The sequence below is a fragment of the Syngnathoides biaculeatus genome, chromosome 10 (assembly GCF_019802595.1).
Source record: "Syngnathoides biaculeatus isolate LvHL_M chromosome 10, ASM1980259v1, whole genome shotgun sequence".
NCBI classification, from domain to species: Eukaryota; Metazoa; Chordata; class Actinopteri; order Syngnathiformes; family Syngnathidae; genus Syngnathoides; species Syngnathoides biaculeatus.
This window is the reverse complement of record NC_084649.1, coordinates 18166972-18649086: the sequence shown is the minus strand read 5'-3', so window position 1 is coordinate 18649086 and position 482115 is coordinate 18166972. Positions and strand designations below refer to the sequence as shown.

General features: G+C 42.0%; 8 protein-coding genes and 2 long non-coding RNA genes across 37 annotated transcripts; 6 read left to right on the top strand and 4 right to left on the bottom strand.

Moving 5' to 3' along the window:
* Positions 1-758: 758 nt before the first annotated feature.
* Positions 759-68107, bottom strand: LOC133507907 (sodium- and chloride-dependent GABA transporter 2-like). Of its 5 annotated transcripts, none has more exons than XM_061833479.1 (16): positions 67967-68107; positions 21888-22201; positions 14653-14843; positions 11985-12119; positions 11531-11671; positions 9432-9516; positions 9208-9340; positions 8761-8895; positions 7043-7146; positions 5921-6045; positions 5737-5849; positions 4108-4245; positions 3925-4027; positions 3745-3845; positions 1200-1370; positions 759-1080 (listed from the first exon to the last, which is right to left on the bottom strand). In XM_061833479.1, the coding sequence occupies exons 2-16, from the start codon at positions 22088-22090 to the stop codon at positions 976-978; spliced, it is 1983 nt and encodes a 660-aa protein (XP_061689463.1). In that variant the 5' UTR covers positions 22091-22201; positions 67967-68107; the 3' UTR covers positions 759-975. The 5 variants fall into 5 exon arrangements, with proteins under 5 accessions (XP_061689463.1, XP_061689462.1, XP_061689464.1 ...); XM_061833478.1 differs by lacking the exon at positions 67967-68107 and adding an exon at positions 42619-42698; XM_061833480.1 differs by lacking the exon at positions 67967-68107 and adding an exon at positions 19499-19746 and having other exon boundaries at positions 21888-22007.
* Positions 22217-35054, top strand: LOC133507906 (sodium- and chloride-dependent GABA transporter 2-like). 5 transcript variants are annotated; one of them, XM_061833472.1, is made up of 16 exons: positions 22217-23726; positions 24506-24612; positions 25324-25386; positions 25728-25862; positions 28515-28655; positions 28736-28814; positions 28889-29021; positions 30564-30698; positions 30763-30866; positions 32097-32221; positions 32307-32419; positions 32498-32635; positions 32723-32825; positions 32931-33031; positions 33622-33792; positions 34738-35054. In XM_061833472.1, the coding sequence occupies exons 1-16, from the start codon at positions 23146-23148 to the stop codon at positions 34837-34839; spliced, it is 2331 nt and encodes a 776-aa protein (XP_061689456.1). In that variant the 5' UTR covers positions 22217-23145; the 3' UTR covers positions 34840-35054. The 5 variants fall into 5 exon arrangements, with proteins under 5 accessions (XP_061689456.1, XP_061689460.1, XP_061689457.1 ...); XM_061833477.1 differs by lacking the exon at positions 22217-23726 and adding an exon at positions 23913-23929; XM_061833476.1 differs by having other exon boundaries at positions 22217-23615; positions 24506-25386.
* On the top strand, positions 51743-53390 carry LOC133507910 (green-sensitive opsin-like). The gene is made up of 5 exons (XM_061833492.1): positions 51743-52127; positions 52196-52364; positions 52702-52867; positions 52959-53198; positions 53292-53390. Exons 1-5 carry the CDS (start codon positions 51743-51745, stop codon positions 53388-53390), a joined length of 1059 nt encoding a protein of 352 aa, XP_061689476.1.
* synprb (synaptoporin b) lies at positions 60341-68108 on the bottom strand. 8 transcript variants are annotated; one of them, XM_061833487.1, is made up of 8 exons: positions 67967-68108; positions 65084-65168; positions 64750-64854; positions 64424-64548; positions 62471-62538; positions 62340-62395; positions 62055-62246; positions 60341-61007 (listed from the first exon to the last, which is right to left on the bottom strand). In XM_061833487.1, exons 2-8 carry the CDS (start codon positions 65105-65107, stop codon positions 60669-60671), a joined length of 909 nt encoding a protein of 302 aa, XP_061689471.1. In that variant the 5' UTR covers positions 65108-65168; positions 67967-68108; the 3' UTR covers positions 60341-60668. The 8 variants fall into 8 exon arrangements, with proteins under 8 accessions (XP_061689471.1, XP_061689467.1, XP_061689469.1 ...); XM_061833483.1 differs by having other exon boundaries at positions 62340-62538; XM_061833485.1 differs by having other exon boundaries at positions 62340-62538; positions 65084-65267; positions 67967-68103.
* Positions 68109-68184: 76 nt separating this feature from the next.
* On the top strand, positions 68185-167118 carry cadpsb (Ca2+-dependent activator protein for secretion b). Of its 6 annotated transcripts, XM_061833466.1 has the most exons (31): positions 68185-68276; positions 79218-80077; positions 100362-100475; positions 103622-103954; positions 117982-118062; positions 119455-119688; positions 122395-122516; positions 124648-124759; positions 126104-126243; positions 126558-126624; positions 127073-127181; positions 127250-127462; positions 136837-136973; positions 137041-137228; positions 138351-138506; positions 138711-138812; positions 138904-138967; positions 139830-139953; positions 146118-146224; positions 147945-147974; positions 151207-151363; positions 151642-151783; positions 152323-152484; positions 153782-153937; positions 155088-155256; positions 156043-156117; positions 156196-156279; positions 157382-157414; positions 157529-157636; positions 164683-164787; positions 166350-167118. In XM_061833466.1, the coding sequence occupies exons 2-31, from the start codon at positions 79745-79747 to the stop codon at positions 166524-166526; spliced, it is 4134 nt and encodes a 1377-aa protein (XP_061689450.1). In that variant the 5' UTR covers positions 68185-68276; positions 79218-79744; the 3' UTR covers positions 166527-167118. The 6 variants fall into 6 exon arrangements, with proteins under 6 accessions (XP_061689450.1, XP_061689452.1, XP_061689451.1 ...); XM_061833468.1 differs by lacking the exon at positions 138351-138506; XM_061833467.1 differs by lacking the exon at positions 147945-147974.
* A 1979-nt stretch (positions 167119-169097) lies between these two features.
* On the bottom strand, positions 169098-300606 carry ca16b (carbonic anhydrase XVI b). Its single transcript, XM_061831416.1, has 29 exons — positions 299866-300606; positions 260809-260913; positions 231777-231956; positions 226039-226187; positions 217893-217988; positions 213279-213345; positions 209560-209717; positions 207133-207325; positions 199228-199412; positions 195053-195161; positions 194667-194716; positions 193860-194580; positions 191752-191890; positions 188089-188180; positions 186810-186901; positions 181472-181568; positions 181260-181342; positions 181043-181177; positions 179466-179600; positions 179225-179397; positions 178984-179119; positions 177300-177446; positions 175429-175522; positions 175026-175102; positions 174793-174921; positions 173779-173925; positions 173527-173669; positions 172033-172168; positions 169098-170633 (listed from the first exon to the last, which is right to left on the bottom strand). Exons 1-29 carry the CDS (start codon positions 299951-299953, stop codon positions 170493-170495), a joined length of 4197 nt encoding a protein of 1398 aa, XP_061687400.1. The 5' UTR covers positions 299954-300606; the 3' UTR covers positions 169098-170492.
* Positions 300607-352114: 51508 nt separating this feature from the next.
* On the top strand, positions 352115-405747 carry LOC133507197 (uncharacterized). Of its 3 annotated transcripts, none has more exons than XR_009796763.1 (5): positions 352115-352444; positions 352860-352967; positions 382671-382701; positions 403468-403651; positions 405637-405747. It is a non-coding gene; the product is annotated as an uncharacterized LOC133507197 (long non-coding RNA). The 3 variants fall into 3 exon arrangements; XR_009796764.1 differs by having other exon boundaries at positions 352125-352166; XR_009796765.1 differs by lacking the exon at positions 382671-382701.
* LOC133507196 (uncharacterized) lies at positions 405454-424687 on the bottom strand. Its single transcript, XR_009796762.1, has 2 exons — positions 424607-424687; positions 405454-405920 (listed from the first exon to the last, which is right to left on the bottom strand). It is a non-coding gene; the product is annotated as an uncharacterized LOC133507196 (long non-coding RNA).
* A 99-nt stretch (positions 424688-424786) lies between these two features.
* cfap20dc (CFAP20 domain containing) lies at positions 424787-467293 on the top strand. Of its 6 annotated transcripts, none has more exons than XM_061831996.1 (20): positions 424787-424926; positions 425035-425124; positions 425360-425453; positions 426920-426992; positions 427902-428016; positions 428109-428262; positions 430426-430572; positions 432818-432990; positions 433087-433174; positions 434637-434756; positions 434840-434965; positions 436780-437084; positions 443838-444200; positions 445280-445516; positions 449853-449914; positions 455237-455331; positions 459551-459643; positions 461848-461954; positions 462021-462176; positions 465698-467293. In XM_061831996.1, exons 1-20 carry the CDS (start codon positions 424906-424908, stop codon positions 465710-465712), a joined length of 2634 nt encoding a protein of 877 aa, XP_061687980.1. In that variant the 5' UTR covers positions 424787-424905; the 3' UTR covers positions 465713-467293. The 6 variants fall into 6 exon arrangements, with proteins under 6 accessions (XP_061687980.1, XP_061687981.1, XP_061687977.1 ...); XM_061831997.1 differs by having other exon boundaries at positions 434837-434965; positions 462035-462176; XM_061831993.1 differs by having other exon boundaries at positions 434837-434965.
* Positions 467294-470516: 3223 nt separating this feature from the next.
* Positions 470517-478002, top strand: LOC133507194 (protein FAM3C-like). The gene is made up of 9 exons (XM_061831992.1): positions 470517-471618; positions 471703-471777; positions 472149-472190; positions 473718-473841; positions 473941-473999; positions 474631-474681; positions 474763-474847; positions 474964-475090; positions 475184-478002. Exons 1-9 carry the CDS (start codon positions 471606-471608, stop codon positions 475268-475270), a joined length of 663 nt encoding a protein of 220 aa, XP_061687976.1. The 5' UTR covers positions 470517-471605; the 3' UTR covers positions 475271-478002.
* The last annotated feature ends 4113 nt before the right edge of the window (positions 478003-482115 follow it).

Sequence of the window (482115 nt, the reverse complement as noted above, 5' to 3'; positions counted from 1 at the left end):
GCCAGCCAATCGCAGGGCACATCGAGACAGACAACAGTCGCACTCACAATCACACCTAGGGGCAATTTGGAGTGTCCAATTAATGTTGCATGTTTTTGGGATGTGTGAGGAAACCGCAGTGCCCATGCAGGCACGGGGGGAGAACATGCAAACTCCACACAGGCGGGGGTGGGATTTAAACCCCTGTGCTCACAACTGTCAGGATGCATGTGCAGGAAGAGGGTGTCTTGGTTTTAAATCTCTTTTTGGATCTGGGATACATTTTATCTACATTATCAGTGAATATTGTGAAACATTTCTGGAGACATTTTGGTGCAGATCCTTTTTTCCCCTGGAAGATTTTTTTTTTTTTTGGGTGGGCGGGTGTGGGTAATAATTTAAAGGTTTAAGGCACTTTTATAGAATCAGAAAAAGGGTGTTGTTGGCTCGCTTGGCTGAAGTACAAACAAAGTCCATTTTCCAGGACTCAATATTTCTGCTTTATTCCACTTTCAATGATCTCAAATAGATTATCTGTATGGCTTAATTGCCACCTCCTGTTCCATCAATTCACACACACACACAAACACAAAGATTCCTAAACTCGATTATAAATAATGTTTTCGAGAGAAGGTGACAACAAGGGATTTTTGGACCTCTGGCCAGGTTATGCATTCTTGTGTTTGTGAGCAGAAAACTGTTTTATCCTGTCAAAGTCAAAAAATTTGAAAATGACCACGTGGCATTTTTGTCATTGCGATAGCTTTTAGGGAACACTCAACAATTTACCCTTTTTTTTATTCCCTTCATGTAAACCATCAAATATTGGACGATAGGAATGGACAAACAATGAGACATTGTCTCAGTGATTTGTTATTTCCTAATGTAGTATTGCTTGGTTGGAAAGGAGAAAACCGGTTTTTGAATATTCTCTTTGGTGTTCGAAAGATATTTCAAGTTGCGCCTCACACCGTTCAACTGAAGCGATCCCCGTTCTCACAACACGTCCGATGTGTGCGTCAAGTTGTGCAGTTCGAGTGCTTTCTTGTTCGAGTTGGGCGACAGAAGTTCCTCGGATGGTGTGCGTAGTGTGGCGAACCGCTAACAATAGAGAATATTGAATGTTTAATATGACTCCAAAATCAAGTTGTGGTTATGGAATAGAATCAAATGACTAAAAAAAAAAAAAAAAAAAAAAAAAAATACAACCCGAATTTTACCTGACGAAGTGTCCCGGGAGTGGTAATCAGGTTGTAGACCATCCACAATGGAACGTTGAGTGTGGAAGACAGAGTGAACCACCAGCCTAGAGCGTAACCCCACCAAGGATACTCAATGGTGTTGTTGAACTTCAAAGGTTTGTACTTGACCAAGGAGAAGATAAAAGTTCCCTGAAAAGAGCCACGAAAGAGGGATGAGCATAACAGTTAACACAAGCCGGAAAAAAAAAAGAAGAAGTAGATGTTGCGTTTTGGCTATGGAGGCTCAACTGCGGCTCTTGCGTCAACATTGAATCATTGAGCAAATACTGGACCCTATTAAAAAAAACATCTATCATAAAAACTTTCAAACATTTCCCGATTTTTGATCTTCCTCTTGTCCTACAAATACGGCTAATCGCATGGCTAAACACTGACACTGCAACTAGTAGCTAGCAGGCAAAGGCCAACAAGGGATACATTCAAATTTGAAAATACATTTTCCATGTCTATTGTCTTTTCCCCCAATTATCAGTTACATTCTCTTCCTTATATAGGCTGTTTTCGACTAACGTCACGCACCTTTAGAGCGCGATTGCCATTACGGTTGGAATTCGAGTCAACAAACCGCAACCGAGCAGGAATCATTTCAGAAAGCCGTATGAATGGGGGCGCAATGCTACGTTATCGGTTGCTCAAACAAAAGTGGGCGTATCCTTTAGGGCCAAGGACCTACATAATACTCGTGTGTGAATGCAATGCATGTCTCCAAAATCTGTAGTTTCTATTTCATTAAAATGAGTTTGCAAAAACGAGTTACTGCACCGCTAGCTGTTTCGTGAGTGGAGTTAAAAATGTAGCCGTGAAAGCGGAGAAAGAGGAGTGGGCTCCACTTGGGACTTGTCCCGGTCGAACATTTCTCTTTCGGAAACAAAAACGAAAATAATAATCTACACCTCTTTCGTGGGTATAATCAACATAATTTAACACAACGCTGACTGTAATCACGCGAATGAATACTTTTGACAGCATTCACTCAGAAATTAAGTAGCCTCATTGTGCACTACACTAACCTTAGCAGTGTGGAGACACGGGTTGCTTACAATGGATCACGAATCCAGCCATTGATGAATTGGTTGTAGGCCTTTGGACTTTTGTAATTCTTTAGTTGGTCCACGGTGTCGAGTGTCGAGAAGAGGAGATAGTTGACGATGTCTGGATAGGTTACCGACGCCCACAGTTAGAAATTCTTGCTCCATTTGGGTTTCTCCAAGGCATATGGGTCGATATTGTCGATCAAAGCGCACTTCTTGTCGTAACGGTTTCTTGAAACAACACCTAATGAGCCCCGATAACTTTCCAAAGTCTTTTTAGCCATCATGCGTCACTTTTAACAGTCGTACTAACATTTCTACAACTCCGGTCTGTGTGCAAAAGTGATAGCGTGAACTGCGCGTCAGTAGAGTGAACTCATCCGACACGGCCGCCTGCCCCTGATGTAGTCACGTGGTCGAAAACAGTCTATAGGATAATTTTCAACTTAACGTCAATGTTTTGCACCAGCCTAAAGATTCCAACATAAGTGCGAGTTTGGAACATGTTAACTAACTACATATTAAACACGGGAGATATGTGCATTGAGAAAACTGTGGACAGATAACTTTTTCTTAATTGGTGTTGTTTACACGTCTTTATGTTCAACAAAAAGATACCAATTCAGCAAATAGAAATCAGTGAGAATTTCCAACCACGGAGCATCCAACATGAACCAGGGAGATAATGTCGAAATCTCAGGGCTACTGATTTAAACCGTCTCCTAATTGGTTGTGGGGGTAAGTCAAATTTTTAACTGTTAAAAATACAAAACACAGTTAGATGAATTTGTACACAGATACGACACAAGCTACCATCCTCTAGGTGACGCCACAGTCTAATCCATATTTTCATAGGTATTCATTCATTCAAGAAATGGTCCACTGTCGCTGTACAATGCAAAAGCACGTTTTCCTCTGAAAATGAACACGCAAGGAAAAAAAAACCAACATTCTGGTAGGAACTGTACATGCTTTTCATAAACTAAAATAAATCCAAACTACCAGTAATCCATCAATACATTTTATATGGCGCAGGTGATTTGGATCCTTTTTGCCCAATTTAATGTAGAGTAGTAATCGAATCGAATCTAACATAATGCTTTTCCAGTCCCTGAACAACGTTTATCAAAATCTCGAAGCAAAGTGTATTTTATGGGGATAACAACCTTGTGTTTTTCTTTTTTATCCGGCACGGAGGAAGATCCCTACGGCTGCTGACTGTTTTGAAGACGACAGATAAAAATGTGAGTTATGAAAACAGTGTCTGGAAACAGAACCCACAGGGCAAGAGTTGCACAAACTTGCAGAACCTTACACAAGGTGTTTACCGTGTTCTGTTAGAAGTGGCCCAGCTATTTTCATCCACTATCTTAAAATCAAGGTCAGTGGAATGAGAGTAAAGTTATTCTTCAACAGTCTCCGCTTTTATTTCTCGTCTGTGAAGTGGCAAGTCAGACTGAATGTTTACTCACCAGGCAGATGACTGGAGTGACATATTTCAAGCAGTGTTTAATCAGAGGCAAAGGCCTGTATCGTATCATGTCCTCGATGTTGTCATAGAAACGATCTGCTCCTGCGGTCACGAGGCCGAGCAACGGTGAGGAAGTTGGATTGAACAGTACAGGAATCGTTCAAATGTGAAACCCACTGACCGTAAACCCATCCAACACACACGGACTGAAGTAAGGCAAGGAGAAGCAGAGTCATGCCGCTGCAGGCGTAGTAATCAAACAACTGGAAGATGTACAGTCCTCCCTGTGTGTGACAGGAAACACCTTGAGAATGAACAAATCTGAGGAAGTCAACCCCAAAAAGCAAGCAGAATTCTTCCTTACTTCAGTGACCATTGAGAGGCCGATGAAGAAACAGAAAACGCTGATGAGGAGTAGAAGTACTTTACGTCGGTGCCCGACGTGGAAGAAGGAAGGTTTCAGGTCACAAATACTGGTTGCAAGAGCTTCCAGGCCCACAAACTGAGGCAAAGGCATTAATGGTACATCCTGAACTTTTACAGATTTGCATGCTGATTGGAATGAACAATTATTACTTTATTGTTAGTGAAAAAGAGAAAAAACAGCGCGGTACAGTACTCAATTGTGGAGTTATAGCATTAAACGTCTAATCCAGAGGACCTACAGTATATTTTATTTATATACCACACAAACGTAGCAAATTTTTTATCAAAAAATATTAAAAAAAATTCTCAACGCAACAAAAATGAAAAAAAATTACCGCCGAAGTGCACATTTTTTTTTTGTAATCCGAATGGCTCCGATGTCTGTTTCAAACCGAGGCTCTGTTGAAGCTGCTGCCGTGTGACGTCACACCAAGACAACCCCAGTAAAGAAAACGGCTTCCTATATATACAATCTAGGGGCGCTGGACAGCAGTGATGAAGAAGTGCTCTGTGGAAGAGAGAGGAACTGAAGAGGAGGAATTTTCTTATTCTTCCCGCGTTCGAAAAACATCCCACGCAGGTGTAATTCAACCATATATGTTCGAACCTGAGTTGACGAATGCAACACAAGGACAGGATTCGACGAGTCCTGACGAAGTTGGCGTGGAGCTTCACACCCAAAAACAGACTGGTAGGTGCCTCAAGAAATCGACGTACACCTTGTTGACGAAATCATCGAATTCAAACAAGTTTAAAAGTCTGATGCTGCTTGCACAAACAGTGAGTCGTTCGTTGTTGTTGTACTAGCGACTGAGTCTGGCGTAAAACAAAAATCAAAACCTTCGGTATCGTTCTGCATTTAAAGATCACATGTTTATAGCCCATTCTTCGCGTCATTTACATGCATTTAGCCCGTATTTTGAGAGCACACACCGCCGTAGTCGAATTTCAGGAAGAACTGAGCGTCAACGGTGCACTAACTTTATACAGTGTCCAAATTTCGTCACCTCCTTAACATCACATGGATATGGATATTAGCTGATATATCAATCAGAATTTTATTTTATTTTTTTTTTAATGAAATTTTAGCAACATTTGTATGATAGACAAATAAAATACATTTCCTCTGGATCAAACCTTTAAACTGTTCATGATCATTTAAGTTTTCCGGCTTTTGGGGGGACTACGACCAACCTAGACTTTGCAGTCAGGCATGCATCGCTCAGAACCTGATTGCCATTTCACAGCAGCAGTTATATTCGCGTAATTGCAATGTTAGCTAGCTATGCCTACGTGAAGTGCACAACTGTTGTAGGCCTTAAATATCCGCATGTCACGTACAAAAAGACAAAATAGAATTTAAAAAAAAAGTGACGTGGCAACCAGCATGTGGACAGGTGTTTGGCACTGGTGTGGCTGCCTGAGAGCGCCTTGGAAAATTTAGGAAAATACAGTTACATTATTGCAACATATATTACAGGAATCATAATATTATAAATGCTCGGTGGAGCGAGCCGTACTGTTTGTTTGATAGCTTATCTGACAAAAAAACAGAAAAGTGCACAACCTCACTGTCTAGTCCGAGCAGGATGATCATGATGAAAAAGAAAATGGCCCAAATCTGTGGAAACGGCATCATGGCCACAGCTCGAGGGTAAGCGATGAACGCCAAGCCGGGACCTGCGGCGAGAAAAGGTGGCGGGTCACGTATGTAAGGTATTCCCTAGCATTTAATTTGTGTGACATCTTACCTGATTCCGCTACTTTGGATATATCTGTGTTCTGCTCATAAGCCATGAATCCAAGAACGGAGAAGATGGCAAAACCGGCCACAAAACTGGTTCCACTGTTCAGGAGGCACAAGTAGACGCAATCTCTAAGAAGAATAACAAAAACGCATGTTAAACTGCGGCGGAAAGGCATTGTCACATTATTGCGCTTGCTAACTGCCATTGCAATTACCATCTACTGATTATTGCATTCTAGATTATCCTTAGGTCCTGTGTACGTTTGTTGCCTGTTCACGTACTGTAAGTACTGCATTTTTGTTCATCTGCTGCTGCTCCCGCTGCCATGGTGTTCTTAGTTTATTAATTTTAAAAACCACCTTCCAAGTACACTGTATTTCTTTCTGGTTTCGCTTCTCTATTTTGTATCCTCATGAATTTTGTGCCTTTCATTATTGAAATGACTTATGTTCAACTGCGGGATCCTCGATATATACATTATGCGACCACTTGGATGTTTTAGTTAAAAAAGGTTCATGCATGCAATAACACGAACAAGGGAATATCAACATGAGGCAAAATTTCTGAATTTTGACCTATTTCCAACCATCAATATTCTACGTTTCTTTCTTGCTAGTTTGGGTTATGTTTACATTTCTGTTGCCTTATCACAAGTTTCCCCTCTCAAGTTGTGCCTGCCTCTGTATACGCGCCAGTTCCTTCGTTTCCATACTATTTGTTCAGAGCTGCTTAGCACTGTTTATGTCAGTTTTTTTCTCTTCTTTTTCAACTAAAATTTGCCTGCAACAGTAATCCCCCCTCCTCCACCCCCCAGAGGGGGTCATGTTCTGTATACAGTGCTCTACTCTTTTTCTAAGGCTAAATCTGTTCCTGAAACAGGACGGTGAAGTGGTTTTGTACCTTTATTTAAACAGGAGCATGTTTATGTATCAAGGTTTAAAAAGTCTTTGCAGCAGTAGTCTGAGATATTGACCCTAAAGTAAAGTTCATTATTATTTTTTTCAAAATATGTAGTTTTCAAAACAGCCCTTTGAAAGAATTTTTTTTTTATTGTTATCACTCAAATGTCAGAATGCCGGAATGAACCTTTTGTATTGGATGGATCTCATTAGATTGCCAACTTACTTGTAACAGTTATTGTTGTACTTGTTATAACTGCCGAGTGCCATCAAACAGCCAATACAAATAGCATAGGAATAAAATATTTGCGTGCCAGCGTCCATCCAGACCTGCAGCACAAAGACAGACATCATGTGAGACGTGAGGGACAAATATTAAACACCGGTGTCAGTGGAAAATGCGTCATGTTTTTCAGAAATGTTTGACTGCAATGCAATGTAATCATCTACTGTACAGTAAAACGTAACACAAAAGACTCACCAATCCACCCAGTTAGTTTGTCTCATCAGTATACTTAAACTCGTATGGCGAGTTCTTTTACTTTGGCGTGATGCAGCCTTTTGATAATTTTTATTGCCTTATCAGCGGTGGGAAAGCAAACACTGTTTGTGATTGTTCCACAGGAACTCAGTGAGGGAAAAGTGAAGAGAATTTAAGTATGTCATGTTACAAAAACGCTGTCATTTCTTAATCGTAAAAAAATTTATACGGGTGATGACCCGCCCATCTATCCATTTTATGAGCTGCTTATCCTCACGCGAGTCGCGTGAGTGCCGGAGTCAGTCCCACCTGTCATCGGGCACGAGGCAGGGTAAACCCTGAACTGATTGGCAGCCAATTATATATATATTTATAATGGCATCGCTGGGTGGCTGAGGCAATCCCAGCATGCTTTGCGGCACTATGGATGTGACACAGTGACAGAGAATGACATGAACTAACCACTTGCCTGCACCTGTCTAAGCTAAGCTTGTTGTTCTGCTTGTAAAATAAATGTTCCTCACTGCCTCGTGAGCACCACAATATCTATCTATCTATCTATCTATCTATCTATCTATCTATCTATCTATCTATCTATCTATCTATCTATCTATCTATCTATCTATCTATCTATCTATCTATCTATCTATCTATCTATCTATCTATCTATCTATCTATCTATCTATCTATCTATCTATCTATCTATTTTCTTCGACACTTATCCTCACGTGGGTCGCGGGGAGTGCTGGAGAAAACCCACACAAGGGAGAACATGCAAACTCCACACAGGCGGGGGCCGGGATCGAACTCAAACGGACCTCAGAACTGTGAGCCCAACCTTATCTTCAATATAGATATATAGATATTGAAGGGAGCGAAAGAGAGAGAGAGAGAGAGAGAGAGAGAGAGGAGAGAGAGAGAGAGAGAGAGAGAGACAGACAGACAAACAGAACGCAGCAAAAAAAAAAACAAAAAAAAAAACTTGCATTTCTTTCACCCGACATAAAATTGTTTTGATACAAGTCCCGGCTCAAATTACGCCTGCGTCTCAAGGGACCAGTCACCTGTCATGGTCTACGTATAGTGTGTAGTTATCTCCCTGGTTTCTTTCAGTTCTTTTCGGTCCACTGTTTGTGCATGTCACTGTCTACCCGTGTCAGTTATGTCAACAGTGATGTTTTGTATCCAGTTGTTGCCTTCTTTCAGTGTTTTGTTTTTACTTAATTTGGTCCAGGACCACCGTTTTAGAAGAAAGTGAAAAAGCACCCCTCTGAACCCGCGTGCCTCGAAAACGATCGCTGTGTAAAACCAACACAGAAGGAGTGGAACATTTTAAGTGTACTTGTGCCCATGTGATAATTCATAACTTACCAAGTACAGTAAATTTTTTCCCGACAGGGTGAATAAATTGAAAATTCACATGTAGCTTTGACACCGTGGGTTACTGAGTGACAGGCTCATACCTGCGGATCAGCAAGGCGTGATGGTTCTGGGTAGAGGTAAAAAGTTATGCCATCTATCGCTCCGGGCAGTGTGAGTCCACGGACAAGCAGGACGGCGAGCATCACATACGGGAATGTGGCCGTGAAGTACACAACCTGTCAAATTCATAATTCCCATTATTTACAATGCAATTTTTTTGTGCTGCATGTTGTCACAGTTAATAATACTTATAACGACAAACTTTCACATATTATCCCTTCAATCTAACAATATTTGCCAGTAAGGAAAGAAAATCAGATGATAACATGATGAAAATCACAAGGTGAGCATGAAAGCAATCACAGGACAGAATTTTGACATAATACTTGTCTCTAGTAGTGAGCCACCCAACCAGACAGACATTTTTGTTCGTCTGGCTGTCTGGTTCGTAGACGGACAGACAATGCAAACATGTTAACGTCATCTACCTTTCCTGTGGACTTCACTCCTTTCCACACACAAAAGTAACAGATGATCCAAGACAAAAGTAGACACATAGCCAATTCCCATCGAAAACCGCCCAACTCTTCGACATTTCCCGTCACGTTCAGGACTCTTCTCCTGGAGATCGAATTTCCATTACTATCAGGCATTTCCCAGCTTCTTTTTTTTTTGCCATTAAAAAAATCAACAACACATTTACAGTACTTACTCCCAAAACTCCCTCACAGGGGATGTCGCATTTTCTGCCACAGTCCAGTTGAGAGCTCGTCTTTGACTGAACTCCACACAAGACTCTGTTTACAAAGAATCCGATCAGAATCATCAGAAGACAGTCAGAAATGGGAAGGAACTATAAACAGGCTGCTTAAAGGTCAAGTGTAATCCCTAAAAGCATTCTAAAATAGATATTGTAATGAAAAATACACATAACATTATTCACTTCAATGTCTATACGAAAAAATAAATATGAGCGGAGAGCGCGTCATTAATGCGCAAAGTTGCGGAAGTCTCATTCGACGACATCCAAGTGGTCGCCATATTGGCTGCTTCCCCTGTCCGTGACGTTACCCCGGACGTTCGCCAATGAAAACACGCGGTGGACCCTACTATGGGAGATGAACACGACCCTTCTGACACGGAAGCTCTTTTCGAAGAAGAGAACATCACACAACCGAGTGAAGTTACCGGGCCAATATTACCCTATTGTTTCGAGCCATATTCAGATGATATGGGATCACGGCCAAACCGACTCCCCGTCCGATCCACTTCCGCGGCGGGGATGAGCCATCGCGATCTGAACAACGCTGCTGAGAATGGCGCACTCAGCTGCGTGCGACGAAAACGCCTTAAAGCGCTCCGGCTCGGCGGCGTTGTTCATCGCGGACGGTGGCGGCTATGAACAACGCGTAAAGCGGCCCGGCTCTATGCCGTTGTCGTCACACGCAGCTGATTGCGGCTTTGTCGGCAGTGATGTTCAGAGCCGCCGCCGTCCGCAAGCCCGACGCGCAGCCTTCGCTGAAGCCGTGACCGGCGGACGCGGCGCCTCGGCCCGGGTGGCTCATTTTCAGCGCTGAGATGGCTTGTCACGGAGCCGAGCCGGGCTGCTTTACAGCGTTGTCATCGCACACGGCTGAGTGCGCCATTGTCAGGAGGGTTCATTGCCGCTGCCGTCCGCGAGGCAACGCGGCAGCCTTCCGACGCGCACATCGACACATTTAGCATGCCTGTCATACGTACGCGGATCTTTTGTTACGTTATGAGAGACCGATTACGTGGTCCGCCCCAAACTATTATTTTTTTTAGTAGCTGTATACACACCTACCCTGTCATTTGCTCTCGTCACTTGCACCCGTGCAATCCATTTTTCACAATGAACCGGGTCTCTTGCAAACTTATGAAGGGTAAATCCATCCTCCCGAGTGTTCATGCAATGTCCAGCAATGCAACGAGTCGGCATTTTGGCTAACACGAAGGATAAATGAGCTAAGGAGGTAAAACTAACGAGTCCGCTTGAGGGCGGTCCCGCCATGTACGTCACTTACGGGAGTTACAAAAAGCTGAATATGTCAAAACCATGTTTTGTGGTGAAAAAACGCACGGGTCCATGTCGGCTGCCATTTTTTCATGAATAATATACTAAAAATCATGCATTTCATGACAGTGGCCTTTTAATTACACTTGGGTGGAATTAATGTGATGCCAAAAATGAATACTAAAGAGTGACTATTGAGGTAGCTGGAATAGTACTACAAATCATCATATTATAACTAATAATGGATAGCGTATTCATTTTCAAGTCTCATGCTGGCAGCTCTTTTCTGAGCTCAGAAGCTAAATGGGGTCAGCCCAAGTTAGTACTGGCACTCCTATGGGAGACTGACTGCCTCGGAACATCAGGTGCTGGAGTTGGGCAGTATCCCAATCACCTACTCCAGATAAAATTACAGAAACTGCAGTTGTGGCCTAATGTGCCTCGTGACATTGAGTGCTCTATCTAACGCTTCATTTCCAAAATCCAAGAGGTAGATTGTCAGAACCTGCACTTTCCTCCAATGAAGCAAACCTTTCCATGCTTTGGTAGGTGCCGTTGTTTTGGTAACAAAGTTCTGGGCTCCAAAGTTAACTCTTTCATGTCTCTGTGTGTAGATACAAGCACATACAAACTGAGGTAGCCTAAAGTACGACTTAGCATTGAATTGAAGAGAAGCAGTTTTCTTCAAACGGACAACACACACCTAAAAATTACTTGAGACACGATTGCAACTTGACATTAACACAAACACATTATATGAATATATTTTCACATACCTGTATTCCAGCTGTTTCTGCAGCTTGCCCATGGAAGCTCAGAGCTGAAGGAAGAGAAGAGGTACAAGAATGCCCAGGCCAATATGATGATGTAATAAATGCTGGAGTATAAAACTACCACCAGACTTCCATATCCCATCCCTAAGAGATTAAAAAACACAGGAAATAAGTTTAACACATGTACATACACACAAACTTATACCTGCATTGCCTATGCTCAAATAAAACATTATGCAGCCCTAAAGTGTAGGGAACTGCTATCTGAATGGATGCTTCAAAGAAAAATGGGTGGCTTTACAATATAGAAAGGTAATAACAATCACAATAGCAAATATTAAAAGAATATCTATAAATGTATTTATCAATCTATTTTTTCTTTTTGCTCACAGCTCTTGTATTGGGCATTATTAGTTTATATCGGCGTATAAAATCCGGCTAAGAAGTGAAGATGTACCTCCAAAGAGGGGACAAATTTTCTTCCAGCAGGTAATGGATCCCTGTTTCGTGTACTGGCCGAGAGCCGTCTCCATCAGAAACAGGGGGATGCCACATGTAAAGAGGAAGATTACATAAGGGATAAAGAACACCCCTTGTGGGGGAAAAGGAGAGGCATACATTATTATACAGTACATTCGATACAAAAACACCATAAACGGTAAATATAAAACAAACACAAGCCCCCTTGAGTCTTCTTCGTTTCCTTTTGGCTTGTCCCGTTTGGGGTCGCCACAGCCTGTCATCTTTTTCCATCTAAGCTCATCTCCTGCATCTTCCTCTCTAACCCCAACTGCCCTCATGTCTTCCCTCACAACATCCATCAACCTTCTCTTTGGTCTTCCTCTCGCTCTTTTGCCTGGCACCTCCATCCTCAGCACCCTTCTACCAATGTACTCACTCTCTCGTCTCTGGACATGTCCAAACCATCGAAGTCTGCACTCTCGAACCTTGTCTCCAAAACATCCAACTTTGGCTGGCCCTCAAATGAGCTCATTTCTAGTCCTATCCACACTGCACACTCCTAGAGAGAACCTCAACATCTTGATTTCCGCTACCTCCAGTTCTACTTCCTGCAGTCTCTTCAGTGCCACCGTCTCTAATCCGTACATCATGGCTGGCCTCACCACTGTCTTATAAACTTTGCCCTTTATCTTAGCAGAGACTCTTCTGTCACATAAAACACCAGACACCTTCCGCCAGCTGTTCCAACGTGCTTGGACCTGTTTCTTCACTTCCTTCCTTGCTCTGGAGTGTTGACCCCAAGTATTTGAAGTCGTCCACCCTGGCTATCTCTTCTCCCTGGAGCTTCACTCTTCCTCATCCACCCCTCTCAATCACGCACATATATTCTGTTTTACTTTGGCTAATCTTCATTCCTCTCCTTTCCAGTCCATGCCTCCATCTTTCTAATTGTTCCTCCACCTGCTCCCTGCTTTCAATGCTCCAAGGAGATTCCAGTCTAACCTAATTTTGTAGGTCACTCTATGTTCCTGACTCTTCTGGTGGTAATAAGTGTTCATTACTTCCATTTCCATCCTTTTGGCAAAGTCCACCACCATCTGTCCCTCAAAGTTCCTTTCCTGGATGCCGTACTTACCCATCACTTCTTCATTGGCCCTGTTTCCTTCACCAACATGTCCATTACTATCTGCACCAATCAAAGCGCTCTCTCTTTCTGGGATGCTCAGAACTACTTCATCTAGTTCCTTCCAGAATTTCTCTTTCACCTCGAGGTCACATCCTACCTGTGGGGCACATTATACATAACACCCTCAATTCCAAATTACAGCCACATCACTCGATCTGATACTCTTTTGACCTCCAAGACATTCTTAGCCAGCTCTTCCTTTAAAATAACCCCTACTCCATTTCTCTTCCCATCCACTCCATGGTAAAATAATTGAAACACTCCTCCTAAACTGTTAGCCTTACTACCTTTCCATCTGCTCTCTTGGATGCACAATATAGCAACCTTTCTCCTAATCATCACGTCAACCAGCTTTTCCTGTCATGGTCCCAACATTTAAAGTCCCGAAACTCAGTTGTAGGCTCTGTGGATTCTTCTTCTCTTTCTGCCAACATCTGGTTTCCTCCTCTTTGTCTTCGACCCACAGTAGCTGAATTTCCACCGACGCCCTGCAGGTTAGCGGTGCCGGGGGCGGGCGTTGTTAACCCGGGCCAGGACCGATCCGGTATGGGATTCTTTAGATGAACGCTCATATTTTTTTTTATGCCGGATGCCCTTCCTGACGCAACCCTCTGCATTCATCTGGGCTTGGGACCGGCAAACAGATCGCACTGGCTCGTGCCCGCATCACAAGCCCTCGAGAGTGAAATGTGAAAATAAAAGTCTTCCAAAAAGAATCAATTTCAAACCACTTCAAATGCTGTGGGTGTGTTCGCTGCATGTGCTGAAACACCTGTCAATCAAATACGACCTGAAAAAAAAATAAACCGACTTCGTTTAGCCACAGTGAAAACAGCGAAGTTAGCAGATGATCTAACGGGAAAATGCATTTTCGGGGAGAGGACATACACAGCTAGCTAACTCCACAGGACAATTACAATGGATAACCGCTGATGCAAACGAATGCACTCAAGTTGTTGTATTAGTCGGGGGAGGGGCGGCATGTAACGGACCCAAAGTACACGTCAGTGGGGCCCGTTTCATGTTTGAATGGTTTGAATCCCGGCTCGAGCCTTCCCATGTGGAGTTTGCATATTTTTCCCATGCTCGTGTGATTTTTCCAGTGTGCTCCCACACGTTAGGCCAATCAAATACTCTCAATTTTCCATCGATGTTAGTGTGAGTGAGCAAGGTTGTTTGTTTTGCCTGGTTATTGATGGACCAAACTAATCCATGGGGTCAGGTGGGATAGGCTCGCGATCATGAGAAACAGCATTACAGAAAATCCACGGATGGAATGGAATGCAAATTCCCACACAAACCTACTCTAAGTGCAGCACTCAGATCAGCAACTATTGATGAAGATCCATAGCTGTGCATAGTGAATTATCAGGCAATCTCACAGTATTTACGGAAATTGCTGTTACCCTCCATACTCAACAGTTGTTTTGGCCTTTATTTTATTTCATTTTGATGATCAATTTGTTTTGCAACTCACCGCCTCCATTTTTGTAGCACAAATAAGGGAACCGCCACACGTTCCCAAGTCCGATGATTTGTCCAGCAACTGCGAGGAGGAACTCCATTTTGTTGGACCACTGTCCCCTGGCCACAGCGACGGGGCGGGGCGAGGCGATGTCCATGCTCGCCTTGAACTTGACCTCTGGGTCAAAGGGCTTTTCCATAGCACTGCAACAACATGAGCCACGGTTACGATTGACAGAAACATTGAACTGTTTGAGTTGCATCGATGTATCATTGGGAAATAGAAAACCTTCCCCCCAAAAAATCACAGTGGTATTCAGGGAACTATTTTTAAAAATCAGGTAGTCAAATTTGATCTTTTCAGGAATGTTGTGGATGTGTGGTAACAGGAAGAGTTCATCAGTGGGATGGACTCAAAAGTCTTGTCTATGATGCAAAACCAACAAACAGCCAAAGCGGCTGCTAATGCAGGTAAGCATGCAAGCAGGAGCTAGTTTAAAAAAAAAAAAACACACACAAAAACAAAACAAAACACCAATAACCAGTGACAGGACTGGACCTGGATGCAAGGCAGCAGAGCGTTATAAATATATTGAAGTAGAGTGAGAGAAGTGGAGGCAGCTGAGCATGAGGAGAGGAAACTTGAGGGACTGGGCATGATGGCAAACACCAGCTGACACGTGGAAGCAAAAAGAGCCCAGGAGCTTCCAAGAAACTGGCACAGAGAGGCTAAAATGAAACAACAATTACACAGTTATAATCATACAAAGTAATACACTGTGTTTATACAATTCAAAAGAGGTTCATGAGGCAAACATTATAAAAAGATGAATATGCTAAAAATTGGCTCTTTTTGCATGCACGCTAAATGACGGAAAATATTTGTTGTTCGTCTTTAAATACTTGGGTGGTTGTTGGGTCCAGCGTTTGGCGTGTGAGGAAGTTCTCCAGCTTGCATTTTAACAAACTCCGCTCCAGAATGAAAATATCAGGAAAAAAAAAATTTGAGCTCAGACAAAAAAGACTTTTATTTTTCTTTGTGGTGGTTTTGATACTTCCTTACAGAAAGTGGTGATTTCTGCTGGAAATTGGAAATGAAACATTTCACACTGTGAACACAATGAGCGCAGTCTTGCCACAGTGGGTCACCATTGGGTCAAAGCCGCTTGGCAACAGAGGGACTTTCTCCTCAATGTTGCTTTTGTGTGCGGCTGCTTTGCCTTTAGTGTGGGAGTGTGGTGAATTATGTTGCAAATAACGTGCACGACTACAGTGCACAAAAAAATGTATACAATACAGTGACCTCGTAAGCCACAATAAGGAGGTTAGCAGCATCCTAATAAAGAATACGTGACATCGGAACGGATTTGCTCTGACTACACCTGCTGAAAGCTGGGTCACACTTGGTTTACCCTCTAACGGGGTACACCCAAGATTGCAGAAAACATCTACAGCAGCTCTTGACAGAGAAAAATGCTTTTATTTGTCATGAAAAACCAGAAGATTAATGAGGCCACTTGTCGGCTACACCCCGAGTGAGCAGTTTGGAAGAAATGCTTTTTCTACATCTAAAAAAAGATAACCCATTTGGTTCAGAAAAAGCATCATGGCGTTGGAGGGAGATTTGCAATTGTTTTTTTTCATAAATTACTATTCAGTGGACTAGTGATTGGTACATCCGCCTCACAAATCTGAAGGTGGTCGTTTTAATGACTTTTAAATTCTCCCTATAATTGCATTTCGGCATGATGCATTTCAGACTTAATTGTCCATAGGAATGACTGTGAGTGTCAGTGGTTATTTGTCTACAGGAGGCCTGTCATTTGCTGGCGACCATTCCAGGGTTCGCCCCACCTCTTGCCGAACTCAAGTCACGATAAGGAGTGTCGCAAATGGATGGCTGTTTGAACTCCACTACTGATGCTGCTGGCATTGTTGCAGTTAAGCTTATAATATGTCAGCAGTTTTTTGTTAACATTCTATTAAACTGTCACTATTTTAAAGTAAGGTTTCTCGTAAACATTAATTATGATTAATCAAACATTTACAATACTGGCATGTACAACACATCAGCATCGCTTAAACTGGGGTCTTTACTTCTGAGTGTGGTAAAAAAATGTTCTTTGCTGCCTGACTTTTAGTTAATTAGTGATAGTACTACTTTTGTTGATGCATAATCTATTTTATTATATATTACTTGGTAGATTGTAGAGTTATTTTTAAAATTAGAAAGAAATAAAAGTTATATTTTGTATATGATACTGTGACTTTCTTATGGCCAAATAAAAAATAATTAAAACTGCATCTGTCTGAGTGTTGGCCACTGTTTGAGAAAATTCATTGAGGCTTTTCATTTACTTGTGCAAAACTACATCTATTGCACACTGGTCCATGAAAACAAGTGTCATTCACTTGCCACTGTTCCCTTTAAAAGAAGAAAAAGAGCCTTCTCATTTTTGAAAAAAAAAAAAAAAAAAAAAAAAAAAAATTCACAAATCAGTCACATCAGGTCACTGCAGATGTTGCAATTTTGAAGTGTACAACACACAGCACGACACTGGCGCGCAAAGGCCACAGTTTGCTGCAGCTGTTCTCCAAAAGGGCAGCTTGAAAACAACTTTGTCAGAGCATGTTTTTTTAATCAGCCGCTTATGCTGTTGACGCTTGGCCAGAAGAAGGCAGCTTCCCGCTGAGCAGACCCTAAAAAGGACACTGCAGGACACTTTGAGATGGGAGATGAGTTTCTCTCTTTTTAGCCATCATATCCTTCACTTCACATTCAAAAGGTTTGCTTACAAAATCCATTTTTGGTATTGTGTTATCTTGGCATAACACGAACTACTGCAAGTCTATTACTTCGGCGAAGTGACTCCAAAGTCTACAATAAATGGACACTAACCTGATGGCTTTTAATGGAACAGTTGTTCAATCTTAACTATCAACTACAATTCATATGAGTTCCGCCAAAGAATATCCATCCATACAGCCATTTTTTTTGCCGCTTATCCTCACAGTGGTCACAGGGAGTGCTGGAGCCTATCCCAGCTGTCAACGGGCAGAAGGCGGGGTACACTCTGAACTGGTTGCAAGCCAATCGCAGGGCACAGAGATCAATCACACCTAGGGGCAATTTAGAGTGTCTAATCAACGCATGTTTTTGGGATGTGGGAGGAAACCGGAGTGCCCGGAGAAAACCCACGCAGGCACGGGGAGAACATGCAAACTCCAAACAAGCGGGTCCGGGATTGAACCCGGCCGGGACCTCAGAACGCTTTCCAGCTGAGCCGTGCAGCCGCCAAAGAATATGCAACTGAGAAATTGTAAAAAAAAAAAAAAAAAAAACAACTACAACAAAATCTCTCAACAATGCAGATGTAGGCACCATGGAATTTAGCTGGTTTCCCTCTGACATTGGTGAATCTAATTTTGTTTTTTAAAAAAATCTTTCTCCATAAATAATTGAGATAACGCTATTTCACACACACAATCAACTTTTTAACATTATAATGAAGTCAACCATGCATTAAATTAGCATTGCCTAGTTTTTTTCGCGTAACATTGGCCAACTTTTATCTAGCCTCCCATTTTCTGTACCGCTTATCCTCACTGGGGTCGTGGGAGTGCTGGAGCCTATCACCGCTATCTTCGGGGCAAGGAAGGGGTGGGGTGGAGGTTTACACCATTGGCTGGCCGCCAGCTAATCGCAAGACACATAGAAACAACCAACCAGTCATTGTTATTATGATTTAATCCCATCTACCAATGGAGTATTTGTCTGATTTAACACATTCACGTGATGCTCGAGCACAAACGTTTTTCCGCACCTGACTCTTGTCTCACACAGTCAAACAGGATGACCTTCATTTGTTGCTAACTAAGTCAATGGATGAACTTTAATGTAAGTTTTGTATTCATTTATTTATGACATTGGAAATTTGGTATTTTCAGTAGCAGCTCGAGAAGAACAAAACTGTGTCAAGATGCTGATGCTGCCTGTTATTTTCCCTTATGTCTGTGTTTCAACAGTTCATTTACAACTGTTTCTGACTCTAAAAATAAAATCCCAAATCATTGTTAAATGTTTCTAATCCCCGCCCGTGAAGACAGTCTTTCCTAATTGTCTACAAATCAGTAATCACTTGTATGAAATTGAGTTGAGAGATTACACATTTTTTTCACGAGGATGGGAAACAAGCCAAACAAGACTCAACACGGTTTTAAGATTGTCAGTGTGACGCTCCACAAAGATTACGATTCTGCAATCATCCAGTATCTATTTTGACTGACTCACAAACCAAACCTAATAAACTTGGCAGAGTGAGGAAAATCGGCACAACTGGGAGCCAAAATGATGCATGTTTTCTATGAAGATTAAATCACGCTCAGTATGTACAGTTGAACAGCTGCTTATCAGCATTGAATAGCAGCACTTTACATCGGAATTTGGCCTGTAAAAAACATTTTTCCCCACCAATTATTGGCAAAGCAATTTTAATTGACGCAACTATTTTTATAGCATAACTTTGTTTTTTTTTTTTTTAACTTACTCTTTGACCTTACTGCTTGAGTAGGTACAACTGTGCATTTCAATTCATTTGTTTCTAAAAGCGTGCACCGGCTGAGATGTTATTCTAAACAAGTGAAATAACCGCTCCCACTGCTGAGTAACCAGTGACCTTTGGCCTACTTAATGTGGCAACAACCACTAAGAATAAGTGCACAAAAGCCCAGCTGCTCTCCGAAACGCTTGCATTCCTATCCATAAAACATGAAAGCTTAAAGGTTCACAGCCACAGTATATACACTCAAGACATAGAAGGAAGAAGCATGTGGCCTGCGTGAAAAGGCGTCGATAGTACCTGAGAGAGGCAGCCACAACGTCAGCAGTCTGTGGTTGTGTGTGCCACTTCATTCATCCTGAGTCGGCCCTCATCTGAGTGGAAGGAGGTGTAGCTAAGATAAGGGCAAGCCCATGGGGCGAGCGTTGCGTGAGTGATAAAGAGACAACGCGCGATGGACTGGCGATGGAAGGCAACGGCGAGGGTGGGAGGAAGTTGCTCGGGGCTGGTAGAAGTGGGGCGTTTGGGGGGGGCTTGTGGTTTTCGGCCTGGAAATGAGGCGGGACTTAGTCAACAAGGGCACATGTTTTACTCAGATTTAACTTTCTAACCAATTAGGTCTTCCCACCAAATTGCTGCCATTCCATCTGCATTTAGAATAAAAAAAAAAAACATTCTGAGAAAGCTAAAACAAGCAAATGGCACCAATTCCGTGGAATGGTCCAAAATTATAAAAAAAAAAAAAATAGCCATGAGCAAAAATAATTTTCAGTGGCCAGGGACCCTGTATTCTAAAGTATTTTGTTTCTGTTTTCATTTGACACAACAACCCAGTTTCATTGGAATTTAGTTGCGTGTATACAGGTATATCTTGATAATAACCTCAATGACATCATATAGCCACAGGACTCTTTGATTCCCTCACCCAGTGGGAATCAAAAATAGAATCAATGAGCAATATCGATAATTTATTTGCCATTGCTAACTAGGGGTTATAGGTAACCAACTTCCACATTCGACATTCAGTAAAGGTCAAAACACTTCCTTAAGGTTCACGTGTCTGGTGGAGCTCTCACTAGTCTCTCTGAGAGCAGAGAGAGAGAGAGAGAGAGAGAGAGAGAGAGAGAGAGAGCGAGAGAGAGAGAGAGAGAGAGAGAGAGGAGAGAGAGAGGAAGAGGCTCTCTCTCCTCTCTCTCTCTCTCTCTCTCTCTCGCTCTCTCTCTCTCTCTCTCTCTCTCTATCTCTCTCTCTCTCTCGCTCTCTCTCTCTCTCTCTCTCTCTCTCTCTCTCTCTCTCTCTCTCTCTCTCTCTCTCTCTCTCTCTCTCTCTCTCTCTCTCTCTCTCTCTCTCTCTCTCTCTATATATATATATATATATATATATATAGCACAAGACCAGGACACGGAAGGAATATTAAAGGGCCACTGACAGGAAAAGCATGATTTTTAGTATGTTTTTAATTTAAAAAAAAAAAAAAAAAGGCAGCCGGAAGGGACCCATCCGTTTTTTCACCACACATGATTTGAACGTATATGGCTTTTTGTAACTCCCGCCATGAAAGTCCTCTCAAGGGATTTGTTTCAGAAAAGAAGCTGGAAGTGACGTTATTAGCAGACGCCCACTCAGGCGGACTCGTGTGTTTATACCGGTTTCACCTGCGGGAAGGTAGCTCTTTGTTCCTTTGCGTTAGCCAAAATGCTGGCTCGTTGTATTGCTGGATATTGTTCGAACACTCGGAACGATGGATTTACTTTACATACTTTTCTAAAAGACCCGGTTCGGCGTGAAAAATGGTTTGCACGAGTGCAAAGGACGAGAGCTTCGTGGGTTCCAATTGACAGGTAAGTGTGTATACAGCTACTAAAAAAAAAAAAAAAAAAACAGTTTGGGGAGGCGTAATCCTCTCAGAACGTAAGAAAAGAGCCGCGTACTCAAGTCATGGATGCTAAATGCTCGATATCCGCTGATCATGACTTCGGCCGGGGTAGCTCATTGCTGCGCTGAGTCGGGCTGCTTTACGGCGTTGTTGTCGCTCGCGGCTGAGTACGCTACACACTGTCGTACATACTGTTGGGGAGTCTGTTGTTAGTTCGAAGCGATCCGGATATCATCTAAATATGGCTCGAAATTATAGGGTAATATTGCCCCGGCCACTTCCCTCGATTGTGAGATGTTCTTTTCTTTGAAAAGAGCTTCCGTGTCAGAAGGGGGTCGGAAAAATCCGAAAATCTCTGCTGTTCCTCTCCCAGAGCACTACATGTTTTGAATGGCGAATGTCCCAGTGTGACGTCTGCTGATGACGTTGCAGGCAATATGGCTACCACTTGGATGTCGAGTGAGACTTCCGCAACTTTGCGCATGGATGACACGTTCTCCACTCGTATTTATTTTTTTGTATGGACGTTGAAGTGAATAATGTGTATTTTTCATACAATATCTATTTTACAATGTTTATAAGCATGAGAGTGGCCCTTTAAATGACAACACTGTCTTTTGTTTTACACTTCCTGTCTTCAAGGACTACCAAAGATGACCGCATCAGATGTTCGGCTTCATTTGACATACATGTACAGTATATCACATAATATCCTCTCATGTATAGATAAATTCACTAGAACCTTTGTCAAAAAAAAAACAGCCATAGAGAAAACAAGATTATAGTGAAAACTATCATTACTAACAGTTTTACCTTATCGTGGTGGAGTTTTTTGGTGAGTTTTCATGATGTTGGGAGCTCAGTTGCTGGGGGGGCTTTATGCTCCTGGAGTGATCATCCAGTGAAAAGTGGTCCCTGATGAGGTCAGTATGAGCAGCACACTCATCCAGGTGGGAGTCGGAGAGGAGCTGTTGTTCCTCCACGTCAAGAAGAGCCAGATGAGCTGGCTCGGGCATCTGATTAGGAAGCCTCCAGGACGCCTCCCTGGAAAATGCTTTCGGTCCCCGGGGAAGACCCGGGACATGGGAACGCTTTGGAATCCTTCCTGGAAGAGCTGGACAAAGTGGCTGGAAAGAGGGAAGTTCACTATGTATGGTTGTGCAATTTGTTGCTGTTGTTTCAGAAATGGTTTTAAAAAAATACTGCGCCAAAGGCTCTGTAAGAACAAGCGCTAGATATTATTTCAAATACTCTGGTAAACAGCTCCCTCTACAGTTGTGAATTGCAAATACAGCAGTGATTATAGTAAATACGACTTGGGGAGCGGTGAACTTAAATCTGTTAACCCCAAAATACACGGTCAGAAATACTCGGAGTCAATTCATTATTTGCCACTGTGTTTTCTGTGTTTAAATGTAATGAAATCTGAAAATGCACATTGTATCTTATCTTACCAAGCAAAGATGAAAGACGCTCACGACATGACAAAAACCACGTTAACAGGTGTGCTGGCTGGTGCACTAATATTATATAGTATGAAAGAATGTTGCCATGACAATAACAGAGTTAATTCTACTCACTTTAACACAAACCAGCATACCACAAATTTGACAGTTTTACTCCTAATACTGTAGTAACCATATTTATCGTATTGTACTTTTTAATTACTAACCATTTTAATAATAATAAATATGAACAATAAGTGCTACTTTACCATAGCATAACCGACATGGAATTCAGGATGTTGCCCTCAAGTGGTAAATTAGTTATCTCAATAATAGAGAGCAGTTTGCTTATGCCAATCATAATTCATCCAAGAAATCTTGTATTATTTCTGTGGTGATCAATCTTTGGCTATTTATTATTTTTTAACCTGCATAATTGACTTGCAACAATCTTCTACCCTCATTACTTGGTGATGAAACGAGTCTCCTCAATATTAGTGATGATTTAAATCTCTTCTATAATGTGCAGACCGCAAATTATTAACTGTCTTTAATTGATATCAGATTAAAAACTCAGATCTTTATTAGAAAAATGTAACAGGTGCATATGATATATTGTGGCACCAATGTCACAACTAAAAGATGCCAAAGTATTAACTATTAGAGCTAAAATTGCTAAAGTATCTCCTACTAAATTTTGGGGGGTTATTTTAAATGAAAATCTGAATTTGAATAATTATGTTAATATGTCCCCTGCACGGTGTGGCAGCTGGTTGCAGCATAAGCCACAGAGTTATGAGGACCGGGGGTTCAAATCCGAGCCCCACCTGTGTGTAGTTGGCATGTTCTCCCGTGCTTGTGTGGGTTTACCGGTTTCCTCCCAGATCCTAAAAACAAGCATTGATTGGACTCAATGGCCAATTGTCCATAGGTGTGATTGTGAGTGTGGATGGTTTTTTTTTTGTCTTTCTCCATGTGCCCTGCAATTGGCTGGAAACCAGTTAAGGGTCTACCCTGCCTCGTGCCCAAAGACAGCTGAGAGGGACTCCAGCACTCCTGTGACCCTTATGTGGATGAGCGGCTCAGAAAATGGATGGTTGGTCTACCCACACCTGCTCAGCACCTCTCACCTAGGGAAACTCTGGAGTGGTAGAAAGTCCAACTCCTCTCAAGAGGACTGGTACCAGAACCCAAGCTGTTTGTGGAAGTGAGCTTGACGACAGAATTTGTGGGACTTATCGACCTCACAAACCAGCTTCAAAAAGAACGATTCAATCATAAGAGAGGGTACTCGACCTTTTTCTGACTGAGAACCAGGGTCTCAGATTTAGACTTCTCGACCTCACACACAAGCTCGGGACGTTCCGCATTCCTGAGACAAGCTACCTCGCTGGGGATCGGATCACCAAGGTTGGCCGTCCTCCAGGTCGCATTGCAATAGGTCACACGAAAAACAAGGTCACAATCAAAATAAAAGAATGCAATACACACATTTTATGTATTTTAAGTGTATCCATATAAGGCAAAAAGTATTTCATTGAGCTACCCCATTTTTGCAGGTAAATGCTCTTTTTAATGCTTTAAACCGTACGCTATTTCAAAGACCTCAAAAGAAATTTTACAACACATACTTTTCTCCTCCTCTCACCGTCAGCTCATTTCCTGACCAAACACGTCACATGTTCATGCACGACCTTTGCCATAATCACACCATGTGACCTCACGTAAGCAGCATCTGACCTCACGTGATCGTATGAAGTGCTCGACCTCGTTTTAGAACCTTTTAAAGTACCAATTTTATAGCTCAGGATACTTTTGTTTTGGAACCACTCAATGCACCAGTTCCATTGTTTAAGAACCCTTTCAAGTGTCATGTGGCTGCGCATGACCATTTGAAGGTCAAAGGTCAAAGGCATAAACCTGTCAAAACAAGGCCTGAGACAGAAGGTCATGAATCATACACGATGACGTCTCTTTTGGTTTCAGACTAGACTTCTGGCAACAACAACGCTTCTGGCATTTGGTTGACGTCACACCCGCTGAATCGGGCTTTCTGATCAGACTTCTGGCAACAACCGGTGACGGCACAAACGGTAACGTCATCAGCGACTTAAACACTTCCCTGAACGACAGATGATGTCACATTCGGTGACTTCTGGTTTCCAATAAACTTCCAGCAACAATACTTCCGATCTCCAGGGACGTCACGGCTGGTGATGTCACTTTCGCCCATCCATCATTTTGATCATTATTCCCCTTTTTTGGCATTCCTCTTTGGGACTCGATTCACTTGATGAAAAAGTAAAAAACTTTTGTGCTTAGTAAAAGCAAAACAATTTAAAAAACATTTTCTGTTTACTACATTTTTTTTTTAATGTGGTTGAGGTCAAGTCAAGGCACAAAATATTTTATTAGAATATACAAAGACCACAGAACAAACACTCGCCTCAATAAATACGTAACGGCAAAATCCATAAATATTGACATTTTGTATTATGTGTTTTGGGTATTTACCGGTAATTTGAATTTAGCACATTTCCAACGACTATCTTTTCTGGTATCGTCATCATCATTTTTTTACTTTGTTGATTAGCTATGAGAGATCTCATATTTCTACCGCCCTCCAATAACACTTCTATTTAAGTTCCTCGCCTTGTTACTATTGACGCCTGTGAATGATAGCGGTACTGTACAAATGGAGCTTATACAATTGAAGACTGATGGGGCCGAAGCAGAACCTGCATCTGAATGCCAACAGAGAGAGCAGTGGTCCAGTAAAATTGAATACATCTTTGCTATGGCAGGAAATATTATTGGCCTGGGAAATGTCTGGAGATTCCCCTACCTTTGCTACAAAAATGGAGGAGGTAAAACATACCTAGAGTTGGTTTGAACATGAAGGAATGTAACTATATAATCTGTTCATTTCTATTGCAATGGAGTACTTGAGTTTGTAAAGGCACCCTGCCTGTTGATTACCGTAACTGTTTTGGTTTTAGACCCACTCTCATGATTTTTAATTAAAATTATATGACCAGCTATTATGATTGATGTGGTTGTTGCTATCCTGTCATGTACTTTGGATGGAGGGTTCTATAATTTGTGATAATCGATTTTTTTCCAACACCGTGCTAAATATTGAAAGTCACTGTTCCACTCACCCAAAGACTCCCAAATTCATAAATGTTTTTTTTTTTTTTACCCAAAGGAGTCTTCCTCATACCATATTTATTATTCTTCTGTACCTGCGGTGTGCCTCTCTTCTTCCTGGAGACATCACTGGGCCAGTACACCAGGCAAGGTGGAATAACATGTTGGAGAAAAGTCTGTCCTCTTTTTATGGGTAGGTTGATCTGTCCGTTTGTCAGACATCTATCTCCTCCTGTCATGGTCTGTGTTTCAATTTCAACCACATTTAGTTTTGTTGCGGTTTCACGTGTCCCGTGTTGTTCATGTCTTCTTTGCTCATTCAGTTATTGTGTCGTCCTGTTTTTGTCAGCTCTCATTTGTTTTGTGTCATGAGTTCACGCCTAGTGTTTCTTTGAAAAAAAAAAAAAAAAAAAACTATCACTGTAATTTCTTGAAAATAATGTGCAAATTTTTCCCAAAATATTTTCAAAAAGTTAAAACAGCGCATTATATTTAGGTATGGATTAAAAATAAAAAACACAATCACTTTGTATAGTCGTATACAGGTACATAGAGTGGTAAAAAAAATATATATATACACATTTCGATATTATATTCGATGTCTTATGTTAAACATTTATATTTATTACGACAATATGCGCCCCCAACCTGAGCTCTCTGAGCTCCTCGGGGAGCTTGCATTTTACATTAGCGTAGAATGTTCGTTGCTACCGCACCAAAGATCAAAAACGACTCCCCGTGAGTTTGTTTTAACTTAAACTTAAACAAAAAATGTCGACTACAACGGTTGGTTGTGCAGCTGCTTTTAAAAGAAATGTGTCTTCACTCATACCGATGATGGAGCCAACCCGGAAGTAGCGCGGCAGTCCGAAACAACGATAGCTCAATGGCTTCAGGTGATTATCAAAACAACGTGAGCTCAAACTATGTAGAAAAGAGCTTAATGGGCACAGTAAAAAAACGGGAGGGCACACACAGTTAAAATGGCTGCTTTTTAAAACTGTGGAACAAAAACTCTGGGATTCAAATATGTTTCCTCAACAACGCCATAGCTGGTTGACATGCTGTGGGATCACTGTTCATGATTCAATGGAGGAAGCACCAGAACTGTACCAAGTCATTGACGAGTTTGACAGTGATGCACCAAAGGTAGCTACAATGGATATTTTTCCGACTGGAGATGAGTCAGAAGCTTCTTTTGAAGTCTTGGCCAAGAATGTGTAACGTAGAGGACAAACTGCACTAAACACAAACATTTTATGCACAAATATTTAATGCCAATACATGTTTAAGTTAAACAGTGTTAAATAGTTTATTTATTGAAAACTTTAATATGTGTTATCAATAGTATTAATAGAATGTTATTTCATCATTGAGCGTTTGTTTTTGTTGGTTGAAAAATTCTCTTCTGACAATTACAGGGACCAGGACAAGCGTGTCCTGTGGTCTGTTCCGATATTATATTACTGCCACATCGGCACATGCACAATGATTATTATTAATGATTGTTGTATGGACAGTTTTTTAAAAAACAATATAAGTACAAACCTAACACAATATAAATACAGATAATTCCCAATATTTTGAGCGTATGGATTGCAGAGAATAGTAGACGGTAGATGGGTTTTCCTAATTTTTAGGTCAACTTTGGGGGTGCGCATTATACTTCAGGACGCATTATACTTGAGAAATTGTGGTCATTTAGAATTTAATTTCCTTTTGTGTTTTTGAAAATAAACATACTTTTGGGATTCCTGCCTTGCCTTGTGCAGAAACACCATGTGCAGAAATATTGGGCCAGCATTTTGAACAGATCATAATTGTCTTGTTTCCTTGCTCACAGCCAGATAAATCTAAATGAACGGTTAACGAATTTAAGCATAGCAGAAAATGTATTTGTGTAAAAAGTGTAGGTGTGGCCTGAGGAGATCAGCATCCGATGTGTGAAAATTATTAGGCAGCTTCGCTTATTTAGGGAAATGGGTCAAACAAGAGATTTAATTGACTCTGAAAAGTAAAAATAACTCCAAAAATCTCTCGGAGGGATGCAGCACTATTAAATTATCTAAGATTTTGGGGTATGATCACAGCATCATCCATTTTGTGGCAAATAATCAACAGAGTCGCAAGAAACGTTGAGAGAATAAGATGAAAATAAAGTGCCAAGGATTTGACAAGAATCAAGCATGGAGCTCCCAGGAACTTATTATATTCAAGTTCTGTCATTTCTGAACTGGAACCTACCTGGAATACCTCAAAGTACAAGGTGTTCAATGTTCAGAGATATGACCACAGTATAAAAAAAGCTGAAAAAAGACAACCAGCGAACGAAACCCACAAACTGAATCCTCTAGACTTGGGCAAAAAATCTGTGAAGACAGATTGGGCCTTTTCAGGTTGAAGTTAAGCTCCAAGGAATCTCCAATACATGCTGTCAGTTTTTGCAGTGGTACAGGAAGATGTTGGCATCTTTGAAAAGACTGACTTTTAAGCACGACAATGCTCCATCACACGCATCCAAGTACTTCTCAGTGTGGTTTACTTTTTGTCTTAAAGGCAAAAAAACCAAAACCATTACACGGCACCCTTTCTCTCCTCGACCAAACCCAATTGAGAACTTGTATGCAGTTCTTGCCAAATAATTCAGCACACGGTGTATCTGTTGTTCTATCTATTGTGGCTGGTCAATGGCAGTGGTCCTCACTTGATTTTTCTTGAAAACAAAAATTAAAGGACAAGAAATGTCTGTCTGTCTGTGCTGATCTGATTCCTGACAACTGTCGAGGTGGTGTTCCTCTCCCAATCCAGTGACATACACTAAGTAGTCTTCTCTCAATCTACACAGGCTTAGGATATGGCAGCCAGGTGGTTGTTTTATACACGGTGATACATTACATCGTCATCCAGGCTTGGGCCTTTCTCAACTTGTTCTTATCATTCTCATCTGAGCTCCCCTGGACCAACTGCCTCAACAGCTGGAACACAGGTACCAAGACCTGGTTTTCTAAAGCGCTGATCTCTATTTTCCCAGTGTGACTTTCTTCATTTGTCACTTTGCATATTAAGACAAGTGTTTCGACGACAACCCCAACCAAACAATAGAAGAGATAAGAAATGGCACATCTTCAGTTGAAGAGTATTGGGAGTAAGTATGGTATCATACTGTATGTTGTCATCATGTATTTTTTGGTGGATGATTCTGATTCATCTGTGGCCCAGGAGGAGGATTTTAGGACTAACAAGTGGACTTGAAGACGTAGGAAACATTCGTCGGGACTTGGCCCTTTGTCTTCTTCTTGCCTGGATATTGTGTGTCTTCTGTATTTGGAATGGTGTAAAGTCAACAGGGAAGGTAAGAAATACTGTATGCATATACCGTATATATACATACATATGTGTGTGTATACAGTACTTTGTGAAAGTAATCGGCCCCCTTGAAATTTTCAACGTTTCGCCACATTTCAGGCTTCAAACATAAAGATATACATTCAATTTTTTTCAGTCAAGAATGAACAACAAGTGGGACAAGTGAAGTGGAACAAAATTTATTGGATATTTTGAACTTTTTTTAACAAATGAAAAACTGAAAAGTGGGGCGCGCAATATTATTCGGCTCCTTTACTTTCAGTGCACCAAACTCACTCCAGTAGTTCAGTGAGGATCTCTGAATGATCCGATGTTGACTGATTATGATAAATAAGAATCCACCTGTGTGTAATCAAGTCTCCGTATGAATGCAGCTGCCTGTGATAGTCTCTGGGTTCTGTTTAAAGTGAGGAAAGCATCATGAAGACCAAGGAACATACCAGGCAGTTTCCGAGATACTGTTGTGGACAGGTTTAAAGCCGGATTTGGATACAAAAAGAGTTCCCAAGCTTTAAACATCTCAAGGAGCACTGTGCAAGCAATCATGTTGAAATGGAAGGAGTATCAGACCACTACAAATCTAAGATTTGGCCCGGCCGTCCCTATAAACTTTCACCTCGGACAGGAGAAGACAGAGACGCAGCCAAGAGGCCCATGACCACTCTGGATGAACTGCAGAGATCTACAGCTGTGGTGGGAGAGTCTGCCCATAGGACAACAATGAGTCGTACACTGCACAAATCTGGCCTTTATGGAAGAGTGGCATGAAGAAAGCCATTTCTCAAAGAGATCCATAAAAAGTCTTTTCTGAGTTGTGACTGTTGTCTGTTGTCTATGTGCCCTCCGAATGTCTGGTGACCAGTTCAGGGTGTACCCTGCCTCCTGCCCGACAACAGTTAGGAAAGCACTCCTGCGACCCATGTGAGAACAAGCGGCTCAGAAAATGAATGGATGGATGGACATATGACAGCTGGGATAATCTCCAGGACTCTTTTTCCGGAGTTGTGCATTTTGGGCCCAACCCCATGTTAAGTTCATGTCCTAACCCTAGTAGTTGCCGACCACAACACTAGTAAACAAAGACATGAACACAACCAACATATAACTTCACTTTCCTTTTCTTTTAAAAATGACTCTTATTTCTAAAACTGTTGTTTAAAAGTGTAGAAAACACAAATAATTGCTTAAAAAAACAAATATTTATCTTATAGTGAAACACTGTAAACAACTGAAATTTTTAAATTTGTGAATTAGCACAAATGCAAAATGATTATTCTTTATTAATAGTAACAGCTATGTTTTAAAATAGAAACATGTGAAAACTGTATATAAGGTAATATATAGTGGTGTCTAAAAATGTGGAGGCTAAATGAAAAGTCATTTGCTCGTGTGTAAAGTGTGGCACCTTTCTGTTTCTATCTGAGGAAAACACAAACACACGCACACGCATGCATAACACACACACACACACACACACACACACAAAAAATAAAAAAAATAACCTTAAATCCTTGTTGATTTCATCTAGGTTGCCTTCTTCACCGCCTCATTTCCATATGTCATGTTGCTGGTACTGCTTGTTCGTGGTCTGACGTTACCGGGAGCGAAAGAAGGAATAAAGTTCTACCTCTACCCAGACGCATCCCGGCTCACAGATCCAATGGTATCATTCCGCTCCACTTAATACAATCTGCCATCAGTCTACTTATCAACAACAATCTTGTCAGGTTTGGCTGGAGGCTAGTGGCCAGATCCTCTACTCTTTTGTAGTCTCCGTAGGGATTCTGACATCTTTAAGCAGCTACAACAAGTACACTAACAACTGCTACAGGTATGCAATCCATATTGCCATTAAAAAAAATCCTTGTCTCTCATCAGGGGTAGCATTTCAAGGAGGAAAATGTTCAGCAAAGCTTCCCATAAAATGTAGAGAATCCTTCTATGGGATGTTAAAGGAGAAATCCAGTGCTTTGCATGAACAGTGTATCCAATAGGTCATGTAGTATGTACCCTATTTTGACAATGTGGTGCTAAATCCTTTCTCATTTAAAAGTGTTTTGAGAAGATTTTCGTCAACAATTATAAATTTTCAGGGGCGCTGCTATTTTCGCTAGTCACCTGATGTACGTGGGCATATCTGACGTGTACTGTGCCGTTCCAAACGCTGGATTACATGTACATTACATTACATAAAGCTCGCTCGTCAGACTCCGCGTCATTCTTGTCCGAAGAACCATCCGCGGCGGTTGACCCAGAGCTCCCTGGGGCCTTTGTTTACGCACTTATGTCGCGGATAGGCCTCCGAGTAGTCGGACTCAGCGTCATTCCATCCGAAGAACCATCTGAATATTCAACATTAATTACAGCCACAGGTTCAAATCTGTATGGAAGTATTCCTCCGTCTTCCCGATCAAGTGATACTGCTATTTCTTCATCAGATGAGGATAAATCTGAGAAATTAGCGCTGGGCATAATGGTGTCCCATGTAATCCAGCGTTTGGAACAGTCGGTACTCATACGCCCACGTAGATAATGTGACTCGTGAAAATGGCAGCGCCCCTGAAGATTTGTAATTGTCGATCAAAATATTCTCAAAACACTATTAAATGAGAAAGGATGTAACATCGCATTGTCAAAATAAGGTCCATGACCAATTGGATACACTGTTAATGGAAGCACTGGATTTCCTCTTTAAGTTATGAAATTTTGAAATAGTTCAAAGTTTAAAAAAAAATGACAAAGCATGAAATAATGCCAATATGATGGATGAAATATGTTAAAGCACTAGAAAGTGAAAATAAAAATGTGATAAATTTGACACAGAGAAGTGTTGTTACTAAGCCTAACAAATTTGAATGGCCTTAAATAGGTAAAAATGTGACCTAGCCATGTAACCTCTGCCATGTATTAGTCTTTACTGTCACAGTTTAATATAACATCAATGAATAAATGTGTTCGTACAAATACCGGCCTTGGCGCACCTCCAGCTAAGTTTTGCACTTTAAAAATATAGGTAGTTTTAGCACAGCAGTTGAGTAATTTTGTTGTATTCCACCAACAGGGATAGTATTGCACTATGCCTGCTGAATGTTTCGACCAGCTTTGTGGCCGGCTTTGCCATCTTTTCAGTGCTTGGGTTTATGGCCAAGGAGCAAAGCGTGGACATTTCCACGGTGGCTAAATCAGGTGTGGATGCTTGACAATGCATTTAGAGTCAAAATTTAATAACATTCAAGTGACAATGACTGATTCGTGGTTGTGGTCTTGTCAGGTCCGAGTCTGGCTTTCATCGCTTACCCTCGTGCTGTGGCTCTGATGCCCCTGCCTCAACTTTGGGCCATTTGCTTCTTCACCATGATCATCTTTTTAGGATTTGATAGCCAGGCAAGATCAATTTGGATTCAAATGAAATGAAATACTTATATCATTGCGGAAACAAAACACAATGTGTTGTCTCCACAGTTTGTTTATCTAGAGGGGCTGGTCATCAACATTGTTGACGCGTTCCCTTCCATTTTTGGAAATAAATGTCGACGTAAGCTCCTTGTTCTTGCTGTTAGTGTTGTGAGCTTCTGTGCAGGCCTTCTAATGGTTACAGAGGTGAGTGATCAATTCTCTTGTTGTATTTTGGGGGCAAAGAGACTAAAGTTACGCAATGGCAACATTGTTGTTCTTTTTCATTTTCAGGGAGGCTTCTATGTTTTCCAACTGTTTGACCATTACTCCTGCTCTGGGATGACTGTTCTTTTTTTTGCCATTCTCGAATCTGTCTGCATTGGCTGGGTTTATGGTAAGCACCCTTTTGGTTGTACGGACCGGGAGCTTAACTGAATTCACAAACAACTCTGCTGTTCATTTCCGAGCATACAATGTGATTGAATGACATTTTTTGAAGGGGCAGATCAACTGTATGAAAACATAAAGGACATGATTGGCTATCAGCCGTGGCCTTTTATCAAATACTGTTGGAAGTACCTGACACCAGCTTCCTGCACTGTAAGTATTAGAAAACAAGCTAAGCCTCGATTGACATTTTTTCCACTAACTTGTGACAAAGCAGGATTGTTGTGCTCCAAGGTTCATCTGACTGGTGTGAAATGTTATTTATGTCAAGAAAAAACGTGTTGGTTAAAACAATGCAAACTGATTTTGACCCTATTTTGTGCCAAGTGGAATTCACCCCCTTTTTTTAAAAAAAAAAAAAAAAAAAAAACTTTTGGTAACATTACAATACTGGGCATTCATTTACCTACAATTTACTACTTACCCAAATTGAACTCAGGAATGTTTTGTACCATCTCCTAGATGTAGCTTACTTTAATTGTTTGAATGTTTAATAAACATGTTTTTGAGAAATTGACAAATTAGATGGAATATACAAAAAAGTAATCTAAAATCCACATTCGTAGACTGGTAGAATAGCAGTCATGAAAACACGATAAAATTAAGATATGATGGATTATTAGGATGAAATTTATACAATTGTATCAAACAACTCAAATAGTGTAATCCCCACAATATGGTGAATATAAAAATCTTCCTATTCTTACTTGATCTCATATTTCTCATCTACTGGTTTCTTTTAGTGCATTTTGGTATTTACCTTTGTCAAATACACACCACTCAAACTCAACAACACATATGAATACCCGTGGTGGGGATACACAATTGGAGGAGTGCTCGGTCTGTCGTCACCGCTCATTGTGCTGTTGAGGATGCTCTATGATGTCAGTGTCACTCCTGGGACTCTAAAAGAGGTAAGAAGTATCGAAAGCCTTTTGCTGTGAAACAGCTCAATACTGTGAATACTGTGCTTAGGGGGGCGGAAAACACTGCTAAATTGTGACAATATGCGAGGAATAGAATTACCGAAAAATAATGATTTACAGGTCGTGGCACGGTGGAGAAAATGGTTAGAGCGTTGGCCTCACAGTTCTGAGGGCCGAGGTTGAAATCCGGGCCCCACATGTGTGGAGTTTGCATGTTCTCCACACGTAGGAGAAGACACGCAGTCTTCAATAAAGGTACAAATCATGTTTTTGGGATGTGCCCGGAGAAAACCCATGCAGGCACGTGGAGAACATGAAAACTCCACACAGGGCGAGCCAGGATTTGAAACCTGGACCTCAGAACTGTAAAGCAGACGCTCTAGCCAGTGGTATCTAACTGTAAACCTGATAATGGCATCAGTTGACAGATGTGGAGGAAGGGAAAGAAAGTGTTATGCCTTAGAAAGGGAGTAACTCTCCATGATTTGACTAGGTAATTCTCCAGTAACTTCTCCATTTCTTCTACAATCTGTGGCCTTTACTTTGTAATCCTAATCCTTTTGCACTCAGAGGCATTTTTTTACTCAGATATTTTTGGTCCAAGTCTGATTTATACGAGTCACAAGTCATTCGAATTCCAGGGTTCCGATGTAATTGTTTTTCTTTTCTTTGGCTTTTCATGTCACTGACAAAACAAAAACAAAAAAGTAGTACTGTACACTGTAAAATAAAATTTAAAAAAAAAACACAAAAATGTCAAGTTGCTGAAAAAACAAAACAACAGTATAAGAACAGCGACAACACGCTGTTTTTTTACTTGTCCTGTGTGCTGTCTCCATTTGAAAATCATTATGTATATAGAGCAGACCATATTCTTTTCACAGAGAGTGTTTGAGCCAATTAGTACAAATAATTTTTCTTTTATCCCTGCAGAGGCTGAAATTTCTCTGCACACCAGCAAAAGACCTTCCTTGTGCCAAAGCAAGGAAATCCTTGAATGAAGTGGAGTTTCAGAGATTTACACACACAGAATGACTGAGATCATCTTATTGGAGACAGAGCCTAGAGATGATACCAAACATTAAAAAAAAAAATCAACATGGCTCTCCAGTTCTGACTACTTTTTGAACAGGAAGTGTCCAGTAAACCAAAGCAGAAGAAAAAAAAAAGAACCAATGAACCTTTAATTAAATTTATCCATTTTACAGATAATTATCAATTATCTTGTTAAGGGTTGACGTGATGCACAATAAAATACACCTTTGGAAAATAGTTATTTTGGTTTTGTCCATAACATATTCCCTGTAATTCTTTTAACTCTAGTCGTGTAGTTGTTTTAATGTTTATCTTTTGGTCTTTTTATACACATCTGTTTTTTTCACCACACAACATGAATTTGACGTATATGGCTTTTTATAAGTCTCACCATGAAAATCCTCTCGAGGGATTTGTTTTGGAGAAGAAGCACGAAGTGACGTTATTCGCAGAAGCCCACTCAGGTGGGCTTGTGTGTTTATCCCAGTTTTAACTGCGGGAAGGTAGGTCTTTGTTCCTTCGTGTTCGCCAAAATGCAAGCATGTATTGCTGGATAGTGCTCGAACACTCGGGAAGATGGATTCACTCTTCACACTTTAATCCAAAAACACAGTTCGTCATGAAAAATGGATTGCATGGGTGCAAAGGACGAGAGCTTCGTGGGTTCCAAATGACAGATAGGTGTGTATAGAACTATTAAAAAAAATAGTTTGGGGGCGCGACGTAATCCTTCTTTCAGCGACGACAACGCTCGCGGCTGGGCCGCGGTGGCTCATCGCGGCGCCGGGCTGCAGCGTTGTCGCCGCTTGCGGCTGAGTACGCTATATACTGTCATACATACTGTAAGGGAGTCTGTTGTGTGTTAGAAGTGATCCGCATATCATCTAAGTATGGCTCAAAACGATAGAGTGATATTGCTCCGGTCACTTCACTCGATTGTGAGATGTTCTCTTCTTCGAAAAGACCTTCCGTGTCAGAAGGGGCGTTGGAAAAATCTGCAAATCTCAGTTGTTCTTTTCCCATAGCAGGTGGCACAGCGTCTTCTCAATGGCGACTGTACCATTGTGACGGCTGGAATTGATGTCTCAGGCAATATGGCTACCACCTGGATGTCAAGTGAGACATCCGCAACTTTGCGGATGGATGACACGCTCTCCGCTCATATTTATTTTTTCATATTGACATTGAAGTGAATGTTACGTGTAAATTTCATAATAATTTCTATTTTTACAACGTATTTAGGGTGGTACTTTAAGGATGTGGGTATTTGTAACCATTTCTGTGAATTTTTTTGAACTCCAGATTGTTCCAAAAGTGTATTACAAAAAGGTACATAAATGGTTGTACTGCCACTAAGTTTATGGAGACTGTAGCTGTGCCAAAAACTGTGAATGCTAAAACAATTGATGAACGTTTCAATTTCACCTCAAAAATCTCAAATGCCACGAATGCTGTTGCTCCTGTTAAAATTAAGACCATCTTGAGGCGAACTACAACATCATGGAGGACCACAATGAAGGTCAAGAGCTCTAAATAAAAATACAGGAAAGCAGAATGCATGTGGAGAAAAACTATTCTCCAAATTGACTATGACCTCTACAGACAGTGTCTTGTAAATTTAACCAGGAGTTAGTCAGGACAAAACCTGCCTACAGGACAAAAGACATTTACATGCACATTTACACAGATACGAAACAAGTTATCATCCCCTAGGTGGCGCCACAGTCTCATCCATGTTTTCATAGGTCTCAATTCAAGAACTGGTCGGCTGTCTATTTACAACATAAAAAAATCGTTATTTAAACGGATAAATTTCTTTCTGCTAGAACCTGCCTGCGGATAGAATTCAAATAGAGATTGGCACAAATAATTTACTGACTGTAATATTTGATTTTATGGGACTGACTGTTGATGAATTACATCCTGAAGTAATTTAGGGAAAAGGGAGTGCGTTACACTAGTGAAACAAGATTTCAGATATGAAAAATTACTTGATTGTCCATTTTTGATGTTTAAATCTAAACTACCAGTAATCCATCCATCAATTTTAGATGCCATCTTTCCTCATTCACACACACACACACACCACACACACACACACCACACACACACACACACACACACACACAAACATGCATATACATATCTATATATAGGTGGCACGGTGGCACAGCTGTAAAGCGATGGCTTCACAGTCTCTCCAGCATGTCGTGGGTTGTCCCTGGGACTCTCCTACCGGTGGGACGTGCCCAGAACGCCTTACGAGGGAGGCATCCAGGAGGCCTCCCAATCACATTCCCAAGCCACCTCATCCTGCTCCTCTCAATGTGGAGGAGCAGGGTCTCTACTCCGAGCCCTTCTGGGATGAATGAGTTTTTCCTCCTGTGCCTCAAGGAGATGCCAGACACCCTGTAGAGGAAACTCATTTCGGCCGCTTGTATCTGGGATCTTGTTCTTTCGGTCATGACCCATAGTTTGTGACCATAGGTGAGGGTAGAAACGTAGCCTAACTGGTAAATGGAGACCTTCACCTTTTGGCCTAGATCCTTCTTCACCACCAAGCAAGTCTGCATCACTGTTGATGCTGCACTGCCTGTTAAACTCCTGTTCCATTTGTCCCTCACTCGTGAAAAACAGCCCAAGATGCTTGAACTCTTCCACTTGGGGAAGGATCTCATACTACTGAAACCTTTTAATGTTGATAAGATGCAATGTAAAATGTTTCTTTGGTAGAGCTAATATGTAAAACGCTATTTCAAAGACTTCAGAAGAGGTTTTACAAAATAAACTTTCTCCTCCCATCACTGCTCCAATGTCAGCCCGTTCATGCATGACCTTGCATGACCTTTGCCATCGTCTCATCATGTGACCTCTTGTAAGCCCTGTCTGACCTCATGTGGTCCTATGAAGAGCCAGATTTTGCTTTATAACCCTTTTAAACACCAATTTTGTAGCGCAGTATATTTTTGTTGTTTTTACCAACCCTTTAATGTACCAGGTCCATTGTTTAATAACCTTTTGAAGTGTCAGGTGGCTGCTCCTGACCCTTAGAAGTACAGGTTTCATTGTCTTGTAATGTAACGTTCAAAACAACCCCCCTACAGGTCAAAGGTTAAAGCCAGAAACCTGTCAAACCAAGGCCTGAGCCTGAAGGTCATAAATCATCACCGGTGACATCTCTTTCAATTTCCGACCAGACTTCCAGCAACAACAACACTTCCGGCATCTGATGATGTCACACCCGTTGAGAGAGAGAACAGAAACACTTCCCTGAACAACAGATGATGTCACAGCCGATGACAGCACTTCTTGTTTCCAATAAAACTTCCGGCAACAACACTTCCAAGGCCGTCATGGCTAGTGTCCCTTCCGCCCATTCTTCATTTTGACATTTTGCTGTCAATTATTCTTATTTTTATGTGCTTGAGGACATGTCAACTCAAAGTGTCAAAGTACACAGAAAAGATATTAGAATATGCAAACACCACAGAACTAAACACAACTCAATAAATATGTAATTGCAAAATCCACAAATATTGATATTTCACGTGTTTTGGGTATTTACCAGTACTTTGAACTGAAACTGTATTGGTGTAAATAGTGTAGGTATGGCCTGAGGAGATCAGCATCCCATGTGTGAAAATTATTAGCCAGCGTTGTTTATTTAGGCAAATGGGTCAAGCAAGAGATTTAACTGACTCTGAAAGGTAAAATAAATATAAAAAGCCTCTCAGAGGGATGCAGCACTATTAAATTATCTAAGATTTTGGGGCGTGATCACGTCACCGTCCAACATTTTGTTGCAAATAATCAACAGGGTCGCAAGAAACGAAAGAATAAGATGCATATAAAGTGCCAAGGGTTTTAGAAGAACAAAGCGTGAAGCTCCCAGGAACCCATTATGTTTTATCATTTCTGAACTGGAACCTACCCAGAATACCTCAAAGTACAAGAGGTTCAGAGGCATGACTAAGGTTAAAAAAAAATGTGAAAAAAGACAACTAGTGAACAAAATCAATAAGCTGAAGCATCTAGACTTGGGCAAAAAATATGTGAAGACAGATTGGGCCTTTTCAGGTTGAAGTTAAAGAATTTCGCATTTACACTGTGAGATTGTGCAGTGGTACAGGAAGATGTTGGCATGTTTGAAAAGACTGACTGTTAAGCACGACAATGCTCCATCACATGCATCCAAGTACTCCTGAGTGTGGCTTATTTTTCGTCTTTAAGGGGAAAAAAAACACAACATGGCCTCCTTCCTCACCTGCCCCAAACCCAATTGAGAACTTGTAGGCAGTTCTATTTAATTGAATAATTCTCCACATGGTGTATTTGTTGTTCTATCTATTGTGGCTGGCCAATGGCAGTTGTGACCCCATCATTTTTCTTGAAGACAAAAATTAAAGGACAAGAAATGTCTGTTTGTCTGTCTGTGCTCATCTGCTTCCTGACAATTATCGAGGTGGTGCCCCTCTTCCAATCCAGTGACATACAGTAAGTAGTCTTCTCTCAATATACACAGGCTTAGGATATGGCAGCCAGGTGGTTGTTTTATACACGGTGATACATTACATCGTCATCCAGGCTTGGGCCTTTCTCAACTTGTTCTTATCATTCTCATCTGAGCTCCCCTGGACCAACTGCCTCAACAGCTGGAACACAGGTACCAAGACCTGGTTTTCTAAAAGAACCGTTGATCTCTATTTTCCCAGTTTGACTTTCTTCATTTGTCACTTTGCATATTAAGACAAGTGTTTCGACGACAACCCCAATCAAACAATAGAAACGTTAAGAAGTCTTCCTGTGTCCTGCGATTGGCTGGCAACAAATTCAGGGTGTAGCCTGCCTCCAGCCTGATGATAGCTGGGATTGGCTCCAGCACACCACAACCCTTGTGAGAATAAGCGGCTCAGAAAATTGAACCCAATATGAATTGGAGCCTTTTACAGTATGTAGCATATTGGGTGATTTGAGAGGTTTTGTGGGTGGGTCGCGTTTGTATTAGAATCAGGTTTCAAAGTTTCATTTTTGTACAGTGGAACCTCAAGAGTTCTAACAATTTGTTTTTGTACAGTGTTCAAAGTCCGATTTGTTCGACCTTAAAAACATTTTTCCCCCGTACGGTACTACTGTACATCTCGCAAATGTGATGAGTTTTCACGCTATGACTGCCTGATTCGAAACGGGCAGTGGCTCATCTCGGCTACCTCTTCATATACATTTGCCATTGCTCGACTTGACTCAGCTACCCGTTCAATGTGCGTTCGGCTTTGCTTGGGTGTTTGGGCTCACAGAATTGGGTCGAACTCAGAGGCATTTTTTAGTCTAATTTTTTTGGCCAACGTCTTATTTATACAAGTCCAGTAACTTCTCCATTTCTTCTACAATCTGTGGCCTTTACCTTGTAATCCTAATCCTTTCGAACTCAGAGGCATTTTTTACTCAGATATTTTTGGCCCAAGTCCGATTTATAGGAGTCACAAGTCATTTGAATTCCAGGGTTCGGATGTAATTGTTTTTCTTTTCTTGGGTTTTTCATGTTGCTGACAAAACAAAAACAAAAAAGTAGTACTGCACACTGTAAAAAAACACATAAAATAGCAAATAACTAAAAAAAAACAATATAAGAACAGAAAGAACATGCTGTTTTTTTACTTGTCATGTGTGGTGTCAGCATTTGAAAATAATTGTGTATATGGAGCAGAAGTATTCTATCCACAGAGTGAGCCAATTAGTACAAATAACGTTTCTTTTATCCCTGCAGAGGCTGAGATTTCTCTGGACACCAGCAAAAGACCTTTCTTGTGCCAAAGCAAGGAAATCATTGAATCAAGTGGAGTTTCAGACATTTACACACACGGAATGTCTGAGATCATCTGATTGGAGACAGAGCCCAGAGAAGATGCCAAACATAAAAAGAATTTTTAAAAATGCAGCTTAATCACTACGGTGATCAGGATGGCTCACCAGTTCTGACTACTTTTTGAACAGGAGATTTCCAGTAGACGAAAGCGGAAGCAAAACAAGAAAAAAAAAAGAAAAAACAACCTATCAAGCTTTAACTACATGCATCCACTTGAACTACATGCATCCAGCGTTTTGTAGACAATTATCGATTATCTTGTTGAGGGTTTACATGGTGCGCAATAAAATACTCCTTTGGAAAATGATTATTTTGTATTTTTCCATAACATATTCCCTGTAATTGTTTTAACTGTAGTAGTGCAGTTGTATGTTTTTCCTTTTGTTTTTTTTTAAATGCAATGGGGGAAAAATATGTAAATGTTTTTGGGGCTGACTTCTGTTCGGTTACGTGCACAATGATATTACATACAAAAATAAGTCCAACGTAGGTTACGTACAGAAAAGTGATTGGGTGGTCCACTACATTTGTCACATAGATCTGGCTGGTACTGATTTATAGCGGAGATTAGACAACTTCCAAGAGCGAAATAGTAGGCAAATTAGTAGGTCTTGAGAAAGTAATAGTGAAATGTACAAAAATGCTAGCAAGCCACATAAACACAGGCATCAGTAACTAAATATGAATTAATACATTACTTTGCTTACAACTTTAGACCTTTATGGAGATCAGGCAGACAGAAGGGACAGAAAGTTCATTAAAGACATATGGATTAAAAAATTTAGAACTTCAAACTTAGTGATGATAAAATGTGAATCTATCAAACCACTGTCTCCAGTTATCTCTGCGAGACTACTTTTTTCTGTTAATTTCAGGTCACTGGGTGATAAATCAATGTTGATTAATGACATTATTACAACCTATGATCTGGACCTTTTGTTATTAAATTAATTGTGGTTTGCAGAAAGTTAGAAAGGTAGCACTTTTAATTACGCAACACCAGCACATTCTAATTCTATGTGCAGGGAACAAGGTGGTGGTATTGCTGTTATTTTTAAAATCATTATTTCACAGTAAAGAAATTATACTCTGTGATTTTAGCTCTTTTGAATATCATTTTTTTTTAGTTAAAAGTGACCCAAAGGTTATTGTTATAAGAATTTATAGACCACCGAGATACAATAGAAAATTTATGAAAGATTTTTCAGAACTGCTATCAATTATTAGTACTGACTACAACTGTTTTGTTATTACAGGAGACTTTAGTAATCATGTCGACAACAACATGGAAATAAAATAAAAAATAAATCTTTGCCATACTACACTTCTGCAAACTCAGACTCAAGATTACATCTTCCATCAATCCATCCATTTTCTTTATCTTTACCTACCTTTACCTTGACTTATCCTCACAAGGGCTGTGGGGAGTGCTGCAGCTTATCCCAGCTGTCAACGGGCAGGAGGCGGGGCACACCCTGAACTGGTTGCCAGCCAATCACAGGGCACACTGAGACAAACAGCTGCATTCACAATCACACCTAGGGGCAATTTAGAGTGTCCAATTAATGTTGCATGTTTTTAGAATGTGGGAGGAAACCGGAGTGCCCGGAGGAAACCCAGGCAGGCACGGGGGGAGAACACGCAAACGCCACACAGGCGGGTCCGGGATCGAACCCGGGTCTTCAGAACTGTGAGGCCAACGCTTTACCAGCTGAACCACCACTATCAATTGACATTAAGGATAGGGGTATTTCTCACAATTTTTGTGTATTTTTTTAAAACTACAGATTGTTCCATAAGTTCAGACAACGTCAATGTCAATTACTAAAAGGTACATAAATGAGAGTACTACCACTAAGTTTATGGCGACTGTAGCTGTGCCACAAGACAGTTGGTGAACATTTTGACAATTTCACCTCGAAAATCTCAAATGCCATGAATGCTGTCGCTCCAGTTAAAAGGCCATCTTGTAAACTGCAATCCAATGTGTGAGCTTGAGTATCAATGGGCTGCATGAGAGGAGAAGGAGAGGAAGCATTAGAGGTGAATTTGTCTGGGCCAGTCGAGATTAAGAGTACAGATCCTGTCAGGATTTAAAGAGGCTATGTCAAGACAAGCCAGAGAGAAAGTGTTCACTTATTTAATGTTTGTGTCAGCGTGACACAGTAACCTACAAAAGTGTTTTTGTGTCACCATAGCCCTCTTAATAAAATATTGCCTCTTGTGCTCTGTTAGCTGTCATAGTTGATCACCTCTAACACGTTAGAGAAATTGGGAGCACCTCATATAAATGTCGGTGAAGAAGGACATGAGGTGGTTGCAAAAATAATTTTAACTCTGCTTCATGGTATCTTGATTAATAATGGATAGATCAAAATGTTGCAACCCCGCACCTTCAACTTCAGGCAAACACGAAAAAAAACTTCATTCAATCATTTTCCAAGCCGATTATCCTCACAAGAGTTGCAGGAGTCCTGGTGCCTATTCCACCAGCTATCATCGAGGAGGAGATGAAGGAAATTAATGTAGCAGCTATTGAGTATTTTCTTTAGAATTAATCAGTCATTCGATTATTCCATCGATTAGCTCAATAATAATATACAAACTTATATTACATTTAACTTTATTACAAAATGTATTTTTTCCAATTACTGTCTTCTTCTTTTCCTTTCGGCTTGTCCCGTTAGGGGTCGCCACAGCGTGTCATCTTTTTCCATCTTAGCCTATCTCCTGCATCTTCCTCTTTAACCCCAACTGCCCTAATGTCTTCCCTCACCACATCCATCAACCGGTTTTTCGAATCTCGTCTCCAAAACATCCAACTTTGACTGTCCTTCTCATGAGCTCATTTCTAATCCTATCCAACCTGCTCAATACGAGCGAGAACCTCAACATCTTCAATTCTGCTACCTCCAGTTCTGCTTCCTGTTGTTTCTTCAGTGCCACCATCTCTAATCCAGACATCATGTTCCAATTACTGTCTATTGACTGATTATTGTCATTTATTTGGAACCATTTAATGATTAAACCCCCCCCCTAAAAAAAAAAAAAAACAATGAAGCAATATTACATGAGGGAGTGATGTTATATCGAGCTTTTTGAAACTTGGGTACTTATTAATGAGAAAGGGTACAAGTTGTTATACACTTCTGAAAGTGTATTCAGGTTCAACTGCACAATCGCAAGTAATGATTATTTTCTTCATAGGATGAACTGAGTATTATTTCTTTTCCAAAAATTGATGAGGATTAAGTTCCTGGTACGGTCCATGACATGTCCGAAAATGTTGGCCTCTTGAGGCCAAAAATGTTGATCACTGTTTTCCAAAGTAAAATTGAATGTTTATTATTGTGTTATTTGGACTGAAGACAAATATAATCATTCTGCTTTCATAGAGGACGAGCAAATCAAAGAAAATCCACTGTTGAGAGACTGAAATCAGAAGATTTGGACCATTTTAAGGTAAACCATGGCTGAATGATTATCAAAGTAGTTGTTGATTTATTTTGTAATCGTTTAGTTTTCGGTTCCTATCATTCTTTCAGCTCTGATGGAAATATGGTAAATTGTGTCATAATCAGCATTGTTCATTTTCCAGGTCAGTTATATGATGCCTCTTCCTGACCTACTGAAAGCTTATGTTCATTTCCCGTTTGCTGTAGGTACATTACATCCTGCCACACTTTATATCCGCCCAAGTGTGCTCACAACTCGCGTCGTTGTTAAGTGCGCAGGTAATCCCATTTAAGTGTTGTGATTTAACGTGTGACTTCTCACCTGCTGCAAGCTTATGAGCAGCTCCAAGCTTGTCTATCAATCTCATTTACAGCTCAACTACTATAAGCCGATGGCCCACAAACCCAAATCATTAGTATAGCGTTCTTATATACATTATGAAGAGCGGCTGAAGTATTTAACACGTCCCCATTTTGCACATTAAATATATTTCCAAGGGTGTTATTATTATATTAACCTGTACATTTCACCATATGTTGGGACCAACCCAAGTAATGCATACATATGAAGAAAATAAAACAAATACATTCAGGAATTAAATTGTGTGTAATAATCTGAAATGAAGTATTGAACATGCTAACTGTTGGTTGTAGTTGGAACCATTTAAAAAATGTTAATGAAGGAATTAACTTAAATTCATAGGCCCCATTGAAACCTGCATTGCAGTATTAAGTGTATTGTGGTCTTATTGTATACAAATTGTGGATTGACTGACTATTGTGGTCGTACAGTTCATAAAATGAGTTAATTAATATCTATTCACAAAATCTAATGTCAAATATTAATATTTCTTACTTATATGTGAAGGCATTCTTGCATGCATGCGTTATTTTTTTTTCACGTATCTTGAGTTGAACGATACAGCCCATGAGGCAAGCCAAATTGTAGCGCCATTGTAAGCCCATACAGGAGGAAAAGTTTTGCTTTTAAAAATACAACAGACATTGAAAGGCAACTCCTGCAGTCATTTGTGCAAGCCTCATGGGCAAGGGTTAAGTTACATAATCTTATTTTAATTTATAATGGCAAAAAATGGGTGTGAACAGTTCCACATATCTTTGTTTCGTTTGGAAAGATACAAATTGCACTGCGGTGAAACGGGCAAATAAACCTTCAAAAACAAGTGCTGTCACTGCGATCACGTAGGCAACATGGGATTCTGGGAGGGATACGGTACATGTGTCCTTGGATACAAGTAAAGGTGCAGGTGCACAAGCAAAATGGATGAAAGACAGATGGGACCAACTGATTCTACGCTCAGTGTGTGCATTACACTAAAAGTGAATACAATTCAACTTACCAAAGGTGATAGTGCGAGTGGCTCTGCTATTAGCTACGATGGTATTTCATTAATATTTTGTACAAGACCCTTTGTTTGCAATGCCAGCTTCAAGACACCTCCTGTATGGAGACACTAGTCACATGAATAGCTCTGGTGTGATTTTAGTCTATTCTTCCAAAAAAGCAGTCTTGAAGACTTCCTTTATGGACCTTGAGTTTCAGTTACTTCCATAGATTTAGAATTCATTGATTGACTGGGCCATTCTAGCGTCTTGATTTTTTTTCTTCTTTGAAACCAATTGAAAGTTTCCTTTGTTGTATGTTTTGGATCATTATCCTGCTGAAAAGCCCACCCTTCTTATATTTTTATCATCCTCATAAATGGTAGCAGATTTTTGTCAAGAAAGTCTCAGTACATTTATCCTTTCAGCCTTCCTTCAATAATCTGAAGTTTATCAGTAATCGGTCATCAAATTAGTAGCTGGCGGTGCAGAGAAACGCAGTGGATTATGGCTCTCTCATCCATCCATCCATCCATCCATCCATCCATCCATCCATCCATCCAATTTCTTAGCTGCTTATCCTCACAAGGGTCGTGGGGAGTGCTGGAGCCTATCCCAGTTCTCAATGGCCAGGACGCGGGATACACCCTGAACTAGTTGCCAGCCAATTGCAGGGCACATTGAGACAAACAGCTGCCCTAGGGGCAATTTAGTGTCCAATTAATGTTGCATGATTTTGGGATGTGGGAGGAAACCAGAGTGCCCAGAGAAAACCCACACAGGCAGGGGGAGAACATGTAAACTCCACACAGGCGGGGCCGAGATCGAACCCGGGTCCTCAGAACTGTGAGGCCAACGCTTTACCAGCTGATCCACCGTGTCGCCTGGCTTTCTCTATCAGAGCTTTTACTTGTATTTTGTCTTTGTTTTTTTGGGCCATTTTGCTCACATTCGCCTCGGCTCTATACTGCTACAGACAGCCAGGAATTTTTGGAACTTTGGATGATTGCTGCGTCGCCCTAACGGAGACCTGGTGCAGCAACAGCATGGTTATTGAGAAACACTGTTTACCTGAGATTGTGTACATGTTGATTAAATGTCCCTTTTACGTCCGGAGGGAGCTAACTGTAGTGACTATTACGGCTGTTTACATCCCACCAGATGCTAACGTATTGCTCTCTCTCCTGCTGAATGTCATGAATGAACTACAGCGGCCTCAGCCTGAAGGTGTTCAAATTACAACTTGGGACTTGAAAAATACCAATCTGAAGACTGTGCTCCCGAGGTTCCACCAGCACGTTAAATGTCCAACAAGAGGTGGAAACATTTTAGACCACGTGTACTTTAAGATTAAGCGCGGCTACAGAACCACACCCCTCCTCCTCATTGGTGATTCAGACCATATCTCCGTGGTGCTCATCCCTTCAAACAACCCTCTCAGACATAGATCCAGACCCACCACAAAGACTGTAACAACCGTTACAATTGTTGCGTGTGTTTAATACAATTCAAGTTAGCCATATTTTTACATCCTACTCGTAATACTTTCTACATTAACAGACTACGGATTTTGTACTGTTTAGGAATATGACTAAGTTAATAAAACAATGACAACTTGATTATGACGGATTCAAAAAAGCAAGATGGCGTAGGCACTTTATATTAGCATTTAATATATTATATCACTACTTGTTGGAATTAACTATTTTTCCACAAACATTGAAAAATAGTCTTTAACGTTCTTTAACAGCAACCTAGGAAGATATGAGACAAAGATTAACTTGAACGAGAGTGGGATGAAAGGAATATTAAGAAGGGAAGGAAGCGGTCATAATCCAAAACATACCCCCTCATCAGTGAAGCTTGATTTTGGTATAGTATCATGGGTGTGGGCATTTATGGCTGCCGGTAGAACCGGTTCCCTTGTAATTACTGATGATGGTCCTTTTAACCTTTTCCCCTCCAAAGGTCTCTGCACGCCCTGTGAGTGGCTCTGCTCTTTGTCGTCACAGGCAAGCTGATATCTTTGACCTGTGACCTGCTATGCAGCTACTGTAATCACCTTTGAAGACTATAGCAATTGAGGTGGACAGGAGTCACCTTTAATGTGTGCACAGACCCCGAGCAACGCACAGACAGCCAACTAAACGCCTCGCAATTACGTCTGAGGTGTGAATCCAATTTGTGAGGATTGAAGATTAGGAAGGCTTGCTCGTGACAATTTCTGGACGCTAAGCAGATGAACGCAAGCTCCTTCCTCTGGAATTCTCACTTGTACGTAGGTATTGCCATATTATAGAATCTTGCTGACGGATGGGTTTGTGTTTGTATAAGCAATTTCTATATGAATTTAATACTATGAAATGACTTCAGGAGGCTGTGATTTGAGCATAATAGTTAAATAACTTGATGCGATGCACATTTGCTTCAAAAGTCACAGCAAAGTAATAGTGTGTTCCATCCCAGAGCCCAAGCAATTGGTCCGACCCCCGTTTATATAACATAATATTATTAATAATTTATATTTATATAGCAGGACACCCAAGGACACTTTATAGGTCAGACATAAAAAAAAAAAAAAGCACATAGGTGGCGAACTTAAATGTACTCTCGCTAACCATGGGGCAAGGTTCTGGGCAAATCGTGGGTGTTAAGGGCCAATATGAATGACTCCAGAATCAGCGCCAATATGAATTGAGCCCAGTGTCAGGGTATCATGTATCTCAGAGGGGAGGGAGTTCCAGAGGGACGTGTCTTCCTAAAAGTGTAAGTATGCACAAAAGATACAACAAACAAAAATCAGACCAATCAAACTGTGTGTACCCATGCCTGTAGAAAACCTCACCCTGATAAATCAAAGTCAACTGATCAGTGCACACGTGTCGGCTAAACACCAGAATTCAACAAAATATGGTCAATGCAGAGCACCACACCCATGTAAATGAGCCACGTTCGTCAACGTGTTCTGATGGGTGAATAATGCCTATGACCAAAACAAAAAGAACGAAAAAAAAAATCGTAGACCTAAATAAAGGTGCTTATCATGAAAATTGCCCCACCCCAAAGACACCCACCCCACCCTCAGTGATTTAGCACTTGTAATATTAAATTGATAACCTGCTTATCAGGAATTAGCCTCAACTAGGTCTGCTAAACAGCAAATGCATCCATTCAAACATTAGCATCAGCCACTTATCCTCACAAGGGCCATGAGAGTCCTGGGGCCTATCCCAGCTATCTTTGGGCAGGAGGTGAGATACACCCTGAACAAGGTGACAGCCAATTGCAGGGTACATATAAACAACCATTCGCACCCACAATCACGCTTAAGGACAATTTAAATTCTCCAATTAATGCATGTTTTTGGGATTTGGGAGGTAACCAGAGTGCCCAGAGAAAACCCATGCAAGCATGGGGAGAACATGCAAACTCCATACAGGCGGCGCCGGGATTTGAACCCCGGTCCTTAGAAGCGTGAGGCAGACTCTCTAACCAGTTGCCCAACGTGCCAGGTCAGCCAATCATATTTCTGTAGATTCATGGCACAGAGTTACTTTGGCTATTATACATTATTTGCCTGTCAGGGGGTCCAGTCTGCCCCCTGCGGGATGAGAACACATTCACTGTTCTTTTTCAATAAAAGTAACCTTGTGGTTTTTTTTTTTTGCTAATTTTCTCCACTGGGAGGGTGGAATGACTTAAATGAGAATTATGCACATGTGAGGCCAACAATGCCAAGTTTCAGAAGCACACTCATATAAAAATATTTTTAAAATGGAAATACTGTATAGTGCTCCGGCCCGCTTGAGATCCAACTGGGTTGAGTCTGGCCTGCAAACTAAAACACTCCGAGATCTACACCATCACAGCGCCCAAAGGATTTTATGATCCACAGCTGTGAAGGATTTGATCAGAAGTGATTCAGTGGCTGGAATACATCACATAATCATAAAGTGCAAAAATCCAGTGCATTATTCCATAGTATTGATACAATGGCTTAATTATCTTTTAAAATTATTTCAACTGCGACATTTGCCTCCGCAAACTAACTTCAATACAGATCGATCCAATTGGATCGTAGGAATATAAATTGACACGCCCATAAAATGAATGAGTCGTCACACCACTGTATGTTTTTATGCATGTATAAACATTATGGGACATTATGTTGAAATGTAAAAAAAAAGAACAAAATGTTTTGCAAATTCTTTTGTACATATATTCAATTGAACGCACGATTCTTAATGTTCAAAGTGATAGTGTTTGTTTGCAGATAGTCACTTTTTGAAATTGACGGCTGCAGCACATTCCAAAAAAGTTGGGACATGGACTTGTTTACCACTGCGTTACAACAGACAAAGATTTAGACTTATGTGAATTGATATGAGGCCATCAGTATTTCAGCACATAGATAACGTTATCCACTGTAAAATATTGCATGTGCCTTGGCTCATTAAAGGTTGGGCAACACAGGCGTAGACCAATAAGTGGATTAACCTGATCACACTTCCTCTTCAAGTCACTGTGAAATGACCACAGAGTCTGATGAATTCAAGGGGTGGAAGAGATAAACTGCAATCATCACAGGAAGCGCGCGCTTCTTATGATCAGTCTATCATCTACGATGTGTTGATAAAAAACAATTTCACAAGAATTACAATGCCATAATACAAAAATTTCTTTGCAAGTCGTGTACTTCGGTCATTTTAAAAAATACAATACTATTTGAATAACTTGCTGAATATTTCATGACATCTATTTTGCCTTCACTTACTGTTCAGATTTTTTTCAAATATTATTCATGAGATTAAAGATAAAAAGAAAAAACATGCCCTAATTTGTAGAGAGGTATTCCTTTAACAATATGTTTACCTGTGATTATTCTTTTTCACTCAGGTCATTTCAGACTGTTCTGGTTGTCTTAGAAGACATTTCACCTCTTATCCATGCAGGCTTCAACAATTCTTGTAGTAAACCTCAGTTAGAACAGAACCAGCTTGAGTTGGTCTGGGGAAAAACTCATGTATTTACCCTCCAAGTTAGAGGCATGCTCCAAACCAGAAATCGTACCATTCCTTTGGAATGCAAAACAACAGCCCTAAGGATCCCGGGTCATATTCATTTGGTGGACTTTTGGCTCCATACAAATCAACATTCAAGCTTTAAAGGTCATGAATTTGACACTGAATTTTACAATTCTGGTGTTGTATTCTTTGGGATGATTATAGGCTGAAGTAGTACACAACGTCCCTTCGTCAAGATAACTGTTGAAATGAGAAACAGTTCCGTTGAAACATTTTTAGGCAATTCCCAGCTAGTCAATCATGACCACTGTGCTGAGTCTCAAGTTTATACAGGATCCTCTATGGCAATAAACGTCCGTGAAACCTAGGACTTAAAATGAACATCGGTAACTGTGGAAAAAAAAAAGCTCCTTAATTTGGACAATCATTGATGAGTATTTGCTTCTAAAATAGTGGTCGTTGAAATTGTATTACAGAGTAGGACTCATGTCTGAAATACCAATAATAAAAAAATATAAAAATGTTGTTTCAGTGTACCTACACATCTCATGTGATCCACAAGAACTTTTCTCAAAAATGTTCTGAGTGATAACATTATTGTTCAGGTTGTTTTTGTTTGCAGTGTTGCACAAGCGTCATACTGACAGCCATTTCAAATACAGTATTACGTGATTGAGCACGGGGGCTGCAGGCGTACATGATAATTATATATTGTTTAATTCCACTAAAACGGTACATAGTAATTACATATGGAATCAATTAAAAGGATGATCAGAGGAAAGTGATTTCTATGTGAGAGGTGCGACAGGATATGCTGTTGATTTATTTGCAGGAAATGCATGTAAAAACTGATGAAACTTGAAAGGTGTTAATGGTGCAAAACAAACTTACAGTTGACATGTGACTCACAATAAGTGAAATGTGTCCTTAGTCATTTATTATAAAAGGGTGCGATGGGTGGGAAAGGGTTAAATATATGACCTGCAGTGCCTTCATGCTTTGGCAAAGTCAATAATCGGTCAGACTTGAGCTGTATGCTGCGTCTCAATCCTCCCTTAATCTAATTTGGCCAATTTGAGGATCACCACAAGGAGGTATAAAACAACACTCAGGGTGACAATAAACCACTGGAGTGGGTTTTGCCTCCAACACCAACTGAGACAACACTCTATCCGAGTTTGGACGGATTGAAGCTTTCACGAACCAACTTGATCACTATGGGTTGGGAAGGACAATTCGAGCCTAACGGCACAGAAGGCAAAAACTTCTACATCCCCATGTCCAACAGGACTGGGATTGTTAGAAGTCCCTTTGAATACCAGCAGTATTACATGGTGGACCCGATTTGGTACAGACTTTTGGCTTGTTACATGTTCTTCCTGATCTGCACCGGAACTCCCATCAACGGCCTGACATTGTTGGTCACAGCTCAGAACAAGAAGCTCCGACAACCTCTCAATTATATCCTGGTCAACTTGGCCGTGGCTGGTCTCATCATGTGCGCTTTCGGATTCACCATCACAATCACGTCTGCCGTCAATGGCTACTTCATTCTGGGACCCACCGCCTGTGCGGTCGAGGGATTCATGGCTACGCTGGGAGGTAAGTTCATCTGAGTAAATAGATTGAAGTAGAAAAGACAAACAAATTCTCAACAAACTGTCCTACAGGTGAAGTTGCTCTCTGGTCCCTGGTGGTCCTGGCTGTGGAGAGATACATTGTCGTCTGCAAACCTATGGGAAGTTTCAAGTTCACTGGGACCCACGCTGCGGCTGGAGTTGTCTTCACCTGGATCATGGCTTTTGCATGTGCTGCACCTCCATTGGCCGGCTGGTCGAGGTAGACCTTTCAAATGGATCCAACTTTCTTCTTCAACACTTTTTCTGTTTAAGGATTCAGGGAAGCTCAGGCCTCGCCTGGCTGACTAAGGTTGAGAGTCAGGGTAGACCCGTGACTGATAACTGTTCAATTACAAGACTGACTCAAAGATCGCCGCTTATTCTAGAGATTTTAATGAAACTTGCATGCAGATATTTGGATAGTGGGAGCAAAATGGGAGTAATAAACTCCACACAGAATGGCTCCAAAATAGAACCTTCCCCTAACTGCTAACCAATTGGGATGAAAGATTATTAGGTGATAAATATCTTAAAACAATATGTGCAATCTTACACAGATACCTCCCTGAGGGCATGCAGTGCTCCTGCGGACCTGACTACTACACCCTGGCTCCAGGCTTTAACAACGAATCCTACGTCATCTACATGTTTGTCGTCCACTTCTTTATTCCCGTCTTCCTCATTTTCTTCACTTATGGCAGTCTTGTACTGACAGTCAAAGCTGTAAGTAATGCAATACATTTAATAACCATTTGTTACTCTACAAAACACTGTTGAAATGGGGTCTCTAATAGCATCTGTGGTTTGCTTCAAGGCTGCAGCCCAGCAACAGGATTCAGCTTCCACCCAAAAAGCTGAGAAGGAAGTGACACGTATGTGCGTGCTGATGGTCTTTGGCTTCTTAGTGGCTTGGGTCCCATATGCTACCTTCGCTGGGTGGATCTTCATGAACAAAGGGGCTTACTTCGCTCCTTTGACTGCTGCTCTCCCTGCCTTCTTTGCAAAGAGCTCTGCCCTGTACAACCCAGTAATCTATGTGCTGATGAATAAACAGGTTGGTGCAGCAAATTGTCTTGACATCGTTATCTGTTGTTGTAATTGATGCCACTTGGTTCCTGAAACGGTTCTCTTTTCCTCTTTTCCCCAGTTCCGTAACTGCATGCTGAGCACTATTGGAATGGGCGGCATGGTGGAGGATGAGACTTCAGTTTCCACGAGCAAGACAGAAGTGTCTTCTGTGTCTTAAAAATGACGACAGCACAAAATTCATGGACAATTTCCTTATTGATTGCGTCCAGATTTTTAAACAATCCCACGAAGAAAAAAAAATATGTTGGACCTTTGCCAAATGGAACTATGGAAATGAACTGGACTTCATCAATTATCATTATCAATCCATCTGTCCATATGTATATAAAAAAGTGTACCAGAGAAATGCCAGAATGCTACAGATGTTGTGCATCATGTTGTCCAATGTATGTGTGCATCAGTGTATGACTGTGGCGGAGTTGTGACTCACTTTACTTTTTGATGGCAGTCAAAAAAGTTCAAACCTGCTGCAGCGCGACAACACTTGGCCCGTGTGTATTCACAAGTGGGGCTATTTTCATGTAATTATGTGATGTTTGACTGAGCTCCCTGTGTGATTGTTTTTATGTATTTCACAAAAAAATGAAGAAAAAAACCATAGGTTGGAGTAAATAAACGCATGCATGAAAAGATGTGAACGCTTCGACTCTGATTTGTACTTTGTTTCTTTTTATTCTTACAATTAGCAGAAATATGGGATTCCTTTAAGGATTTCAATCAAGTTTTAATCCGAGTTGACACAAAGCTTGAAGGACAGTATGAAGCACACAATGAGATTACAAACTTTGCAATTTACTGAATATGGCAAAGACAATGTCTTTGTTAGCAGGATGTCAATTTTTTCTCCTAACAGGTACTGCATACAATCTCAGTCGCTTACCTAATTTGGCATTATGTTTTTTTTATAAATGGTAGTCAAATTTTCAGGACAACGGACATCAAATTAAAGATCATGTTAATAATATTATTAAAACAGCTACTATGGCTTGTGTCGCAATCATGTTTTATCTGCATAAACACACTCACACCTATGACTTCTGACATGCTCTCTCAGTTCCACAAGGGGTTCTCACGAAAGTGATCCCTGACAGCTGCTCGAGTGATCATACAGTATAATCTCAGATGCACTACTAAACACCCTTTGCTTGGCAAGTTTTGTGATAATCTTCCTGCAAGTGTGTCATCGGCTGAAAGTCCCGTCATCCAATTTGTATACACACACACACACACACACACATATATATATATACCGTATGTAATACACATACATATATAGATTTATGTTTAGAGCAAGACATTGTTATTGTTTAAACACTGTAATAGTTAGCTGCTTGTTTCTTGCTGACATATGGGGAAGCTGATTTCTTTATATTTTACAAGTGATGGAATTGCTGGTTGTCCAGTTTCTTCACCCATTGTCAATTTATTGCGGATTTCAGCAGGGATGAGACCCTAGAATGTTGGATTCCTAGAAATACAGTATGACTTGCTGTCATGTCAAGAACAGACAGCAATGCTGACACCTAGCGGATGTAGGGAGGGACTTCCTGTACATGTAAAACTGTCGTTTGTCTAAAAAAATAAATGCACGTGGAACAATCAGCGGGCAAGTTCTACAATTCACAAGCAAAACGCAATATATATTAATGATAATTCGTTATAAATGCACAAACACTGAAAAAAAACCACCTCTAAATCCCGTATATATTTGTGGATTGGAAAAATACACGTGTGAATCCTGGCTATATTTGTGGATTTTAAAAACATGCAAAATATTTGTTGATCTAAAAATCACAGCTATATTTGTTGATTTGAAAAAACACACATGCAAATAATTTATAATAATTTATATATTAATTTATAAATAATTTATAATTCTCCAGGATACAAGTATTCCAAGTAAACAAAAGCCTAGTTTGCAGTGGTGTACAAGTGTATCGTAGCATGTTGTTTAATCTTGTACTGCTCTCTGGAGGCAATACTTAGTAGCAACTGTACATCAAAAATACAGTATCTAGTGGTTTTCCACAAGCTGAAAGCATTTTTAACCAAGATTAAGTGTTCCAGTCAAATATATGAGCATAAAAATAACTTCTATGTCTTAATCTAAAACAATTAGTTGACCACTAATTAAGTAACCAATTCAACTATTTTCATTATCAATTCATCATTTAAAGCCCCTTGATTGACTTAAAATCGGCCAAATCCTCAGAATTTCAGCCGCTCAATAGTAAATATTCTCAGATTTCTGTAGTCATCCATAAAACCACTGATCATCTTTCCTCAAAATAAGAAGTTAAATTTTTAGTCCCACGTGGAGATAAAGTACTCATAACACAAAAACATCACGTTGATTCAAACTGTAACTCAGAGACCAAAATTATGGCGCAAGACTAATAATCCAATGTCTCAGGAATAGAGTAATGCAAAAACACAAGGCGAGTAATCAGAATTGAAAACACTCAAAATGATGCAATAGTTGTACACCACTGCAAACATCATGAAAATGAACATTATGATTCCCAACCACTGTGCTCATCAGAGATGTGACGGATCATCGGGTGTTCTACAACAATGTATTCAATTTCACCTAATTGGCCCAAAATTATCTTTTATTTGTAACATATAATGAATCCTTGCTCATTTGTCTATGCCATTCATACAAAAGAATGATAGCAACTGTATGTTCAACTAAAAAGTCCCACTGAGTAAGTCAAGACAAGCTCAGAATTATAAATGTTCAGGCGAGATTTTTAAAATGTAAAGGTTGGGAAACACTTGGGGAGAATTTGAGTTCCGGCTCCTGCCTCGTTGTTGGTGTACCTAATATGGCCACAGAGCGTGCTGTCTAATCTGCATGTTCGCCGTTAATCCAGGGTTGTTTTATAAATGAAATCCAATGCTGCTTGAAATGCACCCATAACTAATATGACACACAAGCGGGTACCACGTTAGCTCGACTAGGATTCACTGTACTCCACAAAAACACAGTGTGACATCTATTCTGTGATGCAACCATTTATTCCTTTCACACACACTGATGCTAATTGTCAAGATGGGAGCACATGCACTGTAATTTACTAGTGCAGAGAGGCAGCTCTGGACACCTGCATGCAATTAGCATTTGTGTGAGGGGCAGCACCCGCAGAGAGAAATCTTACTTCCTCCCCACCCCCAAACCCATCTAATTGCTTGGATCAGATCGACGACCACTGCATACTGAGACCTTAATAACAAAGTGCATGGAATTCAAGGCTGATGTTTGCCATGAACAACAGCCTTGGATAGACTTCCCTGATGAGTTGTGCTAATGGGATGCTTTTATATGTAAACTGCATTGACGGTGAAGTCCTCATACTCTATGGAATAGGAATGCCTGATACAAATTTCAAGAGTTAATTTTCATTTCACATCATTTTGTGAAAAACAAACCACATGAGGCTAGATATCATTCTTCCACAGTGAGGAAGTATTTTGTTTGCTTGTCTGTCAGTATATTATTTAGTATGGTCGGCACTTTCAAGGTCATGGCGACGAATGCTTTACCATGGATTGGACTAATTGTTTCATGTCTGGAGTGGGAGTGGAAGTGGGTTCCAATAGCAGTGCTGGATAAGGACAAGAAATCATCCCTAGCATTTTTTGCTTAAACCAATCCTTCAGAATTAGTGGCAAACAACTGAATAGTAATTTCTGTACAGTATGTATTTCTTTAAACTTTAAATGATTGTGGTGAAGTGTGTATACAGCATTTTATGTAGTATGACTTCAAAATATCCATCCATTTTCTTAGCCGCTTATCCTCACGAGGGTCGTGCTGGAGCCTATCCCAGCTGTTAACGGGGCAGGAGGCAGGGTACACCCTGAACTGGTTGCCGGCCAATTGCAGGGCACATAGAGACAAACTATGTTTGATTGAACCCAGGTCTTCAGAACTGTGAGGCTTTACCAACTGATCCACCGTGCCGAACCTTGTCCAATTCATGTGTTTGTAAAGTAAAAAAAACGTGTCCAGACACTTCTAAAAGGTTTGGCGGGTCCAAACACACAATACCTCCTTGACCCCCTCATGTACCTCCTCTCATGGTATGACAAATCAGCCATGCTTCATCTGTTACATTGTCAGTGACACTCATCATAGACCGACAGAATGACCTCAAGTATTTTTATGTCATGGGCTGAAATTCAACAGGCGATGTAATTACTTTTGTGTCGGCATCCTGATTGTATATGATGGAAACCTCACCATACCAAGCACCATTTTATATACACAGTAGTACATGGATCTATATGATTAATAATTTCTCATCCTGACATAATAGCAAAATCCACATTTTGGGAATATGCCACCACACCTGTTATATTTATACTTCACTTCCGACAAACCTATTCCTGTTTAATGACACAATCACATGAGCAGTGTTGGTTTTATTTATGCAAAGCACACACAGATGTGTCGTCCAAACAACAAGAGATTATTACTTAACAGGTGTTCACTAAGAGCCTTGGGCACACATTTTAATTGAAATAGAATCGCTTCTTTGCTTTTGCTTTGTCCAAGCAAAGATAATGGAGAAGTCATTTGTGGGAGTTTGGAGTATGACTGAATATTGTGTTAATTGTCTAGAATGGGATGAAACAGCCACCAGGAGAGATTATCCCGCTGGCTTTTGCTGTGGAGATAATCCTGGTACACTGCATGGCGTACACTTTAATGTTCTCTGCGGGAAGCTTTGCTCATTTCGCATTCTCTCTATTGCTTTCTACCTGATGCCTGTTGAATTTGAATCACTGTTGCAATTTTTGTTCCTTTCTTCATAGACGCAAAGAAACAGATCCCTCAAAATTTAGAAGACAAACATCAGGTGTTGGCATACAATATCATATAAATACAAAATACATATTTCAGAACAGAAGATTTAGCCGGATTTAGCCTCGCAAAAAAAAAAAAAAAAAAAAAAAAAGGTTAACACAATATTATCAACAGCTATCTGTTGCTACTAACAGTATAGGCTGGTTTGCACAATATTATACTGGAAAAATATAAACACTTGTTTTTGCTCCCATCTTTCATTATCCATCCATCCATTTTCTTTGCCGCTTATCCTCACGAGGGTCACGGGGAGTGCTGGAGCCTATCCCAGCTGTCAACGGGCAGGAGGTAGGGTACACCCTGGACTCACAATCACACCTAGGGGCAATTTAGAGTGTCCAATTAATGTTGCATGTTTTGAGGATGTGGGAGGAAACCGGAACGCCGGGAGAAACCCACGCAGGCATGGGGAGAACATGCAAACTCCACACAGGCAGGTCCAAGATTGGACCCGGGACCTCAAAACTGTGAGACCAACGCCTTACCAGCTGAGCCACCGTGCCCCCCATCTTTCATTATTTGAACTCAAACGTATAAGCTTAACATAATGTGGGGTGTTGAAACTCTTAACTGCTCTAAACAAAGAAAACAGAATCATCTCGAAGGAATAGTTCTGATTGACTGAATGTCTCTTGCTCTTTGTTCCGAAGGTCGTACCAGGGCGGCACCGACTGCCGGAGACAAATTCCTTGTGTGTTGTTACACTGTTGGCTGTTAAAGCTGATTCTGATTCCGATATATTTAAAAAAATCCATCTCCTGGATAAAAAAAAAAGCCTATTCCATCCCAAATGTTTTAAAATCTGTCTTGAGTTACTGAGCACATAAGATCCTGAATACATTATTATTTCAGCTAAGCCTTAGGCTGTCCACAATAAAAGGCACATTTAAATGCACAGTTTTTATCACACAGCAGATGTTGCAAGTTTTGAGGGATCTTGAAACAGACATGGTGGCTGCTTCTTGCAAAACCAAAGAATTTTCACATAAACTGCCAAACTCTCTTCAGGGAAGCTCATCTGCATGCTGGTCATCCTTATCAGGTCTTGACCTGACTGCAGTTCAGACAAATGCTCCCATTCAATATCATCGGGCGCTCTGGAGAAATGGTTCCCGTTGGCTCCATTATCCAGCAACTTGGCAGAGCTATTGAGGAGAGGTGGATCAACACTCCACAGGGCACAATCAACAACCTGATCAACTATATAACAACTATAGAGTGTTGCACTGTTTTAAATAAATAGTGGACACAACAAATACCAACTGGATTTCTGCACAACCCCAATTAAAGTAAAACTGCACATTTTACAGTGGCCTTTTGTTGTGGGCAGCCTACATCTACTGTATATACTAATCATGCTTTCTAAAAATTTTAAATGCCAAACCTGTGAGGTGTCTCGGCAAAGGAGAAGTGGTCACATACAACACATATTTAGACTGATTTGTTAAACATATGTAAGAGCAATAGGCCTTTTGTATATATTGAAAGTCCAGATCATTTTGAGTTCAGCACGTAAAAAAATGGAATCAATTAAAAAAGATTAACATTTTTTAAAACATTTTGAATCATAAATATGGTTAAAGAGTAATTTCAACAGCAAAATATATTAAAAATTAGTGAAATTGATTTACATCAGGATTAAACATTTGGAGTTTTGGATTCATTTCTGCTTGAAATGCAAATTTAATTGAGCCATTGTTACTAAATTACACCAAATCAATCTTTATTTGAAATCAAGTTTTTGCAAGTGGACAAAAGCACACTGATTACAATAGGGAATCCAGCAATGAACACTAAAAAACAACTAATATTAAACAACTGCACATTTCTCATCCATCCATCCATTTTCTTAACCACTTATCCTCACAAGGGTCACAGGAGTGCTGGAGCCAACCTAGGTAACTTCAGCCAGGAGGTGGGTCCACCCTGAACTTGTTGGCATGGGTTTTCTCCGGGTACTCTGATTTTCTCCCACATCCCAAAAACATGCATTAATTGGAGACTCTAAATTGTCCCTAGGTATAATTGTGAGTACAACTGTTGTCGGTCCCCATGTGGCCAGTGATTGGCTGGCCACCACTTCAGGGTCTACCCTGCCTCCTGCACGATGACAGCTGGGATAGGCTCCACAGCGCTCCAGCGACCCTTGTGAAGATAAGCAACGCATAAAATGGATGGATGGATGTTTTTATGTAGGTTTTGCAAGTTAACCAAAAATGTGCTTGAAGACAGTACCAGTTGTTCTATTATTTATTCTTAAATCTTTGTTATACATCCATTCGTAGCAATAGATACCACATTTTAATCCCAAACATATAACTTCAGAGAAGTAGTGAACAAACACTCAACTATACGGCCAACCCTAGTACCACGACATACAGGTACATTTTCTACTTTTTCAAACCTCTCTTTGTTTGGAGGGTTGTTGAGATTTAATTGATGTGGTCAGCAAAGATGACACCAAAGGTTTTAGAGGTATGGAACACACTTTTACTGTAGTACAATTGTCACATGTATTCAATAAAATAAACATGAGGCAAAATTACTTCTCTTTGACAATGATCACAGGGTCCCTTCTTTAGTGTCATAAATGACTGGCTTGCCAAGATTGGTTTGTGGAATGCCATAGCTGACTTTTGATTGGTTGAAGCTACCTTGGCACGGCACCTGCATCCCCAAATCCCCTTTTGTCTGGTTGAAACTCTTCGATCGGGACAGCTGAGGACCCATATTTTCCCCTGGAAGGTCGAAGCTGCTCTCGCTGTAGAGCCGCTGACGCATTTCTCGTTTCCCAGAAGAGCTCCTGGTGGGATACCTCTGACCCATCTTGTACCAGCCTGTCTCTTTGAAGACAAACCAAATGTTTCCAGCCCAAAGGATGACGTTGACAAAACCAAAAACCTAAAGGGAGAAAATAAAAAGGATGTATAAGAGTTGGGTGAATGCTGGGAATCCAATATATATATATACATCAACAGTATACTTTATTCAATGAATAGCAATGACTCAATTTTAAATAGAAAGTAAAACAAAGTTATTGTAATAAGTGTTAACAGTTGTGTTTTTGAAGTAATTTCCCTTGTATTTGTCCATCCTTACTTGCCGTCTTATTTCCATACAGAACCATAGCTTCACCAGCTCGTAGTTTGTTATTCAAACATCAAAACTAACCTTTTCACTGTATTGAACACTATCAACTCTGCCAAGCAAGTTTAAGCCATATTATGTAACATTTGGCGCCCCCCTACGACCAAATTGTACGTGACTACAAAAGAACAGACCTTTCACTTCAATAAGATGTAGGCTATGCATGTTATGCCTCTTATTTTGATTCCAAACCATTTTTATGATGCTTTGAAAGACATCGTGATTTCCGTGCTGTCAGTAGCAGTGCGCCAAAAACCTGGCCAGCGCGGTAAATGAAAAGGCCATTTACTGCAGTAACTATAGAAATAAGATATTGACACACAGAAAGATATTAGAGGAGCTGAATGACTTAATCAGCATTGTGTCATCTTTCATCATCATGAAAATGATTTTTTTTTCTTCAAAAAATATAGTTGATTATAGCTTTAAGGTATGACAACACACCTGTTATGTTTAAGCATCCACTGGATAGCCAAAACAGTAATTTGGTTTTCAGTATTGTTAGTTCTTTTCCAAAGAACTGGAACAAGCATGATTTCCTGGTATTTAGCACAACCTTTTCATGCAATATGTGAATTTATACAAAAGAAGCAGATGCACACCAACAGAAGCATTTACAGACTGTATGTATATAAACAGTTGAAGCCTGTATACTGTGTGTGTGTGTGTGTGTGTGTGTGTATATATATATATATATATATATAGTATTCTATTCGATATAAACGGGGGAGATAGAGAGAAATAGAGTGAGTGAGAGAGAGAAAGAGTGACAGAAGGTGTCTGTATTAAATTTGTGCCCACCACCGACATGTTGAGACGAGACCAGTGAGGACCCTGGGCAGCTGTGCATTTGTTCTCCTGAAGCGAGCAGGCAGGGATGAGCAGCAGCACTTTGGTAGGCCTTGTAGCCGTCTTGATATCAGAAAGAGCTTTAGCCCAACAACAACTGCTGATGAGCCACATGACGGAGAAGATCACTGTCACCACAAAGTCCTGCGCACCAGACGGAAGAGGGCAAAACGTGCTCAAGTTAATACAACAACTTCCTATCCGCTACTGTACACGTGAGTCCGAATAGTCACTGACCACAAGCGGGCCTCGGTTGTTCTTCAAGTATTTGTTCTGGTAGAAGATGTAGACCACTGTTGCCAGGAGAGAATAGAGGAACGTGATCACGCCCACGGTGACAAAAAACTGAGCAGCTGAGGAAAAGTCACCATCGAGGAAGAGAATCTCCTCCCTCTTTGTCTCACATAGTGGAGCCTTGAAATGCACTTGTTGTAATCTGTAGATGAAAAGAGATTCTACACTCAGTTTTTATTTAGGGAAAGCAAAACTTGTATTGTTATAGGATGGTTAGTTAGTTTTATAGATAATACATACTGGTGCAATTTGTACAATACAGTTCTGTCCAATGAAGGGCTAGCAACCAACCAGTCCACGTTGTACCGTGCCACTCACCCAAAGTCAGCTGGGATAGGCTCAAGCTCAACCATGATGCAAATAAGGACAGATACTATTGAAAATGGATGGATGGATGGATGGATGAATTGATTCAACTGGCCATACCATTCAAGTATTTTACCTTTAATTGAACTTTAATCAAAGCGAGGGAAAGCTAGAAAGTCAAAGAAAATGATAAAGTAATGCTGTTGCTTTTTCCTAAGCTCAAATGTTAGACACTTAGCTACAATGGACAGTGATTGACAGTGAGATGTTCACTGTCACTGAACTCCAAAAAAAAGAAAAAAAAAGAACCACCAGACTCCAGTCATAATACACTTCCTCACAAGAATAAAGCTGCAATGATCACTAGACCAGTGTTGGAAACATTGTTTAACTCACTCAGTGTGTAGTTTTTTTTTTTTATTTTAGCTTTGTTTGGTACTGATGAGTTCACTGGGAAAAAAAATTCAGTCATCACAGGAAATCTTTTTTTTTCCAGATTTGTCCATCGGAGTCTAAATATATTTGTGTGCTCATCTAGACAATGCATTCCGCTTTTGTTGTAATGAGTTTACCTCATTTGTGATGTGCAGGCAGGAAGCCAGTCCAATTTAAAGGCCCCTTTCTCTGAAATGTTTCACTGCATCATTAAACCAAAATGCACTCGGAGCCGGATCAGTCAAGTTTCTAACCTTAAGTGGACCCTTTTGACGCGCCAGAATGTTTCCACTATTGATCTTGTCTAGCGGCGTGCACCCACAATGCCTTGGGGCTGCTTGCTCAGACACTACTTCATTTAGTGACAGGATAGAGAGATCATCTCTTTCTCTGGCCACTTATGTGAGGTGTGTCTTCCTCGAGAAAAAGTATCTAATTGAATCTACTCTCTGAGGAATTTTTAACCATATCAGATTAATAGACTGTGTCATTCATAAAGCATACAGATTCAAAGAAGATGTAGAGACAAAGGACCTGCTAATGTTTTACACTGTTGTACTTCTTGAACATGTGAATATTAATGTAAGAGAACAAAATGTTCTGAAAACATAAATAGCTCAGCAACCTATTGATGGGGATAATCCAGAGGAAGACGTCGCAAAAATATTGGCATAGTTTTCAATTCTTGACTTTATTTAAAAAAAAAAAAAAAAAAAAAAAAGATACCACGGTTTTTAAAAATGTTTGTTGGCACAATAATGGGCAGCATGGTGGATCACCTGGTAAAGCGTTGGCCACACAGTTCTGAGGACTCTGGTTCGATCCCGGCCCCACCTGTGTGGAATTTGCATGTTCTCTCCGTGACTGCGTATTTTCTCTCCGGGCACTCCGGTTTCCTCCCTCATCCCAAAAACATGCAACACTCATTGGACACTCAAAATTGCCCCAAGTGTGATTGTGAGTGTGGCTGTTTGTCTCTATGTGCCCTGCGATTGGCTGGCAACCAGTTCAGGGTGTACCCCCCCTCCTGCCTATTGACAGCTGGGATAGGCTCCAGCACTCCCCACGACCCTCGTGAGGATAAGTGGCAAAGGAAATGGATGGATGGCACAATAATGCTACTTAATGTTTCAAAAACCCTAATTGATAATAGCCAAATGTTGATAAAAGTAAAGCATTTTTTGTCTTTTTTTTTGGACACGGAACACCTGCCAAAATGTAAATGTATGGAAGTGAATATTATCCACTGAGTCAACAGTTTGTCACTCCTAGTAGTCATGGCGTACCTGAATGGATAGCCAAAATCAATGTTGATGCTCCTGTTACTCAGTCTGCTGTCTGCGCAGTCCACTTTAACCCGGAGGTGCCCATAGTAGCCTCCGCATGTTGCAAACGCACAAATGGCAAAAATCTGCGGAGAAGATGATAGCAGTCATTTGAGGGCAAAAGCATTCACCGGTGTGAGTGAAAGGACTATCAAGGGACATGTCTAAGTGAGTGTGGTTTATTGCATAATGTATTCCCATGAATAAATCACAGGACTGATTATTACAATTTCTAATTGGTCTGAAAACAAAAGCTGAATAATTTAAAGGTGGGAAGGGCTGCTCACTGTGCACTGGAGGGTGGCCGCAGCAGTGCAGGCTAATTCATTTTTTGCATCAAACGTTTCTACAGCTGTGCCGTCACAGAGCTCGCTTCTAACATCTTCAAAACACTGAATGTAGCATTGAAATATTAAAAACACTGAACATAACATTCACAATAAACAGTGTACTTTTAGGTTACTTGTACACTGGAAACAGTTATTCACATAATCGTTCATACTCTTGCTATTGATGTCATTTTAAGTACATGCAACCTAAATAGTCTACAGAAGAAGTACAATTAATATATAAATTCAATTGAATATTAAAAAAAAAAGTATATAAGAGGAAAACACTTACCGGGGCAAATATAACCATACACATTTAAAAATCCAAGTGATGTGTGGCCAAAGTCCACTTGGTGTCTGCAGCGTTTGTCATAAGGCTGAGATGTGGACAATAAGAGAAGAGTTTCCAGCAGAGGGGAGGGCTCACATGAGGCGCACTAACTTCCAAAAGGAGGAGTCACACATACATTTCCCATCTATATTCATTTAAATTGTGTACAGAATGCGGCAGAAGTTTTTTACAAAGCAATGCTACCATTGTCAAATCAAAACATTGATGATGATTATGATTATATCAGATGGCAGGCAAAGATGTGTTTCTTCTAAAACACAGGTGTCAAACTCAATGCCCGGGGGCCAGGTGGGGCCCGCCACATGATTTTATGTGGCCCGTGAAGGCAAACCATGTATATCAACTTCCATGATTTTTGTTGAAATCTGGACCAAAAATTCAAATTGTCATATCATAAATGATGACATTGAGATACTGCAAGCATTTTTGTGTTACCAAATATCAACAATAGTTGAAAAACCCAATTACCCTTGATTTCTGATTCCGAAACTAGTTGATAAATTTATGTAAATATAATGGGTCAATTAAAGGTTTTCATGGTTTCAGTCATAATGGCCCTCTGAGAGAAACCGAGGCAACAATGTGGCTCGCGATAAAAACGAGTTTGACACCCCTGTTCTAAGAACATATTCATTCTGATATGAAACAGATTTTTTTCCCACTGAAAAGTTCTTCATAAACAGACTTTATAAATTGTCATAAGCAGTTGCTCAAATAAAAGTTGCAGTTCTTTTTAAGCAGTAACCCTTATGCGTTTTTTTTCCCCCCAAATTATTGAGTATCAATGCTCATTTGTGATTTTCAGGGCTTACAACGGGAAATTGCTCATTTTGGGGGCTCAGACCAGCAGGCAAAACATGTTACTTAGTGGTCTGGGCCCCCAAAAAAGCATTTATTGATAGTACTTCATATGATCCCACTTGTTATAGGAAATGAACGAGTGTTAAGTGGATGGAGCACCCTGCCTCCAGCCCAAAAATAGCTGGGATTCGCTCCAGCACTCCCGCATCCTTTCTGAGAATAAGTGGCTCAGAAAATGGATGGATGGTTGGAGCAGATCAAAGAATACGATGAACTGTGGTACTAAAAAAAAAAAAAACAACAACAACAACAGTTGACTGACCTCTTCTGGTACTAAATGTGAATTACACGTTTGACCTCTTTTTTTTTTTTTTTTTTTTTTTTAAATGAAGTTTCCCTTCTTGTTGCTGGCACCTTGAGTAACTTCATCTGAATTAAAAATAGATAATTGATATTTATATTTTTCTAAAGCTGCAATTAATGATGAAGTATACTTAACAATACTAGTTATTGATGCCGTGAAATAAAGGTTTTAGAGAAAAGGTAGCGAATGACTAATAATAATGACATTGAAAAAATTACCTTCACAAAATAAGTAAAAGATATGAAAAATTTAAAAAACATTTTGTTCCTGAAATAAATGATAAAAGCATACCATTTGAAGTAGCATGAATTGACCTCGTATGATTGTTAAATTAAGCTCTTGCATTTTAAAATAACACTTGACTTGCTGAAAACGCAGAAAAAAAAGTCAAAGTGTCTTAAAATGAGTACCGTGAGAAGTTTTCACGAGAAATAATATAAATTCATTGGGTATCAGGTTTTGCCTAACTCACTCTCAGCATCACTGCTATGTCACAATTTGAAACTAGGAAGGTTCTACACACCCCCCCCCCCACACTAACACCAGTCTGAGTATTCATTTTTGCGAAGTCACAACTAGTGAGTTCCGATACCAAAAGTACACATACAATTTCTATTGATATAATTACAGATAAAAGTGAACAAAGGCATTTCTTTCTTTCCAATGCACATAATTATTTGCCGTTGAGTCAAACAAAGGAGTGTAGCACTAAATACTAGCGAGGACGTTATGCTTGACGTCATTTTCTTTATTTTTCTTTTTTTTTTTTTACCCAGATATTGCTATTGCAAGTGGATCAATATTGGGTACAGTACTTGTAATAAAAACCATCAAAACTATAGCGATACGCAACATAGGAGCACACAACTGTGCCATGTACATCATCTAGACTAGTTCATATTTACCTGATAAAATGTCAAATAAACATCCAAAATTTAAAGAAATAAAATATACCTCCCAGATAAAGTTTATGAAATTTATTAATGTGTGCAGATAGCTATAGATGAGTGTCGGTCCCTTACCAGCCAATTAAAAAACAGAATAATTAATTTTATAAGTGGGCAAGTCTTCTGGTCCTGTGATGCAAATTTGAAATCTAATCAGTTAAAGAAAGAAATTATATCAGGCAAAAGTACTCATTTTGGCCTCTGGACAGATTCGCTATGAGATAACATTACTTCCTTGTGTCAGAAAGAAAGATTTTCCAAAACATATGGCAACCTAGTGGCTGAATTCTATTTAGACAAAATATCTTCTAATACATCCACATACACATGTAATTTAAAGTAGTTCAGCAAAGAGAAATGCTAAGAGATTAAAAAAATAAACTATTGGGAATAAATTAATGCAATTGGCATTAGCGCTAATATGATTCAATCTTTTTATAATTTACTATCCTTTTTTTTTACTACAAAGATGGCTTGTATTCTCATTTATGAAGGCAGGACTACTATCCTTATACTGCATATTTTTGTTCTGAGGGTATGATATAAACTACAACAAAATCAGCCTTTGCTAAACCTTTAGGATTAGTGATTAGCATTAGCGCGCTACCCATTACGATAAGTGTGAATAAAGGCTAACGATCACTTAGTTGACACATACACCATGTTATATGTACATTTCACATCTGATAGTGTTTTTAAAAAATCACTTACAAATGCTGCGCTGTCGTTTTTGGGAAACGGTACGTCGGTAAACTCAATTTGTCGGTTTCACTTCGCTCTGTGAGTACAATGGCCAGAAATGCGGAGCGGCGCTCCATTTTCCATGAACGTGTCGGCCATTAGGAGGGATACGTCAGTCCGTCCGCCACATTGAATGTGTCAGTTCTTCATGTGTAAACATCTCGTCCTGTCAGACACTTTGGCAGCTATGACTGCAGTGGGGGGCGCTCCAAAAATTCCAAAATGTGGCGCACTGATTCGTCAAACGGCAAACTCCAACGTCCGAACGTTTTGGAACGTGGTGAGTGCACTTGGAGTGAATTTCCGAACGCATCCAAAGTTTATTTATGATCAAACGCTCAGTCCGGCTTCACTATAAGTCCTCGTTAAACACGTTTCCGGGATTGTATTTATTTATTTGTTTGTTTGTTTAATGGTCCTAGCAGGAGCTTAAAGGTAAAAATTATTCATTGGACTATTTTTGAAGTCGATTTAGCCGAGTTATTTGATCCCCCCCCAACCCCAATTCGGATTTCGGTTAGTCAACGCTTCTTACAGTGTGTGTATATATATATATATCAATTGAAGTCTCATGAATTCACTTGATATGATTGTTAAAATAAGTTCTTGCATCTTAAACACACACACACACACACACACACACACACACACACATACATACATACATACATACATACATACATAAATATATATATATATATATATATATATATATACACACACACACACACACACACACACAGTGAAGAAAACAAGTATGTGAAGTCGGAAGTCATTCGAATTCCAGGGTTCGGATGGAATTGTTTTTCTTTTCTTTGGTTTTTCATGTTGCTGACAAAACAAAAACAAAAAAGTAGTACTGTACACTGTTAAAAAACAAACAAACATAAAATATAGCAAATTGTGAAATAAGAACAGCAAGAACACGCTGTTTTTTTTTTTCTCGTCATGTGTGGTGTCAGCATTTGAAAATCATTATGTACAGTGAAGAAAATAAGAAAATAAGTATTTGAACACCCATATTGCAAGTTCTCCCGCTTAGAAATCATGGAGAGGTCTGAAATTTTCATCGTAGGTGCAAGTCCACTGTGAGAGAGATGATCTAAAAAGAAAAATCCAGAAATCACAATGTATGATTTTTTTAATGATTTATTTGTGGGATACAACTGCAAATAAGTATTTGAACACCTGTCCACCCCATACAATCAGTAAGACTCAAACTTGTAACGTGGCCAAGACCAAAGAGCTGTCCAAAGCCACCAGAGACAAAATTGTACAACTCCAAACGGCTGCAAAGGGCTACGGGGAAATTTCCAAGCAGCTTGATGAAAAAGGTCCACTGTTGGAGCAATCATTAGAAAATAGAAGAAGCTAAACATGACAGTCAATCTCAATTGGAGTGGAGCCCCATGCGAGATATCACCTCGTGGGGTCTCGATGATCCTTACAAAGGTGAGGAATCAGCCCAGGACTACACGACAAGACTTGGTCAATGACCTGAAAAGAGCTGGGACCGCTGTTTCCAAGGTGACTGTTGTTAATACACTAAGACGTCATGGTTTGAAATTATGCATGGCACAGAAAGTTCCCCTGCCTAAACCAGCCCATGTCAAGGCCCGTCTTAAGTTTGCCAATGACCATTTGGACGATACAGAAGAGTCATGGAAGAAAGTTTTGTGGTTAGATGAGACCAAAAATTTAACTTTTTGGTCATAATTCCACTAACTGTGTTTGGAGGAACACGAATGATGAGTTCCACCCCAAGAACACCATCGCTACTGTGAAGCATGGGGGTGGTAGCATCATGCTTTGGTGTGTTTTTCTGCACAGGACGACTGCACTGTATTAAGGAGAGGATGGGCGCTGTCATGTATTGTGAGATTTTGGGGAACAACCTCTTTCCCTCAGTCATAGGATTGAAGATAGGTCGTGGCTTGGTCATGACATGACAATGACCCGAAGCACACTGCCAGGAAAACCAAGGAGTGGCTCCGTAAGAATCATATCAAGGTTTTGGCATGGCGTAGCCAGTCTCCAGACCTAAACCCAATAGAAAATCTTCGGAGGGAGCTGAAACTCTGTGTTTCTCAGCGACAGCCCAGAAACCCTGTCTGATCTAGAGAAGATCTGTGTGGAGGAGTGGGCCAAAATCCCTCATGCAGTGTGTGCAAACCTGGTGAACAACTACAGGAAACGTTGGACCTCTGTAATTGCAAACAAAGGCTAGTGTTGCAAATATTAACATTGTTTTTTTTCAGGTGTTCAAATAGTTATTTGCAGCTGTATCACACAAATAAATCGTTAAAAAAAATCATACATTGTGATTTCTGGATTTTTCTTTTTAGATGATCTCTCTCACAGTGGACATGCACCTACGATGAAAATTTCAGACACCTCCATGATTTCTAAGTGGGAGAACTTGTAATATAGCAGGGTGTTCAAATACTTATTTTCTTTAATGTGTACATATATATATTCTTCCATCAGCTTCCGTGATGAGGGTCCAGCCAAAAGAGGGCAGCACCAAATCATATACAGTATACGGGCCGTTCCACTGATCCAGTTTGCAAATCTCTACTCCCATTTAGAATTCAGATTACATTTGTGCATCTTTAGCCTGTACATTATCCTACATTTAAATTCACTCACTGATGGTTGCACTCAACACTGAGTGTCCAGATGTTGCGTTGCTGTACTGAGAAGGAGGCAAAGCTTCCGCCATGGTAAAGTAGCACATCTTTATCCTCTCTTTGCATTATTAATGAATGTTTTTCTGGCGTCATCCTTCTGTTCCAGCCTGAAAACTGTGGGAGGAAAGAGAGTAGTATGAATCAGATTTGTATTTTTTTATTTTATGGGCGGTTGGGTGGGAGTGAGGGGGTAGCCTCCCTCGCCATATCTAAGCTACATTCCCTGCAGGCCATTCTTGTAATTTAAAGCTTTGTCTCTGAACTTAATATAAAAAGCTATATGCTTCAGTATTAATTCATAAAAGGGAAACTGATAGAGTTCATCTCACGTTTATCGCTGTTAACTGCAGAAAGCGAGGTCAAAAAATAGTACCATGAAAAGGAAGCCAGCGCACTAGATTTGCTCCTTTTGAATTTGGATCATTGGAAAATGTTAGAATTACCTTTTCTATTTTGGGAGCAAAATGTGGAAGACTGTGTTATGTAAAAGGATTTATCAGGGAAACGGGCTCCTCCTTGCACCAACAAGCCAATTACTGCTGTTGAAGGCGCTGCAGCCTCAGCCCTGGTAAACCATACTTACAGACACACACACGCACATGCACCCACACACACGTGTTAGTTTTGCAAGTGTCTGGCGTCATGTTGCTGTCTGATAAGTGCAAGGAGCTGCAACACTGACACTGACCTTATTCCATCAATCTCACATTAAAAAAACTCACAGCATTTAAATATTTCAAAGAGCTCCTCCTGAGATGCGCTGAGCTCTGTTTGTCTAAATGTGTATGCTCATGTGTAAATGCCTACGCCATATTGTACAGCCTACAATATGAGTTCTAGTGATATTTATTTTCTTCATTTCGTAGCATATCCCTCGGATCCGCTGTTTGCGGATGTCCGATTTGAATCCCCATTGCCTCTATTTTCGTGGGTAGTGCAAATCCAGCGAGGCTTTTGATGTAACTTGTGGCTTTTGGATGGTTTAGACCTAGTTTGGCGGAGTCTCGCAGACCTCCACACACGGGGTATTTAACACAAGGGGCTGTCTACACCCTTGGGCGTAACTACAGACTACTTATTCCCATTAAAGTCCAAGTGTCATCCCTATAAACATTCACACATTGAAATGAAAAATACATATAATATTATTCACTTCAATGTCTATACGAAAAAATAAATATGAGCGGCGAGCACGTCATCCATGCGCAATGTTGCGGAAGTGTCATTCGAGATCCAAGTGGTCGCCATTTTGGCTGCATCGACTGCCCGTGACGTCACCCCGGAGATTCGCTATTGAAAACACGCTGTGAGGCCTACTACGGGACACATCCCTTCAGACACGGAAGCTCTTTTTGAAGAAGAGAACATCTCACAACCGAGTGAAATGGCCGGGGTAATATTACCCCATTGTTTTGAGCCATATTTAGATGATATGTGGATCACTTCTTACTAGCAACAGACTCCCACACAGTATGTATGAGCCAGCCCGGCTCGTCCGCCCGCCTACTATGGGACACGGAAGCTCTCTTCAAAGAAGAGAACATCTCACAATCGAGTGAAGTGTCCTTAGTAATATTATCCTATTGTTTCGAGCCATATTTAGATGATATGCGGATCACGGCCAAACTGCATGCGGCCAAACTACCTCCCCATCTGATCCACCTGTGCGCGGCGTAGATGAGCCACCCCGGCTGAAGCCGTGATCGGTGGACACGGCGCCAACGGGCACATCGACACATTTAGCACCTCCGATTTACGGACGCGGATCTTTTGTTACGTGATGAGAGGTTTACGCCCCCCTGCCCCAGCTATTGTTTTTTTTTTTTTTTTAGTATCTCTATACATACCTACCTGTCATTTGGAGCCCACGAAGCTCTCGTCCTTTGCACCCGTGCAATCCATTTTTCACGACGAACAGGGTCTCTTGGAATCTTGCGAAGGGTAAATCCATCCTCCCAAGTGTTCGAGCAATATCCAGCAATGCAACGAGCCGGCATTTTGGCTAACACGAAAGAACAAAGAGCTACCTTCCCGCAGGTAAAACTAATAGAAACAAACGAGTCCACTTTAGTGCGCTACTGCCCTGTACGTTACTTCCTGCTTCTTCTTGAAAACAAATCCCTCGAGAGGATTTTCATGGCATGAGTTACAAAAAGCCATACACGTCAAAATCATGTTTTGTGGTGGAAAAAAATGCATGGGTCCAAATCATGCATTCCATGACAGTGGACAGTGGTGCTTCATATGCATCAGTACACGGATTTAAAATGTAAATATTGCCGATGATCAGGCCAATTTAATCGTGGCAGCCTAAATTGTGATCAAGATTAAAATTTGATTTATTGTGCATCCAGAGTGTGTTGGTTTCAGTGTGGCCTGGATGTTAGCGTATTATTTTTATATGTATGTTGTTTACAATTATATGTGATCATGTGAAGACGTGCTATATGCTTGTATGTTTTTTGTTGTACAAACGAAACTTCTTATTCTTACGCTAGATTTGATAAACGGGATTTTTGTTTTGTTATGCATAAGGCAATTTTATTGAGAACAATAACATCGCACCCGACCCCTATAGCCCCTATCACAGGTGGTGAGCCCATGGGAAAGGGGACCCATGTTACCCTTTCGGGCTCTCACAGCCGAGTGTGAAGCGGCTGGGCTGAGAATCAGCACCTCCAAATCTGTGACCATGGTCCTCAGTTGGAAAAAGTGTTGCGTGCCCTCTCTGGGTCGAGGATGAGATCCTGCCACAAGTGGAGGAGTTCAAGTATCTTGGGGTCTTGTTCACAAGTGAGGGAAGAATGGAGCGGGAGATCGACAGACGGATCGGTGCGGCGTCTGCAGTGATGCGGACTTTGTATCGGTCCGTTGTGGTAAAGGGGGAGCTAAGTCAAAAGGCGAAGCTCTCAATTTACCAGTTGATCTATGTTCCTACCCTCACCTACGGTCATGAGCTGTGGGTCGTGACCAAAAGAACAAGATCCCAGATACAAGCGGCCGAAATGAGTTTCCTCCGCAGGATGTCCGGGCTCTCCCATAGAGATAGGGTGAGAACCTCAGTCATCCGGGAGGGGCTCAGTGTTGAGAGGAGCCAAATGAGGTGGCTGGGGCATCTGATCCGGATGCCTCTCGGACACCTCCCTGGTGTCCCACCGGAAAGAGACCCCAGGGACGACCCAGGACACGCTGGAGAGACTATATTTCTCGGCTGGTTTGGGAACGTTGGTAGAGCTGGAAGAAGTTTGCTGGGGAAAGGGAAGTCCGGCTATCCCTGCTGAAGCTACTTCCCCCGCAATCCCACCTGGAAAAGCGGTAGAAAATGGATGAATGGATAGATGGATGGATTGATGGATGGACAATAAATATAATTTCTACACCTTTATGAGCTGATCACTGTGTTTCCTTTTCTTTTCTGATCTACTGTATATAATGACTATTTCGTGCTTTTCATTTTGATTGACTCAAAATCTGTTTTGCGTTGATAGTTTGGTTTTGTCAGAAGGGTCGTGAGTTTTCTGAATGATTTAAGAAATCTTCTTTTTGTTTTTAAGGGATTGAGAAAATGGGTGGAAGTTTCAACAGTGAAAAACTGTCGTATCTTTTCCTTGTCTATTGTTTAGTTTTGTATTTTGTGTTATCTTATGTAAAGGCTCTGGTGTGTAAACATGTTATGGTTGTCATGCTCCTGGATTCCAGCCCGGGCTGGGCGTGGCCGGCTAATCAGAAGGTGCACACCTGCGCCTCATGAACACTGATTAGACCCAGTACATATAGGACCCGGGGGACGACTAATATGCTAGATCGTTGCTCTTGATGACTCGTTCCCGCACTCCTGCTTTCCTGACTTCTGATCTCCGTGCACCGACCCACGCCTGTCCACTGACCACCCTCGTAAGCCCATCCGTACTGGTACTGCGGATTGTTTGGACTGTCTACCCGATCTCAGACCTCGGACCGAATAAAGGTTTCCTCTGTACTGTCTGCTCTCTCTGGAGTCGTGCATTTGGGTCCACCCTTGAGCCCCGCATCGTGACAATGGTACCGTATAAAGAAAGTGAGAACATATAAAATTAGGTAATTTTTTTTTTTTTTAATCTTGATATTTATGGTTAATGTGTGTGTAGCTTTATGTTAAATAGTTGAGTGTATTGTGCGTGTACATGTGCGTTCAGTTTAGAGTGAATTTGTGTTTGTGTGAATTATTTATGTGTAAATTAGCATTAGTTTTTTGTACTATTTTTATGGTGGGGTGTGTACATGTATTATGTGATAGCACATAAATGAAAAAGTACATTTCTGTTAGTGAGAGTGTGTGTGTGTGTGTGTGTACATGAGACAGAGAGAGAGAGAGAGAGTGAAAGATGGAGGCAGGTTATAAAGTTTTAATGCAAGTGTGTCTGTGTTAGTGTCATAATTTGTCTGTAAATGATGTTTATGGTCATTGGGATTCGGCCTTACGCTAGTATTTTGGTTAAGTGTGTAAGTGTATTTCTGAATGTTTGATAGTTTGTGTGAGTTACTGTGTAGCAAAGGGAGGGGCTGAGTCTCACTTTCTCACACACACCTCAAACTGCATTAAAGGGATTGTGAATCAACTACAATGCACACACTCTCTTGAGTCTAATGACAACGCATTTCATGGCTCTTCCTCCTAAGCTCTCAATCAATCAGAAACATAAAAATGTCAGAAAAGACCCCCAAAATTTGACGATTTGGTGAGGCAAGTCATGAATATATTATTATCTCATTACTGTGTGATATTTCAATCCTGTTGCTTGTTCTTTTGATGAATCTCCTAAAGTTGTTCATTTATCTCTTTCAGGATAAAATCACTCAGATAGACAGTCATGGAAAAATTCCAGTGAATTTTAAAACCAGGCAGGGCTCTGCGATGGTTATTAATAATTGATTTGTGGCATAGGGGTGAAGGAAAGTGCAAATGTTTGATATTGTCACAGCCCATTAATATTAGTGCAAATCTCAAGAAACAGCTAATTTGCTATCCTGCTTAATCTTTGCTGCCATAGTGATTTATTTTTTCTTCCATATAGAACATTTATTTGAGAGATGTGCTGCATATAGAACTCTGAACCAGTGCCTATCTGGTCCAGAACTAACTAATTAATTAGTTAATTATCATATTTGTAAAGTTGAAGTGCTTTCTTAAACTCAAAGCCAACGTTTGTGACTTTGATAAAACTATAGTCAATTTACAAAAATTCTTGAAGAGAAGATGTGCAATCACAATGTATAATTCTAAAACCGGTTTTAAATACGTGGCCTGGGGGCCAGATCCCACCCACTACATGATTTTTTGTGGCCTGTGAATTCAAATGATCTGCATCAACATCATGTCCTTTCCAAAAACCCAAAATTGCAGATTGTCTTCACATTTGATAAGATTGACATATTTATTGGAAACATTTCTTTCTTATCAGTCCCTCAGTTAAACATAATTTTACTGGTTTTGGATTGAAAAACTATTCATCCATCAGTTTATTGTGCTCATGTGACAATTTTAGGCAATCACACAAATAATTTAACACAATGAGAGATCAGTTTGAACGGGCCCGTTTTTCTTTCCAATGCACATGATGATTTGCTGTTGTATCACACTTCAACTGTGTAGCGCCAACTCTTGGTGAAGAGGACAAACTCAGAGTCACTTTTTTTTTTTCTTTTGGCTTAAGTAACGGTGGCTGGCAACAGCAACCTGTATGAGTTCCCTATACTTTGAAATAAAGATGATATTAGCTATATAGCGATAGCTGCTCTTGGTATTTGCTCATCCCAAGGTCGGTCATAACGACCCTCTGGAGGAAACCATAATTACAATGTGGCCTGAGTGATAAAAATGAACTTGACCCCCCTGCACAAAGATAACGATGCAGGTATTACCTACTGCCTGGATACACCCAAAATTATTTAAAAATGGATCAAGGTATAATTGCTAAGTGGAACTTTAATGGTGATGGACACTAAATGTTCATCTCGGGCAGAAATGTGTTGTCCTGCCGTAAAGCACGTTCACATTTTTAGGTGTATACACACTCTCGTTGACATATAGGTGCCGGACTGAGAACATCAGTCAATTATTCATGTTTAAAAGGTTTGGAGAATGCCAAATCTCCCTGTGGGACCTCTATAGCGTGCAGTCGCACAAGTCCAAAGGGAATTCGTCTCACCCTGCAGGAAAAGACAACTTATGGAGCTGAAAGCCATGGATGCAAAGATAAAATAGACAACAATCCACTTTGGGAACCCGTGTAAAAGCACAGACAGGCGACTAAATTAAGAGCAGTGGAAGTGTCTCTTGAAAGTGCAGTTACCTCCAGGGGATCCACTGGTCAGATGTGGAAAGAACACGTGGAGGAGCAGTCAGCCAGTCCAGCTGTCACCTTCACTTGAGTCTCAAAGGAGAAAGAAATGCACTGGTCTTCAGTGCATGCTGACTTTGCACTTCACAATCATGTGAATGTGTATATGTATGTGTGTATGTGCTTGCCTGGACCTACTGGTGGGGTGGGTAAACACACAGTCCTGGTCTGAGATCATCATAATCATCAACACTCACGTTATCATGAATTTGCAAAAGAATGTAATGTGTTGTATTGCGAGTTATTGTATGCTAAGAGATTCTCAAGTGGGACCTTGACTAAGACCTAACCACATTGTATGAATGGTTGAATGGATTGCAACAATGATTGACCGTCACTTTGGTATGTTGTTTTAATATTAATAGATTTTTTTTTCATTCGATTTGATGAAATTAATTTTCTCCAAGTTTAAACTATCACCATCAAAAAATCTATACTTTTATAGTTTTTAAACGATATTAAATACTGTATAAATAATAAAAAAATATAGATAAAACAAAAATACAGAAACTATTTTTCTTTGGAAGGCATCTGACATAATCGAATGTTTGCAGAGTGAGACTGAAGTGAAAGGACCAAAAAAAAAAAAAAAAAAAGAAACCACGCCTGGTATAATTTTTTTTTGTTAGATCCTCACCGAGCCGAACTCTCGTGATGTTTGCAAATGTCTTGGGTACCATCGCATGTGAGTATGATTTCAACTCCAATTAATGTTTGTTAGACTAAAGTGGTGTATTTCTGAAAATTAGTTTGAACTCCAAATACGATTAAGGAGGGTTCCAAGAAGAAGTAAAAAAAAAAAAAATATATATATATATATATATATATATATGTATATATATATATATATCGTATCGGGTTAATGTGTATACTGCATGTTCCCTGGTCATGTGGTCCACACCATAGGGAGACTGGTTGTGCACTTCTGTCATCCTAACTCACACAAGCTGACACATTGTCACTTTAATCATATCATCCGGGCCACAGGTCGTGTCAAAAAGCGAGACAGGGAAGGTGCGATGAGTACGCTGCACTTCTGCCTTGGCCTGTCTCTCCCTGTGCTGAAATAAAATCATCCCATGTTGGCTCATTTTCAGCTGATTCACAGTACTGCATTCTGGGACTTGCAATGTGATATTAACACACAAACCCTTAAATTTGTGTACGTTACAACAAAATATGTTGTACTTTCCAATTTTTGTGAATGTTGGGACACTTTTAATGAGGTCGATGTCCATCCATCTGTTTTCAGACAGAGGTTGAGATGGAGTCTATCATTTTGGTAAAAGTTAAGAGTACACCCTGGTCTGATCATGAATCATTCACAAGGCACATATACATAATGTACCATTCGCATGAATGTTCATACCCGCTTCAGCTTCAAGCTCCTCACAACCCTGTGCAGGATACAAATCATACCATTTGGATGGACAGATGGAAATACAATGTTCCCTAACAATATTACTGGTCACATATTGTGATTATCGCGTGTAATTTACCATGTTGCAGAATTTTGAGTGTATGTTGTAATGTTTTTGTGCTAATATAAATGCTTCCTTGCCTAAAACATAAAACGGAACAACTGGGATAGGCTCCAGCACTCCTGCGACCCTAAGCGGCTGAGAAAATGGATGGAAGAATGGATGGATGTAAAACAAAAAAAAATCTTTAAAACACTTATTATAAGGAATTACATGTATATAGTAACATACAAGGAATGAATTGTACATACTGTGAAGTACAGTACTACGGAAAATTAATTATGTTTAAGAGTTTAAAACGTATAAGGGTATCAAAAGTCTTTATAAGACTAAGATGGAAATTTATAGGTGTGTGTGTGGAGGATTAATAAGAGTCTGTGGAGGGTCATACAGCTTGAAAACATATAAACAAGACACAAAAGATGCAGTTTCTACTTTGCAGATTTCACCTACTGCAGGGGTGGTCCAGAATAAATGAGGCATGACAGTACTCTATACTGTGTTCCCAATAAAAAAAAAAAAACTCTAGGAATTCTCAGTTTGTTATGAGCATCTTGTGCAGCTGCACTAGTACTGTATTCTATTTTGTGCCTGGGGCAGTCCGCCCTTGAGCTCAAACAGTTTCTCCCATCTGATTTAAAAAAAAAATGATTTTCTTTAAATTTTATAGGCACTCCAGCCTCTGAATAGGTGTCAGCATTTCCTGCTACCTACATTCAGCGCACTGCTCACGCCGACTATCGCAAAGGATTTCCTGCACGGCAGCCATTTTAGGTGTACGGCTGCTGCCTCCAGGAAGCCGAGACGAGCATCCCTCTGCACTCTCCTTTCAGGACCAGGGACAAAATCTGCTCTGCGCATGCGCCGAGTGGAAAGCGTGGAGAGCCATCGCCTGCCTTCTTTTTTTTTTCCTTGGGTCCCTGCCCTCCCTCCCCCTCGCATCCGCAGCAGGGACTGGCCAATAAAAGCACGTCAGCATCGACGCGGGCTCGGCGCAGGCGGAGGACGCGCAGTGTGGAGGGGCAATCGTCTCTCAGCTGCTCTCGCACTGCTCACCGAGGGCAACCTGGGCCTCTGCACCGACCCGACCCCGGCTTCCATTCACACTCCGGCCGCACTCGAGGTGAGGAGGGAGGGGGGGGACCTAATTCGGAAGGTCAGGCTCCTAAGTAGGAAGGTCAGCGCCACAAGAGCAAAATGTTAGATCCGTCGTCCAGCGAGGAGGAGTCTGACGGGATAGTGGAGGAGGAGAGCAAGGAAGTGATGGCCCCCCAGGCCGGATCCCGCATCTCCCCGAGCAGGACCAGCGAGAGCTCCGGCGGCTTGGCGCCCAGCAGCGGCCGCAGCAGCGCCCGCCCGACCAGCCCGAGCCCGTCGGCTGCCAGCGAGGAGAAGGACGACCTGGAGAAGCTGCAGCGGGAGGAAGAGGAGCGCAAGAAGAAGCTGCAGCTCTATGTGTTTGTCATGCGATGCGTCGCCTATCCGTTCAATGCCAAGCAGCCCACAGACATGGCGAGGCGACAACAGAAGGTAAGCACCCCCCCCCCTTCCTCTCCTTATCGCTTTCCTCTCCCTCCTCCTAATTCTTCCTCGGCGCCAGTGTTTCGTTCATAAGCACATGCTGCTGGACGCCTCCTTGCACTTCGCAGATGTTGTCACTGATGACCTATATAGGAGCTACAGTACGGATGTGTGAGGGAGGGGGGAGCCTGGGGGGAGGGGGTGTAGCCGGTATGTAGCAGCAGGAAATATGAACCATACCTCCAGTTTGCTTTAATAAATAAATACGTGTATGTATACAGTAAATACATCCACAGAGCGTGATGAAGCAGCGCTCCAGATAGTGGAAAGGTGGCGCAAAGCTGCAGACAGGAGTGGAGCGCTTCACAGTTTAAACTCCCGAGTGAGATCAATTGTGCAGCCCAGAAAGCACTTCAGCGTGCAAGCTAGGGCGTCCAAGGAGCAGCGGAGCGTTTTGCCTCCAGCAAATGTAGGTGAGCAACGCGATGAATGAATGAAACCCTCCTCTTCATCACTTTGGCCTCCCAAGGTGACTTTTACTCTCAGACCTCCTGCGTTAGCCTTAATGTGCTTACTTACCCGGAGATGCCAAGTTACTGTGCATACATTTCATTGTGAAATGTTCACACACACTCTTGAATGCACCTTTGATAATTCCATCTATCAATCCATCCATTTTCCAAGCCGCTTATTCTCATGAGGGCGGCGTGTGTGCTGGAGCCTATCCCAGTTATATTCAAGGGAAAGGCTGGGTACACTCTGAAATGGTCACCAGCCAATCGCAGGGCAGAGATTAACAAATAAAACATTCACGCTCGTATTCATACCTACGGGCAAATTAGTCTTCAATCAACCTAGCACGAATGTTTTGGGGATTTGGTAGGAAACCGGAGTAACTGCAGAAACCCACTCATCCACGGAGAGAACATGCAAGCTCCACACTGGCGCCTGTGCCTGTGATGCTCTACTGAAGTCAGTTTTGTATTACCGTGTACTCTCAAAGTCACCAAATATAAACCTAGTGAATATACTTATTTTCCTTGTGCTGATATTTACACTAATCCACCGAATGCACTTTATATCAGTGTCACAATGTATGCAACGGGTATGCTGAATATCCATTCAACATCCCCTCTGGTCCTATCCACTCTGTGATCAACATTGCAGAAATTGTATTTGCAGCCCGTGTTTGTATTTAACCCGGCGTCTTCCTTTCGAAACAGTATGGTTGGTGTTTTCTGCTGAGTCATGAACGAGTGCATGTGGGAGGCTAAACCACGGTGTTTCCATTTATTTGTTTCTTTGTAGTCCCATTTGGCAGAGGTTACCGACAGTCTAATGCAAGCTTAGTAATGCACTTTTTTTTTTTTTATATCTGGCATCTCAGCCAGCCACAATCCTTTGGGCAGCGGGTGAGTGAGTACCCGGATAAACAATCATGTGCAATGCAACCAGAACATAAAGTCTATCAAGGGTCAGGCTCCAGAATCACCTTCGGTCCACACATCAACGAATATATTATTTTGAGGAAAATAATAGCCCTTGTGCAAAAAGAAATGGCATAAGGTGTGCTGAGTTTCTGTAAATGTCAAGAATATGAAAGGAGAATAATTGCATGGAGACCCTTTACCATGCAGGGTGTCAAAATGGAAATCCATTATGTGTCTTAAACAGTTATTTCAATGCTATTCAATATTTTTTTTTCTAAAAGTAGCATAGCTCTGCTACATCCTATATTCTTAAATGCATATTCCTCACATCGCAGTCTATGCAGCCCATTACATTAAGGCTATTATGGATTAGTCACAGAAATATGATGAAGCAATTTGTTTGTAATAAAAGGACTCAAAGCCAAAGGAAGCCATATGGAGCGGCTCCATGGTAATCTGTTATTAGAGGTTCTGGCACACAGGGAGCAGCCAGTGATGGACTATCACAGAGAAGCAGGCCGGGCTTCAAAGTACGTCAGCTCCACTGCCGCGTCTTCAGCATGCCGCCGTAACCTTGTGAAAGGGCGACACAAAAGGGGGGAAACGGGGTTTTCAAGGGCGAAATACAGCACGTTTCCTCTTGGTGACAGAGCGGCGTCTTCGTGTAAGATGCAGTGCGGGACTGCTGCTGCTCAAATGTTCATATTTTATCTGGTAACGTACACTTGCAGTACATGTCGGCCCAATTGTCTTAAATTAATTGCATAATTGACACTAAAGGGTATGGTGAGAGTAAATTATTGAAGTGATTGATATAACGTACTGTAGATTTTATTTGTACCCCAATTATTTTATTCCTGGTGAATAAAGTCCTCCATCTTTTATTAATATTTGGAAGCTCAGTGCTATTTGATAATGTCTAATACATTAATAAAAAAAGATTGTTCATGACTGGAAACAAGATGTATCTTAATAACTATATTATTACATTAGCGTGCCTTGCAAAGCTTATCGTTTGTATTTATCATGATGAGTACCGGGTCGGCTTTGGCTGCATAATAGAGCATTCTTGTGATATTACTGCAAATGAGATTTGTGAACATCTCTCAGGTTACTGAAGTCAGAATCAAATCAATCAACGCTATATTAAAAAGACAAGAAATCCTATTTTTGGACTGTTGAAAAATGCATACAGTAGTTGACAAATGAACATTTCTGAGTGTTGTAAATGATGGTCAAGCGATGAGTCAGCCAATTATATTAATCTGGATCAGAAATATCTCAATATTGTAAGCACCAATTGCCATTACAGATTTTTGTTGTTGTTGTTGCAGATATTAATTCTAAAGTCTTAAATTCCCAATTTCAGGAATGGCAATTTTGTGGTTTCAACAGTATTTTATCAACCAATATTTCTAATATTGAGATAGCAAGTTAGTATATAGACTTCATTGTGGTATAGAAATGCACTGCATCATACTGACCTGTTTTCATTATTTTGTCTTTCTTTTGCAACTCTTTGTAACTCAGATCATGTAAATGCTGTATTGTTGAAGTAATACTTGTCCGACAGTGCTGATCAAAACCTCATTATGTCAACTTTAGCTTTACGATTTTATTACATCGGAAAGCACCTTATGGTACATCTGAAGCCTCAACTACGAACATTTTTTTTTTTTTTTTGCCGTTCATCCAGACCCCCAGTGGGCTCTGACACACGGCGGGCCTCAGGCATTTAACGCTTGTATGGGTGTCTACACTTCCCAGGTGGCTGAGGTCACACGTTTAGTAGGCGCTCTTGATGTGACAGCGTGCTTGACAGTGCGCTCTTCGGCTCCTTTTGAATTTTTTCTTCTTCGTTGTCTTCTCTTACATTTAGCCTCTTTCTTCTTTTGCTGTGAACATTTCTTCTTCTAGAAGGTTTCATCCCGAAGCAGGGAGAGATTTGCTCTGTCCAAATGAGAATGGTGGCCTCAAACTCATGCACTTATGATTGTCGTTGATCACGGCGTATGGTCTCCATAGATCACGAATAAGTTTCAAATTTTTGTTTTTGTTGTTTTTCTCTCCCCCGGTATGATTTGTTATTCCCGTAAGTTAGCCTGACCCAATCATCTCCTAATCGAGCGCTTCTTGGCTCAGCACTTTCTAAAAGCATCCAGGCTTTCGCTGAGCGATGGAGCCTGTGTGATGTGAATGTGAAGTGGAGTGAATTCAAATCAGTGCTACTTGGATGAAGGTTGCCTCCGTGGTGCTGAGCCTGGAAAAAAAAAAACAAAGGACTTGAAAGGAACTGCATTTACGTCAACATTTGTCACCGACTTGTAGTCGTAAAGGTATGAGGGATCAGTTCTTATTTTCCATCCATCCATTTTCTGAGCCGTTTATCCTCACGAGGCTGAACCCAGAAAAAACCCAGAGCCTTATGTTGTATCCTTTGTCACGTCAGATAAAGACAGGAGACACTTTCACCACGGATCTTACTGCCTTAAATAAATGCAAAAGAAAAAAAAAGTCACCCACCAACATAATGGATCCATCTCTGCTGATACATTTGGCCAGTTTATGTGACGTGATATATTAATCAAACTAAGCATGGCATTTTGGCTAATGGATGAAGGAGAGCTGATATAATGAAAGAGTGGAACTAAGTGAGACAGGACTTAAAATGGCATAACAGAAAGAGGCAAATGTAAAATTCAATCTAGTTATCATAGATTGTGCGAGTGAAACTGCTGCAGAAACAAAGATAATTGCACAAAAGTGTTATTTTCCTCGTCGACCTCTCAGTGAAGAGGTCCTGGGTTTGAATCTCGGTTCTTGCTTTTGTAGATTTTCCAAAGCACGCATGGTGGGAGAAATAAACAAGTTGTCCACAGGTGTGAGTAATTGCCTGACTTTATATGCCCTGTAATTGGCTAGTGATAATTCCAGGGGTGTATTTGGCCTTTTACCCAAAAGTCAAGTGGGATAGGCTTCCTCAGGACACTAATTAGGATAAGTGGTATAAGCACCGCGGTGCGAACACAATGCAAAACCCTCCATTATGATGATGTTGCGAAAAAAAAATGTCAGTTATGCAAGGCTGTACTAACACGGCACTGAAGACACAGAATTTTTTTCTGCAACAATATTACCCTTTGTCAGAATTTCAAATTTAGCCCCCCCCCCCATACACACACACACACACATACTTCATAAAAACCCTAAAAAAGTGACACCCCCACACCCCAGGTCATAAAACACAAATTTAAGGTTGACCCGTCAGTTGGCACGTTATCATGGCGCCTCGGTGGGGCCGGAGAACCGCCCCGGGTCCCTCGGTGGGTAGAGGTCTGGTCCCGATCCCGCCTCTCACTTGATTGGGTGCTGTCCTCAGGCATAGCAAAGACAAGGGACACTTCTGTCCGTCATTGTGCACACGAAACGGTATCACTTCACTTGCGTATGTCCACAGGCAACATGCGCCCGGGACATTTTTGCTCACTCACTACGACAAATACTCCTGAATTTGTGAATTGCTTGGGTGACCCCCTCACTCACACTCTGCTCCTATAGACATTTATAATTTACATAGCCACTCAAACCACACTTCACTTGTACAGCTGGGTTCACGACCCTTGTCATACATGCATTCTCTCCTGTCTTTGTACAGTCCAATCTTGTCCTGTCCTTCACTCGCAGTGTGTAGCGCTAATGCCCCATACAACACTTCTGTCTAATGTACCTTGTATACAGTTAATGCTCTTATTTTGTATTCTTTTCTCACACCACTGTAGAAAATTATGTTCGGCTGATTGACTCTGACTCTCAATAAATATGCATTATAATACTAAGAAACCACAGAGGCAACTTAAAAACTCCACTGTGACACATCAAAACTGTTGTGGCATTAAAGGGATACAAATCCTCCATTCTGCTTGACCAAACATCTGAATAGGACCAAAAAAAACAAAAAAACATTGACCCGTCATTTTGCGCAATTTCAACTCAAATGTTAGCGTATAACGCAAGACCTCTGCAGATCTTGCAAGCCTGCAATGTAGCTCACAAGAGCTCAATTCAAAAAGTATCAAAGGATCACCACCGCACCAATGCTTTTTATTGCGTAAAGGAGACTTGTGTTTGAACCATAGCTGCTGTCCAAGAATTTTAATGTTGGGGTAACTGCATTTCGATACCAATGCTGATGTTAAATGCTCGCAATTGTCGCAGATTCACTGGCTAGTTCGTATACAACAGAGGGGTCACCAGAATAGCATGCACAGAGACCAGGCAGCCCCACCAAGGACCACGTGACCTGTTTTAAACATTTCTTACTCGTGATGGAATGTTGTAATTTCCTAGCAACGTTGGAAATGTGAAATGGACTCAATTGCAGGGATTTATAGAGAGAAAATTTTGCATATTGAGATTTGTTTCCTGGCGGCACGGCGGATCAGCTGGAAAGCGTTGGCCTTACAGCTCTGAGGTCGCGAGTTCAATCCCGGACCCGCCTGTGTGGGTTTTCTCCGGGGACTCCGGTTTCTTCCCACATCCCAAAAACATGCAACATTAATTGGACACTCTAATTTGCCCCTAGATGTGATTGTGAATGCGGCTGTTTGTCTCTATGTACCCTGCGATTGGCTGGTAACCAGTTCAGGGTGTACCCCGCCTCCTGCCCGTTGACAGCTGGGGTATGCTCCAGCACTCCCTGTGACCCTCATGAGGATAAGCGGCTAAGAAAATGGATGGATGGAGATTTCTTTCCGACCTTGATAAATCCTTTTAATAATGGTTATGAAAAATGATTACCTACTCATGACGGAATCAGAAGCGTGTATCAAATTTGTACCCCATCACATTGTTCTGTCCCGAAGAAGTAGCACTCAGTTTCAAAAAGATGATGACGCCCAATTTAGAGTAATTTAATGCCAGGCCACCGAAAGATGATGCTACATTGAGCCAAGAATGAAAGTTCAAAAGTTCGAAAATAAACGAGGCATCATAGAATTTCCGCATTTTAACATGTTAATATGACACAGAGGTAAAGAGTGGTTGGAATAATATCATCCATCCATCCATTTTCTTTGCCGCTTATCCTGACGAGGGTCGTGGGGAGTGCTAGAGCCCATCTCAGCTGTCAATGAGCAGGAGGCAGGGTACACCCTGAACTGGTTGCCAGCCAATCGCAGGGCACATGGAGACAGACAACAGTCGCACTCACAATCACACCTACGAGCAATTTATAGTGTCCAATTAATGTTCCATGTTTTTGTGATGTGGGAGGAAACCGGAGTGCCGGGAGAAAACACACGCAGGCACGGGGAGAACATGCAAACTCCACACAGGCGGGGTCGGGATTGAACCTGGGTCCTCAGAACTGTGAGTCAAATGCTTTACCAGCTGAATCACCGTGCCGCCAGAATAATATCAGTCTAAAATAAGAAAAGGGTTTCCTGATGCTGGCAATATGGTCCTCATCTGACTAAGGAAGGTGCAATTGTAATAATTTAAATTTTTTTGTCAATTAATTAATTTAATTTTAATTTTGAATTTTTTTTTCCGCATAAAAGTCTACTAAGTTCTTGCAAGGTGTTTTAAACGTAGCACACAAGTTAATTCTCTCTTTGGTCAGGCATGTTAATTTCTTTTCCTTAATAAAATAAACTTAGTACGATTTCTTTAGAACATGTACATTGAGCTCATTGAGGTAAAAGTGACTCATCGTGTGCCTGAAAAAGTCACGGGACACCTGAAAAAGGAAGACTGTGAGCCTAAAAGATGGAGGAATGTATCCTTCACTTCCAGTCTGAGTCGTAGCTCATCACACGGAAAATAACTTTTTACGTTTATTTACTTAATACTGTATTTTATTTCATACTCTGCCAGGGTTAGACATTTTTTTTTACTTAATTATTCAGATGATAAAGCAGCAGCGGCTGATGAATTGATCTCACACCGGGACGCTGTTGTTTGGAGAAAAACAGCAATCGAAATGAAAATGTTGCCCCGAGGAGCTTTTGCAGGACAATTTAGGATTTTGTGTTTTTTTTTTTTTCTTCCATCCCTCACACAACGCGCAAGTGCATCTGTGCTCCGGCTTGAAAGCTTCATTTCACATTCTGACGTTCGCCCCGCACCAGTTGATTTCTATTTCCGTTGTGCACGTGTTAATTAAACCTTAATGTCCCAGCAGAGCCCACGTGATCCTGAGTGTTAGACGTCGACTGCAATGTTTTTTTGTCCTACCCAACCTTGACATGCTGACGATAATAAAAAACTCTTTTGCGATGGACGAAATCCATAAAGCTTAAAAGAAGCTTAAGGTTAGTTAGTGTGTCCATCCTGACTGATTAATCTGCACTCTCTCTGTCAATCTTGTTACTGTATACGAAATATTAAATCCAATGTCATATAGAGAAAATAGAGCAACAATGTGGTACACTGTTCTGTGGTGAAGAGATGATGTCATAGCAACATGTTAGTTGATATGTTGACCATATATTATGCGTTGTACAAATCCAAAAGGATTTCACATACTCAAAATCAAATTAAAGTCAAAAATCAAAAGCCTTTAATGTCATTATATGACTGCGCATAGAACGAAATGATGAGTGCTTCTAAAAAATGAAGAACATCTTGGGTAAAAATGACAGACATAATACAGACTTCAGGGCACAGTTATTGCTAAAATAAATAATTGCATAGAGTGTATTTTTCAGTCTTATACTCCCTGTCCAGGCTTTGGTAATATTATTCAAACCAAGAAGAGCAGACAAAAGTGCAGTTGCATAATATTACACTGCAGTACTGTTATGTTCAACGGTTTTGAGGTCAAGGAGTTGATGGCTCTGGGGAAAAAGCTGTACTAGCTTAGCTAGATAGCTAGAAAAATCAAATCAAAATTAAAAAAAAACAAAAGCCTTTCATGTCATTATAGGACTGTGCATACAACGGAATGACGAGCGCTTCTCCACAAGGTGGATGCGCGAATAAAATAGAAGAACATCTTGGGTAAAAATTACATAAAATACGTATATCAGGGCACAGTTATTGCCAAAATAAATAAATAAATAAATAACTGCATAGAGTGTGTTTTTCAGTCTTTTACTTCCTGTCCAAGATTTGGTAAGCTTATTAAAACCAAGAAGAGCAGACAAAAGTGCAGTTGCATAATATTACACTAGAGTACTGTTATGTTCACTGGTTTTGAGTTCAAGGAGTTGATTCAAGCTTAGCTAGCTAGCTAGCTACTAGCTTACTGTTTGTGGAGAAGTACACACTGTACATACAACAACTACATTGCTTTATGGATTTAGACACAGACAGGTCCATAATAAGGCTTGTGGCTGCTGAATTCTTATTACTGCTGAGAACCACTTACATGATCTAGTACATATACAGTAAGTACTCCATTGATATAATACTTGCAAATATGGTACTCAAGTATTTTATCTGGCTATATTCACTGTGACAGCATGTTTCCTTGAACTGCTTGGGCAGAGGGTTTTCATTAGAGTTCATCCATTAATTTATTTCTCTTAATGAATCTGGTTATTTTCTGGATTTCAAACTTAACTTTTATTTCATTGACGAATCTTTAAATCCTAAGTCATGTACAGAAGTTGGGAATCGCATTGGGGGGTGATCCTAATTAGGATTGGTCTTGGTTGAAATCTTGACTTGGAGGCATTCTAGCAACTATATGAGGTGCAAATTATAAAATATGAAAGTCATCATTAATCTGCAACATGCCAAAGTAAATTTTTTCTGAATTCCATCGTTTCTGTTTTGATTCTGTGTAGATGTTGAAAGTGCCAAGACTGCAGTTGACGTACACCTATAGAGGAAATGGAATTCCTCAACGAGATGTTTATCAGTTTTACTTGACATAACTGTGTAAAATCAATGTGTGATTATGAACAGCGGCAGAGAAATGGCCAGTCTTCCTGCTTGAAATGATCTTATGTCTGACTGCAGTAATTGCATGGATAAAATTAACTGCTTATTAACGTGCCTGCACAATAGCGAGCACGTCCGTCCTTCTTTTTTGCATTTCGTCTCAAATTGGACCCATCTTCTCAACTGCTGCCTTATTTTGCCCCTGTCAATAGATCCATCATTATTTGAGCCGCTTATCCTCACAAGGGTTGCAGGAGTGCTGGAGGGTATCGGAGTTATCTTCGGACAGGAGGCGGGGTACACCCAGAACTGATTGTGAAGAGATAGAAACAAAACAACCCATCGCACTCACAATCACACCTAAGGGCAATTTAGAATCTAGAATTTAGAATTAAATGCATGTTTTTGGCAATGTGGGAGGAAACCGGAGTTGCCGGAGAAAACACGCATGGAGAAGGAAAAGATGGAAATTCTAAACGAATCCCAGAACTGTGAGGCAGACGCTCAACCGGTTGCTCCACCGTGCTGCCTTGATAAGGTTAGTTATGTCATCTCAATGTGAGAGGTTTTTCTACTTCTTGATGAGAGAAACGGCCATTATCACGGAAGCGAGATATTCCCCCAAGCCATTTCCGAGCTGTTGTGTTACATGAAGCGTTGATTTTGTGGGAAAAAGGCAAGCCATGACAGGAACTGTGGAGATTTTTTTTAATCCCACATTAAAAGGCAGAAAATAGAGATATCCAAGGTGTACAGGGATCATAACTGCAGTCTTCTGCTTGCTGCCTCAGACCTCAAGAAGGCAAAAAAAAACCCCAAAAAAACCTGGGGGGCAGAGTCAGCCTGCATGTCAGGTATAAACTCTGGCTCACTTTCCCCCCCTCCCGCATTGTCAAAAAGTGATGACACATTCCTGTGCAGGCTACTTGAACTCTGAATGATCACCATCAGCCAACAGTAACTGCGGAATTTTGTTCTATTTTGTTGATTTTTGTTCCAAAAGCCAACAATACTATACTATTGATAGATGATATCATACATCTATTCATCTTCTATAGCACTTGTCGCCAGCCAATCACAGGGCACATGTTGAATAGACAACAACTAACAGCATTAGAATGTGTGAAGTTTAAAAGCCATTCAGGCGCAGAGAGTAAATTGAAACTCAGCGGATGTTTGACAAAGAACCTCTGAGCCGTAAGGCAGACTTGCTAAACACTAGTGAACCGTGCTGCCCAAGAAAATGTAATATGAAAACTTAATATTGTAGGCACACTCAGTATTATGTAGTACAAATAAAGTTGGAGGATAATACTAAATTGCTAAAGCTTGCAAATCTTCTCTCGTCAAACACAGCATATTGTAGAAAATGGCTCATGTTGACCCAATACAAGTTTAACATGGTATTGTATGAATAATATTTTCATTTCAAATGACACCTTTGAGCAAGAAATTCTTCCTCATTTTGTAACGTGGATCTGGAAAATGTGTACGTTTATTTTAAAAATTGCCTGCTCATTTCATTTTCATTTCAATCGCATTAATTTTCCAAATTTGTACATGGAAAACATTTTGTTAAAGCAATGCCTCTCAGTTTCAACTCAGATTAAGGATTATTGTTTTTGTAAATAAAAAAATGTTTGATCCGTGAGTGCGAGTGTACACAAATATAATAATAATACAATTATAAATGCACAGAAATTAGCATGTTAAAACTTAGCAGGCAATGTATATGTACTATGCTGTATATGCAATCCATACATTTGCATATACACTAATTATTGAGTATTAACTGTGCATTTTTACCAAAATGTATGTTCTAAGAATAAGGAAAGAAGTTTTTAAATTACAGGCTTTTTTGAGTAATTTAAAAAGCAAAAATAGATCATACTGCTGTTGTGACCTTCAGTATCATTTGTACAATTAAATTGATTTTTTTTTTCTTTTTGAGGGGCGCAGTAAAAAAACTACTCAGATAATGTGTTTGCACAAGTGTGCACACCCTAATAAGAGAGATTATGCACACTTTACAACATGATCACTATGCAGATCATTTATACATTACCTTTCAAAAATATATATTTTTCCCAGTTATACCAGTTATCAAGAATGTAAATGGTGGAAAACGTTTTTAAATATTTTCTTTTCATCTTATTTCTGTTCATTACAAAAACCTAGCATTTGAATGGGAGTGTGTAGATTTTTTAAAGCCACCCAATACTCAAATTTAAGTTTTTTTAAATTTCTAAAATGTGCTTTTATACGACCTTCAATAGGTATCATCAGCTGATCAATGTCATATGGGAATAAAGACCAAATATAGATCACAAGTTACTCTAAATAATTTAAAGTCCTTTATGGCTGGCTATTTGTGTAAAGTGCATTCACATGATGTAATTATACACCTGCGGATCTACTTCCTGCAGACAGTTTTGATAGCATTTTTTTTTTTTCCCTGCTGTGACCTTTTCAAATCCCATCTGATTTTAGCCTGTAAACGATGGGAAGTTCACAAGTCCATGCCATTTATGTCATAGTTGTGTAAGGGCTCATTTTCTGCTCGGTAACTGCACGACTGAAGACCCGGGGGCCGAGCAGGATGGCTGCTGTGAGGGAGTGGGTGGCGTGATAATGGATGTCTGTTACGAGAAGCGGCTGAGCTGGTGGTGAACACGGTGTACTCCTGTGTGCGCGGCCAGTGCCGCAACTTGTAGTATGGCGGCGCGGTGGCGGCTGCGGACACACGACCTGTTTGCTGTTTGTCTGCGGAGCACACACCCCTCTGTTTGATGACCTCGCCGCGTGCCGTTTACTCACACGGTGCCGCATTTGTGTGCCATTTGCCGCAGATGAATGTGAACGTTTCTGCCCGGGGGAGAATAGCCTGACCACCTGTCTTTCGTGTTTCTGTAGTTTCTGTGATCAACAGAGGCTTCGTGGCACTGGGCTCGCTGTGTTTGACTTTATGCAGCTGTCACGCACTCGCGGTGTTTGCTCAGATGCGACGTGCCTTTGTCAGTGAATTGTGCTTTGAAAACAGAGAAAGGACTCCATTTGGGAAGCACAATTTCGTTGTACTTTAACAAATGATCCCACTTATGATCCCAAGTAATTATCCCGTGTGGGCTGTATTCAAAGTGATTTCTCTCTCTCATCTGCTCCGAAAACAGTTGGGGCCGACGATACCAATTTTAAAAGTGTTCAAAATTTCGAGGGCCGACTCCTGATGTGTGGGGTCAACACGGCCAAACCAGGAACTCCGCGATTGTGACGTGACACGAAACAATATCCAAACAGGAAGCCGCCCGAAGATAACGCTATTGCTGGAAAAAAACAGATGAGCAAGTGATTCTTTTGCATGTTTGTACTATCTGTTTCTCGGGTAATTCAATGCAATAAAAATGACAAAGACTTTTGCAAACGTAATGCAGTTAGCAGATAAGGAGTTAGTGTAGCTTCTTCTATTTTTTCTTCTTTTACTACTACTGCTACTACTACTACTACTACTACTTCTACTATGACTACACTTTCTTCTTCATTGTATTTTCCGCCAATCTGGATGCCATATTGCAACGTGGTGCCTCTCACAGGTCAGTCTTGGTACTACAGAATATATCAGGGGTGCTAAATGGGTCGATCGTGAGGCAGTTTTGGTCCATCACGGGATGGCGTGCCCAAAAAAAAAAAAAAAAAAAGACATCACCCAATGTTCCCTCTAAACTGCCCGTGTGCGCAATTGTGCACCGCTGATGCAGTCTTGCAAATTGAAAGTATAACATACAGCTGATTAGTTTGTGACATTTTGCAATGTGATCCAATGAATGAGGGATGACTGGTTGTTACATCCAATGGCACAATTCACATAGGTACTGTAAAAAATGAAAAGAAGAAGCCACTGGTTTCTTTTAGGCAGCACACGGAAATTTCTCTAACAACGAACGCTGCTCCGCCACACTATCTTTTTCCTGGTTTACCTTACACCCGCCCCCCCCATCCCCGCTTTTAAAGACGTATACTCATAATTAAAAATGTTACAGTACTTACGCAGCCCGTCAATGTGTTTTATAATGACAGCGTCCTTCACTGCTGCTTTAGGTAGCAACACAGTCTGGGCAACGTAGGGCAAAGATGAGGTAGACATGCCGCTTATGTTTACTTTCGATATTAATGGAGAAGGTTAAAAAAAGAAATGCTTTTGTTTTAAGATACAAGACTGTTGGAATATGTGTATAATCCAAGAAAAAGTGGTTAAACTGGACGAGATTTTCTCTTTTCCGAGTGGGAAAGGTCTGGTCAGAAGCCAAAGTAGAAAGTGCAGAATGATATGGTGTGTAGTTTTAAAATTCCACTTTGCTACAGCCTGATCCAGGATGAAAGCACAGACAATACAGTGCACAAAAAGCAAATTCTGAAATTTAAATATAGGAGGCAACATAACATTAACCTTAAAACGGTTTTGGGAGCATCATCATCCCCCCCATCCCGTCGTCGTCGGTAGCTCGCGAGAGGCTGGCTACTGGAAAAGTAGATCTTGGGGTAAAAAAGCCTGGGCACCTCTGTAATATATTGTCGTGTGTGTGTGTGTGTGGTGCTCTGTCGGTCATCTTGTGTAACCAACACATTATAAGAGCAATAAGCACATAGATGAATATTTTTCCTCATCATGTGTGGCGTCTCATTTAAGAAAAATCCAAGATGTTCAAAATGAGTCTTTACACGCACTCACTGCCAACTCCACCAACATCATCGAATGAGCTTTAATAAAAACTGCATCAAAAGATCTGCTTGCCTGACATACATGATTTTAATTAATACTGTCAGAGAGATAATAATTGAATCATATGCCTGCCTTTTTTGATATATTTTGCAATCTGCCATTTTATTGGAAGGCATTTTCATAAAATATTGTGTTCTCCGTTTATATATTATGCCAGGTAATCTTTTGACCTTTCTGCATTATTGTTGTTTTAATATTGTTTGTTAGGATAGAAAATCACTAAGTATTATGCATTGTAGCCCAACACCACTGGAAACAAAATGAAAGGAAAGAATATGCTTTGGCCAAATGGAGCTTAATAACTTCACTTTCTTATTTTGTATTTGAAATCTCATTCAGCTATACTGAATGTTGTGGTGAATGATTAATGCTGCTGTGGTTATTCAGCTTTATCTTCGGTACATTTTATGGCGCCGTGGTATTAGATGAAGTTGCTTGTGTCTATTTTGTCAGATTTATGGTTCTATTTCTTTCCTGCTATCTTTTAGTCATTTGATTCATTTTAATGTTTAATTACATTGCATCTGTGCCTACTTCCCTGGAACACCTCACTAATAAATAATACCTACTTTATGTACAGCCTTGTACTACACATCTGAACTGCAGCCCCTTAATTTAGAAAAAAAAACCATCAACTTTCAACGTGATGTAACTTCAAGAGGAAGCTTAGTACAAGTGAGATTCAGGACCCTAAACCACGCAGGCTGCATTATACACTTTTCTCTTTTAGATAATTAATCTGCCCGTCACAGGGCTGCAAGGACAGTTATGTCATGCAGCTTATAAAATATGGGGAATAAAATTCTAGAGATAAATTGATAAGTACACAAGGCTGGATTAAGGCGCACGGGTGAGTCCAGCATTCAAGTCTCTCTTTCATTTACTTTTGCACATTTTAATGAATCAAATGCTGCTCCCTCTTTACTTAAGTAATGGGCTGAAATGATATGACCGTCCATTACTTGTGTAGTAGCACTGTACTGCTCCAAAACATGATAATTCAATTAAAATGTGACTCAATGTCCAAAATGGGGCACAGTGATCCACCTAATCACCGAAGCATCCGAGTTAAGACGTACAGTCAAGTCATTTTGAACAGTAAGTATAAGTGAAAGTTTTCGTCGCATAATGCTTTTGCCCTGGCTCCTCTATTGATACGCAGGGTTGATTAATGTTTACTTCACAGCTGCAAATGAATCACTGGGCTCTGCTGCAGTCTTGATAACAGCCATAGAGAGAATCAATATGCGCCAAGTAGGAAAAATATGTCTTGGGAATGTGGAATCAGATGAAAATGTAGGCACTTTCAGTATGGCCGCTAATCAGTACAGTTCCCCAATCAGCGCAGCGGTCTTCGGCTTTTGTGCACGCAACGCTGATAATGTTGATGAAAAGATTAATCGTCTGCCACTGGCCGAGCCACGGCTGGCCCAAACCTAATGAGTACATTAAGAAATTCCATATTTTAAGGATTTATTTTTAATGCCACACAATGAAGTTATGGGAAAGAGTAGTGGAGGCTAGACTCAGGACAGAAGTAAGTATCTGCGAGCAACAGTATGGTTTCATGCCTAGAAAGAGTACCACAGATGCATTATTTGCCTTGAGGATGCTCGTGGAAAAGTACAGAGAAGGTCAGAAGGAGCTACATTGCGTCTTTGTGGATCTAGAGAAAGCCTATGACAGAGTACAAGAGAGGAACTGTGGTACTACTGCATGCGTAAGTCTGGTGTGGCAGAGAAGTATTTAAAAATAGTACAGGACATGTATGATGGCAGCAGAACAATGGTGAGGTGTGCCTTAGGTGTGACAGAGGAATTTAAGGTGGAGGTGGGACTGCAATCAGGGATCAGCTCTTAGCCCCTCCTGTTTGCAGTGGTAATGGATAGGCTGACAGATGAGGTTAGACTGAATCCCCTTGGACCATGATGTTCGCAGATGATATTGTCATGTGCAGTGAAAGCAGGGAGCATGCAGAGGAACAATTGGAAAGATGGAGACATGCACTGGAAAGGAGAGGATGAAGATTAGCCGAAGAAGTAAAACAGAATTATGTGCGTGAATGAGAAAAGTGGAGGGGGAAGAGTGAGGCTACAGGGAGAAGAGAGATAGCGAGGGTCGACGACTTCAAATACTTGGGGTAACAATACAGAGCAATGGAGAGTGTGGTCAGGAAGTGGAAAGAAGAAACGGGTCCAAGCAGGTTGGAACAGCTGGCGAAAGGTGTTCTGGTGTGTTATGTGACAGAAGAGTGTCTGCTAGGATGAAGGGCAAAGTTTACAAAACAGTGGTGAGGCCGGCCATGATGTACGGATTAGAGACAGTGGCACTGAAGAAACAACAGGAAGCAGAACTGGATAGGGGTGGCAGAAATGAAGATGTTGAGGTTCTCGCTCGGAGAGTGACCAGGTTGGATAGGATTAGAAATGAGCTCATTAGAGGGACAGCCAAAGCTGGATGTTTTGGATGACAAGTTCGAGGAGAGCAGACTTCGATGGTTTGGACATGTTCAGCGCGAGAGAGTGAAGTATATTGGTAGAAGGATGCTGAGGATGGAGCTCCAGGCAAAAGAGCGAGAGGAAGACCAAAGAAGAAGGTTTATGGATTGTGGTGAGGGAAGACATGAGGGCAGTTGGGGTTAGAGAGGAAGATGCAGGAGATAGGCTAAGATGGCAAAAGATGACACGCTGTGGCGACCCCTAACGGGACAAGCCGAAAGGAAAAGAAGAAGAAGAAGAATTTTTAATGTCATATGAGCACCCGGGGGAGAAACTGCAAGCAACCGAGCACTTCAGCTGTCTGCTGAATGACACCATCGACTCACATTTATTAGTCCACATTTATAATTGTTCTGGAGGAAAATTTTTAATTGAATTTGGAAGGGAACGATAAATCACCAGCCTTCCTCCCCCTCGCAAAAATGCATCCTCATGCCAAGAGCCAATGTTTCTTACATGTTGAGGCCTTTAAAACATAGAAGACAAAAGTATTTATTCTCCCTGTTGCTGATCTGAAATCTTGAGGTACAAGCAACACAAAGCTATATTTAAGGAGAAACCAAGATAAGTAAAATTTTGAACCCTAACCCTCATCTAATATGGTTTGTTTCCACTGGGATAGCGTTACTGCCGTCATACTTTATTAGGAGTGTAGCTGTGGAACACAACGTGAACAACAGTACATAAGAACGGGAAAAAAAGAGGCTCCAAATCAGATTACAATGGAGGGGTACCAATTACGACTGAAATATAGTGACTTATTGTATTTTGAACACGAGACTGTTTGAAAACTTCGTTAAATATATTTCAGTTTTTTTGAATGCAAAAAAATATTGGGATGGTTGTCCGAGTTTAAATTATATATGTATTTATAAACCCCCAAAATCCAGTCTTATTATTTGTTTTCTTTGTATGCCTGGAATGTTTCAAAGCTGCAATTGTGACAATTCACAAGATTCTTTGCGGTCATTACTGCAACATTTTTGTTTATTTCTCAGAGCTACTTTTGACTATGAAAACTTGCCCAAAAATACGTTATAACAAGTGTACTTGTTGGGAGAACAAGTACGTTTAATAATCTCTACTGTCGTTGTAAATTTGGTTAGTTCATGAGGACCTACATTATGAGCGATCACAATAAACATGGATTGCATGCTAAACCAGAGGTAACAAACTCAAGGCCTGAGGGCCAGATCCAGCCTGTCACATCATTTTATACGACCCACGGAAAATTTCAGTTTTTTTAATAAAATAGATTTATTGTGTTTATTCTGGCAAGAACTGAGTAGAGAAATTGCATTTTTCCCTTTAGTCAAACTGGTGTTACAAGCATTTATTTGCAACTAATCCCTATCTGGTTGTATATTGAAACGTTGACGTTCCATTATCTTCCATAAATTCTGATTTCAATTCCAGTAAACTTAAATAAATAAATAAATCGGATGGGAGTTCAACTGTGACTCGAATGAGGGAAAAGCTGGATGGAAAATCAATGGGTGGAACTATTTTTTACGATGGCGGTGTCTATAAAATCATTCCAATCATTTGCTTTTGGTGCTGACAGAATATAGTTAATTCACATTTATTCTAACCAGACTGAAGGGGTTTGGACGGAACTGCGACAGGCTCGCAGATGTTATCGAGATTGCCTCTCAGGCAGGCACATGATATGTAATGCGTTTACATCTTCCACCCACACCAAAGTTGCGAGTACACGCATGCGCATACACACGCGTTACCAGCTGGTCTTTGTGCATGTATGATATACACAACAGCTTGAAGTGTAGACAACATTTGTCACAGGGAGATGGCCGCTCTATTGACTTTCAGGTCACTGACTCTGTTAGCATGTGTTAAATCAATTCAAGGACATTTCAACCAAAGTGAGGTGAAACAAAGGGGATAAGGTGGTAGAGGTGCACGTTACTTTAATTAGGTTCTTTACGTACGTATAAAATATCTCAACATTGAAGCGAATGAGTTAAAGGTTACGTGTCTGTATTAATTTGAGCACTCTTTAAATTATATGGTTGGGTTTTTGCAATTGAATTATGCACCAGTCTGTTGGAACATAAACATTCTTTTGGTGTATTGTTTTCCCAATGTCCAATATGTAAGCCCAATTTTGACTCCATCCACTCCTGACATTTATTAAATCATGGCACATATTTAACATGAGCAAAACCTCACGGTGGATCAGCTGGTAAAGCTTTGGCCTCACAGTTTTGAGATCCAGGCTTCGATCCCGGCCCTGCCTGTGTGGAGTTTCCATGTTTTTCGTGTGCCTGCGTGGGTTTTCTCCAGGTGCTCCAGTTTCCTCCCACATCCCAAAAACATGCAACATTAATTTGACAACTCTAAATTGCCCCTACGTGTGATTGTGAGTGCGGCTGTTTGTCTCGATGTGCCCTGCGATTGACTGGCGACCAGTTTTGGTCCTGCCCGATGACAGCTGGGATTGGCTCCAGCACTCCCGCGACCCTTGTGAGGAAAAGCGGCAAAAAAAAAATGGATGATGGATAGTACAAATGATGATAACTGATAAAACTATCAGTTTTGTTCAATGAATGGCAACAGGTCCGTATGATTGTAGCCTACCTTCTGTCATTTAATTGAAGAGTTTTCTATCCGCTCTGCAATTGGCTGAACACCAGTTGAGGGTGTACCGTGCCTCTTGGCCGGAGAGTGCTGGGATTAGCTCCAGCACACCCATGACCCTTGTGAGGGAAAGCAGTCCAGAAAAAACATGGATGGATGGAATGAAGCATTGTGCTTGTCACGATACATCGCTGGGATAGATAATGAAGAAAAAGACACTATTCAGACCGGTCTAGTGAAGTTAGGTCAAACTTAAAAAGAATTTCATTTCCAGATCCTATAAGGACAACCTGTTTGTGCAACAGGCTTCAGAATAGGTGAATAAATGCCGCCGAGGTTCCAATTCGGTGTTATCTGTGTGCTGTGTTCGTTCTTTTGGACCGTCACCTACAATCATCGTTGGAGCAACTCTCAGCTCAAGGTGATAGGTTGGAAATCTTAAGGTGGGGGGCACTAGTGGGATCACAGTAGAAAAAGTCGACAACGTTGGAGTTTTATTCATGAGGGATGATTGAAAAAAAAAAAGATTTTAAGATTGACTACTGCCAGTGAGCGTATCTCCCCTGCTGCAGGCTTTACATCACAGCAGTGGCGGCAAAGACGGAGGACAGCCGTAAAATCTAAACTCTCGAGTTCTCCCTCGATCGAATCGTCACTCTTTGCTCTCGCTTGCACCTGAGGTCATGACCCCAGTGTGGTGCCTGCGAGAAGGAGATTGCACATCCAATCAGCCAAGACAGGCTGGTTTGCTTTTTCTCCGGGTGATGCCTTTGGACGCCAAGAGATTTGGGAGTGCGTCATTGAGCTTCTTCAACTTTATGCCGGGAGCTGCCTCTTAGTGTATTTTGTGGGCCCAGAATAGCTGCCGTCTTCAAAGCTGCAGACTGGGAGAGCTTGTGAAGCCACATGAGGATGCCGTGGTGGACTACATCTCCAATCTGGCCTGGGAGGGCTCAGCCTCCTTGAGACAAACTTTTGAAAAGCTGAGCTGTTTAAAAAAATGGACGCATAGCATTGTTTAAGATAATCTACACCCATTTGGACAGTGTTGCCTAAACTTGCTTTAATGCCGCTTTGTCTTTTGTTTGTCCTTGCCTCAACAGATAACCAAACAGCAGCTTCAGCAGACCAAGGATCGCTTTCAGGCCTTCCTGAACGGAGACACGCAAATTGTAGCTGATGAAGCCTTCATCAACGCCGTGCAGAGCTACTATGAGGTACCAGTACACGATAATCACAGCGGCACCCGCTCAATCACAACATGTTTTTCCCGCAAAACAGAGGCTGGATGACTTTGTAAATTCATCACTGACTAAATGCAAGTCCATGTACATTTCTGCTGATTGTAGAAGTGCAAAAAATGTGGCTGGCTGGCTGGCTGCAGCAATTTCGCCTCTCTCTTTGCGAAGTCGAGCCGGGCGTTTTTTTCGGCCCATAAATCCAAGCCCCCATGCAGGACTGCTCCAGTTTCCGAGTCAAAATGCCTGAAATCCATGCGGCTGAATGATAAAATGGTGGCTGAGGTTTCTCACTGTGCAGATTATGAGTCAGACCATGTGGCTGACACAGCCGTCTTTCCAAGCTCACGCTCTTCAATTCACATAATGAAGCAAGTTGTTATTACCATGCGTGCTAGAGACATGACAGATAGAGGATATTAAAGGTCAATTCTTTAATGGAAAAAAAAAACAAGCAAAGGGGTACTGGAAAAACTGCAGATAAATGCGTATACATTCTTTAGATCGCTATAGAGTTTAACAAGAGCTTCACCTCCATGTCATGATTGATGTAATATGCTATACCGTGCTATATGTAAACGAGGGCGAGGGATACATACCGGTCGATATCAGCATTGATACGTTAAATGGTGAAATAGTGAGTGAAGAAATTATAGTCCTTCAAGTCTTTTATGTCAACCATCCAATCCTGGTGCAATACAGTATCAATACAAAAAGGGAATATTGCTGCTTTGGATGAAGTGAACAATGCACTATGCTGCGCATTGATAAGAATCTAAAACTGTGCTACGTCCTCATAATATATGCCCATTCCAAGGAATGAACTCTTCAAGTAAAGTCACCTGCATCATTCAGCAGCTCTCTGTTTCAAATGTACTCAAACAACGTCTACGATACATCATTATGTGCTTGTGGTATTTTTACGCAAGCTGAGAAATCTCATGTAGCGTTTTAAAAATGTTAAAATACTCCCGGTATCATAGAAACTACCCAGACAAGCCCAAAAATGTAGAGCACCGTCTAGTGGCATCAGTGAGGAGGATTCGAACCCTGCCGTCTAGTCCCAAAGGTTTTAAATGGATAAATAGCAGTAGTTTGCTATGGAGTAGAATTTTACTGCAGTTGTGCGATCTTTTAAAATGTTGTTAATCTTATTCTGGTACTTGAGAGGGAAAAAACATCACAAACGGGCTCTCAGTATGAATCAGCACCGTTCGGCACTTTTTCAAAATATTACCATTATAAAAGACCGAGTTTTATTTATTTTTTTATGAAGTTTTGCACTGGTGCAAGTGCGCTGACTGTCTGTGCTGCGCGTAGGCTACTGCTGTGTACAAAAAGGATGTGGAGTACACCCAATTATTATGATGGACTAGACCTTTTTTAATAGCAAATTAAATTGCTCTGGTAATTGACAAAATAATTTAAATGGTTGTTGCTATTCTATTTTGAGTGGGAGAGACAATAATAAATTAAATCATTGATTTTCCTAAAGACTTCTGCGCCTTTAAAAGCCTCTCCAGGCAGGAATCAATGGGACCAAAGCTTTGTTGTTTGGACATGTACACTGTTTACAAAATGACGAGCACAGTTGCTTTTCAGCCACCTTGGTTGCCGGGAACAAAATGTGACTGTCTCGATGACAAAGCAGTGGGCTGCATTGTTTCGTTGATGCTGTCATTTTGCCTGTGATTGTCAGGCTGTCATTTGCAGGCGGCCATGTTGCTGAACATCCCTGCATGCAGGCCATAGAACTGTGTTCTTGTTAACAGCGAGAATATCTGTATGAGCAATGTTGCAGGGTCCAGGAGTGTTAAATTTGTTATTGTCACAAGACACATTGTGGATATGTTGTACCTTGTTGGACAGGGATAATTATGATAACCATATACTGTACTGTACTATAATATAAATGTATAGTCACACCATGATGTTATTAGATAGCGTACAGCTATGCAATTGCCCTTGCAATTGATTGTTATATTCTGCAATGACAATAAGCATTCTACCTCAAATTCTCATATTGTGAACATTTGATCACATTTTGATTCAGAAGCAATAATTGTGACATGCCGATATTTACAGTTTGTGTAAAACTATTGCGGCGGCACGGTGGATCAGCGAGTAAAGTGTTGGCCTCACAGTTCTGAGGACGCAGGTTCAATCCCCGCCCCGCCTGTGTGGAGTTTGCATGTTCTCCCCGTGCCTGCGTAGGTTTCCTCCGGGTGGGCACTCCGGCTTCCTCCCACATCCCAAAAACAACAACATTAATTGGACACTCTAAATTGCCCCTAGGTGTGATTGCGTGATTGTGATTGCGGCTGTGTGTCTCCATGTGCCCTGCGATTGGCCGGCAACCAGTTCAGTGTGTACGCCGCCTCCTACCTGTTGACAACTGGGCTAGGCTCCAGCACTCCCCGCGACTCTCGTGAGGATAAGCGACAAAGAAAATAGATGGATAAAACTATTGCTCAATTTGCTTCAAGAAAAGATTTAGTGAAAAAACAAATGCTTGCAATATCAGTTAAAGTGTCTCTGCCGAAATGAATAAAACAAAGCAAGTGAGAAACATGAAATAAACACACGTTTTGTTTTTTTTTTGTGTGTGTGTGGATCTGGCCCCAGGGCCTTGAGTGTTATGCAGCATGAGTATTGTAGATGATCAAACTGCATCCCTGCTCAAGACATCCTTCAGCTTTTCCCTCATATTACCATGTGTAAATGAGGGAAAGCACCAGTACAGTATTGTATATTATTCCCTGGAACGGCAAAGCTGCTGATTTTCAATTTACCATGAAACGCTTTGATGATTCCATCCATCCATCCATTGTCTACACCACTTTGCCTCACTAGCGTCACGTGTATGCTGGAGCCTATCCCAGCTAACTCCAGGCAGGAGGCGGGATACACCCTGAACTTGTTACCACCCAATCGCTGGCTTCGACAATGGTTGAATGCCATTTGTGTGATGAAGAAGTCAGACCCTCAGGGACAAAATGCTACATGAACAGAAATGATTATATTTTCCTACAGAGGAGTAATGTAACGTTTCTTTCACTCCAGTATTTAGCACACTGCAGTAACCATTAATCCCGCATCCTTATCTCCTCCGTCTCACAACACAGGTGTTCTTAAAGAGCGACCGTGTGGCTAAAATGGTCCAGAGCGGCGGCTTCTCGGCGAGCGACTTCAGGGACGTGTTCAAGAGGCACATCGAGAAACGCGTGCGTAGCCTCCCGGAGATCGACGGCCTGAGCAAAGAGACGGTTCTGAGCTCCTGGATGGCCAAATTCGACACGATCTACCGCGGGGACGAGGATCCGCGCAAGGCGCAGCAACGCATGACTGCCAGCGCTGCCTCCGAGCTCATCTTGAGCAAGGACCAGCTGTACGAGATGTTCCAGAATATCCTGGGTATCAAAAAGTTTGAGCACCAACTGCTTTACCAAGCTTGTCAGGTACGTTTCAGCTCCAATTGTGCAGGTAAACATTCAAATTGCGTCATATCCCCGCAAGGTCATTCTAAAGCTGTTTGATGTGGAGTAACTTGAGAACCTTGACCCTATCAAACATTTTTGTGAAGAATCAAACAGTGACGGTGTGCTAGCAGAGATCCTCTCAAGTTCGACATCGGGAACGTCTGCTATAAAATCCCCATGTAAACACTTTAACTGTAGAAGCACTCCCAGAAGAGCGAAAACTATGGGTTGTTTTCATGTGACGTCACCCTCGAACAGCGGCCATTTACGATCCCTGAGCTCCGTTACTCATACATAGGCAAGGTGGAAGACATTATGTTTCTAACTGCATTCATTGAAGACGCGACTGACAGCACATCAAGCCCAGACTGACTATTGGGCTACCTGGCATACACACATCATGGGACTCAGGACTGCGTAACAAAGGCGGACTATTGTGCCCATGATTTTTTTTACTCTATGTGACAGAAAGGAGGAGCACTTACCTCTATGCTAACACCAAAACCTAAGGTTGTGGAATATTATTGTTTTAATATCGAGGCAAACTCCATTTATTCAATTTTTTTTGAAATGGTGAACTGTATATTAGTGCACCACAAGCAAAGCGAAATCTTTATTATTTGTTTAAAATTTGATGACAATAGCAGAAAGACAAAAGAATAAACAAATCCATTATTTCACAAAATTCTCGAATCTTTCAAGTGAACAAAAAACGATCTCAACTGTAATGTTGGGCTTCTGCGTATCGATTGCACTTGTTAGCTCGGTGACACTTCACCACGATGGAGGTTGAGACCGGGCAGCGGGATAGCAGCGTCGGACAATCGTCCACAAAACCAAGTCTCGGTGAAGCACAGAGCCTCAGAACGTCCAGAAAGTTTTTTGTCTGAACCGTTAGATGATATCCCCGCTTACGCAGCCGGACTTGTGTACCGGTTCACGAGGCTTTGAAGAGTGCACCAACTAGTAACTCTGGAAAAAGCTTCAACCAATTGGTGAAAGTTGTCGAAAAAAAGTCAGAAGAAAAGTCAGAAGAAAGCTCTGTGATGGTTAGCAAGTCCTCTCTTGTGTACTTGAGTCCCAATACACCCGTGAAACACAAAAACACACACAATAACTGAGAGTATTTCTTCCACACTGGGTACGCGTTAGGTGGAGGGGTTAAATGACGGCGGGCAGTGGCGCGTGGGTAATTCAGCAAAAAATGTGATGTCAGTGAAAACAACCCACTGCAGCTGCAAAGGTTGGACCAACTTCATATGTTACTTCATATTAGTCAACTTCCACATTTTTAAAAAAAATACTTTCTTATACACAATAGGCTTATCTCTTAGTTGCTGAAGTGGAAAGTCTGTAACTCGTCATTGGGGGGCCCAAGGCAAAGCCAGTCATGGGACCCCCGTCTTTTGGAATCTCTTATAATTATCTGACAGCTTAACTCACTAGTTACGTAATCCTTTTACAGTATATTTTCCTCTTCCTGCTGTCACATGAATAGTATTTATTACCAAAGGTTTCGAATATGCATGTCTATCATCAACAAAAAAAGTGTGAACTTGATCAATTTCTCTCCTTTCCTAAGGTCTATAGAACATTATTCAAGGTTTAATCTCATTACAAATTCGATGGCTTTAATGCTCTCACCTTCGTGCCACGCTCCTCTTCTTCTCCACTGCTGATCCTGACAGCAGTGTCATGCAAAATAGTATCCGGCTTTTGCTGTTGTCACTGCCGGTTAAACACATCCGTCACCGTGAAGAAGGTTGGAACCTTATTTATTTAGATTTTGAAAAAAAAAAAAAAAAAAACGTTTGATTTCTCTTGGGCTTCTCCTGTTTTCTGTTCCACGTGAGTAACTGTCATGCTCGCAACTTTATTTTCTTTGCATTTTCCTGAATCAAGTATGGACACGCGCAGTAAAATGGGATTCACAGTATGAAAAGGGAAGGGGGTGCATCGACTTGATTACGATAGATGAAGCAATTTAATGTGTTTTTATGCATGTGAACTAAAACTGCACCCATGATAATTACTTTAAATTGAAGAAAACAAATCAGTCAGTTTTAATTAGATATTTGGGTGCTCCTAAGAATCTTAGGCCCCCAGGCACTACTAGCCTGTGTCTGCTCATGGTAAATCCTGATTGGTGCACACGGTGCCGTGCAGTGTCCTCCGTTTGTTTTCGGCACTGTTGGCCAAAAACCTCATGTATCCCAAAATGGTCATCTTTATTTTTTCTAAAAAAAAAAATTTAAACAAGCTATTTAGCTACTCTAAGTGTTCAAAATAGCTTTGGAGGACATCTTTAAAGTCTCCTGATCCGTTAAACTGTCTGAGAAGTGTTGCAAAACTCTGCCTCCTCCCAGTCCGCATTATGGCTTCTCAAGATTGAAAGTCTGGATCTTTTGTAGAAAATCAAAGGTGGAAATAGGCAGGTTGGACACATTTGAATGAAACTGGTATATTGATAGCTGTAATCCTTCGGTGCTTGAAGTAAGATCCTACCTACGAAGGTAGGAAAGTTGCATACAGGTTTCCGCTTATTACACTTCCTATGCAGCTCATCATTTGTTTTATTGCATCACTCATTGGAGGCTTTTTGTCATTCGGTGGGTCGGTATGAGCACAGACCGGAAGGCTTGTGGTGGCGATGAATTCTACCGTTTAAATTTCAGCGTGAATTAGCAAATTTTTTCTTTTTTTTTTTTTAGCATACTAAGTTGGTGATAGAACATGTTTTTGGTGTGGTGCTGTGTTAATGTTTGCGCACCATGGTTTATTATAGTAATGAAAGGTGCAATTGTAATTGCTATTTTAACGATGCAGTGTTTGGTAAATGAAGAGTAAGATTGCTTTTTTTTTATTCCATGAAAAGTAATGATTTTGGAGATGTAATAGTACAGTATGCTATTGTTTTTTGACCCATGCGTTGCTTTTATAGCACACAGTCGATATAAATTTGACCTAAAAATGATTCAAATAGCATCTGTCATTGGCACTGCAACCCTAAATCGTTACGTGAAAGCGCTACTAACTACTTTCATGGCCGATAATATTTCTGGACCAGCCTTGGACAGCTCTCATGTTGTGTCAGCCTGAGTGGGAACCCAAAAGGTTTTAAACCTTGCCACAAAATAAAACGATCACATTGTTAATTTCAAGACGTGATGTTACAACATAGAAGCTTCTCTTAGCGTTTAGCACCAACATTTATTAGCTTGGCCTCTTTAGCATCTGACCATGTCCATGCACACGCATGCTCGTTTATGATTTGCTCTTTCCTGGGCACATTCAACGTAGATTACAAATCACTTCAGAGGAGGCTTTGGAGCATATAAACAGAAAAGCCCTTACTGTTGCTTTAACTTGTCAGCTGTCTGTATCTGGTAATGTCCAATGCTTCACTCTGGAGGTAGATATGTTGAGATTACAGACTGGGGGCTTGTGTCACATATAACTCTCTTAGCCTGCTGCCGTTCCAGCTTTACTGCTCTCTGTGGGAATGTTAAAAGCAACACTAATGTATTACCTCTCCGGCAACCCGGTTAAAAGTCTTATCACGGCCTTATTTGGAGGAAACCTCTGGCGCGCCTGCACGTGTTTATTTAATGCATAAAAACCTACCTTTTGATAATGGCACGTGGCCAATGGAGCTTAAAAGTAAGTGGATCAATCCATGGATCCATCTGTGCATTTTGGTGACGCCGAAGAAAGCAAACAAATCGCTCAGTATTGTCGTAAAGCCTTGTTTGGATGAGATCAATACTGGCTCCGTTCCTCAGTGGGGTTCATTAACTTGATGTTTCTCATGCTGCGCTGTGAGACATTTCCATAGCCTCCTTTCTAATGCCTTTGATGATGCTTAACCTAGTTTGCATGAGCTACAAGCAAAATTGATGGTATGAGGTCACAAATCTGCATCCAGAACATCCGCAGAAGCTCCACAGAGTAACACCATGGGGGCCAGCGAACTGCGGAAAGTTGAAGTAGTAAGTACAGCTAATCCACGCTTGGAAGTATTGCACGTCGCCAATTGTGAATATCGATAAATAGAACAGAATTTGCATAAAAACAATTTAAAATGCCCCTTTCCAGATGCTTACCCCAGCTGTTTTAGGCGTCTATTCTCATTCCATTTGCAGCCGTAATGAATATATTATACCCGTCTAATGATGACTTTCAGCATCTCCTCAGTAAGCAACCAGTCGCTATCAATTGTGCGCGCCTGCTAAATGATAAAATCCTCACTAGGAGGCAATTCCGTGAGCGGGGCTCACGGATGCTGGGATTTAATGGAACGTTTTGGTAGATTGTATGGGATTCATCGGCCATCCGAGGTTTATTACCGTTGGGGATTTACATTTTTTTTTTTTTTTTGCACTCAGGCAGCAGAGAGGAAGGAGCTGTCAGTATTTCTGAAAATGCCGCTTCAACTGACTGGACTGGTGTGACCACCGGTTGTGACACATTATGTGACCCCCTTTTTCTTTTCCCTTGCTGCAATGCAACCAAAAACTTATTTAAAACTTGCCATAGACTGAAATAGACATTGCAACAGTGGACACCCAGTAAAATGATTGGTTTCACAATGTTATAATATTATTGTGGTGTACGTTACAGTGGTTTAAAATATCGCATCTATCGGCGATGTTTCTAATATCAGCCCTCTTCAAAACAAAAGTAAAATATCCATTCGAAGAAAACATTTGACAATGTCAATTAAATCTGAGCTGATTAGAATTGCTATTATGGGAAAAAACTAATACAGCCTTTCAGCTGGATGACTCATGTTGTCTTTCGATTAGATTTTTTCAAATTTAACAATAATAATCAGTGTTGTTCAACTTTGGCAAAATTACCCCGAGATTGGTATCGCAATACAATAAACAAACTTGAAATGGGAAACCAAAATGACATGTTTGCAAAGTATGCTCAAGATTGTTAAAGCACTTTTGACCTTCCATGTTCCACCTTTGATAAGTCGCGTCTGATAAAACTTCGCCTCTTTTACTACCAGATGTGCCGAACTAAATCAAGGATAGCCTCTTATTTTGCCTCTAATGTTTAGCTTTTATTTTTTTTTACCTGCAGACTTTTTAATCAGTATCTTAAAGTGTTTTTTACAATCAATATTTGTGCTCGCTCTTCCTTAGCAGAATGTTTCTCCATTCTTAAGACGACGATTAAATGACTCAGTCCTGGGAGTCGTTGTGACGACCCCCAGCTCGTTAAAATGAGCCATTTACCCCCACATTATTGTACGCCACTTCCCTCTGTAGACTGGCAGAGAAAGAAATTAGTTGGTTTGAATCCCTCTTTTGGGGCGAGGTGGCGGGTGGTGGTAAATGCATGGGGGGTGCGGGGCTTGTCAAAGCACAAGTCACATAGTTGGTATAATCAAACAAAATAAAACCAACTCAAATGACGAGAATAGAGAGGGTCAAAATGGCCTCTGATTGTGAAGTGACATTTTTTGGCACCAATTTTCCCGTCTTGTTTGTCACTTCACAAGAGAAGCTCATTTTTTTTCCACCACCAGCGAGCCACACACGCAGACACACACAAATTGCATAGCTCGGGTCTAAATATAGAGCAGATGCTTCAACTCCTCCTGGTGCCATTCAGCTCTCAATCTGCCCGCTCCGTCCTTTGTTGTGCACATGAAAACGCCTGTGGCTGTCCTGTCTGTCTGCTGCTAATGTCCATGTATTCATCTGGGATGGGGCAGGGGGGGCTAGCATCAGTCGAGCTCCTGATCTCATGCCTCTGCTTCCTCACCTTTAACCTGCCGTTCGCCTGGCCTGCCCACCGCTATTCTGCGTTCAGCGTCCACGCCGCCGTCAGCTTGGGTACGGCCGAAGGACGTACCTTTTAGTAGCTTTGATTGTCATGAGATTGCCTGTCGGACTACGTCACGCCTGTGCGCGTGCCGACATCGATGAGCTTTTAATAGCTGGCGGTCTGCAAAGATTGGGGTGCGCAGGGATCGGCAACCGGATGCATGTTACTTCACGCAGGGGCTGACCTCCATCTTGACCTGCTCCTTCACTTTCGCCATCTGCCAGGACTGTTTTTCTGCCTTTTTAACATGCTAAAATAATTCCTCTTTTCTTTATTAATCCCACCAAATCAGGAAGCAAGACCTATTGTTTTGATTGTTGTAGGTTAGTTTGTTTATTAAGCAGTGTTGGCACATGCCAAAATGTGCTACTCTCAAGTCCCGTCACACATTATTGTATTTTCCAATAATACCCAACTATATTTACCATTTGATATGTACGTGGGACGTACAAAGGACGACTATCTCGAGTCCTCTCTCTAGCTTCTTCCTTGACAGTAATGACATCTTTTTTTATGGTTCCTAAAATAATACAGTACAATATGCTATATGTGAAGTCTCAAAACACGTTTTAGAGTTGCAGTTTTTTCACTAGGGCATGCCAGTAGACATGAGGTCCTCATTTGGTGTGCGGTAAAGCGTTGCCAACTGTCATTTTATTCCACGTTTGTTAGCAGGATTGTGTAAAAATGATGCACTGTCAACTAAAGTTTGTTGAGACTTGTCACATGTGCCAAGGAAGAACAGGTTAGATATCATCCATCCATCCATTTTCTTATCCGCTTATCCTCACAAGGGTCGCGGGGCGTGCTGGAGCCTATCCCAGCTGTCAACGGGCAGGAGGCGGGGTACACCCTGAACTTGTTGCCAGCCAATTGCAGGGCAAGGCGAGGCAAACAGCCGCACTCACAATGACACCTCGGGGCAATTTGGAGTGCCCAATTAATGTTGCATGGTTTTGGGATGTGGGAGGAAACCAGACCTAACCACGCAGGCACGGAAAGAACATGCAAACTCCACACAGGAGGGACCGGGATCAAACCTGGGTCCTCAGAACTGTGAGGCCAACGCTTTACCAGCTGGTCCACCGTGCCGCCTTAGATATTGTTAACGAAAAAGGTATAGAATTGCAGAGAGGTATACATTTCTCATTCTCTTTAGTCCTTCTACATGAACAAGAAAGTAGCTAACTCATCAGAAATATTTTTTTAACGTTTGTCCCAGGAATTAATTTTTTTTTGTATTTGCAGTTTGAGTTACAATTGTCACAATTTGCATCCCCTGGAGGCAAATGGTAGATTCACATCCGTCCCTTCCTAGCACGTACGTCATGCTTCATAAAGCAAAAAGGAGCCTGCTGACAACATGTGAACAGAAAAAAACAAACATAAACCCCTGTGTGAATATTTTTTCATTCTTTTCAATTTCATTTTCCTTGACATTGGAAATCAAGATGAGCCATTTTCCATGCACTGAAGGTGGCATAGTCTTTCACCATTCTCCATAAACAGAATGCTAAAATATTAAAGCATAGACAAATATTTGCTTGCTCAGCGTCACTATTTTTCACACTTTTTTCAAAAGCAATGATTGTTTCTATTTTTGCCATTTGAATCATTCTTCATTGCTCCACGATACAAATGTTGCGTTGTTTCATTTCTAGCACATATGTTATTGTCTATAAAGACCAAAGTAGATTGTTCGCTAACAAATAGAAAAAACAAATGGGGCGTACTGTTTTCCACTTTTCTTTTTTTGGTCTTTGACTCACAGCAGACCTGTCGTTACCCCTAGAATTACAAAAAAAAAAAGGATGTCCCGACCTTGTCATCTCACGTCACTCCCTTTAAACGACCAAGTTATTATGCTCCATTTTTTATTTTTATTGCTCTTGTTGACAGTTTAGCCATTCCAGAGTTGTCACTCCTTTTCACATTTGACTTAGTGTGTCATACTTTCCATATTTCTCCTAAATTCCCTGAGCTATTCCCATTTTCTGCAGATGTGGCGTCGTGTTCATGTACAAATTGAATATTTCAAACATTAAATATGCTGTTTTCCAAATTATTGTGCAAATTATGTTTTTCCTCAAATATTCCTAAATAATCAACACAGATGACTTTCAACAGAATTTTCAAGTCATTGACAGAATATAGTTTGAATGTTTTTAAACAGGCGGCACGATGAGTTAGCTGGTAAAGCGTTGGCCTCACAGTTCTGAGGACCCAGGTTCGATCCCGACCCTGCCTGTTTGGAATTTTCATGTTCTCCCTGTGCCTGCGTGGCTTTTCTCTGGGCACTCTGGTTTCCTCCCACATCCCAAAAACGTGCAACATTAATTGGACACTCTAAATTGCCCCAAGGTGTGATTGTGAGTGCGGCTGTTTGTCTCGATGAGCCCTGCGATTGGCTGGCAACCAGTTCAGGGTGTGACCCGCCTCCTGCTCGTTGACAGCTGGGACAGAATCCAGCACACCCCACGACCCTTGTGGGGATAAGCGGCTAAGAAAATGGATGGATGTTTTTGAACAACCCTTCCATATATATGTATATATTTTTTAGATAAATAACTTAAAAGGCACTGTTCCAGATGATTACCTCCAACAGAGTTACATTGGCAGCATGAGGATGTTCTGTTGTCTGAAATCAAAAGCTAAATTTAAAAAAGCATCTTGTCAAGTTATTTATTTATTTTTTTTTACATCGGACCATTTATTTGATAGCAGCTTCATAATTGTTGCATTCATTGGACTTGCAAGGTTTTGGAGAGTTTCTGTTAGAATTTCTTTGCAGAATAATCTCCCACACTTGCTGTTTGGATGTGAACTCCCTCCCACTCAATACTCGAGTAAAATATCGATACTTGGAAAACCTATTTAAATATAGTCCCAAAGTACTGGTATTTGTACTGTGTGGCTTCCCACAAGTGGCCCTCAACAGTATCAGAGTCGTATCTACGAGTCGACTTTTGAAACACCTCGACACACATTTTCAAATTAAGTAAAATGTCATCAGAAAACCGCATACTCGAGCAAAGTAGAAATACCTGAATGTACTTTACAATACCTATAAACAGTCCCCATCTTGCTGAAGTATAGGGAATGCACTTGAATCCTTTAAGTTTAAAAGATGACTAAAACAAGCTGGCCCAACATTATCCTCTTCTGCACTATCCATCCATCCATCCATCCATCCTGAGGGCTGAGTTGAAGAGAAAGAGCATGCACACAGTCGAGTGTCACGGCATCGCACCCGTTAGTATTTTCTTTTCTTCACGCGTGGCACGAGCAGTTCACTGAGGAGCGCCAGTGTCGGATTGTGTGCCGCGCCCCACTCGTGAGAGGGTTTTGACAGGCGACGCAGGATGGCCTGCAGAGAGGAAAGGAAGACACTCACTCAGACATAAAAGCGGCAGGTCGGGTCAAGGGCGCTTTTCTGATACCGGGCATGACGGAGAAGTCTCTCCACAGTAGGCTGCATGGCCTCTTGTCCAACAGCACTGCCGAGCTGCAAGTGCGGACATTTTCCTGCAGCTGGTGGCGGCGTCTGATTACGTGCTCTACTAAACAACAACTCTGGGTTTTGCAGCAAATGCGCTCGTGCACTGGCCTGCAGTGTCAACACACTCGACAGTTGGCGCTCACTCTCGTTTGTTGGACAAGCCACCTGACAGACATGATGTCAGCCACTGTATACACATGTGGTCTCTTTTTCACCTGTGTAGTGGAGCAGACTAAACAAAACAAAACAACAGCAGCTAAGATGGCGCTCAATGGCCAAACATTCCAAATTCTACATCACCGCCGACAGTTTTGAAAAGCTTCTTCTTTATGCTGGATTTTTTTCATGAGATTGAATGCTCACGCTCAACGCTTTTTCCAATAAGCGGCGGCACGTTGTGAACAATCCTTGAAAAAGCGAGCTTCAAACATTTTATTAGATGCTAGTCGTGTACATAAAACAAACACATAGCTTTCCCTGACTCAGAAGTCTGTGTAGCTTAATGCTAACAAAAAAAAATAGCATTGACAGGCTAATGAATCACATTAGAATTGCAGTGTCATAATCCATGAAGTAATGGATTTTTGAACATAAATGGGAAAGCAGTACATGGAGGGAGACAATATATCCATATTCACAAGAATGTAGTCTTTATTCTTTCCCAAAACAACTGAAATACAGTGAAGAAAATAAATATTTGAACTCCCTGCTATATTGCAAGTTCTCCCACTTAGAAATCATGGAGGGGTCTGAAATTTTCATTGTAGGTGCATGTGCACTGTGAGAGAGGTAATCTAAAAACAAAAATTCCGAAATCACAATGTATAATTTTTTACTGATTTATTTGTGTGATACAGCTGCAAATAAGTATTTGAACACCTGTCTATCAGATAGAATTCTGACCCTCAAAGGCCTGCTAGTCCGCCTTTAAAATTCCACCCCCACTCCATGTATTTTCCTGAATCAGATGCGCCTGTGTGAGGTCGTTAGCTGCATAAAGACACCTGCCCACTCCATACAATCAGTAAGACTCAAACTTGGAACATGGCCAAGACCAAAGAGTTGTCCAAAGACACCAGAGACAAAAATGTACAACTCCACACGGCTGGAAAGGCCTATGGAGAAATTGCCAAGCAGCTTGGTGAAAAAAGGTTCACTGTTGGAGCAATCATTACAAAATGGAAGAAGCTAAACATGATGGTCAATCTCAGTCAGAGTGGAGCCCCATGCAAGATATCACCTCGTGGGGTCTCAATGATCCTTACAAAGGTGAGGAATCAGCCCAGGACTACACGACAAGACTTGGTCAATGACCAGAAAAGAGCTGGGACCACCGTGTCCAAGGTGAGTGTTGGTAATACACCGAGACGTCATCGTTTGAAATCATGCACGGCACGGAAGGTTCCCCTGCTTAAACCAGCACATGCCAAGGCCCGTCTTAAGTTTGCCAATGACCATTCGGATGATACGGAGGACTCATGGGGGAAAGTTTTGGAAGGAAGACAAATGATGAGTTCCATCTCAAGAACAGCATCCCTACTGTGAATCATGGGGGTGGTAGCATCATGCTTTGGGGGTGTTTTTCTGCACATGGGACAGGACGACCGCGGCCATGTATTGTGAGATTTTGGGGAACAACCTCTTTCCCTCCGTCAGAGCATTAATGATGGGTCGTGACTGGGTCTTTTTCAACATGACCCGAAGCACACAGTCAGGAAAACCAAGGAGTGACTCCGTAATCTTTGGAGGGAGCTGAAACTCCGTGTTTCTCAGTGACAGGCCAGAAACCCGTCTGATCTCAAGAAGATTTGTGTCATCTGGGCCACAATCCCTCCTGCAGTGTGTGAAAACCTGGTGAACAACTACAGGAAACGTTTGACCTTTGTCATTGCAAACAAAGGCTACTGTACCAAATATTAACATTGGCTTTCTCAGGTATTCAAATACTTTTTTGCAGCTGTATCACACAAATAAATTGTTAAAAAAAATCATACATTGTGATTTCTGGATTGTTCTTTTTAGATTATGTCTCTCACAGTGGACGTACACCTACGATGAAAATTTCTGATCCCTCCATGATTTCTAAGTGGAAGAACTTGCAATATAGCAGGGTGTTCAAATACTTATTTTCTTCAATGTAAATGTTTTATCTGTGTTGGGTTTTCTCCAGTTCCTCCGACTTCCTCCCACATTTCAAACGTTCAATGACACTCAAATTATCAATAGGTGTGATTTAGAGTATGAATTGTTGGTTGTCTGTATGTGCCCTGAAGTTGACCTCTCGCCCGAGCTCAGCACCCTGAGTGGCAATAAGCAGTAATGAATGACGTAAATCTAATATGATCCTAGATAATCTGACAAGTTAACAAAACACTACTTAATGAAGGAACTCTCTTTGGAGCGATAATGCTCGACGATGACAGAGTTCTCTCTCCTATCGTGGCAATATTGTTACACTGTACTACAGCAGGGCGGCCCGGTGGATCAGCTGGTAAAGCGTTGGCCTCACAGTTCTGAGGTCTCGGGTTCTATTCTGGACCCGCCTGTGTGGCGTTTGCATGTTCTCCCCGTGCCTGCGTGGGTTTCCTCCGGTCACTCCGGTTTCCTCCCACATCCCAAAAAACATGCAACATTAATGGGACTGTGATTGTGAGTGCGGCTGTTAGTCTCGATGTGCGCTACGATTGGCTGGCAACCAGTTCAGGGTGTACCCCGCCTCCTGCCCGTTGACAGCTGGGGTAGGCTCCAACACTACCCGTGACCCTTGTGAGGATAAGCGCTGAAGAAAATGGATGGATAGATGTACTAAAGTGTCAGGAACAACACCCATCCTTTAGGGGGCAGTAATGAGGATTACATAGCAGTGGAGAACTGAAAACAGTAGGAGGACATCTTCACTGTCTTCCATGGACCTCCACTATTGAGCCTGGAAAAGTTGAAAAAACAAAAACAATGCACAACTCAGGTCTAGTGCCCGTTTTGCAGAGGATTGGAGAACGAATTAAAACCAGAAAGACAAGTCCCAGGTAACGGAAGGTGATTTTATGATTACTATTAGTATTATTATTTAATTTTAATGCTTAAACGCATGTTACAATTCTTGTTAGAAACGTCTTTGGAGCTGTGTTGATGCTGCAAGATTTGTTTCTGTGATCCTAGTGCCCCCCTCCAAGCAACGGTGTATGCTCACAATCACATTTGGCAAGAGCAGAAACGAGTGAAGCATAAAAACGTCCCGATTTAGGCGGCAAGAAAGAGACATCAGTCCTCTTCCTCTCTTTCCCCGTGTCAGCTAATTTCAGATTCCCATTCATTATTGATGAGCGGGAGGCATGAATTTATCTGCTTTTCATTCCTCCGGGGCCAAAACTTGCAGCCACTCTTAACCCTGTTTAGTCGCTGAGCGCCACAGCTGTTTATCATTTGATTCAAACCATCTTCTTGTCGTCTGAGCTTCACCGTCATGATCGTATTTTCTGCCAACTGCCTCTCAGATCACAAAGAAATATAACAATTCACAAAGTGGCGCCTTTCATTGGTCTCTATGGCGATGGCAGCACGGTCAGTGCCTGCGAGACAGTGATGGAGTTTGCTTTCATTCTCATCTGTTCAGTTTAGGCCGGCTATCACAACATGCTGCTATGGCGACAGCCTCTTGCAACAAACCGGCCGGATCTAATATGTAATCAGTCATCATTGTTTCCATGGCTGCGTTCGTTTCAATCACTCGCTCGTGTGGTCAATTTGGTAACCGTGGCCCTCAAATAGGTTGTAATGGGATACTTGACCTTGTTATGGGAGTCATTTTAGGGATAAAATGACTTTAACAACATTTGCATACACTTGTGTCACGTCCCATTATGTTGATTAATATCGTCTTTTTGGAGAGCTGTATGATCGCCGTGGCAACCGAGGTCTTTTCAGCATTAGTTTGGTGTTGTGTGTCATGATAGTTTGTATAAATTTGTACAAAGCAGGGACCATAGATGATGATGTCTTATGGAACTTTCCATTTGGCACTGGAATTTAATTAAGACCTTTTACGTTCATTTGGTTCTTCAATTTAATCCAATTAATCCATCATGCCTGAGCATTACGTAGCAGACTCCGAGCGAAAGTTACGTGGTTGTTTTCATTTGGCCGTATCTCAGCAAACATGAGCTGTTGTTTGGGCAAAATTTGTTTTGATTTTAGATCGTTGAACACAAGCAGTGGAGCAACCGAAGTAGACAGATAATATCACAATACTCACGGACATATATTCTTTATCCTCTATGGAAAATTAATACCATTAGAGCATCTTATTGAGTGACTTACAGAAGTTTGCAGAAGTTTTATTCTTTGTTTGTGTTTCCATGACATTACTCTTAGTGGCCAAGGCCAATGGCAGCAATAAATTATGATGCATAAGCTGTTTAATTCTGCACATTCTATTCAAATATTTTCACATCTTGAAAAACGATCAAATTTTTTTGTGATAAAAGATGATTTAAAACACAGTGTGTGTGTTTGTCTGAAAGCACCACTGTAGAATCATCTGTGTCTACCCTTGGATTTCAACATTTGCTTGAACTTAAACATGGTATTACGACGGTACTGGTGACCTTTTGACCACGTGGCATATTTCTCCCATGTGATCTCATGGAGTTTCCCCATATGTTCTTAGCTGGACAACTTGGACGAGCAGGCTGCGCAGATCAGAAGAGAGCTGGATGGTCGTCTTCAGATGGCCGACCAGATTGCACGGGTGAGTTCAACGCTGTGGGGGGGCTTTTCCTTTGTTACACAGATACTAAGTTGTTGAAAAGGTGTGAGCCTACCACCCACGGAAACCAAGTCGGTACTATTTAGATTTTATCAATGTGTATAAATGGTCAGGTATGTTTGTCCAATTTAAGAAGATTCAAAGACCTGTATCCAAAAATTCTGCCTTTATAATTCGGGTTAGACTTGCACCTCTAATAACATGGCCGATTTAAAGCCCCACTGACGCGAAAAGCATGATTATGACTAAGTTTTTAATTAAAAAAAAAAAAAAAAAAAACGGCAGCCGTGATGGACCCATCCGTTTTTTCACCACACAACATGATTTTGACATATACGGCTTTTTGTAACTCCCGCCATTAAAATTCTCTCGAGGGTTTTGTTTCAGAGAAGAAGCAGGAAGTGACATTTTTAGCAGACACCCACTCGGGCGGTCTCGTGTGTTTATACTAGTTTTACCTCCTGGAAGGAAAGTAGCTCTTTGTTCCTTCATGTTAGCCAAAATGCTGGCTCGTTGTATTGCCAGATATTGTTCGAACACTCGGGAGGATGGATTTACCCTTCATACTTTTAAAAAAGACCCGGTTCGTCGTAAAAAATGGATTGCACAGGTGCAAAGAACGAGAGCTTTGCGGGTTCCCATTGACAGGTAGGTGTGTATAGAGCTACTAAATAAACAATAGTTAGGGGGGTGACGTAATCCTCTCAGAACGTAACAAAAGATCCGCGTACATAAGTCAGGGGTGCTAAATGTGTCGATGTGCCCGTCGGCACCGTGTCCGCCGAGCACGGCTTTGGCGACACCTCGTCTGCCGAGTACGGCTTCGGCCGAGGTGGCTCATACATACTGTCGGGGGAGTCTGTTGTTAGTTAGAAGTGATCCACATATCATCTAAATATGGCTCGAAACGATAGGGTAATATTGCCCAAGTCACTTCACTCGATTGTGAGATGTTCTCTTCTTCGAAAAGAGCTTCTGTGTCCCATAGCAGGGGCCACTACCTGTTTTCAATGGCGCATGTCCCGGTGTAACATCTGCTGATCACGTAGCAGGCAAAATATGGCTACAACTTCAATGTCGAGTAAGACTTCCGCAAATTTGCGTATGGATGACATGCTCTCCGCTCATATTTATTTTTTCATTTGACATTGAAATGAATAATGTTATATGTATTTTTCATTACAATATCTATTCTACAATGTACATAGGGACGTCAGTGGGGCTTTGATAGCAACTGCAGATCCAAATCGGGAACTACTGCAAATACAAAATAAACATACAGAGTTGGTAATTAAAGTGTGAGCTGAGAAAACGACGACTCACATTTACTCCACTGCTACAAGTAATAAAAACACATTTTCTGACTCTGTACAGGGAGGGAGGTTCCCCAAGTTTGTATCAAAAGACATGGAAGCCATGTTCATTGAGGAACTCAAGTCTTCAGTGAACCAGCTGATGGCCAATCTGGAGAGCATGCCTGTGTCCAAAGGTGGCGAGTTCAAGCTCCAGAAGCTGAAGCGAGGACACAACACCTCCATCATCGACATGGGCCAGGAGGATGAAAACACGCTGTCCAAGTCTGATGTGGTCCTGTCCTTCACTTTGGAGGTAAAGTCTTTTGAGTGACCCACCTAACGAGGTGAAGCATTTAATGGCACCTCCAAAAGCTACATTAACCACTGCTGCATGGAATACGGTCTCGCGTGTCCAATTGAGTCATATCTTCCCGCCCTGAGCTTTGCATTTTAATGCTTTACGGCTACACGTTAGTTTTATTAACGTGTCACATGCAGGACAGGAATTTACTGTTTGGAAGAAGAAAAAAAAATCCCTGTATGACCTGACAGTAGTATATTAGTAAATCTACCGTATTTTCCGCACTATAAGGCGCACCGACCTTCCATGATTGGCCTATTTTAAAACTTTTTTTCATATATAAGGCACACCGCGTTATAAGGCACATAGAATAGACGGTAGAGTAGAGGCTGGGGTTACATGATGCATCCATTACATGGAGCTGCACTAAAGGCTCGATGTTGAGCCATATAGGGGGCACCCGATTATAAGGTGCACCGTCGGCTTTTGAGAAAATTAAAGGCTTTTACGTGCGCCTTATAGTGCGAAAAATACGGTATCTATGAAAAAAAAGCAGTCCTCTCTGCCCCACATCTTGCAACACAGATTAGACTTTTAAGAAACCACCACACCAGAATCACAGAAGAGGTGAATGATGACGTGTCAGTCACAGCACAGTGGAAAGTGAAATTCAGTCGTTCTGTATTTGGACACCCACGTTCATTGGTATGCAGCGAATCTTGGGATGGGGGGCCCCCAAGTGATACACAAAAAAGTGCAACATTTCTGGGCACTGGAAGCATTTTACAACTGGGATAGCCTTCAACGAAGCTATTATTATGTGATAACCTCCCATAGCTGCAGCCCCTGAATTTGGACGTGGCTGATTCCGTGCATCCACATATCAGCTTGTCCAAACTGACTTTAGGACAGACCACCAATCAATAATATCTAAAACCCGTGTGTAAGAACATATTAGCATTCGGCGGACATGTAGTTGTCCGAACCAGACACCACGAAGACTCCTTATCTGCACCTGACTAAGTTTAGAAACAGACAGCAGACTTCTTCAGACGGTTGAACAGAAGCCGCGTGAATAACAGCCCGACACTTGACATAAATCCTCCTTTACCTGCTCTTTAACGCCAGGTATGAGTCATCTTGTCTCAGACCGAGCTAGCGACTCGGAACGGGGAGCCGTCACAGCTCGGTCCCCATAATGCAGAGCTATTTCCGCTCCGAGTGCGCCATGTGCGAGATGCAACACTTTTTTTTTTTTTTTTGTCCCTGCAGCTCACTGCTGAAATAGGCGCATCATTCTGATAAATGTTGCAAGCAATGAATGCAAAGCGAGATTTTGACGGTTACATATGTGCATGTGTTGATTGTGTGTGTGTGCACATGTAGGTGTGTGTGTGTGTGGAAGGGAGGGTGGGGGGGGTTATCATTTCCACAGAGCCCAATTATGCTGCATGTTTGCTGTCTAACTGACGCTGCAACCTACAAAATTCCCTCTGAAATCTGACAAAAATATCTTCACCATGTCCGGTTAAAGTATGGTTTGTCTTTGTCTAATATTCCTTTTGATACATACATGGCAGCCTTCTGAATGCGTATATTTTTGTTTTGCTTTCCACAGTCCCACAAGAGAAAACAACAAAGTATGTGCTTTGGCAAAATGAGAGTCCGCAGTTAAACTGGAAGCATTTGACTTGGATGTTAGCCCTGAGGGCACAGAGACATTCAGCACGATCAAATAATGACCATTTCAGTGCCAAATTTATCAACTTCAAAATTAACCACCTGCTGCATACTTGATGGATTACTGTATTATTATCATTAAGGTTCATTGTCAAGTTACTCAAAAGTTTCCGTATAAAGGCTTCATTTACTTAATTGTTTCACAGAATTCAGTCCCTTGCTAAATGTCAAGCAAAATTTGTTGATAGGCGTGAATGCTGTTGTTTGGAGAGAAATACAAATAAGAACAGACAGAAGACTTTATGACTCCAGCAGGAGAGGCAAGTGTCTTTATTTACTCTTTACTTGGTGTATCTTTGTCCCAGATGACCTGTCGCGCTCACTTTCTGTCTCTCGCTGCAATAACTCTCTCTTTTGTTCCGCTTGTGCTTTGGCTGCGTACTCGTGCATAATGCTGCTTATGAACAAACAAAAGCAATGACAAAAACCTCCCCTGAGAGGTAATGAATTCATAATTTTCGTAATAACCGCATGTCCTGTCACCAGGCCTGCTCCGAATGTGCACTGTACACTAAGAGTGTTTAAACATAGAATACATCGGTGGCAAGAAGTGGTGTGGTTAAAATCTGGAAAGCCATTTTTTGCCTCTGACTCCCCCTTCTACGTTTCCTCTTGCCATTTTTAGCCGCCTAATCTCAGAGCTATTAAAAGCCACTCATATATTTAATCTGATAAATTACTCCCAAAAGATGCTCGTACAGATGCAAAAGGTAAGTGTGTTCACTTTCATAGAAATTTCCTGGGGCAGTGTTTTAAGTACGAGAGATTGTCCCTGCTCAGATCCTGTCCTGTGCCTTTCGTGCTCCAAGCGACCCATCCTCACAAGGGTCGTGGGAGTGCTGGAGCCTATCCCAGCGAAAGGCAGACCACACCCTAAACTGGTGGCCAGTCAGTCGCAGGGCACACATCTCCACCTGTCCTGTCCCGTTCATCTTAATTTTGCCGATGGAAAGACTCCTGTGGCGTGTGTCCTTACAGGTGGTGATCATGGAGGTGCAGGGCCTGAAGTCTCTGGCCCCCAACAGGATTGTGTACTGCACCATGGAAGTGGAGGGAGGGGAAAAGCTTCAGACTGACCAAGCGGAAGCATCCAAGCCAACGTAAGACACACACACAAACACGTACACGTTTGCAAGGTGCAAGAGCAAGTGTAAGTTTGTTATTTGTCAAAGTCCATCGTGACAGCCGATGTGCGGGCAGGCCGGGCTTTACGCTGGTGTGGCCAATTACAGCGCCAAGTTGTCAGCCCGAAGTACATTCACATCACCAATAAAGGCAGAAGAGGAAGGTTTTATTTTTGTTTTGTTTTTAAAGTCTGTTGTAACAGCCAGTGTGTGGACAAGGGCATCTGGCTGGAATGGCCACTTTAGAGTGCCTCATTGTAGCAGCTACCCAATGGGATAAATTTCAGCCTCACGGGTTTATTTTTGCAGCTCAAACATTTTGGTTTCAGTGGCGTAATTTTTTAAGTTTATTGTGAAGCCTCATTTTATGTATTCGGCAATTTTTTTTTTTAATCATTCAAATCTGACAAAATTGTTAATGACAAGCTTCTCTGCGTCAGGGAAATAAACTCCAATTTGAGCACAAATTCTTTTGCATTTTATTGTAAAATTAGGGAGCACAGTGGGCAAATGGTTAGCATATTTGCCTAACAATCCAAATTTCGGCCTCCCCGTGTTCTCCCCGTGGTTGCCTGGGTTTTCCATTTGTGCCCTCTTGTGTATGTCTCAAACTCAGCTGAGATGAGGCCAAGTGATATATCACATTGAAGGATGTTTAATTCTAAGCACGATTTCCAATTATTAGTTGTTGTCAGTTGCATAGCTGGTGAATTTTTCTGTTCAGTAAAACTATGAGGTGGACTATTCTCTTCAGATTGTCAGTTGAACGTGTCCCATATTCACACTTCTAAGATGTTTTTATGAGAAAGTAAAGAAAAAAAAAGGTTTTCCGATTTCCTGGTAATAAAAGTCCTTTCTTCTCTTGACTTAGTCTTGAGGGTTCCACAGTTTTACGTGTCTGGAGAAGGAGAGACAATGTGGGAGCCGAGCCCTGTCTCGTCTATTAACGCACCTCAGATTGCGCAACAAGGTCACCTTCATGCCGCACAAATGCCGCCATGCAGGATCATCGCTGGCCCCTCAGCAGCGTCTGCGCTCTGCTGCACGAGTTCTCAATTGCGTATTTTTTCTTGAAACTTGGATATTACCATTAAGAAAATATAAAATATTCCGAAGGTGGACTTTATCATTTGTATTATAGAAAGTCTCACATTAAATGCTTTTCTACACGACTAAAAACTACAATCACGGTCGCATTTTGTTGGCTACATACCTCTTTAATATTCCATTCAAAACTCAAATAATTTATCTTTGTCAATAAATATTATTTTAATACAGGTGTTGTATTGGCTCTCATTAAATGGTTGGTGTGATACACAGTTAAGTTATGCTGTGTGAAGTCGTCAAGTGTTCGAATCCACATTTTGTCAAGACTGTTTTAAAAATAAGACTGGAAGACAAAACTGGTCACACCTGCGGAAATCAATGTTAATATAAATGTTGCAGGACAGCGTCATGTTTGCAACAACAACAAGATAAACATATCTTAGAAAAGGAGGTTGCAGCATTCAAAGCAATGAGCTGTCGTCAACAGTTAGTGTTGCCGCTTAAGTGCACAATAAAAACGGCCACGAATTCTCTCAGAACCGCACTGTTGTTGTCCCTTTAAACTGAAATGGAGATTACCCGGGTCTCGCAGGTCTTTGGCGTCTTCCTGCTGTACAGCCAGCCACTCAGTCACTCTGGGTGGTAAGATGCGCGTGGATTGTGATTGTCATAACCTGCCGAGTTCAGATTTTAAGATATGTGGCGTATAAACAGAATATATTCAGCCCAAACATCAGGAAGATGCAGTATTATTGTTAGTGTGTGTCTAGAAACAATGGGCTGTCTGATCGTTTTTTTTTTTGTTTGTTTGTTTTATTATGCAGTTATGTTGCAGAGTGATGGCCACAATATCCAAAATAGAGCCTACATTTTTATTAATTTATGCCCATATAACGTATTTATTTCCCATTTGATTTACGCGAGAAAAGGTGGAGGTGGGAAAATCAAACCCTTCTGCCAGACAGCACTATAAAAGTACTCCAAGGCAATAAAGTCTCTAGTGTTGTGGGTTGTCATGGAAACTGACCTCTGGGGGGGTCATCTGTGCCGTGTCTTTCAGCTGGGGCACCCAGGGCGACTTCACCACCACACACCCTCTGCCTGCTGTCAAGGTGAAACTGTTCACCGAGAGCACCGGAGTTCTGGCACTGGAGGACAAAGAGCTGGGCAGGGTAACGCGTTGTTTTCCCTTTCGAAACAAACATTTATTGAAATCATGTTGTAAAATCCATCCATCCATTTGCTTAATCACTTATCCTCACGAGGTTCGCGGGAGTGCTGGAGCTTATCCCAGCTGTCAACAGGCAGGAGGCAGGGTATATCCTGAATTGGTTGCCGGCCAATCGCAGGGCAGAGAAGAAAATCTTATTTAAATAATATTTTTGGAACAAGAAGCAGGCATCTCGTGTAATCCTGTGGAGTGACCTGATCTAGGAAGTGTCAAAACTGAGATTTCTTATCCATGTACCTCTCTTTCTCTCGTTACATTATGCGGGGGAACATAATGAAGTACCTGCAAACTGAGCAAGATGTTTACATGCACGTAATTGTTGAGCTCATTAGCGTCCGTGATATACTTCCATCTATTAAAACGCCCAAAGGACCCTTGTACACTTTTGAACCCACGAAGTCACAGAAGTAAAAAAAAAAAAAAGCCATAAATTGTCAATATAAAAATATTATATGCTGAAATGGGATCCGGGCGGTGGTTCAGCTGGCCTCACAGTTCTGAGGTCCCGGCTTCAATCCCGGACCTGCCCGTGTGGAGTTTGCATGTTCTCCCCGTGCCTGCGTGGGTTTCCTCCAGGCAGTCCGGTTTCCTCCCACATTCCAAAAACGCGCAACATTAATTTGGACACTCTAAATTGCCCCTAGCTGTGATTGTGAGTCCAGCTATTTGTCTCAATGTTCCCTGCGATTGGCTGGCAACCAGTTCAGGGTGTGCCCCGCCTCCTGCCCGGTGACAGCTGGGAAAGGCTCCAGCACTCCCTCGTGAGGATAAGCGGCAAAGAAAATGGATGGTTGGATGGAAATGTGATCTGTTAAATGTGCGGCGTAGTTTGTACATGCCACAAATACTAAGACCAGTGAAGTAGGTTATCCAAGGTCGCCCTCGCGCTACCACTGATGCCTTTTTTTTTTAAGCCATTCTACTTTATCTGGTTAAATGAGTATGTAGCGGTCCTCCGGGTAAGGTAGCAATGCGGTGATATATTGCCGATCACTCTCCGGTCCCAGAAGTAGAGGTGACCTTGGCTGTGGCGAGGCCTTCTGCTCTCCCGTTGCAAGCAACACTGGCAGGAAGTCTGACTTCTTCAAAGCTCTTTAATGCACCAAAGAGGGATTAGAGACGGAGGCAGCGGGGAGCGCTGGCATGTTTCTCTGCCTCCGTTCCTTTCGTTTGTTTGTTCACTTGCAGAACAAGTCAGACACATCGCCGGCTCAGTCAGAAACCACACACACACACACACACAAAAACCATTCACCTCGTGGTTTTTAATTTGCTCCAAATGCAGGTTGTTCTACACCCGACTCCCAACAGCCCCAAGCAGTCTGAGCTCCACAAAATGACCTTGACCAAAGCTTGCCCCGACCAAGACCTCAGGATCAAACTCGCCATTCGCATGGACAAACCGCAAAATATGAAGCACTGCGGGTGAGTAAGAAACTGGGCGGCCGTAGGCGCCGTCGGTTCTCCGAGCCTTTTTAGTTAACTCTCAGCTCCTTGGCCTCCTTTCTGTCGTGTACCGCGGAAGAACGTTGGCAAGTACACGACACCCTCTGGTGGACGCCGGGATCAGCGTTTCAGTTTTGATTTTGAAGATTGTTCTTGATATCATTCAACAAAGATTGAGGGCTACAAATGTGCCATCTTGTGCAAAAGCAGCACCGGACATTGTTCTTAATATGTCTTTTAATGAGGCGCTTCTTTTGCTTTTGTGTCTCAGTGTTTGCCGAATGTTTTGGCAGGTATATGTGGGCTTTTGGGAAGAATGTCTGGAAGCGCTGGAAGAAGCGTTTCTTTGTTCTTGTGCAGGTGGGTTTTATTTAAAAAAAAATATATATATATATATATATATTCCTAGAACATTTGAACTTTTCCCCTATCCAACTTGCAAAATTTTCAGGTTATACCAAAACAATTTTCCCATAATTTTTTTTCCTCATAAAATTTGAACTTTTAACACACAACACTGAACGTCTGTCATCTAGTTTAAGGTCTAAAACGTGTCGAAACATTCAAACTTTTTTCTTGGAACATCACAAGTTTTCGCTTGTAAAATTAGGAAATCTTGTATAAGTACAGTACATATTTTTTATTAAACATGCCTTTTAAGTAGTATTGTACAACATTTTGGGGGGAAATTGTTATTTTTTCACACGTAAAATTACAATGTTCTTTTATGATCCATTTATCACATCCAATGACTGGTCCGCATCTGATTTGATATATTTGAAGAGCGGTCTCATATTTTCTTCCATAGGTGAGTCAGTACACGTTCGCCATGTGCAGCTACAGAGAGAAAAAGTCAGAACCACAAGAGCTCCTCCAACTGGACGGCTACACTGTGGACTACAGTGACCCGCAGCCAGGTGAGCTGGTTTCAGTCTCCAAATTGTGTTTTTTAAAGGAATATCTAAGCTCGTTACTCTCCTGTCAGGCTTGGACGGCGGAAGGGCTTTCTTCAACGCTGTGAAGGAGGGCGACACTGTGATTTTCGCCAGCGACGACGAGCAAGACCGCATCCTGTGGGTCCAGGCCATGTATCGCGCCACCGGCCAGTCCCACAAGCCTGTCCCACCCACTCAGGTCCAGAAACTTAACTCTAAAGGGGGTGCCGCGGCCCAAATGGATGCTCCCATCTCTCAGTTCTGTAAGTAGGCCGAAGCACGTAAACGCCCATGTAGACCGTCGGTAGTTTCGTCCACGACGCAGTGACGGCTCATGAATGTCTCACGCTCATGCGCTCCACTCTTGCGGTCACAAACGTGCTGGTAGAACTAACACACAAGTACATACACACAAACAGACACAGACACACATGCACGCACGCACTCAGACACATGCCTTGACTTGACCTCTCATGGTTTGGACCACCACTCATTCACTCCAACCACTCCCAAAGGCGCCAACCTTACAGGCAATCCCATCAGCTTACTAGCAATGACCAACTCAAGAAAGGTGCGATCATCGTGGTGCGAAACCACAACAACCACCTCACATGAGATCTGAACATTCAAGCCCGCTGGGGTGGAATTCAAGCTGACGTCAGCGTGTCCTACTGTCGTTTGCAAACCTTAGGCCTGTTTTATGCACTGAATGGTGGCCAGAAGTGTTTTATACAGTATACCGCTACCTTCTAATCACTCAACATGTCAGGTAGAAAAGTGAAGGTAAGACTGTCCCTAGTCGTGTTTTATCTTTCCCCAATTCTGTTCATCAATGTCTGTTAAACGCTCTTGAAATCAATTCACGTTTACTGCAAATTGTTTTAGTTCAAACATCATTCTCAGTCGGCTACGTAATACCAATAACAAACTTTCCGACCCACTCACTGATTTGATTCACAATACCGCGTTTCACTCCTTCGTAATAGATCCTGCTATACGGAATATAATAAGGATTTACAATTCGCATCTTTTCAATCTGTTGTGTAAGGAAAATCGTCAAGCGACAAACCTTTTGGCGTTCTTCAAAAACAAAATCACCAAAATAAATCCCCCGAAATGTGTATATTGTTTTCCTTCCACCACATAATTGCATTGAAACTGCATTTAGATAATTGGCTCAGCTCCTCTGAACCCTATCACATAAATTCTTTGTTGTTTCTCCATTGGTTTCTTTGTCCAGTATGTGATCGTTCTTGTGATTAGTCGACTCCTCTGACGCCAGCTGTCGCCATTCAAAGTGTTGCCACGGCGACACGACCTCACCGATTTCTCCCGACCCCGCCGATCTCCCACCCCCCCCCCCCCCGACTTCCTCCCCTGAAACATTGTGGAACACTGCGCAAACATGTTTCACCCCCCTGGTGGTCTTGAATGGCACTGGGATCATAACGTACATCTCCCTCCTGACTCCGCTGCAGTGCTAAACGACAGTCCCGGGAAGAATTCTGATTGGACTTTTTAAAAGGAAATTCTTTATTTTAAGAGGTAACCTTTTACCCTCGAAGTATGCTAGCCTACGTAATATATAAAAAGAATCGCAAATAAACACGAAAGTAAACGATCCAAGAAATAAAAACCACGGAACAAGCAGTACTTGTTGGCATATAGTACATTTTGGACTGATGCATTATAGGATTGCGCAGTTTTGTCAAAAATGATTGCCTTCCTGTTCAATTTCATGGGCTCTTGAGACTTTTTAAGCGAGTCCTGCCGTGATAGACATGTCACCTTTTTTCGGGGTGATCAGTTGAGCTGGTGCCACGGGGTATTATTTCCAAACTTTCCAAGGAGCGCAACTGAGTTTTGAGGGGTTGTGTTCGGGGCACCAACTGTACAGCGTGTTGAATTTCACCAGGATTCATGCGTTGGCAAAAATTGGTGAATTATCATCGGGCATGAAGAAGCCCTCCGAAAAGCCGAGCCATTCGTCGGACGGAGTAATAATAAAAAGCAATTCCGAGAGGAAGACTGACACATTACAGCAAATGTTCTCGTCAGCTGGAACATGATTTATTTTCAAAGGAGGAAATAAGAGGAATTGAAGCAAAAGAGGACAAAGCGAACTCTTTATTTTTAGAGCTTTTGCAATGACTTCCTGTACACATTTCAGACATACTAATAAGCACATTTGTATTTCTTTCTCTTTTTTTTTTTTACCGGTCAATTTAAAAAAAAAAAGTGTTTTTAACCACTGAAACTTTGGTGTTCTAATAGATTCCGACCTGACTTTCAACAGTGGCATGAAATCAATCACAAAAAGTGCCTTTTTCCATCTGAAGAACGTATCGAGAGTGAACGCTTGCATGTGTCAAGATGCTCATTCATGCTTTTATCTCAAGTAGCCTTGACTATTGTAATGGTCTTCTGACTGGACTCCCCCATAAACAGCTGCACCTCATTCAGAATCTGCAGCTCAGCTTCTGACCAAACAGGACAGAACATATCACTCCAATTCTAAAGTCTCTACACTGGCTTTCAGTCGGTTTTAAAATAGCATTTTAAAGTTCTGCTACTAGTCTATAAATCACTAAATGGCTTAGGTCCTGAATACATGAAAGAAATACGAATGGAATACAAACCCAGTCGAGCTCTGAGATCGACTGACTCAGGCCAAATAGTGCAGAGTCCAAAGCAAACATGGCGAAGCAGAATTCAGCTATTATGTTGTACACACATGGAATAAGTTGCCAACAAAAATGATATCAGCCCCAACTGTGAAAGTTGTTAAAGGCAGGTAAAAAAAAAACTGTTTTCTCATGCGTTTATTTCAATCTTTAAATATTTCTTTCACTGCACAATATTTCAATTGTCTTTTTTTCTGTTTTAAATGTTTTATTTCTTTGTTTTTAGATGCTTTTAAACACGTAACACACATTGAGTTACGTTGTGTATGAAATGCGCTATGCAAATAAATTTGCTCTGCTTTGCTTTAGCACAACATTTTTGACAACAGGCCGCAAAGGGAATTTAACCCATGGCTCTGAAAATGGTCATCTGTGAAAGCAGAGGGTGTGCGTGTTAAGTGTAACCATGTGTGAGTGTGTCTCAACCAAAACAAAAATAGCAGACCACAGTGGTGTTGTTGCATTTGTACTTATTAAACACGTCAAATATTTCTGTGGCCACTGGAGACACCAAATTAAATTGCAATCACGCGCGAATGTTTATTTTTTTTCAATGAAGGTAATATTAAATTTAAATAAAAAAACAACTGCGCTGAATAAGGACATTTATAATTGACACTCAAACCTTTGTAAAGAAGTGTATACAGCAAGTACAACAGTGTTTTTAAAAAAACACGAGATTGTCTGGGTGACCCAAACTTTTTATGTCAATGAATCATATTCAGAAATATGCTTTTGGATGAGACAAGAAGTTTCCTACTATCACCATACAGTAAATTCTTTTTTACAAAACTGCTATATATCACCATACTGTTTACGCACAACCATTAACGTTGACGCTAGCTTGCTAGGCTATATAACGTTTCGTGCTTGCGAGCCGTATCGTACTAAAAGTATGTGAACATACCTCAAGCAAGTCTTAAATGAACGTCATCGTCATCGTTTCCCCCATTTTGTTCTTTCAGTGCACGTGGCGCGATCCGTTGTTGTTGTTGCTGTCACCACGCTAACAAGTAGAACTTGTCGCGTTTGAGTTGACAAGATAAGCCTAGCGATCATTCAAAGTGGTGTGATCGGAATACAAAATTTCATTGCTGTATTCTGACATCGTGCAATCGTGCAAGACCAAATTGGTCTTGTAGACTGACCCAGGCGTGTTGTCTTTCCCACACTGCCGACTTGTTTTTTTTTTTTTTTTTTTAATAACTTCATTGGTGATCAAGTATTTAGAGTACTACATGAAATGACGACAAGGCTAAAAAAAAACTGACTTTTTGATTCAAATATACTGTCCATGATAGAAATGCGGAATAAATATCTTTTACGGAGACAATCATTCGACGAAGTACAACATTATAGCCCACATCTGTCAAACTCGAGGCCCGGGGGCCAGATCTGGCCCGCCACATGATTTTATGTTGACCGTGAAACCAAATTTAGAATGTCAATTTCCATGATTCTTGTAAAAATTTGTACTAACATTTCTAATTGTCATATATCATAAATGCTAAAGTTGAGATATTACAAGCATTTTTGTGTTACCAAATGTGAATAGTTGAAAAACACATTGCCCTTGATTTCCGATTCTTAAACTAGTTCATAAATTGGTGATGTAAATACGATGAGATGATTAAATATTTGTTTTGATTCGCAATCAGAACAGCTCTCTGAGGGAAACCGGAACAACAATGTGGCTCGCGAGAAAAACCCTGTCGTAAAATGCTAATTATCGTCCGGTGCCGGTCAAGCCGGTCAGAATTTTATAAAGTTTAGTGCTTAGGCCAACAGAGAGTCCCTAATGTCAACATAGTGGCACCTCTTAAACTCCTTTGACCTTTAACTTCCCTCTCGACAGGTACTGTATGTGTTGTCACACACCCAAAAAATGGGTGGTACCTCATAAGTAGTCCTGACCCAAAATGGACAAGAAAACACTACAGCGGAGTGACGGGGATGCTTGACGCTCTCTTCCTCTCTATCTCTGTCTGCCTCGTTCTCTCTTCAGTCCGCCTCAGCGTCTGTTGTCACACGTCGTCTTCACATGTACTCACATTCAGCCACGAGGTCTCATGTCGGTATCGGTCGTCGTCGTTGTTGTTGTTGTTGTTATTGTTGTTGTTGTTTTATTTTCTTCTGAGTTGTCTTTTCTTCTTCGTGCTTTGCCTGTCTACCCTTCTTCAGTAATGCCGCAAGCTGCTCGGTTGAGTCAGGGTCTCTCGTGATTGCTCTCCTCCAGCCTTGTTGCTAGTCTTTATGTTATTCTGGTTTGTCCCTTCTTACCCTGCTGTCTTCTAGCTGGACTCAAGGGTAAGTGCTTCCCTGTAGCCGGCACAGCTCAGATAATCCCCGCCGATTATCTGACCAATGCAACGCTCTTTCTTTCTGCCTCTCTCTTCCTCCTCTTTCTCCTCCTCTGCTCCTTCTTCATGTCTCGCTTCATGTCTTTAGATATTAGTTGGGAACATTTTTTTTTCTTTTTCTTTTTTCCTTTTTGACAACCTTCACTTGAGGATCAAATTATAGAAGCATCCATTCGTGCCAGTATAGGATGCATGTCTTTATTCTAAGAACGTTTTTATTTTATTCTATTATTTATTTTTTTGGCTAAATATTTGGTTAAAGTGGGGTATGATAGTTGTTCCTGCATAATTGCCTTCTCTCTTTGCTCACATTGGTAACCCGATCCCTCAAGAGTAAAGCAATTTTTGAGGACCAGAATGAAGACGGATTGGCCTGATGTATGAAATATTCACATGAATTATTAATACGATGTTAAAGAGCTGGAAACAAATCTTTAATATTCGATCGATGGAAGGTGTAGAATTCATTTTATGCGAGGCAGTGAGTGGCATCAATGTGTGGATAACTGTGCCGACGTGCTTTACTGCAGAGGGCTCAATTTTCAATTTGCTCGCAGACGTTTTATGTTTTGCTTCTTCTTGCTTTGACGAGAGTTGGCAAATATGTATGCGGAGTATTCTGAATGCCAAAGACAAGGAGTAGCTCACGCCGCCCCTTCTAACGACGAAATACTCCGAAACTTGCCCTCTTCCCCCTTCTCTCCATTCCTCCTGCAGTAGCCCGGGCCTGTAAATATGGAGGCAAGTGGGGTGGTGCGCCTCCTTATAGCGGAAAATCTCATGTCGCATATGATTTGCCTGAATAGGAGTACACGTCTGCCATGTTTCCGTTAGTTTCTTTCAATACAGGAGGTTTCATTCTTGAATCCCCTTCCCTATCCCCCCCCCCCCATCTCCCAGAGAATGATACAGTTCTGCCTATGTTGGCTTCATGCAATTTACCCATACTTGCACCGATCTGCTACCCTGTTCGAGTTCTTTGGTAGTGACATGCCTGTTTAGTCTGCTCGGTAGATGACCATGAACACACCGCAACACGTTCAAGTATTGTCAACTTGCAAATGCGTAGAGAGAGAAAGAGAATTCAAAGCAATCCAATCCAAGGGAACGCGATTTCAAAATCTGAACGCAGGCTTGCAGATGTACCTGACGTTTAAAATTCATTTCTTTCTCCAAGCATTTTATTGCAAAACACACCCACTTATATTGTCGCTGTCAGTATTTCTCAGCTGGAATGAGAGCGCCCAGTGTGCTCACTCATTATGTCCTCGCTTAATCTAATCAAAGGACAAACAGGTCAGACACCTACTGCCCAACACCCTGCAATATCACCTCTCGGTGACTGGACCATGATTAACGCTTTCCTCGTGGTCCGCCTTTTCCCCTCTATTGTCCTCTTCCTAATTTCCGTCAGTGTCCTCCATTTCCACTATGTGTTGTCACACTTGGTTTCTTCTCTCCTTTCACAGTCTCACTTGTCCTAACACTCTATCTTCCCTGTGCACATTTTGGCTTGTCGCCTCGCAGCTTTTTCTTCCTCCGATTTAAGGGTTAACTGTAACCTTGTGTAGTTTCCCTCATTAGAGAGGATCTCAGATGGCCAGGCGCCCGCATAGCACCCCCCCCTCCCATCAGCCTTTTTCTACCCGGAGGTTGACGGATGTCGCTTGTGGTCCCTCCAGGCCCCGCCCGGCGCATTCCACTCCACGCCCCCTCCCTTAGCCTTCACCACCTTGTCTGTGTGTCACGGACCTGAAAACTGTTCCTCACGCGGAGGACACGACAGCGTCACCTGTATGCATTCACGGCCACTTCATTAAGTACGCCTGCGCAATCTAATGCGGTCCGATGCAACAGCTGAATCCAAAATTGGGGATTGAAAGATTCACAGTATATCTGGCAAGAAAGGATAATGTAAAAAAATTAACAAAAGAGCAATAGTTTTGAGTTCGTTAGCAAGTCATTAATTGGGCATTTTAAATTGCCCCTAGGTGCGGCTGTTTGTCTCCATGTGCCCTGTGATTGGCTGGCAACCAGTTCAGGGTGTACCCTGCCTCCTGCCCGTTGGCAGCTGGGATAGGCTCCAGCACTCCCTGCAGCCCTTGTGAGGATAAGCCGCAAAAGAAAATGGATGGATAGTTCGCAAGTTAACCTCATAGCAAGTTTGAGGGACTGGTTATAGATAAATTCACAACTTCTCTCCATGTACTCGATCTTCCTCAACATTCTAAAAACATGCACATTATTTCAAATAAGAATTGTTATGAATTGTTATCTGTATGTGCCCTGTGGTTGGCTGGTGACCAGAACACACAGTGTGCCCCGCCTCCCACCCAAAGTCTGCTGGGACAGGCTCCAGCTCACCCCACGGCCCCCTAAAGGCAAGATGGAGATTAATGTATCCTGAGAAGTGAAAGATAATAAAAAAATGCTCCCTTACAATGCTAACAAAGGAGAAAAGACAACAATATGTAAGAAAATTTAATGGGTTATTTCTTGGCCTATGCCCATAAAGTTCCGTAGAAATTGCTCAGCCATTGTTTTCTTTGCTTTTCCATCCATTTTTTCATTTGGCAAGCGAGTTCCTGATTCATCAGGCAAACTTTTTAATTATTTTTTTGCCTCCTTGTGTGGGCTACTCCTTTAACGACGTAGTTACTTAAATTGAGAAAGTTGAACATAAATTTCCTGTATCACCTGTAGCTCATACTTTTTCACCGGTAATACAGCTCATTTTGCATCATTGTGAGAGATATTTCCAATATGTTGCCCATCCCTGGCAGAAAAAAATACCCAAAAATGTTGAGAAACCACGCAATTATGTAAAATACCTCTCTGATAGTCAAATCTGAGAATTATCCGTTTTTCCATTTTTTTTATATCCAGTATTCAAACTTACTAGATTGTGCAAGCGCACCCAATGTTGTGGTGTAATCGCTCACAGACGTTAGAGCGCAAGGAATATACAGTTGCAGGATTTCAGTGATTTAGTACTCTGTCATTAACCACGTTCGTAGCAAATTTTCTCAACCAAACAATCTCCTCATAGACTTTGACACTGAGGAGATTAAAAGCTAAATTAACACCAGGCTGCTTGTTCTGCTGCATCCGGATACACACACACATATATATATATATATATATATATATATATATATATATATATATATATATATATATACACACACGTTTCTAACGTGCACATCAGGATGGTGAACAATGGACCTTTCCGACTGGCATCTTCAGCTCGGACCCCCTTGCGACAGTTGCCATCTCCCACAATCTTCCAAAATGGCGATTGAAGAGAAGAGGTTTGAAGTTGATTCTCTGTCGCATATTCCAGATAATATTGCGGTATGTTTTTTTGCCAAATGCGTCGGACTTGTCCAAGAGAGTTCTACAGAGAGGTTTCAACTATTTCACACAAGTACACAGAATTAAGATTTTGGATGGAGCATGACACAATGTCAGAGTTACAGCGGAACGTTGGCGATCGATGACGCCTCACATACTTCATATTGAAATCCACAGGATCAAATACTGGAATCATACTGCGCATGTAAAGCAGGGTGAATACTTTTTACGAGGAAAAATCACGAGTAATATCATTGTAGTCTTTATAAGTGAGTGGGTGTATTCATTTGACTTGGCTCGTAATTGAACCCAGTGCTCTGTCTTAGAAGTCTGATGTGATGCAAATAGACAACTAGACATTTCTCTTGCATGACATGGCGCATTTCCGTATCACTAACCCCGACACTTCGGCATAGAACATGACACACTTCATTCGGCAGCCCAGTGATACGCTAAAAAAGTAAAAGTTGTTCTCCTGCAAAAAAAACACTGATAATAATTCAATCAAACTCAGAGAAGATACTTCTCCCTCCCTCACTTACCTTCGAACATACAGCTATTTGTTGATATTGTTCACGTTGTACGTTCAGTCTTCCGCTAGCCTTAATCCATCGTAGACACTTCGTCAACTGTGTTTTAGGCCTTGGAAAATGAATCAACCGGGCCCCTTGTAACCTAGCAGGATATCTTTCATCAGAATTGCACATTTCCCAAGTGCATTTGAGGATGATTTTGTTCATAACATAGCACGCGACCGATAACCAGCATTGCTTGTGGGACATGACGACAAGAGGGGCGTGTCCAGCCAGGGGTTAAGACAATGCCGCTATCTGATTGGCTATTATTGTACGAGTGATTGACAGGTCGGAAAGGTCCATTATTAGGAATGGCAGAATTTATCGACGACATTGATAGGAAGAAAACCTGCAGAGCATCGGGGACTGTGACACTGCATACACGTACAATGGACGTGCCGAGCGTAGTTTCAGGTCTCCCACCGATACGTCAGATCTCTTTACGCTGTCTGACACAATGCAAGTTGACAATGTAAGCTGTTAATTTTTATAATTTGCCCTGAGAAGAGCCCCCTCCCCTTTCACCACCAACAACAGCAAAAAAAAAAAAAAAAAAAAAACGTACTCCCTGATGTTTCTGTGTTACAAGCAAGACTTAGCGTGCACCTCACTGACAGGCTCTCTTCTGAACCGTGTGCTTCCTTCTATGCCGTTGGCTGGATAGACGCTGACAGAGCTCAGAAACACGGCATGGATGAGTTTATCTCGGCTAACCCGTGTAGCTTTGACCACGCCTCGCTTTTCGAGATGGTGCAACGGCTCACCTTGGACCACAGGCTCAACGACACCTTCTGCTGTTTGGTGAGCTCCTCGCCTTCCGCTTGGGGGTCGCGACGGGGGTCGCTGACTGCCGTTTTGTTCCGCGCAGGGATGGTTCAGCCCGGGCCAGGTCTTCGTCCTGGACGAATACTGCGCCAGGAACGGCGTCCGAGGTTGCCACAGGCATCTGTGTTACCTGCGCGACCTGCTGGAGAGGGCGGAGAGCGGCGCCATTATCGACCCCACTCTTCTGCACTACAGCTTTGCGTTTTGTGCCTCCCACGTGCACGGGAACAGGTGTGCACGAGCCTCTGCTTTTCCCTCTTCCATTGTTTTTCAGGCATACAGCTTGCTAAATGAAATTAGTGGCTACTAGAATAAGAGGGAACAAAGAAAAAAATCATTACATCACTTATTTAATTTCTTTGCCCATCTGTTATTGTTTGATTCTTTTTTATGTGTTTTATTCTCCTTGTTTTATTTTAATGTTGCCCTTCAATTTTGATTTATGCATTGGCTCTATTGACAGTACTGTAATGTGTTTTGTTTGTGGGCTATTTTGAGACATTTGCAGTGTGAAAACATCCTTTTTGTAGTCCAAATCCTAAAGCAAGCTTCTTTCACTAAAAGCCCCCTCCCCCCCCAATTTCTCCACCCCTGTCGACCACCTTACATTAACTGAAATAATGAAAAAAATTTCCAATAAATATAATGACACTTTCCTCAATAATAAATATATTAAAACCCATTCGTGGGCAGCGTCCCATTTTTGGGACATCATGATTTTCACGCATTATATCCTTCAGTATGTCAAAATATTTAAATGTTTTAATCTAAAGCCATAATTTGGTATCAGGAGAGGATAACTCATCAGTCAAAGTTAGCACGGGAGTTATTTCCCTTTCCTTCCTGGCCCAACATGGCTGCCTCAAGTACAGTAAGAGAAGAAATAGAGAAAGTGTCAGTATGCAACCAAGTTTGTCTTCAAAATGCTAAGCCGTCGGTAATATTAATGCGTAAGTGTCGTTCTAGGATAAGAATTAATGAATAAACATATCTCTAGTATGTACCACTTCACAGAACTGATAACATACCCATCCCAGTTTTGGGACGCTGCCCGCGAGAGGGTACATCTTTTTTGCCCTTAACCATAAACAAAAAAGAAGTGTTATTTCCTTAATTTGTTTAATTTTCCTTTAACTAACCACAGAATTACCATTTAAACTGCCCACAAAAAAAAAAACACATTACAGTTCCATAAATATAGTCGCTGTATTTGCTTGAACTTTGTGTCGTTAACCATTTGCATATCTCCACGTGTTTCCTTGTTTTTCTTTGTGTTCTTTTCTTTCTGTCCTCTGTTGACGTAGTTTCTTACTGTCCATATTATTCATCCTCCCATGCGTCCATTAAAGTCAGAGAGGGCCGCAGTTACTGGGGGCCGATGGGCTACGAGGCCCTAACGAGCCCACAGAGCTCCCAAATGGCAAACCCCGACACTGGCTCGAAACGAGCGCACCTCATATTCAAGTTTAGAAAGAGAAAGGATTCCAAAGTCTCTCAAGAGCACTACAGGTGAGAGACATTGTCGTCAGAGGGGGATGGAGTAGCCAAAAGTCATACTCGAGTAGAGGAGTACTGTCATTCACTTCCTGTCACTCTAACCTGAAGTGAACTCTCAGTTTGGCGGGTGAACAACTTAGAGCTGCGACGTGATTTATACACCTTTGTTTGCTGCTTTTTTGCCCTTCCTCATATGTGTTTGTGTGATCGTCGCAGGCCAGACGGGCTGAGCACCGTTAAAGTGGACGAGAAGGAGCGATTTGAGGACATCAAAGAGCGGTTGCGCGTCATCCTGGAAAGCCAGATTGTAAATTTCAGGTGATCGGCGCATTAATCCGCACACGTTGCACTTGACTGCACTTTTAAAATCAATATGGTGAAACTGTCTCTCCTCATTCCCTCCATGTAGATATTGTTTCCCCTTTGGCCGTCCAGAAGGTGCACTGAAGGCCACTTTATCTTTGCTGGAGAGGGTTTGTACATATTTGAACTACATAATTATGTGTTCTACTTACCGGCTACAGCATTAGATACAGACGACCAGCAAAATAATGCTTTACTAAGCCCATTCGTCAGTGATTCTGTTAGTACTCGTGCCACGCAGGCTCCCTCCAGTGGTTTGTGAAAGAATCACCATTGATGTGCATTCAGTTGTATTTAACTTTTAAGATTAAAACATTTGCATTTAATCTGTAAGCGTTAACTGTTTTTCAACAAATGTCAGGGTCAAATGTATTTACAATTTATGTATAATTCATTTTCAATTATTAATTGTATAAGGCTTGTTTAATTAGCACAGTATTACTTTTCAAACTGTGCATAATTTGAAAATGGCTTACAAAAATACCTTTTTTAGTCTTGTAGGAATAAAAATTGTCTCGCTTTTTGATGAGACCCCATATCTATTAGTCTATTTTATTTTAATGTTGAGTTGATTTAAATTTGCACATTTGATTAATGAAATAACTCGTCCTCATTATTTATAATTAATATAATATGAATTGACAAACCACAGAAAAAATGCAAATGTAAAATTGTTTTCATATTTCCAATGACCTATTGACCAAAAATATGTAGAGATAAAGTTAATTAAAAAAAATAATAAGTGCATTCTTTTAAATTAACCAATTTTAGGGAAAAAAAATACACATTGATGCAGTTTTTAAATGTTCAGTGGCGCAAGCCGTACGTGGCCCCTGGGCCACGCTTTGCCAAGCCCCGCATTAAATAATGTAAGTGCACGTCATAACATGCTCTGTGAGCGTGTTTGTGGTCATTACACCGTCTGAATAGACAACACCAGGTCACGTGCGTTTCTTGAACTTTGCCCCTCAGGTCCTGATGAAGGACATTGTGACACCTGTCCCTCCAGAAGAAGTGAAAGGCGTCATCCGCAGATGTTTGGAGCAGGCTGCGAACCTCAACTACCAACGGATTAAAGACTACGCGAAAATTGAAGGTAATCAAAAGGGACTGAGGGAATAGGAGGGGAAATGTACCAAGAATGGGACCTTAACTGAAGTCCTTGCTTTTGTTGACACGTCGAATTCAAATGGCCGGAGAGTCCTGGTCTGTGTTTCATAGTGACCTAATTCCTATCTTGTATATGGCATAATGTTATCACTAAGCTTGATGCATATTGCTCACTGAAAAATTGGAATACATAAAAATTGACTTGCTATTTTTTTTAACGTTAGAGGTTCCACACTTGAACTAAGCTGATCCAACATCTCTAATCGGTTTTATGTCTAACTGAGGCCACACAATTATATTTTGCAAATTAATTGTATATTTTAAGTAAACAAAAATAAGAAAGTTATGATCAACATTGATGTATTATTTTTTTTCTGTATTTTTTTTAAACTAAGGACGTGGACATGAAATCTTAACCCCGCATTAAAATATAATTGTTGGATCAACTTAATATTTTCTTGGAAATCTTTTGAAAATGTTTTTAAAAATGATAGTGTTGTTTCTGTCTTTCGTGACTGTTGAATCAACTAAAATTGCATGTGTGGAAACAGATTTGGGGCTACAGAATATATGAACGTTTATCCACTACTTTTGCACCAAAACGTAAACATTTTTGTTGCTTTGTGGTCTTTCTGGACTAAACAAAGTGCAATGAGCACAAAGCCTGCTCGGCACCGGTTAATGTGAACGAGACAAGACAGCCTCGAGACTCCGCTTGTCTCCACGTCCTCTTTCCTCGGTATATCCTTTCATCCCAGATGTTGTCTCTCACTCTCTGTCTCTCAGTGCAATAACTCCCTCCTTTGTTCCAGGGCTGCTTTAGCTCTGTGCTGTTCCGTAGCTCAAGTTGCCCTTTGTGTAGAGGTGTGTGTGAGTAAAAATGCATTCAACTCCCCCACCCCCGAAACGCCCCGCAATCGGTCTATATACTGATCTGTCCTTGTCGTGACTCCCTGACAATGTGGACTCGGCGGTCCCCTCTGAGTCACGGGTCCCAGAGGGATCGCGCAGTCGTAGCCTCGACACCCCCACCCCCCACCGCCTTGAGATACCAGCAGCTCTCCTGTCACCTCTGTCTCTCGCTATCCTCCCTGTCGCCTGCGCTTACGTCTCCTCTCCCACGCAGTTGCTTTTACACTCGATCGGGTGACGTGCGGCCAAGTGGCTTTCGGAGCAAAGGGATGCTGGGATTGATCGGCGACAAGCCAGCATCCGCCACCTGGCATGTGCTTTGAGACGTCATCTCGATTCACTTGCGGGTGCTTTGCTTGGCATAAGGCCACACTGACGGTGACGTGGCGGCGGGGCGAGTTGGGCGCGAAGAGGCATCAGAACCAATCATGTCGCAATCAATTCGTGGGTATAGTGATTGACATGGAGCTCGCTTAATGACTGCATGAAGAGCGATTGGCAAGCCTACAGTTGATCCGTACCGTAGAAGTGGAAGAATAAATACTGACTAAAAACTGATCTAAATTGGCAATGGAATCTTTTGTCCGATGGGCAGCTGGGGGATCACGTGGTTAACACGTCCACCTCACCAAGTCTCGTCTCCCATAGCTTGCGTTGATTTTCTTTGGGTGCTCCGGCATCCTCCTGGATGCCATAAACATGCATGTTAGCTTTACTGAAGATTCTAAATTGGCCTCGAGCGAGAATATAAATGTTTTTCTATATGTGCCCCTCGCTTGTCTGGCGACCAGTCCAAAGTGTATGACAACTTACGTCCGAATACAGCTGTGATAGGCTCAAGCTTTTCAGTAGTGGACTAATGGAAGAGACTCAGGTCATGTTAGCACTACAAGACAGGTGTCAAAGTCAAGGCCCGGGGGCCAGATCCGGCCCGCTGCATGATTTTATGTGGTCCGTGGAGGCAAATCATGTGTATCAACTTCCATGATTTTATTTTTTTTTTTGTTCAAATCTGTACCCAAATTTCAAATTGTCCTGTCACAAATGATGACGTTGAGATATTACAAGCATTTTTGTGTAACCGAACAACAATAGATGGAAAAACCCATTACATTTTAATATTCTGATTCCAAAACTAGTTCATAAATTTCATGTGTAAATATGATGGTTTCACAGGTATAACAGCCCTCTGATTGAAACCGCAAGTACAATGTGGCCCGTGACAAAAAATGAGTCTGACACCCCAGCACTAGAAGAACAATAGAAGTATAACTGTGTGACTGTCCCTAAATAGTTTTCACTCACTCACTGTGCTTCAATTTAAAAAATTAATTTGTACTTTTTCAATAAGTAATCCTGATTTTACCAGTCTTCCTTTTAAAGCGTCTGTACTTCTTCTCGAGTAGAAAGTGTGAGTTCTTTTGCCGCAGCGTTGGTAACAAGCAGCCTGCAGAATAGGAGCCCACAGTGCTCGGCTTGCCCTGCCCGCCGGCAGCCCCTCGCTACGCCACTGCACACTGATGCTGTTTTATGCCTCGGAAAGAACTGCTCAGCGTGCTGAAAAGATATTAAGGAGACAGCCTTACTATCTTGTTTCAGCTGACCTCCCGCTGTCCTCGTGAGGCTTCTCCTTTTTTTTTTCTTAACAATTACCCCGAGAACATTTGACTCGCGGTCTCACCCGGACAGCCGTCCTTCCATCAGCTTCCCACCTCCGGCATTCCCTCCTCTGACCCCAGCCTCTTGCATGCACCGATCCTTTTTTTTTTGTAGGAAAAAAGAGGGAAATGTTTGAGCACCCTGTCTTCTGCTTGGCGTCTCAAGTGATGGATTTAACCATCCGTGAGTACCTTCATCCAAAACCCTCCTCTCACCTCATCAACTGCACAGCCTCCCTTCTCTCTGCCATGCTTGTTGTTGTATTTTAATTCTGTGTGCCTTTATGTGTGAGACTGAATGTCCAAAGAAGCAGTCGGAACGTCCGAGCCGCACCACAGAATCAGCCGGGGTCCATTTTATTCTTTAATTCGAACCATCTGCTTGGGGTGGACATGAATGAGCAGCCTGGCGTGTGAGCTTCTTTCTTTTGGTTTCAATGCACATTCCTTTTGACTTGAATGCATTTTTACATTGCTCACATTGATATCTCCTCCAGTCATGTGGTCTGGTCATGTGTCAGTGATGTGCCGTGCCTAACAGGTAGGCTTGGGACAGCCGGGGTAGTCTCAATGGTGTCCGGTTGAAGCGCTTTAAACGTCCGTTTGTCCTAACTTGACCTTTCGCCAGTCGCTCAGTGTGTCCTGTCTGATCCTGCCAGATGTCTGTACGTCTTACAAAGCTTTTGTCCGTTTGTTAACAAGCATCTTCATTCACAGGTTACGTTACGTTACAGGGTCTTTCTTTCGGTTACGTCTTTGTGACATGTTGTTGCCTAGACCTTCACTTGCTGGAGCCGAACCTCTCGCATCATCAGACGGTGATGAAGAGCATCTTTAAACACCCCCCCCCCCTCCCAACTTCTGTTAGTGTGTAACGAAGCTTCAAATTCGCTCTAATGCTAAACATGTCTTTATCTTCTCTCTCCCTGTTTTCGGGCTCAAGTTGAGAAAGGTCAAAAGGATCAGAAGGATCCAGGTGAACTCATGTTTAGCTTCTGGTGTAGACACACACACACACACACACACACACACAATACAAGCATACACATGCAGGTATATTTACAAATAATACACACAACGGTCTACATGACATAGAGCTCGTGCACGTGACATCATCATTTTCCCGGCGCCATATTGCCGGTCAAAAAGAGCTGCTCGACAGTGTGGGGGACGGTGAACCGGAGGAGAATATACACAATGCCCGAGACTTGTTGTGCTGTTGGTTGTTACAACAGACGAGACAGATATTGAAAGAGGTCATTCTATAGAATACCAGCTGAATAGACCACAAAAGATCGATGGATTTCGGCAATTAAACGTGAGGGATTGGGGCCTAACCAAATACACACGACTGTGTAGCGATACCGATACCGATTCTCAATCTCAAATTCCCAAGAAGTATTTATAATGCCAAGTTGGTTAATTTGAGAACAATGCGTAAAAAAAAAAAAAAAAAAAGACAGGGAGTCGTCTCCGACATACACGGAAGCGTGTTGCGGCCACATGTTAAACTTTGGTAATCCTCTCCCCGGGAGATGTTTTTTTTTTTTTTAAATGCATTCTTCTCAAATGAGTCCAATGTGTATTTAAAAAAAGAAAATACACCGTCGGCCACACTGAGGTTTACGTAGGTTAACGTGAGACTACAAGGCATCCACACGGGGGCTGAAACCCATCCCAGCGGTTTATTTTCTTTTTTTAAATACATATTGGACTCATTTGAGAACAATGCATATTTGAAATGAACGTCTGTCACGGAGAGGTTTACCAAAGTTTAAGGTGTGGCCACAACATGCTTCGTGGACAGAAGAGCCAACTCACTGTCTTATTTTTTTTTCCAATCATAGTTAATGAATGCGGGTTTGTGTAAAACCAGGGTTCATTTATTTAAATATTGGTATTTGAAAAAATCTGAGTGGCTCCATCACGATGTGAGATTTATTCTTGATTGAGAACAGATCCAGCAACAAAATATTTGTACGCGTCCAGATTTTTCAAACTCTTACGTGTAAATCTCAATGACTTACTCGCCAGATCCATGTGTAGATCCAGTTGTCCAAGACAAGCGGAAGCGGGCTAACGGTCCACTTTCTTATTGGCGAAAACATCGACTTTGGCATTAAATATGGGTCCTCTATGCCAAGTGTCTCTCATTTTTCCACGTACCTTATTTTATTATCACCTTCTAAATGTTTAACTGTATCGGACAAAACTCGCGTCGTGCTATAAGAGGTATTTTCGCGTCGTCTCCAACCGGCGTAGCATTGAGGAATGCTCCGTTACACCGTCAATATGGCCAGTCACGTGATGTAGGTGCACGAGCTCTATACGCACCTAAATACAGGACCAATCAAAGTGTAAACACACACATAAACTATCTATAATAAATGCCATACATCTATTAACTTGTACATATATACATTACATGTTCTCAAGCCTTCAAATACATACTTTATACAGTATACTCTATAATACACACAAACTATCTGAATGCATGCCCAGAGTGATTAATTTATATGTAGCACATCTTCCATAAAGTATATTAGACAAACTGTTAATATACTATATGCATGATGATAAAAGCATCTTTTTTTATGGAATGAACACTCAAACTTCTCCTTGCCTAACCAATTCAGATTTAAATTATATCTAATTTTACTGGAACGAGTGCAGTACATACAACAAATAACAACGAAAGCGGAGTACTGCAGCGACATCATCAGTGTTGAAGCTGGGAAGTATTATCAAAAATCACCAAATTGTTTTCCTTGACTTAGGCAGGATTATTTCCGGTGTAACCACAGCAACAAATAAAAAGACAATTTGAAGCGGCAAACGTCTTAGGGATAGGTTTTACGTGTTAAATTCCAATCAAGGAATGCATTAATTAAACGATTGATGATAAAACTGTATCTTGGCCCTTAATTAGACATTCTTCCGCTCTCTGTATGTCATTTAAATTCCATTTAAGATGTTGCCATTCAAAATGACGTGCATCATTCCGCTGTTTGACTGTCATGACATTTTCCTGTACAGCAATGAATAAGGACATACCTAATTTGGATCTGTAGGGAAAATATAGACTAACTGGAAAAAAATGAGAAAATACTTTCACCGGAGTACTGGTGTAAAAAAAAAAAAAAAAAAAAATATATATATATAATATATATATATATATATATATTACACAGAAATTTAAATGGCGAAAGTCAAGTCATACCAATGTTTAATTTTTCTCTTTTCTCGACTAATTAGACGATGCAGCTTCAAACGCAGATGCTTATTCAATGCAACTGTGTACATTTTTTTTTATGTCACATTTGCACTTCCATCTTTGTGTCAACTTCACATGTGCCTGACACCTCGTCAATGTCACGTGTTGCTCTCTGTCCTGCGGCGTTACATACATTTGAAAGCTATTTGGAATAAATATCACAGTACAAGCGCTTAGTTTATTATCCTAAAAAAAAAATCACTTTTGTCACAGAACCTCCATACTCCCTCCCCCTTATGCCTTGGCATCCTGTTTTGTGCTTGGCTAACCCACCCCCTTCCGGTGCCTTCGTCTTTTTTGTCTCAGAGAATGTAGGCCGCTTAGTCACACCTGCCAAAAGGCTGGAGGAAACCATTCGCCTGGCGGAGTTAGTCATTGAGGTCCTCCAGCAGAACCAAGAGCACCACGCTGAGGTGGGTGATCAACCGTTCTTCCTCCGAGCACACATGCTGCTTATCTTCCTGAGCGGGGGTCTTGGGTGTACCAGCAGTCTGCTATAAATACAACTGCTTCCATCTACGGGATGTACTGCTAAAAATAATAATTAAAAAAAAAAACAACAACAACAACACATGCATGAAATAAAAATAAACTAAGAGAGTGCAGACTGACTCCAGCAGAAGCTGAGCCAGGGGTGTCCAAAGTCTGTCCCGAGGGCCGTTTGCGTACCACCGCACGTTTTTATTGGCCTCTCGCATATTCTGAAACTTGAATATAACCTGACATGGATCAAAAGGTTGCGAGAAAAAGTTAACATACTGAAAGACAGGAGACTTTTGTTTTCTTGAGTTAAAAAGTAAGACTAACAAATGTCAAATTTAAATGTTGTCTTTGTTTTTATTTACTTGATAGATTTCGGTGTAGCAAGATCAGAGGGTTTTTCATTGGAAAAAGTTGTTACAAGCTTTTGCAATGTTTTCTCGTAGAAATATTGTGACTGTGCTTTGGGACCTTTTTGACAGACAGACAGATGAGAAGTAAGAAATACAAGAGTAACATCTGGGGGGGAACCCAAGGGAAATTCTCAATCTAATCCAAGCAGAAAGAAAAAGTGAGAGATTTAAAGTGTTCATGGCAAGCAGTAGATAAAAGCAAAAGGTATAACTATAAAATAAAATGAGAAATGATGCTGCAGCAAGTAGCCATACAACTAGTGGAAAAAGGAAGTGTTACTGTATACCGGGAGTCCTCGTGTTAAGACGGTCTCGACCTAAGACGTTTCGCCTTTAGAACGCCCGTCTCCCGTCTGCCATTTTGTCTGACTAATGCTTGTCCGCGTTTGTATCTTTGCATTTTTTGCCCTCCTTTTTTGACATTATCGCTCCAAAGAAGAAAACTGTGTCTTTTAGCATTGCTTCTGTAGCCAAAAGAAAATCCATTACCATGGAAACGAAGCTCAAGATCATTAAAAGATTGGAGACCGCCAAGAATTCAGTCGGTCGACCGTGGTGACAATTATTAAAGACAAAGCCCGTATTTTGTGAAGGGTTCCGTTCCTGTCGAACACGATGATCACAAAACAAGGTTCTTTGATACTTGTCGAGATGGAGAGGACTGAGGACCAGGTTCCTAAGCACAGCCTCCCCTTCTTCTTCTCCGTCCACCTCTCAGCAGTAATGCTAAGTACATCATCTCGTTTATTTCAATGTATCTGTTTTTTTTGATCTAAAGTATGTTGATGTAAATTCTGACTTTAATGGTGGAATCCGACTTAAGCCGAAATTCGAGTTAAGTCGCTACTGTAGGAGCGGATCTCAGTCGTAGACCGAGGACTCCCTGCATTTAAAAAAAATGCTTTTTTTTTTTAGCTTATTGCATGAACACAGTGTGAACTGGCCCGCCTTGTTTTTCCATTTTTCTGTCTGTGGCCCTCAGTGGGAAAACTTTGGACATTCCTGATCCAGCTAAAGAATCTATTATGCATCTATTTCTGTGTGTTACAGGGGTCAGAAAGAGTTTTTTCAAAAAAAAATTCCCATTTTTTGACACTTCTGCAAGCTCTTAGTATTCACAAAAAGAAGGTTGCTTCACTGCCAACAGATGCAATAAGAAAAAGATTTGATGATCCAGTGTGGTCCATACCAATATGCAGATCTAGCAGATTTATTGTATCTCTCTGAATATGCTTGACAGGCGGCAGTCACAAGTTCTGCAGATCAATCGGTACAGTATTTTGATTTTTTTTTTTTACCCCCCCTCCACCCCTCGTCTCTTTTCTTCCGTCCCTGTCACGCACAAACCCAACCCACCAACCCTTCCCCACCGCCCCTTATGTATGGCATGTGTGCCAATATGGCAAGAAGCACCTTCTCTGTAGCTGAAGCTGTCGCTCGCGACGGGCGGGCTCGGTAATTTAAGCGAATAAGAGGAGCTTGCACAAACATGACTGTGATCATCACGCATGTTCATCGTTCGGGCCGTGAAGAGGTTTTCTTGCTCACCCAACAGCATGCTGAGCCGGTATGAACGAGTATGCTCCATGTAAACCTCCGACTTTGATCCACCGTAAATGTGTTCCTCCTCCTCCATCCGACAATTAATGTCCACTCTTGTCCAAGCATTAATCCCCTCTAAGCTCCTCCTTCTCCATCATCCCCCCCCCCCCACGCTGTCAAGTTCACACACACACACACACACACACACAAAGCCTCAAAAGTACAATCTTTTTCTATCTTACTCTGTTTTCACTGTGATTGATGCCTGACCATGCAGGGAAAAGAGGTATGTAATAACACCGAATGAGTCATGTGCATGTCCGCTCTGGACTGATTGCATTGACTGAGCTCACTGTAGAACGGCTGGTACCGTTATAGACTCCTGAACCATAGTACCGAAGGTCCGGTGGGGCTGAACTGCCCGCCCGCCTTTTAGTTTTTGCCACTTTTTTGGAAACGCCAGTCCCCCTGCACTTTTTTTCTCCTTGAATGTGGTGGAGAAGAGCTCTGTTTTAGTCCTCGGCGGTGGGTAAGTGGACAGGTAAGTAGGCCCGCCAAATGTAGCGGGCGAGCCACAGCGGAACGCGACAAAGCGATACAGGACACGTTGGAAAGATTTCGAGGCATCTGAGAAGCCCGAACGGGAGACGCCGTACGCCCGAGTCAAAGAGCCGAGGACGACGACATGCATGTAATGAGCGGCATTCACACGGAGCGGGGCTGCGGGGATTTGTTTGTGGCTGATGTGAATGGCGGCACAGCTCATCCCTTCCCAGCTTGGCAGCAAGGCATGCAGGGAAGCGGCACGTCTGCATGAGAAAAACCTCCGAACCCGCAAGAGACCGTCACCAGTGGAGGGACGCAGCAACATGCATCCTGCTTACCAAAATGCAACAAACACACGTACGGTTAATAAGCATGTTGATTTTACAAGCATGGAGCATCTCACTCGCACCCTATCCTACTGAGAGCTGTTCCTATTGTTTTGCCCCGTTATGACTAACGCCTCTCAGTAAGATTCGGTCCTGCAGTGCAATTCTACACCACTGCAGAGTACAGCCACAATAACGCAGTTTCTCACCTATTCATAATTTTTTGGGGATCTTATTCTCAGGTATTTATTGAAAAACTCACCTGTTTACTTGTTGCTGTGCTCAGGCTAAAGCCCCGTCTAATTTAAACGTATTGCATTGGCGCCATCTTGTGGCGTATTGGTGCCAAGGAACTACACAGCAAAGAAAGCTCCTCATTGAAGGCCTTCCTTATTGATACCTAGTGAATGGACAACACAATTTATTTTTTTCCACTACAGCACCATCTGCTGCATCTGGTTGGGCATTGACTAAATATAATAGTTTAACTGTAGTATGAAATAAACTTGTCTTTTAACATACGCTAAAAAACATATAGAAGAATGGATTTGGGGGGTAAAATAGACTATGTAACTTGGACTAATGACCCCCAGCTAAACTTTGCTACCTGGCTTGTGTCTCAACCGTGATGCATCGCTTCAACATATTGTAGTTATTACAGGTATTACATTCAGGGCTTTGATACCATCTTGCAGAATGTTAGCATATTATATTAAGAACAAAAAAAGTTAATTTACTGAATTCCTGAGGATGTATTCAAAGGTGAAAATACAAACATGTGAATTAGCGAATAGCAATCTGTGATTTGCCAGGGATTCGCTGTGCACCCATTTCAAAATTGCCTCTGTACTCATCCTGTGGTACAGTGAAGAAAATAAGTATTTTAACACCCTGTTATATTGCAAGTTCTCTCACTTAGAAATCATGGAGGGGTCTGAAATTTTTTTAATCGAAAGAGAAAAATCCAGAAATCACAATAAATGATTTTTTTTAACGATTTATTTGTGTGATACGGCTGCAAATAAGTATTTGAACACCTGAAAAAAAACAATGTTAATATTTGCAACACTAGCCTTTGTTTGCAATTACAGAGGTCCAACGTTTCCTGTAGTTGTTCACCAGGTTTGGACACACTGCAGGAGGGATTTTGGCCCCTTTCCTCCACACAGATCTTCTCTAGATCAGACAGGGTTTCTGGGCTGTCGCTGAGAAACACAGGAGTTTCAGCAACCTCCAATGATTTTCTATTGGGTTTAGATCTGGAAACTGGCTACGCCACGCCAGAACCTTGATATGCTTCATACGGAGCCACTCCTTGGTTTTCCCGGCTGTGTGCTTCAGGTCATTGTCTTGTTGAGAGACCCAGCCACGACTCATCTTCAATGCTCTGACTGAGGGAAAAAGGTTGTTCCCCAAAATCTCACAATACATGGGTGCAGTCATCCTCTCCTTAATATAGTGCAGTTGTCCTGTCCCGTCCTGTGAAAACACCCCCTAAAACTTGATGGCAAACTTAAGACGGGCCTTGACACGTGCTGGTTTAAGCAGGGGAACCTTCCGTGCCATGCGTCATTTCAAACCATGACGTCTTAGTGTATTACCACCACTCACCTTGGACACGGTGGTCCCAGCTCTTTTCATGTCATTGACCAAGTCCTGTCGTGTAGTCCTGGGCTGATTCCTCACCTTTCTAGGGATCATTGAGACCCCACGAGGTGATATCTTGCATGGGGCTCCACTCCGATTGGGATTGACCGTCATGTTTAGCTTCCTCTGAAAATTTCAGATTCCTTTATGATTTCTAAGTGGGAGAACTTGCAGTATAGCTGGGTGTTCAAATACTTATTTTCTTCAGTGTATTTTTTTTTAGTTCATTTCAACATGCCTGTGTCAATAAACGGGCACTCATCGATCATCCAAGATGTGTTCATTTGATATTAAATCTAAAGAATGTTCTCTGAACACGTTGGACAGGATCCAGAAGGTTTGCTTCATCACGAGCAGTGTGCCCCGATTCCCTCGCTCCTTTGCCCTCCCTCCTCGAGTCCTGTTTCACCCGCTTCCCTTTTTCGCTCTGGCTCTCCACAGGCATTCGCGTGGTGGACTGACCTGATGGTGGAGCATGCCGAAAACTTCTTGGCCCTGTACGCCGTCGACATGGACGCCGCTCTGGAGATCCAGTCGCCCGAGAGCTGGGACAGTTTCCCCCTCTTCCAGCTTCTCAACGATTTCCTCCGGACAGACTGTAAGACATTTTTTGCGTTGTTTCGTTTACGTTTTTCTTTTGTTTCGATTCAAACTCTATTGTCCAGGAAAGGTCAATAGGTAGGTTTCTCATCATCTCCTCAGACTAGAGCTGTCCTCTTTGGGCGCTTCTCAGGCCGGCTAAGACAACCTGCACAGCCAAGTTGCGATCGCTGTCCTGTCTTGTCTTGGAGGAACGAGAATATCCACAGGCACCCTTCGGAAATGCACGCTCAGTTTTCCGACTGAATGTCTTCCTCCTTGTCCTTCTCTGCGTAGATCATCTGTGCAATGGAAAATTCCACAAGCACCTTCAGGATCTGTACGCTCCCCTGGTGGTTAGATATGTGGACCTGATGGAGTCCTCCATCGCGCAGTCAATTCACAAGGGCTTTGAGCGGGAGTCCTGGGAACCTGTAAAGTAAGGAGCCTCTGTCTTTGTAGCTCATCCTTAGGATGTTTTTTTTTTTTTTTTTTTTAATGCCAATCTTTAAAATTTACCCAGGCATCCTTCGAAGTTCATGAACAAGCCCTCGTGGGCTAAGTAATCTTGCTTTAAAAAAAAAATCATAGAGGAAAAAGTTCTTTACGATACAGTGAAAAGAGTGTCTTACTCATTTCTCCTCTGCGCATTACAGCTAGGCTGAAACATATTTCTTTTTTTGTTTGTCTTAGGTACAATAACCTTCATAATTTATGATTTTGATTTTGTGTGTTCCAATTATACGACTGAAGTCTTAAAGTGCAGCAAAAAAGTGATTGTTGTTTTCAATATTGCACATTTGCTTCTTTTCATGTGAGTCCAGCTATAGGTCTTCTCATACGGCACGCATTTGTTTTCATGTGTTGTTTTCAAATCTTTCCGTTGACGAATGAGTGTCACATGGCTTTCTACTGCTCCCACGCCACTGTTACGTTCTTTTTGTTCTTGTTGTTTCTTTTTGTCTGTCTCTTCTGCAGGAGTTTAACAAGTAATCTGCCCAATGTGAATCTACCAAATGTCAACCTCCAAATTCCCAAAGTACCAAATCTGCCAGTTCCAGTAGCGGGACTGTCAGTTAACCTTCCGCAAATGCCTAGCTTTTCAACCCCGTCCTGGATGGCTGCTATATATGACTCTGAGTGTGTATTCAATTAGTTTACTCGAGCTTTACTGAGCAAAAACGGAGAACGCCTTGGTACGAAGATGCTCACGTTGAGGAATATATTGGAAAAAAAATTCGGATTTAGTTTTTTAAGCAGCAGAAAGTAAATTTCTATATGGTCCGGGGCATAAAATGATTTGAATCTACTGTTAATATGAATATACTGCATTGATTAAGCACTTAAACATGATTAAAAACATTCATATTGCATATATATGTAAAACACTTGTACATGGTAATCAATCAATAACGTTAGCTCCCGTGACGAGTATAACAACAACATGAGCAATGTCCTGGTTGGTCCAACAATATTTCATCTGGATTGACCACAACAGAATAAATATTATTCCCATAGCACAGATTGGGAAAATATTGACACTCCACATATTACCGTCTGACTCGCGCCAAAACAGTTCATGTTCATACCAAGGGCGCTCTGAGAATAGATGAGGTCATTTGGCACAACATGCATGCCGTTGAGCTTCAGATGTGATGATGCGGGTCCTTAACCACCCCCACAAAGAAGTCATGTATATACTGTTCATTTCTGCATGCGGTATATACAGGCTGTATGTCACCCCAAGGAAAATCCAATGATTCATGATGCAGAAAACAAACTCGCACTTGAAGACCAGACACCTCCACGTGGCGTTCACAGACATTTGCTTTGGTGGTTTTACGACCTTGACCGCCTCACCGGGAGTCTGATTGGGTGCCGAGATAGCGGCCCGGGGCAAGGGTGGAGGGCGGAAGGTGGCTGTTTTTTTTTTTATCACCACCCGCCCCGGCAGCACTCGCCTGATAGACTCCGCTGCGGCTGAGTCAAGAAGGTCCGCATGGTGCGTCTGATCGTTCTTCCGGGGGGGGGGGGGGGGGGGCATCCAACAGCTTGGGGACATGGACGCTGAGAGAGGATGTGACCATTTGGGAGAAGTAGACCACAAAACACCATGGGAGGTGTCCTCTCTCGCGCCGCCATTCCCCTCGTGACTCAATGCTGTAGCTGCAGTAATTTGACCCCGCATGTGACCACCTCACTCCCCCGATCAATAATCATGCCAGCGAGCGCGATTATTGATTGATCTTTTCCTGTAAAGTTCCCGCTCCTCTCCGCCTCGTACACTGACTGTTCAGTCATGCGTCAATTTGGACGGATCAGTCAGCGTATGTCCAAATAGTAGAGCAGCATCCCTCCGACACTTCCCACCCCTTTTCTCTAACCTTTCACCCCTCTGGGATGAACTTTGACACGTACGCTTTTGTTTCAATGGCAGCAACGGCTCCGGGACGTCCGAAGACCTGTTCTGGAAGCTGGACGCCCTCCAGACCTTCATCCGGGACCTCCACTGGCCCGAGGAGGAGTTCGCCAAACACCTCGAGAGCCGCATCAAGCTCATGTCGAGCAACATGATCGAGAACTGCGTCAAGCGGTATGTGGTGTTGCGCGGAAGCCCGAGGGACCACACCAAGAGTACCGTAATTCCCGTCTTACAGAGCGCACCTGGTTACAAGCCACACCCAGTACATTTGTAAAGGAAATACCATTTGGTACATACATACACCGCAGCTGTGTAAAAGCCGCAAGTGCCGACATTGAAACACGAGATATTTACAAAGAAAGACGGTACACAGAGTTTAATGCTAACACTAGCGCCACGCTGACAGGGTATGTTAAAAAAAAAACATACTGGTAAAAATGACTGAGACATGGCAGTAACACGCTAGCGCAGCGCGAACAAGGCCGGACTGGTAAAAGTCACTTCCTCGCCACACATATTCCACCGGTCTCACTCTTAACTTTTCGACTCGAGTGTCCCCTTGCGGCCGTTAGATAAAATGCACAAATTAGCTGCATCACCCGCAGGGTTGAAAGCGTGTGAAAAAAGTCGCGGCTTATAGGTCGGAAATTACGGTAGCTGGATAGATGCACTACGTAGATGGATACTGGACATAGTTGTGCTATGATACTATTAACAGTGGTTAATATATAACGATGCGATAATTCAATTTAATATGGTGAGCCACACAATGAGTCCAAATTGTGAGGAAAAAATATCGATAGTGAGATAAACAATTTGTACTGTTGTATGTAGTAGGGCTGGGTTCCTCTCACCCTAAAACTGCAAAATCCATTTGTTTTGACACTAGAAAAATGAGTAGAAAATCACAATCAGATCTTTACTCCTTGTACCATTCCAAAATAGACATGTCATTGTCCAACAAATGAAAAATCCAATTTGCTTGCTTGAAAGCTATCTATAGCCCCCTAGATCCAGCCTTATTGTGTTTTTTTTTTTTTTTGGGCGATTGCAGATTGTCTTACAGCACCAGAAAGATGGAATGCTGATCCATTTTTGCAACAACTTTTTTTTTTTTTTGGGAGAGAATAGATGTTGCTAAAATTCTTATTTCTGTGATAAACGGCTTACTTTACCTCGGATCCCTTGTCAGGATCCCTGACAACATTAACTGCTGACAATCATATACTGGCATGTGTTCAATGAATCTTGCCACGGTCGCAGTCTTCATTCACAGCGCTCACACGGCGTGTCCTCAAGGTTTCTCTCTCCTTCCAAACAGCACCAGGATGGCGTTCGAGTCCAAAGTGGCAAAGAGCAGCAAGTCAACAGATTTCCGCATTTCTCCGACATTATGCACCATGTTCAATGTCATGGTGGACGCAAAGGACCAGTCGGCCAAACTGTGCGCGATGGAGATGGGCCAGGAGGTGAACAAGGAAAAAAACAAAGTAAATAAATGTTTTCTACTGAAGTGGGGTACAGATGTACTGATTTTTAATACACCAAATGTTTTTTTTAACATGTGAGAAGCTCCGCACATGACAAGGAACAAAAAGTGTGTTCCTACTGCTCTTTAGAACGTGTGGTAGACTCTACAGAGCACATCAGCCCACGCACATAACGGCATCTCAGCCAACAATTGCGAGACTCCTGCACCCAAGCAGATGTTTCTCATGGTGACCTGTGAGAAGCAGCTTGGTGCCACAAGGAAAATGCAAAAAAAAAAAGACAAAAAATAGAAGGAGCAAAGTTAACTTATTTTTGCAAACTATTCTTGTCATTTCCTTTTTTTTTTTTTTTTTTTTTACTTCCGAGACACAACATTATTATTATTATTTTTTTTTTTGTGTGTATTCCGACTGCATCTGCTTTCAGTTGTCTTCCTAATTGGCTTTCGTGCTTTCCCGTCACAAACGTAGCGTTGTCGACCTTGGTGTTGCCCACACGCGAAGATTTGAAATCGTAATTATTCAACATTTACGATTGTAGGCCTTGACTGTTTCCCGAGCAGTTGAAGGAGGAACATTCACTTTTAACACACCGCAGGTTCACTCAGGGTAATCGTTGAGTGACTTTTGACAGTCACGAACTCGCTGACCTCTGGTCAGAAGGGGGGAAAGCTGCTCAAATTATGCGATTATTGGTCTGTGTCTATCCCACTTTTTTTTCCTAAATAATATTTGACAATACAAACGATGATAACTTTGGTAACGTGATGATTTCTCACTGGACAGAAACAGTTTGCCTCCCAAATCGACGAACTGATTGAGGAAAGCGTGCGGGACATGATTCAGCTCCTGGTTGCAAAGGTGTGAGCTCGCATGTTCCGTCGAATTGATGACTTCAGGCACATTGATTACGTTTTGTATTTACCTTCTTTTGCTTAGTTTGTTGCCATTCTGGAAGGAGTTTTGGCCAAGATATCCAGATACGATGAAGGCACGCTGTTCTCCTCTTTCCTCTCGTTCACGGTGAGATTCAGCTTTGTTTGTTTGACTGGAAGTGATCATTTGTATTCAAAACAAGTAATTTCTTACACGTGACTTGCATTTTAAGTTTAAATGTTTCCTTACAATATGATATACGGTGGAAGACTTCCAGGTCACTGTTTGACCTCCGATTTGTTTGTATTTCAGCTTCCCAAAAATAATACAGAGTGAAGGACTTTGTTACCGTGTCATACTGCTATTACAAAATTGTACACGTAACTGTGTGGTTGATTTTTCAATTAATATTGTTGAAGTCATACAGGTGTGAAAAAAAATAAGTCAATTGGTGTTCATCTGACAATGTAAAGGCAACACAGTGGCTCAGCTGGAAAGCGTTGGCCTCACAGTTCTGAGGTCCCGGGTTCAATCCCAGACCCGCCTGTGTGGAGTTTGCATGTTCTCCCCGTGCCTGCGTAGGTTTCCTCCGGGCAGTCCGGTTTCCTCCCACATCCCAAAAAACATGAAACATTAATTGGAAACGGTGTGATTGTGAGTGCGGCTGTTTGTCTCCATGTGCCCTGCAATTGGCTGGGAGCCGGTTCAGGGTGGACCTCGCCTCCTGCCTGTTGACAGCTGGGATAGGCTCCAGCACTCTCATGACCCTTGTGAGGATAAGCAGCTAAGAAAATGGATGGCTGGATGGATGACAATGTAAAAAAACTATGAAACACTGAAAGGGGATTACAACTGGCTGTTTTAATGACTATAATACAGGCATTTGTGTTTGGAGTGCCTCCTCACGCATTAAGTGTGAATCTCAACAGCAAAATGTTTTGTGAAAATGTATCTTTAAAGTGAGTTGTTCCAACGTTCAGTATTATGTTGCAAAATAGGTCCGCTGAGTTAAATCAATTACTGAAAGTTTCTCCAACTCCAGGAGTCAACCTCTGTTTTTGTTTTTTTTTTTCGCAAACAAAACGGACTACCGAGTTGCAACTGGAACCGAGATTGAAACCCTTGACCTCAGAACTGTTTAGCCATTGGGTCACTAATTAAAAAAATATCCAATTCCCATTCGTCCCCTGTTCAATGGAATATCAACCTCCTAAAAATGGCGTCTTTGATTTTGCTTGCCGGTTTTCAGGTGAAAGCTGCCTCCAAGTACGTGGACGTCCCTGTAAGTGCCAGCCTCACTTGTCTTCCTGCACAAAGTCCCATTTTTTTTTTTTTGGGTGGACCTGCTTCCACGCTTCACGACAGTGTGTCAGCCAGCTGTGCGTTTGTTTTGCAGAAACCCGGCATGGACGTGGCCGACGGCTACGTGACCTTTGTCCGCCACTCTCAAGACATGCTGCGTGATAAGGTCAATGAGGAGGTGTATATAGAAAGGTTATTTGATGTAAGTACGATGCCGTCTCCTCCGCTCAAGCAGGGAGGGGGCCCTACAGAATGTGGCAAAACAACAGGGCAGGGGGGGATAAGTCCTATTTGTTTTCCCTGAGAGCAGGAAAAGTGTTTCTTCCTGTCCTTTCTGTCCTCTCCTCTCTTTCTCTGCAAGCTCAGCTGCTGCCCTCTGCATTACAACAGTGCTTTTGGGCCTTTGTCTATTTAAAAAAAAAAAAAAAAAATCACAAACTTTTATTTACAACAAAGAGTCCATAAAAGCACCCCCCCCAAAAAAAAAAAAAACAACAACAATAAAAAAAAAAAAAAAACAAGGATTATATGAAGCAGTGCTCTCTGGAAATCTCAAGCGCTCCTCAGGAAGAGACATGAGGAGCCTTCAGTGGAAATGCCAAATTGGAAAGGTGGTGGGCTCACAGGCAGGTTGTCATGTGTTGGGTGGGGTGGGGGGGAGGAACGAGAGCACTGTCTTACCCAAACATAATCCTGACGGGATACATTGACAACGATGTGTCCTCCATGTGTGGTTTCAGCAACACATAATGCCGTGTCGTGTGTGTGCTTTCACGTCATTCCGAACCTGTCGAGACGTGCGTCTCCGTCTCCGTCGGCGGCGGCGGCGTGGCGGCTTTTGTGAGGAAGGGAGTCGGGTTGTCACGCACACGCTCGGTGCAGGAGCCGCGTGCCAGAAGAATCTATTTTTGTTTGTCTTTGATTTATTTCTATATTGATTTCTTTCCTGACGTGGCTCTGCTTTTGTGTGTGAGGAGACCCTCGCCTGTGTCCTCACTTCCTCCCGGTGTCCTCTGTGTGGCCCCCGAAAGAGTCGTGTTCAACTTTCTCTGGTGAATTCTTCTCGAGTCGAAAGCCGTGTTTTTAAAGCGACTTAAGAATGTCGGTGGTGGTTGTTTTTTTTTTTTTTCTTTTCTTTTTGCTTCTCATCCGAAAGCATTTCCATCCATCAACTTTTTGCATGCACGTCAAAGCCATCCTTCGATGTTGCTGGCTCTACTCGATCTCTCTTATTTCAACCCTTTTGGTCTCTTCTTATTAACACCATTCCTGCTGACTCCTTCTAGTGAAAAAAAAAAACCTGCAGTGGCTTTATTTACTGGATTTAAATCTGTTTTCTTTGCAGTATTTTTACAGCAGTTCCAACTCTGCATTAAATTGCGCGTCTTGCTGCTTTATGTGACTATACATATATAGATATATAAATATATGACTTGATGTTTTATGTGGACAAATTTGCATCCGTTACAGGGTCAAAATAGATCTTCCATCCACATCGCTGCTGTTTGAAAAGATAAAATAAAATAAAATTCACACGCTGCTAAGTGCATATCAGCGCAACAGGGAGCGTTTTAAGCACTGGGTCTGTTTTACCCACTCAGAAGCCAGAAGAATGTTATTGGTTAAAAGAAAAAGTCCCAATAACAACAATGTTGAATGTAGGAAAATGGGAAGCATTTGTTGAATGATCGTGAAAGTAAGTATATAAAATCCGATAATGATAACCATACAATTGTAGAGCTTGTATAATATCTAATCATATGTGTAAAATAAATAAAATTGCATCTGGTTTTGAAGAAAAGAAATACTTGGAATTTGAACATTATTTATTATTAGATACTTCGTAAAATGCATTTTGCATGGTAATTTTTAAAATCACATTATTATGTCCCCTACTATTGACTTGCGACCAGTTGGGACATTTATAGCAACTTTTTCCTCTTTTTTTATGCTACCTACACAAAAAACAACAACAACAACAAAAAAAACAACATCAGCTTTACAGATGCCACTCAGCAGCACCTGTGTTGCTTAATGGCAATGTCATGGTACCTAATTTTTTCATTCAAGGTGGGTGGGGAATATTGGTACAAGTTAATTGATGGCCACTGATGAAATTTTATCAATATTTGGATATTTCTCATGTTTATGTGGTTATGGCATAAATGAAGGAGCTACCGAAAATCAGCTACATTCTGCATATGAGGTTTTTTTTCTGCCTGTCACTGTACGTCGCTGGCACAGCTAGAACGACAAATAAATGATTATTAGCAGCAAATCAATTCATGGGAAATTGCAGACATTTCCGCAGCACACCCAATGAACCTTAAAGGCAACATGATAGAAAAGAAACGTCTTCATGATGTATAATTATGAGGGGAAAGTGTCCGGCAATTCAGATTCCGCGCGGTTGCGCGAGCCGGCGGAACTGCTGCAAAAATGGCATCCAGTCAATACTGCCACTGCTGAGCCAACGAAAGTACACAGACCAAAAAAAAGTGGCACTTATCTCTAGTGTTGAGTTGTTTTCTCACATTATGTTGGTTGGCATGTTGTTTTTGGAGTCAAATAATCTTCCTGTGTACATCTTCTAGCATGAGCCTTCTTCCTCCGACATTTTGCACACATACTTGTAGGGCAGCCTCCTCCTCAGCACGCACACACCCGCCAGGCCTGCATGCACTGCACGCTCGGCTCGACTGTCAAGTGGACCATCATCCGCATAAGCCCGGAACCCGCCTCCCTTACGCCTGCCCCTCCTTGAGTCCCCAAAAAAAAAAAAAAAAAAAAACCCTCCAAACCGTTCACCTCAGCTGGAGCAAAATTCACGTGGAAGCCGGCGAGCGGACACGATGAAACTTTTCGATCTGGGCCCGATTCTTCTGGTGGTGTTGGTTGGAGGTCTGAATTCTCCTTGATGTTAGTGCTGTTCTCTTGTAGCCTGAAACGCAAACAAACTGGGGCAAAGCAAAGAGAAGGTACACGGCAATAGCACTGCTTCAACCCCGCCTGCTCACCATTTACTCACTCTCATTCCTACTTTTTCTGGGGTTTTTTTTTTGCCAGTAAAAGCTCACCTAACACTTGTTTTAACCCCAAACTCCAAGGCCGCATTTTCGACTATGATTGATGGCCAGTGCAGCCTTTATGTGGCGCTATCAGCACATTTCCCTTATTGCGTCCCACCCCTGCCTGGCAGCTTAATTTGCAGGATTTTTTATTTTATTTTTTTTTTTTTTTTGCACACATGTCCAACTTCAGCATCTGGGAAGTGAAACCACTTTGCACGATTAATTCTTCAAGATCTCCCTAAATCAGGAATGCCAAGCAAGCTTTCTTTATTTTAATACATCTAAAGGCCCGAGTTGTTATATCAGGACAAAGACTTTGCGTTACTTAACTGGCCGACGTGGCAGTACGTGACAATCACACAAATGCCCTCCCCAAAATATATATACAGTGATGGCTCGATTCTCGACCACAATCCGGTCCAGAAAACGATTCGAAAAGTGAATAGTTCGAAAACCGAATCGATGTTTCCCATAACAATGAATGGAAAAAGAAATAATTCGTTCCAAGCCTAAAAAATTGGGCTTTTAAAAGCATTTTGTGTAGCTTTTCCTGATAATAAACTGAATGGTAAAAATACACGTATAGTTTAAATACTTTATACAATAAAATAATTTAAGAAATACATTTATTTTTTGCTTAAAATGTATGCTTTAGTAGGAGAGTAGGCTACCCTGGGACTGTATTGCTGTATCTGTAGCGACTCGGCCCCAAGCATTGTAAACCTTTTTTTTGTAACAAAAGTGTAGAATCACTTTAAACAAGCAACTTGTCTTCTTTGGAGCCATGATTGGGGGTTAATGCGGTAGTCCTCGATAAGAAAAAAAAAAAACTACAGACGTCACTACCGGGACACGTCTGTGTTCACAGGCTGCGTTATGCAGAATAACAAAAGTGCACTGGTTGTGCCGCACGCGTTATGTCATTTCCGTTATTTTTTTCAGGAGGCGTTCGAATTGACAATAACAAAACGCGTCATGGGTGGGTCAACTGCTTGCGCCGCGCCCATGATTATTTCCGGGTTTTTCGGCAGCGTGGGAATTCACAACAAAGCGCGTCGTGGGTCAGCTGGTCTGGCCGCACGCAGAATATTATTTCCGGGTTTTGTTGGGGGCATTCGAGTACCGATTTTCGTTCGATTAACAGAAGCAAAAACGGGGATGTTCGAGAACCGAGGGTTTACTGTACATATATCTATATCTATAGCTATATCTAGATATAAAGAGATATAGATATAGATCTATATCGGCGGCAGACGTAGAGTGTTGGCCTCATCGTTCTGAGGGCTAGGGTTTGAATCCCGGCTCCACCTGTGTGGACTTTGCATTCTCCCCGTGCCTGCGTGGGTTTTCTCTGGGCACTCCGGTTTCCTCAAACATCCCAAAAACATGCATCATTAATTGTACACTCTAAATTGCCCCAAGGTTTGAGTGTGACTGTTGTCTGTCTCCATGTGACCTGCGATTGACTGGAAACCAGTTCAGGGTGTACCCGGCCTCCTGCCCGGTGACAGCTGGGATAGGCTCCAGCGCTCCCGCGACCCTTTTGAGGATAAGCGACTAAGAAAATGGATGGATGGATATCATTGTTTTGAGTAACTACTGAAAGTCACACAAATGAGTTTGTATAATTTAGTAAGCTAATTGTGAAATATAGCCGTTTGGTATTTAGTGCGCTAGTAGCATGTTGCCACTAAGAAGATCCCAGTGAATCAATCATAATTATAGTTATAATAATAACTAAAATGTCGCTAAGAGGACCATATTTTAGCGCCCCAGTCGTAGTTGAAATATCAAACATACAGAAAAATGTAATTGCTCGATCTCACTTTTGGCTTTTCCATGAGGAACGATGCAACTCCCTGAGGATCACGTGACCCAAATTTTCAACTGCATTCAGTGTGGTTAGGTAACAGGACAGGACTCAAGTGTGTTTTTTTTTTTTTCTTGATTTACTTCAAATATTAATTTGATAAGGTTAAAAACAAATACGTAAATATGTAACATTTCAAAAAGGACACAAATGGCACTGATTGGGTGGGGTTGTAAGTACTTCATTGGCATGACTTAGCAGCAGCTGGCTAGATTTCGCTTTAACCTGGAAACATTTTAATTTTTTTTCAATTGCTCAGCCACCCATGAAAAGTAGTTGCCAAAGCTTACATGCCGCGTTACCGTTCAGCGGCGCTCGGTGTGCGGCGGGCGGGCCGTAAGCGGCGAGGAAAAAGCTTATCCGTGCTGTTGACTGCGCCGCTTATCGCTAGCGACGGCATTAAGATCGTTAGTCCATTTCTAAAAAGAAAAAATGCTCCCTGCCTGCGTCTCTCGAAACGACTCGTCGAGATGCAAAATGCGCTCTTACATAAAAACATGATGCGAGTTTGAGCGTTTATAGGCCATAAAAACACGACGTGCAGTCGTAAAACTAACGGGAAAGTGCTCCTCGTTGCAGCTGTTGGAGCCATCTAGGAAAAGAATTTGCTGCGTAGATTATAATAAAATAATCATCCTTTTATGTTAGCGAACAGAAGTTGAGGTGCAAGCTAAATTGCGAAATGTGCCTCAAATCAATTTTCTTGTGACGTTGGTAATCACATTTCAAGTGAAGACGTTAGCTGATGCCGCTAAACTGGAAGTGTACGATGCTTTGAAAGCTCCTCCACTGACATTTTTCTATTGAGGTGAGAAGACAATATTACAACTTTACTTGAAAGAGTACTATGTTTTTTTCCCCCCCATACAATATCAAATTAGGAAACCCTGGAATATTTCCATTTATTCTAATTATAGGTGGCACGGTGATTCAGCTGGAAAGCGTTGGCCTCACAGTTCTGAGTTCCCGGGTTCAATCCCAGACCCGCCTGCGTGGAGTTTTCATGTTCCCCCCGTGCCTGCGTGGGTTTTCTCCGGGCATTCCGGTTTCCTCCCACATCCCAAAAAGATGCAACATTAATTGGACACATTAAAAATTGCCATTAGGTGTGATTGTGAGTGCGGCTGTTTGCCTCTATGTGCCCTGCGATTGGCTGGCGACCAGTTCAGGGTGTACCTGCCTCCTGCCCGTTGACAGCTGGGATAGGCTCCAGCACTCCCCGCGACCCTAGTGAGGATAAGCAGGGAATTTCATCACTTGATTTAAAAAAAAAAAGGAAACTTTTGTGTTATTATGATCTTAATCTTATAATACAAAAACATTCTCAAGCATTTATATAATATTCTCATGAAATTAAGATCCATTGGACTTATTTTTTTCAATCACAACTATTTTTTTCATGATAATGTCTTTATTCTTTTAATATTTTAACTTGTTCTCATGGAATTACGATTTCTTTGGAATTACATTTTTTTCTTCTTTATTCTGAATTCAACATTTCCTTTGAAGTGTGACATTTTGCTCGTGAAATAACTTTTTTCTCTTAAAATGTTACCTTTTTCCTTATATTTCATCTTTTTTTTCCTTGAGAATTCTGATGTTATTTGCATAATAATTTGACTTTTTCTGGCTCCAACTTTGTTGTAATATCCCGATTTCATTCCCACGTTACTGTGGAAAAAAACATTATTTTATGACTACTAAATTTATATATATATATTATTTATAAATGTGTGACTACTACTAAATACTGGATGCATTTTCACGTTTCTTCATAATGTTATGACTCCACGTTTTTATTTATTTTTGAAATATAAACAAACGCATTTTTCAAAAAAAATTTTCAGGGTGGAATGCCGACTTTATTTTCCCAATATTTTCACTTTATTCGTCTCATGCCGGCCGATCTCACGGCACTGGACGACATCGACCGTTTCCGTGTGATACATTGTTTTTGTCGTTTCCGCGATATCGGACTGGCTAACGCGTTACCCGACGACTCACCGGTGGTCTTCCTGATATTTCCGCGCATAATTCTCCGTCTTCTTCTTGCTCTAAATTTGCAGTCGATTACGAGCAGTACTTTACTGCATTTTGCCATCATTGTAAAATAGTTTCTCGTCGCACTTCTGGATAACAATAGATACTTTCCACGTGTGAATGTGCTTCCATTCCGGTAAGCTGCTTCTCCGCGCGGTTCGCGGCACAAAGCGGTAGTCGCGGCTTTTCACGGCGTCTCTGTGCATGCGTGCGTGCATGCGATGTGTGTGTGTCTTTGCTGGAGAGTGTTGCCTTTATGTGTTTCAGCAATGGTACACCGCCACCATGAACCTGCTGGGCACTTGGCTCACCGAGCGCATGGACCAGCAGCTGCACGTCTACCAGCTCAAGATCCTCATCAGGATCACCAAGGTGAAGAGGCGGCGGCCCGCCGGGCTCAGTATACACCACACACAAACGTTTGGGGGTTAAAAATGCACTCTTATCTCTCAAGAACTTGAAATGCTCATCACGCTCTCACTTTTTGAGCAACTTGCTGTACATTCCCTGGTTCCTTTTCATCAGGCTGCAAAGACATGACACCGGGCGCTTTAGAGCGCCTCGTTGTTAACCATAAGTGCTCATGTAAAGAAAGATGTCCAATGTGGGAGCCGGCATGGTGGTTTTGCATCTTTAGAGTGCCTCGTTGTTGCGGCATGGAAAAGCCCTCCAACTCGTGGAGGCTTTAAGCGCACATTTTTACAGCTCCACATGAAGGGAATTGTCGGCATGCGAAAGATGCCAGCATCCACTTTTCAGCGCGCTCGGCGGAGACGCCCACAGCGTTTGACAGCTGAGCACAATTTTGAAGGCTCATTTTGTGGATTCTTTGGCCTTTATGAATAATTCAAACTTGGCGTGGTTGTTAACAAACATCTGTGGCAAGAAGGTGAATGGGAAAATTCACAGCAGGTGTTTGATGGAAGACGTAAAACGTTTGGAAAGGTGCATCGAAGATTTGAGATGAGAGTCACTGATGGTGTAGTGGTAGACTCGCCTGACTTTGGTCCGGGCAGCGTGGGATCGATTCCCGCACAGCGATGGTGTCGATATCTGCCCTGCGACTGACTGGCGACCAGTTCAGTGTAGTCCGAAGCTGGCCGGGTCTGAGCGCTCCCCCGTGCTGAAAAGTCCCCTTGTGATGAATGCGCATGCGTTACTAACAGGGGAACTCTGGGTACGTAGCAGACGCAGACTGGGAAATCCCCCGGTCTCATAGTTCCCCTTCTTCAACAAAGAGGGAGCTAACATACGTTATAGCCTAACCCTCACCCAGCCTTAAAGCAAAAGTTGATTAAAAGAAATGTACATTTGCTGTGTTTATCTTTCTGAGCTCTATAGCGAACATGAAGTCTCGGCGACAAGTTGTCGAAGGGCACGTTGAAGCATGAATGGGGATGTTTCAAACTGGCCGGAAGTTTACAAAATATACGTGCGTGCCCGTTAATCACAAGGAGACTTTTCAGCACCGCGAGCGCTCAGACCGTCACACCGGACCGGTAAAAGTCACTTCCTCGGCACATATATTCCACTAGTCTCACTCTTACCTTTTCCACTTGAGTGCCCCCTCGTGGCCGTCAGAAAAAAATGCACAAATTAGCCTTATCGCCGCATAAACCGCAGGGTTGAAAGCGTGTGAAAAAAGCTGTGGCATAAAGGCCTTAAATTATGGTATATGGATTTTTATTTGCGCATTAATCACAAGGAGACTTTTCAGCACTGGGAGCGCTCAGACCGTCACACCGGCTGTCCCGTGATCCTTGTGAGGATAAGCGGCTTTGATAATGGACGGATGGTTTTGAGAGGGTCATTTTTAAAGGATATCGTGCATTTTGGATTCCTCCTGAAATGTTCACCTTTAGTCATTTGTGTTTGCTGTGTACTGACCTGTACCCGCCATTACCCACCCCCCCACCGCTTCCTCGGCGCTGCAGAAAAAGTACCGCGACTTCCGCCTGCAGGGCGTCCTGGACTCGACCCTGAACAGCAAGATGTACGACACGGTGCGCAACCGGCTGACGTTGGAGGAGGCCACGGCCTCGGTGCGGGAAGGGGGCATGCAGGGCATCTCCATGAAAGACAGCGACGAAGAGGACGAGGACGACGACTAGAGCCCACCCGCCCCCACCTCACCCGAAACGCCCGCCCGCCCCACTCCCCGCCCTCTTAAATCACACTTTTGACTTTAGCCTGGTTAACCGATGCATGTACCAACTCAAGATAGCCACTCTAGGACCTCTTTGTCAGCTCGAAATGCCTACGAAGGAACTATAAACTAATAATAGTAATAACAATGAAAAAAAAAATAGTGCTTATACTGAGGAAACAAGATAAAATTAAAAAAGAAAAAAAAAGAAAAAAAAAAAACGAAACAACTGATTGGCAGTTTAGCTGTGTCATACTAAAGATAGCACCGACTCATTCATTTCGAAATTCATTTCTGTGTTACTAAGCAATATGGAGAAGCATTTGTTGGAGTGAGATAAATAAATAGTGTGTCGCCCGTCCAACGCAAACTACGTGCATATATGGCGCTTCTTTGTCGTACTCTCCATTCATCCATCCATCCATCCATCCATCCATTCATTCATTCATTCACGGTACGTTGTCGTGACGATGAGCGATGTGCGCGGAGACTTTTTCTTTGTCCGTTTTCAAGCGAACGCCAACCGCTTTTTTTTTTTTTTTTTTTTTGGGCGAAGTCTCGCCCGAGACGCGCTTTGACCTTTGAACCGGCCTCGGCGTGGGGGTGGGAGGGGGGGGGGAATTCCAGAGACGCAATACTCTCCATTTTTCGCTCCATTTTGATATCGCGGGAGATTCTATTTTTATTTCCACATTCAAATAGGGGGTTAAAAAAAAAGATGTCTTGAAAACAGGTTCTATTTTAATTGATTACATTCTAAGATTTGTTGTTTTTTTTTTTAAATGAACAATGACAACAAAAAAAAGTTGGTCTGTCTTTGTTGTGTATCTGTGGAATGAGATGTGTGGCATCTGTTTGGGTCTCACTGTTGTTCTGTATATATGATATAAATATATATATAAATATAAAATGCTGTACATTGCATTCTGAGCCATCGCTGCATGCCCGTGGGTTCGAACCCTTCCCGAACACTTTTTATTTTCCTCCTCTCTAGTTTTTCTGTGTCAATTAGCTGGTTCATTCTTGCTTTTTCTTTTTTCCTTTTGAACGCCAACAGTTGTAATATGCAAGAGCTGTGGCCGACAAATAAAAATTATTGTACATGTGTCACCTACTCCTGCTTATTGGATGCACTAATTATGGAAACATGGATATATGAGTGGGCGGCCTCACAGTTCTGAGGTCGAGGGTTGGATCCTGGCCCCGCCTGTGTGGAGTTTGCATGTTCTCCTCGTGCCTGTTTGGGTTTTCTCCAGGCACTCCGGTTTCCTCCCACATCCCAAAAACATGCAACATTAATTGGACACCCTAAATTGCCCGTAGGTGTGATTGTGAGTGCGGCTATTTGTCTCGATGTGCCCTGTGATTGGCTGGCAACCGGTTCAGGGTGTGCCCATTGACAGCTGAGATGGGCTCCAGCAGTCCCGCGACCCTCGTGAGGACAAGCAGCTCAGAAAATGGGTGGATGAAAACTTGATTGAACTATGCTACATTAATGAATGATGGGTGAATAGAATAGGTTAAGGAACTACAGTGGATATAAAGTCCACACAACCCTTTTTCAAATGCCAGATTGTTATAAAACTGTAATGAAAAAAATCAGCCCGAAAGGAATTATCCATCCATCCATTTTCTTAGCCGCTTATCCTCACAAGGGTAGCAGAAAAAAACAGCCCAAAAGGAATTATCCATCCATCCATTTCTTCGCCACTTATCCTCACAAGGGTTCGCAGGCTGTGCTGGAGCCTATCCCAGCTGTCAACAGGCAGGAGGCGGGGTACACCCTGAACTGGTTGCCAGCCAATCGCAGGGCAGATGGAGACAAATAGCCGCATTCATAATAACACCTCGGGGCAATTTAGAGTGTCCAATTCATGTTGCACGTTTTTGGGATGTGGGAGGAAACCGGAGTGCGGACCCGGAGAAAACCCACACAGCCACGTGGAGAACATGCAAACTCCACACAGGCGGGGCCGGGATCGAACCCTGGTCCTCAGAACTGTGAGGCCAGCTGAGCCACGGTGCCACCAAAAGGAATTATTTCAAAATATTTTTTCCATCATAAACATGGCTAATAAACTTATTTTCAACATCATTGAAACTATAATAAAGGCTAAACTACATGGGGGAAAAAATAGTGCGCACTCATAATGGGATGTGGCAAAATGGTGTTTTAATAATGCTCAGATGTTCTAGTTGGCTTTTCCTATTTTAGACAATTGTTCTTGTTCTTAATTTATGCCATTTTGACTAAAATAATAATAAAACACATCTCTTTGTCACTGACTTCCAAGTTACTGAAACAAAAACAAAAAAGCAAGTGATTTATAAGTGGAGGAACTTTTGTATTATCAAAATGTACAGAATTTTTTTTTTTTTTTTTTTTACCCAAGAATTTGAACCCAATAACTTCACTCAGCAACATTAAAAAAAAGAAAAAATAATATGTATAAACTAAAAGCACATCTCTGGCAAAGAAGCGGTAACGCATTGTTAATAATGCGCTCTTCCGGTGAATAAAAAGCCAAAAAGCGGCTAAAGCGTGGACCATTTAATGTTTCATATATTTAAGAAGGCTGAGTCACAGTAGACAAGGCGAATCAACAATAGTGATCGACAGAACAAAGAAAGTGCCAAAGTGAAAAAAGTCATTATCCATCAACAAAAAATAATAATAATAAAAAAAAAAAACAATCCATTTGATGACATTCAATGATAAACTTAAGACAAACGAACAAATACAAGCTGAGAGAGGTGATGGAGAAGAGTGCCGAATGTCTGTCTAAAACAGAGTGAGGACAAAAAAGAGGGGGTCCTTTAAGAAAGAAGAATATAGCCACTGTTGAGGTTACCTGTTGACCAAAGTGGCAAACAAACGTTTTATTTCCACTGGAGACAAAACACAATTCACAGGAAAGTAGTTTAAAAAAAGAAAAAAAAAGAAAAAAAAAACAACAACAAAAACAATCTCTTAAACGGCCAATTTGAGCGCCGACCTCAAACCAGTAAAAAGTACAACAGCTTCACAATCCTCATGCATTTCTTAACCTTTTTATTTTGTATATTCATCTGCATATAGTTGAGGAAATGTATCTGCACGCTGACAATTGAAACATTTTTTTTTTGTCGCTTTTTTTGTTTGTTTTTGTTTTGTTAGTTTTTGGCTGATCAGCGTTCCTTTGTTGAAATGTTTTCACGATAATAACATTTGGCAAAGCTGTGCGAACATGATCCAAACCCACAGCACTAAAACAGCCAGTCCACAAATAGGCAAAGAGTGATTGGCTATTAAGGATATAATATATAGAGATATATATTACAAAAACAGTATAACAATATAAATCCCTGTAAAAAGCAATAAATGTCCACATCGGATGTCGTGACGAGCAAAAGAAGCCATTTTGTTGCGTTTACGTGAGATCTCGACGCGGGTGATGGAGTGTTGAGCCACACGGGAGGTGGGGGGGTGGGGTGGGGTGTGGGGGGTGTGGGGGGGGGGTCAGTCGTGTTTGCAGGACGCAAAAAAAACAAAAAAGGATTCTGAGCCCACCCGCCGGCCCGCGGTTCCGGTCTTCATGCGGGTGCGCGTGACGTCCTCGGGTGGCGGGAGGCGGTAACACTGACGGCTGAGTGCAAAGTGGACAAGAGCTGCTTGTTTATTTTCTTCTTTTTTTGTCCTTCTTAATCACGTTAACGGGGTGCAAACGTCCGGGAGGAGTTGAAGACGAGAAATGGGCGGGCAAAAACATAAATATCCAAAAATGTTTGTCAGTATAAAAAAGTAATAGTAAGGTCTTGTTTTTTTTTTTCTTCCTTTGTTATTTAATCAATAGTCTGGCAAAAAAGGCCTCGCAGGGGAGAAGAAGAAGAAGAAGAAGAAGAAGAAGAAGAAGTTCTTTTCCAAATGAACCGCTTGGACGCCCGCCGCTCCTCAAACCAGCGACTCCATGCTTTCGGCGGGTTCGCACTGGTCCGCCATGGCCGTCACCCCGTTAGTGTCCGTGTGCAAGGGGCCGCACTCTCCGCTGGCCTCCAGGCTCAGCATGGCTTTGTAAAGGTACTGGTACTGGTCCTGCGACGCACAAAAAAAAAAAAAAAACGTACGGAAGACACGACTTGAAGTGCGAGTATAAAAACGGCGACGACATAAACAGATGATACAAAAAAATGCATAAAATATGTGGGCGATAAGAAAATAGCCACCCATCCATTTTGTTTGCCGCTTATCCTCACAAGGGAGTGCTGGAGCCTATCCCAGCTGTCACCGGGCAGGAGGCGGGGTACACCCTGAACTGGTTGCCAGCCAATCGCAGGGCACATAGAGACAAAAGGCCGCACTCACAATCACACCTTGGCGCAATTTAAAGTGTCTGATTAATGTTGCATGTTTTGGGGATGTGGGAGGAAACAGGACAGTCGAGTTGAATACAGATGCACAGAAAAATACATTATAGGGCAATCTAGTACAGTACAAACTATAAAAATGTAGTATATTATAGTACAGTCAAGTAAACTATATTTTTTGTTATATAGTATAATTTATTATTGTACAGAACACTTCAGTCTACAGGCTACAGTACAATAAAGTACATTCCTGTATTGTATTGCTTATTACAGTACAGTCTAGTATAAAATGGTACTGCACACATATATAATTTAATTGCCCTCTGGTGGACATAGCGTGTACTTGCAATTAATGAGCAGCAATAAATCATCCATCCATCCATCCATCCATCCATCCATTTTCTGAGCCACTTATCCTCACGAGGGTTGCGCGGAGTGCTGGAGCCTGTCCCAGCTGTCAACGGGCAGGAGGCGGGGTACACCCTGGACTGGTCGCCAGCCAATCCCAGGGCACAATGAGACAGACAACAGTTGCACTCACAATCACACCTTGGGGCAATTTAGAGGGTCCAATTAATGTTGCTTGTTTTTTTTTTTTTTGTGGGGGATGTGGGAGGAAACCGGAGTGCCCACCCGGAGAAAACCCACGCAGGCATGGGGAGAACATGCAAACTCCACACAGGCGGAGCCGGGATTGAACCCGGGACCACAGAACTGTGAGGCCAGCTGGGATCTACCGTGCCGCCTAGCAATAAACTAGATGATTAAAAGTAAACATCCATATCCGTCAATGTTGGTACAGTACTTGTCGGGCGCAAACGTTTATGTAAATTCACGTCCAGCTTCAGGTTGTGTGTTTAGGAGGCAACTCGTCTTACTCTTCGGTACAACGTCTATAAAAAGAACTTTGAGTGTTTTGATCTACACAAGAACACATTTTCTTTTTAAATTGTTTACATTTAATTAAGCGAGTTTCAAGTGTTTTTAATATTAAAATAAATATTAATAATCAGCAAACCGTTAATAGGCAGGTAATTACACACGGCACTGCAAACGTCCCGCTCAACTGTTAGCGTAACCCATTAGGATCATTAAAAGTGACGACTGGGATTCGCCGCTCCACTTACGATATCGGTGAAGACTCCCGGCCTCATGAGGTTGATCATCTTGGCCACCTGATAGATGTCGACCACGCCTTCGTTCTCCAGCTGCTGCGACAGCGTGGTGAGCGCGCACATCATCCCCGCCGACACGGCGCCGTACCTGCAACGATCACGTCGCCAAAATGCAGCTGCACCAGACATGTTCGCATGGGACGCACGCCATCGAAAACTCCCGGAATTTCCGGCCTATAAACTGCGACTTTTTTCACACGCTTTCAACCCTGCGTTTTACGTGGTGATGCGGCTAATTTTTGTATTTTTTCTAACGGCTTAAAGGGGCCACTCCAGCGGAAAAGGTAAGAGTGAGAATGGTGGAATATATGTGCCGTGGAAGTGACTCTGACGCATACTGGGAAATCCCCCGGTCCCATAGTTCCCCTTCTTCAACAAAGAGGGAGCTAACATACGTATACTTATATCCTAACCCTAACCTAACCTTAAAACAAAAGCTGATACAAAGATATACACATATCTGTACATTTGCTGTGTTTGTCTTTCCGAGACGTCCATCGCGAACATGAACACTTGGCGACAAGTTGTCGAGTGGCACATGTTGAAGCATGGATGGGGATGTTTCAGAATGGCCGGAAGTTTACAAACTATACGCGCAAGCGCATTAATATACGCGTAGTAATCACAAGGAGACTTTTCAGCACCGGGAGCGCTCAGATCGCTACGCCGGCCCTGTTAGTACCACGCTAGCATTAGCGCCGCGCTACTGTGTGACTGCCGCGTCTTAGTGATTTATGTGGGGGGTTTTTTTTTTTTTCTAACCCTCTTAGTACTGTGCTACCGTGTTGCTACTGTGTAGTTGCTGCGGCTGTTTTTTTCTTACTGGTATATATATATATATATATATATATATATATATATATATATATATATGTATTTTTTTTTAACAGGCCCTGTTGGTGCTATTGTGTTGTTGCTATTTTAAGCTAAGCTAAGATATTAAAACTTTGAAAACTCTTTCTGCGTACCGTCTTTCTTAGGGTTAGGATATAATTTATTTTAGCCACCTCTATGTAGAAGAAGGGGAACTATGAGACCGGGGGGATTTCCCAGTAAGCATCTGCTATGTACCCAGAGTTCCCCTGTTAGTAACGCATGCGCATTCATCACAAAGAGACGTTTCATCACCGGGGAGCGCTCAGACCGTCACACCGGCCCTGTTAGCGCTGCGCTAGCGTGTTACTGCCGTGTCTCAGTGATTTTTACTGGTACGTTTTGTTTTTTTTAATCAGCCCTGTTAGCGCGGCACTAGCACTAGCATCTCTGTGTACCGTCTTTGTAAACATCGTATTTACCAGGTGCCTCTGTAGGCCGGAAATTCCGGTATGCATTCTATTTAGCAACTGAAGTGGAACTAACAAAGTCGAGATAAGAGACATTTCAACTTCAGCACGGCATTTGTCGCATCACAGGTGAGAAGTGAAAAGTGTGTTGTAGGGAACGTACTCGTCATGCACGATGGTGGGGCCGTCTCGCGTCATGGCCTCCTCCTTGATGACCCTGATGAGCTCGAAGGCGCTGCTGAGAGGAGCGTCGGGGTTGGGCCACTTGGGGCACTGGAAGTGTCTCACCTCCAGAACGTAGTCGTCCTGACGCGCACGTGACGGCGGGAAGAGTTACGCATATGCGGGAGTGGGGTGGGGGGGTTACGCAAGAGGATATTTGAGCTCAGATGAAGACCGGGTGGAGGGGTGGTACCTGCGTGGCTTCCAGGATGAAATCATGGATGATGATCTGCTCCTCGTTGGAGAGGCACAGTCTGTCTTTACTGATAAGCGTGACGGTGAAGGCGATGCAGTTCATGGCCTCCTCGCGACTCGGCCAGTAAACAAACTCATCTTCAGCCTGCACAGAACCAAGCACAGAAAAAAGTGTACGGCAAGAACTCGGCTTGGAAGGGGGAACTAAATGCAAAAATGTGCCAGAACTTGTCAAAACGTGGTACTTCGATTGAGTTCCTGCTTGTCTAATGAGAGTAAAATCAACTTCAGGAGGGCAGCACATTGATTAAAATCGCTGGCCGGATGTGACGTCGCAGCTGCTGTAGCGTGTTGGATTGTTTACAGCACATTTGAGTAGGCTTGGTTTGTTCAAAATGGATCGGGAGGAACTGTGCAGATTCCTTTTCATCTTTTACACAGCCTCTGAAAAGCAGTCCGCTGGCTTTCGCGGACTTGCCCCGCGAGGCTGCCCGGAGAGCACCAGCTAACACCGGCGACTGGCATCGTATTGTACAATATTAAATCAGTTAGTGTAATTAATTGTTTTTTAATTTGATCAAATTAGTGAGTGAACTTGAGTTTGGGATGGTGTTGTGTTGACGTTGAAGGAAAGAAGGCAACAGTATATTCCTCTTTGTCTTAGCGTCGCAAGAAAACATCACCCTGGGATGATGTGAGCCGTTTTATTTTGGTTAGGCGCATTTAGCAATATTTCCAATGAAATCACACGTCAGATTCTGACATTATCCAAACTTAAACACATGCATAAATACATAATCCAGAATGTCCCAAGTGTCACGTAAATGCTGCATTGTATTCTTACACTGCTGTGCAAACGACTTCACATTGCATGTGGGATAAGAAGTCAACAGCAAGTGACATTTTTTTGTGTGTTTAATTTTGTTCCTAAAATCCGGCTTTGACTCGACAACAACGTGGCCTTCGAAACAAGCGAGGATGACGTATCAGACATGTTAACAAGGCTGCTTACCAGACCCTGGTTGTCAGGCAACATGACAATAATTTGCGCATTATGGTCCCAAATCATCCTCCAAAAGTCAGTGGTGGTGTGGGGCAAAGGATGCTGGGTAATGATAAACTCATTACTCCTGTAGTAACCCTGAGGAGAGAAAAGAGCAGGCTTGTTCAAGCTCATCCGAGCGCATTTGGGTAGCAAACGCCCAAATGGAACGGGCGAGGCCCGAAGAGGCGGCGAGACCGTACCATTATGTAAGAGGCATTAATGTAATCGGTTCCCTTCATGCCAGGCAGAGTGGTGAGTCCCACCCTCGCTCGCTCGGCTGTAGAGGCAGAAAAACGCACTTGAGTCGGGACCCGGGCGAAGTGGCTGATTGCAAACGCGTTCATTACCGCTCCTCGCGGTCGCTATAGCAACAGCAACCTCCATTTCCCCCTGGCCGGCCGCCACGAATGCATAGACTGATTAACTTATGGGATTATGGAAATAGCTTCTAATTTTGGACGAGCGATTGTCTTCAATAATGTACGGCCTGGATACCAGACCGGCGGTGTGAGGAAACGCTGCAGTGCTGTTTATTCATGCGTGCCGGTCGTTATTTTCGCTTTATGAACAAACAAGCGGTGGAAGAACGGACGAGACACTCACATGGAACCACGGAGGAGTTGCGGTTCTTCTCCTTGTTGCAGTCTTTGTGGGCGCTGAAACACTCCACGAAGCGAGTGTTGCATTGAGTCAGCAGCTGGCGACGAGAAGAGGGAAAAGTCAGGGGGGGGGGGGGGAATCAAACACGCGCACAGATTGGGAAGCGCACAGTGGCGCTTCTTAATTAGCAAAATGGAAAAAAATGCTCCTTTGGGAATGAATGCAGCAATAGATAAGAGAGAAGCACTTTTATACGCAGTCTAAACAATCCCATGCTGGTTCACCTCTAAATTTGATCTGATTTGGAAACAAACAAACAAACAAAAATCCCACAGGAAATATTGTAAACATTTGTTTGTCATTTGTTCTCCAGACTGTCGCTATCATAAAAATAGGAACGTGTTGAGTGACACGTGAACATGCGGTGGCAGCCAGAGATGAGTTTAATCCGTTCCGAGGCCAGCTAGCAACTCAAAACGTGCATCTCAAATCGTGCCTCCTCATTAAAATTATGAAAATGGAAAGAGTTAAACAGTTATACTTATTCATTTCAACTCCATGAATACACATATGAAAAAGAGGATGCAGAGGATAAAGAATATATGCCTGTGAGTACTGTCACAGTGTCTATCCACATTGTTTGCATTCAAATTTTATACATTGCATAAATGCGGACTATTGATGCTATTCATTAGCATGTCTATGGCGTTTTGCATTGTGTATTAACATTAAGCTACCAGAAGGGAAATTTGGTTGTTGTTGTTTTTTTTTTTTTTGTTTTGAATGTCCGAGTGCTGGAGAAAAATTCCCATGTGTTTTTACACACTTGGCCAACAAAGCTGATTCTGATTTGTGTTTTGAATACACAAGTCAAAGCGAAATATGTCTCAAAGAACGGGTATACAAACAAAAGACTCGGGTCTTAACTTACCCTGATTTCTGGCCGATATTCTGTCTGATAAACCGCAACTTTTTTCCACACGCTTTCAGCCATGCGGTTTATGCGGTGATGCGGCTAATTTGTGCATTTTTTTCTAACGGCCGCAAGGGCGCACTCGAGCGGAAAAGAGTGAGACTGGTGCTGAGGAAGGTATGTTTTATTTATTTTTTTTAAACTAGCGCTGTGCTAGCGTGTTTCTGCTGTGCTACTGCCGTGTCTCAGTAATTTTTACCGGTATGTTTTTTTTTTAACCGGCCCTGTTAACGCCACGCTAGAGTTAGCACCGCGCTAGCGTTCGTGCCGTGGTAGAGTTAGCTACTGTGTTACTGCCGCGTCTCAGTGATTTAGGTATGTTTTGTTTTTTTAACCGGCCCTGTTAATGCTGTGCTACCGTGTTGCTACTGCGGCTGTTTATTTTTTAATCGGTATGTTTTTTTTTTTAACCAGCCCTGTTTGTGCTACTGTGTTGTTGCTATGTTAAGGTAAGCTAAGGTATTAAAACTTTGAAAACTCTTTCTGTGTACTGTCTTTCTTTATAAATATCTCGTGTTTCAATGTGGGTTTCAATGTAGGCAGTTGCGGCTTTTAAAGTGGTGCGGCGTATGTATGTACCAAATGATATTTCCTTTACAAATGTACTGGGTGAGGTTTATAATCCGGTGCCCTCTATAGTCTGGAAATTACGGTATGTGGTAACAATGGCATAACATGATGATAATGGTGATTCACGGCACATACTACTTCTAAGGGGCCAAGAATTCCTCATCCCCCCGCATCGCTTTATCCGGCAGGGCTTGGTCCCCGTCCGCCCGCAAATAAAATCGGATTACTGCACTTCCCGTACGTGGCTTTAACAAGCTTCCGACGAAGAGACCGCCTCCTTTCCCCGAGGATGAAAGGATCGAGTGACACAACCACGAGGTTGCGAACTCACTCTAAACTGCTTCTCCAGACGGGTGCGGCCCGCCGAGTTGGGCGTGAGGATGCTGTTGACGTAGCTGTGCAGCTGCCAGGCGGGCACCTCCGTCTCTCTGCTGAAAATGGCCTCCATCAGGGCATCGTGGATGAACACATACTGCTCCTAACGGGGCGGAGAGAGAATCCAGGTGGTAAAGTGGGATTTCCATCCACAGCGGAGAATAGTACACAAAAAGAGCAGTGCAGTATTTTCTCAATACGCTTCAATGACGGCAGAGGTCAGACTGGTTGGATCTGGTACTAAAAGCGTCACTTTCATCTCAAATAACAACTTAATGTTGACACTGAGGTTACAGTACGCAATAGTTTTCCAAATTGCACAGTAGAAGATTAGAAATACACGCCTACTCCGATGAGTCGGCTTTTGGCTGACATTTAGTTGGTGGTGTCACTATTGAGTAAGTACAACATGAAAGTGTGGCTTCATCCAGCCTCGCATCATCATTTAAGTATGTGAAATGTGTGGGGGATAATTTATCATAAAACTTTTTAGGCCACTTAGTAGCAAATGAGGCCGCCATACGAAAAAGCTCCAATAATTATTTTCAACTCACTCCTTCAACCGACTTGATAGAGTTGCATACTTGTTTAAATAATATTTGCATTATTTAAAAAATAATAATCCATATGCTGTAATTTCCGGCCTATAAGGCACGACTTTTTTCACACGCTTTCAACCCTGCTGTTTATGCGGTGTTGCAGCTAATTTGTGCATTTTTCTCTAACGGCCGCAAGGTGGCACTCGAGCGGAAGAGGTAAGAGTGAGACCGGTGGAATGTATGTGCCGAGGAAGTGACTTTTACTGGTCCGGTGTGACAGTCTGAGCGCTCCCGGTGCTGAAAAGTCTCCTTGTGATTAAGGCGCATGCACACTATAGACATCTCAGAAAGACAACCACAGCGAACGTACATATAAGTGTATATCTTTTTCTCAACTTTTGTTTTAAGGTTAGGTTAGGATATAACGTATTTTAGCAAGAAGAAGAGGAACCATGAGACCGGGGGATTTCCCAGTCGGCATCTGCTACGTACCCAGAGATCCCCTGCGCATTCATCACAAGGAGACTTTTCAGCGCTCAGACCGTCACACCGGCCCTGTTAGCGTTGCGCTAGTGTATTACTGCCGTGTCTCAGTGATTTTTACCGGTATGTTGTTTTTTTTAATTGGCCCTGTTAGCGTGGCGCTAGCTTTAGCATTAGTGCGGCACTAGCGTTAATGTGGTGCTAGCATTAGCGCAGTGCTAGCGCTGGCGTCTCTGTCTACCGTCTTTGTAAATATCTCATGTTTCAAAGTGGGTTTCAATGTGGGCACTAGCGGCTTTTACACAGCTGCGGCGTATGTATGTACCAAATGGTATTTCCTTTATAAATGTACTGGGCGAGGCTTATAACCAGGTGCGCTCTGTAGGCCGGGAACTACGGTATACCAAGCAAAACAAACCAAAGTACGAAATAAGAAAGTCATCCCTCCACTCCTCAAAAAAAGATTTGACTCAGCTCAAAGTGTAAGAATGCGTTAAGTGCGAAAGCTTTCTCTCCGTAAGCATTTTAAACCACGGTTGAGGATGACCTTTGTCATAGAGAGTTGTGGGGTTTTTTTTTTTTTTGGATGAGGGGGGGGCAAGCCAGTGGGGGTCTTACCTCAGTCTGGACCAGGTAGTTGCGCTGTGTGCGGATATGTTTGAGAAAATCCAGGATGCTGACTGTGCTTTTGTCCTTGATTTGTTGCAGCATGCTGTCAATGACAATGTACGTTCCAGTGCGTCCAACCCCTGCACTGAGGCCAGCACGAAGCAATATGAGCACGCCGGCAGAGGACCCGTCAGCACATTTCCGACGTCTAACGCTCATAATTAATGTTCATTTAAGTAATGGATTGTACCTGCAGTGCACCAGGACCGGGCCCATGTCTGCAGTGCGGGCCGCCGACGAGCGGTTGATGAAGGTGAGGACGGGGAGGGTGTACTCGGGCACGCCCATGTCGGGCCACTGAGTGTAGTGGTACTGGATCACGATGCGCTCATTCAGCTTCCCCTTTGGGTTCCCCTTCTGACCCTGAAAAGCAGCGCACGCCTTAGAACGTGTGTCGCTCGATCCGGTCATGAAAGTTACTTTTTAGTGACCTTCTTGACTTTTGTGTTCCGGATGAGGAAACGCCGCAGGGTGTAGCAGGCGTGCACTTTGGTGCTTTTCAGCATCACAACGATGTTCCCGTACTGCTCGCTGTTCTCTGTGGGCCAGTACTGGTCACATTTCCTCTGTAAAACATGCCAATGGACATTTGACCATACCTGATAAGAGTTCCTACACTGCAAATATCAAATCCTAAATATAGGACTTAATTTGAGAAAAATTATGTGTCAATGGCGGCAACGGTGGAACAGCTGGTAAAGCGTTGGCCTCACAGTTTTGAGGTCTTGGGTACAATCCCGGACCCGCTTGTGTGGAGTTCGCATGTTCTCTCTGTGTCTGCGTGGTTTTTTTCCGGGTACTCCAGTTTCCTCCCACATCCCAAAACCATGCAACATTAATTGGACCCTCTAAACTGTCCCTAGGTGTCATTGTGAGTGCAACTGTTTGTCTCTATGAGGCCTGTAATTGGCTTCAACCAGTTCTGGGTGTACCCTGCCCATTGACAACTGGGATAGGCTCCAGCACTTCCCGCGACCCTCGTGAGGATAAGCGACGAAGAAAATGCATGGATTGATATGTATCCATAGAGAAGGACAATGTTACTTGGCAAGATTTGTTAACATAGCTAGCTTCTAAAGCCCCCACCCATGTCTTAAAACTAGTGTTCCGGTACAACCTGCACCTTTAGAACTATAAATTGCTCAAGGCAGTAATTAAATCTTGATAAGTTATTATGTTACTTAGATTTATTCATAGTGCACTTTAAACGACAACCACAGCTGTTACAAAGTGCTGTACACAAAGACGAAACTTAAAACACCAGAATTAAAACTTGAATCCAAATGACGCTCCTCAACTAACTGCAACATAGTTTCACGGCCCCAGCGTGCCAACAGATGGCGGCAAAGCACTACTTTACTCTCAAAGCTTTGTAACTCAATTCAACAAACTTCCTTAACGCCAAACCTATCCGTACTGTTCTTGCTTTGGCCTGAGCACAAAAGCAACAAGAGGAAAGGTTTACAAAATAAAAAGTAAACATCTTTGAACATTCATGAGTGCCGAACAGTGATTATTGGGGAGGGCTGGGGGGTTATGCTTTGGGATTCCTTTTTTCCTCCATATGGGATGTGCATTACCTCTGTAATATTTAATTTGCAATTTTCCAAGTTGTCTAACCCATCCATCCATTTTCTTTGCCGCTTATCCTCACGAGGGTCGCGGGAGTGCTGGAGCCTATCCCAGCTGTCAACGGGCAGAAGGCGGCGTACACCCTGAACTGGTTGCCAGTCAATCGCAGAACACATAGAGACAGACAACAGTCCCGCTTACAATCACACCTACGGGCAATTTAAAGTGTCCAATTAATGTTGCATGTTTTTGGGATGTGGGAGGAAACCGGGGTGCCCGGGGAAAACCCATACAGGCAGGTCCGGGATTGAACCCGGGACCTCAGAACTGTGAGGCCAACGCTTTGCCTAACCCAACAATGTTAAATCAGTATGCGATTAATTAACGGTAATTAATGACTATATAATAATGAATGTGCGAGCGTGCGGTGGCCCACCCGCCCTTTCTCCACGAGGTTCGTAATCATGACGATGATTCCGGTGTTCTGCTCCCACACCATCCTCCAGAAGTCTTCAAAGGTGGACTTGAGCGGCCCCTGGGCAGCGATGTACGCTCTGGGCCGGTTGTATCCCTGGCACACACACCAAATGATTCATAACCGAGGCGAGGTTCACGAGACCCAGACGGATACGCGACGAGGGCATGGAACTCACGTCCACGTAGTTGGCATTGATGTAATCCGAATGTTTGGCGTCTTTCCCAGCCAGCGGTCGCAATTTCACCCGGCTGTGGTCATCTGCGCGGGGGGGAAACCGTTGATATATTTAAGCAAATCATTGTTCAAGGAAGGAAAGTGGGTTAGGATAACATAAGAGGATTCCTCCACATTAGACATCCTCTCTAATCGCGTTTCACAGCGACTCACAAGCCACGATGTTGATGTATCTGTTTTTGTGCTTGTTGTCAGGATGATTGGAGTGTTCCGCTGTGATTTTCAGGTCGGCTGTGGAGCGCTGGACCTCCTGGGGAGAGCGAGTGTGGAAAAACAAAGACAAAAACAAAAACAAAAAACATATGGGATTTAATCATTCTCTATTTAACGAAAACCGCGTGATTTGATTTATTGCGTAACGCGCCTTTGTGCCACCACTGGTCATTAATCGGCACATTTCCTTTTCCTATTGATTGAAACGCCGAGCTAATTATTTTGTAAAAGCAACGAGACAACAGCAGAGAGACAAAAATAAGCATGCCGACGTGTGAAAGGATCCAGACAGTCTAGCAGCTAAAAAAAAAAAAAAATCTGTGTGTATAGATTGATATGCTAGATTAGTTCTCAAACTCGCTCGGTTCGGTGAGTCATTCTCATCTGAGGTCGAGATATTGTGCCCGCCCGTCCGCTACGTTCGCCCCACTCGTATGATTCGTGACAACCCCTCAGAACAACGGCGCTTTCAGCCTTTTGACGTCACCAAATTACAGAAAGCTTTGTCTCGACCTATCTTTGCAATCTTCGCCGTTTCGAGGGTGTCGGACGAAACAAAGAGAATGAACAGGCTTGCTTGTGAAAATGATAACAGCTCATATCGTCAAGGTAAAGCCACACATTCTTGAAGTTGTTCAAAAAACAACAAAAGTCACATTGACTTCCAGGGGAGAAAAAAAAACAAAACGTGTTTTTGTGGAATACATGTTCTTTTTGGAAAATTTGTACGCAAATGAGGCATGGCTCATTTCGTCCCCAATGTTGTCATCCATCCATCAGTTTTCTTTTGCCGCTTATCCTCACGAGGGTCATTGGGAGTGCTGGAGCCTATCCCAGCTGTCAATAGGCTGGAGGCGGGGTACACCCTGAACTGGTCGCCAGCCAATCGCAAGGCACATGGAGACAAAAGTCACGCTCACCATCACACCTATGGGCGATTTAGAGTCTCCAATTAATGTTATTTGGGTTTTTTGGGGAGTTCCCGGTGAAAATCCACGCAGGCAAACTTCACACGGGTGGGGCCGGGATCGAACCCGGTGTGATGGTCTGAGTGCTCTTGGTGCTGAAAAGTCTTCTTGTGATTAACGCGCATGTGCGTATATTTTGTAAACTTCCGGCCAGTCTGAAACGTCCCCATCCGAGTTTCAACGTGTGCCATTCGACAACTTGTTGCCGAGTGTTCATGTTCGCTATTGTTATGTGTGTGAAATGTTTTGAGAAGTGCCTATATAAGGACGAGAAAGACAGACAAGGAGGCTTCTTCTCGCCACTGCTCTGGGAAACTACCCTGCTTGGAACAGGAACTACACGGACGTCGGCTGCCTTTCGTTTTTGGACCGGTGTGACGATCTGAGCGCTCCCAGTGCTAAAAGATCTTCTTCAGGTTAATGTGAGTGGGCGTAGAATTTTGGGAATTTTCCCACTTTTTCTACTTCCGTGCCAGTCTGAAACCTCCTCATCCATACACACCGAATGAAAGAATACAGAAACAAATGCGAACGTATAGTTTGTTATTTATCAACTAGAACGCACGTTCCGGCATTGAACAAGAATCAACAGAGGATTGTTCGGGCTTAGTCATTAAGGCCCATTTGGGTAAGTGAAAGGAAGTGTCATGTCACCCGAACCCATACCCGAACAATCCTCTGTTGATTCTTGTTCAATGCTGGAACATGCTTTCCAGTCGATAAATAAACAATAAGTCCGCATTTGTTTCTGTATTCTTTCGTTCGCTGTGTTCGGCTTTGTGAGACGTCAATGGGGAAATGCACGTGGACCGAAAGTGAAAAATGCGGAAGTAGAAAAACTCGAAAATTTCTAAATGCATCCGCATTAACCCATTCGTGGACAGGGTCCCATTTTTGGGACATCATTATTTTCACGCATCGTATCCTTCAGTATGTCAAAATATTTCAGTGTTTTAATCTGATTCTGATTCTGGTTTTTGGGACGATCTACTAAGAAAACCCAAGTACCCTCTCGGTCAGCATCCCATTTTTGGGACGAGATTATAAATTAGTAAAGTTATCATATAACTTAACCATAAACGAAAAAGAAGTGTTATTTCCTTGATTGTGGCCTGTTCGGAGACTTTTATCTCAATAAGGCAAAAAATTGCCACCCTGCCCATGAATGGGTTAATCCTAAGGGGACTTTTCAGCATGAGGGGAACGCTCAAGACTATCACACTGACTGGAACTTAACTTGGAATACCCGCTGGGACGAATATTTCCTTGTTTGGGAACGCTCGTTCAACATTGGTGACTATTCGCTGTTGTGGCTCAACTACTCTGTTCTTGAACGGCCATTTTGTGTTTAGCTATTTTCTTTCGTTTGTGTTGTGTTGATGTGTGCGAGATTAAACTGTCAGAATCGCAATACAACTGCCTTGCCGCATTTTGCTGGCTTGAACAGAGGGGACGTTACACATAACACTATGGACGTAACCCTAACCTCAGAAAGACAAACACAGCGAATGCACGTATATGTGTATATCTTTTGAGCAACTTTTGTTTTCAGCTTTGGTTACGATATAACGTATGTTAGCTCCCTCTATGTGGAGGAACGAGAGCGGGGGATTTCCCAGTAAGCGCCGGCTACGTACTCAGATTTCCCCCTTGTTACTAGCGCATGCGCATTAATCACAAGGAGAGTTTTCAACACGGGGGAGCGCTCAGACCGTCACACCGGCAAGGTCAAGAATACTCGTCGGTGCTGAAAGGGGCGGTATTTGCGACAAACATCACTTCCAAACAGTCCTGCAGCTGATTTGACTCATTTCCCATTAACTTTCTGTTTCAATTTCTAACTAGTTGGGCCTTAATTAATTGTGCTCTCTTGCTGGCTGCAGCAAAGTCCTAAAATCCATTACGCCTTCCGCTGGTTCACGACGTACACAACAAACCCACTGATGAGAAAAAAAGAAGGAAAAAAAAAAAACAGAAAATCTCTGAAAAGACTCCTGCAAAGTTAAACTCAAGCAGTGCTTGGGTTTATGTTTGAGCACAGCCAATGCTATTAGTGCTTGAACTCAAACAACCTTCTTTTCCTCCTCCTCCTTCCCGGCGTTGTATTTACATGACAAATGAGCGTATGAGGCTGACGCCAAACGACCCAATTAAAGAGCAGCCTTCAGGAGTGAAGCTTTCGCCTTCTTTCTTAACCTGCTTTCACCCTAATTAACTCCGCGTCTGCCTGTGCGTCTGTCTTTCGCCCAAATATCCATCCAAAAAGAGCAAAGTTGAAGGGGAACATGGCGCCACGCTGAGTAGTCCGCTTCATCCCAAAAAAAAGGAGAAGGGCGGGCGGCGAGGCGTGATGTTCGAGTCAGGCCGCGCGCCCCGGTGCTTAAAAGTTTGTTTCAGTCTGTAGGCGCTGCGGAGAAAACTTCAACGCGGACACACCCACACTTTTTTTTGCTACATTTGGGGAAAAGAAAATGAATTCGGCAAACTGTGAGATCTGATGTTGGATTTTTGTAAAGAGAACTATCACCAAATTCATGGGTTCATGTACCGTAATTTCCGGCCTATAAACCTCGACTTTTTTCACAAGCTCTCAACCCTGCGGCTTATGCGGTGATGTGGCTAATTTGTGCATTTTTTCCAACGTCTTGTGTGTTAGCGTTAAGCTACCAGAAGGGATATTTTGTTTGTTGTTGTTTGTTCTTTGTTTTGAATGTCCGACTGCTGGAGAAAAGTTCCTTGTGTGTTTTTACACACTTGGCCAATAAATCTGATTGTGATCCTGATTTGTGTTTTATATACAAAGCGAAAATTAGTCTCAAAGAACAGGTATACAAACAAAAGACACAGGTCTTAATTTAGTAACTGTAATTTCTGGCCTATAAAAAGCGACTTTTTTCACATGCTTTCAACCCTGCAGGTTATGCGGTGATGCGGCTAATTTGTGCAATTTTTTTCTAACCGCCGCTAGGGGACACTCGAGCGGAAAAGGTAAGAGTGAGATTGCTAGAATATATGTGCCGAGGTTGTGCTTTTGCCAGTATGTTTTTTTTTAACCAGCCTTGTTAGCGCTGCGCTCATGTTAGCGCTGTGCTAGCGTGTTGCTGTTTTGTTTCTGCCACGTCTCAGTGATTTTTACCGGTATGTTTTTTTAAACAGACCTGTTAGCGTTAGCACTGCGCTAGCATTAACACCACGCTGGCGTGTCTCTGCTGTGTTACTGCCGCATCTCTGTGATTTAGGTACGTTTTTTTTTTAAACCGACTCTGTTAGTGCTATGCTACCGTATTGCTTCTCTGTAGCTGTCATGGCTGTTTTTTTTTTTAACCGGTATTTTTAATTTTTTTTTAACCAGCCCTGTTCGTGCTACCGTGTTGTCACTATGTTAAGCTAAGCTAAAGTATTAAAACTTTGAAAATTCATTCTGAGTACTGACTTTGTAAATATCTCGCGTTTCAATGTGGGTTTCAATGTGGGAACTTGCGGCTTTTACACAGCTGCTGCATAATGGATGTTTCAAAAGAGAACCACCCTCATCCTGACATGGCACACAAACAGGTAATGTAAAAAAAAAAACAAAAAAAAAACATCCTTGAAGTGGAATGAATATGAACTTGAATTTTCTTATTTGGAAAAAAAAAACAAAACAAAACAAGCCATCATGTTAGTTGAGTGTCTTGTTGTTTTGACAGAGGTGAACTTCATTTACACGTTTCATTTGTTTCCTATGAGAAAAAAACGTTTTGAGTTACAAACAAATTGCACGTCAATGGGCATTCTGTAATGAATCGTGTTCAACGTGCCCATTTTACAAACGGCAGATTGTCAAATGAATTTTCGCAGGCAGGGCTGCCTCGCATGCCTAGCAGCATTTTCCGAATAGTTGTAGCTAATTAAGCGTTTCATAGTTAATGATTGTATTTTTTTTTCCATTTTCTCATAGTGCAATGGAAGCGTTCTACTTGCTTCTTGCGGCACCCGCCCTAAATTCAAGTGTGACAAGCTCATTAGTGGCTGTAACGTGCTTGATGAGAGATCTGCTACCTTTCCTTGAACAACTCATCAATGCCAAAGTTGTGATTCTTAATTGGGGCGCGCCAAGTTCAACTTGAGATTGTCACAAAGCATTTACGTTGTGTGAACAAAATTTTTCCACCAAGTGCATGTTCTGACAATCTGATTTGTGACAAAACAAAGAACAAAGTCAACAATATTGAAATGAGGTTCCTTTAATTTCTTTTTTGTTGTTTGTTTGTTTGTTTTTTGTAAATACACCGCCACTGAGTACTGCAAAGTACAGCATGTGAGTTTACCTCGAACTCCTCGGAAAAGCCTTGCAGGTTGTTCTTGTAGAGCTCCATGATGTGTTTGACAAACTGCTTGACAGGAATGGCCTCCATGTCATCTACAACAAGGACAAAACACAGCAGGCAAAATTTTGTTTTATGAACCCTCCCCCCCACCGCCCGAGAAAAAGTAAGTTTGGGGTTTGTTTCTCGCTACAACGATGATTGAAAGCAGTCAACGTGGGGACAGAAGAACTGCAGTGGCTGGTGCCACAACTTATTTTGTGCATTTATGGTGGTAGCATCTGCCTCGGCAGAGTCCTATCATCTTGAGGTCACACACGAGGGACTTTGATAAGGCTGGTGGAGCAGCCACACGGGGACAATCGAGCCGGGGGCCCCAGCTGTCACGGCTACTGACGCCGGCCAACGTTTAAACGAACACACCGTCCCACACGGGGCCCAAAGGGGCCGACCCGGTTGCGTCGTAAAGGGGGAATTCTTCTTTGCTAATCTGTCCATTTATCAAAATGTCCTTCAGCCCGTAAGGCGGTTATGCTCAAAGCGTGTTAAAGCACTCAGACCTTGAATGATCTAAGGTTGATTAGATCTTGTACACATATAAGGCCTTCATCATCTTTCTCTTAACATTTAAATATATTCCCATTACTAATAACCTTCGGAGCGCATTCAGGTCACAGCTCCCCGTGAATGTCCCTTCCCTTGAACTCGATTGAAGCGCCCGTTGAGTTATTCTGACAATATAGCAAATGGAAGCATTACAATGCAAATAAAAGGAAGAGAGGAGGCGACGGGCAACGAAAGCGGAATTTCAATGCGGAGTCGATGGCGACATCAGCTGCGCTTTGTGGCTACGATAGCGCCGTCTTCAAATGTCACGCAGCTTTGTGACAGGGAAACTTAAGCCCGATATCAACTAGACGCCAGCCAGCGCTCGGCTGCCGGGGACATTAAAAGCGGGAAGAAGAAGACGGAAAAAAAGAAAAAGGAAAAGCAGCCAGCCGGGCCCAGTGCTCAGCTGCAAAGGGGCAGCCAGAGTCATTTCACATGTAAATGAACTTTAATTGTGCAAATATGCACATCAAGGTAACAGAGGAAAAAAAGCCTTTTGGGAATTGTTGATGGTGATTTGAGGATAGCTCCTGAATTAGCGGCGCCATCTCAAATGTTTCCTGCCTGAAGAGCGCAATTTAAACATTGTCAACTCGCGAGCGAGTCGGAAAAACGAGAAAAGGTCAGCAGTGTGAAAAAAGTACATTTGGCTGCTGGGAACCACTCTGTTCACCTGGTATCGGGATGAAGGGGATGCTCTCATTGGCAACCACCCGAGGAGAGCTGCTCTCCTCGACGTAGAAGTGAGCTGTCTGGAAAAACCTCCTGCAGGGACAAAAGAGGAGACGGGACGTTAGATGCAGTCAACAAACTGAGCATCTGAATAGAGTCGCAAATGGAGCACAAAACGCCACCTTGGACAGGATCTGACAATTTTGCCTCACACACTACAGGTAACATGTAACCAGCTAAGGACTAACATTTCAATGACCCTCTCGTCAGGGACAACACGTGCAAAGCTTAGAAACCACGTCATATCTTGGAGGAAAAAAAATGTGCAAGTGTTAAAATCAGCCATGCTTTGAAAAAAAAAAAAAAAAAAGTTCATTAGAGCCTGCAAGCTCATCTGTTTAGGTAACATCAATTCCCCCCCAACCCCCACCCCAAACATATTGTTAAAAAGATGATAAATGTGTTAATTATATTTGGAGACTCACCAAATTAATCTCTTACAATGAATTGTGCATGGATTCAAAATGTCCCGCACAATGGATTGAAATGAATGAACGGTGAGGGTGAAAAAAATGGAAGCCTTTAAAAGATGGAAAAATGAGTCTTAGAAGCCCTTCTCAGTCAGGATGGCGTCTTTCTCTCTCTCTCTCATTAACTCACAATATTTACTGATGACCAAACAACTAAAGAGCCAACCTCAGTGCCATTGTCATAAAAAAAATGATTATATCCAAAAAAAAAAGGCCCAGGTGAGATCCTACCTGTACTTGCAGAGAAGGGTGCAGATGCTAGTCATTCTTTAGGATGGACAGACAACCAAAACAAGAAGGCTGGAGTGAATGACAAAGGTATAGAAGGGGAGGGATGGAGCGATGGAATGGTGAAGGGAAGGCAGGGTGGGCTAACTAAGAGAGAGGGTGAGGAGGTCGCCTTCCTGGAGTGCGTCACAGCCTCCAAATTGCAATCAATCTCCCACAGCAGGCGCAGATGCGTCGCGGCTTAACTAACCGGCGAGGTTCCCGCATCCTCCGCCGCCGCTTGCCTCCCAACAAGCTCGCTTCGAGGGAACACGCGCGGCAAGACGAACGTGGAAAGGGTGACAGTTGGAAGAAAAAGAAAAGGGAGCAAGGGCTTTCGACGCAGACGCGCCGAGGTGCCGGGACCGTACGGGGATTCGTTTCCGGCCTCGAACATCTGTGAGCTTTCGACAAAACAGCTCGAGCCTCAGAGGCGTCCAGATGTGTGCCGCAATTAAAGCCAGCGGAGTTCCGCTCGTGACCTTAACGCAAACTTCAAACGCAACCGCAGACGTTCCACCATTGACATCTTTTTCACCAATGCGATCATGTATGTACGAATTACAAGAATGACGGCATCACGTCGTTAATGAGCACGGAAATCTAACGAGCGGGGTTCGGCTCCAATAGCCCACCCGAGTCGGCACAGAAAGTGCGTGCGGATGGTTTGATTTCATCTTTCATCCATCATAACCGCTTCCCCCCCTCAGGGGAGCTGACATTGTCTGAAGTGGGAGAGTTGTCATAACAACCGCTGGGGATGGTCAGCTTTGTAAGCCGGCCCTGCCGAAACATCAAAGTCGCCCTCCGCCGCCGCCGAAATCACGTGAGCCGTTACGGACACGAGACTTTCTGGAGCAAAGTCCATTTACTGACATCAGGTAAAGTAGACGTGCATGGTCAACGACAACACAAATTAAATTAAGAAAATATAAAACACATAAAAGGTTTCCACGCAAAATGCCTGACTTCTGAACATATTTTTTTCACATTTTCAATCTAATTTTTTAGATGCACAAACCGTTCAATAGCGCCACAGTGGATGGTAGGCATGCCTTTTCCTGGGTAATTTTATTTTTTGCACTTGCAACTTTTGTGATCTATGTTACTTTTCGTCTCAGTTGTCTACTGCACACTCGTTTACTTGCATTTAACCCATTCGTGGGCGGAGTCTCATTTTGGGGACATCATGATTTTCACGCATTATATCCTTCAGTATATCAAAACATTGAAGTGTTTTAATCTGAAGCCATAATTTAATATCAGGAGAGGATAACTCATCGGTCAAAGTTAGCACAAAGTTATTTCCCTTTCCTTCCTGACCCAACATGGCTGCCTCGAGTACACGTGTTTTCCAAGAGAAGAAAGGGAGAAAGGTCAGCATGCAACCAAGTTTGTCTTCAAAATGCTAATCCATCAGTATTATTAATGCGTAAGTGTTGTTCTAGAATAAGAATTAATTCATAAACATATGAATGTCCTCTGTCCTATGTTTTTAATTCCCTTTGATATCTCGAACAGCATTAAACGCAGCTCGCGTTCTGACCAAAACAAAGCGGTCAGAGCATAGAACTCCTAAATCCTAAAGTCCTTGCACTGGCTTCCAGTCAGCTTTAGAATAGATTTTAAAGTTCTGCTCCTGGTCTATAAATCACTAAATGATTTAGGTCCTGAATAGATGAAAGAAATGTTCAGGGAATGCAAACCCAGTAGAGCTCTGAGATCAACTGACTCGGGTCAAACAGTGGAGCGCAGATTCCAAAGCAAACATGGTGAAGCAGCATTTGGCTATTACGCTGTACACAAATGGAAGAAGTTGCCAACAGAGGTGAGGTCAGCCCCACGTGGGAATGTTTTTAAATCCAGGTTGAAAACTCTTCTTTTTTTTCCTCATGCTTTTTAGAATATATCCACTCTATTTTTTAGCATATTACTTGCACTATATGCGGTTTTAATTGTCTTTTTTTTTTTAATATTTTGTTTGTCATTTTTATTGTTTTTATGCCATTTTAAATTGTTTTATCTCTGTTTTCAAATGCCTTTAATCATGCAAGCACATTGAGTTACGTTGCGTATGAAATGCGCTATACAAATAAATTTGCTTTGCTTTGCTTTGCTTTGCCTTGCTTAAAAATACTCAAAGACGTACACAAAATATACAAATATATACAAGTGTGACCTCTGCACCGCATAAAAAAAAAAAAGCCATACTATATGAATCTATTCAAAACTTTTCCCTCTGCATATTCGTTATAACTCTTTAATTGGGCAAAAGTCATTTTGATCACCAGATTAATCAATAGAATAATTATGGCTACTTAATTAAAATGCTACAGATAAAATAATAATGCAGAATCTTTAGGGGAAAAAAAATAAATATGCATGAGAGCAGCTGAGGAACTAGCCAGTAGTGCTATTTGTAACTCATTAACTATCCCACATGTGCCAGTGGCTTGGCGTGGGTAATTACTGGAACTTGAATTGCGCGGCTGGAAATTAGCCGAGCAGATGAAAACACAGCTGGGCCCCACTGTCGGCACCGCGGGGGCTTCGGGTCTCCTGCCCCGAGCCTTGTACGGTAAAGCAAGGAGCCACATAAAGCCAATCCTAATAGAAACATAAGCAAAAACATGATGGGTGGTGTTAAACCACAACCAAACCAGGATACCAACAGAATGTCTGACAAAAAAAAAAAAAAAAAAAAAAAAATCAAATCTTGGATGTGTGCTACTTGGGCCGGGAGGTGGGATCGCTTCTCCCATCCTTCAATCGGTGATGCTGCGCGTACTCGCGGGCTCGCACCATCTTTGTTCCATCTTGCCATTGCCGTCTATACAATTTGTCCCCTCATCGTGTACGAGTCTCACCTCCAGTAGACCATCACGATGAGCAGCATGATGAGGCAGAGCAGGGTCAGCGCAGATACCACCACCAGCGGGACAATCCACACCATCCTGCCCATGCCGGGGTGAGGCGTTCGGGTCACGTTGGATACGGTGGTCCTCTCTGGAACAAGAGACAAATACAAACACGATTCTGTTCAGGTGTCCGGCAGTAGTATTTCACACGTTTCTGTAACGTAAATGTACTTTTTCTCACAAAATTACAATTCGGTTTTCATGACAATTTTCCAACTATACATTTTTTGATATTGGGATGAATCAATTGAGATACATTTTATTTTTCTGTTGCAGCGTTCCAGTTGTTTGAGCCAGAAAATTGAAAAAAATCCTCGACCAAAAGTCGTGTGAACTTTGGGAACGGAGAGGTTAATAAAACTGCAGCAACGGAGAGTGTGGGTGGTGGTATGCATGGTGAGCAGAGAGCAAAGATAGCGTGGATTCTTAATAATTAAAAAGACCTTAATATGAATATGAAAAATCCAGCCATCCATTTTCTTAGCTGCTTATCCTCACAAGGGTCACGGGGAGCACTGGAGCCTATCCCAGCTGTCAACGGGCAGGAGGCGGTGTACACCCTGAATTGGTTGCCAGCCAATCGCAGGGAACATCGAGAAAAACAGCCCACTCGCAATTACGCCAACGGCGCAATTTAGAGGATTCACTTTGCACAAAGTAGTCGTCCTTCAGAAGAACAGCAACTACGGACGGCAAAGACACCAACAAATTGAAAGATTAAGATTTGATCGTGGAAGCAAAAATGTGCTGTTGTTGAAAACTGCTTTTGTTCAAATATACATTCATGAAAATATTGAAAGATTATAGAATTGTGAAACTGTGATGTAAAAAAAATGAATTTTTGGATTTTATCAGTTTTTTTGTAATTAACTGGGGACTCTTAATTGCCCGTAGGTATGATTGTGAATGCAAATGGTTAGTTGTTTCTTTGTGCCCTGCAATTGGCTGGCAACCAGTTCAGGGTATAACTTGCCCCCTGCCCAAAGAGAGCTGGGGTTGAAACCCTATCCCTGCGACCCTTGTGAGGATAAGCGACTCAGATGATGGAGAGTTTATTTGTTGCCAATTGCCAATTTCACTCGATATGTCGATATGCCTACTTATTTTGGATTGCGATGCTTGTTTGTGTGTTGTTGTTGTTGCTTGTTGTCCAGAACCAGGACACTTGTCATTTTAAATCTTAGTGATGCTTTCCTGGTTAAACCATCCATCCATCCATCCATTTTCTTTGCCGCTTATCCTCAGGAGGGTCGCGGGGAGTGCTGGAGCCTATCCCAGCTGTCAACGGCCAGTAGGCGGGGTACACCCTGAACTGTTTGCTGGCTAATCCCAGGGCACATAGAGACAAACAGTCACACACACAATTACACCTATGGGCAATTTAGAGTGTCCAACTAATGTTGCTTGTTTTTTTTTTTTTTTTTTTTTTGGGGATGTGGGAGGAAACCCGAGTGACCTCAGAACTGTGAGGCCAACGTTTTCCATCTGATCCACCGTCCCGCCTGAATATGAAAAAAAATATCTTTCATAATAGTGTTGAGCTTCCAATCTATTTCATGTGTTGTGACACACTGCCCCCCCCCACACCCTCATGTATTAGGACCTTATTCTCAAGATATGACTTGATTTTCTCAACTACACCCATTTTGCTGTTAATGTGACATTTTCATAGTGTAGCAACATAACAGAGACGGCGCACTAATTCATTATTAAAGCTACACATGCCGCATCCGACGCTGTAAGATAAAAATGCAATAAAAAGACCCAAATCAGCTTCCTCTCAAAGCAAACTCTTTAGAAGGAGCCCCAGAGGAAAACCTTGAGGCACAACACCTCGAGCAGGCATCTGCCCTCAGGCTTCTGTGTTGTTGGAATACAACGAGACCTACAATAGAGCTCAGTTTTTTGACTGAGAAGGGACTTGAAACAGGATATTTGTTATGCCAAAGCAGTCTGTGGGAGCGACCGAGCATGTTCACACTTTTACGATCTGACGATGGGATCTCGCTTGATAAGGGAGGAGTGTGTGCGTGCCTGTGTGAGGAAGGTGACCTCACCAGTATGGACCGAGAACGGCCAAAGACTCTTGCCGTCACTGCTGATCTTTGGTGATAGCGTGGCGCTCCGGGGAATCTGCATCTCTGCGCTGTCGTTACGAGGGTCCTGAGTGGTGACGACGTCCGCGTCTGTGAGGTTTTCCCACGGGGGGGTCAGGTGGCCGTCCGCCGTGCCCGCAGGCGCCGTGGCTTTCTCTTTGGCTGTGGACGCAGGGGTGGGCAGGACGGACTCTTTGGCGAAGGTGCTGTTGGCCTGCGTTTCCTCATGGGTGGGGGGCGTTTTGGCCTTTTTCTTCTTCTCCGCACCCCTGTCCTCCTGCTCTCCCTCCCCGTCCCCCTCGTTGTCTTCCTCCTCTTCGCCCTTGGGCGCGGGCCGGTTCTCCTCAGCGGGGGCGTCGGTCTCCGTGGCCTGCGGCGCCACTTCCTCCGTGCTGGGCTTGGCGGGTGGGGTGGACGAGCGGGGGGCGCTCTGCGTGACCCGGGGAACCTTTGTGGGCCAAACGGAACTGGGCAACGACGAGATGACACCCCCGCTGACGCCCAAGCCTGCCAGGAACGTGCTCGTAACCACCGACGCCACCGTGGCCTGGCTTCCGCTGGAGGATGGTCCCAGTCCGGTTGCCATGGAGACAATGGAGAAGTGGATGCCGGAGGACGTCCATGTGGAGGAACCGGAGCTTATGGGAGCCATGTCGGCTGATGACACTGGTGACACTGTCGGCTGAGAGAGGCAGAGTATGCAAGGTTACTACCCAAATGGTTTCCATTGGGCGATACACTTGCACTGCCATCTACTGGTTAACTTACGATCCCGGTCTTCACTATACGAGAACCTTCAAATATTCTCGTGGTGTTGGCTGAAAGGAAGAGAATGTACAAACGGGAAATTAAATGCCAAGGCCGCTGTGGGTCATGTTAATTAAAATAGTGGCGCGCAAATGGCAAATCCATGGCACATTAAAAAAAAAAAAAAAAAAGTGTAAATCTAAAACTTAATGCTGCAAATAGATCAAATGAAAGCAAGTGATTGAGCCTACCCTTAAAAATGTTTAATTGCTCATTAATAGTTTAAAGTACACACACGCCATAAACTATAATCGCAAAAGCATTCAATAACATTTAATGGCTACATTATTCTTCAAAATAAATGGCTTAGAGATTATTTGAGCAGGGGAAAAAAAACAAATAGGCACCTCTGAAGAGGAGAGTTAGGCTGAAGTCGCTGCGCAGGTCATGCTGACATACCGCCTGCACCCTGAACAGGTACAGCACATCCGGTGACACATTAGTGATGACTGCTTTCTGCAAGAAAACAAAACAAAAAATACACAAATTCAAAGGGCCACTGTCACCAAATGCATGATTTTTAGTATGTTATTAATGGAAAAACGGCAGCCGACATGGACCCATCCGTTTTTTCACCACAAAACGGGATTTTGACGTATACAGCTTTTTGTAACTCCCACCATGAAAATCATCTCGAGGGATTTGTTTTCAAGAAGAAGGAGGAAGTGACGAACATGGCCTTCATAGGTTTGTAAGAGACCCGGTTCGTCGTGAAAAATTGATTGCACGCGGGTGCAGAGGACGAGAGCTTTGTGGGTTCCAAATGACAGATAAGTGTGTATACAGCTACAAAAAAAAAAAAATAATAGTTTGAGTCGGACTGCGCAATCCGTCTCTCATAATGTAACAACGGAACTGCGTACGTATAACAGCGCGTCGCACGGCTTCCGTGTCGGCTCGCCCGCGAAGGCTGCCGTGACGGACGAGCACGGCTTCGGCCAGGGTGGCAGCCGGCTCGGCCTTGTCGACCGGGGTGGCTTTTCAAGGCGCCGGGCCGCGATGGCTCATCAGGACAGGGAGGCGGTTTGGCCTTGATCGCATATCATCTGAATATGGCTCGAAACAATAGTGTAATATTGCCCTGATAACGTCACTCGGTTGTGTGATGTTCTCGTCTTCAAAAAGAGCTTCCGTGTCAGAAGGGGCATGTTCGTCTCCCATAGTAGGGTCCACCGCGTTTTTAATGGCAAATGTCCAGGGTGATGTCACGGACTGGGGATGCAGTCAATATGGCGACCACTTGGATGTCTTCGAATGACACTTCCGCAACTTTGCGCACGGATGCCGCGCTCTGCGCTCATATTTATTTTTTCGTTTTGACATTGGAGTGAATAATGTTATATGTATTTTTCATTACAATATCTATTTTAGAATGTTTATAGGGATGACACTTGACCTTTAAGGTTATTAATCATAGTGGCTATCTGGTTGAGTTAGGCCACATCAAAATATTTATCGCTCCACATAGTGTAGCTGCTCAGTTAGCTTGAGCTCCACATCTACAACTCGGCAGCAGGACTCGCTTCGAAAAGGCAGCCGCTTGTATTTCGCAAAGACAATTCGGATAAAAGGTGTACAGATATAGAAACTGAGACTTGAAATGAATATTAAGCGAGAATAATAAGGACTGACAGCCGAGCGGGAACTTGAGAGACTGCTCTCAATAAAAGTGACAGCATTAATGCATCGGTGGCGTGCGACAACGTTGACAGCCGAATTAAGCGTCTGCGCTATAAATGTACAATCACATGAAATTAATTAAAGCCAGTGAAAGCAAGGAGACAATCCACTGAAATCCTTAAAAAAAAAAAAAAAAAAAACAGTCAACAGACAACTCTGAGGTTGCGCAGCAGGCAAAGCTACATAGAAAGTTCAATACAAGTTTGAAAAAATAATAAAGTCTTCTTCATATCAAGTATCAGTGCTCCTCAAAATGAGGACAGCTCCGATTCATCTTAGTATTCATCACAATCTGTTCTGCATTTAGTCTTTTCCAAGTTCTGGGAAAGTGGTGTCCCATGTGTTTTCTCGACATTAGACCAAATTTAATTATATAGATTTTCATGCAAGTCATGATATAAGCCAAGATGAATTGCCGTCACTAGAATCCTACTTGCTCATTGAAAACAAGCCCAACTTAAAATACAATCCATTCATCACAAGCTAATGGTAACAGAATGCTTCCCAGTCCCTGAGAAAGTTCACATTCAGTCTGGGGGTGTAGTGGTGCACTTGAAGTTTTTGGTTTTCACTCCATCGCCACTTTTCAATGACTAACAGCGTTGGGCCGACAGGCACCCGAGAGCAGATCGCAGGCTTCTAAACCAATGGGCAACTAAAAAAAAAAAAAATTGTGCTGTTTGGGTTTAAAAAAAAAATAAAAGCAGTGGTACATTGTGCTAGCTTGCTGGGGGGGTCAGCGGGCTTTATAGGGAGGCGCAGCTGGGTGTTGGATTCCCACAAACAGAAGACGGCAGTAGCCGAGAGCGGAGTTATCTCGTGTGTGGAAGAACATGCCTGTAGGTGTAAGCCCTGCAGGATAGATTTTCTGTAGAGTCGCTGAATGTCGGAAAAGACAAAAGGAGCCATCTGAAGTTAAGAGTGAACATGACGACTGGAGCCAAAAGCTGTGCTGAGGGCTTGGAAATTAGACTCCGGAAAGGAGACGGGCTCTATTCCACTGACTGGATAGGCTTTTTGGATAAGACATTAGAAATATCACTCTCGACAAGATTTTTTTTTCCTCCCCCCCTTCGCTGTCAATATTTTATAATCATGGTAGGTTTATGTACTGTATATGATAAAGTCATTACATTTACTGGTAGTGATTAAACACGTGATTCTTCAGCCATTTTAATTTGTCAATATTGTTCCTTTCCCTGTTAAATTGCCAGGAAAGAAAGGACACAAGGAGAAATCATTTTCAACCATAAATGTGACCTATGACCTTCCATCCGTCCATCCCACCATCCATTTTCTTTGCCGCTTATCCTCACAAGGGTCGCAGGGAGTGCCGGAGCCTAGCCCAGCAGTCAACGGGCAGGAGGCGGGGTGCACCCTGAACTGGTTGCCAGCCAATCGCAGGGCACATGGAGAGAAACAGCTGCATTCACAATCACACCTAGGGGCAATTTAAAGCGTCCAATTTATGTTGCATGTTTTTGGGATGTGGGAGAAAACCGGAGTAGCTGGAGAAAACCCACGCGGGCACAGGGAGAGCCTGCAAACTCCACACAGGCGAGGCCGGGATCCACAAGCTGATCCACCGTGCCGCAGCGACCTATGACCTGTACAAGTCAACTGAAAAGATGTCAACCCTTTCCAGCGTGCTCGCCCTTTTATAACTCGGGATGCGGCTCAACACAAGTTAAATGGGGGTCAGTCCACCTCTCCTGAACCCCAAATCAAGTTCAGATGTTTTAGTCGACTTTTCATGAAATTTCTGTCGTCACATCCTACAGCATAAGCTTTGGTTTATTTTATTAAATTACAGAAACCTGCCGGTTGAACGGGGGTGTGTAGATTTATGATATCCATTGTATATCGTGTGTGATATTTTGGACACATCTGTGCTTTCAAAAATTGGAAAAGGTTAGAGGAAGTCCCTTTGTGTCCCGTTGTACAATTTGGGTTCGAAAAATAGAACAGAAATTGTGAACCAGGCCCTTGTCCTGGTCCGACATCTTGGATGCATGGACCAAAACAATCTCACACTCTCCGGCATTCCAAAAGAGTACAAGTTGACAAGAGCTGGCTGCTTAAAAAGTAAATCTTGGGGTAAAAAAGTCTGGGCACCCCTGTCTTAAATGATGTGGTTACTGACAAGGGTGACCTGTAAATCCATCCATCCAGACATCTATTTTCTTTGCCGCTTATCCTCACAAGGGTTGGAGGGAGTGCTGGAGCCTATCTCAGCTGTCAATAGGCAGGAAGCGGGGCACACCCTGAACTGGTCGTCACCCAATCACAGGGCACATAGAGACAAACAGCCGCACTCACAATCACACCTAGGGGAAATTTAGAGTGTCCAATTACTGCCTGGGATTGAACCGGGGACCTCAGAACTTTGAGACCAACGCTTTACCAGCTGAGCCACTGTGCCGCCCACAAGTTGACATATAGGAAAAATCCATGTTCGCTTCCATTTTTTTTCCTTTATTTATAAGTTTCATATTAGTCCTCCATGTACCAGTCTAAATGTTAAACCCTACTAATGGAAATGCAACAGATCGTCCTAAAAGGGGGACCCCCAGGTGGGCCCGGACATGCATTATGGATCAATCTGTCAGTAAATGTGACAGGCCTGTGCGCCTCCTCACCTAAACGTGAGCGACAGGGTGGGAGGTGGTCCCGGCTTTGATAACAACCACCAGGTACATGCAGAGTTCCTCATAACCTGTCACCTCTTCCATTCACAGCGACTGATCCTGTTACTAGGATCCACGTTGCGAAAATCGTTCGAGACGACTTATTCTCTTTCCTGGTTACATTATCCAGTTGCATCTTTTCGAAGGGCGCTCACCATGCTTTGATCGCCCATCTTGGTGAAGGTTTCCTCATCGGGGACGTCGCGCTTCACCCAGCTGTAGGACACCATGTAGCTGATGATGGGCGGGTGGTACACGGTCAGGGGGCGTTCCCAGGTCACCGTCAGGGCCGTCCGGTTCAGCGGTTGGATCTTCATGCTCACTGGGGCGCTGCTGCACACTGCGTGAGAAAGAAACGCTTTCAGCATCTCGACACGGAGGGAAGATGAAAGGCTTGACCATAATTATGCACGGGGGTCCAAATAACAACTGTGTCTCTCTATCGTGTGCGCCAAGAAAACAAGAGTTCCATTGTTGCCGTGAAAAATCTCTTCCAGGAGGCAGGTGGGGGGAGGGGGGGGGGGACGATAGCACGCACAGCGACCTCAAGGTGGCAGTATAGGCTGCGGCGTGGCTACCGAGCGAGCCTGCCGCCACTCTGACAATCTGGACGTCCTCCCCCGAGCACAACGGGGCAACGGCAATCAGGAAACAATGTCAACTAATCAAGTCCACACGGCTTTTTACCGACAAATTGAAATTGTCACAATCATTTACGGCGTGAGGGAACAGCGCAAACGATGGTGCCGTGACAAGACATACATATGGAGAAAAGACTCCCCCCCCCCCACCGCTCCCCCATATGTTATATGTATTATACACACAGACGCACACAACACCTAACGCGTATATTCTCAGTCGGTGGGTGGCTTGGGAGTGAACGCGAGGAAATCCTTGGCGGGGGTGTTGATGAAGTGTGACAATGCGCGAATTGTATTTGAACCTTTCACATGTCGGGTGTCAGAAGCTTAATGTTTAATGAAAGAAGAAGACGCCGTCATGTTTTGAAGTCCTCGGCTTTCTTGTGTGACATTCATTATTTAGCGTATCTGCCTCGGGGGGTCGGGGGGGGGGGGGAATTATGTTTCAAATCGACTGCAGTTTGATTCTTATTTGTTTGGGACGTATGGGCTACCCGTATGAAATCGCTGTAGAGTAGTCAGATAGTCCTTGGTCACATTGTGCCGCATATCGCAATTTGACAAAAAAAAAAAAAAAACTCACAATGAAAGCGAACTTCATAAAAAGCAACTTTAACAGCTTTCTTGGCTTTAAAAGTTGAAGCAATTCAGCCAAGGTGCAGCCCCGTCACAAAAACATTGTCTACCTCACACTTATTGAGCACAGATAAATACACCCCCACATACACGCACACAAAACCTTGACAAGCTGTCACCACTGACGATAAAACATCCACATTGTTGTTCCCTCAATAAGCATTCTTTTTTTTTTTTTTTTCCGGAGCCAAAAGAAAAAGGAAATGTGACCACGCTACCCAGAAAAGGAGCCAGACAGAGCTGCTGGAAAGGCTTTTTGTGCGGGGTTGAGGTATTTGCTTTTGGGAGAAAAATAAGACGACGCCGGGCCACATTCATTTCGCACGCTGACCTAACGCCACCGAAGTAATTTCGCAACTTCATTTGTGTGCCTCTATTATAGCCGCGCCACATATTAACGATGATGGCCGATCGGCCTCGTTAGAGAGCTCCAACTTCATCACGAGCATTCCCAATCAATTTTCCCTTCGACAACACCGTGTTACGGTCTTCCTCATTAATCTCCGTCGGTCCCGGACTCGAGGCGGCTTCTTATTTTCTGTAATCGTGCAGAACGACTGGTTTTTTAAATGCCAGATGTACATCGGGGGTTCCGGAAAGGGGAGGTGATTGTATTGAAAATACATATTGTGCGCCAAACAAAACCGCCTCAGGGAGTGGATGCGGACAAAATGAAAGCCTTGGCTTTCAGGCGATGGCCAATCACAGGAAAAGTGAGCTTTGGGGGTGGACAGGAAAGCAAATGTTACAAGCATGACAAAATGTGGACCCCCTCCCCCAACGTAAATCCAGTACAGTACAGGAGTTCTCTTTCTCGGAAAGTATTGTTTTGTATATATTTACCGACAAAACTTCTGAGAGAAATGTATATGTATAGCTCACATAAAACGTCTGCCCAAGGAGAAATAAGAAGATTCTTTTTGGAGCCATCAGGGTGTATATGAACTTTTTCCTTTTTTATTAAATCCTACCTCTCATAAACATGATTCCCTTGATGATATGAATGTGTGTGTGAATGTGAGGTTTTGTAAAAGCGCTTTCGCCGTTGGGATAGTGTATCTAAAGAGCTATAGAAGTGCAGTCTATTTACTATTCATAAAATTAAAACAAAAATATTTGACGCCCTGCTATTAGTTGGGGAAGATTCCTGGGTCTATCGCAACTCTCACCCAATGAACCTTTCCGACTGGCGAACCTAAGCTCCGCCCACTTAGCTACAGTTGCCATGTCCCACAAGCTACACTGCTCACATGCAAAATGCCGACTGAACAGAACAGGCTTGAAGTCGATTCTCTAACGCGTATTCCAGATAATATTGAGGTATGTTTTTTGCCAAATGCGGCAGACTTGTCCAAGAGAGTTTTACAGAGAGGTCTCAACTATTTCATGCAAGGATATGTACACAGAATAAAGATTTTTGGACGGAGCAGGACGCGATGTCAGTTACGGCGAAACGTTGGCGATCGATGCAAAAGAGTTTGATGCCTCACAAACTTCATATTAAAACCCAACAGGATTAAATAGTGCAATCGTACTGCGCATGTAAAGCAGGGTGAGTACTTTTTACTTGGAAAGATCACGAGTAATATCACTGTAGTCTTTAGAAGTGAGTGGGTGTATTCATTTGACTTGGCTCGTAATCAAACCCAGTGCTCTGTCTTAGAAGTCCGATGTGATGCAAATAGACATTTCTCTTGCATGACATGGCACATTTACGTATCCCTCACCTGACTATTCGGCAAAAAACACGACACATTTCATTCAGCAGGTCAGTGATACACTAACAAAATAAAAGTTGTTCTCCTGCCATGTGTAAAGCACTGATAATAATTCAATCAAACTCAGAGAAGTTACTTCTCCCTCCCTTACCTTCATACAGCCTTGTGTTTGTTGATATTGTTCACATTTCGTTGTACGTGCAGTCTTCCGCAAGCCTTAATCCATCGAAAACACTTCATCAACTGTTTTAGGCTTTGGAAAATGAATCAACCGGTCCCCTTGTAACCTAGCAGGTTATCTTTCATCAGAATTGCACGTTCCCCAAGTGCATCTGAGGACCATTTTCTCCGTAACATTAACTTTTCCAAGTGCACGCTACTGACAACCAGGATTGCTTGTGGGACAACAATGTGGCAGGGGCGTGACAAGCCAGGGTTAAAGACAATGCAGCTATCTGATTGGCTATTATTGTACGAGTGATTGGCAGGTCAGAAAGGTCCATCTCACCAATGACTCGACAGAAAATGGATGGATGGATTTCTTTCTCCCGGTCTGTCTGACCGTCCGTTTCGTCCTAAATGCGTAGTTGAGTCGAACGGTCACGATCACGCTAGAATGCACCCGGATCTGTTAGTAAAGTTAGCAAAGATTGCCCTTTGTCAAAATAAATAAACAAACGGGCGAAAATTGCTGTGAAGATTTTTCATCATTTCGGGCTTAACTGTCGTACGCTATAATTGCCACAGCACCCGACGCGGCTGATGCTGTACATAAAGGATATATGAAGGACAACTGGAAACAAGCACGCGCTGGAAAATCAACAAACCTCCGACTACATTTCATATATTTCGACTCATTCATTCGACATGCACAGAGGCACGCGGAAGTCATTATGACACATTAATGCAGTGTACACACACGTGTAATTAATGACATTAAACGTGGCCTTGTTGTTCCATTTAGGTGGGCCAGGGTTGTAATTGCGCACGAGGGTGTGCGCCGAAATGACAGTGACACATTGAATAGATGAGAACCCTTGTGAATATGATCAATTACGCCTCTGTTTACCCTGCGATTATACCGCATGTCAAAATGGGTGCAGAAAAATTGCCTATCGGGATAACCTTGAAGTGTAAATTTGCAACAATTTAAGGTAATTACTATCGTCACAAACAGCAGCCGTTTTATGATTTTGCTCAGCTTCTGGATCTTTTTTTGAATTGCATATCTTTGGGGGGCGCATTCCATTTTTTTCTTTTGCCAACTGAGCTCAAGAAGCATTTAGGACGGCATTGGCTGCATGTGGTGATGTGTACAGGCAGCAGTCAGGGTTATAATAATCCATTCAATGAAGAATTTGGTTGATTGCGTGGAACTGACTGTACATTAATGCCTTCATTCAATGCGCAGTGATACTGTATGTACTACTTGAGATGCAACCAGCAGAGGCACTGTCAAGTCTCTTTCCTTTCCAGTAGATTAAACTGCTGGAGTGCCGTCTCGCTACATCACGGCTCGGCATTCGTGCCCCCGCTGTAGTGCAGATTTTTAACAGTTTTATGTTTATAGAATAGTTATTGTAATGCTCGACGATGCGGGGAGAGGGAGCCGCAGTTTGTGCGGCACCTTTCAGTCATTTAGTGGGGGCCGGAAGAGCAGCTAAACACAGGCGAGCACATACACGCAGGCGCTGCTGTGGAGCGCCGCGTTTGGCAACGTCGCGTCACCCCCGCCGAGTCTTACTTTTTAAAGACACGCGCAATAATTATGTCTTGATGAGTTGAAGTGTGTTTTAATACATTTAAATGTATCTGAAGCTTGTGGGATATACTATATATATATTTATACGCTGTATATATACACTGTATATAGATCGATCCATCCATTTTCTTAGCTGCTTATCCTCACGAGGGTCACGGGTAGTGCTGGAGTCTATCCCAGCTGTCAACGGGCAGGAGGCGGGGTACACCCTGAACTGGTTGCCAGCCAATGGCAGGGCACATGTAGACAAACAGCCACACTCACAATCACACCTAGGGGCAATTTTGAGTGTCCAATTAATGTTGCGTGTTTTTGGGATGTGGGAGGAAACCGGAGTGTCCGGAGGAAACCCACACAGGCATGGGGAGAACATGCAAACTCAAGACACACGGGTCCAGGATCGAACCCGGGACCTCAGAACTGTGAGGCCAACGCTTTACTATATATATATATATAATATATATATATATATATATAATTTTAAATGTTTTTTACAAGGTGTCTACAACATATTTTATATATTGCATATGGATCTGGGAGATTCACCGATCCAGTCAAACCCTAAATATCCATCCATCCATTTTCTTAGCTGCTTATCCTCACAAGCGCGGGACCCTATCTCAACTGTCAATTAAATTAAAAAGAAGTGTTGATATAAAAAAAGAAAAGAATAAAGAAGTAAAAAAATGTAATTCAATAGAAATGGTAATTCCGTGAGGATAAATTGAAATATTAAAAGAATAAAGACATTATCATGAAAAAAAAAAGGTTGGGATTAAAAAAAAAATAAGTCTGATGGATCTTAATCCTATGAGAATATTATATAAATGCTTGAGAATAATGTTTTAGTATTATAAGAATAAGACCACAATAACACAAAAGTTGCCTTTTTGTTTTTTTTTGTTTTAAATCAAGTGATAAAATTACCCGCTCATACGCTCATAATTAGAATCCATCCATCCATATTTGTCTTTGCTGTTTATCCTCACAAGGGTCAACGGGAGTTCTGGAGCCGATCCCAGCTGTCAACGGGCAGGAGGCAGGGTACACCCTGAACTGGTTGCCAGCCAATCGCAGGGCACATGGAGACAAACAGCCGCGCTCACAATCACACCTTGGGGCAATTTAGAGTGTCCAATTAATATTGCATGTTTTGGGGATGTGGGAGGACGTCGGAGTGCACGGGGAAAACCCACGCAGGTGTGGAGAGAACATGCAAACTCCACAGAGGCGGGGCCGGGATTGAACCTGGGACCTCAGAACTGTGAGGCTCATGCTTTCCAGCAGAGCCACCGTGCTGCCAAACACAAAATATTACAAAAAAAAGCAAAAAACAAAAAAATAATTGTTATCAAGTTTCCGCACAGTGGCACAAATGTAGTCACCTGGATAAAGTCTAAAGGTGTATAGATAACATAACTGATGGGTCTGAACGATTATGCCCGAAATTATTAATTTTATCGACATTGTAATCAATACATATTTTTGTTATATATTAATCAGGACTGGTCCTTGTTTAGGGGAAAAAACACATTTTTATTGCACTACTTCTTAACCAACAATATGGAAGAATTTTCTGATCAAAATTATCTTATCTAATCTAATCTAACCTAATCTTAATAATGAGAATTTTAAAAATATATAACCCCAAAAAAGACTACTTCAGCAAGCGCTAATTGACTAATGTGCTATGGCTATTATTAATTATTTCTTGCAATGTACATATTTTTGATTATGCTTTTATTTTCAAATGTTTTTTTGTTCTTTGTATTTGAATGGTTTCAATCATGCAAAGCACACTGAGTCACGTTTTGTATGAAATGCGCCATATAAATAAATTTGCTTTACTTTGGATTGCAAAGTGCAATCCCGAATTGCGACTTCATCGTTGCAAATACAGTTTATGCAAAGAAGGCAATAACCCCCTTTTCATTTGAATATCCCCTTCATCAATTGAGTGAATTGCCAAGGATGGTACATTGCCGTTGTTCTGTTTGACAATTGGTCAATGCTGTATGGTTCTACTCCACGGTTGTGATTTCTCTGTTTTTGCTTTTGCCATTTTTACATTGTGGTTAGACGAGACGAAAAGTTGAAGTCAAAGCAGCCGCACAGGAGCGCACTGCAGGCCCTTTAAAGGTCCACTGTCATGAAATGCATGATTTCTATTAATGAAAAAAAGGCAGCCAGAATGGACCCATCTTTTTTTTCCCCCCCACCACACGACATGATTTTGATGTATATGACTTTTTGTCACTCCCGCCATGAAAATCCTCTCGAGGAATTTATTTTCGAGAAGAAGCAGGAAGTGGCGTTAGCAACAGACGCCCATTCAGGTGGTCTTGAATGTTTTGACGAGTTTTGCCTGCTGGAAGATAGCTCTTTGTTCGTGTTTCTTTGTGTTAGCCAAAATGGCGGCTCGTTGGATTGTTGGATATTGTTCGAACACTCAGGAGGATGGATTCTTCATACTGTTCGTGAAAAATGGATTGCACGAGTGCAAAAGACGAGAGCTTCGTGGGTTCCAAATGATAGGTAGGTATGTATACAACTACTAAAAAAAAAAATAGCTTGGGAGGGGGGCGTAATCCTCTCAGAATGGAAACAAAAGATCCGCGTATGTAAGTCAGGGGTGCTAAATGTGTCGATGTGCCCGTCAGCACTGAGCGCGACTTCGGCGGCGCCTCGTGCGCCACGGACAAGGCACGGCTTCAGCCAGGCTGGCTCATACATACTGTCTGGCAGTCTGTTGTGAGTTAGAAGTGATCCGCATATCATCTTAATATGGCTCGAAACGATAGGTGTAATATTGCCCCAGTCACTTAACTTGATTGGGAGATGTTCTCGTCTTTGAAAAGAGCTTACGTGTCCCACAGTAGGTGGCACACGTGTGACGTAATGGACAGACGTTGCAGGCAATTTGGCTACCACTTGGATGTCGAAGGAGATTTCCGCAACTTTGCGCATGGATGACGCGCTCTCCGCTCATATTTATTTTATCGTATGGACATTGAAGTGAATAGTGTTATATGTATTTTTCCTTACAATATCTATTTTAGAATGTTTATAGGCATGACACATGACTTTTAATGAAATCTTAACCATACATTCGCGCCCCGAGTGGCAGGCTGATCAAGTTGCAGGTACTACTGCCAAGGAAGCATTTTTTTCTATGCAGCAGTGCCCATATTTGAAGTGCTAAAAAAGGAATTATTTCAAAATTGAATTAAGTGTGCAACCCTAATAGCTAACGACGCAAGTATACAGTAGATACGGGCGGTGCTGGTGCAGACAGGAGCTCACCTCGAGACGCCTCAGTGCTATGGCTGCTCCCGTGAATGTCAGTCAAGTCCTTCTGCCAGGCATCCGTCAGTGCAGACTTGAACACTTTCCTATGATCAAGGTCCTGCAGGGGACGGAAGTTGTTCCTCAGATACTCCACAGACTTGACGTGGTCCTGTTGCTCAGTTGTAAATATGGAGTAGAAGGCCTCCAGCTGCATGGGAGGGAAGGAGGGAATAAGATTTTTTTTTTTTTTTTCCCTGTGTGCCTGAGGAACATCTATACCATGCAATTACAGTGGGAGGAAAATGTGTGTGAACCCTTTGGAGCTTAATAAATCTCTCCATAAATTGGTCATTGAGTGTGCTCCGATATTCATCGCAATCAATAAATCAGTCTGCTTAAACTAATAGCACACAAACAAAGGGACACAGGACAGAGCGGAAAAAGTAAGCAAAACCCCTGGGGGGGGGGTTTAGTGACTGGTTGAGCTTTCCTTGGCAGCAAAAACCTCACCCAAATGTTTCCTTTAATTGCACAACAATCAGGATGATTTTTGGACATTTCCAATTGACAAAACAGTTGCAGTTCAGCAATATTCCTGGCATGTCTGGTGCGAATAGTTCTCTCGCGGTCGTGCCACAGCATCGCAACGCTAATCTGTTGTCGATTTCCTTCTGTGTTTTCGGACCATTATGCTGTTGCAAAACTCATCTTCAACTCGCTATTCTCCTGAGCGATAACGAAAATGGGGTACGGCTCCCACAGCTTGTGTGAGCGCGGCGCAGAGGAGCAAACGGCTGACCCCATCATCAAATCCTGCGCCTTTTACTGTCTTCTAAATGGGGCACATGTTCTGGCAGCAGGTGATGATAATACCGTGGCCGGCGGCACATCCGCGAGCATCTGAAGGATGCGCACATACCTCAAATTAGTGGACTGACTCCATCTTTGGTCTTGTAACTTCTCAATAGGGTAAATGTACAGCCGCTGATTACCATGACTGATCTGTGACCACATGCAATAATGACTACGCCACGCGGATAGTGTGGAATCAATGAGCCTGATGCGTGCTTAGAGAGGTGAATTACAGGTTCATAAAAGATCGCGTTGGTGAAACAAACATTTTTGCCGTGGTCAATACTCTGACTGCCGGACAACAAAATTCCACTGAGCTCTGCACATTTCTACGGTACAAAGGACCCTAGAGGATATTTGGCTGCCCAACAGGAATTATAGCAAAATGCCCCCCGCCCGCACGGGGCATCAGTAAAAATTGCACAGGTATGATTTGGAACGTGTTACCTAACAAAATAAACAAAAGCAGCCTAAAGTAGGTTAAGGAAAAATAACAACTAAACAGTTAACCACAGGATGGTTGTGTGAGCCACTGGTTTTCCGATTATTTTTGTCTTGAGTTGCAAGTGAAAACTTGATTTGAGTAAAAGATGTCTGCAGCGAACCTCACAAGGAGCAGCAGTTTGGCAGATAGTGAACAATTTAAAAAAAAAAAAAAAGCCGAGTGATTCCTTCAAACTGTTTATTGCCACTCCCTATTGATGTTTACTGTTCAACTAATCATAAAATAAAAATTACACATTTTGTATTACCACGTAATTTTGCCTTTTGACATTTCTCCTAGATTAATAGTAAGACACAAAGCATAAGGCCATGGGCTGATGAACCAAGCATATAAGCCTTTAGCCAAAGTATATGTGAACACAAACACAGTAGGAGCACATGTAGATGGGCAATAAGACAACAGTCACAGGCACGTATTCTTTATCCTCTGAATAATATGACTAATATTAGCTCCCACAGTGTTCTTTACAAGAATTGTTCTATTTGCTCTGAATTGAATGAATTATATATATATATATATATAATATATATATATATATATAATTGTTATATAAAATATAGTATCAATAATATATATTACACTAATTATTTATTATCTTAAACTCCATATTTCTCTAAATATATAAATAAATACTTGTACAATAATAATTACAAATAAATAAATAAAAAATAGTGTCGAAATCTGTATTATACCACCCACGTGTGGCTATGGTGCACACACCAGAAAGGGAACCACTGCATTAAAGGCACAAGATGACGCTTTTAAAGTTAAATTCTGTGTGTTTGAGTATGTTATTCTAAAGTACAATACTTTAGAGTCCTATTTTTCCATTGAAAAACATATTACAATTTTTTTTTGCGGGGTGGGGGGGTGTTAGAATGGTTGTCCCCCACGGATGGCAGCAGTAGAAGTGTTGGTTTCCAATGCAAAAAACTTGCAAGAGGGACAAACAACGAGACGGAAAGATGAGAGGAAGCGTTTGCTGCACGAGTGTTGGACGGAATCCACGGGAGGTGCGCAAATGGGATCTGACCGTGCATGTAGAATAATCATCAGGAGCGTGCAAGTTTGAGCTGGAAACCAACCTGTGAGTGGGAAAGATACACCGGCCTGGAGAAGATGATCCACTCCACCACCTTGCTGCAGGGGGGCATGGTCAGAGAGCCAGTGTATCGGTAATAGCTATCCACAGATGACGGCAGCAGGTCCCTCAGGATGAATGACCTGAGGTTGGTCTCCTTTTCTGGGCACAACACAAGAAGAGCGCAAGGTTGTTTACCAGCCAAAACACCTTATCTTTCATACCATGCGTGTCTGGAGTTAAATGTATGCCTATTTTCAGCTGATTCCATCTCACTCGGCCTCATTTGAAAACAGCTCCATCACCGGAGAGCTGTGTGCTCAGATGGCTGAGGGAGATGAGCAGAGGGGAGCTCAGTCAGGTAAAATTGTACGCTCTGGCACTGATCTGAGGCTGGGTGCTAGCCTGTTTTGCACCATGGAACAACTGTGGACACGGGGATTAGGAGAGATACGAATGATTTCTCGATGGGCTCTATCTGATCACAACCAGGCTAGGCAAACCAAACAAACAAGAATCGGTTTGCGACACACGGGGAGATCCCTTTATCTCGCGCAAATACGACGTGTGGGGGGGCCTCTGCCGCTGGGTCTGTCCTAACCTCTGAAACCATATAAGGAGTGTGTTTATGTCACATCTATTTGATTGTGACCTTATCATAACAGTAGTTTGGGGCGCGGTGGCTTGCATCCGATAGGAAGCCGGAAGCTCGCAGTCAAATTCGGTTTTCACTGATGTTTTTTTTTTTTTTTTTTTTCCCACCCATGTTGAGGCGGTGTACGTGCCATATCGCTCATGGGTCGGTCTGATGGTGATAGATGGATGGCTGTAGGATAATGAGGGAGTGGAAAGTCGCTCTCGCGGGGGGAGGAGGCGAGGATAGCTTAGTCGGCAGCAGGAAGAGAGCCGAGAAACGCCACAACCACACTTTGCGGGCGAGAGGGCAAACACTGTGGCGTAAAACGAAACTGTACGACATATTGCCATAGGATTTGCTCACCTAAGATATGAATTTAAAGGTCCCGCATTTTGGCTATGGAGATTCCAATAGAGTGACTCTCTAACATGGACTTATTATAAATCATCAATTTCATTTAAAAAAATAAAGAAAAAAACACTTTGGTTTTGTCAAGAGTGTCCAGAAACGGCCTTTCTGGGAGGAACAGTACTTCTGTTTGACCCAGTCTTGTTTCCACTTTGTCCATCTTTGGCTAAGACCCCCCAACCCCAATGGGTTGCTTCCGTGTAGAAGACTGAACCCTCACTACTTGTGAGCACGCACACACGTTTGTTACATTGACAGGGCTGGCTCTGGGGCGGTGATCTGTACTAGTGATGTAGATGAGCTTGAGAAATTCAAATGACCTCATTTCAGGCCTCCCAGCGGAAAAACATCAAGCAAATATAACAACCCAAATACTAGAAAGAGTTGGCTTAGCAAAATGTGGGACGTTTAAGTGACAAGCCCATTGGAACTCCGCAGGGTTTTGATCCAACATCGCTCCATGCGGTTATATTATCTTGAACGTCACAAGCTTTAGGCCTGTCTTCGTGGGAATTTCCGACCATTTTTACAGAAGCACATTTATGAAGTAAAACACTGATGTTGGATGTGGACTGGTTATCAGTCTCTCCTCTAATTCATTAAATTAATTCACAGCGAGGAAAACCAAGGAGCTACCAAGGTTCTGGCGTGGCATAGCCAGTCTCCAGACCCCAAACCCAATAGAAAATCTTTGGAAGGAGCTGAAACTCTGTGTTTCTCAGCAACAGCCCAGAAACCCTGTCTGATCTAGAGAAGATCTGTGTGGAGGAGTGCGCCAAAATCCCTCCTGCAGTGTGTGCAAAACTGGTGAACAACTACAGGAAACGTTTGACCACTGTAATTGCAAACAAAGGCTACTGTACCAAATATTAACATTGGTTTTCTCAGGTGTTCAAATACTTATTAGCAACTGTATCACATAAATAAGTCGTCAAAAAAATCATACATTGCGATTTCTGGACTTTTCTTTTTAGATTATCTTTCTCACAATGGACATGCACCTACGATGAAAATTTCACGCCCCTCCATGGTTTCTGAGTGGGCGAACTTGGAATATAGCAGTGTGTTCAAATACTTATTTTCTTCACTGTAACTCTTTAATCCGGGTCTTTATGAACCTTGATTTATGCACTGACGGAAAGTCATGTTGAAAGGGGAAGAGGGCCATCAAATATTAGCTCCAGTAACTCTGCATACTCTAAGACTAACAAATAGAAGAGCAAAGAGATTTTACGATGAAAGGATAAGCAATGCAAAATTTGCACCATTTCTGCTCGACAGTGCAGTTTATCACCCTATTTTTGATTTTCAGTTGATGGTACATTTAAAACTCTCCATTTGGAAAACGTGTTACAACCAACGCAACAGCCGTGGCTAACGTCTGCTCGTCTGCACTGCAGGTGATGTGCCGCGTACGTCTCGTCGATGTCGATAAAAGACAAATCAAAGTCGAAGGTATATGAAAAGATTTTGTGATTCTCACCATGAATACTTTTTTTTTTGCCAAGACCATTACTGGTAGCGAACTATTATAAAACTGAAGATAAAAATATCACATTGTGATGTTGCACTCCTCCCATCAGTTGTTTTTGTACTGTCCCAATCATCTTACCGAGAAATGGCGGCGCAAGTTCACAGGAGTGGGTCGCTGTATTTTTACAATGAGCTTTAAAAGAACAATTGCTATGAAAAAAAAAAAAACACAAACACAAAGGAAAAAAAATCACAGGCGCGCATCACTTTTTATTCCTTGTGATTACTCACATGGAGTTTTAAGTGTTGAAATTTCATTGGAACAAATGGAACCCATTTCTGATTCCGAAGACAACTCAGTCGAGCTTTTATAAAAGTTTATTTTATCCTTTGTGTCTCCGCGTGTTCGTCTGCAGTGCGCTCGTTTATTTTTAACAAGAAAACCAAAAGGTCTACTTCGGCGCAAATAATTGCGCTCCACGTCCATTGTGGGGTGCGAGATTACATTGAGCAGAGACAAAATAACCCCAGCAACAATTACTCGGCACGTGCTCACCCGAGTACGTGATTCCTCACCGGCGTTCCGATTGTACCCGCACAAAGACCGTCGGCGGCAAGTTGTGAAACAAGTCACGTGTGTCAACGCGTACAAATCAGCGGGTGCGTCCCACAGCTGTCTGCTGGGAAGAACGTCGTTCGGACACATCTGCTTGTGGCCTTTGTAACTCATGCATACAGCAAAACTGACAGTGAAGCAATCATTTATGAGTACTTTATAGTACCGTCCAAGGCAACTCAAGCCATGAATCGTTAACTGTGAATAGGAGCCTTTGCAGGAGGCACCGTTTGCGGGGGGGGGGAAGAAATATGTACAAGGGAGCTGAGTGCTCATTAATTGAAGCCCCTATGTAATAAATAGTCCCGCCTCAGCATGCGAAGCTCCGTGGAGGACACGATCGGTAGAAAGGCAGCGCCGCAAAGGCAGAGGCGGTATTGTGCAGATTTTTGCCTCCTTTTGATGTTAATCGTTGCTCGAATCTTGTTTTCACAGTCTCATTTGGAATTCTAAATATGAGGGCAAATGTCTGAGCAGCTGAAAATAAGAGCAGCATTCTTTTTCTCCCCCCGCCCCACTCTGGAGGTGGACGACGGGGGTTGCAAATGAAGTATAATGGTGTTGTTTTTGTAAACTCTTGATTACTTACCATGATGGACTACTCCTTTCAAGCCTTGGATGATGGGCTCTACGGCTGGGTTATCTTTTTGCCCGAGCTGCAAGAAACGTTCAGACGCAGGAGATTATAAATGATAACGACGCCGGGGCAAAAACAGAGGCAGCATGGCAACATTTATCTAAAAAAAAAACCAACAAAAAAATAAATTCAAACAATGTTTCCCTTGGACAATATTGAACAAAACAAAACGTTCATTGTGTGACCCAAAAGAATGACAGAAAACCTATCAATGAGGATAATCAAGACAATGACGACCAGCAATTTCCTACCCAAAAATATCAATAAAGAGTTAATGAGCTTCGGGTCTAGTTGATTACTTGGAACTAATCCATCAATTATTCAATCAGTCCATTTATGCATCCATCCAGCCATCCACATTTGCTCTTATTTTCCTCTCTTTTACTCTGCTGTCTGCATTCATCACCGTAAATGATAAATCTGTTCTCAAAAAGAAAGTTAACTAAAGTAAATAAAGTCAATCTGTCTATATACAGCATAAAGACTACCAGTCAATAGTTTTAAAACATCCTGATCCTGATTTTTCAATTGGCGGATATTAACAGAAAACTGGTAATGTTTCCCAAAAATGAAAAATAATGTTAGATTTTACAATTGGCGGCACAGTGGACCAGATGGTAAAGCGTTGGCCTCACAGTTCTGAGGTACTAGGTTCAATACCGGACCCGACTGTGTGGAGTTTGCATGTTCTCCCCGTCCCTGCGTGGGTTTCCTCCGGGCACTCCGGTTTCCTCCCACAATCCAAAAACATGCAACATTAATTGGATACTCTAAATCGTCCCTAGGTGTGATTGTGAGTGCGGCTGTTTGTTCTCTATGTTCCCTGCGATTGGCTGGCAACCAGTTCAGGGTGTACCCTGCATGCCTCCTGCCCGTTGACAGCTGGGTTGGGCTCCAGCACTCCCCACGACGCTTGTGAAGATAAGCGGCGAAGAAATGGATAGAAGGATTTTACAATTATACAAAATGGGAAAATCTCCAAGGGTCCAGCACTCCCCATGACCCTCATGAGGATAAGCAGCAAAGAAAATGGATGGATGGATGGAAAATCTCCAGACTAAATCCCGATTATGTTGTCTTGGGATGAATTACAAAAGTAAATGGGGGGGGGGGATTTCTGCAACAGAGTTGGGAAAAATGTAGAGAAAAATATTTGATTTGATTGAAAATGTCTGACATCCACGATTACAGCAAAGTGGACATTTTTACTTATTTTTTTTTTTATCTTTATCTCATTTCCCAGTCGCGACCCACTTCTATTGAAGTTAGGAACAGTAATTAAAATGTTTTGTTCAAAATAGCCTTTGAAAATATCTCAATTGCACATTTCACTTGTATCTCGGCACTGATCGTTTATTTTTTGGGAAAATCCTTTACCTGATATGTTCCAGTTTGTTTTATTATTTAGCTGATAAATGCCGATGAAATTGTCTTATTTTCCAAATAAAAGAAAAGTCCAACCCGTAAATAATTCAGTCCACATGATCCCGAGTTTACAATGGAGTTCTCCTCCAGAAAATTTGCACATTGGTTGTAAAGCCTGAAAGTTGGTTACTAAGCTACAGTTGCAGGGCAGTAAAGTCAAAATTACAATAAATGCAGGATTTGTATAAAAAATGAATATAAAACAATAAAATGAAAAAAAATTGTAAGTCATAAGTCAGACTGTCATGAACCAAGGACCCCCTGCAAAAGTTAGCCACGATGTACTTGTTGGTTCTGACTACCAGTTCAGAATCAGCTTTAAAGGATACCTAGTACTGTACTTTGCTGATTCTTGGGGTAGTTTTCTTGTGTCCTCGATCAAAATTTACTTAAACTGAAGGGTATGAATATTTTTTGGGGCTTAACAATGTATCCTTGGAGACAGACATTTGATGATTTTATGGGTTTTATGGGGCTTTTTTTTGGGTTGTTGATGTCCAATGTGACTTTGGTAATTCCACTAGGGTGTTAGAACAGGAAATCTCGTGAGGGAAAAACAGCGTCCCATTTCATGATGGGCCCCTTTTTATGGTCACAAAACCCGGCCATAAGTGCTCGGATGCACTTTGTGCCACATTATCTACGTCCTACATAGGGCGATGAGAATAGAACAAAAAAAAAAAAAAAAAGAAAAAATGTCGAGAAGAAGGGAAGCGATCTTCCCGTGCTTAACATTAATTCAGGTCAGTCTGAAGAGAATAATTACGTGAACGTGAATGCTGAATGCGGATACTACACACACCTTAGAGGCCATTAATGGGCCTTTGGGGAGCTCAAGAAGACTCCCCTTATTGATTGGAAATGGTAAACCTGAGGCAACGTGCATTTATGTGCATGTGTACGTACACTAAAACCCTTTATTGTGTAAAATACTGTTTAGCGGATTGTGTATGGGGGTGCTAATTGCAGTAAGCAATAAGCCTGTCAGGACACAACAGAGGCATTTAGGTCCTGCTCCACGCACGGTCCATCACTGCCTGATAGTAGACCCACATTCAAAACACCTGTGTCCCCATTCCAGCTCCCACACCCACACCACCCGCCTCCCTCTCCATCTCCGACACCCCCACCAACCTCCTCCATAAGATCACTGACCCTTGTCTGTGTGCCATTAGGCGGAACGTTAGTGCACATTGATTACCTACCATCAATTGCACAAATACCGCTAATAGAAATTAGTGTGTAACACCGCCGCGGACCCTGAAGCTGTCAGTCCCGGTGAATGCTTTTCCAAGGTACATAAATCTCTGGGGTGTTTTTACAGTAAGTAGAAATTAGGTATAAGGTATAAGAGCCGGTGTGCTGAGACCTTCAGGAAACAATTTATAGCATCTCAGTAAGCAAGCGACAATTTGGCCGGGGCGACAATTTTCTTCAGGGACGCAGGGCAGCATTTCGATTTTCATTTACCTCATTTTCGTCTGTCGATTAGTTGACTCCATGAATTTGGTTCCTCGCGAGTCCAAAAAATTAGGACAATTAGCGCTTGAGTTAAGCTTGCCGCGGTGCAGTTCGGGGATGGGAAACCCAGAACAGTCTTAAAGGGGAAATCTATTGGTTTGCATCAACAATGTATCCAATAGGTTATGTAAGAAGATTTTTAACGATAATTGGGAATTTTCAGGGGCGCTGCCATTTTTGCGAGTCACATGAACTACGTGTGCGGATGTGAACGTGTACAACAAAGGCTTGATTACATGGATCACCATTTACGCCCAGCGCCGATTTCTCAGATTTATCCTCATCTGATGAAGAAATAGCAGAATCGGTTGATCGGGAAGACGGAGGAATACTTCCATACACAGCCGTGAGCGGCACAGCTCCGGGGCTCGGGGGAGCCGTGAGTTCGCTCCCCGGCGAGTGAGCTCCAAGGCTCGGGGAGGTAGCTCGCGGTTCGGCCGCTCGGTTGATAGGGAAGACAGAGGAATACGTCCATACGCTAAGCCGTACAGCCATGTATGGAAGTATTCTTCCGTCTTCCTGATCAACCAAGCGGCCGAGCCACTTACGGCTGTGCTACTTACGGCTGGGTACGGAAGTATTCCTTCATCTTCACCATCAGCTGATACTGCTATTTCTTCATCAGATGAGGATAAATCTGAGAAATCAGCATTGGGCGTAAATGGTATCCCTTGTAATCAAGCCTTTGTTGCGGCACGGTATATGTTCCATCTGCACACGTAGGTCATGTGACTCGCGAAAATGGCGGCGCCCCTGAAAATTTGTAATTGTCGATAAAAATGTTCTCAAAACACTATTAAATGAGAGAGGATTTCACATTACATTGTCAAAATAGAGTACATATTACATGACCTATTGGATACATTGTTAATGCAAACCAGTGGAGTTCCCCTTTAAGTGTCCAGTGAAATATATATATATTATATATTTTTTTTCATCTATTGCGGTGACAAGTGGAAAAAATGAAACGTTCCATCACAGCAAAACAGTGAATCCACCTTTTGGCTTTCATAGAACAACCTTAAGTCAGAGCACCCTGCAAGTACATCAGCTTTGTGTTGAATTGAACAGGCTCTGATTCATTACGGACTACGTGAACGTGTGAGTAAATTGAGATGCGGCCGCCATAATTTCTGCAGTCATACTTGTGATGATTATATCCGGGGGTGTGCCGTGAGACTTTCTAATGTAAAACTGGCGGCGTGTCACAGTAAAGCAGACATGCAAATGGGAAGGCAAGGGCTTCGTCGACTGTAAAATGTTGTCGCCAATATATTTAACAAAGGTGAAGGTGATAGCGTAAACAGACGTGAGGACGGCCAGCGATTTTACGGCGCCCAAATTCCGTGGGCTGCAGCATTCTGAGGACCCGACCGATGCGATTTACGGCGGTAGCTCTTAAAGCTGTGCCCGCCCGTATATTGGCACACTTAGCCTTATGACACTGCGTTACAGAAAAGAAGGCGCCACTCAAATACAACCTCCCAAGGATGCAGTTTCAAAATTGGGACACAGCTTTTGCGTTTTTTTCCCCATCTTCTCGCCATATGGCTGTTTATTACAAGAAGAAGAAGAAGAAGAAGAGCTTTTTTTTGTGCTGTGCTTTTGTCGATACTTTACCTCAAAGAAGACCGACATGGCGGCAATGATGCGTCTCTCCTTGATAGCTGCGGCGAGGCTGTCAAAGTCATCGGAATTGTAAAGGTAGATCTGCATCTGAGATGGGAGACAGAAGATACATCGCTTGAGGAGTGGACAAGGAGAAGTAACTGTCCTCTCATAAATCGCTTCTCGCACACACTACACACTGCTGGGAAGCTGATGAAAGGCTCTTTTTTTTTTTTAGGGGTATAAAAGAGGGTGTATTTATCACTCTCATAAATCTCCTATAATGTGTGCCATTCCTTTTTGTGTTCTGCCACTGGTGGAGGATGCTTAAGAAATACCACGTCCCGTTCCTCAGGGCTACTGTGCTCACAGAGACAGGCAAGACCGTAGGAATGTGGTCTTTTCCTGCGAGGAGATCTAAGAGAATAAAACGCTTCTCATCAGTGCTCCCAATTACCTTAAATCACCCGCAACACTGTTTCTGGTCCCACAACAAAGCTTAAAAAAAGTGCGGCTGTAGTGTGAAAAGCATCATAGAAACTGTACGGAACACCTGTCTAGCCTCCATTTGCTATCAAAAAGAATTTGAGTGCTTTCATTTCCAAGCCGACACATAATGACGTGATGATGAAAATCAGCAAAGGGATTCTAAAGGTAGTAATTGGACCTATCCATCATCATCGTCTACAGACTCTTTAATTTGAAAAAAAAAAAAAAAAAAAAAAGCCTTTCATGTCACTGAACCAAGTTAATTGCCAATAAAAAAAGGTCCTAGATGTTGATTTAATTTAAGAGCGGGCCTATCAAAGGCAAACTTTGGAGAGTTCCCGCGCAGCAAGTGGCTGTGCTGTCAACATGCAAAAGGATTTGAGACACGAGTGCAAAAATTTTAATCCATTTTTGTGGAAATCACGTATAGGACAGTAAGGGAATTACCAACTCCAGATGATTTCCACCAGTTGCTTTAACTACAGCCTTAAGTGCAACTAATTTGTTGTCTGGGAATGCTGCAATAAAGAGAGCTAGCTATTCTTTAACCGCCACATCTTATTAACGACATCACACAATTAAATGGGGTCCCTCGGGTTTTTCATTTGACCAGAGTGACGGACTTCTGTGACCCACACTTGTTAACAGCGGCCTTTGGAAAATGGGCTAGTCACTTACAAACCACTTTCATAACAGTGCCCTAAAAGTAAATGTTTCTAAAAGCACTCCCTACTTGACTTGCGTGACTGCACGCTTCATTTCGCCGCGCGTCTTCGAGATCTGATGCTAATCTCCTGTTCAACTTGACTTGTTGATACGGCACAGGCAGGTGGGTCTAGCCAAACTGACTCCATTTCGGCACGTTCGCTTGGGGTTCAGCCGTGCATTCGGCGCACACCGGCAACGAGAAGAAGAACGTGTACCTTTACGAGAGTCATAACAAATTGCAACTTGCAGGAGCCGGTGTGAACAGGTGCAAACTGAATGGTATTTAAAAAAAAAAAAAATGGAGCTCAATTATTTACCTCTAGTTCTCGCCCTCGCTCCACGGAAGAGTTTGTGACGTCCACATTTTGAGTTATTCTTTGGTCTAAATTTGGCCATGCCCCCCCACCCCCGACCCCCCTACATTCCCTCAGCTCAAAGTGTGTGCAAAGGCACATTCTACATTCCAATTTAAGAGGAAACGGATGAAAAGCTGCTCATGCTTGGCATCATTTCCCATGATAGCGAGGTATTGAGGCACGAGAACAAGACAATAAGAAATAAGTGTGTGGGAGGCAAGGTCTCGGATTCTTTGCAACTCTTGCTACGAGAGCAGTTTGTTGGTAAATGTTTTTGTCTTAAACGCAGTATGATTCTTTCACTTCCATCCCACGCATGTATCCCACTTTGCGTCCAACTGGCCGGTGCAGTGGCTTCAATTTTCAAAAAGGGTTGAGTGTCACATTCAGATGCGCTAACCTGAAATTAATTTATGTGAATACCTTCAAAGGCAAAGCAACAACAACGGGATTACATGCCATTCCAATTTTACTGAGCAATACGGACAATTATAATTGATTATAACCATTCTATCTATTCTATCACATTAACACACACTTGAAGGCAAATCCTCGGTGATTCTTGCGAAAATGTCCCAACGTTTCAAACTGTCATATATCATAAATGATAATGTTGAGACATTATGAGCATTTTTGTGTTACCAGACGCTTGATTTCTGATTCCAAAACTAGTTCATAAGTTTCATGTGCAAATATAATGAGGCGATTCAGGATTTCTACGGGTTCACCATGACGGCCCTCTGAGGGAAATTGTAACTACAATGTGGCCCTAGACAAAAATGAGTTTGAGACCACTGCTCTTATCGGACTGTCTTCTTCTTCTTCTTTCGGCTTGTCCCTTTCGGGGTCGCCACAGCGTGTCATCTCAGATGAACGCACATATATGTTTGGCACAATTTTTACGCCGGATGCCCTTCCTGACGCAACCCTTCTCAGGGAGTGGAGGCCCCAGTGGGATACGAACCCACAACCCCTGGTTTACCAAACCAGTGCTCTAACCACTGAGCTACGGGGCCTCTGCACTGCTCTTATCGGACTGTACAAGACGATAAGATATAGCATACTGAAGAATATTTCAGCCACAACAGCCTGTTTTGCTAGATGTAGAGTATACGTATGCTTATAACATTTATTACAATGTAATGACAACCTCACAATTTACGTGTTAGTGCAAGGACTGTAATCCTTTCACACTGAAAGTGTATTATAACTTTTTGCGTGAGACCAAGCAACATGTGCGAAGTTGGGGGCCGCCATTTGCAAGAGGCAGATGATAACTACTACCCTTTTGTCTTTATTTACTTACAAATTCATCGAAGGAGAAATAGACATTTTTCAATCTACTCTGTCAGCAGGCAAGTCTTCATAAAATTGTATCTATTATTCTAAAATAGCAGCACAGCTCAGTTGGTAAAGTGTTGGCCCCACAGTTCTGACGTTCCGGGTTCAATCCCGGACTCGCCTGTGTGGAGTTTGCATGTTCTCCCCCGTGCCTGCGTGGGTTTCCTCCGGGCACTCCGGTTCTCTCCCACATTCCAAAAACATGCAAAATTAATTGGACACTGTAAATTGCCCCGAGGATCTCTATGTGCCTTGAGATTGGCTGGCAACCAGTTCAGGGTGTACCCCGCCTCCTGCCCATTAACAGCTGGGATAGGCTCCGGCACTCCCCGCGACCATTGTGAGGATAAGCGGTGAAAAAAATGGATGGATATTCTAGAAGTGTCGGTCTCTTGTCAATTAATTAATTCTTGTCTTATCCTCACTAGGGTCGCGGGCGTGCTGGAGCCTATTCCAACTGTCATCGGGCGCACCCTGAACTGGTCACCAGCCAATTACAGCGCACTTAAAGAAGAACAATTATTCACACTCACATTCACACCTGCGGGCAAGTCTTTAATTAACCTAACATGCATGTTTCGGGGGTGTGGGAGGAAACGGGAGTACCCACGCAGGCACGGGGAGAACATATGGCCGTTATACTTGTTTCAAGCAACATGATACACATGCTAAATACGTAACTCATAAAAATCATCAGTCTCGTGCCAGCGACTGTGATGAATTGTTGATAGAGTGTCAGAGAGACTTACTGTAATTCCAGCTCGACTCATAATGCATGACTTATTCAGAGAAGTTCACATTACACTTGCGGCACATGTACCACATATACCAACAGTATACGTGAGCAAGGCCAGTACATTTTCGAGGGGCTATGTAAAATTATTCGAACCTGCGTGACACCTTAATACAGTATATTATACGGACAGATCTCCCAACGGAACCCTCGGGGAAAAACAAATCAAGCGATTCATTTTTCATTGTGCTGTTTGAGCAAACAGGTGGGCCGTCTATCGATTTGTCCACCCCGCTCTCATGTAGGAGCCCGTGTGCCTATATTAATGTCAAGCTCAGGAGCCACCAGCCAAGCAGCCCTTTTGTTTACTTTACTACATGAGCATGTTGCAAAAGCCAGAAGGGTCCATATAACACAGCGACACAATTTGTCTTTCCCACCGAACAGAGTGGATGAATGTATAGGTGCTTTAATGCTCGGGGTGGCAGCTGGGAGAAACATCTCAATTTATTTTTTATTTTTTTACAGTATGAGATATCCAATTCAGGGCTGGAGGTGGCTGCAGACAAAAGCTCTAGAACTCAACAGCTAAGGACATATTTAGCCTAGAAGTACAAAACATACGCGGTGCTTAGAATATTAAGCTCACTAGTAAGACATAATGCAAAGCACCATCGACCACTTTCTCTTTTGAACAGCAATGACAAATTTAGATTTTTCCTCACAAGTGTCACTGCTCTTACTCGTCCATTTGTTCACTCAGATATTTTTTTTTTTCAATGTAACACAGTGAAACTGGAATATTTTGGAATTGAATTACTCCTGAATTAGATCATCTCTTTCATTTTGAAAGTGGGCCTTGGTCTCCTGCATTATTCGATCATAGGAAGGAATCCATTAGATACAGAGTCATGCTGCAGGTGGAAATTGATGCACATTTTTTGGTATGCATTCTCGACATATGAATGTGGAGGCCACGCGTGTACTGGAAGAGTTTTACTTCTTCCATTTCTATTGTGTAGTAAACTAAAATACAGCTATGCACTCTAATTTACAGATGCAACTGATGCGGTTCAGTTCTCTTTCAGAAACACGTTAATTAAACTTTTTTGTTGTTCTTGCTACCAGTGCCTTTAATTTGCTAGCTTTTTTTTTTTTTTAAAAAAGGTCCAACTAATTTCTGTATTTTATGGACATGGAGTGCATGATAAGAAAATTAACGAGGTTATTTAACATAGCAGCACATTACAAACCTGCTAAAAGGTAAAATATGAGTTTCTCATTAAACATGCATCATTCTCTCAAGCCCGTCTCCATCAAGCAAAAATGCTCGACGAAGCAAAAAATGCCATGTGGCAAAAAAAAAAAAAAGTACATTTGAAATTAAGTATCTAATTTATGATCATTTTTAGCTTTTTCTAACAGCTGCGCATCCACTTACTTAGAGGCACATGATCAAAAGAGCTGCGCTGTCTACAATCTCAGCACGCCGAACGCAAAATGGCAATGCAAAAAAATTCTTCTAATTATAGAGGCATTCAGGATCAAAAGCGGTGTGTGCAGAGACGCCAAAGAAAGATGCGCGCAACGGACTCGGGCTGTGCATCTGCAGACGTAAGGGACACACAGAAACAAGCGCTTTCATGCAGTCGTTTTTAATAAGCAATTATCGAAGTGATCCTAAAATAATATTTAAAACTTCATTCATTGGAAAAGGACAGGCATTGTAAAATGCAGAAAAAAAGGGAATAATCCATCGGCGACGGTTTCGGAAAGAAAACCTATTTTACTGCCTGTTGTATTGGAGGTTTTTTTTGTCCTTTCCTTAAATACTTGAAGTCTATTGTCCGGTCTTAAAAAGTATTTTGTGACCTTCAACATCAACAACAAGAAAAGACATTTTCAGATTGCCAATCAATGTCCCTTTCACCCTATTCGGTTTCGACACAAAACCTCGACCACTAACAACTCAATGAAATAATAATGAAGCGGAATTTGTGGTATTCAATTAAAAGCAGCGGAAAGGCTATCTGTAAAGTGCAAAGCCCCGCGGAGGTTAAATAATGCTAACAAGGATCAGCGCAAAGCTTTGTAGCCTCACCTGGTGAATAAATCTCATGTCTGACATTAGTATTCTTGCATTAGTGTAAACAAGAAGCGTGCACTGTTTACAATGTTTCAGCAGATTCTCGGGTTTAATTTGCACTTCCTCGGTTCGTGCTCCACTCCAGTTTTAATCAATAGACAAAAGTAATAAAGAGTAAAAGAATTCCATGGTAATAACTTGGGAATCAAGATCATGAAAAAAAACAGTCTAATTTAGGGTTGGCTTATTGCATGACACTAATGCCATGCTAAAGAGCTCGTGCACCTACGTCATAAAATCACCTGACTTTTGTTGACCTCGCCATATTGCCGGTCAAGCTCAGGATTGCGCAATGATAAGTCGGTTGGAGACGACACCGAAGTATGTCTTGGAGCACGACGCCCAGCGTCTTGTCCAATACCGTCAGACATTTAGAAGGTGAAAATAAACGACGATATGTGGAAAAATTTGATAAACTTGGCATGGAGGACCTATATTTAATTCCGAATTGATGTTTTTGCTGATAAGAAATTGGACTGTTAATCCGCTTCAGCTCGTCTTGGACATCTGGATACACACATGGATCTGGTGAGTCAGTTGTCGAGATTTACACAGAAAAGGTTGAAAGTGTAGAAAAGTCTGGACGCATACAAATACTTCGTTGCTGGATCTGGATCTCAATCAGGAATAAATCAGATAGTGACGGGGGAAACGGCTCGTGAACGCAGAAGTGTGTTGGGTGACACGTTAACCTTTACCGGAATCCATCGATCTTTCCAGCTAGTATTCAATTCAAATACCAATATTGAAATAAATGACCCCTGGTTTTATACAAACTCGCATTCATTAACTATTATTGAAAAAATAAAATAAAAAAAGAGGATTGAGTCGTCTCCACGGAACATACGTGAAGTGATCGCAATCACACTTAACCTCCGGAAACCTCTGCGACAGCCAATTTTTTTTTTCACCGGCAATAATGTGCCGTGAAAATGGTGACGTCACGTGCACGAGCTCTGTTTGGGAACCTCCTTTCGAATGTTCTGACATTCTGTTTTGGTGTCACTGTTTTATTATGCAGGATAAGACTGCGCAGGACTTGCGCTATAGCAGCTGACACCATGTTGAACCGGAATCAACAGCTAACCTCACCCGGTTGCCCTTAATTACTGCATTTAATTCTGTCGAAATTGCAACAAGGCGGGATGAACAACAACAACAATTATACACAATTAACAGAATTTGTAATTTATCTATTTTGTCCTTCAATTATGCGACACACAGTATATTTATGAAACAAAGGCTGCTGAAGGACATGTTAATGGTCAGTATAAGTGCGGTAATCCCCCACTATGGGGGACAGGGAGTGGAGCCTTGCAACAAACGGAAAAAAAAAACAAAAAACTAATTGAAACCCCCCCAAACTCTTTATAATTGCCAATGTTAATAGGTTAAACCATATATATATTTGCGTATGTGTGTGTGTGTGTATATATATATATATATATATATATATATATATATATATATATAAAAATAAACACACACACACACCATAATTTCCAGCCTACAAGCCGTGACTTTTTTTCCACACGCTCTCAACCCTGCGGTTTATGCGATGATGTGGCTAATTTACGCATTTTTTTCCAACGGGCGCAAGGGGGCACTCGAGCGGAAAAGGTAAGAATGAGACCGGTGGAATATACGTGCCGAGGAAGTGACTTTTACCGGCCCTGTTAGTGCTGCGCTAGCGTTAGCGCTATGCTAGCGTGTTGCTGCTGTGTTACTGGTGTGTCTAGCCCTAACCCTATTTTAACCAGTCTGTTAGCGTGAGTTAACGTTAGCTAGCGTTAAACTCTTTCTGTGTACAGTCTTTCTTTGGAAATATCTCGTGTTTCAATGTGGGCACTTGCGGCTTTTACACAGCTGCGGCGTATATATGTACCAGATGGTATTTCCTTTAGAAATGTACTCGGTAAGGCTTATCACCAGGTGCGCTCTGTCGGCCGGGAATTATGGTATATATTATAATCTCTGAAAATCATTTTAAAATGCCACCCTTGAAAATAATTGCCTTTCAAGACGAAAAAAAAAATTCAATAGAAACACGCATGGACTAAACTCTCCATAACTTTCACTAACAACCCCGCCTAAATGTAGCTCTTCAGCTAACATACAAAAGTGTCTCTCAGTTGAGATTTACAATTTCAATATACTTCCTTCATACCAAGTATTGTATTTCTTTCCTATTCAGAAGGGGGATTGGAGGCTTGCGAGGTCGTTTCAGAGAGAGCGCCCCGCTACCCCCCCAAAAAGTGAATTTAGCAATTACTGTACATCATCTATCCTAAGCACCACAGTTATTTGCTGAGTCTCATTTTAGTCTTGACCCTTCCTCAAGGGGTTGGATATTTGTCACGGTCGCATGGTGCCAGGATGCTTTACCTCAACGGGAAACCGTCTGCCGTTGATGCTGTGCTCCGAGCCTGCTGATGCATTACTCTGGCCCCAGTGGAACTCCATCTTCTCGGCTTTAAAGCGGCCTGGTAGCCCAGCGCCCCGCACAAAGTAGTCGTCCTTCAGAAGAACAGCAACTACGGACAGCAAAGACACCAACAAATTGTAAGATTTAATAAAAATGTATATATTTGATCATGGAAGCTTTAACGTGCTGTTGTTAAAAACTGCTTTTGTTTAAATATACATTCATTAAAATATAAAATAAGATTATATAATTGTCTTGAAGATTTTGATGGGGGAAAATGCATTTTTTAATTTTATCAGTTTATTGAGATTAATTGGGGACTCCAAATTGCAAGTCAGTATGATTGTGAATGCAAACGGTTGGTTGTTTCTCTGTGCCCTGCATTTGGCTGGCAACCAGTTCAGGGTGCACCCTGCCCTAAGAGAGCTGTGGTTGGCTCTAGCATCCCTGCGACCTTTGTGAGGATAAGCGACTCAGATGATGGAGAGTTTATTTTTTTGCCAATTGCCAATTTCACTCGATATGTCGTTATGCTTACTTATTTTGTATTGTGATTCTTGTTTGTGTGTTGTTGCTTGTTGTTCAGAGCCAGGACACTTGGTATTTTTAAATCTTAGTGATGCTTTCCTGGTTAAACCAGCCATCCATCCATTTTATTAGCCGCTTATCCTCGCGGTGGTAGCGGGAGTTCTGGAGCCTGTCCCAGCTGTCAACAGGCAGGAGGCGGGTACACCCTGAACCGGTTGCCGGCTAATCGCAGGGCACATCGAGACAAACAGCCACACTCACAATCACACCAATTAATGTTGCATGTTTTTGGGATGTGTGAGGAAACCGAAGTGCCTGGAGGAAACCCACGCAGGCACGGGGGAGAACATGCAAAGTCCACACAGGCGGGTCCGGGATTGAACCCGCGACCTCAGAAATGTGATGCCAACGCTTTACCAGGTGATCCACCGTGCTGCCCTGGCTAAACCATTTCAAACAAAAAATTTCAAATGATCAGAGGAAAATGCCGTCGTTTTGATACAGTTATGTCAGCAGTGAATTAAAAAAATGTTTTGCTATTTTTCCGAGGCCATTCAGATAGAATGATACCAGCATTCAATATGTTTTCATCGTTATAATCGAATGGTGCTGCCTTCTTTTAAAAATAATATACACTGATGGAAAAAAAAAACCTTTGTGGTTTTATTAAGACGGTAATAAAAGCATTTCTGTATCTAAAACCCTTTGGTTTGTCAGCACTTGATATCATTAGCCAGATTAGGCCTTGTGTTGTGTCGGCTGATCCCCTGTTACGGGGGGGGATTTAGACAGCTTCTCGGCCCACTTGTAATCATATCACAAAGGCACACACAGACCCCAAGTCAATACAGAAGAGCGCAAGAACACGCTGTGCACAGAGACGAGGTAAAAAAATCATGATAAATGAAATGGATCAACCCGTGATGGAAAGCAGGGAAGCGTTTGAAAAACGGCGACATTCGGGGAAAAATAGCAGTGAAGAGCAGAGAAGAGCATCAGGTGATGAGGGATGAGCTGAGCCCCTGTCGCGAGGCTCCAAAGAAATCTGCCAGCAGCATTAACGTGCCAGTGCTGCTTGAGATTATGGCAGAGCTCACAAAGAGGAGGGTTTTTAGATGTGGGAGATTTTCCAAGAATCAAAGCACGGGGGTCAGGCTGCGAGGGGAGGGGCCCGCCAATCACGCAATCGTAATTGTGCGACTCATTTGCAAAGATGCATAAATATTGACAGAGATGATAAATCCCCTCCGCCGCTGCTGTCGAAGCGCTGTAATCCTGTGCTCAACACGAGGAAAGTCAAGGAGTGGCGGAGTTTGCCGGCCCTGGGAGTTTCATTAGAAATGCGCTACCGGGTGTGTTTGAACCCTCCAACAGCAGAGCGGGAATTAGAAGCTAAGCCAAAAAGACCTTGAATCACAGCCTGCGAAAGAAGGCGAGTGTGTGTGAAAGTAAATCCTTGATCAATGCAAATGTCTCTGGGGTCATCCGATCCACTGTGAATTTGGTGCAAAGTTGCTTGAAATTTCAAATGTTTTTGTTGAGGAGCACTCGGACTGGCAGCCAATCAGTTTGATCTCAAAGCCGGCACACGGGAGCACCGGGAAATCAATGGCAGGGAACTTTCAAGACTGACTTCTTGATTACAGTATTGACTTTTGAAATCGCATAAAAACTCTTAAGACCCGTGTGTGTCGTCTACTTTTTAATGAAAAGTATGTTCGCGATGGCTGACGCCATGTGTGAAAGAATACAACTGATATGAGGAGTTTTGGTGGTGGGCGATTTGCCCTCAGCGCATCCACAGAACGGCGCACAAATTGGGAGTGTCATTTTGCGGCTGTGTTGCAAATAGCTGGGCCTTTACCCACTTTACGCTGAGGTTTTATTTTTTTTGTTTTTTTTAATAAAATACAGATTTGGAGCTGAAAACATTTGAGGCTTGAGCTGAAGGAGGAGCCACCCTGAAAATCCCCAGCTGGTCGCCATGGTAAACGGGTAAACGGGCTTTCACTTCTGTCGCGCTTCTCCGCCTTCGGGGCACTTGAAGCACTTTTTAACGCTGCCTCCACATTTACCTACTGATGACAAGAGCAATATCTCGCTGAAGGACACTTGGGCATGGTCAGGGGGGCTCATCTTGGGATGGAATCCACAAGCACTCGACCACCTGAGTCACGCGGCAAAATGGTAACGCAAAACCATATTATCGGTGGCACTCAGTGATACCCGTAATGCATTATCCAGTAAACGCCAAAATTCTGCCATTTTGAGGCACAAGCAAAGTAACGCGTTACTTAAACCAGCGGAGAAATCAGACTACAGTTACTATTTCTAAACTGCAATAGTTACTTTTGAGTCATCAATGTTCCTGGGCAAGTAGTGATTTGTGGAGATAACATTTAATCCTTTACGCAGATTTATGATTTCTAAATAAGGACCGCCGCACTGACAAAATTACAGTACTTGCCTTAAATATTAATAATAAAAAGTAACAGCTTTCAACTTGATTGTACCGTAATTTCCGGCCTATAAGACGTGACTTTTTTTCCCCACGCTTTCAACCATGTGGTTTGTGCGGCGATGCAGCTAATTTTTGCATTTTTTTCCAACGGCCGCAAGGGGGCACTCGAGCGGAAAAGGTAAGAATGAGACCGGTGGAATATATGTGCCAAGGAAGTGACTTTTACCGGTCCGGCCCTGTTAGCGCTGCGCTAGCGTGTTACTGCACTGTCTCAGGGATTTTTACCAGTATGTTTTTTTTTTTAACCAGCGCTAGCGTTACCGTTAGTACTGAGCTAGTGTTAGTGTGGCGCTATTGTTAGCGCAGCGCTAGCGTTAAACTCTTTCTGTGTACCGTCTTTGTAAATATCTCACGTTTCAATGTGGGCACTTGTGGCGTTTACACAGCTGCGGCGTATGTATGTACCAAATGGTATTTCCTTTAAAAATGTACTGGGTGAGGCTTATAACCGGGTGCGCTCTGTAGGCCAGGAATTACGGTAGTTGGAATTGTGAGCTCGTTTAACGCGCTGAATAGTTGACTTACGCAGTTGACCTTATTGTACTTCCTTGGATTTCAACACCTCTACAGAAATATATATAAATCTTAATTTGAGGAGAGAAGAGTTTAGAATACATTCATGCCAAAGAAATATTTTGCCACAAAACTGTTTTTCAGAATTTGCACAGTGCAAAGCAGTGGAAAAATCCCTTGGCGAGGCAAGTGTTAAAAAGCTGTTATTTCCATCTGTGTAAATAAGCAGCCCAAATTACTGCTCAGCTGTCCCAGTGGCCTTGGTTGTCATGGAGGCTAACAACCCTCATTATGATCAAATGCAAAAATATGACACTACTCTCAGAGAGACACTGCCAAAAGCACAAGATATCAATTCAGGTCAGGGTTTTCATACTACTGGTCCACGGATCTAGTGAAGCAAGGGGGGGGGGGGGGGGGGAGACGGGCACTGGTGTCTTCTCGATGTGTTGGCATACGTAAGCTTCAAAATGCGTCACGAGAGGCTGAATTTGTGTTTATGAAGGGACTTACAAGAATAACAAGGGATTACGATTGAAGGTGATTGTTTCTCACTTCAGTAAAATGGGAAATGTTTCAAATTGGGGTTTTGGAAGCACACAAAAGCAGTCTGGTCGTATTTATATGACAGATATTTTGATCTCTGACTGGCGACCAGTTCCTTTGGCTTGATGGTAGCTGGGTTAGGCTCCGGCTCTCCCGTGACCCTTGTGACAATAAGCGGCTTGGACAATAGAAGGCTGGATGGATGGATGGATATATTTTGCTGTAATATTTGACTGATAACATTTTTCTTGCAAAGTGAAAGGTAATTGCCCTGTGGTTGTGGTTTGTGTGGTTTCAAAGAATAATCTATCACCTAATCTGAAAGAATTAAGAATGATCATAGCGATCACTTTATTGATTTCTCAGAATCCAACCAATTGTGTGCAATGGCTTGTTGATGAAAAGTATCTTGAAGTAAATAATATATGCACTTATATACTGTACTAGCTACAGTTAGGATGTGTGGTGATGATTCCGCCTTGACGCAACATTTTTCAAGAGAATAAAAAAAAAAAAAATAGTACAGTAGTTTTTAAAACTCCTAACAGCCATAGCCACCCTTATTTATCTGACCTGCTTTTGAAATATGACCCCTGAAGTCCTTTCTCAGATTTTTCAGATATTTTAACAAGTCCTAAAACTTGAACGTGAAGCTTTAACCCTTTCCGGCAGGGGTTGCGAATTTGCAACAGGTTTAATAGAATCGAAAATTTTAAGGTTAAGTGTATGATTTTCTGAAAGTATCAAATTTGTCTCTCTGCAAAATTTTATTTGGTCCAAAGGGGGTTAAAAGTAAATTTAATGTATATCATTTTAACATTGATTTCAACTGAAATTTGGGTTTTAGTTGATATGATCTTTTTTATTTTCTTTAATTAATTTAAAATGTTCTTGTATTTTCATTGATTTTAACTAGATAATATGATAATCATATCAACATAACTGTCTCTTTGGAGAAAAAAAAAATGTACTTCATGAAAAACATGAAAGCAGATGGTGATGCGTAAACACTCCCGCAGCGCGACCTTTGTTTGCAGACCAAACTTTTACGTCCTTATGTTGGCCACCTGCTGTTCTGCCAGCAGCCTGTTGGTGGTCTCAAGCTGAGCGAAGTTGTGGATTCCCCAGAGGAGAAAGAGAAGAAAAGGCATGCGCGCCTTTCACAACGCCATACAGGATGTACAGCGTTTTATTCCTTCCTGTCACTCAGGTTGACGTGCAGCCGAAAGCTGAATGAACCATTTTCAAACACCGATTAGTTTGTCCACCGGTGAGTAGACTCCCTTTCCTCGTTATGATCAATGGAAAGACCAGTTCGACTCTCAAGTTTCATTTCGTCCTTTCTCGCACTTGACTTCACTTTAGTGCCGGCTCTCGCCCTTCTCCATTTCTCCTTCGGGATGTATTTTTCGCCAGAGACAATATCTGGCTCCATGTAAGAGGTGAAAATGGCAGGAGCCGCTCAAGAAGGATTAAAAGCCTGATAGCATCGATACTCCCTGACAGTACAGGTTGAACCAAAAAAAAAACATAAACCGGCAAATGACGGCACACGATACAATACAAAGAAAGCTACTTCATGGTGCTGACCTGTTTTTCCCGTGTTCTTCATGGTGGTCTGGTTGGAGGACTCAATGTTGAATTTGTCAAGCTGTAACTCCTGGTATTCGTCTGAAACCAAGGCTTTTTCATCCGCGATGTCCACAGGCGATTGGTTCTTTGCAGCACATTCCGGGTATAATGTCGACCAGCCTCGTGGTCCGTGGGTTCCTGTGGGGAAACACATTTCAAGAGGACTGTGAAAACTGCTGATCTGTCTTTGTCTAAGGACGTCGGATGACACGGCATTTCAAAACAATGCCAGCGATGCTCCCGCTCGCAGACAGCGAGGCTTTCGATATGCCCGCAAAATAACCTGCAAAAAGTAGAACAATTTCGTTTCACTGACGCGGCCCTATCGTCCTTCAATGAAAAACTGTTAAAGTCGATCATCTACAAGCAGCCTTTGTGTTATTTTCCTACAGGACCACACCTAGTTGAAGCAAACAAAGAATACACGATTGAGCCAATTGACAGCCCCAGCAAACTAAGAGGAAAGACTCCACTTAAACAATTCAGTGAGTACAGCAAACTAACTTCCTGTAGAATCCCTATCCACTGTCTGCTCTTTTAATCCTCTATCCCCTACAGTGGCACTTTTACAAAGAAATAATCCAAAACCGACAGGGGTCCCCTTGATCTCTTCTCGGATACAATGGGCCAATGCAACAACAAAAGCTGGAGGATCTGGGGAACAAGGATGCATGCACGGATTGTAACTTTTTCTGGGTTAACACAATATTCATGATCGCATTCCCCACAGATATAGGACAAGTTTGCAGCTGTCTCATGCAAAAGACATGAGAATCTCTCTCGATCCAGAATTGATTTGCTTCTTGCTCCGTACAAACACCTTCCAGCCACAGACCTTGTCCTTGAGTCTCCCGGAACAACAGCGTGATCCAGGATTATTTGGGAATTATCAATTGTTGAACCAGCCGGAACAATCCCACCCATCCTAATGCTAGTTGTTCTCACGCATAACAAGAACAAGCTCAGTCCCTTCCAATCATCATAATTCTAGGTTTGAGAATAAGAATACAACAATATATCTTCACTAATTTGATAAGGCAAGGCTTTCGGTCCCTCGGGTTGTGAGAGTGTCCCAAAAAGGGTTGGTTGTGCTGATTGAACGGGGAGATAAACCCATGTAAAAGCTGGAAGATCTGGTCAGGACCGCACAAAAATAAATCATGCCTGCATTAGCGACAAGGATTACATTTGTTATTCATGCATTTCGAGAAAATATGACTGAAGCAATACAAGAGCCGTATCTGCCCATCAAGAAACTGCACAGCTCATTTCAATTTCATTTAAAGCGAAAGCTTAGCAAATATATTTATACACAATGGATTTATAGAAAACAGTGATGGTTTATTTAAATGAAACTTTTCTGAGGAAAAAAAAAAACATCACTAGGTTGTACCGACACACTGTAGTAGAAGAAAAAGCGGCTCTAACATTTTGAAAATTTGAGATTAAACAGTTTTTAATTAAAAAAGTCAATACCAAGCAGATACTTACACTGAACATATTGATTCCTCCTGTATGAGCAGAAAATGTGCTCTAACATTTTGGACTTCGTTTCTCGGCCAAGGATCTCGGCAGGTAGAACCTTGACAAGGTAGCTTCGCAGTTTCGCAATCCCTGACGATATCGTTGATAAAAGTAGTTAACATTTAAAAATGTTTGGGTTATACCACGCTTCCATCTGATTTGTGTTTCAAGAACCGCGGAAAAAAAGGCATTATCAAAAGTTAAAATTCTCTTTGGCTGTCTGAAGTATAATGCCTCCGGTCGCTTTGAACATGCACCATTTTCCAAAAACAACAAAGTCTTCTATGTGGGCCACAAGACGAAAAAGACTACTGTATCACGCTTCACTGTTTTTCCCCCATAGAACATTGGCAAAGTACAAAAACAAAGATGCAAGATTGAGATAAAGGACCGACTCAGACATATTTGAGAACAGATAGGTCAGGCTACAAAATATACATGAGGGAACAATGAAAATAGGCTCATATAAAGCAAAAAAAAAAAACAAAACTTGATTCGAGCCAAAATGTATAACATCCAACAAAAAAAAAATCTGTGTCAGATATTGAAGTGTAACCTGAAAGGATTCTAATCATTTGGCTAATTTGCTATCCAAACACACACTGCAGTAGATGCCAGTGTCTGCTGGAGATCATTTTTGCTCCGATGCCAAAGGGAAGGGGCAGCACAACAATCAGATAACGGAGGGTTGCATTGTACTCACTTCCTCTATCTTTTTGCAATCTCCCAGCATGGTTACAATAAACCTTGTGGCCACTCTCCAATGCTACGGTGAGAACATTTAAACATGGTGTAATTTAACATACTGTTTTTTTTTTCCCCGCCGAACACCTCATCTTGGCCAGCCTCCTAACACATCAACATGGAAATCAGATGACACATGGTCTGATTTAACACTTGTATGAACACATAATGTTAATTAAATATGTAAACTCGCCCTATCATCATGCTATTTACCCAGATGCTCACAGGTAACACTTCATGGCATTATTTTTTTTCAAGCGGATTATGATTTTGAAAGCAGATTAACGGTTTGAATCCAAAAGGAGAATGTGTTTATCGGTGAGCCTTTAGAGAACAAACTAATCCACGTTGTCTGTGTTGCGCCATCGCAAAACCATTGGACATGTATTACGTGACTAGGACTATATGAAACACACAATGAAGCAAAACTGAGACTAAAAGTTGTGCTTTTTTTGGAAAAAAACAAAAACAAAACTGTGGTTTGGTTAAATAGTGAACTGAACCACAGTTTTTGCCGTGAGTATCTATATTTAAACTTTATACAGTATAATAAGACATCAAAACAACAAAGCCTTGGTTCTCGAACGTCCCCATAATCGAGCAAATCGGTTTTCGAACGAAAATTTCGAGATTTTTTTGCTTCTGTTTTCGAACGAAAAACTCGAACACCCCCGACAAAACCCCGAAATTACATATTGCGCGCGGCCTGACCAGGTGACCCATGACACGCTTTATTATTGTCAATTCGAACGCCCCACAAAAAAAACCCGGAAATAGCATATTGCGGGAGGGACAAGCAGTTGACCCACCCATGACGCGCTTTGTTGTCTATTCCAACGCCCCTCAAAAAAACCCGGAAATAACATAATGCACACGGCGCAAGCAGCTGACCCACCCACCACGCGTTTTGTTATTGTCAATTCGAACGCTCCCTGAAAAATAACCAGCGCACTTTTATTCTGTATTACGCACCCTCTGTACACAGATGTGTCTTGGTAGTGACTGTTGTTTTTCTTCTTATCAAGGACTACCATATTAACAGCCAATTATGGCTCCAAAGAAGGCGAGTTGCTTGTTTAAAGTTATTCTGCACTTTTGTTAATAAAAAAAAGTTGACAAGCCTGGGGGCGGAGTCGCTCCAGATACAGCAATGCACTCCCAGCCTAGCGTACTACTACTAGTAAAGCATACATTTTAAGCAAAAAATAAATATATTTCTTAAATTATTCTACTTTATAAAGTATTTAAACTATACATGCATTTCTAAGATGGAGTTTATTATCAGGAAAAGCTTGAAAAATGCTTTGAAAAGCCCGTTTTTTTTTGGCTTGGAACGCATTATTCTGTTTCCAATTATTGTAATGGGAAACATCGTTTCGGTTTTCGAACATATCACTTCTCGAACTGTTTTCTGGAACGGATTGCAGTCGAAAACCGACCAGTGTATTGTAGACAGACTATTGTGTTAAATGTTCTGCATGGCTCAGTTGGTGGAGCAGCAGTCCCCTAGGAAGAAGTTTGACATTTTGCTCTTGAGCCTTTGACCATGTCAACTTCCAGTGGCTCCTGATGCTGCATCAGCGGTCAGTGAATGAGCCGACGCCAAAGTCCCTTAATTAATTAATTAATATGTTTGTTTGTTTATTTATTTATTTACAACCAGATAAAACTGAGATCTGGAGCTCTTTCACAATGGTGACCTGACCAAGAGGTCAGCAATACGTCATAAGCAGTGTTACAAGAAAGAGACAGTAAAACATGTTTGAGGTGGACTGATGTTTTGGACATATTTAATATTTAAAACACTGGCACTATTCGGTGCTTTGAGTACCTAACTTTTTTTTTTTAATATAGAGAAAAGTGCCGTCCAAGTGAAAGCTCAATTACCAACTGACACAAGTTCCTTTTTTTTTTTTTTAATCTTGTCATCAAAATGCTTAGCTTGTTATGTATGCCCAAAGAATCAGCACCCCAACTTGTCACCTCCATCTGTTTGCATTGTCTTTTTCAATGTAATAAATATCTCCCCGTCGCCCTTCATGACAGATGATGGAAGTGTTCAGTTGTGCTAATAAGGCCACATTTTTATCCTTGACATGCCACAACGTTGCCGAACAAAAGACGACTGCTGTCAGGTACAAAATGCTGACCCCCACAACAGATGGTGGACGCACAGTTTGCAACACTGGTGAGGTGTCAAATGTCTGTGTTGGACAATCAATGACAACAACCACATTTGTCTTCACTCACACCACCTCATTTCAGAGATAACGGACTACAATGAAAAACTAGCGTGTTCCGTTGATTTTAAAAAAAGCCTTTGTATTGCTCTCGCAACCATTTTTAGGTACGACATTCTGCATACTTTCTTCAGTTATGCTAGAAGTAAACTACCGGTAATTTGAATACAGGACCACCTGCTTGCCTTACCAACATCTCCAACTATTTGTGGGATGCTACACTATTTTCCAAGGTATATGAAAAGCACCGTAATTCCCGGCCTACAGAGCGCACCTGGTCATCAGCCTCACCCAGTAAGTTTGTAAAGGAAATACCATTTGGTACATATATACGCTGAGCAGTGTAAAAGCAGCAAGTAACCACATTGAAACATGAGATATTTTTGACCAACTTTTTCAATAGAATACTAACAGGAGAGAAGATGCCAAAAGAATGGCGGAAAAGTGTGCTAGTCTCCATTTTTAAGAACAAAGGCGATGTTCAGAGCTGTGAATAAAGATGATGAGCCACACAATGAAGTTATGGGAAAGAGCAGTAGACGCTAGGCTCAGGACAGAAGTGAGTATCTGCGAGCAACAGTATGGTTTCATGCCTAGAAAGACTGCATCAGGGATCCGCGCTGAGCCCCTTCCTGTTTGCGGTAGTAATGGATAGGCTAGGTTAGACTGGAATCCCCTCGGACTATGATGTTCGCAGATGATATTGTGATCTGCAGTGAAAGCAGGGAACAGGCGGAGGAACAATTAGAAAGATGGAGGCACGCGCTGGAAAGGAGTGGAATGAAGATCAAAGTTTATAAAACAGTGGTGAGGCTCAGCCATGATGTAGGGATTAGAGACGGTGGCACTGAAGAAATAACAGGCAGCAGAACTGGGGGTGGCAGAAATGAAGATGCTGAGGTTCTCGCTTGGAGTGAACATGTTGGATAGGATTAGAAATGAGGTCATGTGAGTGACAGCTAAAGTTGGATGTTTTTGGAGACAAGGTTAGAGAGAGCAGACTTCAATGGTTTGGACATTTTCAGAGGCGAGAGAGTGAGTATAATGGTAGAAGGGTGCTGAGGATGGAGCTGCCAGGCAAAAGAGCGAGAGGAAGACCAAAAAAAAGGTTGATGGATGTGGTGAGGGAGAACATGAGGACAGTGGTTGCTAGAGAAGAAGATGAATGAGATAGGCTTAGATGGAAAAAGATGACACACTGACGATGACACCCCTAATGGGACAAGCCGAAAGGAAAAGAAGATATTTACAAAGAAAGACAGAATACAGAGAGTTTAACGCTAATGCTCGCACCGCGCTTACGCTAACGCTAGCACCACACAAACAGGGCCAGTTAAAAAAACATACCGGTAAAAATCACTGAGACACGGCAGTAACACTAGTGCATCGTTAAAAGGGGCCGGACCGGTAAAAGTCACTTCCTCGGCACATATATTCCATGGGTCTCACTCTTACCTTTTCCGCTCCGCTCGAGTGCCCCCTTACACAAATTAGCCGCATCACCGCATAAACCGCAGGGTTGAAAGCGTGTGAAAAAAGTCGCAGCTAAGAGGCTGGAAATTACGGCACAATGAAGTTGAAAGCTGTTAATTTTTATTATCAATATTTAAGACAAGTATTGTAATTTCTTATTTAGAAATCATAAATCTGTGTGAAGGATTAAATGTTATTACCACAAATGTTGACATTCTTGTGACTGCCGTGTGCCAAAGAGATCTGACAGCGATGTCACGTGGTTTGTAAGTTCCATAAGTATGGCATAAACATTTCTTTTTTTTATCGGCTAATGTGCGTAATTAACGTTTTCAGATGCCAATCAAACAAGTTCACTTTGAAGATATCAACACCCGCTTCTTCAGGTAGAACAAGCATCTATCGATGCTTCCCACAGCGTCGACGTGGGATAAGGATGAGATAAAACCGCGGGAGAGGGCGTCTTGATAAGAGCAGTGACTGAGGGGGGTTCTCGGCTATGAATTACAGCCGGCAAACGTGTCTGAATACAGTTATTGCCGTCTGAGACTGCATTGAACAAAAAATAATAGTGAGGAAAATCACCCTGGCAAAATGGGGCCAGCCAATTTTGATGAGTGACTGTAACCGAGTCTAAATAGGGTCATGCTGCCAAAACGACACACCGTCATAAAATCAAAGCAGAGTTAAAAAATGTGACAGCGCCGCTGCGCCATCTTTTGAGACATAACTGCGAGGCTAGATCAGTGACCTAAAACAGATAACACGCCTGTGAGTCCTTCAAACAGTGCGTGAAAGTACTAATTGAAACAATATGTAAGTCAAGTGTGTTTTAATATTCCTATAGAACTCGCAAAAGAGCTCCTTCGCAAATTATTTTTACCAGGCGGCGGGGAATGACATAACACTCCCAGTGGGTGTCAGTGGGTTTCAAAGACGAGTGATGTAATTTTCAAGTACAGTAATCTATACAGCAAAAAAAAAAAAAAAAAACTGTTACTTCCATGCGTTTGATTTTGTTTTCCAACTGTGCTCGGCATTCATTTTTAAAAGGATATTTACGGAAACAGGTACAGAATACTTTGGAGCCCACAAGTGCGGCCACGAAACATAAGAGGCTGTGTCACATAATTTTGCTGCTGTAGAAGCTCCAATGCGGGGGTGTCAACATTTATTAAGTCATGGGCCACATCATAGTTAGGGTTTCCCCTCATAAGGCCATGATGACTGTGGACCCATATCAATTTATGATCACCTTATATAATTACATATACTCCAAAAATTGATAGATAACCAGTTTTGAAATCAGATATCATTAAAAGCTGTTTGAGAGACATTCTTTTTTATTGGTCAAAGGAAATTCAATACTTTATTTTTTGAAACTGTACACAATGTACAGTTGTTGTAACTGTACACAATGTACAGTTGTTGTATTGGAGCATGAAACAAGTTGATGCACATGCTTATGGGGGCCGCAATAAATTATGTAGAAGGCTCAATTTGGCCCCCAGGCCTTGAGTTTGACACACATGGTCTTATGGAACTAGATGGTCAAAGCAAGATTTTATGCTATTATTACAGCATGTTAACCATAATAAATAATTAATTAATTGATTAATAAAATGGGGCGGCACGGTGGATCAGCTGGTAAACCTTTGGCCTCAGAGTTCTGAGGTCCCAGGTTCAATCCCGGCCCCGCCAGTGTGGAATTTGCATGTTCTCCCCGTGCCTGCGTGGGTTTCCTCCGGGCACTCCGGTTTCCTCCCACATCCCAAAAACATGCAACATTAATTGGACACTAAATTGCCCCTAGGTGTGATTGTGAGTGCGGCTGTTTGTCTCGTTGTGCCCTGCAAATTGGCTGGCAACCAGTTGAGGGCGTACCCTGCCCCCTGCCCGTTGACAGCTGGAATAGGCTCCAGCACTCTCCACGAGGATAAGCGGCGAAGAAAATGGATGGATGGATGGATGGATGGATGGATGGATGATGGATGGATGGATGGATTGATGGATTGATGTCCAAATCAGAAAAGTTGTTTTACTCATAACAACACATTTATATAAAAACAATCTTCAGCATTATAGAACTTTCATAAAGATTCAATTTTAGAGATCTCTGAATGTTTTACGATTTTAAACAAGAATGATGAGTTTCAAACTCAAATTTGTAGCATATCCCTGGGTTTCACCGAGAAGTCCTTAAAGAATCAAACACATTGAACAACAAAATTTTAGTAGTAATGACTATAATTGGACAAAACCTAATTATTCATATTTTTTGTACAATATATTTGAAAATTCATGTACAGTAATTACATTTTAGAATTAAGAATATAATTTCATTTAAAAAAAACTAGTCGTTAGTCACACTAGTCCAGAGGTTGGCAACTAGGAGGTCTTTAGCGCCCGCCTATTGGGTCCCTGGAGCTTTTTCCAAAAATGTGTGAAAATGGGAAAAGATGTGGGATAAAATATATATACTGTATTTTCCGTACTACAAGGCTCACCGCATTATAAGGTGCACCTTCAAAGAATCTTCTTTTCGTTTTGGCTTGTCCCGTTAGGGGTGACCTATATAAAAACTTTTTTCATATTGTTATGTGTGTGTGTATTTTTATTCTTTGTTCTCTTTATTTTTCTATTATGCTTTTAAGTTGTTATAATGCGGATCTTTGTGACACTGTTTCCTTTCATACTTTTAAGTCTTTATGATGTGATGCAGTTTTCTCGAACGCTCTTGGGTCCGTGTGACGTGAACTCTTTGTGTCCTTTGTGACGCGGAAGTCTGAAAGGTTTCAAGGATTATCTACATAAGGACGAGAAAGACGGACAACAAGGTTTCTTCTCACGACCTCACGGCTGCTCTGGGAAACTACGCTGCTTGGAACACTAACTACACGGACGCCGGCTGCTTTTCGTTTTTGGACCAGCTGGAACTTTCGCTAACTTGGAATACCCACTGGGACAAACATTTGCTTGTTTGGGAACACTCATTCAACATTGGTGACTATTTGCCGTTGTGGCTCAACTACTCTGTTCTTGAATGCTCATTTTGTGTTAGCTATTTTGTCGTGTTTGAGAGGCCCCGTAGCTCAGTGGTTAGAGCACTGGGGTTGTGGGTTCGTATCCCACTCGGGCCTCCCTGAGAAGGGTTGCGTCAGGAAGGCCAGCCGGCGTAAAAATTGTGCCAAACATATATATGCGTTCATCTGAGATGATACGCTGTGGCGACCCCGAAAGGGACAAGCCGAAAGAAACACACAATTTTAAAAATGCCTTGTAGCATTTTGCTGGTTTGAACAAAGGGGACGCTAGTCTAAATTTACACGTAACAATATATAAAGTGCACCGTATTATAAGCCGCACCGCATTATTTGGCGCATAGAATAGACGTTACAGTAAAGGCTGGGGTTACGTTATGCATCCATTGATGGAGCTGCACGAAAGGCTCAATATTGATGCATATATAAGGCACACCGGATTATAAAGCGCACCATCGGGTTTTGAGAAAATTAAAGGTCTTAGGTGTGTCTTATAGTGCGGAAAATAGGGTACATTTGGTTTTAGTATGCTTGATATAGGGGGAGAAACATGACACAAACATTCTTAAAGTTTCCAATCCTGTAAAAACATGTGGAATAAATGTTAAAATTTCATCATTTCTATCCACGAAAATTTGCGCTGTAGCCTGCGACGCGTGCTTCTTTGAGCTCGGCGTAGCAGGTGGCTGTTGCAAACAAACCGGCAGGTGTGTGATGGGCCGTGGATCGCGAAGGGGAAAAAAAGAAAGATAGCCGAGGAGAACACAGGATTGAACAGCTCTCGGATCAGAATCATTTGCTTTCATTACCAACACGGAAGGTTTGCTTACATGTCTGGTTTGGAATGGCAATAACATTTCCAGAGAAGGCATGCTATATTTGCAGCCAAGTACCCTGTTGCGGCCCACATAAACTTTTTGTTTTTGTATTTTTTGGTCCAATATGGCTCTTTCGACATTTTGGGTTGCCGACCCCTCTACTAGTCAATCAACTATTATAGAAACTGATTCAGTACTTGCCAGTGATGTTCATTTAGGCTGTTTGTTTTCGATCCATCCATCCATCCATCCATCCATCCATCCATTTTCTTTGCCGCTTATTCTCACAAGGGTTGGGGGGGGGAGTGCTGGAGCCTATCCCAGTTGTCAATGGGCAGGAGGCGGGGTACACCCTGAACTGGTTGCCAGGCAATCGCAACGCACATAGAGAGAAACAGTCACACTCACAATCACACCTACGGGCAATTTAGAGTGTTCAAATAACGTTGCATGTTTTTGGGACGTGGGAGGAAACCGGAGTGGCCGGAGAAAACCTATGCAGGCACGGGGGGAACATGCAACCCTCCACACAGGCGGGGCCGGGATCGAACCCCGGTCCTCAGAACTGTGAGGCCAACGCTTTACCATCTGATACACAGTGCCGCCACCATTTGTTTTATCAAGAAAAATATCTCCATGATGTTAATCGTTAATTGAAATGTTTTTAAACTGTACACAATGTCACTGGTTTCATATATGTGTAATTAATAACATAAATGTCTATTTTGACCTGAGAATAAATACAGAAGACTAACCTACACATGACAAAGAAAAAAAAAAAAAATAAAAACTTTCCATGAATTCCTACGGTATAACAATGAATATGTTGTCATATAACACTGCAACAGGAAAAAAATCTATACACTAGTAAATTGTAGCTTATGTATTGTGCATATTTTATAGATAACGCCCCCCGTCCACATCAAATTTTAATGAAAACCAAATAACTAATTTTTTCCACTGTATAAAAACTTGTCTAAAATGTAGTATTTCCGAAAGGTAAAAATCCAAAAGTTTTGTTACTGGCTGTATTGGTTGTTCAAATGATAGAGACTACAAAGGGAGAAAAATGAGGAAAAAGAGGGCTTTGAAGGTGAACATGAAACACTAAAATAAAACATCTTGCTAAAGTACAAAGAGATAAGAGACCTTTTTAAAAAAAAAAAAAAAAAACATCTTTATCTTTAGTCCCCTGCACACACGAGTTGAGCTTCGTGCACGTGTATTTGATCTTCCAATATTTCTCAGACAACATTAAAGCAGGAAGGAGGCAACAGCGAAATCAAAAGACTTGTTTAATTTCCAACTGCTAGAGAACAGAGCGAAAACAATGACCACATCATAGGACTGACGCAGAAAGAATCGACAACATTGCCCATCTCGTTCGGTTCGGATATACACGTTGCATAAGCGTCTTGTCGGAGGCGTTACTTAACCCCGACTGATTCCATTACTCAATTTAACACGATGACCTAATAGCACTCACTCGGCCTTTCAAGATCCGGCCTCCACTTCCAGTTAATGTCTCGGAGAGAGGGTGGAGCAAAAGATAAACAATCCATTTGTCTCACGTCTCGACACATGCCTTAAAACAAAAAAGGCCTCTGTTTTTTTTTTTTTTTTTAAGCTCTTTAATGCACTCTACCCTGCCAAGTGCACTGGCCAATCACTTACTGTTACTTACTGAGTCACTTTTAAATCAATACCCCCTAACTAATTTGAACTTCGAAACACGTTTTTGCATTCGGGTGCGAAGGGCATGATAAATCACCCCGGGTACGACTGACACTGACACGCTCGCTCGCAAGAAAATCTAAATATTTTTGCCGTCGGAGCGAGCGTTACACCGGACGCAACCATTGATTTCAAGTTGCGTCGCTGCGTCCTGAGAAGCAGGCATCTGATAAGAACGGCGCCAAGGCTGTCTCCGAGGGCCAGCTCAATCTTTAATCAGGGGTCATTGTGTTCCATACAGCAGCCCCCGACACATAAAAGCGAGCAGAGGAAGTGCTAAATCATACAGGCATCGCCGTCTAATTGGCCCGCAGAATGACCACTAGCCAAAATATTGTTTTCCCTCCGTGCTATCTGCTTCCATCTCGTGGACTTTCATAGAAACTGTTGCTTCCTGTTCGGTGGGTGTTGGCCCGCTGCATAAGTACAACATCCCTTTCGTCTGTAAAAATAATCTCCAGCACCTCGTGTGAAGAAAAGGAGAGGGACAGAAATACTTGCCGTCCCGCAAGGAAGCGCTTCCCTCCAACAGAACAACGTGATCGGTTTCCCCTTGAACGTGGCAGCGGGCCAACTTGTCTCAACCCAACAGTGGCTCCACTGCTTAGCATGAGTGCATAACCCTGTCAAGCGAACTTCAAGAGGAAAGTTTCTGCTCCAAAGTTGCGTGTCAGAGAGATGAAACGGGACAGTTCGTTGTTATTTAAATACCGTAACACTCAGGCAGAATAATGCAACACCCTCGGGAGCCCTTAGACTTTTTCTGAACTTTGTCTTTCTTTAACCATTTGGGTGTTACACAAGCAACTCGGATGAGCGCGCTTTGCGCGCCGTCACCGGGCGACACGTCCCAGTTTGTTCTCCTCCACAGCACAGCTGCTGTGGCACCGTCGACGCGCCATGCGGGTGATCAGAGAGGAAGCGGCGGCAGGTGGACGCCGCGACCTGTCAAATCAGACAGCGCCGCACTTGCGCTCCGGCTCACATTAAATGATACAAAACCCAACATTAACTCGAATGCTCAATGGCTACAATTCTTCTTGTATCGCCCAAAAATTCTTTTTATAATAAATATTCCAGTGAATTCAAGAAAAAGGGATCTTTGTTGACACTGCATATTTGGTGTCAGTTCAGGATGAATTCCGATCATTGCTGAGAATGCCAGGCAATTTCAAAGTTTGTTATGGTAATTGCGGTGTTACGCAGACAAATGCGCTCGTTATTTTTGTGCATCCACTGTGCCTAAAGATGGGCCCCACACATCCAGCTAAACATCACCACAAGCACACAGTAAAAAAAATCCAAGATTCAATTATATAATCACATTATCCAGTGTAGCAGGCTAAAACTGACCTGTAATTGCACTGGGCCCAAAACTAAGATGCATAAATATTGTATGCTTTGTGGAAAATAACACTGAAAAGTTAACAGCATATTTTTTTTTTACTGATGTAATTCACTTGAATTATCATAAAATGACTATGTTAAGCCTGTGTGGGGTTTGCGCTTGCATTTGTTTTCGCCGGGTAACCAGGAGTCCTCATACACAATTCTTCTTTTCTTTTCGGCTTGTCCCAATTTGGGGTTGCCACAGCGTGTCATCTTTTTCCATCTAAGCCCATCTCGTGCATGTTCCTCTTTAACGTCTACTGTCCTCATGTCTACACTCACAACATCCATCAACCTTTTCTTTAGTCTTCCTCTCGCTCTTTTGCCTGACAGCTCCATCCTCAGCACCCTTCTACCAGTATACTCTCTTGCCTCTGGACATGTCCAAACCATCAAAGTCTGCTCTCTCAAACCTTGTCACCAGACACCTTCCGCCAATTGTTCAACCCCACTTGGACCCATTTCTTCACTCACCAGTGCTCTGTATTCTTGACCCCAAGTATTTGAAGTCGTCCACCCTCGCTATCTCTTCTCTCTGGAGATTCACTCTTCGCCCACCACCCCTCTCATTCATACACATATACTCTGTTTTACTTTGGCTAATCTTCATTCCTTTCCTTTCCAGTGCGTGCCTCCATCTTTCTAATTGGTCCTCTACCTGCTCCCTGCTTTCACTGCAGATCACAATATCATCTGCAAACATCATGGTCCATTACGACCGCAAACAGGAAGGGGCTCAGAGCGGATCCCTGATGCAGTCCCACCTTCACCTTAAATTCTTCTGACACACCTACGCAACATCTCACCGCTGTTCTGCTGTCCTCATACATGTCAAATGCATGATAGATAGATCGGAAAATTCTGGTGTGAGAATGATTGCATGTACACCTGCGATTGTCTGGCCACTGGTCCAGAGTGGCCATAGCCTCTTACCAAAAGTCATCTCGAAAGGCTCCAGATCACCCTAATGAGGACAAGAAATGTGGAAATTGGAAAGATAGATGACAAAGTTCACCCATGTTTCAATAGCAACTAAAATCAACCCAAGGCCTTGATCCTTCAATCTGTTCTGATGATTTCTTTCTTTTTCTTTTTTTGCTTTTGCTTTTTTAAGTTTAAAATGATTGCACAAAAATTGTTGGCACTCTAAAAGATTTCAAAAGAAGAAACTTGTCTGATCAGTAATACACATCCTCAGGCAAGGACACTTTCTTAACCTTTTCTCCTTGGAAGGGAATATAATTTCAGATTCATAACTTTATTTTCATAGACACTTTGAACCACATAATCTAATTTACTAATACTTAATATTTGTACGAAACCAAATGAAATGAAAATCTTTTCTTAACATTTTGGTATTTGTGAAAACAGGATTCTCTCTCCTGCAATAAAAGAGAGAGGGTCCACTTGTATGCAATGTGCCCTCTAATTTTTGACACGTCTGAGCAAACACACTAAGCCCGTGAGCGCCCCCTTTGCCCACTATGAACAACATCTGACGTACACACTGTGGTCAATCAGTGTCATCCATTGAACTTACATGGCTCATATAAAAAGGTTCAGATTACATACCCATCAGAACATTTTTGAAGACAATTATGTGTTTTTGCATATTTACACTGAAAATGTCAACAAACAAAAAAATACATTGCTAACCAAACCAAGCCAACTATGAACAATAAATTTGAAATGTCGCATCCAACTTTGTTTCATTTGTTTTTTTTTTTTTTAACCCACAACAATATCCCTGTGTGTTTCTTGGTGTAAAACTGAATTATTGCTTGCAGAATATCTTTCACAATGCATGTTGAAAGATGAATGATGCCCCCAAACAGTTTTAGTGTTAATGTTATGTTGGCTACTATATTTAAAATACAGAATTTGCTTTTTGTGCACTGTATTATCTGTCCTTTCATCTTCGATTGGGCTGTGCCCAGGTGGAATTTTAACATTACACACCATCTCATCCTGCACTTTCTTCTTTGGCTTCTGACCAGACCTTTTTACTCAAAAAAGAGAAATCACATCTAGTTTCACCACTTTTTCTTCCATTCTTCAGATATACCCCAACATTCATTAAAGTAACAGCAGTTCTTTTATTTTTTTTTTACTTTTACCATGATTATCAAGAGTAAACATAAGAAGCATGTCTAACTCCCTTTGCTCTACATTGCCCAGACTGTTTCTAACTAAAGCAGTGGTGGTGGCCGGTGCTTGTAATTTTGAGTGTACCCCTTTTAAGTGTGGAGGGGACGGTGTCAGGTAAACTAGGACGTAGAGTGTGTGACCTGGTGTGGCCAAGCAGCAACTCGGTTAAAAGACATCAATAGTTCACTGTGCTGGATCTGTTTTTATCTGCACTGAGAGTGTGCGACTAATTTGCGCATCTTAGATTACCTTAGATAACCTTAGAGGGAACATTATGAATAAAAAATATAACTTGAAAGCAGTCATATGAAACATCTGGTCTCTAAACCAATCAGAAATAGAGAAGGGTGCGGTGGGACCTTCCCATCATCCCTCTGATTGGCCGTATGCACGTGTGTGTGCATGGGAATGTATTAGAATACCGATTTTATTGCAATTTACTGTGAAGATTTGTGGGCGAGGCGGCAGGAAGGCTCAGCTGAAAAGCGTTGGCCTCACAGTTCTGAGGTCCCGGGTTCAATCCCGGTCCCTGCCTGTGTGGAGTTTGCATGGTCTCCCCATGCCTGCGTGGGTTTTTGTCCAGGCACTCCGCCTGGGTTTCCGCCCACATCTCCAAAACATGCAACATTAATTGGACACTCTAAATTGCCCCTAGATGTGATTCTGAGTGCGGCTGTTTTGTCTCCATGTGCCCTGCGATTGGCTGGAAACCAGTTCAGGGTGTACCCTGCCTCCTGCCTGTTGACAGCTGGGAAAGGCTCCAGCACTCACTCTTGTGAGGATAAGCGGCCAAGAAAATGGATAGATGGATGGATAGATTTCTGGGCAATGACTGAACGCCACAAGCACCCAAGGCATCGTGAAAGTCATTTTATGTGATACCTTCATTATTTCTGTCTGGGGTAGCGGATCAATCAAGAATCATCCCTTGAACCAGCCTGCCAAATTGCACAAAGTGGCAAACGTATCCCCTCTAAAGAGTGCAGATGCATAGGCCAAGCATAACCGGCAGGAGAGGTAGTGCTGATCCCTGAAAGTACTCTAGATTTAACGGAGGGAAATGTACACCTCCGTGTGCATTAGTCTTTTCATGGTGTCATCATTTTCTCATACAGCTGATCACTAGAAATGGAGAGCAGTGGTGGGTACCTGCAGGGGAGCCCTCATTTCCAAAACAGGGAATTCACTGTATCCTAGAGACCAGCAGGAGGGGTACAGAGGGGAAAAAAAGCATTCCGCTGTCATCCGGGGGACAGAGGTTGTCACAAGGTTATCGCTTATGGTGCTCTCGCGGAAGAGGGTCACCACTAAGCACACCATTAGCCACAGTCAGCGCCACAGAAAGATGTGCTCTAAATCCATTATAATTGCACAGAATTTAGTTTACCAGCTTCAAAATGATAGTTTGCAGAACAACTATATTTACAGTGTTTGGACAAACCAAAAACAAACCAACTAATACCACAATAATCTAACTCATCTCAGTTAATAACTCTTCACAAAGTCATCAAAGTCTAAAATTGAATATACTTTAAAGGTTCGAAGAAATGGTCCATTTACTCCAAGAAAACAAAAAAAAAAGAAGGCAAACTCACAAGAGTTGCCATGTACTGTGATGAAGCAATGGTAGGTGTCGAGTGGGCATGGTTCAAATTGTTCTTTTTGTCCCCGCAATCACTTTCATAAATACAAGTCTCTGACTAGCTAAAGGCACTATCTCAATGGTGCCCACTGGATGAGTGAATGTTTTTTTTTCCCCGTCTGCAGTGAATTAAAGGGAAATCGTTTGGGAAATGAATTCAAAGGGAAAAACGTCTATACAAAGCCTACGCTATCTCTGAATAGCTTCCTCTCTGTTTTTAAGCACAATGACTTGAGTTAAGCAGAAGAACGTTTATTCAATTTGGACTTCACATGCATAGCTAAAATGTGCTCCAAATCACAACCCTACTCTGTTTTTAGTGTTATAGTTCACAAATGTTGTGCTCGTATGAAATGTTACTCAGTGGGTGCCCGTTCCCCAAAAATCGCCAATTAGGCCGCAGCCACAGGATAACATGACTGTATCTCCAGATGAGCATTTAGTCAAGCGGAGCAAGCAGCCATTTTAAATCAAGTCTTAATCCAATTGGTGTCTCGCAGTCTTCACTTCCCCATAGCGTCCGCGTCCAGTGTTCAGAATTGAGATGCAGCCAGCATTAAGAAAGATAAATGAGGAGGAAACTTACAGAGAGGGAGGGAGGGAGCTCAAACAGAGAATATGTATTCAAAGGAGAAGTTAATGTCGGTCTGTTAAATTCATATTATAATTAAAGTTGCTGTAGGCCAGTCTCGGCGACGCAGGCATAAAATCCAAAATAAAACTTCCATGGAAAAACAGAATTGTAAACTCCTCTAGTGACTTCCCGGGTCACACGTCTGCGACGCCTACGTACAAACATGCACATCCTCTATGCGAGTGAACGAAATCCGATGATTATATGAGCTCGGCGATGTTAACGAGGCTGCCTGAAACTGACAAAAATGGTGTAGGTGTAGGCAGTGGAAGAAAAGAATCGGATGAAGAATGGCTCAGTTGATATTCCGAATTATCAGTTTGAAGTATTTCACAGCAAAAGTATGCCGTAGCTCTTGATTGGTTTTACTTGAGTTGAATAGTAGGAAGAGTATACAGTGGCTATAAAAATTTTACACACCCTGTTCACATGACAGGATAGAAAAATGAGCAACATAAATTACATTAAAAAAATCCACCATTAGTGCGTTTTTAAGTGGGAAAGCGTAAAAAAAAAAATGGAGTTCCACAAGTATGAACACCGCTCATAAGGGGGAATGTGGCTGTATTCAGAATTTACCATCCCATCGGTCCATTTTCTGAGCTGCTTATCCTCACAAGGGTCATGGGAGGGCTGGAGCAAATCCCAGCTATCTTCGAGCTTGAGGCAGGATACGACCTGAACTGGTTGGTAGCCAATCCGTTAGCACCCCTTAGCCATAAGTAGAAAATCAAGTTCAACATTCTTTACCAGCATTTGTTCCAGTCGATATTTTCACAAGTGTGTGCATTAACTATTCGTCAAGCTAAGGTGGGTAGTCGGGAATTTATTCCGTAAAACTCTGCTCGTGTTTTAACTGGGTAAGTTATTTATCAAGGTTTTTTTTTCCTGCTTAGAATGAAAGCCTAACTCACTTCTATAGTCCAAAAAAAAAAAAAAAAAAAAAAAAAAATGCCACACTTGAATAATTCACCTATCAATCTGACTGTATCAAAGATGTGCAGGTGAGTAATTGCTCTACACTGGCCTTTAAAAAAAATCTGGTATGCACCGAATCCACAAGCGAATCTGCCAATCCTTGCCAACTTAAAATCAGCACGTCACAGGTCTAAAAACCTTAAAGTTCACACAAGAGTACTTCCCGGCTAAATCAACAAGACTTGTCGCCCCAGTCCGAACTCCTTCCCCCTCAGAAGCCATTAGCGCTCCGTGTTGTAGTTGTTCTTCAAGCTGAGGAACAACAACAATAGCCAACGCCAGTGCTTACACAGCAAGTGTCCAAATAATTTAGAATGTTAGACAGAAATCAATAGTTAGCAGTGTAATTCAGTAAACTCCAGATAATAAACAACCTAACAAGCACGGAACATGTACGAACTAGAACTGATGTCGTGCTCAACACGTTCAATTGCTTCTACTTGTAGCTCTCAAAGGTTTTTCGGTTTTCCAGGTTTTTATGTCGACTTGGTCTCATCCATCAAACTGCTTTGGGATTTTACCAAAGTCGTCTTCTCTTCTTCTTTTCCTTTCGGCTTGTCCTGTTAGGGGTCGCCACAGCGTGTCATCTTAGATGAACGCATATTTTTGTGGCACAGTTTTACGCCAGATGCCCTTCCTGACGCAACCCCTCTGCATCTAGCCGAGGAGAGAAGCTTACAGGACCTGGTATTCCCCAGGCGGTCTCCCATCCAAGTACTAACCAGGGCCAAACCCGTTTAGCTTCCGAGATCTTAAGAGATCGGGCGGATTCCAGCAAAGTCTCACCCATCTTTTGCCCTACCCCCTGTAGTTATCACTGTACCGATGGGCTGATATGTAGTCATTGCCAACTAAATTATTGTGATGAGTTTAAAAATTTGCTGAGCTCGTCACCATCGCTTTCCAGCTCATCACCATAACCACATTACAGTGGAAACTAGTGCACTGGCAATATAACACTTCCTCTATATTGCAATCCCAGCAGGCAACGCTTGTCCACATCCATTAAGATGAACCTGAGCCACCAACGAGGCCTAATATCCATCCTCAAGGCACAACGGCACCATGTGATACCTGAAATTAAATTACGGTTACGTAGCAAACCTCTGCGCCCGACACATCAATCCGGTCTAAATGGGAAAAGTGAAAACATCATAGTGCGCTTTGGGCATTTCTTTATGTATCCTTGAGGCAGGAGGGCACGCCGACGTGACAATACAAGCAATCGACTTCAATAAAAAGTCACTGATACACTCTTAGCTCAAGGCTCAGTAACCCCTAATTTATTTCCATCCTTAATATATTTACCTCGTCGAGAGAAAGAAAACAGATTGCCAGAGGCAGTGGGAAGTAAGATGATTTGGAACTCAATTCTGTTCATTGCTTGCTGCCAGCATGATACATCATGGAGAATTAAGATGCCTCCCCCCCCAAAGCTGAACTTCGGTAGCCATATTGGCACATCTGTCAACGGCCCATCTCCGACAGAGACAAATGGACCCATTTTGGCACACGTAGGCTGAGTCAAACGGGTAGCAATAACCACGATGAATAATGAGTCAACAAGGACCCCCGCTAAATTCATTTTTAACAATTAGCGTTGCTGCGGTTCTCATTTTTCTTTGGGAATATGTGCAGATACAATTACTTTGTTTGGGGGGGAAAAATACACATCAGCAAAAGTAGAGGAATATACTGGCTATTGTGCGGCAGCATTTCATCAACAGGTAGAGAGGCAAATGGGTAAATAATGCACATTTTACATTCCCTACTTTGAAGGAAATATCAGGAGCTGGTTGACAGAGATAAGCAGTATATTGCAGTTTCTGGGTCAAGTTCAAATAAAACGCCGAGTGCTCGATTCAGGGGCTTTGGCTTTGCTTCCACAAACTGCTGCTGGCAATTAAAACCTCCACTTGCTCATGAAAATATGCCTCGCCTTTCTTTCTTCAATTCTTGATAATTGTGGTGGTTTATCGTTTCTATATATGTGGCATATTGTTGTGTTTATTAAGTTCAATTCAAAAACTAGCATCTGGCTTCATGTTTTAAATTCACTTTGAACACAAAATTCAGCAAAAATATGCCTCAAAAGATGCAGTCGTAGCTTGGAGGTCAAACATATTCCTTCCCTAATGTGAGAAACTTAATCTCAGCGATCATCTGTAGCTAATATCTCGTGTTCTATGAGTTATGGGCGTGGTCACAGGACACCACTGTACACATATACCGTGTTTCCCCCAAATGGGTCCATCCCTCTTGTAGATGTTTTTCTTTCTCGTCGAAACTTAGTTGGTAGGTGATGGCCAGTCTTGAAATGTCCTTGAGGGAGAAAGCGAACTCATAATTTCTCTTGATGCTTCATCATCTGCATAAATGACAACGTGGGTGAGCTCTAATTGCCCTTGATGAGCTGCTTGGCACCTTGCAAGGCAGCAGGACCCGACATTGATTTTTTTTTTTCTCCCCCTGGCTCACGGATTCCATAAAAAGCCGCTTTTGTGCAGATGACGTTAATATATACGTTTGACTTTATCTTCCTTGTCAGACATGCTGTGTAAAAAAAAAAAAGGGAAAAATGGACTCTGAGGACATTTAGACGCTGGATATCGTTATCCCTGAGGAGCATCTCCTGGGTTGCTTGTAAAGAATGCCACACAGTCGGTCGTCTTTGCTTATAAGTCAAGTGCTACTAAATACACAGGGGTCTACTGGGAACCATTTTTCTCTCAACGCATTAACCTCCAGAAGGCAGCGCTACCTCTGTCCGGCACCATGACGACACGGCATTGCTCTTTTGCCTTTGTAGCGGGTGTCAAGCCACAAGAGACAGAGCGTGTTGATCACACATGTAGCCAGCCATTTTGAAGTACAGATTCAACTGAAAGATGTCAAAAGCAGAGGAGCGGTTTCAAAATGGAAATTGCGCACTTGGGTCTGTACACCGAGTCATGACCGAAAGAACAAGATCCTGGATACAAGCGGCCGAAATGAGTTTCCGGGCTCTCCCTTAAAGATAGGGTGAGAAGCTCGGTCATCCGGGAGGAGCTCAGTGTCGCGTCACCACTCCTCCGCATTGAGAGGAGCCAGATGAGGTGGCTGGTGCATCTGATCCGGATGCCTCCCGGACGCCTCCCTGGTGACGTGTTCTGTGCATGTCCCACTGGAAAGAGACCCCAGGGAGGACCCAGTACACGCTGGAGGGACTATGTCTCTCGGCTGGCTCCGGAACGCTTCGGGATCCCTCCGGAACAGCTGGAAGAAGTGGCTGGGGAAAAAGAAGTCTGGGTATCCCTGCTGAAGCTACTTCCCCCGCGACCCGACCCGGAAAACCAGTAGATAATGGATGGGTGGTCTGTACACATAAAAGACAAGCAGCAACAATTGTACTTGTGCACAAGATAGCAGAGATATTTAGGTTTATATTTCTTTAAAGAAAAACGTTTTTGTCCCTCCTTTAGCAGCTTACATGCACTGAGACCTGGCGGGCAAACAGAGAGGCGTTAGTGTACTCTAGAGGCATTTAGAATTGGTTCAGGTTTCGTCACAGTTTTGTTGTTACACATTAATCCCTTAGGCCGGGGTCGGAAAACTCTGGCTCGCGAGGCATGTCCGGCTCTTTTGATGTTGCATATGGCTCGCAGCGCCCTCATCACTACATACTGTACAAAGTCATTTCCGTCACGTAGGCGACGCAAATGAGCAGAGGGAGTTTGTCCGAGTGGGATTGCCGTAGTTCACCGTAGCAGTCGGTGTGCACAGGCGTAGAAGGGTCCGACGCAGACCAGGTAGCAAGAACTAATTGTGCAAACGATCGCTCAAAGAAAAAAAGATGGGGGGTTCTACAGTTTTCGGCAAGACTGGAAAGCCATTCACAGATGGAGGAGTATATATACATTTATACATGGCTTTTGACAACTTTTCGCATAAAGACGAGATAATCAAAGGCATAAAACACATGCTATTGATGGCAAGAACTATTCACCAACGTAACATCATGATGGCAAATCAAACTGAATTACGGTCACGATTAACGGAGGGAAGTCTCAACGCCTGCATGAAGCTTAATCTAACGACGTACAAAAAAGACTATAAAGCCATCAGCAAAACTAGGCAGCACCAGAAGTCACATTCAAGGTAAGAAGCCCTTTTGTCATCACTGGTTAGCAACATCATAACAATGTTATTTAAAACAATTCAGAGACTTATTGTACTCTAAAAGTGTTGGTTCTACATAAATGCTCAAATACATCTGTATTTAGTTTTTAAAATATTGCATGGCTCTTTTGAAATTACATTTTGCCATTTATGGCTCTCACAGCCAAAAAGGTTCCCGACCCCTGCCCTAAGGCAATATTTTTATTATTATTTTTATTGTTCGTCAAGTAGCTGTTGCAGTTTTTATTAGAGTGTATTAATTGTTGGTTTGTTTATTGTTACACTTCCTCAAGGTTCAGAATAATGTCAATTGCTTCTTTTATTTGAAGGGAAGAAAAATAATTTAATCTGATTTGAAATTTTTGGGGAAAATAAAAGTGTGTTTATTTTAAAGCCGTATCACCAAGCCTTAAACATATTTATTAAACTATCCAATTTTTTTTAATAGACTGGCATAGAAAAATAGAAAAATGTATTCAGCCGTGATACAGTGGGTTCATGCAAAGCTAAAACAAACAACCCTGGCAATCGAGAGCCGCGAGTTAGCTAATCGTGCTTTGTATCCTCTAAAGTACTAATTAAGTTGGATCAACACTGCGATTGATTGAAAACGACATTCACTTCATTATGTGAGTCATGAGTGTAAAGATTGCGAATGATCATGAGCTACCTGAGTGAAGTGGAATAAAACAGCTATAGCAAGAGAAGTAGGATCCACACATCTCCCACAATTACAGGCTCTCAGCAGCCCGAGCAGCTTGTCAAAGTGGCTTCAATCCAAACATCTATAACTGATGCTCCGCAAACATACTGACACTTGGAGCAGGGCGGATAAGCAGCTCTGAGCTCAGTCATTTACAAGTGAGATGAGTGCTTCAATCAATAGTTATTTTATTCATCTCGCTGCGAACACTGAAGGAACACAAATCATTTTACTGAGCATGCGCGACTTCTATCGGCTATGATGGATGACATGGGTTTGATTTAGGGCACCATCAAAAGACTCGTGAAATATTAGACTTCAAAACAGCTGACGTTGCTCGAGAGGCGGGGTACACCCAAGACTGGTCGCCAGTCAACCGCAAGACATAAATCAACCATCCATTGAAGCTCACATTAACACAGATGGACAGTTTAGAGCAGGGTTGCCCAGACTTTTTTACCCCAAGATCTACTTCTCAAGCATCCAGTCTCTCACGATCGGTGGGAAGGGTCACAAAGATCACAAAGATCTACCCACTACAAAATGCAAAACATTTTTATTTTAAAGTATATTGAGGATTCTTTAAGTGTAAATGTATGTTAGTGTGCCTTGCATAACCGCATGAGCCAATATTACACAACATAATTAACTTTAAACATTTTTTGTATCTATCTGAGTTCACGTCGATGATCGCTAAACACCATACGAATGAAAATGCACACCTGGGCTGTGTCAACTCACGTCCGTGGATTCGTCCAACTGCAGTGAGAAACACTCACAATCTCCGTTGTCCTTCCACACATCAGTGCCGTGTAACTACTCCTTTACAGCTGCAGAGATTTTATTAAAAGGTAATATTTCCGCCTTATTTTTAAAAGATCGGAACAACGAGTCAGCTATGCCTCTTTTATGTGTGATGTGGCGAACGAAAGCTTTTCGGCGGAATATCGGTGTCGTGTTTTCCATAAACCGTTCGAAGATGCCACTCCATATTTCACTACACTGGCAAATGAGGCAAACGCACTTTGAAAATGACATTGTAAAAAAAAAAGAAAAATTCCGCCTCCCGTATGAAAATGATACGTTTTTGTCTACTGCAGCATCCATACTCAAGCAAGAGCTTATAATAGGGGGGAACTCACTGACAGCATGTTTTCCTTTACTGTCGTCATTTGCACATGCGCGGTGAGCTAAAATAAAGAAAAAAATACGGCTCGCGTCTTTTTTTTTTTCTCAGCACGCCGCTACGATCGACCGAAACTGCCTCGCGATCGATCGACGCATTGACGCACCCCTGATTTAGAGTCTACGATCTAACCTCAGAAGATTGTTTTTGAAAAACACAGGACAGAGCAGAGATTCGAACCCCGAACCCCAGCCCTGCGAGGCAGATGAATGGTGTCTATTAGAAGAAGCCACGATTTGGGGAATACTGTAATCGTAGACTGAATCCTGCACTTTGATTTCAATACCACAACATGGAAAATACGATACGGTCTAAAGGCAGAGCAAACAATCCGTTGCCCTTGTGTGGGGAAAAAACAAAAAAATACATGGAGTTAAAAATGAAACCATTGCTGAAACATTAAACGAATCATAAAAAAAGACAGGAGAAATAACTAATGGGGAAGACGCTAAAGCTGCAGAGATAAAAGGAAAAATGATGCATAGGTTTGTTCCTGTGGGAGTCTTTTGGTGAGTATGATATCATCCCTCTTATGAAAAATGCTTCTATCCCACACGCACACACACACACAAGACATGCCTTAAATAACTTTTAATCAAATTTCATAGTGTGGGTTTTTAGGCTACTCACATCAAGGTTCATAAGCAAACGCATACAGGAAAGTGACACGTTAGATAAGAGCGCTTATTGCCTCATATTCTGAGGGAGGGCAACATTTTAAAATTAATACAGAGATATTTTTGCCTCCATGATAATTGTTTGTACTTATTTATAGATTTTTCATCTTGCATACACGATTTCAGTAACCCTGGTTACACCAGCAAAAGGTTAAGGCTATACCGCCACAACTGTTGAGTGTGGAGATTTTGACAAATTTGAATTTTGACAAGGCAGTTAGACTGAACAGACGTGAAATGTTAACTTATCTGAAAGAAAAGAAGCAGTGTCTCGATTCATTATCAGATGCTCACAGGGAGGTGGATGTGAAACGGAGAAGGGCTCGCTCTACGTTTGGGGTACGTAAGCTCAATGCTGAAGTCTTGTCTTGTCTTCACTAGCTTCCAGCTTCTGGCTCAGCCAGCTGTCTGCATTTCTTTTTTCCACTCACTTGCACAGAGCAAATGCCCTTAATAACCATTTAGCTGCTGAGGCACGCTTGTCGGTCCTCTATTCACAGCCTTAGCTGCTAATTACCTTTTCAAGGCAACGGACATTTCTATGTTGCCTCAATGCCTTCCTTTTCTTTCACCAAGAGGTCAAGCCGGCTAACTGGTGTGAGGGATTAGCAAACTGTACAATTCCCCAGAAACCTCATTTTTGTTCTGATTATGAAAGCGTGTATAAAAATCTGAACGTGGGAACGTACCACGAAGATGATTTCGATTGATGGTTTTGGTCTTCGTGAAGATGGATTGAAATATAAATCGCGAGATCAACGATCCACACGGAACTGAAATACGTCAAATGGCGATGCCGCTACTGCAAATATAGGATTTCCTGCACAGCAGAGGCGGGCTGAAATTATATTCGTCATTAAAAATTAATGATATTTTATTACATATAACATTAACTTTTATAGAGGAGATGCGTGATTTCACACAGTAATTCCTACAGACGCGGTCATCTACTAATTAATACGATGTTACCACCTCAGTTATGTTGAAAGCCAGGGTTCTTATCTGCTATCCATAATTGGACCCCTATTTAAAAATCTTTAAATCATCATGCCTTTCGTCGTCACGGCCACTCCACTCCAGTCAATACGTTTCAAAAAGCTGACGTTGATGCAAAATTATTCTGGTGAATTTAATAATTGACCTCATCTTAAGGGAGATGTTTTGGGAAAAACAAGGTCATGTTTCAAGAGATTACAAGCCCCTCTAACTCGGAACATATTGTAGGAAGTGAAGTAGAAACCATGCTTGGGTAGTCATTGACTTCCTGTGCTGGTCAACTGGGACAGACTAAGACCTGTATCAGAGGTGACTGCATGCATACCTTAGTAAACTTGCCCCGTTGCTCCAGTTCCTCCATGTAAACAATAGTCTTCTTCTGTAATTGTTTTATCAAATACAAAACGGCCGGCTTAATGGAATCTTTCAGCAAAATGCATTACATTTCAACAGCAAGTTAGTTATTTTTCCAGACGCTGTTTTTGGACCTTGGAAGCTGTAAATACAATTTAACAGAGTGCTTCTCGCCTCCTGGGCCCATATAGTGAGGTGCCCTTTACCAAAGCACATAACCTCTATTTCCCGCTGGACAGCTTTGTTTGCACGGGGGCCTCAGGTGTCTGATGCGAATGTGTATGGCTGAAAATGATGCAGTGCTTTAAAAAAAACAAAAACAAAACAAAAAAAAAAACATGTACTTAGCAGGAAAAAGTCCATACTATTGAACAAGCATTAGTAAACCAGTCAGGTTTAGTAATTTCTAGTTTCACCAGGAATCTTAAAATATGGAAATGGGGTTGGATGCCTTAATAATAAGCAATGCAGAACGTTTCTGGTTAAATGGTGACTCAAATTAAAAATTGCAGTTGCCGTTTTTACACCTCCCCGCAGTATACCCTGACATGTATCATTAACACATTCTCATATCAACAGATATTTTTCTGTCTTTGAACTCTACATCAGTTGTTGCCTTTTAAAGGCTGCGCAGAATATTACAACTTCCACCATCCGCACCTTGAAGCCGGAGTCATAATATGCCTTAAATGTCATACACGCGTTGCACTGTCGTAATATGACAACTCATTTCAGGCAGCATCGAAGAATTAAGCCTGCGCACGTCCCTTTTGCTTTTTCATCTATGCAACTGTGAAGTAAAAGGACATCTTTAATGTCCAGATATTTAACGGCGTGTCCGGGCTCGCCTAGTGTTTCAGTTTCATGATCGTTGGAGATTAATGCTGGCAATCATGTGGATGACTAAGCACAACTGTTCCTGGTTTTATTTTTTTGCTAAATTTCAACCTTCTGTTTTGTTTTTGTGTCTACCGAGTTTAAGGACTAATAATGTCCCTCAAAACTTTGCCTCTACAGTAAATAAAGTCAATAAAACTATTGATATTATTAATGGTAATTTGGACTCAAAAATGAATCATTCCAAATTGATGGCTCTACACTTATATGGGAAATGTTTTTAACAGTTGGGCAAATGGAAAGGAACTATGGAACAGATTGTGGTTGACCTTTTGTACAATTTCCACTTGTCAAACAGATTGCAGCCGCATCCCTAATGTATGCTCGAAAAACAAACTACACTAACACGTAACAGTACGCACTTCCATATGAGTGGTCACTTTGGGCCACAGACGGGTTTTTTTTTTTCTAGTGGAGGAAAATGTGAAGTAGGCAAGTCTTTATTTCCCAAAAGCACTTTGTTTGGCATTAAAAGCATGTATGCTAACAATAATGAGAAGCGGGAGGGAGGCCAAGAAATACAGCTGTTTTCGCATCTGGGCCAACTGTTGCTGTGCTCGTCTGATGAAAACATTCGCCAGGAACGTAGATACATTTACATTTAATGACTTCCTGGTAAAATAAAGGGAAGTTCGGGAGGATACAGTGAAGAAAATAAGTATTTGAACACCCTGCTACATTGTAAGTTCTCCCACTTGGAAATCACAGAGGGGTCTGAAATTTTGTCCACTTTGAGAGGGATAATCTAAAGAAAGAAAAATCCAGAAATCACAATGTATGATTTTTTTAACAATTTATTTGTGTGATACAGCTGCAAATACTGTAAGTATTTGAACACATGAGAAAACCGATGTTAATACTTGTACAGTAGCCTTTGTTTGCAATTACATAGGTTGTTCACCAGGTTTGCACACACTGCAGGAGGGATTTTGGCCCACTCCTCCACAAAGACCTTCTCTAGATCAGACAGGTTTCTGGGCTGTGGCTGAGAAACACAGAGTTTCAGCTCCCTCCAAAGATTTTCTATTGGGTTTAGGTATGCAGACTGGCAAGGCCACGCCAGAATCTTGATTTGCTTCTTACGAAGCCACTCCTTGGTTTTCCTGGCACTGTGCTTTGGGTCATTGTCATGTTGAAAGACCAAGCCACGACCCATCTTCAATCCTCTGACTGAGGGAAAGAGTTTCTTCCAAAAATATCTCAAATACATGGCCGCGGTCATCCTCTCCTTAATACAGTGCAGTCGTCATGTCCCATGTGCAGAAAAACATCCCGAAAGCCTGATGCTACCATCCCCATGCTTCACAGTAGGGATGGTGTTCTTGGGATGGAACTCATCAGGGTCAGAAATCTAGCTGATAGACAGGTGTTCAAATACTTATTTGCAGTTGTATCACACAAATAAATTGTTTAAAAAAAATCATACAGTCTGGATTTTTCATTTTAGATGATCTCTCACAGTGGACATGCACCTACGATGAAAGTTTCAGACTCCTCCATGATTTCTAAGTGGGAGAACTTGCAATATAGGAGGGTTGTTCAAATACTTATTTTCTTCACTGTATGAAATGTAATGTCAAAAAAAGAAAAAGAAAAAAAAGATACAATTTCACTCGCAGGGACCCAAGATCCGATTCTGGAATGAAAGATTTACCTGAGTAGGACCAATAGGAGTCCCCAGCTGCCCTCCTGTCCCTTATTAGATCTGCGCTCCCATGATGCCTTGCGTCAGCACGGTGAGGCTGGGCATCTGATGCAACTGTGTGGAGAAGAAAAGATTTAGGAAGGCCGCCAAAATATGATTGGCAAATGTTAATGTTGTGCTAAGCCTGTGGGTTGTAAATATGACACATTCATAGAATTTCCACTCTTTGAATTTTGTATTACTGCCTAAGTGTCTGATCAAATGAAGGCTGCTGAAACTCCCAGCATGCTGGTAACCACGGAGATAGATAATGATCAAAATATCTACCACCCCGATGTCTTATCCTTAAAAGCAATAACAAGAAACGTGTGCCAACGAAAACCTCTCGCTTCCAGACCAGTAAGCATCGTTTGACACAGAGCCTGAACGGCTGGCAATGATCATCACCATCAAGACCTGCAGACAACAAGATTTGCCAGCCTGCAGAGCCGGTGATGTGTTGTGCACTCCAACAGTTACCAACAATTACATCCATTTGAGCAGCAGCTGGCCTGGAACTCAGCTGCACCACTGATGCGCTACAGCATGGCTGCCACAAGCAGTGACACTGTCAACTGCACAGGATTCAAGCACAGTTTCTTGTTGTACTTTGACAACCATCAAACTGTTTTGTTTTTTAAGTGGCTCGGTCTTCAAAATCTACGTACTTAACACTGAAAGCTCTAGAATTTATTTCTACCTGGAACTATATGACCCTAAAATCGCACAAAACGTCCAAGTGCCGACATAACAAGAGATTGAAGGATTAAGTCTTTGGGCGTCACGGTTTCTCTTTTTCTTTTTTCAGGTTTTTCTCCATCAGAGCCGGCACGTCAGCAAAAGGTGTGAGAAGATGAGAACAGAGGAGTATACAAATACAAATGGGAATTGTAAAACAACAGAGATCCAAAACACCTGAAATGGAACTTACTGCATACACAGAAAACACTGTGTATAATGAGCATTAAAAAGAAAAGTCAACCTTTTATAAATGTATGCCGGCGTGTAGAGGTTACGAAAAAGCTGTACACTGTACTTTCATTCCAAATATGCCAGCGCCCCCTAGAGGTGTAGCCGACACTTTCATTCCACTGCATATATGTACAGTTGAGCTCAAATGTTTAGATACAAAGGCACATTGTGATTTTTTTTTTTTTTTTTTTTGCCGAAAGATAATGTCTTTTCTGAAATGCTTGACAGTTTAATTTGAATCCTATGAAAATATAATTAAATGTGTTTCGCCTGGTTTATGTTTTCTTTAAAAAAAAAAATGTACACATCTTGCAAATTTTGCTGGCCTAATCAAACATATGAACACAACTGTGTGTTTTCTCAGTTACTAAATAAAACTAGGGCTGTGAATTTAAACATAGGAGCAAGTCAATAAAAAGAATGTATTATGTGCTCAAATAATGTGGTTAGTTTCAGAATGATTTTATCATACAGATATTTTATGTTTTGATCATATGGGTAGTAGCAAAAGCACAGATTATAAAAATGCATCATACATAGGTTGAAGGATTTTCCAACATTTTGACGTCAACCTTAGGGGTGCGTATTATACATGGGTGTGCAATATTGATTGCATACACACTACACAAATAAATTTTACCAAGCAGATTTGAATATTTTAGTTGAACTGAATAATATTAAAAAAATCGCTAAAGCTGCATAAAACATCATCTGAGCATTATAATGGCGACAAAAGTGTGCATCCTGTATTTTTTCATATCACAAAATGAAACGCAGGGTTAAAAAAAAACAATCGAGTTCCATTTTTTTTTTCCAATATCATGGACCCCTGAAAATAACTAGAAAAGCTTTTCAACATGGGGTGTTGTCAGAGTGAATAATTTTACTTGATATTAGATTTAACGGACACTAGGGCTGTGTGAAATTTTCCCATCTCGATTATTTTCACAATTATGTTAATACTGTTTGCAAGTATTCAAAATGGTTTAAAGCTGCTGTATTAGTACTTAAACATTTTATTAACAAAGTATGTAATAGGTAAATTAAAGACAAACAAAAAAGAAAGATTTAAAAAATCTTGCAAGAAGAAAAATATTTTTTATGCCACAGTACAAGAAATGTAGGCAAATATAAAATAACGGGCAATGAGTTTACAGTCTTGACTGTTTTTACAGGTATGCTCGACCCCAAATAATTGTCCTTGTGGGGATAAGCGGCTTGGAAAATGGACATGAACCTCCCTTGGGGGGACTCAAGATGCCTTCAAATGTAAACTCTAATTTTCAAGTAATGACGGTACATATGGGGTTAACATTATTGCTACTTAAATGTGCATCATCTTTCATAACAATACAGCTACATAAAATCTAATAATACAAAAAAAAATAGCAGGACTGAATACTCTAAGTGTCTTTTGCCAACAAATACACTTCTCAGGGTTAATATTTAAAACGGTACACCCGCGAGTCACTTTGCACCGGCAATTCTCCTAAAAACATACCAGAAGAAAAATAAAAAATACAAAAACTGCTCACACCGCTGACACAAAGTTTTAGTGGTTTCGAAACGAGAAACGCAGACTGTAAAACAATGCCACAGTAATACATGATGGCAATAGAACCCAGAATCAATGAGTGAAAAGTCATCGACTTTTTATGTCTAGTGTATCCATCACCTCATCCCCTCTCACCCCTCCAGCCACTTAAAATAATCTTGGCTGTTACTAACAGTTGCATCATTACTGGGGATTAATTAAACGCCGCTGCATCAATCCGAGTTCTCCCTTGCACTTTAAGTCAGCACATTGACGCCTCCAAAAATGGCATTCGCCACGACGTGAGCGTACTCCAGATCGAACGCAACGTGCTCGGAGGAAGGTCACGGAGGCTACGGTGGAAACGTCATAAATAGCCGCTTTGTGATCACATCTATCAACTTGCGGTGGATTAAAATGATGCGTGTGAAACGGAGAGGGAGGCTGCATCTGCGGCAGAGACTCGGAGCGCGTTTGAAGGAAGGTTGTGAAACAGGAGGGCCGCGCAAGCTTTGATCAGCGCGCATAGGAGACAGCTCCATGTCAACAGTTTACTCTCATCCATGTCAGCTGTCCCCCGAGGGGAAAGGATTAAAGCCACAGCCTCGCTGATTGAGCCGAGCAGAAAATGCATTTTATGCTGGGCCTCAGACAGAGGATAGCCCTGCTGCACTTAAACTATAAACCTTAAACCATCTCTGTTAAATAAAGTCAACGCGTGCAAATTACGATTACAATCTAATGCTTTAACTCGGACTCCTTGCGCCTTTTAGCCACGTTTTCAAGTTTTTACATGTGATTACTTCAGGAAGAAACGAGTGTCAGAGGACCTATGGATCAAAAGAGCATGTAACGTCTCGGCAGCATACAAACTCCTTCCCCACTTTCCGTCGCCCTGAGGGCAATCTCCTCTGCTGCTCTACTGAGCTATTTGTTCCATAATATCACACTCAACAACAAGCCAAGAACCTCCCGAGAGCCTTGGGAAAAAAAAAAAAAAACAACAGCAGCCTAACAACCACCACAGGACCGTTTCACCAGCATTAGACATCTGGGAGTCAAGTTAAAATATCATGTGCATCCCAGGTATTAGCATCAAGTGCATGCAGTGGACAAGCGTGTTTAGTTATTCTGCTACGAAAGATGAGGTATCTATTAGTGGAAAGGCATTTAGAGAGGCCTTGACATGAACAGACACATTTTTAGAATAACAAAAATTTCTGCCACGAAACGATAAATAATAGTCGTAAAACCATACGCGTGGTTGCATGGTTGCATGGTTCTAGAGCCACACACACTCAGTTTGTGGGACATCCTTGTCAGCAAGTCATCCAGAAAAAGAAAATGCCCAAGGTTTAGAGTCACTATAAACTTGAGCTCAGCAAGACGCACGATATGCTGGAAAAATATGGTATGTTTTTCGAACAACCACAACTGAAGATATCCACAGCATTACCGTAATTTCCGGGCTATAGGCCGTGACTTTTTTCCACACGCTTTCAACCTTGTGGCTTATGGGGTGATGCGGCTAATTTGTGCATTTTTTGTAACAGACGCAAGGGGGACTCGAGCGGAAAAGATAAGAGTGAGGCCAGTGGAATGTATGTGCTGAGGAAGTGACTTTTACCGGTATGTTTTTTTTTTTTAACCGGCCCGGTTAGCACTGTGCTAGTGTGTTGCTGCTGTGTTACTGCCACGTGTCAGTGATTTTTACTGGTATGTTTTTTTTTTTTAACCGGTCCTGTTAGCGCCGCGCTAGCGTGTTTCTGCTGTGTTACTGCCACGTCGCAGTGATTTAGGTATGTATTTTTTTAACCGGGTCTGTTAGTGCTGTGCTACCGTGTTGCTACTGTGTAGCTGCCGCAGCTGATTTTTTTTTTTTTTTTACCGGTATGTTTTTTTTTTTAACCAGCCCTGTTCGTCCCACCGTTTTGTCGCTATGTTAAGCTAAGCTAAGGTATCAAAAGTTTGAAAACTCTCTGTGTATCGTCTTTCTTTGTAAATATCTCGTGTTTCAATGTGGGCACTTGTGGCTTTTACACACATGCGGCTTATGCATGTACTAAATGGTATTACCTTTAGAAATGTACTGGGTGAGGTTTATAATCCGGTGGGCTTCGTAGGATGGAAATTACGGTAGTTAAGATGCACGTTACACAATGTCCAAAACATGTTTATGCTCACATAACCGGTGTTTAATTTTGATTGACACAGCTAGAGTGATAAACAAACAAAATGTTTCCATGCACTGCGGTGTCCTAACTCAAGACTAGACTTACTATGCCATACAGTTTCTACTAAATGGGCGAAAAATGACTCAAAATATTTCAAGCAAAACTGAAACTGTGTATCATGATATGATGTACACTCCATCGCTCGTACCGCTTTTAGCAAACACAAATCAACCATAAATAAAATAACACCAGGCTTGTTTTTGTTGCCTATCTTTGAATAATGAGCAAAGCCGCATGCTGGGGCAGTCTAATGCACACAACTCTCAATTTGCTCCTTCTGCTACTGCTGCGGCGGCGGCAGCGGCGGCGCGAAAGTTCACCGCACCCCCCGAGGCTTCCCACAGGTCCCAAGAGCAGATAAGTCATAGCAGGTCCAAACAGTGTGGGTTGACTGATTCAGTGGGGCAAAGAAGATGCCACGCTGAGCAACAAACAGATTTGCTAATACGGCTGCTTCGACAAATGGGATAAAGGAAGTAGAACATAAAAAAATAATAATAATAATAATATTGCTCTTGCCAGCGGGGGATTTTTATCTTTGTCGCTGTAATTTATGTGAGAAATTGTTAAAAGGCATAGTGTCTATTGCCCCCCCCTCCACACACACACACACACACACACACACACACACACACACACAGACAAAGGCAAAACATGATTCTCATAGCTTGCAATCTTATTTTTTATTGACTTTTTAAAAATTAGTTGCCTGCTCAATAAAATTAGTCTCTCTAAAGAATAAATGTCATATGTCCAAGATTTCTCTTCCTACCCCTTTTATATGAAGACAATTGTCTGTTACATTTCTCAGTTTTAGTCCTTAAAGTGATCATTTTGTGCATTTGGATTGTAGAAAACCAACCACTTGGGTTTCCTGTTAATTATCCGAAGCAGTGATGACCTCCCAGTTTGAAAGCTTCTACCTGAATGCCATCGCCACTAATTACTATAATAATTAACAACATAGCACTGTGACTTTGCGCCAACATGACTGTCGGAAACGGGAGACACTCGCCCAAAATCATTTTCACATTTGATAACTTGAGACCATTTCCAGGCACAAATTGTGTGAGCAATTATAAACAGATTGATAATGCGAGATTGAGATGATGCCAAGGTTGTCGCTTAATGACGTGCGATGGCCAACAATTTAACGCGTCAACATTCTCAACTCACAGATATCAACGGCATCAAATATTTGCTGGTTTCACTTACTTAAAAACTTGAAAATTAAAACAACGTGAATCTTGTACAAGTTTAAACACAGACACCTTTTCAGTCACTCACATTTGACGAGCGCGACCGCGCCTTTATGCTAGCAAATCTGCACAGTTAAGCACGAAAAATCGCGCGCGGAAAATTTGTTACGAGTACAAAAAAAAAATAGATATTGAAAGACTGCTTATTTTGTGTAGTCTTGACATTAATTTACGTGTTTATTTCATTAACGTTGTTAACTAAACAAGCCTGCTCCTAAACGGAAACAGGAAATGCAAGTTAACCGTACTGAGCATGTACGGACGTTAGGCCGAAAGCGCATGTTCAGAGCTGCTTCACGTACTGCAAGCACATTTACGTCGAATGTCATCAACATAATGAGCCATGTCAAAGGAAATTCAGTTACAGCAGGGGTGCTCAATGCGTCGATCGCGAGGCAGTGTGACGGCGTGACCCCCCCCGCCCCAAAAAAAAGACTTTAAACTATCTACCACCTCGTCACTTGATTCAGGTGTGGCCAATACGTCGAGCGCACGCACATAAAAGGCACGTTCTAGCAAGCTGGCCTCCTATTTACGGCAGTCCCGCAATCTGCCCCCCCACAACAATACATCACAATTGCCGACAGGAATGTTTGTTCCAATGTGTCGCTAGCTTGTAGCCACTAACGCTGATTTTGTTGAACTAAACTTTCAGCATCTTCCTAACATTGCGGGTATAGACTGTTCGTGTTTATTTAACTTTTCTTCAGATAAAGTTTGTCGGATCAAGAATTTTTATTGATGAAAAATTCTAGTTTTATATGATGTTCAAAAAATATTTCATTCATTATTTTCATTTCTGATTTTGAAATTTTGGTTTTCTATTTTAATTATGTATGCGTTTATTTTATTTATTTTACAGTTGTGTTATATTAATCCAGTAAGTTATTTTAAGGTCTTGAGATTCCATCCCTAATCACACCCGCAACCTTATCTGCGAGCATGACCGACCACACCTGTAATTTTTTCAATATCTTTTACATGTTTCTCATCACAGAAAAGGTTGAGAGTTCAGCAAATCTTGCAAAACAAGATTATTTTAAGGATTAACAACACATGTAAATGTTTTTTTTAACCATGTCAAAAGGGAACTAGTGCTGCAGAGAGGAGAAATATGAGAAGAGTCGTGGAAAATGCAAATTAGGTAGCTACAATTGTCCCGTTTTAGTTGACATATGCAGTACACAAAACTCTGTGTAAAGATCGTGAGGAATTAACGCCAGTAAAGGAGTTGCGAATTTCAAAGTAAACTGCCTCAACCGGGCTTCGGGAGGCTAAACGTGTTTTGGATGGCATCTTTCACCTTGCTGGCGCCATGAAGGAAATAGCCGCAGAAAAGCTCACAATGTCTTCGTGCCATTACCGTGTGATGTCGCCGCCCATTATCTTGCGAATGCTCACATCATTTACAAAACAAAAAGTCAGCTTGGCTTCCAGCAATACAGCATATTTCCCGTCATCAGTTCACCTTGCTGGATGAACACATTCCCTCCGAAAAGGTGAAAATTAACACTGCGCTTATAACAACCATGTGTGAGCACTTTACATAAGTCTTGGCCTACAAAGGGCGATATGTCAGATGTAGCATCTGGAGGAAATGCAATATTTTCTCGCATGTCAATCAGTCTTTCGCATTCCTGCCCAGCAGCCTCCTTTACATTCATCAGCCAATGCAGTCTTTGGACGCTTTGACAGAAAAATGGAAGCAAACCTCGTTCCACTTCAAACTATTTCCACATTTTTAGTTAGAGAGAGAGAGAGAGAGAGAGAGAGAGAGAGAGAGAGGGCCTACCATTAAATTGACTAATTAAGACACCACCCCTGCCCCCCCCCCCAAAAAAAAAAAAAAAAAACACTCCCATTATTTTTGACTGGAGTTTGCACCAAACAGAACTGAGCTGGGGGGTGGTTTCACAGCCATCACCAGAGTGTAACAGCTCCCGATTTAAAGTGCTTTGCATATGAGGCAAAAAAAAAAAGAAAAAAAAACATTTACACACAGAGAGACAGCTGCTGTCTGTACAATCTCATCAGCAAAGCATTGAGGCAACTGTCAAATGGCATCTGGTTCTCTTGAACAATTTTTTTCTAGTGAAGCGCTAAAACACGCAAGTTTTCGACAAAAGCTGAATCCGGCGTTGACGGGAATTCTATTCACCTTCAGTTAGGACTTTGTGGTTCGAGATTTTTTACATTTCAAACGTGCCGATGCAAAAACAAAAAGCACCCAAGTACAGAGAAACCGGGTGAAGACTGAGAACGGAGCCCGGATTCCAAGTCAACCGACTCACTTCCAAATGAGGACCAATTTCTGGTGGGGCGTCGCAAGGCATCGCGTGTTAAGGAGAAAGAAGAAATGATTGGCGACTGCTGAGCAGCACCGCATTTGGATGAATTTCTAGCATGTCTGAATTTTTGGTCAGATGCGACTGTGATCTCAGAAAGATAAGACAGTCACCAGCCTTGCGAAGAGGATAAAGAGCCAGCCAAAACCAAGTGAGGGTAGATGTTTCGTGTATGTCTCTTTCTAGGCGTTTTCAGCACAGACCAAAGCACTCCCAATTAGGAAAGGCATATTACTTTGTGGTTAGGGTTGGGGGTTTCAACCACTGAAACAGTGCAAGTCTACATACATTGGAACTATCCTAATATTCTTGAACAGTTCTGACACTTGACATCATTCAAACTGATACCTACAAGACGAGAACATAAAAGCAACAATCCAATCGCAGCGTGAGAGCACTCCACTTGTACACTACAAGCTGGAATGTAAGACTTCAAAAATCTAATAGTACATGTACAGTATATGCCTAGCTGAATAGGGTAAGTGGGGAAAAAAAGTGGCTCTTGAGGTGGGAAGTGCATGTGTTTCTCATTCCTGGGGTAGTGGGCGAGGCGGCTCGATATCCCCAATAGTGTTCACGTCGCACCAGGGACCCCACAAACATGAGAAATGCCAAGAGCAGCCAAAGATCAGGCGCAGGGAGTCTACCCTGACTGCCGGAACGTCAAGCTCACAAATACTATTCAAATCCCAATGAAGAGATTTTAGCCTACACAGCTAAAAGCAAACACGCCGGTTCAGCAAAGAGTACACAAGAACCCCTAGGCCAGAGAAATGAAGCCATATTACAGTACAATTAAGCCCAGTAGTCTGGCATTAAAACAGTTCCTTGGGGGGGGAAACATATCCAATAGTCAATTTAGAAATTTACCTTTAGACCTTGTCATGTATTTTCTAAGTCTGATGGGCTACCGAGACCAGTCTGGCTTTTTATTCATCATATTAATTGACAGGTGGTGCCACTGCACACAGTTTCGAGATGTTTGTTTCAACGGCTTGCTGGGCGCTGGGAACCTCAAACACAACTTCCTGAAGAGACATTGAGAAAATAAGTAGAGGTGGTGCCAGAATGAGCGGCACCAACTTTGAAATAAGTCCAGAAAACACACACACACACACCCTCTTGGGCATTGTGTGTATTCCAGCCTTGGACCGCCGTCCAAACAGAAAACAATTTAGCTTGAGAATCATCAGGGAACTGGAACAACAAAGCAAGCAAAATGGGAGGAAGGGCAAGGAAGGCATACTCATCTTGCTCATTAGGCTGCACTTACACTGCAGTCTGTTCGGGTAAGAAGTGGATAAGGTCTTCTAATTAAAATCTCATCGCAGCGTGCCGTCAACTGACAACCTGACAACAACACTGAATTTCTGCCAAGGTGTTCCATTAGCTAAATATATATCTATTTTTTCTTTATTTTTTATTAATGCACGGCGCCTGACTGTGTTGAATTGTTAGCAGGATGGGCAAGATTGTGGATGAATATATTGAATTAATGTTAAGAATTCTCTTGATGGTGTAGAGCTAATTTGATGACGATCTGTGACAGTTAAGGCTAAATCGAGTGCAGTATTTTATCACTGCTGTTGATTTTACGGCTGCACCTAATGATTATATTAATAAACGATTAATCCAGCAATTATTTTAAGTTCATCTATGAATCTGATTTTTTTTTCATTTCCTGCACCTTTATTTAAAAAAAACAGGACATTAATTCAAGTTAATGGTGAAATAAAAAAATAAATAAAAACACACAAACACCAATTGAGTATGATTCAGTTACTGGTTTAGTCCATACATAAAAAAAAATAAAAAAAAACAAGGTTCCCAAATGTCTTATTCTGATGATTCTGACATCCTGCAAAGAAATTCATGCAGAAACGCTCCACATTCACACTATATATTTGGCCGGAAACATGCCGGTGAGAAATCTCCCCTTTAAGGGTCCCTGAAGGTGTGAAAATGACCTCTGAAAAGTATATGCAGTTCCTGACTGAGCACTTTCTTCCATGCTACCCAAAGAAGAACTGTGCTTTCATAGGCAAAATCATTTTCAAGCATGATGATACATCATCTCAAAGAAGTTGAAGTAGAAACTCTCCAAAAACTCAAGTTCAATGTGAAGCTTCTATCAAATATGGGGTCATCCTATGTCGAAATGAAACTTCACTTTAAGATTTGACTGAAATCGCTTTTGATTTCATGGCAGCAAATTTGACGTCCTGATGGTGCAAATTTAATGAAATATTTTCAGTTCTTTACAATTTGTCAAATGTGTTGAAATGCTGTTGTGCATATTTTGAAGTGTGCTTTTTTTTAAGTTTATTCTTACCCCCCTGAAAAAAAATACTGTCATCATTGGTAGGTTTGTCGAAAAACATTTCAAATATATTTTGACGGTTCATGGTGGTCTTTTGTAACGGCTATTTAGCAAAAATCCATCCATCTATTCTCATAGTCGCTTATCCTCACAACGGTACTGTGAGTGATGGAGCCCATCCCAGCTCTCATTGACCAGGAGTTGGGGTACACCCTGAAGTGGTTGCCAGCCAATTGCAGGGCACATGGAAACAAACAACAGTCCCACTCACAATCACACTTTGGGGCAATATAGAGTCTCACAATTCATGCATGTTTTTGGGATGTGGGAGGAAACCGTAGTGCCCGGAGAAAACCCACGCAGGCACGGGGAGAACATGCAAACTCCACACAGGTGGTTCCGGGATTTGAACGCTGGTCCTCACAACTGTGAGGCCAATGCTCTACAGCTGTGCCACTGTGCCTTTTTAGCAAAAACCTGATAGAAATATCATTTGCAAAATAATTTGAATGCAGTAATAATAATAATAATAAGCCGTGACTTATTTTGCTGTGTAAATGGCAACAGGTGGTAGGAAAAGTTTATCTTACCTTCTGTCAACAAATGAAAGAGCATTAATTGTTCTGCCTGTCACCATACATTTTCGCCATCAATACATCAGTCAACTAAACTATTACATTTAAAAAAAGGTAAAATTGGATTATTACCTGCGGCACCCCTTTCATGGGGCATTGCTTGGGGCAAGGCAGCCTGTTTGCTGATCACGGAATTCAACTGATTAAGAACATGGTCGTGTTTGGCTACCAGCAAAATAAAAATCCAACTCAATGGAAAATGAAGGTAATGATGTCTGAAATGAGGCCAAATTTCAAGAATGAGGAGGTGAAGGTGCTGGTGCTGTGTGTCCAAAGGCACCATGCGGGTTTGTTTGTTTCAGAAATGCCGAAGGCCGATTCTTGCCAAAAGTCCACTTGCCAACACTGCCCAGGATGCCACTGCCGTGGGGAGGTGTACAGAAACTGGCACTGAGCGAAAGCGCAAATCCAGTGACTTTAGGACCACCATGAAAAACTAAATCTATGTGTACCACAGGCACACACACCAGGGATTGGAGGTGGCCCAGAAGCGCCTGAGCTTTATTTAACTGCACTGGAGGAAGACGCAGTGCCAGACCATGTCCTCGTGGACACGGTCAGAGAGCAGGAAGGAATACATCATGATGAAGTTAAGTAAATACAATGGTCTATGTCTGCTTCGGTCATTAAATGTGTTTGGAGACAGACATTAAAAATCAGAATGATTATGTAATGTATTTATGTTTTTAAAGATAAACCCAAATCCAATAAAGTTGGAACGTTGTGTTAACCAAAAACAGAATACACATGATATGCAAATGACCTTCAACCTATATTTAATTGAATTCACTACAAAGAGATGTTCAAACAGATAAACGTTTTTCTTTAGCAAATAATCATTAACTTGGAATTTTACGGCTGCAACACATTCCCAAAAAAGCTGGCACTTGTGGCAAAGAAGACTGAGAAAGTTGAGGAAACACCTGTTTGGAACATCCCACAGGTGAACAGGCTAAAGCTACATCTGAAGTTGTGCTTTTCGCCTCACAGCAGTCCAGCCTTTTAATCCGGTGGTGATAGTAGATTATCTCACGCTAACGTACTAAAAATATATTTTGCGGTCACTGATGGTTTAGTGGTACACACGACAGACTTCAGTCCGGGCATTGTGCGATCGATTGCCACTCAGTGATGGTGTGGATATTTGCCCTGCGACTGACCGGCGGACAGTTCAGGGTGTAAAACAGCCTTTTTTTGCCCAAAGTTAGCTGGGATAGGCTGTGGCGCTCCTGTGACCCTTGTGAGGATAAGCGACTTAGAGGATGGATGGATGCATACTATGTGTATTTTGCGTACGTGCGTGCATTTGCATCTTATAGTATCACCTGGACTGTTTAGGTGCTAATAATGTACTTGACATGATTTATTTTGAAAATTTGTAATCTTTTTTTTATTTTATTTTTTTTACATCACTCGGTGTTCTACTCCTTCAGAAACAACAATCAAGGAAAATGTCTACAGGACACAGGCAAAATTTGTGAATGTGAGCAGCTTTACTGGATTCGCTGCCGCTCATCTGGTTGGCTCGCACCTCCTCTACCTGCCTGCTGGCTTCGAGCTGAAAAATCAATTAATCGGAGTGTCAATCGTTCCGAGACGGTCCTGCGCGACTTGCTCATCGACCCACAGGATCTCTGGATTACAGCAACCCGTAAACACCACATGATGTTCAGCCAGATAAGTGTGCATGCGTGCGCGTGTGTGTGTGTGTGTGTGTGTGTGTGGTGTGTGTGTGTGTGTTCAGCTTGCAGGCTAGTTAGCATTGTGGAAGCTGAAGGCCTCATGGATCATCAAGCATTTACATCCATTCATTGCATTCTGGACACAGGACCAAATATTTGGCCACTTCAACACTTGAAGAGCGTGGAAACGCTTTCCTGTGAATTTTGATTAGATTCAACATGACAACCATTGAGGTCAGGTCTGCAGAGATAAAAGAATTTGTACAATCGTGTAATATTTCAGTGTTTATATCCTGGCCCATACTTAAAAAACATACATTTTCGACCAAGGTAAATATTTTTTTAAAAATCTCTAATTTTACTAAATATGGGTCTGTAGATGAAGATTGTCTCCTATAATGCCGATATTGTTATTGTTGTGTTCAAATAAAGCTGGCAATGCAGAAAATTAACTGCATTCCACCATGAATCCATACATACGATTCCCCTTTTCCTTGATTAGCAATTGTTAATAGGCTTTTCCTAAAAATCTCCCTAGGGGCTTGTTAGCTAAACAAAACAAAAGCAAAATATGCAGTTAGGGATAGAGCTGTGTGTGTGAGTGGTTTTTTTTTCAATTAAAATGTTTGTGGACTGAGGACAGATATTGCAATTAATCACCATTAATCAATCACTTGTGCTTCATTCCAGGTGATGAGGCGTGAACAAAATTGCATGCGTCGCCCTGCATGGAGAATGAGAGAAGCACAGATCAAAGCCTTGAGTTTATTCAATCAGGCTTGAATAAAAAGAAGGGGTAAAAAAAAAAAAAATGAGGTGGAGGGGGTGCGGCACATCCTGGTATTTAGTCTATATTGATAAAATGCTGATAAAGAACCATTGTTCTATTGTCTGGCTCAAATCAAGTCTTATGAATGAAAATGTCCCAGCTTCCTGTAAGGAAATCCACGGAGAGCATGTGTAAAAGAGGCAGAATTTCCAGGACGCAAAAACTCAAGAACGGGTGAAACGATTCAGTAAATCTAAATTGTGTCAATCTGCTGTCGACTGCACTTCAAGGGCAACACTCCTACAGTGAATTAGGTGCATTAAATAGCCACAGTGCCCGCTGATTAAGTGCATCAGGGGCTCTGATGAAAACCATTAACAAGATTAAACATATTCAAGGGTATTGACCTCTTTAGTAGACCTGTTCCTTCCAGGGACTACAACAAAGAATCTTGACCATGTCTCGACAGTGCTGCACCAAACCACCTGGCCCTGGTTTTATTATCCTTTTCACCGTCAATTCAGATCCATTACGAGAGCCGTATGACCAATTGTACCTTTATGAAAAGTTTAATTCTCAGTTTTGATTGACACAGCCGGAGAGCTGTTCATAAATTCTGGGTGTATTTTACAAGAGGGTAGCACTTTACTGCATCATACTGTCGATTTCTGAAGTAGCACGCCCTCACAAGGTCATTCCTCTGAACACATTGATGATTGGATCCCAAAAAATAATAATTAAATGCACCCACATCCAGTAGTGATTTACACCTTCAGATTTTATTTTTTTTAACTTGTACCTTTCTTTGCTTTGCTAAATACTGTGTAAATCATGCTCCGACTTCAGGTGCATTTGTGCACCATGTAGATACGTGTTATTAACAACCCTGCCAGATTTGTAGGATCTTAGTATGTAAAACGGGGTTTCAAAACTACAGCTCTCTCTGCTCTCAAACATTTTTCTCATGCCTACATCCCTACATGTTTGAGAAACGAAAATATATTCCCTTGAAATCTCTGGTGGCTGGAATATATCCCACTTAGTCGTCACAGAGATTTATATGGCAAAATAAAAGGCATTCGCCACCAGCTAACTCCCAAGCTAACCGGCGCGGACGGACCGGTACCATCAGCACGTTAGCGGCGTCGCCTCCTCGCTTTGTGTTATGTGGGTGTTGAAACTGTTATACCGCATAAGATGAAGACATTTCTGCTGACCTCCAAGTTGAAGCATGAATGCATACGAATGTATCAATTCAGCAAGCATCTAATGAGCTTTTTAACTAATTACAGTTGACACTTTTAGTCTTACCGCTCCCCGAGATGTGGCAAAAAAAAATAAAATAAATGTGCATAAATATACAGTATCTAACCTGGAGCTCACTGGCCAAATGATTCAGTGTTATCCATAAATAATAATGGATGCTCTCTGAGTTCTTTGCATGCATCTCTTCCAAACAGGATCTTCATGCCCGCCTAGGGCCATACAAGCAGTCAGAACTCTTTGCTTCCTCTTTAAATGCTCTTTGATGCTCCTCTCTGATCAATACTTGAAGGCTGCATTTAGAAATGATGAATAAAAACCGCAGCAAGCAATGCCATACTCCAGCCACGTAATTGTAACGATCGTACACTGTTCAGTATTAGGACTGCATTGTACGCGCGTTATTTGCTTTGACATGACTAACGAGAAAGTTACATTGTAAACATACAGCAAATCATAAAAGATGCGAGGGGAAAGGAGGTATTAGCATTGATATCCGAGCCGAATGAGATGACGATCAACGATACAATGCAAAGTGGACGTGTCATACCACACATTATGATTCCTTTCAGTGTGTTTGTGTTTTTCTTGAAGGTCACAGTGAGCCTGCATGCTTTCCTTTCCTTTCCTTTCCTTTCACTGCCACGGCCTGGAAATGTTACAAAGAGAATGAATTCTTTTCTACAACCGCAATACTTTCGAAATAAAAACAATAAATTAATACTCCACAGTATATGAAATGCTTTCCCGTCTTCAGACAGTATTTAAAGTTTTCCACATTATTCCCTATATGTTGCCAGGGTCATCCGATTTATACAGTTACACATTCTACCGGCGTTTTTTTTTTTTTTTTGTGAAAGGTAATCCATATACTCAGTGTGATGGATAGTTAGTAAAGTATAGTTGTGTATTTCTACAAGAAAGATACCCATTATAATCCATTCATTATTCAAGCTGCTTATCCTCACAAGGGTCACAAGAGAGCCGGAGCCTATCCCAGCTAGCTTCAGGTGAAAGGCGGACTACATCCTGAACTGGTCACTAGTCAGTCGCAGGGCATATATCGACACTATCACTGAGCGGGAATCGATCCCACCCAGCCCGCGTAAAAGTCAGCTGCGTGTACCACTACACCAGGGCTCAGCAACCATAATGAGGCTCAGGGCTACTTCATGAGCACTGATGAAGGGCTACGTGACCTGTTTGTGGCAAATTTCAGACTCAGTTCATTACACGTACATAAAATATTTTCGTTTTAATTTATTGTAGTAAACGACATTACAGGTATTTTAAATTTTTAATTCACGTAAGCAAGTCAGAGTCAGCATTTAAAGCACAAATAATAGTAACAATTTGTGGTATGGTATTTTTAGAACATACTTCGGGCACCGCGTTGGTAACCCCTACACTACACCATCAGGTGACTCGTTCTATTAAAAGACAATCCGTTATATTAAATATATGCGAATATACTCGCTCCAGCACTGCCTCGTGAGGATAAGCGGCTCAAATAATGAAATGATACTATACTTTATCGTCCGAGCGCTGTTGCTCACTGAAGGGTAATTTTTAGCACAGTCGCGGGTTGTACATGTCCAGCGCGGTTTAGCCTCAGAACGCTCCCGTGTCAAAAAACAACCCACCCACTTTAAAATCCCTCCATTAAGTTCACTTTACAGATGGCCTGATGTGCTAATGATGCCTACCACAACATGTGGTGGTATCAGATGTCACAGTAGCGGTAAATGTCATTTTCATTTCCTAAGGGGAAGAAAGGAAACTTATCTACTTGTCGGGGGCAGAGCATCTCTTCTGGAAGCCACTATATCTTTTTTATTTATATATTTTCAAGGGTTTTTTTTTTTTGTTTGTTCGAACAATTCACCTATATAGTGTTTGCTGGACAGAAGAAATAAAGCAATGTACTTTGATCACTTTTTTGACAGATTCAACAGACAACCAGACAATATAGTGCGTGGACCAGGTGTGTCAAACTCACAGCCCGTGGGCCACATCTGGCCCCGTATGCAATCACCTATGGGACCGGAGAACCATTTCTTAAACTGTGTGGAAATGATCCACTCAACAAATTTGAGTGAATAAATGATTAAATATATCTCTGTTCATCTATCTATCCCAACAACATGTGCTGACTGATTGGCAGAACGATGAAAACACGCTTCGATTAGATGACGGAAGGTACAATCAATCCAGACAACAGAAAAAGTCACTGCTTCTTGCTAAACAAGCGCAGATTTCACCCAAAGGAAATACATTTGTGAGTAAATTGAGACAAAATCATTATTTCAGTATCCAAATTGTACTGTGCTGGGACTTTTGTTTTTAAAACGTAAAAGGGATGGCTTGGCTTAATAAACGGAGCAGACTACTGTACACAAATGGAAACAAGACCACATTAAAGAGTCATGACGACAAACAAAAGTGATCATTGTAAATACAGCAGAGCATGCTGGGAAACACCTCCTTCCCCAATTATCGAACAAGGCACAATTAATTTTAATGTGTGATGTGAAGCGCAAATGACACGCAAACTATAAATCCCGTATCACCACAATTGACTGACTGAACGATGGTCTACCAGCAGACATTCCGCAGCTCTGTCTGCATCCGCCTCGATTGCGGTGTCCCTGTGGTTGCTTGTACCCCGTGTGAGCTGTTGCGCTTTGTGATGAAAGTGTACAAAACTTCACAAAAATATTAGTCATTTTAAATTTGAGTTGATTTATTTTGTAATAATGTTTCCAGTCTGTTTTCAATTATATTTATATATTTTTTTAAATTCATATATTTTTTCAATAAATGCTTGTCGCGTCCTACCAAGAGAGGAACTGTGGTATTGCATGCGGAAGTCTGGTGTGGCAGAAAAATATGTTAGAATAGTACAAGACATGTATGAGGGCAGCAGAACAGCGGTGAGATGTGCTGTAGGTGTGTCAGAAGAATTTAAGGTGGAGGTGGGACTGCATCAGGGATCCGCCCTGAGCCCCTTCCTGTTCACTGTGGTAATGGATAGGCTGACAAATGAGGTTAGACTGGAATCCCCTTGGACCATGATATTCACAGATAATAATGTGATATGCAGTGAAAGCAGGGAACAGGCGGAGGAACAATTAGAAAGATGGAGGCACGCACTGGAAAGGAGAGGAATGACGATTAGCCAAAGTAAAATAGAATATATGTGCGTGAATGAGAGGGGTGGAGGGGGAAGAGTGAAGCTCCAGGGAGAAGAGATAGCGAAGGTGGATGACTTCAAATACTTGGGGTCAACAATCCTGAGCAATGGTGAGTGTGTTAAGGAAGTGAAGAAACGGGTCCAAATGGGTTGGAATGTCTGGCAGAAGGTGTCTGGTGTGTTATGTGACAGAAGAGAATCCACTAGGATGAAAGGGAAAGTTTATAAAACAGTGGATTAGAGACAGTGGCACTGAAGAATAACAGGAAGCAGAATTGGAGGTAGCAGAAATGAAGATGTTGAGGTTCTCGCTCAGACTGAGCAGGTTGGATAGGATCAGAAACGAGCTCATTAGAGGGACAGCCAAAGTTGGATGTTTTGGAGACAAGGTTCGAGTGCAGATTTCGAATCTTTGGACGTCCAGAGGCGAGAGAGTGAGTATATTGGTAGAAGGGTGCTGAGGATGGAGCTGCCAGGCAAAAGAGCGAGAGGAAGACCAGAGAAAATGTTGATGGATCTTGTGAAGGAAGACATGAGGACAGTGGGGCTTTAGAGAGGAATATGCACAAGATCAGCTTAGAAAAAGATGGCACACTATGGCGACCCCTAACGGGACAAGCCGAAAGGAAAAGAAGAAAGAAGAGGAAATGGTTGTCACGTCTGGCCTGCAACCCAAAGTTTGTTCTGGGTTTTAGGAATCTTATGACACCCCTGAAACAAGTGCACGCAAAAGCTGATGACCAGCATTCATCTGAGAAGTGTTTTATTCCAGTCATGCAACACCACAACAAAGCAGAATGTCAAAGCGCAAGGGGCGACGAGGGGGGTGTTAACAAAGGCTCCTTGACTGTATTTGTACTAAAACCAAAAAGGCAAAATGTCTAATTCTCTTATGATCAACGCAACCAGTCTTGGTGTTCACTTCTATTTCTGCAACAAAGGCTGAAAAGGCAAAAGCAGTTGTGACCTTTCAGAAATGCTGTGGACTGTTTTTCAAAAAGGTTCCTCAGCCTAAACGTAAGTTAGCCACAGCGGCTGTTATTTATTTGCCCTCCCACTCAACTCTACCAAAGCTATTTTATGTGTGTGTAAATGTAAAAGCTCACAGCAAACCCAAAAAAATGAAAAAATCCTCTCCAAATCCCTACAGCAGAATCATTTTCAGCACAATGCTTGGTAATTATTCACATTTTAAACATTTGTGTCATTTATTCTAAAGCCTCCGCAAGCAGGCTTTACATTTTTTGTTGTACTTAGAAATGTTTACCTTGGGTTTGAGATAGGGAGGGGGAAAAAAATCATTTCATTTCATTTGACCAGACATTTTTAATACCTCATCTTTCCTATCAAACGTGAGTCAGAGGGATTTAACCCAAAACTCGATTTATCCTGTTTATTGCTTTCTGGCTTTTTCCATTTTCTTGGGATATATATATATACACGGTATTTGTTTTAGTGTTAGTAGGATCAGCAAGGAATCTACTGTCATTTCCATTTGCTATAATCTGTTGATCTACAGTTCGACTTTGGTCAACATAGACCCTAGACAGCATTCATAAAGTATACGTAAAATATGCTTACGGAACCCCCCCCCCCCCAAAAAAAAAAAAAAAAAAAATGCAGTTTTGGAGGATGTTACAGAGAAAATGGAATTACAATGCCGGGTGACCACAACAGTGCCAAGCAGGCAAAAGAACTGCCAGCAATGCAAAGTGGGCGGGTATGGAAGTAAAGCTAGCTTTGAGTTAAGATGGGTTGATTTGCAAATGAGTAACATTCGTGCTAGTTTTGACTCGAGCTCTGAATGTTCACAAATAAATATATTTAAAAAAAAAAAAAAAAAATCAGGGCGCTTTGATTCTAATCCACTTTCTTATTTATAAAGGAATTAACTGATCAAGGACAAAAGCTGTAGTCACACTACAGTCACACAAGACTGGCTCCTTCCTGTAGAAAAAGAGTTTTATCTTTAGACACAAAGAACAACAGGTCACAGAACGGCCAGAGTAATTCCACGCGTTTGCTCTTGTTGTGACTTTTCACTATTCACATAATAATAAAACACAAAATGAAATACACTTTATCTCAAAGTAGCGGCTATGCTAAACGATCGTCTCATTTCCTCGGGACGGTACGACGGTGTCACCGGTGTCATCAATTCAAGCAAAACCTTTTAATTGGACCGATCATCCATAACACCGGGTTGTCTTGAGAGCTGTGTGGATGTTCAGGCAGAGATGCTGCCTTCTAAAGCCTGTTCCATGCCGACTATTAAGCGTGGGACAGATGATGTGTTGAATCCCTGAGTGATTAGCTGTTACCTGGGGATAGGTCTCCTCGCTCTGGTAAACACTTGGGTTGGGGTTTAAATTGGCTGTGACAATAACATGCAGCAGCTGTCACGGCTTCAGCGTGCAATAGTGTTTGACAGATGAGCGAACTCGCAGGTATTGCGATGACATTTGTTGAAAAAAAAATAATAATACCCACCTAGGGATCAGGATTTTTCTTGACAATTAGCAAAATCAACAGCTGAGACTGGTGTCACGCGATCTCTTCCAAATGGAAGGGTGGTCGTTGCTCAGCAAGTGTGAAACTATTTGTTTCTGGAAAATTAAATTGCCAGGGGGAAAGGCCACGGTATTCAAATCCCGAGATAATTAAGGTTCTCCAGCAAGGAGCGTTTGAATGTGTGTAAAGGAAGCGAATCATTTGCATCCCCCAAGTGGGAATACGCCAACAGGATCGATAGGGCAGTCTTTAAACTCCCTCCTAAAACCGTCCAACTCAGCACATTTCCCTCCACTCTTGAAATCCTCTGAAATTAACTCGCTCCAGATTTCCTCTGTAATCGCACCATTTTACATCAAGCAATCACGGAGCTCCACTGGCGTACACTGCCCGACGTCACTTAGAGTTCTTTGATTGCTCTGTCAAAGCACGGTTAAATAACAATGACCCCCTTTCTTATTGTCGCTTTACTGCCTTCTTTTGACTCTCGGGGAGCGCAGAAGCATGTGGGAGAAACAAATAAAATGTCAGTGTCTTTGTTATACCGAAGAAAGGACCTATGCATGTCTGCTTCTGGTGAGAAAAAAATAATAAATTGCAGGAAATGTATTTCTTTTTTTTAAAAGAAAAAAAGAAAAAAGGGATTTAGCACAGACCATGGAGAACAATGAACGAAAGTGCAGTTATCTGTCAAGCTGATTTAAGCCTCTGAATTAACTGGACTTCTTTCTTTTTTTTTTTAACTGATCACTTTTGTCAAGGGCATTATGGTATATCGCCACAAATTGAACATCCCCCCCCCCCCCCACAGTTCCTGCAGGCTAAAACAAACCATGTGATGTCGATGCAACCAGATTTTGTTTTCGCTTTGTTTTTTTAATCAGTCGATTTGCAAGCCCTGGCATCTTGCAAATCGATCAACAAAGATGCGTCGTCATTTCAGAAAACAAAAAATACCTTTTTGCTTTTACAGCGCCGTTGTCACGTAAATGCATCTGTCCTATGTTGGGGTTCCTCCTGGAAAAATTGTTTTATACAAACAGCGTGCACCCAACGGTCCACACACAAAGAAAAGATTTTCACAAAACCTTGCAAAGGCTGATTTTACGAAAATCGACTGTACTTTGACCATAACATATAATCAAATACGCACCACGCAAGTCACCAAATCATCAATTTTGCAGCACAGTTCAAGTGGAATCACAGTTGGATTTGAATAATCCAACATGTGCCCGTGTGAGTTTTCAAACTCGAGCTCCCACTGGTCCTCGCTCTCAGTGGACCTGCGCCACTCCTACCAGCTTCCGACCATGCCTTTGTTTTTATTCCATATGCACAACCTTCTGTTTGGAGTCTCCATGCATGGGTGTTGATTTTGAAAATGATCATACTGGATGCGTTTGAAGTGCAACCACAATGTACGGGAGTGTTAAGTTTCCATCCCTGACAATCAGAGCTGCAGATGATGAACAGCCAGCTGTGACTGGTGCAGAGTGACTTCTCCCCAAAGACAATAGCCAGGTGTTTGTGGGACTTCACTTCTGGTTTTCCAAGTGCAGTATAAATGTGGCGTAAACGCCGCGGCGTGAGCGCGTTAAAAAATGATTTTTGCCTCAAACTCAGGAGCTGCTTTGGAATGTTTTATGCATTTGTTTGTTGCTTCTTGGCAGGATGACAGTGAAAGCCAAAAGATGTGAGGATTAACAACTGTGAGGGATCATTTTCAAGTTCATTTTGTATTCTGTAAATACAACACCTGTCTGTCCTGGTGCAGAAATACCGGTTTTATTTTTATTTAATCTAAAGAGTGGTATGAAAATTTACAGCTTTCCATAAATTAAATTCATCCCAACTCAACTTAATGACAGCAAATGTGTATTCTCAAGATTTTCTCCAGCTGCTCAAATTAATCAAATTCAAACAAAAGTTAAAATCTGATCCATCAAACACAAGCCTTGGCAACAAGTGTCAAACTCGAGGTCCGAGGTCCAAATCCCCTCAGCCACATTATGTTATGTGGCCCATAAAGCAAATAAAGTCCACTTAATCTTTTTTGCTCTATTGATTTCTACTATTAATTTTGGCAAAACATGTATCGTAAAAATCTTTTGGACAGCATGTTTCATATCTTCTTAATATAAAGCACACAGAGTACATATACTGTATTATACGAGTTTCTTTCGGCTTGTCCCATTAGGGGTCACCACAGTGTGACATCTCAGATGAAGGTGAGCTCATATTAGGTGATATTTGTTTGGCACGGTTTTTACGCCGGTTGCCCTTCCTGACGCAACCCCTCTCAGGGAGTGGAGCCCCCAGTGGGATAGGAACTAACGACCCCTGGTTTACCAAACCAATGCTCTAACCACTGCACTATGGTGCCTCACAGTATATATTATATACATTTAAATAATTGGCTGTCACAATTTAGATGTTTTCCAAATTTTCCAATGAATTTTTTTTACGTTTGACATATTACAATGATCAAATCCCTTCTTTTTGATCAAATACATTATTTTGAAGCAGATGAGGATTATTGAGAATTAAACCTCTTTTATAAGAACGATCTGGACAAGCAATGAAGGAAAACATAATTAGAGTATAAATAGTAAAAACATTCCAACAGGCAAAGGATTTAAAGAAAAGTTCTGCTTACAGGCAATGCAACGGTTTAATTTGGCTGCTTTGAAAGTCCTAAAATAGTTTTGAATTCTCCTCAACACAAATTGAACAACACTACACTTCCTTTTCTGACTTATGAATTCAAAGAAATTATTGTTAAAAATATATAAATAATAAATGCAGGGCCGATTGTGTGTAATAATACAATAAGGTGATTATATATTTATAGGATTTCAAAGTAATAACCATTCATGACATGAAAATCTAAAATCTGTTTTACACCATTTCAAATCATCTGTATTTTTTTAATAGTTACAAATGTACAGTACAGTATTGGCATTTTTTTTTTTACTAAACCCCTATTGTTTAACGATAGTTGCACAATTTTCCCTGTAATTAACTTTTAATTTAAAAACTAGCGATCCATCAGTTTGTTGTGAATATGAAATATGATGTGGTTTCAGTCCCACTGGCCCTCTGAGCAAAACCAGCGTGCAGCCCATGCCAAAAAAACGAGTTTGACACCACTGACCTAGTCGAATACATTTAGGGACTGTAGTTCAAATTCCATTGTCCACGACAGAGGATATTAGCCTCATGGAAAGGGACGTCGACTGTTAGGCTATCGCGCATGTGGACTGAAAGAAAGACAACAACAATGAGCACAAAGCAAACACATGCTCTGTTGATGCACAACAACACAATGCAGGAAGATGGAGCCTGAAGGTTCCATTGTTTCCACACTCCACGGGGCAGCACTGACTGACAGTTCAGCTGTAAGCAAAGCTGACACAGTATCGCATCACGGCAAGATTGTTTAAGGGGAAAGAGGATGTGGAGACTGAAGGACACAGGACATTTATTGATATGGCCGAGTCCTTGAGTGCAGCAGTATACGTCCTTTAGTGACACCGCCTCACAGCTCGGACATTCATCACGTTTTTCAAGAAGCACAGGAAATAAGTGCATTTGATTCCCTTTTTTTTTTTTTTACCCTTGTTGTTGTCCAATCCAGATCTTGTGTACATATGGGTGTGTGTGTGTGTGTGTGTGTGTGTGTGTGTGTGTGTCTTTTGTGCCTAGGACAGACGAAATGATTTGGAGTGAAGTGGCTGTGAGTCATTTCTAATTGATTAAAAAGCTACTGTGACCAGCAGAGTCTCTTGGCTAAAACACTGACTGAGATTCACAACATAGATTGCCTCGGGCGTTCAAGCAAGCTAAACAACGACATAAAAAAAACGCTATTGATGTACGGCTACTCAAATTACGCAAAATTTGCATTTTATTTTTTAATTAAACTACTCCGATGTGCCACTTTACCACAGATGGCGAACTCCCCTCGCTTATGTCCACTGGCCATTCCGGCCATTTGTCACATTTTTAGGCCAGAAATAGTGCACTGCCATGCAAGCCAATTTGATTTTGATCAAATCTAGTTGCCTCTGGCATATTTCTGTAATGCCTTTCGCTCTCTCTCTCTTTTTTTTTTTCTTATCCATTAAGCCGATGTGCTATATGGATGGGAATTGAGCAACACTTCCAATTTGTCCTGTCTAACCGGACTTGTGTGCCTCCAAGCTTATCGATTCTTATTATCAACGGCAGACAGATTTTTTCTATCACACGCTGAAAAACAGAGACCGCTAAATTTTGAATTTGCGCTGTATGAAGATGAAACATAGAAGTACGGTGAACACAAAGGATTAGTCCAGGCTGGACAACTGGTCTTTAAACTCAAAACGTGACAATATGAAATACCGTGTTTACTAAGATTACAGTGGTTATATTGATCGGTGAGGACAAGGTCATTTCCATAAAATTTAAATTTGATATAAATGGTACATAACAAATTCACGAGACGACTACTCAGTGGAAGGTTTACATCACAGCTGCCCAAAATTATTCCGATAGTTTCTGTAAAGGTTAAAAAGCCAGTATTAACAAGACCCTAGAGCAAAACGATATTTTTATGCTAACATATAATTTTCATGACGAGCCATGAATTTTAAAATGCATTGTTTTACAACAAAACCGAACAGGATAAAGGCCATTCTTAATTATTGATTAAGATGTCAAATTACAATTATTTACTTGCATCCTTAAGTGGATTTTCAGGGGAGTGCGTGTCATGCTTGATTAATTTGGGCATAGAGATGAATTTGGTTTGCAACTCCTCGTTCTTGTTCAAAAGGCTAAAACATCGAGAGCTCATTGAAAATAAAAGAGCCCGCATTACAGCACTTCATGATGTTGGATGGCCTCTTCTCGTTTTTTTGACAGGTGGTTTTATAAATGTATTAAGCATTGTACCTGTACAGGACCACTCACAAATCGAGGCACACTTTTTTTTTTTTTTCCCACTTATAATGTAGATGTTTTTGTTGTTGTTCCCCCACAAACATAATGACCAGGGGCTAACCTCCAAGCTGGGTAGAAGCCGAACTCATCTCCAAGTGAGTAGTTTCCATCCAACAACATAAACAATACAGGTACACGACACGAGAACGGAGATGGTGTTTGAAATTTAAAAGACAGACATACCAGGGGCAGTGAATGTCTATCTGTGTTTGGCGAGTGCTGCTTTTTTGGTGAGCAACAGAGCAGTTAACTCGTTAATGGCTAAGTGCAGGAAGGAATATCAAATGGGTCTAATTGAGGAGAAGTGCTAATTTGTTTCAAGTGGACAGAAGAGGAGATTGACTAAGACAGTAAATTACAGTGGTCACTGTGCGAGGAAATCTAGTATGAGTTTTTCTTTGGGGGGGGCATTGTCAAGCAATGCACAAAAGCACACTTCTCGCTTCTTCTTCTTCTTCTTTTCCTTTCGGCTTGTCCCGTTAGGGGTCGCCACAGCGTGTCATCTTTTGCCATCTTAGCCTATCTCCTGCATCTTCCTCTCTAACCCCAACTGCCCTCATGTCTTCCCTCACCACATCCATAAACCTTCTCTTTGGTCTTCCTCTCTCGCTCTTTTGCCTGGGAGCTCCATCCTCAGCATCCTTCTACCAATATACTCACTCTCTCGCCTCTGAACATGTCCAAACCATCGAAGTCTGCTCTCTCGAATCTTGTCTCCAAAACATCCAGCTTTGGCTGTCCCTCTAATGAGCTCATTTCTAATCCTATCCAACCTGGTCACTCCGAGCGAGAACCTCAACATCTTCATTTCTGCCACCTCCAGTTCAGCTTCCTGTTGTTTCTTCAGTGCCACCGTCTCTAATCCGTACATCATGGCCGGCCTCACCACTGTTTTGTAAACTTTGCCCTTCATCCTAGCAGACACTCTTCTGTCACATAACACACCAGACACCTTTCGCCAGCTGTTCCAACCTGCTTGGACCCGTTTCTTCACTTCCTGACCACACTCTCCATTGCTCTGTATTGTTGACCCCAAGTATTTGAAGTCGTCGACCCTCGCTATCTCTTCTCCCTGTAGCCTCACTCTTCCCCCTCCACTTTTCTCATTCACGCACATATATTCTGTTTTACTTCAGCTAATCTTCAATCCTCTCCTTTCCAGTGCATGTCTCCATCTTTCCAATTGTTCCTCTGCATGCTCCCTGCTTTCACTGCACATGACAATATCATCTGCGAACATCATGGTCCAAGGGGATTCCAGTCTAACCTCATCTGTCAGCCTATCCATTACCACTGCAAACAGGAAGGGGCTAAGAGCTGATCCCTGATGCAGTCCCACCTCCACCTTAAATTCCTCTGTCACACCTAAGGCACACCTCACCATTGTTCTGCTGCCATCATACATGTCCTGTACTATTTTAACATACTTCTCTGCCACACCAGACTTACGCATGCAGTACCACAGTTCCTCTCTTGGTACTCTGTCATAGGCTTTCTCTAGATCCACAAAGACGCAATGTAGCTCCTTCTGACCTTCTCTGTACTTTTCCACGAGCATCCTCAAGGCAAATAATGCATCTGTGGTACTCTTTCTAGGCATGAAACCATACTGTTGCTCACAGATACTTACTTCTGTCCTGAGTCTAGCCTCCACTACTCTTTCCCATAACTTCATTGTGTGGCTCATCAACTTTATTCCTCTATAGTTCCCACAGCTCTGAACATCCCCTTTGTTCTTAAAAATGGGAACTAGAACACTTTTCCTCCATTCTTCAGGCATCTTTTCGCCCGCTAGTATTCTGTTGAATAAGTTGGTCAAAAACTCCACAGCCATCTCTCCAATTGCTTCCATACCTCTACCGGTATGTAATCAGGACCAACTGCCTTTCCAGTTTTCATCCTTTGTAGTGCCTTTCTGACTTCCCCCTTAGTAATCATTTCCACTTCCTGGTCCTTCACTCTTGCCTCTTCAACTCTTCCTTCTCTCTCATTTTCTTCATTCATCAACTTCTCAAAGTATTCTTTCCATCTATTTAGTACACTACCGGCACCAGTCAACACATTTCCATCTCTATCCTTAATCACCCTGACCTGCTGCACATCCTTCCCATCTCTATCCCTCTGTCTGGCCAACCTGTAGAGATCCTTTTCTCCTTCTTTCGTGTCCAACCTGGTGTACATGTCTTCATATGCCTCTTGTTTAGCCTTTGCCACCTCTACCTTTGCCCTACGTCGCATCTCGATGTACTCCTTTCGCCTCTCCTCAGTCCTCTCAGTATCCCACTTCTTCTTCGCTAATCTCTTTCCTTGTATTACTCCCTGTATTTTGGGGTTCCACCACCAAGTCTCCTTCTCCCCTTTCCTACCAGACGACACACCAAGTACTCTCCTGCCTGTCTCTCTGATCACCTTGGCTGTCGTCATCCAGTCTTCCGGGAGCTTCGGTTGTCCATCGAGAGCCTGTCTCACCTCTTTCCGGAAGGCTGCACAACATTCTTCCTTTTTCAGCTTCCACCACATGGTTCTCTGCTCTACCTTTGTCTTCTTAATCTTCCTACCCACCACCAGAATCATCCTACATACTACCATCCTATGCTGTCGAGCTACACTCTCCCCTACCACTACTTTACAGTCAGTAACCTCCTTCAGATTACATCGTCTGCACAAAATATAATCTACCTGCGTGGTTCTACCTCCGCTCTTGTAGGTCACTATATGTTCCTCCCTCTTCTGGAAATAAGTGTTCACTACAGCCATCTCATCCTTTTTGCAAAGTCCACCACCATCTGCCCTTCAAAGTTCCTTTCCTGGATGCCGTACTTACCCATCACTTCTTCATCGCCCCTGTTTCCTTTACCAATATGTCCATTACAATCTGCACCAATCACAACTCTCTCGCTGTCTGGGATGCTCAGAACTACTTCATCTAGTTCCTTCCAGAATTTCTCTTTCAACTCTAGGTCACATCCTACCTGTGGTGCATAGCCGCTAACCACATTATACATAACACCCTCAATTTCAAATTTTAGTCTCATCACTCGATCTGATACTCTTTTCACCTCCAAGACATTCTTAGCCAGCTCTTCCTTTAAAATAACCCCTACTCCATTTCTCTTCCCATCTACTCCGTTGTAGAATAATTTAAACCCTGCTCCCAAACTTCTAGCCTTACTACCTTTCCACCTGCTCTCTTGGATGCACAGAATATCAACCTTTCTCCTAATCATCATGTCAACCAACTCCTGTGCTTTTCCTGTCATAGTCCCAACATTCAAAGTCCCTACACTCAGTTGTAGGCTCTGTGCATTCCTCTTTTTCTTCTGACGCTGGATCCGGTTTCCTCCTCTTCTTTGTCTTCGACCCACAGTAGCTGAATTTCCACCGACGCCCTGCAGGTTAGCAGTGCCGGGGGCGGGCGTTGTTAACCCGGGCCACGACCGATCCGGTATGGGATTCTTTAGATGAACGCTCATATTTGTTTGGCACAGTTTTTACGCCGGATGCCCTTCCTGACGCAACCCTCTGCATTTATCCGGGCTTGGGACCGGCCTACAGATTGCACTGGTTTGTGCCCCTATAGGGCTTCTCGCTAACTGAACACAAAACCCGAAATAATACATTCAGGAAGTGGGATTCTCAATTCCTTTCACAGCCTGTAAAACAGCTCAACTTTGCATTATTCTAGTTTCTACCATGAGGGTCCGGACACCCGCCACATGTTTATTCCATTTAAAGCTCCACTGTCATGAAATGCATGATTTTTAGTATGTTATTAATGTAAGGCAGCCGGAATGGACCCATCCGATTTTTCACCACACAACATGATTTTGACGTATATGGCTTTTTGTCACTCCCGCCATGAAAATTCTCTCGAGGGATTTGTTTTTGAGAAGAAGCAGGAGGTGACGTTAGTAGCAGACGCCCACTCAGGCGGACTCGTGTGTTTCTACCGGTTTCACCTGCGGGAAGGTAGCTCTTTGTTCCCTCGTGTTAGCCAAAATGCTGACTCGTTGTATTGCTGGATATTGTTCGAACACTCAAGAAGACGGATTCATTCTTCATACATTGTGAAAAATGGATTGCACGGGTGCAAAGGACGAGAGCTTCATGGGATCCAAATGACAGATAGATGCGTATACAGCTACTAAAAAAAAAATAATAGTTGGGGGCGAGGGGTGTAATCCTCTCAGAATGCAACAAAAGATCCGAGTACGTAAGTCAGGGGTGCTAAAGGTGTGTATGTACCCGTCGGTGCCGCGGACGGCTTCGGCCGGGGTGGCTCACCGCGGCGCCACCCGGGTGGCATATACATACTGTCTGGGAGTCTGTTGTTAGTTCGAAGTGATCCTCATATCATCTAAATCCAGCTTGAAATGAAACGAAACGTTAGGGTAATATTGCCCCGGTCACTTCACTCGATTGTGTCCACGAAGGACGGCTTCGTCGACGCCTCGTCGGCGGCGGATAGCTTTGGCCGGGCTGGCTCATACGTACTGTCTGGGAATTGACCCCTCCGTGGATATTGTGCAATCCGCGTCACCGACCAATCAGAGGCCAGAGATCTGCATAAACCAAAGCCCGTTTTTGCTCCCGCCATTTTCTCAGACAACATTGCATGGTCCAGTATAGCTTTAGTTAGCGTTTGGGTTATTTAACAAAAAATATGGTTAAGAGGTGTAGTCACGGACTTTGCAATAGTGATGACAGGTATCCTGAAAGGCTAGTTGGTGGAGTTCGATTCGTACCCTTTCCAAAACCGAAGACCCAGTACGAAAAATGCCTTCGATGGATCAAAGATTGTGGAAGACCGCATCATCAACTAAATCCATCTAATATCAACCGGGACAGATACGTTTGCACGAAGGTATGCCTTATATTTGAGTTTCAATACATGTCTCGTATAAATAAATGAGACGTTCTCCGCTAGCATAACACCGTTACGTGTGAACGATTGACACACTTATTCTTTGTTGAGCGATATTTAGCGATGATCGGACTGCACAAACGTATTGATTTCTTGCCGGCTCGCGGCCGAAGCTTAACCAGACTGTGTTTGCACGAAGATATGCCCTAAATTTGATTTTTAATACACGTCTCGTATAAATGAATGAGACGTTCTCCGCTAGCATAACACCGCTACGTGTGAACGATTGACACACTTATTCTTTGTTGAGAGATATTTAGCGATGATCGGACTGCACAAACGGATCGATTTCTTGCTGGCTCGCGGCCGAAGCTTAACCAGACTGTGTTTGCACGAAGATATGCCCTAAATTAGATTTTTAATACAAGTCTCGTATAAATGAATGAGACGTTCTCCGCTAGCATAACATTGCTACGTGTGAATGATTGAATGAAATCAGAAGCATGGCGTCTCTCTCAGTTAAGAATGTATTGTATTTAGAATCTATAATATATCGTTGATTTGAATGAAATCAGAAGCATGGAGTCTGTCTCAGTTCAGAATGTATTGTATTGAATTTGCCATTTTTACTGTTTGTCTTACGTCAGCGCACGTGGCGTGACGTCACTTCAGGAGGCGTGGTTAAGTGCCCTGCACGGAGGGGTCAATTCGGGAGTTAGTTAGAAAATTATCCGCATATCATCTAAATATGGCTCGAAACAATAGGTTAACATTGCCCTTTTGTGAGATGTTCTCTTCTTTGAAAAGAGCTTCCGTGTCCCATAGCAGGTGGCACAGCGTCTTCTCAATGGCAAATGTCCCGGTGTGACGTCACGGACAGAAGATGCAGCCAATATGGCTACCACTTGAATGTCGAATGAGACTTCCGCAACTTTCCGCATGGATGACGTGTTCTCTGCTCATATTTATTTTCTTGTATAGACATTGAAGTGAATAATGTTATATGTATTTTTCATTACAATACCTATTTTAGAATGTTTATAGACATGACACTTAACCTTCAATAGACTGGCTGTATTGGTCATTGCAAGTAAATAAGCTAACTATATTGTTTGTGTTGGTAACAACTGCTCAAAGTTGCAATGTTTCTCCCAATTGACAATTTAGTGAGTGGTACAGGCAGCTGCTCGAGAAACACCCCACAAAATGCTGAGTCTAGATGCACACTTATAGCATATGGTCCGAATGCCATTTTTATCATCATGAGGCAGCAAGATGTGCATTCCTCCATTCTACATAATGGACCAATTATCCAGAGAAATTCCAGAAGGAGTTATTAACTATGCAGCTGCAAATCAGAATCAGAATACTCTTTATTGTGAAGTAACACACACATACAAGGAATCGATAGTTGGTGCTGCCCTAGTACCACAATAGGCAGCCATTTTGAGGGAAAATACTTTGACACATAAAACATACTTTGTCACAAAGTCACAGAGACTCAGTCTCTTGCAATTTAATGGCAAGGCGGAAGAATGTCTGCTGGTTTTAGTTAGCCTTGGTCAATCATAAATACCTCAAAAATGTACTGTAGGGACAAAATCAAACCTTCATGAATGACAGGAAGGGATTTTATTTATTTATTTGCTTAAAACACGCAGCTTCACCTTGGGTTGTGGGTCATATTCTTCAAAACGCATTCAGAATTGTCAGTGCAATGTACCGGATGAAATCAAAGGCCCTCACTGAGCGGGATAAAAATCCCTGCAAGTATAGTTCAATAAAATGAGTCAATTTGGCCATATAAGTCCACATAAATTATACCGCTGATATCGATGACAACCTGGCAAGTCCACTGAATTATTTTACTGAGGTTCTTTATTCTCTCGCATTTTCTGTTTCAACTGTGAAAATATGTCAAAAAGTGCTAGATACAATCCAATTAAGTATCTCCAGTGGTCGCCAGAACTGTCTTTCACCCCGCATCTCGCCCACCTACTCTGTTGTGAAGAGAAGCAATGACTCAACATTTTTAGAGCAAGAGGCTATTGCCTATACATTTCATTAAAAAGCATGTGCGGACAACTGATAAAGAACTTACATATTTGTCCAGAGGATTCACAATCAAACTGCTGAACGAAGTAGATTTCAACGTGTCGTATAATGCAGAGCTTTATGGAAGCATCTTTTATTGTGATAGCTGTGAAAAATGTGTCCTTAATGTCGACTACGTATAGAAATTCAACTGTGGAGTACATTCAAAAATTGTACTCGTAGAAAAATTTTAAAATACAAGGACTCCTTGGGTTAAAATGGTCTTGACCTAAAACATTTCGACTTTACAACGCCCGACCCCCGTCTGCCATTTTGTGTCGGCAATGTGCTAAAAGTGCTTGTCCGTGTTTCTGCGCCGGGAGTATCTTCGCATTTTTCTCCATCCTTTTTATACGTTATGGGCCCAAATAAGACAATTGTGTCTTTTAGCAATGCTTCTGCAGCAAAAAGAAAATCCATTCCCATGGAAACGAAGCTCAAGATCATAAAAAGATCAGCGAAAGGAGAGACACTGACTAACATCGGTAAACAGCTTGTCTTCAGTCGGTCGACCGTGGTGATTATTTCAGTATTAAAGACAGAGCCCGTATTTTAGTGCATGTGAAGGGTTGCGTTCCTATGTCGGATAGAGTGATCACAAAACAAAATTCTTTGATACTTGTCGAGACGGAGAGGCTACTTACGTGATGGATTGAGGACCAGATTCCTTTGCAATAGCTAAACATAGCCTCTCCTTCCTCTTCTCCATCCACCTCTCAGCAGTAATGGTAAATCCAGCATCTTTTTTTTATACGAAGTATTTTGATGTAAATTCTGACTTTAATGGTGAAATCTGACTTACAATGAAATTCGAGTTACATTACCAACATAGGAACGGAACTTGTTCGTAACCCGAAGACTCCCTGTAGTCAGAACTGTTAATGCTAGTGTCACCATGACCAGACTAGCATACAAAAATGTACCTCAATTTTCACCAGCCTCATGTTATTCTTCTTGAAACCACAAACTAGTTGAGACGGAAACATTAGCAGCTGTTTTGGTTGTAGTTATATAGTGGTCCAGTCTTGCCCGCCCTGAATGTCGACTAGTAGGCATCACAAATATTACCGTGATCAGAAACATTCCGGTTTCGCAAAATTGCAATTACCACTCCGAAATGTATTATTTTGGAATGTCATGCTGGATAACCTGTTTCCATTGCACTCCATAGATACCTGGAGAAATGTAACTAAATGCCATAACAGCACTACCTGGAGACAAGGTACGAAGCTATAGCCTTGACGCAGCCATGAACATGGATAAAATCTCAGTGTTATATCGCGAAATTTAAGTGGCTACCAACTAGAGTGAAAATTAGTCTTTGATTGACAGATAAAACGAGACATGGCATGACTTCGGTGGCAAGCGTTCAGAGTGTTACAGAACAAGCAAACAGTCAAAAGAGTGAGTGACGCGTAAATGTAATTCTCCATTGATTTACTCTCTTTTCAAACACTAAAAAATATATGATGAATAGAAAAATCCTCGTTCACCACGCTGGCTGAGCACCATTACGTGAACGTTGAACTGGATATTTCAACCGGCGACCTTTCATTCGTCCGGCAGTCACCCTTTCTGCTGCATGTCAGAGGTCCACTGAGGTATGCAATATAAAATAAGTCTGCTGTGTTCACGGCTTGTAAGGGGACAAGTCAATAAAATGGCAGGCTGAGGGCATGGAAGCAGGGAACTCGGGAGCATTGGGGGCAGAAAAGGGTGTGATTAAGACAGAAGCGTTCTTCTGTTGCATCACGGCTACTGATATGGAGGATAATTGGTGCCACACACGAGTAGCAACAACATCAATCTGGGACAGAACTGCATTTAACATTCTACCAATGCTATTAACGGTGAAGGATGACATTTGAGGATTTTAATTATATGGCTGAATAATAAATTGTGGGGGTGGCACTAATTTCAGGCTATTCCAGTTCACTACAAGTACAATCATTCACTTATGTCCTCACTCAGTTGCGAGATGAAACAGAATATGCATGTTTGGCTCTCTGCTCTTGATGAAGTGGCGTTGCAGGCAAGCTGATGGATTGCGTTAAAAGACAAAAAAATAATAAAAACAAATAAGCACAATCCTCACCCAGTCTTCACACTCACAGAGCTTACTGTTCTCTTTTAAAGCAACAGCCCAATCCATTTCAAACGCTATCGGACACCAGATGGCCTTTGTCGAGTATAATAAAACGTCACCCATTTTAATTTTCACTTGATGGACTTCACACTTGCAGTGCAGCATCCTTCTAAAGTTGTCCTCATCACAATTCAACCGGCATCCATCTGGAAAAATATACGCACTGTACATATGACATGATGTGAGACATCTACACGGAGAACTCAATTTGCTTTGTTTCGCATCTTTGCAATTTTTTTTTTTTTTTTGCTACTCCACTACAAAGTGTGCCGCACTGAGCAAGCATAAACTGTAATCCTGCCATCGTTTGTCACACGTTTTCTATCAGTCACATGTCATATTTTAACTTCTTTTTAAACCCATGACAGTTAAAGGATGGGAATATATTTTAAAAACGCCTGTAGAGTGATAAATGTTTTGTGATGATGACAGCGGGACGCTTTTGAATAATAAGAACTTCGAGGTAGCTGAGGTCCAAGGTCACTTTGTCAGCACTCTGGTTCCATTTTTCTTTCTTAACCAAATGATCTGTTTTCTCAGAAAGTGTAGCCCATGCGTACTTTAGCTAACTTAACTCCATCTCCCTCGTGTTACACTTGCCTTGGCTGAAAGCAAATGAAATGAACTCGAGAATAACCCGTTTTCATCCCCGACAAACACGTGAAAATAAACCCTACCGGTATTTAAAATACAGTTACACGAATGAACCCGGTGTGAACAGCAGCGGATAAATATCAAAGAACAGCACGCAAGTAGTTTTTGGGGAAGTGTGGACCAGCAACAGTGATCAGAGATGGTAAAGTTGGGGGGGATAATTGAGCGCATTTTAGGCAAAACAGTGACAACACCAACAAATAATTACACCTCTCTGAATTCCGTTCCAACTGGAAAATGTTGTTTGGCTGTTGGAATACATCACTGCTGCTTTTAACTTTCATATAAATACGGGGATTGGCCTATGGAAGAACACATTTGTCAGTAATGACTGAAAACCACAGAAAATTGCTCGTCTTTCATATTATCCTTGCTGATTTGGTGGTTTCTCGCTCTATGAAATACTGTCAAATAAATAGTAAGGAACATCAGAGCAAGGATAAGTGCTTGAAAACCTGCCAGCTTTCTGACTCCTCATCAACATTTTAGACGAGGCTGCCCATTATGATAATACAACAGTTGTTCAAATGCTGGTTTTCCCATAAATAGTGACAACATTAAGATTTCCCCCAGGTATTGAGAATTACATATAGGCTGCTAAGACACAAATATGGGACAGCGTTTCACCAGCTCACATTTTTTGCACAGGGGCGGGGAACCTACGGGCCGTAGGATGAGCATTTAATCCGGCCCGCCGTGCAGTTACAAAAACAATGTTGCACAAATGCAAATCAATCTTAGAATTACAAACGTGTGCAAACACTGCGGCTGCTGTACGACTTTAAATGTAAAAATTGTCCCTGCGATGAGCCAAATGTTCCCCGTGCCGGCAAAAGTAGCACCGCTGGCGCCGTAACATTAGTGAACCTACATAATCTATAATGTAGCTCCATTTTCTATACAGTACCGCTTATCATGTTCAGGTTCACGGGGAGCTGCAGTTAATCCCAGCTGACGTTCAGGTGGAAGGAGAGCTAAACCCTAGAAAAGTGCTGTACAAAATTTGACATCTCGACAACAATATACACGATATAGTATTTCACCTTGAAATTATATGAAATCAGTCAATTTCATCTTGTTATTGTTTAAATATAAATCATGCATTTCAGATGGAGAGTGTAATATCATTGAAAGATTCATAAAAAAAATAAATCAACTACAAATATTCAGTGGTATTTTCAAGGAATCCAAAAAAAGTGCAAAGAAATGTATGTTATATAGTTTTAATATATTAAATAAATGTAATTAAATAATATATTTATTTTAAAAATTTATATATATATATATATATATATATATATATATATATATATATATATATATATATATACACACACACACACACACACACACACACATTTTCCGCACTATAAGGTACACCGCATTATAAGGCGCACCTACAATGAATGGCCCATTTTAAAACTTTTTTTCATATATAAGGCGCACCGCATTATAAGGCGCATAGAATAGACGCTACAGTAGAGGTCAGGATTACGTTATGCATCCCATTAGATGGAGCTGCACTAAAGGCTCAATATTGATCCATATACAAGCCTCACCAGATTATAAGGCACATCGTCGCCTTTTGAGAAAATTAAAGGCTTTTAAGGTGCGTCTTTTAGTGTGGAAAATGCGGTATATAAAATACATTCCTTAATGTAATCTTCACGTATGCCTACCATTTAACAAGCAAATGTTAATGTTTTGCAGGTTGAGTTTCAGGAACAAGTTCTTCTTCTGTTGGGTTCGATTGACCTGGCTGTGGTGTCTCAGTCCGAACATTAGGGGCACTACGTAAAAGTACTAAATAAATAAGAAATGAAGAAGAAATAAGAGACGCAGTAGAAAGTAGAGTTGTGTGAATATACAAGTAGAGAATATACACAGTTGCCATGTTAGCTCTGTGTGGTAAACTGTAAACACAGAATTGAAAAGAAAAATACAAGACTGCTTTTTGAAAACCACACCGAAGGAACCCAACCAAAGATGGCCGCCCGGACCCAACCAAACTGTGACAATTCGATCAAGCACCGAGGTCAGAGAACTAGTACGGATTGCAGGATGCGCTGATCACTAACGCTTCAAACACACTTCAACTGTGGGCAGGAGGCGATGTACCACTCACCATGAGCATATTATTAATTGGAAAGATATGTAGCAGGAAAAGAAATCTAAAAAAAAAGGACAAATGATAAGGGGTAATGTCATCAGTGTTGACATTTTTACATGAAACTATGATATATATTGTTATATTGCACTTTGCACCCTGGACTGGTCGCCACTCGATCGTAGAAGACATAAACGTATATTTTCACACTAACCCTGAGTGGGAATTGACCCACGCTGCCTGCACAGACCTCAGCCAAGTGAACCGCTACGTCATCAGCGCGTCCATATAATCGAATAAGATCCGAACAACATCTGTCAAATAAATAAATGGCCGACAGAAGAGTTCAAAGGTATTTAACAATACTGCTCGCGAAGAACATTACAGAATAAGAATCGAACACACACTGCTTGTGCGGACGTCAACCAAGTGAACCGCTACACAGTCAGTGACCTTACGCGATCCGATTGGATCCGAACGAGATTTGTCAGAAATCAGCAAACAATAAATACCGCTTGCATTGCTCAACGTCGACAGGGGGATATTTATTTAACAAAACTGTACTGCAGACTGGAACCGCAGCTCTTGCACTGGATTGAGTTCAGGTTGGTTTACACACACTTCAATATAGGTTGAAATCTACACTATATTATTTGTGAGTGTATTATTTGTGGCATTTTGATACTCACTACCTTTTCAGTTGCATCCTAAATCACAACGAAATTGAACTATCAAGGAAATATGGGACTAACGGATTTCCATATATCGATTGACGCTGTCAGACCTGTTTTGCCAGCATGCTTATGATTGTGTTTTTTAATTTTTATGTCTGCTACACAAGGTTGGCATCCTGCCTTTTTTGCAAAAACCCAGACAAAGCTCCTAGGTGTACCTAATAAAGTGCCCTGTGTGTAGAAAATGAGTCACAGTCTCATACTAGCTGCTCGCTGTACAGCATACAAAGCACACACACACACACACAGAAAAAAGCCACTTTAGGTCAAACTTTAGCTACAAACAAAAATAAAGATGCAAAAGCTGCCGTAAAAGTATTGACTGTAACAGAGTGTCATAGTTTGCATTAATAATAACACTTTGGCACGTTGAGAGAACTCTAATGGTGACTAAAGAGTGTTGTTTTTTTTTTATTATTGATAGGCAGATTTGATGTAATAATGTCGTGTAACGTGTATTTTTATTTTTATTTTTTTTTTGCGCCATCGTGCAGCCGGATGATGAGAAACGTGCAAACTAATAAGCATACGAATTTCAGATGAGATGTTGGTATGTCCTTTTGAAACGTTATTCATGTCGACAACCTTACTAGACTCGCGTGTGGCGACATGGTTGCTAAATAAAATGATATTTTCCCCCACCCCAAAAATAAAAAGAGAGCAATTCAGACGCAGCTCGGAAAGACGAGCGCTAGCTTGTGTGCCGCAAAGTAAGCGCCGCTACTTACCAGGATGACAGTCGCCGTGTTCGGCCAAGGTTAGGAGAAGCATTACGGATACAATCCACCAGCAATTCGGTTCCCGTCTCCTCCGCATGTTAAACTACTCATGGAGAGCAATGACGAGATGCTGACAAAGTTTCTGGATGTTATTTTTTTTTTGTTTCAGTCTTTTAGCTTGCTATATGGGGGGAAAACGGGAGAAAATTCCACGCGTCCGAGCGAAGGCTCCCCCCAACAAAAAAAAATAAATAAAAATTAAGTTGACGTAGCGGCCAGGCAACCGTCAAAAAAAAAAAGAGGAAATGGTCTTTAATTTCCCCCTTTTTTTACAAAATAGTCCGCTTTGGTCCAAGCTGAGGCTCTTTCGGGTTCGAGGAAGAACACGCCAAGGCTGCGTGGAAACACTTCCAAGCGGGGCTCTTATGACTCCACGACGGGCTTCCGCGGAGCCACATTCCCGGAGAGAGTGGAAGGGGGTCAGGCGGCGATCAATGGCTGTCTTTAACTACATAAGAGAAAGAAGGGGGGTGGGGGTGGGGGGGTAAAGTGGTCCGATGATATTGATTAGAAGAGGCGATCACTCGATGTTTATCCGCGGCTGGCAGCGAGGCACAATGCGAAGAAAAACTGCTGCTAGAATTGTCCCATTCTTCCATCCAGGAAGTGGACTAGCGGTCATGCATGCATGGAAATCAGGCGGCTGCTGGTCCCATCCTGGCCGACAGGCTGCGTGCGAGCGGGGGGCGGAGGGAACGAGGGGAGGCGGTGCTCGGATTTGTTGAATGCAACGAGGAGGAAAAAAAAAAAAAGACTTGGAGCTAAGACACTGGGTTGTGCCTGCGAGCATTGGCGGTCCTAGCGTGAATGGCGCCCTGTGCAAACCCCCCCCAGCCTTCGCCCCCCTTTGCCACCCACTACACCGGGACACACAAGTGCACTGATGAAAAACAGCTTCAATTTTCACTCGTGTCAATAAAATAATAAATAAAAATACAACAACATCAAATAATTAATACAACATTTTTTAAAAAGTTATTCTTTGCATAAATTCCGGGGGACGGTATTCCAATCCTTTTGACTTTGTTTCCCAGCATTCTCTGCTTTTCATTTTTATTTTTGCTAAGGATTAGGGCAACGGTTGGCAGATCAGTTTTAGGGTTTCAGTGGAAGTCAACACCCACGCGTCTGTCCGTTATGTTAAACCCACTCATATGATTCACCAAACTATATATTTTCACATCGAGAAATTTATCTATCCATCCATCCATTTTCTTTCACGAGGGTCACGGGAAGCGCTGGAGCCTATCCCAGCTGTCAACGGGCAGGAGGCGGGGTACACCCTGAACTGGTTGCCAGCCAATCGCAGGGCACATGGAGACAAACAGCCGCACTCACTATCACACCTACGGGCAATTTAGAGTGTCCAATAATGTCCCATGTTTTTGGGATGTGGGAGGACACCGGAATGCCACACAGCCACAAGGAGAACATGCAAACTCCACACAGGCGAGGGCGGGCTTGATCCCGGGTCCTCAGAACTGTGAGGCCCATGCTTTTACCAGGTGTGCCACCGTGCCGCCTCTATAAATCCATTTTCACCAATTACAGTGACCGAGCAGCTGGTTGAGGTCGCTATTAAATGATATAACCTGGAAATGCCCAAGCAACTGAAAGGACACTGTGGCATTTAGAAAAATAGTCACTCTTCTAAACCGTCACCATATTTTCAATCTCTCCAAATTTACCTGTTTGTAAAGATTTACATGTGCCCACGTGTTTATTAAGCGGCAAAATGCGCCCCTGGGCACTGACATCATGCCCCCAAAGTGGATTTGCTGATGCCAACAGTGTGTGCTTGCTCCTTGTGATGTTGAGGACAGTTATGTTTTACAATGAATTATGAATTTATAATAAATACAGGTGGCATGGTGCCTCAGCATTGGTCTCACAGTTCTGAGGACCCGGGGTTGATCCTGGCGCCACCTGTGTGGAGTTTGCATGTTCTCCCCGTCCCTGCGTAGGTTTTCTCCGGGCACTCCGATTTCCTCCCACATCCCAAAAACATGCAACATTAATTGGACACTCTAAAAATTGCCCATAGGTGTAATCGTGAGTGCGGCTGTTTGTATCAATGCGCCCTGTGATTGGCTAGCGACCAGTTCAGGGTGCACCCCGCCTCCTGCCCGTTGACAGCTGGGATAGGCTCCAGCGCTCCCCGTGACCCTTGTGAGGGTTAGCGGCTAAGAAAACGGATGGATGGATAATAAATACATTAGTGAGAAGCTGCAAAATAAACATTACAATGGATCATAAAGCACTAAGTTAACAAATATTACACGAAAGATTTATGATTTATACTTGATATATTGTACTGCTCTGTACTATAGTCATAAGAATACAGCTGTCTCGTATCTCCAATTTATTTCTTTTTCAGTCCATTCGTACTAAAAGTTGAACTTCCATCACGAAATTGTTCTCCAAGCCCCCCCCCCCCCCGATGACCCATCCTGCATCTCTTCTACAGAGGGCCAGTGCTTGACAGGTCATGCCGCTGGAAACCATTTCACGCAGCAATTTCGTTTATTTTATTTCTTTTTTTTTTTGGCACGCATTGCCTCCCATCCCAGTAACACTCCTATGTGCGGCCGCTCATTAATGCACATGCCAGAAATCCCCCCCCCCCACCCCCCGCGCCTGGGAGGCTCGACAATGCGCCGCTTCAATTGTCATGTCGTCTGACAGGATTGTGCTGTCTCTTTTTAATGTTGCGTCAAATAGGATGAAATGGAGTAGGAGAATGAAGCCTTAAATCCAGTGCCATTTTAGATGGAAAACGCCAATAAGGCTTTACACCATGAAACTAAATGTACTGTTTAATAGTTCTTTTTTAATAATTGTTTCTTTTTTTAATTCAAAATTGTTTTCCATTCCCACAGACAACACATCTGTGATTGATTAGGAAGCGATCAGTAAGGTTTCACGATCAAACGGACCGAAGAACACAGTTCTGACTTACGCTTTACCACCTTGACCTTTTATAATGACGAGCCAGCCACGGCCACTTGGATGTTTAAAGTGCAAACAGGAAGTGAAGAACATGAAATGAGATACCATTAAGTATGTTTCTCGGAAGAATACAGCAGTAGTACCAGATTCCCGCAAACGGTGGGCGTCCGTCGACTAGACGACATCCCCACAAATTGTTTCCCAGGGATCATCCCTCAAATACCGTAATTTCCGGCCTTCAAGCCGTGACTTTTTTCCACACGCTTTCAACCCTGCGGTTTATGCGGTGATGTGGCTAATTTGTGCATTGTTTCTAACGACTGCAAGGGGGCACTCGAGCGGAAAAGGCAAGAATGAGACCGCTGGAATATATGTGCCGAGGAAGTGACTTTTACCAGTTACCAGTTAGCGCTGCGCTAGTGTGTGACAGCCCTGTCTCAGTGATTTTTACTGATAAGTTTTTATTTTCAATTGTCCTTGTTTGCGCGGTGCTAGCGTTAGCGTTAGTGTTAAACTCTCTGTGTACTGTCTTTGTAAATATTTCGTGTTTCAATGTGGGTTCCAATGTGGGCACTTGTGGCTTTTACACAAATGCGGCGTATGTATGTACCAAATGGTATTTCCTTTACAAATGTACTGGGTGAGGCTTAAAACCAGTTGCACTCTGTAGGCCAGGAATTACTGTATTTGCTTTGGTAATGTAGTACTACGGGGAATCTTTTTATACTAAAGTTGTAACATAACAAGAATTGGGTAATGATTTTAATGCACGAAAGAATATAGTACAGTCTCACAAGAACAAGGTTGTGGAGAAAATGAGAGTGTGATTGATTCCATGTGAAATTAGTCAGTGTAATATTCTCATAGCATTGTATTATAAACAAGATGATCCGTAATATTCCGGGAAAATAAGATGTCATTTTATATGAACCTAATGGAAATATTATGAAAGTAAAGTTCCGATTTGATTTGGGGGGGAAAAAAAATCTCAGTATTACAACATGAAGTTGTCATTTTATGTGAATAAAGTCAAACTTGTGAACTTGGTGAGGAATTAACTTTTAGCGACCCTGTTAGCGCTGGGCTAGCGTGTTGCTGCTGTGTTACTGGCGTGTCTCAGTGATCTTTACCGATAATTTTTATTTTAACCGACCCTGTTAGCGTTATCTTTAGCGCGACGCTAGCGTTAGCACTCGCTCTGCGCTAGCGTTAAACTCTTTCTGTGTACAGTCTTTCCTTGTCAATATCTCGTGTTTGAATGTGGGTTTTAATGTGGGCACCTGCGGCTTTTACACAGCTGCAGCGTATGTATGTACCAAATGGTATTTTCTTCACAAATTTATTTTATTTTATTTTATTTTAAATTGTTCCTTTACATACTGAGCGAGGCTTATAACCAGGTGCGGTCTGTAGGCCGGGAATTATGCTAGAGCCTTCTTTTTTTCCTACATCTGAAAAAAAAAATGTTGTACTTCTAATTATCTTATAGACAATATAAAGCACAAATGAACATTATAAAACTATTAACTATTTTGCCAACCAAAACAGCAGCAATGAAGCATTAACAAGTTAACTTGGCTGATACCAATGAACATAATGCTCTGATTACTAGTATTTTTCTAGTGAGATAGACTTTGCAAATGACTCCAAAGGATTTATCGGAGAATACAATATCGCATTTGCTTAAATAATGGCCATTCCTCTTTTGGACGTTATTTCCGACTGGGGCAGCCACTCGAGACAAATGCCCCTCTTGAATTTAGAGATATTTACGGCGTTCAATCATCTTTGCGCCGTAGGCCTTTTTTTCCTCCACGAGATATACACGCCACACCCACTAGATTATTTACATTACAAGCAGGAAGTGAAGTACAGGAAGCGAGGAACACTTGAGTAAATTACATCTTTGCGAAGCAAATCAGCAGCACCAAAGCGCGTAAACACTGCCATATGAATTCAAGTGTAGATTAATCCCACACAGAGTACATATAGATTGTGATTTGTTATTTTAAAATAATAAAAAAATAAGGAGAACTGAATTTGTTATTGTTTATGTTTAAAAAAAAAAAAAAAAAAAAAGTAAAGCCCCTGGATGGATCTAGTGGGGCACTGCGCCGCCGTGCCCCAAACGCTCCAGCCTCCGCCGTCGTGGCACTTCCTCTCAGGTGCCATTATGCAAATGACTCCCTTGTGGTCGCACACTAATGCCCCTTTTGCCCCCCGCTGGCAAAACTGTGAATGGAATATTTTAGCAGTAATCATCACCTCCACCCATCACGGCGCGAGGGCGTACTGATTGGAGGATTGTACTCGCACCAGAGTCCGTCCCTCAGGTAAGCGTGCTGTCGGTCGGCGGTGTTCTTTGCAAAGCTATCCAGCTGGACATTTAATTTGAGGAATTTGATTAAATTTCTCATTTAATTATCCAGTTCTCTGCAGGGCTATTGAGGACTGTCACAAGGGCCCTTTGCTTTTTAATGCAGGCCATCTGCTTCCTCTCCAGAATGGGCTACCTTTTCCAAAGTGCCCGTCGCCTCCTGGGCATCCTCTCAGGATCCTCCAGCCTCGCAGTGCCTCTGAGTACGCGGCACTACGGTGTGCTTGACAATACTACAGACATGTATCTGACTGATCAAGTGCAATTAACCTGAACCGCTCTTTCCGAGCTCTTTGAGCCCAAAGGGATGGGGGGGGGGGCTAATTCCTAACTTCTAAATGGTCTTTTTCCATCACCAAGACGCATACAAGTGAACGGAATTAGCCGAACGCTCTGACCTTAGGCGCGTTAAATCTTACTATGACATCACAAAATAGTGATGGACATGAGAATCCTGGTGGTGTTATGTTTTTGAATTTTATTTTGTATTTTTTTATAATCATCATCAGTCCCCCCCTCGCCCCCCCCAAAAAACCTCATCCAAGAATCCATCCATTTTCTTCACCGCTTATCCTCACGAGGGTCGCAGGGATTGCTTATCCTCAAACTTATCCCAGCTGTCAACGGGCAGGAGGTGGGATACACCCCGAACTGGTTGCCAGCCAATCGCAGGGCACATAGAGACAAACAGCCGCACTCACAATCACACCTTAGGGCAATTTAGAGTGTCCAATTAATGTTGCATGTTTTTGGAATGTGGGAGGAAACCGGAGTGCCCACCCAGAGAAAACCCACGCAGGCACGGGGAGAACATGCAAACTCCACACAGGCGGGTCTGGGATTGAACCCGGGACCTCAGAACTGTGAGGCCAACGCTCTACCATGCCGCCCATCCAAGAATCCTTTCTGGAAAAGTCAAATTTAATTTCCTGTGCTGGTCAAATTGGCAGGTTTTTATAAACGAGATCTAAAGTTGACTGTTTCATTTTTTATAATTTTTTGAATTGGCAACAAAAAAAGATTGCACAGCCGCTCGGTGTATGTATGTAAATTGTTGTTTAGAAAGACAAATTAAATAGAGATGCTTGGCCCAAATACTTGTGCTATATGGCTTAAACATGAATTAATAAAGACGTCACCCTAAATAAACGCCTCCTTTTTTGGGGGACTTTATTAGTGGGACGCAATATTTTTCTCAGCACAGTAGGGGTATGTGGTTCGCCCACAGTCAGCTACAAAATGGATGGAGTACAATACTACTTCAAAACTAAAAAGCCTTCCATTTCTGAATATATTGCTCCCAGTACACGCCAAGTAAAAGTCTCATCTTTTAATATAGAACCCCGATTGTTGTATTAGATGCAACTTTACTGTAACTACGCACCACACGTACAAGGCAACAAAAGACCGGATTGAACCGGAACAGCACGGGGAGTAATTATATACTCGATCCAGTATCCACAACATGTAAATAATGAGATGGTATGTACTGTAAATGCATCTACGGGGTGTGACTATTATCATGAGTGATATATTAATAGAATACAGTACGTTTGTACAGTATAAACTGCAATTACGGGAGAAGGGGAAAAAAAAGCTTCATTATTCAGACAGTAAAATGAAATGCGCAAAAAAAAAAAAACATTCCAAATCTAAAATTATGCTTCCCTTAGATCTTCTGCATCTACTGCCAAGCAGTTTATGTTTTTTTTCTGTCTGACGCACGAGCGCGAATGCGTTTGCAAGATGATGGCAAAACTAGGCAAAATGCCATTGCAGGTGTGTAACTAGCACGGGGTCAAGAATGTAAAGCATTTTTTTTTTAAACTAGAAACTCAGCCTGTCGTCCCCCCCACCCGCACCGAGATGATAGAGATCACGAGGCAACTGGTTTACACTCCCCTGACCGCTGTCTGCTTCCCGACAGGTTCATGAGGCCATTGTATTGTGTGCCTTTGCCATTTGACATTCTAATCTTTTCCACCCTTTGGGAGTTGAAGCCCTTAAGGCATCCTAACACCTTCTCTGACAGTTAAATTGTGTTGCCGAGTTTAAAAAAAGGAGTAAGTTTAAAAAAAAAAAAGAAAGAAAAGCAAAAGAAAAAAGGTGAAATATGTATGATTCATCTGAGTCCGGCCATGACACTGACATTGTCCCACAGGCATCTCCTTCCTCTTTGCCCTTAAGTGGTTGGAGAATCACACTTGTATTATTTTTTCAAACACATTTCACATGTTGACAGTTGGTGCATAATGTATGACCACGTGCATCAATTATGTAATGCAATTCAGGCTATGACTATATATAATTTATTTGATTCTCAATCTCATCCATTATTCAAGCCAAAGCTATTTTTTGCCATTATTACTCTGCCCAAATAGTTTTATCTTTTGTTGCCTTGTCCTCTGCTGTTCCTCCTCATCATCGTCGTGAGATGCTCTCGCGCTTCATCGCCTGCGTTGCTTGTCTCCGACTCTTCTGCCGCTTTGCCTAATGTCATCAGTCAGTGAAAGTTTTCTCCACTGACTTGAAATACGGCTTCCGACGATGCCATTGAAGTGTATTCCGTTGCGTCGCCTTCAAAGAGCGAGCATGGATGGTCAACTTTGATGGCACAAAATGTTTTATCCATACCCCCCCAGGGCCGGGCTGTGAACAGGCACCCCCCCCCCTCCGCCCCTGCCGTCGTGGGAGGGTTGTGACTATTATCTTTTTATGAAATGCAACGTTAAGTTGGAAATTATTAATAACCGAAATGTATCGTGGGCAGCACGGTGGCGTAGATGGAGGGTAATCCGGCTTCCGCCCGCATTCCAAAAATATGCATTTTAAGTTCATTGAAGACGTGAATGTACATGTGAATGATTGTCAATTGGCACCCAAATCGGGACAAACTATGGCAGTGGGGTGCAGTAGTGTTTTGCACATCTGCCTCACAGTTCTGAGGTTCTGGTCTGGTTCATCCATCCATCCATCCATCCATCCATCCATCCATCCATCCATCCATCCATCCATTTTATTAGCTGCTTATCCTCATGAGGGTCGTGGAAGTCCTGCAGTCCATCCCAGCTCTCAACGGGCAGGAGGGAGGGTACACCCTGAACTGGTTGCCAGCCAATCGCTGGGCATATAGAGACAGACAACAGCTGCACTCACAATAACACCTATGGGCAATTTAGAGTGTCCAATTATCCATCCGTTTTCTTCACCGCTTACCCTCATGAGGGTCGCTTGAGTGCTGGAAGATATCCCAGCTATCAACTGGCAGGAGGCAGGGTACGCCCTGGACTGGGTGCCAGCCAATCGCAGGGCACAAAGAGACAAACAGCAATAACACTCACAATCACACCAAGGGACAATTTAGAAGTTCAATGAATGTTGCATGTTTTGGGGATGCGGGAGGAAACTAGAGTGTCTGGAGAAAACCCACGCAGGCACATGGAGAACATGCAAACTCCACGCAAGCGTAACCAGGATCTAACCCAGTTCCTGAGAAATGTGAAGCCAACGCTTTACCATCTGATCCACCGTGCTGCCCCATAGTCAATTTCAAATCGATTTCTTTCAACCTCGCATTCAGTGTACTAAGTATTTTTGTGTGTATTTTGGGGTACAGTACCCTTGTCTATTTCTATGTAAAGATTTTTTTGCCTATTTGTGTTTTTGAATCAGAATTATCAGATGTGGGCGGTGCGGTGGAGAAACTGGAAAGCATTGGCCTCACGGTTCTGAGGACTCGAGTTCAATCCCAGCCCTCCCTGTGTGAAGTTTGCATGTTCTCCACGTGCCTGGGTGGGTTTCCTCCAGGCACTCCGGTTTGTTCCCACATTCCAAAAACATGCAACATTAATTGGACACTCTAAATTGCCCCTAGGTGTGATTGCGAGTGCGGCTGTTTGTCTCCATGTGCCCTGCGATTGGTTGGCAAACAGTTCAAGGTGTACCCCGCCTCCTGCCCTTTGACAGCTGGGATACGCTCCAGCACTCCCGCGACCCTCGTAAGGATAAGCGGCTAAGAAAATGGATTATCAGATGTACGGACAACTACACATCCTGTGCATTCGCCCTGATTCCACGCCACTACTCGGGAGCTTTAATTTCATTTTGGTGTGAAATGATGCGGAAAGCTCAGACGAAGAATGCCTTGATTCAATTTTATGTTGTTGTGGAGAAAGGCATGAAAAATATGTGTGTGATACATTTGCAGTGCAATACAGCAATGCATGCATAATTAATGCCAAAAGAAAAGCATGAAATGGTCAATAAGCCTATGGGCAGAGGTTGCAAAGAAGAACTGTGGCGTCAGGCTACTCGCGCTTGTACTGAATATTTGTCTAATTCCTCTGACAGATTTAAGTCTGGGTGCATTTCTTCTTTTTGCTCACTTTTCTTGAAGTTTGCATCTGAACTCGCACGCACCTAAGAAAGCCCATAACAGCAAAAGTAATAATGCAAATAATCCCAAACAAGGAAAACAAATAGTAGCTTGAAACAAGAGACGGTAACTCCTGCAGCTCGGTCCTGTCTCTTATTGCATTACAGTATTTCTTTTCTTCTCATATGCATCCCTCACTGCGAAGCCGAGCGTTTCTTTTTACAGTTAAGTCATACTGTTGTTCAAATGATGTCATTCATCAAAGTAATGATGCGCTCTCACATCGCGAGCGTCTTCGCCGCGGTGTCGCATGATGGTGCGGTGGCGCTAATGGTTGACGGTGGGAAATAATGTTGTGTGATGCTCAGATCGGGAGAGAAACGCGGACGACTATCCACGCGGGGGTCCGTAATCGATTACATAAATGTGAGAAGCCATTGGGAAAAAAAAAAAATGAAAAGAAAAGAGTAATGACCGGGCTTGTTGACATTGTTGTATAGCTGCTTCTTGAAGCCTGTTGAGGATGTCTGCAGAATTCATGTTGCCATAAATCTCATGCTTCAGAGATACATTCATCAACGGACAAACAGCGTACATCGATCCAAATCACAATTGTCAATATTTCATTTGATGTTACGGCGTTGCTCCATCATCGTAACCACACAAAACCCCAAAGTGTAACTAGAGTACAGTAACTAGTGATACTGCCGTTAGCGAGAGGGATTTTCAAATCATGAATCATGAGTTAAGAGTTAAACGTGATGCAATACAGTGCTACACAGGTACATAGTACAGTACTACTAAAATAAGAAATATTGTTTAGTACCTCAAACAAAAGTGATCTATCTTCTTACGGAAGGCAGATGTTTCATTTACTTAAACGAAGAGTTTGTCGAGACTATTAGGAATGGGAGCACACATTAAAAGTTAGTAGATGAGGGTTCGGTGTTTCTTTTAATGCTAGACTTATCCACAGATTTCACCAAGAAACATCTCTAAATTGGAAAATTATCATTGAAATTCCTGTCTCGCTCAGACATTTCAATGAGCTCGGCTGGAAAACTGACAGCCAATCAGCATTTGCCACGCCTGCAGTGCTTCCCGTTCTGACCACCCCCGCCCATTGATCGCGGATACATTTCACCGAACAGAGAACGTCTACTATCTGCCATTTTGTGGGCGATTTTTCCGAAAAAATAATTACAAACAAACAAAACAACAATTGCGTAATGTGCAATGTTCAAGCCTGTGCGCTTGAGCCGGAATACACAGGCGAAACTAGATGTGTTGGAGAGGAGGGACGAACAATAATCCCATTATATGGACCGCAGAGATTTGTTTGATGCTTTTCTGAGGACTTGGTTTAGATGTAGAGAATATACAGCAGGGCTGGCCAGTCTTTTTTAGCCCAAGATCTACTTTTCAAGTAGCATGCCTCTCACGACCGCTTGGGGAGGGACACATATCCGGATTCATTTTTTTTCAATGAATGTCCAAAATATATGTAATAATAATAAGACTTCATATTGGAGGGCTTAGTGTACATATACATTTTCCTTCCTTTAATCTCCCTTTAATCAAGGAACCCAATTTAGAACAAATTCATTTCAAATGTCGATGTGGCTGCTAAGTAGTAAATATTACAGTTCTTGTATTGTGTTAAAAAAAAACGAGCTATGTTTAACACAAACATAGTTTTACCACTGTTATCGCTGTTGAATGTGCTGCTGTAAAGCTTTTGATTATTTTTGTTTCTAGCAGTTTCCAGAAGTTCAGCATGCATATAAGCATGATGAAAAAGCAAAAATGTTTGTTCTTTGAAAATAGGACCTTGTAAACCACATTGTCAATGGCTGTTTGATTACAAAATAAAATCTTTCCCTCCATCCTGTGCCAGTCCAACACTGAATGGCACCCTGTGCGAGACCCTCCCTCACTCTAAACTTTGATGTGCTGTCTATTCATAGAACCAAAAAAAATTACTTGCAGTCGTCCATTGAGAAGCAATAACGAGAACTCTGTCGCTGGTTTGCTTGCGTTTTTAATGAGCTACTCAGTTGTAATGGTTGGCTTACAGACAAATAATGGACTACGAAGCAGACGGAGAACCTGAACAATAACTCAGATCTTTTTTCAACACAAGAGCACACTCGTTTGAGACACCACAACAAAGGTAATGACAAATGTAAAGCAACATCGGCAAAAGGTTGCGTCGAAAAGGAGAACACACAGACAGCAATACAGGAACAAAGAGGTTGACAGAGCAACGACGGAATGAGGGCTCGAGTAGCCCGAAACAATCTAACGACACAAAATAGAAAAGCAGGAATTAAAAATGACAAATGAGCTGAATAGGAATAGACAAACCTTAAATGATGATGCATGATGTAGGAGGGCAGCAGAACAGCGGTGAGAAGGGCCGTAGGTGTGACAGAAGAATTTAAGGTGGAGGTGGGACTGCATCAGGGATCCGCTCTGTGCCCCTTCCTGTTTGCTGTAGTAATGAATATGGTGACAGATGAGGTTAGACTGGAATCCCCCTTGGACTATGATGTTCGCAGATGATATTGTGATCGGTGAAAGCAGGCAGCAGGCGGAGGAACAATTACAAAGATGGAGGCACGCACTGGAAAGGAGAAGAATGAAGATTAGCCGAAGTAAAACAGAATATATGTGCGTGAATGAGAAAAGTGGAGGGGGAAGAGTGAGGCTCCAGGGAGAAGAGATAGCGAGGGTAGACGACTGCAAATACTTTGGGTCAACAATACAGAGCAATGGGGAGTGTGGTAAGGAAGTGAAGAAACGCATCCAAGTGGGGTGGAACAGCTGGCGAAAGGTGTCTGGTGTGTTATGTGACAGAAGAGTGTCTGCTAGGATGAAGGGCAAAGTTTATAAAACAGTGGTGAGGCCGGCCATGATGTACGGATTAGAGACGGTGGGACTGAAGAAACAACAGGAAGCAGAAATGAAGATGTTGAGGTTCTCGTTCGAAGTGAGCAGGTTGGATAGGATTAGGAATGAGCTCGTTAGAGGGCCAGCCAAAGTTGGATGTTTTCTAGACAACGTTCGAGAGAGCAGACTTTGATGGTTTGGACATGTTCAGAGGTGAGAGAGTGAGAATATTGGTAAGAGGGTGCTGAGGTTGGAGCTGCCAGGCAAAAGAGCGAGAGGAAGCTCAAAGAGAAGGTTGTGAGGGAAGACATGAGGGCAGTTGGGTGTTAGAGACGAAGATGCAGGAGATGGGCTTAGATGGAAAAAGATGACATGCTGTGGCGATCCTTAACGGGACAAGCCGAAAGGAAAAGAAGAAGAAACCTTCAACACATTTGGAACCAGCTAAGAGAGAAAAACATAAAAGCAGAGAAGAACATGTACTGCACATTTAGACACAACACTTCCAGTCACTTTCTAGCGGCAATGAGCTAACCTCCGCTCCTATCCCAAATACAGAGACCTTCCAACAACAAAGACGTCATACTTGAAGTGTTATAACACATTTGACGCTGGTCTCGGTCAGGAGACCACAATTTGAAGGTCTTCTCGGACGCTACTCGGGAATTTCCATCGGGACCGGCACAGACCTCTTAATCTCCAACTTCATTCATGTGATAATAAGGAGAAGCACCTGGTAAAACAACAAATACCTTTCATGAACGTGTTTACTAACCCCCCACCGTCTCCTTAATGACAGTAGCTTTGCAGTAAATATTGGGAACACAAACATCACTGACAATGAGTTCTGTGACACTGCAAGCTCCATCGTTGTGCTTTGAAAGATTTGTAGACGCTGTGTTTGTCAAATTTATTTAAAAGAAAATTATAATCAAATAGAGAATACTTTTTACCTGTTAAAAATTGTCCTGGTTTTCAAAATAATTTTTATAGTGGTGGTCTTGCCAAGGTGCCCTATGATTGGCTGGCAACCAGTTCAGGGTGTACCCTGCCTCCTGCCTGTTGACAGCTGGGATAAGCTCGAGCACTCCGTGTGACCCTTGTGAGGATAAACGGCTAAAAAAATGGATGGATGGATGGGTCTTGCCAAAGTCTCTGAATGTCTAAATCTTGGTCTTGTTTTGGTCTCTGTGAGTTCTGGTCTCGGGCCAAGTTTTGGTCTCTGTTAATTTATTCCACCCATTTTCCAAAGCGCTTGTCCTCATTAGCAATGGCAAGGAGAAAAAAAAACAGAAGACAAACACATTGATTCGGGACCCAAATAGATTTCTGTACTTTTCTTGCGTATTTACAGTATTTGAAGACTCAAAGACAGATAGCTGCACTTTTTAATCTTTATTTAGCTCGTTAAGTGAATGATAACATTTAGTAGCTATGAGAGGAGGTTGGATGTTGTGAATTCTTTTTGAAAAACAGCACAGCAAGAGAATGATTGTCAGGGACCTCGGAGGAGAAGGATATGGAAATGGAACACGTTTACTTTTAGGTTCTTGATTTTGGTTTAAGCTGTGTGGCTGCAATAAAAGTAACAAACTGAAGAGAGAGTCATAACGGGAATAGCAGTTCTTGAAAAATAAGTAAAGTTGAACGACGAGCAAGTCTAAACAGCATCACGAGTGGATTATGTTTATAGGTTCCTTTCAGGTAGGAATGTTTTATTTATTCCCTGCTTGAGAGGTGGCGTGACGACTCCTCGGCAGGCTCTTTTGACAGTCGCCCCCAAAACGTCTGCTCCGAGACGTCATCATTTTCTGCATCTGCGCTCACAAGGAGCCAGTCAAGGGTCAGAACAGGTGGCGCCTGATAAAAGACGTGCACGGTGAGCCAAGATGGGGGCGCGACGCTGCCATCTCTTCGCAGCCAGGTGGCCGCATTCTGCGCCGCTTGACGGACTGATGCAACCCAACATCAGAACAAATTCTGAACGACAGCATCTGGGACGGAATCCGCCAGAGAGATACGTGATCTGGACACAATAGATTTCCTTCTCGCTTTTGCGGAGACAACATCGTCCACTCTTCTGGGAAGACTTTGGAGTACTTCTGTGAGAAGTTTCTGCATGTAAGGTCAGTGTTTGATAGGTTTCGAGATTAGATTCTCCCATCCAAACATGCTTTTCAGAACCTTGCTTAGTGGATCAAGAACATAAGAAGGCTAAACGGACATTACAATGTTGGAAGCATAGAATTGAAAAGTTGGGTCTCATAACCAGAACGCTAGGGCGGACCCAAATGCACGACTCGGTAGACAGGGAGGCAGTTAAAGGAAGATCTTTATTCATTCCGAGGTCGTATGCCGGAGAGTCAGTCAGAGTGAGCAGCAGTATCAAGAGCGTCAGGCTTATGGGATTGGTTGGAGGACAGGTGGAGGTTCAGGATCAGGAATGAGGAAGTGCGGGAACAAAGTATGGATGGCAACGTCTGCTGGGTCCTATATATACTAGAGTTCATTATCACTGATGAGACGCAGGTGTGCAGGGGACCTGCAACGCCAGGGCTGGGACCGCCAGGACCATGACATTGGGTGCTTAGGGCCCCCAAGGCCTTTCAAACGACACAGACACAAAATAAGAGGAAGAACCCAACATGGGAATTTTCTGGCTTTGATGGGAGTGTCAGAAGAGGATCAGAAGCAGGACATTGCTAATGTGTAAGAGAATAGCGAGAAGTCAAGACAAATGTTGTGTAGATATATAATGCATCTGTTTTGCCAACAATTTAAAAGTCCTTCCTGGTTTATTCATAAGATGTCCGTAAGATCTGTTGATCAAAGTACCCCAAGGAGCAACAATTGTACCTTGGTACTTAATATTTAAGGTCTTGCTGAAATTTTAACCATTTTAAGGGTGTGTTTCATGCAAGTGAGTCCGACCTCATCTTGTCCCATACACAGCTAGGCCAATCGCCTATCTTATCTATTATAAAGTACGTAGTGCGGTCGTGTTCTCTGGACCTCCCCGTTACATTCCGGCCATCTAATTGTAAAAAGAGAGCGAGTGGCCGTTAAATGGAATCCTTTTGAACTCATAGAGGCAGCAGTTCCTACACCGTACTGCATGTATGCAATGGAGTGATTGCATTGCAAAACACAATCCCCCGTTGTGTTGAAAACAATTGTTGCTATAGACACACAACATTCTGCCTTACTGCCTGTTGTTCAAAAAGGCCAGTGACTACAGGACTGTAAATCCCAGATGGATGGTGCCATTTCTGAATTGTTCATTTTATGGGAATACCATCTCAATAAGACCAACGAAATCCCCTCAATGATTCATGGAACAATATCATCTAAAAAAGATTGCTTTGCTTTTGAATTGGTCAAAAGCTAAGGGAGGGAGGACGAGCTGCTTTATTATTCTGATCCTGATGTTTGTTTAATTGCCACGACAACCGCCATATTTAGATGTGCACTTGTTCAAATGATACAGCGTAATAATTTGTGCAAATTATTTTGGCTATCCCCAAAGCTACGGCTCACTGACCTCCGAGGGCTCAAGGATCAAACTCGATTGATGAATTAAAGGACTAAAGTGCGTACTAATACTTTTGCGCAACATGTAACCCCCCACGGTGTTTAATTCAGGATTCTCTGCACCTCCACCGAAGCTGCGTGCCGAGATGCAATAGGCAGAGATCTGTTGCTCAGCGCTACTCTCGCAGCATCTTTCACACTTGATTTCCCTTTCCCAGATGCTGTCAAATTGCAGGGAGCTCAAAGGGTTGAAATTGAATTTGACCCGATGATGCAGAAATCGCTCCACCATGTCTTGGGTACGTATGCTCCTTAAAAGTTAGCACCTCAGCCTGTCTCGGAGAGGTTTGGGCACGTCTGCTCGCCGCAAACTGCCCGAAGCCAAAAGGTGAGGCGTCGGTTGAGGTTTCCCGGGCATTCTGAACACAACCCCTTCCCACAGAACAGAATAATATTGCCGAGAAGACCCTGGGAATATTCGCGTATGAATGTTATTCCTGGTGATCTTCTACCCAACTTTGTCTCTGCGCATAGTGGTCGAACCCACGTGAGGGCTTTTGAAGTCCGTATCGATCCTGTAGCCATCCAAGAATTGCGACTGGTTGCGGGAGTTGCATCGTTACTAAAAAAGTCATGTAATGCCTATCGAGAACTGTTGGTTTGGAAAAGACTGCTCGATTTCTTTGTGGGCGGCACGGTGGATCATCTGGTAAAGCGTTGGCCTCACAGTTCTCAGGACCCGGGTTCGATCCCGGTCCCACCTGTGTGAAATTTGCATGTTCTCCGCCTGCGTGGGTTTTCTCCAGTCAGTCCGGTTTCCTCCCACACCCCAAAAACATGCAACATTAATTGGACACTCTAAATTGCCCCTAAGTGTGATTGTGGCTGTTTGTCTCAATGTGCCCTGCAATTGGCTGGCAACCACTTGACAGCTGGGATAGGCTCCAGCACTCCCCGCGACCCTTGTGAGGATAAGCGGCAAAGAAAATGGATCGGATGGTTAGTTTTTTTTTGGTGAAAAATCAGCAAATCCATCCATCCATTTATCTAGTGCAGGGCTCAGCAACCTTTTTGAGACTGAGGGCTACTTCGTGAGCAGTGATCGTATAAAGGGCTACGTGACCTGTTTGCGACAAATTTCAGACTCAGTTCATTGAACGTACATAAAATATATATTTTTTAATTGTAGCATTTGTATTTATCTTAAAATTTTAATTTACATAAGCCAGTCAGATTCAGAATTTAAAGCACAAATAATAGTAACAATTTGTGGCCAATGGTATTTTTCAAACATACCTCGCGGGCGTCTTATATGGTCCGCGCGGGCTACCATTCGCCCGCGGGCACCGCATTGGTGACCCCTGATCTAGTGCTTTTCCTCATTGGAATGAAGGGCAAGCTACCCTTGAAAATATGTCAAAAAGGCAAAAATAGTTGAAACCATTTACCACTGCTGTGTTTGAATTTTAAATCAGCCAAAAAATAATAAATGTGTGTAAATTATGCAACCACGTTTATTAAGTTGTTTTTTTTTACATTGAGAAGAAATGGACATTTAACAAAAATAAAAATCCCATTCAACTTGGGTGGCACGGGGGATCAGTAGGTAAAGCGTTGGCCTCACAATTCTGAGGTCCAATCCCAGACCCACCTGTGTGGAGTTTGCATGTTCTCTCCACACCTGCGTGGGTTTTCCCCGTGCACTCCGACGTCCTCCCACATCCCCAAAACATGCAATATTAATTGGACACTCTAAATTGCCCCTGGGTGGGATTGTGACTGTTTGTCTCGATGTGACCTGCGATTGGCTAGCAATCAGTTCAGGGTGTACCCCGCCTCCTGCCCGTTGACAGCTGGAATAGGCTCCGGGACGCCTCGCGACCCTTGTGAGGCTAAGCGCCAAAGAAAATGGATGGATGGCATTCAACTTGTTCATTCGCTTATTTCTCTGGCAAATCCTATCAAATAAGGTATCTGTTTGTCGTGTTAATATAGAATTTATTAGCTTCCTTAAGGCTCCGGAGGAAATTGTGGTTCTGACTAAATTCGCGGGTGACAAATGTCCGTGCTCTCGGAGCGTTGTGATGGGGAGGAGCGCCTCACACACCGCACTACTTCACAAGTCAAAAGGGACCCCAGAGTGCACCAAGTTGTGGAGTTCACTCCTATTTCGAGGCATGACGAAAGGCTGACTTTCCCGGCCCGGGTTGAAAGGCGCAGCTCTCACTTTAACAAGTGACTGATTTTCCTCCCCTCATTTGTCTCCAAGTAAGAAGGAGCTAACGCAGCTACAAAACAGCCCAAATGAGTTTTCTGTGTACCGTGACGGCGCTCGGCTGCTCTTCCCTCTTGTGCTGCAGCCACTGTGGAGTGACAAGTGCAGGAAAGAGATGCGGGGACATGTTTGGCTCTGTCGTGCTACACTGACTCACGGCGATCTCTTGAGAGCCAAAGTGGTATCAGCAGAAGGGACCGGACCGACTCGGCTTGTTTGGATGTCTGACAAATTGTGCCTATAAATAAGGTGACGCGTTCGTGTCCTCACTCCCACCGAAACCCGTGGCAATCTCCTCAGTCCCCTTTGTATTGGAGTCATTAAAATGAAGACTTCTGTCAATAATTCAGACGTGGCTGGTATTCGCCGTCCTCCTGGCAATAGCTGCTGTCGTTTAAGGCGAAGGGAGTCTCAGATGTGACAGATGTTAGGACACGTGGCCACGACTGTGATGCGGAAAGCAAAGAAAAGGCAACTTGAAAGTAGCCTGCATCCTTTTCCGGGAGCGCATCACATGCATTGCTACACCATCGCGAGTCACGCACATCGGATCCTCTGGAGTGGGACACCTCTGAGGTCGTACATTGTAAAATTCAACATTTTTTTTTCGTGTGTGGAGGGGGAGGGGGTTGCAAAAAATACTAAAGCTGCCAACAAAAGTGGAATGGGAGACATAAAAGAATTGCTTTTGCTGGATGTGAGAAAAGAGAAAAGTTACGCAAAAAAAAGTTTCAGACTTGAACAGATGTAAGAATCCTTTGTCACGATTCCCACCATCACTTGTGAAAGCTATGACTGACTATTTTAATATTTCATTACTAAGAGCAGGTTTTAAATACTTGTATGACACTTAAAGGGCCAGTAAAGTGAATTCAGAGCTTTGTTTTTAACTTCCTTGTTTCAATATAATTACTGAAAGCATGTGCAAAGACTGAGAAGTATGTAGTATGAAATAAGTTTTCCTGACTTTTTTGAGGGGGATTGGGTAAAACCCGGCCCCTTGACACAGCAGCATTAGTTCCCCTTCCCTCAGTAGAACCTTCATTTGCATCAGAGGTTGTTTATGTACAATCGCTTGGCCTACTAGTACTGCTACTTCTTCTGGTTCTTATTCTGTGCGCAACGAGCGGACACAAGTCGTTCAAACCTTAATGTGTCACATACACAGATCCGCACACAAGCCGACGGGCGTAATTCGGTGGCTCGGCGTAACCTCCACTGGGGAAAATCAAGTCCCTGCTGTTTTGTCAGAGGTTTGCGTGTCCTTCGCGGTTCTCCGTTGCTTTTTGAGAGCCGAGGCTCGAAGAGACAACGCCAGTCGTGGGGGTGACAGAATCTCGACTCGTCACCGGCCCGCCGTTTGTGAGGAGAAATGGGAGTGGCTTACTTGCAAGGGACGTAGTTCATTAATTGTATTCATCATTTTACTGAAAGTAAGTCCCAGACAAGTTTATTCAGCAATATGGAGAAACTGAAACAACACAATATAACAGTTTAGTACCAAGGTTCAAACTTTTTACTCCAACTATGTCCTCAACAAAACATTCTGGTCTCCAAGTAACATCATAACGACCAACATTAAAAAAAAAAAAAAGTAGAGTAGCACACCCAATTGTTTATCAAAAATTATTCTTAATCCATCCATCCATCCATTTTCTTTTGCTGCTTATCCTAACAAGGGTCGCGCTGAAGCCTACCCCAGCTGTCAACGGGCAGGAGGCACGATACACCCTGAATTGGTTGCCAGCCAACTGCAGGGCACATAGAGACCCTAGGGGCAATTTAGAGTGTCCAATTAATGTTGCATGTTTTTGGGATATGGAAGGAAACCGAAGTGCCCGGCGATAACCCACACAGGTACGGGGAGAAGATACAAACTCCACATAGGTGGGGCCGGGATAGAACCCGGGTCCTCAGAACTCTGAAGCCAACGCTTTACCAGCTGATCCACCGTGCTCCCCCTGATCCTTAATATATATTATAAACTTCAATATTTTCATTAATCACTGTAACATTATGTGCTGTTTGAAAATCACACTGCGCTCCCATAGAGGAAAAACAAAAACTGTTCTTAAATATTGAATACATTAAAATGTATTTCATATTCAAGTTAAATAAAAGTACCTTTGCGAATTCTTAATTGCAAATGTTTTGTACTTAAAATCCAATAGGAATGAGTTAGAAGTGCAACATTTAATTGAGTACACGACAAGTCATTTACTTCAAATTTACTGACAATTATTATGAAAATTGTTGTATACTCTGGAAGGATGATGACGATGTGGAACGATTATATTTTGTGTTTCATCAAGAAAAAAGACATTTGCAAACAGCTCCTTGACCTTTGGAAAACAATGTTTAAGGTTTTGGCCCATTTTTCCGACTAGTTACAGATCAAACCAGTAATGGAATCACTCAGTTCAATCCATTGTAAAAAATAAACAGTGTTTATTTTGGTATCAACTTCAACGCAAAATACATTTTCACCAGACTTGAGTCCAGTGATGGTTCTTGTTTGACTTTTGGATCGTATTTTGCTATTAGGCTTCATCTGAAAACTGTTCCATTGTCTTCTACCATCCAATTTGCGCTCCAATAAAAATGCTGCTGAAAAGCAGACGGGTGACGTTTATGCGTTCCGTGGGTTTAACGTTAACACAATCATAACTTCCATAGTGGAAGTATCACATAGTATACAGTACGTATATCTTCGGCGACACCTGTAAGTAACACCATTGCACGCTATTAATGAGATGTGCTCCATGCGGCCTGCGAATATTTGACTTTGCTGCTCGCTCCACTTGCATTGTGCTTGTGAAAAATGACTGCAAAGAATAGGAATGCAAGCCCAACGCGAGGGGAGAGAGAGCACAAAGCGACGGTAGCTAAGCAGCGCTGCTGGGCAGGTGCCTGTAGATCCATTTTGAGCAAATCTATGATGGAAAAAAAAAATGAAATATGCAGATGGAAAAAAACGATTGCTAACAGGAAATATGCCCCTGTCCTCGCATGCACCGTAATAGAATGTATTATGTTCACACTCTTACATTAGTAGCCCGAGTTTAAGGCTTTCACTCGTGCAGTCTTAGATGTCGGCGATAGTGTTCTCTGAAGAATATTGTAGGAAATTGTACAAAAAGGGAAACTTTTAATTAAGTTTACTTTCCATTGACTTGGTCCCACAGGAACGCCGTAAAAATAGAGAGTCCTCTAACAAAACACGGGTGGCCTTAAAGCGGCCTCTGTTGTATAGTTACAGTTTGACAAAAATCATTGTCATCCATTTTTTATTGATATAGCCGAGTGGAACTTCCAAGGTAAGAAATGTTTTAGCGTTCTTAACAGCCGCATAAGTGTTGAAACAAGCTAACCCAAAGGAAAGAAAAAAAAATGAAAGTCTCAACTTTAACATGAACTGTCATTTAACCGGTTAGTTAAGCATAAATGTAAACATCCTGAGAGGCATTCAAATTTCATGGTTCTGCTGTAATAATAAAAGTCTTTTTTTTTTTTTACAAATGACATATTCCTACTAATTACACCCAATGACTTTTCAGACCAACTGTAAGTACATTTGCATAAGAATAGATTTATGCGTGAGTCCGGGAAGTGTTTAACAGTGCTTGGCGGCGTTTGGACATTAAATGAACAAGGTAGCATTAAAAAAAAAAAAAAAGGCAAGAGGCTGAGAGGACTGATTAGACTGTTTTAAGTTTCAAAGAAAACTTTGAAAAGACCCTCCTCACTATCACCCCCCCCACTCACACAAAGACAAAGTGAAACCTACCACTGTAGAACCAAATGCATAACTACGGCAAAACCTCTACTTTAACTTCAGCATGTACGTCTATTTTACGTTGATTTTCCATGCAATTTTTTTGTCACCTTTTTTTCTTACAATCAGTGTTCTTTTGCAGTTACAGAAAAAAAAAGAAAAAAGTTATCCATTTATTGCGAGGTGAAATGACGTCTGACGAGGTGCGGGAAACGCGCAAATTAGTTAGGAGCTACTTTAAAAGACTGCAAATAATAATACTGTTGTGTACAAGTTCATTACAGGGTTCGCATCGTGGTTTTACTTTTGGATTTCATACGGACAAATGAGTTAATATTGTATACATTTTTTATAACAACTTTCAATAAAAAATAAGCATTGCAACTAAAATGCATTTTACATATTCAGAGAACGGTCATGATTAAAAAAATTGTACTCCATAAGTTCATATAAGTTGTGTATATAAGTTTTCATTTTCAGATGTTTTCTTGCATTAGAAAAATGACATATTTTTCCATTGCTTCAAAATATATATCTGAAAGTGGTCAACATTTGCCTTTAATTATTTGTGAATCTCTACATATTACTGTCCGTCAACTACTGTCATTTAGAATCAAATTAAATTGGAACTGAATCAAACTGGGGCGGCAGCTGGTAAAGCGTTGGCCTCACAGTTCTGAGGACCCGGCTTCAATCCCGGACCCGCCTGTGTGGACTTTGGATGTTCTCTCCGCGCTTGCATGGGTTTTCTCCGGGCACTCCGGTTTCATCCCACGTCCCAAAAGCATGCAACATTAATTGGACACACTAAATTGCCCCGAGGTGTGATTGTGAGTGCGACTGTTATCTGTCTCCATGTGCCCTGCGATTGGCTGGCAACCGTTCAGGGTGTACCCCGCCTCCTGCCCATTGACAGCTGCGATAGGCTCCAGCACTCCCCGCGACCCTTGTGGGGATAAGCAACAAAGGAAATGGATGGATGCTTGAATCTCTACATATTACTGAATCAGTTTCAGAGCATTTAAATCAATACGGAATCAAATTAAATTGGAACTGAATCAAACCGCAACCTAAAGAATGGAAATCAAATCGAATCATGAGGTTCTGAACAAAACCCAGCCCTATTCAAATAGTTTCAGCTACATTGATTGACGGATTGATTGACTGATTTATGTATTTTGAAGGCCCTGGCCAAATAGATTGACAAGGCAGCACATTGAGGCTGAACTCATCTTTCACAAAATAGCTAACATGCGCATGTCCTGGATGCAGCGCAGGCAAGAGAAACTCGACACGGCAAAATGAAAAGACGACAGCGTTGATAATAAATTGATGTCATTTGATGCAACAAATACCGTAATTGCCGGGCTATAAGCCGCGACTTTTGTCACACGCTTTCAACCCTGCGGCTTATGCAATGATGCGGCTAATTTATGCATTTTTTTAACGGCCGCCAGGGGCGCTTGAGCAGAAAAGGTAAGAGTGAGACAGGTGTGTCGAAGAAGACGCAAGTTTAATGTAACTTCACGCTTTGTGCATGAATAAAATTAGCATGAACCTACCCTCAACATGGAAAATGCAAGAAGAAATGCATATGACGCAGCTTTCAAGTTAAAAGCAATCGAGCTGGTAGATAAAGAAGGAAACAGAGCTGCTGCACGTAAACTTGGCATAAATGAATCGACGGTGAGACGCTGGAAACGGCAGGGGGAAGAACTGGAGCAATCGAAAAAGATCAAAAAAGCTTTCAGAGGTAATAAAAGCGAGGTGGCCCGAAATATATCATGTTTCTATGTGGGCACATGCGGCTTATAGACGGATGTGGCTTATGTAAGTCTACATTTTTTTTTTCCTTTAAAAATGTATTGGGTGAGGCTTATAATCAGGTGCATCTTATAGTCCAGAAACTACAGTAATTCAAATTGGGTTGTGAATGTAGGGCAGTGCTTCATTTTGCAGCTCTGCCTATCATTATAATTTGTCACCCGTCTTCGAGACTCACCTTGCACATTTGTACACAATTTTGTGTTGCAAGCATGGAGTTAAATTTTCTTAGACAGCCGCCTGATGTTATATTTCTGTATATGCGAAATGAGACGATCGATGGAAGAAGAAAATCAATTTGACATCAGCATATAAATGGCTTCTCTGTGCTCTCAAGTAATGTACAGCCGCGCCGCCGTAGACAATTTTCCGTATTGGACTTTGCGGATTAAAGACGTTTTCACTTGTATGCTACAGCAGATACCTCGGTGCAAATTAAATGTGAAATATGTGCGCGTCGCCATGTAGCCGAGTAAAAACAGTTAAAGCATATTCGCAAGTTCCAATTTGGACCGCATCTTTCCAGACGGCTGAATTTGCTCTGCAAGGAAAACATTTGAGCGGAGCCGCAGTCCGTCTTCCCCGGCACCTAAATCACGAATGCGCTGATGCTCAGAACGATCATTTTCTGTGCTACTCATCTGCGTGGTGGCCCGCGTCCAGCTCACCGCTTTGTTTCACGTCCAAGAGAGAGAGAAAAAAAAAAGATGGAAGCACATCAAGAGTAGACAGAAGTGTTCCTTACCTTCAGTATATGCCAGCATCAGGTCTTGAATCATATTCAACATTTTTTTTCTTGCCTGTGTGCAGAATAGAAGTAGAGTGGGGGGAAAAAAATAATCTATAATGTTCGGAGGAGGCGAACCTATCGCATCACAGAACCTGAAAATATAACATTAAAAAAAAAAAAAACAAATGTGTCAACTATCATGCAGTGACAGTTTATTATTGTGTCAATATTGCCAAAATAAAGTACAGCATCTTAAAATTGTACACTGCCATGTCCAACCTATCCACTGCATTATCTTTAAATGGTTGTATTTGTTTTTTTGAGTTTCAGGGTTCACATTCGGGTCGCGGTTTACCTGGAGCTGATACCATCTTACGTCAGGCGAGGGGGTGGCGACGCCTCGCCGTGGTTGCCTGCCAAACGCACGGCACACACAGACAACCGAGTGTCTCGCGCACGCCAGACACAAGCAAACGCGCGACGTGAGCGAGGCGAGAGCCAAGATTCGAACCCCGAATACGGAGGTGCGAGGCGGATTTTGCTCACTGCGCCGAACACCGGCTACGCTCGGCAAAAAAGAAAATACAGCAAAGCTTGTTTATTGTCTCTGTGGCACTTTTAAGAGCGGCTTTAAGGATTAAGTGTCATTTTCAAGGACAATTAAGAGCTTCATTTTACAAAATCTAATTTTTTTTTTAAAGATTAACTATCTGGGGCATTTACTTACTCGTGGGTCGATAAGAGTAATCCTTGGTGTTGTGTGCAATGACAACCATAGCATCCCCACAAAGTTTGCATTTAAATATGTAAGGTTGAAGGGAAATACTGTCAATACTAGCTATAATAATAATAATAATAATAATCCCCACGAGTACGATTCATACTAACTGTAAAAGAATTTCTCCCCCAGGTTTCTGTTTGGTACAACCAGCACCGACACAGAAAGGGGGATGAATGATGGATGAAATGAATCAATCATTTCCAAAATTTTTACCAAAATTAATGTGGCTGATAACCTGTATAACTTAATTTGATAAAACCTCTTATTGATCTAAAATAATATCCAACAATTCTACTCATCCAACACTCTTTTCAGAGAGGAAGTCAAATAAAACAACAACAACTGAGATATGCACGCCATTTTTAAACACTCAAACTGTTAAATAGGAGTCATTTTTTTGTGCGTGGTAATATTGTGCGGTACTTCAAACAGTTCATAATCCCCTCCACCACCAAAAAAGTGCAAGTTCCAGTTAAAGCAAAAAAAAAAAAAAAAAAAAGCATGATATCACTCCAAGTACAGAATGTAATTGTTTTGTTGATGAGTAGAGAAGTATTTCCACCAAATATAGCTTTTGGTATTATGGCAAAAAATATTCAACTTTGGTTTAGTCAGGCCATAATGCATTTTCTCAAAAGTTTGGGAGATTTTGTTTTCGGCAATAATTCCAAAAGAATTGATGCAACCACAAGACTGCTGATAAGAAAGAGAACATCATCATGCCTTGGGGCTTTTTTTTTTTCCCCCAGATGGACCAGGGGGCTTACTCAAGGTGGAGTGAATTACAAACAGTTCAAAATACCAGTCAGTGCAAGAAAACAAAGTAGCAATGCTGAACTTTATTTGCGTTTCATCAAAGCCACTTTAAATGGTCGCAAGTGTGTGCGAAATTCCATTTAACTGTTTGAATGTTATTTGGATGTGAGGTTCATTTTGAAAACAGGCACATTCCCAGTTATCGGTGGGTGTGCACACTTGTACAACCAACTCCACTATCTCAGTTACCGTAATTCCTGGTCTATAGAGCGGGCGCTAGCGTTAAACTCTTTCTGTGTAGCGAGGCTGATAACCAGGTGCACTAACGCTCGCGCCGCACAAACCGAGCCACGCGCTAATGCTAGCGCCGGGCTAATGCTAACGCATACACCGCAGGGTAGAAAGCGTGTGAAATTACGTTAATTGTTTCTACATCGGCTCCTGAAGTTTTTTTTCAGTTGAGTTCTACACATTATATTATATTAACAGTTGAATATGTTTTTAAATGATTTGGCTTGGACGCCATCCATCCATCCATTTTCATAGCCGCATTTCCTCACAAGGAGTTTGACGCTAAAGAGTTTAACGCTAGCTTTCTGTGCACCGAGGCTTATAACCAGGTGCGCTAACGCTAGCCCCGCTCTGACACAAACACTGCAGGCTTGAAAGCGTGTGAACAAATTTGGAGCTTACGAAGATTACGGTAAATGTGTCTCCAAATTAACAGTAGAATATGTTTTAAAAAATTTTAGCTTAGACTCCATCTATCCATCCATGCATCCAACCATTTGCATAGCCGCTTCTCCTCACAAGGAGTTTAACGCGAAAGAGTTTAACTAGCTTCAGTTCGCGTTAAACTCTCTCTGTGTACCGAGGCTTATAACCAGGTCCGCTAACCCTAGCGCCAGGCTAATGCATACACCGCAGGGTTGAAAGCGCATGAACAAAGTTGCAGCTTGTAGGCCGGAAATTACAGTAATTGTGTCCACATCCCCTGAAGTTTTTTTTCTTCATTTGAGTTCTACACATTATACATTAAATTAACAGTAAAATATGTTTTAAAATGATTTAGCAAGGACTCCATCCATCCATCCATCCATCCATTTTTATAGCCGCTTCTCCTCACAAGGAGTTTAACGCTAAAGAGTTTAACTAGCTTACTCACTCCATTTTCTTAGCCACTTATCCTCACGAGGGCCGCGGGGACTGCCGGAGCCTATCCCAGCTGTCAACGGGCAGAAGGCGGCGTACACCCTGAACTGGTTTCCAGCCAATCGCAGGACACATAGAGACAAACAGCCCCACTCGCAATGACACCTAGGGACAATTTAGAAAGTCCAATTAATGTTGTATGTTTTGGGGATGGATGTGGCAGAAAACCGGAGTACCAGGAGGAAACTCACGCAGGCACGGGGAGAACATGCAAACTCCACACAGAGAGGCCTGGGATCAAACCCGGGTCCTCCGAACTGTAAGGCTAACGCTTTACAGCTGCTTCATCGTGCCGCCTGGCTTGGACTCATTTTTTGATATCAGAAAAAAGGCGCATTTAAAGCGGGGTGTGTAGACTTTCTATATGCACTGTACGTGATTGTAGGGTACCGCGTCGGAGCGCGAATGCGCACGCAGTTGTGCGTACAAGGCGGAAAAACGCCGGGTCTCCTGTCAGGGCGCTGATACGACACCAATTTGACAACCTTTGAAAGAATCTCCCCCAAAACGCCACGAACACGCGTCGTATCATTCAAATCCAGGGATGAAGATCCCTTATGATTGGAATGAAGCGCGCGTACGCTTTGTCAGTTCGTCTGTCGCGAGATGACACTAAACCTCTTTAGACACGGCATCACTTCGCGGGGACAAACCCCGGCAAATTCGCTTGAAAAACGTGTCAGGCGGCGCGGTGAGGAAAATTGCACTGACTTGACTTTGACCCCCCGTCTCGCAGCCATGCGGGACCACAATACGGCGGGCGAAGGCGGGTTGTTTTTGTATTACTCGCTCGCTCCATTCCCCCCCGGCAGAAATAGCGCTTCGTTAAAATGGAGCGCGGCTATGCAGATGTACAATCCGGGGCGTGGGTTTGGCTCAGCCGGAGGACGGCGGCTGGGAAAAAAAATTAATAAATACAAGGCACTCCAGACACTGGCACAGATTTAGTTTCATCGACCAGTACCGCAACCCCCAATGCAGTGATTGCAGAGTCCATAATAAAAATGCATCAGATGGATCTTCCTGTCCTCAGCACTACGTCACTCAAGGTGGGCGGGGGGCAGCACGCGGACCTTTATGAGAGCTAATGACCCACAGCTTTTACAGTCTCTCCACCATCAGCATAATTAGATTCAGACGCTGCTAGCATCAACCATCCATTTATGTGCCCTTGAAAGTACAAAAAAAAAAAATGGCAAGTGATATTGACAAATGAACAAGGTACGGATGGGCTGTTTTTCAGCATATTGCCAATAACCCGGACAACAGTTGGAATTCTGGTTTTGTATACACCGACAGTTTGACAATCACGGTTTGACGCATTCGACATTTTTTTTTTTCCCCGCCGTTCTTGACTAGGCTATTAAATATGGCTGCTCAAATCCGGGCTGAATACAGATTCCTTTTGTCGCGCGTGTAACAACCGAAAGTGTTTTATCTGCACTTCTTGCTTTTAATTTAATTATGCGACGGTTAATTTTGTGATATGAAATGGTTTTTGTTTGGCTCCTGCATAATTGTATGGTGCCGGAGAGCACTTTGAATTGCCTTGTGTACAAATTTTGCTGTATAAAAAAAAAAAAAAAATTGCCTTGCCTTTACTTTCATTTTGATACTACAACACGAACAAATAAGCAGCACTCTGGAGTAATGTTTTGTATGTTTGCCTCACAGTTGTGATGTTTGGGGTTGAAATCCGGCCTTCCTTTGTGAAGTTTGCATGTTTTCTCTGTGCTTGTCCCTTTTTTGTGGACATTGGGTTCCTGTTACAATATAAAAACAAGCAACAAGTTCAGTGGTTCCCAGACTTTTTTACCCCAAGATCTATTTTTCAAGCAGCCAGGATCTTGTGATCGACCTTGAGGGTGTGGGGGTGGTATCTTTTTTTTTTTTTCCAAGTCACAAAGACCTACCAGGCAGCATGGTGGGTCAGCCGGTAAAGCGTTGGCCTCACAGTTCTGAGGACCTGGGTTCGATCCCCGCCCCGCCTTGTGCAGAGTTTGCATGTTCTTCCTGTGCCTGCGTGAGTTTTCTCCGGGCACTCCCGTTTCCTCCCACATCCTAAAAACATGGACAAAATTGGACACTCTAAATTGCCCCTAGGGGTGATTGTGAGTGCGACTGTGTGTCTCGATGTGGCCTGCGATTGGCTCGCAACCAGTTCAGGGTGTACCCCACGCCTCATGCCCGTTGATAGCGTCCTCGTGAGGATAAGCAGAAAAGAAAATGGATGGATGGAAGATCTACCCACTATAAAAATGCAAAACCTATTTTAAAATATATTTGTGTATCTTGCATGACCGAATGAGCCAATATACACAACACAACTATGAACATTTTTTTGTAACTATCTGAGTTCACATTGATGATCGCTAAACACCACGCGGATGAAAATACACATTTGGGCTGTGTGACTCACGTGGGATTTTAGTTCATTCACTTTTCTCATTCTCAGCTTGCTTTTCGGCGGAATGCCGGTGTCGTATTTGCCATGAACAATTCGAAAATGCCAGTCCACATTTCACTCCACTGGCAGATGAGGCAAACGCACTTCGAAAATGACATCATGGGGAAAAAAAAGTCCGCCTCCCAATTCCGTATGAAAGTGATACGATTTTGTCTTCTTCTTTGCTCCAGCATCCATAATAATTTTTGATGAGATTTCTTTACTTTAAGAAAAAAAGCGAGGTCTTAAAATAGTGGGGGACCTCGCTGACTAGCGTGATTTCCTATACCGTGTCGTTGTTTGCACATGCGCAGTGAGCTAAAGGTCAGAAAAATACGGCTGAAGCCCCCCCATCGACGAGGTTAGCATCCCTGGTGTAGGTTCTCAATTGAAGTCTTAAAATTGTTCATAATCAGTGAGAATGGTTGTGTGTATGAATGCCCTGATAATTGACTGGCGACCAATCCAGTGTGTGCCACTTCCTCTAATGAGAACAAGCGGCTGGATAGATGGCTGGAAATAGCAAGTGTTTTAGCATGAGCAAAAGTACTCCTAATTTTCTTTAGCCTCAGGGCTAATAATTCACTTTGATTCATTTCTTAAGAATTACCCCTCTTCAGATTTTTTTATGTGCGTGCACTAATGAGTGCACAAGTCTCATTTCCAGGGTTTCCGAACCACTTGGGAGGTAATTCCGAACAACTCTGCATTTTCCGCCTTTTCAATATGGCATTTGTTCGTTTGTTTGGGACTTTCTCAAGAATAAATCTTTCCAAATTGAAATCGGAATTATCGATAAGGCCAATTGATTGCAAAGCTTGGTCTGATCGAACCCTTGGGGTTTGGGGACTCCGATGCAGGGGTCCCGTTCTGCTTGCTCATCAATGGCTGAGTCCCGTTTGTTACAAAATACTTTGCAAGTAACCCTTTTGGGGGAAGGGAGACATAAAATTGAAGGAGCAAAAGTGACACTGAAAAGCAAATAAATATTCCAGCCATTTTCGCATCTGCTTATCCTCACAAGGGTCGCGGTAGTGCTGGAGCCAATCCCAGCTGTCAACGGGCAGGCGGCGGGGTACACCCTGAACTGGTTGCCAGCCAATCGCAGGCCACATCGGGATAAACAGCCGCACTCACAATCACACTTAGGGGCAATTTAGAGTGTCCAATTAATTATGCATGTTTTTGGGATGCGGGAGGAAACTGGAGTGCCCGGAGGAAAACCACGCAGGCACAGGGAGAAGATACAAACTCCACACAGGTGGGGCCGGGATCGAACCCGGGTCCTCAGAACTGTGAGACCAGCGCAGGGGGGGAATACCCTGAACTGGTTGCCAGCTAATCGCAGGGCGCATGGAGACAAACAACAGTCGCAGTCACAATCACACCTAGGGACAATTTAGAGTTTCCAATTAATGACGATAGTTATGTTTTTCTTTTTTGTTTGAAATTCACGTTTTTATTTTTGTGTGTCTGCATGCTGATGAATGATTGAGTTTATCTACTAACAAAATACAGATTTTTTAAAAAATGAATTCTTTAAAAACGTTTCCAGTTTCTTCTGTCACGAACCTCCGGTACTGGGGCACACCCAAATGCAGGACTTCGAGGCAGAGGCATAATGTTCAATGTGGTTAATTCCGGAAACATACACGGTGTAGCAGTCCGACAAGACAGAGCCACAGAAACGCTACGCCAGGCGGGATCCAAAAGACGTGCAGCAAGATCCGATGATTATGGGGGAAACTAACAAACTCAACAGGACAGGATCAAACCAAAGGGCACAGAATCGCTGTGACTAGGGTTACTCTAACTTACGCGTAAGCGGAGAGTCCCACAGGCAGTGAATGCAACTCACAAATCCAATGTAACGAACTGGCAAATGCCAGTGACAAAAAGTCCAACTTATATGCCTGTCTAATTACAGTCCCAATGTGAAACAGCTGTGAGCAGTGACAGGTGTTACCCCCCCCCCCTCCCAGAGCAGTGGTCTGGCCACGCCCCTTTTGGCAGTGGCCAAGCCTTGTTCATGACATTTTAAAACATTTTTTCCCCAATGCACTTGTAATGGGTGTCAACGATACACATATTTTCGCGATTCACCATCTGACCCGGTTCCTGCGACCCCTGAAAATAGCCGGGGTTCCACTGGATATGTATCATTTTTTCAATTATGAACGGTTCGTTGAATGCCTTTATTGAACTTGCGTGGTTCAATACCTCCGATAAGGTTGAGCACCACTGTTCAATACCTCTATTTTTTAAACTGTTACTATTGCCGTTTCACTGTATGACACTGGTCCGGCAGAAATAAGGCACTGTTGGTCCTGTCTACCTCGCCGAGCTGGCTTTCAATTCCCCATCAATGTGTCAAGCGCAATGGACCGGTGATTGACAGGCAATGAGTCCGGGACGGCGTCGGACGGGATGGGCTCCTTTGTGCCCAATGAACAGAAAAAGCATTATAGACAAGACGATGGTTGGAAATAGTGTGAATGCCGTGTTTTAGTTTATCCACACATTCTTGCATGACTCAGACATAACTTGAGCACTGAAGTCAATGCAGATGAAAAGACGCAACGTACACCGCACATACAGTGAAGAAAATAAGTATTTGAACAGCCTGCTATATTGCAAGTTCTCCTACTTAGAAATCATGGAGGGGTGTGAAATTTTCGTCGTAGGTGCATGTCCACTGTGAGAGAGATAATCTCAAAAGAAAAATCCAGAAATCGCAATGTATGATTTTTTTAAATGATTTATTTGTGTGATACAGCTGCAAATAAGTATTTGAACACCTGAGAAAGTCAATGTTAATATTTGGTACAGTAGCCTTTGTTTGCAATTACAGAGGTCAAACATTTACTGTAGTTGTTCACCAGGTTTGCACACACTGCACGAGGGATTTTTGCCCACTCCCCCACACAAATCTCCAGACAGGTTTCTGGGCTGTCGCTTAGAAACACGGCGTTTCAGCTCCCTCCAATGATTTTCTATTGGGTTTAGGTCTGGAGACTGGCTAGTCCACGCCAGAACCTTGATATGCTTCTTACGGAGCCACTGCTTAGTTTTCCTGGCTGTGTGCTTCGGGTCATTGCCATGTTGAAAGACCCAGCCGCGACCCATCTTCAATGCTCTGACTGTGGGAAAGAGGTTGTTCCCCAAAATCTCACAATACATGACTGCGGTCGTCCTGTCCCATGTGCAGAAAAACACCCCCAAAGCATGATGCTACCACCTCCATGCTTCACAGTAGGGATGGTGTTCTTGGAATGGAACTCATCATTTGTCTTCCTCCAAACACGTTTAGTGGAATTATGACCAAAAAGTTCCATTTTGGTCTCATCTGACCAGAAAACTTTTTCCCATGACTCCTCTGTATCATCCAAAAGTCATTACAAAACTTAAGACGGGTTTTGACATGTGCTGGTTTAAGCAGGGGAACCTTCCATGGCATGCATGATTTCAAACCATGATGCAGCTGTATCACACAAATAAATCATTAAAAAAAACATACATTGTGATTTCTGGATTTTTCTTTTTAGATTATCTAGCTCACAGTAGACATGCACCTACAAAGAAAATTTCAGACCCGTCCATGATTTGAAAGTGGGAGAACTTGCAACATAGCACGGTGTTCAAATACTTATTGTTTTCACTGTATGACGGAATAAAAATACTTTATGTAGGAGGCCTTCATCGCGCCCTGACGTAAAAGTTAAAGCCGTCATGAAAGTTACACTTGCAGCGTTTGTTTAATTACAAACTGTTTATCTACTACGACTATGGAGAATTAACACGCAACTTAGCGCTATCAATAAATTAATCTCAGACCTGTTTACACGTCTTTTAATTTCGCTCGCGTCAAAATAAATCCCCTTTTCAGTCGAAAAGTATGTATCCAAATGAGACCTACTCAAATAAGATAAGCGCAACCCCCATAATGACAAATTGGATGCCACGCATAGCAATGAAACCGCCGTCGAGGGAAGATAAAGTGAAAAGCCTGCGTTTATGCGCAAAAACAGCATATGCATATTTTAAGGGATGACGTCTCCTCCTTTCCAGCGTGCAAGCGTGAAGCCCACCGAGCGCTAACGCGACGGAAGGCAGCGTCACGCTAACTGCTTCGGATGGAGATGACGAAGTGTGTGTACACGCGAGTGTCTACTTCCCAACTCATTAGCGGTGAAGTTCTCTCCATCCAGCATTGAGAAAATGTTCTCAGTGAAGCTGTCAGCGGTGATAGAACTTGGCCCGAAAGTTCTAAAGTGGACACACACACACACACGTATGCACTGACAGTAACTCGGAGTAATAGAGCTTCACGCTGATGAAACCCGCTGCCAAAAACAATCTCGCGCGTTTTTTTCCCTTAAAAGAAAATAGCTGCTATCTTTTCTTTCACAGGATAGTGTAAACAGTTGTATCGCGGGACTATTTATAGCGCGCATTTTAGATCGTCGTGCGGAGGATTGTCACCGACATTATCATATTCATTGTGAAGTAAGTGACACGGCCTCGGCGAATCTCTCACCACCTGGATTGGAGGATGATATGAATAGAATTCAAATTCAAATCATCGCATTCTGAAGCCACAAAGCAAATGATGGGAATCGAAAAAGCAGACGGGAGGTGCTTGCGGAGCTAAATTAGGTAACCAAAAACACCTCACGGATTACATGGCGTGCTGGTTGAAGTTGTTTGGGTCAGTGGAGGGGAACCTACACCCCCCCCCCCCTAAAAAAAAAAAAAACAGAATCCTCAGAAGTCCTTTCCCTAAAAAAAAGTCGTAGATCTGTGAGTTCAGCTCATGAAAAATGGGAGCAAAAAAAAAAAAAAAAAAGAAAAACAAAATGTTGCATACCGTATTTCCCGTCCTACATAGCACACCTGGTTATCAGCCTCTCCAAGTACATACAAGGAAATACCATTTGGGACAACCATGTAAAAGCTGCAAGTGCCCACATTGAAACTGACATTGAAACACGAGATATTCACAAAAAAAGACAGTACACAGAGAATTTAATGCTAGCGCCGCCGTGCTAATGCTAATGCAAGAGCCGCTGTGCGCGCTAACACTTGCGCTGCACTAACAGGGCCGGTAAAAAACATACTGGTAAAAATCACTGAGACACGGCAGTAACACGCTAGCGCAGCGCTAACAGGGCTGGACAGGTAAAAGTCACTTCCTTGATGTACATATTCCACCGGTCTCACGCTTACCTTTTCTGCTCGAGTGCCCCCCTTGCACAAATTAGCCGCATCACCGCATAAACCGCAGGGTTGATAGCGTGTGAAAAACGTCGCGGCTTGTAGGCTGGAAATGACGGTATATTCTTTTGTTCGTTTTTTTGTATGTAAACTCAAATGAGCTCGATAGGAAAAGAAAAAAAAAAAATCCAGATGACTGGTGTAGACATGCCTAATCCTGTGGCCTCTAAGTGAGTTATAATTTCATGCAGCTCACGATATTGACTATTCGTTGGGGGGTGGACAAAATATCAATAGTACATATATTACATCGACCTTTCTCACAGTAGATGATCGATAGACCAACATCAGATTTCAATACTGTTCCTGTCCAAGTATGTGCAGTTGTGCACTTTCGAACGAGTTATTATAATGTATATATGCCAGTTGTACCCATCTAAGGGTAGTATAACCCAAACATACGTCTCAACATGAAGGAGTCGGGCACAATTCCTCATTTTTTGCAGAAGATAAGGAATGTATCCCTGTGAGTATTAGGTTATTACCTTCCTACAAGGGTTGGTCCATCGTTCATATCAGAAGTTTTGTATAGTTTATTTCCATTAACCTAAAGTGACTTTTTTAAAGCAGAACGACAATATGTGATTGTTTTAAATGCAAAGCATGTCATTCGCTGTTTTATTTTCAGTTTGACAGTTGCTCATTGTGAAAAAATGCTCAAACTGGTGACCTAATCGTGTTATACATCCTTAATAAAAGTCTTCCAATGTGTCCATTATGACATACTTTGTCAGGGACATGCACACACAGACCCAGAGTGGTGCACAAGCACCTGCCCCTTTGCCCTGGAAAGGAAAAAAGTGTCCCTTTTGCTGCTTTTTCTTGATTCATGTATTTTCAAAACAATATACCGTAATTCCCGGCCTATAGAGCTCACCTGGTTATAAGCCTGATCCAGTACATTAGTAAAAGAAATACCATTTGGTACATACATACGCTCCAGCTGTGTGAAAGCTGCAAGTGCTCACATTGAAACCCACATTGAAACACGAGATATTCACAAAGAAAGACGGTACACAGAGTTTAACGCTAGCGCGGCGTTAACGTTCGCACCATGCTAACGCTAGCACCGCACTCATAGGGTATGTTAAAAAAAAACATACCTGTAAAAATGACTGAGACACGGCAGTAACACGCTAGCGCAGCGCTAACAGGGCCGGACCGGTAAAAGTCACTTCCTCGGCACATTTATTCCACTGGTTTCACCCTTACCTTTTCCGCTTAAGTGCCCCTTGCGGCCGTTAGAAAAATGCACAAATTAGCCGGATCACCTCGTAAACTGCAAGGTTGAAAACGTGTGAAAAAAGTCGTGGCTTATAGGTCGGAAATTACAATGAAAAATGCTACACAGAGAGTTTAACGCTAGTGCCGCCGCGCTAATCCTACTGCTAACTCTAGTGCCGCACTAACGCTTATGCCGTGCTAATAGGGCCGGTCAAAAAACAAACATACTGGTAAAAATCACTGAGACACGGCAGTAACAGGCCGGCGCACCACGAACAGGACTGAACCGGTAAAAGTCACTTCCTCGGCACATATATTCCATCAGTCTCACTGTTACCTTTTCCGCTAGTGTTCCCCCTTGCACCCAAAAAAAATGCACAAATTAGCCGCATCACCGCAGGGTTGAAAGTGTGTGAAAAAAGTTGCGGTTTATAGGCCGGAAATTACGGTACAAATGATCCTTTCTGCCATCTATTTTTCCAAAACGCCTTTGATATTTGAGGGGCATTTATTTGAGTCCCTGGGAGAACTGTACAGATTCTTTGATCTTACTTATTTGGGGATAATCAGAGCCACTTTATATGGTGGCAACTGTGTGCTGCGTTTCAATGTGACTGCTCAATTCTGAACACGGCCACCTCCCCATATACAGTATAGGAGGGTGTATGCACTTGTGCAACCACATGATCTCGGTTGTTTGTTTATTTTGACTCTCTGTGTCTTTTTTCATTATTTATCTTGGTCTCGTTTGTATAAAAATAAAAAGCCGCCATTTGAACGGGGTTATGTAAACTTTTTATCTGTACTGTCCTTCTGAATGAATGTGTTGTGTTAAAAAAAAACATCAAATAATATATGGTACAACTTTTTTTTTTTTAACGGATTGATTTTTTTTTCAACATTTCTCAAGTTTCCCTTTAATCAGTGATGGTATTTACTTCGCTGACCTCTGTTCCGCTACCATCGATTCAATTCCCGCTCAGTGACAGTGCGAGCGCGAATGGTTGTCTGTCTCTATACGTGTGCCTGTGCTTGACTTCAACTGAGAGAAGCTCCAGCTCCCGGCGACCCTGAATACGATAAGCAGAATAAAATAATAATAATAATAATAAACTTACTCTTTCGTGTCTGTATTCGCAAAAATGTGACTTGTGAAGAACAACACAATGCAAGGTTATCTAATCAATATCAAGTAATTCCCGTATGTTTCCATCTATTTTAACCCCCCCCCCCCACTGCAATTATTTCTCACACGCCAAAATTCCAAGATACAAAAACAAACCGAGCCAACCAATTAATTTTGTACCGGAGCCAGAGCGCAACACAGCATGGCAAACAGGCCAAACAATAGCGGGGGCACTAATTAGGAGCAGTACCACAAAATCCAGACTGATGAGAGTTCTGCTTGACCTTTGACGTCTCATGGAGATTTCTCCTGCTCAAAACCTATTTGGATCCGAACTGTGCTGGTCCTAAGCCTGCCGGTGTTTTTACGCTCGCGGCTGCTGCTGATGTGCCGGCGCAGGTGAACATTATTCCCGTACTTACGCTCTCTGCGGCCAACACCACTAATGATGCAAAGGTTATTGGATTTTCATCTGGCATGACGTGACAGGACTGCGCTGAGGGAGGAAGAAGGTCAAACTTTTCCTTCACACGTTTTAAGTACGAGCTTTTGTCAGCATGTCTCGATGACCGGAAAGCACAGACGTAGGATGAGGTAACCAAAATATTTACAAGAAGGCTCTCCATGTCCTGCAGTGCGGTTTTGTACCACCACAAACTACAACAGCAAACATTCATAGTTTGTTTGTTGTAGAATCAAGTCACACTGACAGCATTAACAAATATCCATCCATCCATTTTCTTAGCCGCTTATCCTCACAAGGGTCGTGGGGAGTGCTGGAGCCTATCCCAGCTGTCAACGGGCAGGAGGCGGGGTACACCCTGAACTGGTTGCCAGCCAATCGCAGGGAACATGGAGACAAGCAGCTGCACCCACAAAAACATCTAGGGGCAATTTAGAATCTTCAATGAATGCATGTTATTTGGATGTGGGGGCAGCACGGTGGGGCAGCTGGTAAAGTGCTGGCCTCACAGTTCTGAGGTTCTGGACCTGCCTGTGTGGAGTTTGCATGTTCTCCCCGTGCCTGCGTGGGTTTTCTCCGGGCACTCCGGTTTTCTCCCGCATCCCAAAAACATGCAACATTAATTGGACACTCTAAATTGCCCCTACGTCTGACTGTGAGTGCGGCTGTTTGTCTCAATGTGCCCTGTGATTGGCTGGTAACCAATTCAGGGTGTTGCCCGCCTCCTGCCTGTCACGAACCTTCGGAGTGGGGCTGGACCCAAATGCAGGACTCCGAGACGCAAGCATGATGTTAGGCGTGATTTATTCAAGGAACAGGTTCACGCACGGTTGTAAGCAGTCCGAGAAGGCACAGGCACAAAATGCTCAGCAAAGGCGGGATTCCAAAAATGCGAAGCGAGGTCTATGACTCCTGCCCGTTGACAGCTGGGATGGGCTCCAGCACTCCCTACAACCTTCGTGAGGATAAGCGGCAAAGAAAACGGATGGATGGAAGGAACGAAGAAAGGATTAAGATGTGCGAGGTAACCAGAGTACCTGGAGAAAACCCATGTAGGCACGGGTAGTACATCCAAACTGTTACGAACCTTCGGATTGGGGCTGGACCCAAATGCGGGACTCTGAGACGCAAGCATGATGTTAGGCGTGGTTTATTCAAGGAACAGGGCCACGCACGGTGTAAGCAGTCCGAGAAGGCAGAGGCACAAAATGCTAAGTAAAGGCAGGATCCAAAAACGCAAAGCGAGGTCTGATGATGGGATCCAGCATTTCCTACGACCCTCGTGAGGATAAGCGGCAAAGAAAATGGATGGATGGATGGATGGATTTGGATGTGGGAGGTAACCGGAGTGCCAGGAGAAAACCCATGCAGGCACGGGGAGAATATGCAAACTCCACACAGGTGTGGCCGGGATTTGAACCCTGCCGCGAGGCCAACGCCTCTGCAGCTGCGCCGCCGTGCCGCCGCTTTAGCAAATATGACAAAACAATATTCTTGGAGAGGGGAAATTGTAAACTCCCCTTGTATACTTCTTTTTGTCAGCAGGATTTTGTACATATTTTTGGATTCAACCTGTTTTTTATTTGTTAAAGGTGTGTGGAATCTCTATCTATCTATCTATCTATCTATGTATTCAAGCATAACAATAACAAGGAAGACAAAGGCCAATAACTTACAGAAACAATTTTTTCCCCCTTCTCCAACCGGCAATACAATATGCACCGAAGACGAAGGTTGCGTTCTTATGCTGACTGAGCACAGACGCATACAACACGTATCAAGTCAGCTATGCATACAAAACGAGGCCGAGATGAGAATCCCTCTCAGCAGCCTTCCTGCATCCGTCTCCATTATGTGACTTTATAGCGGCTATGGTGGCATTGTCGACGGGACAAAAGCTACTCCCGGTGTTGTTTCTGTGCAACGCTCAAGTAAGTTAAGCTGCGGATGAAACACACATACAAGTTTCTTCAACGTAACGCAACCGTTTTCAAACCTTGGGTGAGCTGCAGCCGATCCCACACATGGACGAGTTTGAGTCTCCAATAAACCGGGCATGCATATTTTTGGGATGTGATAGGGAGACGGAATCAGGAGGGGAGGGAAGAGGGCCTGGGATTCATTCGAGCACGGGGAGATCAAATCCAGCAAAGTAAAGCCAGAGCTTAGGTTTGAACTCTGAAGCGAAAGGCAGACGGAACCCCAAATTCCGCCGTGCTGCCCGACTTCAGAGCGACGAGGATGAAAATAAAACAATAATTACTGTGTACAGATGTGTCATAAAAGCGAGTGGCGGCGCGGACGGGGTCTCCTGCTGCCGCGCGCCGATCACAAAAGGACTCAAAGTGTCTTCTCGAGCAGAATTAATGTGGTCGTCACGGCGACTGCGACCTCTGAGTGTGCCTATTAGCATCGCTAATGAGGATGATTTGGTGTTTACTGGATTCTGATGTACAGCCATGTTTTATTTCACAGTGTTATTCTCGTCATTGAAAATTATATTGCACAATTTCACATCCGGCAACGCTTACTATGCAGGCCGTGTGTGCGTGCATACGTGTGAGTTGACTACCCGTCAATAAGAGCTGATAACACTGAAATGAGCACAATTTTCTATAGAATTCCTTCAGATGGATGCTTCCTCTTTTTTTGCACGTTTGATCTCCCCCGTTTGCCACGAACAGCAAAGCCGTCGTCTCAATGTAATTTCCCTTTTGTGCCGGCAAAGTTTTGCAAGTCAAATTCCTGCCCTTGAATTCAATTAAAAAGCCTCCGCATACAGCATACGGCGTATATTTGCATCCATATAATTCAATTTTTCAATGTCAATGCTTGGTTGTCTTGTTCTTTTTTTTTTTTTTTAGGGACAAATTAGACATCTTGACTGGAGGTGGAGAAGCCACCTGGAAACTGGAGCGAGCATAGGATAAAATGGCTTTGCTGCAGTTGATTAACAATCAGAATCAGTTTTCCTGGCCAAGTACAGTGAAGAAAAGAAGTATTTGAACACCCTGCTATATTGCAAGTTCTCCCACTTTTAAATCATGGAGGGGTCTGAAATTTTCCATTGTAGCTGCATGTCCACTGTGAGAGAGATAATCTAAAAAGAAAAATCCAGAAATTGTTTTTCTCTGTATGTTAGACACACGAGGAATTTGTCTTCCATGGTTGCAGCCCCTCCATTGTGACAACAAAGATCCACTATGATAAAATATACATTTAGGATCTGAAGGGAAAATAAAACACGAAGATGTGGAGTCAATGAACAACAAAAGTGGACCACTAGTGCGGTTCTGCTGAAATAATGACAATTTTGAAAATGATCCAAAGTCATCCAGAGCATCATTCAGAGCAATTTAAAGTGGTGGATTGTGCAAAATGATGCAGACAGTTTTAAAACACACGAGTGACAAAAGATAAAAACAAAAACAAAAAACAAGGACAATACTAGGGAGTGCATTGCCAAGGCGTCCACGCATGTGGGGTCCATCGTTCTGGAGAATTCAAGTTAATTGATTGATGCATTTGTGGACTATGGAAGGAGTCCTTTCAGTGTTGTTGTTTTTTGAGTGATGTCTTGGTGATGTCACAAACAGATGCTTCGTGTTTCTACTTTATCCTCTGTCATGTACTGCTATAAATTGCCACTCCCACCTCCACTCAAACCATGGATAGTTAGTTTACAGCAGTTGCTTTGGTCTCAGTGAAAACTAATAAAATATGATGAGACATATATAATATAATGTATTCCTCAATTTGGTTGTCAATTCAACCCTAACCCTAGCACTGACCTTCATTTTCAACCAATTATTTTCGACCTAACTCTTAGATTTGTTCCATGAAACTGTAATCATTCATTCCCAACATTTTACTTTCTTTTTGAGCAGGACTGACTGCACTGCTTCAAGGACTATACTCCCACTCCCTGCAAGAAATGCCACCAGATGCAGCCGCACATATAGAGCTCGTGCACATGACGTCGCCATTTTCACGACGCCATATTGCCAGTCAGAAACAGCTGCTCGACAGTGTGGGGGGGACATTGAACCGGAGAAGAATATTCACAATGGCCGAGACTTGTTGTGCTGTTGGTTGTTGCAACAGACAAAACAGCTATTAAGAGGTCATTCTATGGAATACCAGCTGAAAAGACGAGAAAATATTAATGGATTTCGGCAATTAAACGTGATGAATAGTGCCCAACCAAATTACGCACACGCCTGTGTAACGATCACTTCATCTCAGGTGGGAATTATTCATCTCAATCTCAAATTCCCAAGAAGTATTGATAATGCCGAGTTGGCTCATTTGAGAACAATGCGCTAAAAAATAAAAAAACAAAAACAGGGACTCGTCTCGAACATACACGGAAGCGTGTTGCGGCCACACGTGAAACTTTGGTAAACCTCTCCCCAACCCACATTGTATTTATTTATTTTTTAAATATGCATTGTTCTCAAATGAATCCAATGCGTATTTAAAAAAAAAAAAAAAAAAAAAAAAAAAGTCTGTCGGGGTGAGGTTTGCCAAAGTTTAAAATGTGGCTGCAACACGCTTCCATGTACGGGGACTGAAGCCTATCCCAGCGGTTTATTTTCTTTTTTCAAATACGTATTGGACTCATTTGAGAACAATGCATATGTGAAAAACATTTTAAAAAAAGTCGGTCACAGAGAGGTTTACCGAAGTTAACGTGTGGCTGCAATACGCTTCGTGTAGAGGGAGCCGACTCGGTCTTTTTTTTTTTTTTTTTTCTTCCCAATCATAGTTAATGATTGCGAGTTTGTGTAAAACGAGGGGTCATTTATTTAAATATTGGTATTTATATATCTGAGTGGCTCCATCACTATGTGCGATTTATTCTTGATTGAGAACAGATGCAGCAACAAAATATTTGTATGCGTCCAGACTTTTCTACGTTTTCAAACTCTTCCGTGTAAATCTCGACGACTTACTCACCAGATCCATGTGTAGATCCAGTTGTCCAAGACAAGCGAAAGTGGGTGAACAGTCCAATTTCTTATCGGCGAAACATTGACTGCGTCATGAAATATGGGCCTTCTACCCCAAGTGTCTCTCATTTTTCCACGTACCTTCGTTTACTTTCACCTTCTAAATGATTAACGGTATCGGACTTCGGTGGCGTAGGTACACGAGCTCTATTGCTCATACCAGAAAATGCAAGTGAAGATGGTCATAGATCAGCACACAAAATATAAAGGTGCCTTAAGATTGGAGTGACCCGACTTACACGTTTTCTGAGCTGTCATCTGACAATTTTGCTTTGACCTTTGAGTGAACATTTGAGATCCGAGTGTTGTCTGGTTGCAGTAAATTCAACTCACTTCAAAACAAGCAGACGTTTGGAAATTAGTGAACACTTGGGCAAAATAGAGGCTTCGGCAGTACAGGTTTACTGACAAACTACTGTAAATATAAAAGGACATTTATATGTTGTGTGGCTGTGTTATTACGCTTTTAGAAATCGATATTTGAAAACAAACAAGAGAGCAACAAAAAAATGACAAATACTATTGCATTTGTTACTCATTTTTAAAACACCATAAGATATGCCATGAACATATGACGTGATAACATGGTAGAGCAAAGTGAGACAAATGGTAGTTATTATTAGCATTACTTTTTTTTTTTAACCTAAAGTGGGAATTGCCAGCATACTGGAGCTAATTCCCAATGCTAACCATTTAGCAAAGGGTAATTTTGTCGTCTCAAATTCTGTACAGAGCACATTTATTTTATTAAATGTATTTAAATACCATGCACTCAGTACCGACATACAGAGTTTGAGGATAGAGGACCAGAGAATAAAATGTCCGGCATTAATAATAAGTTAAAAAAAAAATCTTTAGCAGGGTTTGAGAGGGATTACACAAGTAGTCGATCGGATCATCGATTCTAAAAAGATTGGATAGTCAAACCCAAATATTACTGGCCAACTCGTAAACAGCAGATGGAGCTGCAATGGACTGATAATGACGATTTCTATTTAATTATGCCTTTACTGTTTGTCTACATAACCACAACATAAACACATGAAATTTATATTGCACTTTTCTTTCAATAGTGGAGAAAAAACGAGCAAAATACAACCCCTTTAACGTCAAAGTGGTTGCTTTAACCGGCATCAGCAAGTTGAGGAGCTTTTATGATTAAGAAGCTACGATGCTAAAAGTATTTGCTCGAGATTGATTTTGCAACGAGCTAGCGACCGACGCTGGCAGGAATAAAGAAGCGCATCCACTCTTCGAATCAATGCCAAGTGCAGACGTCTAAAACTAGACGCATGTTCGTTTGCTTCGTTTAAGATGTACAATCACTTTAATTTGTTATTCTGCGCTTTACACACGCTGCGTAAGGCTGACAATATCTGAACCTGCTCATTTAGAGCCGCAGCTCGACACCCACAGCTTAATTATCTCTGGCAGTATCATCAGCAATTCTGAGTGTTTTTTTTTTTTTTTTTTGCCGCATCTTTTTTTATGCTTGATTGAAAGAAACATTTCTCTGTAATTTACTTGCCTACTAATCTAATCATTGCAATATCGCGGAAGTGTTTTCGCACTCTGGTGGGAAGTTACTTGTGATCTGACGGAATATTTTAAAGGCCTTGCCGTTGCCACATGACACGGAGTGACAAGTACGAGCCACTAATTGAGCGTGCGAGTTACAAGCAAAAGTCAAATTACATCCTTCACTCATGATCGCACCAAACTGTTGTGACAAGATTTTTTTTTAACCCCCTTTAGCTCTCTTCGCAGGCCAAATCTCAGTCGAAAAAAAAAAAAACGTGTAGTATTTGTGCGTTAAAATTGAATAATTAACAATGTGCATTTTTGAGGGTCGGTAGTCAATGGCATCGTACGCACCTCGTCCCTTCGAGACGTTATTATCAGTCGTTTTGACTCAGTAACAGTTCCATACATTTTGCAAGACCGTAAATGCATAATTTATCGACATGATATATTAATATTCATTCATTATTCAGATGCAGCGCCGCTGATCCCGTGCGAGGGTCGCAGGAAGCGAGACTGAGCGCCAGTCAATCGCCACTCCAACACATTCCATAACCATTCACAAACTCCTTCACGGTTTTATTAATTATACATACTGCAGTGTATGTGAGGGTGGAGTCGAGGGTGTCGACTATCGTTTTACAAATATTTTTTCAGCCATTTGTCCATTTTCTTTTGGCGCTTATCCTCACGAGGGCCGCGGGGAGCGCTGGAGCCTATCCCAGCTGTCAACGGGCAGGAGGCGGGGTACACTCTGAACTGGTCGCCAGCCAATAACAGGGCACATGGAGACAAACAGCCAATCACACTCACAATCACACCTAGGGGCAATTTAGAGTGTCCAATTAATGTTGCATGTTTTGGGGATGTGGGAAGAAACCGGAGTGCCGGGAGAAAAGCCACGCAGGCACGGGGAGAACATGCCAACTACACACAGGCGGGGCCGGGATCATACCAGGGCCCTCAGCACTGTGAGGCCAACGCTTTACCGCCTAAAAATATATTTTCTTTTACAAAAAAAATTGGGTTATAGCAAAAGAAAGGCAGAGCAAAATATGAAAGATGAAATGTTACTCTGTATTGATTTGACTTCCAGCAGATAGTGCTAGCTACCAAATACAGCGCATCTGTGCAGTAACGCTGTCATTTAGTTATGATGTTTGAAGTGTACGGAATGTGTCATTTCTAATGCAAATGATCTTATCTAGATGGAAATATTTGTTCAACTGTTCCATAAAATGCATATCCTGTTTGATGTTTTAACCAAAAAATATAGGTTTTTATGAATTAAAGTCTGCGAACTTTGACCGAGTTTCTCTTACCTGCAAAACACAAAATCTGGGATGGGCTTGGAACGATGATAAACTGGGAGTCAATTATATTTTAAGCATTTAGTGCCCAAATGAAAGGACAGGATACCGGCGTTCAGCATGAAGTTTTGGGGTTCTCCTAATGACATCTTGGGAAAATTGTGACAAAAATGGGGTTCGGACGGGTCTGGGTGCTGTTATGGCATCAGTTTAGCATGAGAAATTAGCTATAGCTATAGCTCCCAAATAAAAGTGGCAACTTTTTAAATGGATTATGTACATTAAAATCCTTATTTTTGAAAATATACCAACATACAGTAGAATCCGTTACCGGCTTGGTGCAATAATAAGCATTTTACATGCAAAGTAGTTGTCGCGTACCAAATCATTCTTCAAAACAAGACCGAAAACTTTGTATATACATTCAGGATATCGAAGCCTTTACTATTTATCAGTTTATTACTAACAAAAAAAAAAAAAAATAAAAATAAAATAAACCTTCACAAACGCTTACCAGTTGATATTTCCAACACGAGGCGTGTCGTCCTCTCTCGCTCAAATTGATAACTTTTAACCCCTTCATAAAGCTGATATTCTTCACCGTCTTCAAGGGACCCTTCAGAATAATGTTCATGGGTCGAATTATCGGAAAATTCATTGGCGTTCTTACAGTGTATTCCTTGCTGTTGTCACAACGTCCTACGTCAGGCCCCCGGTCGGGTATTTCCGCTTCTTTCCATCTTTTTCCGGCGAATCCAGCAATCTGCGATCATTTGTTGCAAATAGTCGAAAAATAAAAATGTTTCCTTCATAACGGATTTAAGATTCGTACTCAGCATAAAAACTGTATAATTTTAGCAAAAAGGTGCATTGGGGTCCTGACATACACTTTCATGACGTTTATTGAGATAATCAACCAGGACTGAACAAAGAAGTTAAAATAACATGACAAAGATGAAGAACAAAATTAAAAAATATTACCGGAAAATGAGAAAAGTCATAGTTAACAATAACTAAACTTAGTGTACAACAAACTTGTAAAAATGAGTAATGATCATATTAAAATACTGTACTGTAGTTGCAAAATATTAACAAATTGGTTCAAAGAGAAATAATCCTCGTAATTTCATGTCTTTTTATTCTGGAATTTGTACGAAATGTTTTTTGCATCTAAAATTTGGAGGTGGCCGCCCGCCTCCGTCTAATTGTCAGCACCAATGACTCAATTTGAGCCAAGCAAAACCCTGGTAGTGTTTATTTTATGTATAGTGCGGCTCAAATACATAATCGTGAAACTTTGTTTGAAAAAGTTGAAAGTCTATTTTTTTCAATTTTTTCAAATTTCATTTTCACATAAAACAGCGCAGGAGCGCCAGTGTCAAATCAATAAAAGATGTATTTCGGGTTGCCTCAGGCTTGAAAACCTCTGACATCATACAAAGTAAGAAGTGTTTATCTGACCGGCGTTTGCTGTCATTTTAACCGTAATTGCGGTATTAGTGGGTGGTGCGTCATAACCACAAATGCAAATGATCAGACGCAATGCTGGCACCGGCGCGCCAGGAAAAACTCACACAATTCATCTCATTTTCAGATTGGCTCACATAGTTCATTGGAGGACTGTGATGTGAAAAGATGAAAAGTAAGCCCCTCCCCACATGAAACAGAGCATGAGCACTCATGTCACATCCATCCATGCGTCAATTTTCTGTGCCGCTTATCCTCCCAAGCTGCCATCGGGGAGGAGGCGGGGTACACTATGAACTGGTTGCCAGCCAACCGCAGGGCACATGGAGACAAACAGCCGTACACACAATCGCACCTAGGGGCGATTTAGAGTGTCCAATTAATGTTGCATATTTTTTGGAAGTGGGAGGAAACCGGAGTGCCTGGAGAAAACTCACACAGGCACGGGGAGACAGGCGGGTCCGGGATTGAACTCAGGACCCCAGAACTGTGAGTCCAACGCTTTCCATCTGGCAACCGTGCTGCTGGTATTTTATTTTTTTTTTTTTATAAAATGGTGATTTTCAATTATTTGTCTTTGCTCAGATACAAACCTAGTCGTACATTCGTATTGCGACTAATTTGTGCGTAAGAGTAAGACCAGTGGAATATATGCGCTGAAGAAGGGACTTTTACGGTCTGGCCCTGTTAGCGTTGCACTAGCATGTAACTGCTGTGTCTCTGTCTCTTTTTACTGGTATGTTTGCTACTGTTACCGTTAGCGCGGCGCCATTAGCGTTAAACTCTCAAACCTATAAGCCGCGACTTTTTGCACACGGTTTCAACCCTGCGGTTTATGTGGTGATGCGGCTAATATGTGCATTTTTTTTTTCTAACGGCCATAAGTTGTACATTCGTATTGCGGCTAATTTGTTCATTTTTTCGAATGGCCGACAGGGGGCACTCGAGTGCAAAAGGTAAGAGTGAGACCGGTGGAATATATGTGCCGAGGAAGTGAAGTTTTACCAGTCCGGCCCTGTTAGCGCTGCACTAGTGTGTTACTGCCATGTCTTGGTATTTTTACCAGTATGTTTTTTGTTTTTAAATGGCCCTGTTAGCGCGTCGCTAGCGTTAGAATTAGCAGGGCGCTAGCATTACCGTTAAACTGTCTGTGTATCGTCTTTCTTTGTAAATATCTCGCACAGGTTTCAATGTGGGCACTTGCGGCTTTTACACAGCGGCGCCGTATGTATGTACCAAATGGTATTTCCTTTACAAATGTACTGGTGAGGCTTATAACCAGGTGCGCCCTGGAGGCCGGGAATTACGGGAAAGAAGTCATCGTATCTTACTTGGGACGGCTTGTTATCTTGAACAAACTTTGCAAACTGAGCTGTGGTGAAAGCAAGAAAAATGAAAACTATACAACTGGCAACACGTGAGAAGGAGAAGGAATACATTTATGCGAGATAGATTCAGAATATAGTGTACATGTGAGCTTTATTTATTCTGTGTGTTGTTTCCTTTGGTTTTAAGTGAGGGAAGGCTCATAAATATTTATGAGGAATGTTTATCTCGACTGCTCTGTACCGTGCTAAATCTTCTTTAGTCTTTGCCGCAGTGTCACAGTCTACCTGTTCCTTTGTAGCACCATGTGGCGGATTTGTTTTAGCCGCTCTATGCTATAGGCTAATAACGCATCATATTTTCCTCTGCATTTGATTATGCATACTGGAAACATTCCCAGGCTCATTAGCTGGTCGAGATAAATCCTCCCAAGCATGTTTTGGTATTAATGTGATTCTCATTTCCTTTATCTCACATCAAAGCGTCGCACTGGCCTGCTGATAAAGGTTTCCCTGAAGAAACTTATTGTATTGACTTTTAAACAGATAATCGCTCTCATTCGCTCGCAATCTGCCGCAAAGCACAAAAGAATATAGAGAATTTGTCCGCTATCAAAGCAAATTTCGGCCTCCCTCGCGCGGCGCGATGAATATGAATGACAGGTGGAATAAGTCGCAAATGACGGACGCTCGGGACGCCGCGCTCCCTGTCGGCATTTTGCTTTTCTTAATCACGGGAAGAAAAAGGACGCCATGCTAATCTGCTTGCAGGATCACATCGCGCATGACTACGCGCGCACAAAGAAACAATCCACACCGCCACATATTCCATTTTTAATTGAAACTCTGGCGAGGGGGGTTGGTGTGCACTCGCTTCAATCACAGTGAGGAACCGGGCAGATCAATGCAATTAGATAGAAAATGTAATAATAATAAAAAAAGAGATATTACCAACAAGGCCAGACATGAAAAATAATGTTTTTCTCTCCTGGAACTGTCATGCATCTGACACCTTCCTTGACTAAAAATGTCCTGCATGTATATTAAAGTGTCTACTTGCTGTAAAAGCGGTAGTTATGTGGAGGAGAGGAACAGAAGGGAAATGAAAAAGCCAGACAGAAGTGGGCAATCTTTTCAAAGTCATTTGGAACAATTAAGACGAGACCTCGTAATCGCGCCATCATCGCTATTTCTGCATGTAATATCTCACTTAACTGTGACTGTGGTTTGTGCCTTTGCTTGGAAGTTGTTAAAATATGTGTTACCGCAATACAAAAAAAAGGGAAATATACATCAGCAAAAGGAAAGTCATATTTTTTTGCACAGTTGAAGAAAATACAGGATTTGAAATTTAATCTAAAATCTAAATTCCAACATTTCTCAGTTGAAATTGTATTTATTCCCAACAGTGTTCTCTTCATTTTGTCTCTTGGTCGCACTCCTTCCAGTAATAGTAGTTAGATTTTTCTTTATGCTGTCATCCATCCATCCATCCATCCATCATCCATCCATCCATCCATTCTCTACCGCGTCTTCAGGTCGGGTCGCGGGGGAAGTAGCTTCAGTAGGGATACCCAGACTTCCCTTTCTTCCAGCTATTCCGGAGGGATCCCGAGACGCTCCCAGGCCAGCCGAGAGACATAGTCTCTCCAGTGTGTCCTGGGGCGTCCCCGGGGTCTCTTTCTGGTGGGACATGCCCGAAACACCTCACCAGGGAGGCGTCTGGGAGACATCCGGATCAGATGCCCCAGCCACCTCATCTGGCTCCTCTCAATGCAGAGGAGCAGCGACTCGACACTGAGCCCCTCCTGGATGACGGAGATTCTTACCCTATCTCTAAGGGAGAGCCCGGACACCCTGCAGAGGTGTCCCTCTTTACCTCTTTAGTCTTTATGCTGTCATGTGCATTGAATCCGATCAGGGCCTCCAGAATTTCTCGCACCCGTCCACGTAACTTAAAAGTAACCAAGCAGTGAGACTTTTTCTTGAATCAATCAGATTTCAACTCCACCTGCAGCACCGGCTACCTGTCCCAAAATATTGGGCAGCATTTCTTGTCCTGTAATTGCTTGATTTACGCACGACAAGTCTGACTTGCAAAACACGATAAAACCATGAAGGATGTTGAAAAATATTATCCGGTCCTGATAAAAGTGTCAGCAATATTTTCAACTGATTTGATGGATTGCTTGAAATGCTTTCTTCTTCCGTAAAAGAGCAAACTGTAAAGCAGGGGTGCTCAGATCTACTTTTTAAGGATGGATGAGGGTGGTGGTGGTGGTGGTGGGGGGGGGGGGGGCTGACGTCTTTTTTTTTTTAATAACGACCAATAATGAAATCAAATGACCAAGCCACAAAGATCTACCCACTACAAAAATGCCAAACATATTTATTTTAAAGTATATTGAGGATTCTTTATGTGTAAATGCATGTTTGTGTGTCTTGCTTAACCGCATGAGCCAATATTGCGCAACAAAACATAATTAACTATAAACATTTTTTGTAACTATCTGAGTTCACGCTGATGATCACTAAACACCATACGAATGAGAATGCACACCTGGGCTGTGTCAACTCACGTCAGTGGATTCGTCCAACTGCAGTGAGAAACACTCACAATCTGTGTCGCCGTGTAAATAGTCCATTACAGCTTTATTGAAGATAATATTTCCGACTTAATTTTAAAAGATCGCAACAACGAGTCATCTATGCCTCTTTTACCATCTCTCTGTTTTGGAAGGACTTCTTCTCAATAACAATGATGTGACAAACCCTGAAAGACGTTTCGGCGGTGGCTTTCGCTGTTGAATTATATATTGTGTGAAAAGTCACCGCTGTGCGGCCAATTGGGATTTTAGTTTGTTCACATTTCTCATTCTCATCTTGCTTATCGGTATCGTATTTTCCATAAACAGTTCGAAAATGCCACTACACGTTTCACTCCACTGGTAGATGAGGCAAACGCGCTTCAAAAAAGACATTGTGAAAAAGTCTACCTCACGTTCCGGATGAAAGTGATACGTTTTTGTCTTCTTTACTCCAGGATCCATACTCGTGTTTGATAAGATTTCTTAAGCGAGTGTTCAAAATAGGGGGGAACTCGCCGACTAGCATGTTTTCCTGTGTGGTCGTTGTTTGCACATGCAAAAAAAAAAACATCTGATGCCTTTTTTTTTTCTTGCGGCACGCCGTCGCGATCGGCCAAAACCGCCTCACGATCGACCCATCGAGCACCCCTGCTGTAGACCATCAACACAAGGTACCCATGCACAATAAAATGAGATCAAATATAAGTGCAGGATCAAAATGTCTGCCTTTACAAAGATGATAATCATACTTCCTTTTGACTGACTCAGTAGGATGAACTGCTACTGCAAACTGCTAGCGTTATAATTCAGATTCAATTCTGAATTTTGAACAATTTTAGGTATTCACATAGCGCCAATACCTCAAGGCACTTTTCCAAATCGAGCACAGATGAGGCCACGCCCCTGACACATGAAATATCTCACACATAAACAAGAAATATGCCGTGGGAAAACCTGTTCTTTGATATTGAGCATGCGACATGGAAAACTTTTAAACCTCGGCAAGAAGAGCAACTAGTAAGGAATCCCCTTAAATTGTTCCACATCAGCCTAAAAAGACACCAGGGGAGTTCCCTCCCCTGTTTTACAACGCGGGGTTTAAATCTCAGCCGCTTCAAAATAAGCCCGACGTGCACGAGCGGATGGAAGCGGCGAAACAGCCTGCTAGCTAGACCCTTTAGCCAGCTCATTTAACAGCCACAGTTTAATTAGCTCCGTCAGCATCATCTACGCGTCTGAAGATCTCCAGTGCCGCCCGCGAGGATGAGAAATGCTTTTCTCCACAGGGTCGTCAGGTAATGCCCAACTATTGAAGGCTTTAGATCAAGCCGCCCGCCTCCCCGCTCGGTTGCTGTCAACCCCGCAGTTGCCTGGGCTTTATCCTGCCATAATACCCACTTTGGCACATTTTCTTTTCCTTTTGACTGAAAAGTAATTACACTACAGCGGAACGAGTGCGTAACATTTGTACCTCCTGTTGCAAGTCAAACAGCGGACGCGTATCATGTAAGATTTTTGGCAAAGTCAGCTCAGTGTGTTTAACTTTTTCTTTTTTTTCTTTGAGATGGCACCATCCAAGTTTTACTGGTGATAGCAGAAAGGAAAATCGTGATTATGAACATAGAAACACACTTTTTGTGCTGCTACATTTTATTTTTAAAAATTGACTGATTCCTCCATCCATCCATTTTCCATACCGCTTATCCTCAGTCAGGTCCCGGGCGAGATGGAGCCTGTCACGGGTATCTTCGGGCGAGCAGCGGTTTACACCCTCTAACTAGTCGCCAGCCATTCGCAGTAGACTGACTTATGGATGAGGTAAAAAATAAAATGTTATAAAGTGGATGTTAATAATGTAATCATTGTTCAAAAGTCAAGGCGTGAACCTTTTATTTGAACCTCCAAAGCAAAAATAGATGTGGCCATAGTTCAAAATGTTGATGTGGTTGAGAAAAATCCATGTGATATTTGGATTCACCATAACAAAATAGTCATGAGTCCAATTAAAAAAAATCGTACCTATAATTGAACTAACCAATTATGTAATAAACCAAAATGGTTACCGATAAATGTGTTCCCAGAATTGTAGTTAATGTGTTATTCCTTTAAACTTACTTTAAACGTATTACTTGTTTTAATGAAACAAGTGCATAATATGATAGCTATACAATTATATGTGCGTGTGGGTAAATATAGGGTATGTGGATATATGTTTAACATTGTTTATTGTAATATTGTAAATATATTTGATAGTTTTGGAACATTACATTTGATAATATGGTTGTACATGTATTATTTGTCTCAGTAGTGCATGTTGAAGTCTTGTGTAGTATTGGGCAGTAGCCCCGTATGTTCAGATTATTTATTTTTGTTTACAAATGCTATTCGCCTGTCCCCATGTCATCTATTACTTGATGTTGACCACATCCTCAAAATTTTAGCATTCTAAACCGGGACTTAAACATGATTTTGGAATGTTGTGTCATTAGTGCGAAATTGCCCACAACTCTCACTTCTTCTCAAACACTACAAAGTGTCAGTACCTGGTCGATTGTCCAACTTTGAAGAGGAAAACCTTGCTGGTGTATTTTTGTCTTATGTCTGCCTTGATATGACAAATTGTTTCCCAATTTTTTACAAGAAATGCTTGAACATTACAACCTGTGTTACGTCACGTTTGCAGGCACAAACGCGTCAATGTTTTCTCGTGTGGCTCAGTGTGTTCACATTGGAATTATTAGCGCCGCTAATGTTAAAGGGCCTTTGGTTTATGTCGTATCCATGGAAACGCAGCCAGACCAAATGGCAGTAAGTTTATCGGTGGCACATTCTAAGTTATTCCCCTTTAAAGGTCAGCACCGCTTTGAATCACGGTGGCATGACGGAGTGGAGCGGCGCTACTTAGTAAACTTGATGAAAGGGGATTGGATTTAGCGGAGGCAGTGGGAAGCTAACTCACGGCGCGGCGAGAGCTGCCAACGGGAGTCGCCGTCTATCTGCCCCTAACAGGTGCCCAAGTTAGACGCATGAGCTTCAAGCAGCTTGTGTTTCTCCGTCGCCACAACAGATGGAGCGTGGCTTTCCCCGAGTGTGCCTGCTCATAAGCAAGCGCCATTATACAAGCGACGGTGCGAGAGCGGGGGATGGGCCGAACCTGGCACCGAGCCCGTTATTTATGAACGTGTCTATCGACGTGATTTAAACCCGAGCACGGACGCCACGAGTCACGCAGAGAGAACTTTTTTTTAGGTTGAGATCATTACGTGAAGTTATGGCACGCTGCTGTAGTGGTAATTGCAGTATAATGGCTCATTAATGTAAATGCAGATGTTGATAATTGTAGCTGTCTGGCAGGAAACGCACAACAACCAAGTTCATTTTATATGACTGCTAATAAAAATGTAAATTTCACTTCATATTTTTTTTTTTTCCTCTAGCGGTTGACACTTTGTTGCTCTACAAGTTATTAATTACATGTAATTACTCAGATTGCTCCAATTAATCGCGGCGACAAGCTGAAGGGTTGCGCGGAGATGAATGGGACGGAGCGGCGACGCGGCGGCAAGTGTGCCGCCTTTGATTGCGTGTTTGGGATTCATTAGGACAGGCCACTTTCTCCAGGCCCGGTTTAATCAGGGGGAAAGGCACCGCACGTCTCCGTTCGGAGCCAAACAGTCCATTTACATGAGCGTCAACACGAGCCGTAAGACAAATACGCTGCAAAGTGATGATCTGCGTGAGTGAAAGGGCATTGCACGGCGCCGCCCCCACCAACTCGGGAAACCATCTGATTGGTATGCATCAAATAAAACGCAGACCCTGCCAGTATCCTCTTCATCACCTCAGCAGCAATTGTTACCTACAGTAATGACTTTAACCTTCGCTGGAGTCTTTACGCTCGCACAGGTTCTGCATCGAGAACTACTTGTCAACACGAAACTCTGCAGTAAACGCTGTCCTCATTACCAATTTCCTAAAGTCTCGGGAGTCCACACGCTTTGGTTTTACACCAACATGGAACAACAAATGCTGTCAAAGTCTCCCACAGTGGAACCGCTAAAGTCAAACAGGCTCAAGGTTGTTGTTCAATTCAGAAACTCCATCCATCCATTTTCAGAAGCATTTGTCCTTATTAAAGTTGCGGTTCAGCTCCAACCAATCCCAGCTGACGTGGGATATGCCGCAGATTGGCTGGTAGCTAATTGCGAATATAGACAAACATTCACCCCCCCGTGTGGACAATTTACCAGGGGTGGTGGCGGGGGACTTGGGGGAGTAGGCGGGGGGAAACGCAAGAACATGCCAACTTGCCTAAGGAAGGCCAGAGCCAAACCTAAACATCACAACTGTGAGGCAGACATGCTAACCGCAATGGATATTAAAAGAAGAATAAATAATAGAAGAAGGAAAATATACTCAGGAAGTTGGCCCAGTTATGAAATATGTCTCAATCGCTAGTTTAGAGGTTTTATTTCACCGATTGTAGACATGGTAACTCTTGTAGCTGGTTGCAAACAATCACTTTAAGACACCTTCATCATAATAGATTAATGTTACCTTCAATTTTAAAGTGTCTTCATCTTCTTTTCCTTTCAATTTGTCTCATTAGGGTTCACCACAGCGTGTCATCTTTTTCCTTCTAAGCCTATCGAGTGCATCTTCCTCTCTAACACCCACCCACTGTCCTAATGTCCTCCCCCACAACATCCATCAACCTATTCTTTGGTCTTCCTCTCGCTCTTTTGCCTGGCAGCTCCGTCCTCAGAACCCTTCTACCAATATACTCACTCTCTCGCCTCTGAACAAGTCTGCTCTCTCTAACCTAGACTCCAAAACATCCAACTTCGGCTGTCCCTCTAATGAGCTCATTTCTAATCCTATCCAACTTGCTCACTCCGAGCGAGAACCTCAACATCTTCATTTCTGCCACCTCCAGTTCTGCTTCCTGTTGTCTCTTCAGTGCCACCGTCTCCAATCCGTACATCATGGCCGGCTTCACCAATATTTTATAAACTTTGCCCTTCATCCTAGCAGACACTCTTCTGTCACATAACACACCAGACATCTTCCGCCAGCTTAATTTTAAAGTGTGGCACTTGTACATGCGATATCGTACTGAAAGTATTCCCTCCTCAAGCAGCCACGGTTTGGGGCTCCTCCCTCAACCAAGCCAATGTCCTGTAGTAACACAAAAAATTCCCTAAAGAGCAACTTTTTTTGACAAGGAGGCATGTCGGCAGGAATACGTACGCATCTTTTAAGGCCTAATTGGCTTGTAACATGGTTGACCTCGTTTTAGATTTGTGTGAGTAAAACTGTTATGAGACAGTCTGACTGTCTTGTATTTAAAGGGACACAGTTGAGAGAATTGACTTGTTTTTTTTTTTTTTCTTTAAAATAGTTCAGTGTCCAGAAAGCCTGCCCACCCTTGAAATGTGAAACTAATGAACCAAGCAAATCCTTGATTATCTGCCCATTTCTGAAGCTGTCTCTCTGAACAAGCCACTCTGCGCTTCGACTCTCCCGATCCCAAACAATTAATGTAATAACCAGCCCTACACGGAGTTTCTCAGCCAGTGACATCCAGGGAGCCATCACGTCCAAGCCACGGAGTAGGCCAAAGCGGAGCTGCAGCTGAAAGCTAAAAGTGTCACCAGCTTTAAATCCCGATGCTTGTCTGTACGTTTAACAACGCTCAGCTAATTGGGCGACGTGGAGGTGGTAGTCCTGTTCGACCATGTCATGTGTCAAAGCGCTACATTAATTCACAAGTGTCATTCGGTGGCTCGGTGATAAAATGTTGGCTCCGCGGATGACAATACAAAGTCTCTGCCGTTCACTTTAAGTGTGTGTGTGGAGGGTGGTTAAATCTGCCAGTGGGTGCTTGGTGCGGGGTAATTGAGTGTTGTCCAATGCACAGATTAGCATTATAACATCGATAGCCTCTGAACTACTTGATTAATCCACAGGAAGTGCAGATGGCTAGCGGGGGTGCGCGGAGGTGTGATGCCGCCTGGGGCACGCAACAATGTTGATGCCCCTGCAGAAAAGCAAATAATAAATGTTTCCAGACTGAAATACAAATAACTATAGGGGGAAATACACCCCTAATAAATTCCAATTTCATGCTAAGTCATGGCAAAAAAAAAAAGGAAAAAAAAACGGGTTGTAAAACTGTTTTCATGATTCCTCCTCCTTGCTTATACAGTGAAGAAAATAAGTATTTGAACAGCCTGCTATATTGCAAGTGTATTTTTCTTTTTAGATTATCTCTCTCACAGTGCACATGCACCTACAATGAAAATTTCAGACCCCTCCATGATTTCTAAGTGGGAGAACTTGCAATATAGCCGGGTGCTCAAATACTTATTTTCTTCACTGTATTTCTAATAATGCATGCCTCAGTTTTAGTTATTGAGGCACCTTGGCACTGTTTAAAGTTTTCTTTTATCATCAAACACTGTTGCTTGAGAAGTTTCTATATTGTTAATAAATGCACACGACAGCTGGACTCAGGAACTGATTACTTTCCATTTTTTTACTGCCATCAATTACTCATACAAAACCCTAAACATATTTCTTTACCCAACCACAAGCCTGAGCCTCTCTCACTTGGAATGCTATCCTTTGGCGCAAACAAAATGTTATTTAATATAGTATCTCTCTCCCAAAAAAATGGCAAGAATTATTGCTGTCTTATTTTGTGGACATATTTATAGGTGATCAATGGCAGTCTGCACCTATCAAAATGACATATAAACTACAAGAGGGGAGCCTCTGCCAAAGAAACGAACCGTTTCTCTTCCCGTTTGAGGCGAGGATTTCGAATAATGCGACTTTGAATAGCTTTTACAGGAGGAAAACCCAAACAAAAACGGGGTTTGGTTTGTGTGTATCAGATGAGACGACATAAATAAGTCACCTCTTGCTGATTCGATCTTTGACAAAAACTGCATCTCATCACTGCTCAGATGAAATATTTAGCCAATTTGGAGCGGAGCGCTGCATGTTAAAATTAAATGAAGAAAAAAAGAAGATTCATTGTATTTGTATTGGGTGGCAAATGAACCCCATGACAATCCATTACGAGCCACACACCATATAAAATCGAATAGACTTTCTTTTATTCTGAATTGCTAATTTGGTAAACATTTACTCTCTGCGCTTGCATACATTTGCACGGGAGCGGAGTGCAAAGCATTGGGAGGTTCGGCGAGGGGCACAGGTGTTTTGAATAAAAATGCTCATTTGCAGACATCATTTGGCGCCAGATCCAGGAGGGGTTTTATCAAAGCTATATAGCCCTTAAGTGAATAAGCCAGCCTGGATCAGCAGGATTTTCTATGACAAATCGGTTATTCAGCAAATCATCACATAAACTGCTTTGCCCGGTCCGCCGTGTGACCATTCAATGGAAAATAACATGCGACCAGTGTTGTTGTTTTTTGTGTGTGTGGGGCTTTTTTTTCTTCTTCTTCTTTTACCCTGAGCCGCATTATCAATCCGCTTAGCAGGATGAGAGATTGGGCTTTCTGTCACGGCGCATTCAGGTGCAGCGGTGGCACAGTGACGGAAATAAATTCAACAATCATCAGATAGCACGAGTCACTTTTGCCCCGCACGGGTGTGTCAGCGCAGCCAAGATGGTGGCGATTAGCATGACGCTACGCACGACGCCTCGCCGCTAACGACATTTCGGCACGGGGCGAGGACGACAATGCTTTCATTAATATTCCGCGCACACCGGGCCGCAGATCCGTGAAGTCCTATAGTTTATGTGAATAGAACGTTTCACACATCAACAGTCACAAAGTGCTTTACAAGCTCAAGTTAAAAAAAAAAAAAAAAAGCATGAATAACAGAAATAGGATAGCGGGGGGTTGGAATTTGCAATAAAATACAGTGGATCCTTGAAAATAGAACATGTTGGATTGCAGGAGGTATGTTCCACCTTCCAATTGTAAAAAAAAAAAAAAATATGTTTACATACGACAGTATATGAGTAACATGTAAGCATATATAATTTCCATCTAAGTACACATTGTTAATCACCAAATACTGTATATTGCAAATATCACCGGTTGTCAGTGGTGGAGAGCACAAATACTTTACTGTACTTACCGTAATTTCTGGCCTGTAAGCCGCGACTTTTTTCACACCCTTTCAACCCTGCAGTTTATGCGGTGATGCGGCCAATTTGTGCATTTTATCTACCGGCCGCATGGGGGCACCATGGCGGAGAAGAGACCGGTGGAATATATGTGTCGAGGAAGTGACTTTTACCGGTTCGCCCCTGTTAGCGCTGCGCTAGCGTGTTACTGCCGCGTCTCAGTGATTATTACCATTATGTTTTCTTTAACCGACCCTGTTACCACGGTGCTAGCGTTAGCCAAACAAATATGAGCGTTCATCTGAGATGTTATGCTGTGGCGACCCCTCACGGGACAGGCGGAAAGAAAAGTACAACTTCATGAGCCACTTCAGAAAAGTGCTTAAAAGATGGCAGAAACAAACAGATTTGTTCTTTTGAAAAAAGGGGCGAGTGACCCCAAAGACATTTGAAACTGTTGTTTTGGATTGCGTTTTTCTTTTGTTCCATTAACCCTACCTCTAGTTGCAAGTTACGTACTTTCTGTGTAAACAAAAAACAATTTGGTTCCCCCCCCCCTCATTATTGCTTGTTTAAAGTTATTCTGCACTTTTGTTAATGAAAAAAAAAAGATTTACAAGGCTGGGGGCCGAGTTGCTACAGATTCGGCAATGCACTCCCAGCCTAGCATCTAGCCTAGGCTAAAGAGTACATTTTAAGCAGAAAATAAACATATATTTAAACTATACATGTATTTCCACTATGCAGTTTATTATCAGGAAAAGCTAAAAAAAAAATTGCTTAAAAAACATTTTTTTTAGGCTTGGAACGTATTATTTCATTTTCCATTCATTGTAATGACAAAACGTCCTTTGGTTTGCGAACTTTTGGTTTTCAACCAGCCTTCTGGAATGGATTATATTTGAGAACCAAGGCACCACTCAATTTTCCTCTGGAGGGTGACTGCATGATGTAATGAAAAAAAAAAAAACAAAAAACAAAGATCGTGATTGTGTGAGCTCTTGGTCACTTATAAGGGGACTCAACAGTAACACGACGACTTCTTTCAAATTTTAGGGGTCCAAGTGTTTTGTCGTGCGTTTTTCAGAGGTCACTGAATGGTTATGAACAATAGTGTCACGTGAAGGCATTAAATCAAGAGGGAAGTCATTCCCCAATCGATGTTCCGCAGTCTGAAAGGAGTCGTCACCTTTACTTTTAACCGTCTTACCGGGGACATCAGCTTAAGTCCAGCTTCGGGGGCCTCCGGGGGCCTTCAGAGACCCGCTGGTGATGACACGAGGCCACGGCATATCACTAATATAAGCAGGTGCTTGAACGTGGACGTCAGTGTAAGTGATGATAAGGGTTTTAAATTGGATCCTTTAGGAGGAAGCCAAACGCATAGAGGCCAAGACATCAGCGATGTGACAGGACTGCTTAACAGCCCGGCAGTGTTTTAGAGCAGTCGGAGGCCGTCAAATGATGATTTGTTGACGCGAGCGAGAAGGGAATTATTGTGTGGGGAGATATAATCATTGCGCAAGTTGTGCACGGAGAGAGTTGTAGAGTTGTACGTTTTCTCGCCACGCTTGTACGGACTTTGGCGGAGAGTCTTCCGGAATCCATGTGCACGCATGTACGCTTTGAATACTAAAGCTAAAACTGAGGCTGGATTTCAACTATACCAAGGATACTGGTATTTTATTAATTAAAAAGGGAGAGCGTATTCCATGCGTCGGGCGGGGGGGGGGGGGGAAATGTGCAGTGGCACTGATAAAATGTATTCTATGTTAATTACAGCCACCATTGAATTTAGTCTTAGTTCAACGATAAGAAAGTTGACCTTGTTCTCGTCTCTCGCTCTCTCCCTCGCCGATTTTGTATTTTCGCTTTGCTGTGGACAAAGCAAGACGTCTGCGGTTGCGGGGGTGCCAGTTACTTGAGGCAGATGTTAATTGCCTGTTCATGGGTGGACATATGACCTCGCCTACGGGGGAAAAAAAAAAAGACAGACACTTCCTCAATCAGCTATCAGGATGGATTTGAACTGTCTCCTTGCATGCGAGTTTTTATCCAATTGTATCTTTTATCATCCTCAAAGGGCTCGTCATGTCTCGTCTACTAAGGCCTGATACAAACACAAGGAGTTTTCAAATCTTAAAAGATTTTTTTTATTTATCTCTTTCTGTGACAGACAACACACATTAAAAAAAAAAAAAATCAGGCATTGAACAGCGTTGGTCGGATTGTGTGTGTTGTCCTACGATAATCTCAACACAGAACAACACACACACAAAGATTCTGTTCTACCACCGATCTCGAAATCTCGCGATGACACGACATCTCACAAAAACGATGATGGGCTTATCTTTGCTGAATAATGCTGTAGGGAATGGAGGCAGAACTAGTGTAGATTAACATTTTCAGGTGACCAAATTTTTGTTTTCATTTTCGGTCATTTCCGTGTCTGTCATCTTCTTCAATTGACTACATTCCATTTCATGTCATAATTCTCGGGGTCATGACTCCAGAGACAGTCGGTCAATTTCCCCCAACTTCACGAGTTCAAGAGTTTTGGTCATAAAGATTGAACATCTTCATGAGCCAAGGCGCATATTTTTAAATTGAAAAATCTCACAGGACACCAACAAATAAAAATGTCACTGTATGTACTTCCTGCCATCTAATAAAAAAAAAAAGCATTTATTTGTTCTCTGTCACTATGCCTACTTTAGAGTGAAAATGAGAATATGAATAATTAATTTGCAAACCAATTGACGGTGTGCTCCTCTAAAATGTTAGGTCAGGGGCTACTGCGCCCCCTAGTAAATCTAGACCGGAGCCCTGAATTACTATGCGCAATGACGAGCGCTAGCACTAGCTTGCTAGGCCACGTACCGTTTTGTTGACCGCTTGCGAGCCGTATCGTATTAAAAGTACACGAACATACGTCAAGCAAGCCTGACACGAAGTCCTCCCCTGTCCCGAGGACCGGTGACCACCACCACACATTCCACCCAACCCCCATTTTCTTTTTAATAGTACAGTCTTCGCAATCCACTCATGTTGTCATCCCCACGGTAACAAGTTATCTGCTTGGATTTGAGTTGACAAGATAATGATCGTAAAAAAGGCGATGCGGTAGTGGGAGACACAATTTTATTGCAGTAGTTTGACATAGTATCTCCAAATTTGAGACCATGGTCCTCAGTCAGAAGAGGGTGACGTGCCCCAAGTGGAGGAGTTCAAGTATCTTGGGGTCTTGTACACGAGTGAGGGAAGAATGGAGCGGGAGATCGACAGATGGATCGGTGCAGCGTCTGCAGTGATGCGGACTTTGTATCGTTCTGTTGTGGTAAAGAGGGAGCTAACTCGAAAGGTGAAGCTCTCAATTTATCAGTCGATCTATTTTCCTACCCTCACCCATAGGCAGGAGCCGTGGGTCGTGACCCAAAGAACAAGATCTCGGATGCAAGCGGCCGAAATGAGTTTCCTCCACAGAGATAGGGTGAGAAGCTTGGTCATCCGGGAGGGGGTCAGTGTTGAGCCCCTGCTCCTCCGCATCGAGAGGAGCCAGATGAGGCGGTTGGGGCATCTGATTCGGATGCCTCCCGGACGCCGCACTGGTGAGGTGTTCCGGGTATGTCCCACCGGAAAGAGACCCCGGGAACGACTCAGGACACGCTGGCGATGCCATGTCTTTCGGGTGGCTTGGGAGCGCCTCGGGATCTCTCTGGAAGAGCTGGAAGAAGTGGCTGGGGAAAGGGAAGTCTGCGTATCCCTCCTGAAGCTACTTCCCCCACGACCTAACCCGGAGAAGCGGTAGAAGATGAAATGGATGGATGAATAGTCTGACAGTGCAATAGTGAAAGAGCAAATTCGTCTTGTAGCCTGATCTGTGCATTATGTGCTGTCTTGCCTCTCCCATGCCGCAGACATCTTTTTTTTTTAAATAACTTTATTGGCATCATAAGATGTGAAAAAAACAATATTAGCACTACTATCTAACAATATACTGTACTAGCTTTTGATTCAGATACACTGTGCACTACGGCGACGAGGAGTAATGTCGTTGAACAACGACGTCATCGATCGGATCGGTGAATTAATACCCATCAGAACAAAATGCCAATCATCAGCCGATTCCGATCCAGCTGATAAAATCGGTGTAAAGTCTAGCATAATAGTATAAGCTCCTATGTTATGGGTGTCCAATCTCCCTGTGATTGACTAGGGAACCGCCTCTTGCCCCAATAGGCTTCCCCGAATGGCCTCGCAAAGACAGAAACGGATGAAGTACATCACGCCGAGTTTGGCAACGCTCCCGAAATAGGCGGGCTGGCCACTTTCAGAAGACCCCTGAGGGACACACCCCCAGAGCGTCACCCGCTGCTGACTCACCCGCTGCGTGCGCTATCACCAAAAAAACACTGTGATGGATGATGAGTGAGTCAGCTGGCAGGTCCCTTTTCTGCTTTGAGTTATTTCTCGGCAGACACAAAGAAGATATGTGCCCGCACACGGAGGAACGGATGATGTAAGTGGAGGGGACAGCGGCGCAGCAATATGGAGCCCTTAAAAGTAGTTTGTCATGCCGCAACTGCTGGCCGAGAAAAACAAGAAATGATTGCGGGACCACAGAGGAGCTGATCACAAGGTCCATTTTAGTCAGTCGAGCAGAGAGCTTCCTTTTGATGCGAGGATACAATTGGAACGGAAGGCGGAGGAAGTCTTAAAGTGACACAAAAAGAAAGCAAGCGAAGCCTACTTTGGCTTCATCTCCACATATCTTGAATTTATTTTCTCACTTTTTTTTTTTTTTCCCCCAGGAAGTAATGATAATTGTCGAGCACTCCCGTTCTCAGGCAGGTTGGCTGATGGCTTTTTGAAGCCCACTGAAGTACAGCATGTAACAAACGAAAAGAATCAGAAATACATTGTGTAAGATGTTACTTGAGGATAAGTCATAATTTCTTTGCCGCATTTTAAGTTGAAAATCAGATGCGAGCGATGATGTTTGGATGGTAAAAGATGAGCAACCACCACCTACACACAATGTAGTCTGTTTAAATATGAAGACTGCAAAGTGATCCTTTAACATTGACCCTGAGTACACAGCTGTCCACGGGGGTGGGATTGGAGGAGGGGTGGGGGGCCGGTCCTCCAAATGGTAATGGCCGAATCACTGCATGTATAATGAATCACGGCCGAGGAGGCGAACAACGTGAACGGCGGTCACATTTTTTTTTTTTTTCCACCCTGCATTTATCCTGCCTTGATTCTGGCTTGCACGTGCTGAAGGAAGATATTTGAAAAAAATTACAATTAAAAATAGTGGATTGTTGTGGAACGTGTGACAACATATTTTGCCCGTGTCAATCGAGGATCCTCGCGAGAGATTGACAGTTTTATTACAGAATACATAATAAGACGAGCTAATAAGATCAATGTATACCACTTGTAGACTAATTATATGGAGAGCACTTTCCCATCAAGCATCCTCGGACTTGCAATAATGCCTCACCTGCTTGCGCACAGTCCGATTAAGCCGAGGCTAACTGAATCATCTTCATTTAGGATCCCAATTATCCCTGTCTCAGGAAGTTATGACTGCGACGACTTTATTTAGGTAGTTACAAATCTTGCACGTAAAAAACGCTTCACACTCCGCCAGACACGTTTCTGGAGATATCACCGGGGTGAGTTTTTTTTTTTTTTTAATAAATTTAATAAAAAAAAAAAAAAAGAGGGGTTTTCTTTTACCGCAGGGGACATTTCTCTTCTGATGATCTATTCTGTTTAATGGAAGCCATATTTTCTGGTGTTTCTGTTTCTTTTGTCTTATGCAGAGAAAAGTCCCCTCAGCCATGGGACGGCAGCTGAATCATTACTATTTCATACCGAGAAAGGATTTATTTATTATCATGTAGTATGTGTCATGTGTGCTTTTTGTGTTTTTTTTTGCTGAATGGCTAATTTGTATGCGTAAATGTCAAGTTAAAAAAACAACAATTATTTCATTTCCAGAGGGGGCATTACGTTTCCATTTGACATTCAACATTTTCATTGTTTTCTAAATGCTCATTAAAAGCGCGCCTCGGGTTGTGTGCGCAGGTACGCGGCGCTACGTCGAGAAACTTTGCGCTCGTGAACGCCGCTGAGGCGTGTGGTGTGATTATCCCAAAAGCATTCTGCTTTGAGCAAAGTGTCTTGTGTTACAACAACAACAAAAAATCAAAACAAAACCAAACAATAATATCGAGGGAATATGAGATGAATAGTGCGGCTAATACGAGGCACTAGATCCATAACAATGCAAGCGCAAGCACTTGTAGGGAAACGTTCGTGAAATCATTGATGTTAAGGCTGAGATGCATTCGAGCCGTAAAGAAGTAAAGTTTCGGCCAGTTCCGCAGTTGTCTTCTGGGCGCCAGGAAAGAACGCTAATAAGATCGGGACAACTACATTCTAATCTGGTGAGATTTATTCTTCTTTTTAACATTTTTAAATATGATTTTTTTTGTTTACTTTTCGCCAAATATGCCTTATCACATCTGGATGGGTTGAACAAAACAACTTCTGACGCCCCTTGGAATACAAACAGATAGACAGCACAGATAGATAGTACATAAGTACAACTAGGTTTTGATCTGAGCAAATACGCAGTTATGTACATAACATAATTGAAAATCACTTTTATTTTATTTTTTTTAAATACCACTGGGACGGTGATTCAGCTGGAAAGCGTTGGCCTCACAGTGCTGAGGTCCCGGTTTCAATCCTGGACTCGCCTAGGTGGAGTTTGCATGTTCTCCCCGTGCCTGCGTGGGTTTTCTCCGGGCACTCCGGTTTCCTCCCACATCCCAAAAACATGCAACAATAATTGGACCCTCTAAATTGCCCTGAGGTGTGAGTCTGAGTGCGGCTGTTTGTCTCTACGTGCCCTCCAATTGGCTGGCAACCAGTTCAGGGTGTACCCCGCCTTCTGTTCATTGACAGCCGGGATAGGCTCCAGCACTCCCGCGATCCTTGTGAGGATAAGCGGCTAAGAAAATGGATGGATGAAAGAAAACTACCCTCGACAATCGGAAAAATGGCTGATGTTCTTCAGTAGTTTCCTAAGCTTCCGCATACCAAACAAAAATGTCATAAATCATGAATACTGAAATGATGATTTTTGTCTCAATTTACTCACAAATTAACTGGAGTCAGTGTGAAAAGTGGCCGTGTTTCACCGAACGGAAAAGCAGAGAGGCTTGACTTATTTTGTTTCATGAAATGCAACAGGAATACACTGGTTTGTTGTACTTTCTGCCATGTAATGATAAAGCATTTGTTTTGCCTGTCACTATACACCAAAGGCACAGATAGATGAACGAAGACGTATTTGCAATCAACAAATACTATTTTTCTCCCAAATTAAGTGATACTGGCTCTCTTACGGTGCATGTGCGTCACGGCAACCTGATTGGAATAACAAACCAGTTGAAGCTGAACCAAAAGCACAATAATACTACACTCTATTTTGCCTCAGTTTCTAGAACACACATAAGTACAGCAAGCGTTTTAAGCACAAATTCGCCAGGGACTTGATTACGACGTTCGTCATAACACGGGGGGTCATCATCAATTCACAAACTTAATGAAACACATCCATGATGAAGGTCATTCAAAGTTAACATATTACGGTCACCAACAACAAAATAAGCAATGATGGTAAATCATGTAAATAGCAAAAACCAGTTTCTCCCGTATCTTTCAAGGCATGAAGGCATTCTGGCTCTTTTAATGCAAAGAACGCAGCAGAAATGATGACTTTTGAAGTCGTTCATATTTTGGCCGCCGCTCTAATGGTTTTTATCCCGCATGCAGCTGGTGAACGTTTGGCGAGTGGTCGCACCAGGGACCTGGACAAAACCTATTTTAATGAGGTATCCTGCAGGGGCTCCCACAGGGGTTTCCCTGCATAAATATATGCTCTCCATACAGCAAAGAAAAAGAAGAGGGACCATCACCCACCACTCAAAATTGTTCTGCAAAAAGTTACCAGAATCATCTAGTTTCCCCATCTGAAACGAGATTTTAAATTCATGCACAGACTTTGGTTCAACCGAGTTGTGCAGAGAGGTGCTATGCTTAAAGTTTGCAATGTTGAAAATAACCTTCTCGGACCACATCTCTTTTGTTGAAACACCTTGCGTGAGGATAAACAACCAATGGACCTCCAACCTGTCAATGACTCGTACAATTATAGCCAATCAGATAGCCGCATTGTCTTAACCCCTGGCTCGACACGCCCCTTTTGCCGTATTGTCCTGCAAGCAATACTAGTTGTCAGTAGCGTGCGCTTGAAAAACTCAATGTTATGAAGAAAATGGTGCTCAGATGCCCTTGGGGAACGTGCAATTCTGATATTCGGCGAGGTTACAAGGGGCCCGGTTGATTCATTTTCCAAACCCTAAAACACAGTTGAAGAAGTGTCTACGATAGAGTTTGATTGAATTATTATCAGTGCTTTAAACATTACAGGAGAACAATTTTCACTTTGTTAGTGTATCACTAACCTGCTGAACAAAGTGTGTAATGTTTTATGACGAAGAGTTGGGTTAGGGCTCCGTAAATGCGCCATGTTATGCAAGAGAAATGTTTATTTTCCTATTTGTATCACATCAGACATTTAAGACAGAGCACTGGGTTCCATTGCGTGCCAAGTCAAATGAATACACCCACTCACTTATAAACACTACAATGATATAACTTGTAATGTTTCCAAGTAAAAAGTATTCACCCTGCTTTACATGCACAGTACGATTCCACCATTTTATCTTGTTGGATTTCAATATGAAGTACGTGAGGCGTCATGCTCCATCCAAAATCTTAATCCCGTGTAAATATCCTTGTGTGAAGTAGTCGAGACCTCTCCGTAGAACTCTCTTGGACATGTCTGACGCATTTGGCAAAAAACATACCCCAATATTATCTGGAATACACGATAGAGAATCGACTTCAAACATGTTCTGTTCAATCGCCATTTTCGAAGCTTGTCGGACATGGCTAAGGGGGCGGAGCTTAATTTTGCCATCGGAAAGGTCCATCAGAGACAGAAGGTACAAGCAGTGAGGTGTCAATCATTTTTCATGAACTCGAAAGCACACCTCCTCAACTACGCGTAGATGTTTTTCCTTGGGCTTTGGGAGCTTTACTAAAACTACTGTGGAATATCCACCAGAAGTTAGCGGGAAAGGTTAAAAAGAACGAATTGGACAGTATGACAAAACAAGTGAACGCAAAAGCTGCCTTTAGCGGTGGAAGGGTCAGAGCCAGCTGAAAGGATTCAGAACTAATGAGCAATTAGTAAGATTTTTGCTTTCCAGGTACGTTTCTGACCTCTTTTTGATTTTTTTAAATTGACTGTACATTCCGAAAAGTACAAGTTTACACCGATTACATTGAGGGCTCTCAAGAGTGGTGAAACCTGGCATGGCGGCCAGCATAAATCTGAGTGAGGGTGGTTTACAGCGAGTTTTCATAATTTCGCAGACTCACGGAAGTGCTCGTATTTTTAAAAAGCACTCTGCGCCATTGTGGGAGTGGTCAGACCTGACTTCATTTGCCACCAATCAGAGCATCCTCTCTCATTCCCTTTAAATGGGGTTTCAAATGAGTCTCACATTGTGACATCTATGTGCAGAAGCGGAAGCGGCGGTCTGTGCACGACGGGCATCGTCGCTCCCATTGGCCCGTGTGGCAACAGACAACGTGTGGGTACCCTTATTGAAATACAGAATGAGCTAGCGATAAGCACTGGTGAATTAAAAATATCGGCGGACCTCATGTGCAGTATCTACACCCACTACCTAACTCGGATGAGATAGCCCTCAGCCCACCCAAAACCATAATGAGGACAATCTGTATTAAAAAAAAAAAATGCATGAATAGATGGATCCGTTATAATGAAAGAAAAATACAGACAGAGAGAAAAACACTCAAACGTGCATTTCGCTTGCTTATTATGCACTTAATCAATAGTCAATTCCTCGCTGTGGACATAATTTGTAACAATCAATCAAGCCATTGACTCCTTTGCCCATCCACACTCCAAAGCGCTGGCCTGACAAGCAATCATTGTGATCTATTATTTTTGTTTTTGTAGGCTTGCCAATATCTACCGGAGGTAAGTTGGCTTTGTTGAACAGCAACCGCGCTAATGTCTTTGAATGCCCTTCGCCGCTCGCAGGGTGCCCAGTCACGGCTCGTTTTCACCACGTCTAAATCACGCCATTAGCTCCGCCTCTATCTCGTCAAAAGATGCTGATAGGTTCTTTTTTCGACAGCTGCAATCACTTCTAGAGGCGGCGAGATGCATTGCTGAGATTACGTGCTGGTATTCTTTTGATTTTTATCTACCTCACCAAGCTTAATATAACGCACACAACCCATAAACAGTTGCTCCTTTGAAGGTGGAATTTGTTTTATTTTTGAAAAACATTTTCACATTCCCTACATAGATATCGACTGTTGTCTGATGAACTCTTTTGCAGCGAATGGTACTCGGGACCCACATGCTCGATGCTAATGAGATGGTAAAAAGATGAGGTCAGCAAGCCACCGGTGTCACCAAAGTAAAATTGATTCCGGATCAGATCTCACATGAGAAATACGGGTGTAAAGGAATTGATTATGAGTGCTGAGAAATGGACGTTGCCTGTAGCGAGATGAAAGCTGGAGGTAGGATCAGCACTGTCCTTCTCCTTTGGCCTCCCGTCCTTCTCTGTCAAGATCACCATCATTAAGGATTTAACGCCGTCAGCTGTTCCTGGCATAAATCCACGTTCTTTTCATTTTTTTCATTATTATGACGCTCACACTCACCGAAGGTGTTTCATAAGTACAGCGTTCTGAATTATTGCCATTAAAGAAAAAGAAATAGTGCACATACAGGGAAGAAAATAAGTATTTGAACACCCTGCTATATTGCAAGTTCTCCCACTTAGAAATTATGGACGGGTCTGATATTATCATTGTAGTTGCTAGTCCACTGTGAGAGAGATAATTTAAAAAGAAAAATCCAGAAATCACAATGTATGATTTTTTTAAACGATTTAGTTCTGTGATACAGCCGCAAATAAGTATTTAAACAGATGGCTATCAGCTAGAATTCTGAGCCTCAAAGACCTGTTAGTCCCCCTTTAAAAGTCCACCTCCACTCCATGTATTATCCTGAATCAGATCCACCTATGTGAGGTCGTTAGCTGCATAAAGAAACCTGTCGACCCCATACAATCATTAAGATTCAAACTTGTAACATGGCCAAGACCAAAGAGCTGTCCAAAGACACAAAGACAAAATTGTACAACTCCACTAGAAAGGGCGACGGAGAAATTGCCAAGCGGCTTGGTGAAAAAAGGTCCACTGTTGGAGCGATCGTTAGAAAATGGAAGAAGCTAAACATGACGGTCAATCTCAATCGGAGTGAAGCCCCATGCAACTTATTACCTCGTGGGGTCTCAAACGTGAGGAATCAGCCCAGGACTACATGACAGGACTTGGTTAATGACCTGAAAAGCTGGGACCACCGTTTCCAAGGTGACCATTGGTAATACACGAAAACGTCATGGTTTGAAATCACGCATGGCACGGAAGGTTCCCCTGCTTAAACCAGCACACGTCAAGGCCCGTCTTAAGTTTGCCAATCACCATTTGGATGATACAGAGGAGTCATGGGAGAATGTTTTGTGGTCAGATGAGACCAAAATTGAACTTTTTGGTAGTAATTCCACTAACTGTGTTTGGAGGAAGACAAAAGAGTTCCATCCCTACTGTGAAGCATGGGAGCGGTAGCATCATGTTTTGGGGGTGTTGTTCTGCACATGGGACAGGACGACTGCACTGCATTAAGGAGAGGATGACCGCGGCCATGTATTGTGAGATTTTGGGGAACAACCTCTTTCCCTCAGTCGGAGCATTGAAGATGGGTCGTGCCGTGGGTCTTTCAACATGACAATGACCCGAAGCGCAGAGCCAGGAAAACCAAGGAGTAAGCACCGTAAGAAGCATATCAAGGTTCTGGCGTGGCCGAGCCAGTCTCCACACCTAAACCCAGTAGAAAATCTTTTGAGGATCTGAAACTCCGTGTTTATCCGCGACAGCCCAGAAACTGGTCTAGAGAAGGTCTGCGTGGAGGAGTGGGCCAAAATCCCTCCTGTAGTGTGTGCAAACCTATGATGAAAATTTCAGACCCCTCCACGATTTCTAAGTGGGAGAACTTGCAATCTTGCAGGGTGTTCAAATACTTATTTTCTTCACTCTGGTTACATTAAAATGAATCATAAAACAAACAGCTACCATCATTCATCTTATTTTTCATGGTCAAACAATCGCTGATTCAAAACTTATGCACAGACATGCAACATTGCTCAGTAAAATGTAACATATGTATGATATGGTGTTTGTATTTGGAAGTAAAGTGTAAAAATTGGCTTTAGCCTCCCTCAAATTAGTCCTGTGACATCACTGGTAAACGCAATAGAAAATGGATGGACGGATTGAATGAGCAAGTGTACATCGAAAACCCAAATATTTGCAGTTCAGCATTTGTCTTGGCAGACTTTTGGGGGAAACCTGTCCTCCATTAGTTCCTGGCAGACTTTCCACTTTCCTCCTAATACCGGTAGAATCTCGGTGAGCTTCGTTTCGTCATCCTGTAGCTTTGTCATCTTTTTGGCATCGACTGGCAATTAACTAACCTGTGGGCACGCACTCATTATTTGCTATTACCAGGCTTCGCTATACCACAAAAATGATCCAGTACAAATGATTCTCTGTATTTACTATTCTATTTATTATATTTTCATTGGAAGGATTTGCCATCTGATGAGAAACTCCCAAACGGTTCGTAAATTGATGAAAGTAGATTCAGGCGAGGACAAGCACAAAAATCATCAGAACGCAACAGTCTTTCTTCAGCCAAGGCCACCCTGCGCCCACTTGTGACTCCGGAAACCCTTCTTTTTTTTTGTATTATTATTATTATTATTTCATTGATTTGGACTAAGAAGACAAACCTTGCTCTCGGCAAGGCCCTGAGCAAAATGCCCTCGGCCACGAGGCTGTCACCGCAGTTGTGTTGCGGGCTGCGGGTTGAGCGAGCGTTGAGCGCCACGATGCTGGCAAAACTGGCACACATAAGAGATGATGTCGTACTTTATCTTATTATCTTTAATCTTACACCAACATCAAATAGACACTCTGACCATTGTGCGCTTTGTGACGAGTTTGACTTTTAACATTCATGTGAAACCCCGTGTTATCCATTTTTAATGTTTTCAGCTACTGCGTGATACAGCGCTCCATTCATCTAGTTTTGTCGTTAAAAATACCGTCAATATCATAAAAACGAGAGCAGACAGTCTTTTATTAAACCATGTAACAATAATGAGTTGATTAACAATAATATACCGTAACGCCTCGGTTCCCGAACGTCCCCGTTTTCAAATGAAAATTTCAAGATTTTTTTGCTTCTGTTTTCGAACGAAAATCGGTACTCGAACGCCCCCGACAAAACCCGGAAATAACATAATGCGCGCGGCGCAAGAAGCTGACCTACACACAACGCGCTTTGTTATTGTCAATGTGAAAGCTCTCAAAAAACCTGGAAATAAAATAATGCGCGCGGCGCAAGCAGCTGACCCACCCATGACGCGTTTTGTCATTGTCTATTCGAACACCCCCCGAAAAAACCTGGAAAAAAAAATTGCACGCATCGCTAGCAGTTGACACAACCACGACGCATTTTGTTATTGTAAATTCGAACGCCCCCCGAAACCAGCGCCCTTTTGTTATTCTATATAACGCAGCCTCTGTACACAGACGTTTGCCAGTATTGACCGTTGTTTTTCTTATCGAGGACTACCGTATTAACGCCCAGTCATCGCTCCAAAGAAGGCAAGTTGCTTGTTTAAAGTTATTCCGCGCTTTTGTTAATAAGAAAAGTTTACAAGGCTGGGGGGCGGGTCGCTACAGATACGGCAATGCACTCCCAGCCTAGTGTACTCTACTACTAAAGCATATATTTTAAGCAAAAAAATATAAAAATATTTTTCTTAAATTATTTCATTATATAAAGTACTTAAACTATACATGTATTTCTACTATGCAGTCTATTATCAGGAAAAGCTAAAAACACTTTAAAAAGCCTCCTTTTTTTAGGCTTGGAACGCATTATTTCTCTTTCCATGCAATGTAATGGGAAACATCGATTCGGTTTTTGAACAAATCACTTCTCGAAGCATTTTCTGGAGCGGATTGTGGTCGAGAACCGAGGCATCACTGTATATATTGTTGAGAGAAACAGACAAGACCAAAGGCCCAGTCAGCAGTTTTCCGAACTTCAGTCACAATGAAAACTAACCCTCCTAAATGTATATTACGGGTGTTTTGTGAAATCGCAGGTTAGAAAGAAATCTCAAAACGAGCAACTCTGATTCCCACCCCTTCTGTAAATGTCATGATGCAAATCTGATGAAAATTAATTAATCCAGCGGTGACAGCTACTCGGGGAAAAGCCTCTCCTGTACACATTTCTAATCATTGCGACGATGACACCAGCCCAGCCCGGAGGCAGCCCTCCTTCACGAGTCTCAATGATAATTTGAATTTACTTATGTCATTGATTAGGTCTGTGCAAGACAAAGTCCACTGGGCATTCCGTCCCGCGTTTTCCCAGAGACAGAGAAACACGGGACAAACAAGATTAATAATAGCCCGCACTCTTCGTCCCCGGGGCCAAGCAGCTAACAACTCTTGACAAAACAGGCTTTGGAACGGCAGATGGATTGTTTGCGGAGATGAAGGGATTTTGTATTGGGAGCATAATTAAGAGCGAGAAAGCGGGCGATGCCGCGGTGCCTTCTTTCCCCCAGAATCCCTTTGAATGAACCTTGTGAAATTCAATCAGCCGGTGACGGTTGGATTCGAGAGAGGCCGCTCGGGAACGGCGAGTGACCGCCGATGTGAATGTACACTAATCATACTTTGTATCTTCTGAAGAAAAGATTGCGTTTAATAAATGCGAACAATACTCCTGTGGTTCAATAAATAAGACGTTCAGTCCTTGGGAGAGTTAATACGGAGTTGACTGAGGTATTGAACGCAGTCAACAACATCTGCGCTGCTTGTGATCTTGGACGTGAGCTGCATGGCATGAGAATGGGCTGGATGTGAAAGTAGAATTATTCACAAAAAAAAATCATCTTCAACATCAAAGCTTTCATACACATTCAAGTTAATTACGGCCCAGGGCAGCAAATTCACATTTATCACTGTCTAAAGATCAGATAAGGTATAATAAATGCTTCTTACGCGATGGCAAAAGTAAACTTCAGTCAATTAAAACTTAACTTGACGTCACTACGTTCTGACCCACGTTAGCCCAACTTGCGGGAAAATATTTCAAATTCTGTTTGTTAAAAACATCTATTAACGTGAGAAAACATTCTGTCCTACATTCAGCTCGCTCAAGGGATTCACGCGTGCTGTTCAGTAAGCGCTATATATTTCTTTCATATTCAGAAAGCCTTCAATTCTCCCTTCCCGCGCCGTCTGTGCTCGTCAGACATTAGAAATAATCTTTTTTAAGGTTCACGGTCAAAGTCATTTAAGAAAAGATGAATCCTCGTCAAGCGTATTTACTCCCGTCTCCACGTTGCGCGGAATGTGGAGACTGGCCTTCCAATATGAACATAACTCCTATCAGGCACCGGAATGTCAGCCCGCCTCAGATTTACTGGGCGGCCATTTGGCTGAACACATTATTCGGAGGTGTAACCAATCATATAAACACAACAGCCTGACAATGAAAGTCTTAAAGCTATGCCGCTGGGAGCTGTGTACGGACAAAAATATGAAAGCAAGATGCATTTTCAGTGTAAATATGTAGTAAATTCCCTTAAAATGACAGTTTTTAAACTATTTGGATGATACATTGGGTTTATATTAAGAACAACGTGGTAACCACGGATCAGACCCGTCAAAAAAAACCCGGAACAGGGGTGCTACTTTTCAAGCAGCCAGCCTCTTGCGAGCTACCGACGACGGGGGATATCGACCTGAACTAGAAGAAGTTGCAAATCAACTCTTGTGGTTTGGTTCAAATGAAAATCGAAATTTGCCTCGTAAATGAATAAAACAAGGCCTCAAAATTGTAATCAAATACCTCAAATGAGTACCTCGAAAACAGCAGCGCTTTGTCTAGGATCTTTTTTATACATACATGAACCGTGAACATGCAGTATATCTGCTACCGTGACAATGAGGTGCTTTTCTCTCGATAAATTATTAAAACAAAACAAAAATCCCGCTCTTCCACCTTCCTCTCTTTGTCATGCACACACTCGAGGCTGACAATGAGGCGCTCTAAAGCAGCCACACCAGCCCACAGCCCCTGTCCACATGAAGGCTGTCAGGTTGTTTGTTCAAGTTTTTAGAAACACGGTTTTAACGTCATTTTGCCACTGCATCATGCATACTTTATTACAGACATTAATATAAAATGCACTCAACAATTGTCTACTGGAACAATGTACAGAGTAGAATCAACTTAACATTTGACTGTTTTATTCACTACAGCCATACAGCTAAATTTCTTCCTGTTTACATTTTATGAAAGAGAGTGGGGGGGGGATATTTTATCATTTGTGGTAACAGATTTTTGCAGCACGGTGGTTCAGCTGGAAAGTGTTGGCCTCACCTTTGAGGAGTTTGCATGTTCTTCCCGTGCCTGCGTGGGTTTTCTCCAGGCACTCCGGTTTCTTCCCACATTCCAAAAACATTAATTGGACACTCTAAATTGCTCGTAGGTGTGATTGTGAGTGCGGCTGTTTGTGTCTATCTGCCTTGTGGTTGGCTGGCAACCAGTTCAGGGTGTACCCTGCCTCCTGCCAGTTGATAGATGGGATAGGCTCCAGCACTCCCGCGACCCTCGTGAGGATGAGGGGTTAAGAAAATGGATCGATGGATGGATACATATAAAAAAAATAATAATCATGTCAAAACAAACAGAACAAGGGTGGAAAGGATCAATTTTACAAACGCATCAATGGACTGCATCCCCGAACCCTCCTGCCCCCCACCAACAAAAAAAATTACAAAATATTTTAAAGCACCCTTAGTTTGTACAAACGTGACAGTTTTGTTTATCCCTCGTTTTTCGCTTTCGCTTCCACCCACGTTTTTGCCATTTCACTTGCAAATGCATTTCTACAACTGTCAAATAGACTTACCACAATAGTTTAGAAGTAAATTACACTTCCCAACTGTGCTCCGAAATCCAATACCAGACTTGCTATCCAACTCTTTCAGCTCGTGATTGTGGTTTATATCTTTACTTTAGTGATCGATGTTAGTAAACGGTCTTAAATGACGGAAATAAAAAAAATAAATAAATCATAAGTGCGCTATTTTGATTGTCACATAACACACGCCGGAGCAGAGAAGAGACACCGACAAAGCGGGCACGTTTCCTTTAAGCATCTTGCAACTACAGTACAATAATGCAAATGGCGAACTCACGACCATGAAAAAGTGGATCGGGCAGCTGTCACCAATCTCGAGCCAACACGGAAGCCTTGCGGCGGCGCTAACACCTGACACATTTAATCAAGGGAGAGGGTCAACATTCAGGCCACCACCGTCTGCAGGGTAGCTGCTGAGGATCTTTGCAAATAAATAAGAAATCAGTAGTCGATCTCCTTTTATGCGAGTCCAATTTATTCTGCCTTATCTTTCTTGAACAAGTATGCGGCAACCACAAATTGTATTTATTTTAGTTAGCTATCTGTTTACCGAAAATGTACTGGCTTCAATTGATCGACCCTCAAAAGGATAAGGAATACAATACTTTGCGTCCTTACCTTTGATACCTGTTCTGCACTCACGGAATTCTTTATTTAGCACAATCAAATGAGATCTGGATCTAAATTTCTGAGGAAAAAAATGATAATTAATGAATCATCCATCCATTCATCCAACAATTTCCCAGTTGAGCTTTAGCCTATTCCTGCTGACTTTAGGTGAAAGCCTTGGAACAGACTGGTCACCGTTTTAGCACATCCATCCATCCATCCATCCATTTTATCAGCCGCTTATCCTCACAAGGGTTGCAGGAGTGCTGGAGCCTATCCCAGCTGTCAATGGGCAGTGTCATGAGCGGGGCCAAGAGGGGCGTGGCCACGCCACTGCTCTGGGCCGTGACACCTGTCACCGCTCACAGCTGTTTCACATTGCGACTGTAATTAGACAGGCATTTAAGTTGGCGTTTTTGTCACTGGCATTTGCCAGTTTGTTGCCCTGAGTTAATGAGTTGTATTCACTGACAGTAGGAATCTCCACCACTGAGAATAGTGCAGTGGTGAGTTATCCTCATCACACCGTTTCTGTGCCACTACAGTTTAGTCCTGTTTATGTTTCATAGGGATAGCCAAGTCGTAGTTCATGTTTCCTAGTTTGTCTCCTGGTCATCAGACCTCACTTCACGTTTTTGGATTCCGCCTTTGCTTAGCGTTTTGTGCTCGGACTGCTTACATGTGTATGACCCTGTTCCTTGAATAAACCATGCCTAACATCATGCTCGCGTCTCGGAGTTCTGCATTTGGGTCCAGCCCTGCTCCGATGGTTTGTGACAGGCAGGAGGCCAGCCAATCGCAGGGCACATAGAGACAAACAGCCGCAAAACAGCCGCACTCACAATCACACCTAGGGGCAATTTGGAGAATCCAATTAATGTTGCATTTTTCTGGACGTGGGAGGAAACCAGAGTGCCTGGAGAAAACCCACGCAGGCACGGGGAGAACATGAAAACTCCACACAGGCGGGGCTGGGATCAAACCCTTGACCTCAGAACTCTGAGGCCAACACTATAGAGCTGACCCACCATGCTGCCCCATTTAAGCGCAGAGTACAAAAAAAACAACTATTTACACTCACATACAGCAAACACAAACAATGCAAAGAATTTAAGTTTGTTTTTCCAAATATGAGGGTAAGCCAGATTCTCAAGCAATTGTTTTCAATGGGATCATCTCTATGAATGTTCTGGAAAAACCTATTTTTAATCAACAAACGATTCCACACGACCCAAACCAAATTCTCAAACGGCTATTCTGCGCATCCTTAAGGAGAGCCAATAACGGTTCCATAAAAATTGGGAGCCCATCAAAGCTACGTATATTAATTTGCCACAGTGGTATTTCCAATCCAATATTTTGCCCGTCTCAACGAGTTCAATCAGGTTGCCAATATACCAGAAACTGGAACGCAGTACCCCAGTAATATTACCAGACTGTGTATCTAATGAAGTGTAGTATTTGCACAGGTTGGTTTCTTTATTAAAGCTGCCATCGCCTCCAACCACAACAACTTCTGAGGGTTTCTAGATTGTTTGAACATGTTTAAAGACAGACATCAAATAGAACGAGTTTCAAATTGGCCTTTTAATTAAGCGAGGCGCATTTCAGCGTCTGACATCACGCTGGAAAATTAGACTACTAAACGGCTCAGGTGTTGTCACTTTGTGCTTGTAAGTTCTTCGCCGCGGTGATTGACCGCTGAACAAAAGGTACATCCCTTCATGATGCGCACATCAAAAAATGTAAAGAACTGACATTAACAAGCAGTTCTGTGAATGCGAAGGTCACTGGATCACTCCTTTTAATTTGCTTCAGTAGCAGGAGACCTAAAATAAAGAGCTACAACGATACATTTTCTTTTTAACTTTACGTGATGTTAGACCTGAAACTGGAGGTCACTATCATCATATGAACAAGTCTCTACAAAATGAGCTGTGAACTGACTTTAAGTTGCGTAGTTTTTAAGAAATCTGTTAAATGTTTAAACGTTTCCCATGCAGCAAAATATGTGAATTTACTTGTCAAGTTATTTTTATGATATAGGATGTTTAACATCTGACCCTGATGTGGTTACATAATCAATAATATGGAACAATACATCCATCCATATTCTTTGCAGCTTATCCTCACGAGGGTCGCGGGGAGTGCTGGAGCCTATCCCAGCTGTCAACGAGCAGGAGGCGGGGTACACCCTGAACTCGAGACAGTCGCACTCACAATCACACCTGGGGGTAATTTAGAGTATCAAATTAATGTTGGATGTTATGTGCAATATGGGAGGAAACCAGAATGCACGGAGAAAACCCAGCCAGGCACAGGGACAAAATGCAAACTCCACACGGGCGGGGCTGGGAATGAACCCGGGACCTCAGAACTGTAAGGCCCATGCTTTACCAGCTGACCCACCGTGCCACCTGAAACAATACAAAATAACAAAACATATTTTACCTGGTACAACACCCATCCATCCAACATCACGCCTAACATCATGCTCGCATCTCGGAGTCCTGCATTTGGGTCTAGCCCCGCTCTGATGGTTCGTGACAGGCAGGAGGCGGGCTACACCCTGAACTGGTTGCCAGCCAATCGCAGGGCACATAGAGACAAACAGCTGCTCTCACAATCACACCTAGGGGCAATTTAGAGTGCCCGGTTAATATTGCATGTTTTTGGGATGTGGAAGGAAACTGGAATGCCCGGAGAAAACCCACGCAGGCACGGGGAGAACATGCAAACTCCACACAGGCGGGGCTGGGATCAAACCCGGGTCCTCAGAACAATGAGGCCAACACTTTACCAGCTGATCCACCGTGCCGCTCTGCTACAACAATAAATAAAAATGTAAGCTAAATATGCCGACTTTATTCTGTCACAGTGGCATTCTGGAGTGCACGACTGCAACATTAGCTGGCTGAAGGGAACACAATTCTGTAGAGTACAGCAAGGATTGGATTTTGAGCTGCTTAATTTGAGCTGATAGTGATCCCTTAAAATGTGTCCATTTGTGCCTGGCTCCTATGGGTATGATGGTGTTCCTAGAAATGTCAACAGATTCACGAGCAGTTGTGATTGATTCTTGCAATGAGGGAAGTATTTTACCTAGTCTATGATTAATTTCCATGGCATTACAGAGGAACAAGATCAATTTGTTGCAAACAGAAATTGAGGAATCAAATGTGTCTTAATTCAGTACAATGATTATTATCAGGAAGATGGGATTACGTACTGTACCTGTAATTACTGCGTCTTAATATATTCAGCGACACTCCGTTGGGAGTATGACGAGTACATAGCCTCGAGAAATGAGCAACAAATTTAAGTCCCGTTTTAAAATGGTTTCAACTGAATCTGATTGCCTCATGTCAGCAGGAAGATCCAATAAGGGGAAAAAAAAAAAAAAAAAAAAGCCCTGTGGGCTTTTGACCTTTGCAAGTCTATGGACAGACAGGAGCTCTGTGTTCTGAAATCACAGGGCAGTATACGCTGTACGATACAGTATGAATGCTAAGTATTGAGGGGGATGCTTGTTTAGTACATGGACATTTTTACTGGATGAGACAACACAGGAAGACAAGAGTAATATACTATTTTTTTGTTGCAAGTAACTGCACGATCTGGAGGACTAAATCAACAAAGCACTCCACGAATAAATTCTGCGTGAAACAAAAGCAAGGTTTTGCATCACAAACGGGGGATACTACATTTTTTTGGCTGGTGGAAGGGAAAAAAAAACACATCTTTGATATTCTGATCAAATGCGATGCTGAAAATTTAAATCTCTTTGGCTTAAGAAACTATTAGTAGAACAAGCTAGCATACATTAATAATTAATCAAAGATAATGTCTTCAACATCTATGGAATGGAAACAATGTGCTTTCTAGAAAACACAAGCAGTAATTGAGCTGTTAATGTACTCATTTTGGTATGAGAGATATACTGGACTGTAATTCATTTCGTCATACAGTTCATGATTTGGCCAAGTAACAAACTACAGTAAGAAATGCTGAAGTACAAGCATAGAGCCTTGGGGTACTCTCATATTCATGTTCAAGACATGGAAGGGTGGGAGACCATATTCTTTGTAATGGGACCATAAAGGTCTAAATACTAGGACTAGAGAGGGAATAACTTGCCAATAAAAGTAATTTCACATTACCAACAATTAATATATCACATTGTAATCAATTTCTATTATTCACTGGTCGTGATAATGAGTCGCTTTCATCAAATGTATTATTAGTTAATGATCAAGAAAATTATGGATCTCAGCATCCCTTACTATCATACACGTACAAGGAGAAGTATACAACAAAACTTTAATTTTGACTACCATAGCTATGCAGATGACACACAGTTATATTTCGCAGTGTCTCCAGATGGCTACAGTTCAATTGAGATATTGTGCCACTGTCTAAATCAGATAAATAACTAGATGAGCCAACATTTTCTTCAACTAAATCACAACAAAACTGGGACCTTTGTTCTTGGCAGTGAAGAAAAGAGAATTGCTGTTAGCAAAAACCCGGACACTCTATCTTTAAAAATCAAAGACCAAGTCCGAAACCTCGGTGTTCTGATTGATTCCGACCTGACTTTCAACAATCATATCAAATCAATCACAAAAACTGCCTTCTATCATCTGAAAAACATATCTAGAGTGAAGTCTTGTATGTGTCAAGCAGACCAGGAAAAGCTCATCCATGCTTTTATCTCAAGTAGACTTGACTACTGTAATGGTCTTCTGACTGGACTCCCCAAAAAGGGGATTAAACAGCTGCAACATTCTGACCAAAATAAAGCGGTCAAAGCATAGAACTCCAATCCTGAAGTCCTTGCACTGGCTTCCAGTCAGCTTTAGAATAGATTTTAAAGTTCTGCTCCTGGTCTATAAATCACTAAATGATTTAGGTCCTGAATAGATGAAAGAAATGTTCAGGGAATGCAAACCCAGTAGAGCTCTGAGATCGACTGACTCGGGTCAAATAATGGAGCGCAGAGTCCAAAGCAAACATGGTGAAGCAGCATTTGGCTACTACGCTGCACACAAATGGAAGAAGTTGCCAACAGAGGTGAGGTCAGCCCCACGTGGGAATGTTTTTAAATCCAGGTTGAAAACTCTTCTTTTTTCCTCATGCTTTTTAGAATATATCCACTTTTTGATCATATTACTTGCACTGTATGCGGCTTTAATTGTCTTTTTTTTTAATATTGTGTTTTGTCATTTTTATCGTTTTTATCCCATTTTAAATGTTTTATCTTTGTTTTCAAATGCCTTTAATCATTCAAAGCACATTTGAGTTACCTCGTGTATGAAATGCACTATACAAATAAATTTGATTTGCTGACTACTAATACTACTAATGCCAAAAAAATATATAAAATAAAATGATTCACTCTTTAAAGTTAGAGGACGCTTTAAGGAGGGAGCAGCATGTTATACAGTTATAACCTTGTGGTGTAAAAGTAAAAAAAAAAAAAAAAAAGCCAAATGGGGAAGAAAAATACACTCTGTTTATCTTTTACAGGATTTGAAGATCACATCTCATCTCATCTCAGGTGATGTCACACGTGATAGTTGCAACTGATATTTAGTTTCCTTGTACTTTTGTGGCATATTTTTCCCAGAACAGTTTGGCTCAACTCCAAATTGCACAACATTTGGGGACTTTGAAGGTTCCACTGTACTCAGTTTGAACCTCAGCAGATGCTCTTGGGGGGTGGTGTGGGGGGGGTATCTCTCACATACCTAAAAGTAGCTCATAATAAGGCTGGCAAGCATTGAGGTGGCAGAAACTGGAACGAGATATTTGTAAAAATATGTTGCTTCCAAGTGTAAGAATTCTGTTTCCCACCTCATTTATTTGATTTACAAGGATGTCTTTATTGCTAGAGGAGCACCTGTGACACATTTTTCCTTCTTTGTCTACCATTCCCTTGTGTCTTCTCCCCCCCACCTACCCTTTTGTATACAGTATGTGCTTGTGTGTGCGGCTGTGGCGGCGGCGCTCTCGCATTCCCCATCTAGCACACCGCCGACCATCCGTCAGCAGCACATCCCGCTCGGCGCATTCACCGCCCTTTGTCCGATGATTACTTTACCCCGCAGATAACATTTTGTGGCCTCGCAGTCCACTGAATTAACACCGGGAAACACTCCGCACCCGCCTCGCCTTCTCCTCGAACACTTAGCATCCAGCTTGTAATCCCCGCTGTGCTCTGTTTTGTTTACGCTCATCACCCACGCCCACGTTTACATCCGCTCGGCGCTGCTGGTCCTAACAACAAGCATCTGTTAGGTTTGTGTCATTAAGGAGATGCACGGCCATGTAGAGCAAATGATGGCGGTGGACTATTTCCTCCTTTGGATGACTCCCCGCGAGCTAATTTGGGGAGGTTATAAGGCAGCGGGGTGATGTTTAAGACATCATTTGTGACCAGAAAGTCATTAGTGAGCCAATTCGACGGTTTCCCCTGCTTTTCGGTGACTTTTACTCACTCGCACTGATGCAGCCTGACGATCACTGTACTCCTCTTTGGTGGACACACAGAAGGACCTGTAAAACAAAAATGAAAGCAAATTCCATAAAAAAAAAAGAAAATTGAGGGGAGTGTGTAAGCCATGATACAGCGCCCCTAAAGGAACATTGGACAAAACAAAAACAAAAAAAGCCTAACTGGTTTCTCATTGTAATGAGAAACTCTCATTGTAATGAGTAACTAGTCCATTTCATGTGTGCATGTATAAAAGACCCTTATTCCTTATTCAGGAAGCTACCGCTAGCAGGTAAATAAGCTACGACTCATTGGGAAAAAAAAACTGTTTTCTCATTGTAATGAGTAAGTTTTTCTTTGTAATGAGTAACTAGTCCATTGCATGTGTGCGTGTATAAAAGACCCTTATTCCTTATCCAGGTAAATAAGCTATGATTACCTGAAAGCAGGAAGCTACCGGTAGCAGGTAAATAAGCTACGACCCATAGGTAGGCGTTTTTGGACACTTTCATTGTAACGAGTAACTTACTCATGAGTTACAATGAGTAACTTACTCATGAGTCATGTTCTCCCCGTGCCTGCATGGATTTTCTCCGGGCACTCTGGTTTCCTCCAACGTCCCCAAAACATGCAACATTAATTGGACACTCTAAATTGCCCCATACTCATGAGTAAGTTACTCATTACAATTATTTTCAATGGGTCATAGCTTATTTACCTGCGAGCAGTAGCTTCCTGCGTTCAGGTAGTCGTAGCTTATTTACCTGCTAGCGGTAGCTTCCTGAATAAGGAATAATGGTCTTTTATACATGCACACAAGAAATGGACTAGTTACTCATTACAATGAGAAACCAGTTTTTTTTTTTTTTTTTTTTTAAATGTCCGTTTAGGGGCTCCGTAACATGGCAAACACAAACGCTTGAAAATAATCCAGTAAAAAGATGTGTTTATGTCCTCAACTTCTATTTTCTGTAGCTCTTTTTTTCATTAGGGTAGAAAAAGGTGGGGCACACTCGGGACTAGTTGCCAGTTGCTTCATTTGGACAAGCAACTATTCATACTCACATGAACATCTGCGAAGAATTGAAAGTCTTGAAACAACATGCATGTTTTTTGAAAGCGGAACGGAGCTGGAGTACCCAGTGAAAACCCATATTGTTCTTTTACACTGAAACTGCTCATTTTTCTTCCCTTTTAACACTTTATCAATATATTGTTTTTCAACCAACACTTTGTCCATTTTCCAAGCTGCTCATCCTGACAAGGGTCACGGGAAAGCTGGAGCATATCCCAGCTAACTTCAGGTGAAAGGCGGAATATACCCTGAACTGGTTGGATTCCAGAAATATAAGCATCCAATTGAAAACATTTTTGATTTAAGTTCAGTTTTCAAAACGTTATTTTTTATTCGTTATCCAAGCTGCTCAACCTCACAAGGGTCACGGGAAAGCTAGAGCATATCCCAGCCAACTTCGGGTGAAAGGCGGACTACACCCGGAGCTGGTCGGCAGTCAGTCGCAGGGCAGATATCGACGCCATCACTGAGCGGTCTATTGGGGGGGGGGCAACATGGTGGATCAGCTGGTAAAGCGTTGGCCTCACAGTTCTGAGGTCCCAGGTTTAATCCCGGCTCTCCCTGTGTGAAGTTTGCTTATTCTCCCCGTGCCTGCGTGGATTTTCTCCGGGCACTCCAAAAACATGCAGCATTAATTGGAAAACTCTAAATTGCTCCTCGATATGATTGTGAGTGCGACTGTTGCCTATCTCAATGTGCCCTGCGATTGGCTGGCAACCAGTTCAGGGTGTCCCCTGCCTCCAGCCCGAGACAGCTGGGATTGGCTCCACCACTCGCCGCGACCCTTGTGAGGACAAGCAGCAAAGGAAAATGGATGGTCTATTGGGGTGATTGGAGAATTTTTCTTCCATGAGACATCTGGTAACATGTAAAAAAGTTACCTGGACATGCTGCAGAATGTTGCTGCCCCACAACCTTTGGCAAGGAATAATTTGACAAATGTTTGCTTGATTTTTTTTAAAACTAGATTCCCTACCATGCCCTCCCCAATTTGTTAGGTTAGAGAGGAATCTCCTGACATCAAGTTTCCTGACTGATGGATGAGTCAAAGAGTCGAATGCGCTCTCCTCCTGACCTCGCACCTTGGAAAATTTTTGCGAGGCTGTAACAAAAGCAAGGTGCATCGTGTGCCACTAAACCCCGTGACCTGTCAAGAGCTTCAGGAAAGAATCTGTACAGCCCGTAGTAAGGAGGCCTGCGTCGGAAGGTGACTGAAGGTCGTCGAAAATAGAGGTGCTCATGTGGAGGTATACAGCGACTTTTCAAGGCACTGGAATGCAATGTCTAGTAAGTTAGTCCATATATTGCTGCATATGGACTGTACACGTGTACATTACAGATGTAATGCAACTGCTTAGTATGAGGAGGAGGTGGTAGATTTGTAAAAAGAGACTTCCCGGAATGGAATTCTGACATAATTCTGCACATGCACACAAATTCCCTTGACAGAACAGGTACGGTTCAATATAGCGGCAGGTACAAAAGACGAGATATACATGTCGTCACCCGGTTTCGTGGTGATTTATCGCATTATGCAAATTCTTTTCCATTTGCTGCCCAACAAATGGAATGAAGCAAATCTTGTATACGATAATTGCATTCAAGTTTTACCTGATCCGTTTGCAGTAATCGACAAACGGGTCACAAATCCCTGAACCTTGTCTGCCCTTACCTTTAGCGATATTTACATCTACTGAAACGCCTTCAATAAACACCAAAGAATTCATGAAAGCCTTTGAAGGCAAATATGGTGGATGTCCAGAATATAATCTATGCCCCAAAATGAAAAAAAAAAAAAAGAGCTCAGGAGTCAATATTAGGCACAGATGACATCATTTATGCAATAGAGGAGCATTTGGACAGCCAAGACTCAAGCAACTATAACAAGGGGATCCGTGAACTCCACGACCGCTGGGACTACCATAATTCCCGTCCAACAAGAGCGCACCTTGTTATAAACCTCAGCCAGTACATTTTTAAAGGAAATAGCATTTGGTACATACGTACGCCGCAGCCGTGTAAAAGCGGCAAGTGCCCACATTGAAACCGACTTTGAAACACGAGATATTTACAAAGAAAGACAGTACACAGCGAGTTAAACTCTAGCGCAGCCACGCTAATGGTAGCGTGGCCACGCTAACAGGGCCGGTTAAAAAGAAAACATACTAGCAAAAATCACAGAGACACAGCAGTTACACGCTCGTGCAACGCTAGGGTAGGGCCGGACCGGTAAAAGTCACTTCCTCGGCACATATATTCCATCTGTCTCACTGTCACTCTTTGAGTGTCCCCTTGCGGCCGTTAGACAAAAATGCACAACTTAGCCGCATCACCACATAAGCTGCAGGGTTGAAAGCGTGTGAAAAAAGTCATGACATATCGGCCGAAAATTACGGTATATTGAAAAAAAATGTTTCAGGTTGTCGTTGAGAAAAAAATAAGTACCACAGGCCACAATATTTTCAATCACCCCTCGTATTTGTGCTTTCATTCCTACAACTACAAAAATTGTTTGAAGAGTGAATGCATGTATACAGTAACGGGCCAAATGTCAAAACAGCAGCAATATTCTCAGCATCTCCCGCGGCACTAACACATCCATTAAAGGCTTTAAATTAGAATTAATGAAGCTAAGGGCTAATGACGCTACACATACTGGAATTATCGTCAAAGCTTTCCATTCACTCGGGCGTCTCTCTTTGCACGCGTGTGGTGTGCAACAACAGCAGAGTATGAGTTTAAATTTCCCCTTGATGGATTAGATTGAGGAATTATGATGAGTATAATATAGATTGTATAAACTGTATCGATACATGTGTGCATATACTGTATTTTACACACAGTATATGTCATAAAATTACTGTATATATGTGTGTATACAGTAAAGTGAGAAAATGTCCTGGACTGGTGTCGTGAAAATATATATAAATATATATATATTTCTATTAAATCCAAACTACATAGTACAAGTTTTCCCCTTCAAAGTAATCCCCTGGAGTCTAATGCACTCCCCCAGCCTTCTCTGTCACGCCTTCATGCACTCCTTGAAGGATCCTCGATAGCTGCGTCGCCACAGTCATCTATATGTCGTCCACGTCTTCCAAACTGGTGCCCTTGATAATCCCGCAGAGTTTGGGGGGGGGGGGGGGGGGAATCACACGGAGCTAGGTCAGATCAGTCGGGGAGGTTGCTCCAAACTGTGATGGCAATGTACTGTATTTCTCGGCCAGGTTCTGTCGGCTGTTCAGGGCATTATGAGCGGGTTTTTTTCAACGTGAAAAAGCCACAAGTTGTGTATTACCTCGTCTCGCACAATGAAAAAAATGCAAAATGCCATCGGCTCTCTTTGATGGCGTGTTGGTTGTACATTTTAGCTTTGAAATACATCCAAGAGGACACACCTCATATACAGTGAAGAAAATAAGTATTTGAACACCCTGCTATATTGCAAGCTGTTCCCGGCATAAATCCACGTTCTTTTCATTTTTTCATCATTATGACGCTCACACTCACCCCAGGTGTTTCATAAGTACAGCATTATGAATTATAGCCATTAAAGAAAAAGAAATAGTGCACAGGGAAGAAAATAAGTATTTGAACACGCTGCTATATTGCAAGTTCTCCCACTTGGAAATCATGGAGGGGTCTGAAATTTTCATCGTTGGTGCATGTCCACTGTGACAGAGATAATCTAAAAACAAAAATCCAGATATCACAATGTATGATTTTTTTTAAATGATTTGTGCAATACAGCTGCAAATAAGTATTTTAGATGCCTATCAGCTAGAATTCTGAGCCTCAAAGACCTGTTAGTCGGCCTTTAAAAGTCCACCTCCACTCCATGTATTATCCTGAATCAGATGCGCCTGTGTGAGGTCGTTAGCTGCATAAAGAAACCTGTCCACCCCATACAATCAGTAAGACTAAAACTTGTAACATGGCCAAGACCAAAGAGCTGTCCAAAGACACCAAAGACAAAATTGTACAACTCCACTAGAAAGGGCGACGGAGAAATTGCCAAGGATCCTCGTGAAAAAAGGCCCACTGTTGGAGCAATCATTAGAGAAATGGAAGAAGCTAAACATGACTGTCAATCTCAATCGGAGTGGAGCCTCATGCAAGATATCACCTCGTGGTGTCTCATTGATCCTTACAAAGGTGAGGAATCAGCCCAGGACTACACGACAGGACTCAATGACCAGAAAAGAGCTGGGACCACTGTTTCCAAGGTGACTGTTGGTAATACACTAAGACGTCATGGTTTGAAATCACGCATGGCACGGAAAGTTCCCCTGCTTAAACCAGCACATGTCAAGGCCCGTCTTAAGTTTGCCAATGACAGCAAATGTATGATACAAAGGAGTCATGGAAGAAAGTTTTGTGGTCAGATGAGATCAAAATTGAACTTTTTGGTCATAATTCCACTAACCGTGTTTGGAGGAAGACAAATGATGAGTTCCATCCCAAGAACACCATCCCTACTGTGAAGCATGGCGGTGGGAGCATCATGCTTTGGGGGTGTTTTTCTGCACATGGGACACAACGACTGCAATGTATTAAGGAGAGGATGACCATGGCCATGTATTGTGAGATTTTGGGGAACAACCTCTTTCCCTCAGTCAGAGCATTGAAGATGGGTCGTGGCTGGGCTCTTTCAACATGACAATGACCCGAAGCACACAGCCAGGAAAACCAAGGAGTGGGTCCATAAGAAGAATATCAAGGTTCTGGTGTGGCCTAGCCAGTCTCCAGACCTAAACCCAATAGAAAATCTTTGGAGGGAGCTGAAACCCGGTGTTTCTCAGCAACAGGCCAGAAACCTGTCTGACCTAGAGAAGATCTGTGTGGAGGAGTGGGCCAAAATCCCTTCTGCAGTGTGTGCAATTCTGGTGAACAACTACAGGAAACGTTTGACCTCTGTAATTACAGGTAAAGGCTACTGTACCAAATATTAACATTGGTTTTCTCAGGTGTTCCAATACTTATTTGCAGCTGTATTGTATTGTAAAAAAAAATCATACATTCTGGATTTTTCTCGTTATATTATCTCTCTCACAGTGGACATGCACCTACGATGAAAATTTCAGACCCCTCCATGAGTTCTAAGTGGGAGAACTTGCTATATAGCAGGGTGTTCAAATACTTGTTTTCTTCACTGTATAGTGTATTCGTAATTTTTATTTACATTTTACAAAATGTCCCAACTCAGTGAATTTGTTTTTTTTGTAATCATACACAGTACGGGAAGCATCAGACAGAAAAGAAAATCATTACTGACAAATGTTAACTGCAGATTACTATCAGAAGTTGCCATTTCATCTTCTGCAGGTAATTTCCAACGAAAGGAATATTAATAGTTTTGTTGTTGTGCACAACATGCTGTCAGTCAGCGCACAGACTCCTTTATTTCATGGAAGAACACACGTCTATAAATACTATCACCCCAGTTAATTGTGATTCTATGCATATGGAAATGTATATGGATAACTATTATTATTATAATATTATAGTAATATTATAGTATAATATTACTATTATTACATTATATTATAATATCAATACATGTGAGAGAGAATGCCTATAAAGTGGATATGTAAAGAGCAAAAGCCACAGTGTTTATCCTAGGCACTATGATGAGCGTGTTAAATATGTTGGTGGGCTTTTTTTTAATATATATATCAGACGTTCCCGTGGGCGGTTTTAACCACAGGCTATCTTCTGCAACCCTCTTTGTAGAGGTTCCGCATCACGCCATAACACCACATAATAAATATGAATGTCCCTGCGATTCGTGCTGGGCAGGAATTGCAAATAATCATCATGAAAATAGAATAATCTACAGTCGTCCTATACAAACATTTAAAAGGCCGAGCGCGTTTGGGTTAGCTGCCTTTAACTTCTGTGCGAGCCAGATGGTCGAAAAAAAGTCTCCACGGAGAGGTGGGGATTCTATTTTTTGTCTAGAGAGAGAGAGAGGAGAGAGGAGAGAGAGAGAGAGAGAGAGAGAGAGAGAGAGAGAGAGAGAGAGGAGAGAGAGAGAGAGAGAGAGAGAGATAGAGAGAGAGAGAGAGAGAGAGAGGAGAGAGGAGAGAGAGAGAGAGAAAGTTTCGGAGGGGAAAAAGTGCCACAGGTCAGACACAGCAGTTCATCTTCTGCCGCACATTATTTAATGGAAATTGAATATTCGTGAACCGGAATCGCCGCCCGTGACGGTGTCGCAACGAGGCGTCGGCAGCATCCACAGCTTTCGGGCTTCTTCGTCACCCACACACTGCGCGGCGTGCGAGGTGGATGAACATATGGAGAGCGCTATGATGGTCTCTTAAGTGGTTCTCTCATTACAAGAGGCATCATTTGAAGCTAGAACTCAGCGAAGCAAATCCTACAAAATATACCTTCCCATTAACTTGTTTGTGGAAAGGTCATTGCCCGCTGTCATTATATTTGCCCTTCAGGTATAGCTCCAAGGTCATGTTTAGTGGTCACCTCCGAATGAGAGAGGAATAAAGTGGGAGCTTCATTTTTCACGGTGCGAGATATCAGCACAAACACACTAATGTTGGACAAATATCACGGAGAACCCGCTGTAACGGACGACGCCCCAGCCGGCGCCATTAATCTGTTAAATCGAATACATTTTATCAAGCAGATGCTAGCGTAAATAGCATAAAAAGCATAATGATGAGCTGATGACGAGCGTGGATTAGAGTCAAGGTAGCGGCTCACATCGAATTTTCGAAGGCACCCTCTGTGAGCAATGAAAATTTACTGTATCATATGTATATTTTTATGATAAAATATTACATTTTACACAGCAGTCGAATGAAAGTACAACTTTTTCCACAAACCCTCAGTACCGATAAACATCTATGCAATGTGGCAAAAGAGGCCATTTTTTTTTCCTGATACAACTGATTAATAGGCACTTGACTACTCAATTTTTGATTGTTTTAATTTCTTATTTTTTTTAGGAGAAGAAATACAATGCATACAGATCAGGAATGAGAATGACCAATTTGCAAAAACACTGAAAATCTCTGCACAAATTATTTTTTTTATAAAACACACTGTGAAATGGTGACCTCTGCTTACTTCTAACAGTGTAAATACAGGTCAATCATAATATTTTGAAAACTTAAAATACAAGTCCAAACAACCAAAATAATTTTACCAAACGTCCTACATAAAAACGTAGACTGAGCGAAATGTATATCAAATAGGCTACTCCACTTACAAGTTATACTTGAGAAAAAAGTACACAAGTAATTTGTTTTATATATATAAGTGAGCGATACAGATAGTCCTAATCGTATTAACGGTTGTCAATTGTATAATATTTAAGAAATTTACGTCCTACTTACCGTTGTGTTTCCTGGTTTGGATACGTTCCTGGTTATTTTTTTGCTCCTATTGGAAGACATAGTGCACAGCACTTTGCCGGGAACGTCCACTTTTTGCATGTGTTCGGTCAGACATGTTGATACCGTTTTGGTTCCAATCTGCACGGTTACACTTTTTTCCAAGCCATGCCCATCTGAAACAGTTTTTTTACCCCGTGGTTTTTATCAATTTCCCTGGCACGATCTTCATCTTTTCGCTCCAAGACCTTCACCATACTGGCAACAGTGCAGATCACCGGATAACATATGCGTAGGTATGTCTATAAGTTAACTATGCCGTAGTAAGCAGAACGCTTCTCTATGAAATGTTAACATCAGAGTGAAAATACCGACGAAATACTGCCAAAATGCTGCCGGAAATCGGAATGGTTGTCGGTATTATAAACACCAAATTTTATGCAAACAGATGGAAATTCCGTAAACAGATAGCAACGCCGTTTACCGCGATCACAGCTGTGACTGATTTCACGACGAGCATTGCCGATAGATGCTGGCGGCCGGTCTTGATTACAGCCTCGCCCCGCGTCAAGCCATACCCTGCCCTACCTCGCCCCCCCCAAATTTTCTCAACGGATTTACACATTTCACAAAAATGACAATTTCAGCTGAAAAACTCAGAATTCTGCAAATCCATGGACAATTCTCATCCCTGCAGATAAAAAGTATGATACTCATACAGATATAAAACTAAGATGTCCTGAGCGACACTAGTGCACTGCGTTGCTTGATTTCTTACAGAGCAGTCACTCCATGAACTGAGTCATCTTTTCTCGTGATCGTAACACGCTTTCTCACAACTGCAACACATATAGATTCTCTATTTATATACAGAACCTACTCTGTTACAAATGTGATGTTCCCAAACTTGGCCAACTCCCAATGTGACATTTCTCTCGGTCATAATCGACCCGAGGTGTCGAGATTTGCCCCGCTAATCTTTATCCGCGCGGTGGATGACTGGTTGGCTAGCATCATCATTATTGACAGTTCTGAGGACACAGGTTGGAATCCGCCCTCGCCTGTGTGGAGTTTTACGTGTTCTCTCCGTGTACCTAAAACAGTATATGCTTTTATAACATGATTGTAACGTGCTATTTTCTCCTTAATGCAGGCGCACTGATGGAGGTAAAGGCTTTCATTTTGCCCCCAACTATCATCACCAAATTTCTCACAAGCCAGAAATCCATCAAAATTCCATCATTGCGCATAGTGCCAATTTCTCCTGATTTCCCGCTGTATACTCCCCCCTTGCTAATGACAAATAATGGCACCAGAAATCAGGCCCAAATCAAATGAGTAAGGCTGACTTACTTCCTTTATCAACAAAAAAAGTTTTCGCAAGCATTTGAATGATTTAAAAAAAATAATTCATGCTTCATACAACACCAAACAATCAAGATGTGATTAAAAAGTAGAATTTTATCTGAAAATGAAAAGGTTTCATAGAGGGTGGCATTTGCTATTGAGGCAAGGCAAATTTATTTGTATGGTACAATTGAAGCACAAGGCAAAGCCATTGTGCTTTAGAGAGGCATAGAAAAAATGATGCCGCTCAATACAAAATAGCAGGATAAATGACAAGAAAACAAAACAGTAAAATAAAACCGTTAAAGTCACAAAACAAGCAGGATGGTGGAAACAAGAAATAATATTTATGAAAACGCAGCAGGGACTGATTGGTGGGGTTTTCAAGCCAGATTTACATTCAATCGACAGTTTGAGCAGATCTCGGGAAATCTTTTTCACAGTCGAGCAGCACAGACGCACGACGCTGCCTCACCTTGTTCGGTTCTGGTTGCGGAAGCGCTCGGTAAGCACCCGACGACCCGTGGGGATCCTTAAGTCTCATGGGGAATTGAAAGGTCTTGAATTGATTCTGATTCAAGGCAATTCAGATCTTTGTAGAATGATGAGTACGATTTTAAAATCTAGGATTTCACTGGGTGGCACGGAGGGAAATTGGTTCTGAGGACCTGGGTTCAAATCCCATCCCCGCCTCCCTGTGGCTGTGTGGGTTTTTTCCCCAGGTAATCCTATTGACTCTCATGTCCCCAAAACATGCAGGATAAGTGAAGTGAAAACCCTAAATTGACCATAGGTGTGAATGTGAAAGCAAACGGTTGTTTGTTTCTCTGTGCTCTGTGATTGGCTGGCGACCAGTGCAGGGTGTACCCCGCATCTCGCACGAAGATAGCCAGGATAGGCTCCAGCACACCCGTGACCCCAGTGAGGATAAGCGGAATGGAAGATGAATGGATGAATGAATATTTGACTCTAGATTTAAGACCTGTCTGCAGCATTCGGGACCAGTTGCAGCGGTCAAACAAATTTTTTTGGTTTGTTTTGTTTTCCAAGCCTGTAAAAATGTTTCCATACAGTTCACTCTACTTTTTGAACATACTATTTTTTTTTTTTTACTTCTCAGATGTGTTCAGGTGCTAATGCTATCAGTAGACTTTAAAATTCATGTCAGCAAACAAGACTGTAATAACTAATTTCTCACTTGATTTTTTTGGGTGAATTTCAAAACCTGTGAAGCACACATGCTAGCCACCCATTATTTCATCATTTGACATAGATAAATTTCAACATTTTTTTTCCCTTTAGATGATGATTGTTGGGCCTTAACTTGCAATTTGTGCAAGTGTCTTTCTGCCTTCACTTTTTGTCTTCAGTAAAAGCTGTCGTTGACCAAGTATCAAAACATCTTGTTTATAATGACAGCAGTCACTATGATTTGGCGCCATCGCACTCACAAATCAAGCATGAAAAATGACGCACGTAAAATTTGTTACGTGTAGAAATACATAGATATTGAAAGACGTTGCTTATTTTGTGTAGTCTTGACCAATGTTCCCTCTAAGCTGCGCCACTGCACACTTGTCGCACACTCTCAACACACATCCAGCGCAGTGAACCATGGCCTGATGTCTTTTTTTTTTAACACGGAAACACACATTCTCTAACAACAGCTGCTGCTGAGCCTACTTCTACTTCCTAGTTTACCTGACACCGCCCCCTTCTGCTCTTAAAGGGGTACACTCATAATTACAAACAGAATACACACCTGCAACTTTATATCTGCGGGCATGACTAGTGGACCACCACCTGTAATTTTATATCTGCGGGCATGACTGACCACATCTGTACATTTTTCAAATCTGAGTGACTGTGACAGCATGTTTAGTTATTATTCATCCGGTTTCATAACATCTGTCTGACTGTGAGCAGAGAGTGTAGTATAGCCCCATACATCTCGCAAGCTCGTTACTTCGGTCAGCAGCCACATCATCAATTAACACCAGTCGGCCTGTTCCATTAGCGGCCATACAGTGCCTTTGACACATGATGCGTATGCTCTGAATGGAGAGTTTCCTTTCATCCCCCATCAATTTGACGTGACTCGGGTTAAATTTGTTTTTCCTGTTACTGAAAATTACTCGAGATGTTAAACTCTTGACACATTAAGATGTCTCTCGATTGAAGAGTTTGCCTGTTGCTATTGTCCAAATACATTTTGACCTAAGTGTATGACCTTCTTAAGACTGAAAAAAACAGAAGGTTCATGCTCTGCCTAACCCTTGTCAGTTTGGTTATAATTGTGCACATGTCATAAGCCAATTTCGTGTGCTAAAAATTGAGACAAACAGAGGCTACTGCTGTGTAAAAGCCTCTTGGCTCCGGCGGTGTACAGCTGTTATTTTGTGAGCCGCGTCTTGAAAGGTCAGAAGCAACTAAAGCCCAAATTTGAAAGAGTTTGAACTCGATGGCAATTCCGTCAGTGCAGCGCGCGGGCCAAAGGTAGGGCCAAAGCCGAGCAAGGCTACGCGGGAATTGATGGAGTGATGAATGACTGGAGGAAGGGCCCCGAATTGAAAGTGGTCCGCGTGTTAAAATTCGCCTCACAGGGTGAAAGAATAGAGGAGCAGATGGCTGCAATGTCTCTTGATGCCGAGAGAATAGAATCTGTTGATCGAGTCAAAAAGGCGGGAAGTACATGAAAACAAGAGTAATGGTATAAAGACTGGGACCATATGGAAGGAGATGCAAAATACTGCATGGTGACAGACACGTCGCAAACGCAACAGGACTGTGCTTCCAAAAACGTGCCGCACAAAAGGGATCGTGTGCGCATGCTGTTGAGGTGGACAAAGCAAGCTTGCATTTATTGTATTTGACGCTGAAATGTCAGCGGTGATTAACTTTCCCGTTGGGGAAGTAGATATTGAAAATGTCAGAAAATTCTGCAGGGGGGGGGGGCAGGGAAAATGTACAGTATACGGGAAGACCAAAAGCAGAGACGATAAGGAGCCGTTCATTTGTGAAATGACAATGGAGGACTTAAAGCCGTAATGTTGCACTCAGTCAGTGCCATTTAAGGGCTGTCGGGTGGGGGCATGGGTGGTTGCGGGGGGTGTATTATGTGTGAAATCACAGTTGGGGATTGGACTGATCAGGCAAGAGTTCATTGTGATTAAAGGACGCGTGAAAGTATGAGTGCAGAAAAGAGGTCTCGCTTATTACATTTGCTAAACGTGATGAGAACAGATAGAGAAAGGCCACAGAGGCAATTTTGAGGTAAATGCACCAAAGTGGACATGAAATACTCCCAAAGGCCGAAATGGCTCTGCTATATTTAGCAAGCTGGGAAAGGAATGGCCCATTATCAATTAGGGAACAGCACGCAGTTACGAGGGCTACGACATTAGCAGGACCGTGACACTGGATCATGTAAACACACGAGCCGGGACACACCATTGTACTGAAATTATTGAACTCATCGGAAATTCCGTCGATTTGTAAATTGCACAGAAGTATAGTAGTTTGCAATTAACTAATAACACAAGATCACATGACATACTGTACGATCATTGCCATGGTGACCCTCGATTGGCGACTTTTGGAAGAGCCAGACAGTTCTATGTTGTGTTGTCAGCCGGTTATGACATACACTTTGTGTCCTACTCGACTTCATGTTCACAAAGACGTGATGTTATATCAGACAGTTCTCTCGCCTGCCTGCATTAGCTTGGCAAAGTCGAAATCTTATTGAAATAAAGTCTTTATTCTACGAGAAGAAAGTCATACTAGGTGTGAATGTGAGCGTTATTGGTTGCTTGTTTATAAGTGCCCTGCGATGGGCTGGCAACCAGTTCAGGGTGTACTCTGCGTCCTGCCCGAAGATAGCTTGGATAGGCTGCTGCACTCCGACGACCCTTGTGAGGATAGGCGGCTGAGAAAATGAGAATTCATGTGTAATATCACGAAAGAAAGAAAATCAAACACTTTTATTCCCCTGTAAAAAAGTCATCCTCTTACAAGACTAGACATTTGATATGAAATTGTCACCTTGGCTCTTAATGCACAAATAACTGCATTTGACTTCCTCCCCGCATTCCTTGTCAGTGATTTTGATACAGAACTGCAATCCGTGAAAAAGGCAAAATTGCAGAAACCCCTGTAACGAATAGGTAGCGTGTAAGGTGATATAAATGACTTGAGAAGGCAGTGTCATGCCCTGTGGGGAAGGGACTTGACAAGTACCAAAGAGGACAGGACGCGACAGGGCAGGACAGGATAAGACAGGACAGGAAAGGCGTTAGTGAGCCACGTGGCATTCCCTTGTGTGTTGAACTGTGGCTCTGCAGTACCAATCAACTGGAGAACTTTCCAGCAGTTGAGACTACTGTTTTGTATACAAGCTCATACTGGAAGTAAAGGTGTGTTGGGTTTTCTTAAGGAACATGATGTGTCATTTTGTTCACGTACTTTAGAATATGGCTTAAATAGTGGATTTATTTACAGTATGTTCAATTTGGAATAACCATGTCCCTTAATTTCCGATCTTCGTTACTACCGTAATTTCCAGCCAATAAGCCGCGACTTTTTTCCACACGCTTTCACCGGCCCTGTAAGTGCAGCGCGAGTGTTAGGATTAGCGCGGCGACGCTAGCGTCAAACACTCTGTGTGGCGTCTTTGTAAATACCTCGTGTTTCAATGTGGGCACTTGCAGCTTTTACACGTCTGCGGCCCATGTATGTAGCAAATGGTATTTCCTTTACAAATGTACTGGGTGAGGCTTATAACCAGGTGCGCTCTGTAGGTCGGGAATTGCGCTACTAAACATTAATGGTTAATGCTCAAGTTGACTAATAACTAATCTTCCGACTCGGCCATCTATCGCTGTTGTCGGACTACAAAGCTCTGCGGGGCAACAAAAATATTCAGCCAACATGGTGACAGTCTTCACACGTCTGTGTGGTTTCGCAAAAAAAAAAAAAAAAAAAGCTTAGTTATTGTTTACAAGATTCTTAATCAGCGGTACCGACAGAAAGTGAAACTGCGTATTTGCCACTGTAATGTAATGTCTAATACTTCGGACATCAATTATGAGAACAAGAACCAACAAACACCAATATCAAGAAGCTTTACAACACCGATGTCAGTACACTATGGGTGCTACAAGCGGGTCGAAATATTTTCCGAAAAATGAGACCTGTAGCTACTCTATCTTTAAATACAATAACACCATAAGTAAAACACAGTAAAACAGAGAAATGGTTATTTAATTTTTTTGTGTGTGTCCTGCCTACCATGTCGTATCTCACAACCATTCTACATACTGTACTGTAGAACACAAGGTGGAACACATTAACATTACAATGAGTTTAAATTATTCGTTTGCTTCTATACCTCTCCATCAAAATATGTCTTTAGGTGAAAACCGATCCTTGGCTCAATAAAGGTTCAGGACCACTTTATTGTGCTGAAAAAAAAAATAGACTTCATTGATGAATCGACCTTGACATGACTTTTCTCACTTTCCCGACAGGGACGACACACTGTCGTCTGCAACTGTCTAAAGTTACAGTACTTCACAGCAGATTACCGATAAAACACGACTGACTTCCTGGTAAGACCTTCAGGCGGTATTGTTTGGCTTGAACACACTATAGCATGACCCATGGGAAAATGCTCTTGCTGCAAATGTTCACTTAAAGAAAGAATATTTAATGTGGGAGAACTCTCCAGAGCTTTGGAACTTTTCTATGTGAAGACTTCTAATTAGGTCATATTTTTTAGTTTATTCTGTAGTCCCGGGCTTCGTTCTCCTTTCAAAGCCGGAGCTCTTAGCCAGTTGTGGTCCTTACGGCTCGCTTGTGTGGCGTCGCTTCTGCTTTACCTTTCCACGCGTGAGCCCTTGTTGCTGTGCCAATTAATTATTGGGCCTGCAGGTCATCATGTTCCGCACTCTCGCCGCGGTTGTGTACACACGTTTTTTTTTTTTTTTTTCCCTGACGATTCACTTCACCAAGAGCCAGTCAATCAAATATTGCCTCAACCTAGTGCAGACATACTTTACTTTAAGAAGATTCTTGCTTTGGGGTCCCTCCCCATACCCCCACTTTTTTTTTTTTTTTTCCTTTGGTCATTTTCCAGTGGTTACACACTATTCCTAGAGGAAGTGTCGGTATGAGAAGCGTCTGCCAGGCTCACGGCCTGACGAGTCACTTTGAGGTATACGTGAAAATACTGTCATGGCTGAAGGCGCTGGCAAATTGTCAGCCGTGCAGTCTTTAACCTTAGAGCTGCAGGAAGGAATCTTCCCCTCTTTCAAATTAAATGACAGTGCATACATCACTTTTATTGTGGCGCTGATTTATTCAGGTCTCAAGTTAGTGAATCATTATAGTCACATTTAACACCAAGGAGCATGTGGCGGTACGTTGGGAAAAGCTAAAAGAAAAGCACGATTGATAAATCCACGCTTTAGACATGGCGGCTACGTTGGTGTATACGTTAGTCATAATTAAGCTGTACGAGTTTAAAAAAAACAACCAATCACTTATCTAATCACAAGAAGCAGCAATGTCTATTTACAGTAAATGACCTGTTAATGTACTGCAAATACTTGTGTACTGTATACTGAGTATCTTTGAGTACTTTCTAATTATTATATTAGTGTTGTGGTCCATTAGTCTGCCATGAGCAATCTTCAGGGGTGCCGCGGGAAATTATCGCATTCTACTGAACACGTCCAAAAAAATATTTCAGACAAAAGGTGGAGTACGCCCTGAACTTATCGCTAGTTAGTTACATCTTTGAGGGACGTAAAAAAAAGTTACATTTTCATTTAAAAAAAAAAAAAAGTTTAGAACAGGGTGGCACGGTGGATGAGCTGGTAAAGTGTTGACCTGACAGTTCTGAGGACCCCGGTTCGAGCCCGGCCCCGCCTGTGTGGAGTTTGCATGTTCTCCACGTGCCTGCGTGGGTTTTCGTCGGGCACTCAGGTTTCCTCCTTCGTCTCAAAAACCTGCAACATTAATTGGAGACTCTAAATTGCCCCTAGGTGTGATTGTGAGGGCGGTTGTTTGTCTCCATGTGCCCTGCGATTGGCTGGCAACCAGTTCAGGGTGTACCACCTTCTGCCCATTGACAGCTAGGATAGGCTCCAGCACTCCAAGACCCTCACGAGGATAAGCGGCAAAGAAAATGGATGGATGGAAGTTTAGAACAATAGAGGTCTAACTTTATCCCCCCCCCCCAAAAGTATGACAAAATATTCTCATAAGAATAAAGCCCTTATTTCCAAAAAGTGTTTAACCTTACTTATGGCATGTATTTTTTCCAATCCATTATCAAAATGATGAGTATAAACATTTATTGCAGTTAAAATGAGGACTGTGATGATCTTATCATTTGATACAGTATTTTTTTTTTGGTATTATTTTTACTGTGGCTCAAATACTCATTCATGGCTGACTCAGTAATAATAACAATAAATATTTGAAGCATTAAATGTCTCCAAGCAGAAAATGAAAGGGTTACTGTTGAGTCTTATCTTTCTGTGTGCAAGAAATTACTTCCCCCCTCCCCCTTTCTATATCACAGAGAGTAGAAACTGATGAACTAAGTGCAGTGCAGAAGGTCTTTTAAGCAGAGCGAAAGATTACCTTCCTCGATTATGCAGTCATTTCAGAGAGAGGTAAAGGTTAATGATGAAAGGAGGGCCGCCGTCTGTGGTCTAAGGTCTCATACTGGCAAGAAGGGGATCGCTCACTAATGTTTTATTGGAATAACTCCCCACACCAAAACTGTCTCGATGCTTTCTGGGTCTTGCTTGGTTCCTTGGGTTTCCTCGTCCAATTAAAAAGAAGCTAATGGACCGGAAGGCCCGCTCAGCTGGCAAGGGTGTCATTTTTCTTTTCATTAACAGTCCTGATGCTGTTTGTCTTCTACCACTCACCTTATGCCTTTTGTGTTTCAAATCTCCAAGCCTAATATTAACAGAGCTTCGCCATATTGTAAACATGCAATTAACCTAGATGATTTCTGAGTAGGCGGCACGGTGAAGCAGCTGTAAAGCGTTGGCCTCACACTTCTGAGGTCTAGGGTTCAATCCCAGCCCCGCCTGTGTGATGTTTACATGTTCTCCGAGCACTCAGGTTTCCTCCCACATCCCCAAAACATCCAACATTATTTGGACACACCAAATTGCCCTTCGGTTTGATTGTGAGTGCGACTGTTGTCCGTCTCCATGTGCCCTGCGATTGGCTAGCAACCAGTTCAGGGTGTAACCCCCCTCCTGCCCGATGACAGCTGGGATTGGCTCCAGCACTCCTGCGACCCTTGTGAGGATAAGCAGCTAAGAAAATGGATGGATGGATTTCTTAGCAACTTCATCTTATGCCTTACAAAAATAAATGCTTTATTTTAATTTACCATTTTTGGAGAGGTATTCATTTAGCAATAGGTAATTATTGCGGTTTTCAGTGGTGCATTCCACGGAGAGTTTTTTTTTTTTTTTTTTTCTTCCAAGGACAGAGAAACCTCTGAACACAGCCATGGATTTAAAACTAATCTCCTCGATTGTGACACTTCTAACGTTTATCCTAAAACCTTTTTCTCAAAATTCTTTATTCCTTCTTTTTTTTGAACCACATACGCAAATACCATATTACATTCTTAACTGTAATAGAAGTGTAAAAAAAAAAAAAAAAAAAGTTAACCATAACACAAAGTACCTTCACGACGACTTCAGCTTTTTGTAGCCAATGCTAATGTGATGATAGTTGAGTCAACTTCAACTAATCAATGAAGTAATTGATTTTCTTTCTAAAGACACCCACTCACACTCCACATCGCCCTTGGTTGAACTGACACCCTCCCCATCCCCCCCAGAATCGTTCATCCAATCACATTGAGACGCTTGCTCATCCAATCACATTCAGTTACCTTGACCTGACCTTAGCATGGGCCTTCAGGAACTTGTTACTTACATAACTCAGAACTTGTAAAATACATTCACGTAACACAACTGCAAGGTCGCCACGTGCTACACATTACAATAGTAGAATATAAGATGGAGAGTGTTGGCCTCACAGTTCTGAGGACTGCGGTTCAAATCCCGGACCCGCCTGTGTGGAGTTTGCATATTCTCCCCCGTGCTTGCATGGGTTTTCTCTGGGGATTCCAGTTTCCTCTCACATCCCAAAAACATGCATTGATTGAAGAATCTAAATTGCTCATAGTTGTGCTTAGGTGTGAGACTATCGTCTGTCTCCATGTGCCCCGCAATGGACCTTTCTGATGGGGATCTTAAGCTCCGCCCCCTTACCCACAAGCTTACAAAATGGCGATTGAACATATCATGTTTGAAGTCGATTCTCTATCGCGTATTCATGATGATATTGGGGTATGTTTTTTGCTAAATGCGTCAGACTTGTCCAAAAGAGTTCTACAGAGAGGTATTCCACGCAAGGATATGTACAGGGAATTAAGATTTTGGAGGGAGCAGGACGCAATGTCAGAGTTACAGTGAAACGTTGGCAATCGATGCAAAAAAGTTTGACACCTCACAAACTTCATATTGAAATCCAACAGGATAAAATAGTGGAATCGTACTGCGCATGGAAAGCAGGGTGAGTACTTTTTACTTGGAAAGATCACGAGTAATATCATTGTAGTCTTAAGAAGTGAGTGGGTGTATTCATTTGACTTGGCTCGTAATGGAACCCAGTGCTCCGTCTTAAAAGTCTGATGTGATACAAATAGACAACTAGACATTTCTCTTGCCTGACATCGCGCATTTACGTATCCCAAACCCAACTCTTTGGCATAAAACATTACAAACTTCATTCAGCAGGTCAGTGATACACTAACAGAGTGAAAGTTGTTTTCCTGGAATGTATAAAGCACTGATAATAATTCAATCAAACTCTGACAAGATACTTCTCCCTCACTTACCTTCGAACATACAGCCTTGTGTTTCTTGATATTGTCCACATTTAGCTGTACGTGTGGTCGTCCGCAAGCCTTAATCCATCTTAGACACTTTGTCAACTGTGTTTTAGGCTTGTACGAGTGATTGACAGGTCGGAAAGGTCCATTGGCTGCCAACCAGTTCAGCGTGTAACCCCCCTCCTGCCCGATGACAGCTGGGATAGGCTCCAGCAGTCTCGCGTCCCTCCTGAGGATAAGCGGCTCAGAAAACGGATGGGTGGATCAAGGATGAGGGAATGCTTTACAAAATGTATTGTATGTTACATTCATTTGCTGCAAGAGTGTTAAAAGATCCAAACTGCTGTGAAATCATGGAGATGCGATCTGAGTGAGTGAGGAAATAAGATGACAATTGAGAGAAACGAAAGTTGTTTTCTTTGAACAGTCATTCTTAGAGTGTATTCATCACTGAAATTTATGCTACAGCACATTTTTCTTTTCACTGTTAAAGGAGGGTGTTTGATAAATTCACTGACATGAAGATTTGGGTACTTTTCAGCTAGCATGGTTACTTGCCTATTTTGCAAACACACACACACACACACACGGATCTGTGTGTGTTTATGTGTATACAGAATGTTCATTTGAGGCTGTACTTGCATATTTTGCAAGTAACTGTGCTATTGGTGTCATTTTCAGTCACATACAGAATTGCCACACGCTTGCGGCATCGCTGCTAGTTTGTTGCACGAACCCGCCACCTGCTGCTTTCGCCGAGGTGTCCATGTTGTGGCTAAAACACGATTTGCATTGACCGCAACAGAACTGTCATTGCGGAGCGACACATTTGATCTGCTGAGATCCCCAAACGTGGGTCTTTGAGATGCTAAACTTAACTTGACTTGCCAACTAGACGATAAAGCAAATAGTCACTTCAATAACTAGCTATGGAATACATAGTGAGAATGTCAGTGTAACACCCAGTACTATTTTTTTTCCCCCCTCATTTCATATCTCTGCTTACGGCTGCTCTTTTCAACTGTCTCAAAAAACGCTTTCAATGGACATTGAAACTGAGGTCTACTGAGGTATAAGAGAGTCACGCATTAACATCCTCCATGACAGCGGTTCGATGTTTTGTGGGGGATTATCTAATTGAAGCAAATCAAAATCTTAAGTACGCTCCCAGAACCTGTAACTTTAGTTTAGAGATGGTATACTAATTTGCTAGAAATCTTTATTCTACAACGATTTGTGTCTGTCTGAGTGTACTCAGCAAACAGAACAAATAAAGAAAAGCTCTATGTGGCGACAAGCAAACAGGACAGGATTTCACAATTTGCAGATTTGAGCAAGCAAATCTTCGCCATGAGTGGGCATTTTTGTGATTAAAAACTGCCAGTGATCAAGTCATTATTTTATTTAGTACTTGCACTGGTAGCCGAAAAAAAAAATTACTGTTTTTGTTTTCATGGTGAAATTGCTTCAAAATTATTCACATATACAGTATATATATTCTGACATCATATAAATCGATAAAATGAATTAAATGTCCACCTCTAGTTCGGAATCCTGTGATTAACTGGCGGCCAGTTCAGGGTGTACTACGCCTCTCGCCCGAAGATAGCTGGGATAGGCTCCAGCATGCCCCCGACCCTTGTGAGGATACAGTGGGGCAGAAAATGGATAGTTCAGTTCTCAGCATGTAACTGTCTCGTCGTGGTAAGGAGAAACATTTCATCCGAGAGGAGACTGTGGATGGCAGTATGATCATGAGAAGTTAGCACATCTGCCTCACAGTTCTGAGGACTGGATTCAGATCTGGCCTCCCTGCTGTGGAGTGTGCATGTTCTACCTGTGCCTGCGTGGGTTTTTTTCCCCCAGGTACTCCAGTTTCCTCACACATTGCAAAAACATGCATGGCAGGTTTTCACTCAAAATTGCCCATAGGTATGAATGAAAGTTTGAATGCTAGTTTTGGTTCTACATGCCCTGCAATTGGCTGGCAAACAGTTCAGGGTGGACTGGACCCTGCTTCTTACTATGCTCTAGCATGGCTGTGACCCTAGTGAGGATAAGCAGTGTAAAAAAAAAATGGATGGATGGAGGACAGATAATCCATTTTAAAAATATTCAATACTGACAGGCCTACTTACTTCCCACCACAGCCGAATAGACAGCAGTGTGCAGTACAGTCCATTTGAAAAAAAAAAATAAATACTTTGTACAAAAGTGTCTTTGAATAAGCAGACTTGTCCAAACTTCTCCCTAATGACTTTCGACAATTGTTTGTGGTCCAGCCTCCCTTTGGGGAAGATCACTGTCTGCCATCAGCCCGCCTCCCTCTGACCCGTGGCCCATCCGGCCCGGCAGGCCCAGCAGGACAGTCTGGACCTCGGTGCAGCATGTCGGCGTTGGCCCTGCAGGGAGTGACCGGCGCGCTTCAGGTCCTGTCGTGCAGCTCCGGAGAGAGCCGGTCACAGCTTCTCTCTGTCGAGGCCGGTCTCTCCTCCTGGTTTGACGGATGACCCACTGCCCCAGGCAAAAGCGCCTCCTCTTTCTCCCATTCTTCTTCCTCCTCCTACTGCAGGTCAAACAACGCCTGGTGTGATGGCCATTGTTGCCATTTTGTTTTCCATAGCATTGTACGATTTGTAGGCTGTTCTCCAATTGGACTCATTGCACGCAGTTCATGCTGCTTCTATATCTCATTTTTTCAAGCAATATTTTTTTTTGTATAGGTCTTTACAATCTATTTGTTTAACTGTCAATTTTTCATGAGTACACGTGTGTTTAGCAAGTTAGAATTTAAGTTTGAATTTAGCACCATGGTATAAATACAATTTTATTTTCAAACATTTTATATATGGTCAATATAGAGTGCAAATTTTTCTCCTATTGGAGGTGAGTCCGGAACATCTCCCCAGTGTAAGAAAAAAATTATTTTAGCAGGAAAAAAATTGGAAAAAAAAAAACAATCTACGTTATAAGGACAAAAGATGTCCAGTTCTGAGGAAAAAAAGCCATAATACTATAAGAAGAAAGCCACTATGTGATGAGGAAAAATTAAAAGAACATCTTTACAGGAAAAAGAAATTAAGAATTTTAACTGAGAACAAAGTCATAAAGCCTCAATAATTTGTGTTTTTGAGAGAAAAAAAAAAAGAGCAGAGGGCGAGTCGGAACACTGACACAGAGCAGTCTTTGTCTTGTACAGTCAGGTTAAAAGTAAAGTATGTTCAAATTATTATTCATTATTATTGATGTTTTTATGCTATCATAATGATTTTTACATTTTTTTATTGATCTGAAATATCTATTTGCTGGTCTACCAATGCCAGCGACATATAGCGAGAACAATTGGAAAATGTTCAATAAACCTATGTATCCACTTTTGTCAAATCATACAACAGAACAAGCGACGGCTCCCTACAAACAAATACATCTTTGTGTTTGACGAGAAAAAAAAAAAAAGCCCTGACTTCACACTGAATAAATACATTTGTGCCTCTGTCTGCTGACAACGCACAAAAAAGCGGGCTTTGCGGGAGGACGAGGTGTCTCTGAAACTTGAGATCTTGCAGTGGAGGGATAAAGATGCCAAAGTACCATCGTATACGGAGAGTTTATACAGAGAATGTATCTCTTCTTTCCAAAGCAAGAGTGCTGGTGATGTGCTCTGGTAGTCCCTTGCTGGAAAACATGACACAGATCATGTGTCTGCACCGCCATCTTGGCTAACGTGTGAGTACTTTGCTCAGGAGTATCTCTTAAATGAAGCGGGGAGGTAAAACAAACAACAAAAAACACCGACCAGACCGAAACAGCCAAATCGAAACGTTTGGACAGTTTTCAAAAACCGAAAAAGCTACTGCCCCTGCGACCTGAATGGTGATAAGCAAAAGAAAATCTACAGTGAAGAAAATAAGTATTTGAACGCCCTGCTATACTGCAAGTTCTCCCACTTAGAAATCATGGAGGGGTCAGAAATTTTCATCATAGGTGCATGTCCACTGTGAGAGAGAATCTAAAAAGAAAAATCCAGAAATCACAACGTATGATTTTTTTATGATTTATTTGTGTGATACAGCTGCAAATAAGTATTTCAACACCTGAGAAAACCAATGAGAAGAATTTGGTACAGTACCCTTTGTTTGCAATTATAGAGGTCAAACGTTTCCTGTACTTGTTCACCAGCTTTGCACGCACTGCAGGAGGATGGTGTTCTTGGGATGGAACTCATTCGTCTTCCTCCAAACATGGTTAGTGGAATTATGACCAAAAAGTTCAATTTTGATCTCATCTGACCACAAAACTTTCTTCCATGACTCCTTTGTATCATCCATTTGCTGTCATTGGCAAACTTAAGACGGGCCTTGACATGTGCTGGTTTAAGCAGGGGAACCTTCCGTGCCATGCATGATTTCAAACCATGACGTCTTAGTGTATTACCAACAGTCCCCATGGAAACAGTGGTCCCAGCTCTTTTCAGGTCATTGACCAAGTCCTGTCGTGTAGTCCTGGGCTGATTCCTCACCTTTGTAAGGATCAATGAGACACCATGAGGTGTCTGGTGTCTTTGGACAACTCTTTAGTCTTGGCCATGTTACAAGTTTGAGTCTTACTGATTGTATGGGGAGGACAGCTGTCTGTATGCAGCAGCTAACAACCTCACACAGGTGCATCTGATTCAGGATAATACATGGAGTGGAGGTGAACTTTTAAAGGCAGACTAACAGGTCTTTGAGGGTCAGAATTCTAGCTGATAGACAGGCGTTCAAATACTTATTTGCAGCTGCGCCACACAAATGCATTGCTTAAAAAAAAAAAAAATATATATATACATTGTGATATCTGCATTTTTCTTTATAAATTATCTCTCCCACAGTGGACATGCACCTACGATGAAAATTTCAGACCCCTCCATGATTTCTAAAGTGTGAGAACTCAAGACTCATTGTCTTCACTGTATGGACATGCTGTGTACACGATAGACCCATTGATACATATTCTAAAATCACCACTGCTCTGAAAGTGTCATTCAAAGCAAAACATGATTGCTGCAAAGGCAAAAGAATTTATGTTGGCCTCTATTTTGATCTCATTTAACCGCCAAGGTGTACCTAATAATGTGGCCTAAGAGTCGACAAATTTGCATCTATCGCGGGGTTTCAAGTTACATGTAAACTAAAGAGAAAAGTCCCCAGGAAGTGCACCTAAGTGCTGATATACTGACTAAAAAAAAAAAAAAAAAAGTGACACACAGAATTTTATGTGAGAGCATAAATTTGATTCTTCAGATGCTAGTGAGAGACTGCCAGCAATGAAAATGTGCAAAAACACTTGAATTTCTTTCAGTTATCTGTCTGTTTACCGCAGCATTAGGTCCTGACTTTAGCTTTGCCAACACAATTCTTTGGTGCTTGCCAGCACTTGTCATCCTGAATACATTTTTGGGAGAGAAAGCCATGAATATGATTGGGTACTACACAAACACTACAAGGTGCGATACATCACTTTCAGTCCAAGGTAACAGATTTTGTCTGTTTAGCATCTTACGTGAAATGTTTTTTTTTTTTTTCTTCAACCCGATGGTTGGTGTAAAAAGCTGTGCCAATGAAGGTACAATTTGTGAAGTGTTTTTGTGTACAAACACGGGCTAGAGAGAGGAGATTTTTTTTTTCTACCCAATTGACAGTATCTGCTCTTCTATTAAGGAGAGTTAGGACAACATTGAAAAGGTAAAAAATGAAAATAAAAATGTTATAAAAGGGAAAACACGGCGCTATTCCCAAGACATTAAGTCAGTTAAGCACAAAGATAATCATGCTTTTTATTTTTTCCTTTTTCCTGAAATTGCACCTTCCTGACCAAGGACAACAAGGACAGAACATGTCAAGATAGTTTTGCTATTTTCATAGATTATCCGTAGTTCTCCTTGGACCAAAAAGTGAACTTTTGGGGGGAAAAAAATATATATCTGTGACCAAATTTTTTGGTACATCCACAATTATTTCTGCTTTCACACAGCACTTAATCATCTAGCCTACCAAATACTCTTTTCCGTGCGAGTGTCACATGCATATCGCCAAACATATCCACGTCTACACATTCAACGTATATGCTGGTTATCAAAAGCAATCGCTGTCAATGCTGTCAGCTAATGATGATCAAACTAAGCTACAAACCCAACGTTGTGTTGGGCGGCGACTCGCCTCCAGTAGCCAAATCCGAAAGACAACTCCCGCGGCCCGTGAGAGCGATTCTATCGCAACTCCGTTCGGGCTGGTGTCACGAGCTCAATAACTATCAGCAATCGTCTCGAAAACAATGTCGTTGATAAATGCCCATTGTGTGACATCCCCCCCCCAACGATACGCATCATCTCTTCAACTGTGCTCAAAAACAGACCACGCTGACGGTGGAACACCTGTGGAGCGCCCCGGCCCGATGTGGCTCACTTTCTGGACCTTGATACGGAATAACGACTGTCCGACTTGGCTACGACAACAACAACATTGATGATCAAACACCGAAGTGCTGCTTATATTTTGGCTTTGACATGATACTGCTTCCGTGTATTCCAGTGGTCGGACTACACTTTGTACTGTACTGGGCCGGTATCGTGTAAACTAGCTGAACTGTTGGGAATATTCAGAATGGCTGGATCGCAAACACGTTCGGAATCAGGCAGCTAACAACAGATTTACCGTACTTGCTTGTTTAATTATGTACTTGAGGACAAGCACACTTGAGAACATACTATTTGTATACAAGCAATGAAAAAGTCAATTTTCCATAATATTTCCCCTTTAATGTCTGAATTAAGATGCTCTGGGAGGAGGGGGCCTTGGTCGAAAACACCTCAGACGTAAACGGAAGGGGGAAAACTTTAATCATATCAATATTTAATCTGCCACTATAATATATTGGAAACCGTTTTGAATTTCAAATCAGACAGCAAAATGATTACATTCCCTCTTCGGGTCCTGTCAGAGCTGAGGGCGACTGTGCACACACTGGAACATGCGTGATTTTTGCCATTTTCAATTCCAACCCGGAAGAAAATGATATCAGATGAGTTTTCTAAGTTGTTGAGCATTTATGACATGATATGGCTTAGTCCATTTCCCCCTATCATTTCCTTTCTGGAGCTCTGCCATTGCAACCTGCTACAAAGCTCTCGAGCCATCTTTACACATATCAGACAGAGAATATCAAGCGGTTTCCTGGCGCTTTCTGTGGTCCTCCCCGTTCCGCAGATTACCCATTTACCAGTGGAGCCTCCAACCATGCATGGGAATTATTTCATGTCACGTTTAGGAGATGGGGGGGGGGGGTGATCTACCATAATGGATGTGGTGAGCAAAGAGAGGAGAGAGAGAGAGAAAACAAAATAAGGTATCAAGTGGATATAAGAAGTCTTCATACCTGTGTGGAAATGCCAGGTTTGTTCTGTGATTAAAAAAAAAAAAAAAAAAAAAAAGCAACACGACAATATTTTTTCATTTTTTAAATTTGCATTCACGTTTTTTTGGGGGGGTGGGGGCAGGAGAGTGGATCAGCTGGTAAAGCATTGGCCTCACAGTTCTGAGGACCCGAGTTTGATCCCGCCCGAGTGGAATTTGCATGTTCTCCCTGTGCCTGCGTGGTTTTTTTCCGGGCACTCCGGTTTCCTCCCACATCCCAAAAACATGAAACATTAATTGGGCACTCTAAATTGCCCCAAGGTGTGATTGTGAGTGTGGCTGTTTGTCTCTATGGGCCCTGCGATTGGCTGGCAACCAGTTGAGGCTGTACCCCCCCTCCTGCCCGTTGACAGCTGGGATAGGCTCCAGCACTCCACGCGACCCTCGTGAGAATAAGCGGCAAAGAAAATGGATGGATGGGTGGAGACTTTTTGACAGTGGAAGATACTCACAGAATGGATGGTATAATTTTATATAGGAATTTATGGCCATTTCAATTTGGAATGTAAAACCAGATTCAAAAATCTGCATCAGATTTGAATCAGAATACACATTACCAATTGTGTTGTGGTCTGTGGTGAAATGATACATTACTGCCGGATTTCACACACAATGCCATTTTGGGCTCTGTGGGATAGGCTCCAGCACTCCCGCGACACATGAAGGCAACATTAACAGGAACAAGATTGGAACTGTGCCTCTTTCAAATGTGAATTGGGGGTCATACTGTAGAATATACATGCCGAAACATTAAAAATAAACATTAAAAACACTTGCCGTGAATATAAAGCAAAATCATTAACAGTACCATTAAATATGATATAACAGAGGTGTGTGTAGATCTTTAGATAACTGAAATAATCCAAGACCACAGCCAGCAAAGTAATCAGTCCAACTAAACGGTGTCACATTTGACATTTGGATTATTTGTCTTGTCACACTTGCCTAGTGTGTAGTTATTTACGTGGACTTTGGTTGTCTGCCCGTGCGGGTTGGTTCACACATCACATTGTCGCATTGGAAATCTGTCAGCTGAGACACCCATTTAAAAACAGAAAAATACACCGTATCTGTCAAATCAGATAAAGGCATTAAATTGGCCACTTTGACTCGCAGAGAAAAATGAGCACGATGTTGTCAATTTCTGGAGAACTGGTGCCTTTGTCACCAATCAATACCCATCCTTGAATACCAATGAGTACGTGTCTAAAGTATATTTTATACAACTTCCTATAATGATCTTGACGCCCGAAAAATACAGTGGTGCCTGGAGATGTGAAGACCACGACTATGAGGGTATGGGGGGGGGGCAGAGGAGTAGGTGTATTACATCATCGTGGCCTGAAAAAAGTCATAACCGGGCAAAGTAAGACAGATCATTAGCAACATTCAACAAAAGCCTCGGGAAGCTCGAAAAAAATGAGACGCAACTCTATCAGGGGGAAGGTCTGGCAGACCCAGCACCGGAACACAATCCCAGGCTGACGTTCTGACAGTCGACAGCTGACAGGCGGCTCGCACGCCAACAGGGTTCACGTCGGAACGTATCAGTTTCAAACTGACAGGTCCGGCAAGAAAGAGCTTGCTAAAGTGGCCCAGAATGAACAAAGACAAAAAATAAATAAAATGCAGTCGTATCATAGGTTTACACAACAGTAGAGAAAATGTGTATAATCATGACTGAAACCATAATATGTCCAGAACTAAGGTACTACTAAGTATGATATTGGTGGGATCTGCCATACTTCAGCCAGTGCGTCATCAAAGTGGGTTCAAAGTGATTATTTGACATCAAAATGTAATTTCTGCCAGATTTAAACAATGTTAATACTTTGACAAAAATGGGAAATACATACAATTTTTCCCCAAATAATTAAAATCTGAGCCAAATTGTGATTTAAAGTCATTTTGAATCCAATAAAATTGTAATGAAAAAAATATTGGCTAATTTTAGACATTTTCATTTTTTTTGCATAATTTTTTTTGGGTAAAAATGAACAAAGAAAATGTGCTACAAAAATGTTGTCACAGTTGAAATAATTTCGAGTTTAAGGTCAAATTCAATCATTTGAAAGTTTTTGGTTTTGTGCAAAAATACATTTTCATTCCAAGTATATACGAGCTGAATGTCAATTTAGTTATTTCGATGAAACCACCTTGGTGATAATGGCGAGACATGAATAGAGCGCTTGGGTCAGAGACCTTATCCAATAAATAAGGACTTGTGGGGGCAAATTAGCGGATGTAATGAATGAGGAGGACCTTTTGTTCAAAGCTTCATTTAAAGTAAGGATAGACACTTAGTGGAATACAAAAGGAGGGCAAAGTAGTTAAAGTTTGCCGCGCAGGCGGCTAGTAGAGAGAAAGAGAGGCGCTAATGACCCCGATTAAAACGGAACGTCTTTGTGAACTTTTATACTCTTCGCCAGTTGACGCTCCGGAAATAGATGACGCGCACCCATGGCTGGGGAATTTCATATTTCCAAATAGCACTAAGGTGACTCAAAGTGGCAAATGTTACGGGTGAGTTGCACTCAAATGTGAAAACAGCATGAACGATGAAATTGATTTTGCTCATGGGTTTGTGAATCAAGCATTTCTGAGTTTCAGCTGTCCACAAACACTATGTTAATATGTACAGTATATATAGGCAGATATTTCTCCTTTCCTCCCTGAGTTTTAGAGCAGAAGAACAAGAACCCATCCAGTTTTTATCCGGACTTCGGACCAGCGTTGAGGGGACAGGCAGGGAACCAACCCACGCCATTGGCGTGAGATGCAGCAGCATGTAATACTAAACTACCAGCGCTGATTACTGAAACAGCATGTAGAAAATCTAATTCTCTCCAAGCAGAAAAGCATGTGACCCAATGCAGGAAACAGGTTAGCAAACTTACTGTTTATGCTGCAACAACGAGCATAACTGCAGGTTGATGACATGATGGTTTGAAGTTGAAGATATGTACAATACAGTATATTATTTATTTATTCAGAAGACAATCCAGATGTTTAAAAGTTCCTTACAGGTACTTTGTCCTGGTTCCACCGTTTACCCACACCAGAAGGAAGTGCTTTGACCTGTTTTTCTCAATCTGGAAGTTGGTTGCATATATAGAGCTTGTGCACATGACGTCACCATTTTCACGTCGCCATATTGCCTGTCAAACACAGCTCCTCGTCATTGTGGGAGACATTGAACCGGAGGAGAATATCTACAATACCCGAGACCTGTTGTGCTGTTCGTTGTCACAACAGACGAGACAAATATTCATAGAGATAATTTTATGGAATACCAGCTGAAAAGACAAGAAAAGATTGATGGATTTCGGCAATTAAACGTGATGGATGGTGCCCAACCAAATACACATGCCCGTGCAGTGATCATTAAATTTCAGGTAGGAATTACTCTTCTCAGTCTCAAATCACCAATAAGTATTTATAATGCCAAATTGACTCATTTGAGAACAATGCGTATTTCTAAAAAGAAAATAAACCGTGTGTTGCAGAGAGGTTTATGTGTGGCAGCGGTACGCTTCTGTGTATGGAGGATCCGACTCGCTGTACCCCCTCCACCCGAATCATAGTTAAAGAATGCGGGTTTGTGTAAAACCAGGGGTCATTTATTTAAAGATTGGTATTTGTATTGAAAAAAAATCTGAGTGGCTCCATCACTATGTGGTATTTATTCTTGATTGAGAACAACAAAAGTATTTGTATACGTCCAGACTTTTCTACGCTTTCAAACTCTTCCGTCTAAATCTAGACGACTTACTCACCAGATCCATGTGTAGATCCAGTTGTCCAAGACAAGCGGAAGGGAATTAACGGTCCAATTTCTTATTGCCGAAAACATCTACTTCGGGATTAAACATGGGTCCTCTATGCCAAGTGTCACTAATTTTTCCACGTTACTTTGTTTATCTCTTTCTAAACGTCTAACGTTATCGGACAAAACTCTGGGCGTCGTGCTATGAGACATTTTTGTGCCGTCTCAACGGACTTAGCATTGAACAATGCATTGTTTGACCGGTAATATCACCAGTCACGTGATTTCAGTGACGTAGAGCTCTATACTGCATGCCTTATTCCTGACTGGCTTGACAATAACAAGCCAAGTATTGGCACATCTCACAAGATGATCCAACTATCAATTTCTGACAAAGCAACCACATTTCGATTCCAAATGTGCTATTACAAGAGGAGGGAATTTTTAAATTCTAGCAATAAAAGCATCACTGGGTGACACCAGTGCTCTGCAAACACGTTTCTCTTCCATTGTCAGGCAACGCCATGGGTGAGTAGTTTTACTGTGAGTGTTTCAGTCATTTTGCTTGTTTGATAGTTGGAAATAGTGAAATCTTAAATGAGCCCGTAACTAATTAAATGAATTTATTTTACATTTTCTGCCATGAGATAGTTTCCTTAAAAATGAGAACTACCTGGAAGCCAGTGGGCAAGATGCAAACACATTTGTCTTTCCCTAAAAATTCACTGCTCAAGATGGTGGGAAATCAATTGCAAATAAAATAAACGAAAGCCTTTACCATTTCATGCAAGTGGCTTGGCTCATGTTTGGCCTTTTGGGAAATAGTTAAAAGCGCAGCTTTGTGGCGTGTGATTTGTTTTTTTCACTCCGAAGGAGGCGTGCAGTGATCTCTGACACTAGAGAGGAGAGTAAAGACTAAATAAATAGGAAACGGTTTATAATAGATGGAGGAGATCATGTGAGATGCATAAAAATAAACGTTCGCCTGCAATACAACTCCTACCTCAATACTGACAACAATGCTATTCAAACAAAAAGCAAACTAGTTGAACATATTTAAATTGGCTGATTATAGCCGGTCCAATTATGCAAATATCATCTCGACATGCAAAGTTTCATTAATGAAAAGTAAAATCTGGGTTTTTGTCAATTTACATTGTACGAGAAAGCCAAATTGCCTTTGCTAATTGATGTGTTTTGATAGATGCAAATGAGCAGATTATTTTGAAAATAATGAATTATTAATCACAATCAAGCACGCTAACAAGCGTGATTTATTAACTGATTTCTCCATACCACATTTGTCAGTGCTCGTTGCATGCCAAGCTGTATTTTAATGATGCTGTCTGTCCCAATCAATGTCAAAGTATTCCTGTAGAGGAGGAAAAAAAAAAGTCACTAATGAACCTTTCATTGTGCTGCGTTCTCTCTCGCAAAATCTGCATTCCAGTACCATAATAAATCAGTGATACAGTGGGCAATCTTCATTATCATGGGGTGGCGCAAGAAAGGCTGGTATATAGTTAAAATTGTAATTTCAGAAATTGCGGATGAAGCCCATTCTCCATTTGGCCAAGCATTTCCAACTCAGTTAACTACAGCTACAAACATTTCATAATCTACTACACAGTACATTGTGTTTGTGTGCCCCTCCACCTTGTAATCATGGTTAACAAGCGTATAGTTTTAACTACATGCAGACCCAGTGGGCCCCCAGTGCACGGTTATCTACAGACTTTGGAAATAAGTCAAGCCACAATGTGACATGAGTGAACCGTCTAATTAGACGGGCTACACACTTGCCACTGCATTGGGAACGAGAAACAATCCAAGACATGATACGATGACCCTGGCCAGCCACAAACGTTTTTTTTATCAATTACCATTTAGACGATTCATCTAGCGACATAAATATCACATGAAACTGGAAGCAGGTAAGAAGGATCCCAGCTTGTAGGAAAAAAAATGGATGGATCGATGGAGAGATTGATGGGTCGATAGAACAGAAGACGGATGGACAAAAGACAGGAAAGAAGGATGATAGGACCGTACCGTTATTGATTCAGGGTCGGCGGAATGCGTTCACTGACTTTAACAGCAAAAACTCCTTCACATAAAAAGGAAAAAAAAGTGTGCAGGGTCTTAAATGTGGCTGTTTTTCTGGCTTGTTCATCCATTTATCAGTTCACAACCCACTTTGAGGTTCATTAGAATAATGTACCAGGTTAGCATGGGATGGACGGCATGCCACCATTTGCAGTCCAGTGAGGGGTGGCGGTTCCAACAGCAAAAAGACAGAATCAATTCTCCATGAGTTAATCTGCAGTATTTTCTACATTACGCATCCCGTTCAGGGTCATGGGTGAGTGATGCCAATCCCAGACCACACCCTGGAGTGGTTGCCAGTCAACGTGAAGTTATTTTATGCAACTCCAAGTCAAAGTTTACTGTCCGACTACACATAAAACAACCAATATTACACAGTGCGTGCCTTTAAATTTGCTATCTTAATCCTTAAACATAAAAGATAAGCTCATAATTAGCATCAATACGTTAGTGTGGCGGCACGGGTGAACAGCTGGTAAAAGCGTTGGCCTCACAGTTCTGAGGATCTGGGTTCAATCCCGGCCCCACCTGTGTGGAGTTTGCACATTCTCCCCGTGCCTGCGTGGGTATTCTCCAGGCACTCCGGTTTACTCCCACATCCCAAAAACATGCATTAATTTGACACTCTAAATTGCCCATAGGTGTGGTGGTGAGTGTGACTGTTTGTCTCTATGTGCCCTGCGATTTGCTGGCAACCAGTTCAGGGTGTACCCCGCCTCCTGCGCGCTGACAGCTGGGATAGGCTCCAGCACTCCCAGTGATCCTCGTGAGAATAAGTGGCAAAGAAAATGGATGGATGTATGTGTCATAAAGCTTAAAGAGACAGATGTTTGAACACAAAATATGCAGCAGCACATATAGACAGACCATTAAACAATATTCACTGGCATATATTCTTTGTTATCCATAATGAACAACTAATATTATTGCAGTTTATCGAGCTACTTATAGTTGCTGAGTGAAATTGTTCTTCGTTTGTCTATCATATTACCTGCTAGAGGGAAGCCCATGCAAACCAATGACCTAATCGTAATGCACAAACTGTTTCAATCTTCACATTCAATTTAATTATGTTCATTATTGTTGTAAAGTAGGATAAGGAGAAAGATGACTTGAGATACACATTTTGACTTCATGATTGTGGTGACAGGATGTATTAAACTCTTGTCTCAATTCACCAATGTGTTCAAAATAATAATACTGCACATAACAAAATGCTGTAATGCTGTATTTGTGTTAGGAACCGTTATAACTGAAACAGTGGCGAGAAAATGCATCCAGATTCTTCCATTTTCATCTTTTCAATGTAGTGTAATGGCTTTCTGCTCACATGTGCCAAGCTTCCACATTTCATGGGAATCATTGGTGTGTTTTTTTTTTTTTGTGTGTGTAACAAACAGCTATCAAAACAATACTGCTTGCCTTCACACTTTCACACTTGGCAGAGGTAAAAAGCAATAAAAGGAGACGGCGATAAGGTTGATAGATGCGAATAAGAAGTTCAGGCTCATTTGAGCAAAATGAAAAACACAAGTGAGTGGCAGTGACCTACATAGACGGGGTACAGACAGTACATTTAGTCCATCCATTACTGAGCGCCTTCTCTAGTGTGAGAATGGCAGACACGGCCATGTCAGGATGCAGTAAAAGCCTGTCAGTCTTCATGTGAGATGTTGAAAATCAATAGAGAAAAGTAAAATATTGTATACTTTAAAAAATGGCGCAGACACTTAGCACCACCTTTATACACTGCGTGTCCTTCGTTTGATTCAACTATAGCAATAGGTTGACTTCAAGATTTTTGGTTTGATCGTCATTTATTTCACTTTTTTTTTTTTCCTTCAAAACTGTGTGGGTAGGTTCAGTTTTAGTGAATATCTGGACAAATGTAAGGCTAGAGCAGTGCTTCAGTGGGACGTGTGGCCCCCCCTATAGAGCTCGTCCACCTACAGTACGTCATCAAATCACGTCACTGGCCGGAAGTGCCGGTCAAACAAAGCATTGTTCAATGCTTAGTCGGTTGGAGACGATGCGAAAATACATCTTATAGCACAATGCCCAGAGTTTTACCAGATATCGTTAAAAATTTAGAAGGTGATAATAATGGAAGGTACATTGAAAAATGAGAGACACTTGGCATAAGGACCCATACTTAATGCCGAAGTCGATGTTTTCGCCGATAAGAAATTGAACTTTTAACCCGCTTCCGCTTGTCTTGGACAACCCCGATCTACACATGTAGCTGGTGAGTAAGTCATCGAGATTGGATCTGTTCTCAATCAAAAAAAAAAATCCCACAGTGATGGACCCACCGAGATTTTTTCAATACAAATACCAATATTTAAATAAAATGACCCCTGGTTTTTGCACAAACTCGCATTCATTAATTATGATTGTCGGCTCCTCTGTACATGAAGCGTCTTGTGGCCACAGGTTAAACTTCGGTGAACTTCTCTATGACAGATGTTTTTTTTTTTCATTTTTAAGTATACATTGTTCTCAAATGAGTCCAACGCGTATTTAAAAAAAAAAAAAGAAAATAAAACGCTTGGATAGGATTTAGCCCCCGTACACGGAAGCGTATTGACGCCACACGAACTTCAGTAAACCTGTGTGACAGAGTGTTTATCTTCTTTTTTTAAATACGCATTGGACTCATTTGAGAACAATGCATATTAGGAAAAAAAAAAAAAAAAAAAAAAAGTCTGTCGGGGAGAGGTTTACTGAAGTTTAACGTGTGGCCGCAACATGCTTCTGTGTACGTTGGAGACAATTTTTTTTTTTTTTTTTTTTTTTTAAACGCATTGTTCTCAAATGAGCCAACTTGGCATTCTAAATACTTTTTGGGAAATTTGAGATTGAGAAGAATAATTCCTACCTGAAGTAAAGTGATCACTACGCAGTTGTGTGTATTTGGTTGGGCACCATCCATCACGTTTATTTGCCGAAATCCATTGATCTTTTCTCCTCTTTTCAGCTGGTATTCCATAGAATGATATTTTTTAATATCTGTCTCGTCTGTTGTGACGACCAACAGCACAACAAGTCTCGGGAATTGTGAATATTCTGCTCCGATTCAATGTCCTCAACACTGTCGAGCAGCTCTTTTGACCTACAATATGGCACCGTGAAAATGGTGACATGTGCACAAGCTCTATAGGGGGCGCATGTGACCCTGGGGAAAATGCTTTTTTTATTGGCCCAACTAGAATAAAGTGCAATTGCACATCCACTACAATAGTTGGCAGTAGCGCTCTAATTGTCAGAGTGTGTGCAGAGAGTATGAGTTGTAGCTATTAGCTTTAGTTTTTTTTTTTTTTTTTAAATTGCAACTCAAGTTGCTTTTGTTCACGGTTCTTTCCATGCGTCACTATAGTTATTTTTGTAGTCACCGTTCTAAAAAGGTGAACAATTAATTTTTAATTTTAACCACCTGCATGTTTCTGCATTTGAAAAGCTTGTTTTTGATGTCGGCGCCAACGAGTGACATCAAACGCGGCGACGCAAAGAACAACAAAAGTCACTTTATTTGCGAGCATAACGGGACGGTGTTTGTGGTTTCTTTTGTTCTGATCACAATAAATAATTAAGACCACGTCGCGTTTGAAGTCAGATGGCTGCAAACGTGCGAATGATTGTTACGCCACGAGGCCATCCTCAAGCTAATTAAACGCAACGCAAGATACCTTCTTGATCCTATAATAGCTCGCCTGCTCAAGTAAACAAAACGTCCAGGATGACACCTTGTACTGTGTCTGTTTAAAAATAAACATCTGTGGGTAAACTCGGACACCTCTTGGGATGATTAAAATGACCGCTTATTATTACTATGGTGACTTTTAACACAAATTAACATACTCATTTATTCATTGGATTAAGGATGGCTTCAGTTTCCCTCGTCCTTATTATTATACAAATGTTTTTTTAAACTGACCACTGCATGAACTGTGACTTGTTAAATTTCTTCACATTATTGTATAATATTTTACAATGCGTTAACCTCACAATTCCAAATTACTACAGGTTCTTGTACATGATACTAAACTAAACAAATTCTACCTTTTCTTTGAATTTCTCCCCCTGCTAGTTGCTCTTTACTTTTATGGATTCCTGTCTTAAAGCTCTTTATTAGATTATTCCGTTAAAACATCCAGTCATAAATCGAAAGCGCCTTTCAATATAATGCACTCTGGCATACAACACCAGCGTACCCGCGTTCAATAATGAACATAAAGTATTGATATTACTTTCCTGACTGACTCCAAAAAAAAAAAAATATGTATGGGCTTTGGAAAAGTAGGGATCTCATCACATTACTCAGAGTTTTTCATGCAGAAGATGTTAAGCCTGGATGAAGATCACTTTTGAATTTATGGCTGGCTGTGTTCTTGATTCAAATTGGAAATATTATGCTCATTGGCTTTAATTATAAAACAAGAGTTAATTCTTGGTCATATTTATTTACATTCTGAAAAGACATGAAACCCTCTATAGAACTCGTGCACCTACGTCATAAAAATCACACGACTTGCCATATTGCCGGTCAAACAAAACATTGTTGCAAGTTAATCCCGTTGAGACAAAACAAAAATATGTCTTATAGCACAACACCCAGATGCCGTTAATCATTTAGAAGGTGAAAGTAAACGAAGGTACGTGGAAAAATGAGAGATACTTGGCAAAGAGGACCCATATTTAATGCTGAAGTCGATGTTTTCGCCGATAAGAAATTGGACTTTTAATTCGCTTCCGCTTGTCTTGGACAACTGGATCTCCACATGTATCTGCTGAGTAAGTCGTCCAGATTTACACAGAAAACTTTGAAAGCGTAGAAAAGTCTGGACCCATACAAATACTTCGTTGCTGGATCTGTTCTCAATCAGGAATAAATCCCACTCACATATTTTTTATATTTTTTCCAATACAAATACAAACTCGCATTCATGAACAAAGACTGGAAAAAAAATTAGGACAGGGAGTCGTCTTCTCCGTACATGGAAGCGTATTGCGTGCACATGTTAAAATATGTAATATCTGCGACAGACAATTTTTCTTTTAAATACGGACTGTTCTCAAATGTGTCAACTTGGCATTATAAATACTTCTTGGTTATTTGAGATTGAGAAAAATAATTCCTACCTGAAATTATCGGTACTCAGGCGTGTATTTCGTTGAGCACCATCCATCCCGTTTAATTGCCGAAATCCATTGATCTTTTCTGGTCTTCTCACCTGGCATTCTATAGAATGATATCTTTGGAGAACTGCGTCGACTACTGTGACAACCAACAGCACAACAGATCTCGGGTAATTTGAAAAATGCTGCTCTGATTCAACGGCTCCCGCACCGCAGGGCAGCTTGGTTTGACCGGCAATATGGCACCGTGCAAACTGTGACGTCACATGCACGAGATCTATTGCAGGGTATGATGGGCCACATTGTAATTAAGGTTTACCTCACAGGGTCATGACTGTGAAACCATAATCTTGCAACCTTCTCATCATATTTAACACGGGAAATTTATCAAGTAAATTATGAAATCAGAAATCAATGGTAATGGGTGTTTCAACTACTGTTGTTGTAATGTTTGCAATATCTCAACATTATTTATGATGATTTGAAATTTTGGGACAGGTTTGAACAAAATTTTAAAAAGTTGATAGACGTGATTTGCCGGGGCGGGTCAGATAGACTCATGCGGCGGGTTGGATCTGGCCCCCGGACCTGGAGTTTAACACCTGTGCTCTATTGCATTTGTTTTTATTTGTGACAGGTTAGGGATAGGCTGACTTTGGGCTAGAGGCGGAGGGGTACACCAAATCTTAGTGGCGGGGAATTCGATCTAAAATGCAGTTTACATCGACAGTCAGTATTGGAGCGGATTGATACAACCTGAAAATATCGATAAAGTGTTTGTTTCACTCTTGCATGCGCTGCTTTGGATTCACCAAACAGGTGATGTCAGACCCGCCGTTTCTGTCTCAGTGCGCTCATGCCCTCTCTCGTGTTTCGATGTCGTGCCGTCACATGACTTAACAGCAGTCCACGCCAAATGGCAACTGGCGAGCGGCGAGCACTTGGGGAGGCCCTCTTACCTCACCCCCCCCCCCTCTCGTGTTCCGTGCCGTCACGTGACCTAGCAGTGGGAGCAAGCGACCCGCCATCTGCGCCCGCCCACTGGCCCAGCACGCGCACGCGACGTGTGCCATCTACAACACTGTGGGCGGAAGGATGGCACACGACGACGAGCGCCGCGTAGTTACATTTTCAGGTTGAAAATCGCACACTGCCAAGCTGCCCTATTGGGAACGACTCTGTAAGTTAGAGTGGCAACAACACAAATGTATACAAACATGAAAAACCAGGCCACAGCAAACTATGCCCTGCAGAAACAAAGAGAGAGAAATTGCCCCCCTCCAGCTCCACCGCCGGACCGCCAATTCAGAGGCAGAGGTCACTGGCAGAAGCTTTTCAACAAGCCAGAGAATATCCAGGTGTTGATAATAACGCTGGAAATAATATTTTATCATTATCATCATTTATCATGCCTTCAGCCAACTGAAAAAGTATATAAGTATAAATTCCATGGATTATGATGTGGGTGGTACAGTGGGTGACTGGCTAGAATGTCTGTCGCACAGTTCCGAGGTCCGGGGTTCAAATTCAGGCCCCATCTGTGTGGAGTTTGCATGTTCTCCCCGTGCCTGCGTGGGTTTTCTCCGGGCACCCTGCTTTCCTCCCATATGCTCAAAACGTGCATGGTAGTTTGAAGACTAAATTGACTATAGGTGTGATTGTAAGTGTGAATGTTTGTTTCTATGTCCTGTACAATTGGCTGGAGACAAGTTCAGGGTGTACCCAGGGTCTCGCCCGAAGATAGCCAGGATAGGCTCCAGCACACCCGTGACCCTAGTGAGGACAAGCGGAACGAATGAATGAATTAATGAAGATTTGACTCGGATTTAAGACCTGTCGGCACCATTTGGGACCAGTTGCAGTTGTCGGACAGAATTTTTGCCTGTTTGTTTTGTTTTCCAAACCTGTAAAAATCCCGTTTCCTGCCTGAAGATACCTGGGATAGGCTCCAGCACTGCCGTGACCCTTGTAGGGATAAGCAATTCAGAAAATGTATGGATAGATGGATTTGAACAGTATTTTTAGTGATCACTTTGTTTATTAAAGATGGAAAAAATAGTTTCATGTGTTACTGTTGTATTGCTTCTGGCAAGGTTATTATAATGGTAAAGTATGTTCTATTTACCAATAAACTTAATTCTGTCCAAGGTTTTAAATATTTAATCAGAAAAAAAATAACATTGCAAAAGCACTTAAACAACGCATTAGTTATTTAGCACTTCGTGCATCTTTTAATTTTTGAAAAGTTATCAGTAATGGCGATACAGATCGATACCAAAATGTGCAATCTCACACACCATTACCACAGCTAGATGGTCAAGACACCAATAACCATTCCAAATGACATTTGTACTATAAATGTGAGTGGTGAGTCAGAATCTGAATATAGAATACGACTAACATAAGTCTATATTGTGTAATGTAAAAGTACACCGCAACGGAATCGAGATTCGAACACCGAAGTGCATAAATGTGACGCAGACTTCTGAACCTCTCGTTCACCGTGATTTTTCAACAAATTAGTATTTGGTAGTACCATTATTTATGTGACTATGTCACTGTTGTACAATCAAAGTAAACGAACGTGGTCGTTAGTGGGCCCATACAAAAAAAAAAAACTCAATATGACGCACTCAAGACACGTAATGTTTGACGTCACAGCATATGTCAGCACAATGAACGCACAAACACAAATGTCATGCTCACACGTTCATCACCCTTTACCTTTGACGTGCAAAATAATCTTAGCGTATCGCCCCTAAATAATACTTAAATTCGCATAAACGAACTTACCAGCACGACGTAGCTCATGCGGTCATTGTGCACCGTCACAGATTGGTGCAATCGCAGCTGGAATATGAGTTCTGATTAGCGGTGAGCAGCGCCTTTTCATTGGCTGGCGCGTCCAAAGAAGAAGAAGAAGAGGCGCCAGCGGCTTGCGGTAACCATGGCGACGAAAGTCGCGAAGCCAGCTCCACGGATGTTATGTACTCGATACTTTACGTCTACGCCCGAACGTCACCTAATCTAAAATTGCCGGATATTATTAGACCACCTAGCTTTATTTCTGCTCAGGTGCTAGGTGTGGGAAAATGTTTAAGCACAATTATCAGGTAAACATACTTGATTTTTTTGGGGGGAGCTACAGCTAGCTAAATAACTCAACTTTTAGCTTTATCTTTAGCGGCAAGCTAAACAGGTGGAATGTGCTTGTTTTGCAGGGTGGAGCTGGGGTGGAGGTGTTCAGCGGACAAGGAAAAGACCCCGTGTCCAAGTGGAAACTCTGTGGTGGCCAGTCTGCCATTCGTAAAGTGAGAGAACATTTCTTTTTCCTAAACAGGTGCAATATTGATTGAGCCAAGTATGACTAAATGAAAGATAACTGGCAAATATCCTAAAGGTGTCCTTGAATTTATTATTTGAGATGCATTATCACCAAGTAACACTTAGATATCAAATAATATACCGTAGAGAACCCAGAACATCTACATGCTAACAGGATGCCGTGAACTCATCTTTTTCTTCTCTATCTTTATCTTTTTCCAGGAGTTTGATAAAGAAGTCAAAGGATATGTTTACTGTCTGGAAGGTAACAGCAAGACTGTGAAGATGCAAATGCCGGAGAATGTGAAAATGTCATGTAAGTTGACAATAATATGTGCCAGAAAGGTACAATTACAGTTAGTTAAACTTTAGGGCTAAGCATTTTTTGTGATGCCACCACAGACGGAACCAGTTACGGCTAAGAGAAAACATTTAAAAGGGTGTAGCTGCTCAGTAAAATATGAGCTCTACAACTGATTAATTATGAATCGCATTCATGCATTAAGTTTGCATTAAACCTAATGTACACAACACAACTTTTAAGTCCAGTAATACCTATAAAATGTCACTAGGTGAAATAGTTACCGTTTCTTCTCCATTAAATCTGTCAGGTGTCTTTAAAAGGTATGTTAATTTTAGGAATAGTTAGTAGACAAGGCGACAGTTTTCTGCTGGGTGGCACATTTGCCTCGCAGTTTCGAGGAGAGGGAGTGGAATCTAGATTCTGTTCTTGTGTGGAGTTTGCATGTTTTCCCTGTGCTTCTGTGGGTTTTCTCCCACATTCTCAAAGCCTACACGTTGGGATAATTGAAGATCATTTGGTTTTTGTTATTGTCAATGTTTTCAAACTGGGGTTGTCTTGGGAAAAGAAGAATGCTGTAGCAAACTGATGGATGAAGCTTTAATGAAGATGATTGCACAGAATACTCTATATATATTGATTTTATTATGTACTGTAATTTCCAGCCTCGAGAGTGCACCTGATTATAAGCCTCACCCAGGACATTTGTAAAAGAAATACCATTTGGTACATACATAAGCCGCACCTGTGTAAAAGCCGCAAGTGCCCACATTGAAACACACATTGCAAAATGAGATGTTTACAAAGTAAGACGGTACACAGAAAGCGTATTCAAAGTTTAAATGCCTTAGCTTATCTTAACATCGCAACAACACGGTAGCACTAACATGGCTGGTTTAAAAAAAAAAAAAAAAAAACAGTTGCGGCAGCTACACAGTAGCAACAAGGTAGCACAGCACTAACAGGGCGGGTTAAAAAAAGCCTACCTAAATCACTGGGACGCGGTAGTAGCTAACCCTAGCCCAGTGCTAACCCTAGCGCGGTGCTAAAAGAGCCGGTTAAAAAAAAACGTACCGGTAAAAATTACTGAAACACGGCAGTAACACAGCAGCAACATGCTAGCACAGCGCTAACACTAGCACAGCCCTAAGTTAAAAAAAATGTACTGGCAAAAGTTACTTCCTTGACATATATATTCCACTGGTCTCACTTTTACCTTTTCCACTCGAGTGCCCCCTTGCGGCCGTTAGAAAAAATGCATAAATTAGCAGCATCACCGCATAAGGTGCAGGGTTGAAAGCGTGTGAAAAAAGTCGCGGCTTATAGGCTGGAAATTACAGCAATCATGTTATTAGAACGTCAACAATCTCCACAACGGAGTGTGTTCAACTTTGGAGGTTCCACTACATCCATATTTTTGTTACTTGAACTCCATGTTGCTAGCATGATAACATCTCGTTTTGTATTATTTTATTTCTTAGTGGGACTTCTTCAGAGATTCTTGGCCCTTCAAGTGAATATTCCTCAAGGCAAAGACTTTTCTATCGAGCTTGTGTAAGGTGGTCATTTTCTCTCAACATTCTTGACGATTACTACATGCATCCAATCATCCAGGGTTCAACCTGAAGAGACTTCTTCTTCTTTCGGCTTGTCCCGTTAAGAGACTGATTTTAAAAATTGTTTTCAATACCTTTTGTTATAAACTACACTGTAAATCTGTGAGGTGCCCCGACCTGTGTGGAGTTAACATGTTCTCCCCGTGCCTGCATGGGTTTTCTCCGGTTCCTCCCGCATCCCAAAAACATGCAACATTAATTGGGCACTCTAAATTGCCCCTTTGTGTGGTTGTGAGTGTGGCTGTTTGTCTCTATGTGCCCTGCAATTGACTGGCAACCAGTTCGGGGTATACCCCGCCTCCTGCCCGTTGACAGCTGGGATAGGCTCCAGCACTCCCCGCAACCCTCGTGAGGATAAGCGGCAAAGAAAATGGAAGGATGAATGTAAATCTGTGATTGTAACAGTTTTGTAGAGATGTGGTTAGTTGCAATGAAGTTCAGGTTATTTCCAAACCTGTATTTTGTTTTTGAAGCATAGAACTTGAAGTCAAACTGTTTGCTGTAGGTAAGCACAAGACTTTATTCCCAATAATAGCATATTGAGTTTGTTGTTTGTTTATTCTGGAAAAAACAAACTAGCAATATATGAAAACACTTCACGCATACAGCTTGCTTATTTTGATATTTGTCATGCATCATATTTTTAGACTCAGGTGAAATGTTCTTGTTCCTGTTCGCGTGCGTGTTTGTGCGCTTGCGTGATGTTTACGCATGTGTGTGGGTGTTTGTTTGTGTGTATGTGTGGCGCTGATTTCAGAGAACTGACAACCGCCTCTATGGCCACAGCATCGTATAGCGCACCACTGTCTGGTAAATCACGACATGCCCTGTTGTTCGTCTGCCACAGAATTACTGATGTTGGCCACCTGAAACGACGACTCTACTTATCGACCGTGCATAAAGAGTTGTCTGCCACACTCTGGCATGCAAAACTACCTATGGCAGGAGTGAAGCGCAATATTGTGAGTGTCTGACTCATCCAAGAAATGCTGACATTTTTTTTGGGTGAGCTCTGCGCCGTTTACCATACAAAATCCTTCTGCTTTTGTCTCAGTGGACCACGTTGTTTGTCGATCTCGTGTCCTTCACGGGAGAGTTGTTTAAGGCCGCCAGATTTTTGTCCCTAGATGGCATCACCTTGTTTGCCAGCTGCAAAGTGCGGAGAATCTTCACCGTTAAAACGGAGCCGACTGTAATGACAAGTGATGGTAAATACCGCCAACTACACATTCAGGATCAATGTCAAAATTGATTTGGTCACATGCTGCTCATCCTGACCTCCTACGCGTTACTTTCACGTTGTATAGTAGATCCTCCAAAGACAAACAAACATTGTTCCTTGACTCTGCTTGACTACTAAGTTGTTCTAATTACAAAACATGGAAGCAACATGAAGTGAGTTAATTTGTTGTAGTGGCGTATTGTCACCGTCATGTTACAGATCATTTTTCAAATTAACATTAAATATCCCGAATGATCATACATGCACATAGAGAAGTTAAACATTGCATAATAAACAAGAAATGCCTCACAAACTTGACACACCAAAGAGCAGATTTCTGTTATGAAATCTTTCTTTTGTTTGGTTGTTTGTCCTGTTTGGCTGTTAGGTCAAGCAGAAAGGAGCATCTGTATCCCGTTAATGCCGGAACACTTTTGTGTCACAGTGGACTTTTTAAGCTGCCTCTGTGGTTTCCGAGTATTTTGTTGGAGATTTATTGACAAAGTCCGACAGAACAAGGTTTTTTTTGAGGGGTGATAGAAGACAATAAAAGACAAAGCAGTAGCTCTAAATAAGATGGGGGATGTAAATCATTATATGGCTAGAATAATGATAAATTAGATATGACAGTTGTATGGGGCTGTAGTGCTACGCCCTGATGGGGAAGGATAAGACAGGGTAGTACAGGACAAGCGCGTAGAACCGCGTTGTACAACTGAAGTGTGGTGGGAGTGGCTACATGAAATTATAAGCATCTATTGGACCAGAGTATGAGTGAAGGGATACCCAAGAAATTCTGTCATAAGTTGTTGATGGCAGTTGAGGACGTCATCCACCTAATCAAAAGGCGTCGTCAGGCCCAGGATTCCATGTAATGTGACTGTTGATTGGTCGTCTAAGTACGTTAACGGGTAACTCAGTTTATTAGAGTGAGGGAAGGGCGTCACTCGGTGCCATTTTGCCCATGCCCAAAACATCCGGAAAAACTATCCATCCATCCATCCATCCATCCATCCATCCATCCATCCATCATCCATCCATCCATCCATCCATCCATCCATCCATCCATCCATCTATCCATTTTCTTAACCGCTTATCCTCACAAGGGTTGCGGGGAGTGCTGGAGCCTATCCCAGCTGTCAACGGGGAGGAGGCAGGGTACACCCTGAACTGGTTGCCAGCCAATCGCAGGACACATTGAGACAAACAGCCACACTCACAATCACACCTAATGGCAATTTTTAATGTGTCCAATTAATGTTGCATGTTTTTGGGATGTGGGAGGCAACCGGAGTTCCTGGGGGAAAAACCCACGCAGGCACGTGTAGAACATGCAAACTCCACACAGGCGGGGCCGGGATTGAATCCAGGGCCGCAGGACTGTGAGGCCAACGCTTTACCATCTGACCCACCGTGCCGCCCAGGAAAAACTAAATGGTGGAAAAAGTTTAATATTCTACCTCCACAATTCACTGCTCTATAGTTATTAGTCGGCACAATTCTATTACATTATCTTCAAACATGTTTAATATATTTAGGAACAAATGTTGGATTTTGTTCTAGGTATTCCACATCCTGTAGTCCAAAACATGCGTTAGGTTAATTGAAGGCACACAATTTTCCATAAGGGAGATTTTTTTTCTGGCTTTTTGCTGGCAACCAATCCACAATTTACCTTGCCCCTCACCTTAAGTCAGCCTCGGTTGCAGCTGTCCTATGTAAGGACAAGCCGTATAAAAAAAATATGGATGGTGTCTGTTGGCATGACATCTATTTGTAAATATTTCATTTTCTTTGGAATTGATGTCTAACTGGTTGTTTTGTTCAATCTGTAATGAGCAACTAGAGTTTTGTTCAATCTGTAATTTTCTGTAAATTTCCAACTTTGCACGTTCCGTTTCATGTTCACTAGTTATTACTTTTTTCCAGTTTGCCATCACAAAAAATTGCAATTGTGACGATAAACCTTGAGATGCTCACTGACCTGAAGTTTCAAAAGATTTGCTTAAACATCACGTGGCCTCGCATGTAAATAAATTTTCTTTGACTTTTGGAACGAATACACCAGAAAATGTTCGTTAAACCTTTCAGGGATTTTGTGTTAGCGCCATTTCGTTTGTGTTGGCATCGTATTCCACTTTGTTTCCAGATATGTTTCTCACTGGAGCCAGTGTTATGGATCAGATCCCTCGCAACTGCCAGTTTCCACCAAACGTTTCCCACGAGTGTCTGGTTCTGAACATGGCAGTCTTGCAGAAGTCAGATTTGAGGACAACTCATGCAAGTCTCGACTACGGTAAGCTGTAATGGGCTGGTTCGGTTGCACTTCTAAAGATTTTTTTTTTGTCGTCGACTCTAATGAGCCGAAAGTCGAGGCCAAGTCGATGAATCGATGTCCTCATTGATTAAAATTATTTTTTTAGCACATTATAGTGGTACAGTACAGCAAATGACAGTTGTTGATATAACATTTTGACAACGAAGATGGAGCTTCACTTTTCCACCATTGCATTCTTTCCTCGCCACCAAAAACTCCAGAATATCACAAGACTAGCGCCAATTGAAATGGCCGAAACTAACAAGGCTAACTCCGTTCTCATCCACAGCCATTTTCATGTCATACTCTGACCCACCGTGACGTATTAGGACTGCATTGCCTTGTTGGCTCGAGATTTTATCCCTCCACGGAGCATTATCTTCTGCCACGGCAACAGATGACTGAGTCGAAAGTCCTCTGTAATTTGGCCGATTGGTCGAGGAGAGGAAAGCATTAAACGTTGTTGCGGTAAAGTCGACTAATCGGTTCAACCCCTGATGAAATCAATACAAAGTCAAACAATCCATAAATGTAACGGAATAAGTTCAAATTTCACCTTCGATGTGAGCCTTCCTCTATTTGATTGTAAAAATTGAGATTTATCTAAAATGCCAAATAGTGAGGTGTGTTGCCATAGTAACCTGTCCTTATAACTAGCTGTACCACCTTTAATAAGATAAGAGTTCAGGGGAAAGGAAGGAGCTCCTCCAGTTCTCTCTTGAACAGGCATCAGTTAGTATGGAAGGACTGTGAAGAGACCCAAGCCAGTTGTTACGGCAACCACAGGACGATAATGCACCTCAAGATTACTTTTGTAATCAATCTTTGCTTTGTTGCTGTGCACTTTCAAATAGGAGAATGTCCTCAGAAAAGTCAGTGAAGAAAAACAGAAATGAGAGCAAAAGGATTACTTATCGTATTCCCTCAGGATGGATTGATGTTTTTCTTAACCTAGAAAAGAACAAAAAGTGCTCGCTCATTAACTAGCTGTATGGCGTTATGGAGCATACGGCGATGGCTTTTGCAGACAGATAAATGTTTTAATTCTTAGCATTATTCATCTATGTAGGTGATCTGAAGTCACCCTGGCAATGGCTCAACTGCTATTCTTCCTCAGTGCAGCTCTTTTTTGAACGACTATAATAATCATAATAAAATGACCCTTATTGGCTTTTTCAGGACAGTCAAGGACGCTTTTAAATTTTCACGAGATGTTCTTTGTGTATAAAGACTTACATAGAGAAGTGTTTCCAGATCGAGTGCACTTTGTTTTGCTGCAGTTAAACGAGTGCATCATTTGTTTTTCCCTCTGCACTGGATTTCCTTCTCACATACAACGACATGCACCAGTAATCCAGTCCTGCAGCCTCTGTGGCCTCTTATCGGCACATATTTATTTGTTCTGACAGCTGTTTCAGACGTGTTGACTCAAGCGGCGGTGCCCGCAAAAGACAGCAGCGCCCACCTACAAGAATGAGCTTATCGTGATTAGCATCATTAGCATTCCGTTCCCCCATCACAATTAAAAGGATTGCTATTAAAGAAGACATCCAGTTAAATGGCGACAGCTTTGCATGCTTGCCTCAGTGCCTTGTCAAGAACTGTTAGGTATGAAGTCACAATAAACAACCCAAACATCTCAATCCTACGCAAAATACTTTTGATTCAAGGTCGCAGATTGTTTTTATTTAGACCTCCAGGATTTAGTCGTGTGTCACTGCAAGTTTATCTTGCCCACATTCTTTCATGAGTTATTGGAGGCTGCTGCTTCACCACGTCTGTTTGTATCACTGTGCCTTTTTTCAAAACCGCAACACAAGCATCAGACAAGTTTGTACCTTTTGTTGGAAGACTGAAACATGCTGCCAAAGTAAATGAATCCCGTGTAGATGCCGATGCTCCTGTGTTGTCAATATGATGCCCACTTGAACTGTTCTTTATTCCTAGAATCAAATAGACCCTTCTGAATCCCGCGTGATCCGAGGCTTTGAAATTGCCACTGGCATCCTTGTTTATTTTCTTCATTTTAAGAATTTTTGTCAATGCCTTTTAGAGTGCTACCGGATTGATCGTACAACTCCAAGTGTTATCACAATTGAGCATCGTCATTTTGAGCATTAAATGAAATGCTCATTATTTGCAGCCCCACTTTAAGCCCGAACACGCTAAATGTTAGCTGTTGAAGATCGATAGCCGTCAATAAGTTATATGAGTGTCTGTGAAGGACCTGACCAGCATCCTGCTGCCAGATCAGCGGCTTCTCACAAAAGCAAGCTCCAGGCAGCTTTGCACACAGCCTCAGGCTCGAGAACCTCAGAACCAGCAACACATGCTGGGAAAAAAGCCGCCCCAGCCACAAATGGAATGGAAAAAGGAGAACCCTGTCACGAAAAAACGGTAATAACACAAATTCTATCAGAGTGCATCCCTGTTTACTGTTTATCATATAGACCATCATGCCTTGTATAACTGTAATTATTTTTGTCTTTGCAGTATGTCCCACAAGCATACTTAAATACAACATCCCAGCAATTTAATGCACACAGAGGAGATACAGAACCATCACATCTTCATCAAGAGGGTAATGATTAGTTTCGATATCTGGTTTTGCAGCTATACGGTATGTACGTCATTGTATTATATCACTCTGATGCGCACATGTAAGCTGTTCAAATGAAAGCTGGGTTCTACAAGTATGTATCGAATACAAGAGCTGTATAAACATTTTTCTGCCTTTACGAAACATAATCCACTTTTCTGTCAGGGATGTATCAAAGGACACACAATACATGAATGCTTTTTTTTTTTTTTTATATATATGAGTTCCCATGTGTCTTCATAACATGTTTGCAGTACACATTTGTGAAACTATTGTAAGAATCAATCAATAGAAATTTACACAGTATATTTCATGCCTTGGTGAAATCAACGTGTTTAATTAAGCGTGGGATCTGTCTCATGTGGTAAACCAAGGCTCTCATTCTGCCCCACATACTGCTGGGTCACTTGACAATTCCAGCTTTCTTTGAAAGACACCCAGTGGGCTGAACCTCGCTGGCTCCTGGGGGCTATTGGCTGTCTCCTCTTCAGAAATTCTGGGTAGAATCTACAGTATGTTCTGTTAGTTAATCTTTAAAACCTAATGGGTGGACAGCACTCCATAGATTTATTTCTATACAAAATTTTAAAGTCAGGTGTCCATGATACTGTAGAATATGTTCCCTTTAGAAACATATGTTATTCCGGTTGTAATTCGCAGTGATGTAGTGCTGCACTGCAGCATACTGAGACGTGATTCTAAAATTTAGACTCTCAGATGTGGCCTTCCAAGGAAAAAAACCATTGAAACAGTCCTCAAGATTATATTTCAACGTGATCCTACACCATTCTAGGTCCAAATCTTGGTCCACCAGTGTGGATTTTGCATTTTCTTGCCCTCCCTTTGTGGGTTTTGACTGAGATATGTGGGCTTCTTCCTAAAAAAAAAAATATATATATATATATATATATATATATATATATGTATATGTATGTGTGTATGTGCATGTTTAGTTAGTCAAAGACAACAGTTTGCCCATAGGTGTGAAATAGGATTGCGAACGATTGTTTATATGAGCCCTGCTATTATCTGGTATCAAGTCTCGTGGATGGCCTCTCTCCAAAAGTCAGCTAGGATGGGCTCCAGCTTGCCCATGACCCTAACTAGGACAAGTGATTTAGAAAATGGAGGTATGGATGATAATATTTATAATGACCCTGCTACTCCACAATCTCATTTTAAAAATACACCTTACCAAGGTTACCAAATATAGTGTATATATACCACTGGTATGAAATTCCATGAGCTTGCGCGAGTGTACCTAATGCTTTGGCCACTGTTATTTGAACAGAAATATCACCTGGGGGGTCAATATAAAGTAGAATCAGTAAAACTCCTAATAAAGCTTTTGCAATGAATTAATACAAGACCCTCTGTTGCTGTAATTCCTTCGTTTATGGTTTATGTCACGGTTTCACGGTCTGCTGGCCAATATTTTACCTAGGAGCACCCTCAAGCTTGCAGCCGCATCCTCCAAGAGGCAAAGTGCTCAGCAAGCAAGCATCCGAGAGGAAAATGTTACGCGTCCAAAAAACAACACCAGAGAGGCTTGAAGCGCTGCTGGGTACGCTGCAAAGGCCAGAATGCATGTACGAAAAGGACACAACCACTTGAGCTTTAAAATTATGTTTTATTATGCCCAAGAAGAGCTTGCTAATGTTGGCCACAGCAGGAGAAATGAGACCAGAGAGAAATCCCTCCCCCCATCAAGTGGACTGAAGAGCAGACAAGAACCTTTGACCCCAAAAGAAATGACAGAGGCCCTAAAAGCAGGTGAGGCTCACATCTACTGGGAATGTTGAAGCAGCATGATGGCACTTTCGGCTAGAATAATGACCACTTTTCCTCTAATTATTCAAAAGATATGTTGAGTGAGCTGTCACTGGTGTAGAAATGAATCTATTATTGGGGTTTTTTTGTTTTTTTTTTTTCAAATTTCAGTTTGCTGCAAAATGTTGCCGGAATTGTAATGAGCCTCGTTCTAGGTTGCATACATCACTGCTTTTGTTCCACCTTTTTAAATTTTGCATCACCCACGTTGAGGCCCTTTGCAGTTGATTTTTCAGCTGAGCTATTCCTAGTCTTCTGTCACGCACACAACAAAAAGAAATGTTTGAGAAGGTCACTGTGAGAACACTGGGAGGCAAACATTCTCACTAATGTTATTCTCCAAAGTAAAAATGCTTATTGTATCTCATCATATTCCAACAGACACACAACAAAATATGGTGCACATTAGGAAAAGAATTCTGCTTTATTTTTGGTTAAAACATATAACAACATGTACACAACATACTATAACACATACCATTATAACAAAAAAATGCACACATGTATACACACACACAATTTAAGTGGGAAGTTTACATGCACAGTGCAAAAACACATTTCATTTTTGGTCTCACTGTCTGAAGACAAAAAGACCAAAACTCTCCTGTTTCAGGTCAGCCAGATCACTAAAATTATTTAATTTTGTTCAATGCCACAATAATGAGAGAAGGAATTTCTTAGCAGAAGGTACAATAAACCTTTATTAATTTGTATCCCCGTGTTGCCATTCATACAGTCCTAACAGCTTTCTGCAAGTATATCGGCTTTGCACAATTGAAGAGGCAAATCGAGACATTCCAGTATTCATATGTTTTGTTACATATTGTCTTTGTCAATCTGCTGTGAGATTTTTCAAAAGTAAAATGGGTGCCTAGGCTCAATAAAGGTTGGGAAACAGTGGTCTTGTTGTTACCATTGACGTTTGGGGTTCAAATCCCGGTTGTGGCCTTGAAGCATGACTGCCCATACATAAAAAATTGTCACTAGGTGATTGGAGCTCACCTCTTCTGTTACTCACCACTTTTTAAATTTTTCATAAACAGTTATCAGGGGTCGGTCACTCAGTGTTTATCAAATTTCCCAGTTCTGGGGTTTGGGCTTTGTGTCAGTGTTCCCACACGCTTGTGTGGGTTTTCTCCAGATACATTCCAAAAACATGCACTTTACATTTAATGAAGACTGTAAATTGCTGCGATGTGTGAATTTAAGTGAAAGGTTGTCTTTTTTCTTTATTCAGCACATTTCATTATTCATATATGCTATTTTGGAACCACAATTTCTAGTCTATAGATGTTCCTCTTGAGCTGCAAGTTCTTTTGGCCAGCCGTGCTCACAGTAGTTAGTTCATTAATGGTAATGTGGCACGTTAAATAAAAGTCAGAGTGACATCTCCTGGGTCCAAGGATTGCCACACAGTGGGCAATTAGAGGAAGCGATTATACTGACGAGAGGTTGAAACGTGCTTGCTCATTCATATCGAGAGGTGCCCCCATGTTTGAGCTCAGGCCCACTGTGGAGTTTGAGAGCTCACCGTCTCTCATGTGCACACATGAATGCTTGCAGCTTTTTTCTTAGGGGTGGACTTAATTAAATAATACACTCCCGTTTTTCTCAGTCCATCTAGCGACGTGTTCTAATAGATTGAATCCTCTGTTCTAGACTATGGGAGTCTATAACATTACTATACCCTCTATAAATTTTCTCCTGTTAAGTTTCCGTATTTTGGTCTTATTTTTTTTCATAATCTTTTATCCTAGGCCAATGCAGTTTAAATTCAAGTTCCATAATTCCGCCACCCACACCAGCAGAGCCTATCCCTGGCTCGACCCGGGCGGCTTCCTCTCCTGACCCGCATGTCCGGAGCTGCTGGGAGACTAATGATGAGGAGCCCGAGCTGCGGGAGGAGGTGTTCGAGTTCCCCTCCCCACCCCACTCACCCAAAAGAGGCCAAGGCCAGGGTGAGCAGAAGATGGAGATGAGAAGCGATGGGGTTCAAAGCCCAAATGGGACACGCAGTGAGGCTCAGCCCGAAGATGATTTCATTGGCAGTGAAAGCGATGAGGTACACTCACTCTGGGGGGGGGGGGACGAATGCACTCTCTTCAGTTAGGATACATTTTTCACAATTGCATTGACCTAAATGACCAGCTGCCTTGAGCTGCACGGTTTGTAACATTGCGTTATTATTTTCGTGGCATAACAATGTGCAGATGAACGTCCAAAGACAAACACGATCCCTTTTGGGCTACTGGGTGACATCCTCATTCTAATTTCATAACTATTTAACTCATAGGAAACAATATAAAAGGCAAACTTGGTGGTGTAGGGGTTAACATGTCTTAGCCACAGTTCTGAGGTTCAGGGTTCCAATTTCGGGTCCTGTGTGGAATTAACATGTTCTCCGTGCGCTTGCCTGGGTTTCTCCAGGTACTTCAGCCAAATTTCAATAACAAGCATGTTGGGTAAATAGAACGCTAAATTGCCCATATGTGTGAGCAGGAGTGTGAATGGTTGTTTATGTTTGTTTGTGCGCTGTGATTTCCTGGCAACCAGTACACCTTTTCACACTACAGTTGCTCACCGGAAAAGTTCCTCATGGCACTGCGCAAAAACGAAGGCACCCACCATTGCCGTATTGTGTTGACGTGGTAGCCTAAAAGGAAGTTTGTCATTTTTCATCACTTCTAGACAGGTGGGGACAAAGAAATCCCTGGTTTTATTGAGGAAGAAACCATCGTTACTTCCCATATTTGGAAGCGCTTTCTGATGTCACCGCGACGCCGTTCTCAAAAAGAGCATTTTTCTATTTGAAGGCGTGCCACGCTTATTCTACGGTCCTGTTCCCTCAGCTCATACACAATAAATGGGAAGGTTGATGGCATGCTACGTGTTGTCCCAGGTGCTTTCTGAAAAGGCGTATGGGCTCCAGTTCCTCCGTGAACATAATGACAAAAAGTGTTATAGAAAAATAATGGATGGAAAAAAATATCCAGTTTTATTAACTGTACAAGTAGCAGTTATTTTATTTTTATTATTATTCGGATGAATATTCCAGTGCTAATGATCATAGAAGTATGTTAACTACTTCCTAAAAAATAAAGTTAAAGTAGTCAATCTTGATCAGAAGGTATTTTCAGAGAGATTATCAAGTGGTGGTAGGTATTGCTGAATTGTTTGAGAGTGTTGTGTGACTGTGTGGTGCATTATGAAGACATCTTGAACGTGATGTCTTTGTCATTTGGGAATATTGAAAGAAATGTATTTTCAATATTGTGGTTGTGAATTCACATTAATGAAATAACGTTTTCTGTACAGCAAAATGGGCTATTTGTTGGCAAGCTTCTCTGGTCTTTTTATCAAGTCATTGTATGCGCTATTTATGTTAGCATCTGGTTTGTAAAGTAATTTTTTTTCATGTAAAGAATTGGGTTGCTTATGTTTTACTAATTGGACCCATAGCTATGTTGCATTAAGTTCCATTTCTAGTACTGTATTTTCCGCACTATAAGGTCCACCTAAAATCCTTTAATTTTCTTAAAAGGCGACGGTGCGCCTTATATATGGCTCAATATTGAGCCTTTAGTGCATCTCCAACTAATGGATGCATATTGTAATCCCAGCCTCTACTGTAGCGTCTATTCTATGCGCCTTATAATGCGGTGCACCTTATATATGAAAAAAGTTTTAAAATGGGCCATTCATTGAAGGTGCGCCTTATAATGCGGAAAATACAGTAACTTCTAAAGTTGTCATCGTCACTGGTATTCTTAGCAACAACTGATTTACACATGATGAAGGTTAGTTGTTTTGTTTGACTTTTGAGGCAGATTTCCAAAAACGTTTTGATTGAACTCCAAATTCTCCCAATTTTGGGACATTCCGCTTTGGAGGTTACACTGTAATACAACAGTTAAATGTTAAATGACGTCTCCCGCAGCACACACAGTTTGACGTCAGTGTCACCATGCCCACTGCCTCTCGGAGCGCTGTTCTCCCACACTGCACATTTCACAGTGGGGAATGCACTTAAACTTAAAGTGTCAGTGGGGTTATTTTAATCAGATAATGCATTAATGGTTCGAAAATTTATAGAGTAATTTTCCTTATGCTGAGCAGTGAAATTAAACTGCATTGAGTTTTAAGCCCGCTCGCTGCCTTCAAAGAAATGCTAATTGCTTTTACTTATTCAAAACTCTATAATAAGTCTATAAGTAATTCCAATTTAATGGGATATGATTTCCAACTGGCTTACAGTCATTACATGGTGGGGAGTAAAAGCAAATGAACAATGTTTTAAGTTCCCTCTGTGTTGGTTGCACACATAGCTCCATGTTCAGTGGCGCCTTCCAAACTAAACATTGAACAAGAGTGGCTTGTTTGAAGGGTTTGTTTAGCAGTTAGCAACAACAGCGCAACAACAGTACTTTGTGGAGAGGTGGGTCACATTTGTAAATATTGCAAGGCCTTTAGGATCTTATCATTTATCTTTTTCAAGTCCTTTAATGTTGAAGAAAATTGGTATTCAAGATAGTATACAGTTCGGTTGGTGCCAATAAACCAAATTGGCTCGTCCAACCTTGCCTGCGCTGACTGGGAGCCACTCTCGTGTGTTTTGGTGTTTTTAATAAACTAAAGCCTACACCTCTGCAAATCATTAACTGTGCCAAAGTCAAGGACATATGCCGGCGTAAAGCAGCAGAACCTTGTCTCTTGGCATGAAATATAGACTTTCCAAAAGGTAAGATAAACATTAATTCACTGGCCACAACATGAGCTCTCAGTATTTGGGAAGCAAATACCACTTGTGTGATGGGGGCTCTCTCTAGTGGTACGCAAAAGAATCACAAAGTACAGTTCAGTTCTATTTAACTTGTTAATATCACACATTTGCATTTAATCGATAATAATAAAAACTGTTTTTACATATTAAAGTACAATTAATATTTACGTCAAAAACATTTTACTTAAATTAATCAAGCTCAGTTTTTTTTTTTCAATAGTAAGTGTACTGTTTAGTTGTGCACTGCACACTGCTACAAAATATATCCAGAGAACTAGTACATATCAAATGAATACCACAATCAAAATTGAATTGGATTAGATTGTACTTAATTAGGTGTCCAGTTGAATGTAATGATGGCATTACAGTATTCCTAATAATGGGTGGCAGCTCTGGTTCAAAAACCTTATTCATATCCTAGAATAACATACAGGGTTGTGTAACAAGTTTGCAACACATGACTTAATCATTGCGATGCAAAGAGCTTTTCTTGTTATCGAGCTGCCAACATAGTAGGAAAAGCGCACCCGATTTATCTGACACACGTTGGCTTGATTTAGATTTTCAATCATTTCTGACAGCTTGCTCATTTCTTCACTCATCTTTCAAGGTGTTGCATCAGGTTCATGCATTTCTTTTGAGCCATTTGTTCTTAAACACAGAGAAATATTAAAAGGACTGAACATTTTGCTTGCGATCTAGAGAGGTGTACAGTGGTCCTAGATAAACTGTTTTATGATTTGACTGAAAAGCAAATGTGGAAAAGAAGGGAGATAAAGCTATACAGTGTTGTATATTAATGTGCCTTCAACATCGTAGCAGACTGCAAAGCAATACGGTCACAATAATGCTCATTAATAGTTGTTTACTGGCTCGCACTTGAAATAGAGTGATGAAGGATCGAAAGAAGGAGAAAGCAAATAACATATGGCGCTGATAAGCTTAAGCCTCAAAGGGCTTATTATAACCTTTCACCCCAGAATAAAGCTTCCCGCAAATGGAGCCAGCCGAGAGAAGAAATGGAGAAGAGACAAGACAGTCTCTGTCTGCTCAGGGAGCTTTGTGTTTGGTTTAGGAGAAGTAACGACCGCATTTAACGACTTTCCGTCTCTAGATTTGCTACTTGCGATTCGCACTTTTTTTACTCAAAACTGGCACAAACTAGTCTGCAGGGATCCTGCTTATTACTGTGTATTCTTAGCATTTCAGTGGAACGCCCCATCTGTCAACAGTACGGCGCCATTATGCTTAATGTATTTGTCAATGCGAGAAACCGTATATACTCAAGTAATAAGTTCCTCGCTGATCTCAGCACTTTTGCAGAATAATCACTTTTGCCGTCTTCGCTTAACTATGTGCGGTAGTGCTCCCACAATAACCAACCGGGCACACCATTGTGACCACTCGCACCATTTAATGAGCTCCAGTGTCCAAATTCTATATCAGTAATCGTGCTTTCACAAAATGGTACTGCCCGGTTTTGATTGACATATTCGGAGCGGTAGTAACTGAGCAATCATTTTATTACGCTGGTTTACTTTGCTGTAGTGCACAATCGCGCCGCATCATACTGAGAGCTTTGTTCATTATTTCGGGCACCTTAAGTGGCTGTATGACAGAATCAACATATTAGACATGGCTCTGTATGATTCAATGCAATAAATCCACACCACTGCAAACCACCCAGGATTAAACAAATGTTAAATACATACATTTTTGGCAGTGTCAGTCAAAACACTAGCATCATTTGCCTTGAAGTATTTTTTAAAATGTCCTTGTGTCGGTTCTCATTCTGTAAAAGGGTTGATAATGTTGGGATTGGTAAGTCTTTGCAACTTTCTACAGTTTAACAGTTGAAATCTACACTTAGCTGTACGTTGATTGGAGGTTGTAATTTCAGTCAACAAAGTCAGTTTATAGAGGTCGTGCACGTGACTTCACCATTTTCACGGCGCCATATTGCCAGTCAAAAAGAGCTGCTCGACAGTGTGGGCAACAATGAACCGGAGCAGAATGTACACAATACCCGAGACTTGTTTTGCTGTTGGTTGTTATAACAGATGAGACAGATATTCAAAGAGATCATTCTATGGAATACCAGCTGAAAAGACCAGAAAAAATCAATGAATTTTGGCAATTTAACGTAATGGATGGTGCCCGACTGTGTAGCGATCACTTCATTTCAGGAAGTAATTATTCTTCTCAATCTCAAATTCCCAATGCCAAGTTGGCTCATTTGAGAACATTGCATTTAAAAAAAAAAAAAAAAAAGACCAGGAGTCATCTCCAACGTGCACGGAAGCGTGTTGCGGCCACACATTAAACTTTGGTTAACCTCTCCCGGACATATGTTTTTTTTTTTTTTTTTTTTAATATGCATTGTTCTGAAATGGGTCCAATGCGTATTTAAAAAAAGAAAATAAACTGTCGGTCACAGTGATGTTTATGTAGGTTAACGTGTGGCTGCAACACGCTTCTGTGTACGGGGGCTGAAACCTATCACAGCGGTTTATTTCCTTTTTAAATACGCATTGGACTCATTTGAGAACAATGCATATTTAAAAAAAAAAAAAAAAAAACTTTAATGTGTGGCTACAACACACTTCGTGTACGGAAGGACCCAACTTGCTTTTTTTTCCCCCAATCATAGTTAATGAATGCAACTTTGAGGCCCCGTAGCTCAGTAGTTAGAGCACTGGTTTGGTAAACCAGGGGTTGTGGGTTCGTATCCCACTGCGGCATCCACTCCCTGAGAAGGGTTGCGTCAGGAAGGGCATCCGGTGTAAAAATTGTGCCAACACATATGTGCATTCATCTGAGATGACACGCTGTGGCGACCCCGAAAGGGACAAGCCGAAAGAAACTCACTTTCTAGTTAATGAATGCAACTTTGTGTAAAACCAGGGGCAATTTTTTTAAATATTGGAATTTATATTGAAAAAATCTGAGTGGATCCATCACTATGTGGGATTTATTCTTGATTGAGAACAGATCCAGCAACGAAGTATTTGTATGCGTCCAGACTTTTCTACACTTCCAAACTCTTCCGTGTTAATCTCGACGACTTTCTCACCAGATACATGTGTAGATCCATTTGTCCAAGACAAGTGGAAGAGGGTTAACAGTCCAATTTCTTATCGGCGAAAACATCAACTTCTGCATTAAATATGGGTCCTCTATGCCAAGTGTCTCTCATTTTTCCAAGTACCTTCGTTTATTATCATCTTCTAAATGTTTAACGGTATCGGACAAAACTCTGGGTGTCATGCTATAAGACATATTTTTGTGCCGTCTCCAACCGACAGCATTGAAGAATACTCTGCTAGACTGTCGATGTGGCCAGTGACGTAGGTGCACGAGCTCTATATGTGCCATTGTGTCTCCTAGTATGTGACCACGTTTCTATGCATATGACTCATCAACATCGAATCTTGGTTTTTGATCACCATCATTTATACATCACACATTTAAAAATACTCCCACTGTAACACTAAAAGGAAATGTGCTTTGATGACCATCGAAATTGGAACTCAGTGCAATGTAGGCAATCAGTACAATCTTGCTCAGTCCAGTAAGTTTGCTAATTGCTAATAAAAGGATTGACACTCTCTCGAGAATTCTCTTATTCAGAAGACTCACTTTAGTCACAACCTATTGTCAGCAATATCCTGTCACGCATAGTCCTTGACATCAGTGTTGTTATTTTGTATTATGCCGCATACATTTCTGTTTGAATAGCCGTGAACAACTTTTTTTCCCTTTGGCTCAGCCTACAGCTGCATAGTCTATTTATCCTTACCCGATTGTGGTAAATAAAAATCTCCGACAGTCAATGGGCATTTTTTGCATGACAAAGAAATGTTATAAAACCTTAATGTTTTCTATACCTCACTGTGCTACAAAACCAGTCGGTGTTGCCCACAAAGATATGCAGGAGCTCACCAGTGACCTCGAACACGACAAACTGCAGAACACGGATGGACAATTTAAGTGGAGCATGAATCTTTATCAACCAAATTTCTGTTCTTATTCCAGGAAATGAGCTACACTGCGTTATCACAATTAACATTCAATGCGGACTCCACTAATGACATTTCCCAATCTCTGGATCCAAATTTGGGCCTTGAAGTCCAGCCTGAGGATCGCAATACCGAGGACACATCAGTCGAAAGTCTTTGTCCAGCTGCCAGTGATACGCACCTGCGCTCTCCATCCAGCAAGCCACCTGGAAATGATGGGATGTTTCCCGGACACCGTCACTCACCCTGTGGTACCGAACAGGATGAGAGGTACGGGTCAGTCGGAGCAGGAGAAGGAAACCAGGGTATTTATTGGGACAACAGTGTATCACTGTCAAGGAGCCTTCTTCAGGAAGTCTCACTGGATGATCCGCTCAAGGTAAGGTCTGCGTCAAGGATCTGCTCTTATCCAAACAGTTTAAATACGGGTGACAAAGACACACCTTGACACAAAGATGTCCATGCAGAGAAAACAATATGTCGCAGATTTACCGGTGTTTTTATCTTTTATTTCCAACTAACTTTGATTTGCAGCCATGGAAATTGCGTTTCATTGTTGACCGTAAATCGAACTCAGTGCGCAGATAAAATAAACAGCCCCATAGTAAAACCAACAGTATAAGTATTTCAATATTTGACATTCCATTCCAAACAGGATGTTCACAGGGTTATACGAGATGATGCTTTTAACCATGAAACACAATGTACCCTTGTCTTATTTTTGCTGCCATTTTAGTCTGATCTTGTGAATTTATATTGGCACATTACTTGAGCTTATACCGAACAGCGTGGTTATGGAAAGACAAAGCAGTCGAAGCCTTGTAAACCAATGAGGGTAGGATCAGGTGTTGATTTTATTTTAAGGATTGTAAAGTCATGAAGAAAGGGATCATACTATATATATGGTGTTTGATATGTAGTAGTGCTCTGGTGGTCTCACAAGCTCGAGGCAGGAATCCAAGCTATCAACATAGTCGGTTAGAGTGACGGTGAGGCCTGAAGGGAGATGTGTTTCACGGCGGCTTTCTTCCCGAGTTTACACAACAGTGCTGCGACACATCCTCGCATCCCTCGTCATGGCTGCAGCGCCCGACTGCTGATTTGTGGCAGCTACTGACAGCATGCAGCGACACCTTTGACTGATAAGTTGTCATAGAAATATGACGTGTTTGAGTTTGTTCTCCCCAGGCCTTGGTTCATTATTTATTAGAATTAATTCTCCGCCTCACTACTGACACCAGGGCAAAGTCAGACTCATATTGCACTACTCTCCCAAATGAATAGATGGCCTTATGAAAATAAAACACTCGCCTTTGATATTTGGGCATTTGTAGTCTGCTGTTGTTAGAGATCCATACAGCATTGGGGGCTTTGTAGAAATAGACTGACAGAATGCAAAGCCGTTTGATTTGGACGGTGTAAGTCTGCATAAGTGATTTGTTTTTGTTTATTTCAAAGGAGGAAGACGACACAATGCAGCCTGGTGATTCTGGTGATTGGCACATAAACCCAGCCAAGAGTCTACAATTGCATCAGGGGGATGACGACGAGCTCCAGATGCTTGCAAGTCTAAAAAGACAACAAGAGGAAGACGAATACAAAGCCTCTGGCCTCAGTGCATCTCCGATCCACGAGTGTAAAGTCAGCATGAGCCGGACCAGTGAGGACACGTCTACCTGGATGCACTTCTCCATGGTTTGTACAAGTTTCTATCCTCAGCTACTTTAATCCCAGTAAGCATTGTGCACATGTGCACTTACTATTGGTAATGACGACTACACTGACCCTCCATCTCGCATCTGGAATAATTTTACTGACCGTGCCTGACCCTCACGGTTGCTCATTTCCATTTCAAGCTCCCTCTTCATCTGGTGTGTTTCCTGCATTACTAAAGATTATGGAGATAGAAATGCATTAATTGGTCTCTTACTGCTTTAAATGATAGACTGGCACCATTTTCCCAAACGACTCAAAATTATTTAGGTCATTTGAAATGATCCTCTTTGGTCTTTTTAGAATTCAATGATAGTATAGAGGCTGTTGAAGGTCATTTGGATCTATTGTCCATTAGCATAAGCACATTGCACTGAGGGAAGGAGAGTGCAGCCCCATCTAGCCCCAAATGGCTCCTCTGCGCGATCCCCAGTGAATCCGCTCATTATAGATGTTAATTTTATGAGCCTGTTACCATTTTGCTACATACTGCAGGTATCCGATAGTGGTTGAGATCCAGGTAGAGCATAGTGCACAGCTGTATTAGCACTGGGATTGACGCTGTTTTGGAACGCTACCATAAAATGTATTGTAGACTGTTTGTTATTTGAACCAGATGAGACTTGACTGCCATGTTGTTGGAATCAGCCATCACCCAGCAAACTACAGATCTCCATGTTCCAGACAACAGTGAAGCGTGTCTGTCCATAAATCAATACAGGCAATATACATGAATGTGTCACACCTTAAGTAAATACGTCTGTCAATAGTAATGTCTTCATTTGGAACCCTGGCAGTGCATCCAGTTCTACAGGCATACACATGAGACCAAATGCTCGAGGTTCAATTTCAGAAGCAGACCCGACTCACATACACAAGGCAGAGCTCATAGCACATCACAACAAAAAGGCAGGACAATTTTTTAAATCACTTATAGAAAGATTGAAAATGTTTTTTTTCTCCAAGATGTGGAAGCAGATGGCAATTTAATATTTTAGAGCAACAGATGAATACAAAAAAAATAAAATTACCAGACAAACATGGATTCACAGGTGTGTCTCGGGATGACAAAGGTTGGCACAAATGTCAGTATCATTATTGATTTATTTTATGGAACAGTATTGATATCCAAGTAGCAATTGTCTATGTACATATTGCAGTATGTCAGTCCAAGTATGCCCAATACATTACATATTACGTAGTGATCTGGTGCTAAATGCGAAAAAAAAATCTTCTAATGATGGTGTCAATATGTGCCCTGTGACTGACTGGCGACCAGTTCAGTGTGTAGTCTGCCTTTCGCCCAGACTGAGCTGGGATAAGCATTCCCGTGACCCTTGTGAGGATAAGCGACTTAGAAAAGAGAAATGGAAATAAAGTGGTTCCTTGAGATAAGAGTGATCCAACTTCCAAGTTTTTTTAAATAACAGCTGTCATTCGGACAATTTTTTTAGCTTTGACTTGCGGTCTCACACTTGAGATACAAGCACTGTATGGTGACGGTGAATTCAATTCAACTCATTTCACAATGAGTAAGAGCTTCACAAATGTTGAACAATTAATCAAAAAGAGGCTTTAAGTTCATTATTGCCACTCACAGTTGAAGTTTACAATGAAACTAAACCAAATCAACTTATCGTTTAAAACAAAAATGCAAATTAAAAGAGCATACAGTATAAGAAATATCCTTTTAAAGTGGAAAAGTTGGAAAAAAAAAGCATGAGGAAATAAAAAAAAAAACGTTTTTTATCCTACACTTAAAATCATTCACACTTGGGCTGACTTCATTTCTGTCTGAAACGTATTCCATTTGTGTGCAGCCCAATAGCTATCTTTGCTTTGGACTTGATGCACCACAATTTAACCTGAGTCTCTAGATCTCAGAGCTCAACTGGCTTTATATTACATAAGCATTTCTTTCATGTATTCAAGAGCTAAACCATTTAATGACTTATAGACCAGTAGCAGAACTTTAAAATCTATTCTAAAGCTAACTGTGAGCCAGTGTATAGACTGTAGGATTTGAGGACTTTGTTTCTGGTCAGAACCCGAGCTGCAGCATTCTGTATGAGCTGCAGCTGTTTAATGCTCTTTTGGGGAAGTCCAGTCAGAAGACCATTACAAAAGTCAAGCCTACTTGAGATAAAACTATGGATGATCTTCTCCTGGTCTGCTTGGCACATGCAAGCCTTCTCTCTGATATTTTCGGCACCTGGTAGAAGGCTCTTGATTTGAAATTACTTGAAAATCAATTGGAATCTATCAGTACACCAAGGTTTCGGTCGTGATTTTTAGTGAAGAAAATTTTAGCTTGACTGACTGACTGACTCTTGAGGGACCCCGTATTCCATTGCCATTAGAGGAGGTTGAACACTTCCAATGGCTCCAAAAAGCTCGTTTTCTCCAGGTAGCACTTGAACCATTTAAGGACATTTCTAATTTGTTCAACAGTAGACTTATCACATCAAGAGCCGCACTAGTGTCCAGCAAGACTAGAATTGACACCTTTCCCGAGTCAGTATTGAACGTTATATCATTTTGCACTTTCATAAGAGCCATCTCTGTACTGTAATGAGTTGTGAAACCTGGTTGAAATTTGTCAAAAAGTCCATTTAAATTCAAGAAGTTGCTGAGTTGATTAAAAATAACTTTCTCAACATTCTTTGCTATGAAAAGGAGATTTGAGATGCTTCTATAGCTTTCTAAAATGGAAGCGTCCAACGTTAAATTTTTTGAAAGAGGCTTAATGGCAGCTTCTTTAAGAGCTTTAGGAAACTTGCCTGACTAAAGTGAGCAAATGATTATTTGATGCAAATCAGCAAGCACATACTTCGCAATAGCTTTGAAAAAATCCGGTGGTTTGGAGTCAAGACAGCTCGTTTATGGTTTCACCTGCTGAGGCGTAATGTAAACATAAAACGTTCATCTTTAAACGTTGTGTATTTTAACCAAACAAATACTTTGCCTTAACAAAGGTCGGGTTATCTTAGTGCTAACAAAAAATGCAAAACAAAACAACATGTTAACAATTAGCATGAATCATTGCAGTTTTAAAAGCAACAGATATTTGAACACACATAATGGAGGGACACATCATGGAGCAACATGTACACATAATACAACATGATTCACAAGCATTGGGAGTCTGTTGTTCATTCATGCCTGCATATTACGCAGTACTACGCAGTACTGCCCCCTGGTCGCTCAGGTTATCAGCTTTTCAGGAAATGCACTAAATTGAATGCGGGAATAAATGATGTATAACCGGCTTAATTCTTGACATTATATTTAACTATTAAATTACAGTGTGTTATATTATTATAAAGTGCAATATTATAGAGTGATAGTTTTCCCACTGAACAAAATAAATCAATTATTTTTTTAAGAATTTTTACCATAATTTGTATCAAAATATTCCTCTTCTATTTCCCCACCTAGCTTCAACCATAAAAGTGTCTTCATTGTGTTTCAATTATTTTACTTCTAATTGGACCATGTCCATCGTGTCCCCAGCAAAGTTTTATTTCTGATCTTTTTTTTTTTTCAAACATTTGCCCTTTTCCAAAAAGACTTTCTCAAGTTAGCTTTTTGAACCAAACCATCTGGCATGTTAGATTACCCACATCCTATCGCTCTAAAATAATTTTCTCAGTTGCATCCCCTTTACAGAGAACTCTTCTTCCTCAGTACATAATACTGGCAGAATTCCAGAGGGTACCATTTTAGAACTGTACCCACAGTTAAACAAGGCATTGAAGCACGCCGATAACTTCAATAGACTGAAGCGTTGTGAGGACGCCGACCTCAGTATGACTTCTTTTACATCACAGTGGTACAGTCTAAGAGCCTTTTCACAGCCACAAGACTTAAATAGCGTCCTGGGGTAATGATATGCTCCTTCACTTGGACAAGATGAAAAAGGTAATGGGTTATTGTTTTTTTTTTTTGTAGGGGGATGACTATGTCAGATACTGGAATACAAACTGATTTTTTTATCCATCCACATCAAAATTTGGGACCCTCATTGAGGATCACCATTTGTCTGTTATACAGATGTAATCTCACACACAGATTGCACTGCATGCATTTGCAAGCAGCCAATAAATATAGTAGTGCGAGTTTTTTTGTTTTTTTTTATGGTCAGTGTTGGAAAGTTTCTGGTTGTCGTTGCAACGTAGCCTTTTCTTGCCTTCCTTTTTCTCATTCTTAATACCTTATACATGATGTACTGAATGTTCTTACTTATTTGGTACAAGATCAGAATTGAATCATAATTTTGGGGAAAAATCTGAAGTCTTCTCTTTTCTTTCTGATGTAGCCAGGTAATCAGGCTCACCAGTACCAAAAGGAAATGAACCCACTGCCTTCCTCAAATCCCAGGTAAGCAAGCTCCCTTTTTAAAAACGCGTACTGTAAACATTGTATTCTAGTGTAGCGTGTGTACTGATCATGTTTTTGTAACGATGTATTCTAGTGTAATGTGTACTCATATTGGTATTCACATTGTTTATACTGTATACTGAAGACATTTGGGTTTCAGATCACTCACTTTTCAAGGGAGCGTAATTACTGGAAAATGTGATTTATGGGTGTTTTTAGCTGATCTGGTGCTGCCTTTTAGATTGCTTAAACATTAGATAGTACCATATTTTCCGCATTGTAAGGCACACCTTCAATGACTGACCTATTTTAATAATTTTTTTGCACCAGATTATAAGGCGCATAGAATCAACGCTACAATAGAGGCTGGGGTTACGTTATGCATCCATGAGATGAGCTGCGCTATAGGCTCAATATTGATCCATATGTAAGCCGCACCTGATTATAAGGCACACTGTCAGTTTTTGAGAAAATTAAAGGCTTTTAGGTGGGCCTTATAGTGCGGAAAATACGGTACTTGTTTTTGGCCTTGGTTTTCACTTATGAAAACTGCATTTGCTATAAAGCAAAGGTGAAGGTCAAAAAGCTGTCTTTGGAAGAAAAGCAAACAATTTTGAAGCTGAAAGAAGAGGCAAAGTTGATTATTACATAAATATTAGGCATAGCTAATACTAGAATTTGGGATGTCCTGAAAAAGAAAGAAACCACTGTTGTCATGAGCAGTAGACATCCAACTGGCAATTTACAACAAAATGTACCAAAACTAATCAGGAGAAACGTGACGATTCAATATGACAATGACGCAAAACACACTGCCAACACAACAAAGAACGTAGTCACAGGGAAAAAGTGGATGTTGTTAAACTGGCCAATTCAATCACTGGATCTTAACCCAATAAAGCATGCATTTTACCTCCTGAAGAGAAGACTGAAGGGAGAAACAAACAAGGGCTGAAAAAAGGTGCCGTAATGACCTGATGAAGTTGATGCATTTATTGCAAGTCAGGGTTATGCCACAAAATATTAAATGTTATTCACTTACGTTAATTTCATAATGTCTGTTCCAATACTATTGCACACTTGAAAAGTGGGTATCTTCAAAGAAAAGTTGCTCTGTCCCAAGTTGTTTAACAAATCTAGATGTCAAGACCATGAAATAAAAGCTGCAGTTTTGAAGAAAGGAATTGACCTTCTTGTTCAAATACTTTTCGAGGGGAGTGTATGAGTAGAAATTTGACAATTATTTGTGCTACTTATTTGCCAATCCCCACCGGGGGCGGGGAAAAAAAAGTCTAGTTTTATATTTTGTTTCTGAATTTATAAAACCCCACGGCTACTTGAGTAGCCATGATTGCAGAGAAAATTACAATTTGTGCAGATAAATCGATTTCCCTGCTTTGATGGGGTCTGTATTTTTTGTTTCAATGCATCCACATGAAACGGTGAAATGAAACACATGATAACTGACTGCAGAATTAAGGCTAAATGTCAGCTGTCAGATGCAGACGGGGGCTCATCTCCCTCATAGATGAGTGCAAATAAATGCCTTTTGTGTGTGTGTTTTCTTCTTCCTTAACTGCTGTTTGTCTTTTTTTCACAAGTGCACGTTATTTTCTTTGCATTTTCTTTCGTGTCTGTCAGACCAGATCGCCGGCAGCTATAATGCCATTTAAATAATGATAGAAATCACATTCTGCTGTTCAGAGCTGTGCAAAATCCAAAAGTTTTGACTCTCACTCATTGCAGGGAAAATCTCTCTTTGAGAATGGGGGGACCAATTTTTCAGGAGCTATTAAACATGATTCACCTGTTTAAATTTAATACAAGTCAAACACTAACATTAAACAGCAACTGATTGTAGGACAAAACTTCACACATTGTGTTACACTGAATTGAAAGAAGCGGCACGGTGGAGCAGCTGTGTTGGGCTCACAGTTTGGTTCAATCCCCGCCCTCCCATGTGGAGTTTGCATGTTGCAGTTTGCAGATATTTGAACACAAACGGCAACACATGTAAAAAGACAATAGCAATAGTCACAGGCATGTATGTAGTCTTTATCCTGTGTAAAAATGACAAATATTACAGCAGCTTGCTAAGAAACCCATAGGAGTTGTGAAACTTCTTTGTGTCTTCGTGTCGGTATTATCCTGTCCTCTGGTCACATTTTTGGGGGGGCTTAGCCTTGAACAAATTAATGGGTATGAGTGTAAATTACAAGGGTGGTCACGGGAAAAATTACAGTTCTATCACCGCACCCTATATCACCTAACCCTAACCCGGATACTCAAGCAATGGAGGGATAGAAAGAGGTGTCCTGAATGTTTGGAGCTTCTTTTTCCATGCCAGTGTCCTATTGACGCCCAGAAGATGTTGCATATTGTTGCCTTAGAGGCCCGCGTGGCCTTCCCATAACTGAGATCCTGTCACGACCCATCGGAACGGAGTGTGGACCCAAATGCAGGACTCGGGAGACGCAGAGGTAATTCGGGAAAAACGTTTATTAATCCAAGGTCGGCGAGTGGGCAGGCAGTCAGGTATAGCAGCGGTAATCAGGACGTCGGGCGTAGAGAGCAGATCAGCGGGCAGGCCTGAGTCGGTACACGTGAGATCTATCAAGGAAGGGAGAAGTGTCAAAGGAGTCAGGTTTACGGGGTCAGTCGGAGAACAGGCGGAGGTCGGTACACACACGAATACGATCAGAGATATGGGGGTGCTGGAACGGGGCATGAACCTCAACGATCTGGAGGAGGACCAGTTGTCACCGGATCCTATAAGTACCGGGCGTAATCAGCCGAAACAAGGTGCAGGTGTGTGCCGACTAATTGGCTGGCCACGCCCAGCCTGGGCAGGATGCCAGGAGCATGACAGATCCTGTTGATCTTTAGGCCACAAAACTACAGTCGTTGACATGGAAAATATCTGTTGGTTGCAGCTACGTACTGCACTCCATTCTTCCTCGATTGCTTAAAAAAAGTGATGAATGTGCAATCCAATCCGCACCAAATTCTTCGAGATCACTTTAAGTGATCGATCAATATGCCCATCCCCAGTTGTAAATGCCGTATGAAATTGAATGACGTTGACTGTAACCTTCATTCAAATTCAATTGTGTTTTGGAGATCCTCCTGAAAGAATGATTAGCATCATTAAAGTAAAGTACCTCTTGGAGGAGATGAGACTCAATATTGATTTTCGACAAACTCTTCCCAGCATTGCGCTCAAAGCTATCATTAATGCTGCACGTTACAGGTTAACAATGGCAGCAGATTAGTAGTGGAAGGAACATGGCACTGGATGGATGGATGGATGGATGGAGGGCCCGCTCAAGTGGTTTTGTTTCTCATCCCATCTGGTCACATCTCAGCAAGCGTGTAGCCTGTTACAAAAGAATACAAAGGGATTGCATCACGGACAAATTCAGCCTCCTGCACGGGAATACTTTTGATTTATTGATGAAAAGCAGTGAAATGATGTATATAGGCTTACAGCTTTAGATAGTTTCCTTGCTTATTTGTCCCTGGGTTGTTTGAATACCCAGTGGGGCTGGGATTCTCCTCGCCGGATTGAATATTTGCTATTGACAAGTACCTCAAACACCTTCCAGTCTCGAGCCTGTTGTTTCTCTTTTACTTTGAAGCCGGCCTTGATTTACATATTGATGAAAAGCTTCCGTGGATGGTATTCATTCCTCCTCTTTTTAGGCGTTGAATGCTGACACTGTGCCATGGTTGAGATCCGTCATGCGGGGTTTTTGGAGCGTCCTGCAAGGCATCCTCTCAGAGGAGAACAGTTTAACAGAGAGTTGAAGCGTTCCTGTTGCTGTTTAGTGTTGCCAAAGCTTCTTTTTGTTTTTTTTAAGCGTTCCTAAAATGCCTCTTCAAATTCTCTTCTTGCATCTGAATTTTGAAAGTAATTGCCAGGGTGATGAAGAGAGTGGCCTTGATAGTGTTTCAGTTTGAGAGATTTGGAAACGCTGAATGTCAATTATCACTGCCAAGTCCCTGAGGGTATTGTGACAATTTGAAGTCCAATTTTTAGTTTTGCGAGCCGAAACGTCCAAAGACACTCATGAGTTAAACGCAGACATATTCTGAGCGTTGTTATGCACATGGAGAAATGTATTCTCACTGGACACGTCATTGGGTACACACTTACAATCTACATCAGAGTTTGCCAAATCTTTTAGGTCAAGACGATAAAATTTGCTTCCTCCTTAGGATAAAAATCATCACAAATTAATTTGTTTAAATAGATTTTGCCTGCGTTTCAGTCAATAGAATAACTTTGAGTTTTGTGCTATTACAATCGATGACCCAATAAAACTTGAAACCAGCCGTGTACGCACTATATTCTCAGGGCATTGATTTCATCGCAACTGGACTTTTCTGGCACTGAGAATGAAATTACATGGATGAATGCGAATATTCTCGGGTGGTTTTCTTTTCATATTTACTTGCAAGCGAGGCATTTGTTGGAAACACAAGCACAGAAATAACATCATGTTTGAGTCACGTTAATCCAGGCATTATTAGCCAAAGCTCCTATATTGGATCTAATTAGATTGGAATATTACGACTGGAGATGTAAAGATCTGGTGTGACGAAGTTGTTCTATGCCCCCCCTCCCTCCCCTTCAACCCCCCCCCACCCCTCCCCCCCGCTCCCATATTCTATTTTAAGTTTAATATAGAAACATGTAGTAGATCAAAATGAGTGGCACCACCTATCCTCACTGTTGTTGTGATGAGATGGATGTTTGATTTGCCTGCAGCCAGATGAATATTAAAACATACAGAGGTTATCGTTTCCTCATTAAAGATGCTATGATGTGCTTTTATGAGATGCTTTGTCCAGAGGCAAAAGATGTAAATGGGTGATGATGCAACTGATGTGAATTATGTTTCAAAAGATTAATCTCTGCCGTGCTGCCAAGTCACATTTCCTCTGGAGACGCGTTGTGTTGAAACACTGCACAGTGACTTATGTATAATTGAAACCTGGGAGAGTACGCTCGCATGGAGAGGGAACTCGTGGAAGACTGGCAAGGTTGAGAAGAGCTATGTGGGTCAGAATGTTGTCAGTTTAAAGTCGCAGGGCGAGTCGGGACCGAATAAATGATAGCTGGGCTAACGCGGCGAGGCTAAGTGTGTATTAGGGATGGCCCAAGGACAGTCGATCGCTGCTTAGACCTGTGACAGTGCATAATGGTGGGGCCTTCATTGTTAACATGTCATAGAGGCAATTTTGATGTGCAGCGGGATGAAGACCATAATGGCACATGTTGTCATGGCTGTACTGTATTCTTTTATGGTCTTTTCCCAGGGAGTGGATGGATGCGCTCAGCCCCCCAATTCTGCCTCGTAGCAGGCACAGAAGGTCAGGCAACACAACTAACAATCGAGAGGATCTAATCCGAGGTACAGTAAACTTTAAGGTTGGTCGTTCTGCCCCGGTCACTCCTTTTATGTCTGTCGAGGTCAGGGAGACGACGCACAATCCATCCCCCCATCGCGCCAGCGCGGCCACACAGTCAGCTAATGGAAACGCTCGAATACCAAACAATGCAGTAAAGCATGATGGGAATGCACACGCAACTGTAATTAGGAGTAAAAACCCCACGAGAGTGAAACTCTGTCCTGTGTAGGTCAAAATAGACGGGGGCTCATTACAGGTCTTTACCCGCCCCCTCAAGACACACCGACAAGGTTAATTGATGAAACCTTTCCAGTTTACAACATCATTTTTTTAAACCTCTTACACAATGTGTCTCATAATTACTTTTCATTATCGTCGCCCAAGTTCTGATAAGATAAAATGTTCCACCCGGAGCCTTCCATAACCTTTTTAGCATTTAACTGCCTGTCAATTTAACAGCCAAATTGGTGTGCTTTAAAGTAGTGAGGATTACGGGGTCGGTGGGGGGGTGGGGGGTGTGGTGGGCTCTTTACGGCTTCATAAGGTGCTCGTCACTCCGCAAGTCTCAACTCTTGATTGATGAGGGGCGAGAAAATGGCAGAAAACTTTTAAATCCACCTGAGTCTGAAGGTCACCCCACGTCTCTCCCTTTATTCCACCTGGGAGAGTCTACTCACCTTCTTATCGCCTAAACGTGCCTGGAAAATATAACTTACATTTATACACTCAACACACAGACATTGCGCACAACTGCACTGTGCTGTTCCTACGCAAATCACCGTTTTCTCCCCTGCTATAATCACTTTTGTGATGTTTTTTGGTGGGTTTTCCCAGTACTGTAGACATACAGTAATGCCCTCACGCATAAGAAAGATGAGCCACAGTTGCCGATTTTCTTTTCAGTCGTTTATTGAATCTGGGAGTAAGCAGTGGAGGTTGACTGACTTGAGACTTTGTGGTCAACTGTAAGGTGAGGAAAGATGAGTTGAAGTAGTACATTATTGTACATTATGAGACAAAATAATCTCTTCCTGGTGACAAGAGCTATAATTTCATGCCCTTCCCCCTGGTTCCTCATCCGCTGGTGTTAATATTATGAGACTAGCACCAATCAGAATAGCCAAAGCTAGCCAGGCTAACTTCTATTCTCAATCACCCCGATCTTATTTTCATACTCTCTGACTCATGTGTTGCCTTGTTGGCTGGATATTTTACTGCTCCACACAACGTTATAGTCCAGCGACTGCAGCAGACAAGTCGAGGGTCTTCTGGAAATTTGCAGATTGGAAGACAAGATGCATCCCAAAAACAAGCAATCTGTCAACTTCCAGCTTTAAATGTCAAGTTGTTAGGTTGACTCATTGACTAGTCAACCAATCGATTCAACCCCTAATGAACACACTAATCTACCATGATAAACAGGGGTTCACGCTAATATGAGTTTGTACCAATATAGCAAGGTCATATTTTACTTAATTATAAAGAGTACCAGGTGTCTATGAGATTTATTATTAGAAGTGAGTGCCTCTTTTTCCTCTAAATGTCATATTTTGTTCTTTGCCTGAAAAATAAATCCCAATTATCTTCACGTTTCCTGCATACATTTTTACAGATGCCAAGTATATCCCAACATTTTGCGGTATCAGTTGTAGTACACCACCTGTTCTTGTTTCCCATAGGGGAATAAGATGGAGGTGACTATTTGAGGTTCTGTTTTATGCATCCAATTTGGTGACACACACTCGTGCTTATTTGCCAAATGAGACCGACTGGATACAGTAGATGCATCTCCGTATGATGTGCATTACTACACCGTGGCATACTACAAGCGCCATCATAAGTGTGTTTTCTGTTTCTGTGTTTGGGATCTCATTAGATTGTGCAGGTGTAGCTAACGTAGGAGACAGTAGGCCTCTTGACTATATTGCTAAGCGTGCTGTCTTTATTAATTACTTTGAGAATTGCATCTCAAAAACTTGCCGAGTGATGTTCTTGCTTCACCGCAGGAGGGGATGAGTCTGAAAACGAAGAGGAGATGGAGGACGAGTATTTAAATCTGCTCTATGATCCTTGCCTCAACTGCTATTTCGATCCAGAGACGGGGAAGTACTATGAACTAGCTTGACTCAAAGCGAGTGAGATTCTAAGTCAATAAATCAGAGGACATTGACGGCGGATGAATGACTGTCGAGTTTTGTCATTGATCAGCAATGAATACCCTGCTGGCAAGGAGCTTTTCATCTTGGCACTTTTTGTTTTTGTAATGCTAACTAACGATGTCACCCATGGTCTTGTTAGCATGTAAAGAGAGTAAAAGTCCCCCCCCCCCCCCCCAAACCTTTTTTTTTCTTTGCACCAGCTCATTTTATTAGCACATCTGCTGGTAAATCCTTGGCTAGCAGATAAATGGTAAGCTAGCTGAAAGAACATCCTGCAACGTCACGTTTTTAAATTCAAATTCTGATTGGTATTCATATAATGATTGTGCTCCTTTTATTAATCTTTTGTGTACAATAGTCAAAGGGATGTGTTTGTATAGTTGAATTCATTTTGACTGCTGATATGCCTCTCATGTGACTTTGCTCACTATAAAAAAAATGAGTAAAGTAAAATGCATTTCATGTGTTGAATAATTGTTCGATATAAGCTTATCCTTTATTAATTGCATTTACTGAAAATACTTTTTTTTTAATGAGTAATGAAACCATAGTGAACATTGAATTTTCACAGGAGCTTTTTATTCATTGATACTGAAATGAGGCAGAAAAAGTGGTCAGCATGTTTTGCAGTTTTGAGAACGCGGAGTCGAATCTCAGCTTTTCTTTGTGGGGTTTTCATGTTTTCTGTGAATACTCAGACTTTCTCTTACATTGCTGAACCATGTTTCTTGGGTGTTTTGAAGATTATATTGTCCATTGTTGGGAGTGTTGTTTGTTCATCCACTGTATATGGAAAGTATTCAGACCACCTTAAATTTTTCATCGTTATGTTGCAGCCATTTGCTAAAATCATTTCACTTCATTTTTTTCCTCATTAATTAACTTTTGGGATTTTAGCAAATGGGGGGCATTGTGGATCAGCTGGAAAGCCCTTGGCCTCACAGTTCTTAGGTCCCAGGTTTGATCCCGGAACCGCCCTTGTGGAGTTTGCATGTTCTCCCCGTGCCTGTGTGGGTTTTCTCTGAGCACTCCGGTTTCCTCTCACATCCCCAAAACATGGAACATTAATTGGACACTCTAAATTGCCCCAAGGTGTGATTGTGAATGTGACTGTTTTCTGTCTCGATGTGCCCTGCGATTGGCTGGCAACTAGTTCACGGTGTACCCCGCCTCCTACGCGTTGGGATAGGCTCAAGCACTCCCCGCGACCCTTGTGAGAATAAGCGGCTAAGAAAATGACTGCAATATAACAATGAGTGAACAAATTCGGGGGGGTCTGAATACTTTCCGTACCCACTGTATTACCAACGGGTGGGCAATCTTCACATTTGTTTTCAACGGTACCAACTTTTGATACTTTGTGTCGTGGTAAATGTTTTGCTCAATCATAGAATCTCAAAATTTTATATAACATTTCCTTTTCAATAGATACAGTTTGACAAATATCACAAAAAAACTTCTTAAGTTTAAAACGTGAGCAAAAGAGGATTGATAGTCAACCCCAAAACTGAGGCAGAGTTTTAAATGTAAATCCCCCAGCCCCCCAAAATATCTTTGGATATTTGCAATATAATACAACTTGCTGCAATCTATCCCTTGCGTTTCATCCTATTAAAACTTACTTTTTGTCGAGGTCACTCAGAAGGCAGTAAGTTGAGCTACTGTTTTCTGGGTTAAGATGATTTTTTTTGTGTGTGTGTGTCTCATTTATAATTGCAGATAGATGTGAGATTCAATCTGTGGGGGGGGCTTCGTGTGGATCTAAAGGGGTTGTATTCCGCGGCGTGTTTACTAGCTCGAACTGTGTCTCATCACAAGCAGTTTGTCTGAGCGGTAAGCGACATAATGAGAGCAGCCGGGGCCAAGCAAAATAGTCATTTGTTTGTGTACAAGACGTCTGTCTGATGAGATGAACTTCAGGGTCCTTCCATTTCCATCTAAACTGGAAGCAAAACAGCCAAATTGGGCTGACAGGTGACCTCCATCTTGAACTGACCACTTTTGGCCAAATACACATGGCGCAAAAGCACCATTTAAAATCATTATAATCTTGACTTTTTAGAGCCGAAACGATGTTCCTGTATGGAAAAGATGTCGCGCACCGGACGAGAACTCAGTCCCCAATTTTGCTCCTCTACAGTGTCGTCAAAAACAGGTACAGTACATGAACACATCGCATTTACACTTTGACTACCCCTGTCATGTTTAGTTTCTTTGTTTAGTTTGTGCATGTGTTTGTTGAGTCTAATTGTTGCTTATTCCATATTAACCCATCCTATCACAAGTATATTATCATATTAAAGTCCTTTTGTCCTTGTATCTGGTTTGCTATATTATTTGGGTTAGCAATGCCCAAGATGTTCTTTTTCAAGCTATTCTTGTTCTTTTAGTCCTGTCTCTGCGGGGGTGGAGCCAAATGCAGGACTCTGAGACGAGGGCATGATGTTAGGTGTAGTTTTATTCAAAGCTGAGGTCATACATGGTGTGAGCAGTTTGAGAAGGCAGAGCCACAACAACGCTAGGCTATAAACAAAATCCAAAAACATGAAGTGAGGTTTGATGACTAGGAGGCAAACTTGGAAAGTTGAATTAAGACGGGACTAAACTATGGTGGCACAGAATCGCTGTGACGAGGATAGCTCACACTACGCTTTCACTCGGTGGTGGAGATTCTTGCTGGCATTGAACGCAACTGACTAATTAAAGGCAACAAACTGGCAAATGCCAGTGACAAAACTTCAATACTTGGTCTAATCACATTGCATTACATTCTAAACAGCTGTGACCATTGAAAGGTGTCAGAGATGAGACCAGGCCAGGCCATGCCCCTCTTGGCCGTGGTCCATTCTTGTTCATGACAACTCCTGGCAATAGGGGCGGACAGATTTTTCATTAATATTCGTAATCTGAATAAGCTTTGCTCTCATTTGATCGCTGTTATTATGATTAAGATATGGAAAAGAGTTTTGCTCTGATTGGTCCTTTGTATGTGATTAATTGGCAAAACTACGTCACACGGTCAGCATTTCTCATACTTGGACTGCGCTTGAGCGCACATCATTGAAACTTGGAAAGATTTTGACTTCAAAGTGCTTTGAACCGCATTCATCATAAAGATCAACTTTATGAAAGGGGGGGTGTTAAAAAAAAAAGCAAACAAGATTAAAGAAATTTAAAGTACACCTTTTAATGCTTCGCTTCACGAAACTGGTATCCTACTATGTCCCTTCGCATCTGATGTGTAAGTAGCGTGCAAAGTAACCACAGAAGCCAATATGAGGAAATGGATTGTCCAAACTAATTAGTTTGTTTACTTGAGGGTGGTGGAAATATAAAATTGCAGTGAATAATAATGTAAAGTCCACGAATGTGGAGTACAGGGGTCCTCGCTTTGCGGTTAACGATCCCGTCGTATGTTTCGAGTTAACAAACAGAGAGCTAGTTTGCTCGGCAGCATCAGAAGAACACGTCATAATGCGCCACACTTAGTTACTGCCGTGCATAATTAGTTTTTAAGTATCCCTGGGAAGGTTTTAATACAAATATTTGCCATTATTATTACCTTACTATTGTGTGAGCGTATTTTCAATGGTTTGCTGTATGAAGAGGATTTTATGTTTGTGTCCAACAAGTGTTGTTTTCTTTCAAATATTGACTAATAATGTTTGTATTACTATTAGCGTGGATTACTTATTAAGTTTAAGATAAGCCAAACTTAAGTTAATGCTGTCCTATCAGTTTATTGTTTTTTTATGCATCGCCTCGCAGTGTTTTAAGTAGTTTTTAGTTTTTCTTATTTTACTATTTTAGTAATGCATGTTTAGGTTACATCTTTGACTACTCTAGGAATGGAACTCAGTCGTATTTACTATCAGCCCATTTAGAGTCATTATGACTGACCCTGTTGTGGTTCATGGGCATCAGCTGACATTGGGTGAAAGCAGAAGAGCCGAGAAAGCAATTTACACCTTTTTTTTTTATTAGGATTCCGGTCTTCACATTTACCGCCGCTCTGTCAGGCTTTGATATGACATAGGCTACTGTAGCTCACTTGAGGCTTGTCAGACGTCTTCCTTAGAGAGCTAAACAGGTGCAAAAATGGCTTCAAGGATACCCCCGGAACCTCCTTTAGGAATTCTGGGATTTGGGCTGAAAGGCTGTGAAAGCCTGTTTGAGGTGAAAAGTGCCTGGAGAGCAAAGCGTAGTTCTCTGTTGGCCTTTTTACGTTTCACACGTGTGTGTGAATCACTAACACGGCTGTCATAATTTTATTTTATCTGAGCCACAACCCGTGAAGTTAGTGGTTGGCTTTATGGGCTCTTAAACGGTTCAAAACTTATTGGATTCATGTGTCTTTAGGTTGGAATGAAGCTTCACCCCGTAATCATCATTTTGGTGGTCTTTGTCTCTCTGGCAGCATTGGCAATTGCTGTCTTTGTTATCCGGACATACTGCTTCCAAGCCAAGTCAGTGTGTCGAACCCTGTTTTTCACATTCAGTATTGCAGTATATCTCTTAAACCTTCACCCCAGTGTGTTATGTCTAGTCGTTTCATTGGGACCAAATATCGATACGTGGTGCTCCGACATCGGAACAAGGAGTGTCCGGAGATGACAGAGGAGAGTCCAGTGATGACAGAGGAGGACGGCGACACGGGGACGTCAAAGATAGAACACGATTCAGACGAGGTGCGTTCATTTTGGGGCCTGAAGAGGCTAATAATGTTTGTTGGTGCAAAATTTTGGCGGGTGGCAGAATTTGTCAAGTCAAAAAACGAGTAATCAAAGTAACAAATTCAGACTTGGCCCTCGCTCACGTACGTATTTAAGATTCTATGCACGTCGCGGATTTAGCCAGCAACAAGGTCTCCCGATGTCCGGATTGCTGCTGAGGGATTTTTTTTTCTTCCCGCCATTCTTAAACCAACACGTGCATCGAGGCACGTGCACAGATAAGACCCTCAGTAGTTCTCCGACACCTGCCCTATTGCCCTGGACGAGAAAAATGCCCTTTTGGCCGTAGCTCATTTATTGCTTTATTCATCAATGTTTAAAACATTTAAAAAAGTGTACCTTCCCTGTCATCAGTTCCCCCTAGAAAGCATTTTGATATTTGACGGGCATTCGAGTCCTTGAGAGAATTATGCCACTGGCTGATTAGCAGCGCACATATGCACCCACCTTGCCTGCCCCCCTACTCTCCTCTTGGGTTATCTTGCAGCCAGTTGAGCACTACCTCCTGCACACAGATTTAATACAAAATTAACCACATTACTACACAAAAGATTATTACACCGCTGAAAACATTGAGGCTACTGGACCAAGGTTTCGCAAATGAACCCCAAAAAAAGACCTCCCAAAAAAAAAAAGACTCCCAACTACCCCCCACTACTGTACATTTTTATATTTTAAAGTATAATCGTTACATTATTTGGAAATATATTTTTTCTATTTTACACTGTGTGACCTGTTATCTTGTGTATTTAATACAATGGTAAATATGATGCTGTTCGATTTCCTTTTGTAAGCGAATGCAAATCAGCAGTGGAGGGGGCCGTCATATAAAATCTCACCCCTGGGTCCCACATTGGGTAGGGCCGCCTGTATCCATAACCGAATCTGTAAATATTCTTCACTCAACATGATTGGCCACACTCATTTACAGGATTCCCTCAGGAATCGGTGCAGGTCATGAGGATGCGGCACGCTGACAATCGTGCTGTTCCCTGGCCCAGCTGTTGCGCTCCTCTGCCCTGCCCGTCCTCTGCTTGTAATGCAGTACACACTCTTCCCGCCCACTATTTTTTTATGCACCACGTCCATTACACGTCTGTTTTAGGGTACCGTGTGGTTCAGATCAGTGCAGGTCGGTGCCCGGAAGCCATAACGCCTTAGCCCCGTCAGCCTTTCCCGATTTTAATAAATTACACACCATTGAGGGCCACACATAAAAATGGCTGCCAGTTGGGGTCCTGGTGATCCTTTTAATAAGCTGGGAGGTGACACGATGCAAGCGTGTCACCCCCATGGGGGGGATATGAGTGGTTCTGCATGATCGTGCCGCTGTATGATGGTATGTCTGGCAGCGGGCCGTTGCTGAAAATTTGAACAAAAAACTCTTTGGGGGACAGTTATGTATATTCAGCTAACTGTTACCTAGCAGTGGGGTGGACGTGCAGAATGGTTGAGTCATAAACATTATCAGAAATAAGCAAAAACCAAAACTTGGTTGTTTGATTTCACATTTAACAGGCATTCCATGTACCCCACTATTTGGATACTTCTTTCTGCATGTCACCACAGCATGTCATCTCAGATGAATGCTCATATTTGTTTGGCACAGTCTTTATGCCAGATGTCCTTCTTGACGCAACCCCTCTTTTGGGGGAGCGGAGGACCCCAGTGAGAAACGAACTCACAACCCCTGGTTGTCCAAACCAATGTTCGAACCACTGAGCTATGCGCCCCCCCCCCCATTTGTATACAATACATTAAAAAAAAATCACAAATGTGAATTACAGACACCAACAGGCTAAATGGAACAACACTGAATTTAAAATTTACTTAAACTCTCTTCACTGTGTACTTAACAGATCGCCATCGAGCAACCCAAATGTTGCGCCTCGGCAAAACTTGCGGCGGGCAAGGTGGGCGTCACGGTGCCTTACTTGACTGGAAAAATATTCCAATTCCGGAGCGCTGCCACTGTGACAACAAACAGCGCGTCCAATAGATAGCGGCCGAGTGTTTTCACAAGACTGAGATTTTGGTTCAGTTGTACAGTAAACAATATGTAGAAAACCTGTTTAGTAGCTTAGCAACCAGTGCCAAATGAGGACAAACTTGCGCTATGTCACTTTTGTTGTGCCGTCTTGATAAAACACATGAAAACTAGCAGCGCAGTGCAGAACAGAGCGTTAGGCGCCGTCAACCAACCCATTCATTGTGCACGTACTGCTGTGACATGAGGATGAAATGCCGTGCAGCGCCGCACAAGATGGCCACTTTCAAATGGTAGCGCATTATGACAGCAGACGATACTTCAATAGGGGAGGCAGTGATTTCAGAAATTGTGGATGAGTTGTACAATAAGTGACACAAAAATCATGTGAATGTCATGAGTGAGGTATCCCAGTGTCCTGAGTTGTGGGACACAAGAAAAATGACGAACCGTGGTTAAGAGATGGTGGATAATCTCCCGCCACATTGAAAATAGTAACCCATCCATGGGCAGGGTGGGAATTTTTTGCCTTATTGAGAGAAAAGTCTCCTACCAGGCCACAATCAAGGGAAAAATACTTCTTTTTCGTTCATGGTTAAGTTATATGATAATTTATTAATTTATAATCTCATCCCAAAATTGGGACGCTGCCTGCGAGAAGGTACTTGGGTTTTCTTAGTAGATCGTCCCAAAAACCAGAATCAGACTAAAACACTTAAATGTTTTCATATACTGAAGGATAAAATGCGTGAAAATCATGATGTCCCAAAAATGGGACGCTGCCCATGAATGAGTTAAGGTTGGTTGAAACTGACAGAAATATGATTTTGTCATTTTTAACAATGCTAATGTTTGCTTAAAACACTTAAATATTTTCACACACTGAAGGATAAAATGCGTGAAAATCATGATGTCCCAAAAATGGGACGCTGCCCATGAATGAGTTAAGGTTGGTTGAAACTGATAGAAATATGATTTTGTCATTTTTAACAATGCTAATGTTTGCTTGAAAATAAAATACACTAGCGCTTCACGTTTAGATTGTATTAGGCCTCCTCTACCTTCCTTTGTAGAAGAAAAGCTAAGATTTTCAAATGCAACTACATCCAGGCTACTGCCCGTTTGGTATCTTAGCAACCAACGCAAAGTATGAAGACCGTCAGACAGCGCACGGCGCTATCGTTGTCCAAAATGAAGTGCGGTATGAAAAGGGCTTCAAAAATTAGCTATGACTTTCCAATTACACGTGTGAGTTTAAATTGAAAAACAACACTTCCAGATTCATACCGTTTAGCACCACTCCTAAGACACTGATTGGTCCGGTCGTTTTTCGGACAACCACAACGATCGTATCAGTTTGAAGCTTAACGAGACGGACTGGTGAGATTAAATGTCTGTATCCTCACGAGTCCATTTGACATAATGCAAGATAATGCAGCCCCCGTTCCCACATCCAATGTAATGGGCTTTTTCTTCCTGTTCTTGACAGGATCTGCTGGAATAAATCTATGACAACGCCTCAGCTCAATGAGTCCTGGAAGAACCGTACAATGACACGCATAGCACTCTTAAAACACACGGACAAGTTATCCAAATCCCAATGAAGTCTTTTGAAGGCACTTTCATGTTCTCCTCTGTGTTCCAAATATCTCTACAAAAGAGCCCAGGGTTTTTCTGTTTTGTGTTTCTATGTGTGTGAGGGTTTGGTAGACCACAATAACACTGACAATCCACATTACAAATTGACAATCCATGTTACAAAAAACCCCCAACAAAATTGCAAAAAACAAAAGAGGTGGCTTTTATCTGATGTAGTATGCCCTCACTGGTCACTTCTGAACTGTCTGTTAGTGGCACATTAATACGCCCGAAATAAAAATAAACCTCAAGCGCTGCTAATACAGTTTAAAAAAAAATAAAAATACACAGTATTTCACTCGCAACACAGTAAAGGTCACTAATTGGTGCATGTGCATTTTCATTTCTAGCGGTGGCCTGAAATGGTCCCATTGCCATTGTGAATGTATAACATTATCCTGTTACGAAATAAGTGGCGTCACGTGGCGATTTGACATTTCGCATGTCTCAAACGTGGTAATTGACTTCTAAAAATAGTCCGTCTGTGTCCGTGAGCAGGCCTGCCTCCCTTTTCGAGCCGCCTTTTTCCTTTTTTGCGGGCTAACGTTAGCAGACTTGAAGGAAAGTTGCCGCTCTTTGGCTGCGCCGCGTCGCACGAGGACAATACAAAGGTATCGGCCCGTCAGACGCTAGAATATGCTCGGTTTTCAGCCTCTGTTGCAAAATGTAATGTAATATTCTGCATATGTCCAGTTACCGATGAACTCCGGAACGATCCATCCCATCTGATTTCAATAGCGCTCGTCCTCGTTAGCGAACAGCAGACAAGTTGACAGTCATAACTAAACAATTATAAATTAAATGTGAAAAATGTGACGTATGCCCAAGATTGAATCAAAATGACTGATGCTTTCCATGCACACGTCCTAAGAACAAACTTGACAACTATAAATACCCATCCATGCATTTTCTCTCCGCTATCCCAGCTGATTTACTGCAACCACACACGAGAGTCGAAGCTGGGATTCAAACCCAGAGTCAACTGTGAGCCACACGTGACAACCACTATTCCACCATGCTGCTGCATATTTGAGCTAAAACCTGTCTTTTTAGTGTGCCCTTTTAGAGCCCAAATATTTATTTTTAACAAAAGAAACATTCGAACTGTAGTGTTTTCAATGGCACCACAGAGCTCCGTTGTGCACATTAATAAATGTTGGGAGGCTGCTGCTTCTCAACCACTCTAATATTCAATTTAATGCCAGAATGGCAGTGCAAAGACTCCCTATACTGGTCATGTGCAGTATTACATCAAGCGACCTTGTGCATGAATTAACACTCTATCTAGCCTCTCACAGTTAAAGGCACAAATTGTGTGTACAATTCTGTATGACTTGCGCTTTCTTGTTTTAATGGCGTATTTCACAGCAACCGTTAGTGTTTGTTTCTGTGTGTGTGCTCTTGACAAATATGTAAGATGACCAATAAAAAAAGCAGTGTAAAGGGAGCTCACAATAAATCAAGCTTTTTATTATGGTTTTGCATGGTTTTGAGTTCAGATTGTCTTCTAATGGAGACTGTAAAATAATGGCATATTCATGGTCAGTATGGCGGTGCTTAAAGGGGAAAATGTCATTCTAGTGCTGCGCAACGTGTACTTTCAAAAGCACGTGCGAACGTTTGGATTGTGAGCGATAAGGGGCGGATATCCCAGTGGACTTTGGGTCAAAAGGTTGCCAGCCAACCACATGCAAACAACCATTTACACTCAAATATTGTTCACAAACTGCTGTGTAGATAACATTTTCTGATTAGGAAAATGACATTGACATGACTTTTAGTATGGCGGCATGGTGGATCAGCTGGCCTCACAGTTCTGAGGTCCCGGGTTCGATCCCGGAGCCTGCTGTGCGGAGTTTTCATGTTCGCCACTCCTGTTTCTTCCCACATCCCAAAAACATGCAACATTAATTGGGCCCTCAAAATTGCCCCTAGGTGTGATTGTGAGTGCAGCTGTTTGTCTCGATGTGCCCTGCGATCGGCTAGCAACCAGTTCAGGTTGTACCCCGCCTCCTGCCAGATGACAGCTGGGATAGGCTGCAGCGCTCCTCATGACCCTCGTGAGGATAAGCGGCAAAGAAAATGGATGGATGGATGACAATGTAAATGCTATCTATGGAACTTTCTTGGGAAAAAAAAGAAATGAGAGCACTTGAAATGCCTCTAAAATCGTCCATAATAAATACACTCAAGGTGAAAGCAATTGATCCAAAGCACGTGACCTGTTATAATGCCCACACTGCTCTTCCCATGAATAATACTCAATTCTGACTTTTTAAATTGGATTTTAACTTGATGGTCATTTTGGCTTGTCAATTTTGAAACTTGTCAGCCAATCACACAAAGCAGATGAAATGAGAGGCTCGATGGAATATGTTGAAATTGCATTCAAGTGTGACTGTTTTTCTCTTAATTTGAAGGATTCTTTTTCTTTTAATCAAATTTTCTGCACGTAATACCACACAAAAATGTTCCCCAAAAAGGCCCATTTTTTTCCCCCTGACACACAAAAAAAATTTCTCCTGAACTTATAAGATTTTCTAAATTTCTGGTTGAAGTTGCCGTTCCACACTTCTCTTTTCACGTCGGCAACGCCCATGACAAGTCGTTGCTCTTGTTTGCTTGCACTGCCCACACGCACATAAAAATAAAAGCAGCGCAGACTCGGTTTTATTTTGACTTAATGGAGGCTGCGAGGGCGAGTCGAGATGATACTTCTTCACGCTGCCCCACTTTTAACTCAATGATAACAACTTGGATTTTATAGAGCCGTTTTAGGGACCCAATGCCCTTTGAAGGTTTTTTTTTAATGAGGTAATTAAAATAAATTTATATCGGTGAGGTTGTGGCTCGGTTTCCTGGTGGCTAGTAAGTCCGCTTCACTGGTCCCGAAGTTCTGGTTTGAATCTTGGCTGTGGCCTTTTTTGTGTGGCGTTTACACGGCAAAAGCAAGCTTGTTACTTTGTTGCAAAGCAAGCTTGTTAGTTCGTTGCAGGAGGAGTGCGATGGGTTGTTTTTGTATGCGCCGTGCGATTGGCTGGCAGCCAGTCAAGGGTGTAACTGGGATAGGCTGCGCCTTGCCTCCAACCCAGATGAGGACAAACACCAGGGAAAATGGTTGGATGGATCATTTTATGGAGGAGGAGATTTGTAGTCATCTGGCATATGTCACATATTACAGTATTGTCAGTACAAATGCTGGTTTTGATGCAAATGATGTTTGGTGAGCACATTGAGATGTTTAAGTTTTTTTTTGTTCGTACCTTAAATCATCACAAAATGATGTTTTATGTTTTGAATACAACCTTGCTGTCTATGGTGTTTCTTATCCTGCCTTAAGCCATCACAGATGAATGTCTCCTTCAGAGATAATCCCGTTTTTTTTTTTTAACAGGAACTGATTCACACCATTGAAGGTCAATATCAAAGTTTTTTTTTCTTTTTTCTTTTAGAATTTCAATCCTTTTAAATTTGTGGGGGATTATTGTTTTATGTCGAGGGAAAAGGATGCTTTGAAACTCCACATTACAATTTTCTGTTGAGGCAAGAACACTATCAATTTCATACAAGGACACGTAAGGGCCACACTGAAAAAGAACCAACCTTTTTAACATTGCGAAGACACAAAAGTTTTCTTTTTCAAACGACATCCGAGGTGTGCTTATTAAACTATTTTCCACTCTGCGACTTTATCTGACTTTTGTGCAGCTCGCCGCTGTCTTAGAAAAAAGGAAAAAAAAAAGACCTTGATCATGAAATGTTGATACTAGAACTACCGCATTTTCTGACCGCCTCCGCACTGCCGGAGCTGAGCCAAATGGCTTGTCGATTTGAAAAGAAAAACAAAGTACCGGTAATTACAAAATTAACTAGATCACACCGTCTTGCAAATAATTTTTCTATTTGGTCAGAGGTGACCATTCACAGCCGATATTAGATAAAAGCCACCTTGCCAGGTGGCTGCCGTCTGGTAGAGAGTGGGTACAGCAAAATGGCTGCCCTATGGAGTTGTTCTTTGAACTTGTAATTTTTCCCATTTTGGTCTATGTTATTCTTGTTTTTTTTTTAAAAAAACATATATTTTATGCATTAATCTGCAGCTTCATTCTTTTCATCAAATTCATTTTTCCTGAACTTCCAACAATTTTATTTTCCCAAAAAAAATCCACAAAATGGACTTTATTCTTGTAAAACTTAATTTTTTTTCACAATTCTTAATGGCTATACGTTAATAAAATGATATATTTTGACTTGTAAAATGACACTATTCCTAAAACTTTTTTTCTCATATTTTTATATTCTAACTTTTTTTGTTGCCAATTAATGACCTAAAAACAGCCATCCATTTTCTGAGCCACTTATCCTCATAAATCTATCGCAGCTGTCTCCGGGCAGGAGGCGGGGTACACCCTGTACTGGTTTGCCGGCCAATCGCAGGGCATATTGAAACAAACGAGCATTCACACTCACATTCACACATTTTCTATACCACTTATTAATTTTACAGGTGAACTGGTGTCCATCCCAGGTGACTTTGGGTCCGAGGCAGGTACAACCGGAAAATGATCGCCATTCAAAGTGCCTCTGATTAAACCCAAACATAAATCCCCATCCATCCATCCATCCATCCATCCATCCATCCATCCATCCATCCATCCATCCATTCCATCCATCCATCCATCCATCTTAGCCGCTTATCCTCAACAAGGGTCGCGGGGAGGGCTGGAGCCTATCCCCGCTGTCATTGGGCGGGAGGCGGGGTACACCCTGGACTGGTCGCCAGCCGATCGCAGGGCACATTGAGACAAACAGGCGGACTCACAATCACACCTCGGGGCAATTTACAGGGTCCAATTAATGTTGCATGTTTTTGGGAATATGGGAGAAAACCCACGCAGGCACGGGGAGAACATGCAAACTCCACACAGGCAGGGCTGAGATTAAACCCGGGTCCTCAGAACTGTGAGGCCAACGCTTGTCAGTTGATCCACCGTGCCGGCCTAAATGCCCATTTTAGTTTACATTTATTTATGTATTTATTGTCATTGCGTTACAGTACTAACCATTTTTTGCGTCATTTCCATGGCATTAACTCGTTCACTGCCAGCCAGCCATTCTACATTCAATAACTTGACAAAATGAGAAGCAACCCAGCGAAGAAATGTATTATAATACAATAAAATGAGCAAAGTGTATTGCATTTCCTTCCTCCCACCGCATATCAATGGCGCCGATGAATGCAGTCACAGCACTGTTAAAACTAATCCCTGTATACTTACCTGCAGATTAAGTCATCGATCTGTATTAAAGCTTTTATTAGATATAGAATATCAACTCATTTAATGGCTTACAAAATACGGTTTTGGGGGGAAAATGACTTGCGTTAATAAAATAATCTTGAGTGACATTACTCCTCAAAGAAACGTGTGCACGGTAAGTCAAAAAGTACTGTATCGTCCCATGTTTAGTTTTATGACAGCGAGGTTCCGCCTATTGTTTGCTTTAAGCTGTATAACCTGCGAATGGATGCCCATATTTGACATTGTGAGTCGGAGAAACTTGATTTTCCAGTTCGCTGTAAAGTCACATCCTGCTCGCGCCGGGCAACACAAGGACGAGCGGCGTAGCGTATCCAAAGGTCCTTCACGCGCATACGCCAGGCGAGGCGGACGGCGCCGATGACATGACACCGAGCAGCTGCGCTGTTGACGGCGAATAATACATCAGGAGCAGAACGGGCTCGTTTGTTGGGAGACGCCATGAAGCATCGAGGTGAGGTTTCGCTTGGCGCTGATGTACGTTTCATGGCCCGCACGCTGCATCGACTTCAGTCCTCTTGTTCTTTGTGGTTGACAGTTCCTCCCTACGCTGCTGTAATTGTTGTTCTCGTGGTAACGTGGGCCATTTTGAACGACTCGGGAGACTTTTTGAGTGAGCTGCCTTTATGAGATGTTTTCAGTCAAGTCATATAAGTCAATATCACCATAAAGGTGCCTTTGAGACTTGCCCATTACTTGAGAAAAAAATAAGATTTGACCTTGAACTTCACATTCATTGTATTAAGTCGATGTTATGTTGTCAGGAATGCGTATTTGTCAAGCTCACATACTGTTTTCTTACAAATGCACTAAAATGCAAGCAAAAAAAAAGGATGCAAATAGGACAATATGTGACCTCGCCGACAGCGTGGACATATTAATCTTAACGAGGTCACCAAAGACACTTTATAGTGATATTGACCTATTACACATTAAATTGCCACACGTTAATATGCATTTTTTTTGTTGTTGTTGTTAATCTAGGGATGAAAATTGCAGTGCGGTACAAACCAGAATTCCAACCAAGTGAGCATGATGAAATTGAGATATTTTGCCTTGCGAAAACACATTTTCCTCAGATAGATGCATTTTTTTCATGTTAAAAAAAAAATCCAATGAAAATTCATGTAATTTTAATTTAAGTCTCATTTAATTGTTATTTCTTCCAAAATAGCAACTATTGTAGTAGCCTAGAGAAAAATAACGATAAAAGGCTCGATTCTCACACCTCATTTTGACTTTTCCGCACACTTCCACTATTGTCATAAACATTAAATTAACAACTTTCTTCTCGGACTTTTCATGTAAATCACAAGTGTGAAACTCAAGTCCCGGGGGCCGGATAGCACCCCGCCGCATGATTTCATGTGTCACTTGATGGGAAATCATCTGTATCAGCTCCCATTTTTGTTCAAATCTTTATAAAAATTTCAAATTGTCATGTCCTATAAATGATAATGTTTCATTATTGCAAGCATTTTTATGTGACCAAACCCATTACCCTTGATTACTGAAAAGTAGCTTATGATGAGGCAGTTAAAGATTTGTCTGGTTTCACAGTTATCACGGCCCCCCAAGGGAAACCGTAACTACAAAAATGAGTTTGACACCCCTGATGTAAATAGTTTATTTTTATCAATATATTGCAATTATTTTAGCTTGTAGAATATATCTTTTCTTACAAAATAATTGCTTGTAGAAAGTAATAGTCAAACCCTCTTCTGTCACAGAATTATTGTTTTTCCTTATTTCATCTATTTTAATAAAATTGTGATTTATTTCAGTTTATGACTACAGTAATCAGTCATACCCAGCAAAAATATTTCCTCACAAAATTATGGAAGTAAACATGTGCCACCAGGATATAAATTTAAAATGCCACTAAAAAATTTATGTTGTAAAATTCACATTGTTATTTCAAAGTGATCACATTTCCAATAGCTGTATTTCAGTTTCACTTTTCCGTGTTAACACATTCATCATATAAAAAAATTCAACCTTTAAAATTCAAACACAATATTTTCATTCTCCTGAGATTCAACTGACTACAATTCGCTGTCTGAAATTCATTGTCTAAATTCAGTGTTAAGAAGGCAGTGTTACTTCAGGTCAGAACCAAACACCCAGCCAAACCAGTTACGCCTTGTTAGTACGTGACATTACATGACTAAGAAAGCGTAACTGGATTGGCTGGGTGTTAGACAGTGAATTTCAGACAGCAAATCGTAGCCAGTTGAATCTCAGGAGACTGAAAATATTGCGTTTGAATTTTGAAGGTTGATATATATATATTTTTTTATATGGCAAATTTGTATACATTGAAAAGTTAAACTGAAATACAGCTATTGGAAATGTGATCACTTTGGAATAACAATGTGAATTTTACAACATAAAAAATTCAGTGGCATTTTTAATTCAAATCCTGGTGGATATTTACTTCTACACAAAATAACATCTGATCTGTATTCTCACAATTTCCCTCGTAAAACTTGATTCTCATAAAATTGTGCTTTTTTGCCCTTTTTATTAAAAATAAATACAATAAACTTGCAGTAACGTCTTCGCCCCCACCAAAGTGCAACCTCTCCAAAAGGTGCCCACCTGATCACTTTGCAATCCACGTGCGCAGCGGAGCAGCTAATGTTGTCGGGCCCAAGATCTGTTGGGATGGGAAAATGTAAGTCGCCTACACCCCAAGAACCTTTCCAGGAAATGTACGGCTCCCGTGTGAAGTTCAATGTTGTTACTTGTTTTTTTGTGTACCATATGTCTGCAGCGTCATGAACCATGTACTGAACAACGTGGGACCTGGACTCAACATTGTTGTTGTAAACAGTGAGTAGAAAAAATATTTATAATTAACTCAGTGGACTTACTGGATCATATGTAATCTACGTCACAATTCACTCTTGATTTTGTAGGTTTGACCTCCCGGACTCGAGCAAATTATTAATTCTTCTGCCATTTCAAAGACTGTCAGTGTACTTTTTAAAGGGAGCGGGAAGAGTCATTCTGGGGAGGGTTGAAGTTGGCTGTGATCCCACCTACAGAAGCGCATACATCTTGCTTTTAAATCGCTGGAGTGCGCTGGTCCACGAAATTACCAACACCCGCCTCAGCACGGAGTTACACCAAGTGTAACTCGAGCCCTTGGTGTGTTTTTTTTTTTTTTTTTTTTTTTTTTTTGTGCTGCACTGATAGCAACTTCCAATCTATTTTTTCCTCAGTAATTTCTACTTTGCAAACTTAGTCCCGTCGACATAATTTTTTCTATCAGCAAAGTGGCTTTTGATGCGTGAAAGTAACGGGCCACAACTGTGGGATGAAAAATGAGAAACTAAAATGTGTTCTTTTTAATTGGACCAACTGTTATCTGCTCTCAAGGAAGATGATGTGATGATGAAAACGAGCCACAGATGATGATAAATGTGCACGTTTGTTTGTTTGTTTGTTTGTTTCATCTTAGGTGAGAGCGGCGCCGTGGACAGATGTGGCTATCTGAATATGAACGACGGAGGTAGCAAAATGTTCAAAATCATTTTTACAAAGATGATTTACTTGCATTTCTTTTTAAATTTACCATGACTTCCTCGGAAAGTCCCAGAGGACATCTTGGCGTACCTAAAAGAGATTAAACCTGGAGAGATTGTCATTGTGGCCTCCTTCGATGACGTGACAACCAAGTAGGTCCAATTCCCAGATGTACATCCGCTAAAACGATTTCCCGCTCCAGAAAAAAAAAAAAAATCACCTTTCATATTTTTTTTTTTTTTTTACCCCTTTTACTTCTCGGCGGGAGGATGACAAACGAAATGAGGGAGATTTTTGTCGGGATGGGCAGCGCTTTGATCAAGTCTGTAAGTTACCGTGACAACTGGGTGTTTGCAGGAAGAGGCGGGACAGGAAACAGAAGCTCCTTTGAGAAGGTCAGTGACCCCGCCCGCCTTTGTTCTATTTCTGCACGTGGAAAGACGCAGCTTTTGACAACTGCGCGTCTTCTCGGGGCGTTCACCTGTCAGCGAGCTGCTAATGACGACGCGAGCAACATTTATGAGGGGTGGCCCGCGGCGGTGGAGGTGGGGGGCTGTTTCCCAAGAACCTCTTAAGGACATTTGCCATAAACTGGAAGATAGGAATACATATTATAAAAAAAAGCACTTGCCACCACTTCCTATCACATGTCTTAATTGACATACAGTACAATTTGCTTAAGGTGCCTTTAGTCTCCTCATCAGAAGAACTTGAAAATGGAGCAGAATAATGAAACGCAAAAGAGGTCTTATTTTGAAGTGCACATACCAACACAATGATAACGTGTCTCCTTTATCATGTACTCTTTATTTATTGGATGTATGTGACTGGCATGTGCCACTCACTGTTAGCTGTTAAGTGTTGGGCCATCATGTCTAATAATAGGTTACACGTAACTAAATAATTTCTTACATGGTTTGACTGTCCACAGCAAGTTATTTGATAAGTCAGTTTGCTCATATATATTCTATTTTCATCATCAAATAGAAGATTCTACATGTTTCCCTGTCAATTGCTGAAAAAAATAATGACCAGATTTGGGTCCTTGCTGGACTCTTAAACCGTACATACTGTTTTGTCTTTTTCAATTGTATATTTTGTTGTTGTCAAGCTTAACATGTCCACTCTGTCATAGTGAAATAATCAATTTACATAAAACCAGAAATTCAAAATGTATTCATTAAACAGGACAAAGTCTGCTAACTGAATTATTGTTGCTGAGGGAAGGCAAATAGTGTGCTGGCATTAGCCACAAATGTCCACACATTCAACAAGCTGACATTTTATTGATTGCATCTACATTCTCTGTTTGCATTTTAATTTATTGAAAAATAAATTGATGCTTGACCAATATGCCCTTCTGACAGCGTAACATTTACTTAATGAATACGAAGCTCAATGGAAAAACTGAGTATTTTTTTTCATCAGGATCAACATGAATGAAAAAGTACAGATTTTTTTGTTCCTGGCTGTATTAACAATTTCATTTTTAAAAAATCAATTTGACGGTAGCCTTTCCATCAGCACATATATTCTTCATAATTGCTTCATGGAAAATAATAACATGACAAAACATGACACTGACCTTAACAAACCAGAGGTGACTCCTACTTTTGAGTTGTACTTATTTAGCATCTCCGATATTGAAACTGAACAAAAAAAACAAACATATTTCCGTCAACTGCAGAGTTATCGACTTTAAATGCGATTCCAATTTCCTTTTCACACACTAATAGATGAAAAATCACCTTGAGGCAAAATGTAAGTTCTCATTGAAACAATAGATGTGAACTAAACCTAAATGAACTGCAAATTCCCATTTGCAATGTTTGAAACCGTGTGACGAAAAAAGGTGTCAAGAGCGCAAATGAGCCAACACTCTAGGTGCACTATCTTCGTTAAATTAAGCCACGGCTGTTGAAGGTATCACAAAAGTGTTCATACCGCCTGAACTTTTCTGATGAATGTCATAAACAGGTACCGATAACCCTTAATGATCTCCAGTGCAACCAATTGTGTTCATATGTCACCAGAATCTAATGACAGGATGAAAATCATATTTCTGTCTGGGACTGGGACATTATGCCCCTGAGCAGGGTCACCCAGGGTAAAGAAGGCCCAGGGAAGGGACCAGAACAAAGCATGGCTCTAAAATTCCCTCTGGTACACAATAATGACACGGTCACCTGTAGCCAGGCCTCACGTCCGGTGGGCTGACCTGGACCCGTAAAGGCCAGCTGGGCGGAACTCAAAAGAGGCGACGTCTGCTACCCACGTGCTCAGACCTCATGGCCGGGGTCAGCCGGGTGTCGGTGCGATCCCCGGCTACAGAAGCCGGCCTCCAGGGACGTATGCCACCTGTGCTGGTGTGCGAGAAGTTCTGACTTGATAATGACACACGTGGGTGTTTTCAACTGTGACGTTCATGAATATTATGAAGCTGTCTCGTTAGTACCTGTTGTGACATTTCCAATGAATGAGATTGTCAAATTAGCTTATGGGCTATCTGACTGTGCTGTCGCTGAACACCTCTGAGGTATCTTGCTGCGAGGCAGCAAAGTGTGAACCATTTAGCCACAGCTGCAATCCCATAAAGTGTTAAGTACTACAGTACTGTGTTGTCATTATGACCACCCAGGTGACGTTTGTTCATGTGACTCATGCAGGAAATGAAAAGGTAAACATCCTGATTGATCGTCAGGCAAACTTGCAGTTACTCAATAAATTTGTTGTTTAGTACATGTAGGGCAGCACGGTGGATCAGCTGGAAAGCGTTGGCCTCACAGTTCTGAGGTCCGGGGTTCGATTCCGGACCCGACTGTGTGGAGTTTGCATGTTCTCCCCGTGCCTGCGTGGGTTTTCTCCGGGCACTCTGGTTTCCTCCCACATTCCAAAGACATGTAACATTAATCGGACACTCTAGATTGGCCCAAGGTGTGATTGTGGGTGCGGCTGTTTGTTTCTGTGTGCCCTGCGATTGACTGGCAACCAGTTCAGGGTGTGCCCCGACACCTGCCTGTTGACAGCTGTGATGGGCTCCAGCACTCCCGCTACCCTCGTAAGGATAAGCAGCTAAGAAAATTGATGAATAGTCCATAGTATACATTTCCATGTATGATATAGTTATTGGATGATGAACATTGTTTTTCCTTACTTGGCCAGCGGAGGGCAGTGCAGGCACCTCTTTAGATATTTTCTGTCCTTACATAACTTTTTTGTTTCATTCCAGAGGTTTTCTAAAGCAATGGAAATGACTAAGCATATTTACATATATTTAATATTTACTGACAGTGTCAATGCATTATCATACCGCATGTAGTGGATCAGTTTTCACATTGCAGTGAACAGTCCCTACAAGTTATGGGGGAAATGTCTGTGGTTGAATAAAGTCTTCGCATCATTTTCAAAGTTGTTCATGTATTTGTACTATTATATGATGCAACACATTGACAACACACACACACACGATGCATAGACAAGGAAGATTTATTTAATTTCCGGCTCTCCGTGGGTACAAATCATCGTATTCTACATCTTGTTCAATAACCCATGATGCATTGCATCCATACTTTTGTAGCTCAAAACAGCTTTACAAAAAATGGATATACAATATATATTTTTATTTATATTTATATATAATATACAAGTGCTTTTTTATGCATTTCGGACGTGTTTGGACGGGTAAAACGAGCATAAACAACATATAGTAGATATGAAAATGGTTCGACGATGGCTATTTGACATTGACTGAATGAAGCCCTTCACACGTAGTTTGCATATTTTTCACAAGTTGTGGAAATCCAGAGCGCTCGCTTCCTCTTTCGCCGCGCGATACGGTGAACCTGTTTGAAGCATGAGTCAACAGAAAACAAAATACGTGACGAGATACGCTCAAATTTGATGATGGTGTGACTTGTGGAAAAATTCACTCGACCAGCCCCAGGTTGTCTTCCCCCTTTTCACTGTTCAAAAAATCACATACATCCATCATTTTTTTTTCCAGTTAGATACAACAGGACAAATGTGCACTCAAATCATTTCTACTTCGTGTGTATGGCTTTGGGTCCACAGTCCAAGTAGTTTTACCCTTTTTTTTTTTTTTACACATTTGTTTTGTAGTTGCCACTTCTGTCCAATCAGGATATTTTTTCCGTTTTTTTTTTTTTTTTATAGGGACTCTGTTCTGTTCTGTAACCTTTTGTCGTCTCAACTGAGCCAACCCTGAGATGGTCACCGGTGAAGGCACCACTGTTTACTTTGCGAGAATTTTGTAGGATGTCTGTGTAAAAGAGGGTTATCATGGCTGCAAAAGATGGACCAACTCCATATTTTCACTACATGTACGTGTTACGTGACAGATGAGGTTAGACTGGAATCCCATTGGACCATGATGTTCACAGATGACATTGTGATCCGCAGTGAATGCAGGGAGCAGGCGGAGGAACAATTACAAAGATGGAGGCACACACTGGAAAGGAGAGGAATGAAGATCAGCCGAAGTAAAACCGAATATATGTGCGTGAATAACAGGGCCGGAGGAGGAAGAGTGAAGCTCCAGGGAGAAGAGATAGCGAGGGTAGACGACTGCAAATACTTTGGGTCAACAATACAGAGCAATGGGGAGTGTGGTAAGGAAGTGAAGAAACGGGTCCAAGCGGGGTGGAACAGCTTGCGGAAGGTGTCTGGTGTGCTATGTGACAGAAGAGTCTCCGCAAGGATGAAGGGCAACGTTTATAAAAACAGTGGTGAGGCCGGCCATGATGTACGGATTAGAGACGGTGGCACTGAAGAAACAACAGGAAGCAGAACTGGAGGTAGTAGGAATGAAGATGCTGAGCTTCTCGTTCGGAGTGAGCAGGTTGGATAGGATTAGAAATGAGCTCATTAGAGGGACAGCCAAAGCTGGATGTTTTGGCGACAAGGTTAGAGAAAGAAGACTTGGATGGTTTGGACATGTTCAGAGGTGAGAGAGTGAGTATATTGGTAGAAGGGTGCTGAGGATGGAGCTGCCAGGCAAAAGAGCGAGAGGAAGACCAAAGAAAAGTTTGATGGATGTGGTGAGGGAGGACATGAGGACAGTGTTAGAGAGGAGGATGCACGAGATAGGCTTAGATGGAAAAAGATGGCACACTGTGGCTACCCCGAACGGGACAAGCCGAAAGGAATAGAAGAAGTACGTGTTAGGTGTCCCACTACTTTTGTCCTTTGAGTAGTTCACACATGAGAAGACATGGGGGGAGGGGGATTTGCGAGAAATGTCAAACGTTATGTCCACTGTGCTGTGTTTTTGTACTTTGTCAACATTACTTTTGGTGTTACTCACTTCACACTATATAGCTAAAAAAAAAAAAAAAAATACAGTAGTACATCTTTGCCAATACAACAGTAATAATAATAATAATAACAATATAATAATCATCATCATGTGTGTATACTAATTAATCGTCATTCATGTAAACATTGAACCAGGTCATGCAAAACATTAGACCGACTTCCACTGGAGGTTGCACAGCACAGAGCAGGCGGAGCACCCACACTGAGATCCCAGATCCTTAGGCTGCCGGTTGTTCCTACCGTGGGGCCATTTAATAGTTTTGAAACATAAACGAAATAGGATGCAAAGTCCGCTGAGATCGGCCGCCGCTCGCTGCGACCCCGAACGGGATAAGTCACATAAAAATTGAATGGATGCATCTTTTGGGGCTTTTCCCGTCCCTCCTTGACTCGGTGGTACTTTCCATTGCAACAAATCACGGAGGAGGAACTTCTAGTGGTATCTCAGTGTGAGCCTCTAATAACAGAACAGCCATAAAACAAATCAAAACAACTGAATCTCCGTACCTTTTTATGTAGTTCCCCCCCACCCCGACATGCAGACACTTTTCAGGTCAGAACCGCTTGTCACCAACCCAGTCTGAGCCAGAACACAGAGACAGTTCCAAACATCCTTCAACTTTACGGTGTGAACGCAACACTTAGACCATGGGCGTCAAACTAATTTTTATCGGGGGGCCACATCGTAATTATGGCGTTGACGTACAACTACTTTTCAAACCAAAAGCTCCACCATCTCATTCTCAACCTTTTTAAAGTTTAAGAAACAAAAATTGCAATTTGGGTATTGGAATATTTTTCTGAAGTGTTAGTTAGGAGGCAAAATTAACCCGTGTCCATGTGATGCCTTTTATACATCAAAGTTCAACCAAATACAGGATATACCGACTATATAATCTTTTGTTATTCTCTACTCTCTAAATTTCAGGATGAACCCAAGATGCATTGTAATCTTTGTGAACTTAATTTGACCTCTAACATTTTGAATGCACAAGTGTAGCCTGTGAGTGTTTCGCGACTTTTTACGTCCGTTTCGGTTCTCTAAACAAGGAGCTGAAGAGCAAAATTCACAAAAGCTAACGCATTCATGAATGGACCAATGCATTTCCCAGAATCTCCACAATGAAGCCTTTCTGTGAGTCTTCCAGTCTCTCTCTATCTCTCCTGCAACCTGCTGATGAAACTCTGACAATTGAAGTATAGTGGCCACGTCCCTGCAGTGGCGTTTTGAGTATGTGCGATTATATGTGGCCGCACAGGAGAATGTGTCCTGATGGGTCTCCTAATGTGCATTATGTTTTTATTGATTTGGCTTTCTGAGGACCGGGGTTGAAATCCTGCCCCCCCCTGTGTGGAGTTTTCATGTTCTCCAGGTGCCGGTGTGGGTTTTCTCTGGCTGGGCACTCCGGTTTCCTCCCACATCCCAAAAACATATAATAATTTGAGACTCTAAATTGCCTCTAGGTGTGATTGTGAGTGCGCCTGTTTGTCTCTATGTGCCCTGTGATTGGTTGGCAACCAGTTCAGGGTGTACCTTGCCTCCTGCCGGTTGACAGCTGGGATTGGCTCCAGCACTCCCCCGACCCTGGTGAGAATAAGCGGCTAAGAAAATGGATGAATAGATGGATCTCTCAATGCACAGGCCACAACATCTCTCAACTGCTTCCACTAACAACTCAGGCTAAACTTAGCTCCTCCCTGACGCGTGAAGCTCATCTCCTGTATCATTTCAACAATTTCAAAACATTGTGGGTTTTTTTTAACGCTCTTTTAAGTTTTTTTGTTTTGTGGGGTGGGGGGGCCTTGCAGAGGGTGCCACTCAAGCTAGGACTGCCACTGGGTCTGAGAACAACCCGTTTGAAGGCTCACTGCGGCAAGGCACACTTGATCAATTGTTCGGTGTTGTCTTGGTGTCATGCGGTGAAAATGTCAACAGCATGATGAAGGGGACTGTTGAAAGGCCAGTTGTAATTCAACCAGGAAACGTGTCCGATCATACACGATTTGGGGATTTTTTTCCATTCAGCATGTTGTGAGAGAAAAGTAAATCGGGCAAAAAGTAGTGGAACCTTAATCTTAATAGGCC

Coding starts and splice junctions, on each gene's coding strand:
- LOC133507194 (XM_061831992.1), top strand. Junction 471,778..472,148: donor CGACTCGGGAGACTTTTTGA/GTGAGCTGCCTT, acceptor TTGTTAATCTAG/GGATGAAAATTGCAGTGCGG. Junction 472,191..473,717: donor CAAACCAGAATTCCAACCAA/GTGAGCATGATG, acceptor ATAAACTTGCAG/TAACGTCTTCGCCCCCACCA.
- synprb (XM_061833483.1), bottom strand. CDS start 65,107: ATGTGTATGGTTATATTTGCCCCG. Junction 62,247..62,339: donor ACAACCGAGGCCCGCTTGTG/GTCAGTGACTAT, acceptor TCTGGTGCGCAG/GACTTTGTGGTGACAGTGAT. Junction 61,008..62,054: donor CTCGTCTCAACATGTCGGTG/GTGGGCACAAAT, acceptor TTCTCCCTTTAG/GTTTTTGGTTTTGTCAACGT.
- LOC133507910 (XM_061833492.1), top strand. CDS start 51,743: ATGGGTTGGGAAGGACAATTCGAGCCTAACGGCACAGAAGGCAAAAAC. Junction 52,128..52,195: donor ATTCATGGCTACGCTGGGAG/GTAAGTTCATCT, acceptor ACTGTCCTACAG/GTGAAGTTGCTCTCTGGTCC. Junction 52,868..52,958: donor TTGTACTGACAGTCAAAGCT/GTAAGTAATGCA, acceptor GTTTGCTTCAAG/GCTGCAGCCCAGCAACAGGA.
- LOC133507906 (XM_061833472.1), top strand. CDS start 23,146: ATGTCACAACTAAAAGATGCCAAAGTATTAACTATTAGAGCTAAAATT. Junction 24,613..25,323: donor AACCGGTGACGGCACAAACG/GTAACGTCATCA, acceptor TTGCTATGGCAG/GAAATATTATTGGCCTGGGA. Junction 28,656..28,735: donor CCTCAACAGCTGGAACACAG/GTACCAAGACCT, acceptor TTGCATATTAAG/ACAAGTGTTTCGACGACAAC.
- LOC133507907 (XM_061833478.1), bottom strand. CDS start 42,639: ATGGCATTTGAGATTTTCGAG. Junction 9,517..11,530: donor CAGAAACAGCTGGAATACAG/GTATGTGAAAAT, acceptor CTTTGTAAACAG/AGTCTTGTGTGGAGTTCAGT. Junction 4,028..4,107: donor GCCTCTCAATGGTCACTGAA/GTAAGGAAGAAT, acceptor TGTCACACACAG/GGAGGACTGTACATCTTCCA.
- ca16b (XM_061831416.1), bottom strand. CDS start 299,953: ATGCGGAGGAGACGGGAACCGAATTGCTGGTGGATTGTATCCGTAATG. Junction 213,346..217,892: donor CCATGTCGGTCTTCTTTGAG/GTAAAGTATCGA, acceptor CGTTTCTTGCAG/CTCGGGCAAAAAGATAACCC. Junction 209,718..213,278: donor GAAAGGAGTAGTCCATCATG/GTAAGTAATCAA, acceptor TGTTGTGCCCAG/AAAAGGAGACCAACCTCAGG.
- cfap20dc (XM_061831993.1), top strand. CDS start 424,906: ATGTTTAAGCACAATTATCAG. Junction 425,125..425,359: donor GCCAGTCTGCCATTCGTAAA/GTGAGAGAACAT, acceptor ATCTTTTTCCAG/GAGTTTGATAAAGAAGTCAA. Junction 428,263..430,425: donor GACTGTAATGACAAGTGATG/GTAAATACCGCC, acceptor CTTTGTTTCCAG/ATATGTTTCTCACTGGAGCC.
- cadpsb (XM_061833466.1), top strand. CDS start 79,745: ATGTTAGATCCGTCGTCCAGCGAGGAGGAGTCTGACGGGATAGTGGAG. Junction 126,625..127,072: donor GTTTCTTTGTTCTTGTGCAG/GTGGGTTTTATT, acceptor TTTCTTCCATAG/GTGAGTCAGTACACGTTCGC. Junction 152,485..153,781: donor GCTGCTATATATGACTCTGA/GTGTGTATTCAA, acceptor TTTCAATGGCAG/CAACGGCTCCGGGACGTCCG.